At 40.8% G+C, this 497,197-nt stretch overlaps 2 protein-coding genes and 2 long non-coding RNA genes across 13 annotated transcripts; 1 reads left to right on the top strand and 3 right to left on the bottom strand.

Annotated features, from left to right (window-relative positions):
• The first annotated feature begins 54,692 nt into the window (after window positions 1-54,692).
• gpsm1b (G protein signaling modulator 1b) lies at window positions 54,693-302,884 on the top strand. 5 transcript variants are annotated; one of them, XM_069885288.1, is made up of 15 exons: window positions 54,693-55,071; window positions 90,811-90,895; window positions 167,647-167,868; window positions 169,166-169,301; window positions 170,628-170,770; window positions 177,805-177,928; window positions 195,707-195,822; window positions 211,470-211,625; window positions 220,398-220,506; window positions 245,029-245,155; window positions 270,970-271,040; window positions 272,804-272,998; window positions 293,793-293,952; window positions 296,451-296,671; window positions 301,820-302,884. In XM_069885288.1, the coding sequence occupies exons 1-15, from the start codon at window positions 54,708-54,710 to the stop codon at window positions 302,000-302,002; spliced, it is 2,412 nt and encodes an 803-aa protein (XP_069741389.1). In that variant the 5' UTR covers window positions 54,693-54,707; the 3' UTR covers window positions 302,003-302,884. The 5 variants fall into 5 exon arrangements, with proteins under 5 accessions (XP_069741389.1, XP_069741379.1, XP_069741407.1 ...); XM_069885278.1 differs by having other exon boundaries at window positions 296,451-296,680; XM_069885306.1 differs by lacking the exons at window positions 54,693-55,071; window positions 90,811-90,895 and adding an exon at window positions 114,623-114,726 and having other exon boundaries at window positions 296,451-296,680.
• LOC138736216 (uncharacterized) lies at window positions 59,593-115,084 on the bottom strand. Its single transcript, XR_011340163.1, has 3 exons — window positions 114,920-115,084; window positions 90,544-90,638; window positions 59,593-60,346 (listed from the first exon to the last, which is right to left on the bottom strand). It is a non-coding gene; the product is annotated as an uncharacterized lncRNA (long non-coding RNA).
• On the bottom strand, window positions 286,620-369,530 carry LOC138736210 (uncharacterized). 5 transcript variants are annotated; one of them, XR_011340158.1, is made up of 7 exons: window positions 369,495-369,530; window positions 329,893-330,001; window positions 322,178-322,323; window positions 316,394-316,502; window positions 314,200-314,281; window positions 292,051-294,262; window positions 286,620-288,703 (listed from the first exon to the last, which is right to left on the bottom strand). It is a non-coding gene; the product is annotated as an uncharacterized lncRNA (long non-coding RNA). The 5 variants fall into 5 exon arrangements; XR_011340155.1 differs by lacking the exon at window positions 369,495-369,530 and adding an exon at window positions 335,508-335,625; XR_011340160.1 differs by lacking the exon at window positions 369,495-369,530 and adding an exon at window positions 335,508-335,625 and having other exon boundaries at window positions 316,394-316,487.
• Window positions 369,531-447,915: 78,385 nt separating this feature from the next.
• On the bottom strand, window positions 447,916-464,104 carry ptges (prostaglandin E synthase). Of its 2 annotated transcripts, XM_069885249.1 has the most exons (4): window positions 463,662-464,104; window positions 462,861-463,547; window positions 458,907-458,989; window positions 447,916-448,658 (listed from the first exon to the last, which is right to left on the bottom strand). In XM_069885249.1, the coding sequence occupies exons 2-4, from the start codon at window positions 462,963-462,965 to the stop codon at window positions 448,409-448,411; spliced, it is 438 nt and encodes a 145-aa protein (XP_069741350.1). In that variant the 5' UTR covers window positions 462,966-463,547; window positions 463,662-464,104; the 3' UTR covers window positions 447,916-448,408. The 2 variants fall into 2 exon arrangements, with proteins under 2 accessions (XP_069741350.1, XP_069741346.1); XM_069885245.1 differs by lacking the exons at window positions 462,861-463,547; window positions 463,662-464,104 and adding an exon at window positions 462,402-462,841.
• Window positions 464,105-497,197: the final 33,093 nt, after the last annotated feature.

Genomic DNA, 497,197 nt, shown 5'->3' with positions numbered 1-497,197 from the left:
CAGATATGCATTTAAGGGCGGGTAGGATGAGAAGGAAGCTGAAGGTCAGGTTAAGGAAAATAGGGAATAGATTCATGTCAGGGATAAACACAACTTTTTTTAAAAACTAATTCCATGTTATCCAGTTAATCTGAATTACTCTTGGTCCTTTTGAGATGGATTCAGGGTAGGGAAAAGAAAGTGAGAAATTAACTGCACTTCCTTAATCAGACTAATGTCCAATGCAAGAATGAGCACAGGCTGACAATCTGATTTTCACCACAATGGCTCCCAGTAAAAAAATAGCCCTCAAAAATTCAGAATCTCCATACACATGGGAGAGTGGCTTACCTGGGATGTCACTTACAATGGAATCACACAGCAGGTGAGTAGAAATGGGGGGGGGGGAGGAAGAGAAACTCCATACAATAAACTCTTTCTTAGCACCCAGTCATAACCTGGGAGATGCACAGCAATTGAACTTCATTGATTGTGGCAAGGAATTGTAAATTCTGTCAAGGAAATAACAGTGAACAATCCCAGTCATGTTCGCATTCAGTAAACATGGAGCAATTATTGGGCTGTAACAGGAGTACAAAAGGCCAATCCAAACTTTTTGACTCCTAGCTTTACACAATACACACTTCATTAAATGTACCTGATAAATTATTTGCAATAGTAACAATGTTTTATTTTGAAACTTTAGTTGTGCCTGTGTTGATTTAACCTTAATTTATTGCTCACATTACAACCATTTCACTGGCTGAACAAGAATGGATCTTTGGAACAAGTGTTAATACTCTAACAGCTATTATAATTTAATATCTAACCATTGCATTCATTTCTGGGCACTGTGGCTTGGGATAAGAACATAGCCATGGAATTATGATAAGATAAATTTTACATGAAAATTTGCTCATATTAATGAGTTCAGAAAATTCAGTGGTGATTGCCATGTTGTGATTTAAAATGACCGATGACTGACTAAAGACAAAGGAGGAAAAACCCAACACCCAACCCCAACCAACCAATTTTCCCCTGCAACCGCTGCAACCGTGTCTGCCTGTCCCGCATCGGACTTGTCAGCCACCAATGAGCCTGCAGCTGACGTGGACATTTACCCCTCCATAAATCTTCGTCCGTGAAGCCAAGCCAAAGAGAGAAGAAGAGAGAAGATTTAAAATGATTAAAGGATGTGGGGGTGGCAAGGGGATAGGTGTATATAAACAAATTCCTCTGGTATATTCAATGGGTAATAAACTTAAAGCTAGCAATTGGTATGTCAATGTGGCACTGAGAAGTTTTGCTTTGCACAAAAAGTCTAAGAAATTAAAATCTCTTTTCCCAATTATTCACCCATCTTCTGCTTAAACACAAAAATGAGACAGGATCATTTTTTTGATGCTCAAACATATTAGGATGACCAGAAAACCAACACCCTTTATGGTGATACAATATTCTACAAAGTGTCACAGGAATATTATCCAATATAATTGACACAAGACCTCACAAAGCTACAACATGGCTTAATGCTTGGATAAAAGGAAAGTTTTAAAGAAGCACCTGAAAGTAGCACAGTGAGGTTAAAGTCGGGAATTTCACAAAGAACAGCATAGCTTGCAATAGAAGAGTATTTAAAATTGAGGATGCACAAGAGGCAAGAATCGGAGAAGAGCAGAAAGCCCAAATGGTCAGCTGGCAGGAAGTTGCAGAGAAGAGAGGAATGGCCAAGGAGATATGAAACCAAACAGAGGATTTTAAACCCAAAACATAATCAAAGCAGGAGTTAGTATGCCAGAGTGAGACAAGCTATTATTCTGAAACCAACTGATTCTCTGTTTTTGTACAATTTTAAAACCAAGCATTAGTGAACCGTTGAGCCTCAAAATTTGGTGCAACAATTCTGTTAAATAATTTCTTGGACATATCCTGAATTTCCCCCATGTATTTAAACTTAACAAGCACCTTTAAGGACAGCACAGTTGCCGTAGTGGTTAGTGAGCACAATGCCTTTACAATGCCAGCCATTGGGACTGGGGTTCAAATCCTCCATTGTCTGTAAGGAGTTTATACATGTCTGCGTGGGTTTTCCCCAGGGGCTCCAATTTCTTCCCACCATTTGAAACATACCAGGATGGAAGTGGATTGGATGACTTGGACTTGTGGGCCGAAATACCCTGTTATTGTGCTGCATGTCTAAATTTAAAATTAAAAAATTTAAAATGTAAGTAGATCTTTGTAAAATGCTATACATGTTTCTATCCAGGGTTTATCAATACCATTTGAGTGCAGTTCAGCCAAGATATTTTGTCAAAAGAAGACCTTCTTCCAAAACTATGTAGATTTGATCAGGTTGCATTTCAAATAATTTAGGAAGTATTATTTTCAGCCTAGTTTGGTCCAATATTCATCTTCTAGTTCTTTAAACAAGAGCCATCAATTTAGTCTCAGTCCCTTGCTTTTTCTTCCTAATAGTGGAATATTTTGTTTCAATATTTGATACCGTTAAAGGCATGAATTAAAAGTTTGGACAAAATTGCTTTCTTGTTGATTAAGGCATTACTATTTCTTCCATAGCACTGGACAACAAACATTTTGCTTCCTGACCACTTTTGAGTACATTTTATGGATTTTGGTCTGCTGATCACAAAAATCACCTGAGAATTTCCCAATCACATACTGTCTTTAGATACAATCTATTTTTGAGATTTCCTGTCTTCTTCTAAGTCTACTAATATCTTGCCCACAAAGCAAGCTGTTTTGATAAGCAGGCCTGGGAATGCACTCAGTGCAAGTGCTATGAAAATATTGTCTTAGGCCTGGGCATACTCAGTCAGGACAGACTGACAAAGCAGCTCACATGTGCAGATGCTGTGCATAACATTGATATATATTGAATGCATGTTGATGGACATGTTCTTTTTAAAAATATTTTTATTGTTTTTCAAATTTGGACTCAAACAGTTAATAACATTGTCATTATCAGTAATTTCAGATCTATACTGATTGCAACTTATCCTTATCCACTGGGACCGTTTCCAGGGGAGATGGGACCTATACTGTAAGGATGGGTTACATCTAAATCCTAGAGGTACCAGTCTCCTGGCAGGGGCATTTGCTAGGGCTTTAAACTAGTAATGTTGGGGACAAGGGTTCATGTCAGAGAGGATGACAAGAACAGAGTCTTTAGACAAAGAAAAAAGGCTTTTTTCTCACAATCTGGAGGTGGAACAGCAGCAGGTAATAAATAGTGGCCATAGTAACAATTGTAGAGAAGGTGAGAGGCAGAAAGTTAAATGTGGAAGATCTCTGAGATACATTTATTTCAATGCAAGGAGTTTGGTAAACAAGGTGGATGAACTAATGGTGTGGATTGACACGTGGCTTTCTGATGTGATAGCAATTTGTGAGACATGGTTGTGTCTGGCAGCTAAATATTCCAGGATTTTGCTGCTTTAGACGTGACAGAATTGGCAGGGTAAGAGGGGGAGGTGTGGCATTGCTTGTCAGGGAAGATATTACAGTGGTGCTGAGGCAAGATAGATTGTCGGACCCATCATACGAGACTCTGTGGGTTGAACTAAAAAATAAGAAAGGTGAGGCTACAAATATAGGGGTATATTATAGGCTGCCAAAAGAAGATAGGGAACTGGAAGAGCAAATGTGCAGGGAAATAGCTGAGATGTGTAGTAGAAATAGGGTTGTGATAGTTGGGGATTTCAATTTTCCTAACATTGATTGAGAAACACAATCAGTGAGAGGGCAGGATGGCTTAGTCTTTGTACTATGTGTGCAGGATTGCTTTTTACAGTGCCTACTAGAGGGGAGGCAGTGTTAGATCTATTGTTAGGGAATGGAATAGGGCAGGTGACGGAAGTGTGCGTTGGTGAGAACTTTGGATCCAGTGATCATGGGTCATTAGCTTTAGCTTAAATATGGAAAGGGATAGGTCAGGTCCGAGGTTGAAGGTCTTCGAGTGGGGGAAGGCTAGATTTAAAGAAATGAGAAGGGGATTTGCAGAAAATTATATGGGCTGATCTTTTTTCTGGAAAGGATGTAGAGGAGATTTGGAGGGTATTTAAAGAAGAGATATTGAGAGTACAGGATTTTTACATGCCAGTCAGATCGAAAGGCAAGGCCAAAAGCCTAAGGGAACCGTGGTTTTCTGGAAAAATAAGGAAGTTGGTTCAGTATAAGAGGGGGGCATTTACAAAATTTAAGCAAAAAATGGATAAGATGTATGATTATTACATAGATTGCAGAAAAAAAACCTTGAAGGAAATTAGAAAGGCAAAAAGGTACAAGGTGTCAATAACTGATAAGGTAAAAGTGAATCCTAAGGGTTTTTACAGATATGTGAATTCTAAAAGGAGGGTTAAGGATAGAATAGGACCGCTGGAAAATGAGAGCGATGAACTGTGCGAGGAACCGTATCAGATGGGAAAGATATTAAACAATTTTTTTCTCATCTGTGTTCACGAAGGCAAAGAGTATAGAGATAAGTGAGGCAAATGGCTGAGTTATGGAAAAGATAGGGATTAGTAAAGAGAGGGTTTTGGAGCTTCTTGAGTCAGTAAAAGTGGATAAGTCTCCTGGACCTGATGGGATTTTCCCCAGGACCTTAAGGGAGGGCAGGGAGCAAATAGTGGAGGCACTGTCAGTGATTCTTCAACACTCACTAGAGGAGGGTGTGGTGCAGTGGGATTGGAGGGTTGCTAATTGAGTTCCATTGTTTAAAAAAGGCACGAGGTGTCGGCCAAGTAATTAAACGCCTGTAAGCTTGACTTCGGTGGTCAGGAAAGTTATGGAGGGTATTCTTAGAGATGGTGTGCATAAATATCTGGATAACCAGGGATTGATCAGGAGCTCCTAGCATGGGTTTGTGAAGGGAAAGTCATGTTTTTCGAAGAAGTGACAAGAAAGGTGGATGAAGGTTGGGCAGTTGATGTAGTCTATCTGGATTTTAGCAAAGCTTTTGATAAGGTTCCACATGAAAGGTTAGTAAGGAAGGTTCAGTCACTAGGGATTAATAAATAATAAGATGGGTTCAGAGGTGGCTGGAGGATAGACAGCAGAGAGTCATGCTGGACAACTGTCTGTCAGGATGGAAGCCTGTGACAAGCGATGTGCCTCAAGGATTGGTGCTAGGTCCCCTGTTGTTCATAATTTATATTAATGATTTGGATGATGGGGTGGTTAACTTGGTAAGTAAATACACAGACGATACGAAAATAGGGGGAGTGGTGGATACTGAGGAAGGTTTTCAGGGCTCACAGAGGGATTTGGTTTGTCTGGAGAGTTGGACTGAAAGATGGCAGATGGAATTTAATGTGGAGAAGTGCGAGTGCTTCATTTTGGTAAAAATAATCAAAATAGGACATATGCAGTAAAGGGGTGGATATTGGGGAATGCACAAGAACAAAGAGATCTTGGAGTTATGGTGCAGGGTTCCTTGAAGGTGGATTCCCATGTTGACAGGGATAAGAAGGCATATTTTAATGCTAGCCTTCATAAATCATAGCATAGAGTATAGGAGATGGGAAGTGATGCTGTGACTCTTTAAGGCATTGGTGAGGCCAGCTTTGGAGTATCGTGTTCAGTTCTGGTCTACAAATTATAGGAAGAATATAGATAAGGTGGAAAGGGTGCAGAGAAGATTTACAAGGATGTTGCCTGGCTTAAAGTACCTAGAGTACAGAATAAGATTGAAGAGGTTAGAACTTTATTCATTGGAACGTAGATGGTTGAGAGGGGATTTGATAGAGGTGTTTAAAATTATGAAGGGAATAGATAGACTAGATGCAAGTAGACTCTTCTCCCTGAGAGCAGGGGAGGTTGAAACAAGAAGACACAAGTTAAGGGTAATGGGGCAAAATTTTAGGAGAAACATTAGAGGATGCTTCTTCACTCAGAGTGGTGGCTGAATGGAATAATCTTCCGAAGGAAATAGTTGAGGCAGAGTCAATTCTTTCATTTAAGAGGAGGCTGGATATATACATGGATAAGAGGGGGTTGGAGGGTTATGGGCGGAGAATAGGTGGGGGGGGAGATAGCAGATTTGTTTGAGTGAACCGGCTTGGACTTGAAGGGCCGAGATGGCCTGTTTCCATGTTATAAACTGTTATATAGTGTGATAGTACAGACCTACCACCAATGTATATAGTTACAGTATCTAGAGCATGTAATGACTCTGCTTACAGCGATTGGCTGAGAGCTTACTGTCTGGGCCTTAAAGGGTTGTGTCCCTAGCCAGGTCGAATCATTCCGGACTGGTCGGCCACCTGTGAAGAGCTCCTGTCTTTTGCTAATAAAAGCCTTGATCAATAAGTCTTTGGTTCTTTCGATGAGCTCTACATATAGTTATACAGGTTTATCTATCGAGTCTAAGCCTAACATCTCTCCCTTCTTCTCCACACCGCCCCCCCCCCACCCAATTCCCTTGACGTCTAACACTTGAAACACAACTAACCAAAGAAAAACACTTAAGACATTAGAAGCATTTACAACAAATGAGTAAATCATATCAGGGAGTTATAGGTCTGACATAACTCGGCGGCCCAGGATTGCACTGATTTTTTCTTTTTCCCTGATTTTCCTGGCTGGAATGAGACATGGACCCCTCATGACTCACCCCCCCCCCCCCCCCAAGTTGGTGAGGAATTGGAGTGGACCAAGCTATAAAGCAAAATTGTGCTCTTCACAACTATGCTCCAGGTATGGTTGCCAAACTTTTTGGAAAGTGCCATACCTTCCCCTTAGGTTATAGTTAATTTTCTCTAGGGGAACACAGGCTTGCATTTCCTTGCTCCACTGCGCAATACTCGACAAGAGTCGGACTTCCAGAGAACCACTATGTATTTCCTGGTCACCGCCAATGCGATCATTACAAATTGAATTTGGAATTTGGACAGCTTCATTTCAAGTCTTATGTCCATTATGTTACACAACAAGAACAGCACTGAATCCTGTGATAATTCCTTACTTAAGATTTTCCCTGGGACTTCACCTAGTTCCACCCAGAAGGGCCTCACCTTGGTCCAGGTCACATGCACAAAGGTTTTTGTCTCAATGTCACAACTAAAACATTGAACTGATAGTTCTGGCTTAGATCTAGTAATCTTTTGGCAGCGTCAGGTACAGCTGGTGCAAAAAATTGTATTTCCGCCTAAGCTGCTCAAATGACATTAATTGTCCCTGCTCGTAACAGTCCTCTATGCATCTGACGCCATTCTCATGCCAAATGTCTAGGGTCTTGTTACCTACTGTCAAAGGTATTAGTCGATTTGGAGTCAGGGGCATTTTTGGGGACAGCCCCACTTTTATTCTGAAATATTGATTAACATTGTTCCAAATACAAATAATTTGTTTTATACCTAAGAGAGCCTCTGCTTCCTCAGGAGTTTGTAGAGGAGCTAGTGGAGTTGTTCAAGTGAACCGCTACGGACTTGAAGGGCCGACATGGCCTGTTTCCTTGCTGTAAACGGTTATATAGGGCTGCCTGTTTTTCCCGATAACAATTTGGCAGACCATTTATAAATAAAGTCCCCTGCCACCCTCTCACCCACCAAGTGCAGAACAAATTGTTCTAGGATGGTACTTCTCCTCCCTCCTAAAGAGTGAAGAGATGCATCTCGATTGGGCTGCCCAATTATATTTTTTGAACTCTGGCATTCACAGTCCATCCAGACTGTAATCCCAGGTCAATTTCTCCATACACTCTGGCTACCTTTCCATTCCATAGGAATGTTCTTAGTTGTGAGAACAGGGTTTGGAAAAAAACCCTGGGCAATGCCACAGCCAATGTCTGAAAGAGATACCTAAGTCTTGGCAACACAACACATTCATTTTCACACAGGTGCTCCTGCCCAGTGTTATGGGCAGTGGCATCCACCTGTTTAGGACCTCCTCAATTTCTCCCAGCAGGGGTGTATAATTTAATTTGTACAAATTGTTTAGATTATTATCTATTTTGACTTCTTGGTACTTAATCCCATTTTGTGGCCACTTTGGGTAACTATTCTCTTGACATTGGCTATAGGTTCTTCCCCCCACCACCCCCCCACATTCTTGTCCCAATTCACCTTGAACCTGGAGACCTCCCCATAGTCTTCCAAAGTAGAGCTCAGTTTGGACAACGGGTTTTCTGGGTCTGTCAAATATGTCAGCACATCATCAGCAAATAAGATGATCTTGTGTTCTTCCTGGCCTACTTTAAACCCTTTGATGTCTGGATCCTAGCAAATGGCCTCAGCCAATGGTTCCATAGCCAGTACAAACAGAGCTCGAAATAATGGGCATCCTTGTCTTCTTGATCTCATTAGTGGGAAGGCTGAAGATATTTGCCTCTTAGTCACAACTTTTGCCTTGGGCGCGTGATATAGCGCCCTTATTCAATTAATAAAAGTTGGCCCTAACTCTACTTTTTCCAGCACTCTGAATAAAAAGTCCCACTCTAATCTATCAAATGCCTTTTCTGCTTTGAGAGCCATGGCAAGACCCCTCTTGTTTCTAGTTTGTACCAAATGTATTATACTTAGTAGCCTGCCAATGTTATCCGCTGCCTGTCTTTTTGGTACAAAGCCCATATGATCTTCATTGATTATTTCTGGCAAATTCTTCACCAATCTATCTGCCAGGGCTTTGGCTATTATCTTATATTCCATATTTAATAGTGAAATAGGTCTGTAAGAAGAGGGCATTAACAGGTTCTTTTCTTTCTTCAAGATCATCATAATAATTGCTGCGAAAAAAGATACTGGGAGACTATGAGTCTCCATTGCCTGATCTATCATCTCCATATAGAAAGATCAACAGATCTTTGAATTCCTTGTAGAACTTGGGTAGAAACCAATCCTCCCCTGGAGACTTGTTAGTTTTCAGTGTATTCAATGCTGTGACATAATATAGGTATGTTTTTTGGAGATAAATTGGGAAAAGTTTGTTAGAGTAGGTTACATACAACCACTTTAAAACAGATCTTATTTAAAATACTGGAGCTCTGCTAATGCTCGACATGTTGGGGCCTCAGAGCCTTTACAAAAGTTTTGGAGAATGCCCAAGAGACTTCACTAATGGATTGTTGTTTATAAAAATTCAACAGATGAAAGAGCTTGTTGGAGCTGCATTCTGTCTGGAAGGGAACAAAAGAGGATCATGTGGTTTTGCAAGCAGATAGAGTCAAACAGGTTTTTTCTCAGAAAGAGAGAATTGACTTTGGCAGTGGCTTTTGAAAGCTTGTGGAAAACCCTGTTTTGAAAATGGGTTCCGAGTTCAGCCTGTTGAAAACCCTTGTAGTCCTTACAAGAGGAAATGGCTGGCTAGTGTGTTTCACCTGAAATAAGGGAAACAAGAGGAACTCAGTGGTGACCTGTAGAAAAGGTTATAACTTGGAAAACCCTGATGGGGCAAGTTTCTTTGGTAAGACACTGAAGTAACTGACTGAAGTAAATCAGTTTGTGTGTCCAACGTGCAACAAATCTCTCTCTGAAACCAACAAGAACCTTCCTGAGCAGTAACCATTTAACTTTAAGCACCAGAGCTTGGTGAAAATTCAAAAATGTTATAAGAATTGTCTGATACCAGTGAACTTGGAGGAGTGAGAAGTGAGATTGAACTGGGAATCAAAGAACTTTCCTGAACGTGTACACATTACATACACAGGAGGTTAAGTTAATAGTTATAAGTTTGATCCTGTTTTTATGTTTACTTTTGTTTAAGTAACCATTTGTCTTGGTGAATTTCTATTGCTGCTGGGTTTTGGGGTCCTCTAGGCCTGTAAGGGAGATTATGGGTAGGGGACAGCCATTTTCCCATTGTTCCCATATTGAGTCGCTGACAAGCAGCCCTGAAGGCCAAAGCAGCTTGGTGAAGTGCCTAAGGTTGGGCGGCTCTGCCGACAGGCCATCTGCAGAGATTTTCCAATTAATACCTTGCCAAATAAAGTCTGAATTGTTGGGTGTTATTGTTATTCATTTATTTAGACACTGCATCACAAAAATAAGAAATATTCATTGATGTCCTGTTTAATGGAACAAACTGAACAAAGTAGTTAAAGTATAGAATAAAATCTTAACTAAATATGTTACTTCGTAGAGTCGCAAAGTGGTGGTTTTCGTGCATTTTTTTTAAAAATGGTGGGGGGGGGGCACTGATGTCAGTGGCTGCTCTAAGGTGCCACTTGACCTCAATACATCACTGAATGGCTGGCTATTGGGAAATCCCCATCATTTATGTGGACAGAGAGAAGGCATTCCCCTAGCCTTGGAAAATGGCACTGCTGCTGGAGCTGCCGTTACAGCTGCACTGGTGTAAACCCATGGAAAATGGGGAAACAGAAATAAAGTGCTCCCGCGGGGTCCAACCTCCTAGTTGAACTGCCATTAGCTCTGTCCAGGCTTTGAATAGCTTAAAGGATCCAACTTCAGTTTTATTTGAAATCCCACAATCGCTGGGTCTGCACTGCAGGCGAATCCACAGAAACTCAGTGGCTCTGGGGAAAGCTCTTGTGCTTCTTTCTCTGACTAAGAGCCACTTTAAGCTATTTCTGCTGATGGCGCATCTGTCTGCATTACAGCAGACAAAATGCAATTTAGTATAATGTAACACTTTATTACATAAAAATAACGAATCTTCAATTTTAAAAAAAATTTAGACATTCAGCACAGCAACAGGCTATTTTGGCCAAGTCCTTGCCACCTAATTAACCCCCGGTACATTTTAAAGAGTGGGAGGAAACCAGAGCCCCCAAAAAAATCCCACACAGACACAGGGAGAGCCTACAAACTCCATACAGACAGTGTGGGATTTGAACCCCAATCCTGATTGCTGGCACTGTAAAGGTATTGCACTAACCTTTACAGTTCTTGAATCTCTCAGTGAAGCAATCTCCCCGCCTGCATCCAGTCTCTCTGGTGTTGAGGGGGCGACAACAGGAGCACCAGATTCAGAAGATTATGAAAGGTTATGTGGACTTAAAGGCACAGACTACTGATGCTCTGAGCCATGAGAATTCCTTGCATTTCCTAACAGATTACTTCCAAGTTCAAAAATATGGTCTTCTGATTTTCCACAGAGAATGGAGCTCCATTCTCAATCAGAAGCTTGGGAAGACTTACAAGTTCAGACCTATTACAAGTCAATGGCATATCTCTTGCCTTCCACAGCAGAGGGTATTTGCTCTCAAGAGGGAGAACAGAGCAAGGCTGTGGCCTCAGAACAAATAGATTCTGCTATGTTGGATATCAAATCTGGATCCCAAGGCACATCAAATTGCACTGATGCACTGGATCTCTACAAAAGGAAAGAGGTGAAATGAAATTGGTCAAATTTTTCTTCTCAAATTGGAAAGAAATGTAACTGCTGTGAAGTTTGGTTAATGCACAAGGATAACTATTCATCACACAATGTCTGTGTGGAAAGCACAAAAATGTTGTTTTGCAGTGAGATAAATGAATTAAAATAAATCTCACACTAGATATACATCATGAACTGCACTCAGCTCAGAGCCAGAAATTCATGGGTTCAAATCGAACTTCAGAGTCTGGAACAAGCTTATGTTTATATTTCTGTAGAAAGTACAGCATTATTAGAGGCGTGGTCTTTTATATAATCACTTCTTTCTCCTCCCCCTCCATAAAATCCATGTCACTTTTTCTGAAATGGAATTTCTCAATTATTCTGACCAATATTTATTCCTTCAACAACAACCTTAGAAATGTGAAAGGTCATCAATCGAAAACATTAACTGTGTTTATCCCTTTGTGGCCATTGCCTGACCTGTCTTGCCTTAACTCAAAGGAGTTAACAAAGAGAAGCTGGAAGGACATTATTTTGCTTTGGATCACTGATTTATTGAGCCTGAATTAATTGCCAGTCTGCCAATAGGCCATGCTCGAAGAGCAAATAAGGCCTACAACCCAGACTTTGTGTTGGGATCCTTGCTCTGATTTCAGCATGGCCTTGTGCAATGTAAGGATGTCTCAGCACTGACAACCAGGGAACCCCTGAAGCCTCATCAATTTCCCTCATCTGCATACACCCAAAATCTCTAGGTGTGATCCATGCCATTGAATGACTTTGAAGATGGTTGATCAGTCATACGGAAGACATGAAAAATAAAATTTACCAAAATAAATTAAGTTCATTTTTTTCTATATTTCATAAAAGTGAAAGCAAATCCATAAACAAATTATTTTAAATCACTGAAATCAACATCAATAATTAACAAAAATGTATCAATCCAGTCATTTCACGGTACTTGATATCATCAATTTAACTGCATGGAGATCTCCATTCCCTTACCAAGTTGTCCTGAATAAGCTCAAATAGCCCATGTCCCAGATGTACAGGCAGCCTTGTTATCTCAGGGATCCAGATTCTGTTTGGACCTCAGGTGATGTAATTGGTGTTTGTACATTTCTCCCATGACCATGTTGGTTTCACCCAAGATTGATCTGGTTTCCTCCCACATCCCAAAAAAGATCCTGGACATTAAAATGGCCACCTTAACAAGTGGCAAAGCAATCATAAAGGAGTTAACAAAGAGAAGCTTGAAGGACACAATAGGATAGGCAGCACCCAGAGGGAAGTGGTCAATCAACTTGGATTAGAACCTTTTTATTGAGACTGAAATGGTAAAAGGAGGTAGTGAGCACAAACCCACTTTTATCTCAGTGAAGTGTCCAGAACCAAAAAGCTTACTGACCATTTCTCTCCATGGATGCTGCCTGACCCATCAAGCCCTTTAACTTCATTTTTAATTCATAGATTTCAGCATCTGCATTCTTAGTTTTCCTAATCAAAAAGCTGATTGGCATGTGGGAGAATAGGTTGTGGGCACAGGATAATAAGAACACAGGAACTGGACTAAGAGGATTTGGAACCGACAGGCCAAACAGTTTTCTTCTCTGTGCTCCATTTTCTGCTTCCACGTTTGCATTTCAATGGTGCTTCATTGACTATAAAAACACTTTTGGATGTTACAAGGTTATGAAAGGCAGTGTATGAAGTAGTGCCTTATGCAAAGTAATGTTTTATAATCACATGACATCTTGCTGTAAAAGATTAAATACTGATAATGACATAGTAGAGTAACATCACATACTTTACTGCTACATTTCCAAAAATTGAGAACACCTAGTTCCCTTAAGAAATAGTCGCACAAGGATCAACAATTAATTGTAGTAAATGAATGAGATACTACATGGAGCTTTTACAAACACACATTTACAGACAATACCATAATGACAAACAGAGGTAAAAACATTCCCAGCCAAGAATCAAAATTCTGAGATTTAAATTTCATTGTCCACAGCAAATAGACAGGGAGACAATGAAAGCTGTAGAGTGAAGCAAGATTCTTTGAAACAACATTTATGAACCAGTTGCATTGATGCTTCTAGTCTCTATGTAAAATAATGTATGGCCATCCAAAAAGGGACTAGTTACAGACTATTTTTGAACAGCAAACTGGAAGAAAATATAAAGTCACAATTAAATGCAAGCGATGGATCCTACTATAACTGTTGGGTGAATAGACAGAGGATAGAGGATGCAAAGCACACTCTGAATTCCACTGCAAACTCTGTAATTGGAACTTTAAGGCAAACAAAATGCACACAACTGTTGAATGGCAACATCTGGTGTTGGTGAATAAAAAAATCCAGCAGCCAAATTCAAGGTAACTTCCTCAATTAAATCTGAGCATTCAACGTTTCTTTTAAAATACAAATTGGGGAAAAAACTTCAGCGTCTTTTATTGGAACAGACATCCGGTGAAAATCCTATAATTTATTGATTTGAATATCCTACTCATGCTGATTTTAAAAAAAAATACTGTGCTAATAAACTAATTTTATCTGTGATGAAATAAAAGCAGATTAACCTTCCTTATACAGGGAAGGTAAGTTTTGAAGGAAAAAATCGTATGGGCTATCTCGAATGGGTGGGTGCACACTGAATTTTCAAACTAAAAGATAATTCTCACCTGTTAAATTGAGAAAGACAGGGAAAAAAACTATTTTCAAATGCAGTTTCAAAGTCTCCCAGATGAGTTATCTGGATTAGAGTTAAGCCAGACTCCCTCATTATCTTCAGTAGACAAGCATCAGACCCGCTGGAAGACCTGCGCCTCGGTCCCCTGTCTCCAGCCGCTACACCTGCCTCTCGCACCCAGCCGGGACAACCCACACGAGGAAACGCAGTTCCCGCTTCGGAACTTATCCGAAGCGCCACAACTGGCGGCAAAACCCACGTAAACCGTTTAAAGGACCAACTTCCCAGGCTGCTTCTTTCTATCTCAACGTCCAATGGACAAGAGTTTCTCTTGGATTTTCTACCGTGAAAAATTATACTCTCGACACTTCCCTCTCTGAGCCCACAAGGGCAAAGATAAAGTGGAGGAAATAATAACCAGCCATAGCACGAAGAAATCAAATCAAACATGATTTGTAATAAGAACCGAAAAGCAAAACAACAACGCGGCTGTTCTGCTTGAATAGATTTCCAGTTAGTTATCATCCTCAATAACCACAGATCATAAGGTTTGGTGTGAACAGAAATGCCCACTCCCCCATAGTCTCGGTCTGTAGTGGCTACTTCGCTAGACCTACTAAAGCATGGCACATACACATCAAGTTTTGTTGAATGACAACATTGTCTGACTGGTTTAATGCAACCTAGATTGTATACCTAAAATGGATGAGGGGGGGGGGGTTGGGGGGGGTGGCCTGGGAGGAGGGAGGGGGGGGGGGGGGGGAGAAAAAGTCACTGTATATGTGTGAAAAAGAAAAAGTGTATATCATGGCTAATGTGATTTATGGTGTGAAAAATAAAAATTTTTAAAAAAAAGTTAGACAACACGAGACTGAGTTCTTCGCTTTACAAGCTTCTTTTATATCCTGCATGTCCCGGGCTTCACGGAATAAGGTGGGTCGTCACTGCGAGTTTGTTGCCGATCCACGGGACAGGCAGGTTTAAATTAAGCCTTGTGAGTGTCCGGCAGGAGACTCAACGTGGTTCCTCGGCAAGCAGCACAATTTGCATGTGGTCTATTAGGTGAGTTATGCTTCCGCAGAACCTCGCCGGCCACGGTCGCGATACCGGGTTATACACCCGCTCGGTCCGCTACGTCACCCCCCTCCCCCCTCCGCAATTAAAACTCCAGCTGCGTGTGCCTTAGGTGGAGACCCTCACCATCTGGGCTGGGGGCACTGAATGGGTGAAGTGGGATCCACATGGGCAGGCTTGAGTCTGTCCACACTAAACAGCTGCGAGTGCTCCCTAACAAGTATACAAGACCCAGTCCTTCTTAATCACGTGGAAAGGGTCCTGTAATGGTCATTGTAATGGCGATCCTGGGACCTGTCTGCGTCCAAAAACAAAATCAGAGTTCAGGAGTGGTGGGGCACATGCTGTTTAGGGGTTTCATGCCAGTTGGTAGGAACAGGTTTACTGATCTTGACACCACGTCGAAGCTGCTGAAGGATGTCCAGGTTAGAATTGGTTGTGAAATGAATTAAGGACCACACCATAAACCATCTCTGCAGAAGATGCAGACAAATCTTCCTTTGGAGCCGTGCACACTCCCAGTCAAGCCCATGGCAACTCATCGACCCAAATGGTACCAGTGAGTCAGGCCTTAAGTGCAGACTTTAGTTGCTGGTGGAAACATTCCACAAGGCCGTTGGACTGTGGGTGGTACACTGTAGTGTGGTGAAGGTGTGTGGCACAAAAGCGCGCAAAGGCAGTCCATAACTCAGAGGTGAATTGGGCACTGCAATCTGAAGTTATGTGTGTCGTGACACCAAATCTAGAGATCCAATTGATGATGAATGCTCTGGCGCATGTCTCCGTGTCACTGCATGGCAACAGGATGGCCTCTGGCCAGTGTGTGAAACTGTCTACGACATGTTTTGAGATACTGGCAATGGTCCGACTCGGCCCACATGCACGTGTTCAAACCGCCTGCGCACTGTTGGGAAAGGCTGCAGAGGTGCCTTAGTGTGCCGCTGAATTTTGGCAGCCTAGAAGGAAGTACATGTGCGCGCCCATTGCGCAATGTCTTTTTTCAGTCCATGCCATATGTATTTATTTGACATGAGCTTGACAGAAGTTCTGATGGACGGATGAGACAAGCTGTGTATCTGGTCAAAAAGGCATCGCCTCCAAGATGCCGGAATCAATGGGCTAGGGTAGCCCAAAGACATGTCACAAAGTAGGGTTGGGCCGCCCAGTCATAGTGCCACCTGTTGTATGTCCAGGTTAGTAACGGCCGTACTGTATGCCTGAACATCGGGGTCCATGGCCTGTGCACTGGCTAATTCAGAAATATTAATGCCATCCTGAATATGATATACAGTCGGTCTGGACAGCATATCCGTGACAAGATTGTCTTTACCCAAAACATGCCGCACGTCCGTTGTAAATTCTGAAATGTATGATAAGTGACGCTGCTGTCTTGCCGATCATGGATCCGTTATTTCGCTGAAGACAAAAATGAGTGGCTTGTGATCTGTAAACACAGTGAAATGCCGACCCTCCAAAACATATCGGAAGTGCCATGTGGCTAGATACAATAACAACAGTTCTCAATCAAATGCACTACATTTCATTTCCGATGGCCTTAGATTTTGGCTAAAGAAAGCGAGGGGTTGGCAATGGCCATTGACGTGCTGCTCAAGAACCGCACCTATGGCCGTACTCGAGGCGTCAGTGCTAAATGTCAAGGTAGCATCAGGGTTAGGATGGGTGAGCATTGCTGCGTTCACCAAAGCGTCTTTGGCAGTCGTAAACGCAACCTCTGCCTCTGTTGTCCAGGTAACATCCCTGTGCTTTGTGGTGAAGATCTGAAACAATGGTCAAAGAATGTCAGCAGATGCTGGAATGAACCGGTGATAGGAGTTTATCATGCTCAAGAATTTCTGCAGTCCCTTAACCGTGGTAGGTTTGGGAAAAACATGGACTGTGTCTACCTTGCTGGATAAGGGAAAGACACCATTGGCCATAATCTTGTGTCCAAGGAAGTCGATGGTGGACCTGCCAAATTGACATTTGCTGGGATTGATGACGACTGAATTCCTCCAGCCATTGGAATAGGCAGCATAAATGCAGGTGGTGATACTTTTCAGTCTGACTGGCTATGAGGATGTGATCCAAGTAGATGAAAGTGAACTCTAAATCCCTGCACAAAGCGTCCATAAGCCACTGGAAGGTTTGAGCAGAGTTTTTCAACCCAAATGGCTTCCTAAGAAATTCAAAAAGCCTGAAAGGGGTCATAATTGCTGTTTTGGGGATGGTATCCCTTGACAAGATCAACTTTGGAGAAAACATGGTAATTCTGCAGTTGGGCAGTGAAATCTTGTATATGAGGGATAGTGTATCTGTTGGGTGTAGTTATATCATTGAGGCTGTGATAATCGCTGCAGGGTCTCCATCCACCTGTTTTCTTGGGTACCATGTGTAACAGTGATGCCCAAGGATTGTTGGAGCGCCTAATGATACCCAATTCCTCTATTGCAGTAAATTCTGCCCTTGCCCACCGCAGTTTATCAGGTGGAAGATGACGAGCCCTGGCATAAATCAGTAGGCCTGAAGTGTCCATGTAATGGGACACACCATGGGTTGTTTTGGGGGAATTGAAATTAGGAAAAGAATACTGGCGATGGTAAAAACACCATTCTCGCCATCCGTCAGCGCGTTCCTCCTTTTTTGACTGAACTGCGGATACAGGAGGCTCTTAGGACATGGGAGATAGATCTGCTGTGAAAATGGCCTGTATGTGAGTAGACTCTTGTGTTGGAGTACAACAGAGCCTCTCAGCCTCCCGCGCTACATCATGGGGATGGCAGAAATCCATGTTAGTGATTGGTATGGCAACACGACCTGGGAGCTTGGACAGGAATAGAGTCTTAAAAATTAAGCAATTAATTCGCTAATGTGAGCATCTCATTCATTAGGTCAGATGGATTCCTGTCACCCAGGCCCTCCATATTTAAAAGCCACATGCCATGCTCATGTCTAGTCAATTCAGTAACATCCTTGTGAATCTTTTCCGCAGCCATTACAGCTTAGTAACATCCTTCCTATAGAATGGAAACCAGAACAGCAAAAATTCTCCAAGTGAGTGTCAGTCTTGTTCAAATGCAACATTTCATACCAATTTTTTGTAATCTATGCCCTCAATGGTGAAGATACGTGTGCCCAAATGCCTTCTATACTCTATTCTTTTGCTTCCAACCTCTGCCTCTGTCCCCTGCCTCAAAATTGGGAGCCAAATCTTCTTCCATGCAGCCCCATGCTTTCAAATTCCTTCCATGAATCTACCAACTTCTATTCCTTATATGCTGCTTCAGACCCATCTTATTTATAATTTAGGACCAAACATTCAGTAGTCTTTCCTTTGACTTAGCTCCATTTCTTTATGCTTCCTTCAGTCAAAAACAATGAGTCAAGTTTTTGAAGGCATTTCATAAATCTGAGTTGTAAAAGGCAAAGATTTTAATCTTGACCAGTATAAAGTGCAATAGTTTACACCAGCTTTTTTTTTTAGCTATGGCCCCCTAAGGACTCTACTCAAAATTTATGGGCCCCCTTCCCTGTGAAGCAGTCAAGTTTAGTTAGTTTCTTCCATTCTTCCCTCTTTTTGACTCCATACAAAACATCATAAATATTTTATGATTTCAGTCCATGGCCCACCTTAAAAATGCTGTGACCACCAGTGGGGCTGTATAGCCCCCATTGAGAAAGGCTGGTTCACATATGTAAATGAGTACAGACCCTTGGCCTACAAATTAGTTCCTGCCTCAAAAGGTGTACACATTGGCAATGGGCGAGAGCCAATGTCTCCAGAGCAATGTTCTGTTGCATCTAAGGCTGAAGACACAGTGACCAATAAATTAAATTTTGTACTTGAGCAATAGAGAAGGACATGTGCAGAAAGATTTTTCCTCCACTTACTCCATCATTGGAAAGCCAGGAAATAATGCGTCAATCAAAGATTAAGTTTCATGTGCTGTGGGATGGGTGTTGCTTAAGACAACTTTGGTGGGGTTAGGAGGTTTGGCGGCAGCATTTCTTCAGTTGTGGATAAGGGTGTCAGGATCTAAGAAGATCAGGCCATCAGGAGGTTTGGAGGATGGGTTGTAACCATCTGGGAAATATGGTCTTGAGAATCTCAAAAACATTAGGACGACAAATAGAAGGATGGAGCAGCATCTTTTATGTATAAAATTGTTTATATTTATTATCTCTTTTCATACTGGGTAATTTAATGAATACTTTTGTAGAAGATGCATCTTCAACAATGCCACCCAAAGGTGTATCTTTGGGCAGCATGGTTAGCATGGAGGATAGCACAACATTATTAAAGTGCCAGTGACACAGGTTTGAATCCAGGGTTCCCTGTAAGGAGTTTGTACATTCTCCCCATGTCTGCATTGGATTTCCTTTGGGTGTTCTGGTTTCCTCCCACCCTTCAAAAATGTTTGGGGGTTTTAGATTAATCGAGGTATTTGGGTGGCATGGGTTCATGGGCTGGAAGGGCATGTTACCATGCTACATGTCTAAATTTTTTTAAATATCTACCTGTTTGACTGCAGCAAGTAAGAATTTCAGTGCTTATGAATAAAACAATAAAATTATTATTATTATCATTATGAAATAGGTAAAGTGTATCTAGCCATTGTCTCTGCAGCCACAGGCTTGGTCAGAACAATCCCTTTAAGATGTACAGAAACAAACCTCAATTAAAGTGTAAAGATCCACTCTATGTGTGGACTTGCACAAAGGTATTTTCTCTGAATTACAACAAAATGTGTCAATTTGTTTGATGCCATTGCACAACAACAAACACTTCCACATGTAATTATAGTATGTGCTCAAAGCATCAGAATATATGTAACTTCAAGAAATGGGCAATTAACTACATTGGGGTGGGCAACCTTTTACATTATATGCATCAGTTTTTTCACGCACAAGTTCAGATGCCCCATACAACTCTTGTACCACCATTCCATTCTTGTAAAAATATGTTAAAACAGACATATTTAGCATTTTTATGTGATATTATTGATTAAGTGTAAAAGCAAGATGAACATTACTTACCTTATTGAAACTTTTGCTCATTTTCTTTTGAACTGTGATGGATAACTGAATGTAAAAACAAGGCTTAATTTTCGAAAAAGTACAAAACTGCAAATGTTCACAAAGGACGAACAAAGCACAACTCCGAAGTGCAGAGTGTCAATTGTAAACTGAGTGGCAAAAACCTGCGATACATCACTGGTGCATACGCCTGGCACCACAGGATCAAACAAGTATTGAACGTGCATTGAACAGTTATGCAATGAGTGCAGAACAAAAGTCCTTCTTTTCTAGTTTGACTCATTGAATATTTTCTAAATTAAAAACAGATTAATGTGAAAGAAAATAACATTCACCAAAAGATGTTCATGAAATAATAAAATCACTAAAAATAATTGCTAAGTTTTAGATTTATTCTCAGTGAAACCCATTTCTCGCTCTAAGCTTCTTGAATTCCTGTTATAGATTTTTTTTCTACAAATGGTTTTTTGGTTAATATTTTTTGCATGAGTAGGCTTACTTTTTTTTAAATTGTTACCACTGGGGTGGAAATCATCACTTCTAATCATCCAATGCTTCACTTTGATTGGCCATCATAGGTTGGCCATCCCTGAACTACATGATCCAGATTTTAATTGAGTTCCTTAATGTAGTCCACAAAGACATCAATCTATTCCTTATATACTGCTTCAGACCCATCTTATGGAGGGCCTGGGTGATAGGAATCCATCTGTCCTAATGAATGAGATGCTCGCATTAGGCAACATTTATGGGATTGAATGCTCCAACAGGATGTTCTTTCTAAATGAACACTGTGCTTTGGTGAATATCTACCATGTTTTATGGGCATTTTACCTGAGTGCAATCATTATAAATGAACTAAAAGATAGCAAACACCACATTCTTCTTTTCATTTTCAAATGTTGCTGCATCTACAATAGATTACTGTAAAGGGAAAGCACACACTGCAGCCAAATACAGTGGAAAGCACTTAAGTAAATGAGACTGTCAACTGCATTGGTTCTGTGTGACTCATTGAGATTAATTGAGGTATTTGGGTGGCACAAGTTCATGGGTTGGAAGGACCTGTTACCATGCTGTATTTCTGTCTTGTGTAATGTTATTTCATCAATGATCCCTCATGGTTATGCTGATAAGATAAGGACAAAAAGAGGTGGGATGCTGCTTGTTTGTAGCATAAATGCCAGCTCAGAGTATTTGGAATAACATGTTTCTGTGCTGTAACTGTTACATAATTCTATCAAAGCCAGGTTTGCACAAATGTAGAGTGAGATGGGAATCAGATCTGAACATAACAATTGATGATCAGCTCTGGTCAGATTTATGTCAAGGCAGTTTGTCAGTTACCATTAATGCCCATTACAGACTGGTTCACTATAATTTCCTCCATCGATTGTACTTCACCCCATAGAAACTACATAGATCTAAACTTGAATTATCAAAAATGTGCTTCAGATGTGGTCAAGAGGTCAACTCCTTCCTGCACTCTACTTGGCTTTGTACAAAGATGAGACCCTTTTGGTATGACCTCTGACACCTTGACTAAGATCATGGGAGTCAATTTCCCATTAGATCCTGAGCTTTGCTTATTGGGGACTTTCACAAGTGTCAGTAGATCTCTAACCAATTCCCAAATTAAATTTATGGAAATCGCTTTATGTGTGGATAGAAAATGCATGACAGTGACATGGAAATTTGATTCCCCTCTCCTCATAGATGGTCTTTGGAAATGAACAGTTCTATTCCTCTTGAAAAGATCACAGAGTCTTAAAAAAGGATACAACACCTTTCTGAAAATTTGGCAGCAAGAGAGGGAAATGTGGAAGGAAAACTATTATATGTCTTGGGATATTCAGTTCATTATTCTGCATTTAATGTTTATTCTTTTTACAAAGCATTTATTTGTAGTATTTTTCTAATTTAAAAGAAATACAACATATTTGTAGCATGCCACTGAGGACAAAATTTCTTGACAGGAATTTATCAAACAAAATCTGTAACATCGGAATCATTAGGAGGAAGTAGTGGGAGACATGACCAGGTGCTTGGTCAAACAAAGAGGGAATGTTTTTAGAAGATTTTAAAATAAGAAAGTGAGGTAGAGAAATTAAAAACTAGGCGATAAATTTGAGAGGATTGGTGACCATTGGAGGGGTGACTGAGAGAGAGAAGAGAGAGAGAGAGAGAAAGAAAGAGAAAGACTGGAGCATGTCCATAGCCTCCCTGTATGAGGTCATGCGTACAGGAGGTCACCCAGCTGGGCCACCAGCAGCATGAAAAGGTCTTCCGGGTGCGCAGTCGGCATCATCACGCAAGCGTACTTCAGGAAACAATGTCTCCAGCGGCTGAAATGTTTGCGTGCGCAGGGGGGCACGAGGGTCTAGTTCCAGATGTTCTGGCCATAAGCATCATTGAGAAGTGCTGCTATTGATTCGTTTCTAGGTGCCCCGATTGCGCTGGGGCTTTGGACTGTTGCCTCCACTGATGGACATGGGGCTCCCCAGCGACCGGCGTTACCTGGAAGGTGTCCACTGAGGGTCCAGTCTCCTCGCTCTCATCCCTGTGTCTGAGTCAGTCTCCACCAGGTTTGGGGGAGACTCAACTATGAAGGGTCCTGGTATTGCTCACAAGTCCAGGTGTACCGTTGGTTTCTGCACCCTCTGGGACCTCCTAGGGTGTGTGGTTTGGGCTGTGGGGGCGGTTGTTTGGCCAGATGATGTAGGTATATTGGGTGGGTTGGGGGTCCCCAGGTGGGTGGCATTCGCCCTCCGCGGTGCGGCTGGTGGGGGAGATGTGGGTACTTGGAGGGGTGCCGACAATACGTCAATTGGGTTGGGCTGAGGTTCTTCCTTTTTCTTGGCCAGCGCCAGGTCCCTCATGGAGACGAAGTCCTCCCTCCCATTGAGGAATGTCACAAATGTGTAGTTCTGTTTCATATGGATCAGCTCTCCCCTCTCGATCAGCGGGTCTATCTTATGCATTCGGCCATGTTCCTTGATCAGCACAGGGCCTGGTGAGATCATCCAATGTGTCACTCCGAGCTCGGAGTCGATTTCCTTGTGAAAGAGAAAAATCTGTCATGTAGGGACATGTTCGTGGCAGTAACGAATAACGAACATATTGCGTGTAATGCCTCGGGTAACACTTCCTACCACCTGGATACCGGGAGGTCCTTTGACTTTAGTATCAGAAGGACTGTCTTTCAAATGGTACCATTCTCCCTCTCTACTTGCCCGTTCCCTTGGGGGTTGTAGCTTGTGGTACGGCTGGTAGCAATCCCGCTCTCTTGGAAGTATTGCTGCAGCTCGGCACTCATGAAGGCTGCTCCGCTGTCTGTGTGGATATAGTTAGGGTATCCAGACATGCTGAAGATGGGTTTCAGGCACATAATTACTGCTGCTGTGGACACATCTGTGCAGGGGATGGCGAAGGGGAATTGGGAGAACTCATCTATCACGGTGAGGAAGTAACAGTTTTTATTGGTGGACGGGAGGGGGTCTTTAAAATTGATGCTGAAATGCTCTAATGGCCAGGTGGATTTGATAAGGGCTGCCTCAGATGGGCGGTAGAACTGTGGTTTGCATTCCGCACATATATGACAACCCCTTGTAGAAGTCCTTACCTCTTCTGCCAAGAATGGCAGGTTGGTATTCTTAATGAAGTGGAACATCCTGGTCACTCCGAGGTGACCCAGCTCGCTGTGGATGTTCTGCAGCTGGGACATGTGTTGAGTGGCCATGCAAGCACCCCTGGACAGCGCGTCTGGGGGTTCATTGACCTTACTAGGGCGGTATCAGATGTCATATGAGTAAGTAGACAGTTCGATCCTCCAACGTAAGATTTTATCATTCTTAATTTCTCCCCTGTTCTGGTTGTCAAACATGAAAGCTACAGGCTGTTGGTCTGTGACCAGTGTAAAACGGCTGCCCGTCAGGTAGTGCCTCCAGTCCCTTACTGTCTCCACATGGCCTGGGCCTCTTTCTCCACTGCTGAGTGCATGATTTCTGAGCCCTGCAGCGTTCGAGAAAAGAAAGCCATCAGGTGTCCCTCCTGGTTCAGGGTGGCTGCTATGGCTACATCTGAGGTGTCGGTCTCCACCTGGAAGGGGAATGTTTTGTCTACAGCCCTTATGGTGATGTGTGCCAAGTGGTCACACAGGCTGTTAAATGCCTGGACCGCCTCACTGGGAAAAGGGAATTCTTTTGCTCTCATCAGTGGACAGGTCCTGTCTGCGTATTGGGGTATCCACTGCACGTAATGGGCAAATAAGCCCAGGCATCTTTTGAGCGATTTGGGCATAGTGGGGATGGGTAAGTCCATCAGGGCCTGCACGTGAGCCGGATCTGGTACCACTACCCTGTTCTGTACTACGTAACCCAACAAAGCCAGGTTCCTAGCCCCAAACATACACTTGTCCTTGTTGTATGTCAGGTTGCTTTCTTTGGCTTCCTCCAGGAATCTCTTTAGGATTGCGTTATGGTTGCTCACCGAGTGCCCGCAGATGGTAACATTTTCCAGATACGGGAAAACAGCCTCCAGGCGTTAGTCGTCCACCAGTCGGTCCATTTCCCTCTGGAACAGTGATACCCTGTAAGTGACTCCAAACAGGAGTCAGAGGAACTGATAGATTAGGCCATCAGCTTCAAACGCCATATAGGGCCTGTCGCTCCTGCTGATGGGCACCTGGTGGTACACAGCCTTGAGGTCAATGGTGGAGAAGACCTTATACTGGGCTATCGTATTCACCATCTCGCTAATCCAGGGGAGAGGGTATGCGTCTAGCTGTGTGAATTTATTAATGGTCTGGCTGTAGTCAGACCCGTCTTTGCTACAATTACTTGGGCTCGCCATGGGCTGTTGCTGGGTTCAATGATGCCCTCCTACAGCAATCGGTGTGTCTCCGTTTTAATAAAATCTCTGTCTCTGGGGCCATACCTCCTGCTCTTTGTGGCTATGGGTCTACAGTCTGGGGTGCGGTGGATAAATAAGAGGGGGGGGGCTCAATATTAAGGACTGATAGCGCACAGCACTTTTGGCTCATAAGCATTAGTGGGAGCTGTAGTCTGTTGTGAACTACTGTGAGGCTCTCCAGCTGGCACTGGAAGTCTAATCCCAACAGCACTGGGGCGCAGAGCTGTCCTAGGACCAGCAGACGGAAGTCCCTATACTCCCTCCCTTTAATTTCTAGTGTCACCACATCGTACCCCTTTACTTTCACTGAGGGGTTGTTGGACACTAGGAAAATTTGCCTGTTGCTGGGGTATATGGGGAACCTGTGGTCTTTGGCTAATTTCAGCTCTATGAAACTCTTCGTACTACCGCTATCCAACAGACATTTAAATTTCAACCCGTTCAACCGAGTGGAGACCATAGCCTCTGACAAATTGTCTGGACTCACCTGATTGATCCTGAGGGAAGCCAGCATGCTTTCTCGGTTTCTTTATGGTCTCTGTAGTAGTGGCACTCCTCCTCTGGATCCCAGGTCCAAGATGGCAGCTCCCTCTGGGCGCACATGGCATTCCTTCCTGGCTGACCTGGGGAAGAAGCAGAGCTATCCTGCCACCCATTTACATGACAATGGGTCTTGGCGGACACTCGCAGGCTCCTGCAGTCCCAAGCATAATGGCTTTGTTTTCTACATTTCGAGCAGTCCATGTCTCTTGCCAGGCAATTTGCCCATGGGTGAGGGTTTTGGCCGCAGAACCAGCATCTATGGGTCGCATCTGGTTGAGCCGCCGTTGCTGCAGCCGTTGTCATCTCCACATTATTGGCCCGATCTTGGCTAGGTATCAGCGAGTCTAGCAGGGTAGGAGTTGGGGGCTTGGCACTGTGGTTGGTGAAGTATTCCACAAGGTTGTTTCTTGCTGTCTCCATCACCTCTGCCACCCTCACAGCCTCTTCCAGGGACTCTGTGCTTTGTTCTAACAGCCATTGGCAGATTTCGTGTGATTGGACCTCCACCACCAGCATGTCCCTTATCAGATCCTGTGGAATTCTAGTGTGGAAGTTGCATTCCCATGCTAGGGCTCTTACTGAGAGCATGAAATCCCGGAAGGACTCCCCTGGTTGCTGTCTTCTGGTCAGGAGACAGTGTCTCGCATGTACTTCACCTCCCCCTTGGAGGTAGTGGGACTGGAGCATGTCCATAGTCTCCCTGTATGAGCTGGACTAATGCGTACAGGAGATCTCCCAGCTGGGCCACCAGCAGCATGAAAAGGTCTTCCGGGTGCGCAGTCGGCATCATCACGCAAGCGTACTTCAGGAAACAATGTCTCCAGTGGCTGAAGTGTTTGCATGCACAGGGGGGTACGAGGGTCTAGTTCCAGATGTTCTGGCCATAGCATCATTGAGAAGTGCTGCTATTGATTCGTTTCTAGGTGCCCCGATCACGCTGAGGCTTTGGACTGTTGCCTCCACTGATGGACATGGGGCTCCCCGGCGACTGGCGTTACCTGGAAGGTGTCCACTAAGGGTCCAGTCTCCTTGCTCTCATCCCTGTGTCTGAGTCAGTCTCCACCAGGTTTGGGGGGAGGGGGGCCTCACACACATCTCAACCATGAAGGATTCGTCCCCTTCCTCGATCTCATCTTCGTACTTGGGGGGGGGGATCACCCATGTCGGGGGCGATCTTTGCCTTCTGGCCATATTTATGTGAGTGGAATAAATTGTGGCAGGCTGCACCAAAGGTAAACACAGGCACAATACTGTTTGAGGCAACACAGCTTTATTCCACTCACATAAATATCTAGTTGGCTGCTTGCTGTACTTACAGTGTGATCCCGGGGGAGAGAGAGAAAGCACACAGTTGGGACCTCGGCTTTAATATCATGCGCCCTCTGGGCCCACCTGGTGGTCGGATGTCATTGGGCTGGGTGCCGTGTCTCTAGTCCACCTGTTAGCCAAGTGATGTACCGTAGTGTATCATCACAATGGGAATGAATTTGACTTCTAGATGTTCAATTTTTATTGAAGATTGCAGCAAGATCAAATACGTCAAGGTGATGGATCACCTTTGTTTCAGAAACATGGCACATCATCAATCACTGTGATAAAAGTCACTTTTTACTGGAACAGTGGAAGGAACCTAATTTGAAGGATTTAAATAAAGTATGTAGGGCCAAAGAGGCCCGTTTCTGTGCTGTAATGTTCTATGGTTCTATCTGGGAGGCTGAAAGACATCAATGTACTTTGATGAGTAATTGGAGGTTGGTGAGAAGTAATAGTTTGAGAGGATTGAGGAGTCAAGGATTAGTTTCAGAGGAGACAAAACTCAATAATTACTGAACAGTCTAGAGCAGAATTAAGACCAGTATTTCCTCATCTACATATTTTCCCCCTGTACTCCACCACAGATATCCATGCATAGGATTTTCTCCTGGTCCTCACCTCCCACACCACCTTTTCCTGTTCTTTTTAACCCTTGTTGAGTCTTTTGTTTTGTTCAAGCTTTGGATATCTCCCTATCCTACTCAACCCCCAACATTCTTAGAATTGGCTCAGTGTTTCTTGTTTTCCTCAGACCTTTCTGCAATGCTCAGTTTTGCTGCATTCTTACACCAGTGCAAGTCTCTCCTGAACTTGAGCACCCTCCTGTGGTAGGTTCAAAACAACAAAGGTGAAAAGCTGGAAAAACTCAGCAGGTCAAACAGTCTACTTCACATAGCAAATCAAAGATAAAGATACGTTACAATGTTTTAGGCTTGAGCTCTTCGTCAAGATATGGAAAAATCCGGTGGGGGGGGGGGTGTCACGTGATGGAGTAGTGGCCGGTCAGGAAACTCCAGCCCTCTCCGGAAAAGTTTAAAAAAAACACACAAAACACAAAGGCACAAACATAAAAATTAAAACAAAGTGAAAGTAAAGGTGGGAAGAAAATGGCAGCGAAGAAAGAAAAGTCGAAAGCAACGGGAAGAAGAGAAGAAGAACATTGGAAGAAGAAGGTGAAGGCCTTACCTGTCCGAGGAGGCCCGCCGCGGAGAGAGAAGCCCGCTCCCTAAGGTCAGTGGAAGTCCCAAGCTTGGGACTACAAAAATGGCTCGCGGAGCCAAGTAAAAGTGCGCAACCGCGCATGAAAAAAAAAACACTGATGGGAGGGGGGACCAGCTGAGGAGTCGATCTCCACAGCTGAGAATGACAGCTGCAACACAACAACAGGAAGAGAACATAGAAAACAATGAGAACAAGAAAGAAGAGAGTAAAAAGAAAACAAGGAAACAACAGATGACCAACCCAGAGGAAGAAGAAGAAGAAGAACATAGAGAAATGGAAGAAGGGAAAAGCAAGATAATGGATATATTTTTAAAGAATATATTGAATCAGTAAAAGAATGGCAATTACAAGAATTTAGTGAAATAAAAAGAAGAATTAAAAGTGCAGAAGAAAAAATGAATAGATTAGAGATGATCATGTCAGATATAGGAAAAAGAGTGAACAAGGTGGAAGAACGAGAAACAGCCATAGAAATGGAAGTAGAGGACTTAAAAAATAAATTAGAAGAATCTAATAAAAAAGTTAAAGAGACACAAGAGCTGTTAGCTCAGAAGAAAGATATAATGGAAAATTATAATAGAAGAAATAATATAAAGATAGTGGGCCTTAAGGAAGATGAAGAAGGCAAGAATATGAGAGAATTTATAAAAGATTGGATCCCCAGGGTCCTAGGAAGACAAGAATTACAGGAAGAAATGGAAATAGAAAGGGCATATGGAACATTAGCCCCGAAACCACAGCCACAACAAAAACCAAGATCCATTTTAGTAAAATTCTTAAGATATACAACAAGAGAAAATATATTGGAGAAAGGAAGGAAGAAAATAAGAGAAGACAAAAAGCCACTGGAATACAAAGGTCAAAACATTTTTTTCTATCCAGACACAAGTTTTGAACTCCTGAAGAAGAGAAAGGAGTTTAATACAGCAAAAGCGATCCTATGGAAAAAAGGATATAAATTTATGCTAAAGTACCCAGCGGTACTTAAAATAGTTATTCCAGGGCAGCAAAACAGACTATTCACGGATCCGGAAGAAGCACGAACATTTGCAGAACAACTACAAAACAAGCAGAGAGATGAAGACATGTAACGAGAGTTAAAATGACCTCGAACTATATGTATGTGTGTATATGGAGATATATATATATATATATATATATATGTGTGTGTGTGTGTGTATGTATATATGTGTGTATATATGTGTGTATCCATATTTAAAGGAAAATATATAGAGTATAGATAAGAATTAATAAGGGAAAGAAAGGGAAGAGAGGAAGTAAGGAGGGAATTAAGAGAGTGACCTTTGTTATATGTGAAAATTGAAATCTTTTCTGGAGGTGCTGGGTGGGGAGGAGTTACGGTCACTGCGAAATCAGTTGACGCTTGCGAGTGAATTCGCAAATCCAAATGGAGAGGGGAGATGTGGTTACCCGACAAGGGATAAAGGGCAACTCAGAAAGGGGAGGGGATAGTGGGGTTAAATAAATTTTAGATAGGAAAATAAGGGAAATGTTTGATGTTTTAGAAATGTTGTCTTATAAAGTGTTCAAAACAAGAAAGCAGAAATGGATAAGAAGGAAAGGTGATGATGAGGAAACGGAAAGGAAAGATAAACAAAGTATGAAATGGCTATGTTGAACTATATGACTTTAAATATTAACGGAATACATAACCAAATCAAAAGGAAGAAACTGCTAAATTTACTGAAAAAAGAAAAAATTGATATAGCATTCGTGCAAGAAACACATTTAACTGAAATGGATCACAAGAAATCAAAGAGAGATTGGGTAGGACATGTAACAGCAGCGTCATATAATTCAAAAGCTAGAGGAGTAGCTATATTAATCAGTAAAAATGTACCAATTAAAATAGAAGACGAAATAATAGATCCAGCAGGGAGATATGTAATGATAAAATGTTAGATATATTCTTGAGTTCTGGAATTTACTCAATGTATATTCACCTAACGAAGAAGATCAAAAATTTATGCAAGATATTTTTTTTAAGATAGCAGATACGCAAGGGAACATACTAATAGGAGGGGATTTCAACCTTAATTTGGATTCAAACATGGATAAAACTGGGAAAAAAATTAACAGAAAGAACAAAGTAACCAAATTTATAATTAAATCGATGCAAGAAATGCAACTTTTGGATATATGGAGGAAACAACACCCAAAGGAAAAGGAATATTCATATTATTCGGGTAGACATAAAACATACTCAAGAATAGACCTATTTCTGTTATCAGCTCGTATGCAAGACAGAGTAAGAAAAACAGAATATAAAGCTAGAATATTATCGGACCATTCACCCTTGATATTGACAATAGAGTTAGAGGACATCCCTCCAAGAATGTATAGATTGAGATTAAATTCCATGCTACTTAAAAGGCAGGATTTTAGAGAATTCATTGAAAGACAAATTAAAATGTACTTTGAAATAAATACGGAATCAGTGAAAGATAAGTTTATACTATGGGATGCAATGAAAGCGTTCATTAGAGGGCAAATAATAAGTTATTATTATTACAAGATGAAGAAGGACTACAATCAGGAAACAGAGCAGTTGGAAAGGGAAATAGTAAATATAGAAAAAGAATTAGCATGAAGGAAGACACAACTAAAAGAAGAGAATTGGCAGCTAAAAAAATAAAATATGAAACACTACAAATATATAAGGTGGAGAAGAACATAATGAAGACAAAACAGAAATATTATGAACTAGGAGAAAAAACGCACAAAATTCTGGCATGGCAGCTTAAGACAGAACAAACTAAGAGAATGGTATTGGCATCAAGGAAAAAAGACAAACAAATCACATATAATCCAACGGAGATTAATGAAAACTTCAGAGAATTCTACGAACAATTATACCAAACTGAAAACGAAGAGAAAGAAGACAAAATAGATGAATTTTTAACTAAAATTGAACTACCAAAATTACAAATAGAGGAACAAAATAAATTAACAGAACCATTTGAAATAGTAGAAATACAAGAGATAATAAAAAAAACTACCAAATAATAAAACACCAGGAGAGGATGGATTCCCAATAGAATTCTATAGAACATTTAAAGATTTATTAATTCCTCCCCTCCTGGAAGTAATCAACCAGATTGATAAAACACAAAGCTTACCAGATTCATGCAAAACAGCAATAATTACAGTAATACCAAAGACAGGGAAAGATCCACTCGCACCAGCGTCATATAGACCAATATCTTTACTTAACACAGATTATAAGATAATAGCTAAACTATTAGCAAACAGATTAGCCGACTATGTACCAAAAATAGTAAATCTAGACCAAACTGGATTTATTAAAAAAAGACGAACAACAGACAATATTTGTAAATTTATTAACTTAATTCATGCAGTAGAAGGGAATAAAGCTCCAACAGTAGCAGTTGCTTTAGACGCAGAGAAGGCCTTTGACAGAGTAGAATGGAATTATTTATTCAAAGTATTACAAAAATTCAGTTTACCAGAGAAGTATATTAATTGGATTAAAGCATTATATAAGGGGCCATTGGCAAAAGTGACAGTAAATGGATATATATCAAAGCAATTTAACTTAAGCAGATCAACAAGGCAGGGATGCCCACTATCACCCTTATTGTTCGCATTAGCTATAGAACCACTAGCAGAATTGATAAGAACAGAAAATAAAATAAAAGGGATAAAAATAAAAGACAAGGAATATAAAATCAGTTTATTTGCAGATGACGTTACAGTATACTTAACAGAACCAGAAATATCAATAAAAGAATTACATAAGAAATTGAAGGAATATGGAGAAGTGTTGGGTTACAAGATTAACGCAAATAAAAGTGAAGCAATGCCAATGAATAATGCGGATTTCTCAAAATTTAAGAAAGAATCACCATTCAGATGGCAAATGCAAGCAATACGATACCTAGGTATACAAATAAATAAAAACCTCGGCCATCTATATAAACTCAATTATTATCCACTAATGAAAAAATTACAGGACGACTTAGAGCATTGGAAAGACTTACCACTAACACTAATAGGAAGGATAAACTGTATTAAAATGAACATTTTCCCAAGGATACAATACCTATTTCAGGCATTGCCAATACACTTGACGGAGAAATTCTTCAAGGAGTTAAAGAAAATAATAAGGAATTTTTTATGGAAAGGGGGGAAACCGAGGATAGCACTAGATAAATTAACAGAATGGTATAAACAATGAGGCTTACAACTGCCAAACTTTAAAAATTATTATAGAGCCGCACAATTAAGATACCTATCAGATTTGTATCAAACAAGGGAAAAGCCAGATTGGACTAGATTAGAACTAGATAAAATAGGGGAGAAGATACCTGAACATATATTATATAAATGGGATGAAAAATTGGTACAACGTAGGAATTCTCCAGTATTACATCATCTGCTCAATATTTGGAAGAAGATTCATGTAGAAAGGAATAAAACAAATTACCAATTACCAAAACTAATACTGACGCAAAATCAGCTAATCCCTTTTACAATAGATAACCTTTCCTTTAGAGAATGGGAGAAAAAAGGGATCAAAAAAATAGAAAATTGCTTTTCAGGAAATAAATTAATATCCTTTGAACAAATGAAGGATAAATATAATATAACTCAAGATACAGTGTTGGCATACTACCAACTGAAATCCTACTTGAGGACAAATTGGGAAGCAGTCTGAGATTACCAGAGGGAAGTAATTTTGAATATGTGATTACAGACACAATGATAATCAAAAAATTTATAACAAATATGTATATTAAACTGCAAGAAAAGGAGAATGAGGAAACAAATGGTAAAACTAAACGAAAATGGGAACAAGATTTAAACATAAAGATAAAGAAGGAAGCATGGGAGAAGTTGTGCTCTGGAACTATGAGAAATACAATAAACACGAGGTTACGTATGATACAATGTAACTGGATACACAGGCTATACATTACAGCTCAAAAGTTAAATAAATGGGACCCAACAGTATCTGACAGATGTTTTCGCTGTAAAAAGGAAATGGGAACAACAATTCATGCAATCTGGACATGTGATAAAGTGAAAAAATTTGGTAAGTTCTAAACCAGACATTAAATAAAATCACAAAAAGCAATATACCAAAAAACCCAGAGATCTTCCTCCTCAGTAACATAAAAAACAAAGAATTTGGACTTGATTTGGATGGTGCACAAAAAAGATTTGTTAGGATAGCCCTAGCTGTAGCAAAAAAATGTATTATGTCAGCCTGGAAATTAGAAGATAACTCGAGAATACAGCAATGGTATATAGAAATGAATAAATGTATTCCATTAGAAAAAATAACATATAATTTAAGAAATAATATTACAATATTTGAACAAATATGGGAGCCATACATGAAACACAATAGAGAAAACCTACCGGGGACATCTACCACCTAAAATGACAGAAGGAGAAGGAAATGAAAAGAATTGACTCAGTGGAACTTCTTGTTTATTTTTATTGAGTGACAACATTGTTTGACGGGTTTAATGTATCTTAGATTCTGAACTTTAAATGAATGGGAGGGGAGGTAGGGAGGGTGGGATGGGAAGAGGGAGGGGGGGAGAGAAAACGACACTGTATATATTTGAAAAGAAAAATGTATGTATCTTGATCAAAGTGGTTTATAGTGTGAAAAATTTTTAAAAATTTTTAAAAAAGATGTGGAAAAATCTCAGCAGGCAAAATAGTAGGGAGGGAGGGGTAGGGGTCCCAAAAGGTGAATAAAGGAGGGAGGGCACAGCTGCAAGAAGGGGGAAGAGGATTGGCTATGTGGACAGAGAGGAAAGGGGGTGGAGAGCTAAGGGAAAGGAGACAAAGGAAAAGGGGAGGGAGAATGGAGAGTAAGTTAGCAGAAACCAGAGAAATCGATATTAATGCTATCTGGTTGAAGATTGCCAGACAGAAAAATCAAGTATTGTTCCTCTAATTTACTGATGGTCTTGATGGGATAGTACTTGAGGCCACGGACAGACAGGTAAGTATGGGAATGGGGCGCAGAACTGAAATGGTTGGCCACTGGCAGATCCCTGTCACTTAAGCAGACAGAGCGAAGGTGCTCAGCAAAGTGATCTCCCAGACTGGGCCGGATGCAGTAGATGACTCCTGTGGATGTACATGTGAAGTGATGATTCCCTTGAAAAGCCTTTTTTTGGGGGCCCTGAACAGTAGTGAGGGAGGAGGTGTGGAAGAAAGTGTGGCACTTCCTGCAGGCATAGGAAAATGTGCTGTGGTGGGGAGGGGGGAGGGGGTGGTGTTGATTGGTTGGAAGGGATAAGTGCACAAGGGAGTCACGGAGGGAGTGATCCCTATAGAAGGCAGAGGGGGGAAGATGTGGTTTAATAGTGGGATCATTTTGGAGGTGGTGTAAATTATGGAGGATAATGTGTTGGATGCAGATGCTGGTGGGGTGGTAGGTGAGGACAAGGGTAATCCTGTGCTTGTTGCACCTAGGAGCAGAGGAGGCCAGGGCAGATGAGTGGGAAATGGAGGAGATGTGGATAAGGGGTGAGTTGATGGTGGTGGAGAGGTAGCCACGTTTGTGGAAGAAGGTGGACATTTCAGAAGATCTAGACCACACATGTCAAACTCTGGCCCGCGATATAATTATATTTGTCCCGCAAGATCATATCAAAAATGTATTAGATGTGGCCCGCTGGCCGCCGCGCCAGTATAGCGCATGCACAGGGTGAGAGAGAGAGAGAAAAATCCTGGTCCTTGAAAAGTAGTGGTGGGTGGTTTTATAAACACGCTGTCGTGTCCCCCCACCCACCCCCCCACCGCAGCACGGCCTGGCCAGTGTCAGGGGAAGCCAAGGCCACTTCCCAGCGCCTGGAACCCCAGTGGCACAGCGTTTCTTGGAGCTGTAGATAGAGTCGGGACGCCGGAGGGAAGATTGGGGCTCCCCGCCGGGCGATGCGGGCGCCAGCCGCCCTGCGCCTTCTCACCGGACCAGCGGTGGGTGCCCGGAGTACACGTGGAGAGCGAGGCTGGTCGGGCAGGTAGGGTGGAACCCCCTGCCAATCTCGGGAGTGGCGTGGGCTGGATCGGGATTAGCCGCGCTCACCTGCTCATCCACCGCTGACCGGGATCCCAGCGCAGTCCTGAGCATGGAGATTGCCCTGGAAAGGTCCTGGGTCACCGGCACGGAAAGAAGAGCAGGGTCCGTAGAACATTACAGATCAGAAACAGGCCCTTCGGCCCTTTGACTCTACCTCATGATGAAAACCCAACACTGGAGAAACTCAGTGGGTTAAACCGTATCCTTTATCCAGCAAAGAGGTACCTGACAATGTTTGGCCCTTGATCCCCCTCATCAATGTATGAGCGAAAGTCTGTGGTTCTCGTAAAAACACCAGAAGGGAGAAACTCAGCAGGTCAAAGGGGGTCCGGGAGAAACTCAGCAGGTCAAAGGGGATCCGGGAGAAACTAAGCAGGTCAACGGGGAGGGGTCCGGGAGAAACTCAGCAGGTCAAGGGGAGGGGGTCTGGGAGAAACTCAGCAGGTCAAGGGGAGGGGGGTCCGGGAGAAACTCAGCAGGTCAAGGGGAGGGGGTCCAGGAGAAACTCAGCAGGTCAAGGGGGGTCCGGGAGAAACTCAGCAGGTCAAGGGAGGACCGGGAGAAACTCAGCAGGTCAAGGGGAGTCCGAGAGAAACTCAGCAGGTCAAAGGGGGTCCGGGAGAAACTCAGCAGGTCAAAGGGGGATCCGGGAGAAACTCAGCAGGTCAAGGGGGGTCCGGGAGAAACTCAGCAGTTCAAGGGGGTTCCGGCAGAAACTCAGCAGGTCAAGGGGGGTCTGGGTGAAACTCAGCAGGTCAAGGGGGGTCCGACAGAAACTCAGGGGGTGCCTGACCTCGCCAGGACCATTGCCCACTCCCCCTCCCTGCCGTAGGCTGACCTGCGACTCACGGTGACGGGGCCGCTGATCCGCCGAGATGCCGCCCTGCAGCGAGAGCCGATGCCCCCGCACTGTCGTTGTCCAACCCGATCGCCCGCAAACCCCGCACACAGGCCTGAGTAAGGATTATAAACTTTAATCTCAGGACAAAACGATCTTCCAATAGTTTCATGTCACAATGATAAATATACTCCTGGTTAAAAATGGTCCTGCACCTGGATACAAGCTCATTAGGCATAAAACTTGAAAAGTGTGTAAATCAAAGGATATCTGTACCAATGGAAAAAGGGCATGGCAAATAACCCTGCTAGAGTTCATGCCCACAATCAGTCACCCATTTGATTGTTTCAGGAATCATGTTATTCTCCCACATTCTCAATAGCCCTCAGATTTTACTATTCGACAACACACTAGCAACATTTGACAAATCCTCTATAGAGAAATATTATTTATTGAATATTTTATTTCTCATTTGTTGATGCTTCTGGAAAGAATTTATTTTAATAAGAAAAAGTTTAACATTACATATGTTGAAAGAAGAGAAAACATGCAGATGTTGTTGAAAATTTTCAATAAATATTTAGTTCGGCCCTCGACTTAGTCCAAGTTTTTAATTTTGGCTCTCCGTGAATTTGAGTTTGACACCCCTGATCTAGACTGTAAGACCTCATCTTGGGAACAGATGCAGCAAAGATGGATAAATTGAGAAGGGAATAGAATACTTGCAGGGGTCTGGGTGTGTGGAAGAGTAGTCAAGGTAGTTGTGGGAGTTGGGTGGAAAGATGGGTCAAGTTCTTCCTCTCTGCTGTGTCATCCTTGCTGCAGTTGTTAATTAATTTCAAAGGTATCAGGAAATTGGGAAGAAGGAAAAAGTCTTCAGTTCCTTAGAATATATTAAGCTCAGCTGATCGAATAATAGCCTCTTTACTTTCCCTTTTGTCCATTTTGCATTCACTAAGGAAACAAAATTATTTTTAATCAAAAGGAACAGTGGAAAGAAAGAAAAATGAATGTTAAAATGAAATATCAATCTTTTTAGGCTCTAACAACTATCAATGTCAGCTGTCAAGAAGACCTGTCACTGAGCTTGTTTGAAGTACTATAGATTAACAAAATGGACTAAAGGGAAAGTAAAAGAAGCTATAATAAGTGAAATGACAATGTTGTATATTTGCAACATTTTCCGTTTGGTACCAACAAGCTGATGGAAAAGATGTTTATCAGACCATCTTACTGAGGGGTATGAGACACGATTTATTTTGTCTAACACTTTTTACCTTAGCCAGATTTGAAACAAGATAATTTTTCATGAAAATTGTCTTCATGTTTCTTCCTGTAATAAATAATCAGGGGATGAGAGGGTCAGTGACAGGCCCAGCACTTATCACCTTTACCCAATTGTCCTTGAGAAGGTGATAGTGAGACACTGTTGAACAGCTGCAATCCTTTTGAGGAGGGTACTCCCAAATTGCTAAGTGGTAAGCAATTCAGGAATTGAACATTGCAGTGAAGGAACAGCAAGGTTAATGTTTCTCAGATCAGCCCTGTTAAATTTTAATTACTCATTTGAAAAATGTTTCTTGCCACAAACAGCAAGGGCAAATAAACTTCTGGGATATGGCTATATGGCAGAATTTACAGATGTGCATCCCAGCTAGTCCAGGTTGAGGACAAAACAGAATGAATTTAAATCAAATTAAATCAAAACTAAAAAGTGCAGTTGGAAATAATTATTGATAAGGAGAAAAGAGAAAACAGTAAAATGTTTCTGATGCCCTCTTGGATTAAATCATCATGTGCTCTAAATTTCTGCTGGAATTTTGAACAACATGACAAAAACAAAGTCCAGCAGTCATGGATACCCTCAAGGTGCAGGTGATGTGGACATTTTATGGTCACCTGCTTGAATAATAAAATAATCTAACAGTGCTTAAACTGGAGGGTTTGCAATGATGTCTTGTCAAAGTGATGAAACATAATATTGGTTTGACAAGGTCATACTCCATGGATTTTGTCAAGAAAAAAACCCTTTTGGGAATTAGCTTCCCTATTTCTTTCTTGTCCATCAAACCTTGCCAGATGATTCAGTTTTCCTTGGCCTGGTATTGGAATTAACCAAGAGGATAATTTTGTTTCCCTCTGTGATATGGACCAGAGTTTTTTTTTCAAGGTCAGAGGAGACGTCCTCCTTGGTCATGTCTGAAGTTTCCAAGATTGTGGTGTATATATTGATGGCCATAGCTTTTGTTTTCATGTGAGCTCAAGCATCCTATGGCACTGAGATGTTAGTGGAGCTCATTCCTAATAAAGTTCACCTCATGAAGATTACATTTCTTTTCCAGTTTGCCCTCCAGGTGAAGGTGTCCAACCAATTTGTTCCATCAACTGGCCATCTTGTCTCACTCAAGGACAGTGATGTCAGTATCAAAACTATGAAAGCAAAACATTGCAGGCAATGTTTACATTGTGCATGTTCAGAGCCCAAATTCCAAGACATCATCAACTTTAGCAGACCAATTGATTTGCATGGAGACAGGTTGGAGAGAAGAGTTCAAAAGGAGCATTCAAGGGTCTCGGCACTTTAAAGTTAAAATGTAGACATACAGCACAGTAACAAGCCCTTTGGCTCATGAGTGTATGACACCCATTTACACCAAACCCTGTCCATTTTGAAAGATGAGAGGAAACTCATCCAACACAAAGGGAACATACAAATTCCTTACAGACAGTGCCGGATTTGAACCTTGGTTGCTGACACTGTAACAACCATGCCACCCTCTACACTAACCATGTTTTAGTGGAGCAGTTGATTCACAAGGAGGGAAAGTTAAACACAGGTCAGGGAAAGGACATCAAAAAGGAGCGTTTGTGAACTTCCTCACTTTAACGGACCAATCTAATCATGATTCATTAGCAGGAACAAATAAATGTAAAGCAGGCACAAGAACAGCAGCCATTGTTGGAGTGGCCAGTGTGTGAGTGGCCCAGTGTAGGAGTGGCACGTTTGGCTCAAGAGGCTTCAGCAAGTACAGGCTGAGGACATGCTACAGATAAGATCTTTTTCATAGTAAACCAGAGTATGTAATGGAGATAGCAGCCTGGCCAGTGGTATTGGTATGCTCTGACTGCAGGATGTAGGAAATCTGGGACGGCACAAGTATCCCTGATAACTACATCTGCAAAAAATGCATTTCCTTACAGACCATGTTAGAGAATTGGAGCTGGTTCTGGATGAACTCTGGATTATTTTGGAGGCAGAGATTGATAGACAGAAACTATAAGGAGACAGTTCCACTCAAGAGGTATGAGACAGATAACTAGGCGACTGTGAGATGAGGGAAGGGGAATAGACAGTGAGCATAGTGCCTTCCTATGGCCATTCTCCTCAACAATAAGTAAATTATTGTGGACTGTTGAGGTGGACAATCTACCAGGGACAAGTCATAGGGGTCAGGTATCTGGCACAGAGTCTAGCTTTTTTGGCTCAGAAGGAAGTAGGGAGAAGTGATTGGGGATTCGATCGTTAGGGTGTAGTATCCTGTAAGTCAGCATTCATGCTGGTATATAATAAGTATCTCGTAACTATGTAATTATGCTAAGGCATTAACCTCATTGCTTTCTGTCAATGAGCTGTTGCATAATTAGTACCCAAGGAATGTCCACTACAACCATATATGGTAAAATGTAAGCTCTGTACAGCTATGACTGAACCGCCTTGGAGTGTAACTTGACCACCGCTTGGTCCATGTGCTATGTAAATAAACCACTTAAGTTTTAAATCTCACTCTATCGAGTCATGGGTGCCTTGTCTCTGTTCTTTTGACTGTGTACATTAACTATTGGAACTTCAAACTATACTTAGTTTCTCCAGTTCACAAAATTGGCAATGAGGACTTTTAAAGAACCCACAATGGCAGTTTTCACTAATGCTGGTGTATTTGAGGAGAATGTGGAGTCTTTTGAGGACATGCTCTAATCACATGGATGCCTTTTTGAAGGCCAATACCATAAACTGAGGGCCAGAAAATGAGTTTATTTCTTACAAGCATATTTCTGAAAAATCTGTGCAGGCAGATCAGCCCAGCAGAAAGGAATATGCAGACTTGAAGAATCTGCTTACTGAACATTTTAAGCTGGCACCTATCATCATTGCAGAGAAGCATAAGCTTTGGATGGCACAGCAGGGAGATAGAGAATCTGTGGTAGTCTTTCTCTTCAGACTGAAACAGCTGGTTTCAACTTGTTCCTTTGGTTCCTTTTTGAAGGAGACACTCCAAGACAGACTTATTTTGGGACTCCATACCAAAATGTCCCGTACTCAGCAACATCTTTTGTTTCACAATTTGATGTTTGACAATGTGAAGGCTAAAGGCAACATTGACGAGATGGTGGGAGCGACAAACCAGGACTACATGGGAAAAGCAGTCAGCAACAGAGAGGCACATCTGCTAGGCCATGGGAGGAAGAAGCAGATGTCAAAATTTCCTTTTCATTTATTCAACAAGGGGATGCAATGTAAATGCTGTGGAGGAAAACATTGGGCGATATGCTACAGATGCAAGCGAGAACATATTTGCTTGGTGTGTTTTTTCTCAAACCATGGCCACGAGCAGACAAAATTTGTTGAAACTGATTATCACGATGATTCTAAGACTGAGCGTGTACAAACGGATAAGGCATTTGGTTTGAGCTTGAGGGTGAGTGCTACCATACATTTTTACTGTATAAGGTTAATGTAAATTTGGACACTCTTGGTGGGGGGGGGGGCAACCAACCCCCAAATTAACTTTCTAGGGTTATTGCTGATCCATTTTGAATCAGCATACCAGGTCACCCAAAGTGAATGGGGCACCCAGTATGCTGGGTCCAATCAGTGACACATTGATGACGTCCTTGTGTGTATGCGTACAACCGTGTGGTAAACAGTTGAGAGGCAGGGCAGGAGAAATTTTATAGTAAGTGAAAATGGTCTCAAACTGGGGGATTGAGAGATGTGGGAGCTCCTCTCCCTAAGAGCTGAGGAGATGACCTTACATCATATAATGGGCACTATTAAAGATGGCCCGTTATATGAGAGGATTGTCTCCAGGCTCAGGGACATGGGGTTTGCCAGAGGAAGTTTCTTCAGGTTGTTGATCACAATGATAGGAGTGGGACTGGCCAAATTATGATCTCTCTTACCAGATCTATGGTACCAGCTGGTCAGCAAACCCTATGTTCCTACAGCCCAATGAGAGGACTCCCTGACTCATCAGTACCATCAAAGAGTTTGGGACCGGAGGAGGATATCAATGTCCCAAGTACCTCATCTGGCCCATGTATTTCATCTGTCCTCCATAGCTCATATGTCCCCAGTACCTCAACTGATCCCAGCACCACATCTGCTGCTGTGCCACAGCCAGTTAAGAACTGCTTGCGCATCTGTCCATATTTTGGGAGTTCTTGCCCGTTAAGTGCCATCTTTCTAATCTCCTATGTGTTCCAATGTTCTCCAGGAACTAAGGGAAGGAGGGAGATGAGAAGCCCACCCAGATGCAAGAGGTCACCACCGAGATCTGGGGATTGCTCCGCGAAATCGACGATGATGACCTTGAGCATGACTGTCTGCATCAGGAGAGGCACGTGGAGTGGGAGAAGAGGATGGTGCGTTGCCACCAAGAGTGGGAAAGGCAGGAATGGGAGGCTGACCAGCGGGAGAGCCAGCAAAACGCCAACAAAATGCCTGTGTGGTGAGAGAGGCACACATTCTCAAGATAATCACATGAACTGCATTGATGTCCGCCATTGCTGAGAAGAAGACTCTCACTTCCTGCGAGTATGTAAGATGTCGCTGCTGGAGGATAGGCACCACTTTGCTCTGCGATGCCAGGTGGTTAATGTGAAATGGTGCAGAGAACTGGTTTTCCTTTGTGGAGTGTGAACAGCCCTACTGGGGTATTTCAAAATGGTTTGTTCAGCTGCCAATTTAACAGTTTGCCAATGTGAAAGGGACTACTGACCTTCCCTCCAAACTATCTGGCTATCCGTTTCCTACCAAGATGATGCACACATGAAGGCAAACATGTCACTAATGCTACCTGGCATAGCGGGTGCCCCATTCACATTGGTGCCGAGCCGAAATAGCTTAGCTCTGAGACACAACCTCCTTGGTTGTATCAGCCCCAGATCGATTTGTACCCCATTTGCATTCAAACTGACAGGTGAACAGCTAAATTCCTGCTAAATCTCCAGGTTCAACCCACACTCAATTGCCAGAGTGAAAGGGGCTTGCATTCCTGAGGGTAGAATTACATAATTGTAAGGGTAAAAAGAGTCCCTGATGGAAATTGTATACATGCCTCCAAACAGTAGTCAGTGAGAAATGTTGAAGGTGCAGGACAGGTATTTTCCAAAAAAGAAGAAATATTTGAATGAAAAAAAATCACACAACAGTGGCTGACAAGAGAATCAAAGCCAAAGTAGAGGAAAGGAAAGGACATGGAAGATGGAGAAGGTATGCAAAAAAGGCAATGCTACAATAGTCATGGGGGATTTCAATATGCAGGTTAATTGGGAAAACCAGGATCCCAAGAGAAAGAATTTATTGAATGCCTTCAGGATGACTTGTGGCTGAGTCGACCATGGAAATGGCAATTCTGGATTGGGTATTGTGTAATGAACCAGAGTTTACAAGGAAGCTGAAGAAGAGATGGTGATCATAATATGATTGAATTCTCCCTGCAGTTTAAAAAGAAGAAGCTAATATCAGCGGTTTCAGTATCGCAGTGAAATTAAGGGGACTACAGAGGTAAGAGAAAGGAACTGGCAAAAGTGGGTAGAAAGAAAATGTTTGAAAACCACTGCTTTAATTGTACCTAATTGACTTGTTATGTGCACTGTTTCATAACTCCAAGAAAAATGGGCCAATAACAATTTTTCTTTAGCAAAATATTTCAGTCAATAGCAATGATTCTCAACCTTCTCTTCCCACTCACATACCACCTTAAGCAATCCCTTACTAATCATAGAGCCCTTATGGAATAGGAATTATTATTTAAAGTGGTATGTGAGTGGAAAGAAAATGGTTGAGGACCACTTTGGTCAATCCTTCTCTATATGGAAAATCAAAGGTATAATTTCTTCTGCAAATTTATTTAAGGAAGGTTGTATAATGTCTTTTGAACAGCTGACAAGTAAATATGACTTACCAAATATTCTTTTTGATATTTTCAGATCAGAAATTTCTTAAGTACCATATTCCCAGACTTTCCATTTGTATATCTACCAGATCTAGTTGATAATATTTTTCAATTGAATCCTTCTCAGAAAAGGGTAATTGGAATTATATGATAGATTATTGAAATTACATCCTGTTCTTCATGACAAGACTTGGGGGGCATGGCAAGATGGTGTAAGGAACAGACGTGCCTTCCAGTCCTCTCCTGACTCTAACTTATTGTTTTGTTTTTAAGTGCCCGTTAAAACTTTTTTAAAAAGTTTATAAATAGTATGAGGAGTTGAATTAATACCTAATGGTACATTTGTTTAAAAAAAGTAAAAGGAAACATCAACAGATTGTTAAAAAATTATATTTTCCGAAATTATCTGAGCCTGCTTGTTTACAAAAAGCCACGACTCAGCGTGAAATGGATCCAGGAAAAGAAGCGAAGAATTCGGCCTTGGAGCTCCGTTCTGATTTCGTAAGTCTTTCTGAAGGTCGTTTTCAGCTGCCTTTAGAACAAAGGGCTGGCCGGATGCCAGTATTTCAAACAACATCTACTGAGACTTTGACTACTGAATTAGCTGGGGCGCCACCAGTTGGAGATATACCATCAGTTATAACAGCTCTTCCAGATACTGACGTAACGAAGCTTTTAAAGGAGGTTTGGATCAAAGATAACCCTGATCATCAGCCTCCTGATACTTCTGGGGGGGTCTGTGACAGAGGCTCTTACACGGAGTCAAATTGCAAGAAAAGCTACTAAATTAAAAGAAGGGATAGAAGGTCCTCTGATTCCACAAGAACAGCAGGATCCCACCATGTTTGGATCTACTGATGTTGATATATTTTTCAAGAGTCTTGAACATAAGATATTTTCTTCAATGATGCATTTAGGAGATTCTATGAATAATTTTACTTCTAAGATTAATGCATTGGTGGATGTCAATACTCAACAGGTGGCTGATTATGGAGCTTTTAAAGTCAAAACTATTGAAAGACTTGAGATGTGTGATCAAGGATTATCTGATGTACAAGATCAATTGCAAGATGTAAATAAAACAATTGAAATGCTACAGATTCAGAATAAAGATTTAGCAAAAAAGGTTGATTATTTGGAGAACCAATCTAGATGGAATAATGTGAAAATTGTTGGCTTGCCAGAAGGCATAGAAGGGTCAGATCCAAGAAAATTTTTCACTGAATGGATTCCACAAGTGTTGGGACAAGATAAGTTTCCTGAAGGTTTAATATTGGAACGGGCTCATAGAGTTTTGAGAAGGAGACCTTTCTCAGGACAGAATCCAAGACCTGTTCTGGTTCGCTGTTTAAATTACTGTGATAGAGAGACTATTTTATATATGGCTATTAGAAATGCACAGCAAAACAGATCTCCTTTGATGGTTCAGAGTAATCGTGTTTTCTTCTATCCGGATTTGAGTCAGGAAATTATGTTTCAACGACGTGAATTTAATTCTGTGAAAGAATTATTGTGGAAAAAAGGATATAAGGCAACATTTAGATACCCTGCGGTACTGAAGATTTTTCAGGATGGGTATCAACCAAAGTTCTTTGATAATCCTAAAGAAGCTATGGATTTTGCTCAGTCTTTACCAATTACGCAATTCCAGGAACGACGTAGTCCTCCACGGTCTCCTCCAAAGAGGGCAGAGCTGCAAGAAGGGAATTTGATTTCTGGAAGAAATGGAAGAAACGGTGGTCGCAATGGCAAAGGAAACTCATTTAATAGATAAGGAGCATTTGAAACTCAAACGTGAATGGGTTGGGCACGTTTTTTATTCTTCGTTTAATTCTAAGGCAAAAGGTGTGGCAATTTTGGTACATAAGAATCTACCATTTTAGTTACAGAGTGAAGAGAAAAATGGTGGAAGATTATTAAAATTAAATTTTACAATCTTTAATGAGGCATGGACTTTGCTTGATGTTTATGCTCCTAATCTTGAGGATACAGCTTTTGTTGTGGATATGTCTTTATTACTTGGACAATCAAACTGTAATGTGATTTTGGGGGAGATTTGAATGTGGTGTTGGAGCCTTTATTGGATAAGTACTCAAGAGTAATTAAGAAGTCTAAGATGGCAATCCAAGTGATTAATATGATGGCAGATTTGAATTTAATTGATATTTGGCGAAGAGTTAATCCTACAGAGAAAGATTTTTTTTTATTCCTCGCGACATAATTCTTTTTCTAAAAATGATTATTTTTTAATATCAGCACATTTGCAGGATAGGGTTACATCTGTGGAGTATAAGGCTAGATTGGTTTCGGATCATTCATTATTATTATTAGAATATTTGAGTTCACAAGATGTTCAGAAAGCTTCAAGATGGAGATTTAATACTATGCTATTACGATGCGAATTTAATTCTGTGAAAGAACGGTTATGGAAAAAAAGACATAGGGCAACATTCAGGTATTCTGCGGTACTGAAGATTTTTTAGGATGGAAATTAGCCAAAATTCTTTGACAATCCTAAAGAGGTTATGGACTTTGCTCAGTCTCTACCAATCATGCAGTTTTAGGAACGATGTAGTCCTTCAAGGTCTCCAAAGAGAGTAGAGATGTAAGGTGGGATCCAGATTTTTAAAAGAAATGGAAGCAATGTGATCAAAGTGGTAACATTGATTTAAAAAAATAAATCTTTTATCTTTTTTTTGAAAAGAGTTTAAATAGTTTAAATAATGATGATAGTTTAATGAAATGGGAGTTGGGAGAGGGAACTGGGTGGGCACTAGTTTCAAGAAGTCATCAGCTACCTGTGAGTTATCTCACACCCAATATTTTGGGGGAGTTACCGCTTTGGGGGGTTTAAACAGGAGGAGGTAGTTGTGACCTCCGACCTGTTTTTTTTTTCTTTTTAATTTTTGGGTTAAGAAGTGAAGGTTGTTTTTAATTTTTTTTAAAAATAAATGTTTTTTTTTTTAAACTCTTTTTGTTTTCTGATTGTAGTTGAGAGGGAATTAGGAGGTTTTTTTTCTCTCCTTTTTTTTCTCTTTTTTTGGGGGGGATTTTTTCTCTTTTTCTTTTTTAAGAGGATGATGTCACAGAAGATAATAAGTCAAAAATTGAGGATGTTGAATTAGATGAAGAGGAAGATGAAGGGAAAGGTGATAAGAAGAGAAAGAAGAAAATTAAGTACAAATACATTGAGGGAGAAGAGTTTAATAAAATTAAGTTAATTTCGATAGAGAATTTTGAAGATGTTATAAATGAAGAATATGGAGAATTTTATAAGAGTTTGAACTTTTTTTTTCTTTTTTTCTTTTTTATATAAGGGGAGGGGAAGGGAATAAAAAGTTTATCTGATTGTTTTTCTAAAGGATGTTTTTGTTCTCTCGATGAATTATAAAAGAAACTTGGTATTAATGGAAATTCTGTATGTATTATTAATTATGATTTTTTTGTATAACAGATATGTGGTTGATATATGATTTTAATATTTGAACTTAGTTTTAAAGTGGATTTCATTTGTTAAATACATGTATTATGTTTGATTTAAATATATGCTTAAGGGTATTATTTTAGTATTGATTTTTTTTTGTTGTTAGTATTTTTTTGTTGCTAAGTTTTATCTTTTTTTGTAAGTGGGGTTTTTTAAAATTTTATTTACAACATTGTTAATTAATTCTTCACTCTTTATTTTTGGGGGAGGGTTGGACTAATTTTAAATTAGATGATAATGTTGTGTTATAATTATTGGGGGGGGGTTTGATTTGTGTAGTTTAATGATGTAGTATTCTAATTTTTATTATCTTATTTTTTATTATTTCTTTAAATGTAATTTTTATTTTATTCATGTCATAAAATTTTAAATAAAGTTTAAAAAAAAAATATTAAAAGGACTTGGGAATTGGAACTTGCAAGACCCTTACTGGAGGATCTACGGGACAAGATTTTTAAACTGGTGAATGCATCTTCAATATGTGCCCAACATTCATCCAATTTAAAGTGGTGCATCGTGTTCACATATCCAAAGATAAGCTGGCTTGTATCTTTGCTAAAATTAACCCTATTTATGGCAGATGCAAATCTGACACTGTTACATTACCACATGTTTTGGTCTTGCCCATGCTTGGAAATCTCCTGGAAAGAAATTTTTAATATCTTTTCAACTGTATTTCAGGTGGACCTACAATTCAATCTAATAACTGCTCTTTTGGTGGTTATTGAACCAGATGTAGGGAGTTTTTCTGTACCTGCACAACGGCCTTCTCTACATTGTTGGCTAGGAGAGCCATCTTATTCAGATGGAAAGACTCTAAACCTCCAACAGTTTCAATGGTTCTCTCATATTATGTCCTGTTTAAGTTTCGAAAACTTTAGCTATCATGCATTTGATTCATTGTTGAAATTTGAAGATACCCAGTGATCTTTTATGTATTTTTTTGATTTGATGTAAATGTTTCTAATGTGATTAGATGTACTCACTCTTCCAGATGAGATATAGTCTTACCTTTGCTTTTTTTGATTCATGGTATGAGTCAAAAGCTACAAAATATATGTAACCCTCAGGATAAGCTGTTCAGATTTTTTTTTTGGTTTTTTAATAGAGTAGGTTGGGGGTCCTAGTTTATACCGTTTGAAGTTTTATTTTGATATTCTGTTTTGTTCTCTTCTTCAATGAACCAATTAAAAAAGGAAGGTGCAGGACAAGTATATTACAAAAAAGAAAAAAATATTTGAATAAAAAAAGTGGCACCACTGTGGCTGACAAGAGAATCAAACCCAAAGTAAAAGCAATAGAAGACATTCAAGGAAGCAAAAATTAGGAGGAAGATAGAGGACTGGGAAGCCTAATATCGGTAGTTGGGAAGTTGTTGGAGTCAATTGTCAAGGACGAGGTTACGGAGTACCTTGAGGTGCAATGTCAAGACAAGCCAAAATCAGCATGGCTTCCTGAAGGTAAAATCTTGTTACCATGCTGTATGTCTAAAAACACCTATTACATTTTTTTGAGGAAACCACAAATGAATAGGCAAAGGAGATGCTGTGGATATTACACATTTGGATTTTCAAAAGGCCTTTGACAAGGTGCCTCATGTGAAGCTCCTTAACAAGATGAGAACCCATGGAATTGCAGGAAAGATACTAACATGGATAGAGCATTGGCAGATCAACAGGAAACTGAGAGTGGGAATAAAGGAATCTTATTCTTGTTGGCTACCGATTACCAGTGGTCAAGTTTATTGTCATCGGATTGAACAAGTACTACTTCACAAAACTGAGTTCTTCAGTCCTCAGTGCAACATATGCAGACACACAACCAGACATAACCCACACACAAATGATACAGATACAGGACAAGTATTCATCATAACAAATAAATAAATAAATGTTGCTTGGTACATATGAGAGTCTCAGATGGTTAATGTGAGCAGTTCTCTTGGTCGTTCAATATTCACATTGCCCACGTGAAGAAGCTGCTCCTCAGCCTGGTGGTGCTGGTTCCGATACTCCTGTATCTCTTCACTGGCTGGAGCAGCTGAAAGATACTGTGTGCAGGGTGGAAATGGTCCTCAATGATTTTGCGCGCCATCTCAGACAATGATTCTGGTGGATGACATCACTGGGGTGATGGGGGGGGTGGCCACTCTTATGGCTCAGTGGTGTTCCACAGGGGTTAGTGTTGGGGCCACTTCTTTTTATGTTGTATGTAAATGATATGGATTGCAGAATAAATGGGTTTGTGGCTAAGTTTGCAGATGATAAAAAGAGGCAAAGAGGAAATGGAGAGGCTGCAGATAGACTTAGATTGGGAGAGAATGGGCAAAAATGTGGCAAATGAAATACAATGTTGGAATCTGTACAGTCCTGCACTTTGGTAGAAGCAATAAAAGAACAGACTATTACTGTGTATACTCGTGTAATCTTCAATACTGTGTAATAGTAGACTCCCCCCCTTTTTTTTGGGGCTCCTTATTTAATAATGATCTGGCATTGGTGAGAGTTCAGAGTATATTCACAAGAATGATTCTTGGAATTAAGGGATTAGCACACGAGTAATGTTTGACAGCTCTTGGACTACTCCTTGGAGTTCAGAAGAATGAAAGGCCTAGACAGAGTATATGTGGAAAAATAGGTAACCATGGTAGGGGATTCTAGGACAAGAGGACACAACTTCAGGATTCAAGGATGTTCATTTAAAATAGAGATGCAGAATAACTTATTTAATAAGAGAGTGGTGAACCTCAGGAAATTGTTACCACCGGTAGCTGTGGAGGCCAATTCATTGGGTGTATTTAAGGCAGAGAATACTAGGTATCTGAATGGTCAGGATATCAAAGGTTATGGAGAGAAGGTAGGAGAGGAGAGTAGCACTGAATGGGAGAATGAATCAACTCATGACGGATTGGCAGAGAGGACTCGATGGGCTGAATGGCCTATTTCTCCTATATTGTATGGTCTAACTTGCTCAGTGAAGCAGATGAGAGAAGCAGAAAAATATCAATAGGACCAAATGTTAATTACCAACCTTCTCCTCCCCTACCCCAAACTCCATCATACAAAATTGCTATCTGTAAATGGATGTTCATCTGGAGAGACTCTGTCCATAGGCAAATCTCCCATCAGCTGTTGTCCAGGAGTATTTACACACCGACAAACAACATATTTTTTAATAATTTTTCTGTTTAACCTAGTGGCACGACAAATCCAATATTTTTCTCCTAATCTGGATAACATAAAGTTGAAACCACCATGACCTATCTCTTTGTGAATATGTTGAAGAATTAGATTTGAAATGTGAAAACCTTTGGCCAGTATGCCAGGATGTTTAATTTCTTCTGGCACTGCTGCCCTTCTAAGGTGCCCACCAACTCTAAAACACCATTCTCGAGAATAGGGTTGAGTTTACAAATGCGGCTTGTCCTTTTGACATCCATTCCCTTCTTCAGATTTGAAATTTCATCTGCAAATCTCTTCCTCTGGCAAAAGCAGATCATCTCCTTATCAGCATTAATGATTTATTTAACTGTGAGATGTCCCTTTTCTTGAGACTCAATATTATCTGTTTTGTTGTAGTACTCTTGATGGATGTTATCTGATTGAAATTTAGCAGGAACATCACTTGTTTGTTTCTTCTGCTATGATCCATGCTGTTGCCCTTTTAAAACTACTGCAGGATGAGAAGTAATGGATTAGCAGGTAACTGCCCATCTGTTCAGGCATTATCTGAACAGCAATTGCAGTCTTATTCTTGATTTCAGGGTCTTTTGGTAAAATTTCTTTAATTTTCATGATTTTGAGGCTACCCCTTTTGAGGCTGTAGAAGAAATCAAGGGCTAGACATCCACATTTCATTCTTCAGAAAAAAATTGACTTTCAAACTTTGGGAAGCCAAATCGGCCAGAATGTTAACTGCGTTAACATATCTCAACTTTATTGGACATGGCACTTTATCAATTTCAGTGATTCTGTGAGCCATGAAAGATCAAAACCTTGTGGTTTTACTGTTGATGGATTTGAGCACAGAGGTGCTATCAGTCCAAAATATGGAGTCTTAGTTTCATCTGCGACTTTCAACCTTGTGTCCAAACTGCTTGCTATGGTAGCAGCCATGAACTCCATTCGTGGGATAGTGACTGGCCTTTCCCATTGCAAATCCAAAATGTCCTTGATCCTTGTTATTATGCAGTAACAGGCAACTAATAGTTTTGTAATAATCTTCACGTGCATCAGCAAAATAATGCAATTGAGCAGATGCCATAGTTCCAAAATTTGTGGGTTTGAATCACCTGTGACTTTTGAAGTCTTCTAGCTTATGAAGATCCTAAATCCAACACGTCCCTTGTACAATGGAGTCTGGTATCATCATCCCAACTAATCCTTTCCTCCACAAAGCTTGCAGGATCTTCTTGGCAGTCAGGACAACTGGTGCCAATATTCCTGGAGGATCATATATTGAACTGACTGTTGATAGAATGCTCCTTCTTGTGAGAGGCCAGACCTTCAAAATGATTTTGAACTTAAAGATGTCACACTTAAAACATCATTGAACACCTAACACCCTCTCTTGTCATGGCCTAAGTCCAGATTCTTCATTTGTTTTGCCCCCTCTCTTTCAGGGATGGCAGCCAATACCTGGTGGCTGTTACTTGTCCATTTGGTAAATAGAAAACTTCCTTTGAAACAGATCACTTTTAACTCATGATAGTTATCATTTATTTTACTGTAGCTGCAGAAGTGAGGCAGTAATCCTCATAGAAGTTATTCCTGATGGTGCTTATAGCTTGAGAACTAGATTGTTCCATATTGTCCTCAGCACACTTCCTAAGGGCAAAATTCACACAACTTGGTGATTAAGTCACTCCAAATAGATACCCTATCATTCTGTATTCTACCATGTTCTGACCGTAGTCTCCATCAGGCCACCAAAGGAATTGTAACACGTCAAGGTCTTCATTTGGTACTTTCACCCAAATGGAACATTGCTTCAATTTCTGAAGTAACGACAACAGGTTCTTTATGGAATCTCACTAAGACTCTTATCAAATCAGGACCTTGTTAGAGTTGAGAATTTAGTGAAACCCCCCGTCCCGAAAGGTTGCCCAACAATCAAACACCCCACAAAGATTTTTCTTCTGTGGATGAAAAATCCCATGATGTGGTAAGTATAATTTTTTTGCCATCACCACATTCCAAGATATCATCTGGTACTTTCTCTGCATATCCTTTGGATATCATGTTAGTGTAGTCTGAATGAAAGGAAAAAACATTCTTGAATCTTCTCTTTAAATTCAGCGTACTTTGTTCAACATAGTTCTTTAATTCGGTAGGGTAATTTATTTGTAATGATTATCATATTAGTAGATATGTCAAGCTCTCATAGAGAGCTGATTTCTGTCATGATATTGCAACATCCTCTACGAAAGAGGGTGTAAACCCTTCATGTTATCTCACCTTATTGACGACCATGAAAGAGCCTTCTGCACATAAGCTGCAGAAAGTTTATGCTTGTCAAAATCCTTCTTTAGTATGAATTTAGCCTTTTGGTTTCCTTCATTCGAAGCCATATGCTGGCAACTCTTTACAAGATGTTGTTTTCCACGCATGAACTGTTCCAAATAATATAGACAATCCTCAAGAGTTTTGGCTCTTAATTTCAATACTGCATTCAACGTTTTTCATATATGCTTGGAATTCAAGTGGGTCACCATCAAAAACTGGAATCTTTCTCTAGGGCAGGGAAGAGAGTCTGTAATTGAATTAATGATGCAGCCACTTCATCTTGCTTTGTCATGCCTGGGCATAAATTACTTTTTTCACCCATATTTCTATTACCTGCTGGAAGCGGGTGGTATTCTGTTTCATAAGATTGGGCATTGGGCTCATATCTCTGTCCAATGGGGCCATTATTGGGGTTTGAGATCTGGAACCACTGCCTTAACTGGATTACTTCAGGACCATGCATGTCTTGTAACCTTGGCACTGGCTCTGTCTTGGTTTTAAATATTTCCCTTTTTTGAAGTCCTTCTTCCAAACATAACTCCACAGCATTAGACTCTTTAGATAATTTACTTTGAGCACCAGATACCTCTGAGCCTTCTAATGCCTTTGACCTGGCCTGAATAACAACAATTCTTTTGTCCAGTTCCAGTCACCCTCTTTGTCTTATTAACCGCAATTTCTTCCTTCTTAGCTGCTCCTCCTGCAGTGCCTTTTTCATCCTCTTCTCTCCGCCGTTGCACCCGTCTTATTCTTATCCTCCCCACCCGCTCATTTAAGGCCAATTCTGCTTCAAGAGCTGCTGTGTCAGCCTGAAACTTTACACTGGAGCTTGTTCTTCTTGCTTCTCCTTCTTCTTGATTTGAACACACTATCTTCTGGTCGCACATCATCCGGTATGTCAGATGCTGCCTTAATATCAGACTTTGTCTCTACTTTGGATGACCCATCCTCCTCACCACCGTCTTGTAGCACAGCTTCAGCCATGTCCATGTGGCTGATCTTGGTTTCTTTTTATGCTTTTTTTTTGGCAGTAATTCTGTGGGATTTATACTCCCAGCGGCCAGTTCCTCCTCTTTTTCTATTGTCTCATTCAGTCTTGCTTGAAGAGTAGTTTTATTTCCACTCATATCCAAGGTCTGCCGTTGCAATTCTTCTTTAAGTTTCGCGACCTTCATCTCTTGACACGTAGCTCCACAGGTGCCGCAGCTTCAATGGCAGCTGCCATCTTATTCATTCAGCCGACTGTCGAATTCATGCATCAAACAAGCACAACTTAAACTCTAAAACCAAAACACTCCTCAAAGGACAAGTGGCAGTTTCTCCAAACTGTCTTCTAACTTGCAATAAACACACCAAAGGAATACTTTAGCAAGTCTTACTGCTTCTACAATGGCCTTGCTGTTGACGATTGTGCCAATTTGAGTTCGAAATACTCAGTCCAATTTCCAACTTTCTAATGTCTTGAATTCCATCTTTTAAAGACGAAAAATTGTAATGACTATTTTCCTTTATAATCGCTTGCAGAAATTAGAATGTTATTATTTATGACTCTTCAAACCAATCTGTGCTAAAGTTGAGTTTTCCACTGTTTATTAAACATTATTTCAGTTAAAAAGGCATTAAAACTTTGTGAGTCAGTACTAAAACTATGATTAAATGGTCAATAAAAGTTGTCAGAACTCTTCTAATGTCTGCATTTTTGTAAAACAAAGACCATGCAGAGAAAACCTTGAAGCAAAGATGTTATGATGTGACAGCATGAACTATGTCAACATCTACTAGCTACTTGCAGAATTGACTTGCAACTTGCATTTTAACCCTGAAACTATTTGACAATAAATATTCATGGTAAAAGTCCTGCATAACGTGGGATTATTTCTTTCCAAAAACTGCCTTCCAGTGAAGTCAGATACAAACAACCCTGAGGTTCATTTTCCTCTTGGTCAGGCAAAATTTCTACTACTACACCATCAATTTCGTTGCTTCTTATAAATCACTAATTTTTATTTGGCCTGAAACAGGTTTATCACATCATGAGGGGTATTTTTCCCAGGGCATGGAAGTCCCATGGAGTAGAGATCTGAGGGGAGGAAAAATGTAAAGGAGATCTGAGGGGGAGATTTTTCACACAGAGGGCGAAGAAAGTTAACTGGAACGATCCGCCGGAGGAGGTGGTGGAGGCAGATGCAATAGAACTTTTAAGAGACATTGGGATGGGCAGTTAAACAGAAAAGGCTCAATGCGAAAAGCTGGACGAGTCTATGTGGCCCTGCAAAAATAAAACGAACTGTTATTCCCCCCCCCCCCCCCCCAGCCTCAGCAGCCGCCACATCAGAGCCTGAGCATTTGTTTTCATCTCTTTGTGGTCTCATGGGGATGCGCTGGAAGTTCAGCCAAATGATGCAAGTCCAAGTTGAAATTGACGACACTCCGGCAATTTTCAGTGCAAAGTTTCGACCCATGACCGTTTATTTATTTTGACGGCGTGAGCATCCTGCCTCCCTGTCTTATCGGGAAGATTAAACCCAAGCGCAAGATGAGATCCTAAATGCCAGCCAGTGCCTGGAGGAAGAGGAAAGCACCGGAGAGCCTGCAGTCAGCAGGTGGCACGATTGCTGCAGAATCCAAGTTTCGGCAACCAAGTTTCTTCCGTGCGGGAGAAGAGAGTGAGGCTGGAAACAAAGAGTTGAAGTTGCCCACTGCGCGGGGCTTGCTTCCCCCGCCGCCAGTGAAGGCGAGAAGTGCAGGCGGCCGGGCACATCATGGATGGAGCTGCCCCCTCGGCCACCTCTTCTCGCTGCCTGGGCAGCGCGCGGAGGCCCGTCTTCGGACCGTCCCGGGGACCTCGGTGATTGCTGGGAAACCGCTTCCCGCCCCGTTTCGGTTGCGGGGAGCGCGCCCGGACATGCTTTGTAAGTAGCAGCACTGACGCACGCTAACCGGGGGGGGCTCCAACTCCTTCGGGTTCCGTTTCAAGTGCCCTGTCGAGTTTGCAATGCTTTTGACCACGTTGTCCTTTCTTCATGGAGACTAGTCTGAGCGCGCCCATCCCCCTCCCCCTCAGGCCTCCGAGGAGACCTCGGCTCCGGGTCACCATCCGGGCGGCAGGAAGGGAAGGCCAGAGCGGCCTGTCGGTTCCCATGGACGTCCTTGGCCAGAAATGGGCTTGCGGGAGGATTGGAGCCCATGTTCTGTCTCTCGCTCTCTCTGTCCTGAGGTTTTAGTCGAAGAAAACAAGAGCTGCGTTGTTATTCGCGAGTTCACTTGCAAAAGGAAGTTGACGTTGAGAAGAAGTTTGAAACCGTGAACAATTTGCTTAAATGGGCTGTGTAAACTGCAGAAACTTTAAATGTTTGCATGACTATAGGACACGAGGGAAATGATTTGTTTTGTAATAATTTTCTCTTGCGGTTTAACGTCAACTGATAGCGAGTTAAATTATTTCTTTTTGACGCACTGAGGAAAGCAGTTGAATAAACATCCCACTCGATTTTTTTTTGTTTTGGGTCTATCTCTTAACATTATCTCACTGACATTATCTCTTAACATAAACTCACTGACCCAGGGCTCTGGGTTCCAAACTATCCATGCGTGACCCTGTCAAAGCGTCTGTGACTGGCATCAGCTCCAGATGTGCATATCAGATGACATACTAGCAGTGTCTTGGTGCTCCAGCAAACTTGGATGGATTAAATTTAGCTAACTTGAGAGAGAAGGGCATCAGTCTGCTTGAATTTGAGTGGGAAGAACCTCCAGCAACCCTTGTTTTAAAAATACTGTATGAAGAAAAGATGAACATTAGAGGCTGATGAGGCTCCTTTTTTTTGCTGTCCATATACAGCACAGAACAGGCCAGTTCAGCCCTACTAGTCCATGCCGGAACAAATACCCACCCTCCTAGTCCCACTGACCAGCACCTGGTTCATACCCCTCCAATCCTCTCCCCTCCATGTAATTATCCAGTCTTTCCTTAAATGTAAATATCGACCCTGCTTCAACCACCTCCACATCCCAACCACCCTTTGCGTGAAGAAATTTCCCCTTATAATTTTCCCCCTTCAATCTCAAACCGTGGCCTCTGGTTTGAATATCCCCCACTCTTAATTGAAAAAGCCTATCCACGTTGACTCTCTCTGTCCCTTTTAAACACCCCCCCCCCCCTCAATCTTCTACGCTCCAGGAAGGATGTTGAAAAGTTCAACTCAGGTTCAAATTTTATTGAGCACATAGATGATATCACATACAAGTCTGAGATTCTTTTTCCTGTGGGCCAGGTGGAATTTTTACTTATTGTTAGTGTAAACTGGGTTCAAGATAAAGATAATGTATACAAAAGTGACAAATATAAACAACCAAAGAAATGTAAACAAACTGCAAATACAGAAAGGAAGAAATATTCATTAATAAATAATGTCCAAAGTAAGTGTCCTTAAATGAGTCTCTGATGGAGTTTGTTGCTGAGGAGTCTGATGGCAGAGAGGTACCAACTGTTCCTGAGTCTTGTGGCACTGATACCTCTTTCCTGATAGCAGTCATGAGAGTAGAGCGTGTCCTGGGTGGAGGGGATTCTTGATGATTGCTGCTGCTCTCAATGTCAGTGTTCCACCTAAAAATTCTCTCTGGTGGGGAGAATTTACCCTGTGATGAACTGGATTGTGTCCACTACCTTTTGCATGGTTTTTCACTTGTTACCTAAACATGGACTCCAACTTTATTTTTTGGCTATGGGCCCCTTGGGACTCCGCTCATAGTCATTGAAATGCTCCCTGTGAAGCAGTCAAGTTTCTTCTGTTCTCTGCTACTGACTATGTAAAAAAACAAAAAATAATTTATGATTTCAGTCCATGAACCCCCCCCTTAAATGTGCTGAGACCCCCTGTTACGAGCCCAGAGGACCCCAAAACCTAGCAGCAACAGTTGACCAAGACAAATGGTTACTTAAACAAAAGTTGTATTTAATTATCTTTAAACATCAAAACAAGATTATACTTTATCACTATTAACTTAACCTAACTTAACACCCTTCTAATTCTAAGCACGCATGTATGTAATGTGTGTGTAAGTTTAGAAAAATTATTTAATTCACAGGCCAATCTCACTTCTCATTCCTCCAAGTTCATTGGTTGCAGGCAATTCTTATACTGTGTACAGAATTTAACATTTATAAAGTTCACCAGGCTTTGGTGCTTGAAAGTTAAATGGTTATCACTCAGGAAGGTTCTTGTCGGTTAACAGAGAGAGATTTGTTGTTCGCTGGACATAAACTGATTCCTTCTAATCAGCCACATCAGTGTCTTGCCGAACAAACTTGCCTCATTAGGGTCCTCCAGATAATAACCTTTCTTTCAGGTCACCACAGAGTTTATTTTTGTTTCCCTTATTTCAAGTGAAACACTAGGCAGCCAGTCCTCTCTTGTATGGATCACAAGGGCTAAGAACTCACAACCAGTCTTCAAAATGGGGTTTTTTACAAGCTTGTCAGGTTCCAGTCTCAGCTGCTGCTGTAGAACTGAATTCGCTCTCCCTCCCTCTTTCTCAGAGAAAAGCCTGCTTTACTCTCTTTGCTTGCGAAACCACATGACCCTCTTAGAACAGCAAACTGTACTCAGAGCTTGCAGCTCTGAACCTAATCTTCCGAGTTCTTTCATCTGTTGCTTTTCAAAAGAACAATCCGTTAGTGAAGTCTCTATAGGCACTCCCCAAAGCTTTTGCAAAGGCACTTGGAACTAGCCTGTCTCACTTGAGCAGAGCTCCAGTATTTTAAATGAGATCTGTTTTGAAATGTTTATATGTGACCTACACTAAAAAAAATCTGCCACAGTTTATCTCCTTTAAAACATATCTATGTACAGTACAATATTAAACACAACATAATCTGTCACACCCTGAGGGGTGGCCAGTTGAGAATGGCTGTTCTCGAGGGTTGGAAGGAAAGCATGATTTGTATTGTTACGAGCCCAGAGGACCCATAAACCCAGCAGTAATAGATATTCACCAAGACAAATGGTTACTTAAACAAAGGTGCTTTTAATTATCTTTAAACATGAAAATAGAATCACACTTTAGCTTGACTTAACTAACCTAACTGAACCCCTTCTAATTCTAAGTGCACTTGTGTATAATGTGTGTATAAGTTCAGAGAAGTTCTTTGGTTCACAGTCCAATCTCAATTCTCCTTCCTCTAAGTTCACTGGTTGCAGGAAATTCTTATACTATGCACAAAATTTAACATATATAAAGTTCACTCTGTGGTGACCTGAAAGAAAGAGCTTATCATCTGGAGAACCCTGAAGGGGGCAAGTTTTGTCAGCAAGACACAGAAGTGGCTGATTAAAAAGGAATTAGTTGTGAAGGTCCTGGAACAACAAATCTCTATCTAAAAATCAACAAGCGGTAACCATTCACCTTTCAAGCACCAAAGCTTGGTGAACTTTATCAATGTGCACAGTGTAAGAATTGCCTGCAACCAGTGAACTTGGAGGAATGAGAAGTGAGATTGCGCTGTGACCCAAAGAACTTTTCTGGACATTACATACACGTGCATTTAGAATTAGAAGGGGGTTGTTAGGTTAGTTAAGTCAATAGTGATAAGTTAAAGTTTGATTCTATTTTCATGTTTAAAGATAATTAAAAACACCATTTGTCTTGGTGACTATCAATTGCTGCTGGGTTTATGGGTCCTCTGGGCTCATAACACACCTTTTGGCTGAAGGAGGGACAATTTAAAAGTCTGTTTCTTTTTCCATGGAGTTGAAATCTCTCTTTTGCACCTTTGCCAAAAACTTGACATGTTTCCAAATGTATTGAACTAAGTTTGGACACCATATTTTTGCAAGGAAATTCAAATAAATCTGACATTCAAACCTTGGTCCCTGTTTAATTTTTGGAATGAATCTGAATCATCTGTCAATTTCTTTTAACAGGGTGGAATTTTCATGATATGGTTTTTAAAAAAAAATTAGTTTGTAATAAAGAGCATTTCATGGAAATAAAACTAATGGTGAACAGTTGCATATTCAAACTTAAAAGAAAGCTCTCCAGCAACCACCTCAATGTTTTAAATTTGGGTCTTTGTTAAATGGAGATTTTCATGTTTGAGTTTATTAGGCCTGATGAAATAGTGTCTCTCCAGACCATAATACACATGCAAAAAACACATAATGCACAGTACATAACAACCACATAAATAATCAAAATAAATATACATAAATATTTGGGATGATTTGGGCTGGGTTAATAGTTTTTTTTCCTAGTTTGTAGTTTTTTTTAGTTTTTATAAATAGTTTCAGCATATATTTGTTAATATTTTATTATGTACTTGTGCTATAACATTCTTAATTTTTGACATATGCTGAATAAATAAAATATTATAAAAAATATTAGGGATGATTAACAAGGTTATGTTTCCTTAAAAAGACATTCACACAAGGAGAAGTGTTGCCTTGTTGGTTCTTTATTCAAATAAAAACAAGTTTCCTACCAGCCCTATCACACGCCTGCATATACCCACAACATTTCTCGCCTTCTGTTCAATATCAATGTCAATTGATGGCCACCAGACATGGATGCATGCATGCTTGCCAGGGCTTTCATTCGGACCATTATTGGATGATATAGTGGAGTTCGGATAACATGGCTTCTTGCCATTTCTTAGGAATGATTGTCCTTATACTCCACCCTCTACGATTGATATTTAATTGTGTCGTGCATAATAAGCCTTTGACAAAACTTTTGACAGTGTAGTTTCTTTCTGTACCTCTTTACTGTAATCAGTAAGTAGTGAAGTTGTTCCTGATTGATAAGTGTCACTTCTGCCATCCAGTTAATCAGCCTTTCTGTTTGTTTAGACTCAGGCAGAGGTAAACACTATAATGCATCAGCATGGCTGTTTGGGTTTGCTGGATTATGTTTTAAGTCCTCATCATGTACCTTGAGTTCCATTGCCCACCTTAGAATTCTTGTCGCAGCTAGGATCAGAATCCCCATTTTAGGGCCTAAATTAAGCTCAGTCACTAGGGTGAATTTCCTACCATATAGGTGTAGACCAAAAAATTATGGCAAGTCCTTCTTTTTCCAGTTGTGCATAATTACATTCACAAGCCGTCAAAGAGCAGGAAGCATAAGCCGCTGGTTGTTCTCCCTTTTCTATGACTTGTGAGACTACAGCACACATCCTTTCTCGTTGTTCTGAAAAGAGCAAATAAAAATAAAGTATGGAAGACATCTCTCCAGTATTTTTCCAGCCTAGGGCAAGACCAGAAACTATGAATTAAAGAACCACTCTCTTCCAAACAGCACTATTTCTGATCTTTTTGGAAAAATTGGTTAAGCGTGTTGCACAGCGTTCATATGTTGGGTTCGTGCTTTCGATAATGATTAACCAAACCCAAGAATGATTGTAATTGGGCTCGATTTGATGGGCAAGGTGCCCTGTGGATGGCTTCAGTGCCATCTGTATCCATCGGACTTATTCACTGTTAATCCTAAATATGTTTCTTTTTTTTAAAAACAAAAGTTATTTTTAATCAACTTCAAACATGAAAATAGAATCAAACTTTAACTTAACTCTATTCTTATACTATCTTTCTTTGGCTTGGCTTCGCGGATGAAGATTTATGGAGGGGTATGTCCACGTCTGCTGCAGGCTCGTTGGTGACTGACAAGTCCGATGTGGGACAGGCAGGCACGGTTGCACTCTGTACTTAACCCAAATTAACACCCTTCTAATTCTAAACGCACATGTATACAATGTGTAAATTTAAGAAAAGTTCTTTGGTTCACAGTTCAATCTCACTTCTCCTTCTTCCAAGTTCTCTGGTTGCAGATAATCATCATACTATGCACAGAATTTAACATGTATAAAGTTCACTAGGCTTGGTGCTTGATGTTTACCGCTCAGGAAAGTTCTTGTAGGATTTGCCGAGAAAGATGTTTGTTGCTCCAGGATTTCCACAACTGAGGTACCACCACTAGTCACCTCAGGGTCTCGCTGATGAAACTTGCCCCATCAGGATCTTCTAGATGGTAATCCCTTATGATTTAAATTTTTTTTAAAAAAGTTTTCACACTGTGAACCATATCAATCAAAATACATACAAACATTTCCCTCTTAAATATACATAGTGGCATTTTCTCCCCTTCCTTCCCTCCACCCTCCAAACCCACTTAACGTTCCACATATACAATACAATAAACCATTAAACAATGTCATCACACAATGAAAATAAACAAGAAAATTGTGTCATCTACTTTTGCACACTTTTGTCTTCTTACCATTTTCTCATTTTAGGGGGTGGAGGTCCACGGTAGGCCCTCTCTGTTGTGTTCCATGTACAGTTCCCAAATTTGTTCAAATAATATGACTTCACAATTTTTCCTTTAAGTGGGCTTTCAGTTGATGATATGCAAACATATTTGTTTATATTATGGGATGCAATATTTGTAAACCCATTCTCTAAAGGAAATATGTTATTTTTTCCAATGGAATACATTTATTGATTTCCATGTACCATTGCTGTACTCTCAGGCTCTCTTCAGATTTCCAAGTTGACATTATACATTTTTTTGCTTCAGCTAAGGCTATTGTAATAAATCTTTTTTGTGCTTCATCCAGTTTGAGGCCTAATTTCTTACTTCTTATATTACTTAGAAGAAATATCTCTGAATTTTTTGATATGTTGCTTTTTGTGATTTTATTTAATACCTGATTTAGATCTTCCCAAAACTTTTCCACTTTCTCACATGCCCAAATTGCATGTATTGTTGTTCCCGTTTCCTTCTTACAGTGAAAACATCTGTCTGATACTGTTGGGTCCCATTTATTAAACTTTTGGGGCGTGGTGTGTAACCAATTATATTGTATCATGCGTAACCTCGTGTTTATTATATTCTTCATAGTTTCAGAGCATAACTTTTTGCATATTTCATTTTTTATCTTTATATTTAAATCTTTTTCCCACTTTTGTTTGGCTTTATAGCTTATTTCATCATTTTCCTTCTCTTGCAGCTTGATGTACATGTATGTTATAAATCTTTTTATTATCGTTGTTTCTGTAATCACATATTCAAAGCTGCTTCCTTCTGGTAATCTCAGTCTGCCTCCCAATTTGTCCTTTAAGTAGGCTTTCAGTTGATGGTATGCAACCATTGTACCATGAGTTATTCCATATTTGTACTTTATTTGTTCAATTGTTAATAAATTATTTCCCAAAAAACAATTTTCTATTCTTGTAATTCCTTTTCTCTCCCATTCTCTAAAGGAAAGGTTATTATTGTGAAAGGGATTAGTTGATTTTACGTCAATAATAATTTTGGTAATTGGTAATTTGTTTTTTTCCTTTCTACGTGAATCTTCTTCCATATGTTAAGTAAATGATGCAGTACTGGTGAACTTTTATATTGCACCAGTTTTTCATCCCACTTATAAAGTATATGTTCTGGTACCTTCTCCCCTATTTTATCTAGCTCTATCTTGGTCCAATCTGGTTTTTCCTTTGTCTGATAAAAATCTGATAGATACCTTAATCTATAATAATTTTTAAAGTTTGATAGCTGCAAACCACCTTGTTTGTACCACTCTGTTAATTTATCTAGTGCTATCCTCGGTTCCCCCCTTTCCATAAGAATTTCCTTATTATTCTCTTTAATTCATTGAAGAATTTCTCTGTTAAGGGAATTGGTAACGATCGAAATAGGTATCGTATCCTTGGGAAGACATTCATTTTAATGCAATTTACCCTCCCTATTATGTTAGTGGCAATTCTTTCCACTGTTCTAAGTCATCCTGTAATTTCTTCATTAATGGCTGATAATTTAATTTGTATAGGTGGCCTAAATTATTATCTAATCTAAAACCTAGTTATTGGATTGCCTGTGTTTGCCATTTAAATGGTGATTCTTTTTTAAACTCTCTGGATTCCGCATTATTCATTGGGATCGCTTCACTTTTATTTGCATTGATCTTATCATATCGTACCACGATATTTCTCCATATTCGTTCAATTTCTTATGTAATTCTTTTATTGATATTTCTGGTTCTGTTAAATATACTATGATGTCATCTGCAAATAAACTGATTTTACACTCCTTCTCCTTTATTTTTATCCCGTTTATTTTATTTTCTGTTCTTATCAGTTCTGCCAATGGTTCTATTGCTAAAGCGAACAGTGAGGGAGATAATGGACATCCCTGCCTAGTTGACCTACTTAATTTATTGGTTAAGTAACCAAATTCTATTGGTTCGATACATATCCATTTACTGTCACCTTCACCAATGGTCCCTTATATAATGCTTTAATCCAATTAATATATTTTTCTGCTAGGTTAAACCTCTGTAATACTTTGAATAAATAATTCCATTCTACCCTGTCAAAGGCTTTTTCTGCATCTAAAGCAACAGCCACTGTTGATGTCTTATTTCCTTGAACTGCATGAATTAAATTAATGAACTTGCAGACATTATCCGCTGTTTGACTTTTCTTTATAAATCTAGTTTGATCTTGTTTTACTATTTTTGGTACACAGTCAGCCAATCTGTTTGCTAATAGTTTTGCTATTATCTTATAATCTGAATTAAGTAGAGATATTGGTTTATATGATGCTGGTGTTAGTGGATCTTTCCCCGTCTTTGGTATTATTGCTGTTTTACGTGAATCAGGCAAGTTTTGTGTTTCTTCTATCTGTTTCATTACTTCCAGGAGAGGAGGAATTAATAGCTCTTTAAATGTTTTATAGAATTCTATTGGGAGTCAATCCTCTCCAGGCGTTTTTTAATATATCCTGTATTTCCTCTATTTCAAATGGTTTTATCAATTTGTTTTACTCCTCTTCTTGCAATTTCACTAGTTCAATTTTAGCAAAAAACTCAACTATTTTGTCTTCTTTTCCCTCATTCTCAGTTCATTATAATTGTTCATAGAATTCCTTAAAGTTTTCATTAATCTCTGTTGGGTTGTATGTAATTTGTTTGTCCTTTTTTCCTTGATGCCAAAACAGTTCTTTTAGCTTTTTCTGTTTTAACTTGCCAGGCTAATATTTTGTGTGTTTTTTCTCCTAGCTCATAATACATCTGCTTTATTTTCATTATGTTCTTCTCCACCTTGTACATTTGTAATGTTTCATATTTTATTTTTTTGTCCGCCAATTCCCTTCTTTTTGTTAGTTGCTTGTTGCTAGTTCTTTTTCTGTATTTACTATTTCCCTTTCCAAATGTTCTATTTCCCGATTGTAGTCCTTTTTCATCTTAGTTACATAACTTATTATGTGCCCTCTAATGAAGGCTTTCATTGCATCCCATAATATAAATTTGTCTTTCACTGATTCCATATTTAATTCAGTACATTTTAATTTGGCGCTCAGTAAATTATCTAAATTCCTGTCTTTTAAGTACCATGGAGTTTAATCTCCATCTATATATTCTTGGTGGGATGTCCTCAAGTTCTATTGCTAATAACAGGGGTGAATGATCAGATAGCAATCTAGCTTTATATTCCATTTTCCTAACTCTCCCTTGAATATGGGCTGACAACAGGAACATGTCAATCCTTGAGTATGTTTTATGTCTACTCGAATAATATGAGTATTCCTTCTCCCTTGGGTGCTTCCTCCTCCATATATCCATAAGTTTGATTTCCTGCATTGATTTAACCATAAATTTGGCCACTTTATTCTTTCTGCTAGTCTTTTGTCCAGTTTTATCCAACACTGGATCTAAATTAAGGTAAAATCCCCTCCTATCAATATATTCCCCTGCGTGTCTACAATCTTCAAAAAAATATCTTGCATACACTTTTGATCCTCTTAGGTGCAAATATATATTGACCAATTCCAGAATTCTGAATATATCTGACACTTTATCATTACATACCTCCCTGCTGGATCTATTATTTCCTCCTCTATTTTTGAGTGGTACATTTTTATTGATTAATATAGCTACACCTCTGGGTTTTGAATTATATGATGCTGATGTTACGTGCCCTACCCAGTCTCTTATTAATTTATTATGTTCCACTTCAGTTAGATGCGTTTCCTGCACAAATGCTATATTTATTCTTTATTTTTTCAGTAAATTTAATAGCCTCTTCCTTTTAATTTGGTTATGTATTCCATTAATATTTATAGTCATATAGTTCAACATGGCTATCTCATACTCTGTTTACACCTCATTTCTGCTTCCTCACCACCACCTTTCCCCTTTTCCCCATTTTCATCTCTCGGTTTTCCCTTTTTGAACTCAATGTATGACAACATTTCTAAAACATAAAGTACTCCAAACAACTCCCACATCTAAAATTCCCTTAACTCCACACATCCCACCCCCTCTCTGAGTTGCCCCTTGTCCCTTGCCTGGCAACCACAACTCCCCTCTCCATTTGGATTGCGAACCCGCTCGCAAGTGTCAACTGATTTTGCAGAGACTGTTATTCTCTCCCACCCAACCCCCTCCAGAAAAGACTTGTATCTTTACATTTAACAAAGTTCACCCTCTTCTTTTTTTCCCTTTTTTTTCTCCCCCTTACTTCCATTTTCTTTCCCTTCTTTAGTTCTTCCTTATACATTATTTTTACATCTTTATATGTAGTTTGTCGCCATTCTTCGTTCTTGTTACATCTCTTCATCTCTCCTTCTGTCCTGCAGGCATTCTGCAAATTCTTGTGCGTTCTCTGGATCCAAGAACAGTCTGTTTTGCTCCCCCGGGATAAATATTTTAAACACATCTGGATATCTTAACATAAATTTATAGCCTTTTTTCCATAGGATCGATTTTGCTGTGTTAAACTCTTCTTTAAGAGTTCAAAACTTGTGTCTGGGTAAAAAAATATTTTTTGACCTTTGTATTCCAATGGTTTTTTGTCTTCTCTAATTTTATTCCTTGCCCTCTCCAATATATTTTCTCTTGTCGTATATCTTAGAAATTTTACTAAAATAGATCTTGGTTTTTGTTGTGTCTGTGATTTCAGAGCTAGTGTTTTGTGTGCCCTTTCTATTTCCATTCCTTCCTGTATTTCTGGCATTCCCAGTACCTTTGGGATCCATTCTTTTATAAATTTTTTCATGCCTTCTTCATCTTCCTTTAGGCCCACTATCTTTATGTTGTTTTGCCTACTATAATTTTCCATCATATCAATCTTCTGAGCAAACAACTCTTGTGACTCTAACTTTTTTATCACTTTCTTCCAATTTTCTTCTTGTCATTCACTTCCATTTCTACAGCCATTTCTCGTTCTTTCACATTTTCTAATTTTTTCCCTATTTCTGTCATGACCAGCTCTATTCTACTCACTTTTTCTTCTGTACTTTTCATTTTTTCTTTTCACTAAATTCTAATGTCATCCATTCTTTTAATGCTTTCATTTGTTCTTGAAAATTTTTAAAATCTATATACTATCCATCTATTTTACCTTCTATTCCTCTGTGCAGAACTTGGTCATCTTCTTCTGTGTCTGCACCTGTGTTTGTGTCTTCTACTTCTCTTCGTTGTATCTGTGTCTCTTATGACTTTCTTGTTAAGCTGTTTGCCTCAGTTTGCTGGGTGTTTTTTTGCATAGCTTCTTGCTGTTGGTCCTCTTCTTCTGGGCTAGTTATCTGTTAGGGTTCCTGTAGCTGTTTTTTCTTTCCTATCACTTCCTTTTCTGTCACTTTCCTCTTCCAGCTGAGAGCCCTGATGTTGGGCATCTCTCAGCTGGTCACGCTGTGTGAGTTCATTCCTCAGCTGGGCCCCCCTCCTGTCGGTGTTTTCTTTTTCCTTGGTGTGCGTATTGCGCACTTCTGTTTGGCTCGGAGAGCCATTTTTGCAGTCCAGCGGTCGGGAGGTCGCGACTCTGCGGGGTCGCCACTAACCTCGAGAAGCGGGCTCCTCTCTCCACGGCGGCTCCCTGCCTCTTCATGCAGATAAGGCCTTCTTTCTTTTCCGTTGTCTTTTCTTCTTTTTTTTCCCGTTGTTTTTGCTTTTTCCTTCTTGGGTGCCACTTTCTTTCTTTTCTCCACACCATTGTCTTTTATTTGTTATGTTTTGTGTTTCTTGAGCTTTGTGTTTTCTTCACTTTATTTCTTCGTTTCTCCTACCGGCCACTACTCCATCACGTGACTCCAGTCCCAAATATGTTTCTGAGGCTACCATAAATGCACATTTGTCTTGGCGCAGATGAACTTTAGCTTGTTACAGTTGGGCTAGGACCTTTTCCAGATTTGTTAGATGTTCTGTGTTGTCACGACCTGTAATGATGATGCCATCGAGGTAGCATCCAACATTTATTCTGCTCAATAATTTGCCCATAACCCCGCTTGAAACATGGCTGGTGTTGATAATATTCCATATGGTGTTCTAATGTAAGGGAACAATCCCAAATGGGTATTGATTGCCACATACCTTTTTGATTCCGAATCCAATTCGACTTGCTGCTACACTCGTGATAAATCCAATTTCATTAACTTTTTCCCCCCATTTAGAGCTTGAAATAATTCCTCTGCTCTGGGAATGGGATGTTCGGGTATTTGCAGAGCTTGATTAATGGTACTTTATAATCACCACAAATTTGAATTTCACCATTGGGTTTTCTGATTGGCACGATAAGAGCTGCCCGATCGCTATACTGATGTTTTTCAGTGATTACTTCATTTTCCAGTCTGTTGAGTTCCAACTATCTTTTTTTTGTCACTAAAGGTACCATCCTTGGGTTGTAGAACTCTGATTCGGCATCAGATTTCAATTGCAATTTGGCCTGGACTCTTTGGATTTTTCCCAGTCCTTTCCAAAAACTGTTTGATACTTCTGAAGCACTTGCTTCAGGTTCGATTTTTGGCTCACTCTCGGTACATACATTCATCGCTGTCCCAATTTTCTTCCAATCCAGTTGGATTGCTTGAGGGTCCCTTTGTGTCAACAACGTGGGGTGGGGGTGGAATCCATTCCGTGTCTGTCCCTTGTATTCAATGTCTACATTTCCCCAGCACTTTGACTTTCTCCCATGTGACTGTCTTCAACACTATGTTAGACTGTTTCATTTAAGATTGGGTAATAGTTTTACTTTTAGATCTTTTGGCTTTAAGGACCCAGCTGCCCCTGTGTGCAACTCCATCCGATTTTTTGATCCATTACATTACAAATATATATTACTTCCTTTGCCGATTCTTCCTCAGAGCCACTGCCAGGATTTTTCCACGACATTTTTCACTTTGGATGATTTTTTTTTGTATTTCAATTTCTGACTTTTCTTCCTTTGGCAATCATCCTTTTTTCTACTTTTCCTTGGGCATTTGATGTGGCCCTTTTGAAGTAACAGTTATCAGGACTGTAGTTACTCTTTCCACAGTGGAAGCATTCTTGGCGGTTTACTTTTTCCACCGTGTGCTGCTCCCCTTGCATAATATCCATTTCAAAATTCGTTGCTGTATCCGATGCTGACTTAATGTTTAAATCTTTTCTGCTCAGCTGATCATTGTTGGGTGTTGTGGTCAGCCAAACTGATGACCAACCAATCTCTTAAAACCTCATCCAAGAAATCTCCAAAATTAAGTTTCCTACAGTCTACGCAATTCAGCCCAATATTGGCTTATGGTTTTGCCTGGCATTTGCTTTCTGGTATAAAATTTGTATCTTTCTGCGATCACTACCGGTTTTGGTGATTGATGCTCTCCTACCAGGGCACACAAATCTTCATAGTACTTGATCTTGCCAGTGCCAAGAGAGATTTCATGAGGCTGTATGTCCTGCTCCCCACCTTGCTTAGAAACAGCGCCGGTTTCCTTCTGTAGGCATCTATATCCCTTATTATGTTATGGGCAAAACAAAACATATCAAATCTTTCCACATAATCATATCAGTCTTCCGATTCTTTGTATTCTCCAAAATGTCCTTCTGCCATTTTAATTCTTCTCTTGTTCTCTTATCTTTTTCTCTGAAAACCTGTTGCTCAATGTGGCTCCAGTTTTTGTTTATTCACATCCAAATGTCCCCTTCAGTGTTCAGAGTGTGGAATGTTTTCATTTTTATTCTCATCGCCAGTTTGTCGTGCATTCTTTCCTTAAAAATACTCTCACTCAAGGAGAAGTGTTTCCTTGTTAGTTCTTTATTCAAATCAAAATATTTAACATCATCAGATTTATGTTTAAGATGTGGTAAAGAGATAGATGCGTTTCTTCATTCGACCTGGATCTGTCCGGAAGTTGAGACTTTTTGGGCACAAGTTGAATTATTTTTGGTAAAAGTATTAAAAGTTAAACTTCCATTTGATCCAATGTTGTTTTTAACTAGCAGATATTAAAATGATTAGTTTACAATTAAGATTGACTATGTATCAAATTGAATTTTTATGTTTAGCTGTTTCTAAGAAATGTTTAGTTATTACATGGAAATCTGATTTGGTTTTGGGAATGCAAAGATGGCATATTGAAATGGAATTTTGTATTCCTCTTGAAAAGGTTACATACAATTTAAGAGACAAATATAATTTTTTTAAGAAAGTATGAAGCCCAAATTTGAAAATTATGAGTTTGAAGATTTAAGCTCTTGATCCATCCTGGTGACAATCCTTGATTTGAAGAGTTGAATTATAATCTCCTTTCTTTCTTAGGGATAGTCATAGTGGAAGGACGGTGGGGAGGGAAGGGAAGTAGGGGTTTTTTTTGTTGTTAGCCGCATTTTTTATGTATAAATTTATTAAAATTTGATGTAATTGTGGTTTTAAAATTTTTTAAATAAAGTATTTTAAAAAATCAAAAAATTGTTCCACGTATCCCCACTATAAAATGCTTTTATGTGCCATCATGCACCTGCATATACCCACAACAGGTTACAGGATACTATTTATCAATCTTGCACCCTGTGGGAAGAAACTAGACCCTTGCTCTACTCACTTTACACCTACGACAATGGCTCGGTATGACAGCAACACCATCAAGTTGACTGACGATACCACGGTAGTGGGTTGTATAAAGAGGGGAGATGAGTCAGCAAACAAGAGGGAGATTGAAAACATAACTGAATGGTGCACCAACAACCACCTCATACTCAATGTCACCAAAACCAAGGAGCTAATTGTTGACCTCAGGAAGAGAAAACAAATGATTATTGGGGGAATTTGAGGTGGGGAGGGTGAACAAGTTTAAGTTCTTGGGAGTCACGATCTTGGAGGATCTTTCCTGGACCTAGCACACTAATGGCTTCGGTAAGAAAGGATGTCGGCACCTCTACTTCCTCAGGAGTTGGTGGAGGTTTGGTATGATTAGAAACCCTAGCAAATTTCTATAGAGATATGGTGGAAAATGTGCTGACCAGCTGCATCACAGTCTGGTATGGGAACACCAATGCCCTTGAGTGAAAAGCCCTGCAAAGGGTTGTGGACACAGCCCAGGACATAACAGTTAAAACCCTCCCCAACATCTATAGGGAATACCGTTGTCGGAGAGCAACAGCAATCAAGGATCCACGCCACCAGTACGTGCTCTGTTCATTGGAAAGAGGTCGAGGTGCCACAAGACTCGCACCACCAGTTTCAGGAACAGCTGCTACCCCTCCACCATCAGAGTCCTCAACAACAAACTCAATCAGAGACTCATTTAAGGACTCTTACTTTTGTACTTTATTTTTTTTTCCTCTCTATGTTGCACAATTTGTTTACATTTCTTTATTTATTTACCTGTGCATGTTGAGTTAGTTTTTCTTTGCACTGCCAGTAAGTGGTAATTCTGCTTTGCTCACAGGAATAGGAATCTCAGGATTGTCTGTGATGTCATATGTGTACTCTGGTGATAAATCTGAAGCCATTAATCAGCCTGGGAATCCTGATTTTGATGCACCTTAACTACCTTCTTGATATTGGGTTAAGGATAGTATGCACTGGATGGAAAGGGTCTCTTATAATCCTTGAGTCCTATTTGGGCAACACTCCCAGTGAATGCCACCAATACCTGAAAGGGAGACCCCAGTGATCTTCTCACCTGTTTCACTGATTTTCTGCATTGACTCAGTCTGATGCTTTGCAGCTACTCTATCACACAATGATGCAGCCAGGTAGGACACTCATTTATGCTCCTGCAAAAGGGTCTCAAGATGGGGGCTAGTAGCCTTGCCCTCCTCAGCCTTCCTGGGAATTGTAGACACTATGCACCTTCTTAACTGATGAGATGTTGTGAATCCAGGATGAGTCATCCTTTATGTGCATGCAAAGGAAATGTGTGCTCTCCACTTGCACTATGACAGAACCATTGAGGTGTAGTGGAAAGTGGTTGACCCTTGTCCTGAAGTCCATAGTCATTATTTTTATCTTGTCCATGTTAAGACTCGGGCTGTTATTCATACACCATTTTACAAGCTTTTCAATCTCCTCTCTGTAATGCAACTCATTATCGTTGCTGATGAGGACATTTACTGTTGTATCATCCACAAATCTGATGATTTTGTTAGAACTGAAATCTGGCAGTGTAGTCCTGAGTCAGCAGAGTGAACAGGAGTGGGCTGAGCACACAGTTCTGAGATGCATCCATGCTCAGTGATGGGACTTGAGATTCTCCTGCCCACCGGTCAAATGTCTTTCATTTGAGCCAGTGAAAAGCACGAGAAAGCTTGACTTGGTAAAATATTTTCTTTCATCAATAAATATTTGGCCTAGAAGTAAACGTTAGCCTTGCAGGATTTGCATTTTCATTTGGCATTGAGAATGCTGAGGGTGACGTTCAAAATGCTTGCATATATGACCAACAAATATTTATTTGTGGGATGCACTGGTCAGTAAAGTGATGACAATCATTTGTATAAAGCATAAATTTTCTTAGACAGCTCCTCAAGATAGTTGATGTTTTGCTTCAACTCCTGTTTTCTGTGTTCTGAAGTGATGAATTGGTTAAATAAACTGCACACTCTTCAACAAATAAGGCAGGTGATTCTTGTCAAGTTGGTCGGCTGGAGAGTTGGTGAGGTGTGTGCTCTTTCAGCTCTTTGAACAGGGTTCCTGAAATGTGTATGCAGGTTCTGAAAGCTATAATGTTTTTCTAATTTCAATTTTAGCTCCTCTTCTGTGAGAGACTGAATATTGATGCATGTCCTGATTTTTAAAAATGCTTTTTTAAAATAAAAGGCAAATTTTGTTGAGCAATAATTGCATCTAAAAAAAATCAAGCTGAACCAAATATTAAAAATTGAAAAGTTGTAGCCTTAAATGTAATGTGCAATGAAGCAATTATCAGACACAACTTTTGAAATGAAAGATGGTGGAAATTTGGAATTCTTTTCCAGGAAACTGAGCTAGTTTTCTTGGCAAAAGTTTGGAACCATGACTCTTGGAATGTACATCAGCATTATCTAATTGAATGACATGACATTACAACTTTTTCTTCACCCCCCCCCCCCCCCCCCCCCCCCCAAGCTGTGCCCTCTAGGTTTATCAGCTTCTGATTTAGGAAATGTTTATTTTTTACTATATTATTTACATTTTCACACAAGCTTGTGCATGGTTAGTGCCATCCTGGCAGCTCGTACTCAAATATACATACACTCCATTCTCTTAATTGACTGCATACACCAGCTCATATCTTTTCCAGTCCGTTCCCCACCCCCCACACATCCAACACAGGGCAGCTCATTCAGACTTTGACCAACAGCAGAAATCTTTACACCAGCATAATAAATAATATTCGGGAACAGGGATTGTTGCTGTTTGGTGGGTGATCCACGGATCAATTATATATTCCTGACTTACTTTGATCGGGATTAGTGCAAGGGAGAGGATACCACGGGACGGAATGGGGGAATCAATCACCACCGTATGCCTATGTGGCGCATGTATGGCTGCCAAATCCTTCGAAAAGTGTCATATTTGTTTTTCAGGTTATAAGTTTTCTCCAGGGGAACACAGTTCTGCATTTCCTTGTTCCATCGTTTTGATACTAAGACTAGAGTTGGACTTCCAGGTAGCAGCAATGCACTTCCTGGCCACTGCCAATGCAATTAACTCAAATTGGATTTGAAATTTGGACAGCTACATCGTAAGCCTATATCCATTATGTTTCGCAACAGGAACAACTCTGGGTCCTGTGGGAATTGTTTACGTACGATTTTCTCTAGGACTTGGCCGAGATCTGCCCAAAAGGGCCCTACCTTGGTACATGACCAGGTTGTGTGCACGAACGTCCTGGTTGCCATGCCACATCTGAATCATTGGTCCGAGAATTCTGGTGTTTACCTGATTATTTTCTGCAGTGTTAGATACAGCTGGTGCCAGAAATTATACTGCACCATCCTGTACTTTGCATTGATGAGCATGGTCATGCTGTCCCAGCATAAATTGGAACAGCATCCTTCATCAATTACAATACCCAAGTCCGACTCCCATCTTTCTCTCAATCTATGGAGGCCTGGTTTGGGTACATCCGACTGGAGCAGGAAATACATTGCAGAAATGAATTTCTTTCCACTCCCCCTTCGAATCATGGTCTCTATGGCACTGCACCAAGGTAGGGCCATACTTAGACCCAATACATCCCATAAAAAAGATCTTAATTGAAGATAGCAGTGGAGTATCTGATTTGACAAATCATTTTTATTTTTGAGTTGCTCAAATGACATTCATTTCCCCTGCTTGTAACAGTCATCTATGTACTTGATGTCATTATGGTGCCAGGTGTCCAGGATCTTGTATGTATGGTATTAATTTATTAGGAGTTGGGTGTTTTTGGGGACAGCCCCACTTTGATGTTCAAATATTGGTTAATTTTGTTCCAGATATTAATCACTTGTTTTAATGTGGGGGTTCCCTTCTTTCCTGACAGCAATTTAGCGTCCCATTTATAAATAAAGTCCTCTGCTATCCTCTTGCCCACCAGATGCAGATCAATTTGTGCCCATGATGGTACATTTCCCTGGAAGAGAGAGGCAATGTATCTCAACTGGGCTGCCCAATAATATTTTTTAAAGTCTGGCATGCTCAATCTGCCTGGACTGTAGTTCCATGTTAATTTTTCCATAGAGACCCTTGCCACCTTACCATTCCAGAGAAACATTCTGACCTTGTTTAGCAGCATTTTGAAGAAACCCCGGGGTAATGGCACAGGCAATGTCTGGAAAAGATACTGGAGTCTTGGAAACACATTCATTTTAATACAGTTAACCCTGTCCACTAATGTCATGGGCAGGGACATCCATCTATTTAAATCCTCCTTGACTATCCAGCAAGGGGGTGTAATTTAACATATAAATTATTCAAGTTGCCATCAATATTAACCCCCAGCCTTCTCCATACTATACATCTGAAGAGTATTGTTGTTTGTAAGAGCTCTATTAGTGGTCCTTTGAACTTGATTTCTGAAAATCTCTCTCATTGGGTAATGTCTTTTTCCAATTCCTCCACCTCTCCCATAATGTTTATTGACCGTCTTTGTGTACCCAATTATCTGGTCCCTCAAGTATGCCTTAAGTGTGTTCCACAGAAGGAATTAATCTTGTATAGAGGGGTAGTTGTCCTCACGGAACAGGGCTATTTCAGTTCTTTGAAACTATAAAACTCCAGCTTTTTAAGACGCCACCTGTATGCTGTGTCCTGCTTATTTGGCATTTCTATAGTAAAAACCAGGGGGGAATAGTCTGAGAGGACCCTTGCCCCATACTCAGCTTCCATCATCCTACCCGAGGATAGAAAGCTGTTCTAGAGTAGGAGTCATGTTGCTTTGAGTAAAACGAGTAATCACTCTCTTGTGGAAGCTTTTTTTGCCATGCATCTATCTATCAAATTCAGCTCTCTCATGCAGTCATTGGTGGCTTTCACTGCTCTCGTCCTAGTTATTCGTTTTGTGGATTTATCCAGCACCGGATTCAGACATAGTCACACCCCCCCCCCCCCCCATTAGAATATTTTCATTTGCCTCTGCCAATTGTAAGGAAATGTCCTGTATAAATTTGTCATCATAATTGGAGGTGTAGACACTCACGAGGGTCCAGGATTCTGAATATATCTGACAGTGCACTGTAACGAATCTTCCCATTTTGTCTGTAATCACCTTCTGCACCTGCATTGGAACACTTTTCCCCACCAGAATTGCTAATTCCCCTGTCTTTGAGCCAAACAAGGAGGATATGATCTGACCTACTCATCCCCTTTTTAGCTTCTGATGCCCCCACTCTGTTAAATGCACTTCTTGGAGGAAGGCCAGATCTATCCCCATTTTGGTAATGTGTGCCAAGATCCTTTATCGTTTCACTTTTCCGTTTAAGCCATTAACATTGAAAGTAGCATACTTTACACTTTTAGCCATTACACCAGGGCTCCCTCCCTAAATGTTTTCTCTCTATCTCCTCCCGCAGACCCAATCTCTTACCATCTGCCCATTACTCCACTCCATCCAAGCCGCGACAGGCCCTGGGGGGGGAAGAAAAGACACCACATATCCATTCTCCCACAACACCACAACATACATCCCCATTCACAACCATACACCTCCAAGTAATAAAAGGGAGCACATACCCCACCCACATCAACATAAGTCTCAGCCACCCTCTGTTCACACCTCTGGCGGTCACTCTCCTCATCTCACTGCTATTGCCCCTTACCTGCGGTCACCATTACTCTCCAATCTCACCCTCAGCAACCTCTACCTGTTCAGTCCCAAAACCCCCCCATACCCTTACATGTAACATCTTTTATCATCATATTTTTTAAATCAGAAAACAACCAAAAGCCCATTCTTTATATAACACAGAAATCCAAGTTCTCCCAGCCTATCAGTTTTAATAATTTTTAGATCTTATTGCCCCTTTTATTCTTTTCCACTTGATACACCATTTAGATATTTATAAATTGATGTGCTTTCTCTTTTTTGTAAAAAAAAATCCTTTTCCCTCCCCGGCAACATAATTGTCAAGGTAGTGGGATGACACAGAAGACAATCATAGCCCTTTTGCTTTGCCAATCGCTTAACCGGTTCAAAGTCTTTCCGCTTCTTGAGCAGAGGTGCACTAATATCTGGATAAAAAAAACACTTTTGATCCCCTGTACTCAGAGGGGCTCCACTCTGAATTGCCCCTTTTACCCCTGGCCCTAATATTTTTTCACCATCTTGAAAATATTTTAACTTTATAAAGATCAACTGGGGTCTTTGTCCCATACCTGGCTTAGGGATTGGGGCTCTAAAGGCTCTTTCTATTTTAATGGGGGTTCCCAGCGTCTCTTTTCCTGGTATTTTGGGGATCCATTTCATTTGGAACTCTGTAAGATTCCCCCCCCCCCCCCACCCCTGCCGAGTCTTCTTTCAATCCCACTATTTTAATGTTGCAGCATTTTGTGAAATTCTCCAGGAAGTGCAACTTCCCTCATACCTCATCTCTTTCTTTGAGGACACTTTTAATTTCTGGTTCCATTGTGGCAATTCTATCTTCCCCCATTATCTCCTCTACCTCTGTCACCCTGCCTGTTATATTCACTAGAGCCCCCTCCATCCTATCTTAATTTTCTGTCCACTACCTTCTCCAACCTATTTTCGATTTGGGTCAGAGTCTGTAAAATATCTCAAAGAGGCTCCGGGCCCCCCTCCTTCCTTTTCTGTAGCAGCCTGGCCTTCCAGCTTCTCCTGGCCTTGAGGCTGGGTCCCTCGTACACTCGATGATCACCATTACCACCATCACTGTCACCCTGCCGACCCTAGTCTCTGAATCAATGGCCCTCGTGATTGCTGTGATCACTTTCATGGTCGACCTCCTCCGCATCCTCATCGGAGCTTGTTCGCCCTGAGCTCATGCTGGCTCCACTCAAGCCTGTCGGGGAGATCGCTGCTTGGTGCACGAACTCAGGAGCTGCGAGGGAGAGGCAGCTGTCCTCCCTTGCTCCTGTTCACTTCTATCATCGCCTTCTCTGCCACTCGGGACCGTTCCTCCCCTCCAGGCACAGCCTGTTTGTGGAACTCCAGTTGGTGCTGAGGTCAGGGAGGTGTTGTGTCCTCGGTGGTTCTCTGGTTGGCACTGCCATTACTCCCGACACGAGACAGCTCCACTTGCCTCGGAGCCTTGTCAGGCCGCCAATTTCCTTACTGTATTTTTCCTTTTATTGTTGATTATTTTCTTGTGTTTGACCTGGATTTTGGATTTTTATTGCTGTTTTCTGGTCTAGGTCTGGAAGCTCTTAGGATCTGTAACTTCCTAGACTTTCACCATCATGTGACCTCCTGGGGAAATATTTCTTGAAGTCTACCCTATCTACACCCCTCGTAATTTTATTTACCTCAGTCACATCGCCTCTTAACCTCTGCTGCAGAGAGAAAAGAACCAACTTCTCCAGTCTCTCCTCAGTGAATCTCTTCTACAACCTGTCCAGTGCAATCACATCTTTCCAAAATCCCAGTGAAACAGAATTGCATATATTACTCCAGATGAGGTTCTAGGAAGTTGGAGCATTATCTCCTGACTTCTGTATTTATTGTCCTGACTATCTCTTGTGTCTTCCCAACCACATTATCTACCATGTGGCCTCCTTCAGGACCAATGAACTTTAATTTCAAGGTGTCTCTGTTCTTCAGTACTCCCCAAGACCCTATCATTCATGGTTGATGTCCCAGGATTATTAGTGCAACAAAATGCATCACCTCATATTTGTCTGGATTAAACTCCATCTGCTGACCTCGCCCATTTCACCAAAATATTATTATCTCTCTGCAACCTGTGACTACCTTTTACAATATTAATAACTTCACCAGCCTTCATGTCATCTTTAAGTCATCCATGTATATTAAATACAGCAAAGGTCACAGCACCAATCTTTGTGCAACACCACTCAACATGGTCATCCAGTTTCAAAAATAGTCCTCTGCCATCATCCTCTGACTCCTATACGAAACTAGTTTTGGATTTAGTTAGCTAACTTGCTCGAGATCTGTGTACCCTAACTTTTGAACCAGTCTTAGATTTCAAACTTAATATTATCAGAGTACATATATAACATCACATACAACTGTGAGATTCTTTTTCCTGCAGGCGAGGCAGAATTACCACTTATTAGTTGTGCAAATGAATTGTAGTTAACCTACATATGTAAACAAATATAAAAATGTAAGCAAATTAACTGTGCAATACAGAGAGGAAAGAAAAATCAGTGCAAAAGTAAGAGTCCTTGAATGAGTCCCTGATTGAGTTTGTTGTTGAGGAGTTTGATGGTGGAGGGGTAGCAGCTGTTCCTGAAGATGGTGGTGAGAGTCTTGTGGCACCTCTACCATTTTTCTTGTTGGCAGCAGCAAGAACAGAATGTGTGGTGCAAACCAGTCGTCTCTGCTCCAAGGAAAGTACCTCTAGAACTTCAGAAGAAGCTGGAGCAAGAACTAAAGGAATTGGAAAGGATGCAAGTCATAGCCAAAGTGACTGAGTAAATTTCATAGTGGTCAGAGAAAACAAACTGGTTGTTTGAGAATATGTCTGGACCCTAAAGACTTAAATCAAGCAATAAAAAGAGGTCACTGCCTAACACCGACACGAGAAGACATCACAGTGGAACTAACAGAAACCAAAATCTTTTGCAAGCTAGATGCTAAGAATGGATATTGGAATGTGAAACTAAGTAAGGAATCAACACTACTAACAACGTTCAAGACTCCATTTGGTTGTTACAAGTTTCTGTGACTACTTTTTGGCCTGAAGGTGAACCAGGATGTGTTCTAACAGAAGATCAATGAGACCTACAGAGGGTGTAAAGGTGCTATTGGCATCATGGACAACATCCAGATCTTTGGTAGAGATGGAAAAGTTCATGATCTTCATCTACGTAAGGCTATGGAGAGAAGAAGAGGAGGTGGAATTAAATTTAATGCAGATAAATGGATTATAAAAAAGAAGGAATGCCAATTCTTCGGAATGGTGTGTACTCCTGAAGGGGTAAAACCCAGAGAAGGTTTAAATCATTGCCGAGATGGAGGAAAAGGACAAAAAGGAACTCAGAAGTTTCCTTGGGTTGGTCCAATACATGAGTTCCTTCATACCACATATGTCAGACTACACAGAGTTGCTGAAGGAAGACATGGAATTTCAGTGGTCACCATCACATCAAAGAAGTTTTGACCAGCTCAAAGAAATAATATGCAGAGAAGTGGAGTTGAGATACAATGATAGAGAAAAAGCCCTCACTTTGCAAGTATATGCATCTAGCAGAGGCCTTGGTGCAGCATTGGTACAAGAAGGAAATCCAATAGTTTTTGCTCAAAAGCATTAACAACAGTGGAGACCAGATATGCCACTATTGAGAGAGAGCTGATGGCGGTTGTATATGGATGCAAGAATTTTCTGTTTGGAAAAAAGTTTATGGTAGAAAATGATCATCGCCCACTGGAACACATCCAGCGAACCAATTTACCACCACTATCTTGTGAAAAAGTTCCATCTCATGCTCCCCCTAAACTTTTTTCCTTTCACCTTTAACCCATTGTTATATAGTCAGGATAATATGAACTATTTTGTAACCGCATAAGAATACACCCATCTCAATTTAATGCACCACTGTGGGGCATATTTGTGAGTGTGTGAATAGTTTCCTGAGATGGTGGAAGACATAAGTAAGTAAAATCTCTTCTGTTATTTGAATCTTGCATCTCTTAAGTTATTTAAGAAGTTTCCCAAATAACTCCAGAAACCTAACACCTATGTCCTCTGGTTTATCCCTCAGTGGAAAGAGCCTACTTGAATTTAATCTTTCTATGCTCCTCATAATTTTGTATAATTATTAAATCTTTCCTCATTTTTCTATACTCCGGAGAATAACATCCTAACCTGTTTAACCTTTCCCTGTAACTCAGTTCCTGAAGACCCGTCCATATCCTAGTAATTCTTCTATGCACTTTTTCAATCTGATTGATATCTTTCCTGTTGTTAGGTGATCAAAACTGCACACAGTACCAAAATTTGGCCTCACCAATGTCTTGTACAACTTTATCATGACATTCCAACTCCTGTATTCAGTACTTTGATTTATGAAAGCCAATATGCCAAAAGCTTTCCTCACAACCCTATCTACCTGTGACACAATTTTAAGGGAATTATGTATCTGTATTCCCAGATCCCGCTATTCTACCCCATTCCACAATGCTCTTCTGTTCGCCGTGTATACCGTAAATTAGGGTTTGTCCTTCCAAAATGCAAAATCTCACTTGTCTGCATGAAATTCCGTCTGTCATTTTATAGCCTTTTTTTTTAAAGATTGAAAACAGATTAATGTGAAAAAATAACATTCACCGAAAGATGTGCGTGAAATAATAAAATTGCTCAAAATAATTGGTAAGTTTTAGATTTATTCTCTGTGAAACCCATTTTTCGCTCTAAGCTTCTTGAATTCCCGTTATAGATTTTTTTCTACAAGTGGGTTTTTGGTTAATATTTTTTGCATGAGTAGGCTTACTTTTTTATTGTTATCACTGGGGTGCAATGCACCACTTCTAATTATCCAATGCTTCACTTTGGTTGGCCATCATACATTGGCCATCCTTGAACTGCATGATCCAGATTTTAATTGAGGTCCTTAATGTAGTCCACAAAGGCATCAATCTATTGAATAATTTCAAGGCCAACATTTATGGGATTGAATGCTCCAACAGGATATTCTTTCTAAATAAACACTGTGCTTCAGTGAATATCTACCATGTTTTATGGGCATTTTACCTGAGTGCAATCATTATAAATGAACTAAAACATAGGAAACACCACATTCTTCTTTTTCATTTTCAAATGTTGCTGCAGCTACGATAGATACTATAAAGGGAAAGCACACACTGCAGCCAAATACAGTGGAAAGCACTTAAGTAAATGGGACTGTCAACTGCATTGGTTCTGTGTGACTCATTGAGATTAATTGAGGTATTTGGGTGGCACAAGTTCATGGGTTGGAAGGGCCTTTTACCATGCTGTATTTCTGTCTTGTGTACTGTTATCTCATCAATGATCCCTCATGGTTATGCTGATAGGATAGGACAAAAAAGAGGTGGGATGCTGCTTGTTTGTAGCATAAATGCCAGCTCAGAGCATTTGGAATAACATGTTTCTGTACTGTAACTGTTTCATAATTCTATCAAAGCCAGGTTTGCACAAATGTAGAGTGAGATGGGAATCAGATCTGAACATAACAATTGATGAATAGCTCTGGTCAGATTTATGCCAAGGTAATTTTTCAGCTACCATTAATGCCCATTACAGACTGGTTCACTTTAATTTCCTCCATCGATTGTACTTCACCCCATAGAAACTACATAGATCTAAACCTGAATTGTCAAAAATGGAACTGCTGGAAGTACTGAACATCGATGGAAGAAAAGGGATGATTGACGTATCAAATTGAAACCTTGTGTTAGGACTAAATCTGTAGAGGAAAGACTGCCAGTATGTTGGTGAGATGGAGGAGTGAGACAGGCTGGCAGGTGATGGGTGAAACAAGATGAAAGGTGGGGGAGGGATGATGGGTAGAGGGGGAGTATCGAGACGCTGAGCACACTTCCTTTGTCTTGCAATGAGAAGAACTTGGAGTACTATATTCCACTCTGTTCTCCCAACCTTACTGTCTCAATATCCCCACTCCCCTACCACTCCCCTCCCCCGCTCCAAATTGTACCTGATGTTGCATTTGGAATAAAGATGGTGATTAATGTCACTTTGCTGAGGATTGATCTTATAGGACCTGAGAGCAAACTCGAAAGATGATACTGAGAACACAATGAGAGGTGAGATGGGGTCATGGGAAATTAAGAGAAGGGTCTGGAGGAGTATTAGAAATCAAGATCTGTTGAACTTTGCAATTTTAAATGTCTGAAAGGAATTTGACTTTTGCAATAATTTTGAAAATTAGTGTGAGGTAATTTAATCACTTTAAGGTATTCTCATGTTGTGAAAATCACTTGATAAATGCAAATTTAATAATCGCTTCACACTTACTGCAAAGTTTGTTTAGTTGCACAGACAAGATGCACCAAAAGTCATGGCTTAATGACCTAGTTCTGTATATATTGAGTTGATGAATTGAAAAGTTGCAACTTGGCTCCTATTGGGAATGTCACTGGATAGGGATTAAAGATCAGTGGCAATGTTGGCTTGAACTGGATTGTAAATGTTTCAACAGGGCTCGTAAAAGTTTCACTTGGTAGTAAAAGGAACTTGAATCAGTTATAACATCTGCCTCAAAGCAATGAACAATTGAAATACACCAATAATGTAATTACTGACTCAAGGGAAAACGAGTAGCCGATGTACATCGAACCAACACTTGCAAATTGCCAAAAATACTGAACAGACAATTGTCTTTTAGTGAAAGTGCTTGAGGTATAAATATTGATGGAAGTGTAGGGGGGACCTCCCATCCACAGCTTTGAATAATGCAACAGAGTATTCTATATCCATTTGGGAAACTGAACGGTGCTTCAATTTAATATCAGAATCCCGATTTATTGTCATGAGGTTATGCAGTAGCATCATAATGTAAACATCCATATTATAACCATCTTGTGACCTTACTATAAAAATAATATAAAATAAAAATATTAATAACCATAATAGGGCACAAAAACCAAGACAGTTTCTTTGGTTCACTGATTCTTCCCTGATGCCATCAGATTCCTGAATAAACTGTCCTTGGGTCGTTGAATGCTCGTCTTTCAGCTCCTGTACCTTTCCCTGATGGTAGCAGAGTGAAGAGGGCATGGCCTGGGTGGTAGGGGTTTTTGAGGATAGAGGCTGCTTTTTTAAGACACCACCTCATGTAGATGTCCTTGATGGAGTGAAGTCTGGTGCCTGTGATGTGGCAGGGCGAGTTAACGATCCTCTGGAGTTTATTCTTGTCCTGAGATTTGGCACCTCCATACCAGGCAGTGATGCAACCAGCCAGAATGCCTTCCACGGTACGCCTGTTGAAATTTTCGGTGACATACCGAACTGCCTCATACACCTTACAAAGTAGAGCTGACGAGCCTTCTTTGGGATTGCATCAACATGGAAGCTCAAGGAAGTCACGTGATGGAGTAGTGACTGGTAAGAAAATATCAGCTCTCTCCAGAAAAGTAAAAAAAAGGTAGAGAAAAAACAAAGTCACTAACACAGAAACCATAACAAATTGAAAGTGAAAGTGTGGAGAAAATGGCAGCAAAGAAAGAAAAACCAAAAACAACGGGAAGAAAAGAAGAAGGAAGGACATCGGAAGAGGAAGGTGAAGGCCTTACCAGTACGAGGAAGCCCGCCGTGGAGAGAGGAGCCTGCTCCCTGAGGTCAGTGGAAACCCCGAACTCAGGACTACAAAGATGGCTCACGGAGCCAAACAAAAGTGCGCAACTGCGCATGCGCGAATCCTTGCGCATGTGCGATGCACAAGACAAAAACAACACCAACGGGAGGGGGGACCAGCTGAGGAGTAAATCTCCAGAGCTGAAACAGACAAGTATAACATGACAGCAAGACTCTCAACAGGAAAACATAGAAAATAATGGGAACAAGAAGGAAGACAACCCAGAGAAGGAAGACCAACACCAAGACACTTTTAATAAAAATAAGAAGAACAAAAATACCCAACAAAGTAAAATAAACAACCCAACAAGAAAATCAGAAGAGACAGAGGTAAAAGACACACATCCTGGAGTGGACTCAGAAGAAGAGGAGGGAGAACACAAAGAAATGGAAGATGAAGGGAAGGGCAAGTACATGGATATATATTTTTTTAAAGAATATATGGAAACAGTAAAAGAATGGCAGACACAAGAATTCAGTGAAATAAAAAGAAGAATAAAAAGTACAGAAGAAAAAGTGAATAGATTAGAGATGATCATGACAGAAATAGGAAAAAGAGTAGACAAGGTGGAAGAACGAGAAACAGCCATAGAAATGGAAGTAGATGACTTAAAAAAGAAATTAGAAGAATCTGATAAAAAGGTTAAAGAAACACAGGAGCTGTTAGCTCAGAAGATAGATATAATGGAAAATTATAATAGAAGAAACAATATAAAGATAGTGGGCCTTAAGGAAGATGAAGAAGGCAAAAATATGAAAGAATTTATAAAAGTATGGATCCCCAGGGTCCTAGGAAGACCAGAATTACAGGAAGAAATGGAAATAGAAAGGGCACAAAGAACATTAGCCCCTAAACCATAACCACAACAAAATCCATTCTAGTAAAATTCCTAAGATATACAACAAGAGAAAATATATTGGAGAAGGCAATGAAAAAAATAAAGAAGACAAAAAACCACTGGAATACAAGGGTCAAAAATTTTTTTTCTATCCAGATATAAGTTTTGAACTCCTGAAGAAGAGGAAAGAGTTTAATGCAGCAAAAATGACCCTATGGAAAAAAGGCTATAAATTTATGTTAAAATACCCAGCGGTATTTAAAATAGTTATCCCGGGGCAGCAAAGCAAACTATTCTCGGATCCGGAAAAAGCACCAAAATTTGCAGAGCAACTACAAAACAGACAGAGAGATGAAGAGATGTAACAAGAACAAAAATGACAACAAACTATATATATATATATATATATATATATATATATAACTGAACTGTTCTCACCCTGGATGAGACATATAAGGCAATCGAACAACTGAAAAGTGGCAAAACAGCAGGTATGGATGGAATCCCCCCAGAGGTCTGGAAGGCTGGCGGCAAAACTCTGCATGCCAAACTGCATGAGTTTTTCAAGCTTTGTTGGGACCAAGGAAAACTGCCTCAGGATCTTCGTGATGCCACCATCATCACCCTGTACAAAAACAAAGGCGAGAAATCAGACTGCTCAAACTACAGGGGAATCACGTTGCTCTCCATTGCAGGCAAAATCTTCGCTAGGATTCTACTAAATAGAATAATACCTAGTGTCGCCGAGAATATTCTCCCAGAATCACAGTGCGGCTTTCGCGCAAACAGAGGAACTACTGACATGGTCTTTGCCCTCAGACAGCTCCAAGAAAAGTGCAGAGAACAAAACAAAGGACTCTACATCACCTTTGTTGACCTCACCAAAGCCTTCGACACCGTGAGCAGGAAAGGGCTTTGGCAAATACTAGAGCGCATCGGATGTCCCCCAAAGTTCCTCAACATGATTATCCAACTGCACGAAAACCAACAAGGTCGGGTCAGATACAGCAATGAGCTCTCTGAACCCTTCTCCATTAACAATGGCGTGAAGCAAGGCTGTGTTCTCGCACCAACCCTCTTTTCAATCTTCTTCAGCATGATGCTGAACCAAGCCATGAAAGACCCCAACAATGAAGACGCTGTTTACATCTGGTACCGCACGGATGGCAGTCTCTTCAATCTGAGGCGCCTGCAAGCTCACACCAAGACACAAGAGAAACTTGTCCGTGAACTACTCTTTGCAGACGATGCCGCTTTAGTTGCCCATTCAGAGCCAGCTCTTCAGCGCTTGACGTCCTGCTTTGCGGAAACTGCCAAAATGTTTGGCCTGGAAGTCAGCCTGAAGAAAACTGAGGTCCTCCATCAGCCAGCTCCCCACCATGACTACCAGCCCCCCCCACATCTCCATCGGGCACACAAAACTCAAAACGGTCAACCAGTTTACCTATCTCGGCTGCACCATTTCATCATATATATATATATATAAAATATATATATATATATATATATATATATATATATATAAAAAAGAGCATAAGTAAGAACTAAGAAGGGAAAGAAAGGGAAGAAAGGAAGTAAGGAGGGAATTAAGAGAGTGACCTTTGTTATATATGAAGATTAAAACCTTTTCTGGGGGGAGCTGGGTTGGGAAGAATAACAGTCACTGCGAAATTAGTTGACGCTTGCGAGCAGATTTGCAAATCCAAATGGAGAGGGGAGATGTGGTTGCCCAACAAGGGACAAATGGCAACTCAGAAAGGGGAGGGACTATTGGGTTTAAAGGAATTTTAAATATGAGAATAGTGGAAATATTTTATGTTTTAGAAATGTTGTCTCATAATGTGTTCAAAAAATGAAAGCAGAAATTGATAAAAAAGGAAGGTGGTGATGAGGAAACGGAAAGGAAAGATAAACAAAGTATGAAATGACTATGTTGAACTATATGACTTTAAATATTAATGGAATACATAACCAAATCAAAAGGAAGAAACTGTTAAATTTACTGAAAAAAGAAAAAAATTGATATAGCATTCGTACAAGAAACACATCTAACTGAAGTGGAACACAAGAAATTAAAGAGAGATTGGAATGGACATGTAACAGCAGCATCATATAATTCAAAAGCCAGAGGAGTAGCTATATTAATCAATAAAAATGTACCAATCAAAATAGAAGAGGAAATAATAGATCTAGCAGGGAGATATGTAATGATAAAATGTCAGATATATTCAGAATTTTGGAATTTACTCAATGTATACTCACCTAATGAAGATAGCAGATACGCAAGGGAACATACTAATAGGAGGGGATTTTAACCTTAATTTGGACTCAAACATGGATAAAACTGGAAAAAAAACTAACAGAAAAAACAAAGTATCCAAATTTATAATTAAATCAATGCAAGAAATTCAACTTTTGGATATATGGAGGAAACAACACCCAGAGGAAAAGGAATATTCATATTATTTGGGTAGACACAAAACATACTCAAGGATAGACCTATCCCTGTTATCAGCCCACATTCAAGGGAGAGTTAGGAAAACGGAATATAAAGCTAGACTATTATCAGATCACTCACCCCTGTTATTGGCAATAGAGCTAGAGGACATCCCACCAAGAATGTATAGATGGAGATTAAACTCCATGCTACTTAAAAGACAGGATTTTAGAGAATTCATTGAACGACAAATTAAAATGTAATTTGAAATAAATACGGAATCAGTGAAAGATAAGTTTATACTATGGGATGCAATGAAAGCGTTCATCAGTGGGCAAATAATAAGTTATAACTAAGATGAAGAAGGACTACAATCGGTAAACAGAACAGTTGGAAATGGAAATAACAAATACAGAAAAAGAATTAGCAATAAAGGAAGGTACAACTAAAAGAAGAGAATTGGCAGACAAAAAAAAATATGAAACACTACAAACATATAAGGTGGAGAAGAACATAATGAAGACAAAACAGAAATATTATGAGCTAGGAGAAAAAACGCACAAAATTCTAGCGTGGCAGCTTAAGACAGAACAAACTAAAAGAATGGTATTGGCATCAAGGAAAAAGGACAAACGAATTACATATAATCCAACAGAGATCAATGAAAACTTCAGGGAATTCTATGAACAAATATATCAAACTGAAAACGAAGGGAAAGAAGACAAAATAGATGAATTTGTAACTAAAATTGAACTACCGAAATTACAAACAGAGGAGCAAAATAAATTAATAAAACCATTTGAAATAGAAGAATTACAGGAGATATTAAAAAAACTACCGAACAATAAAACACCAGGAGAGGATGGACTCCCAATAGAATTCTATAAAACATTTAAAGACTTATTAATTCCTCCCCTCTTGGAAGTAATCAACCAGATTGATAAAACACAAAACATACCAGATTCATGCAAAGCAGCAATAATTACAGTAATACCAAAGACAGGGAAAGATCCACTAGCACCAGCATCATATAGACCAATATCTCTACTTAACACAGATTATAAGATAATAGCTAAACTATCAGCAAACAGATTGGCCGACTATGTACCAAAAATAGTAAATCTAGACCAAACTGGATTTATTAAAAAAAGATGAACAACGGACAATATCTGTAAATTTATTAACTTAATTCATGCAGTAGAAGGAAATAAAACTCCAACAGTAGCGGTTGCTTTAGACGCAGAGAAGGCCTTTGACAGAGTAGAATGGAATTATTTATTCAAAGTACTACAAAAATTCAGCCTACCAGAGAAATATATTAATTGGATTAAAGCATTATATAAGGGGCCATTGGCGAAAGTGACAGTAAATGGATATATATCAAAACAATTTTACTTAAGCAGATCAACAAGGCAGGGATGTCCACTATCTCCCTCACTGTTCGCGTTGCTATAGAATCACTAGCAGAACTGATAAGAACAGAAAATAAAATAAGAGGGATAAAAATAAAAGAGAAGGAATATAAAATCAGTCTATTTGCAGATGACGTTATAATATACTTAACAGAACCAGAAATATCAATAAAGGAATTACATAGGAAATTGAAGGAATATGGAGAAGTATCGGGGTACAAGATCAACGCAAATAAAAGTGAAGCAATGCCAATGAATAATGCGGATTTCACAAAGTTTAAGAAAGAATCACCATTTAGATGGCAAACACAAGCAATGCGATACCTAGGTATACAACTAAATAAAAATCTCAGCCATTTATATAAACTAAATTATCATCCATTAATGAAAAAATTACAAGACGACTTAGAGCATTGGAAAGACTTACCACTTACACTGATAGGAAGGATAAACTGTATTAAAATGAACATCTTCCCAAGGATACAATACCTATTTCAGTCATTACCAATTCACCTAACAGAGAAATTCTTCAAGGAGCTAAAGAAAATAATAAGGAAAGATTCTTATGGAAAGGGGGGAAACCGAGGATAGCACTAGATAAATTAACAGAATGGTACAAATAAGGAGGCTTACAACTACCAAACTTTAAGAATTATTATAGAGCTGCACAATTAAGATACCTATCAGATTTTTATCAAACAAGGGAAAAACCAGATTGGACCAGATTAGAACTAGATAAAATAGGGGAGAAGATACCTGAACATATACTATATAAATGGGATGAAAAATTGGTGCAACGTAGGAATTCACCGGTATTGCATCATCTGCTCAACATTTGGAAGAAGATTCACGTAGAAAGGAATAAAACAAATTACCAACTACCAAAACTAATATTGACGCACAATCAATTAATCCCTTTCACAATAGATAACATTTCCTTTAGAGAATGGGAGAGAAAAGGGATCAAAAGAATAGAAAATTGTTTTTCGGGAAATAAATTCTTATCCTTTGAACAAATGAAGGATAAATATAATATAACTCACGATACAATGTTTGCATACCACCAAATGAAATCCTACTTGAAGGACAAATTGGGAAACAGTCTGAGGTTACCAGAGGGAAGCAATTTTGAATATGTGATTACAGACACAATGATAATTTAAAAATTTATAACAAACATGTACATCAAACTGCAAGAAAAGGAGAACGAGGAAACAAACGGTAAACCTAAACAAAAATGGGAACAAGATCTAAACATAAAGATAAAGAATGAAACATGGGAAAAGTTATGCTCCAGAACTATGAGAAATACAATAAACACGAGGTTATGCATGATACAATATAACTGGATACACAGGTTATACATCACACCTCAAAAGTTAAATAAATGGGACCCAACAGTATCAGACTGATGTTTTCGCTGTAAAAAGGAAATGGGAACAACAATTCATGCAATTTGGACATGTGAGAAAGTGAAAAAATTTTGGGAAGATCTAAACCAGATATTAAATAAAATCACAAAAAGCAATATACCAAAAAACCCAGAGATCTTCGTCCTAAGTAATATAAGAAATAAAGAATTTGGACTCGATTTGGATGGAGCACAAAAAAGATTTGTTATGATAGCCCTAGCTGTAGCAAAAAAAATGTATTATGTCAACCTGGAAATTAGAAGACAACTTGAGAATACAACAATGGTACATAGAAATGAATAAATGTATTCCATTAGAAAAAATAACATATAATTTAAGAAATAACATCACAATATTCAAACAAATATGGGAGCCATACATGAAATACAATAGAGAAATCCTACCATGGACTTCCACCACTTAAAATGACAGAAGGAGAAGACAATGAAAAGAACTGACTCAGTAAAATTTCTTGTTTATTTTTATTAAGTAACAACATTGTTTAACGGGTTTAATGTATCTTATAGATTGAACTCAAATAAATGGGAAGGAGGGAGAGGGAGGGAGGGAAGGGAGGGGGGAAAAGGGGGAGAAAATGACACTGTATATATTCAAGAGAAAAAATGTCTATGTATCTTGGTCAATATGGTTTATAGTGTGAAAAATATTTTTTTTTTAAAAAACATGGAAGCTCAAGGACAGAACATCAGAGATGTTGACACCTACGGATTTGAGGTTCTTTACCCTCTTCACAACTGAGTCCTCGATGAAGACTAGGTCGTGTTCCCCTGATGGGAATGACCCAGTCTCTTCTGAGGGATGGCATTTCTGGCAGTGCAGATCTTCCTCTACATTGAATGGTCACCCTGAGTCTGGGACTGACCTGGAAAGAAATATGACTGGTGGAAAGTCTCTTCATCAGAAGTTGTATAACTCTCCACAGGAATCCCTAAATGACAACATTTAATGACACCACTTTCCAGCCAAAATGCCGCGAGTTAGCAAATGAACCGTCAAGTACTCCCAGGATACTTCTGCAACTGAATGGCTTTAGTTTAGTCATTGTATTACCTTGTTAATCTCTGCTCACTGAATTTTGTGACGGATAGAGCTGTTTTCAACAAGGAGATTTGGTTTCACCTCCATCTCCAAAACTTGTGTTATTTCTGAAGAAAAATGGATGGCTAAATTAATAAACTAACATATTAACCTTAAGTTATATGTCCAGCTATAAGTGCTGTCTGCCTATCACAGATTGATGAATGCAGCTCTCATATTGGTCATTTAAAATAAAAACTGAACAGAATTTCTTACAAGCCAGTTTTGTTTCCTGTGCAGCACGTGCAACTGGAATGGTGATGAATGGATCGGCCTTTGATTTTGGGATAGCAAGCTGGGAGAGTGAGCGGTCAACTCGCAGTCGGTAAGCTTTGACTTGTGTCGCTCTTATTTTGAAAATTACTATCATCGGAACTGAGACAATTCACTTTATTTATGCCACTCATGACCTTGTAGGTCACCCCTCATCTCCTCTGCTCTGGGGAAAAAAGCCCCAGCCTATCCAATCTTCCTTTGCCACTCAAGCCCTTCAATCCTGGTAACATGTTTGTGAATCTTTCTGCCCCTTTCTGGTTTAATGTGGCCTTGGCAAACTCTTGTACAGCTGCAACATGATGTCTCATCCCCTCAAGTATGCCAAATGCCTTCTTCACTTTGTCTACCTATGTTGCCACTTTCAGGGAATTGTGTACTCTAACCCTAGTTCTCTCTGTTCTGCAATACTTTCTTTGTCCAAACCATTTACTATGGAAGTCCTGTCCTGGTTCAACTTTCCAAAATGTGACCCTTGACCAAGTTAGATTCCATCATCTATTCCCAGTTGACCTGAATCCTGTAATCTTAGATGACCTTTTCACTGTACATTGTTCGACCATTTTGTTGTAATTCACAAGCTTTCTAACCAGGCCTACTAGATTTTTATATAAACCTTTAATGTAGATGTACCAATCTCCGTGCACACCACTGGTCACAGGCCTCCAATGTGAATAGTGACTCTTTACAATTGCCCTCTGTCTTTTCCCACCAAGCAAATTTGGATCCAGTTGGTTGGCTCTCCTTTGATCCTCTGTGATCTAACCTCTGGACTAGTTGACCTTGTTGCTCTTTGCCAAAGGCCTTGCGAAAGTCATGTTGACAGTGTTTACCAGTTTGCCTAATAAAACTCTAAATTAGAAACTGAATTTAAATTCCATTGTTGGCATAGCAAGATCATAGTAATCTTCACAATTAGGTTTAATAGTTCATTGCTCCCTACTGACCCAGTATATTCTGATGATGTGAATCAAATATTCATACATATTTGCAAATAAGAAATTGGATGGAAGCAATTGTAAAATTAACACAACAGTGAAACCCCGTTATAACGCGATAGTATGGTCACTCGCAGCAGCACCCCCATCCACATTTGTGGCAGAAGCTCCCCCCCCCACTCTCCCTTTCACGGGTGAACACCCACCCCCCCCCCAACTTCATCCATGCAATGAAATCCCCACCAAGATAAGCATTAATCATTAAAACACGACACTTCTAATCATTCACCTCACCATCCCTGGTACTGCAGCTTTTAAAATGGGCTTGCTTAACGTCCTCTCTCAAAGAATGGAATGTGGATGTTTAGTGGCGCATACCTTGAATAAATCAAGGTCCAATGACTCATTGCGTAATATCCGAATTCATGTAAAATCGGGATTCTACTGAATGTCTGTGTATTTTATACAAGGGTGTGTGTTTTGCATATATGTATGTGTATACAGACAAACATACACACACACTCGCATCTTGCATTTGTCTTTGTGGAATGCACTATGTTTAAAATGTGGCTATTGCATTATGTTTGTATACATCATTGCTGGTGAAGTCAGTATATTGTGATTTCCACATCATGCTGATTTGTATAATGTTAAGTTTCAGTTTCTTAAGTGCAAGAAGTTGATTTGATTGACATTTCTTTACATCTTGCTCTATCAAAAGGATACTGTTAAGTCATAGCTTTTCCTCAGTGCTGCACAAATGTTTCTGCTTTCAAAGGCAATTGATGGCTCTCAGAATTTGGTGTTTTCACCTTGGAATATTTTAATGTAAAATTACTTTTTAAGTGCTTACCTCTTTGGGAATAAAATGGGGGGCTGTAGCGGGGTTGCTATGCTACACCCAGGTTATAGCTCACGGTTATATCTCCCGGGCTGTAGCTCGAAACTTGCAGAGGAAAGAAGACATGCATATATATTCAACACTGAGTTTATTCAGGGGCAGCTCTGCTTTTGATAGTGAGCTGGGCCGTGTCACCACCAGGAAGTGGCTTAAGTGGGCTGGCCACCGATTGGTCGGTTCAAGCATCCGGGCCCCAATTGGGCCCTCTTTGATCTGCTGGCAGTAGTTGGCCAGTTTCACTGTTCCACTGGCGGCCGTGCGAGGTCTTGATAGTCGCCGCATTGAATGGCCATTTCCGGTGTTGACCCAAGGTGCAGGCTGCTACAGGGCAATGAATTATTGTGGGATGTTAAAAAACGTTATCAAATTAAAGTTATTTCTGGGTGACTGACAATTTATTGGCAACTTTGGGGGGCAAGTTGATAGTACCATAATGAAGAAGGAGTATTATGAGATGTGGTCTCCTTGTACAAAAATTCATTTCATCTCAGAAGAAATTGTGCTCTGTCTGATATTGTTGGAGAGTTTTATTATTTTATATTAAGTAATAGTTTAGTTTTTGTAAACTAATAAAACTTCCCAATAATGATCTATTGGCTACATAAGTAGATACTTCTAGCAATTCATACAGTTGATATATAGTGATAGATAAGTCCAGATTAAAGGCAGCAGATGTGCAGTGCGTAAACTATGGCTACACTTTGTTTATAGCGGATGGTAAAGATATTAAGATGAAAAATTGCAATTTGGATGGAGATCAGCTCCAAGAAGAGCCAACAAGTTTGTAGAAGAGACTTGAGCAGAGATAGATGTTGAAAAATATGTCAAGGTGGAATTGTGTATTTTAGCAGAAGAGATAACAATCAAAGGGCACAAGGTTAAGGAAATTTTGAAAGAAATAAATGTAGAGGCAAGATGAAAGAGTGGATGCAGCAAATTTGACCTGATCAGGAATGCATATCCTTGTTGTGAAAGTAAGTTCAATGGAAATGTGCAGGATGAACATGTGAAATTGGGGAGATGGAAACTCAAGGAAAAGGCTGAGGAATAGGACTGGTTGCATGACTTTTTCTTGGAGCTAATGTAGCCTGTGAGGATGAATGGAATCTTTTCATTGAAAATTTCACAAAAAGAAATAGAAAATGCTTGGGAAATGTTTACTTGTCTATTTTGGCAAAAATATTCAAGCTGCAGCATACTTTATTAATGGTAAGAGGTAGCAGATCTTTAAGGTGCAGAGGGATCTGGTGTCCTAATGTGCATTCTACAGAAGGGTAGAACTGATTGCAAAACTGGGTAAGTTTATGAATAAATATTACCAGTAGTTGTTATATTTATAACAAGTTGGTCAATTTATTTTAAGGAAGAATGTTCATGTGCAGAAACAGTTCTGAGAAAGAGTATACGGGTTTAAATATGGTTGTCCTAGATCATATTATCACATTGAACAGATGTTACTCTGTGTTATGGATATGAATTACATTTATACTGTGATATGTATATGATATGACATGCTTTTTTACTATACAGGTAAACTATAGTGACTGCTGCGGCAGCAGTATGGAGTAAGGACATGTCCACACAGTGTGAGGGTGAATCAAAGAGGGAGTTTATTGGTTTGAATCCGCTGCGTCTCCGCACTGGCTCGCCCACTTCTGGTGAAGTACGCGTCGGTTTCCGGAAGTGATGTCACCACGTCGCGGTGTCACTTTCCGGCTGGCGGAGCGCCGCAGGTGTCATTAGTCACAGGCTCCTTCTTGGCAATGAAGGGGAGTCCATGCCATCTTGGATCGGCCACAGATTGTGGCAATTCGGCCCTTTTATTCACGCAGTCAAATCGGCCTGCTACACCAACCCCCAGATTCGCCGCTGCTCTCTGAGCGGTCTTACTTGCAGTCTTTGGCGGTCTACCTCTGTGTCTGGTCTGGGGCTGACAGTTCAGAGTCCAGGTGGGCGACTTTGAGGCAGTCGACTGTGAATCTGTCCTGTTGGCTGCCAATGTCCAGTGTGAAAACCACGCCATCCCTCCACAGTACTTTAGAAGGGCCTTTGTACAGGCACTGTAGGGGGGGTCCCTTGCTGTCCTCTGCATATGAAAACGTAGTGGGTGGACTGCAGATCCACTTGGTCCTAGCTGGGTGGTGAGCCGTATCTGGACGGTGGCGGGCTGGAGGGGCTTGCCCGCCCATCTGTTCTCTCAGCCTGTGCAGGACGTCTAATGCGCTGGTCTGTGGGCCGGGGGTGTTGAGGTGTAGATCCCCTGGAATGGAGAATGGTGCGCCATATACCCCCATCCTTGCGGACGATGCTGGTAGGTCCTCCTTTGGTATTGTGCAGATCCTATACAGTACCCATGGGAGCTCGTCCATCCAGTTCAGGCTGGTCAGTCAGGCTTTCAATGCGGCTTTTGGGTGGCGGTGGAACTGTTTGACTAGTCCATTTGCTTGGGGATGGTAGACTGTAGTATGGTGGACCTGGCTGCCACAGAATTTCACCAGGTTGGACCAGAGAGAGGAGGTGAACTGTGCCCCTTGGTCTGATGTGATACGTCAGGACTCTGAATCTCGTGACCCAGGTGGCAAGGAAAGCCCGGGTGCACGTCTGTGTACTGCCTCTGGCCAGCGGGTGAATCTGTCGATGGTCGTGAACCGATACCTCATACCTTGGCTCACCGACTGACAATGTGGACGTGTTTGAACTTGTGTTGCGCCAGCTCAAATGTCTATAGGGGGGCTTTGGTGTGTTGCTGCACCTTGGCCCGTTGGAACTGTACACAGGTTCAAGCCCACAGGGTAGCGTCTCTGCGGAGCCCATGCCACATGAACTTGTTCAAGAACAGGCAGAACGTGGATCTTGTGAAGGTGTGCGATAAGCCGTGGATCTGGTCGAAAACCCACTGTTGCCAGGTTGCGGGTAGGATCAGCCTTGGGGACCTGGTGGAGATGTTGCACAGCAGGGTCGGTTCTCCTGATGTGGGGCGGAAATCTCTGACTTCAGGCTGGTAATGGCCGTCCAGTATGCCTGGACATCTGTGATCTTTGGTGAGCTGGGTGATGTTGAGCCTTCCGCAGGTTGTGGCATCAGCAGTCCGGGATAGCACGTCGGCTACTACGTTGGGCTTGCCGGCGACATGGCGGATATCTGTGGTGAATTCTGATATATAGGAGAGGTGCCACTGTTGTCTGGCTGACCATGGGTCCAAAACCTTGCTCAACGGTTTGTGGTCTGTGTAGGCAGTGAACACTCTCCCCCTAGCATGTAGTGGAAGTGCCTTATCGCCAGGTGCAAGGCCAGAAGTTTGTGGTCAAACGCACTGAGCTCTGGTGTTCACTGAAGAAGGTGAGGGTTTGCCAGTGCTCGTTGACCCATTGCTCTAGCACCGCGCCCACCGCTCTATCTGAAGTGTCCGTTGTGAGGGCCAGGGGGAATTGGGATCTGGGTGGGCCAGTACCGTGGCCTTTGCCAGTGCTGACTTGGTGGCATGGAAAACCTCTGGCATCCATTAAAGTGTCTTGTCGCTGATTTTGATGAGGGTGGTTGCTCCCGGGAGGAAATAATGGTAGAAGTTGACCATCCCTAGGAACTCCTATAGTCCTTTGGTCGTACTCAGCTTAGGGAAGTGCTGGATGGGCTCCACTTTGTCAGGCAGTGGCGTGGGGTAATGCAGTGCCCCAGGAAGTCTATTGTCTACAAGCCAAACTGGTGCTTGGCCGGGTACACCATGAGCCCGAACTGCTGTAGCCTGTCGAACAGGTGGGTGAGGTGCATCCTGTGGGTGCTGGCATCGGGGCTGGCGATGAGATATCATCTAAGTAAATGAAGATGAAGTCAAGGTCCCTGCCGACTATGTCCATTAGCCGCTGGAATATCTGGGCTGCGTATTTTTAGTCCAAAAGGCATTCTTAAGAATTCGAAGAGGCCAAAGGGTGATGATGGCTGTCTTCTGGACGTCGCTAGGGTGTATTGGGATTTGGTGGTACCCTTTATCGAGGTCCACTTTGGTGAATACCCTGTAGCCTCGTGGCAAAATCTTGGACATGTGGAATGGGGTACCTGTCTAGGACCGTTACTTCATTTAGGCATTGGTAGTCGCCACACCGGCGCCAACTGCCGGAGCTCTTCTTCACTATGTGGTGGTGGGGGAGGCCCATGGGCTGTTGGAATAGCGGGCAATCCCCAACTCCTCCATGGTGGCGAACTCAGCCTTGACCTATTGGAGCTTGTCTGGCGGGAGGCGCTGGGATCGTGCATGTACTGGGGGACCGGCGGTCTCTATGTGGTACTCCACGCTATGTGGCGGGTTGGAGTTGTGGAAGTTCAATGCTAGTAAAGCCAGGTATTTGGCTAGTAAGGAGGTGTATTTGTCTTGTTCCAGGGTGTGGATTCCCAAAGGCAGAAAAGAGCGCCTCCGCAGGGTAAGAGAATTGACTGGAAAGTTGTGGCATTTACCAACTGGCATTTTGTCATGTCTACCAGCAGTTTGTGAGCCTGGAGGAAATCCGCGAAAGCAGTGTCTGCAACGAGGATAAGGCTAATCGCGCTGATGTCTACGAGGAAATCTCTGGACACTGAGGTAGAGTAGGCCTTCTATGTGCGAACCACTGAGGCCACTATTGGCGGTCGGCCTGCCCGTTTCCCATTGCTGTGTTGGTTTTGCCGGGTGTTCTTGCCCCATCGGTGGCGGTAGAAACAGTACTCATTGTTCTCTGCGCGCCCTTTGCGTTTGCGTTGTTGCTGAGCTGCGGCTACCGCTGGTGTTTCTGGTGGGCTGGGTGGGGTGGCAGTGCCATTCACATAGACTGGTTGCACATGGAGGGAGCTCTGCTGTGGCTTGTGGAACAGCGTGTCTGCCTCCTTGGCTACAAGGTGCGGGGCACTGAAATCCATGTCTGAAACTGCCGAGGATATGTGTATTTGTAGTTTCAAGAGGAATAGGGCCTTGAACAGGAAACAGTCTGTATGCCCGTCTGCCAGGGCCACCATCTCGTGCATTAGTTCAGAAGGGTTTCTGTCACCCAGGCCCTGCATGTTGATGATGTGGGTGGCACGCTTGTGCCTCCTGAGCTCAAGAGTGTCAAGGAGGAAACGTCGAAAATGCTCGAACTTGTGCTCCATTGGTGGGTTTTCTATGAAGGAGCTTACCTTTGCAGCTGTGGCAGCATCCAGGGCGCTGACGACATGCCAGAACTTGGTGTCCTCTGAAACGATTCCCCTGATGTGAAACTGGGACGAAGCCAGCTGCAGCCAGTTCCTGGGCTGGTTTGCCTAGAACAAAAGGAGATGTATGACTACTACGTTAAATGCTGGTTCCAAAAAACGTTGGAACCGTCGAGGTAACCATTGTAGAGGCTGCTGCAGCAGCACCATGGAGTAAGGACATGTCCTCAGAGTGTGATGATGAAGCAAAAAGTGAATTTATTGGCTTGTATTAGTTTGACAGTTAAAGTGGAGGTAATGAAAAATGTTTCACAAAGAATGGATAAGTTGGAAAATGAGGTTCAAGATGTTTGAGAGGAAGTGTGGGGTATTGAAGATAGATGTACTATGTCTGAAGATTCGATGACCGGTTTAATCACAATGAATGAAAAACTGTTGGAGAAAGTTGATATTTTAGAAAATTATAGCAGAAGAAGTAATGTTATCGGAAGGTAAAAAAGATGTGATTATTTTTTTTCCCAAGAATGGATACTGAAGATATTTGGAGAGGAACATTTTGAAGACAAGATTTTAATTGAAAGAGCCCATAAAGCTTTAAGACCAAAGCCAGGTCTGAGCCAGAGACCCTGATCTATCCTGGTTAGATTTTGAACTACCAGGATAGAAAGAGGCTCCTAGCTTTAGGGATGAAAAGGGCTAGGAATATGGACCTTTCAACTGTGAAAGGGATAAGATTTTCTTTCATCCAGATCTGAGCTAAACTTTATTAAAGAAAAGGAAAAAATTTAGTCAGAAAATTTTGTTTGATAAAGGTCACAGATTTGTGTTGCGTTGTCCTGCTACTTTGAAAATTTTTGTACCAGGTCAACAGAATTTTTTTTTCACCAATTTTGTTCAAGCTGAAGAATTAGTTCAGAGTTTGTCTCAAGTTCAAATAACAGAAGGCACTGATTTGTTGCAATGACTTTAATATACAGGGATGGTTCTTTTTCCCCTTTTTTTGATGGATGAAGAATTGATCTGATATACTCATGTTGGATGGAATTGGTTGACTAAATCAAGTTTTGTTTTCCTGTGGGGGTCGGGGGATGTGTTAAGTTGGTTTCTGGTGGTTGCAAGTGTTTTCGTGGCTTAGCCATGACCCATAAAATGGAAGGAGGAAATGTGGCTCTGGCAGTACTTATTGAGTGGAGATCTTTGTCTCTTTTTCTTTTTTCTTTTTAATAATTGAATACGTTGTATTTAATCTGAATTATTTTAATGTTTTTGGATTGCAGATGGTGACACTCAGGACAAAATTATTTTATGGGAATTCTTCCTGGATGGGAGTGATAAAAATAAATTTTAAATATAGCAAAAATGAATAAAGCAATCAAGATTATAAATTTCAATATTATTGGGATTAATGGGTTAATAAAAAGAAAGAAAATTTTGTCTTGTATTAAGAAATTAGGTGTGGATATTGCTTTTTTACAAAAAAACTCATTTAACCGATAAAGAACATCTAAAACTGAAAAGAGATTGGGTAGATCAAGTAGACTTTTCTTCATTTAATTCTAAAGCCAAGGGAGTAGTGATTTTATATAAGAAAAATTTTACCAATTAAAGTTCAGAGTGTGACTACGGATCTTGCAGGTAGATATATAATGGTAAATTGTCAAATATTGTGACAGATTATGTTATATTTTATATTGTATATAGATATGTTTTAAAGTAGATAAATTGTTTTTTTAGAATAAGTCACATACAAACACTTTAAAATCCCAGAGCTCTCAAGCCAGACAGTCTAATTTCACTTCTCACTCCTCCAAGTTCACCAGTATCAGGCAGTTCTTATACTGTGCACAGAATTTAACATTTATGAATCTTCACCAGGCTTTGGTGCTTGAAAGGTAAATGGTTACTGCTCAGAAAGGTTCTTGTTGGTTTTCAGAGAGATTTGTTGCTCATTGGACACACACAAACTGATTTCTTCTGATCAGCCACTTTAGTGTCTGGCTGAAGAAACTTGCCCCATCAGGATTTTCCAGATGATGACTGCTTTCTTTCAGGTCACCACAGAGTTCCTTTACTGTTTCCCTTATCTCAGGCGAAACATTATGCAGCCAGCCGTCTCCTCTTTTATGGACCACAAGGGCCTTGAACAGGTTGAACTACAACTCATGTTCAAAATTGGGTTTCAAACAAGCTTCCAAAAGCCACTGCAGAAAACCTGCAGCCTCTTGCCCTCTCTCCCTCCTTTCAAAACCATGTGACCTTCTTAGAACAGCAAACTGCATTCAGACAGACTGTGGCACCGGAACCAATCTTCTGAGTCCATTCATCTGTTGCTTTCCAAAACAATAATCCATTACTCCACAGCATGTTCAATTAACACCTACTTGTGAAGTCCTTCAGCAAAGTAGTTTCCACTGAGCCTGGACTGTCTTGTTTGAGCATAGCTCTGGCATTTTAAATGAGATCCGTGTTGTGAAGTGTTTTATGATTGACACTAACCCCCCCCCGCCCACAATTTATCTCCTTTAAAATACATCTATATACAATATAAAATATAACATAATCCGTCACAATATTTTCAGAGGAATGAACTTTATTAAATATATATGCACTGAATTTAGATGATGAAAATTTTATAAAAGACATTTTTTAAAATTTGGTGGATGTTTATGAAAATATTTTAGGTGGAGATGATTTCAGTTTTTGTTTGGATCCTTTATTGGATAGATCATCAAGAACAATAGTTAAATCTAAAGCAGCTAAAGTTGTGTTTTATTTCATGAAGGATTTAAATTTAGTTGATATATGGAGAAAGAAACATCCCAGCGATCGAGATTATTCTTTTTATTCTAATAGATTTGATACATTTTCTAGAATTGATTTATTTTCACTTTCAGCTCAAAATTAATCAAGGGGTTTGAATATTGATTATAAAGCAAGAATAATATCTGATTATTCTCTATTATTGATGGAATTGGAATTTATTGAAAAACAGCAGGCAATATATAGATGGAGAGTAAATTCTTTGTTATTATAAAGGGAAGATTTTGTGCTTTTATAAGACAGCATATTGAATTATTTTGTGATACTAATTTACTTTCAATAGAGATAAGTTTATTATTTGGGATGTATTAAAAGCTTATTTTTGAGGACAGATTATAAATTTTACTTCAAAAATTAAAAAGGATTATATGATATGAGAGATATAGATAAATTAGAAAAAGAAGTAACAATATTGGAAAAAGGTACTAAAAAAATAACCGTCAGAGGATAAACATAGGTGTTTAATTAATAAGAAGTTACAATATAACACAATGTTGACTTATGGAACAGAGAAAATGATTCTTAATTAATAAGAAGTTACAATATAACACAATGTTGACTTATGGAACAGAGAAAATGATTCTTAGATCAAAATAGAAATATTATGAATTAGGGGAAAGAGCTCATAAAGTTCTGGCTTGGCAATTAAAAGCAGAACTATCTTCGAGAATGATTAATGCAATACAATGAGATAATAAGAAACCAGAAGAAATAGTGAAACTTTTAGGGAATTTTATGAAAAATTATACACTTCAGAATCGTTACAGGATGAAACTATTATTGATAATTATCTGTCGGCAATAACATTACCTACAATAACTGAGATAGATAAAGATAATTTGGATATACTGTTTACTGAACAAGAAGTTAACAAAGCACTTAATTGTTTACAAAATAATAAGTTTCCTGGAGAGGATGGATTCCCAGTGGTATTTTATAAATTTAAAAAAATAGTAATTCCTTTATTTATGGAGGTAATAGAACAAGTTTTTAGGTTACATGTTCTTCCAGAAAATTTTTCCACAGTGATAATTATGGATATTCCTAAAAATGATAGGTCTTTATGAAGCTGTAGAAAATTGTGGCAAAGGTATTAGCAAATAGAATAAATGATTGTCTGCCTGAATTAATAAATATAGACCAAACGGGTTTTATTAAAAATAAACTTCTGAAAATATAGTAAGGTTATTAAGTATAATTCATTTAGCAAAAAAGGATTTAAGTGCTGCGGTTACATTAGATGCAGAAAGAGCTTTTCATAGACTAGAATTGGACTTTTTATTTAAGGTTTCTCTTTTTAATCATATAAATCAACGTATTTAATCAACTTTTAAAATATGGTTTTTGTTGCTTGTTATATATGTCTTTTTCTTAAATAAAATATTCAGGAAAAAAGCTTTTACCATCCATTCTTCAGAACAAAAGAAACTAAAATCTTATCTCCCAAGCAAGCAGGGAAAACTAGTTATGACCCTGAAGGAAAGATGTTGTTAGGAGACAGCATATAAATATGTTAAACGAAAAACCACAAACAGACAAGTGGTGAGCATGAAACATATTTTAATCCCTACAATACTGTCCCCTAATTATTATATTTAAATATAATAATTACCATCATAAAGAAAAAAAACATAGTACATAGTATATATTGGATAAAATCCAAAAGAAAATAAAAAGTCAATTATCAAAAACTTTCTGCCTCTTGCAAAAGACAGATTTTGGTAATTGGTCTGTTCAGAAAGAGTTTTAGTTTTGATCTGAACTTGATGTTCAAGTCCTCTTTTTGTCCTGAATGGCATCATTAACCTTCCTTATCAGCCAGGAATTTCGAGGCGCTGAATTATCCACGATGATCACAGAATCCCCGTGCATGAAATTGCGCCTGATCTTAGACCATTTCTGTCGCTCCTGCAACATAGGATGATATTCTTTCACCCATCTTTTCCAGAACAAATCTGATATAAATTGCACCTGCTTCCACTTGCGATGCATACACACCTCCCTTCTAAAACTGCCCCAGTGGCATTGAAGGCTTGTTTTCTCTTTCTGCTATGATACTGAAGCAGTCTTTTAAGTCTGAACATCAACACTACTGCCCTTTTCAAACCAGTCCAGGATGAGAAGTAATGGATAAAACAGGTTACTGGATACACTTCTTCAGACATTATCTGAACACCATTGGCAGTCATACTCCTGATTTCAGGGTCTTCTGGTAAGATTTCTTCTAATTTATCAAGATTTTGAGTCCACTCTTCCTGAGGCTGTAAAAGAAACGGATGCCCCGACACCCACATTTCTTTCTTCACAAAAGACTGGACTTTCAAACCTCAGGAAGCCAGATCAGTAGGATTGTTAACTGCTTTAACATCATCTCCTCTGTATTGGACGTGAGACTTTATCAATTTCAGCTCTGTTAGCCATGAAAGTTCAAACCTTTGTGGTTTTATTGTTGATGTATTTGAGCACAGAGGTGCTATCAGTCCAAAATGTGGAGTCTGTTAGTTCCATCTGCAGCTCTTTTCTCCACACTGTGTCCATTCTGCTCATCATGATAGCAGCCGTCAACTCCATTTGAGGGATAGTGGCTAGGTTTAATGGAGCCACTCTGGCCTTTCCCATTACAAACCCACAATGTACCTGATCCTGGTGGTCATGCAGTAACAGGTAACTAACAGTTCTGTAATCATCTTCACGTGCATCAGCAAAATGATGCAATTAAGCAAATATCACCGTTCTAAGGTTTGTGGGTTTGAAGCATTTGTCAATCATGAAGTCTTCCATCTTACAAAGATTCCTGAATCCAACACATCCATTCCAGTACAATGTCATCCCAACCAATCCTTTTCCTACACAAATCTTCTTGGCATTCAGGACAATTGGTGCCAATATTCCGAGAGGATCATATGTCGAACTGTCTGTTGACAGAATCCCCCTTCTTGTAAGAGGTCAATCCTTCAAAATTATTTTGAATTTAAAAACATCAGACTGAACAAAGCATTATCCACCTAGTGTTCTTGCTCAAGGAAGGTGGTCACGGTCCAAGTCCAGATTCTTCATTTCTTTTGCCCCCTCTGTTTCAGATTCGGCAGCTAATAAGTGACGACTTACTTATCCATTTGGTAAGTAGAAAAGACTACTTTTGAAACAGATCGCTTGCAACTCATGATAAAGAGCTGTTGCATCTTTTTCTGAAGTGAGACAGTCATGCATATAAAAATTATTCCTGATGGTGCTTATAGCTTGAGAGCTAAACTGTTCCATAATGTCCTCAGCACATTACCCAAGGGCAAAATTTGCACAACTTGGAGATGAAGCCACTTTAAATAGATGTACTGCCATTCTGTATTCTACCATGTTCTGTTTGTAGTCTTCATCAGACCACCAAAGGAATCCTATCAAATCACAGTCTTCTTTCAATACTTTCACCTCATGGACATTACTGCAGTGATGACAACAGGTTCTTTATGGAATCTAGTTCAGACTCCTATCAACATGCTTGCCACGTCGGGACCCTGTCAGAGCTGAGAATTTGTCAAACTCCCCAAAAGGTTGCTCCACCTTCAACACCACTTGAAGTTTTTTTCTTTTGTGGATGCAAAACCCCTTGGAGTGGGAAAGTACCATTTTTTTCCATCACTATGTTCAGAGATATCATCTGGTACTTTATATGCATAACCTTTAAATATCATGTCAGACACGCATTTGGTGTATTCTGAATGAAAGGAAGAATCTTTCTCGAATCTTCTCTTTAAATTAGTTGTACATTTTTTGACAACGTTTCTATTATCAGGCATGTGAAATTCCCTTTTCTTTAAAGGTAATCCAACGCAATAATAATCATTAACCAGGTTGACAGATTTTGACACCGATTCCAAGAACTGCTGATCTTCCCTTGAAGGTTCTTGGTTGTCCCTGAGGCACTCAGAAAAGTCAGTCTTGAACTGCTGCTCCCACAGCTCTTCAAGTTTAACAATTGAAATCTTGTTGACTGGTCCTGAGCCTCCATGCTTCCTCCTAATGGTCCATTGATTGTCCAACCCAAGCATAGTTTTGACAGCGTAAGGTCCATCTCCCACACTTAATATGATATCCCGTGGTTCCAGCGCTTTTGGTACATCTGAGCCAGTCAGCAACTCTATCTCAGAGTTGATTTCATCTAAATGAACATTTTTCAAATGGGTCCACAAATCAATGTCATTTTGATGTGGGATGTTCCCTTTACACACAGGAATAGTTTTCTGAGTGTATACGCCTGGGAGTTCACAAAAATCGTTACTATCTAGTCCAGCGACCTCTAAGCCCAAAACAACGCTGGATTCAGAGATTTATTTTTTTAACTTGGGCTGTAGTTCTCAATAGAATTTTTGACCTTCTTCCTTGAAGATGAAGCTTATTCATTAGCCCCACAGTGCAAAATAATGCAGTGCCACCTGGGTCAAGAAATGCATAAGTATGCCTATTGCACTTCCTTTCTTGGCCTTGACTTGCACAGGTACTAATAAAAGGTTGCAGTTGTCCTCACTGGTCCCAGTAAGACCATATGTCTGTACCGAGGTTACAGCACTGTTTTCATCTGCTTCTTTTCTTGCTGTTTGTTCCTTTTCTGTGTTCTTCTTTCGGTAACATTTTGGGATGCTTTAGACCACATATGTCGCAGTTGAGCCACTTTTTGCAGTTTTTGCTGATGTGTTCTTTACACAGACAGCCAAAACATACTCCATTTCCCTTCAAAAAAGTGATTTTTCTCTCTATGCATCTTCTTTTTCAATTGTGCACACATTTCCAAAGCATGTGTATCTTTACAGAACAAACATTTCTTCACAGCAGGCAAACTCTCCTGAGTTTCTTTATCATTTTTCTTATCTGCAACTGTAACAGTAGTTACAAATAAACATTTTTTCAATTTTGGATGAGGGTGTGATTTGGATCTCTCCAGATCATTGCTCACTGTCTTTGATATTTTCATACACTCGATCTGTGACAATGTCCACTTGCCCTTCAATTAAATCCATTAAATCCTTAAAAGCAGCTCTTTGATCGTATTTTTTCTGGTATTCAACAACTGAAGTTCTTCATAGTTCTCTCATCCACTCGGATAATTTATTTAAAATGATTTACATATTAGTAGACATGTCAAGCTCTTGTAGATGGTCGATTTTGGCCATGGCAATGCAACATCCTCTTAGAAAGAGGGCGTAAGCTTGTAGAACTTCCATGTCATCAGGTTTTATTGACGAAAATAAAAGAGCCCTCTGTATATAAGCTGTAGCAGTTTTATGCTTGTTACCAAAATGCTTCTTCAGTAAAGACTTAACCTTTTTTGAATCCTTCATTCGGGGACATATAATGACAACTCCTTACAAGTTGTTGTGGTTGTCCACTTGTGAACTGTTCCAAGTAATATAGACATTCCTCTGGGTTTTGGCTCTTACTTTCAATACTGCATTCAAAGTTTCTCATGAATGCTTGGAATTGAAGTGGGTCATTATTATCTCCCTCTAGGGCAGAGAATTGTAACTGGATTAACGATGCAGCCATTTCATCTTGCTTTTTCGTGCCTGAGCGCATGTTACTTTGTTCACCCGGATTTCTGATACCTGACTTGATCGTCAAGTAATCTGTAGCGAGATATTGTATTTGGCTCACATCACTGTCCATTGTGGTTATTGCTGGGATTTGAGGATTGGCATCACCCTGCCTTAACTTGGTTTGTTCTGCCTTAGTAGTAAACATTTTATTTTTTTGTCGTCCTTCCTCAAAACGTGACTCCATATCATTAGATGATTTACATAAATTGCTTCAAACATCAGATCTCTCCAAGTTTGTTAGAATCTTAATTTTAGCCTTAACAACAGCAAGGTTTTTTTTCCAACTCCATTTCCTTTCTTTTCCTCCTTAGCTGCTCCTGTCTAAGGCAAATTTATTTTGAAACAATTCTTGTTCTGCAACAAGAGCAGCAACTTCAGCCTGAACCATGCATGAAGATGCAGTGCTTGAAGTACAAGAAACTCTGGAGCTTGATCTAGAAGAACTTCCTTTGATTCTTCTGCTTTCATCATTTGACGCACTATCTTCTTGTCGTACTTCATCTGGTATGTCAGATGTTGCCTTAGTATCTGACTTTGTCACCAGTTTGTATTGCCCATCCTTCACATCTTGTGACATAGCTTCACACTTTTCCAAGTGGCTGATCTTCAATCCAGTTGATGTTTTTTGCTGTAATTCTGTGGGGGTTTGTATTCCCAGAAGCCAAAACCTTCTATTCTTCTCTTGCCTCTCTCAGTCTGTAAAGAGAACAGCTTTGGCTCCACTTGTATCTAAGTAAGTGCCGCCAATACAATTCTTCTCAAAGTTCCGTGACCTTCATCTCCTTGATACGTCGCTCCTCAGAGGCAACAGTTTCAGCGGTGGCTGCCATTTCACTCTTATCCATCTATCAACCTCCATGCTCAGTCACCAAGCTTGCAGAACAATAACTCCAAAACCAAAAATAGTCCTCAAAGGTCAAGTGGCAGTAACTCCAAACTGTGTTCCAAACTTGCAACAAAAACACAGAAGGAATCCGTAAGTAACGCTTGCCGCTTCTGATGGCCTTGATGCTGCTGTTGACAATCATGCTTTCATGAGTTCAAAATGCTCTAAACAGACCCCAGTTGATTCACTTCAAATTCCAAATCCAATTTCTAACTTTCTATAGACTTATTTGCAGCAACTACTTTCCATTCCACACAGGTAGACCCTGACTTATAATGGGGTTCAGATCTGGGTCTCACATTGAAGGTTGAAATTATCATAAATTGAAATCAGACGAAAATACGCGAGACTTGGTGGAAAAAAAACACCATATTTTGACATAAAACGTGAGAACAGAAACATTGTAACTTTGAAATATCATATGTCGAGACATTCTAAGTAGGGGTCCATCTGTATAGTCACTTGGATGCGAAGAGAATGTTGTCTATGGCTTGTTCAAACAAATTCGTATTAAACTTTTCCAAAGTTTATTAAACGATATTAAATATTGTTAACATTAATATAAGTTGTTAAATGGCCAATAGAAAATGTCAGAAGAAATTTTTACTATCCATTCCGTAGCACAAAATAAACTAAAATCTTATGACTCTGGAGGAAAGATGTTGCTAAGAGATACCATAAAAATATATTAAATGACAAACCAGAAATTGACAAGTGGTAAGGATGAAACACATTTTAACCCCTACAATTGCCATCATCATTTGGGGTATTGTGTATCAAGGTCGGGAAGTTGTGTTGGAGCTGTATAAAACTATAGTAAGGCCATGTTTGTAATTTTTTTGCGCAGTTTTGGTTACTTTACAGAAAGTCAAAAGAAAACTTGTGGGTCGTTTTTTCTGAGAGTGTAGTAGGTGCCTGGTGTTCACTGCCAGTGAAGGTGGTAGAAGTAGATATGATAACAATACTTAAGAGGTATGAACAGGCAGGGAATAGAGGGATCTAGGCCATATGCATGCAGATGGGGTTCATTTAGATTGGCGTAGCCGGTGGAGATTGGTTGGACGGACCATTCCTGTACTCTATTCTGTTACCTTTTTGAACACTTCAATTGAATCTTCCTAAACTGCATCCCTGATGATGCTTTCCATCAAAAAATTTCTTCATGTGAGATTATTTTGCCAGTCACCCTTGTTTTCCTGATCTTTGAGCCTTCCACCAATTTGAACGGCTTCTCTCCATATATGTAGTCAGGACTCTAATCATTGAAAATATATTATATATCTTTTGTTCCAATCTATCCAGATGGTTAAAGTCCTTGCATCTGGAAGGATTTTAGTAAATCTCTTCTGCACCCTCATCAAAGTGTTTGTATCCTTCCTGAAGAACTGTATCCAGAATGGAGTACAATCCTCCATTTCTGGTTGATCTGATGTTTAGAGAAATGGATTGGAGGTCAATCCACTGGACCTTAAGAGTGGCAGAGAGGATTCCTGGAGTCTCCCTCCCTCACAACCACCCCCCCCCCCCCCCCCCCCCCCGCCGCCATCAACATGATCTACCGGGACCATTGTCTGAAGAGGGCATTCAAAACCATTGAGGATCCCTTCCACACTGCACATAGCATCTTTCAGATGCTCCTGTTGGGGAAAGAGATACAGAGCCAGTACCACCAGGCTGAGGAACAGCTTCTTCCCACGGGCAGTGAGAATGCTGAACGACCAAAGGAACTGCTCACACTAACCATCCGAGACTCTAATTTGTACAAAACCATATGTATTTATCTTTTAGATATAATACTTGTCCTGCATATGCATTATTTGTCTGTATATGTATTATGTCTGGTTGTGTGCCTGCATATTTTTTGCACTGAGTACTGGAGAATGCTGTTTCATTGGGTTGTATTTGTGCAATCAGATGACAATAAACTTGAGTTGACTAGATTTATCTTGACTTGCTTGTTATTTTCCCATATTTATTTGTTTAACTTCCCCTCAAGTGTATCTATACTATTCATCTCAGCTATTCTTTGTGACAATAACTTCGACGTTCTTTGAATGGGAACTTTAATGACATTTCATTCCTGTGAAATGGATAGGCTAAAAAATTCCTGGAGTAGGCCTGGTATAGCATCATTGACGTGATGTTGTGTTTTCAGTTGAACACTTGCAGATGTTTTACCTCTCGTCATGTTCTACTCATTTTTTTTGTGCACAATGCACATGTTGAACAACTGAAATTGATAACTAGCTAATAGATGAATTGTGCTGGGTTTCAGGACAGTCAGCATTCAAAAGGCTCTCTGTGAGAGGAAAGATCGAATGATCATTGATCTTTGAAACAGAAGCAGGAGGTTGAATGGTCAGTCTTTCCTTGCACTGACCTTCCAAAGGGGGCTTTTGTTATCATGTCAGAAACACTGGGATGCTTTAATATATAATATATTTTCACTGTGTTTCTTGCTCGGTATGTGACTGTACAGCTCGAATGTATCAGCAGACAGGAGTGCTAACAGCTGGGGGGGGTGTAGCCGGAGCTGGTTCAGCTGATTTATTCCTGTCTCTGCAACATTTATATGGTACAAGGTAGGCAAGTCAATGACTTCATGGCTTTGTTTCCTAGCAATGAGAATCAGAGATTAACAAGGACAGTATTATCTAGGTAAGATGATTGTGTATCTGGCATCTATTTTCATTGGATACTTCAACATTGAATCTTGTGTGTTGTACTGTTCATTCATTTGTCTTTTGCTTTATACATTTGAGTTTTTACAACTTACAAATTTTGCATTGATTGAAATAAGCATTACAGTCTGGAATCATCTGAAGGAGATATTAGATTAATTGGTTCTGTTTTCTTAATATCTTATTTACTGGACACGAGTTGAATCCAAATATTTATTAATATACAATGGCCGTGACATCTTTTTATTGCAGTTTAATTACAAGAATGTTTTCTAGTAGACTTCATCACTACCCTAGGTGTAGTTTAATTTGATATGCAAGTCTGTCAGACATCATATTTATTTTCTATTTCTTCACCTTGTTATTTTGTTAAAGCTTATTGAATAAGAAATATTAATATTCATCACCACACCTTTAGCTCTTGTGTACACTCTTGCTCTGTTTGAAATAATACATTTCCAGACTTGTACAGTTTGAACTGCGCAATACACTTGATACTTCGGACAAAACATAAGGGAGTAATATAGTCCAAAACTTGAATATAAGTACAGCATCATTCTTCTTGCAGTCGCTGTCGTTGTTTCATTATGTTATTGGTTAAATATCCTGCACAAGCCTATGCAATTGAATGGTGGGAAACTATTATTAAGTAAGATTTTTCTTATTTTCACTCATTTTCTTTCAAGTTGTAATGAAACCCTCATCAATAAAAGGAAAGGAAAATTACTCAATAATGTAACACAGGAAAGAATTTTGATTTCTAATGAATTCAATTTTAGGTTTGCTTTGAATAGTCTCTTAAAACTTTGCAAGAGTCCATGAACAATGAAACAAAAATGTGCAGTAAAATCAAATGCTGAATTGCATGACTGTTGCCTTGCGTGATTCATATCTGCAATATAACTTGTGCCTTTTGTGGATTACTTCAAGGATGAATTTAAACAGTCATCCATGCTTTATTTATTGTTGTAATCTCTGTGAAACTTCTTCGAGCCCTTGTAAGATTTTTTTCAGGTCTATGGATTCTTTAAGATATAGAATTGGAGTTAGCAGTCTGTAACACAGACAACAAAACAAAATATCTTTCAAGCATATAATAGCACAAAAGAGCTTAATTTAAGGTATGGGTTTTGAAGGGCTTCTTAAATGAGGATGGCAAGGTTTTAGGGACGAGGCCCTAAATTTTGAGATCAAGATGACTGAAAGATTTTGTATGTTTTTTTTTCAAACAACCATTGTGGTAGAGCATGGTGGTGAGATTTGAAGGAAACCTCCTCAGATTTTGCTATCATTTCCAATACATTGGTGAAAGCAGCCAAGGAGAAAATCAATCATTGGAGAAGGTATGTTATCCCCATCTTTGAAATATTTAATGATGATTTATATAAAATTTTACATTTAAGCGAATTGTTACTTAAAATGCTTATCTAGATGGGAAGGTTGGAGGTGAAAGATTCTTTGATAAGATGAAAGCTTCATATAGAATCAGAGTTAGTATCAAATTGCAGTGAAAACCTTGAAAGATATGAACAGATGTTTGTCGTGTATGATTTCCAATCACCATTTTTGGAAGGTACACACACACAGCCTTGGAAAGAACTGGATTTTACTCTTGATTTATGTGACGCTGTTTGTGATTTATTGTCAACCATAATTAATTGAGGAAATAATAATGATCCGTTTCCACACGAAGATGTGTCCATAACATTAAGGAGAAGGGTGAAGGGACTCTGAAGTAGGAGACAAACAAAGAATACTAGTCTGGAAATGTAGTTTGTAATATTTGTGTAATGATATGGTTTATTGTATGTACTGGCCAGTACAGGCACGGGCTGGCCCACCCTCCTGATGACATCCTCTCCTAGACTACTCCCTGGACTCCTTCCCTGTGACCCAGGCCATAAAGGTCGAGTCATCTCTTCCTTCCCAGCACTTGGACCCGGGCCAGCAAGTCTTATGTGTAATAAAGCCTATCGTTCCCCTCGGTCTTTGTCTCTGTGATTATTGGGGCAACTGGTAGTGGCCAACAATTTGATTTTTTTTCTAATTGAATGATTCAGAAGAATTTTTCCAACAAGTTATTATTAAATCTAAAACCAGAAAACAATTACATTGGCCCTGCACATCCAAACTACTGGTAATGGTAATACTGAAAATGAATTTATTGTCATATGCATTGTACAATGTGCATATGCACCAAAGTTTGTTCTTGCTGCAGCCAAACCGATATGTCATTTAAAAAAAAACTGCAATAGTATACATTGAATTAAAAAGAGATTAATACAAGATATAGATAACATTCCCAATTACCATGGAGCAAAAGAAAAGTGGTGTTGCAATCATGCAGACAGTCCTTCTTGTGGGCTACATGGCTCTTCTCACCCAGAAAGTAATATGTTCACAACATAAGAATACAAGAACGTACTAAGCAGCAGGACTTGGCTCCAACATTCAGTAAAATCATGGCTGATCTTTTATCTCAGCAGCATAGTGACAAGGAACAGAATTTTTTTCTTCATGGTTCCCATATCTTGGGTTTGATCAGGAACTTCAGTATTGCCTGTCTGGAGTTGCAAGTTCTCCCTGTAATCAGGTGGGTCACCCTCAGCTGCTCTGGTTTCGTCCCACATCCGGACAGTACATAACTTGGAGGAACAAAACCTCGAATTCCATCTCTGTAGTCTCCAACCAGGAGGCATCAATCTTGACCTCCAATTTCTGGTAATCCTCTTCCCCAATTTTCTTCCTTTGCTCTGTACCTCTGATTCCCTTTAGCTCCCCAGCTCCTTCCCTTATTTTCTCCTATCAGCATCTTTCTCATTGAATCATACACAAGAACAAAAGTGCTTTTGAACATGTCTAAATCTCTTACAACATACAAAAATGCCGTAGCCACTTCAGTAGAAAAAAAATAAAGGTAATGCTTTCCATATTTCTTCAATGTGCTACAATGTTGGGAGCTTTGGCCAGAGTGGAGATGATTTGTAAAATTCCTCAATTATGTTTTTTTAGACTGCAATGTTGGGAAAATCACAGAAAAAATTAACATAATTACTGCTCGTGTGGCCATTCACACTGGGCCCCTTTTTAGACTACAAGTACCTGAGTGCAACAATCCCAGTGGCTGGACGTGCAGGTGAGTGGATGACCATCATTGAATTTTTCCTGTATGATTTACACTGCAGGCTTCTTCCAAAAAGTTGTAGGGGTCCTGCAGGATAAATCACGGTGCATTCCTTTTTAGACTGCTTTTTAGCGGCAAAATTCCTGGATTGTGCCATTACATTCCTGTAGTTTAAAAACCATAAACGAATCACACACACTAGACATTGCATACTATAATGTTGCTGTCCTCAACTAGTTGCAAGTTCCTGGTGAAGTTATTCTGTTGTAAAGAGGAGTAACTTAAAAGTTTTGATCAACATTTTGGGAGAGTTCAGCAAATTGAAACCCTAAATATTGCCCCATCTTCAGTGGTGACAATTAATACTCCAGTTAGAAATTTAGTTTCAATTGTGCCACGAAGTCTTGCGCAAAAGTGCTGTTCGTTAAAAGGGACTACAGTGATTAAAAAGTTGATGCATTCTGTCACCAAATTTCATGACCATGATTATTTACAAAACGCATAATAGAACAGACTAAGATGGTGTAGATATAGGGCTTTGTTGAGCAGGCATCTTGCTCTTATTGTTACATGGAACACAGTGAGATTGTTGTAATCAAGGCGGAATGTTCGCTTACATCTCTTAACAAGAAGCAAGTACTTTCCATATAAGGAGGTAACAACGATAATAATTGAACAAGGAGTTTGAAATGCATGTGTACAACTTAAAGATGAATGTTAGAACATTTGGCTTCTAATTGTTTTAATCATGAGAATAATTTTTAAGTTATCAGGCTATCTTTGCATCTGGCTCTGATTTGAAATTATCTTTGCTATTGTATTCAATGGTAAGTTAGGGACAGTGTGTGTAGTCCCAAATGGCTGAGTTGCAAGTTGATATGGTTGCAGCCACTCTTGTCCATTAATGCATCTGTGATTGTGATTTTTCAAATACTTGCACACCACATTTAATGGAGTAAAAATAGTAGCCTACAAATCTGCTTCAGGTGTAGGTTGAGAGATGAATATTTGCCTAATGGATTTTTTCAATCTGAAAAGCATTTGTGGGCTAGTTTGAATATTTCATCTCAAACTGAGAATAATCTTGACATATTTACAGAATTGATTGATTTTAAATGAAGTGCTAACTACAGTTGACTGTTGGGAAAGGACATAATTTTGATTAGGCTTTGTGAAGTAGGATTGTCCAGTCATCTAGTATTTTTACTGATATAAATCAAATTCCTTTCAAAATGATACTGTCTTTCTTTAGCAGTTATTAAACTAGTAAATAAATATGTATGAATGCCCTTCTGAACTCATGCCTGGAAGACCATTTTGGTGAGTGAGTGGAGATTAACAAGCCCATTGTAATCTAATTCTTTGTGTATTTGATTAAGCACAAAGCTCCAGAGTTGAGTTGAAGGGAATCAACAGCTCCTTTGATTATATTGTGCAAATGCAGCAAATGAACTTAGCTTTTGTTCTGCAGCACTCACAGTTTTTTTGTCTGGTCTGTGTTCTGAGCAAGGTTACCATAGTGATGAGATCAGTAGCTGCTACCCTATTATGGTGTCAGAGTTGGACAGTCATAACAAAAGCTAACATTCCCTGCTTACAGAGTCTCTCACCATTGAGCATTAGTAGAGTGGACAAGCTTGACTCTTTTAAAAACTGATGCCTTTCATAAAACATAAAATATTACAGATATATAAATTGCAAAAAATAATCACATCAAACAGCATCTGAAGAGAGCAAAACAATTAATGGTTCGGATAGTACAACAGCTTTACTGTATGTATTTGGAAGGTGAGTTAGCAACTTCCATTGCATTCGCTAGGCCCTTTCAAACTGCCGTGTAAAATGGAGTTAACTGGGTAATTTGCCTGGTTAGTTTCCTAGTTATGCAGCAGTTAGAAAGGGTCTGACCTGTCAAACCAATTGGACATCACTGGGTCCCTGACCTACCTCAGAGGTAGTCAGGGAATGCAGTTAAACTTACCTAAGTCATGTCAAAGGGGATTTGAAAATGAAAATGGCTGACTTGTTTATTCCAGTGATGTCAGCGCTTGCATGTGTGCATCACCAGGCACCCAGCGTTCGAACATCCGGTGGTACTTCCAGTGAGTACGTGATGCATCATTGTGGGTACAGGATACCCTTAAATCGCCGGTTGATTTTCCCCCCTGCAATTTAAAAGGTGCTTCCAGCACCTTTGCTCCAGTAATCACATCTGGGTCCCAGGAGGGCTACCCAGGTGCTGCGGTATAAAAAAGGCTAATGAGTCATTAACCTTGGTTTGTGAGCAAACTTGGCCCTTCATCAAGTTGCTGGGACTGGAATCTTCTTGCTTTCACATCAGAGGGCAGCTCATCTTCCAGTAATTTAGGATCTACAGATGTTGTGCCCCATACTGCAAGAGGCCTCTGAGAAACTGTTCTCTAAAAGAGCAATACTGCATAATGTGGGAGACCAGCTCCAAATGTATCAAGCATTATTCGCAAAGTAGTTTAAAAAATAAAGTGAGATAGAGATTAAGAGACCTATTCAAGACATGTTAATAGATTTCTACTGACAGTTGCTGGCACACAGTCCTTTGGCCTTTGGAATTCAAACTATTTCAAGTCTTCATTGTCAAGAGTTCAGACAAATGTCAAATCAAGGAGACAAGTTTGAAAGCTATGATGAGGAAAATAAGGAATAAGAGGATTGGTTTTTAACCATCTATTCAGGAACATCATTGGCTGATCTTGTACCTCATTTTCCAACTCGACCCATTCCCTTGATTCTACAAATAGTCACATATCTTGATCACCGTTTTAAGTGAACTCTCTCACCTGCATTCATGCTTCCCAATGTGGCCTCCCCTACATTGGTGAGGTCAAGCATAGAGCACCAGCTCTTTGACAACAATGACCACCCTGAGCTCCCAGTTACTTGCCATTTCAACTTTTCTTCCCATTCTTACACTGATCTCTGCCTTCTCCAGTACCAGAGTGAGACCAAATATTAACGGTAAGACATAAGTCTGCCCTGTCATTCAATCATGAGCTGATCCATTTTCCCACTCAGCCCCACTGCCTGGCCTTCTTCCCCATAATCTTTCATGACCTGGCTAATCAAGAACCTATCAATCTCTGCCTTGTACACCCAATATCCTAGCCTCTGCAACTGCCTGTGGCAACAAATTCTATTGATTTACCACTCTCTGAAGAGATTCCAGTGCATCTCTGTTCTAAGTGGTCACCTTTTAATCCTTAAATTGTGCCCTCTTATCCTAGATGTTCCCACAACAGGAAACAACCTTTCTACATCTACTCTGTCTATGCCTTTCAATATTCAAAATGTTTCAATGAGATCCCCTGTCTCATTCTCCTAAATTCCAATGAATATAGGCCAAAAGGTGTGAAAAGTCCCTTTTACATTTGCATCCCACTAAATTGGCTGTTCATTGTCCTGGGATAGGAATGGGGGTTTGGCTTTTCACTCTTGACCACTCTAAATGAGACAATGAACACCTTCACACTTGCAACGAGCCATCCCCGGGATTTCAGACTGTTCTACCTTCTACCAGTGATGACATAATGCATCGAGCGATGATGGACTTGCCCTAAATCCTGATCAATGTATTATCATCTTGTATTTGAACAAAATTAATCATACTGAATTATAGCATAATTAAGCTTTTTTTAAAAAAATTTTTATTTTTCACACCATAAACCACATTGACCAAGATACATACATTTTCCTTTTCAAATATATACAGTGTCATTTTCTCCCCCCCCTCCTCCCGTCCAACCCTCCCTACCTCCCCCCCATTCATTTAAAGTACAAAATCTAAGATACATTAAACCAGTCAAACAATGTTGTCATTCAATAAAAATAAACAAGAAATTCCACTGAGTCAATTCTTTTCATTTCCTTCTCCTTTCGTTAATTTAGGTGGTAGATGTCCCCGGTAGGTTTTCTCTATTGTGTTTCATGTATGGCTCCCATATTTGTTCAAATATTTCAATATTATTTCTTAAATTATATGTTGTTTTTTTCTAATGGAATACATTTATTCATTTCTATACCATTGTTGTATTCTCAAGTTATCTTCTAATTTCCAGGTTGACATAATAAATTTTTTTGCTACAGCTAGAGCTATCTTAACAAATCTTTTTTGTGCACCATCCAAATCAAGTCCAAATTCTTTGTTTTTTATGTTACTTAGGAGGAAGATCTCTAGGTTTTTTGGTATATTGTTTTCTGTAATTTTATTTAATATCTGGTTTAGATCTTCCCAAAATTTTTCTACTTTCTCTCATGTCCAGATTGCATGAATTGTTGTTCCCATTTCTTTTTTACAACGAAAACATCTGTCAGATACTGTTGGGTCCCATTTATTTAACTTTTGAGGTGTAATGTATAGCCTGTGCATCCAGTTATATTGTATCATACGTAAACTCGTATTTATTGTATTTCTCATCGTTCCAGAGCATAACTTCTCCCATGTTTCCTTCTTTATCTTTATATTTAAATCTTGTTCCCATTTTTGTTTAGTTTTACCATTTGTTTCCTCATTCTCCTTTTCTTGCAGTTTAATATACATATTTGTTATAAATCTTTTGATTATCATTGTATCTGTAATCACATATTCAAAGTTACTTCACTCTGGTAACCTCAGACTGCTTCCTAATTTGTCCTTCAAGTAGGATCTCAATTGGTAATATGCCAACACTGTATCGTGAGTTATATTTTATTTATCCTTCATTTGTTCAAAGGATAATAATCTATTTCCTGAAAAACAATTTTCTATTCTTTTGATCCCTTTTTTCTCCCATTCTCTCAAGGAAAGGTTATCTATTGTAAAAGTGAGTAACTAATTTTGCATCATTATTAGTTTTGGTAATTGGTAATTTGTTTTATTCCTTTCTACATGAATCTTCTTCCAAATATTGAGCAGATGACGTAATACTGGAGAACTCCTACGTTGTACCAATTTTTCATCCCATTTATATATATGTGTTCAGGTATCTTTTCCCCTATTTTAAAAATCTGATAGATATCTTAATTGTGCGGCCCTATAATAATTTTTACAGTTTGGCAGTTGTAAGCCTCCTTGTTTATACCATTCCGTTAATTTATCTAGTGCTATCCTCGGTTTCCCCCCTTTCCATAAAAATTTCCTTATTATTTTCTTTAACTCCTTGAAGAATTTCTCTGTCAAGTGTATTGGCAATGCCTGAAATAGGTATAGTATCCTTGGGAAAATGTTCATTTTAATACAGTTTATCCTTCCTATTAGTGTTAGTGGTAAATCTTTCCAATGCTCTAAATCGCCCTGTAATTTTTTCATTAGTGGATAATAATTGAGTTTATATAGATGGCCGAGAATTTTGTTTATTTGTATACCTAGGTATCTTATTGCTTGCATTTGCCATCTGAATGGTGATTCCTTCTTAAATGTTGAGAAATCCGCATTATTAATTGGCATTGCTTCACTTTTATTTGCGTTAATCTTGTAACCCGACACTTCTCCATATTCCTTCAATTTCTTATATAATTCTTTTATTGATAGTTCTGGTTCTGTTAAGTATACTATAACATCATCTGCAAATAAACTGATTTTATATTCCTTGTCTTTTATTTTTATCCCTTTTATTTTATTTTCTGTTCTTATCAATTCTGCTAGTGGTTCTATAGCTAACGCGAACAATAAGGGTGATAGTGGGCATCCCTGCCTTGTTGATCTGCTTAAATTAAATTGCTTTGATATATATCCATTTACTGTCACTTTCGCCAATGGCCCCTTATATAATGCTTTAATCCAATTAATATACTTCTTTGGTAAACTGAATTTTTATTAATACTTTGAATAAATAATTCCATTCTACTCTGTCAAAGGCCTTCTCTGCGTCTAAAGCAACTGCTACTGTTGGTGCTTTTCTCCCTTCTACTGCATGAATTAAGTTAATAAATTTACAAATATTGTCTGTTGTCTGTCCTTTTTTAATTATTCCAGTTTGGTCTAGATTTACCATTTTAGGTACATAATCTGCTAATCTATTTGCTAATAGTTTAGCTATTATCTTATAATCTGTGTTAAGTAATGATATTGGTCTATATGACGCAGGTGCGAGTGGATCTTTCCCTTGCTTAGGTATTACTGTAATTATTGCTGTTTTACATGAATCTGGTAAGCTTTGTGTTTTGTCAATCTGGTTGATTACTTCCAGGAGAGGAGGAATTAATAAATCTTTAAATGTTCTATAGAATTCTATTGGGAATCCATCCTCTCCTGGTGTTTTATTATTTGGTAGTTTTTTTATTATCTCTTGTATTTCTACTATTTCAAATGGTTCTGTTAATTTATTTTGTTCCTCTATTTGTAATTTTGGTAGTTCAGTTTTAGTTAAAAATTCATCTATTTTCCCTTCTTTCCCTTCGTTTTCAGTTTGGTATAATTGTTCATAGAATTCTCTAAAGTTTTCATTAATCTCCGTTGGATTATATGTGATTTGATTGTCTTTTTTCCTTGATGCCAATACCATTTTCTTAGCTTGTTCTGTCTTAAGCTACCATGCTAGAATTTTGTGCGTTTTTTCCCCTAGTTCATAATATTTCTGTTTTGTCTTCATTATGTTCTTCTCCACCTTATATGTTTGTAGTGTTTCATATTTTATTTTTTTATCTGCCAATTCTCTTCTTTTAGTTGTATCTTCCTTCATTGCTAATTCTTTTTCTATATTTACTATTTCCCTTTCCAACTGCTCTGTTTTCTGATTGTAGTCCTTCTTCATCTTGGTTACATAACTTATTATTTGCCCTCTAATGAACGCTTTCATTGCATCCCATAGTATAAACTTATCTTTCACTGATTCCGTATTTATTTCAAAGTACATTTTAATTTGTCTTTCAATTAATTCTCTAAAATCCTGCCTTTTAAGTAGCATGGAATTTAATCTCAATCTATACATTCTTGGAGGGATGTCCTCTAACTCTATTGTCAATATCAAGGGTGAATGGTCCGATAATATTCTAGCTTTATATTCTGTTTTTCTTACTCTGTCTTGCATACGAGCTGATAACAGAAATAGGTCTATTCTTGAGTATGTTTTATGTCTACCCGAATAATATGAATATTCCTTTTCCTTTGGGTGTTGTTTCCTCCATATATCCAAAAGTTGCATTTCTTGCATCTATTTAGTTATAAATTTGGTTACTTTGTTCTTTCTGTTAATTTTTTTCCCAGTTTTATCCACATTTGAATCCAAATTAAGGTTGAAATTCCCTCCTATTAATATGTTCCCTTGCGTATCTGCTATCTTCAAAAAAATATCTTGCATAATCTTTTGATCTTCTTCGTTAGGTGAATATACATTGAGTAGATTCCAAAATTCCGAATATATCTGACATTTTATCATTACATATCTCCTTGCTGGATCTTTTATTTCCTCTTCTATTTTAATTGGTACATTTTTACTGATTAATATAGCTACTCCTTTGCTTTTGAATTATACGACGGTGCTGTTACATGTCCTACCCAATCTCTCTTTAATTTCTTGTGCTCCAATTCAGTTAAATGTGTTTCTTGCACAAATGCTATATCAATTTTTTCTTTTTTCAGTAAATTTAGCAGTTTCTTCCTTTTGATTTGGTTATGTATTCCGTTAATATTTAAAGTCATATAGTTCAACGTAGCCATTTCATACTTTGTTTATCTTCCCTTTCCGTTTCCTCAACATCACCTTTCCTTCTTATCCATTTCTGCTTTCTTGTTTTGAACACTTTATAAGACAACATTTCTAAAACATCAAACATTTTCCTTATTCTCCTATTTAAAACTTCTTTAACCCCATTCTCCCCTCCCCCTCCTGAGTTGCCCTTTATCCCTTGTCGGGCAACCACATCTCCCCTCTCCATTTGGATTTGCGAATTCACTCGCAAGCATCAACTGATTTTGCAGTGACCGTAACTCCTCCCCACCCAGCCCCCCACCGGAAAAGATTTCAATTTTCATATATAACAAAGGTCACTCTTTTAATTCCCTCCTTATTCCCACTATTCCCTTTCATCCCTTATTAATTCATATCTATACTCTATATATTTTCCTCTAAATGTGGATACACTCATGTATACACATATATACATACACATCCACATATATATATATATATATATATATATATATATGCACATACATATAGTTCGTGGTCATTTTTACTCTCATTACATGTCTTCATCTCTCTGCTTGTTTTGTAGTTGTTCTGCAAATTTTCGTGCTTCCTCTGGATCCGAGAATAGTCTGTTTTGTTGCCCTGGAATTACTATTTTAAGTACCGCTGGGTACTTTAACATAAATTTATATCCTTTTTTCCATAAGATTGTTTTTGCTGTATTGAACTCCTTCCTCTTCTTCAGGAGTTCAAAACTTATATCTGGATAGAAAAAAATTTTTTGACCTTTGTATTCCAGTGGCATTTTGTCTTCTCTTATTTTCTTCATTGCTTTCTCCAATATATATTTTCTCTTGTTGTATATCTTAAGAATTTTACTAAAATGGATCTTGGTTTTTGCTGCAGTTGTGGTTTCTGGGCTAATGTTCTATGTGCCCTCTCTATTTCCATTTCTTCCTGTAATTCTGGTCTTCCTAGGACCCTGGGGATCCAATCTTTTATAAATTCTCTCATATTCTTGCCTTCTTCATCTTCCTTAAGGCCCACTATCTTTATATTATTTCTTCTATTATAGTTTTCTATTATATCTATCTTCTGAGCTAACAGCTCATGTGCCTCTTTAACTTTTTTATTAGATTCTTCTAATTTCTCTTTTAAGTCCTCTACTTCCATTTCTATGATTATTTCTTGTTCTTCCACATTATCCACTCTTTTTCCTCTCTGATATGACCATTTCTATTTTATTCATTTTTTCTTCTGCACTCTTAATTCTTCTTTTTATCTCATTAAATTCTTGTAATTGCCATTCTTTCACTGATTCCATATATTCTTTAAAAAAAGATATATCCCTTGGCCTTCCTTTCTCTTCTTCTTCCATTTCTCTATGTTCTTCTTCTTCTTCCTCTGGGTTGGCCATCTGTTGTTTCCTTGATTTCTTTTTGCTCTCCTCTTTCTTGTTGTCGTTATTTTCTATGTTCTGCACCTGTTGCTGTGTTGCAGCTGTCATTCTCAGGTGTGGAGATTGACTCCGCAGCTGTTCCCCCCTCCCGTCAGTGTGTTTTTTTTCATGCGACTCCTCGCGCATCCGCGGTTGCGCACTTTTACTCGGCTCCGTGAGCCATTTTTGTAGTCCCGAGCTCGGGACTTCCACTGACCTTAGGGAGCGGGCTTCTCTCTCCGTGGCGGGCCTCCTCGGACAGGTAAGGCCTTCACCTTCTTCTTCCGACGTTCTTTCATCTTCTCTTCTTCCCGTTGTTTTCGACTTTTCTCTCTTCGCTGCCATTTTCTTCTAACCTTTATTTTTACTTTGTTTTAATTTTTACTCTTTTACCTTTGTGTTTTGTGCGTTTTTTTTTCAACTTTTTCGGAGAGGGCTGGAATTCCCTGACTGGCCACTACTCCATCACGTGACTCCTCCATAATTAAGCTTTATGTACAGTACAGTATGAGCCCTTCAGCCCCTGTTGTTGTGCTGACCTATATAAACCTTTATAACCTTTATAACCTTTATAAGGAAAGTGCTAGCAACAAATAGCAATGGTGGATAATTTTTAAACAGTGTGGGAAAGTTGGTAGCGCTCTTAGCGCACAATTTATAAAGACTGGGGAAAAAACTATCAACTTTTGCACACTGCATAAATTATGTGCTATTGCTATTTATTTTCTCTCTCTCTCTCTCTCTCTCTCTCTCTCTCTCTCTCTCTCTCTCTCTCTCTCTCTCTCTTCCCTTTCCCCCAATCCCCGCTGTGACTTTCCAATGGCAATGTCATTTTAATCTTCCTTCATGTTCCTGTACTCACAAAAACTTAGGTCATTTCAAACCCACAATGCCAATTACCTGTTCTACACTTGCCTGATTGCAACACTGGCATCTGCAAGATTGTACTAGGGGTTGAGGGCGTAAGTCTCTGGTGTGAGATGACGTTAGCTAACGCCAGCATTGAGCTGATTTTGCTTTCACACTAGTCACTTTAAAGGCTGATTGGCTGTTAATTCCTGGGATCTCTTGCAAGTGTGAAAGGGGCTAAATGCTCCTTCTTATGATAACCCTTTCATTCCTGGAATCATCCCAATAAACTGCCTTTGAACTCTCTAATGTTAGCACATCCTTTCTTAAATAAGGAGCCCAAAACTAGACAAACACCACCTCTCATTCAGCCTGGCTGGTCAACAGCCCAGTGGAATGAACATTGAATTTTTGAATTTCAGAGAAATCTCGCCTCCTGTGTTCCTCTCTCCTCTTTTGATCCACTTTCAGACCTTCTCTCCCCCTCATCATTTTTGTATTCTTAACACACTCCCTCCACCTATTTGCAAACCCCTCTCCTTCTTGGTTTCATCCACCTCCACTCAATCATTTTACCCTCCCTGGTTTATCTATGCCCAACTTGCCCCTCTCCTGCTTATATACTGGCTATCTCCCCTCTCCACAGAGTTTTGACCTGAAACAGCAACAATTCCCTCCGCCCTCCCCAAATGATGTGCATTCCACTGGGTTCCTCTAGCACATTATTTTTTTATTTTGCTCCAGATACCAATAGGATCTTTCCACAAAGTACAGGGTAACTCCATGATTGAAATGCTTGCTCAAAGGGTAGTTGAAATCTTTAGCAACCAAAAATGTGCTGGAGCAACTCAGTGGGTGGAGCAGCATCAGTGGGAGAAAAATAATTTCAACAGTTTGAGCCAAAATCCTTCAAGACAGGAAGTAAAACACTTGCTCATGTACCTCCTCCCTCACCATCATCCTGGACTGAAACATCCCTTCCAGGTGAGGCAAAGATTCACATGCAGCTCCTCCAGCATCAGCAGGGGTGACTGAGAAGTTGGCAGGGAAGGATGAATTGAGAAGGGAGTCAAGGAAAAGGCAGGAAGGGAAGTGAAGAGGTAGAAGTGAAGGTGATTGGATCTCCTTGGAGTTGGTAAAAATGAGGTAAGATTGTTAGTTTGGATGTGGAGGCCAGTGGAGTGAAATGAGAATTCTGTGCTTTTTTCCGGGGTGGGGGGGAGGAGGAGGTGAGGGTATTCATAAAATGAATAGGAGTGGGTTTCATAATTTTGGAGGAATTATTGCCCGCAACGTGAGGGTCATTAACATGACTGCACAAGAGCTCTTGTGCATGTACAGGCTATGCAGAATTTAGCAGAGCTGATGTGTTTAACTCAATTGGAAGTTGAGCTGAATTGCCAAGCTGTGGCTCTTGCAATGATAACAACTGAGTGGGTGGGGAGCAGATGCTGAATTAGACAATTCTGCCCAATGTCTGAATTAATTGACCTGAAATGTTATCTGTTTTTCTTTCCATAGATGATGTCTGTCCTGCTGAACATTTCTAACACTATTTCTATTCCAAACCTCATCCATCTTCAATATGTAGGTTTAAGATTATAAAGATATTAATTGGCTCTTAATGTGCAGATGAATGATCGAACCTGAGGAAGGGGAGCAGGTTGATGGTCATTTGGGGAGAATAAAATGGGATAAATATAAGTGGCTACTTGTGTTTGCCATTGACTCAGTTGATCAGATGATTCTGTGACCGGAGAGAGAGAGAGAGAGAGAGAGAGAGAGAGAGAGAGAAATTGGACTGGAACAAGCACATGCATTATATTTCATGAAAAGAAGCTGTTAATACCCACATAGGTTACCATAGCAACCTTTTTATCACTAGCAGAAGCTAATGGACAATTAATCCATTGTATAGTCAGGCAGAAGAGAATAGAGTAATGAGGAATTGATTGGGCAACTCTTTATGAAGAAATATTCTGAGGTCAGCGCTGGAGCTGTACAGGAACTGTTTAGTACATAATCAAAGTCGAATGGTCCAGAGCAAAGCACATGTTCCTGGCTGTTGTAAATATATTAGCTCAGTTGAGTTGATTTGCTTTCTTACCAAGAGTGACATAAACAGAGAATAGATTAAGTTTGGCAGAGACTATGTATGTATTTTTATCTTCTAAACCCATGCATAGTTCTATCTTGATTTTGTGGTTAGTTTAATGGAAATTTATTTCTTTTTGTTTGTGTTCTTCCGTGTGTCTGTAACATTGTACTGCGTTTCATTTCCCACATCCAGCATCAAAATGCCCCTGTAGTTATATGTATATGGAGTTTTTAAGCTGTGATCCATATCCCATTTTAGTTTGACATTGAACAGTTTATCCTCTCTCATGTTCACGTTGCTTCAGATCCATTATAGGTAGAGGGAAAACTGCCGAGCTTAATTCAAATGGTGTCATTGGGTTGTCTGTAACCATGAGGAGAAAATGTGGAAATATAATGAATGACGCAGTGCTCACATGTCCTGCCTGAAGTGGGAGTGAGGTATTCCTAATAGCCGTTGGTTCTTTAACAGTTAAGTCGATGTTTCTTTAAAGGTGACCTGCAGTGCATTTCTTTATCAAAGTGAACAGGAATTTGTTTTTGTCATTGAACTTGGGACACCTAGGATTTGCTTTGAATTGTTTTGGTTAGACGTCATAGTAATATTTCGTGCATCATAATCCCTGTGGATACATTTGTGTTTATTTCTAGAGGCTATAAGCCTTGAGGCTTAGTTCTGTGCTATGAACACTGTTCTGTTCCTTGCCTCCTCATTTCAAGGAGAAAATGTTGTCGAACAGACTCGTAATTACTACTTTAAGCAATTGCTGAATCTGCTGTGCAGTGTCCTGATGATGAAATCTCTGGGGTTCAACATGCAGTCCTTCCTGCTTGAGGGATTTTTTTGTGGCTGTCGTGCTTCGTTTACAGCATGCACAGGGGGTTGTGCGCACACATCGCATGCAGCAGTTGGGTACAGTGCACTCCTGGCTGAGTTTTTTTGCAATTGGGTTGTACAAAGAACTACTCCAGAGACCAAGTTTTTGTACTGTTTTCCTTTCAGATGAAACAAAGCTGTTCTCAACAATTATGTCATTGTCCAATTTCTTTGTGTTTTTAACAGTAATGTACTGACAAAAGGCAAAGGAGGAAAAACCCAACACCCAACCCCAACCAACCAATTTTCCCCTGCAACCGCTGCAACCGTGTCTGCCTGTCCCGCATCGGACTTGTCAGCCACAAACGAGCCTGCAGCTGACGTGGACTTTTTACCCCCTCCATAAATCTTCGTCCGCGAAGCCAAGCCAAAGAAAGAAAAGAAATTTAATTAGTAATTGCGTTACCACGTATTTATGCAATGCCATTAGTGTAACAAACTATCTTAACGTACTTCACAGGGCTACTATAAAATTAGATCTGGGTGAACTTCACATCCCTTGATGATAGGACGTCAGATTAGCTCTGTGACAAATCTGGTAGTTAAATTATGTTGGACACATAACTGAACAGCTTTAATGTCTATCTTTGTATTGTTTTAATGAGAGTTGTACATGGATGCGATAGAGCAGGATGGAAAAGATCGTGCCTTGGGGGGAATTTCAGATGTAATAAGGTGTAAGTGAGAAGTGTTAGGTCTGCTTTGTTCATGAATGAGTGAGTCAGACACCAGACTGAGTCGAAATCAAGGTTCTTTGTTCTTTATTACCGGATTGTAACACTTGCAACTAACAGTGTTAGTTGGAGAAGGCGCATTCTGCCGTTATCAGCAAGGTGTTTTTTTTATACCTCAGGATACGTACTTAGTAAATTATCATACCATTACATTGTCCAATGAATAAACTGTTGCTATCCTTCTCTGTTAGTCTGCTGCACATCATTCTTGTTAGTGCAAAGCTTATCTTGAGTGGACAAGGTCACATCTGCGTTCTGTTACTCCTTAGTACTGGGTGACTCCTTCTCCAGTCCCATCTCATGATGTTTTTACCTTACAGAAGGGAAACCATTGCAGCTGATGGTCTGGGTATTATTTGATAATGAGCATTACAGCCCAGGAGCTGGCCCTTTGACCCATGAATCTATGCTCAATATGATGCTCAAATTAAACTAGCACATACTAAATATCTTTCAAATCCCTTCATATTCATGATAAACTTGTATCACTGTTGTCACGACTAATTTGTTACAGTTTTTCATGAACATTTTTTGTGGATCCAAAATGGTGCTGGAGCATGGCAACTTGTGGCATTCACCGTATCTCCGTACCGTGGCAATAAGCAATTCAATTTGATGAGTAATAGGATTTGGTATGGGTTCGGAAAGCAGCAGAGAGACCTGGCTCAGCTTGATTTACGAAGCTCGATGGCAGCCCGTGAGGGCAATTAGTTGGATGAGTTAGTACATACAAAGCCATTGGAATCGCAGAGTCGTATAGCATGGAGACAGGCCCTTCAGCCCAATACATTCTTTTTGACCCTTTTGCCTATTTACACTAATCTGATTTGATTTCCTTGGGACTGTGCCTTGGGAAACACAAGTGCTATAGATGCTGGAATCGTGAGAGAGAAAGAGAAATGGTATCAAGCCAGAACCGTTGGTGAAAAGAAATGGTGGAGAATGTGGTTCTGCAGATTGCAGATTAACAATAAATAGGAATTAAGCTTCCCATGTGGAGGTTGCAAGGAAAATCATGTGTGACTTTGAAGACTGTTACACTTTTCCAATACTTTACAGGGGAATTTAAACATAAGATTGAGGGAAAAATAAACATTAATTTGAGATGGAACAGTGCAAAAAAAGGTTATTTGGGTAGAAGAGGTTTAAAATTGGCTGGTAATTTGCAAGGACCGACGATTTGTTTAATTTTTTTGGAGGAAAGAACGGTGAAAACAGGTAAAACAATATTGAGGAGAGGAATGCATTAAAAACATCAGCTAATGCTACATTAAAGAATGAACATTGATGGTCCAAGGGAAATGTAGAGCATATCAGGAGAAGGGATGCAATCTTGTGAAAAAAATTTGATTTTTTTTTTATTTGGACTGGGCCAGCAAGAGGCTTAGACCTTGTGAACAATGGAATGCGGGGACAGTGACAGGTCAGTCTTCCACATAGAAACAAAGAAACCTCTGAATCAGAATTTGTCAGGAACGTGCCACGAAATTCAATGTTTTACGGCAACATTACATAACAAATTACATTAAAAAATAGGGCAAAAATAAGAAAGTAAGATGGTGACTGTATTCATTGTCCATTCTGAAATTGATGGCAGAGGAAAAGAAGCTTGTCCTTGTGCCATTCACTCCTTGCTATTGGAAGTGGTGAACGAAGTATGAAAGAATGGTTCAAAGTCAGCAGATGAAGGAGAAACTAGCGATTTTCTTTAAATTTCCTGATGATCTTGGAATAATTAGCCATGTTAGTCATGGAAAGCAAGTGCTAAGTATAGCTCAGCCAAGTCTGGTGACTGATGCCAGACCAGGTCTGCCAAAGCCTTTTCAACCCAAGATCCCTTGATTTTAGAGCCAATAATAAGATTGATCATGAACAGTGAAGGAGAGTTGTGTTTTTTTTTAATAGACAAAGGGCATCTGAGAGATGTGACCAGCATACAAACAGAGTCTTAGAACTAAAGAACCAGTGGTGAAGATGGAAGAGGCCTGTAGGATTTCTTTGTATTAGTGGACCGGACCAAATTCGAGGACTCATCCTCAGTGTTACAGGTGTCACCAACTTCATCAAATCCTGCGTGGATGAGTGTGTGCCCATGCAAATGTACCGGGAGTTCCCCAATGAGCCTTGGATGAATCAGAGGATTCGCAACCAGCTGAGGGCGAGATGAGGGGCATTTAAGATTCGGGATCTAGATCTCTACAAGGTCCAGATATGACCCGCATAAGGTTATATCTGCAACAAAGAGGCAAATCCAGAGGAAGTTAGAGTCAGAGATAGATACATGCCGGCTATAGGAAGGAGGGCAGGGCATTTCATCCTACAAAGTGAGGGCTAACACCATAGATGCCTGTGATGCTTCATTATCCGATGAGCTGAATACCTGTTGTGCCCGCTTTGAGATAGGAAACCCAGCATTACCTTCAAATTCCATGCAAAGGCCAAGGACCTGGTGATACAGGATTCAGATTTATTGTCCAAGTTCCAAGTACATACATGAATCTCATATAACATTGAGATTCTTTTTCCTGTGGGCAAGGCAGAATTACCACTTGTCGGTAGTGCAAAAAAATGTATACAACGTACACATGTTAAAAAAAACTGTAAATGGATAACAAAATATAAACAAACTGCAACACAGAGAGAATAAAACAATAAAATTCGAAATTAAGAGTCCTTAAATGAGTCCCTGATTGAGTCAGGTGGAGGGGTAGCAGCTGTTCCAGAACCTGGTGGTGTGAGTCTTCTGGTACCTATACCACTTTTCCGATGGTAGCAGCGAGACTGAGCATATGCTGGGTGGTGTGGATCGCTGATGATTGCTGCTGCTCTCCAACAGCAGCATTTCCTGTCGAGGTTTTTGATAGTGGGGAGGGTTTTGCCTGTGATGTCCTGGGCTGTGTCCACTACCTTTTGGAGGGCTTTATGCTCCGGGGTATTGGTGACCCATACCAGACTGTGATGCAGCCGGTCAGCACACTTTCCACCACACATCTGTAGAAACTTTCCAGTGTTTCTGATATCATATCAAATCTCCGCAAACTCCTGAGGAAGTAGAGGTGCTTTCTTCACAATGCCATTAGTGTGTTGGGTCCAGGAAAGATCATCTGAGATAGTGACTCAAAACAACTTAAATTTGCTCACCCTCTCCATCTCTGATCCCCAATGGTCACTGGATTGTATACATCTGGTTTTCCCTTGCTGAAGTCAACAATAAGCTCCTTAGTTTTAATGACATTGAGTGCAAGGTTGTTGTTGGTGCACAGTCCTACAGTCTCCCTCCTATATGCTGACTCATTACCTTTTTTATACAATCCACTATGGTGGTATCATTGGCATAAATGTTGATGGTGTTATTGTCGTACCGAGCCACACAGTCGGAGGTGTAAAGTGAGTAGAGCAGAGGGCTAAGAATGCAGCACTGTGGTGCTCTGGTACTGATGGGGATTGTGGAGTTGTTCTTCTTGCTAATCCTCACTAATTGTGTCTGGAGATGAGGAAATCCAGGATCCAATTACTCAGTGGGGTGTTGAGGCTCAGATCTTGGAGTTTGCTGATCAGTTTTATGGGGATGATGTTGTTAAATGCCGAACTGTAGTCCACAAAGAGCATTCTGATATTTTCATCTTTATTGTCCAGTTTTTCGAGGCTTTGTGTCAAGCCAGTGAGATGGCATCTGCCATAGAACTGATGCTATGATAGGCAAACTGGAATGTATCCATGTCACAGCTTAGACAGGAGCTGATAGTCTTCAACACCAGCCTTTCAAAACACTTTATTACTGTTGATTTAGAGCTACTAGTCAATAGTCATTAAGGCAGCTTAGTACATTCTTCTTGGGACCCTTATGATTGACACCTGTTTGAAATGGGTTAATGGCATGCACTGCCAGAATGAGATGTTGTAGATATCCTTCAATACTTTGGTAAGTTGTACATCTAAGGTACAAGGTATTTCTGAGACTGACATCAGAAAATCATTCAAGAGGGTGAACCCTCGCAAGGTGTCAGGTCTTGACGGCATAGAACCATAGAACATTACAGCACTGAAGCAGGCTCTTCAGCCCTTCTAGTCTGTGTTAAACCATTATTTTTTTTGTAGCCTGGTCCCACTGACCTACACCCAGCCCATAGCCCTCCATATCTCTCCCATTCATGTACCTATCCAAATTCTTCATTGTTAAAGTTGAGCCTGCAACCTCAGCTGACTCCCACCACTCTCTGTTTGAAAACATTCCCCTAAACATTTCCTCTTTCACCCTTAACCCATGTCCTCTGGTTTGTTTCTCACCTCCCCTCAGTGGGGAAAAAAAACTATCTATATTCACTCTGTCTATCCCCCTCATAATTTTAAATACTTCTATTAAGTCTCCCCTCATTCTTCTATGCTTCAGGGAAAAAAGTTCTAACCTGTTTAACATTTCCCTTTAACTCATTTCCTGAAGTCAAGGCAACTTCCTAGTAAATCATATTTTCTATCTTGTACCTCTTCTTCCGAACCAGAACCCCAATATCCCTCAAGGTTCCCTTGCCTTTGATCCTGACAGGAACATACAAACTCAGTACTCTCAAAATTTCACCTTTGAAAGTCCTCCACTTACCTTGCACGTCCTTACGCATAAACAACTTATTCCAAAATCCACGTATTCTAGATCTTTTCTCATTTCATCATTATTGGCCTTTATCCAATTTTGAATCTCAACCCGAGGCTCCATAATTATCTTGAATCTAATGGCATTATGATCACTGGACCCAAATTTCCCCCACACATAATTCTGTCACATGTCCTGTCTGTTTCCCAAATAGGAGGTCCAGTATTGCACTCTCTCAAGTTGATACCTCTATATATCAATTTAGAAAACTTTCCTGAACACATTTGATAAAGCCCAAATCAGCCAGGACTGGGAATCCCAGTCAATATGCGGATAATTAAAATCCCTAACTATCACAACCTTTGTTTCCTGGTAGCTGTTTGGTATCTCTCTACAACTTTGCTCCCCCAATTCTTGTTGACGATTGGTTGATCCCTAATACAACCCTATAAGTATGGTCATATCTTTCCCATTCCTCAACTCTATCCATAGACCTTCAATAGATGAGCCGCTGGTCTGTCCTGCCTGAACACAGCTGTGATATTTTCCCTGATGAGCAATGGCACTCCTCCCCTTTCATCCATCCCCCACCCCCAATTCTATTGTGTCTAAAGCAACGGAAGTCCAGAACATTGAGGTGCCAGTCCTGCCCCTGCTGCAACCAAGTTTCACTCATGGCCACAATGTGATATCTCCACATTAGGAATCCACACTCTAAGCTCGTCTGCCTTTCCTACAGTACCCCTTGCATTGAAATAGATGCACTTGTGAACATTTCCACCACATACAAACTGTTGACTTCTAACGGTGCATGCAATTTTCACATCATTTTTTCCCTCCTCCTCTCTTCTATTTGCTCTGGCACTCTGGTTCCCATCTGCCTGCAAATCTAGTTTAAACCCACCAGAGCAGTGCAAGCAAACCTTCCTGCAAGGATATTAGTCCCCCTCCAGTTTGAATGCAAACCCTCTCGTCGGAACAGGTTCCATTTTCCATGGAAGAGAGCCCAATGATCCAGAAACTTGAAACCCTCCCTCCTGCACCATGTCTTTAGCCGCGTGTTAAGCTGCATTATCCTCCTATTTCTAATCTCACTAGCTCATGGCACAGGTAGCAATCCTAAGATCACAACCCTGATGGTCTGTCCTTCAACCTAACTCCCTGAACTCTCCTTGCAGGACCTCCTCACCCTTTCTACCCATGTCATTGGCCCTACATGGACCATGACATCTAGCTACTCACCCTCCCTCCTGAGAATGGTGGGAACTCGATCTGAAATATCTCGGACCCTGGCACCAGGGAGACAACATACCATCTTGGATCTCTTACACAGAACCTCTTATCTGTCCACCTAAGTATGGAAAACCCTTATTACTACAGCTCACCTCTTTTCTCTTCTGTTCATAACCATAGGAGCAGACTGTGTCAGAGGCCTGATGACCATGGCTTGTCCCTGATAGGTTGTTTATCCTTCCTATCCCCTGTAAAGGTTAAAACCTTGTGTTTTTGATTCGTAGTTAATTTTATGACTGTCCCTTTAAGTAAGATTGTTGTTTGTAGTGTTATCATAGTTACTGTGACATCATATGCCGTATTATCTGTGCGTACAGGGAGCTTGCTTTAATTCTTTGAAGAACCATGCAGGAGCCATAAGCATCGAAATACTTCGAATTAGTCTTATCTCATCATCTTATTTCATCTTAATTTCATCTTATTTTGTTTTTTTTATTTTATATTTGTTTAAAGTTGAATATTGTTATTATACAGAATGCTCTATTTACTCAAGTTATGAAAATCTCTGCGAAGTTATGCAAATTGTTTAATCGTTATTCACGAGTTAAAGCTGCAATTTCGAAGTTTTATTTATTGGATTAAAATAAGATAGTAATTCGGAATATTGTCCCTTATGTTTCTGTGAAGATGACATGTTTTGAAATTGAGAAATAAGAAAGATTGGAAAGTGTCATCTACAATCCCCACTACAATATCCAAAATGGTATACTTGTTATTGAGGAGAACGGCCACAGGGTTGCTCTGCGCTGCATGCCTATTCCCTTTCCCTCTCCTGACTGTCAACCATCTACCTACCTTCTTCCTGCCTCCTAGGTGTGATAGTGTCCCCGTAACTCCTGCTATCACCCACTCTGCCTCTTGAATAATCCTGAGTTCATCCAACTCCAACTCCAATTCCTTAGCTCGGCATGTAAGGAGCTGCACCTGGATCCACTTCTTACAGATGAAGTCGTCAGGGATACTGCTGGTTTCTCTGATGACCCACATTCTGCCAGAGTAGTATTTCCCTGTTTTGGCTCCCATTCCCATGGTTTATGAATAGAGGAAAAAAAAGTAGATATCCTGCACCCAGGAGGAAAATAGATCAGCTAGTTGAGTGGAGAAACACGAAAAACCTTGCACTCAATGTTAGCAAAACCAAGGAGATGAATGTGGACTTCAGGAAGAAGTCAGGAGAACATGAACCGGTCTTTATCTAGGGCTTAGCAGTGAAGTAACCCTAACTCTAATCCTAACCCTAAACACTAAGGCCTTGCAGCAAGCTACACCGGACACTGCTTAAGGCAGACTCCCCAGTCTAGGACACAATCACAGATCACAGTGGAATTTTCACCCAGATTTAACCCAATGATAACCACCCAAATAACCAAAATTAATTCCACGTGGGCCATCTGTCCATTCAGCTAACTCTGCCAGTCACTACTTTGGGCAGGGTCACTGAGCTAGAACACAACCAGAGAGGATAAAGGCACTCTTACCCAGACTTAACCCTAACCCCCTAAATAACCCAGTATTAATCCCACATGGGCCTTAAATCCATCTGGTTAACTCTGACAGGCAAGGAACAAGACAGACCCCCATGACAGGAACCACAGAAGCTACCTTACCCAGACTTCACCTTATTGTAAACACCCAACAATCCAAAATCAATCCCACAAGGGTCTTAAGACCTGACAGAAAACTCCAACAGGCACTGCCTGATATTGACTCTAGGCCAGGACACAACCAGAGATCATAAAGACACCATTCCCCAGATTTAACCCTAAACCTCAAACACCCCCAAATAACCCAAAATTAATCCCACATGGGTCTTGTCCATCTGGCTAACACCGCCAGGCAAGGATCAAGACTAGACACCCCATGACAGGAACCACAGAGGCAGCCTTACACAGACTTAACCTTAACCTAAAAAAACCCCAAATAACCAAACATTAATCTAACAGGGACTCTAAGGCCTTGCAGTGAGCTACATTGGACACTGCTCAAGGCAGACTCCCCAGTCCAGGCACAATCACAGATCACAGGGGGATTTTCACCCAGATTTAACCCAATGATAACAACCCAAATAACCAAAAATTAATCCCACATGGGCCTTAAGTCCATTCAGGTAACTCTGATAGACACTGCTTAGGGCAGAGTCCCTAGGCTAGGACACAACCAGAGAGCATAAAGGCACCCTTACCCGGACTTAAACCTAACCCTCAAATGACCCAAAATTAATCCCACATGGCCCTTAAGTCCATTCAGTTAACTCTGCTAGACACTGCTTAGGGGAGGGTCCCTAGGCCAGCACACAACCAGGAATCACAGAGGCAACCTTACCCAGACTTTAGCTTATCCTAAACACCCAACAACCCAAAATCAATCCCACAAGGGCCTTCAAGGCCTGACAGCAAACTCCAACAGGCACTGCCTGATGAAGACTCTCGAGGCAAGGACACAACCAGAGAGCATAAAGACACCCTTACCCAGACTCAACCCCATTCAAAGACAACCCAAATAGAAGCTGCACAACAACACCAATCCCCACAACAGACTCCCTGGGCCAGCACACTCATGACGAATTACAGGGACACCCTAACACAGACCCGAGCTTACCAAGAAACACCCCCAATAACCCTCACCCTAACTCTAACACCACACAAATTGTAAAATCCTTTAATGAATGATACAGAAACCCACCAGAGAAGATAGGAGGCCAGCAGAGGCTAGTAACAGACACAGTGTAATGAAAACATGGGCCAGCACAAAGTGGCAGTTCAGAGTGACACAGAACCCCACAGAGGGGAAACAAGTGAACACAAGGGGGATGATTATCCTGCTGCACGCATATTGACAACCTAACCCTAACCCATGAAGCTTCAGTTGATGCAATAACGAAGAAGGCTCGCCAGTGGCTATACTTTGTCAGGAGTTTGAGGAGATTAGGTATGTCACAACCCAAAATCAATCCCACAAGAGCTTTAAGGCTTGACAGCAAACTCAAACAGGCACTGCCTGATGTAGACTCTTGGGCAGGACTCAACCAGAGTGCATAAAGGCACCCTTACCCAGACATAACCCTAATCCTAAACCCCCCCCCCCCCAAATAACACAAAATTAATCCAACATGGGCCTTAAGTTCACCTGACTGACTACGCCAGCAAGACTCAAGACAGACCCTCCAATGACAGGACACAATCAGGAACCACAGAGGCAGCCTTTCCCAGACTTACCTTAACCTAAAAACCCCCAAATAACCAAAACTTAATCTAACAGGTACACTAAGGCCTTGCAGCAAGCTACACCGGACACTTCTTAAGGCAGATTCCCCAGTCCATGACACAATCACAGATCACAGGGGAATTTTCACCCAGATTTAACCCAATGATAACCACACAAATAAATAAAAATTAATCCCACATGGGCCTTAAGTCCATTCAGCTAACTCTGCCAGGCACTGCTTAGGGCAGGGTCCCTGGGCTAAAACACAACCAGAGAGGATAAAGGCACCCTTACCCAGACTTAACCCTAACCCTCCAAATAACCCAATATTAATCCCACATGGGCCTGAAGTGCAGCTGGTTAACTCTGCCAGGCAAGGATCAAAACAGACCACCTCCTCGACAGGACAAAATCAGTAATGACAGGGGCAGCCTTACCCAGACTTCACCTTATCCTAAACCCCCAACAACCCTAAATGAATCTCACAGGGGCCTCAAGGGGTGGCAGCGAACTCCACCAGGTACTGCTTAAGGCAGGCTCCCTAGGCCAGGACACAACCATAGAGCATAATGGCACCCTTACCCAGACTTACCTTAACCTAAAAAAAAATCCAAATAACCAAAAATTAATCTAACAGGGACACTAAGGCCTAACAGCAAGCTACACCAGACACTGCTCAAGGCAGACTCCCAGTCTAGGACACAATCACAGATCACAGGGACATTTTCACCCAGATTTAACCTAATGATAACCACCCAAATAACCAAAAATTGTGGCCTTAATCCATTCAGCTAACTCTGCCAGGACACAATCAGGAATCACAGAGGCAACCTTACCCAGACATCAGTTTATCCTAAACACCCAACAACCCAAAAATCAATCCCACAAGGGTCTTCAAGACCTGACAGCAAACTCCAACAGGCACTGCCTGATGTAGACTCTCTCAGCCAGGACACAACCAGAGAGCATAAAGACACCCTTACCCCATTCAAAGACAACTCAAATAGAAGCCCCACAACAACACCAATCCCCACAACAGACTCCCTGGACCAGCACACTCATGACAAATTACAGGGACATCCTAACACAGACTCGAGCTTACGAAGAAATACCCCAATAACCCTAACCCTAAATCTAACCTTAATGAATGATACAGAAACCCACCGGAGAAGATAGGAGGCCAGCAGAGGCTAGAAACAGACACAGTGTAATGAAAACATGGGCCAGCACAAAGTGGCTGTTCAGAGTGACACAGAACCCCAGAAACAAGTGAACACAAGGGGGATGATTATCCTGATGCCCGCAAATTGACAACCTAACCCTAACCCATGAAGCTCCAGTTGATGCAATAACGAAGAAGGCTCGCCAGTGGCTATACTTTGTCAGGAGTTTGAGGAGATTAGGTGTGTCACTGAAGACTCAAACCTCTGCAGGTGTACCATGGAGAGTATTCAGGGTGGCTGCATTACTGTCTGGAACGGAGGTGCCGATGCTCAGGACAGGAAAAAACTCCAGAGGATTGTTAACTTGACCTGCAACATCACCAGCACCAGTTTTCACTCTAACAAGAGGCGCTGTCTTAAGAAAGCAGCCTCTATTCTCAAGGACCCCCACCACCCAGGACATGCCCTCTTCACTCTGCTACCATTGGGGGAAAAAAGGTTCAGGAGCCTGAAGATGAGCACTCAGTGGCACAAGGACAGCTTCTTTCCCTCTGCCATCAGATTCCTGAATGAAAAATGAACCACAGACTCTGCCTTACTTTGACTTTTGTCTTGCACAATTTTAAAATTTATTTTGAAATGTGTTTTATGTAAATGTTTGCACTGTGACGCTGCCACAAAACAATGAATTCCATGACATGTTCATAACAATAAATTCTGATTTCACTGGATACTGCAGCTGCAAAGATATTATTCAGGTATTGGACTGGAGGCTTGAAAATTGTCATTTTGTAAGTCACTTCAAGGAGAGTTTGTCCTGGAGCCAGGCTGGAAAAAATTGGAGATTTGGAAAGAGGAATAAAGGACTGTGAAACAAGAAAATTGATTCCCTTTAAGGTGATAGCTATAGTAATAATCGAAAGCCCAGATGATGATCATGAATCTGGAAGGGAGAGATATATTTGGAGAAAAACTGATGAGAAAAAGAGTTCACTGAAGTGAGAGGAGCAGGAACATGAAAAGGTGAAGAAATGATTGAAATCATGAAGGATGGGTGAATAGAGAAAGTAATCCCATCTAGTAAAGGGACATTAAATTTTTGTGAATGGTGAAAAACAATGTAATTAAAAAATCGAAAGGCCTATATTTAAGATCTAATTTCACAGCATTTTTCAGGATGACTCAAACCAGTTTTCAGTCTATAAAAAGCATGGTGACCAATTTGCACATAACGACTTTCTATAAATAGTGACGTGATGTCCTGGTATTGTTTTCATGTAATTCTGATTGAGGGATGTTGTTCAAAGACATGGAATTATTATGCTCACTCTGAGAGGATAGCTACCACTTTGGATTCACATCTTAATTGAAAGAGGACTTGGTTTATATTGAGAAGAATTATTCACCCTCCATCTTGAACGGCTGTGCCATTAAATGTGAACGTTGAAATTCCTTTGTAAATTATATTTTCTGTTCAGCCAGTTTTTTTCTGCCTATTTAAACCCAAGGCAACATCACCACTTTTATGTTACTGTTTTGAAATTTAAAATGGCTTTATTTCTCATAAGTTAACATAATTAAAATCAGGCCATTTGGTTCTCTAAAACACTGTTCCTAGGATCTTCTTGCTCACAGTTGCAAGCTTTAAAAATACATCTATGACCTCTCTTCCAACATAGCTTGTTCATTGTAAAATTCAAAGGATGATCTGAGGTCTTGAAATGGACAATAAACATTCAAGGCTTTTAAATTTGTAATACATATGCGCCGGTGTGTATATATACATGTATGTATCATCTGCCAAATGGTGTTTATGCTGCTTCTAAAAATAAAAAAAGTCTAATTTTTACCATTTTCAAAAACATTCTTAGTATAAATGATAAATTATTACTTGAATCACATGATGTGACTTGAAAGCATAAATCTGCAAATCAAATCTCAGTAGTGGTTTCTGTGGAGCTCCAGCAATAAGCAAAGCAGTTATTTAAAGCAGCATAATACAGGGGAGATGTATTCTGACTTCACCGTATAACAGTGGCCCAACAAAGCAAGGAACTAACCCTTTGAATGTAATATGACTTGGCTAACTTCTCATCCTGCAGTCTTGTGGAAACGCTATCTTGGAAACTCCGATAATGTATATCTTTGCTTTCAAAGAAGGTATGTCCAAATGAAGGCCCATTGCATTTTAAACAAATTTTGGGATCTGTAACTGTTTTTGATGCTGAGGTGTCTGCAGTCTTTACAAACTGAAGTGGACTTTGAATCCTGGCCACTTTTGTTCTTATTTGCTGCCAGATTTGTGTATATAAACTTGAAATTAAATTAAAATGCACACTAGATACATTGCAGCAAGATACAAAATATTTTTGAAAATCTTGATCACGAAGTGAGCATGGTTATTTCTTTTTAAAATTACAGGCCCTAGCTCTCTCGTATAGTTGGGGAATTGCTTTGCTACAGGATTGGATTCCAGTATATTTTTATCAAAGGATAATTAAGGGCACAACAGAATCAAGCTCTCCTGTAATTACATTTGCACTTGACAGATAATTTAATTTAAAAAAATGATTGGTCAACATTTTCTGTAGAAATTTTTATGCCTGCTGTGTCGAAGCAAGCTTTTTATTTCAGAAATGAATGGAAGCACATTATTCTCAGATCACCTTTTCAATGACCAGTCTGTTTTGTGACTTGGTTTTATTTGCAAGTTTCGTTGTAATCATTGCTGATTTTGGAAGGGAATATATACTGCTTTGAAGAACAAGAATGATGCCATTTCTGTCAAGAGTGGCCATTGATGCAAAGATGGAAGAGGGTCAAAATAATTACCAGCCTCCAAACACTATAAATGCTGTGATCTTGTCAGTCATTACAAACATAGTGGAGAGATTTCCTTGCAAAGACAGATTTAGTTGACTGAAGTAATCAGATATTGAAGTTAAACTAGAAAATCTGCAGATGGTGGAGAAACTCAACAGGTCTTGCAGCATCCATTGGAAGTAAAAGGTAACCAGAGGAGCCCCTCGTCAGGAATAAGAAAAAGACAGACTGATGCCTGGATAAAAAGATGGAAGGAGGAGGGAAAAAGGGGAGGTAGCACAGGCGAATTGGTAAGAGGTAATAGGTAGATACAGATGGGGGGGGGGGGTAGAAGAGAAAATAAAAACAAGTTATGGGGGAGAAGGCAGAGAGCTTAAAAAAAAGGGTTGACAGCTTTAACATTGACCTCCAATTTCTGCCTGTCACTTTTCCTCCAACTTCCCATGCCTTTTCTTCTTCTGCCAGAGAGCTCTCCCTTTCAGCCCTCTTCCTCATCGTTTTCAGCTTGTTTCTCTTCTGTGGGTGGATACTATCAAAGCCAAGGGATAGTGTATTTTTCTTTTTAATTTTTAAGATCTATTTTGTATCTGCTTAACACAATTGATATTTTTGATCAAATTGAATTAATACATTGCCATGACTTGAGCCTGACAGGCAAAATCAGGGATTAGATGATTAAATTGATTCTTTAAGCCAGGAAAATTGACTTTCTAATATATTTAGAAACTTTACAGATTTTCCCCAATATTTTAAAGATGGTAGAGTTTTGAATCATCTTTTCAATAAACAATGACTCAAAATATACATGATCTCAAGATATTGTGACAGAGTCGATAATGGGGTGTTGTTCTCTTGTTGGAAAAAATCTAGAACTGGGGTCAAGGTAAAAGAAATTAGATTTCTTGAGATCATGATGTTGGAGATTGGGACTTTGAAAAGGGTAAAGGCAGCTTCTTGACAAGGAAAGAAGTGACTGGTTACTTGAGCGCAGAGGAAATATAGAGTTGAGGTTCCATTAAGATCTTATTGCAACCTGAAACCTGAACAATGGTACCTGTTTGAGGCACTTATTTGTCTATTCCTGCTAATGCATGTTATTGCATGAATTTATAAAGTTCTAAGTGGTCAAATTAAGCATTTAACTGAGCTGCGTAAGCAGACGAAAAATGAGGCTGACACTCTTTAGAGCCTAACCAACGTTACATTTAAACAAGGTTAAAATGAAGAGAGGCCTACAGATGGACTTACAAGAGTTTGCGGTTTTGGTAGTGATGGAGAGATTATTAATTGAGGATGCACAAGAAACTGGGTGCAAAGAAAGTGACGGGTGAAATGAGGCAGGAATTTTGCCACAAAATTTAGAATTTTAAAATATCCTCTGGTATTTTTGCAGATTATAAAATGTGTTGCATTTGTTTCTAAATAATTGAAAGAAAGTCTTCCACTTTGATTTGGTATTGTTTCTGCATCACTTCTTTGTATCTACTCTGTTAGAATAAGGGCCAGTGAAATTAAACAGTTCACAGTAATTATGGCCTCCAGTGATTTGTTCATCATGATGGCAATCCTCAGGGATAATTAGGATTTAATTTAATTACATTGCTGTACCTTGGGACTGATGCAGCAGCCAGAACTTGCTGTACCTGTGGAGGGAAGATTTGTAACACTGGAAAATTATGGGGAACAGAAGTAAATAGTGATTGACATTACTAGAGATTAACCTCAAAATAATATTGCTCTTGTTTAATGTCAACTGACTGTTTTCTGGCACTTTATAATGGGGAAATTCTGTTTTTTTGAGTTACTGGTTGATCATCGGAGAAATTTTAAGGCAGTAAAGTAAGCAAAGAATATAATTTATCTTTTTGATATTAAACTGCACAAGTTTAGTGAACTCATTAGTCTCCCCTGTTTAGCCTTGAGCTTTTTGAGACAGATTTTTGCTAAGTATGAGAATATGGTTTGCAAAATAATAAAGAAATTTTAAAAATACTTCATACCTTAAAATTAAGAACTTTGAGTTACCGTAAGAAAATTTTGGGAGAAAATCCAAATAGTAAACAATCTGATCAGAAATTGAATAGAATGAGAAGTAAGAACAGAATTGCCATCTTAAAGGATTCCAAAACTCCCTTGCACAGATTATTGTTGAGATGGATATCATTGATATATGCTTCTGTAACTTCCATTAAATATCAATTAAAAAATAATGCAGAAAGATAAATTAAAAAATGGGTGAAGGTTCAAGATGTGACTTTAAAAACCTAACTCTTGCCTAAAGGAACAGCAAATATAATTTGAATGGGGAAAATATATTAAAGGTGTCCAGGAAACCATATGTAGAAAGCCCTAATGGGGAGGGTGCAACACAGGACCATCTATTGGGGAATGAGGTGGAGCAGATAACTGCAGTGCCAGTGCGGGTGAATTTTGGGACCATAGGTCATAATTCTATTTGATATTAAGATCGTTATGGATAAATAAAGGACGAGTTCATGTTAAAGACGAATTTGGAGAAGGCTGATTTTTGAAGACATTCGACAGGAACTTGCAAAGATTGATTTGGAGAGGCTGTTAGCAGGGAAAGGAACATCTGGTCAGTGGGAGGCTTTTGAAATGTGATGGGGGAGTTCAGGGGCAGGGGCAGCATGTTTGTTCAGTGAGGAGCAAGTCAACCAGGTTTTGGGGAACCCTGCGTGATGAGGGATATTGAGGCTCTGGTCAAGAGAAGGAGGAGGCATATGTCAAGTACAGGTAGCTGGGATGAAGGAAAAAGAATATAAGCAATGTTGGAATATACTAAAAATGACAAACCAGGAGAGCAGAAAAAGGACATGAGATAGTTTTGGCAGAAAAAGTTATGGATCTTCTACAGATAGAGTAAGAGAAAGAGTAAGAGAGAATGGCCTCCTTGAGGATCAACAAGGTCATCTGTGTAGAGGCACAGGAGGTGGGTTAGACCATAAATTAATATTTTTCATCTGTATTTAGCATGGAAAAGGCAAATGAAGCTCGGAAATTGAGGCTAATGAGTTGTGTTGTCATGGTTCATGTGCTTATTTCAGAAGATAAACCATTAGCAGTCTCAATGTTTATTTTTTTTGAAAAGTTTTTTACGTTTCACACTATGAACCATATTAACCAAAATACACACAAACATTTCCCTCTTGAATATACACAGTGTCATTTTCTCCCCTTTTTCCCCCTCCCTACCCTTCCTCCTTACCACCCCCCTCCCTACCCACTAAACATTCAACATATACAATACAATAAACCCATTAAACAATGTCATCACACAATGAAAATAAACAAGAAAATTGTGTCATCTACTTTTACACACTAGGTCAGTTCATTTTGTCGTCTTCTCATTCTATCATTTTCTCATTTTAGGGGGTGGAGGTCCGCGGTAGGTCCTCTCTGTTGTGTTCCATGTACGGTTCCCAAATTTGTTCAAATAATGTGACTTTATTTTTTAAATTATTTGTTATTTTTTCTAATGGAATATATTTTTTCATTTCTATGTACCATTGCTGTACTTTCAGTCTCTCTTCTGATTTCCAAGTTGACATTATACATTTTTTTCCTACAGCTAAGGCTATCATAATAAATCTTTTTTGTGCTCCATCTAAATCGAGTCCAAGTTCTTTACTTCTTATGTTACTTAGAAGAAAGATCTCTGGGTTTTTTGGTATATTGCTTTTTGTGATTTTATTTAATACCTGGTTTAGATCTTCCCAAAACTTTTCCACTTTCTCACATGCCCAAATTGCATGTACTGTTGTTCCCGTTTCCTCCTTACAGCGAAAACATCTGTCTGATACTGTTGGATCCCATTTATTTAACTTTTGGGGTGTGGTATATAGCCTATGTAACCAATTATATTGTATCATGCGTAACCTCATGTTTATTGTGTTTCTCATAGTTCTGGAGCATAGTTTTCCCCATATTTCATTTTTTATCTTTATGTTTAGATCTTGTTCCCATTTTTGTTTGGGTTTACAGCTTATTTCATCATTCTCTTTCTCTTGCAGCTTAATGTACAAGTTTGTTATAAATCTTTTAATTATCATTGTGTCTGTAATCACATATTCAAAGCTGCTTCCATCTGGTAACCTCAGTCTGCTTCCCAATTTGTCCTTTAAGTAGGTTCTCAGTTGGTGGTATGCAAACATTGTACTGTGAGTTATACCATATGTGTACTTTATTTGTTCAAAAGATAATAAATTATTTCCCAAAAAACAATTTTCTATTCTTTTAATCCCTTTTCTCTCCCATTCTCTAAAGGAAAGGTTATCTATTGTGAAAGGAATTAGTTGATTTTGGATCAATAATAATTTTGGTAATTGGTAATTTGTTTTTTTTCCTTTCTACGTGAATCTTCTTCCAAATGTTGAGCAGATGGTGCAGTACTGGTGAACTTCTATATTGCACAAGTTTTTCATCCCACTTATAAAGTATATGTTCTGGTACCTTCTTCCCTATTTTATCTAGCTCTAACCTGGTCCAATCTGGTTTTTCCCTTGTTTGATAAAAATCTGATAGATATCGTAATTGTGCTGCTATATAATAATTCTTAAAGTTTGGTAGCTGTAAGCCCCCTTGTTTGTACCGTTCTGTTAATTTATCTAGTGCTATCCTCGGTTTCCCCCCTTTCCATAAGAATTTCTTTATTATTTTCTTTAGCTCATTGAAGAATTTCTCTGTTAAGGGAATTGGTAACGATTAAAATAGGTATTGTATCCTTGGGAAGATATTCATTTTAATGCAGTTTACCCTTCCTATCAGTGTTGGTGGTAAATCTTTCCAATGTTCTAAGTCATCTTGTAATTTCTTCATTAATAGCTGATAATTTAATTTGTATAGATGGCCAAGATTATTATCTAGTCTAATACCTAGGTATTGGATTGCTTGTGTTTGCCATTTAAATGGTGATTCTTTCTTAAACTTTGTGAAATCCACATTATTCATTGGCATCGCTTCACTTTTATTTGTGTTGATCTTGTACCCTGATATTTCTCCATATTCCTTCAATTTCTTATGTAATTCTTTTATTGATAATTCTGGTTCTGTTAAGTATACTATGATGTCATCTGAAAATAGCAGTCTCAATGTTTATTGAGGTAGATAAATCCCCAGGGCCTGACCAAGTTTGTCGTGGACATCATGGGAAGCTAGAGAAGAAATTGCAAGGGTCTTCTCAGAGTTATTTGCTTCAGTTTTAACCCTGGGTGATGGACAATAAGATTTGAGAAGGCCTGCAAAGACAAGCAAGGGAACTTCAGGCAGCTGAGCTCAAGATTGATGGTGAGAAAATTACTTGAGCAACTGTGTCCATCTGCATTTGGAGGGGCAGCATGGCTTTGTGCATGGGAAGACTGAAAAGAGACAGGAGGGAGAACTTTTTCAAACATGGTCAAATGGATTGAGAAAGTTTAAGAGGTGGGTGCAAATGTGATGTTAAAAAGATATTTAGACAAGTTTTAAAAAAAAGGTTCTGAGGGATATGGGTCAAATGTAGGCTAGCGGAACTATCTCAGATAGACAACCTGGACAAGTTGGGATGAAGGGCTTGTTTTATATCCTTTTTAATTAAGGGATATTATGAAACCAGTGTACGTTTCCCCCCCCCCCCCCACTTAGGTGTGCTTTTCAATCTTAGAGTGCCATTCCAGTCATGCTAGCCAATGGCAGGACTGTTCCTGGGGTGTTTGAGTAGGTAGGTTCCTTTCTGTTGGTATGTCAATGTCATTTGGAGTTGTGTGCTTTAGATCATAGTTCATTTCTGGGACTGGGTGTTTAGGTTATCGTGCATTTAAATTCAATGGCATTGAATGTATTTGTAGAACTCCAGCATTGGTGCTTGAGTTTAATTAAATTGTTTGTTGCACTTTTTCTTTAATGCTGCCGAGTATACAGCAGAATGTATTATATTACTGCTAAAGTGAACTAAAGTGTTCCTTGAATTCTACAGAAATATAAGAACAAATGCAAGTGATGCACAAAGATCATCAAAGCCTGGAACAAAGTTGTTAATGGGTGAAGTTTGTCTATTCCACAGTTTTTCTGCAGGAGAGCAGATTAAATTATAAAAAAAATACTCAGTGCCAACAAGGGGCAGTAGGTTTTAGAATTGTTCCACAACCCCCTCAGCCAATCAAAAATAGATAGTGAGGCCACTTGAGCCAAGTATTATCATTTGTCTCTGCTGCAGCTGAGATATAAACTCGTTATCTCTAAAACACCATTATTAGTTATCATGCAGTCTATTTTACGGGCTATCTGGAAGCTGACAAATAGGTTACATGATGTCAACTTGGTCTGGTTCTGCTCCCTTTTCTTAATCTGTCATAAATGGCTTTTAGTTAGGAAGTGTTGAAATGTCTGGGTGAGAAGGTGGATGATCGGAGTTGAAGGGACCTTAATTGCTTTATTGGCCCAACTCCACTCTCTCTTGTTTGTAGTTGGTGAAATTAAAAAGACATGAGGCATTTTGGATCCACTAACTATTTTTCAGGACATTTTTGAGTTGGATAACTATCAAAAAGAATGAACATCTGGCGTGCTATTTTTGTTGCAGTGTGTCATGTGGACCTAGTCCTCTTGAGTGGAATAATACTGAATCAATACTGTCTAGAGCTGGTATGAGTGTAGAAGACTAGAAAAGTATGATGATCGCTACAGAGGAAAGGAAAGCTGCAGGCCTGGAACATACGGAAATTTGAGAAACTTGATAGAGGTCTACACGATTATGAGAGGTCTAAACGATTGAGAGGTCTAAACGATTGAGAGGTCTACACGATTATGAGAGGTGTACACGATTATGAGAGGTCTACACGATTATGAGAGGTCTACACGATTATGAGAGGTCTACATGATTATGAGAGGCATATTTTTCCCAGAGCAGGAGTAGCATTCATGAGAGGACATCTGTACAAAATAAAGAGAGGGGAAGGTTTAGGGGAAATATCAGGGGTGTTTTTTTAAACACGCAGAGGATTGTGGGTGCTTGGAATGCATTGCCGGGGTGGTGGAGGAGGCTGGAATAATAGGGGCATTTAAGAGACTCTTGGACAGGGACATGGATGAAAGAAAAATGGAGGGTCATGAGGTAAGGATGGTTTAGTTTTTTTTGTATATGTAGGTCAGCACAACATCATGGGCTGAAGGGCCCATACTGTGCTGTAATATTCTGTTTTATGAAAGCTGTGAGGTTGCAAGATGTTGCAGAGTTTGTAACAGACTGTCTCTGAGCATGGTCACTCTCCAAGAAGTACAATTTTGAGTTTTGCAGTGAAACATGCAATCCCCGATTCTGGCAATGAATGAATAAGATGCTCAATGAAAGAACTTTCTCATCTCTTCTCGTTTGTATCCTCTAATATTAGCAATGTGACTGATAACTTTATATGTTTGAACATTGTTCTTGTGCACAACCTAGCTTTGTAGAAAAAAAACCATTGTAAGAAATGCCTTTCTTTAAATTATCCATGGTATCTTAGGGAATGAGGGAAGGTGTTGCCGTCCAGAAGACACAAATCTATGAATTCATTAAAACAATTTAATTTGTAAGTGTTCTCAGAAACACATGGGCAATTCAATGCTTCTTTGCATGAGTTTAGAGTGACATTGAACAATAGATTAAACAGGCTGTTTAACAAATGGCAGCAGTTTTGAGGTGCCTGTGTTATCAAATAAATTACTTTTTTTAATCAGAAGCTATGATAGCTTTGATAAAGTGAATGAACTAGTGTGGCGGTTCTGTTAATGAGAGTGAAAATCTTTGGTTGAGAATGAAGATGTCACCTGAATCCAAGGGCTGCGAGTCATGCCTCTAATGTTGACTGTTGTTAAGAAGAGAATTTTTTACTGAATATATTTTCAATCTACTGTTGGCTGCTCATTTTGTCTTATTCCACTCTTGTATCTTATTTCAGATTAACTTTATTTGCCTTATCCCTCCCAGCCTCCAACCTGCCACAATCTTCTGCTCCAACTTGGTCATCCAGCTATGCAGTGTTCAAATTGAGGACAGATGCAATCTTTGAAAAGGTGGCTCTTGGAAAAAAATGTGGAGTCCAAGTCATTAGCTATATTTAAGATAGAGGTAGGTAAGTTGAGGAAGGGAATCCAGGTATGGGGTTGAACAGGATAGTCGATCAGTCATGATTGAATCTGGCTGGACTCGATGAACTGAATGACTTAATTCCGCTCCTATGTTGGGGTGAGAACGATCAAATATTTGTAGAAGTATAAACACAATGCTGGAGAAACTCACCAGTCAAGCAGTGTCCTCTATAGAAAAAAAATACATAATTGAGGCTTCAGGCTTGAGCCCTTCATCAAGGTATGCAAAAATGTAGGTAGGTGTCTGAATAAAAGAATAGGGGGAGGTGTGGTCGCAAAGGCAAGAGATGATAGGTGGAGAAAGGAGGAAGGGGATAACAGTGATTAAGGGGAAGAAGGATGGTTGGGTGAATAGAAGGGAGGGAGGAGAACTAGGAAGGGAAGGGGAAAGAGGAAAGCGGGTTAGTAGAAACTGGAAAAGTCGATGTTAATGCCATTTGGCTGGAGAGTGCCCAGACAGAAAATCCAATATGCGGGTGCTCTTGGTGGGATCGCACATAAGGTCATGGACAGACATGAGTATGGGAGTGTGACATAGAGCAAAATTGAAACTGGTTCAGACAGAGCGAAGGTGCTCGGTGAAGCGATCTCCCAATCTGCGCTAATCTCGCCAATGTAGAGAAACCACAAAGGGAACACTGGATGCAGTAAATCAGTCCTGCAGATACACAAGTGAAGTGTGGCTTCGCATAAAAGACTTCTTTGGTGCCCTGGACCACGGTGAAGGAGGAGGTGTGGGTGCAAGTGTGGCACCTCCTGCGAACATAGGGGAAGGTGCTGATGATTGGTGGGGAGGGATGAGTGCAGGAAGGAGTCACAGAGAGGTCAGTCCTTACAGAAGGCAGAGAGGGGAGGAATGGGGAAGATGTGTCTGGAAGTGGAATCCTGTGGTAAATTCTGGAGGATAATGTGTTGGATGCAGAGGCTGGTGGGGTGGTAGATGAGGATGAGGGCGATTCTGTTTGTTGTGTCTGGGGGCAGAGGGAGCCAGGGCAGATGAGCGGGAAATGGAGGAGATAAGGGTGAGGGCTGAATTGATGGTGGTGGAGGGGAAGCCACGTTTGTAGAAGAAGGCAGATATTTTTAAAGATCTGGACTGGAAGACCTCATCTTGGGAATAGATGTGGCAGAGATGGAGAAATTGAGAGAACGGGATGGAATCCTTGTAGGGGGCTGGGTGTGAAGAAGTGTAGTCAAGGTAGTTGTGAGAGTTAGTGGATTTGTGATATGAGATGGAGACAGAAATATCCAGGAACGGGAGAGGATTATCGGAGAATGACCAGGTGAGTTGGATCAGGTGGAAGTTGGCAGTGAAGTGAATTTAGTTGACAAGCTCATCACAGGTGCATGAGGCAGCCCCGATGTCGTCATCAATATAACGGAGGAAGAGTTGAGGGGCTCTTGCCTGTGTAGGTGTGCAGCATGGATTGTTCCACAAATCCCACAAACAGGCAGGCTTAGCTGGATCCCATGTGGGTACCTATGGCCACTCCTTTGATTTGGAGGAAGTGAGATGAGTTAATGGACAAGATTTTTTTTTTAAAGAGAAGACAAGCTCTGCCAGGTGGAGGAGGGTGGTGGGAGAGGGTGACTGGTTGGGCTCTGGTCCAGAAAGAAGCAAAGTGCTTTAAGACCTTCTGCATGGGGGATGGAGGTATAAAGGGATTGGACATCCTTCATGAAGATGAGGCAGTCCAGTTTGGGGAATCTCAAGTCATTGAAGAGACGGAGGACATGTGAGGTATCACAGATGTAGGTGTGGAGGGACTGGACCAGGGAAGAAAAGAGAAAGTCAAGGCAAGATGAAACTAGTTCAGTGGGACAAGAGCAAGCAGAAACAATTGGTCTGCCTGGATGGTTGGGTGTGTGTATCTTGGGTAGAAGGTAGAAACGAGCAATCTGGGGATGGGAGATAATGAGGTTGGTGGCCATAGGGTGGGAATGTAACCAGACGTGATGAGGTTGGAGATGGTGTTGGAGACAGTGTCCTTGTGTGCCGTGGTGGGGTCCTGTGGGAGGGATAGGTAAGAGGAGGTGTCTGAGAGCTATCATTTGCCTCAGCAAGGTAGAGCACCATGGTCTGGGGCCCCAAATAGGCCTTTCAAGTGAAGCAACACTTCACCTGTACCTGCAGGACTGATTTACTGCATCCGATGCTCCCTTTTGTGGCTTTCTCTACATTGGAGACTGGGTGCAAATTGGGAGATCATTTCACTGAGCACCTTCACTCTGTCTGCACCAGTGACAGAGACCTCCCAGTAGTCAACCATTTCAATTCTGTGTCATACTTCCATTCTCACATGTCTGTCCATGGCCTTGTGTACTATGCTACCAAGACCACCTGTAAATTGGAGTAACAACACCTGATTTTTCCATCTGGGCATTCTCCAGCCAGATGGCAGTAACAGTAACTTTTCTGGTTTCTGCTAACTTGCTCTCCTCTTCCCTTCCCCTTTCCAGTTCTCTTCCCTCACTTCCCACTCTATTTACCTAGCCACCCCTCCTCACTTTGCTTGCTGCTGTCTCTTCCCTCCCTTCTCCACCTATTACCTCCTGCCTTTGTGACCACACCTCCCCCTCCTCTTTTGCCCAAAACATCAGTTATGTATTTTTTTTTACCTTTGCTACATAAAGTACACTGCTCGACTTGCTGAGTTTCTCCAGCATTGTGTTTTTATTTCAACCTCATTGTCTACAGATTTTTGTGTTTTATTTCAATCAAATATTTGTTTCGTGTGACCATTTTTTTTTGAGAAATATTTTTTGATGTTCTTATCTGTGTTCAGGTTGCCTTTTGGCATTCTGGGGGTTAAAGCACAAAAAGCTGAGGTTGGCACTTTAATGAATTACAGAGGATTGCTTTAGTAGTTTTAGCTTTGCAGTGACAGATGTCATTGAGCCTTCCAGGATTTTAGCAGAGTGAATTCTCTCTCATTTGGACACCTCAGTTAGCAAGGCAGTTATAAGACAACTGTGTTGTTCCAGAGGATTACCAGTTTATTGTAATTCTGTTATTTCAACCAACAACAATTCTGTGCAGATGACATTGCCTTCATATTACAGATTTAGGAATCAGTGAAAGGAAAAAGATACCTTTTTGTTTTTATTGCAAAATTCCCAATCTGGTTACTCAACTGGTCTTTTAAGGCTTTTCCAATACTATGCCAATACTACATGTGAAGACTCAGCCCTTGGGTTTCAACATGGCTGAAATGGCTGTTTGTAGGCTTGTTCATTCTGGGTCAAGACCCCGTGCTGTCTTGCTGCCGGTAGGCTTGGAGTTGTGGTTCTATGTCCAAAAGATTAAATGCATGGAGAAGAAAAGGTAAGTTGATTTTTGCACCATTTTGAAATGTAAATTGAGAGATACAGCACAGTAACAGTCTCTTCTGGCCCATGCTGATCAAATACCCCAATTAACCTGCAACCCCCATATGTGTTGAAGGGAGGGAGGAAATCATAGCACCCCAGAGGAAACACCTACAGACCTGGCAAGAACATACAAACTCCTTAGTGTGTATGTATGGTATTCCTTTCCATCAGTGATGGCAGTGTGGTCATAAACCGTGGCAAATTTAAGGGCTTATGCAATATTGTCTGTTACTTTCACAAAATGAACCCACAATCTATTTATAAAAGGGTTGTTGGTTCTGTTTCTTTGCCTTTTGCTTCCCTGAGAACATGTGTACCATTTAGAAACTCAGGAGGTGGGGAAGAGTGTTAAACACGGCTGGAAATATTTAGAGAGGGATGAAACAAAAAAAAATTATTACAATCTTTTTTGAAAAGTTTGTTCATTGAGGACTAAGAAACCAATTATTTTGCTGTTGTACATCCTCAAAATAAAATGAGTATGCAGTATTTCTCCAACATTTGACATGTTGACAATGGTACCCATTGTACCAATTGTGATCATTGGAAACATCATCACTGAAAGTTGCAGGTTCAGGGCTTGAGCCAAAAGGTCAAACTGAATGCTGCCAGTCCATGCAGTAGTGTTCAATGTGAGGCTTAGCTACTTTTTTGATGAAATGATAAATTGAGGCTCCATCTGCCCATTTCCCCCACCTCAAGTAAACCTGTAAGATTCCATGGAGTTCATCCTGGTGCCTTGCCGAAATTTCATGCTCATCTCAGAGTCAGCAATGCGGATAAATTATTATCTTGGCCATTTGTGGGAGTTTGCTGTGAACAAACGGGCTGGGGTTTTTTCTGTACATTGAGGTAGAGAAAGCTGAAGTTGGTTGTACAATTCTTGGGTCATTCCAAGGTTTAGCAAGGTATAAATTTAAGTTTTGCATTTCCGTGATAGAAGTTAAGAAAGTTTTTGATTCAAGACACTTTTTCAAGCCTGAGAAAGTTCAACATTTTTCTTTTTTCCCTTTCCTTGTGTTGCAGTATGTCATGAATCAGTTCACTCTAAATAACAAATAATACATTTGTAAATTTTGATGCTGGATTTTTGGGTTGTAAAGCTCATTAAGATGCTAATTTGAGTCTGCAGTTGTTGGGATATACTAATAAGCAGGATTTTATTGAAAAGGAGTTGCAGTTAATATTGGTAAAATAGAGCCAGAAATTTACCAGTGAGCCATAAACTACAACAGAGATGAAAAAGCTCAGAGTTTTGTTTAACTTCAGAAAATGCCTTTTTATCTTTCTTTGGTGTAAATTATATATGGATTTCTTTCTAGTGGAGTAAACCTAGTGGATTTCTTTCTCCAAAATGTACTGCAGGTATTTACCATGTTTCTATACAAAAAACAATGATTTGTTTGAAAGAAAATAGAAAGGCAATGTTAGTATGATATTACATCTAACGGCAATATAAAATAACTCCAAAATGCACACTTCCTGGAAAACACATGCTACCCAGAATAAATCTCATTCTAATTTTATATTTGTGCTTTGGTTGTGTTTCACCAGGATGACTATAAACATTGTGTGGCCCTTTAGGTAGTTGAGTGTCAAACCAGCGAGGGTATGAGTCCTTCATATAATCACAAATTAAGTACTGTGGAAATTTAAAAAATAATAATGGAGAACACTGAAGAGGTCAGACAGAACAAGTGCAGAAAAACAGTGCTAGTATTTCATGCCAATGACCTTCCACCAGAATTGTGGAGTGTTTGGAAATCTAACATTTATAAATAAAAATGCAGAAGTGATGAAAGGAAGTCTGTGGCAAGATATAAGGCACAACAGCAGGTAGTGTAGCTGTTTCACAGCTCTGGGGATCAGATCCAGGTTTGACTTTGACTCCTGGTGATGTCTGTGTGGAGTGTGCATGTTCTTCTATGACCACATGCATTTCTATTGGGTCCTCCAATTCTATCCCACATCCCAAAGTTACTTGTTAGGCTAATTGTTAACTCAGTGGTCCCTCAATGCAATAAAGTGGCAAAATATTCATAAAAATGGAGTTGCTGGGCAAATATGAGAGCAATATGTTGCTGGTCTACAGGGAAGTTACAGAAATGATAACATTGCTTTACTGGAAGCCAGCATCGACGTGGCTTTAAGGCAGCTTGGCATGTATCCAATGCGGCATGGATTCAAGGCATTTCAACCCATGAGAACGTACCGGGAATGTAGGCTAATTGGGAGGCACAGACTTGTGGGCGGAAATTGCTTGTTACCTTGCTGTATGTCTAAATTAAAACTTAAAAGGTTAGCCACCCCTAATACTACACTATTAATATTTAGCACATGATGTTCTTTGGATGTTTTATATTAATTTTGAACCACACCTCTGAAGCTATTGTCTGAATAGAATCTGAAGATTCTTTTTGTCTCTTGTAGCCAAGTTAAATAAATATCTAGCCAATCTGGAGCAAAGGTTTGAAAGTTGCTATGGTGATGTGAATTTCTTTAATGAGGTGTAATTTAACAATTATTTTCTTGTTTCAGCTTGTTTGCAGCTCTATTAATTTTTGCCTCATGAAATTTGTATGCATTTTATTTACCATGTTTTGACAGATCCTGTGCAAACTTTTTGTATGCAACATAAAAGTACATTTTAAAATATAAGAGCACAATTTGTAGACTTCTATTAACTCCTTGCAGCTAAAATACACACTTCACACCCAAAGCAGCTAAATAAATAATTTTAAATATGTTGATATGCATATATGTAAGTGCTTGATGTATTCCATCTGATATTTTCTGTGTGTTCCTTCTCATGGGAGTTTAACACATCTCATGTTATCCTACAGCATCTCACATCACAAGAGTGGAATGAAGCATTCATTGTCAAAGTGAAGATAATAAAATTATCAGGAGAATTTATAGAAATGAGAAACCTGAAATCAATCAAGCACTTGAATTATTTTTCTACCATTTCTATCACTCCTACCCATTCTAGCTTCAGAAATAAGGTGGCAACATAAAGCCATACAAGCAAATATAAAATTTCACAGTAATGTTAGTACTTTCATTTCGGAAATATCTTTTGAATCACTTCTTGAAGGTAACAGTGCAACCCTGACAGTATTCCAGTAACACAACCCCTCTGTTAGGCAATCTTCATTTTTGTACTGCAGGAAGGGTGACAGCTAATTTATACAAAGCAAGCTTGTACAAACTTCTGTTTCAAAAGATGTTTCCAAAATGAAAGTATATTACTTTAAGATATTAACAATGTGCAAATAATTTGGATCTTTAATGATACTGTTTAAGGAATATTTATTTGCTGCAGAGAACTCCCCTTTTGAAAATGGTATGATATGAGCTTTAATGTCCATGTATCAAGGTGGATATTGGTTTGTGCTCAAGTCTCTGGAGGGAATTGATTGTGAGATCTAACGTATTGATTGTCGGCTACTCAGTAGTTAGTGTTTGAAGCTCATAATTTTCCTACAATGTACTTACCAGATCATGAGAATTGGTATCTGCAAATATGGTTGCAGTTCTCAAAATGACATTATATTCTAGGGTAATATTTAAAGGGCTGACTATTCCAAGCATGCTACATTTGACCAGAGTAAGTACTTATTGGGAGCTTGGATGGGAGGGCAGCCGGGACCAGGTGGTAAGTCTGAGTTCAGAGGGTCAGGTGCTTGGACGGATGGACGGGCAGCTGGGACCAGGTAGTAAGTTCACATTGGGGCATCAGGAGCTTGGGTGGGCAGGACCTAGACGAGAGTCTATGGTTTGGATGTCAATAGCTCGATGGATAGGAGGCTAAAGCAAAGATTCACTGTTAGGATGTCAGGTGTTTGGATGGGCGGACAGACGAGGCGAGAGTCTACGGTAGGGGCATCTGGAGTTCAGATGGGTGGGCGACTGAGGCGAGGGTTAATGGACAGGGAGTTGGAAGCTTCAGTGGGTGAGAGTTAGTGGGCGCAGCGTCAGGTGCTCAAATGGACGTACAGCTGAGGAGAGGGTTCGTGGTCAGTGTGTCAGGAGCTCAGATGGGCGGGAATGGGGTCAATATATGCGATATATGGAAAATACCAGATTTTTGGGCCAAAACTAGGAGATAGACCAGTGGTTCTCAACCTTTTTCTTTCCACTCATGTACCACTTTAAGTAATCCCTATGCCATAAGTGCTCTGTGATTAGTAAGAGATTGCTTAAGGTTGTATGTGGGTGGAAAGAAAAAGGTTTTAAACCACTGTTTTAATCACACCTAATTGACTCGTTATGTGCACAGTTTCATAACTCCAATAACAATTTTTCTCAAGCAGAATATTTCAGAAACAATGGGTCTAGATCAATGATTCTCAACCTTCCCTTCCCACTCACATACCACCTTAAGCAATTCCTTAGTAATCACAGAGCACCTATGGCATAGGGAATACTTAAAGTGGTATGTGAGTGGAAAGAAAAAGGTTGAGAACCACTGGGATAGATTTTGACATGGTATCGACTATTACATGATATATATAGTATATCGATTGAGGATGGAGATCTTGTCGCTGAGGAGGACTTCGCCGTCTGAGCTGCGCAGAGGGCTTTGGACTTGGGGTGAGGGGCCGTACACAGCCTTTAGTGTCTCATAAAAACCCCTGAAGTCGCCAATGTCGGCGCTGAGCTGGGTTCGTTTGGCGAGGCTAGAAAACCACTCATTTTGGATCTCCCGGAGTTTGCGCTGAACGTGGCTGCATGCGAGACGGAAGGGTTGTTTTTTCTCTGGCCAGGAAGGCTTTGCAAGGTGAGCCTGGTGGGCAGATCGCTTCTTTGCCAGCAGCTCCTGGATTTCCTGGTTGTTTTCGTCAAACCAGTCCTTGTTTTTCCAGGAGGAGAAGCCCAGTACCTCTTCAGTGGATTGCAGTATGGCTGTTTTCAGCTGATCCCAGAGGGTTTCAGGAGACATGTCCGTGAAGCAGTTTGCATCCTCGAGCTTTGCTTGGAGGTTTGCCTGGAAGTTTCCTCTCACTACGTCTGACTGCAAGTTTCCAACATTGAACCTCTTTCTGGGGGCTCCACTGTTCTTGAACTTTGGCTTGAAGTGAAGGTTGAGCTTGCAGCGAACAAGCCGGTGGTCAGTGTGGCATTCCGCGCTGGGCATGACCCTGGTATGGAGCACATCTTGTTTATCTCTTCCTTGCACCAGAACGTAGTCCAGGAGGTGCCAGTGTTTGGATCGGGGATGCATCCAGGTAGTCTTCAGGCTGTCTCTCTGCTGGAAAAGGGTGTTAGTAATGACAAGCCGCTGTTCTGCGCAGAGTTCCAACAGGAGGCGCCCGTTGTCATTGCACTTGCCGACACCATGCTTGCCAAGGAATTCCTGGCCAGGTTTCTGAGTCTTTGCCGACGCGAGCGTTGAAGTCGCCAAGGATGCTGGTTCCGCTGGAAGGGTTGGAGCATAGACACTGATGAGAGTGATGCGTCGCTTGTCTTGAAGGAGGAGTCGCATGGACATGATCTGGTCAGAGTGGCCTGTCGGGAGGTTTTCGACTTTGGAGACAATGGAGTTCCTGACCATGAAGCCAACACCAGATAGGCGTCGTTCACCCTGAGGCTTGCCAGACTAGTAGAATGTGTAGCCCACGCCGTGTTCTTGGAGGCTGCCTACCTCTGCAAGGCGGACTTCACTGAGAACGGCTATGTCGATGTCGAGTCTGAGGAGTTCATGATGCTGAAACAAGCCATGAAAGACCTCAACAATGAAGACGGTGTTTACATCCGGTACTGCACAGATGGCAGTCTCTTCAATCTGAGGCACCTGAAAGCTCACACCAAGACACAAGAGCAACTTGTCCGTGAACTACTCTTTGCAGATGATGCCGCTTTAGTTGCCCGTTCAGAGCCAGCTCTCCAGCGCATGACGTCCTGTTTTGCGGAAACTGCCAAAATGTTTGGCCTGGAAGTCAGCCTGAAGAAAACTGAGGTCCTCCATCAGCCAGCTCCCCACCATGACCACCAGCCCCCCCACATCTCCATCGGGCACACAGAACTCAAAAAGTTCAACCAGTTTACCTACCTCGGCTGCACTATTTCATCTGATGCAAGGATCGACAAAGAGATAGACAACAGACTCGCCAAGGCAAATAGTGCCTTTGGAAGACTACACAAAAGAGTCTGGAAAAACAACCACCTGAAGAAACACACAAAGATCAGCGTGTACAGAGCCGTTGTCATACCACCGCTCCTGTTCGGCTCCGAATCATGGGTCCTCTACCGGCATCACCTACGGCTCCTAGAACACTTCCATCAGTGCTGTCTCCGCTCCATCCTCAACATTCATTGGAATGACTTCATCACCAACATCGAAGTACTCGAGCTGGCAGAGTCCGCAAGCATCGAATCCACGCTGCTGAAGACCCAACTGCGCTGGGTGGGTCACGTCTCCAGAATGGAGGACCATCACCTTCCCAAGATCGTGTTATATGGCGAGCTCTCCACTGGCCACCGAGACAGAGGTGCATCAAAGAAGAAGTACAAGGACTGCTTAAAGAAATCTCTTGGTGCCTGCCACATAGACCACTGCCAGTGGTCTGATATCGCCTCCAACCGTGCATCTTGGCACCTCCGGGCAGCAACCTCCTTTGAAGAAGACCACAGAGCCCACCTCACTGACAAAAGACAATGGAGGAAAAACCCAACACCCTACCCCAACCAACCAATTTTCCCCTGCAACCGCTGCAACCGTGTCTGCCTGTCCCGCATCGGACTTATCAGTCACCAACGAGCCTGCAGCAGACGTGGACATATCCCTCCATAAATCTTCGTCCGCGAAGCCAAGCCAAAGAAAGAATAAGATAGTATATACTCATGAAAATTCCCCAGAGTACCTTTGACACTGACAGCATGAATGAATGTGAGAGGCTGGAAAGATTTGGTGGATTAGGCAGCAGCTGTGAATAGAAATAGTCAGTAAATGACCATTTTGGTAGCTCTTCATTGTTTAGTCAAGATTCCAGTATCTGCAGTTCTTCTGTTTCTCGTTTTCACTGTGACAGCATCTCAGAAATAACCTGGAAAGCAGTTGGTCAATTAAATTTAACATTTTATTGGAGGGAAAGTTTAAATATTGGAAAAACATTTAAATCTTTGACTCCCTGTTATGTACTTCTGTAGATGTTGCAGCTTGCTTTGTATTGGATGGAGTGTTGCTTACCTACCAACCCTTTGGAACTATGCATTTTTGCATTCAAATTTTCCAACCAAATTGTGATGCAACCAATCTGTAAATTTTCCACAGTACACCTGTAAAAATTTGATACAGTATGTCGAATCTCCCCAAACTCCTTTGAAAGAAGAGGTGTAGTATGCCTTCTTTATGGTCATCCTGATGTGCTCATGCCAGAAGAGGCCCTCCAGAATATAGGCACTCAAGTCCTTCAATCCACTGGCCCTCTCCCACAATTAACTCCAAGGTCTTGCTGAAGTTGAGAGCAATATTGTTGGTCTGGTACCAAACAACTGATTTATTATTACAGTTTATTCAGCCAATAATAGTTGTGTCACCGGTGGATTTGTGGATTGTTTCAGAGCCAATCGCAGCTATGCAACCATGGATGAGGTATGCTATGAGTACATAGTTGTTTACTTAAAAGCGCAAAACATGTCTGTTTTTACACAGTGATGTATGTCCTCTGGAAGTCATCGCATGGTTCAAGTATGATAGTGTCTTACCTTTCGACCCTCAATGCAATAGCAAGATGTGGTCTAAAGGCAGACATTGTACATTGACAGTTAAACCATTTTTGATGTAGCTTTGATGAGTCATGTCAAGCTGCTATGGCATTGTCATATTTGTTCTGAAAAAGCTTTGCAGAATAAATTACTATATTTTACATATATATTTCAGTACTCCAAATGGAGAAAATAGTGGTTGAGTGGCGATGGTTTGTAAATCCACTGAGTCCATTGGTCTATTTCACTGGTGTTTTGAATCAGTACAAATTCAATTAATCAAACAACATAAAAATCGATATCTGACTTCACTCCTGATACTTAAAACCATGATGTTTCTGTGGCGCTTAACATCCTGAGTATTTTTTTAAAATTAAAAGCTGCTACATTTATAAATAGATGAATTCTCCCACAACTGCATCTGTGAGATTACCATGGAAACGCCTGATGGTTGTGCAGTATGCTTGATAAGCCTAAGGTCTTTGTTTTCAGTTCAATTGTATCTTCAAAGAGCACAAAACCTCACTGCCAACGTGTATCGACTGTGCAGTTAGACGGGTTTCAATATTTGTGTGAGTACTTGCCACGTTTATGATGATGCCTTTTGGACTAGCTTTGGTAATTTCTCTTGAAGGGCAATGCATATTTCAGAGTTAATTTATGTTGTATTTAATGGTCAGGGAACCAAGGGTTAGTGATTATGGTATCTTCTGGAGAGTGTATTGAACAAGAGTCATCGAAATCACAGCCTATTGTGTTGCGCTGCCTACATATTTACAATGCCTGATCCCAGTTTTCAGTTTTTATAACATCGGTAGCTTTTCTAGTTAGAGTGGATATGAAGGTGTTTCACATTCTATGGCCGATTCAGACAGTGAATTCCTACTCATTCTTCACTTCAATGCTCCTATGAAGTATTTCAAACCTGTTCTCATTGGTTATTGATTTCTTTATAAAAGGAAATATGTTATTTGCATGCATTTTATAGAGACCCCTTATAATTACATACACCTCAGTGAAATCTCCCTTAGCTTAGTTCCAAGAGAAACTAGTCCAGCCTGTTCAATCTTTCCCTCCCAGCTAAAATTCTTCAGTTCTGAAACATCCTTGAAAATCTCTAGTGAGCTCCCTTTCGAATGGTATCAAGCCCTTCTTGATTTGTGATGACCAGAGCTGTACATGGTTCACATTCAAATGTACTGTCACAGTACATGCATGACATCACATATGACCCCAAGATTCTTTTTCCTGCGGGTCAGGCAGAATTTCTACTTCTCTGTAGTGCAAAAATCTGTACTGAAGAGAAAGATGCAAATACAAAAGAGAAAAAATGTAAACAAAGAAAGAAATGTAAACCGACTGTGCAAATACAAAAAAAAATTCATTAATAAATAATGTGTAAAATATAAGTCCTTAAATGAGTCTCTGAGTTTTTTTTGTTTAGGAGTCTGATGATGGAGGGGTTGCACATGTTCCTGAACCTGGTAGTGTGAGTCTTGTGCCTCTTTCCTGATGACAGTAGCGAAAACAGAGCATGTCTTTAGTGGTGTGGATTCTTGATGATAATTGTTGCTTTCTGATGGCAGCCTTCCACATATATTTTCTTGATGGCGGGGAGAGTTCAGCCTGTGATGTACTGGGCTGTATCCATTACCGTTTGCAGGGCTTTCCGCTCAGATGAAAGGTCTTCCAAGATGGTGATTCTAGGAATTTAAATTTGCTCACTCCACCTCTGATTTACCTCCAATGATCACTGGATCATACACCTCTGGGTTTTCACTTCATAACATCTACAATCAGCATTCTTCTACAATCAGCTCCTTGGTTTTGGAGACATTGAGTGAGAGGTTGTTGTTAGTACACCATTCAGCCAGTTTTCAATCTCCCTTCTGTATGCTGGCACACTGCCCACTACTGTGGAATCATTGGGAAATTTATATATGGTGTTTTTGTACCGAGCCACGCAGTTGTAGGTGTAAAGCGAATAGAGCAGGGGATTAAATATGCAGCCCTGTGGTGCTTTGGTGCTGGTGGACATTGTGGAGGAGATGTTCTTGCCAATCTGCCTTGATTGGGATCGATCTGGAGGACATTACACAGTGGGGTATTGAGGCTCAGGTCTTGGAAATTGCTGATCAGTTTTATGGGGTTGATGGTGTTGAATGCCGAATTGTAGTCAATAGAGTATTTTGAGGTATGCATCCTTGCTGATCAGATGTCCCAGGGTTTTGTGTGGAGCCAATGAGATGGTATCTGGTGTAGACCTGTTGCTGTGGTAGGCAAATTGGAATGGATTCATATCATTGCTCAGACAGGAGCTGATATGCTTCAACACCAGCCTCTCAAACACTTCATCACTGTGGATGTGATGAGTGCTACTGGTCAGTTGTCATTTTGGAAAGTTACCACACACTTCTTGGGCACCAGTATGATTGGGGCTTCTTGGCTACCATGTCCTGTCAGAGTGAGATGTTGAAAATATTTATGAAAACATTGGCCAGTTGGTCAGCACAGGTTTTCAATGCTCAGCTGGGTACTCCGTCCAGACTGCATGCTTTCCTTTGATTCATTATCCTGAAGGCAGTCTGAACATTATTTTCAGATACTGACATGATGATTTACCTGTAGCCTAAGTAGTTATTATACTTTTATATTCCTTGCATCAATATGCTCTCTTAACTATCTTGTCATATTATGCTATCTCCAGGGATCTGCGAACATACCACCCAAGATCCAGTTGGTTAATTAAACTCCATTTCACAATAGTTTTGCCTTCCCAATCATTTCTTGCCTTCCCAACATAACCTTTTTTATATAGATGCCTAAACTTTTATCCAGAATTCCGAAAACCTGCAACCTCCAAAAAAACTGGCACTTTTTTCAGAAGATAACTTTACACGTAAGTAACATTAACTTCCTGTAATAAATTTTCCTTTTTCAGAGGGAGACCCCACCTCAGTCCCTGCCCCCGTGGGCATCCTCTCTTACTTTCAATGGAAAGGTGACTCCCGGCCTCCAGCACCCAGTGGGAGAGAAGCAGGTGGCGGCTGGCTCAATGTGGGAGCAATGGCTCTCTTCCTTGCCCATAATTCTCCATGCAACTGGAACTGCTCTGGTGCTGGCAGCACAGGTCCAGCTGCATGGGGGATTATAGGTAACAAAAATGGCCATTGATCCCATATTGAGCCAGCCATCTGGTGCGGCGCTCCATAAAATTTGGGTTCAGCAGCACTGCACCTCTGCTGCTGCATTAGGAATTAGATTGGGGGAGGGGGGGGTGTTAGATGGCACTGCAATGTTGAGGTGTGCCTGAGGGCTGGCCTGATGAGCTGGTGGAGTACCTGAAAGCCACTGGTGCTTGGCTCCACTGCCCCAGCAACCTGCTCCTCCTGCAGCTCTGCAGCTCATGTCTGGCCTTCTGCCCCGCTTGGCCACTGGCTCCAAATAGCTGATGCTGCCCACCTTTTTGGCTGTGCTCCCAATCCACCCCATTGCCTCTGAACTCCACCAAACCGACACTCTAGTGGAGAACTTCCTGTACTGTGCGAAATCCAGAAGATTCCAAACAATGGCAGGAGTCTGTTACCGACAATCTCGGATAAAAGATTAGACATCTGTACTTTTGACAGATATCTATTTGACATCATCTGTAAACCTTGTAATTCTGAGCACATCATTTATATAAATCATTCTCTCTTGCGCGCACACGCACAAAAAAATCTGGTGCCTATGGAGATTGGTAAATGACAGATAAGCAAGTTTTCTGTTTGCTTGAGATGCACTCTTACAATGCTGAACTGAACTAATCAGAACTTATTGTCATAAACAGCTCACAAAATTTGGTGTTTTGCAGCAATGTCATAGAGCAAACATTCATATTATGAATCATCTTACAACATTACTATAAAAAAAATTAAACTAGTAGTGCACAAAAAGTAATGCATGTCTTTGGTTCATTGATTATTCAGGAATCTGATGTTAGCGGGGAAGAAGCTGTCCTTGTGCAGTTGAGTGCTTGTCTTTAGGCTCCTGTACCTTTTTCCTGATGGTAGCAGAGGGAAAAGGGCTTGGTCTGGATGGTGGGGTCTTTGAGGATAGAAGCTGCTTTTTTAAGACACTGAATCATGTCAATGTCCTTGATGGAGTGGACTGGTGCCTGTGATGTCACGGGCCGAGTTAACAACCCGTTGGAGTTTATTTTTGTCCTGAGAGTTGGCAACTCCATACCAACCAGTATGCTCTCCATTGTACACCTGTAGATGTTTACGAGAGTCTTCGGTGACATACCGAATCTCCTCAGCCACCTCGCAAAGTGGGTACTCCGTCCGGACTGCATGCTTTCCTTGGATTCATTATCCTGAAGGCAGTCTGAACATCATTTTCAGATACTGATATTTTGATTTACCTGTGGCTTCTTTGTGATTGCATCGAAGTGGAGGCTCCAGGACAGATCCTCGGAAATGTTGACCCCCAGGAATTTGAAGTTCTTGACCCTGTCCATAACTGAGCCCTCGATGAGGGTTAATTGTCCTTGGTGGTAGAATTGGGAACTGAGGAGAACTTGGGGAGAGTATAATGTATTTGCGATCTCCTTAGTTTTCTGTAAAAGTACTTGTTCAGCTACAGCAATTAAGAATTTTAGGCACGTACAGTATACATTGCACAATGTGTATGACAAACAATGTTGTTATTATTAAAATAGAATGAGTAGAAGATCAGTGTTGATGCTTGATTATCAACATGGTGGCCAAGAGGGCCTGTTTATATGCTCTATGATTGATTGGAAGGTGGAACTCTGCTGCATGGAGGAATTGAACCATGTGAAATAAGATGCCTTTTCGGGAAAATTTAGACGATAATGATCGAAAAACACAAAAACTGCAGATCATGATGAAGAAAGGAATAGAATAGTATATTAATATGGTTTTATGAAGGACAGAGACCAGCTGGCAAGGAACATCACAGATATAGAACATTACAGCACAGAACAGGTCCTTCGGCCCATGATGTAATGCCAACTTATTTCACAAGATAAAGGAACCGAAGCAGGGCACTAGGCCCATCGACTCTGTTCCACAAGATCACAAGATAAAGGAACAGAAGCAGGGCACTTGGCCCATCGAGTCTGTTCCACAAGACTCCACAACAATCTAATCCTTCCCTACCTAAAACATATAACCCTCATATTTTCTTATATCCACTTACCCATCCAAGAGTCTTTCAAATGGCCCTATTACACCAGCCTCCACTGCACCCGGCAATTCATTTTTGGCTAGTGCCTCTATGGCGCTAGCAGCATGTTATGAAATACTCCACTATTAATACATGTAAGTATTTATTTTGACTGCAGTATTCCTCTGGCACGAGATAATACACCAAGAATGGTTCACTTCTAAATTTAACCAATTTTATAGTGGTTTATATGCTGGTCTGATTGCTTATGAAGATTGCATAACACATAGCAGGTGTTAATGGGACTTGTCAAACAGAATAACATTCACTGGTTAGCTGGGCCATAACCTTCAGGCTAAGGCTCTTTAATAATTACTTTATAGATCTCTGAGAAAGATGAGAATCAGCTGTTCTGATCCATGTGACTTGAGAAAATAGCTGCATTTTATCAGGCAGTTCCTTGAAACTGGATGTGATTTTTTTTTCTTCTATTTCTCTTCCCTGCTGTTTCCAGTGTTTAAAATTTTGGATTCTAATCACAATGTAGAACCTTCACTGCATAGTGTCACAAAAGATACAATACTGATTTTGAACAGTTTCTGACATTTGATTTTTCACGGCAGTTTACTGAATATAAACTCTTGGAAAGGAAGAGGAAGCAAACTCGAGTTCTAAAGTTCCAACTGAAGTTTTTTTTAATACTTTATTTTAAAAGTTTAAAACCACAATTACATTCAATTATAATCAAAATACATATAAAGAAGAATATATGTGGACAATATATGTGTGTACATTTAAAAAAAATAAAAACCTAACCCTCCCCTCCCCATTACTTCCCTACCTCCCTACCCTCCTCCCCCCTACAATTACCCACGAAAAGAAAGATCATCAATTATGTATGTAATTCATCTTTACAGCTGTGAAACCAAGAATCATCACCAGAATGGATTGAGGGCTCATATCTTCAAACCAACTATTTATAAATATGGGCTCCATATTTTCAAAAAGAAATGATAATTATCCCCTAAATTATGTTATCTTTGCAAGTGGAATACAAGGTTTTATTTCAATATGCCATCTTTGTATTCCCAAAACCAAATCAGATTTCCAAGGGATAGTCAGACATTTCTTAGATAGAAACAGCTAAAGCTAATAGTAAACATTCAATTTGAAACATAGTTAAACTTAATTTTAAAATCAGTTTAATATTTCCTAATAAAAACAACATTGGATCAAATGGAAGTTTAACTTTTAATATATTTTCCAAATTTTTTTTAACTTGTATCCAAAAAGTTTTAACTTTGGGGCATAACCAAATCAAATGAAGAAAAAAAAACCTATCTCTTTACCACATCTAAAAGATAAATCTGAGGATATTAGATTAAATCTTTTTAATTTTTGAGGGGTTAAATATAATTGATGTAAAAAAATTATATTGGACTAACCTGTACCTTACGTTAATAAGTTTAGTCATATTATCTCTACTTAAATTTCTCCAATCATTTTCATCTATTTTTCTATTCAAATCAGTTTTCTATTTTAATCTTGATTTATGAATATTTAATTTAGGCATTTTCCTTTGTAATAATTTTTACACCTGAAATAAATTTGTTTATATCTCCTTGAGTAATAATTCTAAAGCAGATTGTCTAGGTAAATTTAAACTAACCTAACTTTTCAGTTAAAAAAGCTTTTACTTGATAATAACAAAAAAAAGTTTTAGTAGGAATTTTAGATTTTTCCTTCATTCGATTAAAAGAAATAAATTTCCAAGCTTCAAAACAATCCTCCACCTTTTAAATTCCCAATTGATTCTACATCTTTAAAAATTGATTATTAACAGTAAAAGGAAAAAGTTTATTCTGATGTAAAGGTATTTGAGATGAAATCATACCTTTTTCACCTATCTGTCCAAACTAAAGTTTGAAGTTTTTCGGAGTGTGTTTATTAGTTGGAAAACTAATATTTTAAACAAATGTGGTTTATTTTCCACCTTCTCCTGTGCCTTTATTTGAGCAGTGTGACTGGAATATTGCCCCTACCCTGTATAGACGAGGCAAAGTTCAACAAAATACATTTGTGTTTTTTTTAAATTAAATTGATTTTAGTCTTTAAGAAGAGCTGCATAACAAAAGTTGTATTTCTGCTGTGGGGTGATGTTTCAATTATTACCACTCTCATTTCTGAGACAGAAGGTCATGTTCATTTTTTTTCCATCCACATCTTTGAGCTTCGAGCTCAAGACTCAAGCCTGACCATAGGTGCCCAACAGAAAATTCGTCAACACCGTTCCATCTGGGCAAAGAATTTAAAAGGCTTTTTAAAGCTCGTTTTCAGCCTAATCCATCGTGAAATGTCTGTATCTAATCATTATTGGAGTTTGTTGTTCATACAGGCTTCAAGGTTTTGGGTAAATTGCAATAGTAACTTCTCTTCGAAGATGTTTCATTGGCTGTAAAGTTTTGACACAAAGACGCAGCTTGTACTGCAGAGTAGTTTTTTTTAAAAAAAAATCTTGGCACATATAATTCTTTTCTCCACTTGGAGTTATGGATTGAAATGAAAGGTTGAGTTTTTCACGCAAACCTCAGATGGAATCAGTATTTGTGAAATAGTTCTGTATGCTGCTTAAAACTTTTCAAAGTTCTCCAATCCATAGTTAAAATAGTAATTGAGAGGTCGTGGGTAGGTTCTGTGCATGAAGTTTATTTTGGAGTCAAATAAAACTTCAAGATTATGATATTTTAAACTGATTTTCAAAATTGTATTTAAGATGGTATATCTGTCATTCTCCTTCATCATGTAACATCCATATTTAAGCTTTTGATCACTCGTACTAGTACAGTATCTTGTACTGAGGCTTGCTGATGGTTGTTCCTGACAACTTGCCTGATTCTTATTTTCAAACCATTTTTTTTAACAGGTTCTCTACAAACACCCACTGTTGTTTTACAATCATGATGCGAGTTACAAAGTAGTCAGCAGAGTTTTGAACGAATTCAAGTGGATGGTGCATGGAAAGCTGCCCAGGATAGCAAAGAATTTGTCAAATCTGCAGAGATATGAAGGAGTACCTGAGCTGAGGCAGGACTGAAGTGGGCTATCTTAATAACGGACTTTTGGTGGTTGGAGCTTATATTAGGGTCAGAACACTGCAGTAATAAATTATGTGGTTGACAAAAGCCGCTTTCAGGTGCATTCTCTGCCAAGAATGCGCCTGTAGAAGCAGATGCAGAGCTTTGGAATCGTCGTCTAGGTAGCAGCCCTGAAAGGAACAGCTGCACGGGGAGGCACCTTGGAGCGCACTCCGGCCCCAGTCCACTTTAGCTGTACTCCTGCTGCATTCAGGTGCCTAGGGGGACTTCATTGCTCCAGCGATGATCCCTCCCAGATGAGGGTTAGAAAATGCTCCTCAGAGGCGCTTCCTGATCTTTGAGGTGGGTACCCCGAGAGCCGCAGAGGGGTAGAATGTGCGGCTTTATGTTGGGGTATTCTGGCCACCTGAAAGAGCCTTTGGATAGTGACCTTCAAGAAGAAAGGTGCAATTGCTGCACTTTGACTAAGAGTGTGATGATATGCAAAGAACACTTGAATTAAATGTGCATGTCTTCTTGAATTGAACAGGATGGAGGCTTCTTGTCTTGAGCTTGCTCTGGAAGGGGAACGGCTCTGCAAAGCTGGAGATTTCAAGGCTGGAGTGGCCTTCTTTGAAGCTGCTGTGCAGGTCGGGACAGAGGATTTGAAGACTTTGAGCGCCATCTACAGTCAACTGGGCAATGCCTACTTTTACTTGAAGGAGTATTCCAAGGCTCTTGAATACCACAAGCATGATCTAACCCTTGCCAGGTAAGTTTGGTGAAATTGATGCATGCAACTATCGATGAGGAACTGCAGTGGAAACTCAGCAAGTCACACTGCATCCATAGGAAGTAAAAAGACAGGTGATGTTTCAAGCCTCAGCCCTTCTTTGGCAGACACCTGAATAAAAGCTGGGAGGAAAGGGGAGGAGTAACTGGAGGATGCAGATGGGAGGGCAGAAGAGAAAGAAGTTGAGAAATGATTGGGGGAGAGGGCAACAAAATATTGGTCATTCACCAATCAGGTTGTTTACCCAAGATTCAGAATAACGTAGTTTGTTTGAGAAATGAACAAAGCGTCATCCTGCTGCTAATGTGTGTTTTAAGCAGACTTTGCAAGATCAGTGATTGTCTGTACATAACATTTATTCCATTTTTTTCCCAAGTTTTTGGTTTCTGTTTATTTAATAGTTGAAAGCTATTTACGGGTTAGACTGATTTATCATTGTAATATTACTGATGCTATGTTTTAGGGGTTTTATTAAGTGACAGGGTGCATGAGTTAAATATCTCTTGAACAATTTTCAGGCAACAATGCTGGGAAAGAGATGAGACACTTAAGAAGATGAATGGAAGAACCATTTTGCAGTGACATAATCAATTGACTTGATGTGTAGTTTCTTGCATTTGTATCTCTTGGAAAAATCTTATAGAATTATCTTTCTGACAGCTCAAAATTACTGCCTTGAAAAACACAAAAATGAATTTGGCAAGTAGCATGTTTTTTTTTATTGAGAGTGGTGAATACCTTTCATAGTTAGACAATACAATTGGCATTGTGAAGTCAAGGACACCTTAAATTTACGAACAGCCTTGAATGCATGAAGCACACGTATCTTTTCAGTAAACTGCTGCATCTGGAGAATTTCACCAGGGCCTATTACTGGGTGTACTCCTTGTTCACTTCCCCTCTGTTCTTAAATCCCAAAGAGGTCAGGATACAAAGGTCTGTGAGCTGGTCGCTGGCTTTGCAGATTAACTTTTTTTCGCTGAGCTTTCTGCAGGCAGGTGGCCTATTTCTGGATTACATGAAATGACAATTTTAGTCAAATGGGGAGAACTTGGAGTCTCTGTGATTTTCTGGCCTTGCCATAGATTCGTGAGAAATTTGGGACAAACATTTTAAGTTGTTATTTCATGGCACTCTTCCTTGGTTCAATTGTCTCCTGAACCTCAAGTTGGTCAATCTTCAAACTGAGTGGAAAAAAAATGGTGAATTGAAAGCATACGCTCAATTTATCTGTTTGAGTTTCAGTCACACAGCAAATTGATGTTTCTTTCAAAAGGACCATTGGGGATCGGATTGGTGAAGCAAAAGCTAGTGGTAACCTTGGAAATACATTGAAGATACTTGGCAACTTTGATGAAGCAATAGCTTGTTGTCAGAGGCACTTGGACATCTCGAGAGAACAAAAGGATAAGGTACATTTTTCCAGATTGATTTATGTGCTGACTGATTTGATTATCAAGGCAGTCATTCATATACTTATTTAATTACCATGACCACTCCTTTGATTACCCTCTTAATTTTATTGTCCTGCATTATTGGTAGTCTCAAAAATAAATAAAATTTTGGCCTATGTTGTTTCTTGATTGCAAAATTAAGGTTTATCTGTCGAAGATGATTAGTCATGTCCAATATTACCTTTTAGTGTTGGTCTGTCCTCTGCAATGTCATTACATTTGAAAGCAAGAGAAGGTAGATGATGCACAAAAGCACTTTTGAATTAGGAAGTGGCTGATGTAACATCACGTTGACATTGCATATGAACATCAAATCCATTGAACCACTGAGGGCAAGTCTCTGGTGGTGTGTATGCATCTAGCCTTTCAGTTTCAATTTTAAAACCATCTGTGGAGGCCACTACTATTGATGTGGAGCACTGATGGAAGTCTGTCATTGCAAAGCCCTGTCAGTGTTTGGTCATAAGCAATGGCTCTGCATTGAGCATAAATTCAAATTTAAATAATTCTTGTTAAAGTGCAAGATTTCTGTAAAGTTACTACTCATTCGAAAGAACTGGTAGTTAATTGACTGCACAATGTGAAAAGTTAATATCAATGTCATATGAACTTCGGAAGTTTTGATCAAGTGGCTCCACCAATTTATGAATTGCAAATGCAAAATACTGAAGAGAAAATTCTAGAAATTGGTCAAGCAGTATCTGGGAAGAGAAAAACAAATGTTTATGTTTCAGGTCTGACCTTTAGTCAGATTTCACAGCTCAGTCCAAAGTTTTCAACTTTGCTCAACCCACATTTGGATTCTTGTCTGAGAAACCAATTTTTGCCTGCTCTGTCATTCCTTTTGTTTTAGCAACACTTCTATCTTTCACCCATAACATTATTTTTATTCTTTCTTCTCTCCTTTCTCTATTTTTTTATTCACCTGAAACCCCTAATATATCAGGAACCTTTCCTATTCATGGAGGATGGATATTGCAGTAATCCTCTTTTCTTTCCACAGATGGTAGTGAGTACTTGGATAATTTTTTTGTGCAATTTATGTAAAGTATTCATTGGATCTCTTGCAGGAGATCGTGGTATTTATGATTCTCCCACTGGAAAAATTTCTATAATAAAATGGAAAATAAGTCATTGCAGATTTAACATTATAATTTTTTTCCTCCACTCAGTATTGTAACTGGACGTTGAGAATAGAATTTGTTCCTTTTGAAAAAAATCTTTGGAATTTTTTTAAAGCACTAGTTGAAAATCAAAGTTTTCTCTTTACTTTCCCTTGCTCAGGTCAGTGAAGCACGAGCACAGTACAATATCGGGAATGTTTTCCATGCCAAAGGAAAACAGCTGTCCTGGCTTAAAACACAAGAATCTGGAGATTTACCTAGTGAAGTGAAGGAAACTTTAGAGAAGGCTACCGAATACTATGAGTAAGTAACACAGTATCTGTACATCCAGCCAACAAACTAAGTCCTTCAGATGATTTAGCAGTAATTGACATTATTGCCCAAAGTGTATCTGACTTTCACACTCCCCTTCACTTCAAAGACCCAATATGTATCTCGTGCTTATATTCAGTTTTTCAAAAAGTGTTCTAATTATATTACCAACACAAATAAATTCAAACATTTTGGCCATCATTACACAGTATCTGCACCATTGTTCTCTCAGTGCTGGTCAACAAGCTCCAAACCCTGGACCTCTGCCACCCCCCCCCCCCCCCCCAGTCTGCAATGGATCCTTGACATCCTCATCGGAAGACCACATATGAATTGGAAACGACGTCTCCTCCTCACTGATGATCAACACAGGTGCACCTCAAGGAAACTTACTGAGCCCACTGCTCTACTCACTCTATACCCATGACTGCATGGCCAGGCACATTTCCAATTCTATCTGCAAATTTTCCAATGTCAGCAGAATCACAGGCAGAAATGAGGAAGTGTTCAGGAGGGAGATAGATCAGCTAGTTGAGTAGTGTTACAATAGCAACCTTCCACTCAACATCAGAAAAATCAAGGAGATGATTGTGGACTTAGGAGAAAATCAGGAGAACATGAAGAAGTTCTCATTGAGGGGTCAGCAGTGGAGAAGATCAAGAACTTCAAATTCCTGGTGTCAACATCTCTGAGGATCTGTCTTGGAGCCTCCATGATGATGTAATCACAAATAAGCCTCGCCAGCAGCTATACTTCGTGAGCAGTTTGAGGAGATTCAGAATGTCACCAAAGACTCTTGAAAACTTCTATAGGGGTACCATGGAGAGCATTCTATCTGGTTGGAAGTGTCAATGATCAGGACAGGAAAAACTCCAGACGTTTGTTAAGACGGTTTGTGACATCATAGGCACTAATCTTCACTCCTGTTAGGTAAAAACATCATGAGCTGGGAATGTAGAAGGAGTCACCCAGTGCTGGGCCGTAACAAGATGCAGTTGTGACCTTGTACTCTCAAGATAAGAGTGGGGATGACAAATTGATGTGCAGGAAACTAGCAGAGAAGGATAGCAACAGTTTATTCATTGGACAATGTCATGGTATGATAATTTACTAAGTATGTATCCTAAGGTATATAAAAAACACCACTTGCTGATAACGGCAGAATGCGCCTTCTCCAACTAACACTGTTAGTTGCAAGTGTTACAATCCGGCAATAAAGAACAAAGAACCTTGATTTCGACTCAGTCTGGTGTTTGACTCACTCATTCATGAACAAAGCAGACCTAACACTCCACAGAGGACATCTGCAAGAGGCGGTGTCGTAAGAAAGCAGCCTCTATCTTCAAGGACCCCACCACCCAGGCCATGCCCTCTTCACTCTGCTACCATTGGAAAAAGGTTGCAGGAGCCTGAAGACAAGCACTCAGAAGCACAAAGACAGCTTCTACCTCTACCACCAGATTTCTGAACAAGCAATGAACCACAGACACTACTTCACCATGTCTTTTTATTTTTCTTGCACTATATTTATTTTGAAATGTGGTTTATATAAATGTTTGCACTGTTATGCTGTGCAAAACAACAAATTTTGTGATGTTCAATGCAATAAATTCTAATTCTGTATCCACCATTTCAATAAAGTAAGCCTCAACAGTTTCTGAATCCAGTTGAATAAGAAAGAGTAAATTATCCTCTCTTCACCGTCACAAGTCTTAATACACAAGTCTTAAGTAAGTAAAATGACTACAAGATCCAAGAGAAATCACTGAACCTTCTTTTACAATGAAGGGGAAAAAATTTATTTCAACCGATGCTCCAAGAAGCTCTTCATTTATCACTGGGCAGATTTAGTTATACTGAATCTCAAAATTCATTCCATTTATTGAAAAGAAAAGTCGGCATTCACTCTTCTGAATGTCTGAATTCTTAGCATTTGAGAAGGGAGTGTGTGCAGGGGCAGGGCGAGGAGCACAGTCCCACAGGCAGAAGGTAATAAGTGGATAGGGAGGGAGGGCACACCAACAAACAAAGGGATGGGGATGACTCTGTGAATGGAGAGGTACAGGATAGAGAGCTGACAGAAAGAAGACAGAGGGATGGGGAAGAGAGGGAGAACAGGGAGTAGGCAAGAAGAAACTGGAGAAGTTGATGTTAATGCTATCTGATTGGAGAGTGCGCAAATTAGGTATTGCTCCTCCAATTTACAGGTGGTTTTGTTTGACAGTACATGAGGATCTCCCTCTGTCCTTGATACAGACAGAGTGAAGGTAGCGATCTCCCAGTCTGTCTAGTCTCTCTGTTGTAGGGAAGGAGTACCGGATGAATCCTGCAGATTCACAAGTTTGGATAACTGAATGATGGTGAGGGAGGAGGCATGGACACAAGTGTGGCACCTTTGCTATGTCTGCATAAATGACAGGGATCTCCCAGTGACCAACCATTTCATTTATGTGCCCCAATCCTGTGCTGAGATCTCTGTCCATGGCCTCATGTGCTGTCAAACCAAGACCACCTTTAAATTAGAGCAGCAACACTTAATTTTTTGTCTGGCCATCCACGTCAACTTCTCCAATTTCTGTTAGGGATTTTCTCCTTCCCTTCCCATTCCCTCTGTCGTCTTTCCTGTAGCTCTCCACCAATTTCCCTCTCCATTCATAGAGCCCTTCTCCTCTCCTCCTGTTTACTGGTGTTGCCCTCCCTCCTATTACTCCTTCCTGTGGCACTGTGCTCTTCCCCTTGTGTGCCCCCCCCCCCACCATTTTGTTTGGGTGTCAGCCTATATTTCATTCATTCTTTGATGAAGGGCTCAAGCCCGAACTGTTGGCTATGTATCATTATCTTTGCCATATAAAGTATATTGTTTGACCTACTGAGTTTTCCCAGCATTGTGTTTTTACTTCAATCACCGTTTCTGAAGACTTTTGTGTTTTAATGCTGTTATGAAATGTCAGCTTTTTATGTGTACGACCCTCTATTTTAATGCATACATCAGGCCTCCTTTATGTTTTGTTTCCCTTGTGAAAATGATATCACTTTCCTAATCTAGCAGTCCAACTCCAGAATCATGGCATTCACTTGGATCATTATTGTCTCAATCCATGCAAAATCTTTCCATTATTTCATATTATACAGTGAATTTTTGTTTTGCTTTCCCTTCACTAAAGTCAATCTTTAATGCTTTGGCATTTTTATGTTTGCACATCTTCATTTTTATCACTTTAAATTTATTGGAATTAATGTGTACTTAACAGTAATCTTGCTGTGAGAAAGTAATAAATTCAAATTTATTCATCTAATTTTAAATAAGTGGATTTTATCTTCTCCCCTTCCCCCCCCGCCCCTCCAAGAAACCACTGGGCTAATTTTTTGGAAACACATGACTACAATGTTAACCCTGTTTATTATTCTTGGTAATTCATTCATGATTAATGTCAGCAAGTTTTGAAATGAAATTTATCCCAAAATCCACAGAACTCTTAAAAACCTTATCAAATTGTTATTTAAATTCAATATCCATCACTTAATCCTCGATTAATAATACGGTTCCATCTTTGCAATCAGAATAATTTTCTTACTTTCTCTGTGGTGAGGGAACTGAACCTCAGTGTAAACAAAATTTACAGCCTGCAGATTGTTAGAAAACTGACGTAAAAACAGAGAATGCTGGAAACACTATGAAGGTCAGGCAGTATTTAAGACTCGGAGATGTGATGCTTTCTCATCTTTTACTTCTATTAGACAAACATGGCTACTGAAACACAGGGTTCTCTATGTGGAAGGGTGACATCATAATGTGGGTGTCATGATGTCCAGCAGAGAGCAGGCTTATACCCAACACTCTTTTCCCCCCCCATGCAGTAAATGCTAACTGGGCCCCTTCTAACTAATAAGATTACATCAGGCCCAGGACTACAAGTGAGAATTAGAATACATCTCATGAGTAATTATAATTATAAAAGGGAATGTATTTAATAATAATCAGAGAGCATAGTTCTTAAAGCATTCAGGTGTCTTCTTTCTCTTTTGGACCACCTCGGCGTGGTTAGCTGTGCCAGTCTTTGCTTGGGACCTGTAGATAGTCGGGTCGCTGGTTGAGTTGGCAGCAACTGCCTGTCTTTGTTGACCTTTGATGGCGACTGTCTGTCTTCGCTGCCCTCCTGTCGCTTTAGAAGCAGACATTTAACTCTGATATGTCCTTCTGTTTTGCAATGGTTGCATTTAGAATTTTTGAAGAAACAGTTTTCTGGTCAGTGGTTGTATTTTCCACAACAGAAGCATCATTGGTGGGAAGACCTCCTGACCATTATGTCTGGTTGACCCACATCTAAGTTTTTATCTGCCATTTCAGAGCTGCAGGCAGTTCTGTATGCAATATGTAGCATAATGTCTTCATCCATTGCTAATAATTTTTGTCTTGCTTGGTGATTTGCCAGCCCCATCACTAATCTGCTCGAAATGACAGTGCTCTGCCAGTTTGCACAACGATGCCAGGTATTCACTTACTGTTTCTCCTGGTGTTTGTCACCTTTCGTAGAATCATTGCCTTTCTGCCATAACTGGCGGTTTGCAGCTTAAATGGTTCCTTCGAGCTGTGCATAATTCGTTGAATGTCTTAGTCCCTGGATCCTCCGGGGCCAGCAGGATCTTAAGGAGGTTGAATGTTTTGCTGCCCATAATACTGAGAAAGAGGGCACGTTTGCATTTTACTTGACCTTCCACAATATTGTGGGCTACACAGTAGTGGTTAAGCTGTTCTACATAGTTATCCCAACTTTCTTCTGTTTCATTGAATTCCCCAAACTTTCCCTCCACCATATTGGCGCGCTTTAACCTTGATCTTTTGGCGGGAACTTCTTGGGGTTGTTAGGTAGTAATTCTCTACCTTCTGTTGTTTTCCTTGTAACAGTTGGTGCATGGAGTATGTGTAGGGTTCATTTCATTCTTTTTCCCCACTGTTGTTTATGTACCCACACAATTAAGACTTGGAGATGTGATGCTTTCTTATCCTTTACTTCTATTAGACTAACATGGCGACAGAGACACAGGTGAGATATATATATATATATATATCTTTGTTGTGTGTTACAAACAATGTGTGAACATGCTCAGCAGGCCAGTCTATACTAATGGAATGAGGGGAAACTGAGCCAAAGTCAAAGATGGGTGATTTGCAAAATTGGCCAGTTCTGTTAGAGACGAAGAGTGAGTTACTTAAATTTTGAAAATTTAATTTCAAGTCCACAAGGCTGCAGCATGCCCGGACTGGAGATGCGTTGTTGTTCCTCAAGCTTTATGAGTTTTAATATTTTTGTTCAGGTGCTATAATTTTAAATTGGAACTAAATCAGTGGTTTTCACCCTTTTTCTTTCCACTTACATACCACTTTATGTAATCTCTCTGCCATCGGTGTTCTGTGATTGGTAAGGGAATGCTTAAAATGGTATATGAGTGGGAAGGGAAGGTTGGGAACCTCTGCTCTGAACCCAGTTACTGAAATATTTTGCTTGAGAAAAATTGTCATTGGCCCATTTCCTTTGGAGTTATGAAACCATGCACATAACGAGTTAATTAGGTACAATTAAAACTGTGGTTTACAAACTTTTTCTTTCCACCAACATACCACCGTAAGCAAATCCTTACAAATCACAGAGCACCTTTGGCATAGGGAATACTTAAACTGGTATGTGAGTGGAAATAAAAAGATTGAGAACCACTGGACTAAATGGTGACAGTACAAAATTATATTGTGTTAGTTTGGGTATCTCTGAAAAATATACTTTGCTGCATGCAATTTTCAAAGACTGGATCAATACACTCACTCTGGTCTTTTATTCACTCCTGGTTGGGAACACAATGCTTGCAGCCGCATTCTAATGGCCTTGTAAATTCAGTTGATGTTACTTGTTTATTATTATTATGTGATTAATCGTGGCTTTCCTTGATTCTTTATGTCTCGTGGGCACTTTGTTCATCGGGCTCTGGGCTACTCTTGTTTTCCATGATAAATATACATGGATCTTGCTTGTCCTCAGCACCACAACAGTGTATGGTCATCAAAATTGAATTCCCAGAATTAAATATTGTGATGCACATAAACCAACTAGATACAATTAATATAAATGTCAAGACAAGTTTTATACATTCAGAGGATGTTGGTTAGGAAAGAAATAATGGGACTTTTCAAGCCAAGACTTCAGTGTAAAATTTAAAGGTCTAATTAAAGAAGTTGAATATTTGAATTTGCATCCTCAAAGTTAATTTGTTATTGAAGGTATGTTGATTTTAATACTTTTGTCCCTTGTTCATTTTTGATGTTTTGTTCTTTTTGCTTTTTCGTTCTCTTTATATTTTCTCCCTCATTTTCTCCTCTCTCTCTCTCTCTCTCTCTTTCTCTCTCTCTCTCCCTTCTTTGTTTATGTCCCCTACTTTCCAATCACTTTTAAAAAATTTTTGATTTTCTTGTTTTTTTTCCAATTCCAGTTTTCCAATTTTTACTTTCACCCTGTCCTGGGCCTTGGTTGCAGGGCAGACTGTGAATTATCTTCAATGTCAAACTGGACCACCACTATCAGTGATCAAGAAAATTGTTGGATCCAAACCTCTACAGAGATGAAATGAGACACATGTTCAAATTTCTGGATGATATAAAACAGTATTTGACATTCTGATCTCCACCAAATATCTACTGGTTAATAAAGTTCAAAGTTAATTCTTAAAGACTTGCCATACTTATAAGTTCAAACTAATTTAATTTGAATTAGACTCTTTTTGCTGATGTGAATTTTCTGTTGCCCTGGTCATCAACATTGCAATATTCATTGCAAAACCAAACAAGTACACCCAGAAATAATGCCAACACTATCATCTCTCTGGATTTGGACAACAGATGTAAACCATTTGAAGCTCATGTTAAAGTTCCTGAGTTCCAAATGTATTAGTTTGTTTCAACAATGAATATAATTTTCTGCATGGTTTGACTTTATATTTTCTGTGTTTGTGATTCTTTTATTTCCTGTCTCATTTAGGATGAATCTTAAAATTGTCAAAGAATTGGGTGATCGAGCCGCTCAAGGCCGCGCCTATGGTAACCTCGGCAACACACATTATCTTTTAGGAAACTATTATGAAGCGATCATGTTTCACAAAGAGGTAAACAATCAATTCTTACATTTTACTGCAATGATTTGAAATAAAGTTTTGTTAAGAAAATGGTGAATGGTTAATATTGAACAATTTCAATGGATGATTTCAGGACTAAGTTTTTTTGCACTCTCATTTCATGATGTGACTCTCGAACTATGTTCTTGTGACTCTACATTAGATGAATTATAAAATGTGACCCACTGTGGAACAGGAAGGAGCCTAAGACGTGTTTGTTAAGTGCTAATCAGCATTGCTGTGCCATTGCTAATTTATTGTAGGTCGGACAATTTGAAGCAGGAGTGAGTCTCGGACATTGGGTCAATTTAAAAACAAGCAATTAATTTAACAGCAAATGTAATCAATTTGTATAGTCTAGTTAAAGGACATATTCGACAAGCAGCCTGCAATCTATTTACAAAAGAGGCTTTATGAACAATTGTATTCTGAACTGAAACTGCAACTTGCACATCAGAGGGTTTCTCCAATAAAATACTGTCAGATAAAGAAACTTCGGTAATTTTTTGTTCAGACTTATTCCTGGTTCCTTATCACAATACATGATTGGAGGGTAAATGATCCAATGATTGACAATCTGATGTTTGTTACAGCAAGAGTGCTGGAATTTGGAAACTGCACTAATTAATAAATAGATGGGGTTGCCAGATTGATGATTTGGCATTTGTGTTGGATGATGAAGACTTTGCAGTTAAATTTCTACACTGTGTTCATTGAAGACTCATTCAGCTGACACCACCTCAGCATGTCACTAGCTGGAGAAATGTCGATTGTAGTGTCTGAGCAGTTAGAACCCATTGGATTAAAGAGATGCACTAACTATAAACTTAGATTATTTTAAGATGAAAAATTCATTACTTGAGCCACTTGTGTCCAGAAAGAAATTAAACACACATAATTGTTGGATAACTGATTTTTTTTTCTCTTGTGGTGGAAGTGAAAACATAATCTCAATGTAATTGAAAAGAAAACAAAAAATAAAAATTCTGAAATGGCTGTTCTAAAGTACGTCCTGTGAAGGGACAGGTCAGATGCGAGATGAACTTGGATGAAGCAGTGATTCAATGATGCAGTGGAAAGAGAAATGTCATTGTAAAAGAAGACAGATTTATCCTTGTTACCTTTGTAGCCATCAGCTAAATATATTTAAACAATGATATTGATGGTCATGAAGAGAAACTTGATAGACCCCAGAACAAGGGGCATTGCATATAAATGGAGATTTTGATGAAGATAAATTATTTCCTTTACCACGTGGATTAGTAACTTGAAGTTTAAAATAATTGAAAAAAACAAGGAGGAGACATCCAGAGAAGAATGCTTCTTCAGAGAATCTATAAGATCTGGGAAGCATCACCCAAAAAGATGGTAAAGTTAATTTTCATAGGAACTTGAAATGGTCAATTGGACATGCATATACATGAGCAATATATAGAGTATTGGAGAATAACCTGCAGTCTGGAGGTGGGGGGGGGGGGGGGGTGGGGGACAAAAACAAAGACAGTTCCTTGAAATTGGATAGTCTTGGGCTGCAGGAGGTATTGATCAGGTGGTAAATGGGGAGGTCACACAGTCAGGGATCTCTATTATAAGCTATAGTTGGTATGTTATAGCAAGTATAGTCCTCGCAAGTATTGTAAAACAGAGGGTTGATGATGTTCAAGGATCTTTGGGGTGGCATGGTTGGCATAATGGTTTACGCAACGCCTTTACAGCACCAGCAATCGGGATGGGTTTGAATCCCACGCTGTCTGTAAGGGATTTGTACATTCTTCCTGTGTCTTTGTAAGTTTTAGCATCCTAAAAGCATCCAGTTTGAAACGTACTGGGGGAAGTAGGTTAATTGGGTGTAAACTAGGCTTCACGGACTCATGGGGTGAAATGGCCTTTCTTCTTTGGCTTGGCTTCGCGGACAAAGATTTATGGAGGGGTAATGTCCATGACAGCTGCAGGCTCATTTGTGGCTGACAAGTCCAATGCGGGACAGGCAGACACGGTTGCAGCGGTTGCAAAGGAAAATTGGTTGGTTGGGTGTTGGGTTTTTCCTCCTTTGTCTTTTGACAGTCTATTACAGTGCTATATGTCTAAACAAATTTAAATTTAAGGATCTGTGAAGGAGGCAGCACTTGTAGATCAACTGCTTAAGAAGGCAAAGAGGATAATTGTTTTCATTAATCAGGACGTAGAATACAAGAGCAGGGAGCTTACTTGCAAGTTTGTAAGATACGAGTTACACCACAGCCAGATACCATTTATAGTTTTGGTTACTTCACAATAAAGACTTGGAGAGGGGTGCAGAGGGTAGGTCTGTAATGGAGCTTTTCAGTTATAAGGCGAGACTGGATAGGTTGGGCTTGTCATCTTTAGAGTGGAAAAAGCTGAGCGGAAATCTGGTCAAAATTCAGTCCTGTGTTACGGAGGAGATGCTATCCTCCAAAACGATGCATATCATTATTTTCGTAGCGCATTTGATAAAAGTTGACAAACTTTGTTATGCATTTTGTATTTATTTTAGTATTCTTCATTAGAAATTTAAGGAGTGAATTTTTCGTCCATATGGTGATGATTTGTGAAATCTGTCAAGGCAATTTTCTCTTACCCAAGCTGGCATAACATGGGACACACTGTCAGCTCAATCAAGAGCAGCAGAGAAATAGTAGACAAAGGAAATTATCAGCTGTCGGAGCCAAAGGTGTATTGTTTTTGTTGTTGGTTTTGCTGCAGGCGGTGTCCTGTGATCCAGAGGTGGAGCACATTCTGTTTCTTCCGGTGGTTGGCGCATGAGCAGGGCTTCACGGGATTTGACAGTCATTAGACTGGTATGGCGTGATAGAGACAGGGAGGGTGATTAGGGCTCCAATATTTTCTGTTGACCATTGCCATCGATGTTACCACAGTCGTTATCACGTTTCGTACAGCGACTACGTCACGTTACGGGTCCTTTTGTGCTCATTAATAAACAGTTTAAAAGACATCTGAACTTCGCTATGAATTTGTTCCAACACATCACAGTTAAGAGCCTACTTAACCTCTGAATGGCCTTTTCCTGGATAGTATTCGCTACATTTTGGTCAACAGAAAATAGCTGCATCTGCGACAGAACTGCATGGATGGCTTGTATCTCGGAGTTTTCGATTTGTAATGTAGATAAATATTGGGAGAGTTTGGTAAAATTAGAGTAGGTTACATACATATACACATTTTAAAACAGATCTTATTTGAAATACTGAAGAATTCATATTCAGTGAACTTTACAAAAACTATGGAGAAAGCTATGCACATTTCACAAGTAGGTGCTAATGGAAATGATGTCGTCAAATGAATAGACTGGAGACAGGTCATCTGTGTTGAACTTTTATACAAGGCTTCTGACCTTTCTGCAAAGTGCACAGCAAGGTCACTCCTGAGAGGTTTGTTTACCGAAGACAACAGATGGGAGTAAAAGACTAACTCCTATTGTTTGCTGGAGAAGGTGGGGGTTTTGTGGCAAGTGAGGGAGTCACATGGGCTTTCTAGCAGTTGGAAGATGAAGAGAGAGAGAGAGACTGAACAGTCACAGCTGAAGTAAGCAGGAAAAGCTTGTGGGAACTGAAACAGAAGCAGCAGGCTTGTGTTTGTGCATTCCTTCTGTGTATTTGTTGCAAGTTTGAACACAGTTTGGATATACTGCTGCTTGTCCATTGGAGACTGTTGATTTTGGGCTTGTGTGGTGCATGCTTGGTGCTCCAGCTCAGCGGACGGTTGGAAGGAGCCGCTGCTGGTGTCACCGCTGAGGTGCGATGTATCACAGACACAGTTCATAGATTTCAAATCAGAATGGAAGCAGCGGAACCTAGATATAAGTGGTATCAAAAGCGTTCTCGTTGAGAGACTGAAAAAGACAATGGAAGAAGAGGTGGCTTTGGTTGATGGGAATGAAGACCTTGTAAAACCACTGCAGATGACATCGACTGAATTTAAAGTCAGCAACTTGGAAATGGCTGGTGTGTCGCAAAATGGTGGATGAAAATGCAAAGGATGTGCTATTCCAACTGGAAAAAGAGTCAAATATTAAGGCATCATCTAACATGCAGGATGAAATACAACCAGGTAACAGCGTGTCAAATGTTGGAAGCAAAAAAAACAAGCAAATTCTTCTGGATCAAACTCCAGAGTTTCTAGAATTACATCTGGACACAGAAAGGGTCCAGAGCTGGTCTTGTTGTATGACAAAAATTACTTAATGATATGCCTTGGAAGAGGAGCTGGAAGCAAACATTGCTGCTATTATGGCCAAAGTGAAGGTACTTGGAGCCTCAAAGGGATCTGGAGTGCCTGATGGTATAGAGTCATATCTTGAGAAAGGACAACAGGAAAAGAAACACCTAATGTCCAGGCAAATCCTTTTGTACCACAGTTAAAATACATGCATACATGGGTGCATGGCCATGCAAAGGACTTAGACAGACATGTTTTGGTTGAGCTCTCCATCATGAGAATCAAAAAGATGGTTAAAATCTCAAAACCAAGAATCTTTTCACCAAAAGACCAATGCAGCAAAAACAAAAACCAAGGAAGTTTTGACTCATCCAGGAACAGCCTGAAAGGGAGTGGCACAAGAATGGCCTTGGGACTACTGGACCTCAGCAGAACTGGGGAATTGGGACACGATCTAAATATTATCTTGGAGAAAATGGAAAATCTGTGTAACCACTTTATAGCCGTTGAAACTGCAATGAGAGACGTGTCAGAGAGTATAACTGAATTTAAAGGATTGTTGAAGATTGAATGCAATGAATGGCCCAAGTGGAAATTGACCTGGTGAAAACACAAGAACTTCAGCAGAGGTAACAATGTCCGAATTAATGGGTTGAAAGAGGGGATTGAGTGGTGAGAACCGGTGAACTTTGAAACCTGTATCCCACAAATGTTGGGAGAAAATAAATTCAAAGAAAAATTACAAATAGAAAGGGCTCACCGGACCTTCGGACCAGAAGAGCCAATGATCAATGAATATGACTGTCCTGGTAAGACTTTTGAGTTACTGGGAGCAGCATATGATTACTCTAAACAAAACAATGGTCTGCCTGAGATTGACCATCTTTCAAGATTTTAGTTCTACTTTGATTAAACAAAGGAAGGAATTTGAAAATGTAAAAATATGTATGTTCTAAAAATTTGAAATTCTCGATGATATATCCCGCCAGTCTGAGGGATGAAGTAGCGGAAGGTAATTGCCGATTTTTAAAAAATTTCAAGACTAAGGATGAGGTAGAAGATTTTTTACGAAGATAATGAAGAGATTAAGGTTGTCAAATAAGAAGACTGAGAAAAATGTTTACACTTGGACTAATAAAAGTTGTATTTTTGAACCTTGTTAAAAAGGAAATATCGAAATGTTTGCGGAGAGCTCAAGAAAAAGAGTGAAAACTTGATAAAAGTCGTAACAGGGTGGAGACTCCATTCTAAGGGCGAGAATGGCACCAGGAGAGAAGCATTTTTACAAGTTGATGCTAAAGGGAGGTGTTCTTCTTCCTCAAAAGATTCTGTGGGCTTTTATCGTGCGCTTTCGAGATTTTCTGTTTACGTCACCATCAGGGCAGGGATATTGTATGTTTCTTAAAGGGGAAAGATCACTATCATTTAAACAACAGAAAAGGTTTCACTATAGACGACACTTTCCTTATTTTAAAATATCCTAATTTCAGAGTTTCATCTTCCAAAGAGTGCACTGCGATATCCCAACTTTCTATCTCTTTCATCCAACAAATCAAACTCTGGCTGTTACTTTATGTAGTTTTAATTCATTGATAGAACAGATAAACATTTTGCATAGCTTCACCACAAGACTTTCATAATGATGAATAACAAAGCATTTACTGTATGATAGAGATACAAAAGCTATTTAAAGAGATACAAAAATTCAAAGAAAAATTTATCGTGCTCACGTTTCCTTAACATGTAGAAAAAGAGCAAGCAGTTCCTCTGGGTGAATATAACGACATATCATAGTCACTAGGGTGACATTACAAACAATAGTTCTCTTAAAGAGAGGCACAAATTCTTTGGCTTGGCTTTGCGGACGAAGATTTATGGAGGGGGTAAAAAGTCCACGTCAGCTGCAGGCTCGTTTGTGGCTGACAAGTCCGATGCGGGACAGGCAGACACGATTGCAGCGGTTGCAGGGGAAAATTGGTTGGTTGGGGTTGGGTGTTGGGTTTTTCCTCCATTGCCTTTTGTCAGTGAGGTGGGCTCTGCGGTCTTCTTCAAAGGAGGTTGCTGCCCTCCAAACTGTGAGGCGCCAAGATGCACGGTTTGAGGCGTTATCAGCCCACTGGCGGTGGTCAATGTGGCAGGCACCAAGAGATTTCTTTAGGCAATCCTTGTACCTTTTCTTTGGTGCACCTCTGTCACGGTGGCCAGTGGAGAGCTCGCCATATAACACGATCTTGGGAAGGCGATGGTCCTCCATTCTGGAGACGTGACCCATCCAGCGCAGCTGGATCTTCAGCTGCGTGAACTCGATGCTGTCGACCTCTGCCATCTCGAGTACTTCGACGTTAGGGATGTAAGCGCTCCAATGGATGTTGAGGATGGAGCGGAGACAACGCTGGTGGAAGCGTTCTAGGAGCCGTAGGTGGTGCCGGTAGAGGACCCATGATTCGGAGCCGAACAGGAGTGTGGGTATGACAACGGCTCTGTATACGCTTATCTTTGTGAGGTTTTTCAGTTGGTTGTTTTTCCAGACTCTTTTGTGTAGTCTTCCAAAGGCGCTATTTGCCTTGGCGAGTCTGTTGTCTATCTCATTGTCGATCCTTGCATCTGATGAAATGGTGCAGCCGAGATAGGTAAACTGGTTGACCGTTTTGAGTTTTGTGTGCCCGATGGAGATGTGGGGGGGCTGGTAATCATGGTGGGGAGCTGGCTGATGGAGGACCTCAGTTTTCTTCAGGCTGACTTCCAGGCCAAACATTTTGGCAGTTTCCGCAAAGCAGGACGTCAAGTGCTGAAGAGCTGGCTCTGAATGGGCAACTAAAGCGGCATCGTCTGCAAAGAGTAGTTCACGGACAAGTTTCTCTTGTGTCTTGGTGTGAGCTTGCACAATGGCGTGAAGCAAGGCTGTGTTCTCGCACCAACCCTCTTTTCAATCTTCTTCAGCATGATGGTGAACCAAGCCATGAGAGAGGCACAAAATTAACTAAGAATCAAAAACACAAGGTTTTAACCTTTACACTACTAAACAATATTTGTTTAAAAATTGGTATGCATAGAATGTTAAAGTTTATTAGTCTTAATGTTAATGGGCTAAATGGGAAGGTGAAGAGGAAACAAATTTGGCACACTTTAAAACAAAAGGCAGATGTAGTTTTTCTACAAGAAACATCTTACTCAATTGGAACATGCTAAATTAAAAAGATGGGTGGAACAAATAATATCGTCTTCATTTGGCTCAAAGGCAAGAGGAGTAGCAATTTTTAATTAATAAGAATATACCAGTAATAATAGAAGCCATAGCGACTGACCAAACTGGAAGATTTGTAATGGCACATTGTAAAAAAATTTTATGTAGAATCAAGGATGTTTATGAATATCTATGCATCAAATTATGATGATGAAGCCTTTATGGAGGGTATCTTTTAAAAAAAAGCAGTGTGATGGGTTATAATATATTTTATACATATGTGTGTGTATGTGTGTGCGCGCGTGTTTTTAAATGAGAGATATTGTGGGGGGGGGGTGTTTAGTGTAGGTCACCACAAATAGAGAAACACTTCACAAATGACATCTCATTTAAAATGCAAGAGCTAAGCATAAGGAGACTTCATGTCCACAGTTACTTTACAGAAACTTTAAGGAATGCCTATGGAGACTTCACAAGTAGGTCTTAATTGGACGGATGCTGTGGAGTAAATGGACTATAGTTTTGAAAGCAACAGATGACCAGGCTCAAGAAACTGATTCTGGTTCTGCAATCTTTCTGATTGCAGTTTATTGTTCTATGAGGGGTCATGTGGTTTTGCAAGCAGAGAGAGAGAGAAAAGACAAACAGGCTTTCTCAGAGAGAGAGAGAGAGAGAGAGAGAGAGAGAGAAGACAAACAGGCTTTCTCAGAGAGAGAGAGAGAGAGAGAGAGAGAGAGAGAGAGAGAAAATTCAGTTGGAGTTTTGCAGTGGCCTTTGGAAGCTGAGCATGACAAGCTGGCAGCTTGTTGAAGACTCCATTTTGGAAGGTGGGTTGTGAGTTCTGAGTTCAACCTGGTGAAAACACTTGTGATCCTTGCAAGAGAAAATGGCTGACTAGAATGTTTCACCTGAAACAAGAGGAACTCTGTGGTGACCTGGATGATCATTTAGAAAACCCTGAAGGGGCAAGTTTCTTCAGCAAGACACTGAAGTACTGATTGTGGGAAATCAGTTTGTTTGTGTCTAACAAGCAACAAATCTCTCTGAAACCAACAAGAACCTTCCTGAGTGGTAACCTTTAAGCATAAGAACCTGGAGAAAATTCATAAATGTTAAATTTTATGCACAGTACAAGAATTGCCTTGGAAGAGTGGGAAGTGAGATTGGACTGTAAATCAAAGAACTTTCCTGAACATACACCCATTACATACATGTGTGCTGAGAATTAGAAGGCGGTTAAGTTAACAGTAATAAGTTAAAGTTTGATCCTATTTTTATGTTTAAAGAAAATTAAAAGTAACTTTTGTTTGAGTAACCATTAGTCTTGGTGAATTTCTACTGCTGCTGGGTTTTGGGGTCCTCTGGGCCCGTAACAAAAGGTAAGACAAAATATATTGGTAGGGGGAGATTTTAATTTTTGTTTGGATCCAGTATTGGATAAATCAGCAAGAATGATAGCAAGGGCAAAAACTGCAAAAAATTCTTTATAAAGAATTTAAATTTGATTGATATATGGAGGTAACTTAACCCGGTAGAAAGAGACTATTCATTCGACTCAAGGGTGCATGATTCCCATTAGGATTGTTTTTTTTTAATGTCTTCCCAGTTAAAAAGTAGAGTGATTAAAAACAGAATATTTATCAAGTCTATCAGATCGCTCGCCATTAATTGTAACTATTGTGATAATGGGAAAACAAGAAAATATACATAGATGCCGTCTCAATGCCACACTGTTGAGAAGGAAAGAGTTCTGTGAGTTTATTAAGAAACAGATAGAACTGTTTTGTGAAACTAATCTCTTTTCCACCGATAATAGCTTTTTAATATGGGACATACTTAAAACTTAAAAGGACAAATTACTTTTTTTTTGCAAGTATAAGACAGCTTTAATAAACTAATATGTACACTAAGAGGTCTTGTCTCTCAGCAAGACGAACCTGGAAGGCTAGACTGTAGCTCTGGACTGCTTTATATACAAGGTCACCGGGATGACCCCTGGTGACGTAGTGGTGTAATTACATCTTCTTTGGCTTGGCTTTGCGGACGAAGATTTATGGAGGGGGTAAAAAGTCCACGTCAGCTGCAGGCTCGTTTGTGGCTGGCAAGTTCGATGCGGGACAGGCAGACACAGTTGCAGCGGTTGCAGGGGAAAATTGGTTGGTTGGGGTTGGGTGTTGGGTTTTTCCTTCTTTGCCTTTTGAAAGTGAGGTGGGCTCTGCGGTCTTCTTCAAAGGAGGTTGCTGCCCGCCAAACTGTGAGGCGCCAAGATGCACGGTTTGAGGCGATATCAGCCCACTGGCGGTGGTCAATGTGGCAGGCACCAAGAGATTTCTTTAGGCAGTCCTTGTACCTTTTCTTTGGTGCACCTCTGACACGGTGGCCAGTGGAGAGCTCGCCACACGATCTTGGGAAGGCGATGGTCCTCCATTCTGGAGACGTGACCCATCCAGCGCAGCTGGATCTTCAGCTGCTTGGACTCGATGCTGTCGACTTCTGCCATCTCGAGTACTTCGACGTTAGGGATGAAAGCGCTCCAATGGATGTTGAGGATGGAGCGGAGACAACGCTGGTGGAAGCGTTCTAGGAGCCGTAGGTGATGCCGGTAGAGGACCCATGATTCGGAGCCGAACAGGAATGTGGGTATGACAATGGCTCTGTATACGCTTATCTTTGTGAGGTTTTTCAGTTGGTTGTTTTTCAAGACTCTTTTGTGTCGTCTTCCAAAGGCGCTATTTGCCTTGGTGAGTCTGTTGTCTATCTCGTTGTCGATCCTTGCATCTGATGAAATGATGCAGCCGAGATAGGCAAACTGGTTGACCGTTTTGAGTTTTGTGTGCCCGATGGAGATGTGGGGTGGCTGGTAGTCATGGTGGGGAGCTGGCTGATGGAGGACCTCAGTTTTCTTCAGGCTGACTTCCAGGCCAAACATTTTGGCAGTTTCCGCAAAACAGGACGTCAAGCGCTGAAGGGCTGGCTCTGAATGGGCAACTAAAGCGGCATCGTCTGCAAAGAGTAGTTCACGAACAAGTTTCTCTTGTGTCTTGGTGTGAGCTTGCAGGCACCTCAGATTGAAGAGACTGCCATCCGTGCGGTACCGGATGTAAACAGCGTCTTCATTGTTGAGGTCTTTCATGGCTTGGTTCAGCATCATGCTGAAGAAGATTGAAAAGAGGGTTGGTGCGAGAGCACAGCCTTGCTTCACGCCATTGTTAATGGAGAAGGGTTCAGAGAGCTCATTGCTGTATCTGACCCGACCTTGTTGGTTTTCGTGCAGTTGGTTAATCATGTTGAGGAACTTTGGGGGGCATCCGATGCGCTCTAGTATTTGCCAAAGCCCTTTCCTGCTCACGGTGTCGAAGGCTTTGGTGAGGTCAACAAAGGTGATGTAGAGTCCTTTGTTTTGTTCTCTGCACTTTTCTTGGAGCTGTCTGAGGGCAAAGACCATGTCAGTAGTTTCTCTGTTTGCGCGAAAGCCGCACTGTGATTCTGGGAGAATATTCTCGGCGACACTAGGTATTATTCTATTTAGGAGAATCCTAGCGAAGATTTTGCCTGCAATGGAGAGCAGCGTGATTCCCCTGTAGTTTGAGCAGTCTGATTTCTCGCCTTTGTTTTTGTACAGGGTGATGATGGTGGCATCACGAAGGTCCTGAGGCAGTTTTCCTTGGTCCCAACAAAGCTTGAAAAACTCATGCAGTTTGACATGCAGAGTTTTGCCGCCAGCCTTCCAGACCTCTGGGGGGATTCCATCCATACCTGCTGCTTTGCCACTTTTCAGTTGTTTGATTGCCTTATATGTCTCATCCTGGGTGAGGACCTCATCCAACTCTAGCCTTAGGGGCTGTTGAGGGAGCTGGAGCAGGGCGGAATCTTGGACTGAGCGGTTGGCACTGAAAAGAGATTGGAAGTGTTCTGACCATCGGTTGAGGATGGAGATCTTGTCGCTGAGGAGGACTTTGCAGTCTGAGCTGCGCAGCGGGCTTTGGACTTGGGGTGAGGGGCCGTACACAGCCTTTAGAGCCTCGTAGAAACCCCTGAAGTCGCCAATGTCATATCACCACAATATCAGCCATAGCCAAAGGCAAGCAACTCCATACATGAAAAGCAGTCAGTATAATACACCTCCCCATTACACATTTAGGGTTTGTGATGGGAAAAGTGAGAGTGACTCCATTAAAGGTAGCACTATCCCTCGAATGAAGTTGACTGCTGTTTCCATGGTGAGCAGAGTAAACATAATGTGAAGAAAAGAGTTGCAGATGGAACTAGTAGACTCCATATTTTGGACCAATACTCCTCTGTGCTCAGATGCATCAACAATAAGACGACAAGGTTCTGAACTTTCATGGCAAACAGAGTTGCTGAAATTGACAAAGTCTCACGTGCACTACAGTGGAGACATGTTAACACATTTAAGAACCCAGAAGACATGGCTTCCTGAGGTTTCAAAGTCAAATCTTTTCTGAAGAAAGAAATATGGGTGACTGGGCCTCAATTTCTTCTTCAGACTTTGGAAACTCCTGATGATTGGAAGAAATTTCACCAAAAGTCTTTGAAATCAGGAGCATAGCTATAAATACTGCTCAGATAATGTCAGAAGAAGTGTATCCAGTGACCTGTTTAATCCATTACTTCTCATCCTGGACTCATTTGAAAAGGGCAGTAGATGGATGTTCAGACTTAAAGGACTGCTTCTGTATCGTAGAAGAAAGAGGAAACAAGCAAGCAGTGTTCTTGCTCAGCTTCAGCTAGATAACATTCATCAGAGAGATCTGCCACAAAAGGAGACAGGAAATCTTGAGATTCAGGAAAACTTTGTCTCACAGTTGAAGAGCTGGCTAATGCTGAATTGGAGATAATTTGCTTTTGCCAGAGGAAGAGATTTGCAGATGAAATCTCAAGTCTGAGAAAGGGAATGAATGTTAAGCCACATTCAGATTTACCCCTGGACAGAGTTTCTCCTCATGAACCTCCCTTTACATATGTTGCAGATGATTATTTTGGACACTTTGGAATCGAGCGTGGAAGGAATGTTGTGAAGGGCTATGGTGTTATTTTCTCATGTTTTGCAGTAAGAGTAATTCACATCAAAGTGGTATCATCAATTGATACAGACTCTTTCATCAATGCCCTTTGGTGTTTTACAGTCAGATGTGGTCAAGTGAAAGAACTACAATCCGTCAATGGCGTGAGTTGAGGGAGGCAATTGAAAGCTGGAATCAGGATCAAATCCATAATACACTGCACCAGAAAGGAATCAGTTGGATCTTCCATCCCCTGCTGGCTCACACCATGGAGGTGTATGGGAAAGATTAATTAGATCAGGGCAAAAGGTCCTCAATTTCACCCAAAATGTGCAAAGTCTTGACGAAGAGGATCTCCACACTTTTATGTGAAGCTGAGGCTATCCTCAAAAGTTGTCCAATCACCAAGGCTTCTACAGATCCAAATGACCTTGAAGCACTTAGCCTGAACCATCTTCTGCTCCTTAAGACTATGCCATCGATGCCATCAGGGCAGTTTCAGAAGGAAGACCATTGGTGGAGACAAGTTCAGTATATGTTGGACATGTTCTGGAAAAGATGGATGAGAAAATATCTTCCCCAAATGCAGGAACATCACATCAGGAGACATGGTGATCATCATGGACGATTCAGCACCTCGAAACTCCTGGCTAACTAAAAATTGTTGAGACCATCTGGACAAAAAGAGATTTGTATGTCTGGTTCAGATCAAGTCCAAAACTGGCTTTCTGAACAGACTCATCAACAAAGTCTGGCTTCTACAGGAGACAGAGGAACTTTGACAAGCCCCTTGTCCACGACACAGACTACAGACTTCACTGCTCCAGCATGGTGGAAAAGATTACTCATTTTCAAGGCTATGTGTTAGTAACCTCTGGCCTTATGAAGAATGAAAGATCTACATTCTATTGTAATATACTGTGTTATTTATAATTGTGTGATTATTACTTGATTCATAATAATTATGAGCTGGTATTGTAGGTGTATTGTTAATTGTTGTTGGTTTGGCGGTCAGATAAAGGGCATTTGGTTCAAATGTGGTTTAAATTCATAAAGAAATTATTTTCGCTATCCTTTTGGGCGGTGCTTCCCAGATCTTTTAAGCTCTCGAAGGAAACATTCTTCTCAGGTTTTCTACTTGTTCTTTTGCCTTTCATGGGGTAAAGGGTAGGAAAGAAGGAGGTGGTCTGAGGATGATTTTTTTTCTCTCCCGGAGGGTGATTGGAATGGTAGAATCAAGTAGTTGAATGACATTTCAGAAGTATCCAGAAGAGTATTTGAATTGCTGAGACATAGATGACTATGGACTAAGTGCTTGCAAATAGAATTTGAATACATTCTTTGGCTTGGCTTCGCGGACGAAGATTTATGGAGGGGGTAAATGTCCACGTCAGCTGCAGGCTCGTTGGTGGCTGACAAGTCCGATGCGGGACAGGCAGACACGATTGCAGCGGTTGCAGGGGAAAATTGGTTGGTTGGTGTTGGGTTTTTCCTCCTTTGCCTTTTGTCAGTGAGGTGGGCTCTGCGGTCTTCTTCAAAGGAGGTTGCTGCCCGCCAAACTGTGAGGCGCCAAGATGCACGGTTTGAGGCGATATCAGCCCACTGGCGGTGGTCAATGTGGCAGGCACCAAGAGATTTCTTTAGGCAGTCCTTGTACCTTTTCTTTGGTGCACCTCTGTCACGGTGGCCAGTGGAGAGCTCGCCATATAACACAATCTTGGGAAGGCGATGGTCCTCCATTCTGGAGACGTGACCCACCCAGCGCAGCTGGATCTTCAGCAGCGTGGACTCGATGCTGTCGACCTCTGCCATCTCGAGTACTTCGACGTTAGGGATGAAAGTGCTCCAATGAATGTTGAGGATGGAGCGGAGACAACGCTGGTGGAAGCGTTCTAGGAGCCGTAGGTGATGCCGGTAGAGGACCCATGATTTGGAGCCGAACAGGAGTGTGGGTATGACAACGGCTCTGTATACGCTTATCTTTGTGAGGTTTTTCAGTTGGTTGTTTTTCCAGACTCTTTTGTGTAGTCTTCCAAAGGTGCTATTTGCCTTGGCGAGTCTGTTGTCTATCTCATTGTCGATCCTTGCATCTGATGAAATGGTGCAGCCGAGATAGGTAAACTGGTTGACCGTTTTGAGTTTTGTGTGCCCGATGGAGATGTGAGGGGGCTGGTAGTCATGATGGAGGACCTCAGTTTTCTTCAGGCTGACTTCCAGGCCAAACATTTTGGCAGTTTCCGCAAAACAGGACGTCAAGCGCTGAAGGGCTGGCTCTGAATGGGCAACTAAAGCGGCATCGTCTGCAAAGAGTAGTTCATGGACAAGTTTCTCTTGTGCTTTGGTGTGAGCTTGCAGGCGCCTCAGATTGAAGAGACTGCCATCCGTGCGGTACCGGATGTAAACAGCGTCTTCATTGTTGAGGTCTTTCATGGCTTGGTTCAGCATCATGCTGAAGAAGATTGAAAAGAGGGTTGGTGCGAGAGCACAGCCTTGCTTCACGCCATTGTTAATGGAGAATGGTTCAGAGAGCTCATTGCTGTATCTGACCCGACCTTGTTGGTTTTCGTGCAGTTGGATAATCATGTTGAGGAACTTTGGGGGGCATCCGATGCGCTCTAGTATTTGCCAAAGCCCTTTCCTGCTCACGGTGTCGAAGGCTTTGGTGAGGTCAACAAAGGTGATGTAGAGTCCTTTGTTTTGTTCTCTGCACTTTTCTTGGAGTTGTCTGAGGGCAAAGACCATGTCAGTAGTTCCTCTGTTTGCGCGAAAGCCGCACTGTGATTCTGGGAGAATATTCTCGGCGACACTAGGTATTATTCTATTTAGGAGAATCCTAGCGAAGATTTTGCCTGCAATGGAGAGCAGCGTGATTCCCCTGTAGTTTGAGCAGTCTGATTTCTCGCCTTTGTTTTTGTACAGGATGATGATGGTGGCATCACGAAGGTCCTGAGGCAGTTTTCCTTGGTCCCAACAAAGCTTGAAAAACTCATGCAGTTTGACATGCAGAGTTTTGCCGCCAGCGTTCCAGACCTCTGGGGGGATTCCATCCATACCTGCTGCTTTGCCACTTTTCAGTTGTTTGATTGCCTTATATGTCTCATCCTGGGTGAGGACCTCATCCAGCTCTAGCCTTAGGGGCTGTTGAGGGAGCTGGAGCAGGGCGGAATCTTGGACTGAGCGGTTGGCACTGAAAAGAGATTGGAAGTGTTCTGACCATCGGTTGAGGATGGAGATCTTGTCGCTGAGGAGGACTTTGCAGTCTGAGCTGCACAGCGGGCTTTGGACTTGGCGTGAGGGGCCGTACACAGCCTTTAGAGCCTCGTAGAAACCCCTGAAGTCGCCAATGTCCGCGCTGAGCTGGGTTCGCTTGGCGAGGCTAGTCCACCACTCATTTTGGATCTCCCGGAGTTTGCGCTGAAGATGGCTGCATGCGCGACGGAAGGCTTGTTTCTTCTCTGGACAGGACGGCTTTGTAAGGTGAGCCTGGTGGGCAGCTCGCTTCTTTGCCAGCAGCTCCTGGATTTCCTGGCTGTTTTCGTCGAACCAGTCCTTGTTTTTCCTGGGGGAGAAGCCCAGTACCTCTTCAGTGGATTTCAGTATGGTAGTCTTCAACTGATCCCAGAGGGTTTCAGGGGATGGGTCCGTGAGGCGGATTGCATCGTCGAGCTTTGCTTTGAGGTTTGCCTGGAAGTTTCCTCTCGCTTCGTCTGACTGCAGGTTTCCAACATTGAACCTCTTTCTGGGGGCTTTACTGTTCCTGGGCTTTGGCTTGAAGTGAAGGTTGAGCTTGCAGCGAACCAGCCGGTGGTCAGTGTGGCATTCCGCACTGGGCATGACCCTGGTGTGGAGCGCATCTCATTTGTCACTTTCTCGCACCAGGATGTAGTCCTGAATACATGAATAATTGATAATTGACATGGGCCTGTTAGGCAAACAGCTTGCGCTTGTGCTGAATGACTGGATAGTGGAGCTTGTGCTATAAGGTTCAGTGCTTGGTTGAAGATGAGGGAAGAGAATTGGTAAGAAATGGCCTTTAACTTGACAGCAACATTTGAATCTTTGGGTGATAAGTGTTTGTTTCTCAGTTGTGCTCTCATTAGATGAACATCTGGACACATATTGAATGTCAGGTAGTGATAATTTTAGTTTTCTCCCATTATTTATTTTTATTATCCTCCTACAAGCTGTATCTTTGTTCCATTTACTTTGGGTTTCACTCTTTTATAACATGAATGATTTCAACCAGAGTTTGGAGCCTGATTATAAGCCTCACTTGGTCAGGCAAAATTTCTGAAGTACAGGTAGAAGCTAATGAGGCATTGTACGCTGAAGGAAAGGATGCTCATTGAATTGCATGGTCATGCAGCACAAAAAGAATCAATTCAGCCTATTATGCCTGAGTTAGCTGTTCAAAACAGCAGTACTGTGAGACCCATTCCTGTACCTGCTTTTTCTGCATTCTTCTAGTTATTTCAACCTTTACCTCCCATTTTGATTTGTGAGCTCCAGTCATCACAGTTCACTCTCTCTTTTACCTTTTTCACTCTCTCTTTTAACTTTTTCCCCCACATGTTCTTTTGCCCCTCATTCGAAATCTATGACCACCGTTTAACAATCTGGACAGCAAATGATATGGATGTCTTTCAGCTGTTGGAAAGCTGGTTACCACTTCTCCCTGGCACTCCCGAGGTTTTGAGCGATGCAATTCACATCAGGATCTTTCTTCATTCCCACCTCTCAATGGCTTGAGTCACATTTGCCCACATTTAATGGTTCCCAAAAAAAATAGCATATTTTGAGACTTGGGCTTAAAGAAAGTGTCGTCTGGTGGTAATACACATGTAATTAAACAAGGAAACGTTGAACATTTGGAGAAGGTCTTAAATGTTTCATTAGAAATATTCAAGTGATTTATCAATATGGTCAGGGGAATGCTGGGCCAGAATTCTGCAGCATTTGCCACATGCTAATAGGGCCAACAAAAATGGCCTAAAATGATGGCTGTATATTTAATCATATTGTATCTGGAGAGAATGGCCTGTTTCAAAATGTTGTTAAAAGCAATGATTGCAGCAGTGCCTGTGAAGCAATAATTTTCTGGATCTCATGTGACAAGTGGAGATAATCATCCGTAGGGGGTGCTGTTATCAAATAAATTGGTGAACATCACAGGTGTCTGCTGTTTTCCACAAAGTTGTCATCCAAGGATGGCACTGATTTATTAGAAATCAATCGAATAAAAATAAGTAAACAATTATGAAAATCATTCGACAGTTTGGGAAGTAGTGAATATTAGAATGATTTTCCAGTTAATTTCAAGATTACGAGTGGATGTGATTTGATTTGCTATTCATTATTTTTCAGCGTCTTTCAATAGCAAAAGAATTTGGAGATAAAGTAGCTGAGAGAAGGGCCTACAGCAATCTGGGAAATGCACACATATTTCTGGGGAAATTTGATGTGGCTGCTGAATATTACAAGTAAGATGTTGCTCTTTGTTTCGTGATGAGAGTCGGCTTCTCAAATCTGTTCTATCATTTAATATCAAAGATAAACTTCCACCATAGATCCACTTTCCAGCATTATCCCGATATCTTTAGATTTTCTTTAGATTCAAGTAATGGTTAAGAAGAACTACATGAAGTGGAACTTGTGCTGGAAGTCATGATGGAATGTTCATCCGAAATGAAATGAGGAGTTTGAAATATGTGATGAAATGTTGCTGTATGCCACAGAAGGCTTTGTCATTTTGAACCAGACATGTCAATGAGATTTCTCACTGCCCCACTCGCTGCCGACCCTCCCCCCTCGCTGCCACCCCTTCTCCTTGTGCCCTTCCTCCTCACGCCCCTCGAAAACACCTCCTCACCGTCCACACTCCTCTTCACCCTCCACTCTCCTCCTCACCCTCCACCCCACTCTTCCTCACCCCACTTTTCCTCAACCCCCACTCTTCCTCAGCCCCACTCTTCCTCAGCCCCACTCTTCCTCAGCCCCACTCTTCCTCAGCCCCACTCTTCCTCAGCCCCACTCTTCCTCAGCCCCACTCTTCCTCAGCCCCACTCTTCCTCAGCCCCACTCTTCCTCAGCCCCACTCTTCCTCACCCACACTCTTCCTCACTAACCACATCCTCATCATCCACTCTTCCTCATCCCCTACTCTTCCTCATCCCCCACTCTTCCTCATCCCCCACTCTTCCTCATCCCCCACTCTTCCTCATCCCCCACTCTTCCTCATCCCCCACTCTTCCTCATCCCCCACTCTTCCTCATCCCCCACTCTTCCTCATCCCCCACTCCTCATCGCCTTTTCCTCACTCCCCACTCTTCCTCACCCCCACTCCTCCTCACACCCCACTCCTCCTCAAGCCCCACTCCTCCTCACCCCCCACTCCTCACCCACCACTCCTCATCACCCCCCACCTCCTCACCCCCATTTCTCCTCACCCCCATTTCTCCTCACCCCTTCTCTTCCTCACCTCCCTCTCTTCCTCAACCCCCACTCTTCCTCACCTCCCACTCTTCCTCACCTCCCACTCTTCCTCACCCACCACAATTCCTCACCCCCAACTCTTCCTCACCCCCCAGTCTTCCTTGCCCCCACTTTTCCTCATCCCCCCCACTATTCCTCATCCCATCTTCCTCCCCCCACTCTTCCTCAGCCCCCACTCCTCCTCAACCCCATTCCTCCTCACGCCCACTCCTCCTCACCCCCGAAACCTCCACACCACCACTCTTCCTCATCCCCACTCTTCCTCACCCCCACTCTTCCTCATCCCCACTCTTCCTCACCCCCACTCTTCCTCACCCCCACTCTTCCTCATCCCCACTCTTCCTCATCCCCCACACTTCCTCGCCCCCCACTCTTACTCATCCCACTCTTCCTCATTCCCCACTCTTCCTCGTTCCCCACTCTTCCTCATTCCCCACTCTTCCTCATCCACCACTCTACCTCATCCCCCACTCTTCCTCATCCCACTCCTCCTCACCCCCAACTCCTCTTCCCCCCAACTCCTCTTCCCCCAACTCCTCCTCAACCCACTCCTCCTCCTATCCCCATTCCTCTTCTCCCCATTCCTCCACATTCCCAGTCTTCATCACCCCCCACTCTTCCTCAACCCCCACTCTTACTCATCACCCACTCTTCCTCACGCCCACTCTTACTCAACCCACACTTCCTCACGCCCACTCTTACTCAACCCACACTTCCTCACCCCCACTATTCCTCATCCCACTCTTTCTCACCCCAACTCTTCCTTATCCCTACTCTTCCTCACCCCAACACTCTTCCACACCCCCACTCTTCCTCTCCCCCACTCTTCCTCACCCCCACTCTTCCTCACCCCCACTCTTCCTCAAGCCCACACTCTTCCTCAAGCCCACTCTTCCTCACCCCCACTCTTCCTCACCCCCACTCTTCCTCACCCCCACTCTTCCACACCCCCACTCTTCCTCTCCCCCACTCTTCCTCACCCCCACTCTTCCTCACCCCCACTCTTCCTCACCCCCACTCTTCCTCAAGCCCACACTCTTCCTCAAGCCCACTCTTCCTCACCCCCACTCTTCCTCACCCCCACTCTTCCTCACCCCCACTCTTCCTCACCCCCACTCTTCCTCGACCTCCACTCTTCCTCGACCTCCACTCTTCCTCGTCCCCCACTCTTCCTCGTCCCCGACTCTTCCTCGTCCCCCACTCTTCCTCGTCCCCCACTCTTCCTCGTCCCCACTCATCCTCGTCCCCACTCTTCCTCGTCACCCACTCTTTCACATCCCTGACTCTTTCTCACCCCACTCCTCCTCACCCCCCACAACTCCTCACCACGCACTCCTCATCACCCCCCTCCTCCTCATCACCACTGCTCCTCCTCTCCCCATTCCTCTTCTCCCCATTCCTCTTCTCCCCATTCCTCCTCATCCCCACTCTTCCTCACCCCCCCAACACTTCCTCAACCCCCACTCTTACACACCCGCACTCTTCCTCATCCCTACTCTTTCTCAGCCACCACTCTTCCTCACCCCACTCTTCCTCTCCCCCACTCTTTCTCACCCCCACTCATCCTCACACCACTCATCCTCACACCCACTCTTCCACACCCCCACTCTTCCTCAACCCCCACTCTTCCTCATCCCCCACTCTTCCTGACCTCCACTCTTCCTCTCCCCCACTTTTCCTCATCCACCACTCGTCCTCATGCCCACAGTCTTCCTCACCCCCACTCTTCCTCACCCCCACTCTTCCTCACCTCCACTCTTCCTCACCTCCACTCTTCCTCACCCCCCAATCTTCCACACCTCCCTCTCTTCCTCACCCCCCACTCCTCCTCATCCCCCACCTCCTCAGCCCCACCCCTCCTCACCCCCATTTCTCCTCAGCCCCACTCTTCCTCACTCCCTTCTCTTCCTCACCCCCTCTCTTCCTCACCCCCTCTCTTCCTCACCCCCTCTCTTCCTCACCCCCTCTCTTCCTCACCCCCTCTCTTCCTCACCCCCTCTCTTCCTCACCCCCTCTCTTCCTCACCCCCCACTCTTCCTCATCCGCCACTCTTCCTCATCCCCCACTCCTCCTCATCCCCTACTCTTCCTCATCCCCTACTCTTCCTCATCCTCTACTCTTCCTCATGCCCACACTCTTCCTCACCCCATCTCTTTCTCATCCCCCACTCTTCCTCACCCCACCACTCTTCCTCACGCCCACTCTTCCTTACCCCCCACACATCCTCACCCCCACTCATCCTCACCCCCACTCATCCTCACCCCCACTCTTCCTCACCCCCACTCTTCGTCACCCCCCACTCTTCTTCACCCCCACTCTTCCTCACCCCCACTCTTCCTCTCCCCCACACTTCCTCACGCTCACTCTTCCTTACCCCCACTCTTCATCACCCCCCACTCCATCACCCCCCATTCTTCCTCATAACCCCCCATTCTTCCTCATAACCCACTCTACCTCATCCCGCATTCTTCAACACCCCCACTCCTCCTCACCTCCGACTCCTCCTCACCCCCACTCCTCCTCACCCCCACTCTTCCTCAACCCCACTCTTCCTCACCCCCACTCTTCCTCTCCCCCACTCTTCCTCCACCCCCACTCTTCCTCCACACCCACTCTTCCTCCACCCCCACTCTTCCTCAACCCCCACTCTTCCTCAACCCCCACTCTTCCTCAACACCCATTCTTCATCAGCCTCCACTCTTCCTCACCCCCCACTCATCCTCACCCCCACTCATCCTCACCCCCACTCTTCTTCAACCACACTCTTCCTCACCCCCACTCTTCCTCACCCCCACTCTTCCTCACCCCCACTCTTCCTCACCCCCACTCTTCCTCTGCCCTACTCTTCCTCACACCCACTCTTCCTCACGCCCACTCTTCCTCACGCCCACTCTTCCTCACCCCCACTCTTCATCACCTCCCACTCTTCCTCATCCCCCACTGCTCCTCACGCCCCACTCCTCCTCACACCCCACTCTTTCTCACCCCCCTCTCTTCCTGACCCACCACTTTTCCTCATCCACCACTCTTCCTCATTCCCACCCTCTTCCTCACCCCAACTCTTCCTCACGCCCACTCTTCCTCACGCCCACTCTTCCTCACGCCCACTCTTCCTCACCCACCACTCTTCCTCATGCCCACCCTCTTCCTCACCCCCACTCTTCCTCACGCCCACTCTTCCTCACGCCCACTCTTCCTCACGCCCACTCTTCCTCACCCCCACTCTTCCTCATCCCCCACTCTTCCTCATCTCCCACTCTTCCTCATCCCCCACTCTTCCTCACCCCACCACTCTTCCTCACGCCCACTCTTCCTTACCCCCCACACATCCTCACCCCCACTCATCCTCACCCCCACTCATCCTCACCCCCACTCTTCCTCACCCCCACTCTTCCTCACCCCCACTCTTCCTCACCCCCACTCTTCGTCACCCCCCACTCTTCTTCACCCCCACTCTTCCTCACCCCCACTCTTCCTCTCCCCCACACTTCCTCACGCTCACTCTTCCTTACCCCCACTCTTCATCACCCCCCACTCCATCACCCCCCATTCTTCCTCATAACCCCCCATTCTTCCTCATAACCCACTCTACCTCATCCCGCATTCTTCAACACCCCCACTCCTCCTCACCTCCGACTCCTCCTCACCCCCACTCCTCCTCACCCCCACTCTTCCTCAACCCCACTCTTCCTCACCCCCACTCTTCCTCTCCCCCACTCTTCCTCCACCCCCACTCTTCCTCCACACCCACTCTTCCTCCACCCCCACTCTTCCTCAACCCCCACTCTTCCTCAACCCCCACTCTTCCTCAACACCCATTCTTCATCAGCCTCCACTCTTCCTCACTCCCCACTCATCCTCACCCCCACTCATCCTCACCCCCACTCATCCTCACCCCCACTCATCCTCACCCCCACTCTTCTTCAACCCCACTCTTCCTCACCCCCACTCTTCCTCACCCCCACTCTTCCTCACCCCCACTCTTCCTCTGCCCTACTCTTCCTCACACCCACTCTTCCTCACGCCCACTCTTCCTCACGCCCACTCTTCCTCACCCCCACTCTTCATCACCTCCCACTCTTCCTCATCCCCCACTGCTCCTCACGCCCCACTCCTCCTCACACCCCACTCTTTCTCACCCCCCTCTCTTCCTGACCCACCACTTTTCCTCATCCACCACTCTTCCTCATTCCCACCCTCTTCCTCACCCCAACTCTTCCTCACGCCCACTCTTCCTCACGCCCACTCTTCCTCACGCCCACTCTTCCTCACCCACCACTCTTCCTCATGCCCACCCTCTTCCTCACCCCCACTCTTCCTCACGCCCACTCTTCCTCACGCCCACTCTTCCTCACGCCCACTCTTCCTCACCCCCACTCTTCCTCACCCACCACTCTTCTTCATGCCCACACTCTTCCTCACCCCCACGCTTTCTCATCCTCCACTCTTCCTCACCCCCCACTCTTCCTCACCCGACTCTTCCTCAACCCCCGCTCTTCCTCATCCCCAACTCTTCCTCAACTCCACTCTTCCTCTCCCCCCACTTTTCCTCATCCACCACTCGTCCTTACGCCCATTCTTCCTCACCCCCACTCTTCCTCACCCCCACTCTTCCTCACCCCCACTCTTCCTCACCCCCACTCTTCCTCACCCCCACTCTTCCTCACCCCCACTTTTCCTCACCCCCACTCTTCCTCACCCCCAATCTTCCTCACCTCCACTCTTCCTCACCCCCAATCTTCCTCACCTCCCTCTCGTCCTCACCCCCACTCCTCCTCATCCCCCACCTCCTCACCCCCACACCTCCTCACCCCCACCCCTCCTCACCCCCACCCCTCCTCACCCCCACCCCTCCTCACCCCCACCCCTCCTCACCCCCGAAACTTCCTCACCTCCCTCTCTTCCTCACCCCCTACTCCTCCTCATCCCCCACCTCCTCACCCCCACCCGTCCTCACCCCCACTCTTCCTCAGCCCCACTCTTCCTCACTCCCTTCTCTTCCTCACCCCCACTCTTCCTCATCCCCCACTCTTCCACATCCTCTACTCTTCCTCATCCCCCACTCTTCCTCACGCCCACTCTTCCTCACGCCCACTCTTCCTCACGCCCACTCTTCCTCACCCCCACTCTTCCTCACCCACCACTCTTCTTCATGCCCACACTCTTCCTCACCCCCACGCTTTCTCATCCTCCACTCTTCCTCACCCCCCACTCTTCCTCACCCCACTATTCCTCAACCCCCGCTCTTCCTCATCCCCAACTCTTCCTCAACTCCACTCTTCCTCTCCCCCCACTTTTCCTCATCCACCACTCGTCATTACGCCCATTCTTCCTCACCCCCACTCTTCCTCACCCCCACTCTTCCACACCCACAATCTTCCTCACCTCCCTCTCGTCCTCACCCCCCACTCCTCCTCATCCCCACCTCCTCACCCCCACACCTCCTCACCCCCAACCCTCCTCACACCCGAATCTTCCTCACCTCCCTCTCTTCCTCACCCCCTACTCCTCCTCATCCCCCACCTCCTCACCCCCACCCGTCCTCACCCCCACTCTTCCTCAGCCCCACTCTTCCTCACTCCCTTCTCTTCCTCACCCCCTCTCTTCCTCATCCCCACTCTTCCTCATCCCCCACTCTTCCACATCCTCTACTCTTCCTCATCCCCCACTCTTCCTCATCCCCCACTCTTCCTCATCTCCCACTCTTCCTCATCCCCCACTCTTCCTCACCCCACCACTCTTCCTCACGCCCACTCTTCCTTACCCCCCACACATCCTCACCCCCACTCATCCTCACCCCCACTCTTCCTCACCCCCACTCTTCGTCACCCCCCACTCTTCTTCACCCCCACTCTTCCTCACCCCCACTCTTCCTCTCCCCCACACTTCCTCACGCTCACTCTTCCTTACCCCCACTCTTCATCACTCCCCACTCCATCACCCCCCATTCTTCCTCATAATCCCCCATTCTTCCTCATAACCCACTCTACCTCATCCCGCACTCTTCAACACCCCCACTCCTCCTCACCTCCGACTCCTCCTCACCCCCACTCCTCCTCACCCCCACTCTTCCTCAACCCCACTCTTCCTCACCCCCACTCTTCCTCTCCCCCACTCTTCCTCCACCCCCACTCTTCCTCCACCCCCACTCTTCCTCCACCCCCACTCTTCCTCCACCCCCACTCTTCCTCAACCCCCACTCTTCCTCAACCCCCACTCTTCCTCAACACGCATTCTTCATCAGCCTCCACTCTTCCTCACCCCCCACTCATCCTCACCTCCCACTCTTCCTCATCCCCCACTCTACCTCATCCCCCACTGCTCCTCACGCCCCACTCCTCCTCACACCCCACTCTTTCTCACCCCCCTCTCTTCCTGACCCACCACTTTTCCTCATCCACCACTCTTCCTCATGCCCACCCTCTTCCTCACCCCCACTCTTCCTCACGCCCACTCTTCCTCACGCCCACTCTTCCTCACACCCACTCTTCCTCACCCACCACTCTTCTTCATGCCCACACTCTTCCTCACCCCCACGCTTTCTCATCCTCCACTCTTCCTCACCCCCCACTCTTCCTCACCCGACTCTTCCTCAACCCCCGCTCTTCCTCATCCCCAACTCTTCCTCAACTCCACTCTTCCTCTCCCCCCACTTTTCCTCATCCACCACTCGTCCTTACGCCCATTCTTCCTCACCCCCACTCTTCCTCACCCCCACTCTTCCTCACCCACAATCTTCCTCACCTCCCTCTCGTCCTCACCCCCCACTCCTCCTCATCCCCACCTCCTCACCCCCACACCTCCTCACCCCCACCCCTCCTCACCCCCGAATCTTCCTCACCTCCCTCTCTTCCTCACCCCATACTCCTCCTCATCCCCTACCTCCTCACCCCCACCCGTCCTCACCCCCACTCTTCCTCAGCCCCACTCTTCCTCACTCCCTTCTCTTCCTCACCCCCTCTCTTCCTCATCCCCACTCTTCCTCATCCCCCACTCTTCCACATCCTCTACTCTTCCTCATCCCCCACTCTTCCTCATCCCCCACTCTTCCTCATCTCCCACTCTTCCTCATCCCCCACTCTTCCTCACCCCACCACTCTTCCTCACGCCCACTCTTCCTTACCCCCCACACATCCTCACCCCCACTCATCCTCACCCCCACTCATCCTCACCCCCACTCTTCCTCACCCCCACTCTTCCTCACCCCCACTCTTCCTCACCCCCACTCTTCCTCACCCCCACTCTTCGTCACCCCCCACTCTTCTTCACCCCCACTCTTCCTCACCCCCACTCTTCCTCTCCCCCACACTTCCTCACGCTCACTCTTCCTTACCCCCACTCTTCATCACTCCCCACTCCATCACCCCCCATTCTTCCTCATAATCCCCCATTCTTCCTCATAACCCACTCTACCTCATCCCGCACTCTTCAACACCCCCACTCCTCCTCACCTCCGACTCCTCCTCACCCCCACTCCTCCTCACCCCCACTCTTCCTCAACCCCACTCTTCCTCTCCCCCACTCTTCCTCCACCCCCACTCTTCCTCCACCCCCACTCTTCCTCCACCCCCACTCTTCCTCCACCCCCACTCTTCCTCAACCCCCACTCTTCCTCAACCCCCACTATTCCTCAACACGCATTCTTCATCAGCCTCCACTCTTCCTCACCCCCCACTCATCCTCACCTCCCACTCTTCCTCATCCCCAACTCTACCTCATCCCCCACTGCTCCTCACGCCCCACTCCTCCTCACACCCCACTCTTTCTCACCCCCCTCTCTTCCTGACCCACCACTTTTCCTCATCCACCACTCTTCCTCATTCCCACCCTCTTCCTCACCCCCACTCTTCCTCACGCCCACTCTTCCTCACGCCCACTCTTCCTCACGCCCACTCTTCCTCACGCCCACTCTTCCTCACCCACCACTCTTCTTCATGTCCACACTCTTCCTCACCCCCACGCTTTCTCATCCTCCACTCTTCCTCACCCCCCACTCTTCCTCACCCGACTCTTCCTCAACCCCCGCTCTTCCTCATCCCCAACTCTTCCTCAACTCCACTCTTCCTCTCCCCCCACTTTTCCTCATCTACCACTCGTCCTCACCCCCACTCTTCCTCACCCCCACTCTTCCTCACCCCCACTCTTCCTCACCCCCACTCTTCCTCACCCCCACTCTTCCTCACCCCCACTCTTCCTCACCCCCACTCTTCCTCACCCCCACTCTTCCTCACCCCCAATCTTCCTCACCTCCACTCTTCCTCACCCCCAATCTTCCTCACCTCCCTCTCGTCCTCATCCCCCACCTCCTCACCCCCACACCTCCTCACCCCCACCCCTCCTCACCCCCACCCCTCCTCACCCCCGAATCTTCCTCACCTCCCTCTCTTCCTCACCCCCTACTCCTCCTCATCCCCCACCTCCTCACCCCCACCCGTCCTCACCCCCACTCTTCCTCAGCCCCACTCTTCCTCACTCCCTTCTCTTCCTCACCCCCTCTCTTCCTCACCCCCACTCTTCCACATCCTCTACTCTTCCTCATCCCCCACTCTTCCTCACGCCCACTCTTCCTCAACCCCCGCTCTTCCTCATCCCCAACTCTTCCTCAACTCCACTCTTCCTCTCCCCCCACTTTTCCTCATCCACCACTCGTCCTTACGCCCATTCTTCCTCACCCCCACTCTTCCTCACCCCCACTCTTCCTCACCCCCACTCTTCCTCACCCCCACTCTTCCTCACCCCCACTCTTCCTCACCCCCACTCTTCCTCACCCCCACTCTTCCTCACCCCCACTCTTCCTCACCCCCAATCTTCCTCACCTCCACTCTTCCTCACCCCCAATCTTCCTCACCGCCCTCTCGTCCTCACCCCCACTCCTCCTCATCCCCCACCTCCTCACCCCCATACCTCCTCACCTCCACCCCTCCTCACCCCCGAATCTTCCTCACCTCCCTCTCTTCCTCACCCCCTACTCCTCCTCATCCCCCACCTCCTCACCCCCACCCGTCCTCACCCCCACTCTTCCTCAGCCCCACTCTTCCTCACTCCCTTCTCTTCCTCACCCCCTCTCTTCCTCACCCCCACTCTTCCTCATCCCCCACTCTTCCACATCCTCTACTCTTCCTCATCCCCCACTCTTCCTCACACCCACTCTTCCTCACGCCCACTCTTCCTCACGCCCACTCTTCCTCACGCCCACTCTTCCTCACGCCCACTCTTCCTCACCCCCACTCTTCCTCACCCACCACTCTTCTTCATGCCCACACTCTTCCTCACCCCCACGCTTTCTCATCCTCCACTCTTCCTCACCCCCCACTCTTCCTCACCCCACTATTCCTCAACCCCCGCTCTTCCTCATCCCCAACTCTTCCTCAACTCCACTCTTCCTCTCCCCCCACTTTTCCTCATCCACCACTCGTCCTTACGCCCATTCTTCCTCACCCCCACTCTTCCTCACCCCCACTCTTCCTCACCCCCACTCTTCCTCACCCACAATCTTCCTCACCTCCCTCTCGTCCTCATCCCCACCTCCTCACCCCCACACCTCCTCACCCCCACCCCTCCTCACCCCCGAATCTTCCTCACCTCCCTCTCTTCCTCACCCCCTACTCCTCCTCATCCCCCACCTCCTCACCCCCACCCGTCCTCACCCCCACTCTTCCTCACTCCCTTCTCTTCCTCACCCCCTCTCTTCCTCACCCCCACTCTTCCTCATCCCCCACTCTTCCACATCCTCTACTCTTCCTCATCCCCCACTCTTCCTCATCCCCCACTCTTCCTCATCCCCCACTCTTCCTCATCCCCCACTCTTCCTCATCCCCCACTCTTCCTCATCCCCCACTCTTCCTCATCCCCCTCTCTTCCTCATCCCCATTCTTCCTCATCCCCCATTCTACCTCATCCCCCACTCTTCCTCATCCCCCACTCTTCCTCATCCCCCACTCTTCCTCATCCCCCACTTCCTCAACCCCCACTCTTCCTCAGCCCCCACTCTTCCTCACTCCCCACTCATCCTCACCCCCACTCTTCCTCATCCACACTCTTCCTCATCCCCCACTCTTCCTCAACCCCCACCCTTCCTCTCCCCCACCCTTCCTCTCCCCCACTCTTCCTCACACCCACTCTTCCTCATGCCCACTCTTCCTTACTCCCACTCTTCATCACCCCCCACTCTTCCTCACCCCCCACTCTTCCTCATCCCCCACTCCTCCACACCTCCACTGCTCCTCACCCCCCACTCCTCCTCACACCCCACTCTTTCTCACCCCCCTCTCTTCCTCACCCCCCACTTTTCCTCATCTACCACTCTTCCTCATGCCCACCCTCTTCCTCACCCCCACTCTTCCTCACGCCCACTCTTCCTCACCCCACTCTTCCTCAACTCTCGCTCTTCCACATCCCCCACTCTTCCTCACCTCCACTCTTCTTCTCCCCCCACTTTTCCACATCCACCACTCGTCCTCATGCCCAGTCTTCCTCACCTCCACTCCTCCTTACCCCCACTCTTCCTCATTCCCCAATCTTCCTCATCCCCCACTCTACCTCATCCCCCACTCTTCCTCATCCAATCACCCCCCACTCTTCCTCATCCCATCACCCCCCACTCCTCTTCCCCCAACTCCTCCTCAACCCACTCCTCCTCCACTCCCCATTCCTCTTCTCCCCATTCCTCCACATTCCCAGTCTTCCTCACCCCCCACTCTTCCTCAACCCCCACTCTTACTCATCACTCACTCTTCCTCAGCCCCCCACCCACTCTTCCTCACGCCCACTCTTACTCAACCCACACTTCCCCACTATTCCTCATCCCACTCTTTCTCACCCCACTCTTTCTCACCCCAACTCTTCCTTAACCCTACTCTTCCTCACCCCAACACTCTTCCACACCCCCACTCTTCCTCTCCCCCACTCTTCCTCACCCCCACTCTTCCTCAAGCCCACACTCTTCCTCAAGCCCACACTCTTCCTCACCCCCACTCTTCCTCACCCCCACTCTTCCTCACCCCCACTCTTCCTCGACCTCCACTCTTCCTCGACCTCCACTCTTCCTCGTCCCCCACTCTTCCTCGTCCCCCACTCTTCCTCGTCCCCACTCTTCCTCGTCACCCACTCTTTCACATCCCCGACTCTTTCTCACCCCACTCTTCCTCACTCCCCACAACTCCTCACCCTGCACTCCTCATCACCCCCCACTCCTCCTCATCACCACTGCTCCTCCTCTCCCCATTCCTCTTCTCCCCATTCCTCCTCATCCCCACTCTTCCTCACCCCCCCCACACTTCCTCAACCACCACTCTTACACACCCGCACTCTTCCTCATCCCTACTCTTTCTCAGCCACTACTCTTCCTCACCCCACTCTTCCTCTCCCCCACTCTTCCTCACCCCCACTCATCATCACCCCCACTCATCATCACACCCACTCATCCTCACCCCCACTCTTCCACACCCCCACTCTTCCTTACCCCCCACTCTTCCTCACCCCCACTCATCATCACACCCACTCATCCTCACACCCACTCTTCCACACCCCCACTGCTCTTCACCCCCCACTCCTCCTCACACCCCACTCTTTCTCACCCTCCTCTCTTCCTGATCCACCACATTTCCTCATCCACCACTCTTCCTCATGCCCACCCTATTCCTCACCCCCACTCTTCCTCACGCCCACTCTTCCTCATGCCCACTCTTCCTCATGCCCACTCTTCCTCACGCCCACTCTTCCTCACGCCCACTCTTCCTCACCCCCACTCTTCCTCACCCACCACTTTTCTTCATGCCCACACTCTTCCTCACCCCCACGCTTTCTCATCCTCCACTCTTCCTCACCCCCCACTCTTCCTCACCCCACTCTTCCTCAACCCACTCTTCCTCAACCCCCGCTCTTCCTCATCCCCCACTCTTCCTCAACTCCACTCTTCCTCTCCCCCCACTTTTCCTCATCCACCACTCGTCCTTATGCCCATTCTTCCTCACCCCCACTCTTCCTCACCCCCACTCTTCCTCACCCCCACTCTTCCTCACCCCCACTCTTCCTCACCCCCACTCTTACTCATCACTCACTCTTCCTCAGCCCCCCACCCCCTCTTCCTCACGCCCACTCTTACTCAACCCACACTTCCTCACCCCCACTATTCCTCATCCCACTCTTTCTCACCCCACTCTTTCTCACCCCAACTCTTCCTTATCCCTACTCTTCCTCGCCCCAACACTCTTCCACACCCCCACTCTTCCTCTCCCCCACTCTTCCTCACCCCCACTCTTCCTCAAGCCCACACTCTTCCACAAGCCCACTCTTCCACACCCCCACTCTTCCTCACCCCCACTCTTCCTCGTCCTCCACTCTTCCTCGACCTCCACTCTTCCTCGTCCCCCACTCTTTCTCGTCCCCCACTCTTTCTCGTCCCCACTCTTCCTTGTCACCCACTCTTTCACATCCCCGACTCTTTCTCACCCCACTCCTCCTTATCCCCCACAACTCCTCACCCCGCACTCCTCATCTCCCCCACTCCTCTTCATCACCACTGCTCCTCCTCTCCCCATTCCTCTTCTCCCCATTCCTCCTCATCCCCACTCTTCCTCACCCCCACTCTTCCTCACCCCCCCCACACTTCCTCAACCCCCACTCTTACACACCCGCACTCTTCCTCATCCCTACTCTTTCTCAGCCACCACTATTCCTCACCCCACTCTTCCTCTCCCCCACTCTTCCTCACCCCCACTCATCCTCACACCCACTCATCCTCACACCCACTCTTCCACACCCCCACTCTTCCTTACCCCCCACTCTTCCTCAACCCCCACTCTTCCTCATCCCCCACTCTTCCTGACCTCCACTCTTCCTCTCCCCCACTTTTCCTCATCCACCACTCGTCCTCATGCCCACAGTCTTCCTAACCCCCCACTCTTCTTCACCTCCACTCTTCCTCTCCCCCCACTCTTCCTCACCCCCCACTCTTCCTCACCTCCACTCTTCCTCACCCCCCAATCTTCCTCACCTCCCTCTCTTCCTCACCCCCCACTCCTCCTCATCCCCCACCTCCTCAGCCCCACCCCTCCTCACCCCATTTCTCCTCAGCCCCACTCTTCCTCACTCCCTTCTCTTCCTCACCCCCTCTCTTCCTCACCCCCTCTCTTCCTCACCCCTCTCTTCCTCACCCCCTCTCTTCCTTACCCCCCATTCTTCCTTATCCCGTCTCTTCCTCACCCCCCACTCTTCCTCATCCCCCACTCTTCCTCATCCCCCACTCCTCCTCATCCCCTACTCTTCCTCATGCCCACACTCTTCCTCACCCCATCTCTTTCTCATCCCCACTCTTCCTCACCCCACCACTCTTCCTCATGCCCACTCTTCCTCACCCCCACTCTTCTTCACCCCCACTCTTCCTCACCCGCACTCTTCCTCACCCGCACTCTTCCTCACCCCCAGACTTCTTCACCCCCACTTTCCCTCAACCCTACTCTTCGTCACCCCCCACTCTTCTTCACCCCCCACTGTTCTTCACCCACACTCTTCCTCTCCCCCACTCTTCCTCACGCTCACTCTTCCTTACCCCCACTCTTCATCACCCCCCACTCTTCATCACCCCCCATTCTTCCTCATAACACACTCTACCTCATCCCGCACTCTTCAACACCCCCACTCCTCCTCACCTCCGACTCCTCCTCACCCCCCACTCCTCCTCACCCCCACTCTTCCTCAACCCCACTCTTCCGTTTCCCCCACTCTTCCTCACCCCCTACTCCTCCTCATCCCCCACTCTTCCTCATCCTCTACTCTTCCTCATCCCCCACTCTTCCTCATCCCCACTCTTCCTCATCCTCCACTCTTCCTCATCCCCCACTCTTCCTCATCCCCCTCTCTTCCTCATCCCCCATTCTTCCTCATCCCCCACTCTTCCTCATCCCCCACTCTTCCTCATCCCCCACTCTTCCTCATCCCCCACTCTTCCTCATCCCCCACTCTTCCTCATCCCCCACTCTTCCTCATCCCCACTCCTCCTCACCCACACTCCTCCTCATCCTCCACTCTTCCTCATCCCCCACTCTTCCTCATCCCTCACTCTTCCTCATCCCCCATTCTTCCTCATCCCCCATTCTTCCTCATCCCCCACTCTTCCTCATCCCCCACTCTTCCTCATCCCCTTTCTTCCTCATCCCCACTTCTCCTCACCCACACTCCTCCTCATCCTCCACTCTTCCTCGTCCCCCACTCTTCCTCGTCTCCCACTCTTCCTCGTCCCCCCACTCTTCCTCGTCCCCCACTCTTCCTCGTCCCCCACTCTACCTCGTCCCCCACTCTTCCTCACCCTCACTCGTCCTCACCCCCTCTCCATATTGCGGTTCTGCACGCCCACAGAACCGCACTGTGCGTCCACTCGGCTCGCTACATGGGCGCTACATCATCTAAATAATGCTTGTTTTCTGATCATATTGCATTATCCTTACTGGAAAACTATTTGATCAACTTTGTCAGGAGGCAAGATATTATACACTGCCTTACTTTTTGTGCACTAATATTTTTATTCACAGTAATGTTGTAAGATGGTTATAATAAGAACGTTTGCTCTATGATGCTGCCACAAAACACTGAATTGTTTGTGATAATAAATTCTGATTCTGAATTTTTATTTCCACAGAAAAACTCTTCACATATCAAGGCAACTGAAGGACCAGGCAATTGAAGCTCAAGCTTGTTATAGCCTGGGCAACACATACACTCTGCTAGAAGATTATGAGAAAGCAATTGACTATCATCTCAAACATCTTTCCATTGCCCAGGAACTAAATGATAGGTTACTATCTTTGTTTTACTTTAAATTGTCTTGTGTATTTATTGGTATTTTCTTTCTTACGCAGTCTACTTGATATTAGCTTTTAGGTTTACTTATTGCCTTCCTGTTTTTGGCAGAAACACTTTCTAAGCTGAATATGTGGTCATTCTGTGAATCAATGTCCGTGGATGATGTTGGAAGCAATTTGCATTGATTCATTCAGTTGGTGTAGGTTACAAAGTATTCATAACTTAGGACGTGGCTTGCAGTTGCAATGATCGACATGGCAGGATTAAGTGACTGAACTATTATTTGTAAATTGCACCTTACAGGCTGTTCATTTATGACTGAAGTTGTCAACTAATTCATAGAAATTAATTGCATACAATTCCTCTATTTTTGCATTATAAGATCATCAGGATGTTAAAAGTTAAAGAAGATGAATACTGCCTCTTCTTCAACTTGCATATTCACTTGATGTTTTGGTGACAGCTGGGAGATCATGTCTGTGTGTTCAGTGGGAGTTATTTGGTGTTACCTGACCCAGGAATGGAATATTTGTTTGATGCTCAATTAAGTTTGAGGTTGCCCAATAATCTGATCAAAGTATTTATAATTTTATAAATATGTATGAGAGTCAATCCATAGAAACAATTCAATCCAGTGAAAGGAAAGTGGGTAACACTATTTGGAGGTAAATTTGGAAGATTCTTTCCATTCCAAAGGATAGTAAAGATAAGCAATTCTTTCGCAAGTGGATGTGAGTATTGATTTCATTGAAACTTTCAAGGTACATTCTATTTTTGTTGAGAGAGATGAAGCAAAGGCAATTAAAAGTTGATGTTGATATGCTCATTAGTCATGTAAATGGATAGTTGAATAGGTTTGCAGGGTTGAGTAATCATCTCCTATTATTTATCCAAGTTTCTCCTGATCCTTTTTGATATTTGCATGTGTTTGTTCATGGAGAGTTGAGATGGTGCCTACTGAAATCAAGCACAATGGAATCTTTGGCTTGGCTTCACGGACGAAGATTTATGGAGGGGTAAAGTCCACGTCAGCTGCAGACTCGTTTGTGGCTGACAAGTCCGATGCAGGACAGGCAGACACGTTTGCAGCGGTTGCAAGGGAAAATTGGTTGGTTGGGGTTGGATGTTGGGTTTTTCCTCCTTTGTCTTTTGACAGTAAGGTGGGCTCTGCGGTCTTCTTCAAAGGAGGTTGCTGCCCGCCGAACTGTGAGGTGCCAAGATGCACAGTTTGAGGCAATATCAGTCCACTGGCGGTGGTCAATGTGCCAGGCACCAAGAGCTTTCTTTAGGCAGTCCTTGTACCTCTTCTTTGGTGCACCTCTGTCTCGGTGTCCACTGGAGAGCTCGCCATATAACACGATCTTGGGAAGGCGATGGTCCTCCATTCTGGAGACGTGACCTACCCAGCGCAGTTTGATCTTCAGCAGTGTGGATTTGATGCTGTCGGCCTCTGCCATCTCGAGTACTTCGATGTTGGAGATGAAGGCGCTCCAATGAATGTTGAGGATGGAGCGGAGACAACGCTGGTGGAAGCGTTCTAGGAGCCGTAGGTGATGCCGGTAAAGGACCCATGATTCAGAGCCGAACAGGAGTGTGGGTATGACAACGGCTCTGTATATGCTAATCTTTGTGAGGTTCTTCAGTTGGTTGTTTTTCCAGACTCTTTTGTGTAGTCTTCCAAAGGCGCTATTTGCCTTGGCAAGTCTGTTGTCTATCTCATTGTCGATCCTTGCATCCGATGAAATGGTGCAGCCGAGATAGGTAAACTGGTTGACCGTTTTGAGTTTTGTGTGCCCGATGGAGATGTGGGGGGCTGGTAGTCATGGTGGGGAGCTGGCTGATGGAGGACCTCAGTTTTCTTCAGGCACCATAAGTAGGAAAGGGCTTTGGCAAATACTAGAACGCCTCGGATGCTCCCCAAAGTTCCTCAACATGGTTATCCAACTGCACGAAAACCAACAAGGTCGGGCAGATACAGCAATGAGCTCTCTGAACCCTTCTCCATTAACAATGGCGTGAAGCAAGGCTGCGTTCTCGCACCAACCGTCTTTTCAATCTTCTTCAGCATGATGCTGAAACAAGCCATGAAAGACCTCAACAATGAAGACGCTGTTTACATCCGGTACCGCACGGATGGCAGTCTCTTCAATCTGAGGCGCCTGCAAGCTCACACCAAGACACAAGAGCAACTTGTCCGTGAACTGCTCTTTGCAGACGATGCCGCTTTAGGTGCCCATTCAGAGCCAGCTCTTCAGCGCTTGACGTCCTGTTTTGCGGAAACTGCCAAAATGTTTCGCCTGGAAATCAGCCTGAGCACAATGGAATAATCCACCAGGAATCACAGTGCTAGGAGAGCAGGTTTGGAGGAGGGGCTGTAAAAGGCAGATGGTTTCAGACAAGTCAGCTTGAGCCACTCCTTAATGAAAAGAAATTCAATCTTCCGTTGCGATTTTGGATTTTGTATGGTGTTGGATCCATAATGATAACTGAATAGAAAATTTTCAGCAAAATATTGTAAAATGGATGAGACCCCCCCGGGTATTCGTACATGAATCAGTTTCCTGTTGTGAAATAATTAGCTCCAATGTGCCTTTCAATGTATATTTCAATTCAATAGCTGTGATACCATAATATGCACTTGTGCATTGCATAAGTTCTTCGAAAGATTAAACTAGAAAATATTAATGCATTTATTGTTATTGGTTAGGATATCCTTTATTTCTGAATTGCAGGTGTTGTTGCAACACAACCATATTGTGTGGTTTACGAACAATGTTTCAGGCTTCCAGCTCTACTGGTTGATGAATTTAATTACAAGTACACGATCCTTTATTCGGACATCTAAAATCTGGAAAGCTTCAAAATCCGGCAAGTGGGGACCGGCAGTGGGGGCGAGGCGGCCGGGGGAGATTGCCAGGAGAGACATCCGGGCGGTCGCGGGAGGCTGCCGGGAGAGATGTCCGGGTGGCCGAGGGACTGGCGGTCGGGAGAGACGTCCGGTTGGCCGAGGAACTGCAGTTGGGGGAGACTGCTGGGCGGCCAAGGGACCGCAGTTGGGGGAGACTGCCGGGCAGCCGAGGGACCACGGTTGGGGGAGACTGCCAAGTGGCTGAGGGACTGCAGGGTCAGGGGAGACGTCCAGGCGGCCGAGAGACCGCAGTTGGGGGAGACTGCTGGGCAGCCGAGGGACCACGGTTGGGGGAGACTGCCGAGTGGCTGAGGGTCCGGCAGTCGGGGGAGACGGCCGAGGGACTGCGGTTGGTGGAGACGTCTGGGCGGCCGAGGGACCGCGGTTGGGAGAGGGCGGTCGGGGGAGACATCTGTGCGGCAGAGGGACTGCAGTTGGGGGAGACGTCCGGGCGGCCAAGGGACAGGTGGTTGGGGGAGGCAGATGGGCGACTGGAAGTGGGTGGGAATGGATACGGCAGCACAATTCGGGTGGGCTTTCTGAAATCCAGAAAAATCCGAAATTCGGAACACTGTCTCCCAAGGGTTCTGGATAAAGGATCATGTACCTGTAATAATTTGGGTATTTTTGTATTCAAAACCTGACTATTGTACCCTTTATTTTTTGTGGCAATCAATTTTTTGAATAGCCTGAAAGGCATTTTTTATCAACTCCCTGACTTCATAGGAATTTGATGAACAATATGCTTTTTTATTGTCAGATGTCACAACAGCGCAATGCATGTGCCTGTTTATTTTCAATTGCTGGCTGTTAATGGAAGTCTGATTTAAGCCTTGTTTAGCATTTTCTGTTGGTTATGAGAGGTGGCAAAATTGTTAGAATGAAACATAAGCCCCTTTCACGTTTGCATCTCATTAAATTGGCTGTTCAGTGTCCTGGAATAGGAATGGGTGTTTGGCTTTATCCCACTTGACCACTCCTAACTGGGACTCTGAACACTTTCACACTTGCAAGGAGCCATCCCGGGCGGGGTAAGGACTGTTCTACCTTCTACCGGTGATGTCATGACGCATCGAGCGATGGTGGACCTGCCCTAAATCCTGATCAATGTATTATCACAAGATAAAGGAACAGAAGTAGGCCACTTGGCCCATCGAGTCTGTTCTGCAATTCTATCCTTAGCTGAACTATACTCACACCGAGTTCCAATTGCCAGCCTTTTCCCCATATCCCCTGATGCCCCAACCAATTAGATACTTACCAATCTCCTGCTTGAGCTTTCTCAGTGATCGGGCCTCCACCGCTGTAATACGGCAGTGAGTTCCACAAATTCACGATCCTCTGGCTCAAGAAGTTTATCTCATCTCTATTTTAAATGGATAACTTCTAATTTTAAGACTGTGACACCTTGTCGTTGAATCATCATCTACATCCACTCTGTCAAAATCTTTCAAAATGCGAAATGTTTCTATGAGATCTCCTCTCATTCTCCTATACTCCATTGAATACAATCCAAATGTTCCTCATACATTAGCCCTTGTATTCCAGGAATCATCCTAGTAAATCTCCTCTGCACTCTGTCCTACAACATCACATCCTTTCTAAGATAGGGGGCCTAAAACTGCACACAGTACTCTAAATGGGGTCTCACCAGTGCCCATACCACCTCATCAACATGACTATTTGCTTGCAGTTTGAATGCCAGATTGGAATGAACTTAGATACATCGTTAAGAGGATGAAACTCCATAAACTCTTATCTGATTTTCTGTAAACATGGATTAGATCTTCTCAGATCTGTAAATATGATAATACTGACCAAAGAAGGGAAATGAATGAAGTTGCAAAGCAACTCTAAGCAAGTAAACTTCAAGCCAACAAATCAGAAGGGTAAAATGCAAGAATGAAAAAAAACAATTAGTCTTTGCTCTGAGAGGTCAAATTCCTTCAACGCTGCAGAAAGATGCTAGAGAATTCTGCAATAAAAGGTACAAATTGAATGCAGATGCTGATCTTTTCCACTTAGTCTACAGAGGATGATTTCTCTTTCCTCTGGCAGCAAAATCGGCTCTTATCTGAAGCTGAGTACATGGACAAGATGTACACTTTTAAAATCTTTGCCCATTTGCCAGCTGATACATTTGGAAAGCTTAACCTTGCATGTTTATTTATAAACAAACCAAGGCTAAAAACCCTTGACACTCCATATCAGTGGCAAACACTGATAGGCTGCTTTTAATTCTTCAGGGAATGTTTGGTCGTTTTGGGTTTAAAAACAAGTCAACATATTTTAATTGTTTGATGAATTCTAAGCTCTTGAAGGAGCAACAAAAATGTCATTTTACCTACAAAATAAAATTCATGTACCTTACCTTGCCAGAAAAGCTCATCCCAATCCAGTGGGCTTGAATTGGTATCATAAATTTGAATTGGCATCATAAGTCCCTTTAACACTTGCATCCCACTAAATTGGCTGTTCAGTGACTCGGGATAGGAATGGGAGTTTGGCTTTTCACACTTAACCACTCCTAACTGGGACACTGAACGCTTTCACACTTGCAAGGAGTAATCCCTGTGGTGGATGGATCTGCCCTAAATCCTGATCAATGTATTATGATCTTATATTTGAACAAAATTAATCATGCCTAATTATAACATAATTAAGTTTTATGTACTGCTCAGTATAAACCCATCAGCCCCTGTTGTTGTTGTGCCGAGCTATATACACCTGTATAAGGGATCGTGGGAAAGTGTGAGCGATAAATAGCAATAGCGCACAATTTTTAAACAGCGCGGGAAAGTTTGTAGCGATAAAGCGCACAATTTGTATAGCGTGGGAAAGGTGGTAGCGCTATCGCGTACAATTTATAAATACCATAGGAAAAAGAGATGGCAGACTTGCCCTCCCAGAATTCCATGTGGCAGAGAAAGGCCTGTATGCCTGACTGCATTGATTCATGGCATTCTGGGAAGTCAGGTCTGCCATTGCTTTTTTCCCCCCACGGTCTTTATAAATTGTGTGCTATAGTGCTACCAATTTTCCCACACTGTTTAAAAATTGTCCGCTATTGCTGTTTATTGCTATTTATTTCCTCTCTCTCTCTCTCTCTCTCTCTCTCTTTCACTCTCTCTCCCCCTCCCACTGCGACTTTCCCATGCCAAAGTTTATACCTTCATTTTAATCTTTTCTTCCTAAACTCATGCAAAAACTTGGGTCATTTCAGTCCCACAACACAGTTACCCATTTCACAATTGTCTGATTGCAACGCCGGCGTAAATGACATTAACTGACCATTTCTGTTGCCCCTTTCACACATGCGAATGATCCCAGGAATTGTCCACCAATCGGCCTTTAAAATGTCTAGTGTGAAAGCAAAATCAGCTCAACGCCAGCATCAGATGACGTCATCTCACACCTGGGATTGACGCTCTCGATCCCGAGTACAATCCCCAGCGTCTGCAGACGCCAGCGTTGCAATAGGGCAAGTGGGGCACAGGCAGTTGTATCGTGGGATTGAAATGACCCGTTTTTGCATGAGTGCAGGAACGTGAAGGAAGAAAAGATTAAAATGAAAGTATAAATTTTGCAGTGGGAAAGTCGCAGTGAGAAAGAGAGAGAGGAAATAAATAGCAATAGCGGACAATTTTTAAACAGCATGGGAAAATTGGTAGCGCTATAAGCACACAATTTATAAAGACTTTGGGGAAAAGGCCAATGGCGGACCTGACTTCCCAGAATGTCTGGGAGGGCAGGTCCTCCATCACTTTTTCCCACAGTATTATAAGTAGTGCACTTTCGCATTATCAACATTCCCATCCTGTTTAAAGATTGTCCGCTATTGCTGTTTATTGCTAGCACTTTCCCACAGTCTCTTATAAAGGTTTGTGTAGGTCAGCACAACAACAGCAGGGGCTGAAGGGCTCATACTGTGCTGTACATAAAGCTCAATTATGTTATCATTAGGCATGATTAATATTGTTCAAATATAAGATTCAGCTTAGAAAATATGACATTGAGCCATGTTTCAGTAATGGCCACAATGAGGCATGCGATTAGGTGCTCAATATCCAAGGATACACAGTGCATAGTAGAGAGAGATAGGTAGGTAGAGGTAGAGGCGTGGCTCTGATGTTAAGTAATGATATTAAATCAATAGAAAGACAGGATATAGGGCCAGCAGTGGTAGAATCATTATGGGTTAAATTAAGAAACGACAAGGGTGAAAAGACCATATTGAGCAGAGTTCAAAGGGGGGGTCATACCCAAAAAAGGTTGAGAATGGCTAGTTTAGTCCATCTGTAAACAAAACTCTTCTTGGAGAGTGAACCAATATCTGAAGTCTGGATTTCAGCCTGCCAGAAGTCAAACTGAAGATTTGTAGCCAAGCAGTGAGTGCCAAAAATGAGAAACTAGTTGTGGGCATTGACAGGAAAGGAGGCCTCAAGAAGCAGGAAAAATAATTTTTTTTTAAAGGAGAGGCATGTGCAGGTTCTTGTTACTTGGATAAAACTTTGATTGGGTGTTATTCATGAAATCCTCTCTTCCTTTTCAGCATCACTGAATGTCTGCAAAGCTTTAACATCTAAACACGTTCCATAAAAATGAAGCTGTCTGCCCATACTCATTCTTTTCCCTTATTATCATCTTCACTCTATTTAGTCAGTTTTGGCTCAAATTCTGGATGTAACCATCCTAATCCTGTGAAACTAGATGCACATACTTTCAGTAAAGAGATGAAGTGATAAGGAAAGAAGATCACTTGAAAATTTAGAACATTGTGCTTGATATCGAGAAGCTCCAGCATTACTAGCCATGACAAATTATCATTTATCAGTAATCTCTTTCAGAATATTTTTCATGTGATGCGGTAACTATGAAAAACCAAGACAGTCTTTACATCAAGAATTTTGCTGGCATTCTTGGATGCATCTTTTGTGATTTTAGTTGCACTGGGAAGAACTGTTGGTGTTCCATAAAGAAGATTTTAGTTGATTCTTACTGACACAGCAATAAGAGGCTTTGAAGTCTAAGCAATATTAACTTGGAAAACAAAGGAGTGAATGGGCCAGACAGGCCATGAAGTGTGTTGTTCAACAGAGCACAGACACTTCATTCCTGCAGAGCTGTCCTCAAATCACATCAGCGGAAGATAAGTGACAATATTCATAAGACATTTGGATGGATATATGGATAGGAAGGCTTCAGAAGGACTAAATGTGCACAAATGGGACTAAGCCTAGAATTCCAATTTAGCCAGCATGGATGAGTTGGACTGACACACCTGTTCTGTGCTGTCATTGGACCCCTCCAACTTCTTCACAAAATCAATCAAACAACACTGTAGGATATATAGTCTGCCTTGGCAAACAAAGTTCTGAACAGTCTTTCTTAGCTTGACATTGCCAAGCCCCTCATACTATATTCTCTGCATCATTTGATGTGTCCTTGTATTTTATCATATTTAGGTCATATTGTGAGCCAGACATTTAACTGCTCACCATTTAATTTGAATGAGATATGAAAAAGGCACATCAGGGAGCAGTTATAAACATTGGCCTTGAGTTCCTATTCATATCGAGTTCCTGTGCTGACAGCTGGTAGAATTTTCTTCATGAAGAAAAGGAACGGGACCAGTTATTATTCTAATTTTGAAAAGCATTGCAATCGCTGGTTATGCTTAGAAAGGGGTCCAATAGTCATTTAATACTTCACTGTGGTATACAAAGATGGTGAGTAAACGGAAATGTTTTCTATGGGACTGGGGAACTGATGAGAGAAATAGTTTAACCTCATATTGGGTTGTAAAATAGGCACAAGATAATGGGCTATCAGATGTTCTTTTTGACTTTTGGACAGAGTTGGAGAAGGAAGAGCCTGTTGGAGCCTGGGAAATGCTTATGTATCATTTGGGAACTATGTACAAGGATTACATTTTGCATCAAGGCACCTAGAAATCTCTAGAGAGGTAAGAAAATTTCAAAACCCCATCAGAGTATTGTGATTGCCATATGGCTCATTATGCTTCTCCTGATCCTTTGAAAGATTTGCCTGTTCTCATCCTATCCCCTAGTTTTATGTCCCCGTGTCATTTAACATTCCCCCTTGAAGTACTTAACCAATGGCCTTTTAAAATATACATTGAACCATATTTTCAGGCATAATTTCAGTCAGATTGCAATGACATAATGCATTTTAGGAAAGTTCTGGTCATCTCATTTCAGTTTTATTTATCAATTGGCTTAAATATGTCCTTTGACTGCTGGATTGAGTTGATCATTAGTTTATCTTTTTTTCACTTTCTTTGGTTCATTGAGGTCAACCTTAGATTAATGCAGGGGAAAACTTGAAAAACTTAATGTGTGTTTAACTGAGAGCTGAATTTTACGGATAGAATAATCTGATAATTTCTAAGACCGAGAAGAGCATCTGAACTTGAAATGAGATGACCCTCATAAATAATTGTGACCCAATATGGCATGCATGTTCAAAATATCTGGAAGCCTAATTTGAATATCTTTGTCTCAATGTATTCTGACAGGGAGATTAATAAATTATTGTAGTTTTTTTTGCTAGTTGTTGCATTTAATTTGGAACTAAAACTTCTGATTTTAATTTTATTATGGGGGTATTTGGACACCACAGACCAATGGGCCAGTATGGCCCATTACCATTGCTGTATTACTACATTAAAAATAAAGGAATGAAAATTTAGGTTGATCTCTCCATTTTCATTCCCTCTCGTACTGATATTTTGGAATGGCTGATCTGCTATTGGCACGATGTCCTGGTCAGGATATTCCATTTTGTGGTCTATCAGCACTCCATTTAAAAAAAGCAACCAGCATTTAATAGAATTCCTTTAAGCACCTTTACAAGCATTGAAGAATTACTTGAAACGTAGTTTCTTTGTACTCTTGGAATTGCAGGTAGCCACTCTGACTGGACTTTGTGCTTGAGGTGATGGAAGTTGGCCTAAACACCACGATGCATATAACTCTCCATTTTACTTCAAATTGTGTCAAGGAACCTGTCCCAATCAACTAAAATACTTTTTTTTTCTCAAAAGACAGTACTTCAACCCTCCAACCATACTTTTGTTGGATACTGAGTTGTCAGAGTTTCCCCGGGAATTTAAAAAAGACAAAGTAGAATTTTTTTTCCCAATAATTATTTTGTAGTTTCCCACTCCTTTGCCATTGATCAACCTAGATTGTTGCTTGATTCTGTGCTCTTTCCTTATTTCCTATACTTGAAATTTGTAGTTGTGTTGAAGAATGTAAGCATTGGAGAGACATCTGCATGATCATCTTTTCATGCATTTAAATTAGTAACACACACCTTCAATATTGTGGCTTGTTATAATTGTTCTGCTATTAGTGGTAACTTGTTAATTAGTCACAGTAATTACATCTAAATTACATATGCAGAATTGGGCTAATTAGACTGACTCAGTTGCTGAAGAGTCAAGTCATTCCATGAGCAATAATGTAGCCTCTACATGTACAGCTTGTTTTAGCAATGAAATTAAATTTAGACATACAGCACGGTAACATACAGCTCGGAGCTCATGCTGCTGAAATGCACCCAATTGACCTACATCCCTAGTACATTTTTGAAGGGGAGGAGGAAAGCAGACCACCCAGTGGAAACACACGGGAGAATGTACAAACTCCTTACAGACAAAGTGTGGGATTTGAATCCCTGTCCTGGTTGCTGGCGTTGTAACAGCATTGCACTAACTGCTATGCCAACCATGCAGGTTCATTGCAGTTGTGACTTTACCTATCAAAACAAGAGATACTTTGAATTTTTAGTTTGCATCATAAATTAGGCCATAAGTAGGCAAGGTACTGAGGATCCTTCATTGCGAGCAACAGACCCTTAATCACAGTCTGGACAGGTGTATTCTGCTTATAGATAATTTCTTCATTAGGCATCTGTTCTGATTAAACCATTGTTCATGATGGTGGTCTAATGTTCCTGTAACGAACTAACAAATTTTGTTATGAACTAACAAAGGAACAGCAATGGAAAATTCACCAGGCAAATTCGAAACAATAGTTTTTATTAAGCTATTAATAACATAATATTTCTGACTTAACTCTAAACTTTAACTTAATTCCTACTACACGCAAATGTAGAAATGTGTGTGTGTGTATGTATGTGTGTGTCAAAATTCAAACCATGACAGTTTAAGCTTAAGTCCGAAAAGTCCATTTTAAATTTCAGCATCAAACATCTTGTGTTGCTTGAAGATTTTTAAATCGCAGTTCAGAAGTAATTATGAAGCACTTTTAAACATCATGTCTTCAAATCTCTTTAATCTCTCTAAACTCGCGAGTCTTTTGATGAGTTGTCTTTCAGAGAAGTATTCTTCATATGAGTGATTTCACAAATTCCCCCCCTATCTTCTTAGGGTTATGGAACTGTGATCTTCTCAATAATTTTTTTCTTAATCAAGAAAAATGTGGTCTTACTTACTTTAAAGCCACTTATTTTGAGTATCTCTACGACAATGGTAACACAATATACCCTCTCTCCAGAGACTGCTGTTTTACCCCTGTATCTTTCACAGGATGCTCAATCTCTTCAGTATGGTTTCAAAATGTCTCTCTATGCCTTCACTTCACATCCATAAAAACACTTGACCTCATGTCTGTCCAAGAGGTTTAAGTGTTTATGATTCCAGAAAGTCTGAGCACATGTCACTCAAGGAAGAACTTGCTTAACTGACCAGCTGCCAGCAGAATGCTGTATATACACACCCATTGTCCTGGAATTAATTAAAACCCACTTCAGTTCCATTGTGGTCTGGTTCTTCCACACTTGGCGACTCTGAAATGAACTCTCTCTCTGAGTGCAGTAGTGTGTCTGTAAATATGATGCGAACTTTGTGTGACCCTGTCCACCCAAAATTCAACTTTACTTATATATGATATACATTTTTAAAATATTTATTTCTACATATAAAAACATTAACTAAAGATTAACATATCCGTTATTGTTCCTTTCTGGGATTTGTTACAATGAGCATGACAATTAAAATGTGCAATTTACATGACGAGGTTTATATTGTGTCATACACCTGGATTTATACAGGAATGGATTTTAGTTTCAGGTCCAAAACACTTGAAACTCACGCTGCACTTGATTTCATTCAAGGTACATGTCATAGTTATGTCCTCATGATCTATTTGTCTCTAAATTCTCAGAAGATAGTTTGTTGGTGTAAATTGCTGAAACTGTTAATTAGAAACTAAAATGGTTTATCATAGAGTCCTTGTTACTCAACAATTCCAAATTCAAAACATCTTCCAAAAATGTGTGGCATTATGGAAAATGTTGCAGCTTCGTCGTTTAAGCCAATATCTAGAATAGTGATGAATTCAGAAAGAGTTGCACTTATAACATCTTGTAGCAGAAGATGCAATGCCTTTACAGGGCCATCGATCAGGACCAGGGTTCGAATCCCGTACTGTCTGTAAGAACTTTTCCCTACGTCTGCGTGGGTTTTCCCTGGGGGCTCCAGTTTTCTCCATCGTTTGAAATATACTGGGAGTGTATGGACTCATGGGCCAAAATGGCCTGTTACCGTGCTGTACGTATAAATTTTAGCAATTTAAATGTAAGACTCTTGCACGTAATTGTGCAGATCATCATGTTGCAAGAGGAAGTTAGGTTCATTTGTGCTTTCAACTTCAAACCAAATTAATATTTTTCAAAACCTCAGCAATATGTCAAATAAAAATTTCCCAAGTGCATAGATGTTTGATAATGTGATTGTGGAGGGTGGCACAGTTGGTGTAGTGGTTAGTGCAACGCCTTTACAGCGCCAGTGATTGGGACGGGGCCGAGGTTCAATTCCCTCACTATCTGTAAGGAGTTGTATGTTTTCCATATGTCTGCATGGGCTTTCTCCAGGGGCTCCAGTTTCCTCCCACTGTTCAGAAAAAATGTACTGGGGGTGTAGGTTAAAGGGGTATAAATTGGGCAGCACAGACTCATGGGCTAAATTGTTACTGTGCTGTTTGTCTAAATTTAAAAATATAAATTAATTTTGAATCCTTTGAGGGTTGAAGCATCACTAAGGACCTGCACTAGGAGGTGCTGTTTTTCATCTATATCCTAGTATAGACCAAGAGCATCCTGAGGTATTGGACCTCCAAGTGTTCTGGTCAGTAACTATTACTCCACACCAGGTTGTTATTTCTTTGCTGTTTTTCTCCTCCTCTCCAATTTTTTTTCCCCCAAGAATGCTTTGAAGTATTTGTGAGGTTTGATAAGGACCTATATTAATTCAAGTACATTCAGACCAATTAACTGTTTAACCATATAACAATTTACAGTACAGAAACAGGCCATATTGGCCCTTCTACTCCGCACCGATTTACATGAAGCTCCACTAGTTCCACCTACCCATTTCCTTCCCAATAACCCTCTAACCCCCTCACATTCATGTACTCATCTAACCTCCTCTCAAATGGCAGAATTGACTCTGCCACAACTACTATTTCCGGTAGATCATTCCACTCAGCCACCACTCTCTGAGAGAAGAAGCATCTTTTTATATTACTCCTAACATTTTGCCCCTTAATCCTTAACCTATGACTCCCTTGTTCCAATCTCCCTTACCCTCAGGGGAAAGAGCCTATTCACATCTATTCTATCTATTCCCTTCATAATTTTAAATACCTCTATCAAATCCCCTCTCAAACTTATACACTCCAGTGAATAAAGTCCCAGTGTACTCAATCTTTCTCCGTATTCGAGATACTGCAAACCAGGCAACATTTTTTGTAAACCTTCTTTGCACCCTCTCTACCTTATTTATATTCTTCCTATAATTTGGAGACCAGAACTGCACACAGTACTCCAAACTTGGCCGTGCCAATGCCTTAAATTGTCTCAACAACGCCTCTCAGCTCCTATATTCTATGTTATGATTTATAAAGGCCAGTATACCAAAAGCCTTCTTCACCTACGTGGAAATACACCTTTAAGGAACACTGAACCATTATTCCAAGATCCCTTTGTTCCTCAGCATTCCTCAATGCCCTCCCCTTCACTGCATGCTTCCTATTTTGGTTATTCTTCCCAAAGCACCTCACACTTATCTACATTAAACTCCATCTGCCACCTTTCAGCCCACCTTTCCAAACAGTCCAAATCTTTCAGTAGTCCATGAAAACCCTTTTCACTATCCACAACTCCCCCTATTTTTAAATTCAAGTTCTTTTAATAAATATAAGACTTAATGGGCATCTGCCCTGAGAAATTGAATGAAGTAATCTGGTATCTCTTGCAGAGCAACTACAAGGTCTGTAAATGCCTGAAAGGATTTCATTCAACTACATAATTATGTTAGTTCATAAACTATAATACCTAGTTGGCTTCTCCGATTTTTGTTGGACCCCACCTATCCCTTCATCTCCTTTCCTCTTGCTTGGACCCTCTGTGTCTTTTCCTCCAATTCTGCATTCACAAATCCCCCACCTCCCACCCCTGCCCCCCCACCCCAACCAATTCTCACCTTTCCTGCTATCCATGCCCAATCACCACCTTTTGTCTGTTAGGCTGTGCTCCTCTCCCCTGCTTTCTTTCCTTCTTTCTCCCAAGCCTTTTAATGTTGGCACTTGCCTGCTTTTTATTCATACCTTGAAGAAGGCCTCAGAGACGAAATGTTGGTTATACATCTTTACCTCCTATGGATGTTGCGAGACTTGCTGAGTTCCTCTAGCATTTTTGTGTTTTTATTACAATTATAGCATCTGCAAACTTTCATGTTTCACTTCTGTAACTTCCTACTTGGTAAACTATTAACTGTACTCCAATAAATTATCTTCAAATAAGGTGCAACCAAACAATGAGCTGCTGAAGGAACTTAGATCAGGCAGCATCCATGGTATAAAATGGTCAATCAACAATCCGGGTCAGGACCCTTTATCAAGACTACAGTTAAACGTCTAGCCAGTATTAGATTATGCAAAATGTATTAACTCACATTTGTGTGGATTAAATTCCATCTACCACTCTTCCAGCCAACCTTCCAGCTGATCTTTGGCACTCTATAACCTTAGGTAACCATCCTCGCTATCTACAACTCCAGCAGTCTCCGTGCCGCAAACTCACCCATCCAAGTCATTTCAGATATACAACAAACAATAGAAGACCAGCAATGATCCCTGCAGCACACAGCTGATTACAAACTTCCAGTTAAAAAACAACTCTCCACCACTACCTCCAATCACCACACCAATTTTGGATCCATAAAGACCAGTTTGGTTGACACAACAACAAGGGCTGAAGGGTTCGTACTGGGCTGTACATAAAGCTTAATTATGTTATAATTAGGCATGATTAATTTTGTTTAAATACAAAATCATAATACATTTATCAGGATTTAGGGTAGGCCCACCATCACTTGATGCATCACACAGATGTCACCGGTGGAGGATAGACTCCCTTATCCTCGGGGATGCCTTGTGGTAAGTGTGAAAGGACACAGAGAACTGGTTATCAGCATTCCAGTGTGAATAGCTAAAAAACATTTCTTTAACCAGTTCACTGAATGGCCAATTTACTGGTTAAAGTGTGAAAAGAGCTTAAGAGTCTCTTCAATGCCCTTAATGTTTCAGCCTCCACCTCCATCCCTGGCAAGGCATTCCAGGCATCCACAACACTTTGTGGTGGGGGGGGGGGGGGGGGGGGTGGGGGGTGGGGAAGCATACCTCCAATACCGTGACAAAGTATAGAGTATATAGAAATGTTTTTGGAAGATAAATTGGGAAAGGTTTGTTAGTGTAGGTCACATGCAAACACTTCAAAACAGATCTCATTTAAAATACTGGAGCTATGCTAGACATAGTGGCTTCTCACACCTTTTTGCAAGTGCTTTGAAGAGTGCTCAAGAGAGTTCAATAATGGATTATTGTTTATCAAAGCAACAGATGAAAGAGAATGCTGGCACCATTATTGACTGCAGGAGAGTTTTGCTGTTGTAAGAGGGTCATGTGGTTTTGCAAGCAGAGAGAGTCAAACTTGTTTTTTCTCAGTGTGAGAGAGAGAGAGAGAGACACGCACACAGAGAGCACTTGACAGTGTTACAACCAGCAAGAAGTTGCTGGGACTGGAAGAGGACACATTGGCAATCCTTTGGAAGACAATCTGGTTGAAGCCCTTGTGGTTCATGCAAGAGGAGAGGACTGGCTGTCTAATGTTTCACTTGGAATAAGAGAAACAAAAATAACTCTGTGGTGACCTAAAAGAAAGAGGTTATCATCTGGAGAACCCTGACAAGGGGCAAGTTTCATCAGCAAGACACTGAGGTGACTGATGAAAGTACATCAGTGGTGGATGTCCTGGAATAATAAATCTCTCTCTTGTTAGGAATTAAAGTACCTTTAAAGAAATTGCTCGAGACAAAAATTGAGAACAAAGAACATTTATTACTACAACAATGCAAAGTTGGGTGCTTCCCCTTACCCTGGGAATACACACACATACTGGGGCTCACCCAACTTTTATACAGTCAATTTCAGTATCAGAATGCCCTCCCCCTTACATTCTTCTGCCCCCTGGATGGGTTTGGCATAGGTAATTCTTCCTGCCTACGTGCAGTTTCAGTACACTTGGAGGACCAGGGGGTATCCTGTGGGTGCCCCATCATGTCATTGTCCTTATTCACACCTTCCTGATTCTCTGGGCTACAGTCTCTTAATATGCAAAGTTGACTCATTCTATCTAGGGTTGGCTAATTTCATATGTATAAATCTGTGTATGGTTAGCTAATTAGAAATGTATGACTTGGTACTTCTGTCCAGGGCTAGGAGACCCTTATCTGATCCAGACTACCTCAACTTCCTACATTCTATTGTACCTTACCATTCCTTATCTTAGTCCTATGGTCTTGTCACAAAGGATAGAAGATTCTTATGTTAATCGTGCTGACTCTGCTTTCCTGCATCCTAAGCCCCAAACTTATCCTGTTTGAACTGGTTTCAGCCATTTTACTGATGAACTTTAGTTTCTTCCATGTTCATAATTTTAGGTCAATTTTCCCATCTCTCACAATCCTCACTTTTCTTTTAGATCAGTAATACTGATCTTTCACCATGATCAGTGTTACTGATCTTTGGTTACTAGTGTCAGTGTGACTGATCCCCCCCCCCCCCCCCCCTTCCTCACTTTTCTTTTAGATCAGTAATACTGATCTTTCAAGTGTAAGGTGTAGTTTTACCCAGCTGGTCAATAACCGAATTGTAACACCTGTGTAAAGTCTTTCGGTAGGGGAGCACCATGAAGGTCAGAGTAGCGAGCCCAGCTGCTTATTAGGGTTGTGAGTATCAGGCTCCAGTTCTCAGTAAAGAGTCTAGTCCATCCCACATCAGTCCGAAGTTGCCACGTCTGAACATGGGCATGGGCAGATTCACGTTGAAACATTGAAGCAGTGTCTTTTAACCACCCGACTTTTGTAAGCATTGTCCTGACGAAGTCTGTGAGAAACGCTGCCTTCAGCAGCGAACAAGTAGCAGTCTCTGAGAAACGCTGCCTTCAGCAGCGAACAAGTAGTCAGGCGGTTCCGTTGAATTGTGGTTAGTATATGATGTCCTCTTCAGCCCCGAACCCTAGGGCCACCGATCTCCGAAGGCTATTTGGAGCCTGATATTAAAGTGTCAAGCAGCTCACGGTTGTTGGAAACTGGTGCTCCCCTTCACGGGGTGATGAAAAGAGACCAAGCTGGGGGGGGTTGTTTCTTGTGATTTAACTGTGTGTTGCAGCTTGTCTGCTAACATTAGCATTGAACTTGTGAGTTGCAGCCTGTCTGTGTACATTAGCATATGTATTAACTCTCTCTCTCTCTGTTACATGTACAATGCTGACTACCATTCTGTCTGTCTTTGTCCCACCATGTCCTTTGTGCTATCGCTTCAAAACTCCTGTCTTTAATACCTGTGTAGGCTAAGATACAAATTAGATGTACTCCACTAAAGCTGTTTAATTCCCCTGGTCCGTATTGGGATCCCTTATATCCCATTATGACTATACATTAAATCTATGCCCTGTCTACATTCTAAAGGAGCTGAATTGTAACCTCTGCTGCCCCTATTCCAGGGGGGCTTAAAACATTAACGAACAATATTCCAAAGAAATTAGTAAACAACAATGAACAATACATGTAAAGCTCATTAAAAACAGCATTAAAATACAATAAGAACTGAATAAAACACAATAAATGTAAAGCTCATTGAAAACTGCAATAAAATACAATAAGAACTGAATAAAACACAATAAATGTAAAGCTCATTGAAAACTGCAATAAAATACAATAAGAACTGAATAAAACCACAATAAATGTCAAGCTCATTGAAAACTGCAATAAAATACAACAATAACTGAATAATCAAAAGACAAGTAAAATACAACAATAACTGAATAAACCATTAAAGAAACGAAAAAAAATGTTAAATTACGGCACTTTGTAACAATCTGACTTTCCTTTGTGTTAGTGTAAAAATTGTAAAATGAAACACAAACCATATTTGCATGGGTTTTGAATATGTTAGACCTTATTAAAATGCAGTTGGAGCTGCTTGTCTGTATGGGGCACAACCCTCCAATTTGTTAGAGTGAGTACATAACAGACATTGCAGCACAAGAGCCCCTGCAAGAGAACTTGAAACATATTCAACCTTTAGTTCTGCCTTAAGTAAAATGCCTTGTGCCACAGCTCACAGGAGCTGGCCTTATTTAAAAGAGTCTGTAAAACAGGCACCAAAAAAAGTTAAAAGATGTTCTTATGAAGATTGCACACACAATAATTTAAGTACAGGCTAGTTTCTATTATATTCCACTTAAAAGTTCTGCTGCATGAATCCTGGAGCTTGTGGAGTCATTATTGAATCAAGAAATATTGGTGCCATGCCAATCTCATTCTAACATGCCAATTTCTCCAGTCCTTAAGTCAAGATGTACTGAATAGCATCCGGTACAAGATCTGTGAGTTCTTAATGATATTATTATTCTTATGCACCCAATTGTTCTGAACTATGCCACCAATTTAAATCATATTCCACCTATTGCAATACTCACACAGCACCATAGACCAGTTCGCAGGTTTATTTCTCCATTAAGCTGAATCCAGTCGCGCAGGGTTTACCTCCGTGATTATTTACAATGTAACTTCTGCACTACCGGATTTAAATATAAACCTGATGAATGGGGAAAGTTATCATGAATTAAATAACAGCGGCAATACAGAGAAATTGTGCTGAGGCATTAATTTCACTCCAGAGGAAAATGCACCAGAGAAATGAATGATTAAACTTATAGGAATCCCCATAGGAATCCCCAGAGGTATCTTTATTCTCCAGAGGTGGGTGATTTTTAAACTCACGGACCTTGACTGCTGAATGTGTAGAAGAAATGTATTAAATGTGTTGATAGGGCTCCATACCTCTAACTGCAAGACAAGAGCCTGAAGCCTCAATTTCAAGTGCCACAGTGCACTTAAAGGGACATGCACACTCCCCCTTCAACTGGCTGATCCAGCCACTTTACACATCAGATCCTTTCTTTATCTCACATACACTTAAAGTTAAGATGTATAGAACTCACCCTATTTGCGCAAACATTTCTCCCTGCAAATGTTATAACATCACTCAACTCTCAGGTACTCCCTGTGCAAAATCACATTTAAATACAATTTATTTCATAAATTGGAATTAACTGGTAGTTAAATTCGCTAATTCTACAGTATTGAAAAACGATCATTTATGACATTTAATTTTTAGCATGAATTTTAATCAATATTGGTCAGTGACTGAAGTGGGAAGTCGTGATTTATGAAATTATCTCTGGTCTCTACTCTCCCACTCCCTGCACTTCTCCCAACATTCAGGAGCTGGCACACAGTCCCTGCCTTTTTTTCATGTTACTCATCTACTATTCCTTTAACTGCTTGCATCAAAATGTTAGCCTTTGCTTTCTGCTTATCCTCAGATGTCTGGACAAATGCTTTTTGTGTGATCTGTAGAAGCTGGGTTATTCCCTGCTCATGCCAATTTTCTGTCTTTTGTAATTTTCTCCTAATGTCTGGGGCTGAGTTGGTAACAAAACCTGTTAGTACCAATTGTTCCCCTGCTGGGGATTCTATGTCGAGACCCCCATATTGTATATATATATGGTCCCAAAAATTGGTCTAACTGTTCAGCACATCCCTGGGGATCTTCTATCAGGGAGGTCAGTTCTTTCTTAAAGTTACACACTTCAGTACTGGTCAGGGGCACATTTACGAAACCGAGACCCTCTCCCATGGGAACTTCCCGCAGTGGTCTCATCCAATTGGTTTCTGGCTTATTAGGTCTGGGTTCCTGCTCCCTGGGAAATGAATCAAAGGGTTCTGCCCTTTCTTCCTGAAGAGTCTCACGCTGTTCTGAATTAAAGTTACCTCTCTCTCCTGCCAACAGAGGTGGTAATCAAGTGCTTTGTGAGCAAGTTATCATACCACTCCTGCTCTCTTCTCTCTTCTCTAGTGGTGGGGGAGGTGGGGAAGGTGCAGAAGGGTAGGTCATAGGAGGGGAAGGGAAGATAGGAGCTGGCATAGGAGGAACATAGGGTGGAGGGAGGGAATGTAACACATCCCAAACCTGTGATTCAGGGACAAGAGGTTCCTCCTCTCTCTTATCCCTAGATTCTTTCTCATTCAAAACCAGCTGTTCAATGGATCCCTTGAGCCAGCAGGCTGCATATTCCCTGCTCTCAACATTGTTTTTCTGGTTTTGATAGAGTCATAGGTTCAAAGCTTTACACATCCATTCATCCTCGGATCCGAATTTTGGCCAGTACACGGAGCTCCCTTTAACCGGGTATCCCACCCATTCATTACAACAATACCTGACCGTCGTCAGTTTGTCTTTACCGCGGGTCTTTCCTGTGCCCCACTCAGATAACATCATCCCAAGCGGGCTGTACGTGTCAGGACTCTCATCTCTACTGCCCGCTATTCCCATACTTAGGAACAAGTAAAATACTCTTACCGAGTTCTGGCAGTACTGCTCTAGCGCGCGTCCTTCTGCCGTTTGTTCTCAATGCCTCTTCACGGATATCACTCGCTTCTTCCACTGACCAGCCACCCGTCGCCCGTGAGTCCAGCTGAATCAGCCAGGGTGCACCTACTCTCGTCGTCGGGGTACTCTGTCAGTGGAGGGAGTGTGATCCCGGACGAGCCCCCATTTGTTAGGAATTAAAGTACCTTTAAAGAAATTGCTCGAGACAAAAATTGAGAACAAAGAACATTTATTACTACAACAATGCAAAGTTGGGTGCTTCCCCTTACCCTGGGAATACACACACATACTGGGGCTCACCCAACTTTTATACAGTCAATTTCAGTATCAGAATGCCCTCCCCCTTACATTCTTCTGCCCCCTGGATGGGTTTGGCATAGGTAATTCTTCCTGCCTACGTGCAGTTTCAGTACACTTGGAGGACCAGGGGGTATCCTGTGGGTGCCCCATCATGTCATTGTCCTTATTCACACCTTCCTGATTCTCTGGGCTACAGTCTCTTAATATGCAAAGTTGACTCATTCTATCTAGGGTTGGCTAATTTCATATGTATAAATCTGTGTATGGTTAGCTAATTAGAAATGTATGACTTGGTACTTCTGTCCAGGGCTAGGAGACCCTTATCTGATCCAGACTACCTCAACTTCCTACATTCTATTGTACCTTACCATTCCTTATCTTAGTCCTATGGTCTTGTCACAAAGGATAGAAGATTCTTATGTTAATCGTGCTGACTCTGCTTTCCTGCATCCTAAGCCCCAAACTTATCCTGTTTGAACTGGTTTCAGCCATTTTACTGATGAACTTTAGTTTCTTCCATGTTCATAATTTTAGGTCAATTTTCCCATCTCTCACACTCTGAAAACTGACAAGAACCTTCCTGAGCAGTAACCATTTATCATTTGAGCACCAAAGCCTGGTGAACTTTATAAATGTTAAATTCTGTGCACAGTATAAGAATTGCTTGCAACCAGTGAACTTGGAGGAGTGAAAAGTGAGATTGGACTGCGAACCAAATAATTTTTCTGAACTTACATACACATTACATACACTTGCGCTTAGAATTAGAAAGGTGTTTAGTTAATAGTGATAAGTTAAAGTGAAATTCTGTTTTCATATTTAAAGATAATTAAAAGTAACTTTTGTTTAATTAACCATTTGTCTTGGTGAATATCTATTGCTGCTTGGTTTTGGGGTCCTCTGGGCTCATAATAATATCCCACCTAAACTTTCCTCACTTTGTGTAGATGTCCTCTGATGTTTCCTATCCCTGACCTGGGAAAAAGGTGCTAGCTATCCACCTTATCTATGCCTCTTAGAATCTTGTTGACCTGTAATATTCTCATATCCTTCTTTGCTCTAAAGAGAAAAGTCTCAACTCTGCTCATCTTGCCTCATAGGACTTATTTTTCAATCCAGGCAATATTCTGGTAAATCTCCCCTGCATCTTCTCCATAGCTTCCACATCCATCTTATAATGAGGTGACCAAAATTGAACACAATACTCCAAGTGTGGTCTTACCAGAAATTTGTAGAGTTGCAACATGACCTCTCTTCTCCTGAATTCAATCCCCCTATTAACGAAACCCTGTATCCCATAGACCAGGGGTGTCAAACTCAAATTCACGGAGGGCCAAAATTAAAAACTTGGACTAAGTCGAGGGCTGAACTAAATATTTATTGAAAAATTTCAACAACATCTGCATGTTTTCTCTTCTTTCAACATATGTAATGTTAAACTTTTTCTTATTAAAATAAATGTTTAATAATAGTTTTGGATAAACTCTTTCCAGAAGCATTAACAAATGAGAAATAAAATATTCAATAAATAATATTTCTCTATAGAGGATTTGTCAAATGTTGCTAGTGTGCTGTCGAATAGTAAAATTTGAGGGCTATTGAGAATGTGGGAGAATAACATGATTCCTGAAACAATCAAATGGGTGACCGATTGTGGGCATGAACTCTAGCAGGGTTATTTGCCATGCCCTTTTTCCATTGGTACAGATATCCTTTGATTTACACACTTTTCAAGTTTTATGCCTAATGAGCTTGTATCCAGGTGCAGGACCATTTTTAACCAGGAATATATTTATCACTGTGACATGAAACTATTGGAAGATCGTTTTATCCTGAGATTAAAGTTCATAATACTGTGTGCGGGAGGGCGGGGTTTGCGGGCGATCGGGTTGGACAACGACAGTGTGGGGGCATCGGCTCTCGCTGCAGGGCGGCATCTCGGCGGATCAGCGGCCCTGTCACCGTGAGTCGCGGATCGGCCTGCGGCAGGGAGGGGGAGTGGGCAACGGTCCTGACGAGGTCAGGCCCGAGGCTTCCGGTTCCGGGCGCTGGGAAGAGGCCTTGGCTTCCCCTGACACCGGCCAGGCCCCAAAACCAGAGTCCACGGTGAGACCCTGCAACGTAAACAGAGGAGGTGGGGGCGATTAGCAGGCTGACGCCAATGCATTCTGGGATTTGTTGTATTACTGTGCATGCGCTATACTGGCGCGGCGGCCAGCGGGCCACCTCTAATACATTTTTGAAATTATCTTGCAGGCCAAATATAATTATATCGCGGGCCAAATTTGGCCCGCGGGGCAGAATTTGACATGTGTGCCATAGACCTTCTTAACTATCCTATCAACCTATGTGGCAATCTTGAGAGATGTTTGGATTTGGACCCAAGGTCCCTTTGTTCCTCCACTCTATCAAATACAGAATCCATTAACCCTGTACTCAGCCTACATACTTAACACTCCAAAATGCATCGCCTCATACTTAACTGGATTGAGCTCCACTTATCCTGTCTATAACCTTTAGTAACCTAAGACCTTCAGCACCATCCACAACATCTCCAACCTTCATATCATCTGCAAACTTACTGACCCACTCTTCCATTTCTTCAACTATGTCATCTATAAAAATCACAAAGAGCAGGGGTCCCAAAACAGATCCGTGCAGAAATCCACTAGTTACCGACCTCTTGGCAGAATACATTCTGTCAGCAACTACTCTCTTCAAAGGCATATATAGTCTTTTTACAAGAAACACATCTTACCAAATTGGAGCATGCAAAATTAAAATGAGGATGGGTGGGGAAAGTAATATCATCTTCAATTGAATCAAAAGCAAAAGGTGTAGTGATTTTAATTAATAAAAATATACCAATAATAATAGAAGAGACATTATCCGATCAAGCTAGAAGATTTGTAATGGCACATTGTAAAATTTATGCAGAATCATGGACGTTTATATGAATGTTTACATCTCAAATTATGATGATGAAGTCTTTATGAAGGATATATTTTTAAAAACTGCAGGGGAAAGGCAAAATATATTGATTGGAGAAGATTTCAATTTTTGTTTAGATCTAATATTGGACAAATCAGTGAGTACAGTAACAAGGGCGAGAGCTATAAAAACGACACTATCATGTATGAAGGATTTGAATCTAATTGATATATGGAGGCGGCTAAACCCCTTAGAAAGAGACTATTCATTTTATTCAAGGGTACACGAATCACATGTAAGGATTGATGTATTTTTAATGTCTGCCCAATTACAAAGTAGAGTGGTAAAAAACAGAATATTTGGCAAGACTTTTATCAGACCACTCACCATTAACTATCACTATCATGGAAAAGTAAGAAAGCATGTACAGATGGCACCTTAATGCTACATTATTAAAAAGGAAGGATTTTTGTGGATTTATTAAGAGACGGATAGAAATATTTTGTGAAAACAATCTTTCCTTCACTGACAATAGTTTTCTAATATGGGATACGCTTGAAGCTTATTTGAGGGGACAAATGATTTCTAACACTAAAAATCTTGAGAGAATATACAAGAGATTTAGAAGGCCTAAAGAAGGACAACAAAATTGGAAAAAGTATATCAGATATCAGGAACACAAGAAAAATACAGAATATTAGAGAACAAAAGGTTACAATATAATACACTGCATAGATAGTGAATGGAAAAAATGATTAAAAACTAAACAAAAATATTATGAACTAGGAGAACAGGCACACAGTGTAATCTTGGCAGGTTAAAGTAGAGGAATCACCCAGAATGATAAATGCAATAGAAACAGAAGCTGAAACAATAACATGTAATCAAAAAGAAATAAATAGTACGCTTTGACAATAATATATCAAACTACATAAATCATAATTAGCAGGAGTTGAAAACGAGATGGAAGAATTTTTAACAAATGTTGAACTTTCTAAAGTAGAATAGAGAGAAAGAGGTGATGTGGGTATTCCTTTTACAAGGGAAGAAATAGAGAAAGCTCTGGGTTCTTTACAAGCCAATAGGTCTCCAGGGGAAAATGGGTTCCTTCCTGAATTCTATAGAGAATTTAAAGATTTGTTGATGCCCCTTTTGATGGATTTGTTAGACTGGATGGTGGAACTGCTAGAATTATAGTGCTACAATTAAGAAATAAGTATGGAGTAGTTAATGGGATATTCTTTTGATTTCTCCAGTTAAGATTGTTATTAAGAGAAAGACGGGAACCAAACTTGGCCCCACCTGAAATTAGTGAAATGGAACGAATGATTTGGCTGGGGAATACACCAAAATTTATAACTAAGATGTACTTTGCTCTCCAAAATGAAAGTGCAAAGTCAGGTTTATAGAGATAGAGAGAGAGATGGGAGTCAGATTTAGGAGTTGCAATAGTGGAAAGATGTTGGTCTGATTGGTGTTTGGATAGCATGATGTCAATTATAAATGCAAGATATGGATTAGTACAATATAATTTTCTACACCAATAATACTTCACACCCCAGAAATTACATAAATCAAAATCAGAAATATGAAATAGAAATAGGAATGTTTGTACTTACTACATGATCGTGTGTGAAATTGAGACCTTTCTGTGAGGATATTACTGAAATACTCATATGGATAGCAGGGGTGGCCTTTACATAGGACCTAGAGCTTTATCTTTTGGGGAACTTTATTGAAATAAGTAATTAGCCAACTAAATTCCTCTGGATTGCAGTATCTTGAAATCGGAGAAAGATTGAGTAGACTGGGACTTCATTCACTGGAGCGTAGAAGGTAGAGAGGGGATTTGATAGAGATATTTAAAATTATGAAGGGTAGATGTGAATAGGCTCTTTCCCCTGAGGGTAGGGGAGATTGGAACAAGGGATCATAAGTTAAGGGTTAGGATGCAAAACTTTAGGAGTAATATTAGAGGATGCTTCTTCACTCAGAGATTGGTGGCTGAGTGGAATGATCTACCGGAAGAAGTAGTCGCAACAGGGTCAATTCTGTCATTTAAGAGTGGGCTCAAACCGTGCATCTTGGCGCCTCACAGTTCGGCAGGCAGCAACCTCCTTTGAAGAAGACCGCAGAGCCCACCTCACTGACAAAAGACAAAGGAGGAAAAACCCAACACCCAACCCCAACCAACCAATTTTCCCTTGCAACCGCTGCAACCGCGTCTGCTTGTCCCGCATCGGACTTGTCAGCCACAAACGAGCCTGCAGCTGACGTGGACTTTACCCCTCCATAAATCTTCATCTGCGAAGCCAAGCCAAAGAAAGAAGATGAGTACATGGATGTGAGGGGGTTGGAGGGTTATTGGCAAAGGAGTGGGTAGGTGGAACTAGTGGAGTTTCATGTAAATTGGTGCGGATTAGAAAGGTCGATATTGCCTGTTTCTGTACTGTAAATTGTTATATGGTTGTATGGTTATATAATAGCTTTAGCCGTTGTTAAGAAATGTATTGCAATTACATGGAAATCTGACTCCCCTCTGCAGATAGCACAATGAAAGACAGAGATGAACAGTTTTATTCCTATGGAGAAAATAAAATATAACCTAAAGAACAAATAAGACATATAAAAATATGGCAACCATATATGGATTATATAGGGGCTCCAAATATAATTTTAAAAATTATAAAGATTGTTTTTAAAAAAAAACAAATAATAATAGGTGCTATTATTATAAAAATATGTGACCTCCCCAATGAGGACTTTCTTTTTTAAAACCCAACTCTAAGCCCTGATGGTGTACAGATTTATACTGTGAAGGAAGTTGGGGAGGGGAGGGTAGGAAAGGGGTCATTTTGTAAGAAAAAGGTGGGGGTAAGTGTGTGCGCGCGCACACACGCACGCGCGCGCGCACATTTTAAAATGGAAAATTTTGATATGTATATGGAAAAAAAATTACATTTCAAAAAATACTTGCCAGCCTTTAAACAAGAGGACTACATCTGCCATTCTCTGACCTTTCAGCACCTCCCCTCTGACTAAGGAAAACTCAAAGATCATAGCCAAAGCCCCAGCTATCTCTTCTCTCCCTTCCCACAGCAACTTGGAATATACCGTTGTCCAGCCCCGGAGACTTATCAATCTTAATGTTACTTGCTCTTCCTTAATCACAATATCGTCCAACACATAAGCCTGTTTTGTTCCAACCTCACCCTAATTAAGGTCCTTTTCTCTGGTGAATACTGAAGCAAAGCTTTCATTTAGGACCTCCCCAACCTCCTCTACCTCCAGGGACATGTTGCCTTCTTTATCTTTAAGTGGCCCCACCATCATTCTCATCATATTTCTGTTCTTCACATACATAAAGAATTGCTTGGGGTTCTCCTTTATCTTAACTGCCATGGCCTTCTCATGTTCCCTTCAAGCTCTCCTCTGGATTCTTTGCATCAGTGGTAAAGTCGCATTTACTACCTATCCATTCAACAAGGACTAGATAAGCCTTTTTCTGTGCTGCAGTATTCTTTGATTCTGTCCTGAATTGATAGGGAAGATGTTGAGATGAAATAAAGAACTCTTATCATTTTAGCCATTATTGTGATTTATTGCAAGCCGAGTCACACAGTATATTTCCACCTTCCCTTGCCTTGTCGTCTTCTCTCTTTAACCCATTTTTTGCCTCTTAATATTTCCAGATTTGTGCTGCTTACGAACAAAAACAAAACAAGTCATTGTTAAGTAATGAGATTTGGTGCTTGCTGAATTACACAGCATGAGTGCATTCTCAGGAGAGCAGTGAATGATCGATAGCATTTGGCTGTGTACTTCAGCTTGATAAATCCACTTTGAAGAATTTTTATTTTGTAGAATAAAATATTTAAAGCATTGGTAGTGTACAGAAATATTATTTTCCAATTCCTTATTGCCTTGGGGTAATATTTTTGTCCTTTTATCATTAACCTACTTATTTGAGTTTAATAATGTACACAGTATTGAAGACTTCCCTCTTTATTTGTAGGCTTACATAATTTTGGAAAATAGTGAATCAAGGCAGAGAAAATTGATGAGTTAGTAAATAAGTACTTACAGTTTTATTAAGGAAGAAACTGCTGCAGGAGTCTTGGCAAAGAAGGTTGCAGATTAAATACTGGATGCAGGAAAAATCTCGGAAGTCTAGCTGTATGATTGAAGTGGATAAATCACTTGGAATAGGTGGTTTTCAGCCGACAGCCCACTTTTGAATAACAAAGGGATTCGGTTTTTACAGATGTCTGTAAGTGGAAAGTAACACAAAAAAAATCATCAATACATTTGCCGTTCCTCCACAGTATTACACTCTATGGAATCAAAAAGCACAAGATGGAGAAGACAGAGAAGTACTAAATTGGAGAGAATAAATTAATTCTGCCACCTATAAGAACGAACATATGAAGGAGCATCAAAATTTTGAACATAATATTATGGAAACTCGTTAGTATGTAGGAGTGGCTTTAAATTAGATGTTTGTTACCCAGGAACAGCTAATGCTTTGCTGAAGGTAAAAAAATTCCAGAGCCCCTCATCACAATCTTCCAAATACCTGCAGGTGCAGGGATTAGATAAGAATTAGAAGATGTAGGCTGATTCGTCCTTCAAGGCTAATCCTTATAATTCCATTAATTTCATGTGTTGTTTGAGGGTGAGGACTGGAGAATTCCAAAAAAGTACACTGCTGTTCAAAAACCAAGCAATGGTAAACTCAGCAACTATTGGCCAGCCAATGGAACTTGGGTGCTGGGGAAAATTTTAGAAACTAAAAAAGAGCACAATTAGTTGTCACTTGGATTAGTGTGGGTTGATTAGGCAAACCAATATCAATTTATTTAACTAATTGTCTTTTGTGGATATATTAAAGAGGGTTGATGTGGAATTTAAGAACTTTCATAAGGCACTTTAAAAAGTATGATATAATTGGCTTTTTACCAAAACTAAAGACTGGAATAAAGGAGGCTGGGGCAGAATGGATGGGAAATTGTTTAAATGATGTAAAATAGTCCTAAAGATGGGAAAATATAGTGGTGAAATTTTGTTTTTCAGACTGCAAGAAATTGTAAATTGGAGTTTAAAGGTCTGCCTGGAACTCCACTGTTATTAACATGTTAATGAAATCTTTGGCATCAGAGCACAATTTCCAAATGTTTAAGTTGTAAGGGGGAAAATAATAGAATGCATTAAGTTAGAGACTGATTGAACATCCCTCTCCTTGGTCTACATAACTGAAAACCCTCTCCCTCTCATTAACACTGTCCAGCTTTCCTCTCCTTGGCCCTGAAGTAGGGTTCTGAGCCGAAATGTCGATTGTCCATTTCACCTCCCCCCTCCACCCAACCCTGTAGATGCTGCCTGATCCACTGAGTCCCTCCAGCACTTCCTCTACTCTAGATTCCAGCATCTGCAGTCCTGCCACTCTAATGCTGCAGATATTTGTTCTTGTACAAGATCTGTGCAGTTTTGAGACACACTGGAAAGGCTGGTTATCTGAAGTTGGCAAGTTCATGTCCTGAGGACCGACACTTGTGTAGACAGAAGATGAGTTGCTGTTGCTTGGGCTTGTGTTGAGCTTTATTTGAAGTGTGTGTGAAATGAGCATAAGAGTGTGATTGAGAATTAGTGACAGACAACTGAAAACTCAGTATCACCTTTGTGGGTTGAAGGAAGGAAAGAACCCCAGTTTGCATTCATTTTTTCCAATCCAGATAATCCCTTTAGCACAAAATTGGAAGAAACATGAGCGGATTGCTGCCTCACCTGGAAGGACTATTGGGATCCTGAGTAGTAAGATTGGGGAAGAAGTGCAAGAGCAGGTCTTGTAACCCCCAAAGTTATGTGCAAAGATACCATGGAAAGGAGAGTGCAGATTGAAGGAATACTAAACCAAGGAATCGTGGAAAAAACAGTCCTTCAGAATATTGAAGGGAAGCTGCAAGTTCAGAATGGGAGAAATAGGGGGTAGGGTAAGGAACACGTGGGCTATGAAGCTATTAAGACAAGTCAGTATTGTGGCAGCAGTTAACAATAAATAGACAAGAGAGGATAAGAGGGCAAAGGAAGGGGTTCAGTTGGATCAGGAGCTCTGGAGAGTGGAACATCACAGAAGAAGTTCTCAACATCAAATTTATTGTTGTTTTTCTTTTTCACTTATTTTATCCCATGTTATGACTCATGAAACATTTATCTCTCAATGGATTTATATCATTTGATTGTGGAGGGAGGGGAGGGGGATATATTTAGCTGCCTCAAGCATAACCTCTGATATTTTCATCTTGCATCTATCCCAATATTTTTAAAGTTCCTCCATAATACCAATATTTTCATGTTGCTGTCATCTCACTAGCTCACCACAAAGGCCTGGAACACCTGGACAGTGAAGATGCATTCATCAGGATGCTCTTTATCAACTAAATTTTACCATTTAACACCATCGTCCCCTCAGAACTGATCACCAAACTCCAAGACCTGGGACTCAACACCCCACTGTGTAATTGAATCATGGATTTCCTCACCTCTGGACTACAGTCAGTGAGGATTGATAAGAACATCTCCACAGTCTCCACTGGAGCCCCACAGGACTGTATTCTTAGCCCCTGCTGTACTCACTTTACACCTGCGACTGTATGGCTCGGTACAACAGTAACACCATCTACAAATTTGCTGACGATACCACGGTAGTGGGTTGTATAAAGAAAGGTGATGAGTCAGCAAACAGGAGGGAGATTGAAAACTTGGCTGAATGATGCAACAACAACCTTGCTCTCAATGTCACCAAAACTAAGGAGCTGATTTGACTTCAGGAGGGGAAAACCAGTGGTATACAATCCAGTGTTCATGGGGGGGATCAGAGGTGGAGAGGGTGAGCAAATCTAAGTTCTTGGGAGTCACTATCTTGGAGGACCTTTCCGGACCCAACACACTAATGGCATTGTGAAGAAAACACTTAGCACCTCAACTTCCTCAGGAGTTTGCAGAGGTTTGGTGTGACACCAGAAACCTTGGCAAATTTCTATACATGTGTGGTGGAAAGTGTGCTGACTGGCTGCATCATGGTCTGGTACGGAAACACCATTACCCCTGAGTGTAAAGCCCTCCAAAAGGTAGTGGAGACAGCCCAGGACATCACAGCCAAAATCGTCCCCCACTATCGAGAACATCTAAAGGGAATGCTGCCATCAGAGAGCAGCAGTAATCATCAAAGACCCACACCACCTAGTACATGCTCTGTTCTTGCTGCTGCCATCAGGAAAGGTAGAGTTGCCACAAGACTCACACTACAGGTTCAGGAACAGCTGCTACCCCTCCACCATCAGACTCCTCAACAACAAAGTTAATCAGCGACTCATTTAAGGACTCTGACTTGTGCACTTTATTGATTTTTAAAATTTTCTTTGTATTGCACAGTCAGTTTGTTTACATTCATTATCTGTATACAGTTCTTTATTTATTTACATGTATACGCTATGTACAGATTTTTTTTGCACCTCTGATAAGTGATCATTCTGCCTCGCCAGCAGAAAAAAAGCATCTCTGTTTAATGTGATGTCATGTATGTACTTGGGCAATAAACCTAAAATATGATCTTCAGATAATTGTCCTTGAATTTCCTGTGGCCCTTGGAACATATAAAGCCATTGTATTAGTGCAAAATGTCATTGATAAGAATCAAGAACAAAGATTGACTGCCTTTTACTTCTCAGGTGACCTGCTGAGTTTCTCCAGCATTTCTGTCTACTGCAAAGTTCTAAGATATTTGGATACCACATGATTGAAAAACGTTGGAAGTAAATGTATAAAATTGGGAATTGGTAATGTTGATCTTTCTTTAGTATATTGCAGAAGGAAGTTTTTCACTCTTGTGGTAAGGAGTTTGAAAATGTTAAACTTCACGCTATCTAATGCAACCTGAAACAGTATGATGTCTTTGGTTCTAAACACCAAAATAAAGCAACAAATAAAAATGTGGGGGGAAAAGTTATGGAAAGAGGGATCTGCATTGAGTATATTATTTACTGTTGCGAATGTTCATCTGATTAAAATACTTATTACAGATGAATAGTGATAATTGGTCATTCACACTTCTGTGTCGGTGTTTGCCCTAATTTAGAAAAAATTTATAAAGATATTTTTCAAACATTATTGGTGATTCTTAAGGTTAAATTGGAACCTTGTCCTTTAATTGCTCTTTTCGGATCGTTTCAAGATGATGATGTTTTACTGACTTCAACTCAAAAGCAAATTTTATCTTTGGCCAGACCTGCAATTTTGATCAAATGAAAAGATGATACTCCACCTACACATACACAATGGTTAAATGATATTATGTCTTGTTTAAGTTTAGAAAAAATTAAAGATTCAAATACTAATTTCCTAAAGACATGGGGCCCTTTTATAGACCATTATCACAATCTAAAATTTTTGGCTAGGCTTATTATAAGCTTCGATGCTGTGCTACCTATTTCCAGGTTGTTGTAACATGTTAATTTTTTTTCAAACCTTGTATAGTGGTAGGGGTTTTGAATTAATAGGGGTGTTTTTTTCTTGTAATTTGTATTTCAATATCCAATTGTACTGTTTAATTTTTGTATTATTGCAAGCTTCAATAAAAAATATCTTAGAAAGCAGGATAAGGGTTAATTTTTATAAACCAAACAGAACTTCCAAAAAGCAGAACCTGATGCCAACAACAGCAGTATGCCTTTTAAACACTGTGGTTTAAACATTTGCACAAGTCTTTCAATGTTCCATTACACACAGTATAATATCAACATTTAAATGTTCCTTCAGTATTTGAATATATTTCATTTGCAGCACTAATTTTTGCTTCAGTCTGTGTAGTGTGGAAGAAGTGAAATCTCATCTGCTTTGCAGCAATTGGAATTGATGGACCATTCAACAATAATAAACAGGAGGTGGTCTGGAATGTGCAATGACCACTCAATTAAACATCAATGTACAGGGCAGCTTCTGAATTTGGACTTTTTTTTCTGTCGATCAATTGCATCAGACCAGGCACAAATGTCCTCTTTTCCTTTGCTTTTAACACCCAAACTCCTGCCCCACCCCACACTTGCCACTTTCAGTACATCATCCACACAATATGGCCACATAACTTCGGAGATAATCTCTCTCTAAGTTTTCAACCTTGGAATGTCTTCTTGCAGATCGGCGATCAAAGTGGTGAATACACAGCCTGTATGAATGTGGCACAACTGCATTCGGTGCTCGGCATGAGCTCAACTCCACAGAATAGACAGTCTACTCCTTACCATGCCAATTATGAAGCACAAGGTAAGTAGATCTATTTTTTAAAAAAACAAATACAATGCTGCGAATAAACTCGTTAATTATAAAGCATTAATCAGGAAAATAGCAGAATAAAATCATAGTGTATACCAGTAATACTTTAACTTAAGAGCACCATATAAGGCATAATGATTTGTGGTGTTAAGTTGCCTTTTTTTCAAATCTTTCCCTGTTTTTGAATGCCTGAGTTTTGTCTTGTTGAGCATAGGCTGTTATTTTGGTGGGTGTGACTCTGGAGTTTGTATGTTTCATTACATTTCTTTATCCAGTCCTTTCTGTAAGGTACTAATATGAATTTTGGTAAATACATAAGAAGCTAAACCCAGACTGGACCAGCTAATCTCGAAGCAGTCTGTTTGCCCTCGGCAATGAAATGCGAGTTACATTTGTATTCTATATTGGTTTTCAAATGTTACTTATTTTATTTATATATTTGATGCTTAAGCCATATTCACTCCATTCCATTTTTTAAAATATCTCTTGTATTGAAGTTACAATGATACCAGACTTTCTGCACTTCAGATTCCAGCATCTGCAGTCTCCTTTCTCCATTCAGTTTTCAAATGCAATACTTAGGAGCATTGAATATCTGATAAACATACTGAAGGTTCTGTCATACAGCAAATAATAATTTTGATAATGGACTTGATAGAAATTTGAGGTTTCTTGTACTTATTTTTAATAATTTAAATATTCATAAACATTTGAACTTTTGTCAAGAAGGTTTGATAGCAACCTTCCCTTTTTTTCCCCACTCTTTTGACATGTAACCTAAATTGTCAAGCTGGCACTATCAAATCGATGGCTAATTCTTGAGAAGGCCTCTGCCTGAAACGTCGACTGCCTTTTCTTTTCTGTGAATGCTTAATGACCTGCTGAGTTTCTCCAGGACTTTTGTACACCAAAATGACTAGTTACTCAATTCTTGAAATCATTATCCATCATATATCATTTTCCATGCATCACTCTACGTAAATTGTAATATTCTTTGCTCTGTTTTCACCTTATTACAGAATGCTTTGGGGATTTAGTTTACAATTGTTTGGGAAATTCCCATAAACAGGATTATAGTCAAGAAGGATCTGAGCCAAGATTCGTATATGAATTTGATAATTGAGTTGAACCATAACATAAGAATAACCCTATTATCAGAACTTCAAATGTTGTTTTGCCATGTTTGTATGGTAAACATGAGCCGTGGATTATTTTGCATATAGATGAATTGTAGGGAAACAGGAAGATTGGGGTAACTTTAAAAAGCAACAAAGAACCATGAAGCAAGCAATTCAGAAAAAGGATTGATATAGCTGTAGTGATAGGGGATTCCATAGTTAGAAAGACAGATGAGAGATTCTGTGGAGGAGATATTCAATCCCAGATGGAAGTTGCCTCCCTGGTGCCAGGGTCTGGGATATCTCAGATCAATTTCATGACATTTTTAGGTGGGAGGGTGATCAGCCAGATGTTGTGGTCCGTATAGGGACCAAATGTAATAAGGGTGAGGAGATCCTGCAAGGAACATTCATGGAGTTAGGTGCTAGTTTGAATAAGAGGATCTCCAGGGTTGTGATCTCAGGATTGATTCCTGTGCCACGTGCTGAAGAGGTTAGAAATAGGAGGATAAGGCAGTTTAACATGTAGCTGAGAACATGGCATGATAGGGAGGGCTTCAGATTCTAGATCAGTGGGCTCTGTTCAAGGGAAGGTGGGATCTGTACTGATGGGACTGATTGCATTGGAAACGGAAGGGGATTAATATCATTGCGGGTAGGTTTGTTAGTCTTGTCCCGATATGTTTAAACTAGATTAGCAGTTAGTGAGAAAGAGGATAAAGGTCATGTGAGGACTGCATGTATAGATAGAAATCAAAGGTTTGTACATGATAGAAATTTTCACTGGTGTATTTATTTTAATGGAAGGATATTGTTGGAAAGGCTGATAATCTTAGGGCATAGATTATGACATCATTGCTATTACTGAGACTTGGAGTAGAGTCTTATTGAATGGTAGAGCAGGCCTGACAGGGCAGATGGCCTACCCCTGCTCCTATTTCTTGTGTTCTTCTTCAGTAATTAAAGTTCATTGGAAAACCACTTTCTCAACTTTTGTTTAAAAATATTGCCAAGACATTTTAGATCAAGCTGACTCATCCCTGATGGTATAACTTCAAGATCTAAAAGCTAACAACTTACAATAATCCAACATCTCTGACATAGAATTTGATCGTTTTACTTAGAATTAATACCAAGACTCAAAAGGAGATTTTGGGAGACTCGGACATTTGGCCCTATAGCTCTTGTCTAGAAGGGGGAGGTTTGGGATGGGAGTTGTGGGGCTTCATGCTGGGATAGCTAAATTATGACTGCAGTTTTGCAACAAAGTTGATTTTGAGTCACAAATTTCTCTTTGGGTTAAGAAATTACACAAGTTTTTTTTAAAAATTGGCTAAGCCAATTAAACATTAACTTTGAAACTAAAATTTGAATCACTTTTTAAAAAGTATTTGAAACACTGAACTTTAGGTGTGAATTGAGAAATGGGTAGCAGAGTTTTAGATGAACTTGAATTTGCAGAGGATAAGAAGCCAGACAAGGATAGTCAAGAGGCTTTTACCACCTTCTGTTCCTCTGTCTTTTTTCAGCTATTCCCCTCCCCCCAACCCTCAGGATTCTGGTCAATGTTTATGGGCCCCCTTCCCTGTGAATCAGTCAAGTTTTGGTTTCTTCCATACTTATCTCCTACTGACGACATTAAAAAAACAAACAAATATTTATGTTGCGTGAGGTGAAAAGAAAAACAAGGCGTGGCCCAGCAAGTTGTGGGTGCAGGGCATGGGACCCCCATTGAGAATGGCTGGTCAAGAGGTTCTTTGAAACTTTTGATAAGGAGTTTTTGTTTTTTTTAAAGCAGAGCCCTACAAGAAATATTTTGCAAAAAATAAGTTGTAACAACCCCAGTTGACCAGCCCTTCAGTAAAAGTAGATAATTGTTCAAGGGCAAGGTGAGATGTGTAAATGTTGATTATAAATTATTTCTAATTTTAAAAATCTGAATTTCAGAAAGGGCAAATTAATACCTGTGAAATGTTTCCAAATTTTGTATTCAATTTTGTATTTTTGTATTCAATTTTAATTTTTCCCATTATTCTGACTAGAGTTAATTTCAGTTATTGTATATTATGTGAATTCAGGCCCACGGGTGATAATATTGGTCTGTTGAGAAAACCCAGTTGCAGCAGGAACACAATATGAATTTTAATATGCTAAATAGGCTAATTATTATCCCTGAGCTACCCAATCTTGAAATGAATGTTTCTGGTTCTTAAGGGGATTAACCTATTTTAGAGGGAGTCCAATGCAATTTCTGATGCAAACTCAGTTTGAAGATCCAGAAACTGCCAAAGAGAGAAGCTGGCACACTTTTGACATTCAAAATGGATTTGAACAGATTTATGGATTTCAAGAGCTTTGGAGAATATGAACCAAATACAGGCAAATGGGATTAGTCCACAATGCCAGCTTGGTTGGCAAGAATGAGTTAGGCCAAAGGCCATGTTCCATGCTGTATCCTCCTTTTTCTTTTCGTATCCCCCACTTATTTGCCAATATGAGTTGAATTCAGCCTAATAACCTTTTCTGTGAAGCACTGACAGGTATTTTGCTTCATCAAAGATGCTGAAGGAAAGCAAGTTGATGGGGATCATTAACGTGATACAATCAAAAAATTGTGAGAGGTTCTGTTGTGCAATATCTCTTTGTGTCAGATACAGTATAATTTAAAATGGATGCATAAAGACAGACTGCAATCTATAAAGATAACTGTATCCAACTTATTTAACATAATTTATATATCATAGGATCTCCAACTTCTGTGTTTCAGGTAAATTAAATCATCTTTAAAAAGGTAAAAGCAAAGTCCATTTGGAAAAGCTTTGGTTTCCAGCGCAGTCCTAATTCCAAATAATGTCAATTCTTTCACAAGTTGTAGCTCCCTGAAAATGGCCACACAATTGTTCAGGGAGGTAAAGAAGACATACAGTATGATTGACTTCATCAGTCAGGACATTGTGTATAAAAGTTGGGAAGTCGTGCTACCGCAGTACAAAACTTTGCTTTAAACATATTTGGAGTACCGCGTGCATTTGTGGTCACCAAACTATAGGAATAATGTGGACTTTGGGTTCACTGGAGTGTCATCTGGATTCGAGAAGAGCAAGAATCAAACTGTTGGGGGAACCTTGTGGATTGAACAGCATGAATGGGAGTGGGGGAGTGGAAGGAATCTGGATTCCTTCCCCTCCCCCCCCCCCCCCCAACAGATGTCACTTGCCAAACTGAGCTCCACCAGCAGTTTGTGCCTTGCTCCAAATTCCAGCATTCTGCAGTCCCTTGCCTTTCCAGCTTTAAGAAGTTGGGCAAACTGAGTATTTTCTCAAGGATGCTTGAGGTTGAGGAGTGACCTATTGAAGTATATAAAATTATGAGAGGCATATATAAATGTCAAATATGAGAGAGCATAGGTTTAAGGTGAGAGGAGGAAAGTTTAAAGGAGATTTGTTAGGCAAGTTTTCTTTGAGACAGAGAGTGATAGATGCCTGTGGAGGTGGTAGAAGCAGATACAATAGCTACATTAAAAAAAAGACACATGAACAGACAGGGAATAGAGGGGGATGGATCACATGCAGATTGATGGGGTTGGTTAAATTGACGTTTTCTGTGCTATACTCTTCCATGTTCTAAGCCCCACTGTGCTGAGTGAAAGCTGCATTGTAAAATTAAGTCAATTTTTGCGCAGTTGCTACGCATTACCAAATCATTTTCAAGTATTAGATGCTGAACAGTCCAATCCGGTAGTTTTTTAAAAGTGGCAGCACTGCCACTGGTGTGGACCTCGGAGACTGGGAAGAGGAGACATAGCACATCCAGTTGTGATGTCTATTGACCATACAGGTTTTAAACAGGCTGCGAGCTGCTGGAGACTAGCTCATGGGAATCAGATATTGGAACTGAAATTTGAGAGGGTGCTGAGGGAAAGAAGGGCCTTTGGCACTGAAGACTTGCTGATCATAATGGAGGTTTGGATCTGGAGCTGATGGGTCGAACAGGAGGCCTTTGGCACTGAAGACTTGCTGATCATAATGGAGGTTTGGATCTGGAGCTGATGGGTCGAACAGGAGGCCTTTGGCACTGAAGACTTGCTGATCATAATGGAGGTTTGGATCTGGAGCTGATGGGTCGAACAGGAGTCTGAAGTTGCAAAGTTTGCGGGAGCTCAGGAGGTAAATCCACGGACACTTGGTGTATCTGAAGGGACTCTTTTGTTTCTCTTTCTCCTATTGAAGGGGTGCCAGGCAATGCTCATGGTGACTCTTTGCCCTACAGCCAGCAAAAGTTGAAGTATATCATGTATGTTACTTCTTTTTATATTATTATGTGACATTATAAGGAACCTTGAAATACAACACTGTCTTTTTTTATATCATTCATTTTCTGGGTGATATGATTCCTGGGTCGCACCTGTGCTTTTTACTCAGTTTGCTCCTGGTTTTTATGGGTCATAAAATCCTAAACTAGGCATGAGCAATCACTTAATCCCAGCTGTTTCTTGAACCGGATGCAAGCAGAATTGGACTTTTTTTGGAAAGGTGCAACAAGTTGAGTGAAGTGAAAGCCACAACAGTTTCACGGTAGGTTTCCTTGTATTTTGTTTTATTAATATTTTTCCTTGCACTTTTAATTAAACATGATATCAGTGAAAAGTCTTCCTTATGTACTATTGCTAAGATGAGAGATTGATTCAGATCACTGGTAGCTAAAATATAGCTGAGATGAATGTAAAAAAAATAAATCGAGTCAAGTTATTGCCTTAGGCTATTTTAGATTTTTACCTTTATAATGTTTAAGGCTAATTGGCTGCATAATTTTAATCTATATATGGCCATTTGGCTTGTACCATCTCATAATTTCAACAAAAGGCTTTAATTTTTACAGTACCTTTCATAATCTCAGTATGTTTGAAGTGGAAAATTGGAACCCTAAGCCTTTGAAGCTGGGAATCATTTTGAGATATCAGGTGGGCTGTGATCATCGTTGTAATTGGAGGAGTTGGGGGGAGGGGGGAGATTTAAAAATGAAACAAAGTAGTCAAAGCATATTTGAAGCGCTGACATTGGTCATGCCATACATATATGTCTATTTATGACAAATGAATGATTTGACTTGGGATCAGTCCTGGTTTGGTAACATTAATTGTGTTAAACTCAACTTTTACCACTCTCAGTGTTGCTCATATGTTATGATGAAACATTGACATTACATGGTCACAGCCTCTCTGTATTGAACAGGGTAAGGGAGATCATATCAGAAGTTACTTGATTGGCAGTCATTGTTTTTGTAGAAAAACATAGTAACTGTAGGTGCTGGAACTGAATGAGAAAAGAGAATCTGGAGGGACTCGATGGTTCAGCCAGCATCCATGATTCCACTTCTATCCATGGATGATGTCTGACCCACCAAGTATGTCCATCTTCTATTTGTTCACTGGTTTTTGTAGTTCTCTGTTCTGTAATTTTCTTCCAATTACTATGCATTATATACCTTGTTTGTGAATTCACAGATTTGTCTCTATGTTTTACTTAGCTCCATGTAACTTCTTAAATACAGTTTTACTATATTCAGTAAGTCTACTGAACTTTTTTTTGCTGAATTTAATCAATATGATTATGAAATGCTTCAAGCTTTTGGTGATGGGACTCATCGAAGCATACCTCCCAGAGATGCTGGACCCATTTCAATTTGCCTTTAAAACAAGCTGTTCCCAAGACAATGCTATAGCCTTGTCCCTTCCCTCTGTCCTGACCCATCTTGAGAATGATGTCTTATAGGCCAGACTGCTGTTCATTGACTTCATCTTGACATTTAATACGATCATTCCCCAGAGGTTGGTGGAGAAGTGATCCTTGCTGGGACTTAACACCCCTCTCTGTAACTGGATTCTGTACTTCCTAATGGAAAGATTACAGCCTGTGTGGATCAGTAGCAGAACATTGAGGACTGGTGCACCTTGGGGCTTTGTGTTCAGCCCACTCCTGTTTACCTTACTAGCCCACTGAGCCAGATCCACCTCCAACAGAGTCATTAAGTTTACAGATGACAAATCAGTAATTGGCCTCATCAGCAACAATGATGAGTTGCCCTACAGAGAAGAGGTGGAAAATCTCATGATATGGTGCAAGAGTAACAGCCTGAGTCTCAACATGGACAAGATGAAGGAGATTATTGTGGACATCAGAAGAACCAAGAATGACCACCCTCTACGTCACATCAATAACTGTAGTGGAGAGAGTAGAGAAAACCAAGTTCCTTGGAGTGCATTTAACTAGTGTCTTATCGTAGACACATATAATCTCCTCACCTGTCAGGAAAGCACAACAGTGGCCGCACTTCCTGAGAAGACTGAAGCAGGCAAGGCTACCGGCCACCATCATGTCAAACTTCTACAGGAGCTCTGTTGAGAGCGTCCTAGCTTGCTGCTTCACAGTAATACAGTTGCTGCAGAAAAATAGATCGGAGGTCAATTCCCAGCACCACAAGAGGGCAGAGTCTCCCTCCTCCCCCCCCCATTCCCCCCCCCCCCCCCCCCCCCCCCGCAGGTTGACGAAATCCACCAGGATCATTGTCTGAAGAGGGCATGGAAAATCGTTGCAATCCCCTTCCACCCTGCACACTGCATCTTTCAGCTGTTCCCATTGGGAAAAAGATGCAGGAGGATCAGAGGAAGCATCACCAGGCTGAGGAACGGCTTCGACCCACGGGCAGTGAGATTGGTGAACGACCAAAGGAACGCCTCACACTAACCATCTGAGATTCTCATATTCATGAAACAATATTTATTTACTTGTTTGTTTTATATATATATGAATACTTGTCTTGCATATGTACCGCCTATCTGTATGAGGTTTATGTCTGGTTGTGTATCTGCATGTTTTACTCAGAGGACCAGAGAATGCCGTTTCGTTGGGTTGTACTTGTACAGACAGATGACAATAAACTTGACTTGATTCCCAGGAACAAGCATCAGTTTTACAACACTATGTAACAGTTGTGTTTTGAGGCAGATTACCTCCTGATTTCTAGTTAACTATTTGTTTGTGCACTCATTTGTGTTTTGTGAATGTACATGGGCATGATCATCACTCTCGACCCATTTCTAACATACCTAGACTGATTATTTTTATGAGCTCCTGGCAAAAAGCAGCTTACTTTAATAGGTTGACATTATTAAGAATAATGTACTCGATCTTCAGTGGGGCACAAGCTGATGTGTTGCTTCAGGTGGCTAGAAGAAAGGAGCTTTACTTTGGTGAAGCACAGAACAAAAATTGGAAAGCCATGCAAGAAACTTGTTGGGAAGCACCCATCATAGAAAGTACTGTATGTGGAAATCTGGAGCCAAAGGCCTGTGGAGGATAAGAATAATCTGAAGACGTGAAGGATTAGGATGTTAAATTTTTGTTGTGCAAAAAGCACTGATCTCCCAGTGGCCACCCATTTCAATTCTCCATCCCATTCCCTTGCTGACATGTCTGTCCATGGTCTTGTGCATTGCCAGACTGAGACCACCTGTAAATTGGAGGAACACCACCTCATCTTCTGACTGGGCACCCTCCAATTAGATGACATTAATATCGATGTCTCTGGCTTTCGTTAAACACCCTCCCCACCCATTTGCTTTCCCCCCTTGTCTCTCCATTCCCTGTCTCCTTTCACAAAGACATGACAAATTCTCACCTTGTCCCTTGTCATCCAATGAACACCTTTTGTTGGTCTGGATTCCTCCCCCATTGTTTGAATTCTGAGTCTTTCTGATATATCCGGCTTCCGCCTTTTCTGATTTTTCCTTGAAAACGTCAGCAATATATCTTTGTCTCCTACGGATGCTGAAAAGACCAGCTGGGTTCCTCCAGCATTTTGGTGTGTTTACGATATAAATTCAAGTAATTTTCCCTTTCCATGGCAAATTTTACAACCAAGTCTTGTGGGACTTCTTTGCTGTTTTTTGTATTGGAGAAGGATAAAAATACCATGAAAGGAAGACAGCTCTCTTCTAATTGAATGTACTTAGTGAAATGCGTATTAATAATGAGTGATATTCTGCTGGCAATAGAGGCATCTGCTCATTTGTCCTACTAACCTCACAGAATCGTGCATGCATAAAAGTTAGATTAAGACATTTTAAGCCACTTAAGTTACCAATTGCTCTTTTGTGTTAGATGATTTAAACTGGAACAAGAGCAATTAATTAATTTGTCTAATAGATCAGTCACAGTGCATCGGGAATCAGTTCTTTTGATTTTGGTGACTTATCTGAATGTAGTTAGTTTACTAATGTTAACAAACATTGATGGTTAAATTGCCATTGTTTCCATTGAAGACTTGGATGAATTGAGAGTTCACAGATGAAAGCTCATGGATTAAAGGGAATGGCAGGATGAGTCAGTGTGTGGAATACATTAGTAATTGAATGGACTGTGCCAGAGTGCAGAATGTAGGTCTTGCACCTGTTTCCTCACCGGATGAATCCCTGCACTTGGACAGACCTGGATAGAATGTCACCTGTCAAATTCATGTGAATCCTCATGCTTGCCTCCGTCAGCAGCAAACCTTCAATGTTTGAGTGAGAAGTAATGTAGATTTGCAAGAAGAAAGGAATGGTTTTCTATTAAGGCCAATATTGTTCCTGGACTGCAGAAGAATTGAATTGAATTTAAACATCCAGGAAGTGATGGGTTTCGCTTTAAAATCTCCAGATTCAAAGATTGTCCCCCAACTCTCCAGTCACATTCTTTCACACTCATGCTTTTCTAAGATTGAAAAAAATAACATTCTGTGTAAATGTTGAGCATGTCTTGACTGTAATGCCTTGGATTGCTTAATATATTGAATTGCTAATATAATTTAAATTTCATTACAAGAAAAGTTGGCTTCAATTACATTTATAGGATAATAGTGGAATAGTTATATCCTTGAAAATAAAGAAAAAGATGTAAAGAAAGACTTGAATATTACATGCCTATTAGCTGAAATAAAATTAAGTTGAAAATGCAATTTGATCCTTTTTCTTCTTTAATAATATCCAGGGTGTCCTCCAACTGAATATTAAATCAAATACTTTTCAGAAACTATCAAATTAGTTCAGAAGAAAGGACAAATCAACATAAATTGTAGTAGTGAGTTTGAATAAATGTTTACATTAGGCCCTTGCAATGTTTGTTTAAAAACAAAGAGAAACAAATCAAATATAATTAAAAATGAAAAGGTATATATTTCATTATTCTTTTCAGGGTTGCAGAACGTCCCAAAGCACATTATAACCAATTAAATTTGGCTTGAGGAATAGCATCTCATCTTCTATTCAGGCATTTTCAGACTTGATATTGGAATGTTGTAACTTCATGTAACTGCATGTATGAGAACAGGCCATTTCTTTTAAGTCATCCATTTGTGATACTGGTTGAATTTTTCTCTCTCTGTTAATATAGTCTCACTTGGTGAGCATGTCCTGCTTTATGCAACTTTAATGTTCATTTGTTCCCTCTCTGATTGCTCTGTTCCCATTAACTCTACAACTTAGCCCCATGACAATCAAAGGTATTCTGTTTATCCTGTCCATCACTTCTGCTTCTTCTCTGCAATTTAAAACCAGTTTTCTTCTTTTTTCCATTTTGATTGAGCATCTTTTACCTGCAAAGTTAACTTGTGCCTCTTCCCATAGCTGCTGAATGACCTGCTATTCTTAACATTTTCTGTTTTTGTTTCAGATTTTGAGCATTAACATTTTTTTATTTCATCAAAAAGGATCAACACATTACATAATGAAAGAAAAGTGTTCAGTATTTTACAACAGAAGTGTTAATTAAATAGCCATCTGCAAATCTGCTGCTAAATGTTGGTGTAATACAAAACTTACTCTTTTTTTAAACATAGAATTATTTCTGCATTGGATTGGTATTTTCAGCCATTCTGGTGGACATGACCTGCATTACTGCAACTTTGTTCCTTTGTGTTCTCACTCTCCAACTGCACCTGATTTCAATCACTCATGACAATCTTTCCAGGAGGCAGTAACATTGCAGCACACTGATCTTTGACACTCTTAAGATAACTGAATTTAATATCCCCAAGTGGTTGAACCACTGGAAACTGAAGAGATTTTGAACTTCACAGTTCAAATCAGCATCTTCATGAATAAATAAAACTCTGCCACTGAGAGCAGTAAATTTGATGCTACCCTTTGTTCTTGTTACAGAATAGACTTTAGCATCTATTCGGTCATAGTTCTGGCATGAAGCGGGTAATCAATATTTCCCTTCTACAAATATAATCTGAAGATTAGATGCAAACATGATTAGTTGAGCATTTTAAGTAGTCAAAATTATACAGCAAAGCCTATAACAGTTAAACAACTCTAGGACATATTGTAAGATATGAGTGTAATATTTGAATCAATGGACCCTTCTCAAAGCCATAATGTTCATCTGTGATGAAAAATGCTTATGCTTTACAACTGTTTCTGAAATCATGAAAGGTTGTCATACTCAGAACTCAAATTGTTTCAGCAATAATTTCATATTTTATATTGTATATAGATATGTTTTTGAAGGGGATAGATTGTGGGGGTAGTGTAGATCACAAACAAACACAAACACTTCACAAAACTGATCTCATTTAAAATGCAAGAGCTCTGCTCTAACTAGACACTCCGGGCCCAGTGCCTTTGTAGGGACAATGAAAACTGCTTTGCTAGAGGTTTTCATAAAGAGGTGCAAATAGAAGAAACCGAGCTCAGGAGACTTCGCAAGTAGGTATTAATTGGACATGCTTTGGAGCAATGGATTATTGTTTTGAAAGCAACATTTGAATGGACTCAGAAGCTTGGGTCCGGTGCCGCAGTCTGTCTGAATGCAGTTTGTTGTTCAAAGAAGGTTTATGTGGTTTTGCAAGCAGAGAGAGAGAGTGGAGACCAAACAGGCTTTTTCTGAGAGAGAGAACTGGTTTCTGCAGTCATGGGAAGCTGGCTAGCGAGAGTGCTTCACCTGAAATAAGGGAAACAAAAGAACTCTGTGGTGACCTGCAGAAGAAAAGGTTATCATTTGGAAAACCCTGACTGGGCAAGTTTTTCAGCAAGACATTGAAATGGCTGATAGAAGGGAATCAGTTTGTGGGTGTCCAATGGGCAACAAATCTCTCTCTGAAACCAACAAGATCCTTCCTGAGCAGTAACCAATTACCTTTAAGCACCAGAGCTTGGTGAAGATTCATAAATGTTAAATTCTGTGCACAGTATAAGAATTGCATGATACCAGTGAGCTTGGAGGAGAGAGAAGTGAGATTGGACTGTGAATCAAAGAACTTTTCTGAACTTACACATACATTACATGCACATGTGCTTAGAATTAGAGGGGGGTGGTTAATAGTAATAAGTTAAAGTTTGATCCTGTTTTTATGTTTAAAGAAAATTAAAAATGACTTTTATTTAAGTAACTATTTGTCTTGATGAGTTTCTATTGTTGCTGGGTTTTGGGGTCCTCTGGGCCCATAATATTATCACTTTTATTTCTGAATTAGACAACCATAAGCTTAAGCTGTTGATCAACAACTAACAGAGAGAGAGAGAGTTGTCATTTGTCTGGGATTAAACTGAATTCATATTCACCCTCTCAGACCATTTGCTTCTTATTGTTTGTGGGAGCTTGTTGTTCACACTTCAAAAAAATTGGGCTGTAATTTGAGCTATCCCAAAATCAGGAATGATATCATGTAGGTCATTGTTTCCTTATAAACTAATATTTTTTTTTTAAAAAGCAGAAACATTAGAATTATCTTAACCAAGTTTTCCATTGCATCAGCCCTTTCCTTTCAGGAAAAAGTTGCTCACTTGCTCAACACTGATGTTTACTTGTCTAGAGAGATTCTTGCCCCAGGAACATTATAGACATAATATTTCCCTTACTTTGCCCTTGTCGAACAAAAACAGGTTTTTACTGTTATCCTAGTTCTTCTGCTTAATTTGTGATGATAAGCAATAGCTTTTACAAAAGCCATCTACATTTCAAACACTGATTGACTTGTTTGGTGGCCAAGCTCAACACTTGACTGCTGAATCCCAGAGGAATCTGATTAGCTAAGTCCAGTACATCCACTTAACTGTTAAATACAAAGAAATAGTGAGTATTTTCAGAGGCCACAGTTAGTGTGGCAGGTCACGTCTCCAGAATGGAGGACCATCGCCTTCCCAAGATCGTGTTCTATGGCGAGCTCTCCACTGGCCACCGAGACAGAGGTGCACCAAAGAAGAGGTTCAAGGACTGCCTAAAGAAATATCTTGATGCGTGCCACATTGACCACCGCCAGTGGGCTGATATCGCCTCAAACCGTGCATCTTGGCGCCTCACAGTTCAGCGGGCAGCAACCTCCTTTGAAGAAGACCGCAGAGCCCACCTCACTGACAAAAGACAAAGGAGGAAAAACCCAACACCCAACCCCAACCCACCAATTTTCCCCTGCAACTGCTGCAACCTGCAGCTGACGTGGACATTTACCCCCTCCATAAATCTTCGTCCGCGAAGCCAAGCCAAAGAAGAAAGAAGAAGATTACAGTGCTAGCAACCCAGGACCAAATCCAGTGCTGTCTGTAAAGAGTTTGTAAATTCTCCCTCGGTAAGTGTGGGTTTCTTCAGGGTGCTCTGGTGACTTCAAAATATAATTTTGAATTTGTTGGCACAGGCTCATGTCCTTGAAGGGCCTGTTACTGGGCTGCATATCTAAATTAAAGTGCTGGTGACTCCCAAAGATTGCATATAATTCTCAAGTATTAGTTATTGAAAGGTTTTCTCTATGGTTGCCTTCAGATTAGAGTGCAAAGTTCATTGCAAGTGCAGTTGGGACCCCAAGATTCCTTGTATCTTAGGTAAAGTTATGCATCATGTAATGCTATGTGTGCATATTTTTAAAGGATGTTCAGTAAGACCACTGCAATAACACAACATACGATGCTAATATGACACCACTGCTATTACAAGAGGCACACGTGGATAAACACAATCATGTACAAAGATCAAACATTGACACGATACAATATTCAGGACACCTACCTACTTGAATTCGGACATCACTGGTGTCCACTAAAGGCAACAATTATTGGTTTCTTGCTGCTTACCTTCCGTCTTGACTGGGTCTCCTAGTACCTTTTACTTCTTAGTTGCCCATTTTGGGGTGGTTCAGCCTGTTACCGTGATGGATGTCTATTTTTTTAAATGTTGGGAGCTGGTAGTCTTATTCACTAATAAACTCTTGCACTGGATGAAGTAGCAAAGTTGACCCAATTTGCAGGATCGTGGCTGGAATTTTTGTTGCAGTAATCTTCTTGTTAAACCACTTTGCTTGTCAATATTTTGTTACAGCAGAATCCAAGGTATTCCTGTGCTGGGAAGGAAAAAGAGCCATGTGGGGAACGAACATGAACATAGAAAAGTTCTCAAAATGGGTCAGTGAGTGGGTCCCACACCAGTCCATTTCTGTATATCTTTTCAATCTTGTTCTGTGGTGACATTTGGTATCATGCATGAATTCAAACCCCAAATAGTACAGATATTGCAAATCGGAAATGAGGCAAAATAAAAGTACAGACAATATGCTGCAGCAAAGAGTCTACGTAGCCCTTTGGAGAAGAGTTGGAAAGTTCTTGCTTAGAATTTCAGAATAGATTTACAACTATCCTGTCTTTTGAACAGGGCAGACTGTAATTTAGTCCAGGAAGGAAGATGGCCGTTATGATACACAATTGCAGAGAGAAGACCCCTGTCAAGCAATGTACTCTGTAGTGCATTGTCCTTGAATCGTTGAGCCCTAGTTTGAAAATTCTGGCCACCTAAACCCAAATTAACCTATAACCTTGTACGTTTTGAAAGGTGGGAGGAAACTGGAGTACCTGGGGGAAACCCACATAGACACGGGGAGTAGTACAACCTCCTTACTACGGCGAATTCAAACCCGGGTCACTGGTGCTGTAATAGCATAATACTAACCGCTATGCTGGCCGTGCAACCCATAATGTGATGCAGAATGTGAAATGCTGGTCAGAACGCACCTAATGCACTTCAGGCTGGTGATTGTAACATGCAAGATTCCTTAATGACATTGTGCTGCAATATTAATGAAGTGATCAAAAGAAATTTTCACAACTTCAAGAATTTGGCTAACTGGTAGGCATTTTAAATACCTTACTTCATTTTTGGTCAAACTCATGGCCAGAATTTTTTTTTTTTGTATGGTGGTCATTGATTTTCAAACTGCAGAATGTGCAAACATAGACTGTTAGAGGTTGCAACAACGGACTGAACAAGGGAAACAAGACCACTTCTCATTAAAGTCATCAATTAACCCCAGTGGATTCCTTGAATGTATATGGTGCTTTTCCAACTTAATTCTAGCATCTTAATCTGCTAAGGCAGATGGCACATTTTGATTTACACATTGTACCAAAATTGTCCAAAGAAGCAGATAAAATTGGGGTTCCTCAATGCCAAATTGTGTTAGAAAAAAGTGCTTGTGGGAAAAATATCTTTGAACATTAAAGGATTAAGAGAGCATTACAGCTGCACATTGTGAAGTAGACCAGTAGTAAAATTAATAGACAAGTGAATGTTGTTCCTTGAATGTCGAGTAAAAAGAGTTCTGAAATAATATGCTCTTGTGGCTTGCATCTGTATCAGTTATTATTAACTATTTTAGATCTTTCATCTTTAACCTCACTTTGTCCCAGACATGTGACCTGCTACTAAGATATTCAGAAAAACTGGAATTGATCCACTGAGGGAGATGAAATTAAAAGTAATGCAGATATTCAAAATGATGAAGACCAGTGGCAGGAGGGTAATTTTATCAGAAAAAAAGGCTTACAGGCATAGCAAATAGAAGAATGACATTTTTCATACATTGAGTGATGATCCTAAATTTATTGCCTAAAGGTAGATGTAGATTAAGTCTTAATTTTCAAAAGTGAATTAAAATTTGCTGGGCATCATCACAAGTAAGAAGTTGAGTTTAATTGGGTAATTATTTTTAGGAATTGTCACAGTCAAAATGAACTGAAGGCTTATTTTGTAGTGTGTATTCAGGACATTCCTTTTTTAAATCTGTGCCTTTATCAATGATCATTACAGAGATGGGTGAAAGAGGTACATTTGTAACTCGTATGATTCAGTTTTTGTTTAGAGAAATGGCAAAACCCCATAGTGTAGATGAGGAATTGATCGTGGAGAGAATGTTTTGAAGACATTAAAACAAAATTAACTGTCAAGAGTGATATTGAAAATGCTGGAAGCACTCCCCAGGTAAGGCAGCATTTCTGGAAAGAGAAACATTGGTTAGCATTTCAGATCCAAGAGCATTATCAGATTGGAAAAAGTAGAAAACAAGTTAGTTTTAAGTTGAAGGGTCATAGAGAAGGGATGGATATATAAAAGAATGAAGAAGGACTAAGGCCCGAAACATCAACAGTACATCTTTGTCTCCTATGGACATTGAAAGACTGGCTGAGTTCCTCCAGCATTTTGGTGTGCTTTTATCTATGAAACAGTGACTTGTGGAGAAATTTAAATAAATATATTCCTCAGCATAAACTACATTGCTTTCACTTTAATTTCCTTTGGATGCCTATTACACAATCCATGAGTACTGCATTGCCAGTATGTTGTCATCGGGCTACTGATTTTCAGTCATTCAGTTTCTAAATTGAAATCCTTGTGCAGTACACAACACTGGTTCCTTTCAACAAAACTGTCGTGGAGTCGAGACTGTGTGTGAACATGTCTGACTGACTGAGGGATGACATTAGCATGCTCTGAACAGGAGGTGGAGCCTTGAGCATTTATACAAGATGCGATATTCATTGCTGAATAGGTGAATTTGAAGGATACACGGCAGTGTCTCAACAACACTTCGGAAGATTTGCATTTATCAGTCAACGTTGGTGACTGTGGCAGATTGTCAATGCTGCCTGTGAAACTGATTTGGAGCAAGTAGGTTACTCTCATTTTCTTAGCAGCACTTGTTCACTGCTTTGTTTAAATAACTTTCTATTGATCTCTGGTCATAACTGACCCCAGAGATTTAATAGTTCAGTATAAGTAGGGATAAAAGCAATTACAATAACCGACTTACCTTGCTGAAGTTGAGTTTGAATACTGAGGGAGAATAGCAAAAAAAAACTGGAGTAGGTCTGTGTACCATTTCACAGCATTTGCATGTGGTGACGAGGATATGTATAGATAGAAATGGGAATTCTTGCAGTAATTTCAAAGAAGCTGAGCACAAACATCAGTTTTAATTTAAAGTTTGATACTTTTACAGGGACTATTGATTCTGCTTAGGCCTGACAGTGTTTTAAACTGGATTTAACTGCATAAATTCATCTGAGTGCTCCTTAGTCTTTCAGGCAAACTCTGCATGATGTCATTTTTTTCTGTTTTAAATGCCACCCATGATGGGGGCTTCTGTTTTCAAAAGTAATTGTTTCACAAAAACTTATAAGACTACCAAATAAAAGTGAAAAGATGAAAGGAGTTAGAGGTGAAGTCTTCTACTTATGTGCAATGTTGTACAGATAATTTAGGACTAGTTTTCAAGGCTTAAACACAGTGATGCATCAATCAATTTCTTCCCATGTCCTTGTAATAAAACGTTAAAATATCTGAATTTCAGATTGGCAGTCCTTGTATTTTTTTCTCTGATTGACCAAATCTGAATGAAAATTCATACCTGTGTATAATTTATTGAGTTTTTGAAATGACCCCTAATTGAGATCGGAGAGCGTGTCACTTTCAGAGAGGATTGAGGAATAGTCTCATTGAAATTAAGTTGCCTTGCTTGTCTTAATGGTGAGTTTAAAACAGTTCTGTAATTTGAATCTTGGCCTTTTTGTGTACTTGAGCCTCCAAAGGAGGAAAGTAGATTGTGTGAAAAAGTATATTTTCTGGTCAAGATCACTGAGTTGAAGTGTTGAACTCTGCAGAATGAAACTGGTTATGTGCATGCCAAGATAACGTTTTGGAAAACTGAAATGGATAACATCCTTAGAAAGACGTTTGTGAAGTAAGGCAGATGAGGAAATGCACTAGTTCTTTAATGTGCTAGTATCAAATATGATGGAATGAATAGCCTTCCTTTGACTTGCATGATTGTTCAATTATTTAAAGTAATATTGTAGGATCTTCGATATCACATAACAAAATTGGCAGGTTCTCAGGTCACGACCCAAAATGTTGACTGGCCATTTTTGTCCATGCTGCCTGACCTGCTGAGTTCCTCCAGCAGTTCATTGTTTGCTAAGGCTCTCAATTATGCCTCACTTTTAATAAAAGACAGTTCTGACAATGTTTCACTTCTCCCACTCACTGTAGATACACTGAAGTACAAAACTGTGCTATTTGAATCTATGGAATGTAGATAACAAGAATTCAAATTCCAAATAATAATAGCATGTCAAATTTTGATGGATTATAGGATGATGGCCTTAGCAGATTTTGAGAGAAAAAAACTAAGACATTTCCAAAAGCTGGGATAATGAATTATGTAAAATCTTTTGTTCACCATTGCTGCAGTCTTGCCTCTTCTCTGCTTGATATTTGACCCCGGTGACACTGCAGTATTCCAGATGCTCAGGCAGAGGTGAAACATAGCAAGAAAAGTAATATTTCCATTACAATAGAAACTCTCCAAAGCCAAGAATATCTTCAGTGAATGAAGCCAGTAGCAATACCACCAATGAGATAAAGTGTGATATCTCAGGAATAATAACCATTGTCTGCTTTAATATTACTTTAATAAATAATTGAACAATCGTGCAATTCAAAGGAAGGCTATTCAGCCCATCATATTTGATACTAGCACATTAAAGAAGTAGTGCATTAATGTAATTGCTTTCCTCATCTGCCTGTCTTTCTAAGGATGTTATCCATTTCAGTTTTCCAAAACGTTATCTTGGCATGCTTCATTCTGCAGATTTCAACTCAGTGATGCTATTTAATCTGGACCAGAAAAATATACTTTTCCACACAATCTATGCAGCAAAAGTCTGTGTGATAAGGTTGAGTCCAAAAGCAAACATGAAACCCCCTTTTGCTGACAGGAAATATAAAGTAAACGTATATTGATGTGCGTAAACCTGCTCAAAATTACGGACAAAACAATCATTCCACTCATTACAATGGAAGTAGAGATGGATAAATTTATAGATGCCAAAGGAATTCAAGGGATTTGGATCCACTGTGGGGGGAGAAAAAGGTCAAAATAGAATCCTAGTCATGATCATGTTGACAAATGTAGCAGACTTTAGACTCTTGCTGATAATTTTGTATCTCTTGAAATAAGGAAGATAATCAATGGGAATATATCTAAGAGATCAATTCGTTTGGAAATCTTAGTAATGATATTGGATCCATTGACAATTGAGGAATCAGAAGTGGAGAGAGTGACCAAATTTAAGTTCTTGGAAGTCACTATTTTGGAGGATCTTTCCTGGACCCAACACACTAATGGCATCATGAAGAAAGTACGTCAGCGCCTCTGCTTTCTCAGTAGTTTGCGGAGGTTTGGTTTGACATCAGAAACCCTGGCAAATTCGACAGATGTGTGGTGGAATGTGTGCTGATCAGGTATACTATGGTCTGGAATGGGGAGACTAATACCCCTGAGCGTAAAGCCCTCCAAAAGGTAGGGGACACTTCACAGGCAAATCCCTCCCCCACCATCGAGAACATCCACAGGGAACGCTGCCATCGGAGAGCAGCAGCAATTACCAAGCATCCACACCACTCAGCACCTGCTCTGTTCTCACTACTACTGGGAGGTGGAGGTGTAGGTGCCACAAGACTCGTACCACCAGGTTCAGGAACAGCAGCTACTCCTCCACCATCAGATTCCTCAACAACAAACTCAATCAGCGACTTGTTTAAGGACTCCTACTTTTGCAATTTATTGATTTTTAAAATTCTCTCTGTATTGCACAGTCAGTTTGTTTACATGTATACATCCTTTACATGTTTTTTGCACTACTACTAAGTGGTAATTCTGCCTCGCCCGCAGGAAAAAGAATCTCAGGGTTGTATGTGATGTATGTATTATGATAATAAATCTGAAATAAAATTGGAGGGAAGGTGTACCTGGAGTCATTAAGAAACTAATATTTGCTTCTACAGATAGCTTTGGAGGATATCTAGCAATTAAGTAAATTCAGATGAATTGAAAGGAATCAACTCCCTTGATTTAAAAATGACAATTTCTTCTAATTTCTCCAGTATCCTTTCACTTTTTAGGTAACATTTTCAATATCTGCCATTTTAGTTAGGACATGTAATAACTTTATCCTGCACACAAGCCATTCTCCTTCATTTTTTGGCTATGACCCCACCCCCCCACCACCACTATCACCCAGGACTTTGCTCAAAACTTATGGAGGGACCCCCCCCTTCCTTGTGAAGCATTGAAATTTTAGTTTCTTCCATACTTCTCTCCTACCAACTACATAAAAAAGAATATTTATGCTATGTGAGGTGAAAAGAAAACAAGGCATTAACTTTAATGTGCTGCGGCCTTGAGGGGAGCCATAGGACCCCCGTTGAGAACGGCTGCTATAGGGTGTGGTGGTCTCTAGTTTGAACAGCAGATATTCTGTTATACTGACGCTGTAGTATTTTATGAGTGTTTTCTTTGAGGGTTGAGGAAATTCAAAGCTTGCCTCCTCTTCTCATGGATTCCACTTGTATGTCATTGAAATTCCTCAGAAGTGAAACCTCATGCCAACCCAGCTCTCACTTTATCAAAGATTCACTTTGCTTTTCCATTCCTCCCTCATCTCTCTGCCACAAGAAAACAACTTGTTTTCACTCTTTCCTAGTTTTAATGAACAGACTGAACGTGAAATGGTCGTTCTGTTTCTCTTTCCACAGATGCTGCGAGTCTGAATCCCTTTCCATTGAGAATGGAGAGGACAGAGAATTAAATCCTGACTTTGATATGGAGAATGGTAAATGAGTCATCCTATCATTTATTGAGGCTGTTATCTGAGGAATACAAATTTGCTGAGTTTGACCCTGAAGGAAAATAAAAACAAAGGCAGTATTTAGAAGGTTCCAGAGGTTTTCTGTTGGCTGGCCTCTACGTTGTGCCTGCGCCAAAGTGTACACATTGAGCAACAGTGCTTGATGTCAGTTATTTGACTGTTTGCGTGTCAGATTTGTTTGCTGACTGCCGGCACGATTCAGTGACTCAGATTTCTCTCTGTCCCTGAAGGTACTGGAACAAAGCCTGCAATGGGCAAACTCCTATCCATCAGCTTTTTTTTGTTTAGATTCTTCTCATTGGCTAGGTACACTTTATGCAATATCCCAAATGATTCATGTACAAAAAGTATTTAAACTTGCAAAATTTCCAAATAGTGATCATAGTTTCCCGTCAAGCAGTTATTATGTTGAATTATAAAAATAAGGATATCTTTAAACCTAGGTTTTCATTTAGGGTTGGCTATGAAATGCAATATTTCTATCAACCAGGCACAAACAGGTGTAGCAATGTGGATGGAAACATACTCCCCGTTCTTCCTATATTTGATTCTTAAAAGAATGCCACTATAAACAGCATTTCTGATATTGTCACAGGGTGGGGAATTTATATGATCAGTAAATATGTTATGCCATGGTTGCTGCATTCATTCATTTCTTCCTCCTGAACAGGCCACCAGTAACTCACACAACCTGCTCACAGGCCATTGCCAGATCTATGTTGATCTGTTGATTTGGAATAAAAATGCTTCATTTTCCTGTTTTCCCCACTCTGGGACAAAAATCCTTGTTGCCTTGCAGATTCTGTCACCTGATCGAATAGCAGATGCATTGCAATATTATCACTGATGTGTCAATCTTAATTGCATACCATCTCAACTTGGATATTGTGTTTCAGCAGGGGCTGGCTTCAGTACATTGCAGCACCTGAAGAAAACAATGATCCATTAACAAGCACGGTTGGCATAATGGTTAGCGCAACCTTTACAGTGCTAGCGATCGGGACCGGATCTGGGTTTGAATCCTATGCAGTTCTCCCCATCTCGGATTGGATTTTCTCTCCCACCATTTAAAAACATACCGGGGTGTAGGTTAATCGGGTGTAAATTGGGCAGCACGGACTTGTAGGGCTAAATTGGCCTGTTACAGTGTTGTATGTCTAAATTTTAAAAATTCTGTACAGTCACAAGAAATGTCCAATAAATGTAGCTTTTGGCAGCAATGCCCACGAACCGAAAATGGGAAAACAAAATATCAAACGATTTAAAAACAATAATGTGAATTGCCGCTTGCCGTCCACATCGTTGGAATCGAGACCTTTCGTGACAGGGAAATCATGTGTGACAAGTCTGATCTTTTTGAGGTGGTATCTAAGAAAGTTGGCCACAAGTAGATGCGGCAAATTTGGAATTCACAAGGACTTTAATAACTAAACCAAATTAAATTGAAAGCCACATCCTGGCATGGATTAAGGATAGGTAAATGGATTAAGAACAGAGAAGAGAAATAAGCGAGTGTTTGTCAGGCTGGAAGGCTGCATTAAGTGCCAAAGGGATTGAGGTTAACAACCTACATCAATAAATAGGAAAAATGCAGCTGTATTATATTGGAAAAATTAGGCTCTGCACTTCCACGGTTTTCGCAAATTGGGTTTCAAAAGCTATCTATAAATTTCTCTGTTAAGTCCCAATGTCATGAATGAAACCAGAAATTTTGTGATGAGCCTATTTGTTGTGCACTCGTACTTAAAACTATATTTGCTTTTGGAGGTGTAAATGTGTGTTGAGAAAGAGGACCAAACTATGCTCTATGCACCAAAATATGTTAGATATGACATCATTACTGACTGGCGGATCAGGCACAAAGCCCTAATGGCTTACTCATTCCATATCTTAAATTTTCCTGTTTTCATATTAACCAAACATTGCGTGCAAGGCCCATATTCTGAGTATGTGTTAATCGATTATTCAGCCTTCTTTGGGGTTTTCACTGCATGGTTCTTGCAGCTCTGTATAGTATTGATTTTTCCAATTTTTGTCTTTACTTTTATACTGCTCAGGAGAAAACTGCAGACAAAACTCTTTATAGTCATTGGTACTGTGGCAAGAGTCACAGTGAGATGGATAGGCTCGTAAGGGTTGGAACAGTAATGCATATTTTGCTTTGACTAGTTTATGCCATTCCATGGTTTTGTTGATGGTCGTGTTGCTAGGGAAGGGGGAGGACTGGAGAAGCAAAGGCAATATGACAACAATATTTTTAAGTGACTGTACTACAAATCCACCAGTTAGTGGGAAACAGATCAGCAGAACAGAAAATTAAAAAGCTGCAGATGCTGTAAACCTGAAATGAAAGCAAGAGCTGCTACCAACACCCAGCAGGGCTGGCTGCATTAGTGGACAGAGAAACAATTAATGTTTTAGATTCGGACCTTTCATCAGAACTGGGAAAAGGAGAAAGCCAAGTTAGTTCTGAATTCGTGGAGGAAGTTGAGGAGGCATGAATAGGACAAGAACCAACCAACGTGGAGACAGCACTTAGCTGCACTGAACCCACACAGACTTCTGTTTGCACAATTCCTCCACAGATCCCACTGTCGTTCTCCCCCAAGATTCTACCATGTACTTACATGCTAGTGGCAATTGACAGTGGCCAGTTAGCCTTCCCATATTGCAAAGATGCCAGTTGTAAGTGTTTAGGGAAGAAATCCATAGTCAGAGGGAAAATGTGCAAATCCCACACGTGGCAGAGATCAGGTTTGGAGCTATGAAGCAGCTCCTGTAAAGCACGTCAGTACCTCTACTTCCACAGGAGCTTGCAGAAGTTTGCTATGACATCAGAAATCCTCGCAAATTTCTACAGAGGTGTGGTGGAAAGTGTGCTAACTGGCTGCATCACAGTCTGGTATGGAAACAACAATACCCTTGAATGCAAAGTCCTCCAAAAGGTAGTGGACATAGTCCAGGACATCATAGGTAAAACCCTCCCCACTACTCACTACATTTAAAGGGAACGCTACCGTCGGGAGAGCAGCAGCAATCATCAGAGATCCTCACCACCCAGCACTCACTCTGTTCTCGCTGCTGTCATCAGGAAAAAAGGTATAGGTGTCACAAGACTCACACCACCAGGTTCAGAAACAGCTGCTACCCCTCCACCATCAGACTCCTTAACAACAAACTCAATCAGAGACTCATTTATTGATATACTTTTTGTTCTCTCTGTATTGCATAGTTAATATTAGTTATCTGTTTACAGCTCTTTGTTTACATGTTTTATGCTGTGTGCAGTTTATTTTCGCACTACCATTAGCTCGCCCTAAGGAAAAAAGAATCTTCAGGTTGTAAGTAATGTCATCTATGTACTCTGACAATAAATTTGATAAATGCTGTGTAGATTTATTGTAGAGGTCAGCTGGGACAGTTAGAGACAGCGTACAAAGGAACATGAAAAATTGTGAAATGCAGAATTACAGGCCAAGATTCCTTAATCGTCATGTATGTCATGCACAAAATGTGTTAACTTTTGGTTGTTGTAATGACAAACAGAGATGCTACTAACCCAATGCCCCCACCAATAAGAGAAAGAGAAACAAAAGGGAGTCCCTTTAGAGACACCATCTATTATTTTGATTTGCCTCCTGCACCCCTGTACCATCAGCAGCCACACAGCATTGTTCCAACAGTGAAGGTGAGCTCAGCGGGATAGACCGTAATCCAAAGCTGATCCAATATCACGGATGGATACCAGAGTGGAAATGGTCAGTCTGATACAAAGAAAGAAAGCAAATTGTAGTGCACCTCCACGTTACAAAAGGGTTACATTCCAAGAAAATTATCTGCAGTGATTTTCCTTGATGAGAACCCTTGACAAAAATTAATAAAATTTCATTATTTTTACATTTCGTCTATTTATTTCATGTGTAAATTCTGTAAAAGTGAAATTTTACTCTATATCTGCATTTTGTTGGATTTTTAGGCCTAAGTTGGCCTGTTTTGCAATAGCTTTTTTGTCTTGTGTTTAAATGGCACAGTTAGTTCATTTCCATTAATGTATTTACAAATCCAAAGAATCCTGCTCAACTTCCAACAGCCATATGTCAGTGCCACTTGTAGAATCTTGTTTGGTGAAAATATGTTAGGTTTCAAAAGCTATAAAATTCTCTGCAAGGTTATCTTCTGCCCACCACCAGCATTTGAATATTTGAATTAACTTGACACAAAATAGATCAACAGTATGTATATTGCGTTAACCCACACTCCAGAAAGAGGGTGATCCTAAGACCCAACATTGGATTCCCTTAACAGGGTGAATGAGGAATTACAAGGTTGGCAAGAGTGCTCAGTGCGGATGATGTGGGTAGGAGGAACTGCTTTATTGTAGATAGAATGGTGAGTTAAACTACAAAATTCTGAACTGATTGACTGTATTAGGCCTTTGAATGCTTCAAGATTTAGGAGGAATTCTGTGTTGCCAGCAATGATTGGCAGATCGTCATTTGATAATCATCAATACAGATGAGAAAACAAGCGGATTTTGTGGTGAGCAGTATTATTCAATGTTCAGGTTTTAGTCAAATGCAGTTGATTAGGTTATATTGTAATGTGGTCTTTGCTTTCGATCAGTAAACATAATTTTAATAAGCATAATCTACTTTTTGTTTGTTGTTCTTGTACTTTAGGAGCACGGCCAAGAATAGTGGCACAGTACTGTAAAGAGAACATGAATATGGTCAAATTTTCACCAACTAAGGTGAGGTGATGTATTTCAATTGAGAATCATTAAGAAATCCACTTCACAAAAAAAAGATCTCCAACATAATTCATTATTTTAAGAAAGAACTTGAGAGCGAAAGAGAAAACAGGCATTCAGTTGAACAACATGGAAGCAAGTTAGAAGATTTAAGAATGTTTTTCAAACAGAGAGAGAAAGAAAGATCTTTCCACAAAATCAACATTTAGTGAGGATGTATAACATTGTGACTTGTGAAAATGTTGGTGCTCATTGTGATTAATGCTTTGTTTAAATATTTGCTAAATGATTGGAATATTGCATTTAAATTTCAAAATTGCTCTTTTAATGTGGCCTGAGTACCACATGCAGGCTGATACACGTCAGTCAAGAACATTGCAACGTCACAAAAAGGTATCCATAGGATCTCCTAGAGGTTATCACTGACCTCATGGAACCCCCAGATACAGATTAGGAAGAACTTGTAAATTTTCTGAATGTCACTTGAAAGAAAACAGCTGTACAGAGTGTATTTTTCAATTTCTGGAATACTGGTTTTTAAGAGGATGAAATGCCAAAGCCATTGGCTCTCTGGATGCTGAAGTGCACTGGCTTTCAATCTGAGCTGAATTAGCCAAACAATGCAAATGACTGGGAAACTTTAAATAAGGGAGTCAGACCTCAAATCACTTCTGCATGTGTTTTCCACAAGTTCCTGCTGCTCCAAGATTAGGTTTTCTGGATCAACCCCATTTTTATGAAATTGGCTATGATTCCATGATGAAATCGTGAGATTTCATTGCCTTGAGAGGGTTCTTTAGGACACATTTAGCCAACAATGAAATATTACCTGATGAAAGCAATTGTACAATTACATTCTATTACAATTTTTTACCTAATCTATTTTATATTACACTAGCAGGATACCCAGCATTGCCTGGGAAATAAAAGACTCAGTTCTTGTTGGCTCCAAAAGATGCCATCTGAAACGCTGAGTTGTAGACTCTAATCATCTTTAGGAAACGTTTGGACTCTGCCGTGGTGGCCAGCAGCAGCACTTTCAATGGCTGTGGAGGCTCAGCCATTGGGGGTATGCTAAGTTTTCCACTTTTTTGCTCCACAATGTTGGAATACCTCTGACATGGAGCAATTTACAACTGCATTAATGGAAGAACACTCAATGTCAACTGGATGCAGCATTTAGCAGGTTGCCTGTAGTAAATGGTGCTACCTTTCGGCTGGTGGCTTTTGGTCGCATTGCGTGGAGTCTTGCTTGTTCTTCCTCAGCAGACTTGTCTGCTCATGGAATGCCTGGCGGCATCAGCACTGAGGCAGGCGTGGCATTGTTCCTCAGTTTCCTGCTGCCTGCTCTTTGTTTGTCTGGAGGCCTGAGCACTGAGGTGGGCCTAGTATTTCTTTGGCTACTTGTTTTTATTTTGAATGTATAGCACTGTAACTAATTGAGGTGTCCCTGGTGCTAGTTCAATTTTTTTAAAACTTTTGAACGGCATATGACCATAAAAGTTTAATTCAATGTGGTCATGACATTTAGCATCAAATGTTAGCATAATTATAGTAAACAGTAATGCAAGTCAGTGCAAGCTGGTTTTAAAAAAAAAACTCTTTTGAACTTCATATGACATTCAGCATCAAATGTTTCCCCAACTGAACCTCCTTGAACATTTCTAGAGTGCTCCATATTGATTTGCATGGAGAACAGACAAACATATACGCACAAATCTATATTAGATAATCATTCTCTGATCTGACTTACAATTTTTAAGGATCAAAATGGAGAACTAACTGGTGCATATCCTTCCATCGATCTCGAGAACACAGCTAAAACACCCCAGATTGGGCAACTAAGGAATAAAAAGTACCAAGAGACTCAATCAAGCACAGAAGATAAACAGCAAGGAACCAATACATTGTTGCCTTTGGTGGACACCAGTGATGTCAGAATTCAAGTGCCCCCAGTGGTAGGTGTCTTGAATATTGAATTTGTCTTGTCAACTTTTGACCTTTGTACGTGATAATGTTTATCTATGTGTGCCTCTTGTTGTAGTGGTGGTGTTAGATTTGCATTGTATGTTGAGTTATTGCAGTGGTCTTGCTGAACATCTTTTAAAAATATGCACACTGCATGCATTGCATTACATGATGTATAACTTTACCTAAGGTACGAGGAGTCTTGTGGTCCCAACTGCACTTGCAATCAATTTTACAGTCTAATCTGAAGGCAAGCACAGACAAAACCTATCAGTGACTGATATTTGAGAATTATGTGTGCTTGTTAGAAGTCACCAACACTTTAACTTAGATATACAGCACAGTAACAGGTCCTTCTGGTCCACGAGCCTGTGCCTCCCAAATACCCCAAAATGTTTTGAAGGGTGGGAGGAAACCAGAACACCTGGAAGAAGCCCACACAGACTCGGAGAACATAGAAACTCCTTCCAGACAGCACCAGATTCAAATCCAGATCACTCGCACTATAATAACACTGTGGTGACCACTATGTTCACGGTGCCTCTCACTATTGCTACTACCGTAAATGCTTTATACTTTTGTTCAGCTAAATATACCCCCTTTCCTATAAAACCATTTGAGTGGCTAAGAGCAATGAGTTTGGTGGAAGAACTAGTTGAAAAGTGGTCTTTGCTCTTTTAAAACCCAACAATGAAACTTAGAGTCAGGGACTCCGCTACATAGATTGAATCTGCTGCCTGAAAGGTTGATGAAATCAGATGTATTAGTATCCGATGAAAGGATGTTAGTTATAGACATAAAGGAGAAAATGATGCATGGAGTGTGGGACTATGAAAAGTAGCTTTTTCAATGAGCTGGCATAGGCACCATGGTTATATTTTGTCTTGATACCAATATTTAATATATACCTTGAATAATTAATATTTTTCATCAGCTATATTAATTGTTCATGGATAAGAATAACCCATGAGTTAACTAACATAGCTTATTTTTGGGTTTTTTTTTACTAAATGCTCATTCATCTCTCCAACTATCTTGTTCAGTTACATCCATCTACTTTTTGAGACTTCTCTCTTCATCATCTTTCTCCTGTGACCATTGCCTCCCTGGAGCTGAAATATATCATAAAACTGCTCTGCAAATATTTAAGATCTTGCCAAAATAAACCCTGAAGGCTAAGGCTAAGGCTAAGGCTTAGCACATTCAGAAATAACAGCTGGCACTAGTCAGCTCCCATTGGCTACATAAGGTAGTAACAAATATTTGTACTGTAGATCTGGAAGACTGAATAGAAATTTAGAACCATTTCACTGGTTTTGGGCACTTATAGATGATTATTCAGTCAGATTTTTAGGTCATTAATAGAAGGGGTTCTCAGCTTGATTTGACAATACAAAGGAGTGGTCTTCTCCTGCTGTAGAAATAATCTTTGGATAAAAATAATCTTTGAATTTTTTTTTTAAATATGGGGCCTAAAGGTTATTTGGAACATTGAAACAACTAGAAAATTAGTCCTAATGTTTAGAATGTCAGTCTGCTCAATAGATTTCCTAACTTGAACTCTATTTAGTGAGTTTCACATCTCTTCCTCATTTACAAAATAACTATAAACAAATACAATTCAACATTCAGTCCAACAGAGGGAAATATATTTTGGGGGCTTTTCACTGAATTGACATTTGTGTAAAGTGACTAGAGAGAATTGTGTGGTAAAAGTCCATTGGAAATTGTAAAAATGTTTGAGATTCCAGATTGAAATTGCTTGAGTCCTGATTTGTTCATAGTTCAAGGACATGATTTGTTGTGACATATTTAGTTTCACCAATGAATACTAACACAAGTTCCAGCAATGAATTCAGTAAGATCTTTAAACAGTGCATGGTTGATGTATTGTTGCATTTAAGGGAAAATTCATGTGGGAGATTAACATTGATTTTTCAGGTCAAGTGGACGCTTTCCATTTGTCCAATTTTCTCATCTGGCAGGTTTTCTTGTATTTTAAAAATGTAATTTTATCCGTCAATTAAAACACTTGTTATATAGTGGTTTGTGGACATTCAGCTTAAAGTAGGCAGTTCTTTGATGTGTTTTTTAGGTTGGGAGTGTCAATGGCAAAGCCTATGTTGCCAGTGAAATGCAGCACATGATAAAACGCACCAGATAGCTTTTACCAAATAGCTATTCCTCATTACTGATGATTAGCTTCAACAATTCATTGCATAGTTCAAACAGTTTATTCACTCTTAAGTTTCACAACTTCCAGAACTCCCTGCTTGATTTCAGATATTACCTCCTCCTTGATGATCTTAGTGGGTTTTACTCAGAGTCCAGGACTCAGGGGCTTCAGTGGTTGCTTTCCAGAGTTACCTCTTCAGGCACATTTTATGCATTTCTTAACAATACATGATAGACATTCCAGTGTTTTTCCAGACACACAAAAACATATTAGTTTAATAGTGTGTCTGTTTATAATTTTGTGTCCCTTTCACAGGATGATTCCTATATGCTTGCCAATTCTCCACATAGCTCATGCTGGGATCAGAGCTACCTGTATCTTGTTTTTTTTTAATGTTGCATCTGACAAGATGCCAATCTACAAGCCATGTGTCCAGGTTTCTTTTCGGTTCAAATATGTAAAAGAAGAATTATTATTCAATACATTATGCAAAGTGCAAGCATTCTCTTTGTGAAGGGAAATCAGTTTTTTGAAAATGAAAGAAAAGCAAAAATCTTGAATTAGAGGCTAGGACGATTTAATGCATTTTTATCATCTTGCATGAAGCAGTCATGATATGGAAATGATTGTGTCTATTGCACACAACAATTTTGCAACCTATTTTATGATGGGTACCTGTGAGTGAAGCTGACATCAGTCTTTGCTATCTCTGTTGTACAATTTTTTATTTGTAATTAATGAAATGTTGAACTATTTCGGAATTGATTACATGTACAAGGCCACTGAGCACATCAGCTGGCTTTACCTCTTTGCTAGTCATCGTAGTCTTTTTTTTCTCAGATAGTCTGTCAAGATCATAGGTGATGCACTTCCACTTGGAATGTGTGACCTGAGATGAATGGTTAAAAAAAAAGCCATTGTTGCAGCTACAAACTCTTATACCACTCCTCCACTTTAGAACATCCCAATGCTCCTCCTTCAGTACAAGTTGCCATATTAAATAAATTCCCAGAACCTGTGGAGTTGTTGCATTTGTTCAAAGAGACTTTGAGCACATCCTTGGATCTCTTTGTCTGAGTGCCTTGTCATGTCTTACTGAGACACAGCTCAAAACAGCATGTCTTTTCCAAGGGTCTGATGACAGATATCTGAATGCCATGACCTACGCAGCTGGGTGCAGTTGAGCCTCAGTGCCAGGGACTTTGGCCTCGTTCCATTATCCATCCAATGGATTTGGAGATCTTTAAAGATACTGCATTGGTGGTCTCTTTCCAGTGCCTTGAGGTCTAATAGGTGATTGGCATATTAGTAGAAAAAAATACAGAAATGCTGAAGAAACTCAGCAGGTCTTGCAGAGTCCACAGGAGGTAAAGATAAATAACTGACATTTTGGGGGTGAGCGCTTCTTCGAGGTACCTTTAAAGCTTGCGAGACCTGCTGAGTTCCTCCAGCATTTCTATGTTTTTACAATAATCGTCGCATCTGCAGACTTTTGTGTTTCACGACTGTTACAAGTCCAGAGGACCCCAAAACCCAGCAGCAATAGATATGCACCACGACAAAGGGTAACTTAAACAAAAGTTGCTTTTAATTATCTTTGAACATGAAAATAGATTCAAACTTTAACTTATCTCCACTGACTCACTTAACCTACTTAACCCCCCTTCCTAATTCTAAGTGCACGTGTGTGTAATGTGTGTGTAAGTTCAGCAAAGTTATTTGGTTCACAGCCCAATCTCACTGGTTGCAGGCAATGCTTCTACTGTGCACAGAAGTTAACATTAATAAAGTTCACCAGGCTTTGGTGCTTGAAAGGTAAATGGTTACAGCTCAAGAAGGTTCTTGTCGGTTTTCAGAGAGAGATTTGTTTTTCGCTGGACACCAGCAACTGATTCCAGTGTCTTGCTGACAAAGCTTTCCCCCTTGAGGGTTCTCCAAATGATAACCTCTTTCTTTCAGGTCACCACAGAGTTCCTTTCTGTTTCTCTATTCCAAGGGAAACACCAGACAGCCAGTCCTCTCCTTTGACCAGGCTGTCTTCCAATGCTTGCCAGCTTGTCCCTCTGGAACCGATGTCTGTGTCTCTCCTCTCTCTCTTTCATTCCTTCCAACTCTGAGAGCAAAGCCTGTTTTTTTTTTCTACTCTCTGCCTGCAAAGATCACATGACCTTCCCGACAGTAAATGCTCTATTTCAGACAAAGCTGCTACTGCCTGTTGTTATATTTGTTGCCTTTTGCAAATGACAGTCCATCATGAGTCTCTGAGCACTCTTGCAAAAGCTCCTGCAAAAATTATGTGTTTTAAAGTGTTTGTTGGTGACCTGCTCTAACAACCCCTTCCCAATTTATCTCCCAAACACCTCTATATACTCTGTCATATGACATTTTGGTATAAGTTCCTTGTCTTGCCAATCTTGAGTATAAGGTGTGAACTGTAGCTTAACTCCTGAGGTTGGGGTGATTTTGCTGGTGTTTATTTAAGTAAGCACACAAAATACCTGGAGAAACTCAACAGTTCCCAGAGTGTCCATAGGAGGCAAAGATGTGCAGTGCCCTCATAATGTTTAGGACAAAGACATTATTTTCCCTTGTGCTCCGCAGTTTTAAATTTGTAATCAAACAATTCAAGTGCACATTCAAGATGTTATTCAAGGTTATTTGTACATATTTTGGTTTGACCATGTAGAAATTACAGCACTCTTTACTTTTCATTTTACCAATCATCTAATCTGGTCGTTATTCCTTTCTGTTGAGTCGGTGACTACAATACTAGAATACAAATTTTCTGTTATCTCTTAGACTCAAAATGATCAAGTTTCCTACTTTCAGGGCACCATAATGTTTGCGACCTTTGACTTCACAGGTGTTTGTGAAGTAAATTGTTATAAATAAGAGATATTGACCCTTTATGAGAAAATCATAAATCAAAAAGTAAATCAAGAATATTTGCCTCGGGGATTCGCAGAAAGGCGGGGATTTGAGATTGAACAAAATGTCTAACTTGGTAAATATCTGAAAAAATTGCATGTTTGGTTAGTTAAATTTTATCACCAATTGTTCAAAAGAAGCAAAATTATTTTGAATGAAAAGGTATTTGAAACATTTAATGCCCAAACTGTGCCAATTATTAAAAGCTGTATCCTGTAACAAAGGTAGAAAAAGGTGATTAGATATAATAGGACTAGCAAGGGAAACATTCTGAAATCCAAAATAATTTTCTAAATTGAGCCCATATTCTTAAACTATGTATAAATATAGATTATGAGTTAATTTATTTAAAGAGGAAGATTAAAAAAAGGCCCTAAAATTGCCAACAAAGAAATATTCTTTGTAAAATTTAATTCAATTTCTACCCATGGAGAGTAGTCAACCAAATTATTAAAATGTAACAAAAGAATTAATTTAAAAAAAATGACCACCCAATAATATAATCTAATATTGGGAAGTGCCAGTCTGCCATTCCTTTTAGCTTTTTGAAGATGAGCTTTATTTAAGGAGGCCATATGTAGGAAGATATAAACAAGTCGAGTGAAGCAAAAAAAAGATTTTGGGATGAAAATTGGGATGGATTGAGAGAGGTACAAAAATTTAGGTAAATTTTATTTTTATAGAGTTAATACGACCAATCACTGAAAGTGATAAAGGTGACCATCTTGATAATAATAATTTAACCTTATTAAATAGGATGGAAAAATTTTCCTTAAAAAGATGTTTATAGCTCTTAGTAATTCTAATGCCGAGATAAGTAAATTGATTCTGCACAATCTTAAAAGGATAATTAGAATAATTTGATATAAAGATAAAAGTTCACTTTTATGCAGATTCAACTTATACCCAGAATACTGATTAATATGAGAAAGCAAAGCTAATATGCTTGATAAAGAAACTGCTGGATTAGAAACAAAACCCAAAAGATCATATGCATATGTTCATTGCCATTCCTAAGGATCCGAGTAAAATCTCTACTTTCACAAAGAGCAATTGCTAAAGGTTCCAATGCCAAGTCAAAAAGTTATGGACTTAAAGGACACCCCTGATGAGAACCCTGCTGAAGATTAAAAGGTTTTATAGATTAGTAAGAATTGAGGGAGTGGGTATATAGTAATTTAATCCATTTAATAAAACATGGCCCAAAACTAAATTTTGCTGGATCCCTTTGAAACACTTATGTATTTCCCTCACAGCAACAATGCCTCTAACTTTATATCACCAGCAATCATAGATACATTCCATTTGATCTGCTCATCCATATCATCAAAAGAAATTGTGAAAAGCTGGGGCCTCAGCATCAGTCTCTGTAGCGCCTCACTGGACACCATCTTCTAACCCAAAAAATGGAGCCCCGTGTTAGCTTGCTATTTTCCTTTTAAAGCTTCTCCATTCTATCTTTATTTCTTGCTGGATCCCTGTCATATTCTACCTTTTTTCTCAATGCCTTGTGGTGCTTTTCAGAATTCTGAAATGTTCATGAATCTTGAGATGTACTGCTCTATCTGGGCAATGTTGCAATCTTCTTTCTTTATCAAATACTGTATTTAATTTCTCGCAGTGATCACAGCTGAACTACTTTTCCTGTATGTTTTTTTTTCCTTTAACTCTCAGCAAAAACTTGTAACCTTACATGACCAAACTCTTAACATTTTTGACAGCCTAGATGCCAGGAAGGTGTTACTGCTGATCGAGGAGTCCAGGATCAGGGGCACTGTTTCAAAATAGGAAGCAGATTGTTTAGAACTGAGATAGGGTAGTGTCTTCACCAGGAGGGTGCTGATCTTGAGGAACTCTCTACTCCTTGGGCTATACCTTTGTCATTCTCTTCCTTAGAAACTATTTTGTGGTCATGAAGAGAATTGAGTAAAACTTAAACGGCCAGATGCTCTTGTTTCTTATGTTGGAGGAAAATCATGTATAATGAGTTCAAATGTCTGGTCATGCACTATCTTGGAATCCAGACATTCCATGCCAAAAGTACAAGCATATTCACTGCACTGACCACTAATAGAGCAGTGGCTGTTAAGCACTTTGGAATTCCTGAGGTCTTGAAAAGATCTGTATAAACATAGGTCATTCACAAAAGGGATGTTGTAGACTCAGGTCACTAGACATGAATCAAGATGTACTTTTTTTTTTAAAATATATATTTTACTTAAAATTAATTATACAATAATGTAAAAGTTTTTTAAAATATTTTATTTAAACTTTAAAATCACATAGCATAATATTAGTTACAACATTTTAATTCTGACACAGATTGATTATTCATTTACACTCCCCAATCTCCCCACTAATACCCTCCCTCCTCCCGATGTAAAAGTTTTTGTAGTGGATTATTTTTCAGACTTTGTATAGGAATTTCAGGTGGAGGCGTCATGCTTTTGTGTTCTGCAGCCGAATACGTATTTAAGAATAAATTTGTTCTTCAATTGTTTCTGGGTAAATTTTGTCAGAAAGATTATGAAATGCATGCAGTGTAGGTTTTCCTCAAATAGTACTGGGAATAATAGCTTATAGCTATAATTTTTTTTTAAACCAGCAATGTTGAAGGGAAATGGGCTTTATCATTTGAAATGTAATGGGCATCTAAATGTTTGTTTAAAAAGGGATATTGGGATCAGATATCTAGGAACCACTACTTGGCAAAGTAAGGTTGCCTTGCATCTTATGAGGTCCATATTCAAACTCTGATTGCTGAAGTGAAGAAATAATGCAGTAATCTAGCTAATCCATTGTTCCTAATAAGAAAACTATAAACATAAATTGGATAATTCAGATTTCAATGTATTTAATTTTTGTGGAGTAAGGTACAGCTGATGGAAAAAATGAAATTGCACCAGCCTAGACCTTACATTATTGTACTGCTCATGCTGTCCCAAAACCAGTTGGACCAGCAAACTGGATCAATTTCTATGCCCAAATCTGATTTCCATCTCTCTCTCTTTGCTTATCTAGCCCTTGTTTAGGGGCTTCTGTCTGAAGGTGGTCAAGATATAGGGACCTTTTTGCATTTGGCCTGGTCATGCCCTAAAGTGAGAACCTTCTGGGAAGATTTGGGGAATCTGGAACAAATTAATGGAATATGATACCCTCAGATGCCAGAATTGTTTTTATTAGGGAAATTAGCAGATATAAGACCTAAAATGAGGCTGTTGAAATATCAATTGAAATTTGTTAAACTCGCTTTAGTGGTGGCTAGGAAATGCATAGCCATTACTTGGAAGTAATTCCCAACCTAGTCTGACTCCTTGGAGAAGATTACTTACAACCTCAGAAATCATTACAACATAATTTAAAAGGGATTTGGACAAAATTTAAAAAGGAATGTAAATTGGGTAAGAGGAAGCAAGATGAGAATCGGTTTGCTGTATTTTGATTTTGTTCACGAGCATCTATCTGTCCTGCTTTGTATCATGGCTGGATGTCTTGCTCCTCTCAACATAATCATATCAACAGAGAACCTATTCATTTCTTACCTATGGATCATTAGATTTTATCTATTAGGATAGCATTAGAATAGTAAAAGTCAAGTGTTTAATTAAATGTTTTTAGATACATCGAAATGCTGGAGGAACCCAGCTGGTTTATTCAGCATCTAGAGGAGACAAAGATATATGGCCAACATTTCAGGCCTGAGCCCTTCTTCAAGGGGAAATCAGAAAAGGCAGAAGCAGAATATATCGGAAAGTCTCAGAATTCTGCAAGGGAATGGAGGAGGAATCCAGGCCAACAAAAGGTGTTAATTGGATGTGATGAAGGACAAGGTGGAATTTATCATGTCTGTTCAAAAGGAGGCAGGGAATGGAGAGATGACAGGGGGAAGCAGGAGGTGGGGTTTTAATGAAAGCCAGAGAAAACTATATCAATGCCATCTGTTTGGAGGACGCCCAGTCAGAAGATGAGGTATTATTCCTCTAATTTACAGATGGTCTCAGATTGGCAGTGCATGAGACCATGGACAGACATGTCGGCAAGGGAATGGGATGGAGGATTGAAATGGGTGGCCACTGGGAGATCAACACTATTGTGGCAGACAGTTGCACCCTCCAAGTGGATGGCATTAATATCGACTTCTCTGGCTTTTGTTAACCCCCACCCCCTTCTTTCCCTGCCATCTCTCCATTCCCTGTCTCCTTTTGCACAGATATTATAAATTCCACCTGTTCCCTTATCACATCCAATGAACACCTTTTGTTGGTCTGGATTCCTCCCCCATTGTTTGAATTCTGAGACTTTGATATATCCGGCTTCTCCCTTTTCTGATTTTTTTCCTTGAAGAAGGGCTCAAGCCCGAAACATCAGCAAAATATCTTTGTCTTCAGTAGATGCTGAAAAGACCAGCTGAGTTCTTCCAGCATTTCGGTGTATTTACTGCAATCACAGTGTCTGCAGCCTATCATGTTTCATTCACAAATGTTTTTAGATTCCCATTGTTTAGTCCAAACAAGTACTTAGTTATCTTTAATTTGCGTATGAGAGAACTGTTTACTCTGTTGGAGATGTATCTGAACATTAGGAACTTTATAAAAGGGCTTTAATGAAATAATTTTTGTATGCTCTAGAACAGTGGTTCTCAACCTTTTTCTTTCCACTCACATACCATTTTAAGTAATCCCTCTGTGATTAGTAAGGGATTGCTTAAGGTGGTATGTGGGTGGGATAAAAACATTTGAAAAACCACCGTTTAAATTGTACCGAATTGACTCATTATGTGCACAGTTTCATAACTCCAAATGACAATTTTTCTCAAGCAAAATATTTCATTTAACAATTGGGTCTAGAGCAGTGATTCTCAACCTTCCCTTTCCACTCACATACCACCTTAAGCAATCCCTTACTAATCTCAGTGCACCGATGGCATAGGGATTAGTTAAAGTGGTATGTGAGTGGAAAGAAAAAGGTTGAGAACCACTGATCCAGAACTAATTTTTCCAGTTACTTGTATATTAAGAAAGTCATTAAGATGTCGATCCCTGAGTGTTTAAATGGAGATCTGTTTGTTGAGTGCAGTCAAATAGTTGTTTTTCTTGGCATTATTGAGTACCAGTGTTTTGATTAGGCGATATAAACAGACAGTAATCAAAATCTCATCCTCTCGAATGGAAAACAGTCAGGAATTTGTATCTGTGGAGCAAGGGATGCCTTCCTCTGCAGTGAGAGTCCAAACCTTGCAAATTATTCAGAAATGTGTTAAATGAATTAGAGTAGTGTTCAATAGGAAGATACCATTCTATTCATTTTTGATCGATGCTGTAAAAATGTTTTTTTTCTCATGCTCCTTTCTGAAACATAAACCAAGTTCTTACACTGTTGTCATCTGCTTCATTGAATTGATGTAATTTTATTATATTGAAAGCTTTACTTACTTCTGTGCAGTATGAAACAGCATTAGTCAAAGAGGTGGCACACTGACTGTAGCGGTTAAGACAATGCTATTACAGTGCCATTGACCTGTGTTCTAATTCGGTGTTGTCTGTTTGTTCATTCTCCCTGTACCAGTGTGGGTTTTATCCGAGTGCTCCCCTTTCCACCCACATTTCAAAAGACACACGGAGTTAATTGATTAATTAGTCACATGGGTGTATTTGGATGGTGTGGGCAGGAAGGGCCTTTTACCATGGTGAATCTCTAAATTTAATAATCAAAATCATTTATACTACACCAGACTCATCACAGGATGCATGTCTAGGCACATTAGCGTTTATGTTTTGTTTGATTAACTCTTTCAGGGTTCCACAATTTGTTGGACGACCATATTACACTCTATCCTAATTCGGGTAAACTGTTGAAGGTTCTAAGTACAACCCGTAGCCTCTAGGCATTAAAAACATATTTTTGATGGGCCTTGTCCTACTCCAAAAACTCTCAACATCGAATTGATTGAGCAATTAGGTTGCAAATATTATTAGGCTTTAGCCACGTCATTGTTCTATTCTTCCCTGACCTTATTCAAGAAGTTGCCTCCATATTACTCCTTGTGGTTGAATTAGCATTCTATTCCAGCGTTTCTCCCATGCCCTTCACCTGAAGGTGATACTGACGCACTACAACCTCCTAGGCTAACAGCACCCACAATTCACTGCAAATTTCTATTGTTACTTGTCTCTGAGAAACTGTTCAGCCTTGGAATAGCTCCGACTTTGGATTGGGAAGAGAATTGTTGTACTTAACCTCATTGCAAGAATTTGTCAAAAATTGCCTTGTTGAAAGAGCTTCTCAAATGTGTAAGCACTTTCTTCATTTTTAGAACATGTGGGTAGGTTGGCAACATCTATTTATTTAACAATGAACGTGGAACATGCAATAACATAGCGTAAGATCAAGACCTTCAGCCCACTATATTTGTGCCAACCTATTAAACTAATCCCATCTGCATGCGTATGATCTGTATCCTTCATTCCAAGTATATTCATGTGCGTGCATGTCTAAGTGCCTCTTAAATGTCGCTTGTTGTTGGATGGCTTTGAGGAAAGGTGGGATTGCACATGCCCTGTGCACATTCACCTCTTCTCCCTTATTCACTGCTTGGAATCCATCCACGATGAAATGAACTGGTATCATAGAGGGCCAGAATGCCCAGAATTCGCATCTCCAACTATAAGGAATTTAAGGGGGAAAAAATAGGAGAAAGTACGGAGACCCTAATTAATGTCTCGTGAAGAGCTGAAGATATGCCCTGCCTATCTGCATTATTTCATCTGTTCTCCTCTCCCACCTTTTAATTATACTTTTCAATATGGAACTCTATTCAATATTCACAATTAGATTTGAAGTTACAGTATATTTCCCCTTATTCCCCTTAAAGTTCCATCAACCAAAATTAACTAAACATTTTTTGAGGCGCTGAGATGACATCACAAGTTGAAAAAAAAGTTTATCATCCGACTTGTCCATGTGGGCCTCTGACGCTCTGTTAGCACCATTTTGATAACAACGTTGCTCGCAAGTACTGTACAAAGATATTGTTGCAAATGGCAAAAAGCACTCTGGATGTCAGTGAAAAGAAAAGGAGGAAGCATTTATGTTTGTCTATAGAACAGAGTATTTGGTCTGTATTAAACATTATTTCATGCTTGAAAAGTCTGCCATTGATTTTTTTTTTGTTCTTTAACCACAAAATGTTTAATTACTTTTAAAGTTTATATATTATAGCTACCTATTTATCAACTTCTACATTCATCATCAGTAAGCATCATGTTGTATGTCATTTGTCTCTGCCAATGAATGTATCCCAGTTTGAAGCAGTGTGACAGTGTGCTTTTAAACAAGAAATTGGATTGTACTATAATAGTTTGCTATTCAACTATTCAGTTTCAATTCAGGTTAGAATCTTTACTGATGCTAGAGTAAATGAGTCTCGGTTATTAACTGAAGCTCATTTGACTTTGTTGTTGCCAGAAAATGTTTTGCAATATTTCTAAATGTCCCATCTTCGAGAGGAACAACAGGAATGTTTAATATTACAAGGATTGTTAATAGTCCTACAGCACACTTTAGTCCAGGCCTATTATGAGATATCTATCTATTACTAATTTCATTTCCCTACACTTGTTCTTGAAAAGGCAAGAATGCAATAGTGGAGTGAAGAGATTCTTGCCCTGCATTATTCACTTTATAGAATGATACATTAGACCTCTGCTATATTCCTTGTGCATTTATGATTCCTCAGCCAAGTTTGTCTCCAGCATGACCTGTAAATTCACTGACATCACCAGTATTGGCCAAATAACAGGAAATGATACGTCAGAATAAAGGATAGAGATTAACAATTTGGTTGGGTGGTGCCAAAACAAATCTTGCTCTCATTGTCAAGGGCGGTAAAATTGGTGTTGTGGTTAGTGCAACGCCTTTACGGCGCCTGCAATTGGGATTGTACCGGGGTTTAAGTCCCATGCTGTCTATAAGGAGTTTGTACGTTCTCCCCGTGTCTGTGTGCGTTTTCTCCGGGGGCTCCAGTTTCCTCCCACCATTCAAAACATACCAGGGATGTAAGTTAATGGGGTGTAAATTGGGTGGCATGGACTCGTGAGCCAAAATGGCCTGGTACCATGCTGTATGTCTAAATTTAACACTTAATGACCAAGAGACCTATTGTAGACTTTAGGAAGAGGAGGGTGGAGGTGGTACAATGGAGGTGGAGAGGATTAGTATCTTCACGTTCCGGCAACTCCACATAATCAGAGGCCCTCTTCTGTTGCCAGAATATCAAGCAAACCTTGAAGAAAGCACACCAACATTACTACTTTCTAAAAAGTCTAAGGCGATTTGGCATGTTAACACATTCTGACTGGTTGCTTCACAGCCTGGATTGGTAATTCAAGTGCCCAGTGTTACGAGCCGAGGACCCCAAAACCCAGCAACAATAGATATTCACCAAGACATATGGTTACTTAAACAAAAGTTGCTTTTAATTATCTTTAAACATGAAAACAGAATCACACTTTAACTTATCACTATTGACTTAACTAACCTAAATTAACCCCCTTCTAATTCTAAGCGCACATGTATGTAATGTGTAAGTTCAGAAATGTTCTTTGATTCACAGTCCAATCTCACTTCTCATTCCTCCAAGTTCACTGGTTAACAAACAATTCTTATACCGTACACAGAATTTAACATTTATGAAGTTCACCAGGCTTTGGTGCTTGAAATGGTTACCGTTCAGGAAGGTTCTTGTCTGTTATCAGAGAGAGGTTCGTTGTACGCTGACACCATAACTGATTCCTTTTTTAAATCAGCCACTTCAGTGTCTTGCTGAAGAAACTTGCCCCCTCAGAGTTCTCCAGATGATGACCTCTTTCTTTCAGGTCACCACAGAGTTCCATTTTGTTTCCCTTATTCCAAGTTAAACATGAGGCAGCCAGTCCTCTCTTCTTGCATGAACCACAAGGGCTTTGACCAGGCTGAATTAAGCCGTGTTCCAAATAGGATTTTCCACAAGCTTGGCAGCTTGTCCTGTTCCAGTTGCTGCTGCTGACTGTAGAACTGATCTCTGTCTCTCTGAGAGAAAGCCTGTTGTACTCTCTCTGCTTACAAAACCACATGATCCTCTTAGAACAGCAAGTTCCACTCCAGACAGAATATAGCTCCAACAAGTTCTTTCATCTGTTGCCTTTTTGTAAACAACAATCCATTAGTAAATTCTCTCCAAAGCTTCTGGGGCCGATATGTCTAGCATTAGCAGAGCTCCAGTATTTTAAATAAGATCTGTTTTAAAGTGTTTGTATGTGACCTACACTAACAAACCTTGCCCCAATTTATCTCCCAAAACATATCTATATACTGTCACACCATAAATGCAGAAGACTTCAGAAAGTAGTATTTTTAGGAAGCAGTTACAGAAGCCTGAAATCCATGACAAACACAGTTCTTTTTCCCCAATGGCTATCAGGCTCTTAAACCTCCCCTTTCTATCCCAACTATAAGCTACTCCAGGACCACAAAAATATCTGTCTGCACGGTTGAAACCATTTTTTAATTTTCTTTTTTATGAACTGTAACTGTAAATATTAACATAGCTATATATCATTTATCTCTTTCCATGCCTGGATAATTTAACGTACACTTGTTGTTGGTGTTTAGCCGCAGTAAGATTTTTGATGCATATTTGCATTGTACTTGCATGTATAATAATAAACTCATCAACTTGTACTTTTCTTTATATGTTCATAGGAATTGAGTGTGGCTGGCAAGGCCAGCATGCATGATCAAATCCAATTACTCTTGAACTGAAAGTCTTGCTGGGACATTTCAGAAAGCAGTTAGAATTCTTCATCACTCTGGGTCTGGGAAAATCAGATTATATGATGATGGCAAATCTCTTAACGTTCAGTAAACAATCAGGTTCTTTCTGATAATCCGGTAGTTTTATCAGCACCTTTATCGCTAGGATTTGTTTAGTTAATTGAAATTGATCTCTCCAGCTGCTGTGGAGGGACCTGCGATCATTATGTGAATCACTCAGTAACTGCCAAGCTACTGTTCCTAAAACTGAAATAAGAGACAACCTGCTGTAAAAGAACTTCAGCGAGGTCACCTACAGGGTGACTGGTTAATGTTTCCGTTCCAATGGAGAATCCATCTTTGAAGTGGCTTAATTTTATTTATTTCAAACATTGATTAAATCAACTTGTGCCTTTCCTATCATTTAAAAAAAAACCTAGTGTTCCTGTTAAGTGTTGTAACACTCAAGTATCATCCATGTTTCAGACATTGTTCTATATCAAGCTATTGGGCTAACAGTGGAGAATCCATTTTGCCAAGAAATGGTTTTCATTACTCTGAGACAGATAATTCCTCTTGTTATTGTTGTGAAAGCCTGTTATATGAGGGTTTCCGAGTAGGATCTCATCTGCACGCATTTCCATATTCTGCATCCTGTGGTGATCAGCATGTAGTCATGTAGAGTGACATGTAGGTCACACTTGAGGCTTGCCAAGCATGAGGAGAAGCAGATGCCCAATCTTTCAGCAGATTATTTTCCATCAGATTCAGAAAGTACTTCTCTCGTGCTGTAAACGATGACCTATAAAAGTATGAAATTTTAGTGCCTTGGGATGGCACCTGAAGATGGAAAAGAAATGCAGATTTAAAACTTATTTCAGCTAAATAGAAAATAATTTCAGTGGAACCAAAAATGACACAAGGAAAAACTTGGGTACGCAATGACATTGAAGTTAGTAGAGCAGGATGCATTTGTGGGCTTCGAAAGAAAATTGGATAAAAACTTGAAAAACAAATTGCAGGACATTGGGAAGAGGGCAGAGGAGTAGACAAGCTGGGTGGTTCTTGCAGAGTTGACACAGAGGGCTGAATGCCCAGTACCTGCACTATAACTTTTATGTTATTTTATTCTTTAACTCTCACCAACTCTGAGGAGTTGAATTGTAGTTAAACTGCTCATTATTAAGTTAAAGTTTGCTATCATCCAATTTTCAAAGTCCGTCCCGACGAAACACCATTCTCCGGCCAATTAATCAAGCCCCAAACTCAAATCTCTTCAAAATCTCAGTTTGTAGATTCCACTTCCAACCCACCCTGCTGCAAAATTATCTATTAGTGTTAGTGTTGACATTTTCACTTAACACTATATCTATGACTTGTGGAGTGAGTTCCAAATGTACTTGTATAGAAATGGCTTCTGACTTTGCTCTTAGATGATCTGGTATGAGTTTAAGGTGTTATTTTCAATGTGGCAGTTGATCACTCATTTGGTTATGAGAGTCATTAATTTGTATTGATAATAGTTATAGAATTATAGAGCATGGAAACAAGCATATAACCTTATACAGCACAGAACAGTCCAATTTGGCCCTACTAGTCCATGCCGGAACAAATCCCCACCCTCCTAGTCCCACTGACGGGTTATATGGTTAACATGTGTGCCAGGGAACTTACCTAACTGAGCTAGTTCTACTTGCCTGAATTTGGCCCACATCCCTCTACACCCATACATCTTTAGATATTTTGCAAGCTGCCACACATTAATTTTGTAAGAAATGGGTTTTATTTTAAAGAAAATTAACATATGTGCAATAATGCCTTTCACAACGATGGGATTTCCGACAGCACTTTATAGACAATGAAGTACTTTTGAAGTGTGGTCACTATTCCAAAACAGGAAATACAGAAAACATGTTGTACATTGAGCTCCCACATACAGTACCTTCAGATAATGGAAATGAATCAACTTTGACAGATAGAATGATTTTTGCCACTGAAAAACCAAACTTGATGTAAATCACTTTTCCAGAAAAATGGACAATGTAAATGCCTTCTGTGAAATGCCTCTTCAATCATGGGAATGAGATAATTGGCTGGAATGGATCAATGACTTTCATTCATTATCCTTGATCTTGTCGCGGGGTCGCTATGGTTATAGCTTGGGTTATTGCTCGAAGTAGAAAGAAGACTCGCACACCAAGGGAGTGTAACTGACACCGACTCTATTAGGCTACAGCTCTGCCTTTTATAGACAGCCAGCCATGCCACCACCGACCGGGGCGTGGCTTGAGTGAGGCTATGGGAGTGGGTGTCTCATTCCGCATGCTGTCTGCCCGATCGCCATGTTTGCTGTGTCGGCCCGTGGAGTGGGCCGTGGGCCACTACACGAGCCCCCCCCCCCCCCCCACAAGAACTGGCGATTGGGACATTGTCTTTTGGCGCCTGACCCCTGCACTGTTGGATCAGGTGAGTAACTGGCCGGTTAACGTCCAGATGGGCTGGTTTTAGCTGATCAAGCGTGAATGTCTCCTCCCTCCCACCAATGTCCAACACGCAGGTGGAGCTGTTGTGTCTGATGACGCGATATGGCCCATATCAAATGAAAACATAGTGACAGCCTGCAAAGGTTTTTTGGGACAAAGGTGGTGGCTTGCCCATGAGCTCTGGGCTTAACTGAGGCTAGTGAGCCCAAGCGCTTGTGCAGTTGAGACAACGTTGCCACTGGAAGCTCCCCCAAGTCCTCGGAAGCCGCCACAAATTTGCCCAGGATGACTAGGGGTGCGCCATAGACCAACTGGCAGAGGATGCCTCGAGATCCTCTTTCGGGGTGGTGCGGATGCCTAGCAGGATTCAAGGGAGTTTGTTTGCCCAGTTTCGTCTGATGAGTCGGGCCATCAGAGCTTTCTTCAGGTGCCTGTGGTGTCTCTCCACTAGCCTGTGGGTGGTATGCTGTGGTGTGATAGAGTTGAGTCCCCAGGGCATTTACTAAGGCAGTCCACAGGCTGGAAGTGAATTGGGCCCCCCATCAATTGTTGTGTTCCGGGACCCTGAAATGCCCCACCGGGTTCATTCAGCAATGCCCTTGCACATGTCTCCATGGAGATTTTAGGTAGCGGCACTGCCTCTGGCCATCTAGTTATCCAGTCGACCATGGTCAATAGATAACGTGGACTTCTGGATACAAGTAAGGACCCCACAATGTCTATGTGCACGTGGCTGAAACGGTGGTGTGCTAGTTCGAAAGGCTGTGGGAGGAGGGCTTTAATGTGGGCCTGAACCTTGGATGCCTGGCACGTTTTGGCCCACTGAGTGACCTCTTTACAGAGGATGTGCCAGACATACTGTTGGCCACCATTCTAACTGTAGTCCTGATAGCAGGATGAGCCAAATTGTGGACCAAATCAAAAACTCGTCTCCTCCATGCGACCAGAATGACGGGGCGCAGTTTACCAATCGAGGTGTTGCAGAGTAGCGTGCAGTTACCTGGGGTAATCTGGATGTCCTCCAGTTACAGGCCAGTAAGTGCTGTCTGGTACAATGGTACATCAGGGTCTGCTTGCTGCACATCTGCCAGGGCCGCATAGTCGATACCTGGGGCATGGTTGTGCGTGGATAGCTAAACGGGATAGGGCATCAGCAACCATGTTGGACTTTCAATGTCTGTCGAAAATTCAGATATGTAGGACAGGTGCCATTGTTGCCTGGCTGACCACGGGTCTGACACCTTGCTGAAAGCAAAGGTAAGTGGTTTGTGGTCTGTGTAAATATTGAACTTACTGCCCTCCAGGAAGTAATGGAAATGCCAAATTGCCAGGTGTAACACTAAAAGCTCCCTGTAACTGTACTTGAGCTCTGGTGGTCTGAGATGTTCACTGAAAAAGGCCAGTGGCTGCCACTGTCCGTTAACCAGTTGCTCAAGTACACCCCCAACCACTGTGCTGGAGGTGTCTACCATGATGGCAGTTGGGTCATCTGTCCTGGAATGCCTAAGGAGGGTGGCTTTGGACAGGGCACCTTTGGTTGCTTGGAAAGCCTCTGTCGCCTCCTGTGACCATTGAATGTCTTTACTGGGCCCTGCCATGAGGGGAAATAGTGGACTCATGATGCGGGCTGCTGCAGGTATGAAACAATGATAAAAATTGACCATACCTGCAAACTCTTGCAGTCCCTTCATGGTCGTTGGTCTGCGAAAGGAACGAATAGCATCCACTTTGGTGGGTAACATGTTGGTCAATGTAATGGCCCAAGAAAGCAATTGTCTCTGCCAAATTGGCACTTAGCCGGATTGATGGTTAAACTGAACTCACTTAGCCTGAAGAACATTAGTCTTAAGTAAGACTCGATGTGGGTGTGGCTGGCTATTAAAATGTCATCGAGGTAGATGAAGGCAAAGTTCAGATCCCAGCCCATCACGTCCATCAATCTCTGGAAAGTCTGCATTCTTCAGCCTGAATGGCAGTTTTGGGAATGTCACTGGGGTGAACTGGGATCTGATGATATCCCCTGATGAGGTTTACCTTGAAGATTAGCAGTGAAGTTCTAGATATGGGGCACAGGATGCCTATGAGGCATGGTGGCCTTGTTAAGGTGGCGGTTGTCTCTGCACAGCCTCCAACCTTCAGCTGCCTTAGGTATCATACGGAGGGGGGGGGCCCATGGACTATCGGAGTGCAGCACAATGCCGAGTTCCTCCATCTTTTGAAGCTCTTCTCTATCCAGGTTGAGTTTCTCAGGGGGGGAAGACGCCGCAGCCTGGCGTGGAGGGGAGGGCCCTCCGTAATAATTTGGTGTCTCACCCCATGTTTGGGTTCTGCCAAGTTGAAATGGGACATAGTGATAGAGGGGAATTCCACTAAGACTCAAGCGAATTTGTTGTCGGCAGTACTCACCGAGTGCGGTTAGTAAGTTCAGTGTCTGAAATGTCCAGACGTGTACCAGCTGACGCCCCTTAATGTCCACCAGTAGCGAGTTGGCTCTCAGGAAATTGGTTGTTGTACAGCCCCCACTGTAAACTTCCATGTGAACTGTCTGTCCTCAAAGCGGAAGGGAATTGCACAGGTGCCAAATGTCTGAATGATGGAGCCATTTGCTGCTTGAAGCTCTCGGCCCACCTTGCCGCTGTGGGCTTCTAGGCTGGAAGGAGAAGGATGCTGTACTGTGCCTCCGTGTCCACCAAGAAATGTCGGCCCGACAGGGAGTCTTGGATGTGGAGAACGCTATGCAGTTGGCCGGTCGTTGCAGCCATCAACAACGGCCGGCCCTGGCATTTTTCTAGAACACACAGGGAGCAGCATCGACGGGCCTCAGTACCCCACCGTTGGGGTGTGTTTTAAGAGATCTTTGTATCAGACACTTTTTCAGTCAATAAAAACAAAATATGTCAAATCTGTTAAGCACCGACATTGAAGTGTTAACTGTCTCATTGTAAATGTCTTAATCTTACCAACCAGTTCCATTGGATTCTTCACTTTAGGCCTCTCATATATCCTCCCCTTTGCTCCATGGACGACGAGGTCAGCTTCCTTCCATCAGAACAGTTTGTAACTTTCATTATACCATAAGTTTTGAATAACTGAACTGTTGGTATTGGAAGAATACTTTTGTATATGTCCATGTAAAGGGGTTTAAGGGAGTATTTAAAACATTCATGTTTTTTTCTTGCTACACTTAAGTTTATTTAAATCAAAAACCCAACTGAGTTCAAACTAAACGCAGTCACTTTCAGAGGAAAAGTGGACCAAATTACGTAGATAAATCAAGGTTCTTCCAGGTCAAATTTAATGAGTTATAATCTCCCATTTTTTGTTCTTGCTGCAACAGAGGTTTAATGATATGGAAACATATTAAATCAGTGATAAATTGACTGTATTCTTTTATTCTTCCTTGTGTAGAAGGTAAACCGCGATCCTTCAGATGAAGAATGCTTCTTTGATCTACTAAGTCGCTTCCAAAGTAATCGAATGGATGACCAGCGCTGCACATTTGAAGAGCAACAAAATGGCATGACAGGAAGTGCATCAACTCCCATGTCTCCTCTGCAGGAAAGAATATGTGAGTATACACCGGGATGCTGAACAATCACATTGAGGAAACCGATCTCCAGCCGTCTAACTTGAGTGTTGAGTGATGCTTCCTCCCTCCTGCCCATGTAAAGTTCCGTTTTTTTTACTGACTCGAGCAGTTCTTGCTTGGCTCCTGCCAGTGCAACGTTGGAACTTACCACCGCAGTCTTCTAATTAACTGTGGTCACTTTTAGAGGAATAATGAACCCAAGCTGATCTGAGGAATAACTAAGTCAGATGTGCTGGAAACATTTTTTTGTATTTAAACTGACTACAAGTCTGTTGAAGCCCTGGAGTGCCTGGAAAATAAAATGGAGAGAGCTAATGTCAACACCCAGTTCTGGGCAAGCAAGGTCAGCAGAGCAAATCGAGTTAACTGTAAATTCTGCAGACACTATGATTGTAATGCAATAGACCAAAGTGCTGCAGAAACTCAGCAGGTCATGCAGCATCTATAGGAAATAAAAGGTACCATGATTAGCAGTTAGTGCAATGCCTTTACAGTGCCAGTGATTGGGACCAGGGTTCAAATCCCATGCTGTCTGTTAGGAGTTGATACATTCTCCCCGGAGGCTCCAGTTTCCTTCCACCATTTGAAACGTACCGGGGGTGCAGGTTAATTGGGTGTAAATTGGGCGGCACAGACTCGTGGGTTAAAATGGCCTGTTACTGGATACATGTTACTGCATGTGTGTGTGTTATTGCTGGTGCAACTTTCCCATGCTCAGCTATAAATTGTCCTCCAAGGCTGAATACCACTTCTCCGGCAATATGTTCACACACTAGCAACTTGTAATTCGGGTCCTCTTGTCATTCTCCCCCATTTCAGTAGACTTCAATTTTGACAACATTCTTGTCAAATGTAATCCAGGAGCCTGTCTAGATGAATATTTGGTACATGGTTTTAAGCAACCTCATGCTTTCTTTGGCCTTGGAAGGAAGGGATGAGTGAGACCACACCTTGCTCATACTTTGAGGAAGGTCTCAAGCCCAAAACATTGATTATGTATCTTTCTATTTGTAATATAGAGTACATTTAGACCTGCTGAGTTTCTCCAGCAGTTTTACATCAATCACTGTCTGCAGATGTTAGTGTTTTACATCAGCCATGACCACTGTATCCCATCCACCCTTCTGACTGGTCTACAGAATGCAACTCAAACAGTGAGGGGAGATAGCAGAGAATGCAGATGCTGGGATCTGCAGTAGACTGCAAGCTGCTGCATGTGAGGTGGAGTGGGCTTCGTCGGGCATCTATGGAGTAAGAGCTTTGGGTCAAGACCCATGGCAGATTTCGAGCTCAATCCCCTCACATCACATCCCCCTCCTCACTCCCACTGCCAGTCAGAATGGATGCATAAGTCACAAGCATTATGTGTTAACCTCCCCCCACCCTGCACTCACCTCACAGGGATTCATCTGTGGATGTGGGGTTGATTGCACAGAGGGTCACCCCGCAGTTGTCTGTGAGCTTGGGCGATGGATGCAGGCAGACAGCGCTCGCCATGAGGACCGCAGGCAGCTTCGTCGCCACGGCTCTGCTCTCCAGCACTGGAGTGTGGTGCGTTAACACCCCCCTTTTCCCAAAGTGCCCAGCCACCCCGTGGCGTCTACTTGGCTCCACCAACTCTGGTCACAGATGCCTCCCATGGGGCACTGTCCCCAGTTTTGTCGAGAGGTTCCTGAACAAATTTCTGGGAGATCACAACTTCTGCTGCAACCCTGAGGAGCAGCTGAAGCCCTGGTGCTTCATCAGGAACTGCCGAGGAAGGATTGACTGTGCTTATTGCAGCTAGGAGGGGTGCAGGGGGAACACATTTTTTGGTGGAGTAGCAGTGGTGGACTGTGATGGGGGGGGGGGGGTGGAAAGGTGCCTGGGGGAAGCAGTTGCTCCTCCTGGAAACACCCCCCCCCCACCACCACCCCCCATAGCCATGTCCCACTGAACACTGGAGTCCAGAACTATAACTCGTAATTGCCATTAAACGTTGGAATAGGCCCATGGGTCTAAATGAAATCTTCCTTTTCTATTTCTTGGGTAAGAAAATAGAAAGTTGTATTTATATATTGCATTTCATAATGCTGTGTCAAATCATTCTGCAGCCAATTATGCATTTAGAAATGTAGTTAATGCTGCATTGTAAGAAGTGAGGCAACTAATTTGGGTACTGCAACTGGGCACACATTGTGACATAAATGACCAGGCAGTTTTTTTCTGCCATGTTGGTTGGGATAAATGTATGAGAAAGGGCACAAAGGTGAATTCCCTTGCTACTCTTTGAATTGTGTTACCTGCAAGGGCCACATGGATCCTCAGTGTAGTTTCACAACTATTGAATCACATCCAAAAGGCAACACTGAAAGATGTTCATTGTGCCCTTAGAAAATGGCAAGAAAACTGTTCAGGCAGCCATTTGCAGTTAACAATTGGTGTTTTCACTTGGTAATGTATTTTCACTTTCTTTACGTGTATTCCACCCTTTACAGCTCAGACGTCACTCATTGCATCCCCACAGACAGAGGAATTTTTTGACTTGATAGCAAGTTCTCAGAGTCGGAGGTTAGATGACCAACGAGCCAATGTGGGCAGCCTGCCTGGACTGAGGATCACACATAACAACAGCCAGGTGGTAATGGGGCATCTGCGGCCTGACGGAGATCCTCAGGAGCCTGGAGATGAGTTTTTCAACATGCTAATGAAATGCCAGGTGGGAACGGTAAGGGGTTTGGCTCACTCCAGGAATGAGGAAAATCCCTGTTTTTTAAAAAATATATGTATCATGAGTATGAATATGTTAATATTGAAACCCATAAGTTTAAAGAGGTATAGAAAGCTTGTAAACATGATTGACTGATGGACAGAAAATAGGAGTGGGCAGTTGTTTAGGAAGCCTGGTCAACTAAAGTCAGTATTGGGGCATTTGTTTTGATATTCTTTATTTGAAAATCCACTTCCCTGCTCTTTCTACATTGGTCTGTACATTCTTTTTCTATTCAATTATTTTGAGTTGCTTTTGAATGTGCATCCCCCCCAAACGATATGAAACCTAACTATTAACAGTGTGCAAGATGCCTCTAGACTAGGGATCTCCAAAGTGGTTGATATTGACCCTCAGGGGTCGATGGGATCATCCACAGGGTTGTAGCAACCAACTGTGTTGCAGTGCGAAATGAAGAATGCAAGCCTGATCAGATGGAGTCGCGTCAAAGTTCAGTGAAAGTCATTTACTCAATCAGTCACCGGCAGCTTTTAAAACCCCGCACGTTCCAAATGACGTCATCGCATTGTGATGTCCCTCGGAATTTCCCGAGCCAGTTCGATTAAGCCTCTGGTAAGCCATTACATCCCCCCCCCCCAACTGGCAATAAAAGGCTAAACCTCTGGTGCCATTCCTATCCACCACTTTTGGACATCGGGGGTCATTGCAAAGGCCAATTAAGGTCGAGATGAGCAGATTTTAGTCGGTCAATTGTAAATATCTCTGGATACCCCCCCCACCCCCACCCCCCAATGTCCAGAACACAAGTTGCATGATTGTTTTGTAGCACTCTGAAGGGGCCTTCATACAGCCTCTGGAAGGGTGGCCCATGTGCACCTCCATGCACAAACACACAGTCCTGGAGTTCCTTTGGATGCCGTTATTCCATGTCTTGATATGAGAACTGGGGCCAATTTTCCAAGCCGCTCCCACAGTCTGCCTAAGACTTCAGTCAGTGGCACCTCCTGTCCACGTGCTGCGGGCACAAACTCCCCAGGTACAATGAGCAGGGGTCCATACACTAACTCTGATGAAGAGAAGTTAAGATCCTCCTTGGATGCCATTCTTATTCCTAGGAAGATCCAGGGCAGATCATCTACCCAATCGGGTCCCTGGAGGCGGGCCATCAGTGCAACCTTTATTGCTGCCTTCATTGGTAGGCTATCATGTAGTGGAGCTCCATTCTCAGCAGTTGCGACAAAATGTCCTAGAGGTGGAGGTAAGCTTTGGGCCTCTGTTGGAGGTGCAAGAAACCCAGGCAGAAATACAAGTTCTGCCATGTGAATTGGTCAATGAGTCCATCATAGGAACCGCCTCCGGTCACCTAGTGAATCTGTCAATGACCGTTAACAAGTACCTAGACCCTTGTGATACCGGAAGCGGGCCGACAATGTCAACATCCACATGGTCGAATCTGCGCTGCAGTGGCTGGAAAGGCTGAAGCGGCGCCTTCGCATGCCTTTGCACTTTTGCAGATTTGCAGTCAGTCCACTTCTTTGCCCAGTACGTGACCTGCTTTTTGAGTCCATTCCATACAAACTTGTCGGCTATCGGGTGGACCATTGCTCGAATGGAAGGGAGAGACAGTCCATGAATGGCATTGAAACTGCAATGTCTCCATGCAGCAAGGACGATAGGGCAAGGCTGACCTGTGGAAATGTTGCACAGGAGAGTGGTACCTTGTGGCCCAAAGGCTACATCCTCAGGTTACAGGCTCATGACAATGTTCTATAAGCGGGGAGTTCGTCGTCCTGGCGCTGAGCTTTAGTAAGCATCATGTAGTCTACACCTTGAGAGAGGACTTGTACTGCTTGAACGGAGGAGCAGAGGACAGGGCATCAACTACCACATTACTCTTACCGGAGATATGTTTAATCCTGGTTGAAAACTCAGGTAAGATGGGTGGCATTGCTGGTGGGCTGACCAGGATCTGATGCCTTCACCAAAGCAAAGGTTAGTGGTTTGTGGTCAGTAAAAACTGTGAAGTTCCTGTCTTCCAAAAAATAGCGGAAGTGTCTGACTGCTAGGTACAACGCCAGCAGTTCCCTATTGAATATGCTGTGTTTCATTTCCAAAGGGCAGAGATGCCTACTAAAAAAACGCTAGAGGTTTCCATTGTCCATTGGTGTACTGTTCCAAGTCCCCACCTACTGCCGTTTCAAATGCGTCTATTGTCAAGGCGGTCGGTGCATCCATTTGTGGATGGACCAGCAATGTTGCCTTCTCTAGGGCATCTTTGGTCTGCTGGAATGCTACCATTATCTCCTTTGCCCACTCGAGTTCTTTGGCATTGCTGGACATGAGGTTGAAGAGGGGTTTCATAATATGAGCTGTGACAATAGAAATTGATCATCCCCACAAATTCCTGGAGTCCTTTGATCGAATTTGATGGCTTCTACCTTGCTAGGCAATGGAATGACATCCCTTCTACTGATCTGATGTCCCAAGAACGCGATAGAGGACTGCCTGAATTTGCACTTGGTAGGGTTCACAGTGACCTCGAACTCTTGTAGGAGGTGGCAGAGTGAACGCAGATGCTGCAGGTGCTCTTTGTGGAAGAGGCTGGTGATGAGTATATCGTCCAAGTATACGAAAAGGAAGCCCATGCCACATCCCATTGTGTCACTGGAATGTTTGTGCAGCATTTTTGAGCCCAAAAGGCATTCTCAAAAATTTGAAGAGGCCAAATAGTGTTATGATGGCAGTCTTGGACACATCCTTTTGGCCCCATGATGATTAGCAGTAAAGTCCTGTATATGGGGCACAGGATAGCAGTCTGCAGTGGTAGCATCGTTGAGACCCTGCAAGGTCTCCAGCCTCCTGTGGCTTTAGGCACCGTATGTAGCGGGGAAGCCCATGGGCTCAGACCTGCGTATGATTCCAAGTTCCTCCATTTTGTGGAACACTTGTTTTGCAAGCCTCAGCTTGTTGGGTGGCAGACATTGGGCTCGGGCATGAAGAAGAGGTCATTGGATGAGGATGTGGTGTGCGATGCCATGTTTGGCGAATTTGTTGTTCAAGTACTCCACAGCATCTAGGTGGAGGGCAGTAAGTCTGGAACATTGTGGTGTTCACCAACTGGCACCCTTTTAAGTCCACCATCAGTAAGAAGGATCTGAGAAATTCGGCATCCAAAAACGGCCAGGACACAGCAGCATGAATGAACTTCCATTTGAATTTATTGTCACCGAATTTCAGGCATATAATCATGTGCTGTACTTATGAATTGAACTTTATTCACTGCAGTGACCACCAGACCCACGCTCCTGGTATGGGTGTCAAAGCCCGAAGGAGGAAGTACACTAACCCTCTGCACCCGTGTCGATTAGAAATTTGCATTGGGAGTGTTCGTCCCAGATGTAGAGTAGTTCGTTATGGTGGCCAGCCACCTGAACCATTGTTACGAAGTCATGCTTGTCCAGGGGAACATGCGCCCTCATTGCTGGTACTTGTGGAACCTAGGCCTTTGGGTGTGACACAGCACTAATTTCTGAGGGCCTTGCGCCTTGCTATTTTGCGTGCCTCAGAATGTCTTCTGGCATATGCACTAAACACAACTGTTCGAAGAGCAAGCAAGGTCTATGGGTGTCTGCCAGTGCCAACATGTTGTTCATTAACTCTGAAGGGGCACGGTTCCCCAGGCGATCGATATGGAGGAGCCGTGCAGCTCGGTCGCGTCATGAGGGACCATAAATCGAGAGAAGGAGGGATTTTAGGGCTTCGTACTTGCCAAGAGCTGGTGGGTCCCAAAGGAAATCCCCTACTTGACTGGCCATATCCTGGTTGAGGGTGCTTACCATATGATAGTACTTAGTGATGTCCACTTCTATCTTGTGAATGTGGAACTGTGCCTCAGTGTGCCAGAACCAAACTTCAGGTTGAGTGGTCCAAAAGACAGACAGTTTGAGCAAAACTGCTTGCATTGTCCATGTTGGGTCCAAAATCTATTTGGGCCCATCTGGGTCACCAACCTAGCAACTATGTTGCAGTGCAAGATGAAGAATGAGAAAATGATCAGACGTAGTCCAGTAAAGTCATTTACTCAGTCACCTGCAGCTTTTAAAACCTTGCACGTTCCAAATGGCGTCATCGCATTATGACATCCTGATGTACTCGGAACCTCCCGAACCAGTTAGATTAAGCCTCCGGGGAACCGGTACAGGGTCGATAAATGCCAGGGGATCGTTTACATGGGGATGCGGGGCGGGGGTCAATTTAATATAGCGCCTAAGGCAGTGCGGGCCATGCTCTCACGAGAGTGGTACTTGGCGGCCGCCATGTTGTATTTGGCTTTGGGGTATACTGTAGTTGAGAGGGAATGGGAAGACAGAAAGAGGTGTGAGATATGTCCAATGTTGCCACCACATCCCCCACCCCGGTCTAGTTCCAGAATTCCATGCCTGGGGGTCGATGATCTAAAACGTTTGGTGACCGCTGCTCTGGACTCTCATTGGATACCAGCTGATGAATAGACAGACACATGGCTGATTATGCAAGGAAGTATGAAATATTTTGGCAAACAGAAGAAAAAAGGCAAAATAAACTCAATTGTACAGTTTTAAATCAAGCAGATCTGAGAATGTCCATATCGTTGAAGAGAGGATGTGATCCTTTGCTTTATTGTCTAGAAATAGCAGCCCATTTCCATGTATTTGTCACAAAATACCTTGTTCATTGAGAAGGCTTCTTCTATGAACATACAAACAAGTTATCTCTAATATTGTCAATGATGGTAAAGAGAGTTTTTGTAAATAATAACATTGGCCAAAGATTCATCATTTAAATCGTGACCATACCATGACACCTTGATTTAGGCCGTTTAAAGTAGCTAATTGAAGCACAGGATACATGAAAAGATAGTATCAGACAAATTTTAAACTGAGAGTGATTGTTGTAAAGCCTGTAGATCCAAAACAGGTAAATGGTACGTTTGAATGACGTACCCTCTCTGTGCCCCTAAAAAAAAACCCTCTCAATTCTTTCACTTCCCCTCCCTCAGTTTTCCATCCCTGTTAGGTTGAAAATGTTATAAAGTGGTGCTTTCATTTTAAAGTACACTGGTATCTGATGATTCAAATAATTTATTCCCTGCTGCAGTCATCCAGGATTGATGACCAGAGATGTGCTCCTCCCAGCCCAGCACCAAGAGGACCCACTGTCCCAGATGAGGATTTTTTCAGCCTGATCCAGAGGGTGCAAGCCAAGCGGATGGATGAGCAACGAGTTGACCTTCCAACAAACCGTGAAGGGCTGGAACAGACTAGGCCGGGCTCCTGCTGAGCAGTGTGCTGCTGACAGTCTTGTAAACAAGCTGGGCTTGCTGTGCGGATTGATGCCACTGCCAACACTACAAAGAGCCCAGGCCAAAAGCTGTCTACACTACACCTGGGAGATCAGCAAATGCTTCTAGACAACTGTTTAAGCCCCTCACAATCAATGAACCAAAATCTGAACATTTAAGCTTTATTTCAAATGGTACAAGATATCTGTGGGAGGTGGATGCAAGCACAGCATTAGATTATTTTGTATATGATAGCATTGAATGAATGTAACACTGCTGGTACTGTAGAATATCTGAGACTATAGGTACATACAGATATCCACAGCCTAATGCACAGAGTACAGGCAAGATTACATGCACATGAGACATCACCCAGCATGATCCATACACTTCACAGTGTGCAGATATCTCATGAATTAACTCAAAGAGCACCTCCGATTAATTTCCTTTCTTTCATCTTTCATATTTGATGAACAAATTGTTTTTCTTACTAAATAAGTTGCTATTCATTTCTGTTCTAAAGTTTCTGTGACAGATTTAATATTTAAATTTATAAAAGTAAATATGAAACATTTTAGCAATATGGCAAAAAAGATGCAGCCTTCTTCAACTTGTGCTATGTGTTACAGAGCAATGAGAACACTGACAATCTCACAGATTTTCGACTGAGATCCTTTTGAAGTCTGCCTCATTCTCACAGGAACACGGAAATTGCCCTGCTTTAGGAGTAGTTCAGGAAAACCCTGGTATTTATATGTCTATGTGTAGGCTAAAGTGACAGTTAAAAATGTGGACTGAGATCTAGACTTATCGGTGCTCCAAGCTGATAATGTATTTCGCAGCCAATCTGTACATGAAATAAAACTGTGCATCGCTCATAAGGTCTTTATGTAGAAAGTTTTTGTTTCAGGAAGTGAATGTAATAAGGAATGGCAAAAGAAGTAATGTCATGCTATTCTCAAATCTTTCTCTATTCTGGAATACTGGTGAAAGCATTTCCTGACACAAGACTCCAAGTTGGTGAGAGACAAATTTTCATTTGCTGTTATTTTAAGTATAAATTTTCCCAAACTGGTACATATACTGTTTGTAAATGTCTTCTGTATTATCTATTACTAGTTCCTTACCTCTTACAGAGAGTTCAATATCAGATTCTCAATGCATGGTTCTTTGATGCTGTTCTAAAACCATAAAGTTATAATTACTTGTACATTTTTATGATTAATCTAAGTACCAGAGTGGAGCTCACTTTGCTCCAACAGGTGAAATAAAACGATTGCACAGCATTCAAAGAGCTAGCTAACATTCATCCTTTAACCCAAAAGCAGCCCAAACAGATAATTGAATTACTCCTTGCATGTGTTGTTAGGCACACTTGAGCAGTTGACTGACTTTAAAAGTAATCCATTGGCTGTGAAATTCTTGTCATTACAAGGTTGTGGAAAGTGGAAGAAAAATGCAAGTGCTTCAATGAAGTCTCTTTGTTATTTCTGCCAATTTTGCACATGTAGTTTGAAGTAGGATTCAACTATGTAAAGGTGCAGACAGGTCATGGACACTTCACCTACTGTAGGCTTTGTCCTTGCAACATGAAGCAAGGGACTTGGATGCCTCTTTTTGGTACCAATTTGCCTTCCACCTTTTAGAAAAGTGCAGCTTAATCCTTTGTACTGCCAAAGACAAAAAAACATTCTGGGTTTAATTTGGATATTAATAGAAAAGAGCTTTCGATCATTCTTGGGAGATATAAATGCTGTTCCATGTTGTAACTGCTGCTGTACTTTTAATATTTTTGAGCCTCAAATCCCTTTCTGTTACAATTTTTCTCCTTTAAAGACTGCTAGTAAGTAATGTGTTTCTCTTAGATTTCAAACTCAACCTCTGTAAATAAATATAGTGGCTCATTTTAGCTAAAAGATGCAATTTTAGTCTATTTACGATGTATTAAATTTTACAAAAGCTTGTAATAAAACTACGAACTGTGTACCCATTGATTTGTTTGATCCAGATCATGGAAATCAGTGTTAAGCAAATAGAACATAGAGCAGTACAGGCCCTTCAGCCCATAATGTTTTGCTGACCCATATACACCTTCCAATAGAAACTAACCCTCCCTACCTCTTATCCCTCTATTTTCTTCATCCATGTGACTATCTAAGAGACTCTTTAATGCCCTGATTATTCCACCACTGGCAATGCATTCTAGGCACCCACAACTCTCTGTGTCAAAGAATTTACCCCTGATGTCTCACCTAAACTTTCCTCCCTTCACTTTGTGCAGATGTCCTCTGGTGTTTGCTACCCACCCACCCCCCCCCCCGGAAAAAGTTGCTGGCTGTCTACCTTATCTATCCTTCTCAGAATATTGGAGACCTCTATTAAGTCATTTCTCATCCTTTTTTGCTCCAAAGAGAAAAGTCCCAGCACCACTAACCTTGCCTCACAAGACTTATTTTCCAATCCAGGTAACATCCTGGTATATCTCCTCTGCACCCTCTCCTTAGCTTCCACATCTTACCACGATCTTCTATGTGTGTCTCACCAGACATTTAAATGTTTCCAGTGATGTAATTTCTGTACTCGTATTCTCCCCTCCTCTTCCTCCAGCACAAGGCAGACTGGGATCAGTATTTCTACCAAATGTACAAAGCTGGCACTGATTGACCACACTCAGAGGAGAGCAAAAGGCTCAAAGCCAAAGAACAGAGACAAGTTTAAAAAGAGCAGGAGGTCCAAGACACGGAGCAGAGTTCATTTCAGAAGAACGAGGAAACACAGACTAAAGTAATTTTCTCCCTGGTTATCAGGTACCATTGTCAGCAGGTATGGTGATCAATGAGTATTTCTCTGTCCCTTCTGATTAGCCAAGAAATTTAAAGCAAGAGACATTAATCTATCTAAGAAATGTACATTTAAAAGGATAAAACCAATCTAAGACCATTTATCTAATTAAATGGAAGAAATAACTGAGTAGGAAGCATATTCACCATGACTATATCTGCAGCAAGTGTTGCTACTCGAGGAACTTTAGCCCAGAGTTGATGAACTTCAGAGCTGCAACATGTCAGGTAAGGAAAGAGTTAACTGAACAGTGTTCAAGGAGCCAGCCACACTCTTTGATCAAAAATTGAGGCAATTAATCTATGGTCAGGGGCAGGAATAGTGTGACTGAAAGTGAGGCAGATAAAAAGAGCCAAAGGTTATTTCCAAGACAGCCTCAGTGCCTCCCTGTGTCTCACAGTACAAGGTTTCGTGCAGCCTGCTCAAACAAGGGTGGTGACTGCAGCGCAGGTCATTCAAGTGCAGAGAGAACAGAGACATACAAAGTATGGAATGACATTGTCAGAGGAACAGAGACTATTCTCTGCACCAAAGACTGTTGCCTGCTTGGTTCTGGGGTTAAGGACATCTGGGCCAGTGTAGTAGTGTCAGGTGGACAATACCCACATGTGTAACTAAAAGGAGATTCTGCTGAAAGATTATGAGCATTTTAGGGTAGAATTGCAGGACCACAAAATTATTATCCAGCCATGTGCAAGTTGGCAGCAGATAATGAAGATTAGAAAAGTAAGAGTGCAGTAGTTTAAAGATAGATGTGAGAAAAACAGCCTCCAATTCATGGGACACTGGCACCAGCACTGGGAAAAGATTAATCTGATTGTGCTGGGATTTTTCTTTCTTTGGCTTGGCTTCGCAGACGAAGATTTATGGAGGGGTAATGTCCACGTTAGCTGCGGGACAGGCAGACACGGTTGCAGCAGTTGCAAGGGAAATTGGGTGTTGGGTTTTTCCTCTTTTGTCAGTGAGGTGGGCTCTGCGGTCTTCTTCAAAGGAGGTTGCTGCCCGCCGAACTGTGAGGCGCCAAGATGCACAGTTTGAGGCGATATCAGCCCACTGGCGGTGGTCAATGTGGCAGGCACCAAGAGATTTCTTTAGGCAGTCCTTGTAAATGGCATGAATAACAATAATGACATTCAAGTACAGGAATGTTCCTCCTGTGAGATGTGGGAGGTCAGGGAGTTGTTAAGTGAAAAAATAAAACCACATTTCCACCCCTCCCCCATGCAAATGCCAGAGATACTAACATTACCACCCTCCATATTACAGGTCATGGTCAAGCCACGAAAGCACGTAGTTGTCAGAAATCAACATACCCAACCACTGGGGGTGGGGGGGGACTTTCCATTAAAACATAAACACTTACCCATGCACAGTTTCTTCTTCAAAAAAAAGGGAGAATACACCCCCTTATGCATCAAAAATTCATTTCAGAAAGTCCTCTTGTACAGATATTTGAGCCTTGGACAAGTCTTTAACATATTCTTCTGCCTGGACATAATTAGTGGAAAAAAAAAAGCATTTTATTGATCTGGCAAGAATATTTTTCAACATGGCTGGATATCGAAGAACAAATCTAACCTTTATCGTATAAAGGTATTTAATGTGGTTAAACTCTTTTTTTCTCTTCAAAAGAATTTGTCTCAAATCAGATAGAAAAATATCTTATCCCTTTCATAATTCAAAGGTCCACATTCTTTGGCTCTTTTCATTGCTAGATCAAGTATCCCCTCTCTATCTTGATCATTTAAAAATCTGATCAAAATGGAACGAAATCTCTGATTTGGACCCGGTTTTGGTCTTGATCTCAATCAAGATCTTCAAAATTATTCTGTCCAAATATTTCTGGTATCCATTCTTGAAAAAAAATCAAATTACGTCTTGTCCTTCTTTACCTTCAGACATCCTGACAATTTTAAGATAATTCCTTCTACTGTAGTTTTCCAAAATATTAACTTTCTGAAGCAATTTTTCATTCATAAAAACCAAAGCAGTAACTGAATCTTCTTTAACATTTTACCTTTCTGCAATGCGTTGAACTTCTTCATGGTCATCTTGAATTTTTTCTTCCAATTTATTAACCCTGTGTAAAACATTATTTATTAATGTAGTCTATCAATTCTTTCTTGCTTTAATTTTAGTTACAAATTTAAAATTATTTTCCAGTGCATCTGAAAGTTTTATCAATTTTATCCATTTTTCCTTGCCTTTAAATCCTCCTCCTTCTGTATTGTCTCTTCTCCTTCACTTGCAGAGTTAGTGGAGTCCTCCTCCACGTTGAAAACATCTCCCTCTTGTTCAATAGCTGGGACGCTGGAGTGGCCCTTTAAAAACTGTGGAGTTTTTTGCTAACTTTTTTCTTCTACAGCACGCATGCGTGACAAAGTTTAACTTTTCCCCAACGGCGCCATCTTTGCAGAGAGCTGGAGGATGGTCCCTCAGCAAGGCTGTCTTCAGTAGCTCCAGATCGAACTTCAATGGCCTGCTTCGAGGACAAGGTAGGCCTGAATTCTCTCTCCTTTCTGTCTTGGTGTTTTTCTTTCGGCATGGTATTTAAAACTTTTTATTTCTTCGGATAAGCACTTTAAAATAACTTCAGAGTAGTTTTTATAATTTTAACTTTTCTTAATATATACTTTTTTTAAATAAATTCCTTGTGAGTCGGCAGGGTGTGAGGTGTTCCCTACGACATCACGTGATGCTCCCAGGGAGATGTTAAGTGTAACTGACAACTGTCTGTAGGAAGCATGAAGAGCTGCAGCTCCTCTCCAACCATGTGAATTGGTTGGAGTAGCTGTTGGACTCACTCAGGAGTCTATAGGAGGAATGAAGTGATCACACCGAAGGTTCAGACAGGTAGATGGGTAACTGTTAGTGAGGGATAGCCTCTCAGGGGAAAATCGCATGAGCAGCTGAATAGTGGCTCAGTTGTGAAGCAAGATTGGTTGAGGTCTAAGCAAGCAAGAGTGATGGGGGATGGAGTGCTCTTTAGTCAGGGCCACAGGTGGGTGTTTCTGTGGCTATGACTAAGGCTTCTGGATAGTGGGTACATCAGAACAGGTGCAGGTCGTTCTAAAATGGAAGGATGAGCAGCTAGATGTTGAGGATATTGGTACCAATAACAAAGGCAGGAAGAGAAGAGGAGGTGCCACAAAGAGAGGCAAGAAACAGGAAGATGGGATCGACAAATTTGCAGCTGAGGAGCTGATCCAGGAAGTAGGGCTTCAGCTCCATGGATCATTGGGTTCTCTTTCAGGGCACCTGAATGCTGTACAAAGGTGAGTTTCATCTAAATAATACTTTCACGATGGGGAAGGGGTGCTTGTATTACATGGGAAGGTTTTGAGAATTAGAATAGTAGATCAGCAAGGGGAGAGTTTGAGAGGAAGGTAGAGGTTAGGTGAAGTCTGAAAGGAAGGACAGGCAGGGTCAGGTTAACGAGGCTGATACAAGGAGTGATAAACGTAAAGCAGATGGGGAAGTATTTTGGAATGGTGAAATACTCCATTTTCAGGTAGTTATGGAATCCAGTTAGACTGGACCTCAGGAGAGAAAATGCTAAATTGGGGAAAGACAAATTATAACAGTATAATGCGGGAGTAGGGAGTGTAGATCAGGAGAGAATTGGCTACATTGGTCCAGAATCAGGATCGATATGTTACTGAGGAGCCTTGGATGACTAAGTAAGTTGCAAATTTAGTCAAAAAGAAGAAAATGTATATGCAAAGTTTAGGAAACTGAAAATAGATAGGACAGTTGAGAAATATAATGAAATCAGGAGGGAGCTTGAACAGGGAATCCATAGTAAAATTATAGAAGATTCTTGGGGATAGGATCGACTTGAATAATCAGTATGGCTTTATTAAGAGCAAGTCATGTCTTACAAACTTGAAGAGTTTATTTAGGTTATGAAGGTGATTGATGAAAGTAGGGTTACATGGATTTTAGTAAAGCTTTTAACAAGGTCCTCTGATAATAGGGCTGTTCCAGAAGATTAACGCACATGGAATCCATTGAGACGATAAACTGGATACAAAACTGACTTGGCCATAAGACTGAAGTGATTGAGGGGTGTTAAGTTCTGTGTGGAGGTCTGTTACCAGTAGTGATCCACAAGGATCAGTGCTGAGACCTCTGCTGCTTGAGATTATAAACAAATGATTTGTATGATACACTAGTTTGTAAATTGTTTTGTGTAGTAAAGATAGTCTAAGGATACAGCAGGATATATATCAGTTGGAGGTATGGGTGGAAAAATTATAGATTCCATTTAATTGGGACAAATTTGAAGTCAGCAGTCAGGGGAAAATACAGAGGAAATATCAGGACCCTTGGGAACCCTGATGTTCTCAAGGATCTTGGAGTGCCAGTCTGCAACTCCCAGAAAGTGGCAGCATGAATAGATAGGATGCATCATAAAGGCAGTAAGCTTGCATTTAAAGCTCGGGCCATTAAGTATGAAAGGAAGTCACGTTACAGTCATGTAAAATCTTGGTTAGGCCCCATTGTATGGAGTTCTGGTCAACCTCCAGCAATGAAGGACAGCATTTCATTTGCATCCTTGATAGCCTGCTGCACCTGTAAACCAACCTTTTGTGATTAATGCACAGGCACTCCCAAGTCCTTCTGCATGGCAGCCTGCTACAATTGCTTGCTATTTAAATAGTAGTTTTCCTTCCAAAATGGATAACCTTGTATTTGCCAACATTGTAAACTCCATCTACCAGTCCCTTGCCCATTCACTTAACCTATCTATATCCCTCTGCAGACACTCCGTATCCTCTGCACAATTTGCTTTTCCACTCAAATTAATGTCATTGGCCAACTTAGATACACTACACTCTAGCCCCTCTTCCAGATTGTTAATTTATATCATGAACAGTTGTGGGCCCAGCACAAACCCCTGTGGCACACCACTCCACCACTAATTGCTTTCTAATGGTTAATCAATCCTCAATCCATGCTAATACATCACCCCTCACTCTGCATCTTTTACCTTCTGTATAAGTCTTACGTGACACCTTAACGAACACATGGAAATCCAGGTAAACAACCTCCATCTGCTCCCCTCTATTGTACTCATTATAACCTCAAAGAACTCCAGTAAATTTGTCAAACAGCACCTGCCTGCTGGATCCATTTTACCCCAGATGCTATTTCTTCTTTAATAACTGCTTCATGGATTTTCCCAACTACAGATGTTAAACTAACTTCCCTATGGTTCTCTGCCTTTTGCCTACATCCCTTTTTTTTAAACAGTGGTGTGACATTCGCCATCTTTCAATCCGCCAGGACCTGTCCAGAGAAATTTGGAAAATTATCATCAAAGCCTCAACTATAACTTCTGCTATTTCTTTCAGTACCCTGAGATACATTCCATCAGGACTAGGGGACTTATCTCTCCTTAGACCCTTAAGTTTTCTGAGTACTATCTCTTCAGTGATAGCTATTATATCCAGGTCCTCACTTCCCATCGGATCCATAACATTTGTCTTTGGCATATTCAAATAGTCCTCCACATGAAGACTGACACAAAATGCCTCAGCCATTTCCTCATTCCCCAATATCAATTCCCCTTCTCATCATCCAAGGGACCAACCTTCACTTTAACCACCGTTTTGCACCTTATATAATTATAAAAACTTTTACTGTCCATTTTAATAGTTTGTGCTAATCTTTTCTCATAGTCTACCTTTCCTCTCCTTATTGCTTGCTTCATGGTTCTTTGTTGCTTTTTAAATTTTTGCCAATCTTCTAGTTTTTCACTACTCTTGGCAGCTTTGTATGCACAAGGTTTTAGTTTGATGCCTTCCTTTATTTCCTTAGTTATCCAGGGCTGACTGACCTTCCTTTTAACTGGAATATACTTGTGTTAAGCAGTGTGTAAAATCCTTTTGAAAGTCTTCCACTGTTGCTCAACCACCTCTCCATATAACCTGTGTTTCCTGCCTACCTTGGCCAATCCCTCCCTCATCTCTTCCCTTCCCTTGTAGTTTCCTTTGTTTAGACCAGGGGTGTCAAACTCAAATTCACAGAGGGCCAAAATTAAAAACTTGGACTAAGTCGTGGGCCAAACTAAATATTTATTGAAAATTTTCAACAACATCTGCATGTTTTCTCTTCTTTCAACATATGTAATGTTAAACTTTTTCTTATTAAAATAAATGTTTAATAATAGTTTTGGTTAAACTCTTTCCAGAAGAAGCATTAACAAATGAGAAATAAAATATTCAATAAATAATATTTCTCTTTTGCCTTTAAGCTCCTTTTAAATGTATTTTTTTTCACAAGCCAACAAGTCAAAAAAATAACAACTTGCTTCAGTGAAAATCCAATCTTTCAACTATGAACAGTCCAAAGTTAACCAAAGAAAATATGAATCCAAGCTTAGCTTGCTACACTGTGATTTACTCTGATGCACCTGGGTCTAAACTAGATACTTGGCATCTCTTCTTAGATGCAAGTTCATCAAACTCTGGGGTCAGAGTTTGCCTCCCACCTGTCTTGAAAGGTCCTGTTTTCTGTCTTTCGTTTGGCCATTTTTCGTAAGGGGTTTATTACATGTGAGTTGGGCGACAGGTCGCAGATGCTAATGAAAGTAAAGAGAGGAGGTGGGGGCGATTAGCGGGCTGACGGGCCGGCGCCAACACATTTGCAAAGCATTCTGGGATTTGTAGTATTAGCTGTGCATGCACTATACTGGGCGGCGGCCAGCGGGCCAGCTCTAATACATATTTGATATGATCTTGCGGGCCAAATTTGGCCCGTGGGCCTGAGTTTGACATGTGTGGTTTAGACATAACACATTGGTTTTAGATCAAACTATTTTGTGTTCCATTTGTACGATAAACAGTGATTACTCTTTCCAAGAGGATCCATAACTATAAGATCACTAATTTTACCTGTTTCTTTACACAGGACCAAGATGACATGTTCCCTTGAGGGTTCAGTAACATGCTGTTCAAAAAAAGCCATTACATATGCATTCTATGAAGTCCTCCTCAAGGTTGCCTCGACCAACCTGATTCATCCAGTCTATGTGCATGTTAAAGTCCCCCACGATAACTCCCTTCTGGTTCCTGATATTTCCTGGTTTATTGCTTGTCCCACTGTAATGTTGTTATTGGGTAGACTATTCCCACTAGTGATTTTTTTCCCCTTTATTATTCCTAATCTCTACCCAAATGGATTGAACATTTTGCTTGGATCTTAATTCATCTCTCACTATTACCCTGATCTCATCCTTAATCAAGAGCACTACCCCACCTCCCTTAACTTCTTGCCTGTCCTTCCTTATTACCTGATATCCTTGATTATTTAATTCCCAATCCTCTCCACCCTGCAACCACATTTCTGTAATGATCACTAAATCATACCCCTTTGTACTGATTTGTGCCATAAGTTCACGGACCTTGTTTTGAATACTGTGGGCATTCAGATAAAGTGCCCCTTGTACTCATTGTGCTTTTAAAATCTGGTAATATCTGTCTTTTGCCCTTGACTTTTATCTCCTCTTCTCTTACTTTTCTCTTTTTTTAAACTTTTGATTCATTTTATTCACACTCTTTGACTTCATCCATCCCTCTCCAATCTGTTGAACCCACCCCCATTACTGTTTACAGTCCCAGTTATGCGATTCACCAGGATCACAGTTCTCTATCACTGTGCAGACAGAGACCAACCCCTTTGAATAGTTCCTTCCTTCCCCAATACTGGTGCCAATTTCCCATGAATTGGAACCTACCTCTCCCACACTAATCCTTGAGCCACGCCTTTCACTCTCTAATCTTCTGGACACTGTGCAAATTTGCACATGGCTCAGGTAATCATCCAGAGATGACCACCTTGTTAGTTCTGCTTTTTAATTTGGTTCCTAGCTCCTCAAATTTCCTTAGCAGAATCTCCTTCCTGGTTCTGCCTTTGCCGTTGGAACCCACATGGACCATATCAACTGGATCTTTCCCATCCCACTGCAAATCAGATAAAACGTCCCAAACCTGGGCACCAGGCAGGCAACACAGAACTTTGTCTACTTTCCTAACTATACTATCCACGATTACCACTACATTTCTCTTCTCTCCCCCATTTTGAATGGCTTCCTGAACCACAGTTAGGTTGCTTATCCTTCCCATAACCCTGATTCTTATCCATACAAAGAGTAAGAATCTCGGACTTGTGAGACAAGATCAAGGGCTGAAGCTCCTCCAGCACTGTCTCTTGGATCCCACAACCTGCCTCATTCACCGTCACCATCTCTTGCCCCTGACCACAGGCTGAATTTGAGGCAGCTATTCTATTGGGTGTGACTGCATCCTGAAACAAAGTGTCCAGGTACTCCTCCCCCATCTTGATGTGTCGCAATGTTTGAAGCTCAGATTCCAGGTCATCAATTTTGAGCTTGATTTCTTCAAGCAACGAACACTTGCTGTAGACATCAGGAATCACAAAGGGTCCACCTACTCCCACATTATGCGGCTACAACACATCACCTGATCTTGGATGCCTACTTTGTTTAATCATCTCAAATTTGGAGAGTTTTATATAACCGTTACAAAAGCCTTACCAGCTCCTCTCTGTGTCTCCTCACCAAAGCCTCGTGAGCCACGTCCCAAACCCAAGAATTTTAAAGCAAGTGATTGCAGAGAAAGTGGAGTCATTGGTTGTAGTCTTTCAAAATGTTAAGAAAGGACAAAAAGTGCTGGAGAAAGTCAGCAGGTCACACAGCATCTATAGGAAGTTCAAGAATAACCAATCTTTCAGGCCTGGGCACTTCTTCATGTACAGGCCCAAAACATTGGTAACTCTACTTCCTAAAGATGCTGTGTGACCTGTTGAGCTTCTCCAGCACATTTATGTATTGCACTCAACGCCAGCATCTGCAATGTTCTTGTTTGACTAACTTAAGAAAACATACACTGGTATTGGAGGCAGTCCAAGAAATTCTCTCAGTTAATTTCAAGAATATAGTAGTGTCATATCATGAACAGCTAAAGTTGCATCTGTATACCTTCAGCGTATACAAGAATGATGAGTGATCTTATTGAAACTCTGGATGTTAAGGGTACAATAAAAGAACAAAAGTTGAAATGTTTGTACAAGTAGAAGAGTATGTTACAAGACTAGGAGGAGGTTAATTAAAAATGGTGCTTGGGAATTTTTTTCTCAAAGTGGCGAATCTCTGGCATTCTGCACCCCAACAGAGGTATTTAAAAAGGACATTATCAATATTTGAAGGAAAATGGAATTGACACCAATGAGGGCCTGGGGCAGATTATATTGAATAGCAGGAGCCTATTGGGAGAGCACACTCCACTGTCAGATGTTGGTTTACAATCTATGTCCTCAAGTGGTTACATACCTCGGCATTTTCTTCTTGTTATTGCATATAAAAATTACTTTCAGAAATTAGGCAGATAAACACTTGCTAGCACAGGCAGTGTCTGTGGAAAGAGAAACAATCAGTAAAATATTCTCTTTCCCTTCAGCAACTTAAAACCAACTTATTGATCTCCCTGGTGTCTTGACCAATATATACCCCAACCAGCATCACAGATTATCTAGTCATTATCACACAGCTGCATGCATGAATCTGCTGATAACAAACCAACTTTTGTTTTTAGTGTTAAAAGGTTGTGAAAATGATCAAGTATAGAGAGGAAGCTTTCAGAAATTCCTCAGTTATTATAACAGAGTTTAAAATTATTTAAATACAACAGAGTTCAGGTAAATATCACCCTGTGCTGGAAATAGGCCCCATGTAACTCCAAACTATTGCAATCAAATTACCGATTCATTTCCACCAACATTAAACTGCTTTAAAGACCAAGCAACATGGAAGAAAGGAAAATGTACTTTGTTTTCATTATGAGCTCTGAGCTGGGAGAATTGTGGATGCAATGTTCTATGTACAAGTCACCTGCTGCCATGCGGCATTAGTCACTGCTTGTGTTTCAGTCCCACAGTTGCTGGATTTAATGACAGCAGCTCTGATTGCTTTCCAACTTCTTTTAAAAAAATCTCAGGTCTGAAGCATTAACTCCAATCCTCTTTCCACAGATGCTACAACGTGCCAAGTTATTTCTATCAAATCCACATGTGGTTTAGCCTGTATTTAACATGCAACAACTTCAGACTGTTGCATCCTCTTCTAGTCTAGTCTACCCTGCTACTCTCCATCATTCCACCAAGCAATCTGTTTACAAGTTTAAATTCCCACTATTTGCTTTATTCGTCTTATAAAACCTACCAATTTTATTCAAGCTTTGGTCAGCTGTTTCAACGTGGCACATTCATACTTGGCTTATTTTGTGCAGTGAAACACAAAGGGATATTGAACAAGGTGATGAACACTTCTGTCATCTGCAAGTCACCCAACACTATCTGCTTGGTTAATTAACATCAATTCCTTGAAACCAAATCTGAAAATTACTTTTTTCTGTGGGCACTAAAGCAGCTTTATGACTGAAGCTGAGAGGTCATTTTAGACACAGCCCACAAGCATCTCATTTTATGCTTTCTGGAAGGTTGATCTCTGCTAATATAAGTCATTCATGATACGACAAGTCCTGAAGCCAGTCCAGCTCTCGAGCTAATTTTATTTTTCCCAATAATCCCAAGAGCAGCAGAAATGCAAGAAGCTAGAGATCTACTCTGAAACAGTTAGTGTGCAGGAGGACTCTTTGGATTGGATTCTCACTGCCCTCAGTGACTGTTAATTTAAGTTGTGTGCCTTCACTCTCTGTAAGTAACCTCTGACATGGAACTTAATATCAGCATCATTCAGACATACAGTGACACAAAATAGCAGTTCCTATCTTTCACTCCATGCCTTCTCAAGGATATAAAGACAATATAAGAACAAGGAATAAATTCCAGTAATAAGTATAGTGTACAGATGCACCAAAATTCTTATATTGCCACAGCCAGGTACATAAGGTACACCTACCTCAGTATGCTAAGACAGAAAACAAGATACTAAATACAAAAAGGATAGAGAAATAAATATTGACAGTTCCAGTAAATGCAAGTGTTTCCACAGTGCAGACATTTTTTGGCAGTCCTGGAGTAGAAAGAAGGGAGCCAAATGAATATAGCTTCTTCAAAGAACCAGCATAGTTACATGGAAGCAAACAGATATATGATCTCAATCGCCCTCAGAACTGGCTAACAGACCAGTCAGGACCTCATCTAGCATTGACTCAAAATGATTTGTTCTAGCAAGCCACATAGTCTTTTGACAAACAAAGTGCAACAAAGCCAGGAATATACCCAGAGACCCACAAAGGAAACAAAAACAGAAAATCCTAGAAAAAGTGAGCAGAGGGAGAAACAGGATTAATACATCCAATCTATGATGTCAAGGGAAACTTTGGTTCAAAGAAAGCCTCATCAAATTAGTGCTGCAAATCTCCAAGGACCACATATGCACCTCTGCCATCAAATTACACAGTTCAATAATCACATTTGAGTAATTTTTTTTTTAAATATCTAACATTTATTTCAAAAGGATGAGGAACAGTTCTTGGCTACAGAAGAACAGACTGATACCTTACCAAGAATTGGTAGTCGGTTCCTTAAAATCCGCTTTCTTCAGAATTGAATACACTTGAAAGGTTCCCATTCATGGGGTTGTCAAGTAAGGTAGCTCTAGATCAGAAACATCTAAAATAAGGACTTCAAGGTTAATTGATAATTATTGAGTGGGAAATGGAATATGTAGGAGCACTTGGATTCATGAAACAATCATTAATCATCAGTTTATTGGACAAAACTAAATTGTCCTTACCACACTTAAAGATTGTGTACATCTCCAAAAACAAAACCATAAAATTACACAATTACTTCAACAGATCAGCTCACTCCAATTGTTATACCAGTGGGATGTGGTTTGAATTCTGTCTCAAGTCCTGCAAAGCTTCTGTTCCTCTTAAACACAAGACTATTGAGCACTAAAGAATTCCAGAAAACAAGCACTCTTGAAGGAAACAGTCAAAAAGGGACTCATGAACAACCCAATGTCTTTTTTTTTAAACCAGAGTTCTGAAACTGCCTTCCTTCACTGAAGATGGTTGTGGCAACCAAGGAGGTTTCTCCCTTCAACTCTAGCAGAATTAACAAATTTCAACAGACATTTTCCATGTTAAGTTGTTTTTCTCATCTTTGAGGCTAACCCGACAAGGTGAAAGAGTTTGTTGTAGACAAAAGAATTGAAAAGGAGAGACACAGCAGATAGCAATTGATCAGGCAATCAAGTTCACCAGTTGAAGGGCAATGAAGTCAGGCGACCCAAGCATCACTATAAAAGTGAGGGAATGGCCATCGAGGGAGGAGGCTGAGTCAGAGTGAAAAGGCTTTGGCAAGAAGAGGCTGAGTGCAGGAGTTGAAAAGGCCACTCTATTTGATGATCAAAAGGGATTCAGCAAGTAGGCACAGGTAAGGGCAGGTTTTAGATATTTTTTTCCTCTAGTCATAGACAGTGGAAATGGCAGCCAAAACAGGGGATTGCACCTCTTGCAGAATGTGGGTCATCAGGGAAGCCAGCTGTGTCCCTGATGACTTAATCTGTGAGAAGTCCATCCAGCTGCAACTTCTGACAATCCGAGTTAAGGAATTGGAGGAATTGAAAAAACTCTGGATCATTTGGGAAGCAGAGGTGGTGATGGACAGGAGTTACAGGGATGCTATTACACCTAAGAGGCAGGAGGAAGATAGGTAGGAAGGTAGGTGACAGGAGAGGGAAAGGGAACAGACACCTCTGTGCTGTTCCCCTCAATAACAAGTATACAACTTTGGACATTGTTGTGGAGGATGACCTACCAGGGACAAGCCGCGGCGATCAGGTCTCTGGCACGGAGTTTGGTCATGTCACTATAATGGGAAGGGAGGAGGGGATTCAATAGTTAGGGGGACCGATAAGATGGTATGTTGCCTCCCTGATGCCAGGGACCAAGATATCTCAGATTGTATTCTTGGCATTCTCCGGAGAGAGAGTGAGCAGCCAGATGTCATGGTCCATGTAGGGACAAATGATGTGGGTAGAAAGGGTAAGGAGGTCCTGCAAGGAAAATTCAGGGAGTTTGGTGCTAGGTTTAAGGACAAGACCTCCAGGGTTGTGAACTCAGGATTGCTACCCATGCTAGTGAGGCTAGACATAGGATAATGCAGCTTAACACATGGCTAAAGACATGGAGCAAGAAGGAGAGCTTCAGGATTCTGGATCACTGGGCTCTCTCTCAGGGAAGATGGGACCTTATCTGACAGAATGGTTTGCATCTAAACTGGGGGAGACTAATATCCTTGTGGGAAGGTTTGCTAGCTGTTCTGTTGGGTTTAAACTAGATTTGCATAGGGATGGGAACCAGAGTGCTAGACCAGATAGAGGAGTGGAGGAGGGAAAAGATGATGTGAAAATTGCATGCACTGTTAAAAGTCAATGGGTTGAATGTGGTGGAAATATTCTCAGGTGCATCTATTTCAATGCAAGAAATATTGTAGGAAAGGCAGACTAGCTTAGAGTGTGGATTGGCATGTAGAATTAAGACATTGTGGCCATTAGTAAAACTTGGTTGAAGGAGGGGCAGGACTGGCAGCTCAATATTCCGGGGTTCCATTGCTTTAGATATGATAGAACGGGGGGGGGGGGCTGAAAGGGGGAGGAGTGGCATTGGTCATCAGGGAAAATATCACAGCTGTGCTCAGGCAGGACAGACCAGAGGGCTCATCTACTGAAGGTCTATGGGTGGAGCTGAGGAACGGGAAAGATATGACCACACTCGTGGGATGTATTATGTATTATAGTCAATGAGAATTGGAGGACCAAATCCGTGGAAAGATAGCAGACAGCTGCAGGAAACAAACTGTAATAGTAGGAGATTTTAACTTTACACATATTGACTGGGACTCCCATACAGTAGAAGGCCCAGATGGTTTGGAGTTTGTTCAATGTGTTCAGGGAAATTTTCTATATCAATATATAGAGGTACCAACCAGAGAGAATGGAATAGTGGATCTCCTATTAGGGAACGAGGCAGGACAGGTGACAGAAGTATGTGTAGCGGAACATTTTGGGTCCAGTGATCATAATGCTTTTTGTTTTGGGTTAATTATGGAGAAGGATAGGTCTGGGCCTCAGGATGAAATTCTAAATTGAAGCAAGGCCAATTTTGAGGAATGAAAAGGGAGTTAGAATGTGTGGATTAGGACAAGTTGTTTTCGGGCAAGATATGTGAGGTAAGTGGAGGACCTTCAAAGGTGAAATTTTGAGTGTATATTCCTGTCAGGATTAAAGGCACGGTTAGCAGGCACAGGGAACCTTGGTTTTCAAGGGATAGTGGAGATTTGGTTCGGAAGAAGAGAGGTGTACAGCAGGGATAGGCAACAAGGAGCAAATAAGGTACTTAAGTAGAAAAATGCAAGAAAAACCTCAAGAAAGAAATCAGGAAGGCAAAAAAAAAGACACAAGATTGCTTTGGCCAACAATGTGAAGGAAAATTCTAAGGGTTTCTACAGGTTTATTGAGAAAAAAAGGATAGTAAGGGATAGGTGTGATGCCAGAGGATTGGAGGGTAGCTCACGTTGTTCCGATGTTTAAAAAAGGCTCCAAATGTAACCCTGAAAATTATAGGCTGGTGAACCTGATGCCAGTAGTACATAAATTATTAGAAGGTGTTCTAAGAGTTCAGATATACAAGCATTTGGATAGCAGGGGCTGATGAGGGATAGTTCATGGCTATGTGCATTGTAGGATGTGTTTAACCAAACTTAGAGTTTTTAGAAGAGGATATCAAGAAAGTTGTCAAAGGAAAGGTAGTGAATATTGTCTACTTAGACTAGTAAGGTCTTTGACAGGTCCCACATGTGAAGTTAGTCAGGAAGGTTCAGACGCTAGGTATTCATGGTGAAGAACTAGTGAACTGGATTCTACAATGGCTGGATGGGAGAAGCCAGGAAGTAGTGGTGGATAATTTATTTTCAGACTGGAGGCCTGTGACTAGTGGTGTGCCTCAGGGATTAGTGCTGGGATCATTGTTGTTTGTCATCTAAATCAATGCTCTGGATGATAATGTCGTAAATTGAATCAACAAGTTTGAAGATGATACTAAGTTTAGAGGCGTTGTGCGCTGCCAAGAAGATTTTCAAAATTTGTAGAGGGATCTGGACCAGCTGGAAAAATGGCAGATGGAATTTAATGTAGACAAGTGTGAGGTGTTGCATTTTGGAAGGACAAACCAAGAATGGACATACACAGTAAATGGTAGTGCACTGGGGAGTGTGGTAGAAAAGAGATCTGGGAGTTCAGATACATAATTCCCTGAAAGTGGTGTCACAGGTGGATAGGATTGTAAAGAGAGCGTTTAACATATTGCCCTTCATAAATCAAAGTATTGAGTACAGGAGTTGGGATGTTATGTTAAAAGTTGTATAAAACCTTGGTGAGGCCAAATTTGGAGTTTTGTGTGTAGTTTTGGTCACCTAACTATAGGAAAGATATCAATAAGTTTGAAAGAGGGAAGATTTACTGGGATTTTGTCCAGACTTCAGGAAATGAGTTAAAGGGAAAGGTTAAATAGGTTAAGGCTTTATTCCCTGAAATGTAGAAGAATGAGGGGATATTTGATCAAGGTATTTAAAATGATGAGTGAGATAAAGTAAATGTAGGTAAGCATTTTCCACTGAGAGTAGTTGAGATACAAACCAGGGGACATGTGTTAAGGGGAAAGGTTTGGAGGGAACTTTAGGGGAAACTTCTTCACACAGAGAATGGTGGGAGTGTGGAACAAGCCTCCAGCTGAAGTGGTGAATGCGGGCTCAATTTTTAACATTTAAGAAGAATTTGGACAGGTACATGGATGGGAGAGGTATGGACGGCTATGGACGATGCAGGTCAGTGGGATGAGGCAAAAATAAATGGTTTGGCACAGACTAGAAGAGTCAAACGGGTTTGTTTCTGTATGGTAATGTTCTATCAGTTGGGGGAGGGCCCGAGAGATAGGAGAGAAATTAGGGAAAGCAGGAACTTGTACGTGGATTGGGATGGGAAGAAATGATCTAATAGTGTCTGTCTTACTGACAGAATCTGAATTCTTTGTGCTTATTTTTGGAGACAACAATAGAGTCAAGGCTTATCTTTACATTCCAGCCTGACCCTTGAACCAGCTTTAGCAGAACCCAACATATTCCATCCATGTCTGATAGTGAATGGCAAAGATACTTAGCTAAACATCCATATCACATCTGCACTCTGGACGGAGCAGAGACTAGGGTGCATAAGGACAATTGGGAGAGCCAAGGATTTAAAGATAGATGTAATGTTGTGGCAGGATAGATGAATAGTAGTAGAACTGCCGTGGTAAAGGGAGAGTTATAGGTTAGGCAGGTAAAACTGGAAGGGAGCTTTCACTTGGCATGGGCAGTGATGCAAGGAAACGACTGAAGATGAGAGCCACACACAGATAAATTACACCACATAATGGTTAATAAAGTTCATTTTAAAAAGCAATGATTCAACACAAATCTACACTAAATTGAATAAATATTCCAAGGAGCATTTGCAGGGCTAAGGGGAAAGTTCACAAAATTTGCGAGAAATGTATCTAATTGGACACAATTATAAAAGGAGCTACAATTAACCAAATAGCCTCTCATTCGTTAAATATTCAACCATTACAAGCAAGGCTTGTACCATCACTGCATCTTCTGCACACCACAGAAATAAAGCTTCTGAATACTTCAGTTCAAACTCACACTGTCTCTTTGTACCCAGTTATTCAATGGGCCAGTGTATACAAAGCTGAAGCATAGAAATACACTTCAATAACTCCTGCAGAGTCATAGAAACCATTGAAAGTTGTGGTCAGTCTCCTCACACAGCTCAGTCACTGCCCATGCATATCCCAATACCATTCCTCAATGTACCTGCCTTCATAATCTGACACTCCAGATAACCAATACTTTGTCCAATCTTCACGTGTTCAAATTTATGGGGATTCACATCACAATTTTGCCCACACCAGATAACTGTACACCGTACTCCCCACTCTTTAACAGTTTCACACACACAAGTGGATTATTTTATCAGTGATGTTTTCAGATTGACATTGGTGTCTCCTAGTCCAAAAAAAGTAGAGAATAAAATCCTTGCTGCCACTCACAATGAGATGAATAAGTCGACAAAATCGACAGTCGCCTCCTTTATCTCTCTAGTTTATTTCCACATTAAAAATGGCACACTAGACTCAATTATCTCACCTGCATGTATCAAAATATGGTGCAGAGGTAAAATGTGGCTTTCAAAGCTCCACCATCTCATCAGAAACCCAGAATATGCACTCACTGACCTTGAAACCTGTACCACTTCCAATCTTCACTTTGGCTGGAAATGTTAGACAGCTTTTTACAAAAATCAACCTGTTCTTCTCTTCACTGGATAGAGGAGCATTGAAACTCCATCATTTCTGGTGTGGTTTCAATATCTAGAAGAAATCTAATCAATGAATATAGTGAGTTTCAATTTTTTTTAAATAAAGGAGCACAAAGTGAGCTACCTCACTGACCATTCCATGCCATGTAACAGCATCTTAGTGCACAGGACTTCATTATTTCTGATTTGGCACCTGTACAATAAAATAAATATTTGGGAAAAGTACCTAGCCTGACAGGAAAGCCAGTTTTCCTGCTGTACTTTCCTGAGATGATTTTTTGGATCAGTCTGCAAGGCTTAGATCAATGTGAATGATCCAGGACAATATCCAGAGATCTTCCAATGACCTGGCCAACAATTGTTGCTTAATCAACATCATCACATCAGCAATAAAAGCATCTGGAAATGGCCACCTCACAGTAAAGAGACTGTTAGGAATGTTTGAAAACAGGAGAGTACACCAGGAAAAGTTGCTTGTGGTAGGAGGAATGGTAACCAAAGGAAAGATTAAATCAGCAGTGGAAGTGATGAGGAAAATTGATTTTACTCAATGTGTTGGATGCACTGCCTGAAAGCAGGGAAGCACATTGAATGGTTCACACAGCCTTGCTCTCTATTGCAAGATTTAATGCCCAATGCTTAAGCTTCAAAGGCGTGAGAAGTCTTTCAGATATTTTGGTGTATTATGATAGTTCACGACCAGGTATGCAATCAACATGATGGTTCTCAAGTCAGTAATAGATCACCAGCAACACGAGGCACATATGGGCAAGAGATCAAAACCATAACTAACCACAAGTAAACCTTGAATTGAAGACAGTGATGCCTCCTTTCTGGACAGACTGAACACCTTCCATGCACAGATTGATGAGAAGAACAGGATGACATCGAAGAAAGCTCCGTGTCCCCCTGATGAATGGGACCCCTGCATAGCCACAGCCGAGGTGAGGAAGGCCTATCCAAGGTGAACCTCCACGAGGCAGCACATAACATACCTGGTTGGGTACTGAAGGACTGCGCAGACCAATTGACAGAGGTCTTTACAGACATTTTCAACACCTCATTGCAGCAGTCCATCATTCCTGCAGGGTTCAAGACCATCATCCCAGCACCCAAGAAGATGATAATAACAGGTCTCCATATCTATCGCCCTGTGGTCCTGTGGCACTGACCTCCACCATTATGAAATGCTTTGTGCGTCTGATGATGGAACACATCAAAGCACACTTCCCAGATATGCTGGACTCATTTCAATTCCCCTATAGAAGGAACAGTTCCACTGATGATGCTATAGCCTCATCCCTTCAACTCATTCTTGACCCTCCTGGAGAGCGACGCCTCATATGCCAAGCTGCTTTTCATCGACTTCTGCTAGGTATTTAATACGATCATTCCCCAGAAGCTGAAGGAGAATCTGTCCTTGCTGGGACTCAACACCCCTCTCTGTAACTGGATCTTGGCCTTTCAAACAGAAAGACCGCAGTCTGTCCAGGTCGGTAGCAGAACACTGAGCACCGTCACACCTCAGAGCTGTGTGCTCAGCCCTCTTCTGTTCACGTGACTGACCCGAGACTGTATCGCCAGATCCAACTCTAACAGTGTCATCAAATGTGCAGATAACACAACAGAAATTGGCCTCATCAGCAACAACGATGAGTTGCACTACAGAGAAGTGGAAAATCTCATGATTGGGTGTGAGAATAACAACCAGATCTTCAATGTGGACAAGACAAAGAAGATGATCATGGACTTCAGGAACTTCTGCCCTCCAATGCACAATAATAACTGTAGTGGAAAGAGTAGAGAGCACTGTTCCTTGGAGTCCACTTAACCTATCATTTGCACACACTCACTTGTCAGGAAGTCGTAACAGCAACTGCACTTTTTGAGAAGACTGAAGTGGGCAAGGCTACTGCCGCTATCATGTCAAACTTCTACAGGATCTCTATCGAGAGCGTCCTGGCCGGCTGCAACACAGTGTAGTATGGTTGCGGCAGAGAAACGGATCTGAGGTCAATCCACAGGACCATAAGAGTGGCAGAGAGGATCACTGGAGTTTCCCCGACATTGACATGATTTAGTGGGATCGTTGTCTGAAGAAGGTTCATTGTGGAACTCTACCACCCTGCACACATCATCTTTCAGCTATTCCCGTCAAGTAAGAGATATAGGAGTATCAGAACCAACATCACCAAGCGGAGAAACAGCTTCTTCCCATGGGCAGTGAGAATGCTGGAATATCAAAGGAACTGCTCACATTAACCAACTGAGAAATAACATTTATTTATTTATATGCTGTTGTATAGGACAACCCCGAAACTTAAAAATGTCACCTTAAAATCAGGATCATCTTATATAAAGAGTATAAGATTCTTCCCTTGACGACAAAGTCACAATACTGCTGCCATCTTCCCGCTATTTCTGACGCAATTTCACGCGTGCCCTGTTAGTTTTTTGTGCAGCCTCAGTGCGGGGTCCATCCACCACGTCAGCTCTGTACAGGCTTTAAATGGCCTGTTACAGGAGCCAAAAGTGGTTTATTTTAAAATTTCCAAATAAAATTTAAACCTTTGAATAATAATTTGTTATTAAAATATTGTGATTTGGCTTTTAACAGCATTCACTGGTCAGAGATAAGTGCCAGATTTGGAGGCCTGACTTATACAAAGGGTATACATGTATATCCCGCTTTATGAAACTAGAGCGTTCCTACGGAACCTTTTGTAAGCCAAAATGGCATAAAGCAAAGAAGCGATTACCATTGATTTCTATGGGAAAAATTTTTGAGCATTCCCAGACCTAAAAAAAACCCACCAAATCATACCAAATAACACATAAAACCTAAAATAACACTAACATACAGTAAAAACAGGAATGATATGATAATTAGACAGCCTATATAAAGCAGAAATAATGTATGTGCAGTGTAATTTCACTTAGCAGAATCAGGAAGACAGTGAGTTTTGACAGCCCCGCTGGCTGCTCTGTGATAGCTCCACCAACCACTTTTTTCATACAAGCAAAAATCCTTTCTTAAAAGCGAACACAGGTTTCTTCGTAAAAAGCGAATTTGCATAAGGTGAGTATTTGTATCTGGAATATAAATTTAAATTTAGACATACAACACGGTAACAGGCCATTTTGCCCCATGAGTCTGTGCCACCCAATTAACCCACACCACCAGTACGTTTTGAATGATGGGAAGAAAACGAAGCTCCGAAGAAAACCCACACAGACATGGGGAGAATGTGCAAACTCCTTACAGACAGCGCGGGATTCGAACCCAATTCCTGATCACTGCCGCTGTAAGGGGTTAAGCTAACCACGATACCAATTGTGCCACCCACTGTATATGAATACTTCTGTTGCATATGTATTGTTTGTTTATAAGTGTGTTATGTTTAATTGTGTGTCTGCAAGTTTTGCTCCGAGTACCAGAGATCATTGTTTTGTCAGAATGTACTTGTGCAATCAGATAATTATAACTTGATTTGATAGCTCTAGCCAAAATGGGCATCTGTTAGCCCAGTTAACTGTAAGCAACTTATTGCAGACCCATTTCCAAAATCAAACCCCAGTGGGTACGAGCGATGATTCCATGGGGAGTTTGGTGCTTGTCATAATTCCTCCAAGCCTCCCACTCCTACCAATTTCTTACCTATTGCTCTTTAGTTGGTTTGCAGCTGAGCATGCTGGGGAAATGTCCATCTAGGCAAACTCACACACTGCACCTGGCTTAAAAAAGCAAACCTAACAATTCTTGAGGGAGAGTGGGAGGAAGGCCCAGGGAAGGAGCCATCTTGCCTCCTCTTGATGTACATCAGGTGGTGATGTCCACTTGTCACAGAGGATCAGAACTGCCAGGTCTGCACTTATAAATGATTCAATGCCAGTGCTTGTGAAATCAAACTCTTATCAAAACATTTGCCTTAGCGATATCAGTTCTGGTGTATTGGAATGGCATGTACAATATCCCATGCTAATTCTAATCTCATGATTCCCCAATTTGCTTTTCCCCCAATCCATCCTCCCATACTCCCAACTCTGATCCTGCCCTGCTAATCTCTATTTCCTCTACCCTTTCCATCCCTGACCACTCTTTGCCATCCTTGTCCTCAGGGTGACCCCATTCTCTTGCTCAAAACCTCCTAACCTTATATATGTATCACAAGGTAAGCAATGCCACATCTGTGCAGACAAGGTCAAGCTTGGTAGATTCATTATCTCAACTTTATTTAAATGCTCTCTCATACAAGCAGGAGTGTTTAAGAAGTGACACAGACTAGGTTGTTAGATCAATTCTTGCTTGGAGACTGTGAGTTGGTGTTTTTGATGTGCTCCGTCAGTCCCTGTGATTGGGTTCGGGGCTCACTGGAGTTGGATGTTTCAGTAACTGTTCTCATTAGGCCCTTTCAAGCTGCCGTGTAAGATGGGGTTAACTGGGCAAGTTGCCTGGTTAGTGCCCCACTCATGTGGCAGCTTGAAAGGTTCTGACCCAGTCAGTGTGGTCCAAATCCAACTGGGTCCCTGACCTACCTCAGGTCATTGGGGAACCCAGTTAAACTTACCTAGGTTGCATCCACCGGCAGCTTGAAAATGAAAAGGCCAACCCGGTTGTTCCGGTGATGTCAGTGCTTGCATTCGTGCATCACCAGATTGCATCTACTGAAATGCAGCACAGTACTTACATCCTGCTGCTCCTCCGATAGCTGCAGCGTTCGCCTGACAGCGATGGTCACAACAGTTGCCTGCTGTACTACAGCACAGCAGAGTTGCTTAGCCAGCATCTGAAGATCGTTTCCAGTAAGTGCATGGTGTGTCATTCAATGCATCATCGCGGGGGCAGGATCCCCCTTAAATTGCCGGGTTAGCGATTTAATGCATTGATCCCCCTGCAGCTTAAAACGTGCTGGAAGTACTTTTGCCCCACTAATTGCACCTGGGTGCCAGGAGGGCTACCCAGGTGCTGCAGTTTAAAAATGCCTTTGACAGCACCTAATAGCCTGATTACACCTGAGATTTTCTGATCTCAGAAGCTAAGCAGGTCAGTACTTGGACGGGAGACCGCCTAGGGACACCAGGTGCTGTCGGTGTCTGGAAACAAAGTGGCAATGCTCTGCCTGCCTTACGTAGACAAAAGTTAGAGAATTTCATGTATATTACATTCTAAATGTAGTATTACTTGACAATCATGGGACCTTTAACTTTTACCTTTACTATGGCACTGAGTCAGTCAGTCTGAGATAGAAAATGATGGAAGCAAACTTCTATTGTCTCCTGTGGCTCTGGACTTTAAAAGCCTGTGAGTGACTCATATCTCCTGTCTGTTATTTGAAACCTATTCTTTAAACCATTAACTTGTGATTTATGCCACCCTCTGGTGATTTGTTTGCATTTGTTATTTATCTTTGCATTTTTTTTATTTTTGAGCCAATAAAATTGATGCAAAGGCCAGGTATCCAATATACTGTTATAGTACCACCAGATTTTCCAGGATCTTCAGTGGCAGATGAATTAATGGTGCAGCACTGAGATCAGCCTCCACAGAGGCCTGGCATTTATTGCAAATTGGCATTGATAGAACATCTCCTACAACCTCAAGGCATCTTAATGCATTTTGGAGTCGATGAATCATCCACAACGTGGCCAGGTGACAGCTCACAGCACTGCACCACAAACACTGTGATAAAGGTTATGTGAGGTCAGACAGATATAATACCGGTTCCTCTCTCAAGAGAAACTTCCTTTGTTTTCATCACCAGAAAAGGGCAGAAAGAGCTTTGGCAAGAGGACCACTGTTCCATTATTTAAATTAAAATTTAAAAATTTGGATTTAAATTAAATGATTTTAAAAACAATTAAATTTTTAAATTTAGATATACAGCAGAAAAGGGCAGAAAGAGCTTTGGCAAGAGGACCACTGTTCCATTATTTAAATTAAAATTTAAAAATTTGGATTTAAATTAAATGATTTTAAAAACAATTAAATTTTTAAATTTAGATATACAGCACGGTAACAGGCCATTTCGGCCCCTGAGACAGTGTGGCCAAATTTACACCCAGTTAACCGCACCCCCAGTACATTTCAAATAGTGGAAGGAAACCGGAGCCCCTGGAAGAAGCTCACGCAGAGATGGGGAAGAATGTACAAACTCCTTACAGACAGTATGGGGTTTGAACCCTGGTACGGTCCTGATCGTTGGCGCTGTGAAGGTGTGCTAACTGCTATGCCAACTGTGCCGCTGCATGACCTCCCTCACGATCAGCCTTCATCTTATAGTCTAGGATTCAATGCACAACCTTCTGATTCAAATACAAGAGGAAAACCAGAGCCTTGTTTCAATTAAAGAAAATTAAATCATTTTGAAAATTGCTACAGTGCATGATGCAATCAGTCTTAATCCCTCTCAAAGCAGTCTAGGTTGCAGGCTATGACTTACCATATCAGAGCATTAAAAGCAACAGTGTGGAATGAGGCTAGTGAGTTGGAAATGAAAACACACAACTCACAGGTGTAAGGTTCACCTGAATATTGTTCCACTTAAATGCATGCTGGAAGATTCCTGTGGACAGCACAGCTAGCAATTCCTGGAACTGGCTGGGATTCTGCAGCTTCAATCTGAATCCCTCATTCTCCGGCATTGCACAGCCCCCAATACCTGCAACTCTACTTGTTACTATTGGATTACAACAGTGCTTGACCACAAGACCATAAGATAGAGGAGCAGAAGTAGGCCATTTGGCCAGTCACGTCTGCTCTGCCATTCCACCATGAGCTGATCCATTCTCCCACTCAGCCCCACTTCTCCCCATAACCTTTGCTACCCTGACTATTCAGATACCTATCAATCTCTGCCTTAACTACACCCAATAACTTGGCTTCCACTGTGACCCGTGTTAGCAAATTCCAGAGGTTAACCCAGTGATTCTCAACCTTTTTCTTTACACTCACATACCACTGTAAGAATTCCCTATGCCATTGGTGCTCTGTGATTAGTAAGGGATTGCTTAAGGTGGTATGTGGATGGAAAGAAAAAGCTTGAAAACCACTGTTTTAATCACACCTAATTGACTGGTTATGTGCACGGCTTCATAACTCCAAAGGAAATGGGCCAAGGACAATTTTTCTCAAGCAAAATATTTCAGTAACAATTGATTCTCAACCTTCCCTTCCCACTCACATGCCTCCTATGGCATAGCACCTATGGCATAGGGATTAATTAAAGTGGTATGCGAGTGGAAAGTAAAAGTTTGAGAACCACTGGGTTAACCACTCTGGCTAAAGAAATTCCTCTGCATTTCTGTTTTAAATGGGCACCCATCAACTCTGAAATTGTGCCCTCTTATCCTAGACTCCCTTACCATGGGAAACAGCTTTGCCACATCTACTCTATCCAGGCCTTTCAACATTTGAAATGCTTCTATGAGGGGGCACCCTCACATTCTTCTGAACTCCAAAGAAGAGAATCCAAGAGCCCTCAAATGTTCCTTTATTCCAGGAATCATTCTTTTGAGTTTTATCTTAAACCTCTCCAATGCCAGCACACTTTTTCTTTGGTTGGTGCAGAGTCTGTGGTTGAAACAAGAGAAACAGAGGAGGGGGCTGGAGAACAAGGAATGCTCTTCTCTTACCGGACCTTACACAATCCGAAGCATTTCAATGGCAAGAAGGTTCTCAGAAGAGAAGTTGTGCTGCTCTATTAAATATACAGCAGCCAATCCGTGGACAGCAACTGCAAACCTAAAATAATAATAATAAGCAGATCATTGTTTTTTATTTAAAAAAATCTTGGATGGAGAGGAGGAGGGGTGAACACAGCACCACAAAAAAATAAACATAAACTTTCATAAAGTTGAAGATTTTTCATCACAATCCAACCACAATTTTAAGGGATATATTAGATGATTGGTTGGATATTTATTCCTCAAGATTTGTAAGGCATTTGTTACCATGATTAATGAATTCAATGGCTATATTGATATATTCAGGTGTCTGCCTTCTTTAAAAAAATTCATCTTAACAAAAGCCCCAGGCTTGAAACATTGGTTAGCCTTTACTTCCCATGGATGCTGCATGGTCTGGTGAGTTACTCCAGCAGATACGTGTATGGCATACAGACGCACTACTTTCTCCAGTGAAGAGATCCTCAGCAAGGGAGAACAATTTGAGCAACTGCCTTTTAACCACTTCACTTATCTATGTGAACACAATGAACATGGGATGGAGGGATCATTTTTATCCCATTGGTTACACAAGGGTAAAGATGAACAGTTACTTTATTAACAAAATTTCACCTTCAAACTTTAATTCAAACCCCCCCCCCCTTTTATAACAATGCCCACTGGTTAATATACACATTTCTATAACAGTGTAAAACTGATAAATTCCCCAGCCTAAATATGACATACATAATCAAAGTCTAAGTTATATTTCCAACCAGCCAACAGAAAAAAACACATAAGACTCACAAAACTTAGATACCAATCGAAGTAAAGATCATAAACAAAATTCAGTTTGTTTGGTAAACTGAAACCAAAAGATCTTTTAGAGAGAGAGCACAAAATTCAAAGTGTTTTTTTTTGTGTTGCTCGCAGAGAAATAAATAAATAAATAAATAGATAAATGGCTTGGTCCGGATCCTTCTGGCTGCCTTTGGAATCTTCTTTTTTTTTTAAATGCCCAACATTCCAAACTGCCTCTTAGACAACGACTCATGCTTGAGTTTCCTTTCATTCTACAGCCACACCCAGTCGTGGTTTGTCTTCCAAGTCCAGAAATTTCTAGATCATCTTTTGCACATGCTCACTCTCTCTCAATCTCAGCAGTCCACCTTCACCTTGGCTCTTAAAGGCAAACTGTCACTTTTTAACTAAAACCACACAATACATAGGTCAATACACAACACATAACTCTGTAACATGTGTATTACCCGCCAAGATAGGTAGAATCAGAGCCAATGCATTTCGCATCCACTCCTGGGTTTTCTTGGTTCAGTGTGAATGGCCTGAGCTGGCTTTAAAGACATGCTAATTAAATGGGATCGCTGTGTAAAAGGGGTAATGGGCTGTTCAGGAGCAAAATTAGGAAGCACTTTTCAATACACAGATACAAAGATCATTGAGGGCTATCATGAAGGACATTTACAACACTCGTTGCAGGCGAAAGGCAATAAACATTGTGAAGGACTCCACAAATCCCTCAAGTAAACTGTTCTCCCTTCTGCTATCTGATAGGAGGTGCTGCAATACTCGGGCACTTGCATCCAGATTGGGCAACAGCTTTTTCCCTAAGCCATCAGACTCTTGAACTCCCAGAACATTTGGAGATAGGGTACTATGGACTGTAACTTATATTTATGTCAATGCGCTCCGTGGTCCTGGGAAATGCTACCTTGCCGTTACCATGTGAGCACAGTATGAATGATAAATAAAGGTGACTGGACTTGAAAATATGAACCTTACTCCCTTCAAACTTGTGACAAATGCAGAATATAATATTAGATTTTCAAAATTGCCTTTTTTAAATAATACTTCAGGTAGGAAAATTAAAGGTTAATGCAAATCCAGACAAATGTATTTAAGCAGATAAAGGGAGACTATGCTGAAAAGACTGAAAGATTTCTTCCTCTTTCTGATCAGCCCTCAGTCTCACCTCCTGTGGCTCTGGTGAACAAAGTCACTGGACGCTAAAGCAAACAGAATCTTCTAATTTCAGCCAATGAAGTGCTATGCTCACCATACCTTACCTGAAACTCCCCCGCACTACAAATCTGCTCTCCTATTGAAACAGCTTTTCAAATGCAAATTGTTATGGGTACAAAGGTCAGTCCTTGCCAACATTTCAACTGAGCACAAAACTGTAAACACAGAGCCATCCTGTGGCATCCGTCAGTACTGTAATACAAAGCACTTTGTTGCTGTTTAGATGTCCCAATGATAAGAAAACACAGAAAAGATGGTGGGCAACATGTGCAGAACTTTTTTCTGCATCTGTGCCTTGAGTTCTTCCGTCATATTAATCTATTTTAAATAAATAGGTTAACAGGTCCAGAGCAAGGAACATCATTAGTGTGGAGTGAAACACAACAGTCTGCAGACAGTGATTGAAGTAAACACCATTGGTGATTACGAATGAATTTGTCAGTTGCAATCCCAGTCCTTATAATGGTGAGACAAAAGAAACTGCAGATGCTGGATTCGTGAGTAAACAATGTGGAGAGAAACGGACAGTGTTTTGGGTCAGGAACCCCTCTCAAGATTTGAAAAAGGAGCCCCAGCAAAACATTGACTGTCCGTTTCTCTCCATCAATGCTGCCTGATCCACTGAGTCCTTCCTGCTTCACATCACGTGCTCAATATTATAAAGCATAAAAGACTATGAAGTGGAAATAAATCTCTGGCACTTGAGGCACCACCATCCATTTCCCTGTCTTTAGAAAGGAGGTATGCAAGATGCAAAATATAAGCTTGTAACACAAGTTCAAAGAAATGTTATCAAATTTGTATGCAAGAAAATATTGTACCTCCTCACTGAGTTCTTTGACTGAGATCCACTAGTATTAGTGAGGTGATCTTGTCTACCCACCACTAAATACTGCTCATTTCCGCTGGCATGACTCAAATAAATACTGTGTGTGTTGTACTGCATGACTTGGTGGTACTTTTTGTGCCTTGACAGGAGCACGGCTATCACAATACATCCCTGAGATTCTTTTTCCTGCGGGCGAGGCAGAATTACAACTTATTGGTAGTCCAAAAAAAAAATTGTACTCAATGTACACGTAAACAAATAATGAACTGCAAACTGTGCAATACAGAGAGGAAAAAGATGACTAAAGTGCAAGAGTCCTTAAATAAGTCTGCTGTTGAGGAGTAGCAGCTATTCCTGAACCTGGTGGTGCCAATATTGTGACACCTATACCTTTCCAAATGTTACCAGTGAGAACAGAGCTGGGTGGTGTGGATCCTTGATGATTGCTACTGCCCTCCGACAGCAGCATTCCCTGTAGATGTTCTTGATGGTGGGGAAGGTTTTGCCTGTGATGTCCTGGGCTGTGTCCACTACCTTTTATAGGCTTTTACAATCAGGGACCAAATATCAATTAAAATCCAAGTCAAATAAATATTCACAATTTATCTTCATAAATAGACTTTCAGTTTTTAAATGATCTTGGGTGTTTCGGCATTTCAAAATCTCTTCAGAACTTAATTCTCATCAATGCACAGCAGACTGAGTCAGTAGGGAAAAAACACCTCTAGAAGTCTGCCAGTCATTCATCACTTGGCCCAAGGTGGGAGAAGAGCCCACCAGCATTACACCAAATCTCACCCCCTGTACAACCGGTTCCTAAAGCAGCATTGGTGGTGCTTGTTATTGAGTGTAGCTCTGCTGTTGATGCCCAAAAACTTCAACTTGTTTTTTTTCTAGCCTTTCAGTTTATTGCTGCTGGTTTGCAACTAATTAAATGATATTTGAGCACACAGAGTATTTAGTCACAGGCAATAATCCCAGGTAATCAGTCAGATAATGTGCAAGTTAGAGGGAACAGGGATAGTTTCCAGAGGTGAAGTATTATGTCCGTGGACAAGTAACATCATTAGGTGGAGAAACCTCCAAGTTCCTTCCATGCAGAAATGTGTGTGGGGAGCTCAAATATCATTCAGGTCCCCTTCACCACAGCCAATGGAGAGGACTGGAGAGCAAGAGGTTTTGAAGGCAAGTAATATACACAAATCAACATTAGGACAGACCCTTTTAATTTTTTTTTAATATTTTGAAAATTTTCCATCAACATGCAGTCAAAATGAAGAATAATTTTAAAAAATCAATATCCATAATATTAACAATATATACCATGTCGGTATTAAAGAAAGTGAGAAAAAAGAGTGAACGTGTGATTTAATTAATATAAAGAAAAAAATTACAATGATACTACAAAAATGCAAATTCAATGTCCACGTTGAACCAAAGGGGAAAAAAGATAATAAAAAAAGATACAGAGAGAAAGAAGAACAAAATAAAAGGAACCCTCTCCCTCTCCCCCACCCAAGAAACAAGAAGCAAAAAGAAAAAGTAGGAAAAGAGAAATAACAGGAAAAAGAAAAGATTGACTTCAACTCGGATAAACCCCACTTCCATCAAGGGATAAATAACCTGACGTGTCTAAGGTCCTCAGCGATGCGAGCACCAGAGGGAAGAGTTAAAAGTGGGGAATCGTTAAAGATTTACCTTGATGTACCTGAGGTATGAATTCCATATTCTTGAAAATACATCCTATCTGTTTCTGAGCTAAAAGGTGATCTTCTCCAGGGGAACACACATGCATTTCTATCTCACTGTGATCTAAACCTAGTTGGGAATCAGATTTCCAAGTAACTGCTATGCATTTCCTGGCCACCGCTAAAGTGAGCTTAACAAATTTGATAGACATTTTGACAGTATCATTTTAAGTCTTGCATCTTCTAAATTCTCCAATAAAAATAATTCAGGTGCCTGAGGGTATCGAATTCCAGTAATTTTTTTTCAGGCGATTACCCAAATCTTACCAGAGAGGCCTCACCAGGGCATGACCAGGCTGAATGCAAGAAAGTACCTATTTCTTGAACACATCAAAAACATTGGCTTGATATTTCTGATTGAACTTTTATGGAGTAAGGTATAGCTGATGACAGATGTTATATTGCACCAGCCATACCTTACATTAATCTTGTTAATCATACTGTCCTGACATATGTCGGACCAGCAAAATGGATACATTTCTGCACCCAAATTTGATTCCCACCTTTGTCTTGATTTATCAAGCCCTTGTTTAGGGGCTCCTGCCTGAAGTAAGGAATACACTTTTTAAATAAATTTTTTTGTGGTCCCCTTTTGAACCAGAGTCTCTATTTCGCTACACTGTGGTAAGGTTAGTGCTGGACCGAATTTGTCCCTTAAATAAGATCTTAACTGATGATAGCAGAAAAAAAGATGTACGATATTTAAAATTCCATATTTATTCCTAATTTACTCAAATGTCATAAATTGTCCCTGCACATAACAAGCCTCAATACACTTTTTAAAATTATTTTGTTTATAAATTTAGAACAACATAAAAGAATATACATGATTAAAAATAATACAAATCAATAAAAATATGTGGCATATAAAGAGAAAAAAACCCTATATACCACCCCTCCCACCTCTATCCCCCCAACCAAAATTTTTTTAAAAAGAGAAAGGGACAAGAAACTCTCAACAGAAGTACCTGTTACTTTAAAGTTTCTTTAGTATGCATTTCCTTTATGGAGAATGGGAATGACAGAGCTTAATTTAAATATTTACACCTGTGGTGGTGTGAGCAGTGGAAGAAACACAACCACCATGTTGAGGGCTGTTTTTATTCAAATTCAGTGCGCCCCTATAAGGGCAACATGAGCTCAGTCACCTGGTGCATTTTGACATCATAATCGCTGCCCAGGGTGCACACTGGAAAGGATGCTGGAGTCAAAGAGAAACCTCTGACAACGCCATTTCCCCATGGCTGCCCCGCCACGTGGCGATACAAGCGGGGCTGGTTTGCCATGAGGATGTGCGCCGCCACACAACCCTCCCCAGAATCGGCTACGCGTCCTGTCGCTTTGGCGGCCGGCCCCGGCGCTTGGGCGTGGCCATTGGCTATGATAAGTCCAGATGGGCCACCTTCAGGCAGTCCACCGTAAAATGTTCCTCTCTCCCCCCAACGTCCAGGGTGAAGGTTCCACTTTGTATGGCCCCTCGTACGGTCGCTGTAGAGGTGCAGCTTATGGTCCCCTTCTCACGAAAATGAACTGGGCCGAGTTGAGCTCTTTGGGAGATGTAATGGCCGGGTGCCGTGGCATGCCGGGGGTGGGGGAACTAGAGATGCCAGTCGCCTGCGTAGGTATGCTAGCAGGTTTTTGTCAGTGGCTGTGGTGTCAGGGTCTGGACCGAAAAAGTCATAAATTCCCGGCAGGGAAAATGGTGCGCCTAAGACCATCTCTGCTGCTGCAGGTCCTCCTTGGGTCCCGTCCTAATCCCGAGGAGGACCCAGGGTAGTTTGTCCGCCCAGTCTGGTCCAGAGACCCTGGCCATAAGCGATACCTTCAGGTGTCTGTGGAAACTCTCCACCAACCCGTTGGACTGTGGGTGGTACGCTGTGGTGTGGTGGAGCTTGACCCCCAGGAGCTTCGCCATCTGAGTCCACAGGGCAGATGTGAACTGCGCCCCTCTGTCACTCGTGATGTACGCCGGGACTCCGAAATAGGCGATCCATTGGCTGACCAGAGTCCTGGCGCACGTCTCCACGGAAGTCTCTTTAATCGGGACGGCCTCCGGCCACCTTGTGGCCCGATCCACCACCGTGAGGAGATAATGAGCCTCCTTGGACACCGGCAGGGGCCCAATGACATCAACGTGGATGTGTTGGAATCTGCGAACTTCCGGGTCGAAGTTCTAAATAGACCTGGTATATTTCCTGGCCAGTTCCGCCACCTCCTTCTTCAGCCAGTGCCACACAAAGCACTCCGCGACCATCCACACGATTGTCTTTACCCCTGGATGAGCAAGGTCATGGATCAGACTGAAGACCTTCGCCCTCCAGTGCGGTGGCACCTGGACATTCTTGAGTCTGAGGCCCGAGATGGCGGTCCACAAGGCCTGCGACTCCACATCGTTCCTCTGTGCCTGAGCCAGTTGCTCGTAATCCAGGCCGGGCGCGACAGTGTTGATGGCTGGACGGGAGAATGCATCCTCCACTACATTGTCCTTGTCAGTCCTGTGTTGGATGTCCATCGTGAACTCAAGACACATATGAGAGGTGGCACTGCTGTCTGGCAAACCACAGATCCTTGGCCATTGCCAGTGCTTGAGTGAGGGTCTTGTGATCCGTGAAGGCTGTGAACGACCTGCCCTCGAGGAAGTAGTGGATGGCCAAATACAGCACCAGGAGCTCCCGGTCAAAGGCGCTGTATTTGAGCTCCAGCAGGCGCAGCTGCTTGCTGAAAAAGGCCAGCGGGCGCCACTGTCCATCACATCACTGTTCCAGAACCCACCCCCCACCCCCACTGCCGTAGCTGAGGCGTCCATGGAGAGCACCGTGGCACTGGCGAGACCCTCCTTTGTTGCGATGAAAGCCCTGTCCACTTCCTCTGACCACGATAATGTCTTTTCTTTGATGGTCATGAGCGCAAACAATGGGCGCATGGTGCGTGCGGCTCCGGGGATGAAGCAATGGTAAAAGTTCACCATCCCCGCGAACTCTTGGAGGCCTTTCAGGGTGGAGGGTTTGGGGAATCTTTGAACAGCCGCTACCTTCTCCAGCGCCGGTGTGGCCCCAGCCGCTGAAATGGTGTGCTCCAGGAATTGGAGGGACTCTTTGCCGAACTGGCATTTGCCCGCATTGACCATGAGGCCGAAGTCTGCCAGCCAGCCAAAGTGTGCGTGGAGGTGGGCTTTGTGTTCATCGTGGATGCGACTGGCAATGAGAATATCGTCCAGGTAAATGAACACAAAGTCCAGGTCTTTTCCAACCGCGTCCATGAGGTGTTGGAACATTAGGGCCGCGTTCTTTACACCAAAAGACATATGCAGGAACTTGAAGAGGCCGAAAGGGGTGATAATGGCCATCTTACCCATATCGTCTGGATGCACCGGGATCTAATGGTATCCCCACACAAGGTCCACTTTGGAGAAAACCCATGCGCCACGAAGGTTGGCGGAGAAGTCCTGTATGTGGGGCACCGGGTACCTGTCAGGGGTGGTTGCATCGTTCAACTGATGGTAGTCCTTGCATGGTCTCCAGCCCCTGGATGATTTCAGGTCCATATGGAGTGGTGATGCCCAGGATCTGTCCAAATGCCAAATGATTCCCAGTTCCTGGAGCCTGGAGAACTCCTCCTTTGCCTGCTGGAGCTTCTTGGGCAGCAGCCTTCTGGGTCTAGCATGCAGCGGAGGGCCCTGTGTGGCGATGTGGTGGAAGACCCCCATGCTGGGGCAGGGCAGCATTGAACCATGGCTCTAAGATGGAAGGGAAGTTGTGGAGGATCTCGTCGAACTCATCCCTGGCAGCAGCTATGGCGCCGATTTCGGGCCTGCGGGCTTCTGCTGTGTCCAGTCAGGAGGAGTGGAATGTTCGGGCGTTGACCAGCCTTTTTTGCCCTTCATGTCAACCAGTAAGCCGTGAGCTCTGAAGAAGTTGGCTCCTAACAGCGCGGTGCCCACGGAGGCTAGGACAAGCATCCAGTGGAACTTCTTCTTCTTGATCTGGATCTGTGCCCTGCGGGTGCCATAGGTCCTGATGGTGGAGCCATTGGCCTCCCGCAGGGTTGGACCTCGAGATCGGGTGCATCTCTAATGCTGTGGGGGGGGTGGGGAAGGGGAAAGGACACTGAGCTCTGCCCGTGTCCACCAGGGATCAGCGGCCGGTGGATCTGTCCGTCACATGAAGGAGGCTGTTTGTGTGGCCAGCCGCCGCAACCATCAACGGCGGCTGGTCTGGTCGTTTCCCTGAAACCCGCAGGGCTGGTGGCACTTATGGGCTTGTGCTCCCCAGCACTGGTGGTAGAAACACCAGGTTGACTGGCCCTCCTCTGGCTTGGTCTTGGGAGGGCTGCCTCGTTCTCCCTCTTCATGCGCCAGAGGGCATCTGAACAGGCTGCTGCTTTCCTCTGGTTCGAGAATTCTTCATCTGTGAGGAGCAGCTGGATGTCCTCCGGCATCTGTTCCAGGAATATCTGGCGGAAGAGAAAACAAGGCCAGGGCCAGCATTTCATCCATCAGCGCTGACGGACTACAGTCCCCAAGCCAATCTAGGTGAAGGAGCCTGGAAGTCAGTTGCTGAGGAGTTAGCCAGAAAGTTCCAAGCAGCAGGTCTTTGAGGGCGGTGTACTTGCCCATAGCCGGGGGGTGGTGGATGATGTCTTCCACCCTCGCTGCTGTATCTTGGTCCAGAGCGCTCACGAAATGATAGAACATCGTGGCGTCTGAGGAGATGTTGCGGAGTTGAAATTGGCTTCCGCCTGCCTGAACCACGTTCTCGGTTGGTGGGTCCAAAAGGGAGAAGCTTGATGGAGACAACGTTAACCTCTGCTGAATCCTTGGTGTTTTGAGTCCAGAAAAATGTCTGGGCTCATCGGGGTCACCACTGTGGCGGTGTGAGCAGTGGAAGGAACACAGCCACCACGTTGAGGGTCGTTAATGATTGTTTTTATTCAAATTCAGCAAGCCTCTTTAAGGGCAGCATGAGCTCAGCCATCTGGTGCATTGTAACATCATAATCGCTGCTCAGGGTGTGCGCTGGAAGGGATGCTGGAGTCAGAGAGAAACCTCTGACAATGCCATTTCCCCATGGCTGCCCCTCCACGTGGCGATACAAGCGGGGCCAGTTTACCATGAGGATGTGCACCGCCACACACCCATATTTTGTAAATATGGCCTCCATATCTTGCAAAATACATAATATTTGTCTCTTAAATTATAAGTAATTTTCTCAAGTGGTATACAACTCCAAACTTCAGCGTGCCATCTTTTTATATCCAAATTATGGCAATACATTTTCTTGCTATTGCTAAAGCAATTTGAACAATTTCACCTTAGGTTCAACACCTTTAACGTCATTCAGTAAAAATAACATTGGATCCTGTGGGAAATTAATCCCATTATTTGTTCAAATAAGTTACCTATTTCTAACCAAAAAGATTTAACTTTAGAACACTTCCAAGTAAAATGCAAAAACATAGATCCAATAGAGACAAATTCCATTTTTTAAATACTTGTATGGTGTTAAATATTATTGATGAATAAAGTTATATCCGGCTATCCTATATCTCAAATTTATTATACTTTTCATATTTTCTGTACATAGCCCAATCCAATCTCATTCACTATTTATTTATTCAAATCTACTTCCCATCTTTGCCTAGATTTATGAAATCTTATTTTTCGGGCTTTCTTTTGTATTAACCTATACATCATTGAAATAAATTTCTTTATATTTCCATTACACAATAATTGTAATTCCATCTCAACTGGTAATAACGGCTCTTGACCAAAATTTTCATGTAGATATTCTTTAACCTGATAGTAACAAAATCTAGTATTTTCAGGTCCTTGAACATTCTATTAAAAGAAATAAATTTCCCTGCTTCAAAGCATCTTCCATCTTTTTAATTCCTTGGCACTGCCAAATCTTATAAAAATTATTTCCCATGGAAAACAGAATCAATCTATTCTGGAATAATGGTGTTTTTCCAGACAATCAACATCCTCCCCCAATTTATCAACTTTATTCCAAAGTTCAAACATATGCTTCAAATTTGGAGTTTCTCTATTCATTATTAACAGCCTTGAATTCCTTTTTATAAATAAAATCTTGTGAGTTTGATTCCTTTTTTTTTTACTAAGTTCAATATGCACCCAAGCTGGAATTATTTAAATCATACATTACATTAACAGAACACAACTGGTCTGCTTTATAATAGTTTGTAAAATTAGGGAGCTGCAAACCTCCTGAACTGTAATTCCACATTAATTGATCCAAAGAACCTCTTGCCATCTTTCATTTCCATAAGAATTTCCTAACATGTGCATTTAATTCTTTAAAGAATTTTTGAGAAATTGCTATAGGAATCAATTGAAAAAGATATTGTATTCGAGGAAAAACATTCATCTTAACACAATTTATTCTACTTATTAAAGTAATAAGTAACATATTCCATCTTTCCAAATCTTCTTTTATTCTTTTTAATAATGAAGAATACTTTAATTCAAATACATTTTTTAGCCTCTTCCATCCAAATACCTAAATATTTTATTCCCACATCTGGCTATTATTCAACCACACCATTAAATCAATTATTTTCTTACAATTTACATAATCCCTCTCTACTAAAAGCATAATTTCAATTTTTCCACAATTAATTTTATAACCAGATACTTCTCCATATTATTTTAATCTAAATTTAAGTTGTAATAATGAATTTAATGGATCAAAATGTCATCTGCAAACAAACTTATTTTGTGTTCCTCCTGATTCAGGTAAAGATAACTTTTATCTTTAAATCCTGTCTTATTAATTCAGCAAAGGGTTCAATTGCTAAAATGAATAAAGCCAGTAACAGTGGACAACCTTGTCTACTTGATCTAGTCAATCAAAACATTGTTGAAGTTTAATCATTAGTCAGTACTTAAGCAGTAGGATTCTTATATATTATTTTAATCTAATCAATAAATATTGGCCCTAACCCAATTTTTTCCAAAACTTTAAATAAAATCCAATTCTAATCTATCAAATGCCTTTTCTGCATCTAAAGTCACTGTGATGCTCTTAATCTCCCCTCTTTTGAATGTATTATGTTTGAATGTTTAAATGTATTAAACTATTCAATTTTGCCACATTATCTGCAGATTTCCTATTTTTAATAAATCTAGTTTTATCCATATGTATTTTAACTTCAGTAAATAATTTATCAATCTATTTGCTAACACTTTAGCTAATATCTTATAATCAACATTTAATAGCAAAATCAGTCTAATATGAAGCTGGTTTCAACAGATCTCCATAAATGAAGGTATCAAAAGATCCATACTTGTTTTCATCAACTCTACAGGAAACCCCTGGCAACTTACTATTTTGCAATGAACTCATTGCCTCAATTACATCCTTCGCTGCAAAAGGAATATTCAAATCTTTTTGCTCCTGAACGTTCAAACTAGGTAAATATATTTGAAATAAAAATTTATTAATCTTATTTTCATCTTGAATTGATTCTGATTGATATAATTGTGGTTTATATGTAATAATTCCAGAATATTTTTAACTGCATTAATTGTTCTAGATGCCTGTTCTGTTTTCAATTGCTAAGCTAAAACTTTGAGTTCTTTCTCAAAATTCATAATATTTCTGCTTTGTTTTTTGAATTAATTTTCAGTTCTACATGTCTGAAGAGAATTAAATTGTTTTTTATTGATTAATTGTCTTCTCTTCAGATTTCTTTTGCAACTCTCCTCGTTCTGACTAATTTGTCTTTTTCATATAATCTTTCTTAATTTTAATTGAATAACTTATTATTTGTCCCCTGAAATAACCTTCAAGTGCTTCCCATATAATGAATTTATTATCTAATTAATTAGAATTTATATCCAACAAATATGCAATTTGTTTTCTTATCAAAATCACAAAAATCCACTCTTTTTAACAACAGAGTATTAAACCTCCACCTAAAAGATAAAGGCTCTTCGTCAGGCATTGTACACACCATTAAAAATGGGGAATTATCTTATAATATACTGGATTTATACTCAACAAAATTAAGTTACCCTGTAACTGTGATAATAGTAGAAAAAAAATCCATCCTTGAATAAGAATCATGTCTATGAGAATAAAAAGAATAATCTCTCTCCTTAGGATTTCACCTATGCCAAATTTCTATTAAATTTAGTTCCTTCATCAAACTCAATGTAGCTTTAGCCATTTTATTTTTTGTTACTAATTTTGTTGTTTTACCAAAATCGGGTCCAAACAACAAACAAAGTCACCTTGTATTAATTTTTTTTTCATATGACTCTGACAAACATTAAAAAAAATCCCGTATAAAATCTTCATCATCTACATTTGGTGCATAAATACTCATAAGTGTCCACATTTCAGATATCTTCCCACAGGATCTATTATAACTTCTTAAATTTTTGTTGGTAATGTTTTGATAATTAATATCACTACTCCTCTTGCTTTAGAATTAAAAGATGAAGATACCACTTGGCCAACCCATTGCCTTTTTAATTTCATTTTTTTTTCTGTCAAATTAGTTTCTTGCAAAAATGCAATATTAACTTTCATCTTTTTAATTTAAGCAAATATTATTTTTCTTTTAATTTGACTATGAAGCCCATTAACATTAAAAGTAAGAAAATTTTGTGTTTTATTCCTATCCATTATTTAAATCTAAATCTCTTTCAGTCCCACCCTCCCAGGTCTCCATCATCAAACACAATCCTCAATACATGACCCCTCTCTAGGACCAAGTGTCCAGGATTTTATTATCAATCATTAATGGAATTAACATATTTTGAGCTAGTGGTATCTTAGGTGACCATTAATTATTTTTCATATTGTGATTATATGCTTTAATAGGAGGGCTTCTTTAGGGCCTGATAATAATATAGAATTCCATGTACACACAAGGTTTTCTACTATCCTCTTATGAACCTTATGCAACTCCAATTTTACCCATGTAGACATCTCCTCCATCAAAGAGGGAGGTGATAAACTTCTATTGGGTTTCCCAAAAATATTTTTTGAAATCTGAGTGCATTAATCCACCCAATTCATAATTCAAAGTTAATTTATCAATAGAGACTCTGGAAGGCTTATCTTTCCACAAAAACTTCCTGATGAATTTATTAAGGTTTGGAAAGAATCCCTGAGGTATAAGAACAAGCAAACTTTGAAAATAATATTGTACTCTAGGCAGCACATTCATTTTAATACAGTTGACCCTTCTAACCAAAGTTATTGGGAAGGTCATCCATTTATTAAGATCATCCTCAATTTTCCAAAGCAAGGGAAGATAATTCAACTTATATAAATTCTGCAGGTTGTTATCTACCTTGATACCTAAATATTCAATCCCATTCAGGGGCCACTTAAATTGAGAATTTCTCATAATTTGTTTATAAATCCCTCCAGTAAGTGGCATAAAACTTCGTTTTTGTCACAATTGGCTTTATAACCCAAAATTTTCCAATATAGACTGCAATTTCTATAATGAGTTAACTGGTTCTGTCAGATATATCAGAACATCATCAGCAAATAAATTGATTTTAAGTTCTTCCTGATTGATCCTGCAACCCTTTATGTCTGGATCTAGATGAATGGATTCTACTATCAGTTCAATAGCTAGGAGGAAAAGAGCTGGTGATAATGGACAACTTTGTCTGCTAGATCTGGACAGTGGGAATGTGATGAAATTTGACCATTAGTTATTACTTTAGCTTTAGGCTCAGAATATAGAGCTCTAATCCAATTAATAAATGTTTGTCCTTGTCCAAATTTTTTCAGCACTTTAAATAAAAAGTCCCACTCCAGTCTGTCAAAGCCTTTCTCTGCATCTAGAGCCACTGTGACACTCAAGTCATCTCTTGTTTGCACCAGATGTATAATACTGAGCAATCTACATACATTGTCTGCCAATTGCCTCCCCTGCACAAAGCCAGTTTGATCAGCGTTTATTAATTAGGCAAATAAGTTGCCGATCTATTTTCCAAGGCTTTGGAAATAATCTTATAGTCTGTATTCAAAGTTGATATGGGTTCATAAGATTACGGTTTCAATGGAATCCTATCTTTTTTGAGAAACACCATAATAACTGCCATCAAAAAGAACTCCAGGAGAGTGTGGGTCACCACTGCCTGATCTAATACCTCCATAAACAAAAGTATTAATAAATCTTTAAATTCTTTATAAAATTCCAGTGGAAATTCATCCTCTCTCAGGGATTTATCAATTTGAGTAAAGGGAGTGTTTAAATTCAATTTTGCGAGATCTACTTGTGACAGGACAGGCCTAATTACACAACCTGCAAATCAGTTGTCCTTCCATAGGCTACACCACTGAACCTTTCATCTGTAATTTTATTCAGCTTGTAACCTCCCAGAGATCAGCAGTGGGAAAAAGGAAGTAAAATTGAAGGAGGGAGGTTCCAACACAACCTCCATCATACAAGCACACTACACATCATTTACTATTCTACCGCGCCTTCCTGTTGGCAGATTAGATCAAAATGTAATTATTTATATACTGTATCCAAATGTGGCTCAAATAATGCACAGTGGTAATAAATATGGACAACTTAAACATGGACAACTACTGGACGTGCAATACACAAACGTGCTGAAGAAACTCAGCGGATCACGTTTTGCAAAAGATTTCTAGTGGGGTTTCTTCATCACATTTGTGTATTGCACTCGAATACAGCATCTGCAAACTTTCTTGTTTAACTCCTCGTACTAGACATGTTGTCTCACTACACTGTTCAGCCTGCCTTCTTGTTGTGCTCCATTCCATGTGTCACTTGATTTACTTTAATCACCCAGCTTTGAATTTACAACCAGAAATATGCCATCTGGATTAAACAATCTACATTGAATGAAACATGAAAGTCCAGAGACACAGTGATTATAGTAAAAACACACCAAAATGCTGGAGGAACTCTGCCAGTCTCTTCAACGTCTATAGGAGACAAAGATATATTGCCAACGTTTTGAGCCTGAGCCCTCCTTCAAGGAATAAGCAGAATAAGCTTGAAGAAGGATGTCCACCTTCCCTCTACCACCATCAACTTGGCACTCACCTGCATATCCTTCATTTCCCACAAATCTGTCCTGGTCCTCTCTGCCCTCACGAGCAACCTCTTATCGTCACCTCTGCAGCGTAGACTCTTTTTTGACTGATAATGTGGCTGCTGCATGGGGAACACAGGTGCCACCATCTTTGGAAGTGGTATCAGAGGCCACCCCACATCCTGACATGACTATGGCCATTTCCGCTGGCAGTGAGCACCCCAGGAAGCACTGCCTGGTGAAGGACGTGGTCTGTTCCAGCTGCAGGAAGAAGGGGTACTATGCGAATGTATGCAAATCCAAGTACCTAACCCTAGCAACGCTGCGTGCAGGCAGTGGGGGCCACTGCCATCTTGGACGTCACCTCCAACAAACAAGAATGGGACCATGTACGCGTTGTGGGAGCCACCATATTGGGCAACATCACTTCCAACAAACAACAACAGCACTGCAATGCGCACCATGGAGGCAGCCATCTTGGACACCACCATCTTACCAAATCGTGAGCCAATACAGTGGATCCAACAGCGACACCACTCTGGCTTCAGCCAGGTTCGACCAAAGAAGCCTTCATCAGCTCGCCAGATCAGTGATGGATATAGAGGTAAAAGGGTGCAAGACAGGCTGCCTGTTAGATAGTTGGAGCATGGAGAGCTTCATCCACCCCAACACGGTGCAGAGTTACTCCCTCGCAATGAGATCAGTGAATAATAAAATCTCCATGGCCTCTAAGATCCACTCGGTAGAGATCCATGGCAGCTGCACAGTGACACTGACGATGCGCGGTGCAGAGTACAACAATTTTAAACTCCTTATGATGCCACAACTCTGCGCACCCGTACGATTGGGGTTGGACTTTCAACGCCACCTTAAGAAGTTCACTATGGCATATGACAGGTCATATCCACCCCTCCCGGTCTCCAACCAACAGTTTTTAAACCGCCCACCCTCCCCTACAAATGTGTCAAACCAACAACCCGCAATCTTCCCACTGCACGACCTGCGGGCTCTTCACCCTCTGGATTTCCCCCCACCTCTGTTTGACAACCTCACCCCCAACTGTAAGTCCATCACCACCAAGAGCAGATGATACAGCGCTGGGGACAGGGTCTTTATCGAATCAGAGATGAGACAGCTCCTGACCAAGGGGATCATCAAATCCAGTACCAACCCCTGGAGAACTCAGGCAGTGGGAAAAAGCACCGAATGGTTATCAACTACAGTCAGACCCTTAACAGGTTTATGCAACTGGACGCATACCCCCTCCCCTGCATAGCCAATATGCTAAACCAAATTGCCCAATATTGGGTATTTTCCACCATTGACAAAGTCAGCATACCACCAGCTCCCTATTCGCCAGTACACCATGTTCGAGGCAGATGACTATCTCTACCACTTTCTGAGAGTCCCCTTCAGGGTCGCCAATGGAGTCTCTGTCTTCCAGAGGGAGATAACCGAATGGTGGACGAGCATGGATTGCTGGCCACATTCCCCTACTTCAACAATCTCCAGCCATGATCTGGAGGATCTTGATGCCAACCTCTGGAAATTCCTCCAGACAGCCAAAAGCCTTAATCTCACCTACAACAAGGATAAATATGTATTCTGCACATCACACCTGACTACACTCGGCTGCATCATGGAGAATGGAGTTACTGGTCCTGATCCCGACTGCATGCACCCTCTGTTGGACCTCCTACTTCCCCACAGCCTCAAGGACTTGATAAGGTGCCTGGGGTTTTCTCTTATTATCCCCAGTGGGTCCCCAACTACGCAGATAAAGTCCGCCACCTCCTTTCCCACGTCGGCAGAGACCCGTGAGACCTTCGGCCACATCAAAGGGGTTATTGCCAAGGCCACGATGCACGCCGTGGACAAATGCATCCTGTTCCAGGTGGAGAGCAATGCTTCTGACTTTGCCTGGCCGCTACATTTAACCAGGCTACAGACCCATAGCATTTTTCTCCTGCACCCTCCAAGGCCCCAAGATCCAGGATTCCTCTATCTAGAAGGAGACCCAAGCCATCATTGAGGAAGTACGGCATTGGGCACTAATGCAAACAAGCAAATGATTTACCCTGCTGACTAACCAACATGCAGTCGCTTTCATGTTCAATAACCAGCGGTGGGGTAAAATCAAGAACAAGATTCTGAGATGGAGAATCTACAACTATGATATCTCCTACCAGCCCAGAAAGTTCAACGAGCCTTCAGATGCCCTGTCCTGAGGGACTCTTCAGTTGACAAGCCCTCCACAATGACCTATGCCACCCCGGGGTCACAAGGTTCTTCCATTTCGTCAAAGCCTGCAACTTCCCCTATTCGGGTGAGGACATCAGGACAATGACCAGAAAATGCCAGCTCTGTGCAGAGTGCAAACCACACTTCTACTAGCTGGACAGGTCACACCTGATTAAGGCCACCCACCCCTTTAAGTGCCTGAACATAGATTTTAAGGGGCTTCTGCCCTCTTGAACCACAATGTGCACTTCCTCAACATCATTGATGAGTACTTAAGTTTCCCATTTGTCATTCTCTACCTGGACATGACCACTGCCACCATCGTTAAAGCCTTGAACAACCTCTTCACCCTGTTCGGATACCCCTGCTATATTCATAGCCACCGGGGGCCCTCCTTCATGACTTATGAGCTGCGCCAATATCTGCTGGCTAGAAGTATCACCATGAGTAAGACCACCAGCTACAACCCCCAAGGGAACAGCCAGGTGGAGAGGGAGAATGCCACTATCTGGAAGGCTATCCTCCTAGCCCTGAGGTCAAATGGCCTTCCTATCTCCCACTGGCAAAGGGTTCCTCCCCAAAGTGCTCCATGCAATCAGATCCCTCCTGTGCACCGCCACCAAAGCCATCCCACATGAAAGGTTGTTTCCCTTCCCCAGGAAGTCTGTGTTAGGAACCACCATCTTGGTTGATGACCCCAGGGCCAGTCCTGCTCTAGAAGCCTGTGAGAAGCCTTAAGTCAGACTCCCTGGTTGAAAGGGTCCACCTCCTCCACGCCAACCCCCAATATGCCTATGTGGCATTCCCATTCCCAGATGGGCACGAGGACACTATGTCCACCCGGGACCTGGTGCACGCAGGACTGAAACCAACTAACCAGTACATCCACCCCCACAATCATCAAACACATAGCATGTCACCCTACCCCAGCACCCTCTCCAACTGTCTCAGTTCAGTCTTAAGTCAGTGATGTGTAAACTAATGGAAAAGATTCCTTTAGGATAAGATCTATTAACATTTCGAGAAGTATAGTCTACTCAAGGATAGTCAGCATGGCTTTGTGAAGGGAAGGAATTGCCTCACAAGTCTATTTGAGTTTTTTGAGGAGGTAACAAAGAAATTGATAAGGGTAAGACAGTAGATGTGGTCTACATGGATTTTAGCAAGGCATTTAGCAAGGTCCCCCACAAGAGATTCATCCAGAAAGTCATGAGGCACAGGATCAGAGGAACCTTGGCTGTGTGGATTTTTAAAAAATTGGCTTGTAAGAAGAAAGCAGAGAGTAGTAGGGGAAGGAAAGTATTCTGCGTGGAGCTTTGTGACAAGTGGAGTTCCACAAGGATCTGTTCTGGGATGACCTGGATGAAGAGGCAGAAGGGTGGGTCAGTAAGTTTGCAGATGACACAAAGGTTGGAGGAGTTGTGGATGGAGCTGAAGGTTGTCGAAGGTTATAAGAGGATATAGACAGGATGCAGAGTTGGGCAGAAAATTGGCAGATTGGCTTCAATATGGATAAGTGTGAGGTGATGCATTTTGGAAGGACAAACCAGAAGGTTGAGTAGAGGGTTAAAAGTTTAGATTAACAAAGGGACCTTGGGGTTCAAATCCATACATCCCTCAAGGTTGCTGCACTTCTTAATAGGATGGTTAAGAAGGTCTATGGGGTGCAGGGCTTCATTAACAGGGGATTAAATTCAGAGAGGTCATGTTGCAACTTTACAAAACTCAGATAAGACCACACTTAAGAGTATTGTGTTCAGTTCTGGTCACCTCATTATAGGAAGGATATGGAAACTATGGAGAAGGTGCAGAAGAGATTTACCAGGATTAGGGAACAAGTCTTATGAAGCAAGGTTAGCAGAGCTGGGACTTTTCTCTTTGGAGCTTAGAAGGATGAGAGACTTGATAGAAGTCTACAAGATTATGAGAGGCATAGATAGGGTGGACAGCCAGTGCCTGTTTTCCAGGACAGGATCAGCAAATACCAGAGGATATAGGTACAAAGTGAAGGGAGGAAACTTTAGGGGAGACATCAGGTGTAAGTTGTTTCCCCCCCCCCCCACCCCCACAGAGAGTGGTAGGTGCCTGGAAAGCTTTGCAGGGGGTGATGGTGGATGATGACGACATTGGTGCATTTAAGAGATTTTTAAAATAAAAATAGAGGGTTGTGGAGTAAGGAGGGTTTAGGACTGTAGTGTGAAAGGCCTGGGAGGTCCTGAATTCCTGGGAACTTATCCAGGATAAAGTAGAGTCATCATTCACCTGCAGTGTGAAAACGCCTACTCTCTCTCTCTCTGCCTTATAGTGCTAGCCCCAGATACCACTCCATGCCAGGTTGCTGCTGCAGGCATCTCTTGGAAGGGTCGTGCGTAAAGAGCACACACTGCACTGAAGCTGAGCCCTGGTATTGCTGTAGCTCAAATTGTTATAGATCAATGATTTTCAAACTGCCCCCAAACTCACGTTCCACCTTCAGCAATCCCTTACTAATCACAGAGTACTGATGGCAGAGGGATTGCTGAAGGCGGTATGTGAGTTTAAGGGGGGCAGTTTGAAAACCATTGCTATAGATCAATACTGGGAGTAGAGCCGCCACTCTCAATTGATCAAGGGTCTGAGAGCGTGTGAATACCCCTGTGGGTACAGTGGTACCCAATAAACCCCCGTTTATTCAGGGGGTTATAGGGTCCAAATGACTGCATTGTCAGTGTAAATTAATACTTGTGTACTGTCTAATGTTCTTCCCTGTTTGTCTCCCTTTACGATTGGTTCCCATGCTCCCTTATAAATCATGTGTGTATGTTCCCACACTTATAAATTCTCTGCGTTTTTCCCAAGCTCCCTTATAAATTGTCTCTCTTATTAATTGTTGTGTAATAAAGTTACATTTGATTGCAAACCTTTGTGTCCAGACTCATATCTCTTTGAATCCACCGAACCTGACACTTCCTCAACAAAACAGCAAAGTGGGAGATGGAGTTCAATCCGGATTAAGGTGAAATGATGCATTTTAGAAAGTCGAACTTGAAGTTGGAGTATATGATTAATGGCAGGACTCTTAACAGTGTGGAAGAAGAGAGTGACCTTGGGGAAGCACAGTTAAATTAGTGGTTAGTCCAATGCTATTTATAGTGCCAGCGACCGGGTTCGAATCTGGGACCGTCTCTAAGGAGTTTGCACATTTTCACTGTGTCTGCATGGGTTTACTCCATGCACTCTGGTTTACCCTCTCTTTTCAAAATGTATGGGGTTGTAGGTTAATTGGGGTATTTTGGCAGCACAGGCTTGTGGGCCAGAAGGGCATGTTATTGTGCTGTGTGTCTGTAGTGCGCGTTGAAAGAACCAAAGACTTACATAGAAACATAGGACCAGGAGTAGGTCATTCGACCCTTCAAGCCTGCTCCGTCATTCAACGAGATCATGGCTGATCTCAAAGTTCAGTACCCCATCCCCGCCTTCTCTCTGTAACCTTTAATACCCTTATACTGAAGAAATATATCCAATTCCCTCTTAAATATATTTAATGAACCTGCCTCTACTGCCCTCTGTGGCAATGAATTCCACAGATTCACCACCCTCTGGGTAAAGAAAATCTTCCTCATCTCGGTCCTAAATGTTTTGCCTATTATCCTCAAACCATGGCCCCGGGTTCTGGATTTTCCCGTCATTGGAAACATCCCATCTGCATCCATTCTGTCCAGTCCTGCCAGAATTTTATATGACTCTATGAGATCCCCTCTCAATCTTCTAAACGCCAGCGAGTACAATCCCAATTTGCGCAATCTTTCCTCATAAGTCATTCCTGCCATTCCACGTATCAGCCTGGTGAATCACCTCTGCACTCCCTCCATTGCAAGAACATCCTTCCTTAGATAAGGTGACCAAAACTGCACACAATACTCCAGGTGGGGTCTCACCAAGGCCCTGTACAGCTGCAGTAAGGTATCCTTGTTCCTATACTCAAACCCTCTTGATATGAAGGCCAACATACCATATGCCTTTTTAACCACCTGCTGTTCCTGCATGCTCGCCTTCAGAGACTGGTGTACAAGTACCCCTAGGTCTCTCTGCACTTCCCCATCTCTTAATCTATTGCCATTCAAATAGTAATCTGCCCTTCGGTTTGTATTACCAAAGTGGATAACCTCACATTTATCCACATTGTAGTGCATTTGCCATGTATCTGCCCAGTCCCTCAATTTATCCAAATCACACTGGAGCTTCCTGACCCCCTCTTCCGTGCACACAACCCCTCCTTGTTGATCCAAACCAAGGCTTTTATTAACTAAAAGACTGGAGCATATCACAAGTAGGTTGACTAGTCCAGAATGACCTGGTCTGGCTAGGAGCAATCCTTTAAGACCTGCCAGTAGGTGTGGCTACACCCTCAGCCAATCACAGTCATCCTACACTACAATCTGTACATATGTACATATACATATTGGTGATAGAATCTGTACTATCACACTGTCTAAATTTAAATTAAAAATAACAAATCAATAGATCTCTCAAGGTTGCCACGCTGGTTGATAGGTAGTTGAGAAGCCTTATGGTTATCTAGTCTTCATTAGTCAGGGAATTGAGTTCAAGAGACATGAGGTAATGTTGCAGATCTATAAAACTCTGGTTCGACCAAACTTGGAATATGGTATACTGTTCTGGTCATCTAGGATATGGAAGCTTGCAGAGGATGCAGAAGAAATTTAACAGGATGTTGCCTGAATTGGAGAACCTATCTTATGAGGCAAGGTTAACTGAGCTAGGACTTTACTATTTAGACTGAAGAAGAATGAGAGGTGATTTAATAGAGGTCTAAAAGATTATGAGAGGCATAATCTTTGAGAGACAGTTCACACCTTTTTCCCCAAGACAACAGCAGCAAATACCATTGGACATCTGTTTGAGGTGAGCAGAGGCAAGTTTGGGGGAAGACCAGTTTTAAAAAAAAATATAGAGTAGTAGATGCCCAGAATGCATTTCCAGTAGTGATGGTGGAGGTTGGTACAATGCGAACATTTAAAAGACTCTAAGACAGGAATGTGGATGCAAGAAACATAGAGGGGATGAGGTGGGGAAGATTATATTTTTTTTTTTTTTTTTTTTCACACTGTGAACCATATTAACCAAAATACACACAAACATTTCCCTCTTGAATATACACAGTGTCGGGGGAAGTCACGTGATGGAGTAGTGGCCGGACGGCGAACTCCAGCCCTCTCCAGAAAAGTTGAAAAAAATAAAGGAAAGCACAAAGGCACAAAAATAAAAATTAAAGTAAAGTGAATATAAAGGTGGAAAGAAGATGGCGACGAAAAAAGAAAAGTCGAAACCAACGGTAAGAAGAGAGGAAGAGAAGACAACGGAAGAAGAAGGAGAAGGCCTTACCTGTTCGAAGAGGCCCGCGGTGGAGAGAGAAGCCCGCTCCCTCAGGTCGGTAGAAAGTGGACTACAAAAATGGCTCGCTGAGCCGAGTAAAAGTGCGCAACCGCGCATGCAAAAAAACACACCGACGGGAGGGGCAACCAGCTGGGGAGTCGATCTCCACAGCCGGCAATGACAGCTACAGAACAGCAGCAGCAAGAGGAGAACATAGAAGACAATGAAAACAAGAAAGAAGAGAAGAAAAAGAAAACAAAGAAACAACAGATGGCCAACCCAGAGGAAGAAGAAGAGGAAGAGGAAGAGTACAGTGAAATGGAAGAAGAAGGGAAAGGCAAGACAATGGATATATTTTCTCTTATTAAAGAATACATGGATTCATTTAAAGAATGGCAAGCACAAGAATTTAGTGATTTAAGAAGAAGAATAAACAGTACAGAAGAGAAAGTGAATAAAATAGATATGACCATATCAGAAATAAGAAAAAGAATGGACAAGGTGGAAGAACGAGAAGCAGCAGTAGAAATGGAGGTAGAGGACTTAAAAAAGAAATTAGAAGAATCTAATAAAAAAGTTAAAGAGACACAAGAGCTGTTAGCTCAGAAAATAGATATAATGGAAAATTATAACAGAAGAAATAATATAAAGATAGTGGGCCTTAAGGAAGATGAAGAAAGCAAGAATATGAGAGAGTTTATAAAAGATTGGATCCCCACGATCTTAGGATATCCAGAACTACAGCAAGAAATGGAAATAGAAAGGGCACATAGAGCATTAGCCTTTAAACCACAACCACAACAAAAGCCAAGATCCATTTTAGTAAAATTCCTAAGATATATTACAAGAGAAAAGGTACTGGAGAAAACAATGGAGAAAGTAAGAGAGGACAACAAGCCACTGGAGTACAAAGGGCAAAAAAATTTTATTTATCCAGATATAAGTTTTGAACTCCTGAAGAAGAGAAAGGAGTTCAATACAGCAAAGGCGATTTTATGGAAGAAAGGGTATAAATTTATACTAAAGCATCCAGCGGTATTGAAAATATTTATTCCAGGACAGCAAAACAGACTATTCTCGGATCCAGAGGAAGCACGAAAATTTGCAGAACAATTACAAAATAGACTGAGAGATGAAGACGTGTAACGAGAGTACAAAAGACTGCGAACTAAAAAGACGTGTGTATAGGACTATATACATATATAATACATATATTACATAAGTGTATGTGCATTTAAAAGAAAATATATAGTGTATAGAGAAGAATTAATGAGGGAAAAAAGGGGAAGAGAGGAGTAAAGAGGGAATTTAGAGAGTGACCTTTGTTGTATATAAAAATTGAAATCTTTTCTGGGGGGGCTGGGTAGGGAGAAATTACGGTCACTGCAAAATCAGTTGACGCTTGCGAGTGAATTCGCAAATCCAAATGGAGAGGGGAAATGTGGTTGCCCGACAAGGGATAATGGGCAACTCAGGAAGGGGAGGGGGCAATGGGGTTAAAGAAATATTAGGTAGGAGAATAAGGGGAATGTTTGATGTGTTAAAAATGTTGTCTTATAAACTGTTCAAAGAAAGAAAGCAGAAATGGATGAGAAGGAAAGGTGATGATGAGGAAACGGAAGGGAAAGATAAACAAAGTATAAAATGGCTACATTAAACTATATGACTTTAAATATTAATGGAATACATAACCAAATCAAAAGGAAGAAACTGCTAAATTTACTGAAAAAAGAAAAAATTGATATTGCATTTGTGCAAGAAACACATTTAACTGAAGTGGAGCACAAGAAATTAAAGAGAGATTGGATAGGACATGTAACGGCAGCATCATATAACTCAAAAGCTAGAGGAGTGGCTATATTAATCAGTAAAAATGTACCAATTAAAATAGAAGAGGAAATAATAGATCCAGGAAGATATGTAATGATAAAATGTCAGATATATTCGGAGTTTTGGAATTTACTTAATATATATTCGCCTAATGAAGAAGATCAAAAATTTATGCAGGATATTTTTCTGAAGATAGCAGATACGCAAGGGAATATATTAATAGGAGGGGATTTCAATCTCAATTTGGATTCAAACATAGATAAAATTAACAGAAAGAATAAAGTAACCAAATTTATAATTAAATCGATGCAAGAAATGCAATTTTTGGATATATGGAGGAAACAACACGCAAAGGAAAAGGAATATTCATATTATTCAGATAGACATAAAACATATTCAAGAATAGATTTATTCCTGTTATCAGCTTGTATACAAGATAGAGTTAGGAAAACAGAATATAAAGCTAGAATATTATTGGACCATTCATCCTTGATATTGACAATAGAGTTAGAGGATATCCCTCCAAAAATGTATAGATGGAGATTAAACCCCATGCTACTTAAAAGACAGGATTTTAGAGAATTCATAGAAAGACAAATTAAAATATATTTTGAAATAAATACGGAATCAGTGAAGGATAAGTTTATATTATGGGACGCAATGAAAGCATTCATCAGAGGGCAAATAATAAGTTAAGTAACTAAATGAAGAAGGATTACAATCAGGAAACAGAACAGTTGGAAAAGGAAATAGCAGATATAGAGAAAGAATTAGCAAGGAAGGAAGACACTACTAAAAGAAGGGAATTGGTAGATAAAAAAATAAAATATGAAACATTTCAAACATATAAGGTGGAGAAAAATATAATGAAGACAAAGCAGAAATATTACGAACTAGGAGAAAAAACGCACAAAATTCTAGCGTGGCAGCTTAAGACAGAACAAACTAAAAGAATGGTATTGGCATCAAAGAAAAAAGACAAAGAGATCACATATAATCCAACGGAAATTAATGAAAATTTCAGATAATTCTATGAACAATTATACCAAACTGAAAACGAAGGGAAAGAAGGCAAAATAGATGAATTCTTAACTAAAATTGAACTACTGAAATTACAAACAGAGGAACAAAATAAATTAATAGAACCATTTAAAATAGTAGAAATACAAGAGACAATAAAAAATTTGCCGAATAATAAAACACCAGGAGAGGATGGTCTCCCAATAGAATTCTATAAAACAATTAAAGATTTATTAATTCCTCCCCTCCTGGAAGTAATCAACCAGATTGATAAAACACAAAGCTTACCAGATTCGTGCAAAACAGCAATAATTACAGTAATACCAAAGGCAGGGAAAGATCCACTTGCACCAGCATCATATCGACCAATATCTCTACTTAAAACAGATTACAAGATAATAGCTAAATTATTAGCAAACAGATTAGCTGATTATGTACCAAAAATAGTAAGTCTAGACCAAACTGGATTCATAAAAAAAAGACGAACAACAGATAATATTTGTAAGTTTATTAACTTAATTCATGCAGTAGAAGGAAATAAAACTCCAACAGTAGCGGTTGCTTTAGACGCAGAGAAGGCCTTCGACAGAGTAGAATGGAATTATTTATTCAAGGTACTACAAAAATTTAGTTTACCAGAGAAATATATTAATTGGATTAAAGCATTATATAAGGGGCCATTGGCAAGAGTGACAGTAAACGGATATGTATCAAAACATTTTAACTTAAGCAGATCAACAAGACAGGGATGCCCACTATCACCCTTATTGTTCGCATTAGCCATAGAACCACTTGCAGAACTGATAAGAACAGAAAATAAAATAAAAGGGATAAAAATAAAAGGCAAGGAATACAAAATCAGTTTATTTGCAGATGATGTTATAGTATACTTAACAGAACCAGAAACATCAATAAAAGAATTACATAAGAAATTGAAGGAGTATGGAGAAGTGTCGGGATACAAGATTAATGCAAATAAAAGTGAAGCAATGCCAATGAATAATGCGGATTTCTCAAAATTCAAGAAAGAATCACCGTTTAGATGGCAAATGCAAACAATACGATACCTAGGTATACAAATAAATAAAAACCTCAGCCATCTATATAAACTTAATTATTATCCACTAATGAAAAAAATACAGGAAATTTAGAGCATTGGAAAGACTTACCATTAACACTAATAGGAAGGATAAACTGTATTAAAATGAACATTTTTCCAAGGATACAATACCTATTTCAGGCACTGCCAATACACTTGACAGAAAAATTCTTTAAGGAGTTAAAGAAAATAATAAGGAAATTTTTATGGAAAGGGGGAAACCGATGATAGCACTAGATACATTAACAGAATGGTATAGACAAGGAGGCTTACAACTGCCAAATTTTAAAAATTATTATAGAGCCGCACAATTAAGATATCTATCAGATTTTTACCAAACAAAAGAAAAGCCAGATTGGACTAGATTAGAGCTAGACAAAATAGGGGAGAAGATACCTGAACATATATTATATAAATGGGATGAAAAATTGGTAAAACATAGGAATTCTCCAGTATTGCACCATTTGCTTAATATTTGGAAGAAGATTCATGTAGAAAGAAGTAAAACAAACTACCAATTATCAAAACTAATACTGACGCAAAATCAACTAATCCCTTTTATGGTAGATAACCTGTCTTTTAGAGAATGGGAGAAAAAAGGGATTAAAAGAATAGAAAATTGTTTTTCAGGGAATAAATTATTATCCTTTGAACAAATGAAGGATAAATATAATATAACTCAAGATACAGTGCTGGCATATTACCAATTGAAATCCTATTTAAAGGATAAATTGGGAAGTAGTCTGAAGTTACCAGAAGGAAGCAATTTTGAATATCTGATTACAGACACAATGATAATTTAAAAATTTATAACAAACATGTATATCAAATTACAAGAAAAGGAGAATGAGGAAATAAATGATAAAACTAAACAAAAGTGGGAACAAGATCTAAACATAAAGATAAAAAAGGAAACATGGGAGAGGTTATGTTTAGGAACTATGAGAAATACAATAAATACGAGATTACGTATGATACAATATAATTGGATACATAGGTTATATATCACTCCTCAAAAGTTAAATAAATGGGATCCAACAGTATCTGATAGATGTTTTCGTTGTAAAAAAGAAATAGGAACAACAATTCATGCAATCTGGACTTGTGAAAAGGTGAAAAAATTTTGGGAAGATCTAAACCAGATATTAAATAAAATTACAGAAAGCAATATACCAAAAAACCCAGAGACCTTCCTCCTAAGTAACATAAAAAATAAAGAATTTGGACTTGATTTGGAGGGTGTACAAAAAAGATTTGTTAAGATAGCCCAAGCTGTAGCAAAAAAATGTATTATGTCAAACTGGAAATTAGAAGATAATTTGAAAATACAGCAATGGTATATAGAAATGAATAAATGTATTCCATTAGAAAAAATAACATATAGTTTAAGAAATAATATAACATTATTTGAACTATGGGAGCCGTACATGGAATATAATAGAGAAAACCTACCGGGACATCTATCACCTAAAATGACAAAAGGAAAAGAGAATGGAAAGAATTGACTCAGTGGAAGTTTTTGTTCGTTAATGTTGAGTGACAACATTGTTTGATGGGTTTGATGTATCTTGGACTCAGAGTTTTGAATGGATGGAGGGGGAGGTGGGGGGGGAGGGGAGGGGGGGGAGAAAACGACACTGTATATATTTGAAAGGAGAAATGTGTATATCTTGAATAATGTGATCTATAGTGTGAAAAATAAAAAATTAAAAAAAATATATATACACAGTGTCATTTTCTCCCCTTCGCTCCGTCCTTCCCACCCCCCTCCCTACCCACTAAACGTTCAACATATACATGACAATAAACCCATTAAACAATGTCATCACACAATGAAAATAAATAAGAAAATTGTATCATCTACTTTTACACACTGGGTCAGTTCATTTCATCTTCTTCTCATTCTATCATTTTAGGGGGTGGAGGTCCGCGGTAAGCCCTCTCTGTTGTGTTCCATGTACGGTTCCCAAATTTGTTCGAATAAAGTGACTTTATTTTTAAAATTATATGTTATTTTTTCCAATGGAATACATTTATTCATTTCTATGTACCATTGCTGTACTCTCAGGGTCTCCTCTGATTCCAGGTTGACATTATATATTTTTTTGCTACAGCTAAGGCTATCATAATCTTTTTTGTGCTTCGTCCAGTTTGAGGCCTAATTCTTTACTTCTTACATTACTTAGAAGAAAGATCTCTGGATTTTTTGGTATGTTGCTTTTTGTGAATTTATTTAATACCTGATTTAGATCTTCCCAAAACTTTTCCACTTTCTCACATGCCCAAATTGCATGTACTGTTCCCGTTTCCTTCTTACAGCAAAAACATCTATCTGATACTGTTGGATCCCATTTATTTAACTTTTGGGGTGTGATATATAGCCTGTGTAACCAATTATATTGTATCATTTGTAACCTCGTGTTTATTGTATTTCTCATAGTTCCGGAGCATAGCTTTTCCCATTTTTCATTTTTTATCTTTATGTTTAGATCTTGTTCCCACTTTTGTTTGGGTTTACAGCTTATTTCATCATTCTTTTTCTCTTGCAGCTTGATGTACATGTTTGTTATAAATCTTTTAATTCTCATTATGTCTGTAATCACATATTCAAAGTAGCTTCCTTCTGGTAACCTCAGTCTGCTTCCCAATTTGTCCTTTAAGTAGGTTTTCAGTTGGTAATATGCAAACAATGTACCGTGAGTTATTCCATATTTGTACTTCATTATTTCCCAAAAAACAATTTCATATTCCTTTGATCCCTTTTCTCTCCCATTCTCTAAAGGAAGTTTATTGTGAAAGGGATTAGTTGATTTTGCATCAATAATAATTTTGGTAGTTGGTAATCCATTTTTTTCCTTTCTACGTGAATCTTCACGTAGTACTGGTGAACTTCTATATTGCATCAGTTTTTCATCCCAATTATAAAGTATATGTTCTGGTACCTTCTCCCCTATTTTATCTAGCTTTAACCTGGTCCAATATGGTTTTTTCCCTTGTTTGATAAAAATCTGATAAATATCTTAATTGTGCTGCTCTATAATAATCCTTAAAGTTTGGTAGCTGTAAGCCCCCTTGCTTGGACCATTCTGTTCATTTATCTAGCGCTAACCTCGGTTTCCCCCTTTTCCATAAGAATTTCCTTATTATTTTCTTTAGCTCATTGAAGAATTTCTCTGTTAAGGGAATTGGTAACGATTGAAATAGGTATTGTATCCTTGGGAAGATATTCATTTTAATGCAATTTACCCTTCCTATCAATGTTAGTGGTAAATATTTCCAATGTTCTAAGTCATCTTGTAATTTCTTCATTAATGGCTGATAATTTATTTTGTATAGATGGCCTAGATTATTATCTAGTCTAATACCTAGGCATCGGATTGCTTGTGTTTGCCATTTAAATAGTGATTCTTTCTTAAACTTTGTGAAATCCGCATAATTCATTGGCATCGCTTCACTTTTATTTGCGTTGATCTTGTACCCCGATATTTCTCCATATTCCTTCAATTTTTCATGTAATACTTTTATTGATAATTCTGGTTCTGTTAAGTATACTTTGATGTCATCTGCAAATAGACTGATTTTATATTCTTCCCTTTTATTTTTATCCCTTTTATTTTATTTTCCGTTCTTATCAGTCCTGCCAAGGGTTCTATAGCTAAAGCGGACAGTGAGGGAGATAGTGAACATCCCTGCCTAGTTGACCTGCTTAATTTAAATTGGTTCGATATATATCCATTTACTGTCACCTTCGCCAATGGTCCCTTATATAATGCTTCAATCCAATTAATATATTTATCTGGTAGGTTGAACCTCTGTAGTACTTTGAATAAATAATTCCATTCTACCCTGTCAAAGGCTTTCTCTGCGTCTAAAGCAACTGCCACTGTTGGCGTCTTATTTCCTTGCACTGCATGGATTAAGTTAATGAACTTAGACATCCGCTGTTCGTCTTTTCTTAATAAATCCAGTTTGATCTAGTTTTACCATTTTTGGTTCACAGTCGGCCAATCTGTTTGCTAATAGTTTTGCTATTATCTTATAATCTGAGTTAAGTAGAGATATTGGTCTATACGATGCTGGTGTTAGTGGAACTTCCCCGTCTTTGGTATTACTGTAATTATTGATGTTTTACATGAATCTGGCATGTTTTGTGTTTCTTCATTACTTCCAGAAGAGGAGGAATTAATAACTCTTTAAATGTTTTATAGAATTCTATTGGGAGTCCATTCTCTCCAGGCGTTTTATTGTTCGGTAGCTTTTTTAATATATCCTATATTTCTCTATTTCAAATGGTTTTATCAATTTGTTTTGCTCCTCTTCTTGCAATTTCGGTAGTTCAATTTTAGCTAGAAATTCATCTATTTTCTCTTCTTTCCCTTCATTCTGTTCAGTGTAACTGCTCGTAGAATTCCTTGAAGTTTTCATTGATCTCTGTTGGGTTATACGTAATTTGTTTGTCCATTTTCCTTGATGCCAATACCGTTCTTTTAGCTTGTTCTGTTTTAAGCTGCCAAGCTAGTATTTTGTGCGTTTTCTTCTCCTAGCTCGTAATACTTTTGCTTTATCTTCATTATGTTCTTCTCCACCTTATACGTTTGTAGTGTTTCATATTTTATATTTTTGTCCACCAATTCTCTTCTTTTTGTTGTATCTTCCCTTGTTGCTAGTTCTTTTTTCTGTACTTACTATTTCCCTTTCCAGCTGTTCTATTTCCCGATTGTAGTCCTTCTTCGTCTTAGTTACATAACTTATTATCTGCCCTCTGATGAAGGCTTTCATTGCATCCCATAATATAAATTTATCTTTCACTGATTCCATATTTATTTCAAAGTACATTTTAATTTGGCACTCAATAAATTCTCTAAAATCCTGTCTTTAAGTAGCATGGAGTTTAATCTCCATCTATATGTTCTTGGTGGGATGTCCTCCAGCTCTATTGCTAATAACAGGGGTGAGTGATCTAGCTTTATATTCTGTTTTCCTAACTCTCCCTGGATATGGGCTGACAACAGGAACAGGTCAATCCTTGAGTATGTTTTATGTCTACTCGAATAATATGAGAATTCCTTCTCCTTTGGGTGCTGTCTCCTCCATATATCCAAAAGTTGCATTTCCTGCATTGATTTAACCATAAATTTGGCTACTTTGTTCTTTCTGCTAGTCTTTTGTCCAGTTTTATCCATCTTTGAATCCAAATTAAGGTTAAAGTCCCCTCTTATCAATATATTCCCCTGCGTATCTACAATCTTTAAAAAAAAAATCTTGCCTAAACTTTTGATCCTCTTCATTAGGTGCATTTACATTGAGCAAATTCCAGAGTTCTGAATATATCTGACATTTTAACATTACGTATCTCCCTGCTGGATCTATTATTTCCTCCTCTATTTTGATTTATTGATAAATATATCTACACCTCTGGCTTTTGAGTTATATGATGCTGCCGTTACGTGCCCTACCCAGTCTCTCCTTAATTTCTTGTGTTCCACTTCAGTTAGATGCGTTTCCTGCACAAATGTTATATCTATTTTTTCTTTTTTCAGTAAATTTAATAGCCTCCTCCTTTTTATTTGGTTATGTTTTCTGTTAATATTTATAGTCATATAGTTCAACATGGCCATTTCATACTTTGTTTACATCTCATTTCCGCTTCCAGGTAGAGAAGATTATTGAGCACATTTATATAGGTTGGCACAACATCATGGGTTGAAGGGCCTGTTCTGTGCTGTAATATTCTATACTGTCAAGGGGTGCTCAGAAATTCCACGGCATTTGATGAATAAAAAGTTATTTATGTTATCTTAACACATGAAGGACGCTATTGAAACGCAAGCATTACTCCAGGTTAAGAAGGCTGCAAGTTCGGTGCTGCACAATCAGAGATGTGGCTCTTCGAATGAGATGTTAAACCAAGGCACCAACCTCCATCTCAAGTGGATGCATGTTTTATAGTATAGTTTACATGAAGCAGGGAGATTACCTCAAGCACCAATATCCCAGCTGACACCGTTAGTCAAAATTCTTCCTCAAAACCACATTGCTATTTATGGAATCCTGCTGTGTGTCTATATTTTCTTCTTTGGCTTGGCTTCGCGGACGAAGATTTATGGAGGGGGTAAATGTCCACGTCAGCTGCAGGCTCGTTTGTGGCTGACAAGTCCGATGCGGGACAGGCAGACACAGTTGCAGCGGTTGCAGGGGAAAATTGGTTGGTTGGGGTTGGGTGTTGGGTTTTTCCTCCTTTGCCTTTTGTCAGTGAGGTGGGCTCTGCGGTCTATCTAGTGCCTTGGGAACTGATGATTTCTGGGAAGGTTTGCTCCTGAAGGCAGCTGGAACTGGCCCTTACATAGTTTTTACTTTTGTCTATAACACTGGATTCTGCACCTGTTTTTTTTTTTTACACTACCTGCTGTACCCGAGCATGGGTTGACTTGCCTGGATCGCAGGCTAATTAATTTTTTTCACTGATTCTCAGTACACATGATGATAAACTATTCCACCCTCAATTTGAGACACAGGAATCTGGAGCAAAAAAAAACAATCTGCTGGAGGAACTCACCAGGTTGAACAGCATCAATGCAAGGAAAGATGGGGGTGATGTTTTGTGTCAAAACTGTTCATCAAAACACCCTGATGAAGGGTTCTGACCAAAAGATCAGCCACTCTTTTTCTCATACTGATTCTGCTCAACCTACTGAGTTCTTTCAGCAGACTGTTTTGCTCCAAACTCAACTGCATTTGTGAACTCCATTATATTCATGTTCATGCTATTCTGTTGACAAGAGCTGATACTGCAGGCAATTTCCCATGGAATATCCATCTGAAGCAAGGTCCTCAGACATCCCTTCATGGTGCAAAAAGGTTGAAACATGCACAACCTAGCAATTATATCCCCACTTATCACAAAATCAATGCTGCCAATAAAAACTGAAGTCTTGACCAATGAACTTGAGCAGTAAATGTGAATTGGATGCTCATTTATCAGTTCCCATGTATTTGAACCAGCAGTTACCTTTTAATTACATTTAAGAAGAGGAAGGAGTAATAACACACATGATTAGAGCAAATGACCAAAGGCTCAGGAGTGTCCAACAGAAACAGGGATAGAGAAGTTTGGGCACTGTCATGATAATGAATATGCATGAGATGTATTCACCTGACTGGAAGTCACATGGTATGAGAGAGAGAGAAGAGCGCAAAATGGAGGAATAATGAAAGCTGGAGAATAAAGACACAGAGATGTTTAACTGGTAAAACCTGCGTTATTAGTGTTATTAACTTCACATTTCGGGCCACAAATGTGACATTGGCGACGAGGATTAAAACAACAACATTTTGGAACTTCAATGTGATAAGAATTTTGATCTTTGATTCGGTGGCTTTGGGCTGAAAAAGTTTCCTCATGGCAGGCGCAGAAGCTGACTTTCTAACACTTCGAGGTGTTCCTCATTTTGACCCAACGGGTGACGCAAGCACTGTAAGTGTGAAGTGGAAGGCATGGCTAGAAAAATTTGAAGCCTACGCCGACAGTCGTGGCCTATTTCTCGATAGCGGTACGGTGGAACAAAAAGCGCAGAGGAGGGCATTACTTCTTTTCACCGCAGGACCCGCAGTTCGGGAAACTTTTAAGACACTTTTGAATACAGGAAGGAAGGATGAATACCAGAAAGCGGTCGATGCATTGAATGCACACTATGTAGTGACACCGAATGCTACATTTCAACGTCATTTGTTTCGGAGAACGAAACAAGAAGATGGACAAACAATTGCTCAGTACGTGACGAGATTGCGCCAGCTGGCTGTTGGATGCAATTACATGGCAGCTGATTTGGACAACCAATTATTGGATCAAGTCGTGCAGCACTGCAGATCAGACAAGCTCAGGAGACGTCTGCTGGAAAAAGGGAGTGAGTTGAAGCTCACCGATGCTTTAGCCATTGCTGCTGCATTAGAGGCTGTTGAGGGGCAATTTCATACCATGACCCTGAAGGACAACTTAAGCCAGCAAGTTAAGAGGCTCTCGCATCGCCATAACCAGCCAAGATATACGTCGACACATGACATGGAGTGTTATCGATGTGGAAACAGAGGTCATTTTGGAAAAGACCCATGCTGCCCAGCAAAAGGCAAAGTTTGCAGAAAGTGCGGAGGGAAGGACCACTTTGCAAAGAAGTGCAAAAGCAAGTCCAATGCAGACCAGAAGGGGAAGAGCACAGTTTCCAAAGGCAAAGCTTGGGGGAAAGGAAAGTATCCTGGAAAGAAAGACACCATTTGCCATATAGACGGTGACCCAGAAAGTGACGATGATGATGATAACCAGGATGGACAGAGATATTATCAATTTACATTGAATGATGTACATCATGAGAAGGTCCCAGTGATCATTGGTGGTGTGACAGTTCAGGTCATTGTAGACTCAGGCAGTGACAGTAATGTAATTGATCGACATTTATGGGAGAAATTGAAAAGGAAAAAGATCATCTGTACCTCAAAGAAGTGCTCCAAGAAACTGTATCCATACACAGCAACCAAGCCATTGCAGACCATTGGATGTTTTACTGCAACTGTTGAAGCTGGTGATAAGTACACCGAAGCAGAGTTTGTTGTCATAGACGAGAGGGGAGAACCATTGCTTGCAAGACCTGGCAATACTTCATATTGGAGCTCGTGTCAACTCAGTTCAGTCATACGAGGATATGAAGCAAGAATTCCCCGCAGTCTTCCAAGGAGTAGGAAAGCTGAAAGGTCGACAACTAAAGCTAGCGGTGGACAAAACGGTCAAACCCAAGGCGCAACCAGTGCGCAGAACTCCATTTGGACTTCGTGGGAAAGTCGAAGCCAAAATTAAAGAGTTGATCAAGCAAGACATTATTGAACCTGTGGAACATTCGACACAGTGGGTCAGCCCAGTAGTGATTGTGCCCAAACCAAATGGTGACATAAGACTGTGTGTTGATGGCCAATGAAGCTATAATTCGAGAACAACATCCTATACCAACAGTGGAGAAAATACTTCAAGAGTTAACTACCAGTAAGATATTCTCAAAAATTGATTTAAAATGGGGCTATCATCAATTAGAGCTGGACCCAGAATCTCGAGATGTAACAACATTTGGGTCTCACTGTGGATTGTACCGATACAAGAGACTATCGTTCGGCATTAATGCATTAATGCAGCTTCTGAGATCTACCAGTATGAAATCCATCGAGTGATTTAAGGCATTCCTGGAGTTTCCAACATTTCTGACGACATCATAGTCCATGCACCTACAAAGGAAGAGCATGACAGACGGTTGAGGCGTGTACTATCTAGACTACAGGAGGCATGCCTTACCGTGAATGGAAACAAGTGCCAGTTCGGTGTGTCAGAAATGGACTTCATGGGACACAGACTTACACGGGAAGGACTAAACCCAGCAGAGGCCAAGGTGAAGGCTATTGCAGATGCACGTGCACCCCAGAACGCAACGGAGGTGAGGAGTTTCCTGGGATTGGTCAATTATTGCGCCAAGTTCATCCCTAATTTTGCTACAGTGGCAGAACCACTAAGGAAACTAACCAGGAAAGGTGTACCATTTCATTTTGGATCAGAGCAGAAGAAAGCGTTCACAACGCTGAAGCAAAGTCTGACAGATGCTGAATCCCTTGGATATTATGATCCGGCTGCACCAACCAAAGTCATAGCGGATGCTAGTCCCGTTGGTTTAGGAGCCGTGTTGGTCCAGATGCATGATGTAGGACCAAGAATCATTGCCTACGCCAGCAGATTGTTGTCAGATGTGGAAAGAAGATATTCTCAGACAGAGAAAGAAGCACTCGGACTTGTATGGGCCCGTGAGAGGTTCCATGCATATTTGTATGGCATTGAATTTGAACTCATCACAGATCATAAGCCATTAGAGGTGATCTATGCCGCTAGATCCAAACCGTGTGCCAGAATAGAGCGATGGGTACTCCGACTCCAACCCTACAAATATAAAGTAGTTCACATTGCCGGGAAAGCAAACATTGCTGATCCGCTGTCCAGATTAGTGAAGGATGGATGCCCACAATCCAAGTCAGAATTGGGGACAGAAGCAGAGAGCTTTGTACGCTTCGTAACTATTCAGTCGACACCGAAAGCTGTGACCACGAAGGAAGTCGAGAGAGAGTCCGAACATGACCCAGAACTCATGGAAGTGAGAGAATGTATCCAGAGTGGATAATGGGACAAGTGTACTCACAAGGCTTACATTCCCATTAGAGACGAACTTTGTTGCATCGGACAGTGTGTATTGAGAGGTAGTAGATTGGTGATACCACAGAGGTTGAGACCGAAGATCGTATCCTTAGCTCATGAAGGACACCTAGGTATTGTTGGTACCAAGCAAAACCTCAGGACCAAGGTATGGTGGCCAGGTTGTGATAAAGACATAGAGAAATTCGTCAAAACTTGCCATGGATGTCAGATCACAAGTAGGAGTAATCCTCCAGAGCCGATCCGGAGTACGCAACTCCCGACAGGACCGTGGATCGACGTAGCCGTTGATTTTCTTGGACCTTTACCGACTGGTGAATCAATCATGGTAGTGATAGATTACTACAGCAGATACCATGAGTACGTTGTGATGAGGTCCACGACCACTGAAAAAACGATAGTATCGCAGGAAGGCCTAAACGATACGAAGACTTTGTGCCGTATTTCTAATTGTGCCCGCATTATCACAAAAGGGAAAGTTTGTGACGGTTGGAATGATAAAAGAACATTGGGACAGTGATTTGATCATATATCATAAAGTGCGTGTATGAGTGCTGTATGAAGTACATTTTGTTTAGTTGAGTTATTGTATTACAGTTAGTTACGACATGTTCATGTTACATTGTGTGTAGAAGGAGTTTGAACTTGTTTGTTTGTTTGTTAGACATTGTTTGTTGGTTCCGAGGGGTATTGAAAAGGTGACGGTGTTTACATTTCAACATTAAGGTGTAAAGTTTATTTCTGGTAAAAGGAGGGATGTCATGATAATGAATATGCATGAGATGTATTCACCTGACTGGAAGTCACATGGTATGAGAGAGAGAGAAGAGCGCGAAATGGAGGAACAATGAAAGCTGGAGAATAAAGACACGGAGATGTTTAACTGGTAAAACCTGCATTATTAGTGTTATTAACTTCACATTTCGGGCCACAAATGTGACAGGCACAACCACTGATGATGGGGTGAAAACAACCCATGATTGCACAAGAAGCCAGAGATGGTAGACTGCAAGCAATAAACTTGCATCAGGGACTGGAGCTGCAGTACTTCAGGTCAGAGCTAGCCAATTTTTCAGGAGAAACATCTGAAATACCTAGAATGTAGAATTTGCTAACACAGGTAGCTTAGAAGAGAAAGACCAAGGAAAAACAAGGTAGACGGTAGGAATAGAATATCTCACAAGGTCTAAAGAAGATGGGTGAGGCACACAGTGGATGCAGAATTGGAACAGAAATAATGGCATAGAAAAATGAGGCATCATTAAAATTGTGTAAATCCCTGCAATAATTCAAAACAGCAGTTACCTTCATGTAACCTAATATACAATGGAAAAAAAATCTATTAACAATGCTGACATGAGGATATAACAGATATATATCACAACAGAATCTCAAAATGTTTAACAAATATGGCCTGGCTTTTATGAAGATGCACCCAACATCAGCACCCAGTTTCCCTTATGAACCCAAACAGGTCTGTTTGTTCCATTACATCCAGCCTGTTGGGAAGTCAGATGTGAATTCCTTACCATAGTTCCAATCAGGTATAGATGAGTGTCAAACGAAAGGGCCACCTGTTGTTCTTCATTAATATCTTTACCATTTTTTTAATCCTCTCCTGTCTCCACCCTATCGCAGACTTTTGTTTCCTCTGTCCCTCCCCCACTTTATTTTTATACCCATATAATGATAAATAATAATATACTGCCTGGCCTACTGGTTATTTCCAGCATTGCTTTATTTTGGATTCTGGTTTTCTTTTGGAAAAAAAAGAAATTCAGTAGACAAAAATACAAAAAGAGGTTGCTGCAAGATGCCAGGAAACTTTATCGCTAACCCCAAATCTTAACTCAAACGCAATCTTTTAAACCTAACCCCTGATTCCAATTGAGGTGGAAAGTATATTCCCATCCCTAACTCCCTCCAGTTTCATTGCAACCCACAAACTGGCTGCTCCGGAACTACATCTCCCACTATGCCCCGCGCTGCCCAGGACTCGGGAGCCGGACACTTCAACCCACCCCCGCCAAAGCAGTCAACGCGCGCACCGTCTCAATAACGGACCAAACCCGCGGTTCCGCCAAACTCGGTGCACTCACTTGCCCAACGGGATTGATCTGTGTCGCCTCCTTCTCCCCCCCCCCCCCCCCCCCCCCGCCTGCCCGGTGATTGACATGGCAAAGCCCCGCCCCGAAAGAAGAATAGACCATTATTTGCAAATCATATCTCAGCAAATTTCATGATTATTAAGATATTATTAAGTGAATATAGAATATCCACCTATATTGAGAGTGGATATAGAATCAATATTTATTTTATATAAAAGTTTACATACTTATTAACTTTCGTCCATCGAAATTCAAACGGGCGGGCAAATTATGTGGCACATGCGCTCTTTTAAGCGTGCCAGATTGATGCTGGGGCGGCCATGTTTGATCAAGGCAGAAGCTATTTGCGAGCCGGAATGCGCTAAGAGTCCGGTAATATACCATTCATTCGCTAAGCGAAATGTTACATTTCTTAGTTGGGCAATTTATTGGTCAATTTCAGAACTCTGAAAATCAGCACTTTCAGAATAACTCAATATTTTCCCAACTGATTGACCGACAGATTGAAAAAGGAAGACAACTTCTCCGTTCAGATACAGCATCAGTGGGGTGAAAAGCAGCAGATAAATTTTGCTTGAAAACCTGCTCTTTCAGTTCAGACCATCAGAAAGCTGTTCTTAGAAAAGAACAGAAGCTGCAGCTGCTGCAACATTGAGCAAACAATGAAGTGTTGGAGGAATTCAGTGAACCAGGGAGCATCCAAGGATGAAAATGGTCAGTCTAAGGTCTGTATCCTTTGATAATAAACAGGGGTGCAGTGCTCATTGTTTAGGTGCTGGAGCTGACAAAATACCTGCCATTCCCTATATCCTCTTTCCATATAGGTCACATCTAATTTGTGTACCTGGTCATTACAGGAAGTTGCCCATTACAAGAAATGAGGAAGTGCACAAATTGGGTGTAACATATAAATTGAGCTTGTTATAATGTCAAGCACTAAACCAAGAGGAAAAAAATATATGAATTCCAGAGCTCCTCAGAAATATAGTGATAGTTAAGGCGTTAACAAGATTATAGCTGATCACATTTCACTATATAACTGGTACAATAAAACATAATATCTAATTTAATAATATGGCAAAGTATTACACGGTTGCACTCTCCTAATGATCAGCAAGTAAAGAAAAAGATGGTAATCATGTATTTTATCAATTTAAAACTAATGACCTACTTACCAAATGCCACCAATGAGAAGTTTCACAATTTCCACAAAGGGTCAGGCTTTTTCAGGGGTCTTGTTCTTTTGTCATCTACTGATCTGTGGTGCTGCAGCAATGATGTGGCATATGGCTCAGGACTCCACTGAACTCGAGGAGGCCTGTGTAGTTTAACAAACATAACTGCTAATACATGATTTATGAGAATTCTTGAGTGTGTTATTGTTATTATCAAGTTCATGTGACTGAATCCCCTCTCACACTCAACGGTATTAATAGGAATAACGTGAACAGCTCAATAATGGGTGTAAATCTTGGGGGATATGGCGTCCAGAACCCTCCACATAATCTCTGAAAGCATTTATTACAGAGGAAGAAGAAAGCTTCTTGCAGAGAGATGATATTGTAGCTTCTCCACGATCAGGTGGTATTTCAGCAGGCCAATAGCCTTTATCAAGGACACATTTCATTTAGCAGAGATTTATAAATACTTTGAGATTCAGAAGTTTCGGAACCTTTCAAGGATGTTGTCATGAACATACGGTGCTGCAAATTGTTTATAAAACTAGTAAGAAACTGCAGATAATTAATGGAGGCAATTGTGTTGCTGCTTTTTAAGGTAATTTCTCCAAACTTCCCCTTTTCAATGGCCTCTTGAGCTTCTAGAGTTTTTGTACCAGATTGCTCTTTCAGTCCATGCAGTGATCTTAGATCACTTAGTCTGCATAAACATAGTAGTTCATTTCTATAAACATCTGACAGTAAACCACGTTCGTGCAATGTGTTATACATTAGAGGTAAGTCCAATAGAAACTGTTCTGAAGAGAGTCTTTTCAACAGACCTTCAGAGGTTTTGCTGTCACTCCCACATCTTGTTTCATCCTTCATTGCTTTTTCAAAATTAAAACACAGTGCTTCATAATTTTTCCATACTGCTGAAACTGTTCAAAATGAGATAGCTAACCACCTGGTGCCCAGGAACATGGCCTATTTTGTAATTTTGTTGTTCAGTTGAGAGGCACATTCAGAGGTGATCTACTGTAAACAGAGTACAATTTGTCCATAAATATTTGAAACTGATTAATTCTATGAACTTCTCTCACCAAATCACCTATTAAGTTCTAATTTTGTGATCAAGACAGTGCCAAATTATCACATCAGTGTAATGTTCCTTGAGAATTGAAGCAACACCAGATTTGACACCAAGTATTATGCTCGCCCCTTCAAGAGCAAATGCTTCAAGGTTCTGTTTCAAGTAAGAGTCATCAAACCCATGGTTATTGAGAGAGTTCATCAGATGCTTGGCAATAGTTCCAGCTTTCTGATCAGATTAGATCTAAAAACATAAAATGGGGATCACCTTCCTTATCACTTTCACATTTCAAATAAACTATTAGGGTGGTCTTAATGCTCAGGCTTGTTGATTCATCAATGAGAACAGAAATTTTGCCATTTATCTGCTTGATATTGTAATGGATAAATATTGGGAGGAATTTGGTAAGATTACATAATGCATTGGCGACTTCAGGGGTTTCTACGAGGCTCTAAAGGCTGTGTACGGCCCCTCACCCCAAGTCCAAAGCCCGCTGCGCAGCTCAGACGGCAAAGTCCTCCTCAGCGACAAGATCTCCATCCTCAACCGATGGTCAGAACACTTCCAATCTCTTTTCAGTGCCAACCGCTCAGTCCAAGATTCCGCCCTGCTCCAGCTCCCTCAACAGCCCCTAAGGCTAGAGCTGGATGAGGTTCCCACCCTGGATGAGACATATAAGGCAATCGAACAACTGAAAAGTGGCAAAGCAGCAGGTATGGATGGAATCCCCCCAGAGGTCTGGAAGGCTGGCGGCAAAACTCTGCATGCCAAACTGCATAAGTTTTTCAAGCTTTGTTGGGACCAAGGTAAACTGCCTCAGGATCTTCGTGATGCCACCATCATCACCCTGTACAAAAACAAAGGCGAGAAATCAGACTGCTCAAACTACAGGGGAATCACGTTGCTCTCCATTGCAGGCAAAATCTTCGCTAGGATTCTACTAAATAGAATAATACCTAGTGTCGCCGAGAATATTCTCCCAGAATCACAGTGCGGCTTTCGCGCAAACAGAGGAACCACTGACATGGTCTTTGCCCTCAGACAGCTCCAAGAAAAGTGCAGAGAACAAAACAAAGGACTCTACATCACCTTTGTTGACCTCACCAAAGCCTTCGACACCGTGAGCAGGAAAGGGCTTTGGCAAATACTAGAGCACATCGGATGTCCCCCAAAGTTCCTCAACATGATTATCCAACTGCACGAAAACCAACAAGGTCGGGTCAGATACAGCAATGAGCTCTCTGAACCCTTCTCCATTAACAATGGCGTGAAGCAAGGCTGTGTTCTCGCACCAACCCTCTTTTCAATCTTCTTCAGCATGATGCTGAACCAAGCCATGAAAGACCCCAACAATGAAAACGCTGTTTACATCCGGTACTGCACGGATGGCAGTCTCTTCAATCTGAGGCGCCTGCAAGCTCACACCAAGACACAAGAGAAACTTGTCCGTGAACTACTCTTTGCAGATGATGCCGCTCTAGTTGCCCATTCAGAGCCAGCTCTTCAGCGCTTGACGTCCTGCTTTGCGGAAACTGCCAAAATGTTTGACCTGGAAGTCAGCCTGAAGAAAACTGAGGTCCTCCATCAGCCAGCTCCCCACCATGACTACCAGCCCCCCCACATTTCCATCGGGCACACAAAACTCAAAACGGTCAATCAGTTTACCTATCTCGGCTGCACCATTTCATCAGATGCAAGGATCGACAATGAGATAGACAACAGACTCGCCAAGGCAAATAGTGCCTTTGGAAGACTACACAAAAGAGTCTGGAAAAACAACCAACTGAAAAACCTCACAAAGATAAGCGTATACAGAGCCGTTGTCATACCCACACTCCTGTTCGGCTCCGAATCATGGGTCCTCTACCGGCACCACCTACGGCTCCTAGAACGCTTCCACCAGCGTTGTCTCCGCTCCATCCTCAACATCCATTGGAGCGCTTACACCCCTAACGTCGAAGTACTCGAGATGGCAGAGGTCGACAGCATCGAGTCCACGCTGCTGAAGATCCAGCTGCGCTGGATGGGTCACGTCTCCAGAATGGAGGACCATCGCCTTCCCAAGATCGTGTTATATGGCGAGCTCTCCACTGGCCACCGTGACAGAGGTGCACCAAAGAAAAGGTACAAGGACTGCCTAAAGAAATCTCTTGGTGCCTGCCACATTGACCACCGCCAGTGGGCTGATAACGCCTCAAACCGTGCATCTTGGCGCCTCACAGTTTGGCGGGCAGCAACCTCCTTTGAAGAAGACCGCAGAGCCCACCTCACTGACAAAAGGCAAAGGAGGAAAAACCCAACACCCAACCCCAACCAACCAATTTTCCCTTGCAACCGCTGCAATCGTGTCTGCCTGTCCCGCATCGGACTTGTCAGCCACAAACGAGCCTGCAGCTGACGTGGACTTTTTACCCCCTCCATAAATCTTCGTCCGCGAAGCCAAGCCAAAGAAAGACATAATGCACACATTTTAAACCACAGATCTTATTTGAAATACTGAAGAATTCATTCAGTAACATTGCAGGTTCTATGGAGAATGTTATGCACATTTCACAAGTAGGTGCTAATTAAAATGATGTCATGAAATGAACAGACCATTGTTTGGAAGAGGAGACAAACTGGCTGTTGCAAGTACCTACAGAGTGCTCACAGAAAGGTCACCCCTGGGTTTTGTTTATCTAAGACAAAAGATGGGAGCAGAAGGATAATTCCTGTTGTTTGCTGAAGAAGTTGGGGGTTTTTGCAAGTGAGAGTGTCAGATGGGCTTTCTAGCATTTTGCACTTGGAGAGAGAGAGAAAGAGGGAGAGAGGAGAAGCTCTCTCAGCTAGTGTGTGTGACACTGAAACCAGCTGAACAGTGCAAGCCAGGAAGCTTATTGGAACAGAAAGCTCCAGAGCACTGGATGGCTGGAAGTGCTATCTGTCTGATGTTTGTCTTGGAATAAGGGAAACAAAAAGGAACTCTGTGTTCACCTGAAAGAAAGAGGTTACCATCTGGAGAACTCTGATGGGGCAAGTTTCATCAGCGAGATATTGAGGTGACTAATGGTAGTATCTCAGTTGTGGACATCCTGCAACAACAAATATCTCTCTTCGCAAACCCTTCAAGAACATTCTTGAGTGGTAAACATTTCCCTTTCAAGCACCAAAGCCTGGTGAACTTTATACATGTTAAATTCTGTGCACAGTATAAGAATTGCCTGCAACCAGAGGACTTGGAAGAAGGAGAAGTGAGATTTAACTGTGAACCAAAGAACTTTTCTTAAATTTACACACACCTCATACACGTGCATTTAGAATTAGAAGTGGGTTAATTTGGGTTAGTTAAGTATAGAGATAAGTTAAAGTTTGATTCTATTTTCATGTTTAAAGATAATTAAAAACAACTTTTGTTCAAATAACTACTTGTCTTGGTGAATGTCTATTGCTGCTGGGTTTTGGGGTCGTTTGAGCTTGTAACAATACGCTGGCAACTTTTCTTTTTACATATTGATGGATATGTGATTAATGATCTCTGTAGCACTAATGTGGGAATGCAGTCCAATCCCAATGTCATCACCATTTTTGTTTTGAAGTTCCAGTGAGCCAAAGTGATCAGAGTACTGTCATTCTGAGCTAAATAATATGCAGAAGGAAAAACTGAACAAGTTGCCTTTAGGTGTGAAGCGTTCATGATGTGAGCATCCTCACTAGCTCTATTTTCAGCTCGTAGAGCAGCAGTGTGAGCTTTTGATAGCTTGTGATCAACCATTTTGTTCTGAGAGACTTTAAGCGTGTACTTCGATCGGCTCCATAATAGGATACTGAATACATCTGCCATTCATTTGACAGCCTCAAACCCTTAGAAGTGAAGAATTTACACCCAAGTTTATCATCCTTGAAGACTAACTAGGAATGTTTCCTTTTTTTAATTCCACATTTCATCAGTCCGAACACCTGATCAAGGATACAAGCCTGACTTTGAAGTATTATTACTTTCAGAACTGCATTTGAATCCGGTTACAAAATTTGAACTATAGACAAGCAAATCACAGTTTTTGTCAATCTCTTGTACGTTATTCTTGTTAAACTCCTCAGCTTGTTCATGAAAGAAAAAAATTAACATTGTTTGCTTAGAAGCCATAGGATTGTTAGTGAGAAAAACTTACTTTTGTATTAGTGAATAATCCACGAACCACCAGCCTTACTAATGCACTTGAGTCAGAGCAGATAGCAGGGCCCACAGTGCTTAGCAGGTGTTCCTGAGCAGGTATAAAAACAGCAGAAATAAAGCAAATAAATTTTTTGCACTTTTAGCCACCTAAATTGGAACCAAGTATGAAAAAAGAACATCTAAAGCCATGAATATCGCTGAATATTAGTATAAAAAGTGGTAGGTTGGCAATTCTGCATTGTACCATTTCTCGCACAGAAATGGTTGGACAGGAAGTGTACCCATGAGTGTTAATACTCACCATATCCTCATACGTGTCGGGTATTACATGGTTTAGACCAATAGAAATCCTGCTTAGTCTTTTAATATATAAAAAGTTGAAGAAGCTTGAATCTTTACATAAATTATTATCGTATCGATACAAATAAAAAAATATCATATTTTGGATGTGACAAATATGTTTTTTGAATATTTTATGATTTTCCAAACTTAAATAATTATCAATATTACCAATATCAATGTTAACAATATCAGCAATGACAACAGTTTACAATTATCAATTTTATACAAGGTTTTCTGTAGAGTTCAAGCTCTTTCTGTCACCCTTAAAATTTAACACAACACTTAACAAACCACAGTTAGACACAACATTGAAGACACTCACAACAAAGGTGTGAAACCTGTGGTGCGCTGAGGTAGCAGTAAGCAAGCACAAAACTCAAAAGACTGTACAACAGGCTTTATTCCAGTAAAAGCCTGAACATCAGCTCAAGACTTGGTGGCTCCCCATGTAACTGGCTCAGGAAGGGCCAGCTCAGGTTTATATTCAGGTCGGGGGTTTGTAACGACACGACAGTAGTGCTCAGTCTACTTTCTTTTCTTGACTCTTCCTGGTTGGGATCGATGGACACCCCATGCCCCCCCCCCCCCCACCAATTGAGGGATAGATGGGGAAGGTAGGGTGGCGAGGCACGATGGTCCACACTATAGTTGTGCTATGGAATTTAAGTCTGGTTGTCAAATTTTTTAAAGGAAATATTAACAGGGGAGGAAAGCAACCATTTAGGAGGTTTGGAAATGTGTTTGACTTGTTCATTGCCTCATTAAATTACTCTTTTTCCTCTCAACACAAAGGGAAAAAGAACTTATTTTCAATCAACTATAGTTGGTGGAGCTAGGCCAAGGGGTTGATCGCTATTAATGATAGTTGAAATGACGAAAAACTAACTATATTTATCTAGATGTAGAAGAGAATTTTGGATGATTGCCTTGAATCATCAAAATCAGGCTGAAGAAAAGCGAGCAGTGAATTTTTCTTTCCTTATTTTTGACTTTTAACCCTAGGTTTCAACGTACATTCCTTGCTGAATATAGCTCCTACATAGAATCCAATGGTACCCATTGGAAAGGGTGGAAAATGCTCATTTCTCAGCTTCCTAGGACAACGGGTCAAGCGAGGAATTTCACAAATATCTAAAAGAGAGTCACAGCTCCAAGATTTCACTAAAAACAATCAAATATCCAATGTTATTAGTGGTATTTTTCCCCGGCCAGCCATCATCCCTCTCCCCATCCCCGACCCTAACACCCATTTCCATAAAATCCCCTGCATATAATATGCAGCCACTGTTAAATTCCCCACCAGTTAAAATTCCCCGCTTGTTTATTTTGCCTTTTTTTAACAGTGGGGACACAGGGGCACCCTGGTGAACTCCAGCAGCACTGCACCCCTGTCAATGACAAATGCAGACCTGAAATGTTGACTGACTGTTTCTTGCCATGGATGCTGTCTGATCCCCAGCAGGCCATGTGGCCCTATTTACTTTATAGAGCATTGGTTGAAGTCCTTTGGTTAATCACCAGATGGAGCAGCTGCCTCCAAATATATTCTCACCGCTTTGCTATTTAAAGAAGTTCTATTCACATGAAAAGGTACAAGGACTGCCTAAAGAAATCTCTTGGTGCCTGCCACATTGACCACCGCCAGTGGGCTGATAACGCCTCAAACCGTGCATCTTGGCGCCTCACAGTTTGGCGGGCAGCAACCTCCTTTGAAGAAGACCGCAGAGCCCACCTCACTGACAAAAGGCAAAGGAGGAAAAACCCAACACCCAACCCCAACCAACCAATTTTCCCTTGCAACCGCTGCAATCGTGTCTGCCTGTCCCGCATCGGACTTGTCAGCCACAAACGAGCCTGCAGCTGACGTGGACTTTTTACCCCCTCCATAAATCTTCGTCCGCGAAGCCAAGCCAAAGAAAGAAAGAAATTCACATGAACTGTGTGATAGTACAGATTCTATCACCAATGTGTATATGTATAGATTGTAGTGTAGGATGATTATGATTGGCTGAGAGCGTAGCCACGTCTACTGGCAGATCTTAAAGGGTTGCTCCTAGCCAGACCAGGTCATTCTAGACTGGTCAACCTACATGTGATATGCTCCAGTCTTCTAGTTAATAAAAGCCTTGGTTTGGATCAACAAGCCTTCGATTCTCTTGACAAGCTCGACAAACTGGAATATCTTAAATTAGGAACAGTGAACAAGCATATCTTTGCCTGTCATATTATGCCCATCTATACCTAAGTCAAAGTCTAAATTCATCCACTTTGAATTCCCACCTGGCCATAATACGCCACAAACTGCGCTTTTTAAAGTCACAAGTAAGTAAAAACACAATGCTGGAGAAACTCAGCAGGTCAAACAGCGTACTTTATGAAGCAAAGATAAAGATACCTCACCCATGTTTCGGGTTTGAGCCCTTCATCAAAGAATGAAAAATGTCAGAAGGTGTCTGAACCAAAAGGTAAGGGGGGAAGGCGCATGGTCCCAAGGCAGGAAGTAATGAGGGAGGGAGGGAGGGAGGGCACAGCAGCAAAAAGGGGGAAGAGGGATGGCTGGGTGAATAGAAAGGGAAGGAGTTGGAGAGCTGAGGAAAAGAAGATGGGGAAGGAGAGTAGGTTAGTAGAAGCCGTTAAAGTTGTTGTTAACGCCATCTGGCTGGAGAGTGCCCAGATGGAAAATCAGGCATTGTTCCTCCAATTTACAGGTGGTCTTGGAGGGATAGTATATGAGGTCATGAACAGACATGTGAGCATGGGAATGTGACACAGAACTGAAATGGTTGGCCACTGGGATGTCCCTGTCACTGATGTAAAGTGATCTCCCAGTCTCTACCCATCTCACTTCCTTCAAATCAAAGGAGTAGCCATGGGTACCCGCATGGGTCCCAGCTATGCCTGTTGTTTGTGGAGCAATCCATGTTGCAAGCCAACACATGCAAAGCCCCTCAATTCTTCCTCCACCTTATTCACAACTACATCGGGATCAACTTTGTTCACTGCCAACTTCCAACCCAATCTCAAACTCACCTAGTCCATCTCCAACAACACTCTCCCCTTTCTGGATCTCTCTGTCTCCATCTTGGGAGACAAGCTTTCCACCAACATATACTACAAACCTACTAACTCCCACAACTACCTTGACTACACTCCCTCACACCCTGTCCCCAACAAGAATTCTATTCCCTTCTCGTAATTTCTCCATCTCCGCCACATCTGTTCTGAAGATGAGGTCTTCCAGTCCAAATCATCTGAAATGTCTGCCTTCTTTCACAAAAGTGGCTTCCCCTCCACCACTATCAACTCAGCCCTCTCCCACATCTCCTCCATTTTCCACTTGTCTGTCCTGGCTCCCTCTGCCCCCAGGATTCCACCCCACCAGCCTCTGCATTCAACAATTCCTCCATAATTTCTGGCATTTACAACATCATCCCACTACCAGGCATATCTTCCGCTCTCCACCCCTCTCTGCCTTCCACAGGGACCGCACCCTCTGTAACTCCCTTCCCAACAACTGTGATCCCAGCACCTTCTCTGTAGCCACAGGAGGTGCCACACTTGCGCTTACACCTCCTCCCTCACCACAGTTTGGGGTCCCAAACAGGCCTTTCAAGTGAAGCAACACTTCATTTGCATATCCGCGAGAGTCATCTACTGCATCCAGTGCTCCCTTTATGGCCATCTCTACATCGGAGAGACTGTTCACAGACTGGGAGATCACTTTGCTGAGAACCTTTGCTCTGTCCGCATCAGTGACGGGATCTCCCATTTGACATCCATTTCAATTCTGCGTCCCACTCCATACTTGTATGTATGTCCATAGCCTCATGTACTATCCCACCAAGACCACCTTTAAATTGGAAGAACAACACTCCATTCTCCCTCCCTCCCTTCCCTTCCCCCATCTTCTTTCACTAATCTCTCCACCCCTTCCCTTTCTATTCACCGAGCCATCCCTCCTATCCCTGCTTGTCCTTTCTTCCTTCTCCACCCATTACCTCCTGCTTATGGGACTGTGCTCCTCTCCCCACCTCACCCCCCTTACCATTTTTGTTTGGTCGCCTGCTGACATTTTTCCATACACTGGTGATGCATCTTTATAACCAATGAGCACTGGCGCACTTAAACAGTATACATTAAACAGTATACTTTATATAGCAAAGATAAAGTACACTGACCTGCTGAGTTTCTCCAGCAATGTGTTTTTATTCAACCACAGTGTCTGCAGACTTTCACGTTTTACCAAAATCACAAGGTAAAGTTTCCATTATTGGAAGGTAATACTACATTTAGAATGTAATATACATTAAATTCTTTTAACTTTCATCTACCATAAGACAGACAGAGAGTCGCCACTTTGTCCAGCACCTCGCACAGAGACCTACTGTACCTGGTGTTCCTACTTTGTCTCCCCTCCAAGTACTGACCAGTTCTGAACCTGCTTAGCTTCCGAGATCAGACAATCTTAGGAGTATTCAGGCTATTAAGTTCTGTTATTTTTGTTATAACTTTCAATGAAGTCAACTGGGCCTGTTTGTCCTCATGAACCCAGCACATTGAAACATGACAATCTCCTTTTACAATCCTACTCCAAAGTGTAGCTACATGTAGGTTCTACTGCCTCTTGCCCATCTTCCAAGTTTGTAACCAGGACAATTCCACAATTTACAGATTTACTCCAATTTTACATATGCCTTGTGTAAGTCCACATTTTATTATTTTAAGATAAATAATTATTTTAACAAATAAGAAAAAGCTATGTGATAGTAAAGTGGGGATTTAATGATATCAGATGGTCGAATTACTCCTACCATCCATCCCACTGCACCAACTGCTTTTTCTTAACTTTGACAGCTATAATTGATTTAGCCTATCACTGGTACAATATCACATGTTAGAATGTGGAAAATATGTCAATTGTCCATAGATTCAGTACCTCTTACACGGGGCTTTTCTTGATTTGATATAAGGTTGGTGGTGCCATGTAATTCAATGAGTCCCAGGAAACCAGAATAAATTATCTTCAGGTGGTCAGTGTAGTGTATTAAGTCAAGTCAGTTTTATTGTCATCTGATTGTACAAGTACAACCCGATGAAACAGCATTCTCCGGTACTCGGTGCAAAACATGCAGGCACACAACCAGACATAGCACACATACAGATTAAGCAATACAGATGCAAGACAAGTATTTGATAAATACAAATAAATAAATGGCAGCATGGTTGGCTTAGCGGTTAGCACAGCACCTTTACAATGCCAGCAATCAGGACCAGGGTTTGAATCCCGTGTTATCTGTAAGGAGTTGGTAACATTCTCCCCGTGTCTGCATGGGTTTTCCCTGGGGACTCCAGCTTCCTCCCACTGTTCGAAACGTACTGGGGGTATAGGTTAATTGGGTGTAAATTGGGCTGCATGGACTTGTGGGCCAAAATAGCCTGTTACCGTGCTGTATGTCTAAATTTTTTAAATTGTTTTGTACATATGTAAGTCTAGAATTGTTAGGGTAAGCAGTTCCTTTGGTCATTCAGCCTTCTCACTGCCTGTGGGAAGAAGCTGTTCCTCAGCCTCGTGGTGCTGGCTCTGATACTCCTGTATCTATTCCCTGACAGGAGTAGCTGAAAGATGCTGTGTGCAGGGTGGAAGGGGTCCTCAATAATTTTGCGCGCCATCTTCAGTCAATGATCCCAGTAGATCAGATCGATGGGGGGAGACTCCCATGATCCTCACTGCCACTCATAGTCCTGTGGATTGACCTCTGATCCATTTTTCTGCAGCAACTGTACCTCGCTGTGCTGCAGCCAGCCAGCATGCTCTTGATAGAGCTCCTATACAAGGTTGACATACTGGTGGCCGGTTGCCTTTCCCGGTTCCGTCTTCTCGGAAAGTGCAGTCTGACAAGTGAGGAGATGTTGAATATCCACGGTAGGTCACTAGTTAAGTGAACTCCAAGGAACTAGTTGTTGATGTGTAGTGGAGGGTGGTCATTCCTGCTCCTCCTGAAATCCACGATCATCTCCTTCATTTTTTCCATGTTGTGACTCGAAATGTTACTCTTGCGCCATTTCATGAGATTTCCACCTCCTCTGTAGTGCAACTCATCGTTATTGCTGATGAGGCCATTTACTGTTGTGTCATCTGCAAACCTGATGACCCTGTTGGAGCTGGATCTGGCGATGCAGTCCTGGGTCAGTAGCATGAACAGGAGCGGGCTGAGCACCCAGCCCTGAGGTGCCACAGAGCTGAGCGTGAAGGTGCTCAATGTTCTGCTACCAATCTGGGCAGACTGTGGTCTTTCTGTTGGGAAGTCCAAGATCCAGTTACAGAGAGGGGTATTGAGTCCAAGTGAGGACATGTTCTCCACCAGCCTCTAGAGAATAATCATATTAAATGCAGAGTTGAAGTCCAATGAACAGCAGCCTGGCGTATGAGGCATCACTCTCCAGGTGGGTCAGGACTGAGTGAAGCAACAAGGCTATAGCATCCTCTGTGGAACGGTTTCTTCTATAGGCAAACTGAAATGCGTCCAGTGTCTCTGGGACATGTGCTTTGATGCGTTCTGTTACGAGCCCAAAGGACCACAAAACCATTCACCAAGACAAGTGACTTTCAAAACAAAAGTTATTTTTAATCAACTTCAAACATGAAAATGGGATCAAACTTTAATTTAACTCTATTTTTATACTATACTCTATACTAATCCAAATTACCCTCTTCTAATTCTAAGCGTACGTGTACATAATGTGTGTATAAATTCAAGAAAAGTTCTTTGGTTCACAATTCAATCTCACTTCTCCTTCTTCCAAGTTCTCTGGTTGCAGGCAATCACCATTCTGTGCATAGAATTTAACATGTATAAAGTTCACCAGGCTTGGTGCTCGAAAGGTAAATGTTTACCACTTAGAAAGGTTCTTGAAGGGTTTGCAGAGAGAGAGATATTTGTTATTGCAGGATTTCCACAACTGAGGTCCCACCACTAGTCACCTCAGGGTCTCGCTGATGAAATTTACCCCATCAGGGTCTTCTAGATGGTAACCTCTTTCTTTTAGCTACCACAGAGTTCCATTCCTTCCTCTATTTCAAGAGAAACATCAGACAGCTAGCACTTCCAGCTATCTACTGCTCTGGAACTTGCTTTCATCTGTTTCAAACAGTTTTCCATGGATTGCACTTCTCAGTTACTTGTCAGTGTCCCACACGCTGACTGACTGACTGTGCTGTTAACTCAACTCTCTCTCTCTTTTCCAACTGAAACTCCAAAAAGAGCATGTGACACATGTCTTGCAAAACCCAGACCTTCTCCAGCAAACAACAGGAGTTCTTTCTTCTTCAAGTTGTTATCTTAGGGAGGAGTCACGTGATGGAGTAGTAGCCGGTAGGGGAACTCCAGCCCTCTCCAGAAAAGTAAAAAAAAGATAGAGAAAAAGCAAAGGCACAAACATAAAAACCAAAACAAAGTGAAAGTAAAAGTGTGGAGAAAATGGCAGCGAAGAAAGAAAAACCAAAAACAACGAGAAGAAAAGAAGAAGGAAAGACGTCGGAAGAAGAAGGTGAAGGCCTTACCTATACAAGGAGGCCCACCGTGAAGAGAGAAGCCCGCACCCTGAGGTCAGTCGAAGCCCCGAACTCAGGACTACAAAAATGGCTCACGGAGCCAAACAAAAGTGCGCAACCGCGCATGCGCAAATCCTTGTGCAAGACAAAAATAACACTGATGGGAGGGGGGACCAGCTGAGGAGTAGATGTCCACAGCTGAAACAGACAACTACAACACAACAGCAAGAGGAAAACAGAAAATAACGAGAGCAAGAAAGAAGAGAATAAAAATAAGAAATCAAAGAAACAACAGATGACCAACCCAGTGGAAGAAGACCAACACCAAGACACTTTTATTAATAAGAAGAACAAAAATACCCAACAAAATAAAACAAACAACCCAACAAGAAAACCAGAAGAGACAGAGGTAAAGGACACAGATCCTGGAGTGGACTCAGAAGAAGAAGAGGAAGAACACAGAGAAATGGAAGATGAAGGGAAGGGCAAGTACATGGATATATTTTTTTTAAAGAATATATGGAAACAGTAAAAGAATGGCAGTCACAAGAATTCAGTGAAATAAAAAGATGAATAAAAAGTAACAAAGAAAAAGTGAATAGATTAGAGATGATCATGACAGATATAGGAAAAAGAGTAGACAAGGTGGAAGAACGAGAAACAGCCATAGAAATGGAAGTAGATGACTTAAAAAAGAAATTAGAAGAATCTGATAAAAAAAGTTAAAGAGACACAAGAGCTGTTAGCTCAGAAGATAGATATAATGGAAAATTATAATAGAAGAAACAATATAAAGATAGTGGGCCTTAAGAAAGATGAAGAAGGCAAAAATATGAAAGAATATATAAAAGAATGGATCCCTAGGGTGCTAGGAAGACCAGAATTACAGGAAGAAATGGAAATAGAAAGGGCACACAGAACATTAGCCCCTAAACCACAACCACAACAAAAACCAAGATCCATTCTAGTAAAATTCCTAAGATATACAACAAGAGAAAATATATTGGAGAAGGCAATGAAGAAAATAAGAGAAGACAAAAAAAGCACTGGAATACAAGGGTCAAAAAATTTTTTTCTATCCAGATATAAGTTTTGAACTCCTGAAGAAGAGGAAGGAGTTTAATGCAGCAAAAACGACCCGATGGAAAAAAGGTTATAAATTTATGTTAAAATACCCAGCGGTACTTAAAATATTTATTCCGGAGCAGCAAAACAGACTATTCTCGGATCTGGAAGAAGCACAACAATTTGTAGAACAACTACAAAACAGACAGAGAGATGAAGAGATGTAACAAGAACAAAAATGACAACAAACTATATGTATGTGTGTATGTAGGTGTGTGTGTATATATATATATATATATATATATATACATACACACATATACAGATATATATATATATCTGTATATGTATGTATGTGTGTATAGATATATATATATATATAAAAAATAGAGTATAGGTAAGAACTAAGAAGGGAAAGAAAGGGAAGAAAGGAAGTAAGGAGGGAATTAAGAGAGTGACCTTTGTTATATAAGAAGATTAAAATCTTTTCTGGGGGGGCTGGGTGGTGAAGAATTACAGTCACTGCGAAATCAGTTGACGCCTGCGAGTGAATTCGCAAATCCAAATGGAGAGGGGAGATGTGATTGCCCGACAAGGGACAAAGGGCAACTCAGAAAGGGGAGGGACTATTGGGGTTAAAAGAATTTTAGATATGAGAAAAGTGGAAATATTTTATGTTTTAGAAATGTTGTCTTATAATGTGTTCAAAAAAAGAAAGAAGAAATGGATAAGGGAAGGTGGTGATGAGGAAACAGAAAGGAAAGATAAACAAAGTATGAAATGGTTATGTTGAACTATATGATTTTAAATATTAATGGAATACATAACCAAATCAAAAGGAAGAAACTGTTAAATTTACTGAAAAAAGAAAAAATTGATATAGCATTCGTACAAGAAACACATCTAACTGAAGTGGAACACAAGAAATTAAAGAGAGATTGGATAGCAGCATCATATAATTCAAAAGCCAGAGGAGTAGCTATATTAATCAATAAAAATGTACCAATCAAAATAGAAGAGGAAATAATAGATCCAGCAGGGAGATATGTAATGATAAAATGTCAGATATATTCAGAATTTTGGAATTTAATCAATGTATATTCACCTAATGAAGAAGATCAAAAATTTATGCAAGATATATTTTTGAAGATAGCAGACACGCAAGGGAACATACTAATAGGAGGGGATTTTAACCTTAATTTGGACTCAAATATGGATAAAACTGGAAAAAAAACTGACAGAAAAAACAAAGTAACCAAATTTATAATTAAATCGATGCAAGAAATGCAACTTTTGGATATATGGAGGAAACAACACCCAAAGGAAAAGGAATATTCATATTATTTGGGTAGACATAAAACATACTCAAGGATAGACCTATTCCTGTTATCAGCCCACATTCAAGGGAGAGTTAGGAAAACGAAATATAAAGCTAGACTATTATCGGACCACTCACCCCTGTTATTGGCAATAGAGCTAGAGGACATCCCACCAAGAATGTATAGATAGAGATTAAATTCCATGCTACTTAAAAGACAGGATTTTAGAGAATTCATTGAACGACAAATTAAAATGTACTTTGAAATAAATACGGAATCAGTGAAAGATAAGTTCACTATGGGATGCAATGAAAGCGTTCATCAGAGGGCAAATAATAAGTTATGTAACTAAGATGAAGAAGGATTACAATCGGGAAACAGAACAGTTGGAAAGGGAAATAACAAATAAAGAAAAAGAATTAGCAATAAAGGAAGATACAACTAAAAGGAGAGAATTGGCAGATAAAAAAAATAAAATATGAAACACTACAAACATATACGGTGGAGAAAAACATAATGAAGACAAAACAGAAATATTATGAGCTAGGAGAAAAAACGCACAAAATTCTAGCGTGGCAGCTTAAGACAGAACAAACTAAAAGAATGGTTTGGCATTAAGGAAAAAGGACAAGCAAATTACATATAATCCAACGGAGATCAATGAAAACTTCAGGGAATTCTACGAGCAACTATATCAAACTGAAAACCAAGGGAAAGAAGACAAAATAGATGAATTTCTAACTAAAATTGAACTACCGAAATTACAAACAGAGGAGCAAAATAAATTAATAAAACCATTTGAAATAGAAGAATTACAGGAGATATTAAAAAAACTACCGAACAATAAAACATCAGGAGAGGATGGATTCCCAATAGAATTCTATAAAACATTTAAAGACTTATTAATTCCTCTCCTTCTAGAAATAATCAACCAGATTGATAAAAATCAAAGCATACCAGATTCATGCAAAACAGCAATAATTACAGTAATACTAAAGACAGGGAAAGATCCACTTGCACCAGCATCATATAGACCAATATCTTTACTTAACACAGATTATAAGATAATAGCTAAACTATTAGCAAACAGATTAGCCGACTATGTACCAAAAATAGTAAATCTAGACCAAACTGGATTTATTAAAAAAAGACGAACAACAGACAATATCTGTAAATTTATTAATTTAATTCATGCAGTAGAAGGAAATAAAACTCCAACAGTAGCGGTTGCTTTAGACGCAGAGAAGGCCTTTGACAGAGTAGAATGGAATTATTTATTCAAAGTACTACAAAAATTTAGCCTACCAGAGAAATGTATTAATTGGATTAAAGCATTATATAAGGGGCCATTGGCGAAAGTGACAGTAAATGGATATATATCAAAACAATTTAACTTAAGCAGATCAACAAGGCAGGGATGTCCACTATCTCCCTCACTGTTCACGTTAGCTATAGAACCACTATCAGAACTGATAAGAACAGAAAATAAAATAAAAGGGATAAAAATAAAAGAGAAGGAATATAAAATCAGTCTATTTGCAGATGACATTATAATATACATAACAGAACCAGAAATATCAATAAAAGAATGACATAGGAAATTGAAGGAATATGGAGAAGTGTTGGGGTACAAGATCAACGCAAATAAAAGTGAAGCAATACTAATGAATAATGCGGATTTCTCAAAGTTTAAGAAAGAATCGCCATTTAGATGGCAAACGCAAGCAATGCGATACCTAGGTATCTTCTTTGGCTTGGCTTCGCGGACGAAGATTTATGGAGGGGGTAAAAAGTCCACGTCAGCTGCAGGCTCGTTTGTGGCTGACAAGTCCGATGCGGGACAGGCAGACACGATTGCAGCGGTTGCAAGGGAAAATTGGTTGGTTGGGGTTGGGTGTTGGGTTTTTCCTCCTTTGCCTTTTGTCAGTGAGGTGGGCTCTGCGGTCTTCTTCAAAGGAGGTTGCTGCCCGCCAAACTGTGAGGCGCCAAGATGCACGGTTTGAGGCGTTATCAGCCCACTGGCAGTGGTCAATGTGGCAGGCACCAAGAGATTTCTTTAGGCAGTCCTTGTACCTTTTCTTTGGTGCACCTCTGTCACGGTGGCCAGTGGAGAGCTCGCCATATAACACGATCTTGGGAAGGCGATGGTCCTCCATTCTGGAGACGTGACCCATCCAGCGCAGCTGGATCTTCAGCAGCGTGGACTCGATGCTGTCGACCTCTGCCATCTCGAGTACTTCGACGTTAGGGCCGACAACAAAAAGACCCCAACAATGAAGACGCTGTTTACATCCGGTACCGCACGGATGGCAGTCTCTTCAATCTGAGGCGCCTGCAAGCTCACACCAAGACACAAGAGAAACTTGTCCGTGAACTACTCTTTGCAGATGATGCTGCTTTAGTTGCCCATTCAGAGCCAGCTCTTCAGCGCTTGATGTCCTGCTTTGCGGAAACTGCCAAAATGTTTGGCCTGGAAGTCAGCCTGAAGAAAACTGAGGTCCTCCATCAGCCAGCTCCCCACCATGACTACCAGCCCCCCCACATCTCCATCGGGCACACAAAACTCAAAACGGTCAACCAGTTTACCTATCTCGGCTGCACCATTTCATCAGATGCAAGGATCGACAATGAGATAGACAACAGACTCGCCAAGGCAAATAGCGCCTTTGGAAGACTACACAAAAGAGTCTGGAAAAACAACCAACTGAAAAACCTCACAAAGATAAGCGTATACAGAGCCGTTGTCATACCCACACTCCTGTTCGGCTCCGAATCATGGGTCCTCTACCGGCACCACCTACGGCTCCTAGAACGCTTCCACCAGCGTTGTCTCCGCTCCATCCTCAACATCCATTGGAGCGCTTACACCCCTAACGTCGATACCTAGGTATACAACTAAATAAAAACCTCGGCCATCTATATAAACTCAATTACCATCCATTAATGAAAAAATTACAAGACGACTTAGAGCATTAGAAAGACTTACCACTAACACTGATGGGAAAATGTTCATTTTAATACAGTTTATCCTTCCTAAGGATACAATACCTATTTCAGTCATTACCAATACGCCTAACAGAGAAATTCTTCAAGGAGTTAAAGAAAATAATAAGGAAATTTTTATGGAAAGGGGGGGAAACCGAGGATAGCACTAGATAAATTAACAGAATGGTACAAACAAGGAGGCTTACAACTACCAAACTTATAGAGCCGCACAATTAAGATACCTATCAGATTTTTATCAAACAAGGGAAAAACCAGATTGGACCAGATTAGAAATAGATAAAATAGGGGAGAAGATACCTGAACATATACTATATTAATGGGATGAAAAATTGGTACAACATAGGAATTCACCGGTATTGCATCATCTGCTCAACATTTGGAAGAAGATTCATGTAGAAAGGAATAAAGCAAATTACCAACTACCAAAACTAATATTGACGCAAAATCAGCTAATCCCTTTTAAAATAGATAACTTTTCCTTTAGAGAATGGGAGAGAAAAGGGATCAAAAGAATAGAAAATTGTTTTTTGGGAAATAAATTATTATCCTTTCAACAAATGAAGGATAACCGATACAATGTTTGCATACTACCAACTGAAAACCTACTTGAAGGACAAATTGGGAAACAGTCTAAGGTTACCAGAAGGAAGCAATTTTGAATATGTGATTACAGACACAATGATAATCAAAAAATTTGTAACAAACATGTACATCAAACTGCAAGAAAAGGAGAACGAGGAAGCAAATGGTAAACCTAAATAAAAATGGGAACAAGATCTAAACATAAAGATAAAGAATGAAACATGGGAGAAGCTATGCTCCGGAACTATGAGAAATACAGTAAACACGAGGTTACGCATGATACAATATAACTGGATACACAGGCTATACATCACACCTCAAAAGTTAAATAAATGGGACCCAAAAGTATCAGACAGATGTTTTCGCTGTAAAAATGAAACGGGAACAACAATTCATGCAATTTGGAGATGTGAGAAAGTGAAAAACTTTTGGGAAGATCTAAACCAGATATTAAATAAAATCACAAAAAGCAATATACCAAAAAACCCAGAGATCTTCCTCCTAAGTAATATAAGAAACAAAGAATTTGGACTCGATTTGGATGGAGCACAAAAAAGATTTGTTATGATAGCCCTAGCTGTAGCAAAAAAATATATTATGTCAACCTGGAAATTAGAAGACAACTTGAGAATACAACAATGGTATATAGAAATGAATAAATGTATTCCATTAGAAAAAATAACATATAATTTAAGAAATAACATTACAATATTTGAACAAATATGGGAGCCATACATGAAATACAATAGAGAAATCCTACCATGGACTTCCACCACCTAAAATGACAGAAGGAAAAGACAACGAAAAGAATTTCTTGTTTATTTTTATTAAGTGACAACATTGTTTAACGGGTTTAATGTATCTTATAGATTGAACTTTAAATAAATGGGAAAGGGAATGAGGGAGTGTGAGAAGGGGGGGGGGAAAGGGGGAGAAAATGACACTGTATATATTTAAGAAGAAAAATGTCTGTATGTATCTTGGTCAATATGGTTTATAGTGTGAAAAATAAAAAAAAATTTTAAAAAGTTATCTTAGGAAAACAATCCAGAATTGACCTTTCTGTGAGCACTTTGCAGAAAGGGTACTGATGGACAGCATGACTTCAGCAAGACAATGGTCAAGCATTTTATGATGTCAATTCAATTAACACCTACTTGTGAAAGGTGCTTACATTCTCCAAAGATCTTGCAATGTGAATTCTTCAGTCTTTCAAATAAGATTTGTTTTAAAATGTGTGTATGTATATGACCTACTCTAAATCTTATAAATTCTCCCCAAATATTAATATTGTTACAGTTCCATTACCTGACACTCAAGGCATTTTGCAGTTGTGGAGGTCAGTGCCAAAGGGCAGTAGTCATTGAGGTCTGTTATTGTCACCCTTTTTGGTATTGGGATGATGGTGGCTGTCTTGAACCCTGCAAGAATGGGGGTGTTTCTACTGAGCCGGGAAAAGCGCGGTGATGCAAGGTAATGCGAAGGTGAAGCGTGGTGATGCGTGGTGACACCTCGAATCTGGCCGCACTGTAAACACATCCAGTTGTGGCCGATGTGCGGCGATTCAAGGTGCTCCGGCATCCTACTTTTGAGGTGGTCGATGCGGGGTGATGCGAAGGATGACCTCGCAGTGGAAACACTGTGGGTGACTCACCGGAAGTCGCGATTTTTCACCCGCGGTTTTCAATTGCTCATCGGACTTCCTGGTCACCTCGCATCGCCCTGCATCACCTCGCATTCCTCGCATCACCTCACATCGCCCTGCATCACCACGTATTCATCGCTCGGTAGAAACAGTTCGGGTAGTCCTAAAATGCGCGGTGATGCGAGGGACAAAAAAATCGCGGTGATGCGAGGTGTCCTTAGTATAAACACACACAATGATAGACTGCTGCAGTGTGGTGATAAAGATGCCTGTGAAATGCTCTGTCAATTGGTCTGTGTAGTTCTTCAGTACCCAACCAGGTATATTGTCTGGTCCTGCCACCTTGTGTGAGTCCACTTTGGATAGAGTACTCTGCACCTTGGCCACAGCTATGCAGTGGTGGGGGGGTGGGGGGAGGGAGGATTTACTGGGGGAAGATAAGAAATAGGAGCACGAGTTGGCCTTCCGGGCCATTGAGCCTGCTTCACCATTCAATAAGACCATGGCTGATCTGATCATTGACTCAACTCCACCTACCTGCCTTTTCCCCCATATTCCTTAAATCCCTTTTTATGTAAAAATCTATCTAACTGAACCTTAAATATGTTTGATGAAGGAGCCTCAACTGCTTCCCTGGGCAGAGAATTCATTAGATTCACTACTCTCTTGGTAAAAATAGATTTTCCTCATCTCCATCTTAAATCTACTCTGCTGAATCTTGAGGCTGTGTCCCCTAGTTCTGGTCCGACCAACCAGTGAAAATAATTTTCCTGCCTCTATCTTATCTATCCCTTTCATAATTTTATGTCTCTATAAGATTTCTTCTCATTCTTCTGAATTCGAGTGAGTATAATCCCAGGTGATTTAGTTTCTCCTTGTAGGTCAACCCCCTCATCTCCTGGATCAACCTGGTGAACCTCCTCTGGACTGCCTCCAAAGCCAGTATATTCTTCCTCAAATGTGGAGACCAGAACTGCACACAGTACTGCAGGTCCGGCCTCACCAGTACCTTGTATAGTTGCAGCATGACCTCCCTGCTCTTGAATTCAATTCCTCAAGCAATGAAGGCCAGCATTCCATTTACCTTCTTAATAAACTGTTGTCCCTTCAACCCAACGTTTTGCGATTCATGCACAAACACTCCCAAGTCCTTCTGCACTACAGCATGTTACATTTTCACCTTTTAAATAATAATCTGCTCTTCTATTTTTCCTCCCAAAGTGGATGACTTCACATTTACTAACATTGTACTCCATCTGCCAGAACTTTGCCCACTCACTTAACTGAACTATATCCTCCTGCAGCCGCTCCGCATCCTCTGTACAGTTTGCTTTTTCACTCAATTTAATATCATCTGCAAACTTGGCTACACTACACCCTGTCCCCTCTTCCAAATCATCATTGAAAATGGTGAACAGCTGTGGGCCCAGCACCAACCCCTGCAGCACCCCATTTATCACTGACAGCCACCACCTATCAGAAAAACACCCATTTATCCCGACTCTCTGCCTTCTGTCAGTTAACCGATCCTCAATCCATGCCAATTTACTTCCCCCAACTCTATTCATCTGTGTCTTATTGTGCAGCAGACAGGAGCTTTCTTTGGTGTCATCCTGCTCTTCTTATCGAATCTTGTATAGAGGATTTTCAGTCTGTCCGGAAGGGAGGTGTCATTGTCCTTAATTCGCAAGGTTGATTTGTTATCCGTTATAGTTATGATCCCTTGCCACATATGCCTCGTGTCACCAGTGTCACAGAGAGCTGTCTGTAGATCTGTTGTGTGTACCCCTGCTTTGCCTTCCAGATTGCCAGGGAGAGTTGAACCCTTGTGGATCTTAGTGCTCCTGAAGGCAGCATCAGTATATGGTTGGATTAACCAATATGTATTGTTCTTTTTTGACTCTGAAATGAGCCTACACAGTGCAACGTTTTGTTTTCAATGCATTTAAGCACCAAGCTTTGACTCTCCTCCTTAAAACAGGCTGCTTGTGTTTATTATCAGCTGATTGTACAAGTACAACCCAACGAAACAGTGTTCTTTTCCTCTGCAAAACATAACCAGACATAACACACATACAGACAAACAATACACATGCAGGACAAATATTCATACATATATATACTTGTGTAATAGTTGAGTTCTGGGGACCAATTTTCAGTTCAAATTTGGGGAGGTTCAACTTTTACATGGATTCTACTTGAATATATTTTCAAAATGTATTCATTGAGCATCAAGAACAACTTTGTACATTATGCTCCTAATTTCTTTTTTAAACATAAAAACCAACATGTATACAGGTGCTCCCCTAACAATAGTCTGACTTACAATTTTTCACAATTACGATGGTTTGAATCTGTACTTTCAATTTCAAATTCCGATCTGTTCCTGCACCTGCAATATGTGGTATGCTTCTCACTCACGATGCTGGGCATTGGGAGAAAAGAAGAAATAATCTGTCCAGACAAATATTGATATCTTCCTGAAGAAGACGATACCTATTAACCCATCAACAAGTCTTGATGCCCCAGTGCCTTCAACATGTCGATGACGCAGTGCGTTCTACGTGTTGATGACGCAATGCATTCTATGAATTGTTCTTGAGCATCATCAGAAGAGAGTGAAATTGATGACCCTGTCGCTTTAGCATCCCCACCATCCATCCATTAATTTTAGTTCAATGCTTCAAACATTCTTCATGCCCAGTGTGCTTTCAGCTGTGCATGTTAATGTATTTTTCAGTATGGAATATTCAATATTCAAAATTTAATTATAAAAAATAGTAGGTGTGGTATTCTTTTGCGACTTACAATGGGGTTGCGTTATAGTCTTGATCCCTTACCAGAACATAGCCCCATCGTAAGTTGAGGAGCACCTGAATACACAAATGTTCACAAACACCCTCAGATACTCACCTGGACCCCACACCCCCTGACCACCTTGGCACCTTTGCTGACAGTATCATCAGTATATGACCGATTGTACTAGCACAGTTAGTCTTTTACTCGTTAAGCGCTCGTAATTCAGAGAGAAAAAAAACACATAAAGGGTTGCCATTTGTGGAAAATAATTCCGGTGGACCTTCTTAATGTGTGTTTGATTTTCTCCAGTTTAATAAAGAAACTGATATCCTTAATCTATTGTGTAGTAGTAGGACCTCTATCAGACTTCCAGTGTAACAAATTAGAAGCTTGGCTAATAGAGATGTAAATACTATGGTGTCTTTCTGCAGGGAATTCATGGACTTGTAAGAGATTCCAAATATTGCAGTCAAGTGGCAAGGTTGCAAATTAATTTTAAATATTTTGGATAATGTGCAAATGTCACCACTTCAAAAACCCTGTATATTTGTGGCACTGATAAAACATGTGACTTAGGTGGCAAGGGGAGCCATTACACCTGTTGCATTTGTCCTCTATTTCAGGATAAATGGCTGACAGTCTGGATTTTGAACAGTGTACCCTGTGCAGCACCTTGAACTGAATGAGTCCCAGTGGGCACAGGAGGGTGGAGAATTAATTCTCTCAATAGCCTTTTACCTGTTTCTCCTCAATTTCCATTTCCAATTCTTGCTCCCATTCCATCTCTATTTTGGAATTGAATGACTTTTAATTGACAAATTAGAGTTACACATTTTTGAAATTGTCTCTCTCACTCCTGGATTAGTTGATATTAGATCTTCCCAGGGTTGTTTGGCAGTAAATGCAGGAAGTTTGGAAAAGTCTTTGAAATAAAATGTCAAATCTGAAAGTAACGAAATAAGGATGATGCAGGTCAGCCAGAAGTGTATTTTTGAAAAGTGAAGCTGCTAAACACTCACTCTATCTGCTTAAAGATCTTTTTTTTAATAATTTTTTATTTTTCATACTGTGAATCATATCAACCAAAATATGTACAAATGTTTCTCATTAAATATACACAGTGGCATTTTCTCCCTTTTCCCCCTCCTTCCCACCCCCTCTAAAACCAATAAATATTCAACATATACAATATAATAAAACCATTAAATAATGTCATCACACAATGAAAAATAAACAAGAAAAATGTGTCATCTAATTTTAAACATTAGATCTAGTCATTGTGTCTTCTTATAATTTTAGGGGGTGGAGGACCGAGGCAAGCCCTCTCTGTTATGTTCCATGTATGGTTCTCAAATTTGTTCAAACATTGTGACTTTATTTTTTAAATTATATGTTATTTTTTCCAATGGAATACATTTATTCATTTCTATGTACCATTGCTGTATACTCAGGCTCTCTTCCATTTTCCAAGTTGACATTATACATTTTTTTGCTACTGCTAAGGCTATCATAATAAATCTTTTTTGCGCCTTATCCAATTTGAGGCCTAATTCCTTACTTCTTATTACTTAGAAGAAAGATCTCTGGATTTTTTGGTATGTTATTTTTTGTAATTTTATTTAATATCTGATTTAGATCTTCCCAAAACATTTTCACTTTCTCACATGCCCAAATTGCATGTAATGTTGTTCCCGTTTCCTTCTTACAGCAAAAACATCTAACTGATAATGTTGGATCCCATTTATTTATTTCACTTTTGGGGCGTGATATTTAACCTGTATAACCAATTATATTGTATCATGCATAACCTCGTGTTTATTATATTCTTCATAGTTCCGGAACATAACTTTTCCCATGTTTCATTTTTTTATCTTTGTTTTATCATGTTTAAATCCTTTTCCCACTTTTGTTTGGGTTTATAGCTTATTTCATCCTTTTCCTTATCTTGCAGCTTAAAGTACATGTTCATTATAAATCTTTTAATTATCATTGTGTCTGTAATCACATATTCAAAGCTGCTTCCTTCTGGTCATCTCAGTCTGTTTCCCAATTTATTCTTTAAATAAGCTTGTACCATGAGTTATTCCATATTTGTACTTCAACTGTTCAAATGTTAATAAATTATTTCCCAAAAAACAATTTTCTATTCTTTTAATTCCTTTTCCCTCCCATTCTCTAAAGGAAAGGTTATCTATGGTAAAAGGGATTAGCGGATTTTGGGTCAATAGTAATTTTGGTATTTGGTAATTCAGTTTTTTTCTTTCCAAGTGGATCTTCTTCCATACATTGAGTAAATGATGCAGTACTGGTGAGCTTTTATATTGTACCAGCTTTTCATCCCACTTATAAAGCATATGTTCTGGTACCTTCTCCCCTATTTTATTTAGTTCTATCTTAGTCCAGTTTTTCCCTTGTCTGGTAAAAATCTGATAAATACCTTAATTGTGCTGGTCTATAAAAAATTTTAAAGTTTGATAACTGCAAACCAACTTGGTTGTACCTCTTTGTTAATTTATCTAATGCTATCCTTGGCAGTTCTGCCAAGGGTTCCATAGCTAAAGCGAACAGTGAGGGAGATAGTGGACATCCCTGCCTAGTTGACCTGCTTAATTTAAATTGGTTCGATATATATCCATTTACTGTTACCTTCGCCAATGGTCCATTTTATAATGCTTTAATCCATTTAATATATTTTTCTGATAGATTGAACCTCTCTAATACTTTGAATAAATAATTTCCTTATTATTCTCTTTAGTTCATTAAAGAACTTCTCTGTTAAGGGAATTGGTAACAATTGAAATAAGTATTGTATCCTTGGGAAGACATTCATTTTAATGCAATTTACCCTCCCTATCAAAGTTAGCGGTAATTCTTTCCAATGTTCTAAGTCTTCCTGCAATTTCTTTATTAGTGGCTGATAATTTAATTTGTACAGGTGGCTTAAGTTATTATCTAACCTAATACCTAGGTATCGGATTGCTTGTGTTTGCCATTTAAATGGTGATTCTTTTTTAAATTCTGTTTTATTCGCATTACTCCTTGGCATCACTTCACTTTTATTTGCATTGATCTTGTACCCCGATATTTCTCCATACTCCTTCAATTTCTTATGCAATTCTTTTATTGTTGTTTCTGGTTCTGTTAAGTATACTATGATGTAATCTGCAAATAAACTGATTTTATACACCTTCTGTTCTTATCAGTTCTGCCAAGGGTTCTATAGCTAAAGCGAACAGTGAGGGAGATAGTGGACATCCCTGCCTAGTTGACCTTCTTAATTTAAATTGGTTCGATATATAACCATTTACTGTTACCTTCGCCAATGGTCCATTATATAATGCTTTAATCCATTTAATATATTTTTCTGGTAGGTTCAACTTCTGTAATACTTTGAATAAATAATTCCATTCTACTTGCTTTTTTCTGTGTCTAAAGCAACAGCCCCTGTTGGCTTTTTATTTCCTTGAATGGCATGAATTAAATTAATGAACTTACAGACAATATCCGTTGTTCGTCTTTTCTTAATAAATCCAGTTTGATCTTGTTTTACTATTTTTTGGTACATCATCGGCCAATCTGTTTGCTAATAATTTTGCTATTATCTTATAATCTGAATTAAGTAGAGATATTGGTCTATATGATGCTGATGTTAATGGATCCTTCCCCATCTTTGGTATTACTGTAATTATTGCTGTCTTACATGAATCTGGCAAGATTTGATTTTCTTCTGTCTGGTTCATTACTTCCAGGAGAGGAGGAATTAATAACTCTTTAAATGTTTTATAGAATTCCATTGGGAATCCATCCTCTCCAGGCATTTTATTGTTTGGTAACTTTTTAAATATATTCTTTATTTCCTCTATTTCAAATGGTTTTATCAATTTGTTTTGCTCCACTTCTTGCAATTTCGGTAGTTCAATTTTGGCTAGAAACTCATCTATTTTGTCTTCTTTCCTTTCATTCTCAGTTCGGTATAATTGCTCGTAGAATTACTTGAAGTTTTCATTGAACTCTGTTAGGTTATATGAAATTTGTTTGTCCTTTTTCCTTGATGTCAATACAGTTCTTTTAGCTTGTTCTGTTTTAAGTTTCCAGGCTAATATTTTATGTGTTTTTTCTCCTAGTTTGTAATACTTAAGCTTTATTTTCATTATGTTCTTCTCCACCTTATATGTTTGTAATGTTTCAAATTTTCCACCAATTCTCTCCTTTTTGTTATATCATCCCTTTTTACTAGTTCCTTTTCTATACTTACTATCTACCTTTCCAACTGCTCTATTTCTCGATTGTAGTCCTTTTTCATCTTAGTTACATAACTTATTATCTGCCCTCTAATGAAGGTTTTCATGGTGTCACATAATATAAATTTGTCTTTCACTGATTCCGTATTTATTTCAAAATATGTTTTAATTTGGCATTCAATGAACTCTCTAAATTCCTGCCTTTTAAGTAACATGGAGTTTAACCTCCATCTATATGTTCTATACCTCCTTTGAAGAAGACCGCAGAGCCCACCTCACTGACAAAAGACAAAGGGGGAAAAACCCAACACCCAATCCCAACCAACCAATTTTCCCCTGCAACCGTGTCTGCCTGTCCCACATCAGACTTGTCAGCCACAAACAAGCCTACAGCTGACGTGAACATTACCCCTCCATAAATCTTCGTCTGCGAAGCCAAGCCAAAGAATATGTTCTTGGTGGGATGTCCTCCAGTTCTATTGCTAATAACAGGGGTGAATGATCAGATAGCAATCTAGCTTTATATTCAGTTTTCCTAACTCTCCCTTGAATATGGGCCAACAACAAAAACATATCATCCTTCAGTATGTTTTATGCCTACTTGAATAATATGAGTATTCCTTCTCTCTTGGGTGCTGCTTCCTCCATATATCCATAAGTTTCATTTCTTGCATTGATTTAACCATAACTTTGGCCACTTTATTCTTTTTGCTAGTCTTTTGTCCAATTTTATCCAACATTGGATCCAAATTAAGGTTAAAATCCCCTCCTATCAATATATTTCCTTGTGAATCTACAATCTTCAAAAAAATATCTTGCATATATTTTGATCCTCTTCATTAGGTGCATATATATTGAGCAAATTCCAGAAGTCTGAATATATCTGACACTTTATCATTATATATCTCCCTGCTGGATCTATTATTTCATCCTCTATTTTGATTGGTACATTTTTATTGATTAATATAGCTACACCTCTAGCTTTTGAATTATATGATGTTGCCGCTATGTGCCCTACCCAGTCTTTCTTTAATTTATTATGTTCCACTTCAGTTAGATGTGTTTCCTGCACAAATGCTATGTCTATTTTTTCTTCAGTAAATTTAATAGCTTCTTCCTTTCAATGTGGTTATGTATTCCATTAATGTTTTTAGTCATATAGTAGTTCAACATGGCCATCTCATATCCTGTTTACACCTCATTTCTGCTTCCTCACCACCACCATCCCCCTTTTCCCCATTTTCATCTCTCAGTTTTTCCTTTTTAAACTCAATGTATGAAACACATTTAAAACATAAAATACTCTAACAACTTCCACATCCAATATTCCCTTAACCCCAAATATCCCTCCCCTCTCTGAGTTGCCCCTTATCCCTTGCCGGGCAACCACAATTCCCCTTTCATTTGGATTGCGATCCTGTTCGCAAGCGTCAACTAATTTCGCAGTGACGGTTATTCTCTCCCACCCAACCCCCCCCAAAAAAGACTTTTTTTTTTACACATATAAGTTCTCCCTTTTTTCCCCCTTTTATCCCCCTTATTTCCTTTCTTCCCTTCTCTTTCCCTTCTTTAGTTTTTTACTTATACATTGTTTTTACATCTTTATATATATATTATCGCAGCTCTTCGTTCTTGTTACATCTTTTCATCTCTCCTTCTGTCCTGCAGGCATTCTGCAAATTCTTGTGCTTCCTCCGGATCTGAAAAGAGCCTGTTTTCCTCCCCAGGGATAAATATTTTAAGCACAGCTGGATGTCTTAACATAAATTTATAACCTTGTTTCCATAGGATCGATTTTGCTGTCTTCAACTCCTTCCTCTTCTTTAAGAGTTCAAAACTTATGTCTGGGTAAAAGAATATTTTTTGACTCTTGTATTCCAATGGTTTTTTGTCTTCTCTAATTTTATCCCTTGCTCTCTCCAATATATTTTCTCTTGTCGTATATCTCAAAAAAAATTTATTAAATGGATCTTGGTTTTTGTTGTGTCTGTGGTTTTGGAGCTAGTGTTCTGTCTGCCCTTTCTATTTCCATTCCTTCCTGCATTTCTGTCGTTCCCAGGACATTTGAGATCCATTCTTTTATAAATTTCTTCAGATCTGTGCTTTCTTCATCTTCCTTCAGGCCCACTATTTTTATGTTGTTTCGCCTACTATAATTTTCCAACATATCAATTTTCTGAGCTAACAACTCTTGTGACTCTTTAACTTTTTTTATCACTTTCTTCCAATTTTATTCTTAAGCCATTCACTTCCATTTCTACAGCCGTTTCTCCTTCTTCCACATTTTCTAATCTTTTCCCTATTTCTGTCATGACCAGCTCTAATCTTTGCACTTTATCTTCTGTTCTTTTCATTTTTCTTTTAATTGCACTAAATTCTAATGACAACCACTCTTTTAATGCTCTCATTTGTTCTTGAAAAAAAGCTTTATCTATATTCTGTCCATCTGTTTTACCTTCTCTTCTTCTGTGTCTGTACCTGTATTTGTGTCTTCTTTTTCTCTTCTTTGTATCTGTTTCTCTTCTGACTTTTCTGATGAGTTGCTTGTCTCACTTCTTGCTTGGCCTCTTTCTGTTGCTCCTCTTCATCTGGCCTACTGCTGCTGCTCTTCTTTCCTTTCACTCCCTCTCCTGCCGCTTTCCTCTTCTTCCAGCTGAGAGCCCTGATGTCAGGCATCCCTCAGCTGGTCGTGCTGTGGTTGCCCGCTCCTCGGCTGAGCCCCCCTCCTGTCGGTGTTCTCCTTCTCTTTAGTTTGGGCACATTTGTTTGGCTCAGAAAGCCATTTTTGCAGTCCATCAGTTGGGGGTCGCGACTCTGCGGGGCCATCACCAACCTCAGAGATCGGGTGCTCTTCTCCACCACGGCTCCCTGTTTCTTTGTGCAGGTAAGGCCTTCTCCTTTCTTTTCTGGCGTCTTTTCTTCTTTTTTCCCCGTTGTTTTTACTTTTTCCTTCTTGGGTGCCATTTTCTTTCTTTTCTCTACAACTTTATCTTTTATTTCTTATATTTTGTATTTATTGAACTTTGTCTTTTCTTCACTTTTTTTCTTATTTTCTGGAGAGGGCTGGTATTACCCTATCAGCCACTATTCCATCACGTGACTCCTCCCCCATCTGCTTAAAGATCTTGAAGACATTTGATACCTTTAGTTTGCTATGTATTAAAAAAAATCCATGACTGAAGGTAAAAAAAAAAGTGATTTTTATTTCTGGGACCCTGAACTGACGCTGCTGCCCACTTAGTGTCGTCTAATCTGTTACCAGATTTTTACCTTATTTAGCAACACTGGGTTGTCAGAGTTGCCAGAGCAGTGGTTCGCAACCTTTTTATTTCCACTCACATCCCACTTTAAGTATTCCCTATGCCATCGGTGCTCTATGATTAGTAAGGGATTGCTTAAAGGTGGTTTAATCATGTCTAATTAACTCATTATGGGCACAGCTTCATAACTCCAAATGAAATGGGCCAATGACAATTTTTCTCAAGCAAAATATTTCAGTAACAATTGGGACTAGAGCAGTGATTTTCCACCTTCCCTTCCAACTCACATACCACCTTAAGCAATTCCTTACTAATCACAGAGCACCGATGGCATAGGGATTACTTAAAGTGGTATGTGAGCGGAAAGAAAAAGGTTGAGAAACACTGTGTTAGAGGATTTTAAAGGCAATGAAGAATATACCATTTTACAAGAGTACTCTTCCAGTTTACACCAGGAAAGCTCAGGGGAATGCACCCAGTAATTTAGCTTTGGTACACATGCTGCCCAGTAGTAAAATTGTAAATTGGTAAGAATGAGTGCTCCACTAACCTTACAATTCTGCAATAATGCTTTTCAGACCCTTGGAGATTTTCGATTCCAAATGAAGGAGGAAATTATTTTATCCAGCAAGGTGAAAAAATATTTTGGAAGAAATAGGGAATGATTTGAAACAAGGAAAGGAATCTTGGTAGTATATTCATTTAGATTACCGTATTTGATGACATATAAGACCTGCCACCTCCCCCCTCCCCATCCATTTCAGCAGGGAATATTAAGAATTTTTTTAGTGTATTTATGGGTAAGCATGTAATGTTATTGAAATATGTAGCTACAATATAGTGGAAAAAATATTGGACAAAACATGCAACTAGGATAACAGGGAAAATCTTTTTAATAATAATACCATTGTAATTTACAAGTGAAAACAAAAGAAGCTTAGCTATAGCAGAAAACATTTTATAAAAATAAACTACCACTGTTGGTCCCGTGCTGGTCCCGCTATCCCACTCTCTCCTGGGGGAATCAGGGTGTTGGGATCAGTGTGGAGATTGGATGTGACTGTCGGGGGGTAGGGGGAGAACAGGGCAGTAGGATCAGCATGGAGACCGACAGTGGGCCGCTGGGAGAGTCTTCCGACAGCCCACCAATGATAGATGGTGGTGATATTAGTGAGCCACGCAACAACAATGATCACTGTCTGTGTAACTCACCATTACCACCCTAATTTCAAACTTTGTATTTAAGATCTGAGTGATATTTTGAGCCATCTTTGGGGGAAAAAAGTGGGTCTTATATGCCATCAAATATGGTTCTGCTCATGAGTGACAGGGTAAAATTGCTCCATCTCTAAATATCTGATTTTGCCTGGCCAATAAGAGAAGTAATTTTTTTATTGGGATATTGGAGAATGTGCATGAAAATGTTTACCTCTAGGTACTTGAAATCTGATCGACTAAACTGAAAAGCCAGGTCTGATTGGTTAAATTACAGACCTGCTTGGTTGATGGGGTAACATTCACTCTTTTGAAAATTCAATTTATAATGTGAAAAAGAGCTGAATTCCTACAGAATGGATAGATTGGAGGAAGTGCTTCTCTGGGGGTCCGTTACAAACGGCAGCAAGTCATCAGTGTACAATGAAACTTTCTTTTCAAGTCACATGGATTCTATGTTTGACCGTAGTAACTGCTCTCACCGTTCAAGGCAATGGGAGCTTAGGTGGCTGGGACCAAATGGTAAGTCTGTGTTTGGGGTGTTGGGAGCTTGGATGGGCAGGTGGATGGGGCAAGGATCCACGGTCAAGGCGTTGGGAGCTCAGATGGGCAAGTGACCGAGGTGAGGGTTCACAGTTGGGAGTTGGGGTGTTGGAAGCTCGGAAGGCCAGGTGATCAGGGCCAAAAATGTGGGTGGGGTGGGGAGGGTTGATTTTTCCAAGTGATATATGGAAAATTCGTGAATTTTGGGCCAAAAAAGGGGTCACATTTTACATGATATGACCATTACATGAGTATATATGGTAAATAAATATTGTTTCAGAATATGAGTCTTGGATGGTTTGTGTGAGCAGTTCCTCGGGTCATTCAGCATTCTAACTCCCGGTGGGAAGAAGGTATTTCTCAGCCTTGTGGTTCTGGCTCTGATACTCCTGTATCCCTTTCCCAATGTGAGCAGCTGAAAGATACTGTGCACAGAGTAGTTTGGGTCCTCAACGATTTTGCGAGCTCTCTTCAGACAACAATCCCAGTAGATCACGTTGATGGGGGACTCCAGTAATCCTCTTTGTATCTCTTATAAACTACTCTGCAGATGATGCCGCTTTAGTTGCCCATTCAGAGCCAGCTCTCCAGCGCATGATGTCCTGTTTGCGGAAACTACCAAAATGTTAGGCCTGGAAGTCAGCCTGAAGAAAACTGAGGTCCTCCATCAGCCAGCTCCCCACCATGACTACCAGTCCCCCCACATCTCCATCGGGCACACAGAACTCAAAACAGTCAACCAGTTTACCTATCTTGGCTGCACCATTTCATCTGATGGAAGAATCGACAAAGAGATACAGACAACAGACTCACCAAGGCAAATAGCGCCTTTGGAAGACTACACAAAAGAGTCTGGAAAACAACCACCTGAAGAAACACACAAAGATCAGCGTGTACAGAGCCGTTGTCATACCCACGCTCCTGTTTGGCTCTGAATCATAGGTCCTCTACCGGCATCACCTACAGCTCTTAGAATGCTTCCATCAGCGCTGTCTCCGCACCATCCTCAACATTCATTGGAATGACTTCATCATCAACATCGAAGTACTCGAGCTGGCAGAATCCGCAAGCATCGAATCCACGCTGCTGAAGACCCAACTTCACTGGGTGGGTCACGTCTCCAAAATGGAGGACCATCGCCTTCCCAAGATCGTGTTATATGGCGAGCTCTCCACTGGCCACTGACACAGAGGTGCACCAAAGAAGAGGTACAAGGACTGCTTAAAGAAATCTCTTGGTGCCTGCCACATTGACCACTGCCAGTGGGCTGATATCGCCTCAAACTGTGCATCTTGGCGCCTCACAGTTCGGCGGGCAGCAACCTCCTTTGAAGAAGACTGCAGAGCCCACCTCACTGACAAAAGACAAAGGAGAAAATACCCAACACCCAACCCAACCCACCAATTTTCCCTTGCAACCGCTGCAACCGTGCCTGCCTGTCCCATATCGGACTTGTCAGTCACCAACAAGCCTGCAGCAGACGTGGACATACCCCTCCATAAATCTTCGTCCGCGAAGCCAAGCCCAAGAAAATAGAAATCTCTTATGGACCTGCAGAGTGATCACTGATCCATTTCTCTGCAGCAACCATTCCACGCTGTGATGCAGACCGACAGGATGCTCAATAGATCTCTTGTAGAATGTTGACGTAATGGTGGCTGGTAGCCTTGCTCACTTCAATCTTCTCAGGAAGTGCAGTTAAATCTCTCTCATGTATTCAATCTCAAATAAATTCAATCTCTCTTACAAACACTGACCAAGCTTTCAAATTTTGACAGTGTTTTGTTTGACTTTTTGAGTCAATTTGCCTGAATAAGAATTTTCATACTTGTAAGTTTTGTTTATTCAGAAATAAATATTTGACCCAAGGTGGTCTGTTCATGCTGATGCTGTTAGGGAGAAATTACTTAGAACTGGAACAGGCATAAAACTGAAAAATTATGTTTATAAAACCAGATTATATTGTAGATATCTTGACTGGAGTAGAGAAAATTGCAAGCTATCCAACTTCCATTTTACAATTCACGAACAAAAAAAAAATCATGATTAACTTGTTTAATTAAGGCACATTCTGGCATGTGCTCAAATTAAAAGGGGAACAATGAATCAGCAGAAAGGAGTTAAGACATGAAAGAACACAGTAATTAAGAGATGATATTTCTAATAAATTAAACTGCTTTCTCTCCTGATCCACAAGATGGAATCATTTTGTAGCGTTTTTGATCTCTAGCCTTTTACACAAGTGCAAAGCCACAGATGTATTGGATTCTGAACTCTTTGCTCAGTTCAGGGACAAATTAGAGTTGGACAATAAATACTGGCATCCTGCAAACAAATAAATAATATATAATCTCTATCAAACTGCAAGTAAATGTTCTGATTCGTCAATTTCATGCAACATTTGCAAAGTACCTGTATTGAGGATTATTTTAAAGCTATCAGCAGAATGTCTTGCAAACTTATCTTTAAAGTAATGTGGCACAGTTGCAGTCAACAGCAATTTTAATGTATACCTGAATTGAGGTAATAAACCCTCTATAAGCCCCTTTCTTTTCATTCAGGCTGCAATTTGTTGAGGCAAGAGGGTTTATGTGGAAAATTCAGGTCTTTAGCCAATTAATAGTACTTTTCATATTTGTGGATTTTTCATGTAACTGTGCCATCTGTTCACTTTAATTACACAGAATCGTAGCCAGCTCATCGAATTGGCTTGATGTTGAATTGAAGAGTGAATGTCGGGCATTAGGCACCTTTAACAGCGCACGAGTGTCTTTTAAAGGGAAGGCAAACTTAAGTTGTATAAAAAAGCAGAGGGGGAAAGAAAAATCGTGCGATAAAGATGCCACATGCAGGGGCAGAATAGGAAGGTTCTCTAATGCTACAAAGAAGGAGTAGATGCAGGCAGCAAAAAGGGGGAGAAGCAATCCCAACCTTTTCTATTCATCGGCGCAGTAATCAACTAGGTACCAGCCATGAAAGCAATAAACAGGAACTTTATACTTGGACTTGTATGTGCAATGCAAAAAGAAATTCCATCACCTACTTCCAATTTTTAAAGGTCTTTAACTCACTGCTTGCTGCTTCACCACCCATACCCTCAGTAATTATGAGATTTCCCCTCCCAATTTTCACAAGATCACAAGATATAAGAGCAGAAGTAGGCCCATCATCTGCTTTGCCAACCTCCCACTCAATCCCACTCCTTTGCTTTCACCCAGTTACATTTGATGCCCGGACTAATCAAATACCTGTCAATCTCTTCCTTAAATACACCCAACAACCTCACTTCCACAATCACCAATGACAACAAGTTCCGTAGGCTCATGACGCTCTCACTAAAGAAAATTTTCTGCATCTGTTTTAAGTTGATGCCCTTTGATCTTGAAGTTGTGCCCTCTTGTCCAAGAATCCCCTGCCATGGGAAATATCCTTGCCACATGTACTCTGTCCAGGCCTTTCTATAAAGTCCCTCCTCATCCTTCTGTACTCCAAGGAGTACAGTCCAAGAGCTGACAAACATTCCTCATATGCTAACTCTTTCATTCCTGGTATCATTCTAGTAAATCTTCTCTGAACCCTCTCCAATGCCAGCATGCCTTTTCTCAAATAAGGTGCCCAAAACTGTACACAGTACACCAAGTGAGTTCTCACCAGTGCTTCACAGAGTATCAGCATTACTGTACATTCGGAGGAGTCACGTAATGGAGTAGTGGCCGGTAGGAGAATACCAGCACTCTCCAGAAAAGAAGAAATAAAATGAAGAAGTCACAAAGTTCAAGAAACACAAAACACAACAAATAAAAGATAAAGTTGTGGAGAAAAGAAAGAAAATGGCACCCAAGAAGGAAAAAGTAAAAACAACAGGAAGAAAAGACACCGGAAGAGAAGCCGGAAGAGAAAGGAGAAGGCCTTAACTGCTTGAAGAAAGAGGGAGCCGTCATGGAGAAAAGATCCCGTTCCCCAAGGTTGGTGACGACCCTGCAGAGCCACGACCTCCCAAACGCTGGACTGCAAAAATGGCTCTCTGAGCCAAACAAAAGTGTGCAATGCAGACATTAAGGAAAAAGAAAACACTGACGGGAGGGGGGCCCAGCTGAGGAGCGAACTAACACAGTGCGACCTGCTGACAGATGCCCGACATCAGGGCTCTCAGCTGGAAGAAGAGGAAAGTGATAGGAAAGGGAGTGATAGGAAAGAAGAACAGCAACAGGAGGCCCAACAGATAACTAGCCCAGAAGAAGAGGACCAACAGCAAGAAGCCATGCAAAAAAACGCCCAGCAAAATGAGGCAAGCAGCTCAACAAGAAAGTCAGAAGAGACACAGATACAAGGAAAAGAAGTAGAAGACATAAACACAGGTGCAGACACAGAAGAAGAGGAAGAAAGAAAACCAAGCTCTGCACAGATGAATAGAAGGTAAAATAGATGGACAGTGTATAGATTTTTTAAAATTTCAAGAACAAATAAGAGCATTAAAAGAATGGTTGACATTAGAATTTAGTGAAATGAAAAGTACAGAAGAAAAAGTAAGTAGATTAGAGCTGGTCATGACAGAAATAGGGAAAAGATTAGAAAATCTGGAAGAATGAGAAACGGCTGTAGAAATCGAAGTGAATGACTTAAGAAGAAAATTGGAAGACAGTGACAAAATAGTTAAAGAGTCACAAGAGTTGTTAGCTCAGAAGATGGATATAATGGAAAACTATAGTAACGAAACAACATAAAAATAGTGGGCCTAAAGGAAGATGAAGAAGGCACAAATATGAAAGAATTTATAAAAGAATCGATCCCAAAGGTCCTGGGAATGCCAGAAATACAGGAAGGAATGGAAATAGAAAGGGTACACAGAACACTAGCCCCGAAACCACAGACACAACAAAAACCAAGATCCGTGTTAGTAAAATTTCTGAGATACACGACAAGATAAAATATACTGGAGAGGGCAAAGAATAAAATTAGAGAAGACAAAAAACCAGTGGAATACAAGGGTCAAAAAATATTTTTTTACCTAGACATAAGTTTTGAACTCTTAAAGAAGAGTTTAACACAGCAAAATCGATCCTATGGAAAAAAGGCTATAAATTTATGTTAAGATATCCAGATGTGTTTAAAATATTTATCTCGGGGGAGCAAAGCAGACTGTTCTTGGATCCAGAGAAAGCACAAGAATTTGCAGAACGCCTGCAGGACAGAAGGAGAGATGAAGAGATGTAACAAGAACGAAGAACGACGACAAACTACATATAAAGATGTAAAAATAAGTAAGAACTAAAGAAGGGAAAGAAAAGGGAAGAGAGGAAGTGGGGGGAAAAGAGGGTGAGCTTTGTTATATGTGAAGATAAAAGTCTTTTCTGGAGGGGGTTGGGTGGGAGAGAATAACAGTCACTTGCGAGCGGGTTCACAATCCAAATGGAGAGGGGAGATGTGGTTGCCCAACAAGGGACAAGGGGAAATTCAGAGAGGGGGGGGGGACACTTGGGGCTAAGGGAATATTGGATGTGGAAGTTGTTAAAGTATTTTATGTTTTTAAATGTGTTTCATACATTGAGTTTAAAAAGGGAAAACTGAGAGATGAAAATGGGGAAAAGGGGGAAGGTGATGCTGAGGAAATGGAAATGAGGTGTAAACAGAATATGAGATGGCCATGTTGAACTATATGACTATAAATATTAATGGAATACATAACCAAATTAAATGAAAAAGGCTATTAAATTTCCTGAAAAAAGAAATTGTGCAGGAAACACATCTAACTGAAGTGGAACATAATAAATTAAGGAGAGACTGGGTAGGGCACATAGCAGCAGCATCATATAATTCAAAAGCCAGAGGAGTAGCTATATTAATCAATAAAAATGTACCAATCAAAATAGAGGATGAAATAATAGATCCAGCAGGGAGATATATAATGATAAAATGTCAGATATTCAGACTTCTGGAATTTGCTCAATATATATGCACCTAATGAAGAGGATCAAAATATATGCAAGATATTTTTTTTAAGATTGGAGATACGCAGGGGAATATATTGATAGGAGGGGATTTTAACCTTAATTTGGATCCAATGTTGGATAAAACTGGACAAAAGACTAGCAAAAAGAATAAAGTGGCCAAAGTTATGGTTAAATCAATGCAAGAAATGAAACTTATGGATATATGGAGGAGGCAGCACCCAAGGGAGAAGGAATACTCATTATTCAAATAGGCATTAAACACACTCAAGGATTGAAATGCTTTTGTTCTCAGCCCATATTCAAGGGAGAATTAGGAAAACTGAATATAAAGCTAGATTGCTATCTGATCACTCACCCCTATTATTAGCAATAGAACTGGAGGACATCCCACCAAGAAACCTATAGATGGAGATTAAATTCCATGGTACTTAAAAGACAGGAATTGAGAGCATATATTGAATCCCAAATTAAAATGTACTTTGAAATAAATACGGAATCAATGAAAGACAAATTTATATTATGGGATGCAATGAAAGCCTTCATTAGAGGGCAGATAATAAGTTATGTAACTAAGATGAAAAAGGACTACAATCAGGAAATAGAACAGTTGGAAAGTAAGTACAGAAAAAGAACTAGCAACAAGGGAAGATATAACAAAAAGAAGAAAATTGGTGGACAAAAAAATAAAATCTGAAACATTACAAATGTATAAGGTGGAGAAGAACATAATGAAAATAAAGCAAAAGTATTATGAGCTAGGAGAAAAATCACACAAAATATTAGCCTGGCAACTTAAAACAGAACAAGCTAAAAGAACTGTATTGGCATCAAGGAAAAATGGCAAACAAATTATGTATAATCCAATAGAGATTAATGAAAACTTTAAGGAATTTTATGAACAAGGAGAAATAAGACAAAATAGAAGAGTTTTTAGCTAAAATTGAACTGCCGAAATTGCAAGAGGAGCAAAACAAGCTGATAAAACCATTTGAAACAGAGGAAATACAGGATATATTAAAAAAGCTGCCAAACAATAAAACGCCTGGAGAGGATGAATTCCCAATAGAATTCTATAAAACATTTAAAGAGTTATTAATTCCTCCTCTCCTGGAAGTAATGAACCAGATAGAAGAAACACAAAATTTGCCAGATTCGTGTAAGACAGCAATAATTACAGTAATAACAAAGATGGGGCAGGATCCACTAACACCAGCATCATATAGACCAATATCTCTATTTAATTCATATTATAAGATAATAGCAAAATTATTAGCAAACAGATTGGCCGCTGTGTCCCAAAAATAGTAAAACAAGATCAAACTGGATTTATTAAGAAAAGACGAACAACGGATATTGTCTGTAAGTTCATTAATTTAATTCATGCAGTTCAAGGAAATAAGATACCAACAGTGGCTGTTGCTTTAGATAAAGAAAAAGCCTTTGACAGGGTAGAATGGAATTATTTATTCAAAGTATTACAGAGGTTGAACCTACCAGAAAAATATATTAATTGGATTAAAGCATTATATAATGGACCATTGGCAAAGGTGACAGTAAATGGATATGTATCAAACCAATTTAAATTAAGTAGATCAACTAGGCAGGGATGTCCACTATCTCCCTCAATGTTTGCTTTAGCAACAGAACCATTGGAAGAACTGATAAGAACAGAAAATAAAATAAAAGGGATAGAAATAAAGGAGAAGGTGTATAAAATCAGTTTATTTGCAGATTACATCATAGTATACTTAACAGAACCAGAAATGTCAATAAAAGAACTACATAAGAAATTGAAGGAATGTGGAGAAATATTGGGGTACAAGATCAATGCAAATAAAAGTGAAGCGATACCAAAGAGTAATGAGGATTATACAGAATTTAAAAAAGAATCACCATTTAAATGGCAAACACAAGCAATCTGATACCTAGGTAATAGATTAGATAATAATTTAAGGCACCTATACAAATTAAATTATCAGCCATTAATGAAGAAATTACAGGAAGACTTAGAACAGTGGAAAGAATTGCCACTAACATTGATAGGGAAGGTAAATTGCATTAAAATGAATGTCTTCCCAAGGATACAATACTTATTTCAATCATTACCAATTCCCTTAACAGAGAAATTCTTCAATGAACTAAAGAGAATAATAAGGAAATTCTTCTGAAAATAGGGGAAACTGAGGATAGCGTTAGATAAATTAACAGAGTGGTACAAACAAGGTGCTTTGCAGTTACCAAACTTTAAAAATTATTATAAAGCAGCACAATTAAGGTATTTATCAGATTTTTATCAAACAAGGGAAAAAACAGATTGGACTAAGATAGAGCTAGATGGGGTGGGGGGTGGCTTGGGAGGAGGGGTGGGGGGGAGAAAAAATCACTGTATATGTGTGAAAAAGAAAAAGTGTATATCATGGCTAATGTGATTTATGGTGTGAAAAATAAAAAATTTTAAAAAAAAGATAGAGCTAGATAAAATAGGGGAGAAGGTACCGGAACATATACTTTATAAGTGGGATGAAAAGCTGATGCAATATAAAAGTTCACCAGTACTGCATCATTTACTCAATATATGGAAGAAGATTCACTTAGAAAGGAAAAAAAACAAATTACCAAATACCAAAATTACTATTGACGCAAAATCAGCTAATCCCTTTCACAATAGGTAACCTTTCCTTTAGAGAATGGGAGAGAAACAGAATTTAAAAGAATAGAAAAATTGTTTTTTGGGAAATAATTTATTAACATTTGAACAAATGAAGTACAAATATGGAATAACTCATGGTACAATGTTTGCATATCATCAACTGAAAGCCTACTTAAAGGACCAATTGGGAAGCAGACTGAGATTACAGAAGGAAGCAGCTTTGAATATGTTATTACAGAAACAATGATAATAAAGATTTATAATGAACTTGTACATCAAGCTGCAAGAGAAGGAAAATTATGAAAAAAGCTATGAACCCAAACAAAAGTGGGAAAAAGATTTAAACATAAAGATAAAAAATGAAATATGGGAAAAGTTATGCTCTGGAGCTATGAAGAATATAATAACCATGAGGTTACGCATGATACAATATAATTGGTTACACAGGTCACATATCACACGCCAAATGTTAAAAAAATGGGATCCAACATTATCAGATAGATGTTTTCACTGTCAGAAGGAAATGGGAACAACAGTACATACAATTTGGGCATGTGAGAAAGTGAAAAAGTTTTGGGAAGATCTAAATCAGGTATTAAATAAAATCAAAAAAAGCAACATACCAAAAAAAATCCAGAGATCTTTCTTCTAAGAAATATAAGAAGTAAAGAATTAGGCCTCAAACTGGATGAAGCACAAAAAATATTTATTTTGATAGCCTTAGCTGTAACAAAAAAATGTATAATGTCAACTTGGAAATCGGAAGAGACCCTGAGAGTACAGCAATGGTACATGGAATGAATAAATGTATTCCATTGGAAAAAATAACATATAATTTAAAAAATAAAGTCACATTATTTAACAAATTTGGGAACCGTACATGGAACATAACAGAGAAGGCTTGCCTCAGACATCCACCCCCTAAAATGATAAGAAGACAAAATGACTTGATCCAGTGTGCAAAAGTAGATGACACAATTTTCCTGTTTATTTTCATTGTGTGATGACATTGTTTAATGGTTTTATTGTATTGTATATGTTGAATGTTAAATGGGTTTTGAGGGGGTAGGAAGGGGGGAGGGAATGGGGGGGAAAGGGGAGAAAATGCCACTGTGTACATTTAAGAGGGCAATGTTTGTATGTATTTTGATTGATATGGTTCACAGTGTGAAAAATAAAAAATTAAAAAGAAAACATTACTGTTCATCCCTACTCTTATATGATGTTCCTTTAGAAATGACTGCCAACATTGTATTTGCCTTATTCACCACCAACTCAACCTGGAGATTAACCTTTAGGGTAACCTGCATGAGGACTCCCAAGCCTCCTTGCACCTCAGAATTTTGAAATTTCTCCCCACCTAAATAATAGTGTTCCCATCTATTTCTGCTACCAAAGTGCATGACCGTACACTTTGTGCTTCCTCTGCCATCTCTTTGTCCACTCTCCTAATCTATCCATGTGTCTCTGCAGCCTTCAGTCTCCTCAGCATCTCTTTCCCTACCACATATTTTGGTATCACCTGCAAATTTAGCCACAAAGCCATCTATTCCATGATTAAAAGTGAAATACAAAAGTCTGCAGACACTGTGGTTGAATTAAAAACATAATGCTGGAGAAACTCAGCAGGTCTAACAACATACTTTATCTTTGGCTTGGCTTTATATAGCAAAGATAAAGATACATAACCAACGTTTCGGGCTTGAGTCCTTCATCAAGGTATGGAAAAATGTCAGCAGGCACCCGAACAAAAAGGAAAGGGGGAGCGGGATAGGAAGGGGAGCACAGTCCCATAAGCAGGAGGTAATGGGTGGAGAAGGGAGAGAGGGCACAGCAGTAAGCAGGCATAGGAGAGGTGGCTCAATGAATAGAGAGGGAAGGGGGTGGAGAGCTGAGGAAAAGAAGGCAGGGAGAAGGGAAGGGAGGGAGGGAGAATGGAGAGTAGGTTAGCAAAAACTGGAGCAGTTGATGTTAATGCCATCTGGCTGGAGACTGCCCAGTCAGAAAACCAAATGTTGTTATTCCAATTTATGGATGGTGTTGGTGGGATAATACATTAGGCCATGGACAGACAAGTATGGGAATGGGACTCAGAATTGAAATGTTTGGCCACTGGGAGATCTCTGTCACTGATGAGGGCAGAACAAAGGTGCTGAGTGAAACAATTCCCCAGCCTGTGCCCAGACTCTCTGATGTAGAGAAGGCCACAAAGGGAGTACTGGATGCAGTAGATCCCTCCCGTGGATACGCAAGTGAAGTTTTGCTTTACTTAAAAGGCCTGTTTGATGCCCCAAACTATGGAGTTGCACATGGGAAGGTGTTTGTGGGGGGGAGGTGGGGGAGGTTGGTGGGGAGGGATGAGTGCATGAGGGAGTTATGGAAGGAGCCACCCCTAAAGAAGGCAGAGATGAGAGGAGAGGGGAAGATGTATTTGGTAGTGGGATCATATTGTCGGTGCTGGAAATTATGGAGGATAATGTACTGGATGCGGAGGCTGGTGGGTGGTAGGTAAGGACAAGGGGAATCTTGTGTTTGTTGCATCTGGGGTCAGAGGGGTCCAAGGCAGATGAGTGGGAAATGGAGGAGATGAGGGCGAGGGCTGAGTTGATGGTGGTACCAGCAAAGCCACAGTGCCCCCCCACCTCTGCCTACCTGCTTATTTTTGCAATGTACCATGTATCCTTGGACATTCAGCTCCCAACAACATTCATCCTTTAACCACGACTCAGTAATGGCCGCAACATCGTACCCTCCAATCTGTAGCTGTACAGCAAGGTCATCCTCCTTATTTCCAATGCTGCGTGCATTTAAGTCTAAACCTTCAGACCACTTTTTTAATCGACTGTGTCTCTGTCATCCCTCCAGCTGTTATTTTGTCTCATCACCTGCCTGTCATCCTTGCTGCACACTACCTTCACTTTACTGCTGTTTACCCCTTCTTCAGCCCTCACACTCTGGTTCCCATCTCCCTGCCAACTTAGGTTAAACCCTGACTGCTATATTAAACCTGCCCACTAGGATATTGGTCCCCTTTGGATTCAGGTGTTACCCATCCTTGTTGTATCGTTCGTACCTTCCCCAAAAGAGATCCCAATGATCCAAGAATCTGAAACCCTGCCTATTGAACCAGTTTCTCAACCACACATTTATCTGCCTGATCTTGCTATTCGTGCTCTTACTAGCACATGGTACAGGCAGTAATCCTGAGATGACCACCCTGGAGACCCTGCTTCTCAGCTTCCTCCCTAATTCCCTGTATTCTGTCTTTTCTTTCAATCTTCTAGAATATCTACACTGCATTTAAAACAGGAGTCAATGTTTTAAGAAATCCTTTGCAACCATCAATGGTGTTAATTATGGTAATCAAGAGCTGCTGAGTTTTTTTTTCCCCACAGGCTGTGAATGTCATGCAAGACTGTGTCATTACCCAATATTTATCTCAATTTTTCTAGCTATGATGTTGGATCTCGGCTAGAGGTAGCTTCCTGAAAGAGTGGAGCTAATCTTCAGAAGTGTACAGAGTGTTGGTGAGTCCTCATTGTGAATACTGTGTATAGTTTTGGTTAACTAAACAAGGATATAGTAGCATTGAAGACAATTCAAAAAAGATTCACTGGGCTAATTTCCAAAAGAGTGGGTTGTCCCATCATGAAACTCTAAACTGTTGGGGACTATTTTCCTTGGAGTTAGGAAGAATGAGGAGGTAACCTTACTCATACATACAAAATATCAAGGGGGCTTGATAGGGTTGACGTTAAGATGTTTTTGCTGGTGGGAGAATCATGAATGAGGAGACTGGCCACTAAATAAGAGGAGGGAAATACAAACATCTGCAGATGTTGTGATTGTAGTAAAAACAAAATAAGAGGATCCACTTTTAAAACCAAGGTGTGTAGAAAATGCTTCTCTAATTAGTAGTGAATTTCTGGAATTCTCTCCCCTTAAAGTCAGTGAAAGCCAGATCATTTGAAAGATTTGAGATGGAGATAGATAAATATTTGAAAGATCAAGGGATTAAAGATTGAAGAGCTCAGGCCAGTGTAGAACAGCTGTGATCATATTCAATAGTGGGGCTTACTCCTGCTGTGTTTTTGAAAACAAATACCTTTCAGTTTGTGATATATTGGCCTAGACAATAGCTTTGGGAATGTATATAGCTCTCGAGGTCTCACCTGTAATTATAGTTAGAATATACTTTGTGTAATTTGAATGGTAGACAATTGAGGAGTGCAGAGCAACAAAGGAATTTAGGAGTTATGGTAAATAGTATTCTCAAAGTTGATACTCAGGTGAAGAAGGCATTTGGAATGTTGGCCTTCATAAATCGGAGTATTGAATTCAAGAGTTGAGATGTTATGATGAAATTGTACAAAACATTGGTGAGGCCAAGTTTGGAATACTATGTGCAGTTTTGGTCACTGAATTATAGAAAGGATATAAACAAAATAGAGAGAGTGCAGAGAAGGTTCACGAGAATGTTGACAGGATGTCAGGGTTTGAGTTACAGAGAAAGGTTGAGCAGCCTGGGGCTTTATTCTCTGGAGCATAGAAGATTGAGGGGGGATTTGATAGAGGTGTTCAAGATTTTAAAAGGGACAGAGAGAGTCAACATGGATAGGCTTTTTCAGTTAAGAGTGGGAAATATTCAAACCAGAGGCCATGCTTTGATATTGCAAGGGAAAAATTATAAGGGGAACATGAGGGGAAATTTCTTCACGCAAAGGGTGGTTGGGATGTGAAATAAACTTCCGTCAGAGGTGGTTGAAGCAAGGACGTTATTTACATTTAAGGAAAGACTGCATAATTACATGGAGGGGAGAGGATTGGAGGGGTATGCACCAGGTGCTGGTCAGTGGGACTAGGAGGGTGGGGATTTGTTCCGGCATGGACGAGTAGGGCCAAACTGGCCTGTTCTGTGCTGTATATGGTTATATTCTGATAAATAATGAGTGACTGGTCCCTTGTCTATTGTATAAAAATCTTTCTTTCTCAAGCATTCTTGGCAGTGATTCTTTAAATCCATGATGATTAATATCCCATTACCACATTCAAAGATATATAAAGTTATTGGAGGAGAATAAAAGATCAATGTAGCAGAAGGAATAGTAATGATTTTTTTTTATTTTTCACACCATAAACTACACTGACCAAGATACATACATTTTCCTTTTCAAATATATACAGTGTCATTTTCTCCCCCCCCCCTCCTCCCATCCCTACCTCCCCCTCCATTCATTTAAAGTACAAAATCTAAGACACATTAAACCAGTCAAACAATGTTGTCATTCAATAAAAATAAACAAGAAATTCCACTGAGTCCATTCTTTTCATTTCCTTCTCCTTTCGTTAATTTAGGTGATAGATGTCCCCGGTAGGGTTTCTCTATTGTGTTTCATGTATGGCTCCCATATTTGTTCAAATATTTCAATATTGTTTCTTAAATTGTATGTTATTTTTTCTAATGGAATACATTTATTCATTTCTACATACCATTGTTGTATTCTCAAATTATCTTCCAATTTCCAGGTTGACATAATACATTTTTTTGCTACGGCTAGAGCTATCTTAACAAATCTTTTTTGTGCACCATCCAAATCAAGTCCAAATTCTTTATTTTTTATGTTACTTAGAAGGAAGATCTCTGGGTTTTTTGGTATATTGTTTTCTGTAATTTTATTTAATATCTGGTTTAGATCTTCCCAAAATTTTTCTACTTTCTCACATGTCCAGATTGCATGAATTGTTGTTCCCATTTCTTTTTTACAACGAAAACATCTGTCAGATACTGTTGGGTCCCATTTATTAAACTTTTGAGGTGTAATATATAGCCTGTGTATCCAGTTATATTGTATCATACGTAACCTCGTATTTATTGTATTTCTCATCATTCCAGAGCATAACTTCTCCCATGTTTCCTTCTTTATATTTAAATCTTGTTCCCATTTTTGTTTAATTTTACCATTTGTTTCCTCATTCTCCTTTTCTTGCAGTTTAATATACATATTTGTTATAAATCTTTTGATTGTCATTGTATCTGTAATCACATATTCAAAGTTACTTCCCTCTGGTAACCTCAGACTACTTCCTAATTTGTCCTTCAAGTAGGATCTCAATTGGTAATATGCCAACACTGTATCTTGAGTTATATTATATTTATCCTTCATTTGTTCAAAGGATAAGAATCTATTTCCTGAAAAACAATTTTCTATTCTTTTGATCCCTTTTTTCTCCCATTCTCTAAAGGAAAGGTTATCTATTGTAAAAGGGAGTAACTGATTTTGCATCATTATTAGTTTGGTAATTGGTAATTTGTTTTATTCCTTTCTACATGAATCTTCTTCCAAATATTGAGCAGATGATGTAATACTGGAGAACTCCTACGTTGTACCAATTTTTCATCCCATTTATACAATATGTGTTCAGGTATCTTTTCCCCTATTTTATCTAGTTCTAATCTAGTCCAATCTGGCTTTTCCCTTGTTTGATAAAAATCTGATAGATATCTTAATTGTGCGGCTCTATAATAATTTTTAAAGTTTGGCAATTGTAAGCCTCCTTGTTTATACCATTCTGTTAATTTATCTAGTGCTATCCTTGGTTTCCCCCCTTTCCATAAAAATTTCCTTATTATTTTCTTTAACTCCTTGAAGAATTTCTCTGTCAACTGTATTGGCAATGCCTGAAATAGGTATAGTATCCTTGGGAAAATGTTCATTTTAATACAGTTTATCCTTCCTATTAGTGTTAGTGGTAAATCTTTCCAATGCTCTAAATCACCCTGTAATTTTTTCATTAGTGGATAATAATTGAGTTTATATAGATGGTCGAGATTTTTATTTATTTGTATACCTAGGTATTTTATTGCTTGCATTTGCCATCTGAATGATGATTCCTTCTTAAATTTTGAGAAATCCGCATTATTTATTGGCATTGCTTCACTTTTATTTACGTTAATCTTGTAACCCAACACTTCTCCATATTCCTTCAATTTCTTATATAATTCTTTTATTGATAGTTCTGGTTCTGTTAAGTATACTATAACATCGTCCGCAAATAGACTGATTTTATATTCCTTTCTTTTATTTTTATCCCTTTTATATTATTTTCTGTTCTTATCAATTCTGCTAGTGGTTCTATAGCTAACGCGAACAATAAGGGTGATAGTGGGCATCCCTGCCTTGTTTATCTGCTTAAATTAAATTGCTTTGATATATATTAGCAGTGTTAGATCTACTGTTGGCAAATGGGATGGGCCAAGTGACGGAGGTTAGTGTTGGCGAGCACTTCGGGTCCAGTGATCATAATGCCATCAGCTTCAATGTCATTATGGAAAGAGAGAAATCAGGGCCAAGGATTGAGGTTTTTGATTGGGGAAAAGCTAGATTTGAGGAGATGCGAAAGGACTTGCAGGGTGTGCATTGGGACAATTTGTTTTATGGGCAGGATGTAGTAGAGAGATGGAAGTCATTTAAAGATCAGATTTTGAGAGTGCAAAAGCTTTATGTTCCTGTTAGGTTAAAAGGAGGGGCAAAAGGTTTGAGAGAGCCGTGGTTTTCAAGGAATATTGGAAACTTGGTTCGAAGAAAAAGGGAGGCGTACATTAGATATAAGAAGCATGGAGTTAAGGAGATGTTTGAAAGATACATTGAATGTAAGAGGAATCTTAAGAGAGGAATTAGGAAAGCTAAAAGAAGGTACGAGAAAACTATGGCAAGCAGGGTGAAAACTAATCCAAAAGAGTTCTACAAATATGTTAATGGTAAGAGGAAAGCTAGAGACAAAATTGGTCCCTTAGAAAATCAGAGCGGAAAACTGTGTGTGGAGCCTAGAGAAATGGGGGAGATATTGAACAGTTTCTTTTCTTCGGTATTCACTAAGGAGAAGGATATTGGGAGATGTGAGATAAAAAAAGCAAATTGGGTAAATATGGGGAATATAGAGATTACAAAAGGTGTAGTTTTAAGGCTTTTGAAGAATATAAAGGTGGATAAGTCTCCGGGACCAGACGGGATCTTCCCCAGGACATTGACAGAAGTGAAGGAGGAAATAGCAGAGGCTCAGGCGGTAATTTTCCAAATGTCATTAGATATGGGGATAATGCCGGAGGATTGGCGCATTGCGCATGTGGTTCCGTTATTTAAAAAGGGTTCAAGGAGGAAGCCTGGCAACTATCGGCCTGTAAGTTTGACGTCTGTGGTAGGTAAATTAATGGAGAAAATTCTTAGAGATAGTACTTATAAACATCTGGATAGACAGGGTCTGATCAGGAGCACTCAACATGGATTTGAGGGAGGAAGGTCATGTTTGACCAATCTGATTGAATTTTTTGAAGAGGTGACTAGGAATGTGGATGAGGGTAGCACAGTGGATGTTGTCTATATGGACTTCAGTAAGGCCTTCGATAAGGTACCACATGGAAGGTTAGTTAGGAAGGTGCAGTCTTTAGGTATAAATTTTAAAATAGTCAAATGGATTGAACATTGGCTGAAAGGGAGAGGCCAGAGAGTGGTAGTGGATAATTGTCTGTCAGGTTGGAGGCCGGTGACCAGTGGTGTGCCTCAAGGATCTGTATTGGGCCCATTGTTGTTCGTTATATACATTAATGATCTAGATGATGGGGTGATGAATTGGATTAGTAAATATGCAGACGATACTAAGATAGGTGGAATAGTGGATAATGAAGAAGGTTTTCAAGGATTGCAGAGGGATTTGGGCTGCTTCGAAAAGTGGGCTGAAAAATGGCAGATGGAATTTAATGCTGATAAGTGTGAGGTGCTTCATTTTGGTAAGAAGAATCAGAATAGGACATACGTGGTAAATGGGAGAGCATTGAGGAATACAGAAGAGCAGAAAGATTTAGGAGTGACGGTACATCGTTCCCTGAAGGTAGAAACTCACGTGAATAGGGTGGTGAAGAAGGCTTTTAGTATGCTGGCCTTTAACAATCATTGCATGGAATATAGGAGTTGGGAGGTGATGTTGAGATTGTATAAGACGTTGGTGCGGCTTAATTTGGAGTTCTGTGTGCAGTTCTGGTCGCCTAATTATAGGAAGGATATAAACAGAGTGGAGAGAGTGCAGAGAAGGTTTACCAGAATGTTACCTGGGTTTAAGCATCTAGAGTATAGGGAGAGATTGGATAGATTAGGTCTTTATTCTTTGGAGCGTAGAAGGTTGAGAGGGGATTTGATAGAAGTATTTAAGATTATGAAAGGGATAGACAGAGTGGATGTGGATAGACTATTTCCGTTAAGAGGAGGAAAGATTAAAACAAGAGGACATGAGTTAAGAATTAAGGGGCAGAGGTTTAGAGGTAACATGAGGGGGAACTTCTTTACTCAGAGAGTGGTAGCCGTGTGGAATGATCTTCCGGGAGAAATAGTGGCGGCGGAGTCAATTGTATTATTTAAGAAAAGGTTGGACAGGTATATGGATGAGAAGAAGATGGAGGGTTATGGGCATTATGCAGGGAGGTGGGACTAGAAAGGGGTGTTTGGTTTGGTGCGGACTAGAAGGGCCTAATGGCCTGTTTCCGTGCTGTAATTGTTATGTTGTGTTATGTTATGTTATATCCATTTACTGTCACTTTCGCCAATAGCCCCTTATATAATGCTTTAATCCAATTAATATACTTCTCTGGTAAACTGAATTTTTGAAATACTTTGAATAAATAATTCCATTTACTCTGTCAAAGGCCTTCTCTGCGACTAAAGCAACTGCTACTGTTGGCGCTTTACTCCCTTCTACTGCATGAATTAAGTTAATAAATTTACAAATATTGTCTGTTGTCCGTCTTTTTTTAATAAATCCAGTTTGGTCTAGATTTACCATTTTAGGCACATAATCTGCTAATCTGTTTGCTACTAGTTTAGCTATTATCTTATAATCTGTGTTAAGTAATGATATTGGTCTATATGACGCTGGTACGAGTGGATCTTTCCCTTGCTTTGGTATTACTGTAATTATTGCTGATTTACATGAATCTGGTAAGCTTTGTGTTTTGTCAATCTCGTTGATTACTTCCAGGAGGGGAGGAATTAATAAATCTTTAAATGTTTTATAGAATTCTATTGGGAATCCATCCTCTCCTGATGTTTTATTATTTGGTAGTTTTTTTTTATTATCTCTTGTATTTCTACTATTTCAAATGGTTCTGTTAATTTATTTTGTTCCTATATTTGTAATTTTGGTAGTTCAATTTTAGTTAAAAATTCATCTATTTTGCCTTCTTTCCCTTCGTTTTCAGTTTGGTATAATTGTTCATAGAATTCTCTAAAGTTTTCATTAATCTCCGTTGGATTATATGTGATTTATTTGTCTTTTATCCTTACCATTTTTTCCAATACCATTTTCTTAGCTTGTTCTGTCTTAAGTTGCCATGCTAGAATTTTATGCGTTTTTTTCCCCTAGTTCATAATATTTCTGTTTTGTCTTCATTATGTTCTTCTCCACCTTATATGTTTGTAGTGTTTCATATTTTATTTTTTTTATCTGCCAATTCTCTTCTTTTAGTTGTATCTTCCTTCATTGCTAATTCTTTTTCTATATTTACTATTTCCCTTTCCAACTGCTCTGTTTCCTGATTGTAGTCCTTCTTCATCTTGGTTACATAACTTATTATTTGCCCTCTAATGAATGCTTTCATTGCATCCCATAGTATAAACTTATCTTTCACTGATTCTGTATTTATTTCAAAGTACATTTTAATTTGTCTTTCAATGAATTCTCTAAAATCCTGCCTTTTAAGTAGCATGGAGTTTAATCTCCATCTATACATTCTTGGAGGGATGTCCTCTAACTCTATTGTCAATATCAAGGGTGAATGGTCCAATAATATTCTAGCTTTATATTCCATTTTCCTAACTCTCCCTTGGATATGGGCTGACAACAGGAACAGGTCAATCCTTGAGTATGTTTTATGTCTACCTGAATAATATGAATATTCCTTTTCCTTTGGGTGTTGTTTCCTCCATATATCCAAAAGTTGCATTTCTTGCATCGATTTAATGATAAATTTGATTACTTTGTTCTTTCTGTTAATTTTTTTCCCAGTTTTGTCCATATTTAAATCCAAATTAAGATTGAAATCCCCTCCTATTAATACGTTCCCTTGCGTATCTGCTATCTTCAAAAAAATATCTTGCATAAACTTTTGATCTTCTTCGTTAGGTGAATATACATTGAGTAGATTCCAAAACTCCGAATATATCTTACATTTTATCATTACATATCTCCCTGCTGGATCTATTATTTCCTCTTCTATTTTAATTGGTATATTTTTACTGATTAATATAGCTACTCCTCTTGCTTTTGAATTATACGATGCTGCTGTTACATGTCCTACCCAATCTCTCTTTAATTTCTCGCGCTCCAATTCAATTAAATGTGTTTCTTGCACAAATGCTATATCAATTTTTTCATTTTTCAGTAAATTTAGCAGTTTCTTCCTTTTGATTTGGTTATGTATTCCGTTAATATTTAAAGTCATATAGTTCAACGTAGCCATTTCATACTTTGTTTATCTTCCCTTTCCATTTCTCCATCATCACCTTTCCTTCTTATCCATTTCTGCTTTCTTGTTTTGAACACTTTATAAGACAACATTTCTAAAACATCAAACATTTTCCTTTTTTTCCTACTTAAAACATCTTTAACCCCATTCTCCCCTCCCCCTCCTGAGTTGCCCTTTATCCCTTGCCGGGCAACCACATCTCCCCTCTCCATTTGGATTTGCGAATTCACTCGCAAGCGTCAACTGATTTTGCAGTGACTGTAACTCCTCCCCACCCAGCCTCCCCGGAAAAGATTTCAATTTTCATATATAACAAAGGTCACTCTTTTAATTCTCTCCTTATTCCCTCTATTCCGTTTCATTCCCTTATTAATTCTTATCTATACTCTATATATTTTCCTCTAAATACGGATACACTCATGTATACACATATATACATACACACCTATACATATATATACACACACCCATATACACACATACATATAGTTCGTGGTCATTTTTACTCTCGTTACATGTCTTCATCTCTCTGCTTGTTTTGTAATTGTTCTGCAAATTTTCATGCTTCCTCTGGATCGAGAATAGTCTGTTTTGTTGCCCCGGAATAACTATTTTAAGTACTGCTGGGTACTTTAACATAAATTTATATCCTGCTGAGTACTTTAACATAAATTTATATCCTTTTTTCCATAAGATCATTTTTGCTGTATGGAACTCCTTCCTCTTCTTCAGGAGTTCAAAACTTATGTCTGGATAGAAAAAAAATTTTTGACCTTTGTATTCCAGTGGCTTTTTGTCTTCTCTTATTTTCTTCATTCCTTTCTCCAATATATATTTTCTCTTGTTGTATATCTTAAAAATTTTACTAGACTGGATCTTGGTTTTTGCTGCGGTTGTGGTTTCGGGGCTAATGTTCTATGTGCCCTCTCTATTTCCATTTCTTCCTGTAATTCTGGTCTTCCGAGGACCCTGGGGATCCAATCTTTTATAAATTCTCTCATATTCTTGCCTTCTTCATCTTCCTTAAGGCCCACTATCTTTATATTATTTCTTCTATTATAGTTTTCCATTATATCTATCTTCTGAGCTAACAGCTCATGTGCCTCTTTAACTTTTTTATTAGATTCTTCTAATTTCTCTTTTAAGTCCTCTACTTCCATTTCTACGATTATTTCTCATTCTTCCACATTTTCCACTCTTTTTCCTATCTCTGATATGACCATTTCTATTTTATTCATTTTTTCTTCTGCATTCTTAATTCTTCTTTTTATCTCATTAAATTCTTGTAATTGCCATTCTTTCACTGATTCCATATATTCTTTAAAAAAAGATATATCCATTGTCTTGCCTTTCTCTTCTTCTTCCATTTCTTTCTGTTCTTCTTCTTCTTCTTCCTCTGGGTTAACCATCTGTTGTTTCCTTTTCTTTTTACCCTCTTCTTTCTTGTTGTCGTTATTTTCCATGTTCTGCACCTGTTGCTGTGTTGCAGGTGTCTCTCTCAGCTGTGGAGATTGACTCCGCAGCTGTTTCTCCCCTCCCGTCAGTGTGTTTTTTTTCATGCGCACTTTTACTTGGCTCTGCGAGCCATTTTTGTAGTCCCGAGCCCGGGATTTCCACTGACCTGAGGGAGCGGGCTTCTCTCTCTGCGGCAGGCCTCCTCGGACAGGTAAGGCCTTCACCTTCTTCTTCCGACGTTCTTTCATCTTCTCTTCTTCCCGTTGTTTTCGACTTTTCTCTCTTCGCTGCCATTTTCTTCTCACCTTTATTTTTACTTTGTTTTAATTTTTAATCTTGTACCTTTGTGTTTTATGCGTTTTTTTTCAACTTTTCCGGAGAGGGCTGGAATTCCCTGACCGGCCACTACTCCATCACGTGACTCCTCTAGGAATAGTAATGATTAAGGCAAGATTCCTGCCTGGACTTCAAAACTCACCCACTTAAGTTGGTCCAATCAATCAAGTTTTCTCACATGCATCAAGTGAGTTGTATCTCGGGAGGAGTCACGTGATGGAGTAGTGGCCGGACGGTGAACTCCAGCCCTCTCCAGAAAAGTCGGGAAAAACAAAGGAAAACACAAAGGCACAGAAATAAAAGTTACAGAAAAGTGAGTATAAAGGTGGAAAGAAGATGGCGACAAAAAAAAGAAAAATCGAAAGCAATGGTAAGAAGAGAGGAAGAGAAGACAAAGGAGGAAAAAGGTGAAGGCCTTACCTGTCCGAAGAGGCCCGCTGCGGAGAGAGAAACCCGCTCCCTCAGGTCGGTAAATAATGGACCACAAAAATGGCTCGCAGAGCTGAGTAAAAGTGCGCAACCGCGCATGAAAAAAAACACACCGACGGGAGGGGGGACCAGCTGGGGAGTTGATCTCCACAGCCGGCAACGACAGCTGCAGAACACCTGCAGCAAGAAGAGACCACAGAAGACAATAGAAACAAGAAAGAAGAGGAGGAAAGGGCACCAAAGAAACAACAGATGGTCAACCCAGAGGAAGAAGAAGAGGAAGAGGAAGAGTACAGTGAAATAGAAGAAGAAAGGCAAGGTAAAGGATATACTTGCTCTTAATAAGGATACATGGAGTCATTTAAAGAATGGCAAACACAGGAATTTAAGGATTTAAGAAAAAGAATAAACAACACAGAAGAGAAAATAAATAAAATGGAGATGACCTTAACAGAAATGGGAAAGAAAATGGACAAGATGGAAGAGCGGGCAGTAGCAGCAGAAATGGAGGTAGAAGACTTAAAAAAGAAATTGGAGAAATCTAATAAAAAAACTAAAGAGACACAAGAACTACTAGCTCAAAAAATAGATACAATGGAAAACCATCCATAACAGAAGAAATAACATAAAGATAGTGGGCCTTAAGGAAGATGAAGAAGGCAAGAATATGAGGGAGTTTATAAAAGAGTGGATCCCTAAGACCCTAGGATGTCCAGAACTACAGCAAGAAATGGAAATAGAAAGGGCACATAGAGTATTGGCCTCTAAACCACAACCACAACAAAAACCAAGATCTATTGTAGTAAAATTCCTAAGATATACTACAAGAGAAAAGGTACTGGAGAAGACAATGGAAAAAGTAAGAGAGGGCAATAAACCACTGGAGTATAAAGGGCAAAAAATCTTCATTTATCCAGATATAAGTTTTGAGCTCCTAAAGAAGAGAAAAGAGTTCAATACAGCAAAGGCGATTTTATGGAAGAAAGGGTATAAATTTATACTAAAGCATCCAGCGGTATTGAAAATATTTATTCCAGGACAACAAAACAGACTATTCTCGGATCCAGAAGAAGCACGAAAATTTGCAGAACAATTACAAAAATAGACTGAGGGAGGAAGACGGGTAATGAGAGTTAAAATGATCACGATTGATATGTATGTGGGTAAAGACAAAAATAGACTGAGGGATGAAGACGGCTAATGAGAGTAAAAATGATCACGATTGATATGTATGCGGGTAAAGAGGTATAAGAGTGAATAGAGACAATGAGCATACATGAATGTATCTGTACTTAGAGGAAAATATAGATAGTATAGACAAGAATTAATAAGGGAAGGTAATGGAATAGAGAGAATAAGGAGGGAATTAAAAGAGTGACCTTTGTGACATATGAAAAGTGAAATCTTTTCTGGGGGAGGCGGGGTGGGGGGAAATAGCGGTCACTGCAAAATCAGTTGACGCTTGCGAGTGGATTCGCAAATCCAAATGGAGAGGGGAGATGTGGTTGTCCGACAAGGGATAAAGGACAACTCAGGAGGTGAAGGGGAGATTGGGGATAAATAAGATAGAAATAGGAGAATAAGGAAAATGTTGGATGTTGTAGGAATGTTGTCTTATAAAGAGTTGAAAATAAGAAAACAGAAATGGAAAAGGAGGAAAGGTAATGATGGAAAAATGGAAAGAGAAGATAAACAAAATATAAAAGGGCTACGTTGAACTATATGTCTTTAAATATTAATGGAATACATAACCAAATTAAAAGGAAGAAACTACTAAATTTAAATGAATAAATGTATTCCATTAGAAAAAATAACATATAGGTTAAGAAATAATATTGAAATATTCGAACAAGTATAGGAGCCTTACATTAAATACAATAGCGAAAACCTACCGGGGACAAACATTACCTAAGTTGATGGAAGGAGAAGGAAAGAAAAGAATGGACTCAGTAGAATTTCTGGTGTAATTTTGTTGAATGACAACATTGTCTGACTGGCTTAATGCAACCTAGATTGTATACCTAAAATGGATGAGAGGGGGGGGTGTGGGGGTGGTTTGGGAGGAAAGTGGGGGGGGGAGAAAAAGTCACTGTATATGTGTGAAAAAGAAATAGTGTATATCATGGCTAATGTGATTTATGGTGTGAAAAATAAAAAATTTAAAAAAAAAAGTGAGTTGTATCTCTAGAGATTTGATTTAACATCGCCACTGAATTTGAAAGTTAGCATATTTATCCCAGGGATTTAAAGGAAGTTGGTACAGATCATTGCAAATGCCCTAAATCAGCCATTCTGAACAGGAACCCAACAGCTCCTAGGGGCTAGAGCACATTTAAATAAAAACATTGCTTTTCACCTCATGTTACACAATTTTTTTAAATATAGTTGGTAGGAGAGAAGTATGAAAGAAACCAACTCTTGATTGTCATGTCAGTGATCACGGTTGCATTTGCTACTAGCAAGGTCTTAAGGATATAGTTCCTGTTTGGTTATATTTGGCTGCCAGGAGGAACTGACGCAGAACAAGAGATTTCAGTATGTAAGATCTGCAATGGAGGCTTGCTGCCTCCTGGTATGCTTCATGGGCTGTTCACATCAAATTTAAAGTAAAAAAACCTTTCCTTCATCCATGATTTGTCTAAGAACTCACACATAGAAATATGAGATGAAACACTGACTGCTTCACTGGGAAGGGGTGCCATAAACTTTGAGCAGAGTCCTTAGGGGACCATAGCCAAAATAAAAGGTTGAGAATAGCAGCCCTAACCTCCATAGTTCTTTGATGCAGCACTAATTCCTATAGATTGGAAAATTGCATGGCTTTCTTTTACTGAAGCAAGTTACAAGATGGAACCCAAGAGTTTATTGATGACTTAGCACAAGTTTGAAGCTAATCTCTCACTGCATCACTGTGGGGAGTTCAGGATCTCCTGAGATTTAGCCCATTAGATTTAGCCCAGCAGCTCCACTGCTGACCATCCACCCAGTGCAAAGATTTTTCATAAAACATGGCCTGCTAAACTTTTTTTTAATTGTAAAACTTGAAAATTGGAAATAAAATCTGAAGATGCTGGAGACAGCCAGTTACCCAACACCTGTAGAAAAAAAGAGGCACTTAACGTTTGAGGTTGCAGAACCTTTGACAGAACAAATGCTGGTTTGACAATGGATCCTCAACCTGTTTTTTGTCTCCACAGATGCTATCTGCTATGAAGAATGACTCCAGCGTGTGATAGTACAGATTCTATCACCAATGTGTATATGTACAGATTGTAGTGTAGGATGACTGTGATTGGCTGAGAGTGTAGCCACTACTACTGGCAGGTCTTAAAGGATTGCTCCTAGCCAGACCAGGTCATTCTGGACTGGTCGACCTACTTGTGATATGCTCCAGTCTTTTAGTTAATAAAAGCTTTGGTTTGGATCAACAAATCTTTGGTTCTTTTGACGTACTCTGCACAGTGTTTCCTGTTTTATTTCTGAAATGTTGAATGCCTGTGGACATCTGGCAGCGTAGGGGCACAAGATTGCAGATGCTGCAATCTGGAGCTAAAAAACAGACTGCTAGAACAATTCAGTGGGTTGTGCAGCATCTGTGGGGAGGAATGGAATTATCCATGTTTCAGGTCTAGACCCTGCATCAGAACGAGGAGTGGACAGTGAAGATGTGGTGTAGTGAGGAGATAGGGAGGGGAGAGACAAGGACCAGTAGGTCACAGGTAGACAGAGGAGGGGTGAAGGATGATGGACATGTGGGGAGGGGGTTGAGGCTGGGAGTCAGAAGAGGTTGGGTGAAAGATGGAAGTAGATGTAAAAACTTAGTGGAAGTTGTAAATCCAAGCTCTCTGGCTCAGTCTTGGATTTGGGCAGTGAAGGGAGTGCAGAATCTCCAGCTGGGTAAGATTAATTGTCTCTTAATCTGAAATGCTCCCCTGCTTTGTATCTGAAAGAGAACACGTTTGCTGGCCAGACAAAACCTGAAAACCCCCGAGTTTATGAGTGAGGTAGACATTCATAGAGGAATTGTCACTATTCTTTAGCAAGTTTTTGAAAGCAGACTGGATATCTTCCAACTAAATGTCCTTTCACCCATCACTTAAAATGAGATTTGTGGGAAAACATCTCTTCAAATGTAAACGTAAACTCTGTGCACTGTGTATTCAACCTAAAAATATGCATTCTAGTGTGAAATAAAAGAAAAGGGGAAGGCTTGAAGAAGGCTCTGTTGATGTGCAGAGATTAGACACCTGGCCCCCGTGATCAATGATGAGACCAGCAAGATTCATAGCTCAACACTGTGGTGGCTCCTGAACATTATGGGGAATTTGCACGGTTAGTGAGGATTCATGTAAAATGTGTAGCGCAGCAAGAACAAGCTGATGAGTGGCTAGTTGGGAGATCCAGCTAAGTCACTGTGGTTGTCACTACCAACCATTCTCCCTGTAGAGCTAAAATCATCGTGCTAATTCAAATTACTTGTTAGACACCCACAACTGATTCCTTCCAATCAGCCATTTCAGTGTTTTGCTGAAGAAACTTGCCCCATCGGGGTTTTCCAGATGATAACCTCTTTCTTTCAGGTCATCACAGAGTTCCTTTTTGTTTTCCTTATTTCAAGTGAAACATTATACAGCCAGTCCTTTCCTCTTGAATGGACCACAAGGACTTTGACCAGGCTGAAGTAAGAACTCGCAACCTGTCTTCAAAAATTGTCCTGCCAGCTTGTCCTGTTCTAGTCCCAGATGCTGCTGCTGAACTGTAGAACTGAATTCACTCTCTCTCTTTCTCTCTCACTCAGAGAAAACCATATGACTCTCTTAGAACAGCCAACTGCATTCAGACAGACTGCGGAACCAGACCTAATCAGAGTTCATTCATCTGTTGCTTTCCAAAACAATAATCCATTACTCCACAGCATGTTCAATGAACACCTACTTGTGAAGTCCTTACAAGCACTCTTCAAAGTTTGTGCAAAAGCACCTGGAGCCTGGACTGTCTGGCTTGAACAGAGCTCTGGCATTTTAAATGCAATCTGTTTTGAAGTGTTTGTATGTGACTTAACTAAAAAATCTGCCACAATTTATCTCATTTAAAACATATCCATATACAATATAAAATATAACATAATCTCTTAGAGTTGGTTCCTACATTATTATTGATACCTGCTCCTGTTCCTAAGGAGCTGTGCACATTTAATGTAAGACCCAGGTTGCCTTCCTCTGATATCCAGGCACTCCAAGGCACTTCTTGTTAACTTGGAAATCAAAAAGGAAAACTGTTTATACTGGAACTCTGAAATAAAAACAAAAAATGCTGAAAACACTCAGCAGGTCAGTCAGGATCTGTAGAAAGAGAAACTGAGTTCATATTTCAAGCCAAAGACCTTCTAACTTGTAATGACAGCAAAAAAGAGCTGTTCTTTTTCACAAGAAATAGATTTTCAAGTGCATGTTTAAAATACTTTGTTTTTGGGAAATTCCAGCAAAGCATAAATGTACAAATACATACAAAAATTTGTGTGAAGTGTTATCATGTTCACATATCATGTTAAAATAATGTTTGAGTGGTTATGCTCTTTTCAAATCCATGCAATAAATGCAGAAAGGGTTGGATAGCCACCTTTGCTCCAATTGAATGAACCGCCAAAGAATGGAAGAAAAAGACTAGATCTTGTCCAGATTTACATCCTCTCCAGTCCAAGTTTTGAACTCAATTTGAGGAACAATTTCATAAAATTTTCAACATTATTAACACTCGCATTCATCTCTCCTTGTAAGCAAAACAGAGCCCAGCAGAACCATGTCTGAGTTTATCTCTCACCACAACAGACATCACAGCAGTGAGCATTAACTCAACAACATAAATTGTGCCAGAATATATTTGGGTGAAGTGAGTGTGATTATAAGCAGGGTCTTGCGTACTTAACTGCAGAATTCACACTGCTGCCAATATCCCCAAAGCTCACTAAAAGCAGCTGCTTGAAGTCTGTCATGTTCACACAATCAGAGATGCCAGAATTTTAATGTCAAACTATGCATGAACACATTGATAAAACACTGTGGCCCTGGCCCTGACTATACAGACTAAGACTTTTGTTTTTTTCTGAATGCAACCCTGTTATCGATGATGTTCCGCAGGAATGAGTGCTAGAATCCTCACAGATATATTTGAAGAATATATTAATGACTTGCATGTGAAAGTGATGAAATTATTAACAAGTTTGTTGAAACATTAACATTTGTGTTTTTTGGAAGATTGTCTAAAGCTACAACAGGAAAATTGGATGGAGCTTTGGCTGATGGAACTTATTTATGACAAGCACAAGGTTATAAATTTTGGGAAGTCAAAATGGGGTAGGGCTTAGACAGTAAGTACTAGGTTACGAAGAATAATGATGAATAGATGAATAGTTTGTCAGGGATATCATAGGTGGGTACACATATGGCACACAGTTCTTCAATGGTTGAGGTATAGAATATTGGGATGCTCTATGGCAAATTAAGAAAATGCATTGTGTGCAATTCTGGTGGCCACGCAATTGGAAGGATGTGGCTGTCCTGGAGAAAATGCAAAGATTCACATAGATGTAACTTGGATTCTAAAACTTAAATTATGGGAAGAAATTTCAATAGGATGGGTTTGATTTAACTAGAGTGAAATAAGCAAATTTTCTAATGAAAGTACTTAAAATTGTTAGCAGCTTCGATAGGGGAGATACTCAGTATCTCTTTTCAATCCTAGGGAGATCAAAGATGAGTGGCATGAATTTAAAGTGGGGAGAAGAACTTTTAAGAGATCTTTTGCACAGGATTCCTCACACTCACCATCTACTATTTGAAGAAATGTCCTCATCTGAATGACTGAACCCTTATTTTGAGATTGTGATTCTAGACATCCCAGCCAGAGAGGGGTCATCCCTTCATCTATCCAGAAATGCCATGTGGTATTATATGTTTCAAGGAGGTAAACTTTCATTCTGAAGAGTACAGGGCAAGTCTGATTAACCTCTTCGCATGGGGCTATCACCTACCTCATCCCAAGAGTCAGTCCACTAGACTTTCATTGCACTCCTTCTCTAACAAATAACACCTTCCTTTGGTAAGGAGATGAAGTTTGTACCCAATAACCAAATATTCCTAAGTACAAACACAAAAATTCTGGAGGAACTCAGCAGGTCTCATAGCATCCATTGGAGGTAAAGGTACATAACCAATGTTTTGAGCCCGATCCCTTCAAATTGATCAACTTCATTGGTCTAGATTGTAAATAACAAGGGCAACACAGGGACTTCCACCAAATCCCTCTGATGCTCCTCTAGAATGGGCAGCGCAGTTAGCATGTGGTTAGCCTGGCGGTTAGCGCGATACTATAACAGTGCCAGCGACCCAGATTCGAATCCAGCACTGACTGTAACCCTAACCCTAACCCTGTGAATGTTTGGATTTTCCCTGAGTATTCCAGTTTCCTCCCACCCTCCTTGACATATGGGGTTGTAGGTTAATTTGGGTGAAATTGGGTGGCATGACTTTAAATAGCCAGAATTGGCTTCTACTGTGCTGTAAAAAAAAATGACATTTAATAGAATCCTCTTTCCAACTTGAAAATTCTATCCGTATTCCTTCTCTCTGCTTTCTATTCATTAAACAATCTTTTAATCGACTCCAATTCTTATAAGTTCTAATTTTATTGAATAACTTCTCATGTAGCATCTTATTAAAGGCCTTCTGAAGTGGAAATATATCATATTCAGAACACACCTTCACCTTCTACATATATTTAAATTTATCATCTACATGACAACTCGAAGGAAGGATTTGTTGGCATTGGAGAGGGTTCAGGGGAGGTTTACAAGGTGAAGGGGTTATCATGAGGAACATTTCAAGGCTTTGGGATTGTACCCACTGGAGTTTAGAAGAATGAGGAGGGATCTCACTGAAATCCATCAATGTGAGATGATTCTTCTTTTGTGGGGAGTCTGGGACCAGAGGGCACACCCTCTGAATACAAAAATATTCCTGCAGAACAAAAATAAGGAGGAATTTCTTTACACAGAGGGTAGTGAATTCATGGAATTCGTGCCACAGACAGCTGTGGCGGCTAAGACATTGGGAATATTTAAAGTGGAGGTAGGTACGTTCTTGACCCATTTGAGAATTAAAGATTAGGGGGAGAAGGCCGGAGAATGGGGATGAAGGGTATGTAAATCAGCCATGATGAAACAGTAGGTGAACTCAGAGGACCAATTGGTCTAATTCTACACCTACTGTATGTCTTATGTGGTCTGTTTCTCATTTAGTTTGCCTAGTTACATGAAAATTAAAGAACTGTTGTTGTTGTATTATCCTTGTATGGTATTTGTTTATAATTTCCTGATTTATACCATGCCAACATTACCATTAGAGACCATTCCCACTGCCCTTTGATTGTTTTTGCTCCATTTGTACTGGCTAATACTGAATGAGCCCCATCTGCACTCTCTCCTTCTGATCTGGGGAGTTCCAACGTAGGCAAAACCCATCTCTAAACTAATGCCTAAACCAGCTATTGGGACATTGCTGTTTGTGAGAGTTGTCAAGCCTATTTTAGAATGTTTCTTGTCCAACATTAATAGCTATTAATGAGATAGGGAGAGGTTCTTTTGCTTCCACAAGTTGCCTCACTCAGCTGGAATGGGCAGTGGGAAAATAAATATTTGTATGTGTTAGAAAAATAATTGCAAAACAAGTATAGGAGAGTGGGAACAATTATTCTATCTGGCGTGCTAGTTAACTTTTCCTCCAGTGCTTGTTCTTTTTAAAACTAGCCCCTCCCAATCAAGTTCAAGATTTTTTTCCGCACACACCATTTGTCTGGATGTAATTCATACTTTATCCATTAGTGCCTCTCACTGTTTGGCAGTAGATTGCAAAAGAATACTTGTTATGAACAATGGAGAAAATAACACAAGATGCAGCTTTGAGACTACTGCTGGAATGATTGGACTCCGAAACTTTCCGACATTCAGGAATAACTGGGAAAAGCAGTTGGCAGGATATTATTGTTATCCATAGAAATTAATAACATTTTTGTTTTCATAAGAGCAGAGCAACATCTGGATGAAATAAAGCAAAACGTCATGCAACAAAGAGATTTTGAAGTACAGGTATTGAATCTCTCTTAAAATCTAACTCAGTAATCAAATGACCCATCAGTTTCACTTCCACTAGGACCACTGTAAGATCTCCCTGCTCTTCTACAAAACAATGACAGGTTGTTTTGCATGCACCTGAGAGAGCAGACCTGGCCCCATTTAATGTCAATGTTGCACCGAATCAGCCTCAGTGTGAAAGGCATACAGTAAGATTTGATAAAAAGGGACCATCTGAAGCTAGGAATCAAGATGATTATACAAAACCTTTGTGTGAAACTCCTGCTTTAAAAAAAATTCCTCTCCTGATTCCCCCTTTGATGGTTGGTTATTTTAATAGCTAACCCTTCATTCTCTGACCCGCTTCAATGATTTATTCCTGGAATCCATCCACTATTGGTATTTCACTTGACAAAGGAATGTGGGAACATTTCCAAACTAATCCAGAACAAATTCTTGAAAATACAATCCTTCAAGATTTACAAGAAGCATTTAATCAAAAGAGGGCAAATTGTTATTTCTGGCGTGGTATGTAAAATTTCTCCATCCTAAAAAATGTGGCTATCCATAAATGGAGCAGAATGTGATCATTCAACAGTCTGGTTTTAAGTTTTACTCTTTTGAAATGCCAATATCCCACTTTAGAGTCATAAATCCTTTTTACATAGAGAAGCTGCCTAATTTCCCAACTCACAATCTATGTAAAAGGGAAATCTGAAAAGTGGATTCAGCACCGCCCTCTGCTGTGATGTAGAACATACACACCAGGATGTGAAATAGCTCTGAACACAAAATGGAGGCTGCATAGAAGGTACAAATGCTAACTGAGTACCTTTCTTGCAGTATTACAACTCAAGCAAATCTTCTGCTCACATCGTAATAGCTTTTTTTGAGCATATTATGTCCCATATTTGTGAAGAACATATGTGTGCAATTAGGAAAATATTCCTGCTGAATTTGAGAAGCAGGGAGCAATTTGAGGCAGAAAGGCGCACCGACCTTATACGCTGAGGACGAAGACATATGGTTCTTCTAAGTCGCTTCAATCTGGTATCTAAAAGGAGAATGCATGTGGTAAACCATGGTTGTGCCATAATTTGCCCCTGCCAGCTGGGCACACCTCTCGAGACTGATCCTACCCATAGTCCCTTGCATGTTCCCCTTTTCTCTTTGCTTTGATCAGTCAATGAGGTTCCTGTCTTTAGTCAATAAAAGCCTGATAGTTTCACAATATCAGCCTTTTGTGGTTATTGATGGTACATCAACGTGGAAGCGAGAGAGACCACAGGGGCAAGAGTTCTGGTCTAATGTCCTCAACAATTTTGATGACAATGAGTGGGAGGGAGTCACTTTCGTATTTTAAGGAAGACTTCTGACTTTGTGCTGGAACTCGTTGAGCCTCACCTGAGGTGCAAAACAACAAACTGATAACAGCCTCTGGAAACTCGCCTTAGATTCGCCATTGCTTTGTGGTCATATGTCACCGCATAGGGATATCGATCCACAAGTTGTACTTTTGGTGTCAGTATCACCATGGTGTGTATGTTGGCATGCCAAGTTACTGGAGCATTGAGGAGGGGCCTTTCTAAATATTTTGTCAACCTGCCAAGTGGTGCACATCTTCAGGAGACAATCGACAGATTCGCCAAACAGGGGAATCCCATGTGTGCTGGTGACATCGATGGCACACATATTCCCATCATTGTTTCCACCCCCCCCCCCTCCCCACGATGATGCACAGCTTACTTCAATCGCAAAAGGTGGTACTCGATTGTTCTTCAGCAGGGATACAAACCTGCTCTTGCTGGCTGCCATGTTGTATTTGGCGTTCAATAATTGAGAGTGAAACGTAGGAAGAGGGGTACCTTTTACATCCAGAATAGCGCTCAGCATTGGGGGGGATGCAGCCCCCACCCTGGAGCGATGAGGTGCAGTAGCGCTGCTCCAACAGCACTAGCACTCCAGTTCTTCAGGCTGTGGTAGACCACAACTACTGGTATGGATCGTGGCCTGAGTCACACTTTTCTGTCTTTATTGAATAATGTGTCCCATATGTCAATCCAAGCACTCAGCTTTTTGTTTTTCCAGCTTTACAGATGTGTCTATGGGTTGGCCTGGCTGCATGCATAATGCTTGAGTGTTAGCCAACTTGAGAGAGAGGCTAATTTAACTACTTCAATTGAGACTCATGACAGCTTCAGGGGTCTGGTTCCTTCCTACTATTGTAAGGCAGGCACTGGAAAACATGAGTGAACTGTTCATTTGTGAAAGTACATATAAATCTCCATTGTTCTTCCCACGGATATTGAGAACTGTTAATAGAGTGGAGATCTCCGAGCATCTAAACAAAGACTCAGCTTACCCCCTCAGGAAGTGGCTGTTGAAGGGGTTCACTAACCAGGGGTTCACTCGATCAGCATTAGCAAAGCTTTAACTACCATTTGGGCTTGGGAAAGATGGTGGAGGAAAATGCTGTGTGCTACACAATATATGTGAACTCAACAAGAAACTGTTCTTGCCAGAGAGAAACATTTAGCTGTCCAATCTCCCTGAGCCTGAGTGACCTGTTTACCATGATGCCAGCACACAGTCACCAGGCTATAGTGAAGCAATTATGTCCATCTTCTAAACCGATTTTATGTCTATCCGCTAAACTGATTCTGTAAACAGATCATGTCCACTCAGTAATCGTAAGCTTATGTAGCAAAGAAATAGTATCATTTATTCAAAGTTTTAGGCACTCTCCAGAAGTTTTTTGCTTTTACTTTGCATGAAACATGTCAAGAACAATAAAAACTGCAACAGGGCAATAATAAATAGTGCCAAATACATGAGGAAATTACTTTTTAAAATACGTATCACAATGCGCAAGTGGTGAATAATCTCAAATTAGTCCAGCATGTGGAGGAAGGAGGAGGAGGAGGAGGATTAAATGGCTCACATGACTCATCCATCTGGATGAGGCTGTTACCATTATGTGGCAGAGTAGAGTGATGGCAGCTCTGGGATGCAGGGGAGTGGTACTGGGTTAGGTAATGTTAGGGGGGGTGGTCAGCTGTGATGGGCAGGGTCAGGCATACATGACATCAGGCCTTGTTGAAATTAGACCTGATTATTCATTTGTAGTTCAATGCCCAGAGCATAGAGGTGACCCCAGCCATGTGCTGGGAACATTGCAGTCCATCGGCCTGCCGTGCCGCTTCCTCCACTTTCACCAGCTTCTGCTCCTCATTCTTCCTCTTGCCTCTCAACTCGAAGGCAATCCCTCACTACGTCCTCCTTGTCTATACTCAGCAGCATGTCCTTGATCTCCTTTGAAATGAGCAGCACCTAAGTCAATTTCTGCTTTGGCTAGGTTTCGAGACAACAGACAATAAAAGGGTAACATTAGGGAGATAAGTCCTTATTGGAAGACACATGAAAATGAGGGTCACCACAAAGCAACAGAAAAAGACATCACCTGGCTACTTGCAAGGTGCAGCTTGCTTGTTCCTACTGATGGCGTTTGTCTCCAATGCGGTAACGTCTCCGGCATCAACGCTACTGCTGGGGGCAGGAGATGCTGCAGGAATGATCTTGGGGAAGCCGGGTCCTCCATCATGCTGTGAATCCACACTGGGTTGGCAGAGTGACTTGTTCCCCATATGGAATGGCACAGGTCGATATATGGCCAATCCAGATGTTCTCCGCCACTCCTGCCATTGTGATCCATCACCTGGTGGAATTTCTTGTTATGACCTGGACTTTACTGCATTGAAAACCACGATCCCAAAGTTGAGTGGCCAGCCTCTTGAAAGTCGGGCCATCTTTAATAGTGCCAGTAAATTGGCAATTTATTTCCTCCTGAGCCCTGAGCGCCAGGAGCTCACGTACCTCACTATCACCCTAGTTTGCCGACATACTGGATGTGGCTTGCTCATAAGAATCAGTTCATTCCCAGGCTCGCAATGGGTTAACTGCCGAGTTCACAGATGGTGAATTTTAAAATTTGCATGCTTCGGTCACAATTTCAGTGCTCAACCATTTAAGCAGGAGGCGGTGTGACTTCGCTCCACCTCTGGCAGTAGGTGGCTTGGCGGAAGAAACCCGAAGGGAATTGGACATGCAGATCCACCTTTTCTGCATTCACGCAGGTAGGTGAAGCATATAAAATCCAGAGGTAACCTGTCTTGCGGGCTCCATGTAAAAGGGGCTATAGAATGATCAGCTTTACAGAACAGAAACAGACTCCTTGGTTCAACTCATCTATGGTAGCTGAGTCCATCTGATCTAGTCACATTTGTTTGTATTTGGCTCATATCCTTCTACATACATACATGAATGTTCAATCTCATAACCATATTCTCTGAGAGTTAACTCCATATGCCTACTCTCCAGTGTATTAAGAGGTTGCCCCTTAGGTCCACATTAAATCTATCCTCTCTCAACTTAAACCTGTGCCTCTAGTTTTGGACTCCAAAAAAATACTGTGACTATTTACTTAATCTATATCCATGATTTTTATACCTCTATAAGTAACCCCTCTCAAGGGGAAAAAAAGTCCCAGCCTATCCTTATAACTCAAGCCCTCCAGTCCCAATAACAGCCTCTTGAATACAGGTAGTCCTCAACTTATGACCTACATGAGCTACATCCACCTGCACATACGACCAGAATTTTAAAAATACTGTACATTTGCTGAGATTCTCCATTAAAGGTTCATCTGTTTAAATTTTTTTTGAAAAATTGCTCTAATACCTTAAGTCATGCAAATCTGACTTACAGCTAATCTGAGTTATGACCAATCCTTTGGTCCTAATTATAATATCATAAATTAACGACTACCTGTATTTGATACACAAAAGTGCTGGAGAAACTCAACAGGTCACACAACATTCTTTATGTAGCAAAGATATGTAATCATATGTAAACATGCTGAGTTTCTCCTCACTTTTGTGTATCGAATTACAATCACAGCATCTGCAGACTTCCTTGTTCAACTCTTGAATACTGTGTTATGGGCCCAGAGGATCCCAAAACCCAGCAGCAATAGAAATTCACCAAGACAAATGGCTACTTAAACAAAAGTTGCTTTTATTTATCTTTAAACATCAAAACAGGATCAAACTTATTACTATTAAATTAACTTACCCTAACTTAATCCCCTTCCAATTCTAAGCACACATGTATGTAATGTGTGTATAAGTTAAGAAAAGTTCTTTAATTCACAGTCCAATCTCACTTCTCACTCCACCAAGTTCACCGGTATCAGGCAATTCTTATACTGTGCACAGAATTTAACACTTATGAATCTTCACCAGGCTTTGGTACTTAAAAGGTAAATGGTTATCTCTCAGGAAGGTTCTTGTTAATTTTCAGAGAGAGATTTGTTGCTTGTTGGACACCCACAACTGATTCCTTCTGATCAGCCACTTCAGTGTCTTGCCAAAGAAACTTGCCCCATCAGGGTTTTCCAGATGATAACCTCTTTCTTTCAGGTCACCACAGAGTTCCTTTTTGTTTCCCTTATTTCAAGTGAAACATTAGACAGCCAGTCCTTTCCTCTTGTATGGACCACAAGGACTTTGACCAGGCTGAACTAAGACCTCCCCATCTTCAAAATGTTTTTTTTTTTCCCACAAGCTTGCCAGTTTGTCCTGTTCTAGTCCCAGCTGCTGCTGCTGAACTGTAGAATTTTCTCTCTCTCTTTCACTCAGAGAAAACCACATGACCTCTTAGAACAGCAAACTGTATTCAAACAGACTGCGGCACCGGACCTACCGTAAATATTCATGTATAAGGTGCCCCCTATTTTTGAGGGGAAAACGTTTTACCCCCCGTGTATAATACAACCCCCCTCCCCCACCCACCTGAGTTGCGATGCCATTTCTCTGGCCGTTCGCCCACCCACCTGAGTCGCGCTGCCATCTCTCACGACCCCCTTCCCCTCACCTGCCTGAGTCGCGTTGGTGTCTCTCACAACCCCCCCTCCCCTCACCCGTCTGAGTTATGTTGGCATCACTCATAACCCCCCTCACCCACCCGAGTCACACTGGTGTCTCTCACGAACCCCCCTCCCCTCACTCGCCCAAGTCATGCTGGTGTCTCTCACAACCTCCCCTCGGTCGCCTGAGTCGCGCTGCCGCTCACCTGCAGAAATCTTTTTAAAATTTTACTCAACCCCCCTATTTTTGAGGGGGAAAAAGGGGGAATTTTTTTCGCATTATACACGAATATTTACAGTAATCCTCCAAGTCCATTCATCTGTTGCTTTCCAAAACAATAATCCATTATTCCACAGCATGTCGAATTAACACCTACTTGTGAAGTCTCTATAGGCATTTTTCAAAGTTTTTGCAAAGGTACTTGGAGCCTGGACTGTCTTGCTTGAGCAGAACTCTGGCATTTTAAATGATATCCATTTTGAAGTGTTTTTATCTGTGTGTGACCCAACTAAAAACCCCACAATTTATCTTCTAAAAACATATCTATATGCAATTTAAAATATAACAATCTATCACAAGTGTATTTGCCATTTCCAGTTTAATGACATTCTTCCTTTAGCCAGGCAACCAGGAGTGCACACAGTATTTCAAATGTAATCTTGCCAATGTCTTGTACAGCTGTAACAAGACATCTCAATACCCTGACCAATGAAGGAAGGTTTCTTCATCACCCAGTATACCACTTTTAGGAAAATATATACAGTAGCTAGGCTGACCTGTTCTACCAATTTCCCAAGACCACAAACATTTACTGTGCAGGTCCTGCTCTGGTTTAATGTTCCAAAATGCAAAATATTGCACTTACCTACATTAAATTCTATCTGCCATTCCTTGCCCCATTGGCTTAATGGATCAAGAGTACACTGTACTCTTTGATCACTTTACTCATTGTCCATTACAACACCAATTTAACATCATTAGAAAGTTTACTAAGCACACCATAGAAATGCATTCAATTATGAAAGGAATAGATAAGATAGAAGCAAGAGGTTGTTTCTACTGGTAGGTGACTAGACTAGAGGACATAGCCTTAAGATTCCAAGGAGTAGTTTTAGGAGATGCTTTACCTAGAGTAGTGAATCTGTGGAATTCTCTTCCCAAGGAAGTCTCATTGTGCATTTAAGATACAGATTGATACAGGCTGAGTACCCCTTATCTGACATGCATGGGACTAGAAGTGTTTTGGATTTGTTTTCTTTTGCAATAATGTGTTTAGGGTAACAGAACACCTGTATCAGCTGTTAAGCAGCAGGCCTTCAGTCACCACCGATGATACTGTGTTTTGAGCAAAAGGTTACTGTACACTGTATTTTATTTTTTCAATTCAATATTGTTGCTGGTCATATTACACTCAAACATGGCATTTTTAGTGGAGATGAATTTCAATTTCACATGAAAATAATGTTTTGTACTTACTTTGATTCACAACCATTTGGCTATTTCACTCTTGGTCATTTTCAACAATATCTTTGGAGCACTGAGCAAAGAATAAGCAAAAAAATATATGTAGGTCTGGTGGTGACGATGGTTGGTAACAAACTGGCACCAACAGAGCACCAGAGTTATAGGAAGACCACCGCACAAATGCTGAGCTATTAAAAGAACTGAGAGAGATGAGAGCAGACATGAAAAATTCAGATAAACGGATGAAGAAATACTTTGCTATTATACATAAAATGCAAAATAAATTGGACAATGTGATGAAAGAGTTAAAAATGTAGAGGCTGGTGTGTAGGAGGTACAGGACAGAATGGTGAAAATGGAAAATGAGATTGATGCACGGTCTATTGAAAAGAAGCAATTTTGGGGAAAAGTTGATTTATTAGAAAACTTTAGTAGAGGAAATAATATTAAAATTGTTGGTCTTAAAGAAGGTGACAATCCGATAAGGTATTTTCAACAATGAATTCCAGAGGTCCTGGGACCAAATAAATTTGAAAATATTATTGAAATTGAAAGGGCGAATAGAGCTTTGAGGCCTCGACCTCCATCAGATCAGACACCAAGGTCTCTACTGATAAAATGTCTTCATTACCAAGAGAGAAAATATTGGCACTAGCAGGCACAAAGAGCTAAAGAAAGACAAAGTGCACTGGAGAATCATGGAACCAAGATATTTTTCTATCCTGATACAAGTCTGGAATGGTTGAAGAATTTAAAGCAGCAAAGAGTATACAGATTTATTTTGCACCATCCTGCCATTTTGAAGATTTTTTTTGCAAGACAGAACAAGTTCTTCACAGATTAAGTTCATGCAGAGAAATTTGTGAAAATATTGCCAGCTAATCAGCAAGAGGGGGTTTGAAAGTGCTTTTTTTAAAAAAAAAATTTCTCAAGTGCAAGATTGATACATGGTAAACATCTGGGGGTGGGGTAGTGGGGAAGGGGAAAGGGGACAAGGGGTTAGAGGAGTTATGGACTGGCTACTATTGACTCATGTGAATTTGTGGGAGATGCAGCAACCTGTAAAATAGAGGGGAGTAAACAACATTAATGGGGGGGGGGAGGAGTTTCTTTTTTGAATATTATAATTGTTTTTTATATATATATATATATATATTGACTATGCATAATTCTTTTTTCTTCTTTCCTGGATTGCTGAAGAGGACATCCCTTAACATGGTAGACAACAAATATCCAAATTGTCAAGGTGTGAGGAGAGAGGAAATATCACTAGATTTGGACCAAATTAAATATCCATAGAGTTATATACTGAGTTTTCTAAATTTTAATGTTAATGGCTAAATGGACATGGGAAGAGGAAAAGAATACTGACATACATTTAAAAAGACAATGTTTTTACAACAGACTCATTTAATTGAAACAGAATATCGGAAATTAAAAAGAGACTGGGTGGGATATGACACAGCTTCTTCATTTTATTCAAAAGCAAAGGGAATGGCAATTTTGATTAAGAAGATCCTTCCAGTTAAGATATAGAATGTAGTGATTAACCCTGGTACATTGTCAATTTTCTTTTCAGAATTTTGGACCCTTATGGATATATATTCACCGAATGTGGATGTAAAAAAAAATATACAAGAAACATTTAAATTGGCAGGAGAACATTAGAATATTTTATTAGCTGGAGATTTTAATTTTTGTTTAGACCCAATTGTAGATAAATCAACTAGGGTAATAACAAGGGCAAAGGCAGCAAAAGCCACTTTAACGTTAATAAAACACTTGAATTTAATAGGCATATGGAGAAGAATCCATCCAAGAAAGACTCTTTCTTTGGCTTGCTTGGCTTCGCGGACGAAGATTTATGGAGGGGGTAAAAAAGTCCACGTCAGCTGCAGGCTCGTTTGTGGCTGACCAGTCCGATGCGGGACAGGCAGACACGATTGCAGCGGTTGCAAGGGAAAATTGGTTGGTTGGGGTTGGGTGTTGGGTTTTTCCTCCTTTGCCTTTTGTCAGTGAGGTGGGCTCTGCGGTCTTCTTCAAAGGAGGCTGCTGCCCGCCAAACTGTGAGGCGCCAAGATGCACGGTTTGAGGCGTTATCAGCCCACTGGCGGTGGTCAATGTGGCAGGCACCAAGAGATTTCTTTAGGCAGTCCTTGAAAGACTACTCTTTATTCAAATAGGCAATGATTCTTATTCAAGGAGAGATTTAATTTTAATTGTCGGCATATGTGTAAGTTAGAATGAATCAAGTTGATTATAAGGCAAGAATTTTATTGGATCATTAATTATTGACAGTTACAATGTTAGATAAAGAAGAATTAATTTATAGATGGAGATTTAATTCAATGTTATTTAAAAGGCCAGATTTTTGTGATTTTGTCAGAAAGCAAATTCAAATTTTTTTAGACTAATTCTAATTCAGTTAATAATAAATGTATTTTATGGAATGCGATGAAAGCATATTTAAGAGGATAACTTACAAGTTATACTTCTAAAATTAATAAGGATTATATGAAAGAGGTAGAGCAATTGGAAAAAAGATAAAATGCTTAGAAAAAGACCTGCAAAGACAGACTTCTGAGGAAAAACACAGAAGACATAAATAAGAAACTTCATTATAATACATCACAAACATATAGAAGAAAAATCGATAATGAGAATTAAGTAGAGATATTATGAGTTTGGTGAGAGGGCCCATAAGGTCCTTGCTTGGCAGCTGAAAACACAACAAGTTTAAAGAATGATTAATACAATTAATTAATGTAATTAGAGTCAAATGCAACTACCTATAAACCTCAAGAAATCAATGAATCAGAATCAAAATTAATATCTTCGGAGAAGGAAGCACCTTTGAAGCATTTAATATCTGGAATAAGGTAAACAATGATAATGGAACAAGGGGGAGTTGTCCTGCATAAAATGCCATTCGATACAAAATTAACTATTTCAATTCTCAATGGATAATCAATTTATTTTTTAAAAAAACATTTGGTCTCTGAAAGGAATTCGATATATAGAAGATTGTTATGAAGGAAGAATGTTAATGTCATTTGAACATTTAATAAATATGGAATACAAAATAATACTCATTTTTTTAATTATAAATTAAGGGCTTATTTAAGAGAAACTGAGTCCAACAATGTTATTACCGAAATGTGGTGATGTGGAAATGCCGATTCGTAATAGACAAAAATCTGTTCCAGCTATGTATACTTTATTGCAGAAGTGGACTTCCAAACAGGGGATATATAGGTCCAGATAATGATGGGAGACAGATTTAAATATTAACATTGATGTACAAAATTGGTCAGTTATGTTGAGATAGTATGACAAATGTTAGAGATTAGGTCAATAATATTTTTAATACATCAATTATATCTCACACCACAGAAGTTAAATAAATTGAAATCAGACTCGTCATACCAGTGTTTTAGATGTGGCCTGGGGACTTTTTTTTTTAAATATAAAACATTCTACTTGATCCTGTTCTGAAGTGGGGTCCTCTTGGATAAATTTCACTTTAAAAAAAAAAAGAGGTTACAGCAATTAAATTCCCACAAAGCCAATTTTATTTTTATTAGGTAATATTGAAGGGATACGACTGAAATGATCTATATATCAGAAAGAATTTGTAAAGATAGTCTTGGCAGTAGCAAGAAAGTGTATAGCAGTAACATGGAAATCAGACTCTGATTTAGGTATGGAGCAATGGAACCAGAAATACATAGCTGCATTCCTCTTGAGGAGATTACTTATAATCTGAGAAATAAACAGGATGTAATTTTGAAAATTTGGCACCAGTATTTACAAATTGCAGGAATTAACTTATAGAGGTTTTCCCTAAACTTGGAAACCTCATTAACCTCCTTGGAAGTATTAAAAGATTCAAATTGTCAGAACCATGTAGTGAGGTATGTTCTCTGGCAACCAGATTTCTAGTCTGGTTTTTCTTACATCCTTATTTCTCATTTTCTATGCTTTTTCTTATTTCTTTTCTTGGGGTTTTGTTAAGTAGGTTAAGTTTTGGATTTTGGATCATCAGATAAAGGGAACTCAACCTGTATTTGAAAAACAGGTTTATTAAGAGGTGAGGGGAAGAAGCAGGAAAGTAGATCTGAGTCCGCTATCTCATTGAAAGCCAGAGCAAGCTTAATGGCCCAGATCTTCTGTTTCTTAAGTTCATACTCTCACAATATGCCACTAAGTATGGAAAGAAGGAATTTATTCATACAGACAATGAAAGACCCAAGGAATTCCCTACCTTAGAAGACTATGGGGCTGTCAGTAAGTACAGACACAGAAATTGATTTACAAGTATTGAGAAATAAATCTTCAGATGGAGAAAGCAGGAACAGGGCACAGAAGCAAATGACCAGCCACACTCATGATGAATGGTGTAGCAGGACTGAATGGCCTGATGTTTTCTCAGCAGATGGTCAAAAAGCAGGGACTGTTGTTTTGAGTAATTATCAGAAGAATTAAAAGGGAGAGAAGAAGAAAGGATGGTCAAGGCAGAAATCCTCCTTGTTTGAGAAATCATTTGGATGGGTTCGTGAAGGGCTATACCCTGTAGGGCTGTGGATTTGAAGCAGCAGCTATTTTTCCAGTGAGAACAGATATGGTAGGTTAATTTAATGCCATAAATTACCCCTTAGTGCAGGTCAAGGGCAATAGGGCAATAGAAGTTTTGTGTACACAAATAAAAGAACAAGTTGCAAGGTTAGGGGGATAAGGAGGTAGAGTGGAACTAATGGGATTGCACCAAAGGAGTTGGCAGAAGGCTGTAATGGAAAATTCTAACCGTGTTTTTTTAATTTTGCACCCTTTGCTTCTGTAAGGCTGAGAACCTGCTTGTTTTTTTAGAATCAGCAGGCATAAGCTAAATTCCACCGAGGGGCCAGAGATGCAGTTATCTGAAGAAAGGACATCTGTGTACCAAGAACATTTAATCTTCCTGCTTGTTTTGGTCACAGACTGTCAGAGGCCTAGCCTTGATGCAAAATAAACCATTGTATTCAAAGTGATAAGCTGAAAATTATGTTATTCGATCGAAGCCTAGCATGCTAGCTTGCTCACTTATCTTTCTTGCTGTGCTGAGAATAGGTGCTTGGGGTAAGCAGTTTTTGGGTAATACAAGTCATGGTCCCACTGCTATTGAGACTCTCCGAGAGGTGGAAAAATCTCTCAGCAAGAAGAAGAACTTCTAGAGTCCAGCCAATGTCCCGGTCGGGGGAGGTGGAGAAGCTGCTACCGGCGCCCTGACAACCTACTACAAGTGTGCAGTCATTGCCTCGCTTTGGCAGTTGGGACCAGTCCAAGCGTTGATAAATATAGTTGGGAAGGGCTTGCATATTGTAGTTTGAAATCAGCTTTTGAATTTGTAATAAACATTTGTATAAACTGAACTGCTCTCGGTGTGTGTGTCTATTTCCTTTCGGTAGCGCAAACACTGTGACCAATCTAAAACGAACAAAATAAGAGGTATAAGTTTACCCAAGACAGAGCCAAATCAACTCCTATGTCATTTATAAGCAGAAGGTGATGGATCAAATTGTTTTCATCCATAAAATATAAAAATAATTGCAAAGCCATTGTTATTGCTTTAATTGCAGAGTTCTTTAGATTAAACTTCAGTTGCTGGAGACTCCAGATAAGTTCTGCAGGGTTATTCCCCACACTACAAGAACAAAATAATTGTAAAACATAACTATACATGCAGTGTGGGGACTTAATGTTTATTTTATGGAAATGTCCCAGATATGGATGGATAGCAAACTGCCATCATCCCATTGCAACCAAACATTAATTAGTTTGAAAAAGCCATGAGTAAAGTACATCTTTTACTCTTTCTAGCAACTTTTAAGATAAATAGGTTCAAATAAAGCAAACATCATGTTAATATCTTTGCATATACTGTACTGAAGCAGAACTTTCATTCTGAAAGATACATTTGGCATATTTTGCATCATATGTGCTCCCAAGTCTCTAAAGTGCAATTTACACAATTGCTACATGTTCTTCAGCCTTGGGTCCAATTAATTCCAAGAACAGTGCACCCAGTGGTGCTGCGCACAGCTCAATTCTACCAAACAGCTGCTATGTTGACAAGGATCTGAAGAGCAATGGACACACAGGGAATCTGTCCAATGATGTAAGCCAATGAACGGGTTGGAGCCTTCAGAGCAAAGAGATAAGCAACACTGTGAACCACCCGAGCCACGAAGAAGACCAGAAAATGTACATGGGCAATGTGGAGGTTGGGTTCCATCAACGAGTAGATAGCACCAAGGAACAAGAAAGGAAAAATGTTTTCCATGTCATTGCGATGTGCTCTGTTGAAGAATAACAAATTGAAATCATTATTCATGATATACACAAGAGAATATGGTTGGTTTTATTTAACAAATTACTGTAAGACTTTGTGTTTTAGAATATTTCATAACCAGAGTTTTTTCATTAATAAACCATGAGCAGAACCTCACGTTATCAAATCTGCATAACTAAACTGAAGTTACAGTCTGGGAGAGCCCTTTAGTCCATCTTGTCAGTGTCAGAAAAAAATGATATTAGATTCATCCCACTTTCCAGCTTTTGGTCCATAGCCTGGGGCTAATCAAGTGGTTTTCCAGATATTTTTATATGATCAGATTTTCTGTCCCCAGCAAGCTTTCAGATCTCCATCACTTGTCAAGTAAAAATATTTCTCAAAGTTTATATTTCAAACTTTGAATTTATTGTCAGAGTACATAAATGATAAAACATTCAAACCAAAATTCTTTCACCACCACCCCCAACACCAACAGAATTTACTTTCAGTCACTAAAATGTACACAAGATACTTATATAACTCTCCTTCAATCCTTCCACCAATAATTTCAATTCCTCTACTTACCAACAACCTGTGCAATAGATCCTCATGACTTACCCCATCCAGATGTCACCTCACAGAAGCATCTCCCCAGTTTCTTCTGTTCCAAAGAGAACTACCACAGCTGAGGCAATACCTTATGGTCATTGCCATGGCAACATGCTCATAAATGTCATCAGCATCACTTTCTTCTTGTAGCAAGATGATTAGAACTGTACACAATACTTCAGGTTTATTGTCACAAAGGCCAAGGTGCAGTGATATAGAGTTGATATTGCAAGCAGTCCAGACAGACATTAGTTAGTACAGCAAGTCAGATGGTACAAAAAGCAGAGTTAGAGACAGAACAGAATATTTCCCAACTTTCTCTTCAGCTTACACCACATTGCATTAAGAGGGATAGATAATCAAACCCTCTGCATGTTGCCAATGGATTTTTACTTGATATAGCTGTTCCAGTTTATGTTCCAAGTCAACATGCTTTCTTTAGTTCAGTCAATGAATTGTGCCAGAAAATGCAATGTACATTATTATTGGATTTCCTGGTGTTTATAAGACCTGGGAGAAAGAATGTTCAAACAGTTAAGGAAATATGCTGAGAGTTAATCTTTTACTAAAGCAGCCATCTTACACTCTGAAAGATCAGGGTTTATTTAAGCAAAGATAGAATATAAAAGCAGAAGCTAAGTTCAATCAGTGCTTTGACTACATGCTGAATGCTGTGAATAGTTTTGTCTTCATTGTTTGCAGTGTGTTACCAGAATCTATGGAAAATTCTCATCTTTCAGGCAAGGTTGGACAGTCCAGGGTCTTTATTTTAAAGAAGAGCAACTCAAACCCATTTCATGGCTTCAATATTGCAATTCAAAAACAGCCTCATAAATTGTGCACAACTTACTCAAAAACAAATTAGGATTTTGTTATTATTTGCCGAATCATCTCCCTTCCACCATCCTTTTGATCTCAAATAGCAGGGACCGACCTTCACATTCCCAGATGAAGAAATTACCTCCAATCCAGGAGGAAAACTAAAAGTGGAATCTGCCTTGAAATTTTTGAATCCAAATTACTCAATATTCTTAATACATTTCCCTCCACTTTTTTTTGATCTCAATGTTACCTTCTTCCCTTTAAATTTCTTTACTTACTGAATATCAATCACTATTTCCTTTGCTATTGTGGCTTTATTTCCTTATTTATCCTTGAATTTGCAGATGGACTCTGGTCCTCCTCCTCAATTATAAATATACTCCATATATTATATAGAGGCCCCTCATGACTCAGACCTCTCTTGCTGATTTCAATGTGTGGGCTCAGGACTCAACAGATGGCACTTTAGGCTACACCAGGTCTGGGCTGTTCAGCCAAGATGCACCAGTTAGCTTTTGACTCTCCTTTATTGTTCATACAGAGAGTTTGCAACCACTGGTAATGTTGACTGATAATGTTAGAGAAGGTGGGGGGGGGGGGGGGGGGAGAATACCAGGAAAGCATAAAGAGAAAGGTGCCAACTCTGCTCAAGGGTCATCCCCATATGCTAGTAACCAATTAGGTACTTTTGGAAATGCTGTCACTGCAAGTCTGTGCACAGGTTCCCTTAATTTGAATATAGCAATATGACAAAATCAGCAGATGGAGAATCGAACTCTCCACCTTTAACTATGACATCCTGTAAGCTGGTAAGCTCAACGACCCGCCTGACGCACTCTCCAGGGGGACGTGCGCCAGCATAAAGATGGAGAGACTACAGAAACTCCATGAGGCGCTCTGTCATCCAGGGGGTCACTAGGTTTGCCCACTTCGTGACGCCGCGCAACCTACCCTACACAGTTGAAGAGATCCGCTCCTTGACCCGAGCCTGTTCGGTGTGCGCTGAATGCAAGCACCACTTCTTCCATCTGGATAACTCCCACGTTATCAAAGCCACCCACCCCTTCGAGCGTCTTAGCGTAGACTTTAAGGGGCCCCTACCGTCAACCAACCGTAATACCTACATCCTTACGGCCATCGACGAGTACTCCCGCTTCCCGTTCGCTGTGCCCTGCCCAGACACCACTGCCATCTCAGTGATACAGGCCCTTCACAGTATTTTCACCATCTTCGGATACCCCAATTCCATCCACAGTGATAGGGGGTCCTCATTCATGAGCGCAGAGCTGCAACAGTACCTTCTGGAGTGTGGTATTGCTTCAGGCAGGACCACAAGCTATAACCCACGCGGTAATGGCCAGGTCGAGAGGGAGAATGCCACCATATGGAGAGCAGTTACACTGGCTCTCCGGTCTAAAGGTCTCCCCCACCTCTCACTGGCAGGAGGTTCTCACTAGTGCCTTACACTCCATCCGCTCCCTCCTACGTACTGCAACAAATGCCACCCCCCACGAAAGGATGTTCCTTTTCCCGAGGAAATCCGAATCAGGAACCACTGTACCGGCATGGCTCACCGTCCCTGGCCCCGTCCTTTTGCGACGCCACATCCGGCACTCAAAGAACGACCCCTTGGTCGACCGAGTGACTCTACTCCACGCGAACCCACATTACGCCTACGTTGAGTTCCCAGACGGGCGGGAGGACACTGTTTCGGTGCGAGACCTAGCTCAGGACGCGGTAGACCCAGCAAACCCCCCCAACCCAACCTTCCCCAACTCTTTATTCCCCAGGCCCCATGCCGCAACAGAAGGACCAACAGCACCCCAATGACCTGGGCCACCCTGCCGACAACACGACTGGGGAATTGAGCGACGGAGCAGTCGCACCCGTTGAGCCCGCTGGCGACACCACTCCAGCGACCCCAATACCGGCACCACGGCGGTCACACCGGATGGTCAGACCCCCTGACCACTACAGTCCTTGACCTACCCCTTCCTTTCATTCTCTCCCTCGTTTTTGTTTTTTTTTTCCAGGATCAGTTCTCCAAGAAGGGGTGAATGTGATAGTACAGATCTATCACCAATGTACATAGTGTATATAGTTACTGTATCTAGACTGTGCTTACAGCGATTGGCTGAGAGCTAAGCCACGCCTATTGTCTGGGCCTGAAAGGGTTGTGTCCCTAGCCAGGTCGGATCATTCTGGACTGGTCGGCCACCTGTGAAGAGCTCCTGTCTTTTGCTAATAAAAGCCTTGGTTTGGATCAACAGTCTTTGGTTCTTTCGACGAGCTCTACAGGTTACTATTATGGGGGTATATTATATGCCTCCAAACGGGGAAAGGGAACTAGAAGAGCAAATGTGCAAGGAAATAGGTGAGATGTGCAGTAGAAATAGGGTGGTGTTGGTTGGGGATTTTAATTTTACAAACATAGATTGGGAAAGTCAGGAAAAGGGCAGGATGGCTTAGTATTTATGTATTGTGTTCAGGACTGATTTTTGCAGCAATATGTTGAGATGCCAACTAGAGGAGGAGAGGTGTTAGATCTGTTGTTTGGGAATCCAATGGGGCAGGTGAAGGAGGTGAACGTTGGAGAGAACTTCAGATCCAGTGATCATGGATCCATTAGCTTTAGCATAATGATGGAAAGGGATAGGTCAGGTCCAAGGTTGAAGGTCTTTGAGTTGGGGGGTGGGGGGGAGGCCAGATTTGGAGAAATGAGAAGAGATTTGCAGAGAGTTGTGTTGGCTGAACTTTTTGCCGGAAAGGATGTAGAGGAAATTTGGAGGGCATTTAGGGGTGAGATTTTGAGAGTGCAGGATCTTTATGTTCCAGTCAAGCTGAAAGGGAAGACTAAAGGTTCGAGGGAGCCTTGGTTTTCTGGTGAAATTAAGAAGTTGGTTCAGGCCAAGAGGGAGGCCTATACTAAATATAAAAAACAAGGGATTGAGGAGATGTATGGTTGTTACTTAGCTGGCAGGAAGAACCTTAAGAGGGAAATTAGAAAGGCAAAAAGGTATGAAGTGTCCATAGCTAATAAGGTGAAGGTGAATTATGTGTGTGGGAACAGTAAAAGGAGGGTTAAGGATAGAATAGGTCCACTGGATGATGGAACCGGTGAACTATGTAAGGAACTGTATGAGTTGAGAGAAATATTGAACAATTCTTTCTCGTCTGTATTCATGAGGGAAAGGGCTATACGATTTAAGAGAGGCAAAGGGCTTAGTTATGGAGAGGATAGGGATTAGTAATCCGAGGGTTTTAGAGCTTCTAGGGACAATTAAGGTGTACAAGTCTCCTGGACCTGATGGGACTTTTCCAAGGACTTTAAGGGAGTCAGGAAACAAATATCAGGGGCACTGACAGTGATTTTTTAAAGATCACTGGAGGAAGGGGTGGTACCACGGGATCGGAGGGTTGCAAATGCAGTTCTGTTGTTTAAAAAAGGCATTAGATGTAGGCCAAGTAATTATCAGCCAGTAAATTTGACTTCGGTGGTGGGAAGGTTATGAAGGGTATTCTTTGAGATAGTATATATACATATCTGGATAGGCGGGGATTGATTAGGGGCACCCAGCATGGGTTTGTAAAAGGAAAGTCATGTTTGACAGATCCTTGAGTTTTGAGGGCACTTAGGCACGCAGAGGAGCAGAGGGACCTGGGGATTAAGGTACAGAGTTCACTGAAGGTGGATTGCCATGTAGACAGGGTGGTTAAGAAGGCATATGGTATGCTGGCCTTCATAAATCATAGTATAGAGTATAGGAGCTGGGAAGCGATGCGGCAGCTGTTTAAGGCATTGGTGAGGCCTGATTTGGAGTACCATGCTCAGTTCTGGTCTCCAAATTACAGAAAGGATATAGATAAGGTGGAGAGGGTGCAGAGGTTTACAAGGATGTTGCCTGTCTTACAGCATCTGGATTACAGAGAGAAATTAAGGAGACTGGGACTTTATTCATTGGAATGTAGATGACTGAGAGGGGTATTTAAAATTATGAAAGGAATAGATAGACTACACATAAACAGACTTTTTCCCCCTGAGGGGGAACAAGAGGGCACGAGTTAAGGGTAAGGGGGCAAAACTTTAGGAGAAATATTAGAGGATGTTTTTTTTCACTCAGCGAGTGGTGGCAGGATGGAACGATCCCCCAAATGAGATAGTTGCAGCAGGGTCCTTTCTGTCATTTAAAAGAAGGTTGGATGTGTACATGGAGGTGGGGGATGGGGGTAGAGGGTTATGGGCAGAGAGCGGGAGGATTGAGCTAGTGGAGTTGTTCTGGTGAACCAGTGCAGGCTCGAAAGGCCGACATGGCCTGTTTCTGTGCCGTAAACGGTTATATGGTTTGTAAATTCTTAATAAAGATTATTGCATCACTATGTTTAAGCATTTTAAGCAATATTAATTTTAACAATGACATATAGATAGACCCCTCTGGCTTTTGGAGTCAGGAATCCACACTATTTTTTTCACTGACTTTCTTCAACGCCACATTCTACACAGGACAAAAACCTGCAGATGCCAGAGGAACAAAGCATCAGCAATTGACCGACTCATCATACATCAAGAAACACTAGCATCCTTCTGGTAATATCTTCCCAAGGATACAATACCTATTCCAATCATTACAATTCACCTAACAGAGAAATTCTTCAAGGAGCTAAAGAAAATAATAAGGAAATTCTTATGGAAGGGGGGGAATTGAGGATAGCGCTAGATAAATTAACAGAATGGTACAAACAAGGGGGCTTAAAAACTTTAAGAATTATTATAGAGCAGCACAATTAAGATACCTATCAGACTTTTATCAAACAAGGGAAAAGCCAGATTGGACCAGATTAGAGCTAGATAAAATAGGGGAGAAGGTACCAGAACATATACTATATAAGTGGGATGAAAAGCTGGTGCAACATAGGAATTCACCAGTACTGCACCATCTGCTCAACATGTGGAAGAAGATTCACGTAGAAAGGAATAAAACAAATTATCAACTACCAAAATTAATATTGACGCAAAATCAACCAATCGCTTTCATAATAGTTAACCTTTCCTTTAGAGAATGGGAGAAAAGGGATCAAAAGAATAGAAAATTGTTTTTCAGGAAATAAATTATTATCTTTTGAACAAATGAAGTACACATATGGAATAACTCATGGTACAATGTTTGCATACCACCAACTGAAAAACCTACTTGATGGACAAATTGGGAAGCAGACTGAGGTTACCAGAAGGAAGCAATTTTGAATATGTGATTACAGACACAATGATAATTAAAAGATTTATAACAAACATGTACATCAAACTGCAAGAGAAAGAGAACGAGGAAACAAGCTATAAATCCAAACAAAAATGGTAGCAAGATCTGAACATAAAGATAAAGAATGAAACATGGGAAAAGCTATGCTCCAGAACTTTGAGAAATACAATAAACACGAGGTTACGCATGATACAATACAATTGGTTACAAAGGCTATACATCATGCCCCAAAAGTTAAATAAATGGGTCCCAACAGTATCAGACAGATGTTTTGCTGTAAGAAGGAAACAGGAACAACAGTACATGCAATTTGGGCATATGAGAAAGTGGAAAAGTTTTGGGAAGATCTAAACCAGGTATTAAATAAAATCACAAAAAGCAACATACCAAAAAATCCAGAGATCTTTCTTCTAAGTAGTATAAGAAGTAAAGAACTTGGACTTGATTTGGATGGAGCACAAAAATGATTTATTATGATAGCCTGAGCTGTCGCAAAAAAATGTATTATGTCAACCTGGAAATTAGAAGATAGTCTGAGAATACAGCAATGGTACATAGAAATGAATAAATGTATTCCATTGGAAAAAATAACATACAATTTAAGAAATAACATCACAGTATTCGAACAAATTTGGGAACCGTACATGGAAAACAATAGAGAAGTCCTACCGCGGATCTCCACCGCCTAAAATGACAAAAGGAGAAGAAGACGAAATGAACTGACCCAGTGTGTAAAAGTAGATGACACAAATTTCTTGTTTATTTTCATTGAGTGATGACATTGTTTAATGGGTTTAATGTATCATTTCTGTTGAACGTTGAGTGGGTGGGGAAGGGGGGTGAAGGAGGGAGGGAAAGGAGAGGGGAAAGAGGAGAAAATGACACTGTGATATTCAAGAGGGAAATGTTTGTGTGTATTTTGGTCAGTATGGTTCAGTGTGAAAAAAAAAATTTTTTAAAAGAAACACTAGCATCAACATAAGAAAGGCTCCATTTGCTCAACAGAAAGGTTAACTGATTTTTTCTTGCCCATTATCTACAGTAACTACAATTTTTCTTCCAAGGTTATACCCTGCCATGTTGTAAAAATACATCGATTACTATTCAAGGTCAGCAAAGAACAGATTGTTTCCTGGCACTTGTTTAATCCTATTGCTCTCTTATAATTTAGTACTGAATCCTAGAGAACAGAGTGATCATACTTATTAGGAAACATGACCTCAACCACATCTTTAGGATTGAATTGGACAAGGGCAGCAATAGACTTCGTCAAGGAAAATTTCAAAATCATTTTGCAATGAAGCAAAGTCTCGATCTTAAAGGGACCTCACTTCTGGAGGAATAAACCCACAAAGCATCGTGATCTACCGGCACTAAACATCCAAAATTATAAACAGAACTAACTCTCGGAGCACGCATTAAATTGTGACCTTGCACATTTAGCTCCTAAGCACTGGATGATTTCTACCCTAGAAATTATGCCATCTTGCTGATAATCTTGGTTAAACCAGACTTTGTATAATTCTTGTCTCCATGTTATGAAATTAAAGTACAAACATGAAAAAGCTGTAAAGATTTACAAGAATACAAAACTTGGCTATAATTATTATGACTGAAAAGTTTAGACACTATGCTTGAAGTGAATGGGTGGAGGGACGACTTTGAGGATTCTAAAAATTATGAAGTTCATTGGACAGAAGTACTGGAATTGAAAACCAGGGACATAACTATGAAGCTAAAAAATATTATAAAGGCTCTAGAGATTAGGTTATGGAACTTGCAAGCACATGGAATAATTGACATAGACAGCAAAGAAGTCTTTTGGGAGAATGTAGAGAGACCTATCTGGACAGGACAAGATATAGAGTGGAGGAAAGGTTTGTGTGGAATGCAAACAGTATTGACCAAGTAGATCAAAAGGGTGCATGCTATTTAAATACCATCTAACTCAAAGTCTTGGAAATATTGGGGATAGCTCAGAAATACTCTCCACTTGGCTGCTTGACTCAGTGATATTCAAGAAACTCAATGCCATCCAGGTCAAAACAAATCGTTCAATAGTTTTATTTCGAACCTCAGCATTCATTCCTTTCCCCAAGACAAGTGATTTATTAATACCTGTATATGCAAATGAGCTGCCACAATCAAGGGCCAGGTTAAGCCTTGCAGAGCTGGGAAGTGCTGAATCCATTTATCTGCACACCTGAGTAGAGAAGCCACCCTTCTTGTGCCTGCCCATTCTTAGAGCACAGGAACAGGAGTCAGCTATCCAGCACATTGGGCCTGCTCCGCCATGGCTGATCTAATGATAGGTATCCAGCATTTATGGGATCCGCTCTCATACGCTATTATAGTTCATCTCCGGCATATGAAAAATTCAGGTTACAAAGAGTTCCCAGGAATGGAATCCTTCTGTGATGAGGCAAACCCACATGGGGAGAAGATACTTACAGAACCAAGTCAAACTCTGGACACTGGTGCTGTAATAGTGTTGACCTAATAGTTACATTTCCACAATTCCATGCGATTCCACTAAAGTAATGGTGACAAAAAGGAAATTCCTCACATCATTGTGGTGCGCTGTTAGACAGAATCTCTCTCTCACACACACACACACACACACACACACACACACACACACACACACACACACACACACACACACACACACACAGAGTAAAGACTGAACAGGCTTTAAATCACAAAAACAAAAACCTCCACAAAGCCAGGCTGCTGGCTGTGACTGCAGCAACTCAGTGTGAAGCCTTGGGAGGCCAGCCAGTGCAGGCTTATAGCCCAGAGGGTGATTGACATCCGACGGGTGGGGCTTGATCCATTCAGTCTGACTGATTGGCAGCCGGCCAGGTCTTGTCCTATCCCTTTACACTCCTGCAGGTATAGAGGTTGCCCCCTGCAGTCAGTCGGTGGAGTACCACCACAGTCATACTAAGTACAGCTCCCACTAGAGTGGTTGAAGAGGAGGTTTGGCTGGAATAATTCAGTAGACTGTCTTTCATTAGACTTATGCAAATTAAATTTTTAACTTTTTTATTCAAGGAAGTAGATAAGAGAACATTTAGAATGTGAAGCAAGTTTCTCTAAAATAAAAATTTTCATTGACGTACTGTAATTTTCTTGCTAAGTTTGGCAGTATTTAAGGTAGTTTTGCAGCTGTGGAATATGCTAGAAGTGAACACGATCTCTCCATTAATTAATGATTTTCCATTACTTATTTAAATGAAAGATCATGTGTTGGATAAAATGAAAGACTTGCAAATTTATTACCCCTAGCCTGTACCAAATGCACAAACCTGGAAGGTTCTTCTGTGTAAGGTGAATGGAAAAAGAGCCAGGGGCAATAGGAGATTCAGTTTTGCTGTGAGTTGTGAACTGGAATGCTCTGCTTGGGAGTGTGTGAGAGGCAGATTCAAGTAGTTTTCTGAAAGGCAGCTGGATACATAAAAGATGACAAAACACTGCAGGACATTGTGAAGAGTAGGGCATGCAGAATAAGATCACAAAAAAACAATTACTGTATCAGGCTTTCTGATCACTTAATTCTAAAATTCAGCTTTGGAAACCCATACCTTCGAGACCGCTCCACATCAGGATCTGTTCGATGATACACCAGTCCCCCATGTCGCAGTGCATCCTCTGGGTTGGCAAAAGCCTAGGAGTGGGGAGGAGGGTAAAGTAGACGAGTGACTGTGTTGAAAACTTGGGAACAAATAGGAAATTGGTGTTTCAATGCAATTGGTAGCAGGTTAGTTGATTACAGGAATTTGTAACACACAGTCCAAACACATTAAGTTCTAATGTTACACACATACACTTCAGTAGCCAACTTCATTATTGCCTCCTTGTTCCATTGTTCAAAGCTTAACTGCAACCAATGTCTGCTGTGACTCAAGAGCCAATATACTTGTTTCTTGAGATACAGGGTCAAAATTCACCCAAAGTTTGGATCACTAAATTAGGCTGATCCCCAGTTCAGTTCTGGTGGTGTGCTGCCCCCAAGGCAATTTCTCTTAGATGAACTCTTAAACCTAGCACTTAGTTCTCACTATGACCTGGCAAATATTACTCTCAACCACAAACTCAAAATAAAACCTTGTTGCGTAGCAAAATCCACAAATAGTAATTAGTGGATGGATTTCTCATATAATTGCAAGAACTACAGCAAAAAAAACACAAAATATTTGGGATATTTTGAAGTTAAGAAAGACATTCTTTCCTCTTCACACACTAAAGAAGCATTTAACCTGCGAGGAAGAAAAGAACAGGCACATGTGCTGGAGTTAAATGTTCACTGGAGAAGGAAATATGAGTGAAGCAGAGTCCGGCCATTAGACCAAATAGAGCCCATCCAAGCTGTAAATATTTAGATTCATCTTTGTCATTATGCCAAGTACAGATAAAAAGCAGTTTGAAATCCAATTAGCATCTAACCAGAAATACAAAGAACAGTGCTATTTACAAGTAACTGCGAATAAAAGCAAACACTCCAGCAAACAAACAAGCATTAAAGTAATGACAGTACAATATGGGTGCAATACTGCTCAGCACAGCAAGGTTCAGCAGGGTCACAACCTCAAAAAAAAAGCTCTTACTGGTTCAGGAGCAGAGGCTACTGTCGTGCCTACCAGATGGAAGGAGAGTTAAAAAGTCCATAGAGTGAGAAGCATCGTTGATAATACTTTTTTTGCCCTACTCAGCCTGTGTTTCTGATAGATGTTCTCAATGGTGGGCAATTGGGTGCCAATAATCTGCTGGGCAGTTTTCACCACCTGTTGGAGAGGTTTATGGGACAATTGCCATATCATGGAATATTGCAATTAGGCAGTCATTTACCTACTCAACAAATCAGCCAACTAGTTACTTCAATCTGAAATAAATTTTCATGAGCAAACAGGCTGTTTGACCCATTCAAATCTGGAGTAATTCATTCAGCCTCTCATACCTACTCCACCATAATGTCATACTGATCTGATTGTGACCTTAAATGCTGCATTCCTGTCTCTCCATTATAACCTTTAACCATTGCCACATATTTATCTAACTCTGCATTAAAAAAATTCAAAGGCTGCTTCCTCAAAGAACTTACATTACTGTATTTCGTGTTTAAATGGGCAACACATTTCACAAAGAAAATATTCTCTCCTTGTGCACACTGTCAAGAACCCCAAGATCTTAATTGTTTCAATCACGTATCTACTCACTCTTAAACTGCACCATAAAGTGGCTTGGACTGTCCAATTTTTCCCTCCAAGACAACCAACCCATTCCAGGTTTTGTCTAGTAAACCTTCTGTCATCTGTTGCCATTAAGAGATTAAAACTGTACTCCAAATTTAATAATACAGCACAGTAACAGCCCCTTCCAGCCACGAGCCCGCACCACTCAATTACACCCATGTGACCAATTAACCTACTAACCTAGTAGGTCTTTGGATGCACCAATGGCACATAGATCTGAAGCATTACTTCCACACTATTAGATACATTTCTTCTATCAATGAAATGCTAACTCCTACATGATCTTTATTTTCTGCAATAACTTGAATGCAGCATCTTCTCAAATGCCTTTGGGAAATATAAGCATATTACATTTTTGAAGAACTTCAGTAACATTTATCATCTACACAAGCAATCCCACTTGTCAATATTATTCATTTTTCCTTCAGAAACTTTAATCCTAAAAGCTGACAAGTCTCTTTGGTTATTCCACAATCCTTCATGGAGAAAGGCCTTTTAAAATAGACTCAACAGCCATCAAGTGACCATTTACATCAATCCTTTGTCATTTCCACCCCCCACCCCCATCTCATCTAAAGGAAAGGAAATTTACTGTGTCCATTTAGCCACCAACCTGCAAGTCAATGGAATGGGGAAGGAAACTGAAGTCCCCAGGAAAACCCACAAGGTCACAGGAGAATGTGCAAACTCCACAGACATTGTTGAAGTCAGGATTATACATGGGTCATTGGAACTGAGGCAGAAGCTCCACCGTTGTGCAAAAGTTTCTCTTGTTCCATACAGCAAACCATAACTGCCTTAATTTTAATATCTTAGCATTTCATTTGCTCCCCAAATAATCCAGTCACCTCCACCAGCTCTGAATCCCTCAAGAACAACGTTTCTTCCTCCCCCCACCTCAGCTATCAACAATTATTTTACTCCAGAACTGGCAGTTCCTCTTTCAGTAGCCCAGACATTTCAGTTTGGAGCTTCCCCCTTTAACCTATCCCTCTCCCTGCTCCTCAGTAGCAACCCTCCCCATTTCTCAGCTGAATCTTCTGAAGTACTATACTTTTACGCTACAGATTGCAAATTATGAAAAGATACTTTTCAGTTAAAGTCTCTTCATTCTTACAATCTCTGGACAAAATCTATTATTTAAAAGAAAATCAAACAATTCAAAATATTCCAAAGACGTCATTAACAATAGAAATCACTGGGAAAGTGTTCTGAACAGTCAAAGTCCACACAAACCTCACAGATGATTATTTGAGCCTGCTTATTTACTTACCCTAAAAATATTTATACCTCGTAGTATTGAAGGAGTGACAAATAACGGTTTTTAAGTTTCAGAAGGAGCCTGACTATCAAAGGCAGTAGTTTCTTCAGAGGTTGGTAGAATTAAATACAGGCGGGTATCTAAAATTCAGAGCCAAAACGGGTGGGATCAATCAACACGAATGATACTTGTTGGCAGAGCACGCTCAGGAATGGATTTATGCCTCTTCCTGTTCTGAATGTTTGTGTTTTTCACTGCTGCTTCGCACTCTGGAATTAGCAAGTGTCCCAAGACAAATAACTCCAATTGTGTAGCCTCCCAGAAGGGCCCATTTTCGGCCAGAGACAAGAATAACTCGAATACAAGTATCCTTACCCAAGCTCAAATTAACCAAACAACTTTTTTTATATATACATGAAAAGGCTACACCCTCACACCATGTGGGAATCAAAGTTTGTTTCCACCTCTAACAAATAACTAAGTTTACATTGCAAAGTAACTTTCAAAGTTGTAGTTTGTTTTTCCTTTGTGTTTCTCGGATTCAAGCCATGAATTCTACTACAAACCTGTCTCAGCAGCACCCAGTGTTTCCATTTTTTTTTAATAACATAAAATGCAGTACAAGTTTGCAGGGAACGACAACAATTGGCGCTCGAAGGGAAAGCTCGAAAGATTTCCATCGACATTTGCGGCAGAAAGGGAAACGACACGAACCGGACCAAAATCTCAGCCAAGTCTGTCCCGTTACACACCTCCCTCAGTGGGAGCGCCAACTCAATACACGGAAAGAATCAACAAAAGGTACAAACAGTACATTAAAAGTTGAACAACAGCATATGCAGAAGTGCGATTAAAATGTTTAATCTCTAGGAATGCAAGGACGTCCGTTTCATAAATTCGCTCAACAACCCAGAAGTTAGCAATAAACTGCAAACACCTTCTTCTCTCACACTCGGGTACAACATAGATTAAAGATAACAAGACTTCCAAGTGAGATGCAACCTGACTAAAGGAACAATCATTACTTTTCTGCGGAGCCGCAACTGCCCAGTGATGACAGCCAGCGAGTACATCTTCAGGACGAGCAGGGTGCTGTAGAAGGAGAAGCACGCGAACACGCCGCTGCCCATTGTCCCTGTCCTTCCCCGGGGGCTCAGCTCACTTGCAGCCCGCTGCGAGCGCGAGGTGCCAAACGCAGGGAGCCGTCCACGCCTCCTCTCCGCGCGCACTTCCCGCGAGCAGCCCTTCTCGTTCGCAGGGATGGGTTTGCGCCAGGCGAGGGTTCGGGTCCCTCTGACGACTCTCGCTCCAAGTTCCCGCACGGTGAGCCCTGCTCATTTTTCGGGGAGATCGAGGATCCATTCCAATACGTTAGTGCTAAGATCCTAATCAATAATTATCCTGCGATGCTGGCGGGAGATGATCATGGGTCAACTCCAAAGGGTTCATTCTCTCCATGCAGGCGCTGATTGACCTCTGTAGCGCGAATAAAAACTCTCACAACTGGAGGGAGAAACAAATGCTTTTATTAGCTTAGAACTGAGGGTAGGGCTTCACAGTAGTCTTCAGAAGGGTTCTGCATTTAGGCGGGAAAACAGGGTCCTATGTGAGCAGATGGGGGCGGAGCCCGGAGCTGGGGCCAGTCACCAGCACAACACACTCCCAGTGAATCCCAGGTCACTGCATTCCCTCCTTCCGATAGAATTTAGGGTCTGTGAATGAAGACAGAGAACATGCATTCAGAAAAAAATGGTTGAAAAATATACAGTTATCTACAAATTTATAGATTTAAGTGGTCCGGGGGTCTGGAGATCCTGGTGGCGCACCTTAGCACCAGGCGGGGGGTAGGTCTTGGATCTCCTGGTCCTCTTGTGAGGGAGGAGAGGCGGGCTGGGTCTCCGGCTCAACGGGGGAGGGGGATACACTTTCCTCCTTAACTGGATCCCCCGACGCCCTGACTTGGGGTGGCGAGAATGAGCTCCGTGGCTCGCAGGGCACCTGCCAGCTCCCTGATGGAGACGGTGTCCTCCCTGCCATCCGGGTGCTCCATGGGATTTCCACCAGGGCGTCGGTCTGGCTTCCCCTCACGTGCTTCCTGAGAAGGACTGGACCAGGAGTGGTGAGCCAGATTGGGAGTGTAGATCCCGATGCCGACCCTCTCTTGAAAGTGAATAGAAACTCGTGAGGAGTAGTGTTGGTCACGGTACATAGTAGCGCCCAAATGGAATGGAGCACCATAGGGAGGACTTCCTGCTGGCATGAGTCTAGAAGGCCTTTTGACGCCAGGTCTAGTTTTACAGCCTTCCAGACTGTAGTGTTCTCCTTTCCAACCCGCTCGGGGTTTGTAGCTAGTAGTCCTACTGGACACAATGCCCTTCACCAGCAGATACTGATGTAGCTCGTCAATCATAAAGGCTGAGCTGGTGAGGTCTGTCCTGATCTAGGACCATCAAGGCTAGATCCTCAGAGACTCCATACTCCTCACTCAAGTGTCCCCCACCATCCTGGGTTGCCCTGCATGAATAAGATGGCGTCGACCTGGTGGCGCAGAAAAACGGCCATCCTCCCTCCTCCAATGATGATGGCGTAGAATTTGAATTTGGGTCACGGCAAGATGGCTGCTGAACCATTTAGCACCATTTCCTCACTGCCACCCTCTGTCAGTGTGTCGTGCAGCAAGTGGGTTCGGGTGAATTCAGGGCAGACAGCTTGGGGCTGGAATCAGATCCAGGAGAGGTTCAGGCCACAGACTTCCCTGGGCTTCCCCTCGCGTGGCAGACCCTCGCCCAATGCCCTTGCCACAGCTGGAACACAATGAGTCTTTTGCTGGGCAACAAAATCGGGGATGCTGGCTCACTGCAGAAAAAGCATTCCCTAGCATGGGAAGCGGCAGCCATTAGGGCAGAGGTAGCGGGAGCAGCCAGTTCTTGGAAGGGCTCACCTGGGTGAGTGAGTTCGCTGGTTTTGAGGTCATCATTCTCAAGCTTGGCTTGTTCCAGCGATTTGGCCAGCTCGACGTGGTTAGCCAGGTCCTTCTTTCCTGACTCGAGCAGACCCCCATGACTAGAAGGTCCCAGATCTGTTCTTCCTCACGAACATGGCCCTTAGCCACTTCATACCTACACTTCTTGCCAAGCATCCACAGATCCAGCAAGTAGTCATTGATGGTCTCTCTTGGCCGATGGCAATGTAGAGTGAGTCGGTCCCTCGCTAGGACCTCGTTCTGCGACTTCAAGTATCGAGCCTTCAATGCCTCGATAGCAGCATCGTATAAAGAGCAGTCCCTGATGACTGCATACCCTTTCGTTCCTACCCTCAAAACAAGTGTGGACCTCCTGAGTTCATCAGTGTGGAAGATGTCTCTGGTCGTGTTCATGCAGTCTAGCCAGAATGTGAACTCCTCAGCTGCATCAGGGGACACCTGAATGGTTTAATCTCCTCCAGCAGTGAGTCCACTCGCCACTGACCCACCAAAAGTCCAGAACATTTAGCCCAATTGGTCCTGGCAGAGGATGCTGCAGAGAAGACCTGCTAGCACTCCTGCATCTTCTGCAGGTCCACAAGGTTGGTCACCACGAGGAGCACATCATCAGCATAGTCTCCATGTCCAGCTCAGGTAAAACCATCTCCAGTAACCTCCTACGAAGAAGATTCAGGAATGGCTCCCAGCAGATGGTGTACAACTGGCCAAACATGGAGCATCCCTGAACCACTCCCTGTGGAAGGTAATGGGGGGAGTCAAGCATTCGTTCACTTTGATGAGGCACCCTGTGGCAGAGTACAAGAGCAAAATCCAGCAACAAATTATGATCCGAACCCAAAAGCCTGCAGAGTACCCACTAAGTAGCTGTGTTCCACCCTATCAAATGCCTTCTGATCCAGAGAGAAGAAGGCTGTACTTGTACCAGTCTCCAGGGACAGATGGATCATGTCCTGAACCAGAAGGATAATATCCTGGATGGACTGGTCCAGGAAGGTGTAAGACTGGTTGGGGTGAACAATTTTCCCCAGCACACAGCCCAGATGGTTGGCCAATGCCCAGGCAAAGACCTTGTAGTCCATTCACAGGAGAGAGACTCAGTCACAGGTGGAGGTCTCCCTTCTTCGGCAGCAGGACCACAATAGCTCTCTGCCATGAGAGAGGCATCTTTCCAGTGGCCAGGTTTGTCACCCAGAACACTTGCATAGTCCTCACCCAGGACATCCAAAAAAGACTGGAGAAACTCTATAGTCAGACAGTCCAAGCCAGGGGAGCTAGGGCAAAGCCAGGGACAGCTCACCTGGTTTCAGGGGATCATCCAACTGTTCCACTGGCTCTGGATCAACCTTTGGCAGACCCTCCCATGGGACTCTGCATGTATCCTCATCCAACGGTTCCAGTGAAAGCAAGGCTCCATAAAAAGTGTGGACATTTAGGAGGATTTCTGCTGGATTTGTGACAGAGGAGCCGCTGTCAGACACCATCTGCTTCTGTATTCCCTGGCTCTTCTCCAACGAGAAGAAGAAAGGGGAGGCATGGTCCAAATCATCGAGTAGTTGGATCCATGACCTTACATATGCACCTTGGGATTGCTGGAACTGCAGGTCCCTCAACATGTCCTTCTTCCTCTGGTGCTCCTGCCACAGGAGTGGGTCCCCAGGGGTCAGACCAAAAGTCAAGCACCTCTCTCTCAAACTGCCCATCTCAGAGTTCCAGCCCTTAGTTGATTCCCTGGTATACTTCTGACACAGCAGATGAATGTGGGCCTTGCCCATATCCCACCATAGAAGCAGGGAGCAGAATTCCTCCCACTGCCTCCTCTAGGTGGTCCAGAAATCTCTGAACAAATCCCAGAATTGGTCATCCTCCAGCAGCTGGTTGCTAAAGTGCCAATATGTGGACCGCACCCGTGAACAGATGGAGTTTACTCCACCCAGATGAGATGGTGATCCGAGCATGCCTCTGGCCGCAAGGAGGCATCCAACACCTGGGAGACGTGTCCTGGACATATACAGTTGGTCAATCCACGAGCTTCCCCCTCCTCAAGTGAGCACAGAAGTCCGGATGGAGGTTCCACCAAATAGTGACCAGATCAAAGGAACCCACTAGCTCCCTCAGCAGCCTCACCAAGGCTCAGCAAGACTGAGGGCCAGAATGATCCTTGTCCTCGAGGGTGCAGTTAAAATCACCCCTGAGGATAGCACATTCACCCTTGCTAATTGAAGACAGCAGGGCAGACACAACTCAGAACAGGCGTGCCTGCATCAGGGTGGGCTCAGGAGCATAAACGTTAACAACGTGCAACGATATGCCATCCTAGTGCATGGCCAGACAGCTGGGCACCAGCTCCAGAATCGTTAGGATCTCAGATTGGAAGGTCAGGGCCAAAATAAAAGCCACCCTGCTCAAAGTGGAGCTGAGGTGATTCACGTATACTCCCCCGCACCATTCCAGGAGTCAGGTGGATTTGACTCCTGACAAGGTGCACATCTCCTGCACGAAACTCGCCACATATCTCCCACTCCTAAGGACTGAGAGATGGTGGAACTTGCAGAGAGATCCTCTACCACCGTTGATGTTCAGGCTGGCGATGGTAATCTTCATGACAAGTCACTGAAGACTCCGTTGCCAAAACCCTGGGTAGAGGGAGTAGAGCTCCTTGCAGAGCCTCCACTCGCCAAAAATGTCAGCAACAAGGCCTGCAGGAGTGACTGATTCTGCATCAATTCTGACTCCTTCCTCATCTTTTTAAGGATGCTATAGATGGACTGAACAACCCCAGGGAGATCAACCAACAGTTGGCAGCCAACTGTGCTTTATTCATTTTCCTCCTGGGTGACCTCCAGGAACTCCCTCACCTCCCCCACTGTGATGGACATGGATCCAGAACTAGGGACAACGAGGTCTGCCAATTCTGTGTCAAAGCAGTCCTCTTCCGGGCAGGCACCCCCACTAGCTGACATGCTTACTCCAGGCAGGCACCTCCACCGACCAACATTCCAATCCCAGTCCACTTGGCGGGACCAATGGAGGCCCTGACGCCCCTTTCACACTGCCAACTCTCTTAAGAATCGAGAAAAATTGCAGGGCAAACTGAACCCAGCAGTTTTTTCCACACCGCACCATTATTTGCAGGTAGTTCTGCAACTCGAGATTAGTGGCGTACAACAGACAGTGCTGCTCTGACAACCCAGCTGGCTGCACAGTTACATTTCACAGCTGTCAGAGCAGCCAGCCGCGCTCTGACAGCCTCGCCAACTGATTCAGGGAACAATGATTTGAATTGCTACACATAAGACATTGGTACGAGATTAGAGATTTTGGAATATTATATGACACTGCTTACCTCAAAATTAAACATAGGCATTTTGCAATCATTGTTTAAATGACACAAAATTATTCCATTATTTCACTTTAATGGACCCTAAGTTTTACACATTTTTTGGAAATGCATCATGTCAGATCACTGTTTACAATCAGAATATTTGATAATCTGAGTTTCCTCATCACACTGGGGACAACTCCCTCACACTGCTCCCCCTGGAAACATGACTGTTATTCGAAGAGGAAGTGGTGGCTGCTTTCGGGGGACTTCAACTGCGGAGGGGAGCTTAGTTCGTGCTTGGATAGCTTGGGAAGATTGGGCGCCGTTTCAACTGTGTGTTTGTTTCCTCGACAGCCTGGTGTCATGCCTGTGCAGGAGTGCACCTTGCTTGTTATGCAGCTGTTGCCAAAATTCCAAGAATTCTACAGTCATTAGATTGAACTAATCATTAATTTTGCTTCTGGACATTCTTGTAGCTTGTATGATGCTGGCACCAGGGATACCAATACAACTTTTAAAAAATCCAGGTTTTTGTGAAGAACTGAGCAGTGGGGTGACAGAGCGGTCAAGAGTTGTGTGCGGCTGGTGGGGTAAGAGGAAGGGGGAATGGAAAGGAGGGGGTAGGGAGAGAGGGGAATGGAGGAGGAAGGGAGCGGGTTGGTGGGGCTGTTAGGCAGCAAGGCTCAGGCTCCGAGGCAGGGGGTGTCAGAGCGCGGCCAGCTGCCAGACTAATGCAAGCACATCATTAATGGTACCCGGTAAGTCGAACACACCGCCAAAAGGTGGTTGGTGAGTTAACTCAAACAGTCTCTGATACATCTCTCCCCCCCCCCCCCCCCCCACCATCTGTCAGAGCCGGGTTGAAATTGACTCACCCTGCCCGGTTATATCATTTCACACCACGTGATTGTGTGATTTGACCCGACAAATTGGAGGGTTGACTCACATGTAATCGGCGGTGTGAAAGGGGCTACTGACTAATGTGGTCTGGAGGGAGGTGGGGTCAGTAGGAACACCACTCCCACCTGCCTCTGAAGGGAAGGAGATGTGCTGCTTTTTTTTTCAGTTTTCAGATTTATTGTTAGAGTACATACTAACAATCACATAACATCACATACAACACTGAGATTCCATCGAATTAACAAGGATGCACCAATTCTTTCTTTTAAAATTTTATTTATAAATTTAAAACCACAAAGAATTCACATAATTGATGATATTACAAATCAAATCCAAAGACACGTGGCGGATATAAAAAGAACAAAAAGAATAAAGAAATCCCCTCTACATACCCACTTCCCCTCTATCCCCTTGCTAAAAGGAAAAATGAGGACAAGAGACCCTCAACAGGAGCACATATTACTTTAAGGTTACTGAGACCTTAAGGAGAAAGGGAATGTCAGAGCCTCATTTAAATATTCACTCCAAAACTGTAAATATGGGCTCCATATCTTCCAAAATGAATAGTATTTATCTCTTAAATTATAAGTAATTTTCTCAAGTGGTATACAACTCCAAACTTCAGCGTACCATCTTTATATACCCAAATCTGTATCAGACTTCCAAGTTATGGCGATGCATTTTCTTGCTATTGCTGAAGTAATTTGAACAAACTTCTTTTGATACATATTCAATTTCAATTTAGGTTTAACACCTCTAATATCACTCAATAAAAATAACATTGGATCCTGTGGGAATTTAATCCCCATTATTTGTTCCAATAAATTACCTATTTCTAACCAAAAGGGTTTAATTCTAGGACACTGCCAAGTAGAGTGCAAAAATGTACCAATTTCTTGTCTACATCTAAAACATGAATCCGAAAAGGTCTGGAACAATTTTAAAAAAATCTTTTGTGGTGTCAAATTTAACAGATGAATAAAATTATATTGTACCTCACATTTATTGTACTTATCATATTTTCTCTACATAAAAATCCAATCATGTTCATCTGTTTGTTTATTCAAATCTACTTCCCATCTTTGTCTAGATTTATGAACCCCTACTTTAGGGCTTTCTTTTGTAATAACCTACATCACTGAAATAAATTTCATCATATCTCCATTACACAACAATAATTCTAATTCCATCTCTGCTGGTAATAATAGCTCTTGACCAAATTTTTCATGTAAAAATTCAATAACCTGATAATAACTAAGTCTAGTATTCTCAGGCACCTTGAACTCTCCTTCATTGTATTAAAAGTAATAAATTTCCCCTGCTTCAAAATACACTGACACTACCAAATCTTTAAAAATTGATTGCCCATAGAAAATGGAATCAATTTATTCTGAAATAATGGTGTTTTTCTTGACGATAAACATCCTCCCCCAATCTCTTTATCATCCTTATTCTAAAGCTCAATTAAGCATTTCACTATAGGAGTTTCTCTATTCACTGTTAACAATCTTAAATTCCATTTATAAATAAATTTTGTGGGTTTTGTTCCCCTATTTTACTAACTTCTATATACACCCAAATGGGAATATTTAAATCATGTATTATGTTAACAAATCACACCTGGCTTGCTTTATAATAGTTTATAAAATTGGGGAGTTGCAAACCTCCTAAATCATAATTCCGTTAATTTATCCAAAGAAACTCTTGCCATCTTTCGTTTCCATAAGAATTTCCTAACACAAGCATTTAATTTTTAATTTTTTTTATGAATTGCTATAGGAATTGATTGAAAAATATTGTATTTTTGGAAAAACATTAATCTTAACACAATTTACTCTACCTTTTAAAGAAATAGGTAACATATTCCATCTTTCCAAATCTTCTCATTCTTTTTAATAATGGAGAATAATTTTGTTTAAATTTTTTTTAATATCTGATTCCACCTGAGTACCTAAATACTTTATTCCCATATCTGGCCATCTAAAATCAAATACTCTCTCACATTGTGCATAATCCCCATTTCGTAAGGGCATCTTTTCTCCCCCAATTGATTTTATAACCAGATATTTCTCCATATTCTTTTAATCTAAATTTACGTTGTTGCAAAGAATTTGTTAAATAAATCAAGACATCATCTGTTGTTCTGGCAATGCAAAAGTATGCCAGGATGAATTGGCCCCTCTTGTTATGCGCAGTTGCAGCAGACATGGCAGCGCACATCCATCTTTTCCAGTCCAGGACAGAAGTTGGCATGTACACTTGCGTCAGCATGACGAAAGTGGAGGGATGTATGCATGGTCTGACTCATGGCCTAATAAGCAGGTTCACAAGTTTTGAATAAACAGTCTGTTGTGATACTCAAGCTAGCAGCCTGTGTCTCCAGCCTGTATAGTCGCTCTCACACCACATTCTTCCTGATTCAGCTTAACACCGATTATCTTTGAAGCCTGTCTTATTAGTTCAGCGAAGGGTTCAATTACTGAAATAAAAAAAGCTGGTGACAGTGGACAACTGAAAAGTTGTTGAGATTTGACCATTAGTCACTAGTTTTGCACTAGGGTTCTTATTTATCATTTTAATCTAATCAATAAATATTGATCCTAACCCAAATTTCTCCAAAACTTTAAAAATAAAATACCATTCTAATCTATCAAATACTTTTTCTGCATTTAAAGCCACTGCAACACTCCACACTCCCCTCATTACCTCCTTTGATGTAAAAGGAAAATTCAAATCCTTTTGCTCCTGAGAATTCAAACTAGGTAAATATGTTTGGGTTAAAAATGTATTTTTTTTTATGTGGAGTATAAAAATTTTTTTTATAATTTTTTATTTTTCACACCATAAATCACATTAACCATGGTACACACTTTTTCCTTTTCACACATATACAGTGACATTTTCTCCCCCCCCTCCCTCCTCCCATCCCACCCTCCCTACCTCCCCCCTCCCGTCCATTTAAGGTATAAAATCTAGGATACATTAAACCAGTCAGACAATGTTGTCATTCAATAAAAATACACCAGAAATTCCACTGAGTCCATTCTTTTCATTTCCTTTTCATTCCGTTAACTTAGGTAGTGATTGTCCCCGGTAGGTTTTTGCTATTGTGTTTAATGTAAGGCTCCCATATTTGTTCGAATATTTCAATATTATTTCTTAAACTATATGTTATTTTTTCTAATGGAATACATTTATTCATTTCTATATACCATTGTTGTATTTTCAAATTATCTTCCAATTTCCAGGTTGACATAATACATTTTTTTGCTACGGCTAGAGCTATCTTAACAAATCTTTTTTGTGCATCCTCCAAATCAATTCCAAATTCTTTGTTTTTTATGTTACTTAGGAGGCAGATCTCTGGATTCTTTGGTATATTGTTTTCTGTTATTTTATTTAATATCTGATTTAGATCTTCCCAAAATTTTTCTACTTTCTCACATGTCCAGATTGCATGAATTGTTGTTCCCATTTCTTTTTTACATCGAAAACATCTATCAGATACTGTTGGGTCCCATTTATTTAACTTTTGAGGTGTAATGTATAGCCTGTGTATCCAGTTATATTGTATCATACATAACCTCGTATTTATTGTATTTCTCATCGTTCCAGAGCATAACTTCTCCCATGTTTCCTTTTTTATCTTTATATTTAAATCTTGTTCCCATTTTTGTTTAGTTTTACCATTTGTTTCCTCATTTTTCCTTTTCTTGCAGTTTAATATACATATTTGTTATAAATCTTTTGATTATCATTGTATCTGTAATCACATATTCAAAGTTACTTCCCTCTGGCAAACTCAAACTGCTTCCTAATTTATCCTTCAAGTAGGATCTCAATTGGTAATATGCCAGTGCTGTATCTTGAGTTATATTGTATTTATCTTTCATTTGTTCAAAGGATAAGAATCTATTTCCTGAAAAACAATTTTCTATTCTTTTAATCCCTTTTTTCTCCCATTCTCTAAAGGAAAGGTTATCTATTGTAAAAGGGAGTAACTTATTTTGCATCAATATTAGTTTTGGTAATTGATAATTTGTTTTATTTCTTTCTACATGAATCTTCTTCCAAATATTGTGTAGATGATGTAATACTGGAGAACTTCTATGTTGTACCAATTTTTCATCCCATTTATATAATATTTGTTCAGGTATCTTTTTCCCTATTTTATCTAATTCTAATCTAGTCCAATCTGGCTTTTCCCTTGTTTGATAAAAATCTGATAGGTATCTTAATTGTGCGGCTCTATAATAATTTTTAAAGTTTGGCAGTTGTAAGCCTCCTTGTTTATACCATTCTGTTAATTTATCTAGTGCTATCCTCGGTTTCCCCCCTTTCCATAAAAATTTCCTTATTATTTTCTTTAACTCCTTGAAGAATTTCTCTGTCAGTTGTATTGGCAATGCCTGAAATAGGTATAATATCCTTGGAAAAATGTTCATTTTAATACAGTTTATCCTTCCTATTAGTGTTAGTGGTAAATCTTTCCAATGCTCTAAATCGTCCTGTAATTTTTTCATTAGTGGATAATAATTGAGTTTATATAGTTGGCCGAGATTTTTATTTATTTGTACACCTAGGTATCTTATTGCTTGCATTTGCCATCTAAATGGTGATTCCTTCTTAAATTTTGAGAAATCCGCATTATTCATAGGCATTGCTTCACTTTTATTTACGTTGATCTTGTAACCCGACACTTCTCCATATTCCTTCAATTTCTTATATAATTCTTTTATTGATAGTTCTGGTTCTGTTAAGTATACTATAACATCATCTGCAAAGAAACTGATTTTATATTCCTTGTCTTTTATCTTTATCCCTTTTATATAATTTTCTGTTCTAATCAATTCTGCTAGTGGTTCTATAGCTAACGCAAACAATAAAGGTGATAGTGGGCATCCCTGCCGTGTTGACCTGCTTAAGTTAAATTGCTTTGATACATGTCCATTTACTGTCACTTTCGCTGATGGTCCCTTATATAATGCTTTAATCCAATTAATATACTTCTCCGGTAAACTGAATTTTTGGAATACTTTGAACAAATAATTCCATTCTACTCTGTCAAAGGCCTTCTCTGCGTCTAAAGCAACTGCTACCGTTGGTGCTTTATTCCCTTCTACTGCATGAATTAAGTTAATAAATTTACAAATATTGTCTGTTGTGCGTCTTTTTTTGATAAATCCAGTTTGGTCTAGATTTACCATTTTCGGTACATACTCTGCTAATCTGTTTGCTAATAGTTTAGCTATTATCTTATAATCTGTGTTAAGTAAAGATATTGGTCTATATGACGCTGGTGTGAGTGGATCTTTCCCTTGCTTTAGTATTACTGTAATTATTGCTGTTTTACATGAATCTGGTAAGCTTTGTGTTTTATCAATCTGGTTGATTACTTCCAGGAGGGGCGTAATTAATAAGTCTTTAAATGCTTTATAGAATTCTATTGGGAATCCATCCTCTCCTGGTGTCTTATTATTTGGTAAATTTTTTTATTATCTCTTGTATTTCTACTATTCCAAATGGCTCTGTTAATTTATTTTGTTCCTCTATTTGTAGTTTTGGTAGTTCAATTTTAGTTAGAAATTCATCTATTTTCCCTTCTTTCCCTTCGTTTTCAGTTCGGTATAATTGTTCATAGAATTCTCTAAAGTTTTCCTTAATTTCTTTTGGATTATATGTAATTTGTTTGTCTTTTTTCCTTGATGCCAATACCATTTTCTTAGCTTGTTCTGTCTTAAGCTGCCATGCTAGGATTTTGTGCGTTTTTTCACCTAGTTCATAATATTTCTGTTTTGTCTTCATTATATTCTTCTCCACCTTATATGTTTGTAGTGTTTCATATTTTATTTTTTTATCTGCCAATTCTCTTCTTTTAGTTGTATCTTCCTTCATTGCTAATTCTTTTTCTATATTTACTATTTCCCTTTCCAACTGCTCTGTTTCCTGATTATAGTCCTTCTTCATCCTGGTTACATAACTTATTATTTGCCCTCTAATGAATGCTTTCATTGCATCCCATAGTATAAACTTATCTTTCACTGATTTCATATTTATTTCAAAATACATTTTAATTTGTTTTTCAATAAATTCTCTAAAATCCTGCCTTTTAAGTAACATGGGGTTTAATCTCCATCTATACATTCTTGGAGTGATGTCCTCTAACTTTACTGTCAATATTAAGGGTGAATGGTCCAATAGTATTCTAGCTTTATATTCTGTTTTTCTTACTCTATCTTGTATACGAGCTGATAACAAAAATAGGTCTATTGTTGAGTATGTTTTATGTCTAGCCGAGTAATATGAATATTCCTTTTCCTTTGGGTGTTGTTTCTCCATATATCCAAAAGTTGCATTTCTTCCATCGATTTAATTATAAATTTTGTTACTTTGTTCTTTCTGTTAATTTTTTTTCCCAGTTTTGTCCATATTTGAATCCAAATTCAGGTTGAAATCCCCTCCTATTAATATGTTCCCTTGCGTATCTGCTATCTTCAAAAAGATATCTTGCATAAACTTTTGATCTTCTTCGTTAGGTGAATATACATTGAGTAGATTCCAAAACTCCGAATATATCTGACATTTTATCATTACATATCTCCCTGCTGGATCTATTATTTCCTCTTCTATTTTAAATGGCACATTTTTACTAATTAATATAGCTACTTCTCTTGCTTTTGAATTATACGATGCTGCTGTTACGTGTCCTACCCAATCTCTCTTTATTTTCTTGTGCTCCAATTCAGTTAAATGTGTTTCTTGCACAAATGCTATATCAATTTTTTTCTTTTTTCAGTAAATTTAGCAGTTTCTTCCTTTTAATTTGGTTATGTATTCCATTAATATTTAGTCATATAGTTCAATGTAGCCATTTTATACTTTGTTTATCTTCCCTTTCCGTTTCTCCATCATTACCTTTCCTTCTTATCCATTTCTGTTTTCTTGTTTTGAACCCTTTATAAGACAACATTCCTAAAACGTCAAACATTTTCCTTATTCTCCTATTTAAAACTTCTTTAGCCCCAATCTCCCCTTCCCCTCCTGAGTTGTCCTTTATCCCTTGTCGGACAACCACATCTCCCCTCTCCATTTGGATTTGCGAATTCACTCGCAAGCGTCAGCTGATTTTGCAGTGACCGTAACTCCTCCCCACCCAGCCCCCCCAGAAAAGATTTCACTTTTCATATGTAACAAAGGTCACTCTTTTAATTCCCTCCTTATTCCCTCTATTCCATTTCCTTCCCTTATTAATTCTTGTCTCTACTATCTATATTTTCCTCTAAATACGGATACATTCATGTATGCACATTATACATATACACACATATACCTCTTTACCCACATACATATAAATCATGGTCATTTTTACTCTTATTACATGTCTTCATCTCTCTGTTTGTTTTGTAGTTGTTCTGCAAATTTCCTTGCTTCCTCTGGATCCGAGAATAGTTTTTTTTCCATAAGATCGTTTTCGATGTATTGAACTCCTTCCTCTTCTTCAGGAGTTCAAAACTTATGTGTCTTTTCAGTTCGCAGTCTTTTGTACTCTCGTTACACGTCTTCATCTCTCAGTCTATTTTGTAATTGTTCTGCAAATTTTCGTGCTTCCTCTGGATCCGAGAATAGTCTGTTTTGCTGTCCTGGAATAAATATTTTCAATACCGCTGGATGCTTTAGTATAAATTTATACCCTTTCTTCCATAAAATCGCCTTTGCTGTATTCAACTCCTTTCTCTTCTTCAGGAGTTCAAAACTTATATCTGGATAAATGAAGATTTTTTGCCCTTTGTACTCCAGTGGCTTGTTGCCCTCTCTTACTTTTTCCATTTTTTTCTCCAGTACCTTTTCTCTTGTAGTATATCTTAGGAATTTTACTAAAATAGATCTTGGCTCTTGTTGTGGTTGTGGTTTAAAGGCCACTGCTCTCTGTGCCCTTTCTATTTCCATTTCTTGCTGTAGTTCTGGACATCCTAGGGATCCAATCTTTTATAAACTCTCTCATATTCTTGCCTTCTTCATCTTCCTTAAGGCCCACTACCTTTATGTTATTTCTTCTGTTATAATTTTCCATTATATCTATTTTCTGAGCTAACAGTTCTTGTGTCTCTTTAACTTTTTTATTAGATTCCTCTAATTTCTTTTTTAAGTCCTCTACCTCCATTTCTACTGCTGCTTCTCATTCTTCCACCTTGTCCATTCTTTTTCCCATTTCTGATAAGGTCATATCTATTTTATTCATTTTCTCTTCTGTGTTGTTTATTCTTCTTCTTAAATCATTAAATTCTTGCGCTTGCCATTCTTTAAATGACTCCATGTATTCTTTAATAAGAGAAAGTATATCCTTTGTCTTGCCTTTCCCTTCTTCTTCTATTTCACTGTACTCTTCCTCTTCCTCTTCTTCTTCCTCTGGGTTGGCCATCTGTTGTTTCTTTGTTGTCCTTTTCTTCTCTTCTTTCTTGTTTTCGTTGTCTTCTATATTCTCCTCTTGCTGCAGCTGTTCTGCAGCTGTCATTGCCGGCTGTGGAGATCGACTCCCCAGCTGGTCACCCCTCCCGTCGGTGTGTTTTTTTGCATGCGCATCGCGCATGCGCGAGGAGTCACGCATGCGTGGTTGCGCACTTTTACTCGGCTCAGCGAGCCATTTTTGTAGTCCACTTTCTACCGACCTGAGGGAGCGGGTTTCTCTCTCCACCGTGGGCCTCTTCAAACAGGTAAGGCCTTCTCCTTCTTCTTCCGTTGTCATCTCTTCCTCTCTTCTTACCATTGGTTTCGATTTTTCTTTTTTCGTCGCCATCTTCTTTCCACCTTTATACTCACTTTAATTTTATTTTTGTGCCTTTGTGTTTTCCATTGTTTTTTCCGACTTTTCTGGAGAGGGCTGGAGTTCACCGTCCGGCCACGACTCCATCACGTGACTCCTGTCAAAAATGTATTATTTTCATGTTGAAATGATTCTGATTGATATAATTGAGAATAAAATTCCTTAAAAGAATCATTTATTTCTTTGTGGTTTATACATAATAATTCCAGAATGTTTTTTGACTGCATTAATTGTTCTAGATATCTATTCTGCTTTCAATGGCCATGCAAGAACCCTTTATCCTAATTCATAGTATTTCTGCTTTGGTTTTTTAATTAATTGTTCAGTTCTATATGTCTGAATAGTATTATATTGAAGTTTTTTATTAGTTAATTTTCTCTTCTTCTTCAAGTTTCTTTTGCAATTCTTTTTCCAACTCTCCTATATCTTGTTTTAACTGATTTGTCCCTTTCATATAATTTTTCTTAATTTTGGCTAAATAACTTATTATTTGTACCCTCAAGTATGCTTTAAATCCTTCCCATGTTTTTTCTTTGGCTTAGCTTCACGGACGAAGATTTATGGAGGGGTGATGTCCACGTCAGCTGCAGGCTCGTTTATGGCTGACAAGTCCGATGCGGGACAGGCAGACACGGTTGCAGTGGTTGCAGGGAAAAATTGGTTGGTTGGGGTTGGGTGTTGGGTTTTTCCTCCTTTGTCTTTGTCAGTGAGATGCGCTCTGCGGTCTTCTTCAAAGGAGGTTGCTGCCAGCCGAACTGTGAGGTGCCAAGATGCACGGTTTGAGTCGATATCAGCCCACTGGCGGTGGTCAATGTGGCAGGCACCAAGAGATTTCTTTAAGCAGTCCTTGTACCTCTTCTTTGGTGCACCTCTGTCACGGTGGCCAGTGGAGAGCTCACCATATAACACGATCTTGGGAAGGCGATGGTCCTCCATTCTGGAGACGTGACCCACCCAGCGCAGTTGGATCTTCAGCAGCGTGGATTCAATGCTGTCGGCCTCTTCCATCTCAAGTACTTCGATGTTAGGGATGAAGTTGCACCAATGAATGTTGAGGGTGGAGCGGAGACAACGCTGGTGGAAGCATTCTAGGAGCCGTAGGTGGTGCCGGTAGAGGACCCATGATTCGGAGCCGAACAGGAGTGTGGGTATGACAACGGCTCTGTATACGCTAATCTTTGTAAGATTTTACAGTTGGTTGTTTCTCCAGACTCTTTTGTGTAGTCTTCCAAAGGCGCTATTTGCCTTGGCGAGTCTGTTGTCTATCTCGTTGTCGATCCTTGCATCCGATGAAATGGTGCAGCTGAGATAGGTAAACTGGTTGACCGTTTTGAGTTTTGTGTGCCCGATGGAGATGTGGGGGGGGGGGGCTGGTAGTCATGGTGGGGAGCTGGCTGATGGAGGATCTCAGTTTTCTTCAGGCTGACTTCCAGGCCAAACATTTTGGCAGTTTCCGCAAAACAGGACATCAAGCGCTGAAGAGCTGGCTCTGAATGGTCAACTAACGCGGCATCATCTGCAAAGAGTAGTTTATAGACAAGTTGCTCTTGTGTCTTGGTGTGAGCTTGCAGGCGCCTCAGATTGAAGAGACTGCCATCCGTGTGGTACCGGATGTAAACAGCGTCGTCATTGTTGAGGTCTTTCATGGCTTGGTTCAGCATCATGCTGAATAAGATTGAAAAGAGGGTTGGTGCGAGAACGCAGCCTTGCTTCACGCCATTGTTAATGGAGAAGGGTTCAGAGAGCTCATTTCTATATCTGACCCGACCTTGTTGGTTTTCGTGCAGTTGGATAACCATGTTGAGGAACTTTGGGGGGCATCTGAGGCGCTCTAGTATTTGCCAAAGCCCTTTCCTGCTCACGGTGTCGAAGGCTTTGGTGAGGTCAACAAAGGTGATGTAGAGTCCTTTGTTTTGTTCTCTGCACTTTTCTTGGAGTTGTCTGAGGGCAAAGACCACGTCAGTAGTTCCTCTGTTTGCGCGAAAGCCGCACTGTGATTCTGGGAGAACATTCTCGGCGACACTGGGTATTATTCTATTTAGGAGAATCCTAGCGAAGATTTTGCCTGCAATGGAGAGCAGCGTGATTCCCCTGTAGTTTGAGCAGTCTGATTTCTCGCCTTTGTTTTTGTACAGGGTGATGATGATGGCATCACGAAGGTCCTGAGGCAGCTTTCCTTGGTCCCAGCAGAGCTTGAAAAACTCATGCAGTTTGGCATGCAGTGTTTTTCCCCCAGCCTTCCAGACCTCTGGGAAGGATTCCATCCATACCTGCTGCTTTGCCACTTTTCAGTTGTTTGATTGCCTTATATGTCTCTTCCTGGGTGAGGACCTCATCTAGCTCTAGCCTTAGGGGCTGTTGAGGGAGCTGGATCAGGGTGGATTCTTGGACTGAGCAGTTGGCACTGAAAAGAGATTGGAAGTGTTCTGACCATCGGTTGAGGGTGGAGATCTTGCCGCTGAGGAGGACTTTGCCGTCTGAGCTGCACAGCGGGCTTTGGACTTGGGGTGAGGGGTCGTACACAGCCTTTAGAGCCTCGTAAAAACCCCTGAAGTTGCCAATGTCCGCGCTGAGCTAGGTTCGTTTGGCGAGGCTAGTCCACCACTCATTTTGGATCTCCCGGAGTTTGCGCTGAAGATGGCTGCATGTGCGACGGAAGGCTTGTTTCTTCTCTGGCCAGGATGGCTTTGCAAGGTGAGCTTGGTGGACAGCTCGCTTCTTTGCCAGCAGCTCCTGGATTTCCTGGTTGTTTTCGTCGAACCAGTCCTTGTTTTTCCATGTAATAAATTTATTATCTACTGAAGTAGAATTTGTATCGAGAAAGAATTACATTTGTATTCTTAAAAATCCACTATTTTTAACAACATAATATTAAATTTCCACCTCTAAGGTCAACCTTCTTTCTCAGGCATTGTACATACATTGTACATTATAAGTGGAGAATGATGTAATAATATTCTAGATTTATATTCAACAAGATTAATTCTAACCTGTAATTGTGCTGATATCAGAAAAAAATATCTATTCTTGAATGAGAATCATGTCTGTGTGAATTAAAAAGAATAGTCTCTTTCCTTAGGATTCAACCTACGCCATATTTCTATTAAATTTAATTCCTTCATCAGACTCAATGTAATCTTAACCATTGTAGTTTTTGCTTCTAATTTAGTTGATTTATTCAATATAGGATCAAGACAACAATTTAAATCATCCTTTATTAATATTTCTTCATGCAACTCTGCCAAATATAAAAAAGTATCCCATATAAAATCTTCATTATCTACATTTGGTGCATAGATACTCATAAGTGTCTACATTTCAGAATAAATTTGACAATGAACCAAGATGTATCTTCCCACAGGATCTGTTATAACGTCTTGGATTTTCACTAGAGCATTTTTAATTAATATTACTACATCTCTTGCTTTAGAATTAAAAGATGAAGCTATCACTTGACCCACCCATTCCTTTTTTAATTTCAAATGTTCTTTCTCTGTGAAATGAGTTTCTTGTAAAAATGAAATATCCACTTTCATCTTTTCCAAAAACAAATACTGAAAAAGAAATGAAAAATGCAAACAAATAGATTATATAAATCCCCCCCACCACAAATACTGAATAAAAAATAAACAGCACTACTTCCTTTCACCATATGGGTTGTGGCTCCTGCCACAATATGGCACATGATGGATAAGTAAGGAAAAAAACATCCACCCCCCCCCCCCACCCCACACCCAGGGGAAACAAAAAATCAATTACAATGTTCATTCAAACTGCCTATCACCAGCTGCTTCAATGTCAGCGTTTACTTGATCTTCATCGATTATGACTGTGTCTCTGTTCCTCCGGGCCTATCTACAACTCCAGTTGAGAGCTTAAAACCTGCAGTGGTACAGCTCTCTTGGGTGTAAGCTTTGTTTGCACCACCTCCCTTTGCATTTCTTGTTGAAGACTTGAAACTTGAAGACTTGAAGGAAGAGATTCTGCAAAAGGTCTTGCTTCTCCTGCTGCCACAAAAAGTCTGGATTGATTATTGTCCAAAAACATCTTTAATGTAGCTGGTGTCTGAATGTAAACTTGTAACCTTTCTTCCAAAGAATTGCGTTTGCTGGATTAAACCCTTTTCTTCTATCCACCCCTGCCTTACTCAAATCTGCATAAAAATAAATTTTATTCCTATCAATAATCATATGTCCCATATTTTGTCTTGCCTTTTGGAGTGCTACTCTTAAGTTTTTTTTTCTTTATCTTAATAGCATAAGCATTTAGCCAATACAGCCCTGGGTGGTTGAGTTGGCAGTGACTTCTTCCTTAAGGCTCTATGAGATATCTCCAGTTCAATTCCACTGGGAAAATTTTCTTTGCCCTGAACTTTAGGAATCAATTTTTGGAAAAATTCCACAGGATTTTTCATTACCTTTAGAATCTTCATTAAGACCAACATTAGCATTGTTGTGTCACCAACATTAGCATTGTTGTGTCACCAACATTAACATTGTTGTGTCACCACATTAACATTGTTGCGTCTACTATGATTTCCCAGTATATCAATTTTTTCCAACAATTCATTCCTGTTTTTCCAAGTTTCAGAAATTTCAACCTTCTCAATTCTAATGATACAAATATCCACATCACTTATAACTTCCAGCATACGTTTCATTCTCTGAACTTTTTCTTTAAAGTTTATTAACTTCTGCAGCATACTTCATTTCAGTTCTAACATCCTTCACATCACTTCTAATATTCTGTATATCTTCCCTTAAAATCTGAAATTCACCCATCATTAATGAGGAAAGATCCTGTATAGTTGAACTGTGACCTCCTTCCTGCTCTTCATCTTGTTACAAACCCAGAGCACTCCAAAGCCCAGCAGCAATAGAAATTCACCAAGACAATGTAAACAAAAGTTGCTTTTAATTTTCTTTGAACATAAAAACAGGATCAAACTTTAACTTATTCCTATTAACTTAATTTAACCTAACCTAACTTAACCTCCTAATTCCAAGCGCACATGTATGTAAAGTTCTTTGTTTCAAAATCCAATCTCACTTCTCCAAGTTCACTGGTATCAGGCAATTCTTATACTGTGCACAGAATTTAACATTTATGAATCCTCACCAGGCTCTGGTGCTTACAGTTAAATAGTTACTGGTCAGAAAGGTTCTTGTTGGTTTCAGAGAGATATTTGTTGCTTGTAGGACACACACAAACTGATTTCCTCCAATCAATCACTTCAGTGTCTTGCCGAAGAAATTTGCCCCATCATGAATTTTCCAAATGATAACCTCTTCTTCCAGGCCACCGCAGAGTTCCTCTTGTTTTCCCTTATTTTAGGAGAAACACTCCAGCCAGTCCTTTCCTCTTGTAAGGACTATAAGGGTTTTGAACAGGCTGAACTCAGAACTCACAATCCATCTTCAAAATGGGGTATTTCAACAAGCCTACCAGCTTGCTATTTTGCAACCTCAACTGCTACTGTAGAACTGACCTCTCTCTATCTCTCTCTGAGAGAAGAATCCTGTTTGTTTTTTCCCCCTCTCTCTGCTTGTAAAAACCAAAACCTCTCCCAAGGCTCCAAACCCAATCTTTGAAAGATCTTATCAGTACTTCTGAGCCTGGACTTTATTCCTATACATAACAGATCAACATTCTTTATTGCTTCTGCAAAGCCAACTGGAGCCTCAACTTTTAGCTTCAGCAAAGCTCTTGCATTTTAAATGAGATGTCTTTTGTGTATTGTTACTCTGTTTGTGAAGTGACCTACACTGAACTCCCACAATCTATCTCTTTTAAAGACATTTTTTTCAATAACCATACTATTATAACCCGTAACAATCGTCTGATTCTTCTTGGTCTCCCTTTACTTCTGTATCCCTACTTGTTTAAAGAAAACAGGTGTTTCTGACGGCACAGTTCCAAGTTGTAGTTCCTCAGTTCTGTCGAGTCTCCATTCAGAAGCTTGTTGTTCCATTTCAAACATGGGGGGGTGGGGAGGGGGTAGGGGCAACCTTCGTGCATATGCACCACATTTTGGTCCTCCTCCAGGGAGAACTGGATGGCTCCGGTTCCCCAGAAGGGGTGGTGCTATTGCCAGCTTTAGGTCAGCCGTCACCACCTGCGTTGTCCGTGGAGGCCTTTGAACCTGAGCTCCAGGCTCCAATGTTAAGGCTGGCTGCATGTTCTCCATTTTCTTCATTTCTTTACTCACAGTGAACTTTGTTTTTTGCTGTCCTCTTTCATCTACCTGCCATGCCCAGAACATTGCTGGTAGGTTCCGGGATTTTTAAAAAAAACAATTATTTTAAAAGTTCATATTTTCAGGATTTAATTTTATTCCCACGGGAGTCTTCATTCCGCCCCCTTCCCTCACGCCATCATGCTCTGCCCCCAAGATGTGCTGCTTGATGAATGTCTCCAAAAGTGATCCTTTCTGGTACAAATAATGAGACAATGGGTGGGCAGAGAAATGCATGGTCAGTTTCTCTCCATGGATGCTGCCTGACCCTGCAAGTCCTTCCAGCTTATCATTGTTTTCAACATGTGCCATTTTTCTGTTTCTTTACATTCTGGCCTGTGACCCTGCCTGGCATTGTGAAAGTATTTTCTTCTAGTGTCTATCATCAGTTGGTTTGAACGATTGTCAAATTCCTTTTTGGAAAAGGAATTTTCGAGTCAGAGGAGAAGCCCAATTTTGCATGTTCCGGATATACACTATAATATTATCTGGTGCACATTTTCCTGCCTTTGTTAACTAGAAGGACATTGCAGCAATACAAGGCTAACCACTCCATCACAGCCTTGGAAGGAGACTTCATTTTGTTGTCAACTGTCAATTAAACCCACCCAACAGTGCAAAAACAAAACATTTGGCCAATCATTCTGCCTAGCTCTTTGGAGGGCTTTTTGGGATAATTTAAGGCTTCATCTAAAAAAATGGGCGAAGAAAAATGGTTTAAGAATGACCTGAGGAACACGTTTCACTCGGAGGGGGATCAACATCCAGAATGATCTGCCAGAGGAAATTAGAAGAAGGCACAATTCTCATATTCAAAAGACATTTGCATAGGTTTATGGATAGGAAATATTTCAGATATGAACCAAATGAAGGCAAATAGGACTAGACCAGAATGCCAACTTGGTTGGTGTATTCCATGCTGGATGACTTTCTATAAGACTGGTAATTCCATTAATTATTCCATTTGCTTAAATGCTTACTATGAGAGGCTTGTCAACATCCAATATCAGCCAGATTTAAACAAAAAAAGGACATTCAACAAATGGTGAGGAACTTTTATTGAATATTACAAGCACATCATATCAACAATCTTCTACCATTGATGTTCAATGACTTCAGGCTATTGTCAATTACTTTGGCTATTTTTCAGCTGTGATCGAGTTAACATGGAATCCGTATTAACCCTTCAAATATATTCATTACTAATCCGTTGTCTGACAAACTATTCAACATGACGAAAAGTTTTCATTGCCCTTTTTACATAAAGATCACTCAGAAACAGACACTACTGGAAGAGATGTACAGTAGTTAAGCTTATAACTTCATATTAATGAAAGTAAAATCACTCTCGGATCGCAGCCTCAGTCCAACAAAATACAAGGGAGAATTAAATCCAATGACAAAAGTGGTGTACAAGATTAAAGATAGGCAATTCACACCAATCTAAAGATTTCCACCAAGGTACTAAAAAGTGAAGAAGCTGTTAATGCATTTGTCAAGATACTCCATGGCTTTTGTGATTCAGAAATTTCCCCTTGGATGAGTGAGAAAATAAATACCATGCATTTTGGTGGATAAGATGGCACCCCAATTTCAGCCCGAATTTCATGCTTTTAGCTAATATTAGTCACATAAGATGACCTGCCAATTTTTTGCTCGACGCTGCAGAGCAGTTGCAAGGAACGTGTCGGAGACTGGAGTCCAGGCCTCCCAGCAACAACCCAAACTTTGTTACAGCACCCCAATCGCCAAGTAACAAATCTGTAAATTAAGCAAGCAAGTGATTACATTAACAGTTAAAAAAAAAACCGAAATCTGTGCTTCTGACTGGGAAGATGCCAAACAGAGCTGGGTTCAATCTTCAGCATCGGCTGCAGCTGAAGTCAGTGACAGCGACTCCATTCACAACATTGGGTGCAATGCCAACACATTGAAGAAGTTTCCCCAGGCTCCCGGGCAGGAGTGGAGACCTCAGGCTCTACGATTCTTTTTTTTACAATTGTAAAGCGTCTGGGTGGATTATGATAGGGAGGTGGTCAGGACCAATGGGAAGGTGTTGGGACTGGCGGGGGCAGTGGAGAGGTATCGGGACCAGTAGCAGCAATGGGGAGGTGGTCGAGGATTGGTGGCAGAGGCAGGAAGGTGTTGGGGATTGGCAGTGGTCAGGGAAGTTGGTCAGGGACCGGCGACGGCCGTGGGGAGGTGGTCAGGGACCGGCGATGGCTGTGGGGAGGTGTCCAGAATTTTAAGGTTTTTGTATCTAGCCTATAAGACAACCCTTTTTTGGGGTTTTTTTGGGTACTTCAAAGGTACTTATCCACCGAAATATACGGCAAGTACATTTTAACCAACATCAGTGATGGAACTTAGTAGATTTTTAAATTATGGGTAGAGTGAATAAGCATTTAGACCAGGTTCTCCATAGTGGTCACTATCAACCCCGGAGTGGGGGGGGGGGGGGGGAAATCATTGGAACAATCTAAGGGGTTGATAAATGACAGGGAGTCAAAAGGAGGTCGATAACACCTGAGGAGGGGGTAGATTGAATTTTTGACATGGAAAGCAGGGGCAGATCAATGGAAAATGGTGCCTATGGCAGTGGCAGCCAACCTCTCGCGAGAGAGACCCTTTTAGGCTGCCAAGTTGTATTTGGTTTTGACCTTTGAATAAGTTGAGAACGCTTGGGAGGACGGACTAAACGTAGAAGAAAGATGTATCTGTTCTTTGTACCTTTGGTAGTATCCCACCTTCCATCAGCACCACCACCCTCCCCCATCCATCGCCAGGATTCAATGCCTGGGGGTCAATGAGGGATCAAGTATTCCATGAAGGGGTCATGGTCTAAAAAGTTTGGGGACCCCTGGTTTAAACAAACCAAAGTGAGTGGATGGAGATCAACATACTTAATGATTCTTGATCTATGTGCCAAAGTCGCCATTCCTGTGGGTCTCAATAGTTGATAGCAGCATCCATCCAATTTACATTCTGTGTATTCATATAGACATTGGCTTGTAACGGTTATCACTTGGATGTGTGAATCAGGTGCATGTGACTTTGCAGCGGTGAGTTGTGCACCTGATTCGGTGGCAGGCATAAGGAGCCAAATTACCTTTGCCTGTCCATTTAGTGTGCCCCTCTTTTAATTATTCCATCACTCCACTCTCAGAAAGCTCTGGATCCACATCGCCTCATTCAAATATTAATGCATGTTTTAAAATGCTCTATAACTATAAGGGATCATCAGCGATGGATATTACAGTGAAACAACAAGACAACAATCTAGATCCAAAGCCTGGCTGAAATGTCTCTTCTTCATGGATCTATTTCACATTTTGAGTATCAGGCAAGATAAAAGAGGGGGTGGGGGGTGGGAAAAATCACACAATGAGAATGATTTAAAGTTGGCAATTCAGTTCAGTTTTCTGAAATCTTTCATTTTTCATAATCTCAGGTCATCTCAGAAATCTGAATCTCCAGATGCAGAACTCTCCTCACAGCAGTCTTCTGCCTCAGAGAAAGAGGACAAGTAATGTAATCCTGAAACCCTTTGGTACTGTGACACACACGAGTTGGGGAAAAGTGTCAACTCCATACAATTATTCCCCCTGCGCTCCTTTGAGGAGAAACTCCACATTTCAACCAGGGGAGAACATATCACACACCCCATAGTGATAAAGGATGGCTCGTGTGAGACAAAGAGTGTGTGGCTCAGTGACGTGTGAACGGATTGGGTGGACAGAAGAGATGAAATAGGTAGGAAATTCCACTATCTCCAGGTGCTAAAACAGCTCAAGTTGAAGGCTTTGAATTGTTCTTTCAAAGCTGAATGAACAATAGATTCATAAGGGGTAGAAGCCCTCAGACTGGCACCAGAAGGCATCTGGAAATACAAAGATAAACAATTGTATTAGAATCATGTTTTCCTGGTGTCATATCAGTGGTTCAACTTGCAAAACAAAAGTGACAATGGATTGAAATTCAAATAATTAAATTCAAATGTAAAAAATGCCTCTAAAACTTGATGACAAATCACAATATAAACATAAAAATCACAATATAAAAATTGCTTTTTAATGAAGTAAAATATTTCTTTGTGGTTTACAATCATGTTATCAAATGTGATTTGATATTGAATAGGTAAAAGAAAATTAAAATAAGTTATCAATACTAGAGGTTAAAAATTAAATGAAATAAAAAAACTCACTTGCACTTACCTTTGCATCCAAGGTTATTAATCCCATTTGAATAAATGGAGATGTACTACAAAAACCAGCTATCCCTGGCATTAAGCTTTGGAGCCATGTGTGAAGTGTACCCACCCTTCAGCACAGGATGTTTGCCCTCTGAATCTGAACCTGGTGTTAAATTTAGTGGCGGCCTGGGAGGTCGAGGTGCACTGAGAGTTTGATTTTGATTTCCACCCCGCAATGCCCAAGCTCTTGAGCTGACCTATGCACAACAGTTTGCCAGTATTTCTTTATGGAACCACCCAACTAAAAAAAGACCAAGGTAATTTGACATAAGTCAGGTGACCAAAAGCATGGTTAAAGAGGTTGGTTTGAAGAAGCTCTTAAAAGAGCCGAGGTCTAGGGTTCAGGGACGCAGAGAGGGTGACAGCTCAGCACAGAAAAGCAAGAATGTGTAATGGATGAAAAGTGAAAGAGTGCAGACCACTGAGGATTTTAGGGGTTAAGGTGTTTGCAATAATAGGGAGAACCAAGGTTATGAATGGATTTGTAAGGTTGATGACAATTTTGAAAACAAAACTTACTTCATTCGGCTATGGTTTCAGATATCAAACTATGAATGAGTGAGAATCTGTTTTTTTTTGTACTTGCCTAAACCTACCTTGAAGTCTTTGCCTTTGGGTGTCATAGAAACAGAGAGTGTAGAAAATACTCAGTTGGTTAAGCAACATCTGTGTAGAGAGAAACATAATTAATGTTTCAGGTCAATGAACTTTCATCAGTTCTTGTGAAGAAACATTAAACCGATTTTCCTCTCCTGATCTGTTGAGTATTTCTGCCATTCCTTGATTTAATTCAAGTTCTCAACATTTTTGTAAAATATTTATTGGGGAAACTCCAGATGAGAAAAAAAAATAGGGGAAAATGCCAATGGACCAGGTGACTATTTGCAAACAGCTCTGAACAAATCCTTTCCTTAAATTCATTATATGAAAATATTCACAAGGATTTGGATGTCTTTGAACAACCAGGTGGAAAGTAGAACAGGATGATGCCATTCATTCAGTTAGGCTAGAAAGGCAATGGTGCTGACTATATGGCAATAGAGCCTTCAGCCTCGATCCTTTCCATGTCTCTCTTGAAATTCAAACCTCACCCTAGCCAACAGAACCAGTGTAATGGCACAGTGTAGTTGCCTCAGCTGAGATCAGAACAAAACATAGGGGCCAATTCAACTTGGCTGTTCCACAGAGGCTGGTCTGTGTGCATCAGACCAATTCTGCAAGAAGCTGAAAAACTCTTCAAACAATGTGAACAGGCATGCAGACTGCGCTGATGATCAGGATAGAGCTGCTTGGTTCCCTTAACGTCTGAGAACAGTTATCAGGCAGATAGGTAAGGTTTTATACTTAATCCTATACTGAAACATCACCAAGCCAGATCACCACAACTTAGGAGCCCAGTCTAAAATAATTGCAAATTTGATTGCATTGCTTCCCTTGCATTTAGACCAGCATCAACAGAACAAAATGGCAGAGGGAAATTAAAAGAGTAATAAAATCACACAGACAAAAATTGTCGATAATCTTTCTGTGCAGGAAAATTGCCTTGAGGGGACTCTGGAGAAGTGAAACATTTTATTGCTGATGGCCCTCTGCATCGAGATGACAAGTCCTGCCTCAAAGTCCCTTTTAAAAGACAATTAATGGGTTTCTGCAGCATACATCACGGCTGTTGTAATTTGCTTTGAAAGCCTTTATTGCTTTAATATTTGGCAACTCCTCCAGCAATAACTATGGCAGCTACTCAGATAATTATGTTTCTTAATATTAATGTCACCCCTCACACATCTTGGAAGGTGACAAACCAACAACTTCTCTTTATTGCTTTCAAGAATCTGCAAGTGGATCCTTGACTTTCTCATCGGAAGACCACAGTCAGTACAAATTGGAAACAACAACTCCTCCTTATTGATTATCAACACAGGATGCGTGCTTAGCCTACTGCTCTACTCATTATACACCCATGACTGTGTGGCCAATGCCATCTACAAGTTTGCTGATGACACCACAGCTGTCGGCAGAATCACAAACGGCAATGAGGAACCATACAGGAGGAAGATAGATCAGCTCATTGAATGGTGTAATGACCACAACCTTGGGATCAATGTTTTCAAAAACCAAGGAAATGTTTGTGGACTTCAGAAGGAAGTCAGGGGAACATGAGCCTGTCCTCACCGAGGGCTTAGGTGTCAACATCTCCGAGGATATTCCCTAGAGGATCTACGTTGATGCAATCACAAGAAGACTCGCCAGCGGCTATACCTTGTAAGGTGTCTGAAATTTGGTATGTCACTGAAAACTCTCGAGATCTTCTACAGGTGTACTATGGAGAGCATTCTAGCTGGTTGTTTTTCTGCCTGTTATGGAGGCTCCAACTCTCAGGACAAGAATAAACTCCAGAGAGTTGTTAACTTGGCCAGCAACTGACTTCACCCCATCGAGAACATCTACATGAGATGGTGTCTTAAAAAAAAGCAGTCTCAATCCTCAAAGACCCCCACCACCCAGGCCACACCCTCTTCACTGCTACCATCAGGAAAAAGGTACAGGAGCCTAAAGACGAGCACTCAGTGGCACAAGGGCAGCTTCTTCCCCGCTGCCATCAGATTCCTGAATAATCAATGAACCAAAGACACTAATATTTTAATTTTTTAATTTATATTATTGTTGTAAGATGGTTACAATATGAACGTTTGCTCTATGAGGGCTGCCGCAAACCCCCGAATTTCATGACTTGTTCATGACAATAAATCCTGATTCTGATTATTCCTAGCAGAGGCATAATAAGGATCGAGAATGCTTTCTGGCAGCAAGGGAAGGGTTTAATTTTATTCAAGTCTTTTGAAATTGCATTGATCTTGCACAATTTGAGGGTTTAATAGTGTACTGTAGAAAAGGCAGCAACTAATGCGCTTACAGCAAGTTCCCACAAATATGTGTGATCATAAAAGCCAGATAAGTGATTGCAAATAATGGATAATCTTGGCCAAGACACTCTACTGTCATTTTTGAATTCATGTCTTGGGTTTTTTTTAAGCATCATTTGAAACACCAGGGAGGACCTGAAAAGACAACACTTCTGGCAAAGCAGCACCTTTCAGGGCTGCAGTGTGGATTGTAAGAGTGGAGCATGAATCCACAACTGAGAGTAAGAGTGCTCCCAAAGGAGTTGAATATCCAAATCCATATCTGAAAATGGAAAGTACAATAATACATTAATTCTGAAATATTCAACTTCCAAAGCATTGGACTGCATTGAAGGCACAATATCAGGTGGTCACTGTTGTTCATGTAATTCTCTGTTGACACTTGATTATCAGCTGATTTCTTCTGGTTGTCACCTTGCAGAAACCCAGTTCAGAGAATGCTGCAATGATTATCATCCAGATTTAAAAGAGACTTTCACCTGCAATCTCCACAATTTTCCCAATCACCACAGGCATCGAAATCATGATGGCATCACTGGTTTTTCCGTTTCAAGTTTCCTCGGAGACCCCCAGATGTCCCATCAGCTACTTACTGTTTGTTTTACAAAAAAATCAGAATCTGGTCCTCATGGGCCATCAGTAATCTTCAACTCCGCAGATTAATCTGCCTCTTGTTTTGAGTTTATGCCCATTGATCACCAGGAAAGGGACATAATTTAACTTTTGTAAATTCACTTGAACCCTTGCCAATCTTGAAGACTGTAATTAGGTCATAACAGCAACCTCCTCCCTGGTTCCAGCCATAATTTTCACATTTCACCTCATAATTACTTTAGAAAGCACTGGAACCATCATAATAAACATACCAATTAACTTGCATCTTTTCTAGGGAACTATAAAATGTAACATAAATAAACAACAGAATTTTACAGCAAATGAATCTGATAGCATATCTCTGCTATCAACGAGCTAATTAGTTCCTTGCCTTCAGTCCAATGGGTTCCATTTTTTTTGTTGCTTTACAAGCACATACAGTATATAAAATTATCTTTGTTACTGCTTCCATTTCCTTCCAGGAAAGAATTCCAAAATATACCAATTAACTGCAAAGGAAATGATTTTTGTCTTCCTGTCATTCTTTAATCAATCGAATTAACCTGTATCTGATGGTTACTGACCCTCACACTGTTAGAAATAGATTTTCTTTATTATTGCAGTCCTAAAAAATGTTAAACCTCCTCCACTCAAAGCAGAAAAAAAAATCAGCTGCTTTATTAATCTCTTGTCACCAACAAAGTCCCTCAATCTGGGCTACCCATTCGCAATCATTTCTAAAACAGCTCTTTAAAACCATGCGATTATAAGGCATCAAAAGATAACTCAGAAGAATTAGAATCTTTGTCAACTTGTACTCAAAAGCTAAAACAATTAACTTTCTTTTGAACCTTTTCCATTGACAAATTAATGCCTTTGGCTCCAACATCTGAATAAATATTAAAAAAGAAATTGACCAACTGACTAGAAATCTGTCTGGAGCTTTCCTACTTTGCCAAAGTAGTTTTGACAAAGAAATAAATGATTTATGGCAGCAAATCTATGTTAACGGATGTAACCTCTGTGCTTGAAGATCCAGTTTGCATCCCTCCATCCTTCAGGCTGGACCAATGGGATGATGAGAGTGAGAGTGTGTGACCAACTGGACCAATTAGATGATACTATTGGCAGAGTCTGCTCAATACCAGCGGGACAGAATGTCCTGACTAAACAGCAGCCTGATCAGTGGAAATGTCAGTAATTTAACATAGTGCAAACAGCTGATAACACAGGAGTCAGTTTCCTATTTTGGTCATATATCCCCATTTACATCCATAAATGACACTCTCCTTAGGGCTAAAAGGAGAAACTATGCAACACTTAGAATTTATTTTCAGATCCATGGTTGCCATGTATTTGTTATTTTGCAATATGCAGATATAAGACTGACAACTCACTGTTTCCAATATGAAGCAGCTCCTAGAAAGACTCCAGTTAAATAAATGTCCATAGCTATTTCAGATTGTGAGTTTTTTAAAATTGACATTAACATGAAACAGTAAAAGATTGACTCTTTTTCTCTCTCCACAGATGCTGCCTGGCCTGTTGGGTGTTTCTGGCATCTCTGCATTTCCAGCTTCTGCAATGTTTTATATTCAACTTGATCTATTGATTTTCTATTTCTTATGTTCTTTCTCTCTTTTCCTTGTCCTCTTTTCTTCTTTCATGTCTGTCACTCCTGATGTGAGCTTTCAGCTTTGCAAATCCTATTACCCTGACATTCCGATGCTAGTCCCCATTACAATGCAATTAAAGTCGAAAGTAATATTGTGCAATGGTTTCTTTTCTTTTAATTATATTTTGAGAATTTTCAGTCAAAATGAGGAATAATCAAAAAGAAAAACATCAATGTCCAAAATATTTTAAAAATACAAATATCGATCTGCGTGTCGATATTAAAGGTGAAAAAAAGGAAGAGTCAACATGTCATTTAATAATAAAGAAAGGAAAAATTACAATAATACTGCAAATTCAATGTCCATGTTGAACCAAAGTGAGAAAAATATAATAGATGAGAAAGAAGAACAAAATAAGTGGAATCCTCCTCTTCACCCCCCCCCCCCAGAAACAAGAAGAAAAAGTAAGAAAAGAAAAAAATTAAGAAAAGATTGGCTTCACCTCGGATAAACCCCACTCCCATCAAGGGACAAATAACCTTATCTAAGGTTCTCGGCGCTCTGAGCACTGGGAGGGGGTGGGGTGGGGGGCGAAGAGTCAGAAGGGGGGAATCGTTAAAGATTCACCTTGATGTACCTTAGGTACGAATTCCATATTCTTGAAAATACATCCTACCTGTTTCTGAGGTTATAGGTCATCTTCTCCAGGGAAACATAATTATGCACTTCTCTCTTCCAGTGGGCTAAACCAAGCTGGGAATCAGATTTCCAAGTAACTGCTAAAGTGATCTTAATGAATTTTAATTGATATCTAGACAGGCTCATTTTAGGTCTTACATCTTCTAAATTTCCCAATAAAAATAATTCAGGTTCCTGAGGGTATAGAATTCCAGTAAATGTTTTTCCAGGAGATTACCAAAATCTTCCCAGATTTAGGGCATGACCAGATTGAATGCAAGAAAGTATCTATTGTGACGCCATTGGTTAATAACATATATGTTTATAAAAGGGATTAGAATTGAGTTAGCTGTTGGTTGCATGCATTTCACAGATACAGCCTTACAAAGTCTGAGGGCAAGTGCAAACAGAAGGTTTGCAACATGTGCAACCATACCCCAGAAACGGAAACATTTGCAGTGAGTTGGGGCCATGTGTTTTTTTGTAAAGCCTGGAAATTACAACATTTGCAAACTGGTACCAAAAAAAATGCCTGGAACATCAGGAGAGGAGGGGCAAAGAATGAGAGAGAAGGCAGTTAGCAGGAGGCAGTCTGAGAAATGGTGGACAGAAGAGAAGCCTGCTGAAAAGGCTCCTTTTTCAAGACTGGGCAGAGTTCTGATATGGTAGCCTGAGTGTACTCTGTGGAAATCAGGAGTGGCGGCTAGTTTTCTCGGTGTGCGAAGAGAAGAACTCTGTGAGAAGAACCTGGAAAGAAGACAAGTTTCTTCTGGAAGACACTCCTGTTTGGGGTGTCCAACAAGCAACAAGCATCTCTTTGAAACCCTCCACAACTTTCCTGCCTGGTAATTCTAAGTAAAGCACAAAAGTTTGCTTGAATGTAATGACTGTTTGATTCTGTGCACAGGATTGAAGATTACTGGAAACTGTAGTCTGGAAAACATGGACAGTGGAAGATCAGCCAGTAAAAAGGACATTCTTGAAAACATTACACACATGTGCTTAGATTAGGTTGGGCGGGGGGAGGATTGTGTAAATAACTTAGTGTTGATAAGTTTAGTGTTGATCTTGTTGTTCTATACTCAGAGAATTAAACTAATTTTGTTTAAGGAACCATTGCTTTGGTTTATTTCTATTGATGATGGTATATGGGGTTCACTGAACTTATAACACTATTTCTTGACCACACCAAAAACATTGGTCTGATATTTCCAATTGGAATTTATGTAACATTTGTGGAGTAAGGTATAGCTGATGACAGATGTTATATTGCACCAGCCGTAACTTACATTAATCTTGTTAATCATACTGTCCTGACATATGTCAGACCAGCAAAATGGATACATTTTTGCACCCAAATCTGATTCCCACCTTTGTCTTGATTTATCAAGCCCTTGTTTAGGGACTCCTGCCTGAAGTAAGGAATACATTTTTGAAATTTTTTGTGCTCCCTTTTGAACCAGAGTCTATTTCACTACATTGTGGAAGGTTAATGCTGGACCAAATTTGTCCTTTAAATAAGATCTTAACTGAAGATAGCAGAAAAAAGATGTATTTAAAACTCCATATTTATTCCTAATTGCTAAAATGTAATAAATTGTCCCTCATAACAATCCTCAATACACTTGACCCCTCTCTGGGACCAAGTGACCAGGATTTTATTATCAATTGTTAATGGAATTTGTGATATAGAGAATTTAGGTTAAAAAGACTTAAGTTAAAATGTGATGATTAATCATAAACAGGGAAGCCAGAATGGACAGAGAGTTTACTAGCAGTCAAGGACAGAAGGAGCTGCTGAATATGTTTTTTTAAACCTATCTTTTCATGGTCATAGTGAGAGACATGCAGGAGACAAAGGATTGATAAGAAGTGTGAGAAACAGAATTCAGTGAATGTAGAGTTCACAGCGTACGTAACGAACGTGATAATTAATAATGCAGTTATACTTAGAATGTTTTTGTAATACTAACCAATTAAAACAGTATTAATAAGAAGGGGAAGGGCAAATAATAAAGGTATAAAAATCAATGCACTGTATGTATCGGGGCTTAACTGGTGAGAAACCAGTTGAGTCCAACTCTGCAGACTTGTAAATAAAGCTTGTCGTGTCATCAGTTTTAAAGAGACTCGTGTGAGAAGTTTTATTTCTGACAAATGGCGGCTCGTCCGGGATCTACACTCCGGCCGTGAGGGGAGGCGAGAAGAGGGACATCGGAGGCGGTGCACCCCGCTGAGTTCAGCGGCTCCTAGTCCCTTGCTCGTCGCTTCGGGCGGCTTGAGCGAGTGGTATCCGGACAGGGTGACACGACAAGACGGAGAGGAGAAGGGTGACGGTTCAATCCCCGGGAAGACACCGGTAAGTGACGACTTACGATTGTGGTGTGGGGATTGGGTAACAGGTGTAACGGGATACACCTGTTTGGATAAAAACCTAACGGAATAGATTAAGTATAGATCTTTTGTCGTTGTGTGAGAACCCTGTCGCGGGACTCTAGGATAGACCCCAGGGAAACCTCGGCGGTAACCGAAGGAGGGACAGCACCTCCGACGAAGTGCTGAGAAGAGAGGGGTCAACCCCAGGGAAACCTCAGCGGTAACCGAAGGAGGGACAGCACCTCCGACGAGGCGTCTGAGAAGAAGGGAGTAGGGTCCAAAACGAGAGGGTCCTCAGCAACGATAAACAGATCTAAGTGGGAAAATGGGAGGATCAAAATCTAAGGGCTCATCTGAAAATTCAGGACAATTCCTGGGAGTACCCCTTGACAGCCCTTTGGGGAGAATGTTTGAAAATTGGGATAGTAAAAGATATCGGGACAAAAACAAGAAAAAGATGGTCCAATATTGTCTCCTTTGGTCAAAACAACCTATTAAAGGTTCCTCGGTCTGGTGGCCGAAATTTGGATCTGATGAGGATTGGGTTAGACAAGCATTAAACATATATGTAAATTCGAGACCAAAGGTGAATCAAGAAGAGTCAGCATATGCATTTTGTTGGGTTCCCTGGCCAGGATCCTTAACAGAATGTTTTAAATTG

This window comes from Narcine bancroftii, chromosome 1 (assembly GCF_036971445.1).
Source record: "Narcine bancroftii isolate sNarBan1 chromosome 1, sNarBan1.hap1, whole genome shotgun sequence".
In the NCBI taxonomy this organism is placed as follows: domain Eukaryota; kingdom Metazoa; phylum Chordata; class Chondrichthyes; order Torpediniformes; family Narcinidae; genus Narcine; species Narcine bancroftii.
The sequence above is the reverse complement of the archived record's forward strand: the minus strand, read 5'-3'. Positions and strand labels throughout refer to the sequence as shown.

Bases quoted from the DNA above. Each gene is read 5' to 3' on its own strand.
- gpsm1b (XM_069885278.1), top strand. From the start codon at position 54,708: ATGCCAGCCAGTGCCTGGAGGAAGAGGAAAGCACCGGAGAGCCTGCAG. The intron at 55,072-90,810 runs GTAAGTAGCAGC...TTTCCTGTGCAG, and splicing joins AGCGCGCCCGGACATGCTTT to CACGTGCAACTGGAATGGTG. The intron at 169,302-170,627 runs GTACATTTTTCC...TCCCTTGCTCAG, and splicing joins CGAGAGAACAAAAGGATAAG to GTCAGTGAAGCACGAGCACA.
- ptges (XM_069885245.1), bottom strand. From the start codon at position 462,521: ATGTCGATGGAAATCTTTCGAGCTTTCCCTTCGAGCGCCAATTGTTGT. The intron at 458,990-462,401 runs GTTTGTAGTAGA...CCCCACTCCTAG, and splicing joins ACTGGGTGCTGCTGAGACAG to GCTTTTGCCAACCCAGAGGA. The intron at 448,659-458,906 runs GTATGGGTTTCC...ATTCTTCAACAG, and splicing joins GATGTGGAGCGGTCTCGAAG to AGCACATCGCAATGACATGG.